Consider the following 540,414-nt stretch of genomic DNA (forward strand, 5'->3'; position numbering starts at 1 on the left):
CACCACACTCCCCTCCCCTTCCGGCTTCCTCCCTTACCGGTTTCTCCTGGGAGCACTTTCTAATTGAAACCCTTGCACACAAACAGACGCTCATCGCACTGTCTGCCTGCGGGGAACCTGACCCTAAGACGGAGGTTATTCCAATCCCAGCTTCCAGTCTCTTCTCCCAAGAAGGTTCGTTACTAGCACAAGCCACCCTCAAGTCTCTACCCCGACATGTGCAAAACCCCAGGGGATTGCAATTTAGGCTGCTTGTTATAAACACGTGGGAGTTTAAAAAAAAAAAATCAGGTCCTACCTACTTCAGAGATTCTGAATTAATTGCACTCGAATGAGACCTACGCATGGGTATTTTTGGTTTGGGTTTTTGTGTTTTCTTTTTTTTAAATTTCCGCCAATAATTCTAATGTGCAGCCAGGTTGGCAACCGCTGTTCTAAGTCGTTCAAGCTAGGCGTGTTCAAACTTAGTGTGTGGTGGGGAAAGGAGGATTCAAATGCCACAAGGGAACCAATAACCTTTGACCAAATGACCTCTTGCCCTGGGAACAAAATCTTATCACTGTCTTCGAATAATGTGGGTTGTAAATCTGGTTTCCAAATCTGGCTGTTTTAATTTCAAGTCTCAGAGTGGCCTTGTACATGTCTTGGCGGAATAAAAGTCATACATGTATCATATACACATATCCATACATATGCTCTCCTCGTTCAGAGAAACCAACTCCAGCTACCACGTACCCTTTGCCTTACGGCACAGAGCACGGCAAATACACTTCCCAAATCCCTCGTGTGCTCTATAGACATGGTAAGAGCGAGCTGTCTCTTCACGAGGGACAAAAAACAATCTTGGTTCCAGCAATGCGTGAGTTAGATAAAACCCATCTTCCCATGCTACTTCGTAAGCTTGCGGGGTGAGATCTGCCTATTCGAGGTCCATAGTCTAGAAGGATATTTCAGAACATAAAGACCCAGCAGACACTTTTCCTGGCTAATTCCACAATAAAGAGGACAGTCTTTCTCCTTTTTCCTCTTGCTGAGATGATTCACCTTTAAATGATACGGAGGAGACAGTGTTCCTTCTGTCATTATAGTTTCTTGTTAAACTGTATCTTTATTCCTAATTTTCAGTTCAGTTGGTATAATCATTGGCTCTTACTCTATAAAATTTTGTTTTTTAATTAGCAAGATAGAGATCAATGTCACATGAAATATGTGCTAACACAGAAGGAGATTCCGTTCTCCCATGCACGGGTGCCACGCGAGAAGATAACCTGCAAACACGGTTCGAGGGAAACTTGATCTCGTCCCAGAAATAACAGCCTCCTCTTTCACGGGAAGCAGCAATCTTGAAATATTGCATTTCCACATGGCAAGTCCCCTCCCCCCAGGAGCTTTAACACCCATGAAATGAGGACACGTCTTATAATTGTCATGGTTTCCCTGGCTTTTCTTCCCCTCTCGTCGTGATGTATAAAATCATGGTGCACCTTAAAACTGATAGTGCCTTTGTGTAGATGAAACGGGGGGAATCCACATCAGCTCAGCCGGGCAGAAAAGCGTATAGATTCGAAGTTAAATGCAAGTAGCTGAAAGCCAAGAGAAAGAACTGAATTTCCTCTCTGATGTATCCCCTTTTGGATGCTTGCTGGAGTAAACAGCTATACCCAAGCTCGGATTGCTATTCGCAGGCCATTATTTATATATGCACACTACCTCTCACCTCTTGCAATTTCAGGCATATTGAACGTACTTAGCATGAGTCCTGAAAGAGGCTATATTGAAAGCTGAGCGTCATGGTAATAAATACTGCAATTACCCAGTTGGCATTCGGTTGGGTTCCAATGACACACTTCTCTGTTTCACGAAAACCGCTCTTGGGTTTTCTAAGACAGAAGGGCAATGGTTCTTAAACTTAACTGAGAATAATCTTCAGCATTTGTTAAACATATTAGTCCCAGGGCTTCACCCCAAGCTTTTGACTCAGAAACTCTGAGGGTGGCAGGTGGGGGAGGACGCCTGTAGGATTCGCAAGCTCTGTGGGTGTTTCGGACAGACGCTCACGGTCACTGAACGACGGTGCCCTACGGCACACACACCGGAACACCAGCGCACTGACGGTGAGATTTCCCAAGCCCAGCGTTTGGGCAAGCCTGATCCCCAAATGCCCAGAGTCACCGGGCTGTGTGTTCACACTGACCGCTGGGCGTATCTCAAGCTCCGTTCTCATCTCACACCAGCTCTGCTGTTCCTGTGATCTGTTGGTTTTCTGCCCCTCCCACCCCCTCCCCGTGTGAACTTCTTGTGTGCCAAAACCTGGCCCGTCTATGGCAACAGTTCCGAAAGCGCTTTTCTAGGAAAGGAAAGGAGGCCTAAACTGGCTTACTTAAAATAGTGAAGGGTCAAGGAAACATGGGTTGATTAACGTTGGTTCATTTGCAAATAATTTTCTGTTTCGGGGCCGACCTGGGAGCTGCCTTTTTTGCTAAATGTGGAATCGTAACCCAGCTCAACACTCGCTCGGTGCTTGCTGTCCGCCTCCCTTCATTTAACATAAATTACCGACAGTGGGAGGGGGAGGCTGAGTAAGGGCCTCCAGAGATGTCCAGACCCTAATCCCTGGACCGGTGAGTATGCTGCCTTCGATGGTAAAAGGGGTTTTGCAGGTATGATTGCGTTAAGGTTCTTAAAATGGGGAGAGTAGCCTGGATTATCCAGGCGAGCCCAGTGTAATCACAGGGTCATTATAAGAGGGATGTAGGTGGCTCAGATCAGAGACAGGGAGAGAGAAGATAGAAGAGGTTAGAGAGGCAGGAAGGGAGAAGTGCTATGATATTGGCTTTGAACCTGAAAGAAAGGGGCTGGAGTCGAGGACTGCAAGGGGCTGTTAGAAGCTGGAAAAGGCAAAGAAACGGATGCTCCCCCAGAGCCTCTAGAAGGAATGCATGCCTGCTGACACCTTATTTTTAGACCCGTGCACCCATCCAGAGCTGTAACACAGTAGGTTGGTGTTGTTTTAAGCCACTGAGGTTGTGATAATCTGTGGTCACAGCAATAGAAAATTAATGCGGTGGGGTTTGTAATTATCCATCTTACTCCTGAACATAAAATTCTCTTAAAAGCGACCCATAGAAGACCCAAGGAAGCTTGCCTTGCATGGAGCCAGAGAGCCATGGCAATGATTTTTCCTGTTTCTCAAAAGCAGATGGGATTAACCGACTGTGACTCTGGTTTTTAAACAACAAATGCCAAGGTCTCTGGGCCCGTTCCAGGAGATGAGTTGCATTTTGCCACCAAACAGAACTCCCGAAGTCTGCAGGTCTCCTGTTAAAGCTCACTTGGGTTTGAAAGCCTGCGTGCTTGCTCCTGGCATGTGTGTAGGCTTTTGGTAGAGTTTAGAGGAAAGCTTATCCCCCAGTGTTCCGAAGAAGATAAAGTGTGTCCCCTTCACTTCAGCCCTCCATAAGACTGTGAAAGGGGCCAAATGGTCCCCTGTCGAGACATCTCCCAGGTGTTCTTAAAGGGATGCTTTCCTAGGCACCTGGGTGGCTCAGTCGGTTGGGCGTCTGCCTTTGGCTCAGGTCATGGTCCCGGGGTCCTGGGATCGAGTCCCACATCACATTGGACTCCCTGCTCAGCGGGGAGCCTGCTTCTCCTTCCGCCGCTGCTCCTCCTCTCCCCGCAAATGCATGCGCACATGCTCTCTCTCTCTCTCTCTCTCTCTCAAGTAAATTTAAAAAGGGGGGAGATACTTTCCAGACTGCAGGCAACGCCACTTGCTGTCTCATTCATTCTATCTCTTGCCCTTGGCCTGCTCCCTGACCCCTTCATCCGAGGAAGGTCATCCTACACCAATTCTGAAGTTTTGGGACTTTTCAGATGCTTTTGACCCTCAGGAAAAGGATAGAAACTTTGGGGCCAGGGGTCACATGCTGTCTGTTGTCCCTCGGCCCTGCACTCCTCTCCCATACCCTCTTTTTTGCTGCCAGGGGCAGAACACCGGCAAAGTACACGTCCCCGGCTTGCTTCCGCCCAGCTCCCTGTCGGATGTCACCAACGGGAGGCCCTGGCAGGGGTCTGCAAGGTGACGGGAAGCAAGAAGCCTTTTCTCTGTAGACCTGGTTGTGTTCCTGAGGAGGCCACGGACGAGTGCCAGCTTCTGGGCTTCTGCCAACTCTGACGACAACACATTGTGCACTCTGAGCAGTGTTTTGTTTGGTTGCCTGGGTGGTTGTTGTTTCTTGCTCTTCGCTCTTTCAGATCTTGAGGGGGTAGCCACTTCCTGCAGTCACGGATCTTTGGGAAATCTTGCCTTGCCACTTTTTCTTCTCTGGCTCTTTTAACACCTTTATAACCAACTCTCTGTTTGAAAACCTAGAGTAGTTTCTGTTTTCCTGCTTAGATGCAAACTGCTAACAGCTGAATTTTTCCCTTTTTTTAGCAAGGGCCAGAGAGTAAGTGGAACCCTTGATCTACCTTCAATAGCCGGGGTTTTAGGGACCCTATTTCATTGGGATCAAAGGAATCAAAGTAGGAGCCTGCCCAGAGACGGGGAGTAGCTTGAATTTGGCAACATATGTCAAACCAGATTGGAAGCAGTGTTCTTTCTTAGATTCTCATGGTCTTAGTTTCTCTGGACATAGTCCCTAACTGAGGCTTCATGCCTTAGTGACTTATGAGGGGAGTGCTACCAAGAGAGGCCTCGAAAAGAGTTAGTAAACAGGGAGCATGAAGCTAAGCAGGGGTGAGTTTACCCCTCAAAGGGTAAGGCCTTGGATCAAGCGACCCTCAGAGGGTCACTCAAGCCTAATCCCCAGGGGAGCTCTGGAGCGTAAGCTATGCCTCGGATTTTGTGATCAGTGTGCCCATCGGTCTTTTTCTAAGGGGTACCCTACGGGGCCATAAACTCCCAGAAGTTTTGACTGGCTCTAGAAGCCTGAGAACAGGCCTCTGAAGAAGAGTTGCAGGTGTGAGCCTTTGGAAACAAAAATGAATTGCAGCCAAAGGAAGGTACACAGAAAAGGTAAAAGGGACCCCAGGGGATCTGGCCAGTGCACTGACAGAGTTGCTCTGATTTTTTTTTTTTTTTTAAGATTTCATCTATTTATTTGAGAGAGAGAGAGAGCAAGAGATAGAGTACAAGCCAAGGGAAAAGGCAGAGGGAGAAGCAGACTCCCCACCAAGCAGGGAGCTCGATATGAGACTCGATCCCAGGACCTGGGATCATGACCTGAGTCAAAGGCAGACGCTTAACTGACTGAGCCACCCAGGCGCCCCAGAGTTCCTCTGATTCTGACTCTTACTATATCTGACTATGAAAAGACCGTCAGAAAGGGATGACCAATGCTTCACGTCTGCCTCCCACCTGTCATGCACGTTCCTTCTTTGGTCAGCTCTAAGAACCACAGAGGAAAGGGGATGCTGGGAAACACAGTTCCCAGCTTAACCAAGTCGAGAGTAAAACAATCCAGACATTAGGCCTTGCTGTTTCAATAAAGTGTCGCAAAAATCCTAGCATATTGGTGGGCCTCCTTTTGCTAGAAGACACGTGGGCAGCTGTTGGTGGAAGGTCCAGCAGTGCCAGAAAGAATTGTGGACACAGCTCCTCTGTGTGGCCCCTGTGATGTGTTCAGTCAATGGAAGGGGATATTCCCCAGGTGGAGGACAAAGTCCTATGCAGCGGCCTGGCCCTGGAAGGTGCTAGGCCAACTCTGCACCTCTCCCCGTGGTCACCCCGTTCTCACCCTCTCACCATTAGCACCTCCAACCTTGGCTCCCTTGAGCCTTTGATGTCAATTCTCAAGTGCCTATTTGGGAAATCAAAAATACTGCTCACTGGTGATTTTCATGTTCTCTGTACACAAATTTAACATCTATGTGGTATGGCCACTGAAAGCATGGTCTCTGCAGTCCGATTTTCTGGGTTTAAGTATTAGGTCATGGGTTACCAGCTGTGAGGTGACCTTGACCAAGTTACTTCTCTGCCTCCATTTCCTCATTGTAAAATAGGACTGTGTTACCGCCTATTTTGTATAGCCGTTGAGAGGCTTAAAGGAGTTTACTTGTGTCCATCACTTAGAAATCGTATGAATAACACATTCATTCAACTTCAGTGCTAGTAAGTCACCTTTACTGAATGATCATGTATTTATCTTATCTACTCTACTAACACATTACCCAAAAGGATTTGGCAATGCTTCGGGACAAATTAGCATTGTCACGAGTAACAAAACATTGTAAAAGCGCACGGTATCTTCAAAACATTCACTATTTCAAATCCTCACTATTTCAGAATGACCTTCCCCAAATTTGTGAGGCGTTATCATACATGGAATCTACTTACAAGATAATCTTCGGGGAAATTTTTCTAATAAGGAGTAGTGATTATAGAAAGGTTAATGACCAGGTATGAGACATTTGAAGTCTTTCTATTTCCATCAACAGCTGGCAAATTTCACCAACAACTATTTGCCTAAGTAGCGAGAACATAGAGCCATAAGAGACATTCAAAACTATTGGGTTTCATTTGAAGATCTCAGCAAGAATATACATGTATCTTCCCTAGAGTTTCTCATGCTCAGTCTCAGAGAAATAACTGGCATACTCTAGAGATCTGGTATGATACATCACCATGGTCAGAATTTTCCCTCCAAAAACACTTTATAGGGGCGTCTGGGTGGCTCAGTCAGTTAAGCGTCTGCCCTCGGCTCAGGTCATGATCCTGTAGTCCCGGGATTAAGCCCCACATTGGGCTCCCTGCTCAGTGGGGAGCCTGCTTCTCCTTCTCCCTTTGCACCTCCCCCTACCCCTTCTCACTCTCTCTCTCTGTCAAATAAATAAAGCTTTAAAAAAAAACACTTTTATGTATTTCCAATGGGACTGCATATTTGGTACAACCTCTTTGGAGGACAATTTGGAAATTCTGTCAATATGCTCAATGCTTATACCCAGTGCTGTACTCTCTTAAGTGTTTGATGAATTTGAATGGTCTTTGTCTCAGTTTCCTGGGAAGGAGACTCTAAACCCTCTGGGGCTTTGGGGCCCTGACACCAGCCCAACTTCCTGACCTCTGGTCAAGATACAGGGCTGGAGATTGAGTTCAATCTCATGGCCGATGATTCAATCAATTGTACCTACATAATGAAACCCCAATGACAACTCCGGATGCTTGAGGCTCCATGAGCTTCCTGGCTGGTGAACATGTTGGTGTGCTGGAAGGGTGATGTGTTCTGAAGCCACAGAGAGAAGACACAAAAACTCTACATTCAAGCCCCTGCCAGACCTCATCAATAGATTTCTTTATTTGCCTGGTCCTGATTTGAATCCTTCATAATAAAACTATAATAATCAGTGCAGTGCTTTCCTAAGTTTTAGGAAATTTTAGCAAATTATTAAACCTAAAAGGGTTGTGGGGACCCCCCAGTTTATAGCAGGTTGATCTGAAGAGTGGGTGGCCTGGGAGCCCCCAGATTTGTAGCTGGTTTTGGAAGTGAGGACAGTCTTGCTGGGGACTGTGCCCTTACACTGGCGTCTGCTCTAACTCCAGGTAGTGTCAGAACTGAATTACAGCATCACAGTGCTTAACAACCAGCTCTCCAGAAGGGAATGGAAAAGTCCTAATTTATCGTGTTTGCAGATTTCCGTGATGTAAGTACTCTCACTATGGTCAATTTCACGTTTACCAACATGACATCTTTCATCATGAAGCTGAAGGAGAGATGCCCAGTCTGCTCCTCATGAGCCTGTGCAAACAGACCCAAGGACACTAGTTTATTTATACCTTTTGGACCAAGTAATGCCACATCTTAAAATCAGACACATACGCTGGCACATTTTCCTCTTCCCAAATATGTACAAGGATGTTCACTGCAGCGTTGTTTGTATTCATAAAAGATTAAAAACAAGCTACAGGCACACCAAAAAGCTTAAACAAATCATAGTGCATGAATAAAATGAAATGCTATGCGGGCTTTAGAATGATGAAGCAAATCTATACTTATGTGGAATAATCTGCAAGATATATCATTAAGCAAAATGGAAAGCCACAGAATAGTCTGCAGTTTGCTACAATTTGGTATCAGATGAAGGAGGGATATTTATTAGCCTGTATGCGTGTATAGGCTTTCTTGGGAAGGAACATGCGCGCGCGAGCACACCCACACCCCACACACACACATACACACATACAGTAAAAGAGGTAGCTTCCGGGAAGGAGAGGTAGGAGATTTGAGTAAGAGAGGCAGGACCTTTTACATATACCTTTTTGTACTTTGCATTTTTCGTGGTGTCTGAAGAATTAAAGCAATAGACGGCGATAAAGAGCAAGTAGGGCAGCAGGAATGAACAACCAAATGAATAAACGAATGAAAGAATCCTCTGAACAAAATGACCTTCGCATTTTCATCATACTGAATGCACTTCTCACCCATCTCTGCATAGCCCTGTTCTAGAGTCTGCTTCAGTGAGAAGGCGACAGGGTTCAAAGAGAATCTACAGGGCACTTCTCCCTACAATGAGGTCAAGACCCGAACTGCCCAGAGGAGCCAGGGAAGGACCACAGGTGGATGAGGTTGTCCAGGTGGGCATGAGGCTGGACAGAAGGGCTCCTGCCACGAAGAGAGGGAAGCCATGACTCAGCCACAGCGGCCACTGGGCTGCAGAAATGCCATTTCAGTGTTGCCAGATCTTTCGATTTTTTTTTTTAGAAAATTCAGAAATACAAAATAGTGTGGAAATTTCTTTACCTGCTTAAGTAACTAATATAAATCTTCCAACAACATAATGTGGGCCAAAGAAAACAATTCTAACCTTACAATTTTCAAGAGGATGGCTATGTTTCACCTAACAAAATAGAGGACATTACTTTAGGCTGAGTTTGGTAGGTAACGAATATCTGGGTTTGGCATTTTAAGAAAAGGGATTTCATCATCCCCTTACCCCCGATTAATTGTGGGGGCAATTAAATGTAATGATGGCATTTATACAATCGGTGTCTTAGTCTGTACAGGCCGCTATAATAAAATACCCCAGACTGGGTAGCTTCTCGACAACAGAAATTTATTTCTTACAGTCTGGAGGCTGGGAACTGCCAGATCAAGGCACCAGCATGGTCGCATTCTGTGGTGAGGGCCCCTTCCTGGTTCATAGCCAGCACCTTCTCCCTGTGTCCTCACACAGCGGCAGTGGCTAGGGAGCTCTCTGGAGCCTCTCTCATAAAGGCACTAATCCCACTCACAAGGGCTCCACCTTCGTGCCCTAAGCACCTCCCCAAGGCCCCGCCTCCAATACTACCATCTTTGGGGATGAGGATTTCAGCATATGAATTTGAGGGAACACAAATGTTCAGACCATAGGCATCCCTTAAGCCTGAAACCTATTTCTCTTGGAAGTATACGTGGATTAATATATTTTAAGAGCTCTGAGGAGTCCATCAAGCCCATACAAAAGTGGGGGATGGGAATGCGTGGACAAAAACTCAACAGTGGGAGATGGAGATACAAAGATGGTAGCCAGACAGACACGGGAAGGGAGCCAGAGAGGAGAGCCCGGCAGGGGAAGTGAGGGGAGGAAGCTACAGTCTGCTTCTCCTCAGGAGGGAGGGAAAGAGGCCAAAGAGGGGAAGTCCAATCATTATAAGGTAGCTTTTTCCAGTGTGTTTTCTTGTTTATTGATCTTCCGTTCTGAATCCCCTGTGTTCCCACTCTGGTTTGATTAGAATTGTCTGAGTCCATCAATATCCATATTATGGCTAATCTATCCCTCCTGACTTAGATTCTCCCAACACCCTGTTGGCTGAAAGTGTGCTGATTGCCTGATGCTCTGGCTCTTTAAAAATCCCAGCTGTACATATGACCATGTTTCTACAGAACCTCAGGCCCACGAGTGCTAAGCAAGCCCAGATGGAAAGGAGATTAATGGTGGTGTCTGTGTTATTGCAGAGGGAGAGAACACAGAGGCATTAATAGTAATGATGATGATGGGAGTAGCTTTCATTATGGGCCAAGGGGCTTTATTGGAGAAACAACCAGAAGTCTCACCCTATTACCACATCTAGCTCCAAGTCTCCTGTCCCCGGGGAATGTGCCTGCCTCCAAATCAGGTCCATGTGTAACTTCTCAGAGTCCAGCGGTGGTAAGTTTGAATATTTCCAATACGCCATCACCAACAGAACAATAATAGAAAGAAAATAAGGTAGTCACAGTAGACTCCTTTTTGGATACAAGCAAATAGAGTAACCCAGTCCTTAGCATATTCTATGTGCAGACAGAGAAGACTGGCAGGAACTCATGTCCTTGGCAATGAAGTGATGTCCTTGGTCAGCCAATCTGGCTGCCCCCAGCTTTGCAAACAGAAAGGACTTTGCATAGCAAGGTTATATCCTGTTTCCTCTCGAAAGAGCCAGCTTGGACTAAACTTTGTCCCTTTATTCCAGGACCTTACTGCAGGCTGAAAGAATAAACCAACACACACCAACACTCTGACATATTTCTACCTAAGTCAAGGTTGAAGTTACATGTTATTGTCTCCTATCTACAGAGCAGGAAGCTAAGACTCAGAGAGATTAAGTAACTAACCCGATCGGTAAGAAGCACAACGCAGATATGAATGAGTTTATCCTGCAACATTATTCTTTTCATTGCATTTTTTATAACTTTTTCATTTCTAACTCCAGAAGTAAAGACATAAGCATGACGGAAAAAAATGGAAAACACAGAAGTGTGTTTTGTATACCTTTCCAGTCTTACTCTTTCCTTATTATGTGAAAACACACACACACTATTTTAGCAGGATTGCTCATTACATGTTCTTTCCACTTCTTTACAAAGCTACAGAATTCTCATGCTCGAGCAGGAAAAAACAGTCCCAAGAATTCCAGGCTTCCAATAGCTTATTGCTTAGGCAGGAACAACCTCAAAATTACCCCAGATGGGCTTATATTTCACTGTGTCAACTATCAAGTAACCTATTATGATGAATAAGACAAGCAGTAGATTAGGATTTTTTAAATATTTCTCTTGCATGCCTGATTTCACCATTGGCAATGAGGCATAATGAATACTGAATTTAACTAAAGTAAAAAACAATCCTGGTTATCCAGGAGAGGATGAAGAGAAATAAATTAAGGTCGAATATCGATATACTCATTCATCGCTCAATAAAAAATTTTGAGCATGTTTTAGTTGCCAGGCGTTATTTTCAGAACTGAGGATACAGTTCACCACCTAGACAAATTCCCTGCTCTCAGGAAGCTGATACTCTAGTAAGGGGAGGCAGACAGTACACAAATAAGTTAAGAAATTGTCCAGTTGTGATAAGTACTATGGAGAAAAAGCAGAATAAGGGGAGTGGGAAGTGTTGAGGAAGGACGCCGCTCTTTTTTACAGTATATTAGTCTGCTTGGGCTGTCAGAACAAAATACCACAGACGAGGTGGCTTTATCAACAGAAACTTGTTTTATCACAGTTATGGAGGTTAAAAGTCCAAGATTAAGGTTCCAGCCCATTCAGTTACTGGTACGAGCTCTCTTTCTGGCCTACAGCCAGCCATTTTCTCTCTATGTCCTCACATGACCTTCCTTGGTGTGAACTCTCTGGCGTCTCTTCTTATAAAGACACTAATGCTATCCAGTCAGGGCCCTGCTTTTATGACCTCACTTACACTTAATTACTTCCTTGCTCCACATACAGCCACGCTGGGGGGGTTAAGGGCTGCATGGAGTTCGGAGGGTGTGGGGAGAGGACACACACATCCAGTCCATAATGTACAGGATGGTGAGAGAAGGCATCTCAGCTAAGAGGCGGTAGCTAACATTCAAGTGGCCCTCAGTGAGTCTCATCTCCTGGTATTCACACCCCTGGATAGTCTCCTCCCACAGTAAGTCAGGGCCGGTCTATGGGCCATAAAGCACAATAGCAGTTAAGGTGTTTGATGGCTGTGGCTGGTCATAAAAGGCATGGAAGCTTCCACGTTGCTTTTCTGGATCACTCATCTGGGACAAGCCATCCACCATGTCATGCAAACATTGAAGCAGCCTCGAGAGAGGACCACATAGAGAGGAACCCAGACCTCCCACCAACAGCACTAATCTATCAGCAGTGAATGAACCCTCCCACCTCCACCCCGGCAGTGGAACCTCCAGCCCCAAGAAGGCCCGCAGATGGCCAGAGTCCCAGGTGAAGTCCAGATTCCAGCTTCATGTGAAACTGTCAGCCAGAACCACCCAGCTAAGTTTGTTTGAATTTCTGGCCTGAAGGAAAGGTGAGATAATAAAGGTCGGTTGTTGTTTTAAGCCACTAAGTTTTGGAGCAACTTGCTACGCAGCAAGAGATGAGTAATGCATAAAGGAACATCAAGAGATCTGAAGGAGGTAAGCAAGGTGAGGCCTTTTGGGCAGAAGGAAGAGCAAGTGCCAAAGCCATAAAATGACAGTGTATGTGGCACGTTCAAGGAAAATATAGGGTCAGATCATATAGGGTCTTAGGTGTCTGCTGCCCTGCCAGAGTAATAGGTACTCCATCCTTTTAGGAGGACCAACTTATTTGGTTAGATGAAATGTTCTGACAAGTTTTCAGTCTCATGTCATCAGATTCTATCCGCCACCTTGGTGAGCTCAACAGCTCTCACACTTCTAACTGTTATATACATGTTTATAATTCCCCAATTCATATTTCCAGTCTAGAGCTGTCCCTTGAACTTCAGCATCTTATAACCAAGGGCTTAGTCAACATCTCCCCTGGAATATCTAATAGGTATCTCGAACTTACTACATCCAAAAGAAGATTCCTGGTTTCCCCCACTGCACCCCGCAGAGTCTTCCCCATCTCTGAAAGTACAAACCCATTCTTGTCATGTGGTACTCGAACCAAAAACCTTAGACTCTTCCTGCCCGCCACCATAGACCCATCCAAATTATCAACAAAGTTTATAAACACTCTTTAAAACGTACCCAGAATTCGACACTTCTCACCACCTGCATTTCATTCACTGTTCTCCAAAACATCAGTACTGCTGGGGTTGTTTATAGTATAAACCTTCTAACCAGCTCCCCTCTACCTTCTATAATCTATTCCCAGCTCAGGGAGATTAATTAGATCATGACATTTCTTTGCCCTAAATCCCTCAGCGTCTCCCCATCTCGCTCGATGTAAAAACCAAAATCTTCATAGAATAAGGCCATTCAGGATCTTGCCCAATTATCTTCCCAACCTCATCTCCATTTACTCTTGCCCTTGCTCACTCAGCTGTAGCCACAATGGCTTCCCTGTGAGACAGTATTGGGAAATCAAGAGGGACTTAACTCCTGTAAATCCACGGGTCTGAGGCAAGGGTTAAAAGTTTCCATACCGTTACAGACACCTACCTCCTTCTGGGAAAGCCAACAAATGAGAGATAACGGCCATTAGGGAGTAATGGGTGTCTGGGAAAAACTAGAAGTAACACTTTAAAGCCTGTTTGCACAAGTATTTCTATTTTCTGGGAGTCCTGAAAGAATGTCAACCATGGAAAAAGGCCTCCTGTGATTGTTTTGTGTCCACTAAAAAGTAACGACCACCAGATAATGACCGTGGGGCTAAAATATGCTTCCCCACTCCTAGCCTCTCACCCTTCGGAAAAGTGCCTTTATAAGCCTTGCATGCTACCCCTGTGGGAAATGACATTCCTCTTTCTTGTCGACTCCCTGGTATACAAGTTATCCCTAATAAACTCCACCTGCTTTCTTTCTCTGGAGTTCAGTGTTCATTTCTATGACATTGAAACTCAAGAACCTGGTCCTGGGGGTTCAATAACACCTCTGTCACAGAAACAAACCAGGCACACTTCTGCCTCAGAGCTCATGATTTTGTTGTTCCTTTTAGCTGGACTGCTCTTTCCTCAAATATACCCAAGATGTGTTCCCTTACCTCCTTCAGAAATGTGCTCAAATGTTACCTTGTCAGCAAAATATTTCTTGAGCACCCTACTGAAAATTGCAATCCCTTCTCCAGAATCACTTTAGCTCTTCTTTGCCTGATGTTTATATAGTTCTGAACACTAACTGATATGTTATACTATTTATTGAAGCATAATTGACATACAATATTATGTTAGTTTCAGATGTATACCATAGTGACTCTACATTTGTGTATATTACAAAACAATCACCATAATAAATCTAGTTACCATCTGTCACCATCCACAGTCAATACAATATTATGTCCATATTCCTTGTGCTGTACACTACATCACCACGACTTACTTATTTTATCCCTAGAAGTCTGTACCTCTTGATCCCCTTCACCCATTTTGCCCACCCTGAAACTCCCATCTATGAGTCTGGTTTTGTCTGGTTTGGTTGTTGGTTGGTTTTCTAGATTCTACATAAAAGTGAAATCATATGGTCTTTGTCTTTCTCTGACTTATTTCACTTAGCATAATATCCTCAAGTTCCATTCATGTTGTCGCAAATGGCAAGATTTCATTCTTTCTTATGGCTGAGTATTATTTCATTTTGTATATATATATGTATATTATATATGTACATATACCACATCTTTTTTATCCATTCGTCCACTGATGGAAACTTAGGCTGTTTCTTCTATATCTTGGCTATTATAAATAATGTTGCAGTGAACATGGCAATGCATATATTTTTTTCAAGTTAGCGTTTTCCTTTTCTTCAGATAAATACCCAGAGGTGGAATTGCTGGATTGTATGGTGGTTCTATTTTTAATTTTTTGAGGACCCTCCATATTGGTTTCCCCTGTGGCTGCACCAATTTATACCCCCACCAATGGTCCACAAGGGTTCCCTTTTCTCCATATCCTCGCCAGCATTCGTTTTTGTGTGTTGTTGTTGTTGTTGTTAACAGTCATTCTGACAAGTGTGAGGTGATATCTCTTTGGTTTTGATTTACATTTCCCTGATGGTTAGATATTAAGCATCTTTTCATGGCTCTGTTGGCCATTTCTATGTCTTCTTTGTAAAAACGTCTATTCGGATCTTCTCTCCATTTTTAATCATATTGTTCACTTTTTGCTATTGAATTGTAGGAGTTCTTTACATATTTTGGATATTAGTCCCTTATCAGGTATATGATTTCCAAATATTTTCTCCCATTCCATTATTCACCTTTTCATTTCTTGATAGTTTTCTTCACTGTGCAGAACCTTTTTCGTTTGATGTAGTTCTACTTCTTTATTTTACTTTTGTTGCTCTTGCCTATGGAGTCAGGTCCCAAAAAATATCATGAAGACTGATGTCAAAGAGCTTACCACCTAAGTTTTCTCCTAGGAGTTTTATGGTTTCAGATCTTACATTCAAGTCTTTAGTCCATTTTTTTTGTGTGTGTGTATGTTGTAAGAAAGTGGTCCAGCTTAATTCTTCTGCATGTTGCTGTCCAGTTTTCCCAGCATAATTTATTGAGGGTGCTGTCTTTTCCCCATCGTATATTCTTGGCTCTTTTGTCATAGATCAATTGAGCATATATGTGTGGGTTTATTTCTGGGCTCTTTATTCTGTTCCATTGATCTACATGTCTGTTTTGTGTCAATACCATACTGTTTTGAGCACTATAGCTTTATAGTATAATTTGAAGTCAGGGAATGTGGTACCTCTAGCTTTGTTATTCTTTTTCAAGACTGCTTTGGCTATTCGGGGTCTTTTGTGGTTTCATACAAATTTTAGGATTATTTATTCTAGTTCTGTGGAAATGTCTTTGGTACTTTGATAGGGACTGCATTGAATCTATAGATTGCTTCAGGTAGTATGGACGTTTTAACAATATTAATTCTTCCAATTCCTAAGCATGGAATACCTTTCCATTTGTTTGTGTCATCTTCAGCTTCTTTCACCAATGTCTTACACTTTTGAGAGTCCAGGTTTTCTACCTCTTTAATGGAATAAACAATAAAATTATTCCTAAGTCTGTTCTTCCTTTTGATACAATTGTGAATGGGGTTGTTTTCTTAATTTCTCTTTCTGCTAGTTCCTTATTAGTGTATAGAAATGCAAGAGATTTCTGTATATTAGTTTTGTATCCTGCAACTTTACTGAATTCATTTATTAGTTCCAATAGTTTTTTGATGGAGTCTTTAGGGTTTTCTACATATAATATTATGTCATCTGCAAATAGTGAGTTTTACTTTTTCCTTTCTAATTTGGATGCCTTTTGTTTCTTTTCCTTGCCTAATTGCCATGGCTAGAAGTCCCAAAACTATGTCAAATAAAAGCAACAAGAGTGGGCATCTTCGTCTTATTCCTAATCTTAGAGGAAAAGTTTTTTTAGTGGTCACCATTGAGTAAGATGTTAATTGTGGGTGTGTCACATATGGTCATTATGTTGAGGTACATTCCCTCTATGCCTACTGTATTGAGAGTTTTTATCATACATGTGTGTTCAATTATGTCAAATACTTTTTCTCCATCTACTGAGATAATCATATGATTTTTATCCTTTATTTTATTAAAGTGGTGTATCGCATTGATTGATTTGCTGATGTTGAACCATCCTTGCATCCCTGGAATAAATCCCAGTTGATCATAGTGTCTGACCCTTTTAATGTATTGTTGAATTCTGTTTGCTATATCTCACTGAGAATTTTTGCATCTATGTTCAACAGGGATATTGGTCTATAATTTCTTGTTCTCTGATGTCTTTGGGTCATGCTGGCCTCATAAAATAATGTGGAAGTGTTCCCTCATCTTCAATTTTTTGGAATAGTTTGAGAATGATAGGCATTAAATTTTCTTTGAATGTTTAGTAGAATTCACCAGCGAAACCATCCTGTTAGGCTTTTATTTTTTCCTTTTTGGGAAATTTTTTGATTACTTATTCAATCTTATTACTAGTAATCAGTCTACTCAGATTTTCTTTTTCTTCATGGTTCAGCTTGGAAGAGTGTGTGTTTCTGGGAATTTATGTATTCCTTGTAGGTTGTCAAATTTGGGTGCGTATAATTTTTCATAATAGTCTCTTATAATCCATGTATTTCTACTATACTGGTTGTAACTTTTCCTTTTTCATTCCTGATTTTATTTATTTGGGCCCTCTTTTTTTGATGAGTCTGGCTAAAGGTTTACCAATTTTGTTTATCTTTTCAAAGAATCAGCTCTCCAGTTTCACTGATCTTTTCTATTGTATTTTTAAGTTTCTATTTCATTCCTTTCTGCTCTGCTTTATCTTTTCCTTCCTTCTACTATGTGCTTCATTCATTCTTCTTTTTCTAGTTCCTTTAAGTCTAAGGTTAGAGTGCTTATTTGAGATTTGTCTTGGTTCTTGAGGTAGGCCTGTACCACTATGAACTTTCCTCTTAGAACCGTCTTCACTGCATTTCATAGATTTTGGAATGTTGTTTCCATTTCCATTTGTATGAGGTATTTGTTTATTTCCCCTTTGATTTTTTTCATTGACCCATTTGTTGTTTAGTAGCATTTTGTTTAATCTCCACATGTTTGCATTTTTTTCAATTTTTGTCTTATAATTGGTTTCTAGTTTCATACCATTGTGGTCAGAAAAGATGCTTAATATGGTTTCAATCTTCTTAAATTTATTGAGACTTGTTTATGGCTTAACATGTGATCTATTTTGGAGAATGTTCTGTGTACACTTGCAAAGAATGTTTATTCGGCTGCTTTTGATAGAATGTTTTGTAAATATTTACTAAGTCCATCTGGTCTAATGTGTCATTTAAGGCTAATGTTTCCTTATTAATTTTCTGTTTGGATGATATATCTATTGATATAAGTGGGGCATTAAAGTCCCTTTCTGTCTGTTAATATTTGTTTCATATGTTTAGGTGTTCTTCTGTTGAGTGCATAAATATTTACAAATATTGTATCCTTTTGTTGTGTTGACCTCCTTATCATTACGTAATGCTCTTCTTTGTGTCTTGTTCTTCTTTGTTTTAAAGTTTATTTTGTCTGACATAAGTGTTACTACACCAGCTTTCTTTTCATTTCCTTTTGCATGGAATATCTTTTTCCATCCCTTCACTTTCTGTCTGTAGTGTCTTTAGATCTGAAATGAGTCTCTTGTACGATGGGTCTTGTCTTTTATTCATTCAGGCACCCTATGTCTTTTGATTAGAGAATTTAACCCTTTTACATTTTAAGTAATTATTGATAGGTTTTGCCATTTTGTTGATTGTTTTCTGGTTGTTTTGTAGTTCTTTTCTGCTCCTTTCTTCTTCTTTTGCTCTCTTCCCTTATGGTTTAATGACACTCCTTAGTGTCATGTTTAGATTCCTTTCTCATTATTTTTTGTGTATCTATTATAGGTTTTTGGTTTGTGGTTACCATGAGGCTCATATATAATAACCTATAAATTAACTTATATATATATTTTAGGTTGATAGTCACTTAAGTTTGACCACATTCTGAAAGCACTACATTTTTATTTCCCCTTCATGTTTTATTTTTTTGACATCACATTTTGCATCTTTTTATTTTGTTTATTTTATTCCCTTGCCTAGTTATTGTAGTTATAGTTGATTTTACTACTTCTATCTTTTAACCTTCATCCTACCTTTATAAGTGGTTGATCCACTACTTTCATTATATATGTGCTTTATCAGTGAGATTTTTTTTCTTTCATGTATTTTCTTACTTCTAGTTATGGCTTTTCTTTCTAGCTTAAATTCCCTTTAATGATTTTTTTGTAAGGCCAGTTTAGTGGTGATGGACTCTCTTAGCTTTGGCTTGTCTGCGAAACTCTTTTTCTTTCAATTCTGAATGATAATCTTGCCAGATAGAGTATTCTTGGTTGGGAGTTTTTTGGCTTGCTTTTTTTTTTTTTTTTTTTTTTTTTTTTTTTTTTCCCTTTCAGCACTTTGAACATATTGTGTGACTCCTTTCTGGCCTGCAAAATTTCTGCACAAAAATCAGCTGATAGTCTTATGGGGCTTCCCACTGTATATAACCATTTGTTTCTCTCTTGCTGTTTTTAAGATTCTCTCTTTAGCTTTAACTTTTGACATTTCGATTATGATGTGCCTTGGTGTGGACCACTTTGGGTTCATCTTGTTTGGGACTCTCTTTTTTTCTTGGACCTGGACTTCAGTTTTTTTTTTTTCCCTCAGGATAACGGAGGTTTTTAGCCATTATTTAGGCAAATAAGTTTTCTGCCCCTTTCTCTCCTCCTCCTCTTTCTTCTTCTTCTTCTTCTTCTTCTTCCCCCCCCCTCCTCCTCCTCCTCCTCCTCCTCCTCCCCCTCCTCCTCCTCCTCCTCCTCCTTCTTCTTCTTCTTCTTCTTCTTCTTCTTCTTCTTCTTCTTCTTCCCCATACTACAAATTTAGTACACTTGAAATTGCCCTACATATCCCTTAAACTATCCTCATTTTCAAAATTCTTTTTTCTTTTTGCTGTTCTGTTTGGGTGATTTCCAGTACCCTATCTTACAGGGGTAGTAAATGAATCTTACAGGATTCATTCTTCTGTATCATCTAGTCTGCTGTTGATTCCCTCTAGTGTATTTTTCAGCTCAGTTATTGTGTTCTTCAGCTCTGTGAGTTCTGTTTAGTACTTTCTTATATTTTCTCTCTTTGTTCAAGTTCTCTATGTATTCATCCACTCTCCCCTCATGTTTGGTGAGCATTTTTATGACCGTTACTTTGATTCTATCAGATAAATTGCTTATCTCCAATCTACTAAGGCTTTTTTTTCCCTCAAATTTTACCTTATTTCTTCATTTGGAATATACTTCTCTGCTTCTTCGTTTTGCTTGACTCCGTTTGTTTCTGTGTTTTATGTGAAATAGCTCTCTCTGCCTGTCTTGTGCAGGTGAACCTCATTGTTTAACCTTGCCCTAGTTCTTGGTTGTCTCTTGAGCTACCTCTCCAATTATTTCAGACCCATAGAGTCCAGAAATGCTGTCCCTCCTAGGAGTCTGAGCTTTGTGTTCAAGGGGCATCCCCTATGTAGGCTGCACACACCCATCGGTTCTGTTGGGGCTGTGTGAGTGGCTCAGGAGGGCAGGTCTGTGTCTAGCAGTGTCACATGAGCAGCACAGGAGGGCAGGGCTGCTTACTGGCCATTCTGGCAGTGCTATGCAAGTGGGCTGGGGCAGGGCTGTTTGGCCACTGCTAAGTGGTTAGAGTGAGGGTGCAAAAATGGTGTCTGCCAGCACTGGTGCAAGCAAAGGGAGACTATAAAAATCGTGTCTGCTAACATTCCATCCCTACAGAGTCTCAACAGACTTCTGTCCCTCTGGCAGAGGCTTTAAATTTGACAAATGAATCTTTCATCTATGGTCTAGGCTCTTTTCAAACTACTGCTTTTTGCACTGGGTGCCAGGGTGATTGAGCCTCTGCACAAGACTTTTAAGAGTGGAATCATCATTCTTGATAGCCTTACATTCCCCCTGGATGTAATTCCCATTGGTTTTCAACGCCAGACATTTTGGGGGCTTGTCTCTTCGGTGCAGAACTTGAGGGCTGGGGTGTCTTGTATGAAGTACAAATTCCTTGCTCCTTAGGGAGAAGCTCTTTTTGTATATATTTTTGTTTGTTCATTTTTTGAGATCCCTCCTAATTGTGGGTTCCTGTGCATGGGTAAGGTTTTTGGTGAGAGCTGTCTCTGTCTCTCCTACCCATCTCAGTGTGGTCCTTTTTATCCTTTGTTGTAGAGCAAGTGTTCAAGTAGTTCTCACATTCTTTTCAGAAGGCATTGTTCCTTCTTGAGCTGCATGTTTGTTATGTCCATGGAAGGAGGTGAGATCAGGATCTTCCTATACAATCACCTGGAATAACCTCCTCTCTGATTCTTCTGACATGTTATACATTCTAATTATTATTTGTCTTATTTATTTATTTCTATCCATCTCCTTCCACTGTAAGCTTTTCGATGGTAACAATTTTGGTCTGTTTTGGGCACCTGGGTGGCTCAGTTGGTTAAGTGTCTACCCTCAGCTCAGGTCATGATCTCAGGGTCCTGGGATCGAGCTCCACATTGGTCCCCCTGCTCACCAGGGAGTCTGCTTCTCCCTCTCCCTCTGTCCCTCCCCCCTGCTTGTGTGCTCTCTCTCATGCATTCTATCTCATAAATAAATAAAAAATATTAAAAAAAAAAAGAATTTTTGTCTGTTTTGCTCACTGTTGTATCTCCGGATCTTAGGACAGTGATTGGCACATGATAAGCAACGTTAAACACTTGTTAGAGGTATGAATAAGCCCATTAGAGTGCTGCAAGAACCTCCAGGATATGACCAAATGATGACACGTGGCTAACCTGCTATGCATAAGATCATGTGAACCCAAGATAGTGAGGAAAAAGAAAATAAAGGCAGGGTATAGAAAAAAGAATCTAGCATGGTTGGGGGTACCTGGGAGGAGCCAGAGAGAAAGTTCTTCCCTTGGGGTGGGCTCAAAAGATTGGGGAAATTAGAAATATTTAAGGGAACTTTTAAACTAGTTCACTGTGAGATATACAACATAAATTCCAATCCTCCGCCTTCTCCACAAAATGTTTGTACCAATTCTTTGCTTGGTGATGTCAAGCATCACCTTGCGGGGGGAGGGGGGTATTCTGACTGGCTGGAATGGAAGAGGATTGACTCACATCCCAGCTGGCTGCGAATCAACATGTTCAGATGCCGAAGTTAAAGGCCAAGAGCACAGCTGATATCTGAATTGCACATGCAGGCTTTAACCTTGCTGTATATTTCCTTGGCTGGCTTCTGTTGAATAGAATGGTGATTTTAACAAGAACCAGGGTTTTTAATTAATCAGACACCGTTCACTGTGGCTCTGGTCCAATTCATCTTAGGGCAGCTGCTTTCCTACACATTCTTCACTTCATACTTATAATTATTATCAATAACCACCACATACATACACAGTGTGCCAGACACTACAGCCTGAAGAGACGTGATCTCTGAGCTAAACAGCTTAGTTTCTATTTTAATCATGCAGTCCTAGGATCTTACTCCCCTATTTTTTCTAACAGGGTGAGCTTATTTCAAGCAGGTAGCCGTTTGAATTTGCCTCTCCATGAAATTTTGCTCAAGCCTGTTCTTTGGGAGTGCTGCAGGCAAAGAAATTTCTTTGAGGAACAACAAAGGTGGTCAACGCCACTGGAGAAGGGCCAGAAAATTAAAGCATAAAGATAAGAATCATGTTATTTTGTATTGTCAATATAAAATCACATTGAGGTAGTACATACAATGATAGTTAAACCTACTCATGGGGAGAAAAAAGATATTTGTAGGCTAAAAAGCCATATTGAAAAAATTATATATATATTTTTTCTCTACATCCTGTCTGGCTAACTGCTATCTGCCTTTATTTTAGTACCATTGTATTTCATTGAGTATTGCTAGTATGCCATAGGCTAAAAAGGCCATAGGATAATTTTCCTTCTGGAATTTTTTGGAAGGTCTGTTTACATAAAACCTCAGCTTATGAGCCGTCCCTTTCTTACCAGATTTACTGGTTAGCGAACCCTCCACTTTGAAACTGTGAATCTTTCAAGTCCTCTCTCCAAAAGTATTTCTCACTCTTCAAGTGTTCCATAGATAAAAAGACATACATAAACTTCCCCAAATCTCTCAGATTTTCGAACTCAATTTTATTTAATTGAATACCACAAGGGATTAAAAAACCACACAAAAATGCCATTGTTACACATGGGTGGACAAGAACAGAGATGAGCAATGATGTCTATGATGCAGGACTTCATAAAACTTCTTGAAACTAGATCAACAAAGCACTGTCGAGATATGAGATGAAACACGGAAAGAGCCTTCACTGGGTGCAGTGCTGACTCTCTATGCCACACTCTAGCCACGTCCCATCACAAGCAATGGGATTTTTTTTTAAGTCCTATGTTTTTGTTTTTAAGTACCCTTATTGATGCAGGGATGGACAAATAGGCCAAAGGGATAGGACAGGTAAACTAAAACAGACACATACCTACAAAGACACTTATGTATAATAGAGGTGACACTTCATAGCCATAGAGAAAGACAGTCATTGAATAAGTGGTGCTGGGAGGGGCGCCTGGGTCGCTCAGTCAGTTATGCATCTGCCTTCAGCTCAGGTCATGATCCTGGGGTCATGGGATTGAGCCCCACATTGGGCTCCCTGCTCAGCGGGGAGCCTGCTTCTCCCTCTCTGTCTGCCCCTCCCCCTGCTTGTGCTCTCTCTCTTTCTCTCTCCCAAATAAATAAATAAAATCTTTTAAAAAAGAAAAAGATAATAATGGTGCTGGGACAGTTGCTTGTCCATGTGGCAAATTTGAAATGGAACACTGACCTTACAACATACATAATAAATTCCCAATGGATTAAGAATTCATATATGAAAGGTAAGACACTAAAACTTTCAGAAGAGAATATCTTTATGATCTTACAGGTTAAGGAGCAGAAAGATTTCTTATTCATAGCACAAAAATGACAAACCTTGTAGGATGAGATTGATTGGTAAATTGAACTGTTAAGGTTACAAGTTTATATTCATCAAATGACACCATAAAAAAATGGAAAGGCAAGCCACAAACTGGGAATAAGTATCTGCAATAAGGTAACCAGCAAAGTATTAATATCTTAAAAATACAAAGGACCTTATGAATGGTCAAGAAAGGAAACAAACAGCAAATACTTAAAATGGGCAAAATATATGAATGAGTACACTGCCTGAATATAGCCAACAAATATGACATAGATAAAAGATATGAGAAAAGATGCTCTTTGTTAGTTAATAAGAAACTGCTAATTATAACAATGAGATACCACTTCATACCCTCTGGATTGGAAAGTAACCAAAAAATGTAATACTGGGCATTTAATGTAAAACAACAGGAACTCTTATTCACTGTAAATGGTAGAAAATGATTTGTCATTCGCTGGCATAGTTGTAGATGTACATGGCCTATGTATAAATCAACAATTTCTCTCCTAGGTATAGATCCTAGAGAAACTTCTAAAAATAATTACACAAAATTGTATAATACTGTATCATTTACGAAGCACAAGAATTGGTATATGTAGTCAACAAATGATTTTTAATCCATTTTTAGTAGGCATTATTAACTACTTTTCAGAGGCTTAACTATCCTCCTAAGGTCACACAGTTGGTGAGTGGCATTGACACCCCCAGTAGAAATCCCCTCTTCTCCTGGCAACAACCTCCACTTCTGTCTGGGCATCTACCCTTCTCTCTCTTATGGGGTCTAAATGATGCTCCATCTAGATATGGTTGATCCAAATACTGCGGTGATTGGTTTAGGAATAATATGGGATCTAGGTCTGTCCAATCAGAATGAAACAGGACTTCTGGAAAAGATTCTTGCCTTTCCATTCTGGTCTGCAGCCTGGGAGGAGAAGACACCAGAGCTGCCGTAAGCTGCCATTTGTAGTCTAAGAAGGAAGCAGACGAGCAAAAAGTTGAATTGAGAGATGGAAAGAAGTGAAGTCTTGATGACATAATTTATACCTTGGAGGTACCTAAAGTCAGATGTACCCTGAACATCTAGGTTACATAAGCAATAAACTCCCTTTACTTTTAAGTGATTTTTGAGTTGCCCTTTCTGCAACTTACAACCCAAAGAATTCTGGATGATACAATGACAAAGCCGGAACAGAGCCCAGATGTCCCAATGTCCACTGTTCTTTCCATAACACTACCTAACAAGATGTGACCGGTGGGCTCCAAGACCAACATACAATAATACGAACAGTATTTTGTTTTGACTAGGACAAAAATTAGGTTGGGTTTTCTCCCCCAGCCTATTATAGAGAAAAAGATTTCTGCTCTTACATTTTTATGATTTTTATAGTTAGTGTTTTATCCAATTCAAGGTCAACGACTTCACGATTGAAGTAGTTTCTGTGTGAAAAATTCCCCTTAACGTAGTCAAGGACAACATTCTGTAATTATAGAGAAATTCATCCAAACCACCAATTGTGTTTAAAAGTGATCAAAGTAAGGATATATGGTAAATTATTATCCTGAAAGGGATTCAGACTATTTAATTAAACAACACAAATGAAGTATGGTGACGCTGTCGGTAAAATTAACCAACAATACAGAGTCCTAAACAACATTGCCTCTCCACACAGGAGAGTGGGAGATTGTCAGAGCTGTCACCAGGATGTTCTTGTCTTCTGACAGAGGCTGACTGCACTGTGAGAGAGGATGCACCTCGCCAGCTGGAGTCAATGAACTGGAACCGAGAGGCTCTGAAAACAGTGCCCATAATTGCAAGACCACAATTCCCAAACTTGGTCTGACAAGTGTGAACGTGCTTATGAGGACAATGCAACAGGATATTTGAAAGCAAGACTTCCCAGGAATCCCAGTATAGTGATCATCAGACAATAACAGCCATCCTCAGTCAGAACAAATAGGTCAGGATATCAAAGAATGAGCGTGAGATGTCAACACTGCTGCCAAAATTGCCAAGCATTCAGAGCTGGTCTTCAAAATCTCCCACTGCTTGTTCGCCTCCCTTCCTGAACCTCCGGCTTCCCTTCTCCCTCTGCCCTCAGCCCCCAGCAACCCGATTCTTTGTGGAAAGCCCCACAATGAGGCACTCGGTTCAGACATACTCTCTGGGAAAGGGCTTAAAGCTACAAAATTAAGCCTCTCTTTCTCTTCTTTCTTTCTTTCTTTCTTTCTTTCTTTCTTTCTTTCTTTCCTTCGTTCCATTTCACTCATCAAAATGGGTGGAAAATTAAGGAATAGAATCCCCTCACAGAATCCTGAGCATTGGCGCTACGAAGTGCTAGGTTAAAAGCCAAGTCATGCCACTTACAAACTTATGAAACTGGGCAAGTTAGTAAACATTCCTAAGCATCAATTTCCTCATCTGAAAAATGGGAAAAATAATAGCTCCCAACTCATAGAGTTGTTGAGAGAATTTAATGAGATAAAGCATGTCACATAGTTTACCCAATGGATGGTTCGTAGGAAAAGCCCAATAAAATTCACTAATTACTAATGCTACTACTAATAATAGTAATAAAGATAAGGATGATCAATAGGTTTAACTAATCTTATGGGAATTTGTCTATTTTTGAAAAGGAGCTTAATTGTCAGTCGACATTTTTTGGAAGTCCCGATGTGCACTTTGCATCCACCATTCTGCCTACGGGGCTTTCTGGAGAACAGATCGTGTATCATTTACTGTCGTAAATTTCAATATGCCTTTTGCACAGGCTCCATCAGCTCTGAAATAAGAAAGTCTTCATACATAGCCTGTAACCAACACAAGCGATGCAAAACAAGGCACCAGCCCCGAGATCTGATACTAGCAAGATACAAGAAGACCTTTCCCCCTTTTTCTTTGGTGATTTACTTTATGAATAAATTGCTTTTCTTTAAAGGTCACTTTGTTGTTTTAGAACACTTTACACCTGACTCTATCCTTTTACTGTAGGGAGTCGCACAAAGAACAATTTAAGCAATATTCCTAAGATTTTATCTACTATATTATCACAGTTCTCCCAGAGACAAAACAACTCAGGATGCTGACTAAGGAAGGTGGTTTGCCTGAAAATATAAGTTTTATCAAAAATCAAAACAATAAAAAAGCTATTTTGTATATCTTCTACCTGGATGAGATAAAATAGTCAATTATGATTAATGTTTATCGAATACTTACAATATGTCCAGCAATAGACACTAAGGGTTTTATACATATTATCTCACTGAGTCCTGACAAATATTTTATGAGGTAAGTTATGATTATTCTCATTTTTAAAATAAGAAAAGTATGGCGTAAGGATATTAAGTAACTGAGCCAACGTCACAACTCACAAGGAATGAGTAGAGGATGAGTTTAATGATCCTCAGCTATAATCCAGACTGGTTCCTCAGATTAGCTAGACCTAAATTCTTTTTTTTTTAAAAGATTTTATTTATTTATTTGACAGAGAGAGACAGCCAGCGAGAGAGGGAACACAAGCAGGGCGAGTGGGAGAGGAAGAAGCAGGCTCATAGCGGAAGAGCCTGATGTGGGACTCGATCCCGTAACGCTGGGATCACGCCCTGAGCCGAAGGCAGACGCTTAACCTCTGTGCCACCCAGGCGCCCCTAGACCTAAATTCTTGACCACAACACCTCCAAAAGGAAATGTTGGGAAGTGTAAAGACCGCTTTGAAAACCTGAATCAGACACCCAATTCTAGTAAATCTTGTAGACTCTACCCTCTTAATCTTGTTTGGACTATCCATCCTGAACTTCCCAGCCACTAGGATGGGATCTGAGAATTACCTAATTTTAATGCAGATTCACTATGGGAAAAAAAATCAGATGCAATAATGATTATCTACCCTGGACATACACTATTTCTTCTTACTCTCCCTCTAATTCTTTGAGGTGGGTATTGCTCCCACTTTACAATTGAGGAAATAGGTTCTGAGAGATTAAAACAGAGACCAGAGCCCAATCTCAGCTCAAAAGGATGTTCTTTTTGACCCACAGAATGGTATTAAAATATTTAAGCCAACATTTAAAAATTAGATTACATGCTAAAAACCCATATTTCTGCATTGTATTGAGAATTTCAAATTCCTGGAAACCCTACCTAAATTCCCTCATGGCAATCAATGGTTAAAGCTGAGGAGTAGTTGCCCATGGTCCCTTCTCTCCAGCCATCACTGGCCCGATCAGCCAGCATCAATCATTTCATGATCCGATGCTCATCAATAATGAGTCTCTACTGGTTCCCACCTCTCATGAGAACAGGCAGAATATTATGACCAGTTGTTGACCCATCTACAAAAGGCCCTGGCCGTGGGAAATACCCACTCTGACATTGCCACCATCTTCAAAAGAGGCTAAAATGCCAGAAGAGCTAGAGGAACGACATAGACACAAGGACACTAAGTGTATTCTCTCAGTCTATTAAAAACACTATTTGCCACAGGACATTATTTTAAAAATTGTTGCAGAATACTGTTTTCATTAATTGTTTTGTGTAAGTGTCTATTATGTGGGCAGCCTTTGTTGTTTTGCCACATGACTTTCCTGGAGCAATTGTAATGAAAGACTTAGAAAGATCTCATCTTTTCCTTCCTTTTAGTAGTGGGATCCCTAAGCTTTAGCCAGGCATAGAATCACCCAAGAAGAAACTACATTTCCCAGTCTCCCTTGCAGTTAAGCCATGTGACTTACTTCAGACCAATGAGATGTGGGCACACATGATGCCAGCAACTTCTGGGTCTTCTAAAAGATTGACCTAGACACTTTTTTTCCCCTTGCCACCAACGTGGAAGTGAATCAGCCATGTGGACATTCAGGGAGATTACAGGGTAATGAGATGGAAGGTACCAGGCTCCCTGAATGTTCCTATACAGCAGAGCCAGCCTACCAGCCAAGATAGCTCATTCTAGACTGTTTCTTGGGAGATAAATAGACTTTTACTTACTTAAGCCGCTCCGGTTTTATACATCTTTGTTACAGCAGCCTCTCTTCCCTCGTCCACTCCCGCTTTTCCCATTTTCAGTCAGCCTTTGTTCTTCTTCAGACTTGAGAGGATAGTATAGCCTCCCTTCACTGCATGAAGGCGAGCCTGAGATCCTGACACACGTTCCTGGGAGCAGTGTGACTGTGGCAAGCTACTTACCTCTGAACCTCATCCGCAAAAGAATCGTTGGAAGGATTTGTTAAAAGGTGAGAGGACAGGTACCTCTACCTTGTACTTTGGGGCGTCTTCAGCCTATATTTTAGCCAAACCACTCTCAGACCCCTTTTTCTCTAATGCATACTTGAGCTCATCACTCCACATTAAAATCTGTTAATGGCAACCCCATTGCCCTCAGGAGAGAATCCCCAAATTTCCAAAACAAGAGTAAAAGGCCCCAGGCGATCAGGATCCTGTGTCCCCTCCTGGCACACTCTCCAAGAAGCCAGGGATGCTGTCACTGAGTTGGGAAAAGACCCTTTGCCAGCCAGGCCTGTAATTCTTGTTTTAAGGCCTTGTGCTCTGAGTTTCCTAAGGCTCAGTAAACCAGGAGGCTGTATTGTGTAGAGGTTAAGACCAGAAGCATCAGACAGACCCGGATTCAAACGTTGTCTCTACCACTTCCTGATGTGACCTCCGACAAAGGATTTAACTTCCCTGTAAAATGGGCATAATACTATTAGTCACCGCACGGTTGTTCTGGTTGTTAACTCAGATAATGTAGAGAAGGCACTCAGCTCAGTGTCTTGTATGTAGCAAACACTCAGTAAATAGTTATCTTCATTATTGCAGCTCTCCTTACTAGCTTTTTTAGTTTGTTACAGTATAGAGGAAGCATGGAACAACCCCCACTCTGCGCCCCCAGCCTCTGCCGGAGGATACGTTAGGGGCAAGATGTAGTGAGCGCTACATCCCAAATTATGTCTCCCTAAGGACAGTCTGCCAGTGATCCAGAATGAAACCCAGGCCATCTCCCACGCACCCGTCTAGCCAATGCATTCTAGGAGAGCTTTAGAGGTGACCATAACACCCTGATACATGAGCAGCCAAATCTCAGCTTCCTCGTGCCCCATCATCGGTTCCAAATCTCTTTGTACCCCTTTGCCCCTATTAACTCTGGCTTTTGGAGGTCTCTCTTGGAACCCTCCAGGAGAACAGTCCCTTGTGTAAAATACCCAAAGCCCAGCTGTATTGTCGTCTAGTCATGCATTAATTAAAACAACAAGCCAGCAATCAAAAAGTAATTTTTAATTAGCGTTTTACTGCAGTTTCTCTCAAAGAACACCAAAGAGGGAACACAGAAGAACTTGTTAGATATTCTCCCTTCCCTTTCATTCATTTTCAATTATTCCCAAACCCTGCAGCTGTCCCAAAGTCTCTCAGCCTTTTCTCTAAAACTAGGCACACACACACACACACACACACACACGTGCGCGCGCATGCACACACGCACGCACACAGCCCACCAGAAGTATGCCGGAGCCAGCTTGCACCAGCTTGAAAGAGCCGATTGTTAAATTTTCAGGAATTTTGCCAGCTGGTTGTTAAACACATCCATTATTAAAAATCAAATTATATAAACTCACAACAAAATAGATTATAAACAAAGGTGATAAGTATGCAATACTTGGAGGAAAAACGGACATGCCACAACGTGAGTGAATCTCAAAATAATTATGCTGAAGCCAGACAAAAGAGGAGCGCACAGTCCATGATTCCTTTTATAGAAAACTAATCTGTAGTGATAAAATGCAGATCCGAGGTTGTCTGAGGGTGGAGGTAAGAAGCAGTGGAGACAGAGAGATTGCAAAGGGGAATAAGGAAATTTGGGGGAGTGATGGATATGTTTATCATCTTGACGGTGATGCTGGTTTCATAGGTGTATACGGGTATCAAACTTACGAAATTGTCCACTGCAAGCACGTGCAATGCGTTGTATGTCAGTTACACTTCAATAAAGCTGTTAAACAAACATGCAAAACCCATCACTTTCTAATTATTTTACTACATTTCCCCTCTATCTATACTCTTGAGGTTTCTTGACACCTTTGTGTCTGCGTTGTGGAAATACTACGTAACAGTGCCTCTTGGCATCTCTTCCTAATTCTGTGCTTGGCGACATCATGTTGGTAGCTTTCAAATTTGCCATGGTAGGAGTGTTTACACCACGGAAATCAGCAAGCATTACAAATCAGGGCTTGATTTTTTTGTTTTGTTGGCTGTCTAGACATAAGAAAGTCATGGCAAATGCTAATAATACAGAGTAAATTCTAAAGCATTGTGCCTATAGCCATTGCATGATGGATAGCGCATGAAATTAAGAAAATATTCTTTCAGTATTCAAAAACTATTATCTGATTCAGAAGTCTCTCACTCACATCACTGATGAATGAGTCAAGTTAAACATATTCTTTTTTGTTTCCCCTTCTGATGTCTAACTTGTTAACATCAATGAAAATATTAACCAATATTTATGTCAGAAGTATATTCCTTTGTCAATTGCAGTGGATACCAGAGTTCAGCGAAAATCAATAGAAGCATTCTGTGAGAATCAATTGTTTATATAGAATTTATAATAAGGGGTATATATATTTTATTATTATTTGTAAGCTGTGTGCTACACAATAAAATCTATGATAAACTTACATATGGATGTGAGGCACACATACACACACACGGTGTTTTGGTTTTTTGCAGAAAGCCTGTATTAAACATTAACCAGCACTATGTCATTTTACTGTCATTATGATGTTTGCAAGATAACTATTCCATTTTCTGGTTTCCCCTGCTCGGTCTTCACCTTAGTTCTTTATTACGAAGCTTTATGATACAGCTTTCTTTATTATGTAGATTGAGAGGGGTTTATTGTTTCTGTTTGTTTTTCTTTTTTTCTTTTCTTTGTTCATTTTCTCAATTTTAGAAAATAAGAAAGGGAGACTCTGAACTGACCAAAAAAGCAAGAACCCTTCCTATTTAGCAGCAAAGGAGGAAGATTGCAACCACTTCAGTATAAGCTGCTTTCTTTTCCTTTATCTCTGCCCCGTGCGTATTTTTGGCCTCGTGCTGTAGAGCTGACTAGGTGCTTATACACAACTGTACTTGCTTTAACACAGCCGGCTACACTCACTTCCACATTTCCCCTTAAGCTGCCTCTCTGGGGTCCTGTTGTAAAAGCCTGCGTGCAATTGCTGAAGGCGTGGCAAAGAGAAGTACAGGTGTTCATTACATAACATCGACGGAGCTTGGAGGTGACAAACAAAGACTTGACCATAAAAATCCCATCAACACTCCGATTACAGAGATAGAAACATTTCAAAGGCTTTCCTGCCAGGCCCGAAAAGCCACAAAAATGAAAGTACTCATTTGTTGGGGTGGTAAAAATGTGGGTGAGGTTTTGCCCTGTGTTTTGAATTTGAATTCTATCAAGGCTGCTATGACAGTGTTTGCATAACTACATAAAAAATGAGGGGATTTATTTATGTACAGTATATAAAGACTTCGCTTTGTTCCTCTGCGCCCCAAGGCCAAAGTGAAGGACAGACGTCGTCGTACGCACCCCTGTTCTGGGACTCTCGTTCCTCCCCCTCCCATTCTCTCCTGTTCTCTCCATACTGGTCTCTCCTTTTGTTGACCCTCCTCCTGCCAGCCCACCTGGGCAGCTTCCTGACCCCGCACGCTCTTCACAAGCTCACCCTCCTCCTGGCCCTGATGGAGCCACAAAGCCTGCAGCTTCCCCCGTGTTGTGGCCACGTCCCCCGCTGTAACCTCCTAAATGCGCTCCATTTCCCTGCAGAGGCTGCACGGTCATCAGGAAACAAAGCTGATAAACCCGATCTGTAGTGGGCTACGATTACAGAGGTATGCACAGTATGCAGGCTCGCCTCTGGAGGGTCTACTCCGAGACCGTCCCCTTCAGGAAAACACGCTCAGATCTGCCCCCGTCTCCCAAGATGGGATTGGAAGCCCTTTCTATGTCCTCCCATGGAAGCCCACCTGTAGCCTTACCGTGCGTGCTGTATTTGCCTGTTTACTCGTCTGTCTCCACCCTATATTGGGATCGCTTTGGTATCCTCACTTCTAGCACTTCTCTTACATGTAGTAGATGCTCAATAAATGTTTGCTGAACGAACGGATGACTAAAAGTCCTGTGCATCTGGACCGTTGAGGAAGTACCTGTTAGCCGAAAGGATGAGAAGTGCTGTCTCCTAGGGTTGTTGCATACGGTTGGACAGGTTGTGCACTTCATAGCTTTAGGAAGGCATGATTTATGTCATGTGACTAAGTCAGTGAATGGCACCCCCAGGAACCACATGGGGAGACTCTACTCCACCTCGAAAGTATCATTCCTTGAGGCAGAGACCGCCTGATTCACTTCAATTCTGCATACAACACCTAGCACAGTGCTCCCTGTCTAGTCGACTCAACTGGCTTTTAGAAGGAATGCATATATTCAAATGAATTTTTTAAAGATTTTATTTATTTATCTATTTAGAAAGAGTGCATGTGAGCAAGGGGAGGGGGAGAGAGAAAGAATCTGAAGTAGCTTCTGTCTGTGCTGAGCACAGAGCCTGATGTGGGGCTCGATCCCCCAACCCTGAGATCATGACCTGAGCCAAAATCAAGAGCCACATGCTCAACGAACTGAGCCACCCAGGAGCTCCTCCAACGAATCTTCATTAAGCTGTGGTAGTCAAAGAAACACCCTTCTTTGTGTTAGGGCTATTTTCATCTTTAGAACTATGGCGAGCAGTCAAAAATAATGCCTTTTCCTCCCTACAAGAATTCATTCATTTAACAGAATTTCCTGAAACATCTGCTACCTACACAAGTACTGGCCTGGACACAGAGGATATAGCAGTGAGCAAAACAAAGGCCCTGCCCTCCTGGAGCTTATGCTTTAGTTAAGAGCAGACAAGAAACATATTAGCAAAATTAGTGTATAATATAAGGTCAGCTAGTAGGAACTGATACGAAGACCATGAATGACTAGTTAGGGGATGGAAGGAAACCGGGAACGATCTGAGATAAGATGGTAGGGGCAGAACACTGCGAGGGAGTGATATTTAAGCATCCCTAAATTAATCAAGTGAGGAAGTAAGGCATGCGGATTATCCAGGGGGAGAAATGCTTACCAGGCTGAGGGCAGAGCAGGCGGAAAGACCTCAGTGGGAATGAGTAAGCTCAGTGTGCTTGAGGAGTCGCAAAGAGACCAGCAGGAGAGAGCAGGGTGGGAGAAAAAAATTCCAGAAAATTCTCGCATGCTGTCCTCCTCTTACTAGGTTCCATGCAGACCGTGAAGGCTTTCAGTTAAAAATTAGTTGTTTTCTTTTAAGTCACTTCTTACCTCAGGCTACCAGTTTATATCAACCATGCAAGAGATCTTTAAAAAAAAAAAAAACACTTTATATTCCAGACCTATTTTTTTAATGTAAAACCCTAGATATTTAGAAGGGAGGGAGGGAGGGAGGGAGGGAGAAGAAAGAAAGAAAGAAAGAAAGAAAGAAAGAAAGAAAGAAAGAAAGAAAGAGAAAGAAAGAAAGAATGGAGGGAGGGAGGAAGGAAAGAAGGAAGGAAGGAAGGAAGGAAAGAAGGGAGGGACAGAGGAGAGAGGGAGGGTGAACGGGAGGGAGGGAGGGAGAGAAGACAGAAAAATATTCATTTCTCCAAGCAGTAAAAAATTCTTTTTTTCGTAAGGAATGTGAGTGTGGAGGGGACTGTTTCTCCATGTGCCCACTCCTATCCTCGGTTAGTCAGGTATTTGCTAATTATCATTTCAAAAATGGCCTTTTCCTGACCTTGCCCCAATTTGCGAGCATCTCCTGTATATAAGTTACTGGCAGTATGACCAAAAAGCAAGATGGCACAGGCAGGAAGCGAACAAGAGTTTCAATATGAAAGTAAAGTGGGATGCATTTTATGTCTTTGCTTCTCTAAGCATATAATATAAAAAGACAATTTGCCATGGCTTTTTACAAGGAAAGCTTCGTTAAATATTAACACTTTTCACCTTAACAGGGGGCTCCTTTTGTTCCTTATTAACGAGTGAAATTTGACCAAAGCATTTCTTCTTTAATTCTAGAAAGTAGGCAGAGTATTATATGGAAGTTTCTATTGTACTCTAGAAAAGAATTTCTACACCATTTTTTTCTACCATCAAATACTGAGCAGTCTGGTTACATGAAATATTTAATAATCGAGTTATGCTGAGAATATTCTTTTCTTAATGTGGACCAAGTCATAACATTGGAAAAACCCAAGTCAATTTCATTTGATCCCTGTGATATTACTTCTCTCTTTCTCACACCGCATTCCCAGAAAATGATGGCTTATTCGGTAGGTTGAAATAAGAACTACATTCAGTTTAGAGCTTTTGAAGGATCAAGGATAAAGTGTATTCAGTGACCTTGAAAATAATGGTTAAAACACTAATTAGTCTTTCATAAAACCTTGACAGGAGGTGATAAAGAACACACCTCTCCCTTTCCTAGCTTATACTCTGTGAAAAATTTGTAGCTCAGAATCTGGAAGACAGAAGAGAAGGTGGATGTATTTTGATAAAGTTCCCCTGATAGCGTGATGAATGTCTTACAACATTTTCTCCTCCTTCTTTTTATTGTTCCTCTGTTTTATAGCTATATCTACATTTATCAATTTATTATTTATTTATAGAAGTATTACTTCCTTTTTTTTTTGAGAGAGAGAGAGAGTGAGCATGACGGGGCAGGGGGTGGAGAGGCAGAGGAGAGGGGGAGAGAGGGAGAGAGAAACTCAGGCTCTGCACTCAGCACAGAGCCCCATGTGGGGCTCCATCTCATGACCCTGAGAGCATGACCTGAGCCAAAATCAAGAGTCTGATGCTTAACCGACTAAGCCTCCCAGGGGCCCCAAGAAGTATTACCTCTTTATCCCCTACTTCACCGTCTCAGAATTTGAAGAGGCATTGTTTCTTTCTTCTCTTATTCTTCTTCTGTTTTATTACTTTCTTCAATATCTCCGCTTTTTCCTTTTATTTCTTCTCTCACAACCGATCATAATACAGAATTCAAGTTTATTTTAAAATAATTACTGTATCTCTGAAATTAAGTTCAAGTTCTCCATTCTTCATTGTAAGACCGGAGTTTGGAGGAGGAGAAATGAACTAACATTTATGAAATACTTTAGTGCCAGACATTATGCAAGGTGCTTTGAAGGCATAAATTCACTTAATCATTTTAACAGCCTGTGGTAGATTAGATTATTGTTCGGAAATAGTCACTCCCTCCCCCTCACTCTCGCGGGAAGTATATATTTCCTGCTCCAGTGATGGTGGGTTTGCTTCTATGACTTGCTTTGGCTTCTGTTGGGCAGGTGTACTTCCTCTACTCATGGCTTTGGTCTCAGTCATGTGACAACCTTTGGCCAGTAGGGTGTTAGTAGTCGTAAGACAAGCAGAGACTTAACATACAAGGAAAAATATTCTCAGGGAGACCTCTGGTCCCAGAAGGATGAGGCTCTCAGAGAACAAAACCTCTCCAACTTATATTAGCTGACTCCCAGCTGGCCCCAGTACTCCACAGATGCAGGACCTCAGTAAAGGTTTCTTGTATTGTGCCCTCAGAGTTTGTGGCTTTCGTTACACAGCAATAGCTAACCAATACACCATTCTATGAAGTAAATAGTATTATCCCTTTTTATTTTTTTATTTTTATTTTTTTTAATTTATATATTTGACAGAGAGAGACAGCCAGCGAGAGAGGGAACACAAGCAGGGGGAGTGGGAGAGAAAGAAGCAGGCTCCCAGCGGAGAAGCCCGATGTGGGGCTCGATCCCAAATGCCGGGATCACGCCCTGAGCCAAAGGCAGATGCCTAACGACTGCGCTACCCAGGTGCCCCATATCCCTTTTTAACCAAAATGGAAACAGAGTAAGAAACAAGCCCAAAGCCACACAGCTAGCAGGCTGCAGAGCCAGGATTCACACCAAAGTCGGCCTGATCTAGAATCCAGTCTTCCTTTACCTACAGCTTGCTTCTCCTTTAAACTTTATATTCCTCTTTCCATAAATCAAAATAAATTTGATTTTTACTTGCCACTGTCTCTCGGATGATTTTTCCTGAGATCAATAGCCCTGCCCCCAGAAAGTGTCTTCATTCTCCTACCCAGAAATTCAACTTCCCAGAATCCTATTTCTCCTTTATTCTATGAGTTCTCAGTGCAGCCCTCTGATAACAGGAATAAAAACCTAATAACCGGGGATTCCAAAAATGTAATTTTTATATGCATGTAATTTGTTTTTAAGCTCAGAATTGATCAGATATGAAGAGCAAGTGCTGGGGTGCAAGTACATAAGTGATGGATGATCATTTCCTCCCCTCTTCCAGCCTGGAGCCGGAGTGTATGATAAAGGGGGAGTATTCAGAGTGGCGGGCTCTGATAACACAGTCCTCAGCGCTCACTCGGCAGGAATTGGTAGTTTACCGCTGAGTCACATGCCATTATTTTCCAGAACTGATAGTACCGAGAGAAATCACCTGAAAAATGAGGGAATAGGACAAATACAATGCCCATTATTTTTAAAAGGCCGGAAGACTCCCCTGGCTCTTTGAGACTGATCAGTTATCTTCAATATCTCAAAAGGCACTAGAAAAAACAGTCAATTTGCAACAATGCTGTAGAAAACTCAATTGCCAAACAAAAGGGTACTTTGCTAGCTTAACCCTCTATGGTCAATCTTTAACTATCACCCAGGGTGGTTGTAAAAGTCAACAGAAAATACTGGGGTTTTTTGTAAATCTGTCTTTGGGATACAATCTAGTGTTTCTCAACCTGGGCACTATTGACACTTTGGCCTGGATAATTCTTTGTTATCGGGGCTGCCCTACACATTATAGATGTTTAGCCGTGTACCTGGCCTCTCCCTGTTAAATGTCATGTCTCCACATGTTACCAAATGCCCCCTGGGAGTCTAAAATTGCCCCTGATTGAGAACCTCTCAGGCACTTCCTCTAATTACATATACGTGGTGTAACAAACTATAACTTTCTTCCAGACCGACTAGCCTCTGAGTAGGTACTCAGCAGGCCTTGCCCACACTGATGTCACACTAATAGTCTGCCCTCCTCAAAGCCCCAGCGTCTCAGCCGGTTTCCTCTGGGAATCGGCAGGGATTGTCCCACAGGCATTCTTGAAGAAGTCTTCAGCCACTGTGAACACAGGGTGCTCGCCATTCTTTCCTCCTCTGCCTCAGCCTCCCTACCCCCACCCCCGTGTGGCCCAGGCATCTGCGCCCTTGAGAAGCCATTTGAGGACACCTCCCTGTGTTAGTGCTATCAGCGCCCGTCCTGATATCTGTGCTGCCTCTGGGAACATCAAAGACACCAGCCCTGCAGATGGCCGACTGATCCCACTTTCGCTGGCGTGCTCATTGCGTCACTATCATTCTGGGCTCCCTGGAAGGAAGACTCTAGGGGCCATGCTGCAGCACCTGGGCACCAAAAGAATACTATCTGTGCCTTGCCTTCCTCCTCCCATGTCACAGAATCTGTCAGGAAAAGAGTCCTTTGGGCTCAATGGTTCTCAAACCATTAGGCTTGTGCTGTTCAAAGTTAGGGTGCATTAAGAATCAGCTGGGAGGGGCGCCTGGGGGGCTCGGTTGGTTAAGCTACTGGCTTTTGATTTTGGCTCAGGTCACAATCTCAGCCCCGAGAAAACCCTCTGCTCCTCCTCCCTCTTGCTCCCTGTCAAATAAATAAATAAAATCTAAAAAAAAAAAAAAAAAAAGAATTCACCTGAGGGATTCGTTAAAAGGAAGACCCTGATTCCAGGAGATCGGGGGTGGGGCCCAAGAGATGTTGCATTATTTACAAGCTCCCAAGTGAGAATGACACTGTATTGCCCTTGAAGTTTTAGTAGGTGTAAGAATCATCTGGGGTGCAGATTCCTATGCCCTGCCACCAGAGATTCTGATTCAGAGGGTCTAAGTGGAACCCAGGCATCCCTGTTGTCAACAACCTTCCTAGGTAGTTCAGAGTCCACACTTTGAGAAACGCCTCGTTGCTGTACCCCTTATCTTAGAAGACTGAGAAATACCTTCCTAGGGGCTGGGCCGATCCGTGGAGCTGTGAAACTAGTTCCACATGAAGGTCCTCTTCCTGGGTATGAACGCTCTCCCTGCAGGCAAATCACCTCATGCAAACAGCTGTCTGGTGGCACCCGCAGGTCATCAGGTATACCCAGGTAAGTCCAAGCCGCCAGCAGCGACCTGGATTAGTGCCTGCTGGGTCCCCAGCTGACTGGAAAGGAAGAAATTTGGGATCTCCTTTCACATTAGGATACAAGGAGAGCCTTTTAAATAAAAGGCACGATTACTGACCCATATAGAAAGTTTGTGCATTATCCAGCCATCTAGAAATGCAGAGTCGGGAAATCCTGGGCCTCGTGAATGTTGAGCCACAGCTCTGCCTGTCCCTGGGGCCTTTTAAACAAGCAGTTCCTTCTGATACAGAAGGTTCGAGATGTGTACGGCCTGAAACCTCTTCCGGTGTCTTCAACTCTCAAGGTCAAATATGCCTTTTGAGTATTTATGGCAAGGAAGAATGTTTGGAAGAACCTCCCTGAATTAAAATCCACAGAGGCCTCCTTCTCTGGTGTTCATCAACAGAATTCCCTCTTGGTACCCTTTACCCCCCCAAAAAATCACACTTTCCCCTCAAAACAGCCTGGTGACATCAAATGAAAAACAGAATAATTCCAGCAAAGGAGAGAGAAAGAGAGAGGCCCTAGGGTTTAAGAGAGAGCGTAGTACAGTTTTATGATACACTTATTTTTTTTTAAGATTTACTTATTTATTTATATATTTGAGAGAAAGGGACAGAGAGAGAAAGTGCAGGGGGAGGGGCAGAGGGCAAGAGAGACAAGTAGACTCCCTGCTGAGTGGGGAGCCCAACGTAGGACTCAAACCCAGGACCCTGAGATCATGACCTGAGCCAAATTCAAGAGCTGGATACTTAACCGACTGAGCCACCCAGGTGCCCCTATGATACACTTATTTACAAGGGACCCCCAGGATTGACAGTAGAACTCATCAGGACTGAGAGTGAACGTTAGGAACACATAGTGAGATCCTACTACGTACCAGGCATCCTGCATGAATTACCTCCTATCACCCTCACGAAGAAAATGAGGTGCCATCACTCCCATTTTACGGATGGAGACATAAAGTTCAAAATATCTGAATGTAAAAGAAAAGGAACCTACATTCCTGACCCATGGGAACTGCCCTATCAGCCCTGCACTGCATGAACAGAAACTTCTCTTATTCAAGCCACTGTCACTTGTGGGTCTTTCCACGACAGTAGTTGAAATGTATAAACTAACTAATATAACCAGATTCTATACCCTAAATTACTAGGATATGTATATACTAGTAATTTAGGATTACTATATATAATATATATATACTATATATAATATATATATAAAACATTTAAATACCATAATTTAGAAGATTTCATATCATTTTTCTGAGTGTTTTTCCTTGATGGCCTTTCTGCACATGAAATAAAAAGGTGAATGTTCACTGCTGTGACCTTTGGTCCTTCTCCAAGCTCACCCCACTCCCCCATTACCAGCTAACACCAATAATGGCATCTGTCAAGTTCTTCAATAAGTACAGTATACAAAGCAATGTCCTGACAGATTTGGCAGGATCAGGCTAAATCTACCCAGGAAGAAAATGTCATTTTCTATTTTCATAATAGACGTTTGAAGAAACCTATCATATTACTATCCTTCTTTACGAAAACCTATATTGCAAAGGATGAACTACTAAGCCAAAGCAGATCAATAAATATGCCAGTGCGGTTCATCTCAATTCCAGTTTTCTCCGGTTCTAACTTCTAAATAGATACCTATCTCATTGCACACTGTTTTTATAAGAAGAAATGATCAACATTTTACATTTTAGGCTATGATCCAGCCCCCTAATCTTGTAAGAAATATGAATACAGTGACCATATAGCCCAGAACTTCCAGCGTCAACCCGATTTCAAATGTTTTTCAATTGTCATCCTTGGGTCCTGGTCTATGGTTCACCTCTGTGCCTGAAAATGCATTCTTATTTTCCCATTTAAAATAATGAAATACAGATGCCGCCAATCTGAAAATACGTTATCTCACACTTTTTCTGGAATGAATTTGATTCAGATGACCTGAACCCTTCCTGAATCTCCCCAGACTTCCATTTCTATCTTTCCCTCTAATTCCCAAGGGCTCTCACCAACTTCTATCGTGTCACATTTCTATTATTTATGTAATCATTATTACGATAGTTGCTCGCTTTTGCTTTTGTCCACATGTACATTGGTATGTGTCTATCTCCTTGCTTAGACTATGAACTCGTTGAAAACAGGGGCCCATGGCATTTGCTTTTGTATCCATATGTCTAACACATAGGCTGGTGCATAATACTTGTTCAATAATCATGCATTTTAAGTTAACAAAGATAAATAAATATGGTTTGGCTCATAGGTAAGTACAGAAGTGGGGTTTCTGGACACTACAGAGAAAGTTGAGCCTGTTTAAGATGGATCCCAGGCAACCACCAGAGTGGTTTGGGGGAGGGGAGATGGGGGAGAAAAGGAAATATCGTGCTAATGGGGAAGATGAAAAAGACCCAACGACAAATGTTACCTTCATCCAGTTTTGTCTGGAGCTCATCTTGTCCACAGTAATCACAGAGGGCTAAATTTAACAGCTGGAAGTGAGGTCAAGGGCCATGGGCAGACTTAGTGGAATTAGAAATTAAATTCCGAACCTTAAGAATGAAGAATAAATGGTCTACAGTTACACTCTAAGAACATCCTCAAGAAAAATAAGCCCCATTAATTTAAAGAATGAGAAATATGGTTCAAAAGAAAGATTATCTCCCTACTCTATAAAAAACTAGTTGCTAGACACTCTTATTGACCAATAACGTGAGGTGAGATCATGGTAGAAGGTACTTTTCAGAGCAAGTATTTTCTTGGGGCTTCTACCAGGAAACTGGGGACTTTAAATGGGATTAAATCAGGCAAAATTTCAAGGGTACTCAAGAGACTCATTTTTAAATTTTTATCCTCTATCAGAGGGGACGCAGGGGAAGGGGAAATTCTCTTCAAGTGACGTAAGAGAGTTTGGATCTGGGCCCTCAGACCTCGCTTCCTAAAGCGCCCTCATCCGTCAATCTGAATTCATGTGCCGAGCAGACAAAGCTCACGGGAAAAGTTAGATTATTCCAGAGTTTAAAAGAGGTCTGCAGTTTGCATTTTCTTGACTTATTTGAGAAATCCGGATGCTTCCCCCAAGTTCCGATTTTTGATCTGTGATTTTTATTTTTGCCTCGGTTGACAAAAGATGGTACATCCTTTCTTGGCATTCTGCACCCCCCAACTTAGTCACCAGAAGCAGATGGCTATGAACATGTGATCAAACTTATATTTTTAATGATTTCTTTTTTTACAGAGTCAATATATCAATACATGAAAGCAGGCAGTCTGGTAGCCTAAAATAATCAGCACTACAAAGACCTCCGATGTTTGAAGTGGAAACTTTGCTCTTGTGCCTTCCTTCCACCTCTAAACGCTCAGCTGCTTCATGCAGCCTGTAAAAGTTCGCCTTCCTTTGTTCATGCTGTTCATTAACTGAGGGCATCACTGTTACCAATTCTGCTCTCATATAAAAAACCAGCACTTTACACTGGCAGCTTGATGCACACAGATTATAGATGGGGGCTTTGCAACTCAATGGGTAGCCTCCACTATGTTCCCTTTTCCTTTAAAGTAACGACCATCAGCTACTCGTGGTTATCCAAGTTTTTCTTGACGCTGTTACCCACTCAGCTTAATTAAGTCCTTTGTTGATATAAATAAGGTTTGGGTTTAACTGAGCTCAGCAAAAGGAAAAGTGTGTCTGGGAAAGTTCTTTAGCCGCAAACAAGAGAAATGCAATTAGACCAGCTCAAGCTCACCAAGGAGGGGGCTTTATTGTAAGCTTGGGCCATCTCCAAATCCCGGAGGACATCAAAGTAGCCAGATGTATGACCTCAGGAGAGCAGAATCTGGGAATTACAAAGCCAGGAGGACAGATGGAGCAAAGGTGACAGACATATTCTCTCTCCACAAACCAGCTTTGTCTGCAGGTTCAGCCAAGGGACAGACTCTCTCTTCAGTCTCAACCCCAAGTGCCCCGGGGGGACAGGCTGGTTGGGATCAGGTATCCAGCCCGGTCTAGGTGGCCATCGCCAGAGCTGGGTTCACACAAAAGAAGCATGGTGGCTGGAGGACCAGGTTTTAAGATGGGAGTCAGTCGTGGGAAAACGGTGAGTTGAAATCTCATTGGCAGCTCAGACATCCCCGAAAGAGTCCACCGAAGAATATCATCTTGTTTAAAAATGAAACAAACAAACAAAAGAACACCAAATTATCTCAACACTTTGTGATCCCACAGAAGGCGTGAAGTAGGAAGTTTGGCAACTGCAGTGAAAAATGAGGAATGCATTAGGCCAGTGTTTCCCATCGTAAGGAAAGGGACCCTTTCCAGCTCGTCCTAGGAAAATAATGAGGATTTTGGACAGCTGTCTAGTTCCTCCTGAAACTTATTTTCACAATGTAAATGGATTTGCTATTTAGTTTGAAATATTCTGATTTTCCACGGTGTCAAACAAAACATATTTTAATATCAAAATATTAAAAAGTATCAAAATCCATGTAAAGCCGAACAAATATGACTTATGAACGTGTGTTGTTGGATTTTTATTTCCTTCAAATTTCAAAGAACTGAAGCATGATCAGTGGGTCTCAGTCTGTAAATGTGATAAAGATAACATTTTTGAGATTTCCCCCCCCCAGTAGTTCACTTCTTTGCTATGTCCTTTTCTTTCCAAGAAGTTAGGTCAGTTTAAGCTCATTGTCTCAAGGAAGGGACGAGACTCTGATGGAAAACTGAAACAATGAAGCTTTTTTGGTTTGGGTTTCCAAAATCCTAGGCCAAATTTTGAGGGATGAAGATGGAGACCATTTTCAGCATAGACAGAGAAATGCCACGGTTGGCAAAAGGCAAGAGGTAGGGGGAGGTTGTTGAGTTGAACCTCAGACTTGGAAAATTCTTCTTGGTAAGTCCAAGGGAGAAATCTAGGGTCAAATTAAATATTTGGAAAACAGAAAGTCTTTAAGATTGTGACCTTGTACCCGTTTTCCTGGTCAGAGCCCCTGTAGGCAGCAAAACTTAAGATAGATTAGCAGGACCAGGGGATGGATACCTGCTCTCTGTTGCCTGTGTGAATGAAACTGCCTAGGGATGTGGCAAGGCCTATGCAATAATGTGTGGCAACCCTGTCTCAGACAGAGACCTAGGGACAGTTACACAGCATCGCGGCAGGAAGAACTTTGAGCATACCCGACCTCAGAGAGCCCACCCGAGCACAGAAGCAGCTGCACGATTCTCGTGCTCCAAAACATAGTACCGAAGGAGTAAAGCAGCCCTAGAAAGAAGTGGCATCTCAGTGGTCATTTGCATGGATGACTTCTGAGACAGAATGATGTACGTTTCAGTGGATGTCGGTGCAGATAGATGACTCAAAGACCAGATGCCCTCCAGATGTGTTTTGATAATACATAAGCCCCCAGGATTTAGACGCAATCTTGGGAAAGATGGAGAGAGATAATTCTGAATTAAATGAGGTTAAGTTTCAGCCACTCAGCTGACTGGGGGCTCAAAATAGAATTAAGTTGCATTATAGGAAACAAAGTTCTATATCATACACACTAGAATTTCTGAACTGGGATGCATATCCACTAAATGAATATGTCGGAAAACAAGAAAACATAGGAAGCAATTTCAGCAGACCTTTTAGAAGGTCCTTTAAGGACACCGAGGATCATAGTGCATTTTCTTATTTTCCGGCAGGTATTCACCTTCTCTTCCTCACCTCTGTGGAACTCCTCTGGCCTATCGATGGGGGATACAGATAATGGAATGTTAGTAGACACGATGCAAGTTGAGGCACAGACACTTAAAAACATCCTTTCACAGTTTGGCTTGATCCTTGTGCTTTCGACCTTTATCATGAAGAGCATGTCTCAGAGAACACTTGTCCCAGAATGAGGAGATGTGTGGAGCAGACCGGAATCCAACCCATATCCCAAAGAGTATCCCAGCTGACTCTCGCCCCAGGAATAAGAACTAAATATTTGTTGTTGTAAGCCCCTGAGATCTTTGGATTGTTTGTTATGCATTTCGTTACTGTAATAACTGACTCATACACGTGAAAAACTGTAGCACTAGGAGATCAGCAGCTGCTCTGATGATGTAACCAAATCTTAAGTGCGCATGTGTGCAGAAGTAGGTGCCCGCTGTCTCTCACACTCTGATGTTATGGTAAGTAGAGTAAATATCAATGGTTTACTCTACCCAGAGTTTCTCCCCCTTCTTTAGGGAAATTTATCCTTTTTCTCTTGGAGGTTTGCTCTTTCTCTCCTGTGCAAATTGTTAAGCTCTACTGAAAACTGACAACCAGACTCCCCAGCCCTCCTGGCCACACTGATTCATCCGGTGATGGTTACGTGGCCTAAGCAGGAACAATCAGAGCCTTTCCCCAGGGTTTTTTAGTGTCAGAGCTGTAGGTGGTCTTGGCCCTTCTCCCTGCATTGACAATAAGAGAGAATGAAGCAAACACTCCGAGGGAAACAAAAGTACAAGATAAAGATAGTAATCTCTTTAAAAAAAAAAAGATTGATTGATTGAGTTGAGAGAGAGAGAGAGAGTGAATGAGCACACATGAGCAAGTGGGGAGAGTGGCAGAGAGGGAGGGAGAAAGGGGAAGGAGAGGGGGAGGGAGAGGGACAAGCAGAGTCTGCACTGAGCATGGAGCCCAACATGGGGCTCGATCCCATGACCCTGAGATCACGACCTGTGCTGAAATCAAGAGTCGGATGCTCAACTGACTGAGCCACCCAGGCACCCCAACGATAGCAATTTTTGAATGGATTTAAATCTTGCTTCTCATCCTACCTCACTTCACACCCAATCATACTGGCAGTATTAGCCAATCGATTCCCCCTTTAGCCTAAGCAAGGTCAAGTTGGGTTTTTGTCCCTCGAGACCAAGAATCCTGACACATTTTTCTGCTTTTTCTCCACTGCTGTGGCCATGGTCAGTTGACTCTCCTCATCTTTCCATCACAGCCTCCACACTAGGACCATCTCTTTGTTGCCTCTCTGTTTCCATGCTGCCCACCTCTTGCTGTATGTCTGCATATGTCTCATACTCTGACATCCTCAGAGAAGCCAGCCATGAACCAGGATACAGCCAGTCAACCTCTAAGACTGCTGATCTCGGACCATCTTTGAACCTGGACTCCATCACTATCCCAGTCAGGTATGATCTGGATGGTTGGGGGATGGGCGGTGCATGGTACAAAGCATGGCATCTCATGTGTGAAGGCCTCTGTAGAGAGGGACTGTGGGTGTGGCAGGCACTCTGAGGCTTCTCAGAAAGGAATAATATAACCAGCTGGTACCTGTCCCCTTGCCTCTGCTCTGGTTGACCCACACTACTGCTCCCTGTCTATTATACAGACAAGGGAGGGTTAACTGGAAATGAAAACAGAAATACGTGTCTATTTAGAGGATAGTATGGTATGGGGAACTTTTCCGGAAAATTACTGATTGTGAGCTCCAACAATGCAACTGGGAAACTTCTTTTTAGCCTTCAACTCTCCTACTTCTTGGTACCATTTACCTCCCTCTGATTTAACTGAATTCTCAGTCTGATGGTTCTCATTTCTAATATCTTCTTCCAAACAAAAGGTTGGAGATGAGATCATTTGTTCATTCATTTATTCAGCAAACATTAATTGAGTATTGAAGCACGATTACTTCGGCTTTTAAACTATTTCCATTTTTTTTAATAGTTAACCAATCACCCCTTTCTTTTCGTCGAACTTTTCATATTGAAAAATGACAAGCTCACAGAGAGATTGCAAGAACGACCAAATGAGCACCTACATGCCCTTCACTTAGGCTCACCAATTAACTGTTGCGGATTGGACTATTACTCACACTGGATTAGACTGGGGTCATAAAAATAAAAAAGACAGAGCAAATGCCCAGAGAAACTGGGCAAGTTTTGGCCCAGTGATTCCAAGTGACAAAAGCAGGTCTGGTACCAGACTGTATCCAGGACCTTTGGTTCAGGGGGTCTGTGATAGGGCCCAGGAAAGGGAACTGATAATAAACTCCACAGGGGACTACAATAAAGCCAGGTTTCGAGGCCACCGGGCCAGGAGAAGAAAGAGAAAACAAAGAGGAACAATATGTCATGCCAAATTCAAGATATGAAAATGTTCTGTGAAGACCAAGGCTGGGAAAACTCAGGTGGGGCCAATTGAAATTTCTCAAGTGGAACTGGATAGGAGAGTAAAACAGCTGTCCTTAGATCTGGTTCTAGAAACCTCCATATCCACTCTGGTATCCTCCTCTGCAAAGTGTAATAATGGTGTGTATCATACACTCGAATTCCCGCAGCTCTTAGGAATTTCTAGATCACTGATCGAGAGACTTGCTCATTTGTAGAAAGGGGTTAATGCTTGTCCCTATTCGTTTTACAGGCTGGTGGTTTGAATCAAAGGAGAGAAAGCTTACAAACATCCTTTGTTGTCTGGCAAGTGATTTATACACACAGAATAATTATTATCACCCTCAGTCAGTGGATCCATTTTTGCAATCACATCAACCACATATGTCTGAGTGCTACTTCTCCCGGCAGCTTTGTCACGGAATGTGTGAAAAAGCACAGAGTACATGCAAAGTTTTTATCAACCTCACTTTGGACATAGCTGGCAACTCACAGTCATGCTATCCACTTGTATTGATTCATTAATTGATAGGCTTTTCCCAATCACATTCATTTCCCCTGGAGATGAGTTGTTTGGAGTTGTTTGACATATTTCTGGTCTTAAACCATTTCCCCTACTAAATATATGATCTCACAGTAACAAGGAGATATCGATTCCTTCTCAAAGAAGATATAAAACCGCCCTGGGGTGAATTGCTTGAAATTTCCTTATTTCATATGTAGAGGGCTGGAACTCCTTGTAAACCATTGATTTGTGGATCAGATTATCTCCATTGTTTTGTTTCCCGGTTCTTCAGATCCCTCGGTATGGATAGAGTAATCAGATTCAGTCCGATTATTTTCCTGAGCTGGGCGAGCTCTTCCTGGTGACAGTTGTTGCCACGGTATCTTGCTCCGGAGCGTTTCAGAGTAAACCCGCCATCAAGGAGGCTGCGTGGGATCTCTAACTGGTTTGCTTGACTTTCTTTGTTTCTTGTTAAGTATCCTCAGAAGGGGGGACACACACTGGAAGCCTGCTGTGTGTAATTAAGAGATAATTGTAGTTGTCTCGGCATTTCGTGCTGCTATACCATTAGCTTATTTGCAAATGATGCCTAAATGTGGTTAGGATGACGATTTAGAAAATGAATAAAGAATACATTTTGAAGGATGAAATATGTGATAATTTGAAAGAGCACTTCACCTTGTCTTGCTAAGATATGCTACATTTTAAATTAAGCTTGAAGTTTTTAAATTAAAGCTGACTTGCTTTGGTTTCCAGGAGGGATCATCACATATTTTGTCCTACTGTGTACAGCCTTGAAGATTCTTTTTATACCATACCTTTCCTTCCTCAGAGATGTGTAATGCCACCCTTGGACAACTGAATATGATTAAATGCATTCTAGGACAGTGAACAATGACTCCCAATGAATTTTGGAGCAAGCCTATTCAATTTCATTAACATTAGCTAGATGAAGAAATGGTCTGGTATTATCCCGGGTGTGACTTTTCACCATTCTACAATATGATAAATGCTAGTGAGTTATTTGGGGGGGGATCCCTAAAACAATATGCTGAAAACATTATTCTTCTCACTGAATAGTGGATGGATGATAAGTCTAAGAAAACAGACCAAAATTTGGAGAGTTGCTTAGGGTTAAATAGCACATGTAATTTTGTTATTGTTTCCATCACTGAATTCTCTGCCACTTATTTTTGGATTGGGCTCTTTTCAGTGAGGTTTATAAAGGTCCCCAGTCAGTTCTAAATGGTAAGACTGAGCTGTGCATACAAATACACACCCCCGATGTGCACTTGGTGGACTGCGTTGCAGTCTAATGGAACCATTGCAGACATGTTGCATTCTCTTTGCTTCGGCCCTTCACATGAGTCAGGAATGTGAAAAATTGACAAGATACCTGAGAAGAAATTCAGTTTGTATTGAACACAATTGCATATCTTTCCCTAATAGTGCTCATCTAAGTAAGACCTTCTATTCTTTTTGAGCCTTTACCTTTAAATGGCACTTACCTGGGGCGCCTGGGTAGCGCAGTCGTTAAAGCGTCTGTCTTCGGCTCAGGGCGTGATCCCGGCGTGCCGGGATCGAGTCCCACATCAGGCTCCTCCGCTATGAGCCTGCTTCTTCCTCTCCCACTCCCCCTGCTGTGTTCCCTCTCTCGCTGGCTGTCTCTCTGTCACATAAATAAATAAAATCTTTAAAAAATAAATAAATAAATAAATAAATAAATAAATAAATAAATGGCACTTACCTTTAAAAAAAAAAAGACAGAACTTTATTTGTATTCGCTGTTTTGCAATAATCATACCCCTTCACTACGGTTATGGTTACCATAAATAGTATGATCTTAGAATTGTCATTATCAAATATTTCTCGAGTCCTCCTTCATTGCATGCATAGATTACAGAGATTTATAGAATTGACTAGAAACAGCCAGTGTCCTCAATAGTTTACAGTCTAAAGACAGAGGTGATCCAGAAGAACATAAAAGACACTATTCTCTTGAAGCTTAGAATAGCATGATCTGTCATCGGTATTTCTCCTCTCCCATTGTCTTTCTAGAGTCTCCTATCCTGAATGGGTTTTCTCAAAAGCTCCTGAGACAGGAATTTGGGTGGAAGTAGTTTCTTTGGGAGGTGATCACAGGAAGCACACTGAGTGTGGAAGTGAGACAGGAAGGGAGGAAACCAAGAAAGGGTGTGTTCATGAGCATGTGACTTCTGTGGGCAACAGGGGTTCAATCCTGCTGGTGACCCGCCAAACACCTGCATTGCAAAGGTCTTAGAATTGTCCCTTCTCCCAAAGGGGTAAGGAAATGTGGATATTTGTCTCTACAAGGGTGAGGGTTGCTATTGAGGCATTAAATCCCGGGCACTGTGGGCACCTCCTCACATGCGTCCAGAACAATCTCATTGGCAGAGAGTTGCAGGAGGGAAGACGCTGTTTTGCAAGTATAGGAATTCTTCACTGAAATCGCAGGTGACCTCTGCAGGCGGCCAAGGGGAGGTAAGTGGGACACGTACAGCATCTGCTACATCTCCTTGTTCCATTTGGGTAGAAGTTAATCCTGGCCCAAAGCCAAGATCACAATACCTAGGATTCAAAACATTTTTACCCCTATTTTAAAGTACCATATACTTCAGTTGTACTAAATTATGTAGTGTCCAATTCAGTCTTGAAAAACCTATCCTGATAGTGAATGGCCTAGAAATTAACACCCATATCTGGATCACTTTTTTAAAGATTGTATTTATTTATTTATCTACTTATTTATTTATTTATTTTGAGAGAGAGAGCATGCACAAGTGTGGGGGCGGGGAAGGGTAGAGGGAGAGAAAGAGAGAGCACGTCAAGCAGACTCCGGGCTAAGAGCAGACCCCGATGGAGGGCTCCCTCTTGCAACCTTGAGATCATGACCTGAGCTGAAATCAAGAGTCGGTCACTTAACCGAGGCACCCCCTGGATCATTTTTTGTCACAAGTGTAGTACACTGGCATTTTGTTGTTGTCGTCATTTTTTTTCTAAAGGGCAATGGGTACCTAAGAGAAGAAATTATCTATTTTATGTAAGAAGACAATTATCTCCGGGTGCCTGGGTGGTTCAGTGAGTGAAGCATCTGACTCTTGGTTTCAGCTGGGGTCATGATCTCAGGGTTGTGGGATCGAGCGTTGTGTTGGGCTCTGAGCTCAGTACGTGGAGTCTGCTTGGATTTTTCCCCCGCTCTGTCTCCCTCCCCGTCTCCCTCCCCCTGCTTGCGTTCTCTCTCTCTCAAATAAATAAATAAATAAATAAATAAAATCTTCAAAGGAAGCATTAAAAAAAAGAAGACAATTATCTCAAAAAAATCAAAGTTTAATCTGTGCTAACCAAAACAGTAGATACCTCAATGTCACCAAGCAAATGCATATTACATTTCCGAGGTTATATCCATGCCAAATAGGTTCAATCACATTCAATTTTAAAAGACTAAATTCAATAAAATCTATTTTTAGAGACTGTCTTCATGACAGAGAATAGCCAGTTTGAAGGCTTTCCCCAATTTCTTGTGTGGGTGACTGAAAGATACAGTACATTTTCAATGGGCAGAAGCAAGTCCGGACTAGGGCAAAACCAGAAAGTACACAGCATCATCACACCCTTCTGGAAATGAGGCAGGCAGGCAGGGCAACAGTGTATAAAGTAAGTAAATACAAGCAAACAAATATGATGGTCTTTTATAGGCACTTAAAAGGAAAGACTATTAGAGTCTAGTCATGTGAAAGAGGCAGAAGGGAAAATGGGCAAATCAGGACAACGCTGTTTTATCACTTAGAGTTCCAACAAGAAATACAAGGTACACTGAAAATGAGTCATTTGAGGAGAGTTTAAAGAATGGGGTATTTATAAAAGTGTGGGCAGGACGAGGGAAACCATAATGGTTAGTGTAATATTTAGGGCTAATAACACCAGGGAGGAGGTTCAGAGCCTGAAGGGGCAGGGAGAGAGAAGTTACCAGAAATCAGAGAGAGAGAACCATGACGTGTGAGCCCCCTGGCAGGAGCTGTGTCAATCTGTCAGCACTGGTGACCCCACAGAGAGGGTGCCAGGGGAATAAATACCCCAACCTCACCCACCGGGATTCAGCATGGGACAACCCCAACCAGAAGCCAGGGGCCAGGGACCATGTAGATGTCACCCATCCAGGTCAGCCCCCAGGAACAGAGGGCATGGTGGGGAGTGGGTCTGGAGGACAAAAGGAGAGAGCCAGAACCATTATCGTAGGAGAAGAATTTGCTTAATTTATGTGCAAGCTAGATGAGAGAGATCATCACCCCTAAATACCGTGTTCTTTCTGAATTGTCCTGACACCAACTTAAGAGGCAGCAAACGGGACTTCACCATCTCATCAGGCAGTAAGGTGTCCCCTAATGTCATGTGAGAGAAAGGTACTCAGTCACGACAATGACAGAGAGTCTAAAATGTCAGGATCCCATTTATAATCCTAAAGAGGATGTGTGGCTCCCCGAGTTCCATTAATTTGTGCAGACTCCAAGAGAAGAGTCCCCATAATCATAAATTGGCAGCACCCCCCCTGCATACCTGGACATTTGTAGGTTTTGACCTTGTGCCATAGAAGCTTTAGGAGTCTCCATGGTGCTCCCGAGCATAACTGCATTAGGCTGGTAGCAACCGCATAGAATGCCCTGGGGGAAATGAACGATATTCTGTAACATGGCTCCGCGTCAGGTTAAATAAATTTTTTTTTAAATGCATGTAAGTGAAAGACACCCAGAGTTCTCTCATTTCCAGAGCTTTGTACTCATGGCTACCTCAGCATCCAGTTGTGGGAAGATGGGCAGGAGCTGACTCAGATGGGCTCTCCTCATCTCTGCCGGGTTGTAGCAACTTTTCTCGCAGTGGCTTAAGAAAATCCTGTGTGTATGTGCTTTGGGGGGCAGCAGGTAATGCTAAGCCTCAGAGAGCCTGTGAAGCGTGGACTGTGACGGCAATTTCCCTTGCTTGAGAGGCACTCTCTGTCAGATAAGAAATTGAGCACTCCTTTCTCCTCCACCATATGGTGCTGCCATATAATTTACATTCAAAAAGCCGAATTTCATAGCCTGGGAATTGCAGTTGGTAGACACTTCTAATCACTTTACTGATATAAGCAGGTATAGAGAAGCATGATAATTTAAGTGAAACCCATGCTTTCAGAATCTGATAGGAAAACCTCCAAAGCTAATGTGTTGTATCTTCTGCTTCAAAGAGAAGACCCAGAAAAAAAAGATGCCAAAGGAACAGACTAGATAAATTAATACTATTAGGAAAGTTACTTCAAAAATTTTTTTTTAATTTAAAAAACAAAAAGCTGTTTTGCTGACCAACTCTTTAGAACCCTTTAAAATGAGACCTGTTATGGCAGGATTCCCAGACAAATAGAAAAAAAAAAATCCACTAAGCTCTAATTCCCACAGATATTATTCATGTTAATAAAAGTCATAATTGAGAAAGAGGAGGTGGGTATGCAGACAAGCTATTTGGTACAGGAGTCTTTACTGAATAGCAAAAGAATTCCAAGAAGCATTTGCTAAAGATAAGTAAGTAACCTAGAATAGATTGTGCTGAGAATTCTAGTTTATAAATCTTAGTAGAGGTTTACAAGTCAACACACTTTAAAAATTGTAATCAAATCCAAGAAGGCAAGTTCTAAGAAACACGAGCAGTTCCCTTTCCTTTAGGCTGATAGGAAACAGGAGCATGGAGATGCATAATTTGGCCCCCTAGGAGATCTAAGGGAAAACTCAGTTGCCATTCTGAGCAACTGTGAGGGCAATGAAGAACTTGAGACGACAAAGGAATAAAGGTAACCTGATAGTTCTTTGGCAGAATCCTCCTTTCTATACCAATCAAGATTGTTTTCAGTTGCCAAAAAAAAAAAAAGGAAAGAAAGAAAGAAAGAAAGAAAGAAAGAAAGAAAGAAGAAAGGGAGGGGGGAAGGAGGAAGGAAAGTTATTAGCTTAAGTGGCAGGGGTAAAGGCTTCAGGTACAGCTTGATCAAGTAGAGTTGAAAAATATCATTAGGGCAAGACTGATTTATTTTCATCTTTCAACTCTGCTCCTTCAGGACAGGCTCTAGTCTCAGTCAGGCTCTCCTTTTGTAGAGATAGGGCAGAGAAAGCTCATTGTCCTCCCATAGCTGTTTTCCCCTTACTCTTTTATAATTAAACCTCTAATTTGTGACTGAGCACACAGCCTCCTGAGATAAAGACTACATTTCCATGCTTCGAATGCAGTTAAACATAGCAGTGTGACTAAGTTCTGACCAATGGGATATAAGTAGAAGTGTCATGAGCAATTTTTAGAAAGTGTCCTTGAAGGATCCCTCTTTACCCCTTCCTCCTCTTCACAGCCTGGAAGCTCAAGCAGCCATCTGGAACCATCAGGTAGAGCCGAGCTATCAAGGATTAGAGCAAGAGAAAAACAACTCTCTGATGACCTTGGAGCCACCATGTAGCCCTGAATTGCTTACCTGCAGACTTCATTTTATGAGAGAGAAAATACATTTCTATCTTGCTTAAATTATTATAAATTTGGGTTTTCTGTCTCACAGCAAAACCTAATATTAATTAGTACACATAGCAGAATGCTTACCACAGTTCCAGGGGTTTATATCCTATGATGTGAAGCCCTGCAGCATACTATGTCTGCCTCTCTCTCAATAGCCTTAGAAAGAGTTTCATTTGAACACTTCTGCAGCTCTGACTGGGTCATGGGCCAATCACTGAACCAATCACGCTGGGCCTAGGGCTCTGACAGGTGTAACAGATGTGCCCACTGCTGGAGCTGAGAGGAGTTCTCTCCATCTGAACTGCACAGACTGAGAGTCGGGGGGTTTCCCAGAGGGGAAACAACAAATGTTCACTCTGCTTCCCAAGCCAGATTTTTTCCCCTAATTTTCTGATTTCTATCAAAAATATAATCATTCTTCTAGACTCACAACATTTTATCCATAATCCATTACTTCTTGGTATAATTTATTCTGCAACATCTCCCAGGAAACAAAAACAGAGACACATTACTATTTGATGGTGTAATCTTGGGGGGGTGGGGTAAATGATACACACGTGCTCATGATTCTCTGAAAAAAACATCTTTTTATTTTTTAATTTTTTTTTAGTAAGCTCTACGCCCAATGTGGGGCTCAAACTCACAACCTTGAGATCAAGAGGTGCATGTTGTACTGACTGAGCCAGCCAGGCGTCCCCCTGAGAAAAATATTTTAATAACTATTATAAATCCAATGGTTAAAAGTACAAAACCAACAAAAAAACTAATCAGTATTCTTCAAAAATGTCAAGGTTATGAAGGACAAGAAGACTGAGTAACTTACAGATTAGAGAAGATTAAGGAGATGTGAGGATTGTGGAGGATAGAGTCTATGGTGACTAGTCATGATCCCCAATCCCTGGTGGTCATGCCCTTGTACAATCCCATCCCCCTGACCTGTTTCTAACCAGTAGAATATGGCAAAGGTGACAGGATGCCATTTCCGTGACTGTGTTATGTTATATACAAATCCACATTGCTCGCTCAAGAGATCTCTCTCCCTAGCTGCTCTTGAAGAAACAAATGACCCTTTCAGGAGGCCCACCTGCAAGAGCTGAGAGCAGTGTCCAACCAACATCCAGCAAGAACCCAGGATCTTCAGTCCTACAGTCTCATAGGAATGGATTCTGCCAACACTTGAGTGAGCCTGAATTCGGATTCATCCCAATTCGGATTCAGCCTGACTGAGACTAGAGCCTGTCCTGAAGGAGCAGAGTTGAAAGATGAAAATAAATCAGTCTTGCCCTAATGATATTTTTCAACTCTACTTGATCAAGCTGTACCTGAAGCCTTTACCCCTGCCACTTAAGCTAATAACTTTCCTTCCTCCTTCCCCCCCTCCCTTTCTTCTTTCTTTCTTTCTTTCTTTCTTTCTTTCTTTCTTTCTTTCCTTTTTTTTTTTTTGGCAACTGAAAACAATCTTGATTGGTATAGAAAGGAGGATTCTCCCAAAGAACTATCAGGTTACCTTTATTCCTTTGTCGTCTCAAGTTCTTCATTGCCCTCACAGTTGCCCAGCTGCAGTCTTGTGAGACCCTAAGCAGAGGATCTAATGAAGGTGTGCCTAAACTCCTAACCTACAGACACTAGAAAATAACTAATGTATTGTTTGAAGTCACTAAATTTGCAGGAATTTGTTATGCAGCAATAGACAAAAGTCTCAGCTCCAGCTGCTGTAACAAAATACCATAAACTGGGCAGCTTATCAACAACAGAAATGTATTTTTCACAGTTTAGGGAGCTGGAAGTCCCAGATCATGGTGCCACCAAGGTCGGGTTCTGATGAGAGCCCTTTTCCAGGTTGTAGATGGCTAACTTTTCACCATGTCCTTGTGGGGGCGGAGAGCAAGCTAGCTCTCTGGCCTCGTTTTATAATCCCATTCATGAGGGCTCCACCCTCATGATCTAATTACTTCTCCCAAGGCCCTACCTCCAAGTACTGTCACACTGAGGATTAGATTTCAGCATATGAATCTATCCGGGGACACAAAAGTATTCAGTCCATAACAATAATGGATACAACAGCTAAATGCAATGTGGGATCTTGGGACAGAAAAAGGATGTTCATTGAAAAACTAGTGAAATTCAAGCAAAGTTTGTAGTTTAGTTAATAGTCAAGTACCAACGTCAATTCCTTAGTTTTACTTCTTGTATTATGATTATATAAGATGCTAGCATCAGGGGAAGCTGAGTAATGAGTACATGGGAACTCTTGACTACACATTTAGAATCTCCAGATAAAAAGTTAAAAAGTAAATACAAATAAATGTCCAAGTACACAAATCAGCTATAAAACTTGTGAAAAGTAAGCCTGGATTCTGTTGGTTAGCAATCATGCAGAAATAACAAAATGTTCATCAAAGCGGAAAAGAAAATGACAATTTGACACTATGCATCCCTGTGCGATGCCCAGAGTTCACTCTTGCCCAAGCTGGTCTGCTAACATCAATGCCTGAGCGTCATTTCTCCCCTTGGCACACGAATCTCTTACTTTCAATCATTTGCTATCTCACAGCTATAGTTAGTTGTAGTTTTATTCTTTGTTGCTATGATTATTTGGAAACAATATTTATATAAAGTTCTTTCCCCCAACTCTTTCTACTCTCTAGAATTCTCTCGCTTTTGTCTTTCTGATAGCCTCTTCCATAAGTATATCACTTTCTTTCTCCCCTTCCATATCTCTTTCCCTTCACTTCACAATTTCATCCTCAAGTGGCTTGGAATTTCTAAGAAGGTTAATGGGAACCACGAGCATAGGAGAAACAAAGGGTCCTGGTATATTACTTTTTTTTAATACTTGGTACAGCAACACACAGAACCCACTCCCACACATTCAAAATTTTAATTGTGCAGGGTTTAGACTCCATCTAGAATTCAACACTTTTGTCTACTTAAAGCTTTGCAACGACATCGCAGCCCAGGGTGAAATGTACCAGAGCTATACCTTCTTGACCTCAAGTGGGTTTCATAACTTCAAAGGAAGTTTGTAATCCACTTTTTAAAATGTAGATCAGGTATACAACTTGGCAAAGGAAATGAATGTGGAGAGCCAGAAACAGTTATTAAAAAACAGAGTTCATTTTTATAGGCTATTGTTTGGAAAATAAATAGCTCAGACTGGATCCCAAACAAAACTAGAATAATAAATGTGCCATTGATTTGGTGAAAACGTCCTGTATCTGGTTGAGACGGGCATGAATATTAACTGAATGAAACCCTTACTTTTATCCTGGTCTGTAGAGTTAATTAAAAACCTCTTAAACTTATTGGGAGCTCTCAGAGCTATTTCTTCCTACTCACTCTGAGCATTATGAATTCCTGTATAGATCTTAATGTCAACAATGTTTGGTCAGTGTCTACTATATAATCTGTACTTAGATGCTATGCCTTCAAGATGCTTAACTATTCCTCCGAAATTATAGATCCTTCTTTTGAAATGGAGATGGAAGAAGGCTTCTCCTAATACTAAAGCCGAGGCACAAAACCATAATTATGTGTAGAGTATAAAATAAATCTCTTTTATTTAAAGGGCACAAAGATGAGTAGGGGAAAATAGAGGAGAACTAAATAAAGATTCTTATTATACTCATAGAAGTTACTATTAGCTATTCATTATTTTTGTTAAATAATGTACATAGAAAGAGATTTGAATTTCCGTTTTTGAAAGTACTTACTTTTTTCAAGCAAATTTTAAAGTGCACTCAGAGCCTTAAGGATTTTCGTATCTATGCGACCTAGTAAGCTTGGGGACACATGGACTTCATCGAGTGCTCTGGATTTAGAGAAACAAAAGCCGAATTCAAGCAGAAATAAATTTAATTTAAAGATTTAATGCTTCAGATTTGTTAGCATATTTGGAAAAAGATTTTATTCTCACAAATGTTTGGTTGTGTTCTCAGCGTTGAAATGAAAGGGAGTCCCGTGTGTCCAATGGATGCTGACAGGTGGGAGAAGCCTGCTGCGACGGGTTGGGCAAACCGTGGATGGTTGGTTTTTCAGTCCCACACTCCTCGGGGAGAGAGTGAAGAATTCATGGTGCTCATGAATCCTGTGCAGAGCCACTGAGAAATCATCTTCCCCAGAGAGATGGTCTAGGAAAGGAGGAATGAGTTCAAGAAGTATCAAGCTTCTCTGGACTGTTTTCAGGGCTCAGTAGCCAAGGAGAGATTGGATATATTTCTTGTGCATGTATGTGAAGTGAGAGTAGGTTAAATAAAATCTATATTTTTAATCTTGGCTTTATTTCTTTTTTTTTTTTTTAAAGATTTTATTTATTTATTCGACAGAGAGAGACAGCCAGCGAGAGAGGGAGCACAAGCAGGGGGGAGTGGGAGAGGAAGAAGCAGGCTCATAGCGGAAGAGCCTGATGTGGGACTCGATCCGGTAACGCTGGATCACGCCCTGAGCTGAAGGCAGACGCTTAACCGCTGTGCCACCCAGGCGCCCCTTGGCTTTATTTCTTGATGCACGAACGTACAAAACCACGTCCAAATACATTACATTACCTACAGGATACATGAGGAGGGATTATCAAGACAGAATTTCATACGTGGCTTGTCAAACTTGCTGCTTTACATTTTGTACCTTGCACACAAATGTGCACACATGCACTTGCTTTCGCCAATCAAGACCACACTGCTTACCCTCTTTCAACTGAACTTGACCTTTGAGTTGTCTTTTCAATAGCGGTTTGAGGTTTGCTCTGTTATTCCCTCTCATGTGGTTGCCTTTGTGACCCAGGGCCCACGTTTCCAAATTTTCTGGCTGAAGTTACATCTCCCAGCTGAGAAAGTTTTACTCCGTGAAGCGCAATTTATTGAGCACTCATGTTACTAAGTGTTGTCTTCATGCTGTATTCCGATGAACTCATTTAATCTTTATAACCCTGCTACGTAGACCCTGTTGTTAATATCATTATTATTCCCTTTAACAGATGGACAACACTGAGACACAGAGGGGTTGAATAACTCACTCAAAGGCATGCAACAAGTAAAGAGAGCCAGGGTACAATCTCAGGAAGTCTGGTTCTGAGGCCCATGCTCCTAATCATTACACCACTGTCACCATTGTGTTGTTTTCTACATTTTCTATAAGGAACATCTTTAACAATTGGTACGTTACAACAGGGAAATAAAAGGTAACTAGGTAAAAAGTCTATAGCTGGACCCAAAAGAAATTAGGGTCTAATGGACAGAATACCCATTTTATAGTCAGAAAGGTCTGGATTGCCTCTGTAGTAGTGATACTTGCTGCTCACTGAATACCCACGTGCTCCCCTACATTTTCTAGGCCCCTGGTAATCGAGAAGGCCACGTGACTAGTTCTGAGCATTGGTTGTGAGTGAGAGTGATGCAGGCCACTTCTGGACTGAAAAATTTAATTCTTCAGTCCAGTGTGTGACTGTCCAGGTCCCTCTCTGTTCACCTGCCATGGTGATGGAGAAAGTCAGCTGGTCCAGACGCTATAGCTGTGTGAGAGTAAAGCCTCAGTCAGCCTAGGTCTGCGAGTAATCACACGGAGCAGAGGCCCTTGTAAGCCCCCTCGGATATGAATCAGAAGTAAGAAATAAACCTTCATTATAGTAAGCCATTGAGAGTTCGAACTAATTTGTTTCTGATATTATCTAACTAATACAGTCTACAAGTTTTACCAGGTTGTCTATGCATTCATGGGAAAGGTGGCTGACTCTCTGAGCCTTGTTTCTTTATTTTTAAAATATAAACACTAATGCTTTTTTGGAAGAGTTGACATGGGATTAAATGAGGGCTCTTGGTGTGCTTGGTAAATGGACTTGCTCAATAAATGGTTGCTATTGTCATTATTCAGTATTATGTTACAAAAAAGTAACGGAAAAGCTCAAGTGACATAAAGAATATTTTCTTAGCAGAGCTTATCATTGGATTCCCATAAATTGCTTATAACTATAAAACAACTGAAGAATATTTCCAGCACAACACATAACAGGGTTGTAATGTGCACCCGTTCTGTAAATACCACTTGTTTCAACACCCAGCATCCACACTCCTGTTTATCAACTATAACCCAATTTCCCAGGGGAAACCTCTTCCATTTTCAACCAGGCATTCCTCATGTAACTTGAGGGTAAGGCAATTACACCCAGTCTCCTGGCCACAGTGATTGGTTCAAGGATAGGAACGCTCTCCGCTCAGAGCCACTGAGATATAGTGAGAATGCTCGGAATCCTGAAAAAAAGATTGTAACATTCTTTTCTCCTTTGAATGTGAGATGTGGAAATATTTGGAGAAGTGGCAGTTATTTTGAACTACAAGGGAAGAGCCTGTCTGGGAATGGAACCAACATGGAGGTGAATGGTACCAAGTGGATGGTAGTGATGGAGAAATGGTAGTCTAGCGACATTGTTCAATGCCCCTGATGAAGCTGCATCTGAAACCAAAACAAATTCTGGGATTTTCACTTTAGTGAGTTCATAAGTTATCTTTATTCTTAATACAGTTTAAAAATAGATGTTTTTCAGAAGTGATATTTGGGTAGCCCAAAAGGAAAGTATTTAATCCTGGCTAGATGGTATAAACAGGACTTTATATGGTGTTCCTTCCCACTCTTGGAGCTCTACAGAGCTTTTTCTCTGTCATTCTTTCTGGATTCTGTATTGACCTCTTTATTTTATTGCCTCTAAATTCCATACTCTTGGATTTGGAAATCTTTACCTAATGGTTGTGTCTATGATTAAATTAAGTTTAAGTTAAGATTAGATTAAGATTAAATAAAGTTTAGGTTTACATACCCTAAACATTAAAACTCCTTATATAATTAAAATTTTTCCAAAATGACAAGTTTACAACCAGCATAGTTTTCCTTTTTTCTCATTTAAACAAAGCCTTGCATGTAAGTAAAGCAGACACTCTTTAGAGGAGACATATTTTGTTCAAGAAATATAGAACTTTAATTAATACTACATTTCCTTATCTTAAAGGAGAGAATGTGTACAGCATATTGAAATTTATTTTCACTTTTGGCTTATAAATTTGCTGCATAGAATTATATAAAGTACATTTTATGAACTATATTCTAATACCAGAAACCACAAGCATTATTTTTCATAGATTAGATTATTATTTCCAATTCTTCTTTCTCCTATAATATAATTATACACCCATGCTCTTTGCTATTGAGGTTTTGCAACGATCTCAGGAGAGCTGGTCATATATACGAGCCCAGGTCATTGATGTTGGACTTGGCCGTAGGACTTATTTTGGTTAATAAAATATTAGCAGACATTACACAGTGGATTAAATGTGTTTGCATGATTTGGTTTAGTTCTTAAGCTTCTGACATCTGCCCTGAAAACAGATCTGAGGAGCAACTGAGTCCAAGGAAACTGAAGAGACCCATGGAGGAGACCTAATCCTTCCTCATACCTGATGCTAAGCTCAACTGACATCAGCTAAGTCCAACAGAATCACAGATTAGTCACAGGCCCGTGAGTGAAAATAAATACTTGTCATAAGCCACTAAGTGTTGGAGTTGTTTGTCATGCAGCATTATTGTATCAGTAGCAGACTAATTACTGTTACCCAAATTATTATTAAAAAGTAATGTTCAAAATAACACTGCTCTTTCAAATGTTAAGGTGCTAAGTATTCAGTCTCTGATAATCTGTGTTATCTTACAAATCTGAAACATATTTTATAGTCAAAACTTATTACCTTTGTCATATAGCACTTAGTGTAGTGAATTGGAAGGCATTCATGATATCCTGACAGTTACTAAGACTGGGTGGTAATCCTGGCTTGACCCTACTAAGTTCTGTGTCTGTCACAAGTCACTTGGCCTTTCTGGACCTCTCAGTTACCTGTAAAATGAGGGTTGAACTAGATCCTTTATAGCCAAAAATGTTATGGTTGTGGTCTTCAAATTCATATAAAGTATTTACATAAAAATTATATATAATGTTTCTTTTATATGCTAAATAGATTTTAGAATACAAGTAAAACGAGAATTCAAATCATAAGAATTCTGGGTACTTTCAATGTTCCTGTGTTTCCTAAAAAAATGAGATGCAATAGCCCTCCCTTATCTGCAGTTTTGCTTTTCTGTCATGTCAGTGGCTCACAGTCACCTGTGGTCCCAAAGCAGATGATACTCCTTCTGACATATGGTCAGAAAGTCAACAGTAGCCTAACGCCACATTACATGCCTACATCATTCACCTCACTGCATCTCATCACATAGGCAGTTTGTCATCTCACATCATCCCAAGGAGGGTGAGTTCCATACAATAAGGTATTTGAGATATACGAGAGAGAGTGAGACCACATTCACATAACTTTTATTACTGTAAGCTCTTATAATTGTTCTATTTTATTACTAGTTGTTGTTAATCTCTTACTGTGCCTAATTTATAAATTGAACTATATCATAGGTATGTATGCATAGGAAAATACATAGCATACTTAGGGTTTGGTACTACCCTCAGTTTCAGACACCCACTGGGGGTCTTGGAACATATCCCCTGCAGATAACAAGAAATTACTGTGTATGTGTTGGTAAGTTTCTTGGAGACATTCTGGATGAATCTTATCAGTTTAAGATTCTGTAATTTCCAAACATGTTTTGACTATTCTAGAGTAGAGAAAGTCACCCTAAAAAATATATATATTGATCACCTAGGTTGTGCTCAGTACACATCTTAGTCAGCTTGCAGAATACCAAAAACTGGGTTGCTAAAACAATAACAGTTCATTTTTAACACAGTCCTGGAGACTGGAAGTCTAAGATCATGGTGAGATCTCTCTCCTTGGATTGCAGACGGCTGATTTCTCGCTATGTCTTCTGCACGTGAGAGAGAGTCTAACACCTCCTCCTCTTGATATAAGGACACCAGACCTACCCTTATGACCTCATTTAACCTTAATCACCTCCTGAAAGGCACTATCTCCAAATACAATCCCATTGGGAGATGGGGCTTCAACATATGAATGTGGGGCTGACCCTTTCAGTCCATAACAACACAGACTGTGAAAGAAGAATTTAGTAGAAAGAGCACAGATTCTGGCTTCCAATATGCAAGGTGTAGGATCAGACCCTGCTACCTCTTAGGTTATCTCTAAATTGGTTTCCATAGAAGCATATCTTATGCGCAATAAAAAACAAGGCAGATCAGATTTTTACTATCTTCCATCTTTCTACAAGTGAGCCAGTCCTTGGATTTGAAGGTTCAGGGTTGCTATTACTACTCTGCCAAATGTTTCAAACCAGACTTCACGGAGAAGTGTGGCCATTTGTGTACAAAGCCAAGGCTTGACATGCAAGGTCTACAGCTATGTTTTAGACAGGAGAGAACTTCAGCCCCACCCAGTCCCTTCATTCTTACCTGGGTTAAAAGCAACATTTCAAAATTCCATGTGCATGCTCGGGTTATCCTACATAAAGGACAGTGCTCCTGGCTCAGGTATGAGGTTCAGCAACCTTCCCAGCATCTCACCAAACAGACACTATCACTGTGTCTGGAACAAAATTGCTGAACCCCACTTTGATCTCTTGATGATGTTCTTTTACCAACTCCTTCACTTCTAGCTTCACAGATTTGCTTGACTGATGCCTTTGCACTCAGGTGTTTGTTGGTTTGTTTTCCTGGCAGGAATATAGAAGTAGTCAAATTCCAATTTTTTAGTCGACACAGTTGGGAGGCTGCAGTTAGCTTAAATGAAATCATATACACAGAGATACTATGTCATCATAGACAACCTTGAAATTTGCTTTAATTTGATTTGATAGTAAACTTTTTTGCAAACAAGTAAACTTTCACATTGCAAACATAGCCATCAGTGAAAACTTCCTTTTATGGAAAAGAACTTTTGAGACACTTTCTTTGTTAGTTGTATATAACCTTAGGTGGATTTCATAGCCTTTTAAAACCTCAATTTCCTTAAAAGTAAAATGATGCTGATAATATCTACACTGTAAAGCAGTGGTTCTCAGACTTCAAAGTGGATCAAATCACCTGGGATGCTTATTGAAAATGCAGATTCATAGGTCATGCCCCAGACATACTGGGTATGGGGTGCAAGAATCTGCATTTATAATAAGCACCCCAGGTGGTTATAATACATGTATTGTGGGATACTGGTTTGAGAAATATTGTTAGAAGTAAATTAAATGAGAAAATACCAAGCACCTGTTCCCTTTCCTGTACGTGAGTAGTAATTATGATTTAGAACTCCTGCTAAGCCAAAAAATCAAATCTGGAATTAAGAGAGGGTGGCTTGCTTTCAAGATACACTGGATCAAAAAAACCAAAAACAAACAAACAAACAAACAAACACAAAACACAAAAATTAAAGTATCAAGTGTGCATCTAGTTGCAAATAAACTCAAACAAGATGAACTAGTCTGTATTGGAACGGACCATGCAAGGTACAAGACGCACGCCAGTTACTCTGCTCTCTTTTAAGAGCCTTGGCATAACTGTCAGGGTCATAGCCATCTATTGGAGGTGACCATGTACATCGGTGACCATGCAATGTAGCCACGTGACCCTACTACCTGAGCTGCAACTGACAAGCCCAGAGAAATGTGACTCGTCTAGGTGTAACCAACAGCCTATGGAGTAAGTGAGCCAGTACAACAGCCCAATAGGAGCACCCTACATGGGAGGATAACTTTTTTTTTTAATTAACATATAATGTATCATTTGTTTCAGGGGTACAGATCTGTGATTCATCTGTCTTATATAATACCCAGTGCTTATTATAACACATACCCTCCCCAAAGTTCACCACCCAGTTACCCCATCCCCCCACCTCCTCCCTTCCAGCAACCCTCAGTTTGTTTCCTATGATTAAGAGTCTCTTATGGTTTGTCTCCCTCTCTGGTTTCATCTTATTTCATTTTTTCCTCTCTTCCCCTATGATTCTCTGCCTCGTTTCTTAAATTCTACATATCAGTGAGATCATATGATAATTGTCTTTCTCTGGTTGACATATTTTACTTAGCATAATACCCTCTAGTTCCATCCATGTTGTTGCAAATGGCAAGATTTCATTTTTTGATGGCTGTGTAATATTCCATTATATACATCTCTCACATCTTTCCTTTCCATTCATCTGTCAATGGACATCTGGGCTCTTTCCATAGTTTGGCTATTGTGGACATTGCTGCTATAAACATTGGGGTGCAGGTGCTCCTTTGGAAGGATAATTCTTTTTTTTTTTAAGATTTTATTAATTTATTGGACAGAGAGAGAGAGACAGCAAGAAAGGGAGCACAAGCAGGGGGAGTGGAAGAGGGAGAGGCAGGCTTCCTGCTGAGCAGAGAGCCCCATGCAGGGCTTGATCCCAGGGCCCTGGGATCATGACCTGAGCTGAAGGCAGACACTTAATGACTGAGTCACCCAGGCAACCCTGGGAGGTTAATTCTTGACCCAGCAGATCGTCTCTCTCAGGAAACTCCAATCCGAGCCATATTTAAACGTGAGAGGGATGCTGAAGCAATGCTCCATCCACATCCGGGACCTTCAGGTACCTCTTTACTATGCACCTGTGCTTCTGCCCCAGGCTTTCCCCTCAAATAACCAGAGAGCCAGAAGTGCCTAGAAGCTCATGAATTTCCTTGACCCTAAGCCAGTGACCGACAGGTGTAAGACGAGCAATGCCTCAGGTCTTTGCCTCTTGTTTAGATGTCAGAGGCATAACTTACACTCCCAAGCTCCCCCACTGGGGTTATCCTGGGGAACCCTCCTTGGACTTTGCTGAGACTGCATCCTTGATGGACTTTTCCCCTTTCCTTGACCTTCTCACTCCCTTACCAATTTCTCTCTCCTGAGAGCACTACCATAATAAAATATACAAAAGTTCACGTCAAGGTCTGCTTCTGGGGAAGCCGATCCAAGGCAGATATGCAAAGATTTCACGAGAAGCACAGAATTGTTCAACAGAGGGTTGTAAGTAGAAGCCCCAAAGCTGTAGGAGTTGTAAGGAAGCCTGAGTAAAGAGCATTTGAGAGCAAGAATAGTGAGTGAGTGAGAGGTTAGTAAAGACAGGAGAGGTAGTCACAACGGGAAGCAACACAGAACAGTGGAGTCAGCATATGAACAGGGCATGATGTAGGAGCTGCTGAGTGCAAGGAAGATGACAGGTCATTCTATTGGCCTAGCAGGATTTTGTTGAGCCACCACAATTGCTGTGTGTCCCAGAATAATTCCTTGTTTTCTGTGAGATCTGGCTGTGTAACTACAGAGGTGTCTTCCTGTCTTTCTTGCCCCTCTGTGCATCCTTCCAATAAATTCCATTACCCGGGACCTCTAGTATATCTGTTTGTTGAAAACTGAAAGAGCCTAAGAAGCCCACACTTTCAGAAATAAAATTAACACTCCAATCATAAATGCATTTACAATGCTTTAGATGTTTAGAATATTTTTAATTAATATGTCCCTTCAGCTCCTTTTAATTTTGTTTTTATTATCAAAATTATAATGTAGTTTTCAATTTTATAATTTCCAGCTAATGTACCCTCCGTTCCCCATTGTCACTAATTTAATAACCAACAAAATCTCTTCTAATTCCTTAGTAAATGAGTTTGTTTTGTGTAATCATTAAGTGGAATACATTGCTTCAGCATAATATTTATTGTACCTAAGTTTATGTTAAACATTTGGGATATCGACAATTTACAATAGAACAAAGTGAGATTTTAAAAAAATGTATACACAAATTCTTGAGCTCAATATATATCAAATTCTCTTGTTAAGCAAGAGAGAGCCCCTAGTTCAAGTTTTCTGTTTTTCCGACACCTCTAGGGTGAAATAATAGTATCTTCATAAACTTCTTCTTTGAGCATTACTCTGACTTATTTCATAAGAACATAATTTAATAAATTCTCTTATAAGTATAATGCAGTTATTGTGACTACTTAGATTAACATAAAAAATATCCCAAATATATGGGGATAGGGGATAATACTGTATCAGAATCACTATAATTGTAATTGAAATATATTGAAAGAAAATATTATTTGCTAAAGTAACCTATTTCCTCATCTATTCCTATAAGGCTTCAGGGAGAGATGGACAGTTTAGCTACACATTAGAAAGGCACAGAATTTCATGTCATTAAAACGAAATGAAAAACCACCTTTCTATCAGGGGAGATGTTTGCTAACAGTGACTTTATCTTTAGAATATTTCTACCTGAATTTCTTAATGCAGCATTAAAAAATCCCTTTGTTACTTCAAAAGTATTTTCATGAAGTACATGATCTAGAATAGGTAATCTAGGGGATATGCTAAATTGAACAGAAGAGTTTTGTTTTGTTTTTAAACAGATTTGCATGAATTCAATATAGACGACCTTGTTTTCTGAGCAACTGGCAAATGAAACTATACATGCTAATGGTTTCCATAACATTGGAGCATACTACTCCAATAATTACACTTAAAGATATATGATCAGTGATGCCAATTCTGCCTCATTGAGGATGTGAAAAGATTGCCTTAAATACAAAATCAAATACCCCTGGCCTTACTCGTAAGGGAAATGCAGATTAAAACTACCAATTTACACCTCACTTGTTGGCAAAAAGCCAACAGTTTTTTAACACACTCTGCTGGTGAGTCCCTAGGAAATGGGCCTCTCACACATTGTGGGACTGCAATTGACACAAGCCTATATGGAGGACAATTTATCTACTGAAATTCCAAATACGCTTATATCAAATTTCACTTAACAGTAATTTCTCCAACAAACACTCTTACACTTGGGAACAATTACTTCTTTATAAGTCTATTCATTGTATCCATGTTTGTAGTTGCACAAGATTGGAAACAGCCCAAACATCCACCAATCGATTATTGCTTAAATGAGTATGGTACATCCATCCTTTGGAATATCATGAAGCCATAAGAAGGAATGAAAAATTTCAGGCAACAGTCAAGAGAATGAAAACCAACACACTAAGAGAATTGAATGTGTATTATTAGGTTCAATTGGTAAAACAGAGCTACTCTAGGTATTTCAGGAACAAACGGTTTAAGATAGGAATGATTACTTGTATGAATGTTGGAAAACCAAGGGGAACTAAGATCAGTGAAGTTGCTGCCAAAAAGTCAGGGTCAGAGAAGCCAACTTTGAAAACTTCAACCTGAAGGACTGAAGCCTATAGTTCTCAAAAACTTTCCAATCATTTCCAAGAAAAACTCCCTTACTCTGTCTTACTTGATGACAATGGTGTAAGTGGTTCTCACAGCCCTGAAAGGAGGTTGTGAATCTTACATTTGCTCATTCTTCTCCTTTTGTCCGAAGCCACTGCCCCCTCCTTTCTGTCTTCCAAATCTTGACTGGGTTCCTCTCAAACTCTAACATGGAACCATACGGGGAAGAGGATCTGGGAAACATAGTTCTCAGCTTCTCCCAAGCAATGCAGAGGAGGCCACGGAAGAGGGTGAAAATGAGTTGACAACAGCCAATCCAGGATAGAATGGAAAGACAAACCCTGAAGACACTTTTGAGCAATGGAATCAATACCAGCAACTACTTTTCTCTGGACTTCATGGCAGAGAAGTCCTTCAGTCACCAAATAGTTACGAGTGCCAATTATATGCCACACTCTGGCAGCTCCCTACTATGTCCAGTGCCCCGTGCAAGAGTGTGTGCCATGTTGTTTTTGTTCCTCCAGGAAGAATGAAACCTTCTCTTAGACCTGTACTGTTTCTGAGGCACATGATCTGCCCTTAAATCTTGTCTTGACCATATTGGAAAAAGCCAGGAGCTGAGGATCGTTTTGTCTTTTCTTTGTCTGCCTTGGTTCTCTGTGCGCTTTCAAAGCCAGACTTCTAAAAAGGGTGGTTTACACTCCCTGCCTCCACATCCTTTGCTTCCAACCCCTCCTCACTCACTGCCATCTGGTTTCTGCTCCCTACTTCACTAAAATTGACCTTGCTAAAGTAACTGGCGAACCCCTGATTGCCAATACAAGGCACACTTTTCAGTGGTGTCATACATCAGTTCTCTGCACTCTGTGTCACTGCTGGCCTTATTTTATGTCCCTTTCTGGATTCCACTCTTTTGTTACCTCCTCTACCTATTCTTTCCTGTATGGGCCCTACTGTCCCAGTTTCAGCATCCAAAACACCCAGCAGGAGGATCAAGAAGCTCACATGCAGAGAGGCAAAACAATATATTCAAGTCCATACACAAACTGAGTCACTTTTCTATGTTGATAGGCTGGAAATTGAGAATTCACCGTATTGCAGTTTATTTCTATGGATTCCTCCAGTGGTTCCTCTGTAATGCATTCCTCACAAAAGTAACCTCTGTAATCTCAGATGTTGGCACAAGTGGACTGAGCTCCTCTCTGCAACGTGCTTTTCACATGGCACTCTTGGTAATCTTTTCAAAACACATAGGTGATGACACTCCATCTCATACACACCAAATTCTGCTTAAATCCCTTTATGGTTCCCTATTAGTCTCCCGTTGAAACAAAACAAAAACACCTCTTAACGTGACCTCCACTCTCTGGCCATTTATTCAACTCCTATCTCACGTTGTTCCACTGTGTTGCAGCCATACTGGCCCTTTTCTAGGTTCCTTGTACCTGCCTCCCCAGACCCAAAGCAGGGCTTTTGTATGTGCTTCTCTGGATAATTGTTTCCATTCTTCTTCCCCTGGTCATTTTAACCTTTTCCCCAGTACTGCCTCCCTGGGTAACATTCTCCTCTCATGCAGATCAAATCCTCCATGTGTCTCTCTTTGATAGCATCTGGCACGTTGCCTTTTAGTACCTAGCAATGTGATGGTGTACTCAATGCCCATCTCCCTAGGACTGGCTGGTGAGCTCTGTGAGGGAAGAACCACGTTTCTCATGTTCCCTACTGTATCCCATGCTCACATAGTGCTTGACATAAAGTAGCTCAATGAATACTTGTTGAATGCATTACTGAGTAAGTGAATAAAGACCAAGAGTTACAGGGGTTTTTTTCTTACTGCTCTTACACTCACCAGTAAGCTGCTTTTGCTTATGATCCTCAACAATTTTTCCAAGTATTTTCAGGTAAGCTATCTCATGTGATACTAACAACTGACTTTATGAGAAGGGGTAACCCATGCAGGTGACTTGGCCAATGTTACAAGGCTAGTAAGCAACAATGGGCAACTATAACTGAGTCTTGTCACTTTTCAGACCAGGACTTTGGCGATTAAACCACCAAAAAGGAAGCAAGATAATGTATAACTTAATAGAGAGCAAAAGATAGTGAAGTAGAAAGATGCAAATAAATTAAAATAAAAATACAAAATAAATTTTATTTCAGGTTGATAGAACTTTGGTTCATGGAATATGGGCACCAATACCCTGAATGCCAGCATTTCAGCGTGTACAGTTTGGGCTCTGAGAAAGAGCATGTCACCTTTCTCCCACAACAGGGCTCAGTTAATATTCTACAATAATTCTCGCTAAAATGTAGATGTCCAATAAATGTCATCTATTAAATTGTTGCTGGGAAAATCTACTTCTGGAAACCTTTTCAACCTTTCCTTAACGAGACTATTTATTTATTTTTAAAGGAAACCAGAGAAAAGTTAATCACGTAGCAGGTTAAAAGAGTAGCTGGATCCATTAGTTTCAAAGATCAATCTCGAACTAAGCATAGCCGTTCATTTATCTAACATTCTGAAGAGACCTACTGTTTAAACACAATTTCTAAATGTTTAAATTTGCTAAATGTGTTAAATTTTTAAATGGCTAAATAATTGAGTTCTTCCATAATATTATGAGAACACAGTTTTAAGTTCATGTTATTCACCTAAATAAAATGGACAATTACTTTATGAAAAGTAAATCGAGTATTTATGGAATCAAAGCTCCATGCCCTTCGCGGGGCGTATATTAGAGTAAGTCTAGCGTCCTCACTACACCAATTATGTTTAAACTCATTCTGACTTGAATTTAGTCTCCCCGTGGCACTTTCTTTGGGGGGGAGGGGCAAGACGAAAGGGGAGGAAGATATAAAAATACAACCCAGACGTGCAAAACTTTGTAGATAGGGATCTTCAGTCCGTTTTTATTTACTAAAGAGAATTCAGTAACAGCTGACAGAAAGTTTCACTCGTTTGGTGGACTGTATGTAGCCCGTTAACAATGAAGCCCTGCATCTGCTCGTACTTCCAGCGAACAAACACGATCTTTCCAATTAGAAAGATACAAGAAGTGAAAAAAGCGAGAGAAAGTAGCACTTTGCCTGCCTCCTAGGTCTCTTCGGAGCTAAGAGCTTGTTTTCTGACTCCGAAGAGTTTTCACCGCCGGCAAAGTTGTCTTCGCTCACAACCTCGGAAGCAGGACACCGGCGCTGCCGGCAGGGTGGACCCAGGCGCCGCCGCCGACGCTTACAGGGTACGCAGGCTGCTCCGGGCGCCCCGGGCGGCAGAGCCCCGCCAGCCAGACCCACGCGCGCAAGACTAGCGTAACGCGCCTGCGCGCTCGGTCACGTGATGGGGCGCTCCGCGCAAAGCGGGTTAAAAGTCACGACCGCCGCGAGCCCGCGAGCACTCGGTCAGTCGGCGCGGCGCTGTTCGCCTCCCTTAAGCCGATTCTGACGGAGGCTGCTCTGCTGTTCTCGATCACCTCCCGACCCCTCGTCCCGGCTCAGCTTCATGCAACGAGCGGGGCCGCCTAACACCCTTCCTTGCCGACAACACAGGCGCGCGAAACCGCGTCTTTCAACTGACAATGAAGCCGTAGCCGCGCAGCACGGCCACCCCGGGCGAACGGGCGGGAGGCGGAAGGGGGAGGGAGTGGGGGAGAGCGGTTGGACTAAGCCCCGCCCCAACCCGCGCCCCCATTGGTGGGCACCGCGGTTCTGGGCCCGCCCCCTAACGGACCTGTCGCATTGTGACAGGTGGAAGGGCCAGTTCCTGTTGGGTCGGGGGCGGAGTCAGAGGTAGCCTGAGCTCCGCCCGGACTCCAGGGGGCTCCTCCTCCTGCTCTTCACCGCGGGGAGGGCGGCGGGTGTGAGGGGGAATGTCATTGCTGCTCGGAGCTGTGGTGCCGCCTCCGTCTGCTTCTTCTCTGGCGCCCTCGTCCCGTCGGCTTTCGCCGCTGCCACAGCTGCACTGGGGATACGGATGGCTAGTGGGGCGCAAGGGCCATCCGAGTTGAGAGCGCGGCGGTCGCGGCCGCTGCTGAGGCGGAGACTCCCCGCCGCCTCCTCCACCCCCTGTCCCCCGGCCTCGCGGCGCTGAGGGCGGGAGCGCGCGGCGCTCTTCCCTCCTCCTCCTTTTTCTTCCTCCTCCTCCTCCTCCTCCGGGTCCCCGCCCAGCACCCCTCGCACCAGGCGGCGGCGGCGGCGGCGAAGAGCGAGACCCGCCGCCGGGGCACAACATGGCGGAGCCCTCGGCCCCGGAGAGCAAGCACAAGTCGTCCCTCAACTCGTCCTCGTGGAGCGGCTTCATGGCCCTGGGGAACAGCCGGCACGGCCACCACGGGCCCGGGGCCCAGTGCGCGCACAAGGCGGCGGGTGGCGTGGCGCCGCCGAAGCCGGCCCCCGCGGGGCTGTCCGGGGGGCTGTCGCAGCCGGCCGGCTGGCAGTCGCTGCTCTCCTTCACCATCCTCTTCTTGGCCTGGCTTGCCGGCTTCAGCTCGCGCCTCTTCGCGGTCATTCGCTTCGAAAGCATCATTCACGAGTTCGACCCGTGGTAAGTGCCCCGCCGCCCCTCCCCCGCCCGCGGCCCGCGGAGACCCAGGACCGGCGCCTCTGCCCGCCGCGGCTCGTCCCGGACTTGGCCCCACGCCGCGGCAGAGCCCCGCTCGCACCCCGGCCGAGGCGAGCGCGGGTCCCGGAGCTCCGGGCGCGCCCCCTGCCCGTGGGCGAAGTTTCCCCCGCGCAGCCCGAGGCGGGGCGTCGGGGTCTCCGAGTGGGACCTTGGCCCCTGGCCGGATAAGTGTGGCGCCTCCCGGGAGGGCGAACGAAGCCCCTCGCAGCCCTCTTGGGTTGCCCAGTCTGGAGTGGCCACGCCGGGAGCCGGCAGGTCTCTCCTCGGCCGACTCGTGGCGGACTCCCCGCCTCCCCGCCTCTGCCTTTCGCGTTCTCTCATTTTTGCGGGCGCGTTTTTGCTGGTTGGGATGGGATCGCCCCGGGATTGCCCTGTTGCCGTTGGAGGTGAGTCCAGATGTGTAGGAGCCCTGTTTACTCAGCCTCGCAGTTTTACGCTTTTAGTGTTTCTCCTTTTTGCTCTCCTTATACGGGAAGGGAAAAAGAGGTGTTGTGTAGGAAAGGAAATAATATCCCTGAAAGTGATCTGAAAGCTAAGGACTCTTATTTATTTAACACTAGATATTTTCAGGAGTGGCTTTTTTCAAGGCCCCTAAATGCACTCAGCACCTCTGTTCCACAATTATCTCGGGTTGCTTTTTCGAGCAAGAACATTACTCTGTTAGCCCAACTGTCACCCTCTGTATGTTATGCACAATATCCGAAAGCATGACATTAGTTCCTTTATTGGTCTCTGCAGGAAGGTTTGTGGATAAAAGAACAAACTACCACAGTGATGGGGAGTCTTAGGTTATAATCCAGAAGTTGCACATGGTATCCGGGACTGACCTGAATGTTTTAGGAAATTACCCTTCTAAGAGCACTAGCTAATTTAAGCACTACACTGCTTTGTGAATTATATAGATAGGAAGATTGCTTTAATTTTTTTCCCAGCTTTCCCGGCCTATTTGGTATTTGTTTTTGCTTTATACCTGAGCCTCTGCCTTTTAAACTAACTTAATTCGTGTTGACCGACTTGTCAGCCTTGAGTTAATCTTATATCCTTATAATTAGATCTAACTAAACTTTAGGATATTTGTTTTGTCATTTGAATAGAGAGAGAGAAGCTTCTTGAGAGCTACTAATATATGGATTATAAATATTTGGGGAAGTGAATTACCCATATTTTAAAATACTGGATTGAAGTTCTGTTATGGATAGAAAAATTGGTAGTGCAGCATCTATTGAACACGACAGGGGCCCACTCATGGAGAACTGAGTTTAGGTAAACAGTTACTGGGACATTCTTCGTGAAGCGAAGAGGTTTTGATTTTTTTTCTAACATTTTTTTAAAAATAATTTTTATGTTACTTGGAATCACAGAAGAAAATGCTTTGAAGCCTTGGGAACTAGGTACAGTGTTCTAAGGTTTGGGAACTAGGTACAGTCTTGGGTTTGAAACACTTAAGCAAATTAGATAAAAATGAAATTGGAACCAGAAAATGAAAACTGCTAATATTATACTGAACAACGTAAAAAGAGAAAGTTGTCTTTTTAGATTACAACAGCAGAAGTGCATGGCGACCAAACATCACGGGTAACAAAAATTGTGAATAGTATTTCTACAGAGAGTATCATTTTTACAAAGCTGAATATTTTCAATAGTAACTTTGAGGCTGCAATTAAGGATTGCAAAAAAATGCACAACTGAATGATGAGACGATTTTGTTATTTTTCCTTATTTTGAAGGAAGATTAGAAATCTGCATCAAGTCAGCCCAAAATTACTGTTGAAATTGAGTATTGTGATCATGAAGTCTTATCAGGTTGCTTCACGGATAATATTCCTTTTTTCTTCTTTTAAGTATGGTAAAGAATTAGAAGTTGATCTTTTTTCAAGTTTCAAGAATATGCTTGGAGGGCATAACCCTTTTTTATCCACGTGAAAATTTGTTTCACTTCTATTTTTTTACGTATAAAAACACATTTCAGAAACACTGTCCTTTAGCTAATTGTATGAAATTTGAACTTTAATTCATATACCTAATCTAAAGGTATGTACATCTCTTCATTCTTAAAGATCTACTTTAGGTGTTCCGCTTACTAATAGTTTTGATATTTACATTTTATTGTATTCCTAATTAAATGTTTGTGTTCATATTGTTAGATAATTGTCATTAGTATTAAACAGTCTTTTTACAATAAAAGAATTGTTCCATCCCTTACTGTAAGCAGAGATTTGCCAATATAAATTTAATGTCTAAGTATAATTTGATTTGACTTAATGAGAAAATTAGGTTTTAGACAAAAAAAAAAAATCCCTTGTTTGCTCAATTTTGTTTTTCTTTTCATATCTTCTGAAGATCTCAAGTAGTTAGGTATCTCATTCTTACAATCCATTCTTGTAGAAAAATTTTTGAAAAGGGTTATTAGTTTGCCTATCATTGTTAGTCTGGATTTTTAAAGCAATTTTCCTTCCAAGCTACAAGGACCAATATTTTGATCTTTAATCTAATACTCTAGTGTTATACTGGCTTGGGAGTCTCCCAGATTACTGTTTTATAATACAGCAATGACATGAACCTTTAATAGTATTTAAACATTTCTTTCAGATTTTGTATTAACAAACCAATTTATTCTGGCCTTCTCTGTTCCCTTTTTTCATATCTCTGTTACCAGCTTCATTTCTGAAGTCTTTTCAGTGAAAAGTTCACTTTTTCTGTTTGATTGTGAGTTTTTTCTGTAATTTACAGTAGTTCTTAAATTGCATAAGACTCTAGTTAGCTGCCAGAGGTGACTCATTGTCACAAAGTTATACTTGTTTTTAAATTTGTCACTCAATTTATTTTATAAATCTTGCAGTTGTTATAAGAGGTGGTATGTAGTGTTGGATATTACATACTTACTGATTTTAAGGTACACTACACTTTTTTAGAATTTAGCAACATTTGTGGTACGATCTCCTCACCACTTTACTTTAGTAATTTCCTCCCTTATCAGTTGAGTTGATCAGATATGAGGAAGCAGTTTGAGAATATGTTGTCTGTACTTGCCAAACATTTGGTTGAGCAACTAGTTTAACAGCACCTAATTTTATCTTTTTATCTGGAGCAAAATGTAGTTTCTACTTATTTTTGTTGTACCTATTTATACTTTTATATTAACCAAGTACCTTTTCCACAGCCGTTATCTTGTTAAATTGTAGTAGCTTTTCCCACAGTGATGTAAAAGCTCCCTATGTAAGGAGAGCTGCCCTTTTCCCTGCCTGCACAGGTTGCTGTGGGTTCTCCCTAGAGCCCTAGAGAGAATTCTCTGAGCCTCTCTGAGTTTTGGCTGCAGTTAGCCGTAAAAGCGCAGCAGATGTCTTTTTGCAGGGCAGAAAGCTGCAGTTTAGAATTGAAACTTGGAATACAATTTTTCGAAGAAACTTTGGTATAAATAATTAGTGCTAACATGTTTTCGAAGGATTGATAAACCTTTGGAACATAAACTCTTTGTAAGCTGGAAACTAGTTCCTGTACTTTGAGGTCTCCACGTTTTTCTTTACTTTGCAGATGACAAAAAGAGCTATTGACCTTAGTTGTGAAGAAGACAAATGGGTAACAAAATCAGTTTTAGAGAAAACATCCCAAATCTTAAAAAGTTACTTTGACTGCGGAATCATTAGCAATAGCAGTCCAGCTGCACTTTCGGTATACTGTCATGGGATTCATTGTAATTTACAATTTTTCTAGCCTTGAGCTTAAAATCATTGTAAGTTACAAGAACGCTTAGGGAGGAGGTGCAGGGAGTGTCTTGACCTCCTGCATTGGGTAATGGAATCAGACCTGCTCCCATTTGGTTTAAGTGTGGTGGTTCTATAGGTAGTAATCGTAAGTTTCATGAGGCATATGGAAAAGGTCCTGTGGTAGGATCTGTCAGCAAAGACTTTGGAACTTTTTCTTTTTGTTCTGGATTTTTGTATTTTGAGGGCTAACTTGAGTAAGACTGCAGATCTCTTACTGCCATGAGTAGTTTGCATAAATTCAGCATTGGTTGTAGACAAGCATTAGAAGCTCATTATGGGCTCTGACCCAGTTGTTAACAAATATGGGGAAACTTACTAGCCTGGCTGTACTTAATCTGCTTCTGATTTTTATGCTCCCTGAAGTTATGAGTACTTTGGGACATGAGAAAATGTTAAAAGTTCTCTTCATTGTAATTTCTTAGTATTCATTAGTGCATACATGCTCTCAGAAAAAATGGAAAGATTAATATTCTGGAGTGATCGAATCGTATTTTTTACTTGTTTACTTTGAAAACTTAATGCTCCTAGAGTCCATACTGCTGTTAACCCAAATTGTAAAGTATCCCACAATTCAACTGATTTGTATATTGATAAATTGTTACATTATAAAAATTTTCAAACATACAGAAAAGTCGAAAGAGTTCTATAGCGAACACTCCTATTCAACACGTAGATTCTACAGTTAGTGTTTTACTTTATTTGCTTTATCATATCTTTCTAATAGTGCTTTTAAATCGTGCTTGTAGACACTGATAGTACATCGTTTACTGTAATATGAAGAGTGTTATCTTTGTTCTCCAACTCCATAATTGTGATCTCTTATTTCTGGACGACATTTGTTTTTTATAATACTTGAACATAATGAGTATAAATACTGTTTCTGTATCACCCTCAATTGGACCTCAGGTAGAATCAAGATTTAATCTTTCTAGGTTTTGGTTAATAAATTACCTGAACACATCATAAGTCAGTGCATGTCTGTTAAATGACTTGACTTTGCGGAATCTGATGTCTCAGAAGAAACTGTGAAGTTGTTAGAAGGGTATTGATGTTGGTTTTACTAGACTTAATTTGTGTGGAACACCTAAATTTTGGGGGGGTTATTGGAAGCCTCTTATGGGTCAGCTTGTTGCTTACTCTGAGTCATATTTATGCTCTTTTATTGCCATGTTTTGTCCAGATAATAATGCTTAATTTATGTCTAATTGCAAAAGTGATTTCTTTCAGTCCCTACAATAAGGAAAAAAATGAAAACATTTTCAAATACAGGACTCATGAATACAATGTATGGGCCAAATGAATACTGTTGAAAGGGGAAAATGTGAATGGTTAACCTGCTACCCCATCTTAACTCCTTTACTTCCTGTACGTCATTCTGGTGGATATTTTTTGTCTTTAAATCATTTACTCTTTTCTGAGAAAGTTTCTGTGTCCTCACTTGACCTAATTGTGACACACATAATTTCCAGGGATTTAGAAATTGGTAGAAAGTGTCAATACCATAGGATTTTAGAAAAAAAAAAAAGAGGTGGAGGTAAGGGTGGGAAGAGATAGGAGCAACTGCCAGAGGCTCTCATATTTTAGGTAAATGTAGGTAAACAGGCATTTGTAGACTTGGAATTTTATTTCCTTGTAAAAACACCTTCAGAGTTTCAAATGAGAGGCATCTAAACATACTTTGGAATATAACCTATACATAGGTTGGTGAATGCCTTTATGTTGGTCAAGTTTATACTGTTTTTAGAAATACACGTTTCTGAAGAATTGTGACTGCTACACTAATTAAATTGACCATATCATTAGTGACCATTTTTTCTTTCTGTGGAACTTAGTGTTGCAGGATAACTTTAATATACGTTCTAAATGGTAGTAGATGCTTACTTTTTACAGTGTCTTACAAGTTGATTTTAGATCTTAGAATTAAGGAGATAAAAGATACTTCAATTCAGTATTCCCCCAACAATTGAGTAATACAGGTCTACTTGTCTTCAAAATCTATGTCCTTTTTACTGCATCCTCTGCCTTCAAGGCAGGCTTAAATGAAAGTGTCCTCCATTTAATTTATGTTTTTTAATCAGCTACTCTGATTTAATTCTTAACATATTGTCCTATCAGAATGCCTGGGCACAATCCATGCCTAGCTAACTAAGCTCACTAGTTGGATGATGGCTAATTACTTATTGATGATGACTTCAAGTTTTTACTTATTTTTTTATTTATATATATATATTTTTAAAGATTGTATTTATTTGAGATAGAGTGAGAGAGCAGGACCTGGGGCGGGGGGGCAAAGGGAGAAGCAGGCTTTCCATTGAGCAGGGAGTCCGATGTGGGGCTTGATTTCAGGACCCTGGGATCATGACCTGAGCCACGCAGGTGCCCCTGACTTCAAATTTTTAAACCTGAATGACGAGGGAGTTTTCGGAGATGGGGCTTTTAAGGGGAATAGTTGGGTGAGAAGAAAAGATGGATGAATCCCAAGTGAATATTGTTTTATTTAGATTTATTTTGTAAAAAGTTCATTGTAATGTTGGAAATATTAAGCTGTTCCAGTTAAAGAGAATTATGGGGTGGGAGTTCAGAGTAGACCCAGAATTCTGTAGTCTACAGGGCTTCCAGAGTATATGCTGGCTTGGCTTGTTTTTGGGGCAAAGAAGCCGAACACTAAAAGGGTGAAGTACTTTTTCTACGGTTATAGTTTGGCTAGATTCTTTTCTGTTTTCTTTGCACCTTTGTTTACATTAGAGGGCGTTTTGTGAGAAGGTGTTTGAAAATTGTTACTTGAGAAGATGAAGGGAAGTTAGTTTCTACCACCCACTTTAAATTGACAGTATTAGAAATGTTGGCAATTGAAGTATAGCTATGAAATGGTTTTTATGTGAAGTTTGACTTCTTTAGAATTGGTGATATAAAATTTGTGTGCTTCACTTACATGTAATTTCATTGAGTTAATAGTTTTCATGCTTTAGGTTTTCAATTTTTTTTTTTTACTTTTTTATTCATTCCTATCTGAAGAGAAGGACTATTCATAAAATCATAAAGAAAACTTATGTTTATATTAATAAAGCATAAATGATTAGTTGATAACTAAATTGACAATGTTTCTTTTGAGGTTTTCTTTTCATTTCCTTTTTATGCCTTACAGGTTTATCAGCTATTCTCCGGTAAAGATTTTTCTGCACAGTGCAGTGTTCTTTTATTATCCAGCAATCTTTCCAACCTACACATGACTTCAGATGAATTTGGTTTTTAAACTTAAATTATTGGGTCTTTCTCTCCATAGATAGATGGATAGATAATATTGTAGCATATGCTGTTTTCTATACTATTTTAAAATTAAAATGTAGTAATTCATAATTAATTTCTGAAGTTCCTATATGTGCACAGCTTGAATTATTGTGTGTTGCTGGCCAAATGGGTGGAGTAGAGTTGGTGAAAAGAATCCCCACTGGGAAACTCACTTGTGACCACTATTTTTATTTCATGCCTATTCTTTTTTTTTTTAAATTGAAGTATAATTGTCATTATATTAATTCCAAGTGTACAGCATAATGATTCGGTATTTGTATAGATTTTGAAATGATAATAAGATGTTAACATTTGTCACCTTATAAAGTTACAAAAATTTTTTTTCTTGTGATGAGAACTTTTATTATCTGCTCTCTTAGTAGTTCATGCCTATTCTTAAAATACCAGTAGAATAAAGTCTATTTAAGTAGGTTTTATTATTAAGGTAAATTATTAAACCATCTTACTTGTATAATCCACAGGAACAATAATGGAGCACGGAATTATTGGAAGGCAGTACTCTTGAAGTTTTTGAGATATTCTTTGAAAATGTCTTAAATGTTTATATAAGCATGAGAAAAATGTTCTGCAAAAGCTTTTGGTGAGAAAATGTTTGGTTTTAGTCTTTAAAAAAGTTTTTCTTTTATGGTGAAATATAACACATTCTGAAAAGTATGTAAACCTAATGTACAATGTACTGACTAATTATAAGATAAACATCCGTGTGATCATCACCCAGATCAAGAAATAGAACATTGCCACCACCTCAGAAGCCTTGATGTGTACTTGCCTCCCCTGCTCCCCACTTTTGTATAGTAATTACATACTTGCTCTTCCTCATAGGTGGTACAATTCTGTGTGCATTCCTAAATAATATTATTTAGTTTTGCCTATTTTAAAACTTGAGATAAATGCACTTAGAACTTTTGTGTCTTGTTTTTTTGTTTTGTTTTTTCTCAGCATTGTGTTTAAGATCCATCTTCATTGATCAAAGGGTTGTGGAGAATATGTGGCAATAAAGTTTAGCAATAATTTGATTAACCAGGCTTCTTACCCCCCTGAGGAGGTTGCCTGCTCTTTTGCAGCAGGAGGTACTTGTAGGAAAAGGAAAGCATCCTTCTCTTCACTTGAGATCAAAAATTACCTCTTTGAGCTGGAGTCAGCCTTGTCTCCAGATAACCTTGACAACTTTTCAAAAAGTACTAACTGGCCAGGGAGTTTCAGTCTTTCAGCAAGACACTGAGGCTACAAGGAAGAGAGGGTAAGGGAAGAGACATCACTGTCATTCAGGAGACAAATGATAAATAATCAGATAAATGCAAAAGTACTGGTTTTTAAACTATAGCTTTTGCCAACTATTGTTCACTTTAAAACTTATATATTAAAATTTGTATAAGGTAGGGAGTGGTTGTTCTTGAAAGAAAGAAGGAAAGAGAATGTTGGAAAGAGATCTGAACTGAAGGAATTTAGAAGTACCCTAAGAATGGGCTGTTTAATAATGTATTGGTATCTTTGTAAAGGATTGCTCTCTATTCTTCTTACAGTCTTCCAAGGCCACTACTGTTTTGCTTTCCCATATCTTTATTTCCTTTAATGATTTAGTACCTCTTGGTTTTAGGAAGAATAGGAGAGGTTTGATAGTAGTAGTTTCCTTTCAGAAACTCTCTTCAGGGGATAAAAAGTTTTATTCAAAGAATAGTAAAGGTCAGGTATCGAGTAATGTATGCAATTGTTTAATCACTGTGTTGTACACCTGAAACAAATACAACATTGTATGTCAACTATACTTCAATTAAAAAAGAATAATAAAGGAAAGGTCTTGATTCTTCATGTAGGAACTTGCAATCTGTTGGGGTGTGGAAATTTGGCATTATGTGTTAGCAAATGATTAAGATATTGGAAATGAAATTCTAGCCCATCACTGGCTAGCTGGATATCCTAGGAGAACTTTAAGGGAGGGAGTTTTTAGTTCAGTTGAGTATTTCTTCCAAGTAAGCTTTTCTTTTAAGTAGAAAGCAATTCTTAAGGGAAATAGTAAACAAGAATGCTCTCTAATGCATGTTTATTTATTGGTCAGAATGAATGATTTTGATCAAATTTGGTGGTATTTTTCTGCTGTCCGTTAGTATGTAATCCATGCTACATGAATGGATAACAGTTGATTTCTTTTGTAAACAAATGAAGGCTTGTTGTTATAGTTAATGCACTGCTGAAGAATTTAAATCTAGGACCGCCTTTCTTTAAACTCCCAATTTAGTCAGCTAGTATTTCTACAGAATTCAAACTTAAAATTTAAACTAAGTATTATAAGGAAAGTGTATACATACTTATTATCCTTTCTTCCCTATATCCCTTGTAATATATGCCAGAGAGAAATATAAATGACTTTGAATTAGGCTGTATTTGGATAATGGTCCAACCTAATGATTTAAGCTTCTTTAATACCTCTAGTATTTCCTCTTGTTTGAATTCCCCAGGGATGTAGGATAATTTTTTTGAAATGTATTAACTGTTAGGAAACATGCCAGGCATACTTCTTGCAGAAATAACAATCTAGTATAGTTTATCTGCCTTGTGTGAGAGATATAGATACAGGTTTTATTGATCCCAGTATAGAACAAACTTACTTTGCTTAAATTTTGTTCAGGACTTTTCATTCAACTAAATAGGCTAGAGCTGTTTTGAAGATTTTAACACGTGTAACGTAAAAACACTCGAGATTTAAGTTATTTGTTCTTTGCCTAAAGTGGTAAAATACTGTTACGGTGATATGGTTCTTATTTCCATCTCTAATGAATAATAATATTAATAACTTACTATAGAGAGATGAGATCCTTTAGGGTAAGAACATAATTTCTAATCATGCTAAAATATCCTACCACTGTATTAAGAACATAGTGGGTGGGGCGCCTGGGTGGCACAGCAGTTAAGCGTCTGCCTTTGGCTCAGGGCGTGATCCCGGCGTTATGGGATCGAGCCCCACATCAGGCTCCTCTGCTGTGAGCCTGCTTCTTCCTCTCCCACTCCCCCTGCTTGTGTTCCCTCTCTCGCTGGCTATCTCTATCTCTGTCAAATAAATAAATAAAATCTTAAAAAAAAAAAAAACATAGTGGGTGTTCAATTTATATTAACATGGATCCTTATCCTTAATGGTAACCACATTTTATGTTTCGGTGATGATAGTAATAGCGCAGGAAGTCTCTATTGTGTAATACCTTGATAAACCTTGGATTTGACTGTGATATCAGTAGAATCATATGTATTAATTCTGTGATTCGTAATAAGAAATGTATGATTGGTCTTCATCCTCATTTCTGGCACAGAGCTCCTAAAACCTTTGTAATTTTCTAAGTGATGAGAGTGGAAAAATGGCATCTTTTGTTATGTTAATGCAGTGACTTTGGAAAGCCCTTAGGTCACCTGAGGATGGGGGCTGGTTGCCAGTGGAACCTACCCTGTGATTAGAGGGTTGGAACTGTAAGTCCTACCTCCTGACCTCTGGGAAGGGGAGAAGGGTTGGAGGTTGAATCACCAGTGGTCCCAATAATTTAATCAGTCATGCCAATGTAATGGAGTCTTCATAAAAGCCCCAAAGGACAGGGTTTGGAGAACTTCCATATTTGTGAATATGAGGAGATTTGCGGAGGTTGGTGTACTCGGAGAGGGCATGGAAGCCGCGTGCCCCTTCCCACATAATCTTACCCTATGAATCTTTTCTATCTGGCTATTCCTGAGTTCTATTTTTTTTTATAATAAATCTATGATCTAGTAAGTTAAATATTTTATCTCAGTTCTGTGAGCAGCTGTACTAAATTAATTGAACCCAAGGAGGGGGTCACTGGAACTTCTGGTCTATAGCTAGTTGGCTAGAAGCACTGGTGACAGCTTGAACTTGTGATTGGTATGTGAAGTGGGAGATTGGGGGGCTGAGGAGGTTAGTCTTGTAGGTCTGAGCCTTTGTGGGATCTATAACACTATCTTACTGTCAGAAATAAGGTGATTTGTAGGACAAAGATGTCAGAGAAATGATCGTTGGTGTGGAAACTCACCACCTCATTGGAATTGGTGGTGGACCTCTTAGTAGTGAACATCATAATCTCACCCTCAATAAAGGTGTCATTTTAATCTTATAGAAGAAGGAAAGAGTTGGTGATGCAGAAAGAAGGTGATAATGCTTATGGAAATATAATTTATGTGAGTGCGTGATTGCCACGAGCCATTGGGAAATGACTGGCTAGCTGGATATCCTAGGAGAACTTTAAGGGAGGGAGATTTTAGTTCAGTGAGTATTTCTTCTGAGTACAGATAACTGTCTCAAGTTTTAACTCACTGTTAAGGAATATTGGATAAGAAAAGACAGACTAGTTAATGCTGTTAACTTTTGAGCTGATAAATGAAAAAAGGTATGTTAGCAATATAAGTAAAGTGTACGAGGTGGCATTTTGTTTGAACTTGAGAAATATATCTTGATGTGGAGGAATAGTAAGAATAGAAATGATCCTTGGTATGTAGGCATTAAGTTCATGCAAATGATGAGTTTGGGTGGGGTTGGATTAATGGTCCGTTTGGTTTCTTGGCTCTTGATTTAACTTTGTGATCACAGCATCCCCCAACCAAAAGTAGAGCATTCCAATGAAAAGTTTTGTAAGCCAAAAATGCATAAAGCAAAGAACCATTAATTTATGTGGAAAAAATTGTTTATGGTGTTCCGAGACCCCAAAAATAACCCTACACTTTTCTGATGCACAGGAGTTTAGGCCTAAGGGACGCATGAAATAGAGAGAGAGATAAGGAATAGACAGACGCTCACAGATGCAGTTCAAAGCTATGGTGGCTTGATGCTGAGTGTTGTTCCCAAGGGACGGAGCTTGATGGTGCCAATTCTCACTGCTTAGGGAGCAGGCTGCCTCCTTAACGGCATACCACAAAACAAACACTGAACGCCGTTTTTCCGTTTTCCCATTTTCCGTAAAAGTGAAAATCCTCTTTGATTCTTTCAGTTATCGAGAATTGGTACTGATGTAGGTTGGTGGTGAAGTTGAAGGTGAAGTGGCAAAAGGGGAACTTTCAAAAGGAGGGGATACATGTATTGGTAATTAATTTGGAAATTAAACAACACTTTAGGAAGCCATCACAGCTCTGACTGATTTCATTTAAACATTCCCACAAGAGGTTAAAGGATACGAAATAAAAATACTCATTGGGGTTAAATAAATCGCCTGTCTCTAATAAAGTGTCTCTGCGATAGAAATAGCTTTGTCTATGTCTACTTACTGGGAGGATCATTGAATGTTGTAGATCCTGAGAGTTACATAAGCCAAAATATAAAGTCATTAACTTTTTTTTAATATATATTTTTAAGTAATCTTTGTACCCCATGTGGGGCTCAAACTCAGCGATCCTGAGATCAAGAGTCCTGTGCTCCTTGGACTGAGCCAGCCAGGCACCCCAAGCCTTTACTTTTTTTTTTTTTTTAAACTACGGATTGAACTCTTAACAAAATGACTGGTCAGCTCTTTATACTATTCCATGTAATAATAGCAACATTCTTGTGAGTCCTAGAACTGGTATGTTGTAGTGGTCTCACCAGATGTTTTTGTGTTTTTTTTTTCTTTTATCCATCAGTGTGCCTTTAAATCTGTTATAGTGAACAGGGTTTGTTGAATATATTGACAATTAAAATATCGCATATGTTCTTAATTTTTAAAAATTTAATAAGCATCATGGAAGTTTAATTTTAATTCTAAAATCATTTTTACTCTACACCATAGCTAAAGAAAACTGTATTTTAATAGGCCAAGCAGCTTTCTGGCATTAGAAGGAACAGGATAATGAAACAATGTGTGGGAGATGAGATAAATCTAATCTTAAATCTATAAAGGCCAGTTATTCACTGAAAGTAGAAAAATGAGCTTGAGAAGCAAATAAAATCTTTTTTTTTTTTAAGATATATTTATTCATTTGAGAGGGAGAGCACATGCAGGGGGAGGGGCAGAGAGAGAGGATCCCCCAGGCAGACTTCCCATGGACTCCCCACCCAACGTGGAGCCGAAACAGGGCTGCAAACCACACAGGGCTCCAACCCACAATCCATGAGATTGCCACCCCACCCGAAACCATGTCTCTAAGTGTCCCACAGCTAAAATCTTTTTTTAAATATTTTGTTGAAGGTTGTTAAAATGAGTGGGTCACTTCTTTAGAAAGGGAGATCTTTTGTTTAGTATACTTTATTTTGGTTGTTTAAATAATTGACTGCATTTAAATAAAGTGTAATATAAACAGCATTTAAAACAAAAGGTTTTCCTTTTGAAGTAAAAATAATTCTAGACTTTTGAAAAGTTTGTAATGTTATAATTGTTGGATATGAATTGCAACATAATATAAAGCTATAAATTTTTATAAATCAAACTATATTGAAAATGCAAATTACATATAAAATAATATATATGCCATATATGTAATTATGAACATAATGGTAAACACCCGTGTGAAACCGCTACCCAACTATAGAACTAGGATGTTAACCAGTTTCACATCCATCCATATTTCTTCTCTAGCCTGATCTGGTTTTCCTCTTAGCCCTAAGAAACCATTATCTGAGTGTTGTTTAACACCTCCTTTGTCATTATTAAAAGTATACATATGTTTGTGTGTCTAGACAATATATTGCTAAGTTTTGCTTTGTTTGGAGCTTTGAAAATAGTAGTATTCTGTATATAATTTTCCTTAATTTGTATTTATACATTTCCTAGTTGATGAATATTTGGGTTTCCAACTTTTTGCTTTTATGAATAATGTTAATAAAAACCATTTTCTGATGCATGTGTATGGATGGTTGCTGGAGTATATACCTGGGAATTTTGTGATAATTTTTGTTTCAATTCATAAAAATATAATACACCAGCCCAAAACTTGGTGACAAAAAGCATTTCATTGTTTCACAATTCTGTGGGTGGAGTGGGAGTTTTTTCTGCTTCGTGATGTCAGCCTTGGTGCTGGGATGATTACAGTCATCTGGGGAGGCTCAACAGGCTGCAGTCAGCTGGGGCTGGAAGTGCTGGGATGCTATACTGCTTTAAGAGTCATCCGGAGTCTTGATTGGAAGCTCAGCTGCAGCTTTTAGCTCCTTCATGTGGCTGCTTAGGCTACCTCACAGAATGGCAGCTGAATTCTAAGAAAGAGCATTCCAAGAGCAAGAAAGCAGCTTGTCCAATTAAGGGCTAGGCGTGGAATGATCAGTGTCACTTCCACCATATTTTATTGTTCAAAATAGACATGGGCCTATCAGAGAGTCACACATACTGGTAGGGACAGAATTATTTCGGACCATCTTTGGAGACTGGTTACCATAGTGTATTTATCATTTTTATTTCTTCTCCTGTCATTCACAGAAGACTTTGTGCTTTTATGTTTTATGTTTGTGTCTTTGGTCAGTTTTTTTGTTGTTGTTGTTTTTCTTAATAACTCGGTTATTTTGTATTTTTGGGGGAGGGATACTAAATCTGGGTTAAATTTGTTGCAAATTTTAATGCATTTGTGGCTTACTGGACCATAAGCACTATGAAATAGATATTTTATTACCCCCATTTTACGGATGAGAAAAGGAAGTACTGTGTAGTGTGTTGGGAGAATACTTTTGAAATCAGAAGCCTCGGGTGATATTTTTGGTTTTCAAAATAGCATGTGCAAATGTGTATAATTATGAAATGGCATGATGCTTCCATCCATCTACTTATTATATCCCTCCACTTCCAAAAGACTGAGGCTTGGAAAAATTTGCTACCAGTATTTTTTATTCACTTATGGTCTTTTATAATATTCTAGGTAAAGTGCTAAGTGACTTGGCCAGAGTGACAGAGGTAGAACCAGTACATTCATCTCCAAGTTTTTCTAGTCTTACCTGTCTTGCCTATACCCATACTTCAGTTTTTTTCCCCACCGAATTATTCAGTTGGGTCAGTCACTCACTATTTGCCAACACATTTCAAAACTTGCATTTTTGATAGCCAGACTAGTTCTGCTATTAGTTCTCCCACTTTGAGGGTATGCTGGAGATCTCAGAAGACAGTGGTAAGGAATTTGCAGATATTTGAGATTTTCTTCACTGATCCCACCTCCAAACTTTATCATGGAAATTAAGTTTCTTAAGTGTTGTGCTTAGAATATTTTTTCCAAATAATAGAAGCCAGAGATTGACAACCAATTTTCAAATATTTGCTTTATGTTCTTTGAAAAGCACACTTTTAGGCATTGAGTGCAGTGAGCTGCTTTAAAACTGACAATACTACAGAACAATTCTGAATTCTATAATACAAGGCTTTAAATAAAATGAGACAACTTTCTATCATGCCTGAACAAATACAGAATACACAGAAATAAACTTGTAGACACTTCCCAGCTCTCGAATTAGGAAGATTGTTCTGTGTAAAAGTTTCCCATCATTACAATTCTGTATGTTGAAGACAGACACTTAAGTACTCTCCAGTGTAAAAGCAGTGCCTCAGGGAGCATGACTTATTTTCATGTCCCTTCAGATTTATTGGATCTAAGATTCAAAGGCAGACATGAAAGTCATAGTAATACTTCTGCTTATTGGAGGAATTCTTTGACAGGTAATGGAATACAGAGCATCTTTAGACTTTGACTCAGAAGCATTTTCCATCAGAGATACCAGCCATTGTATGACCAAGCTTTTTACACATTTTTATTCTTCCCTGCCCCAGATTCTTCCACTTTCAGTGTCATGCATTAGAATTAGTTATCTTCCTCAAGAAGTAAACTAAAGTATAATGTATTTCCTATAATATTGATACAATGTTACCATGACGAAGTATAGGAGTCAAGTACAGTAATTTGTTAAAAAGCTAATGAACATAATGTAACACCATTTGTAAAAAAGAAAAGGGGGGAGGGGAATAAGTCCATTTAAAATTCAGTAAATGCATTTGCAACGTTTGTAATTCTCAGAATAAACACATTTTAAAGTAGAGTATATCCCAAACATGCTAATCTTTGAGGAGTTTAATACATGTTATTTTATAGAAATTGCTGAAATTACTTTAGATATGTGAAGGATACCAAAGTTTTCATATAGTTCAGTATTTTCTGTCTCTCTCCTGCAGCTGCTTTCAAGTGAGAAAATGGACTCTATTGTTTATTCTTTCTTATTAGCCCCTTCTTATGTTTGCTGATACTTTCTGTTTGAAAAGTTTCTGATTAAAAGCTAGGTAAATGGGATCACTTTTGGTTTCTTTGGACTATAGAATGAACTTCATACCTTGAAGAGAACATAGAAATCATGGAAATTATTTGTTAGAGTGGTTGCCAATATCCCAGAAATTGTAGTTGGAGGCAAAATAACCTTTGATAATTTAAATTTGGAAAAACTGCATATCCCGTCCACTTATTTATAATACATATTAACGTGTTAAAGGCTTAGATGTTCTTGAATACAGTGTTAATTTTCTTTAATCTAGTGTTTACCATGTTTAATTTCAGAATTACTGTAGGATTTTTTAAAAAAATTGTTCCATACAATTGGAGATCTTTTTTCTATAATGTATGAATGTGTGTCTGACCTAAATATGTATTACATACACATGTATGTGTGCTCTGTGGAGAGAAAGAGAATACATGCCAAGTGTGTGCAGCTCCTGCCTTTTGCCCAGGTGTTTTAGACTTCAGTATATATTGGATTTAAGCAAAAAATATCATTGGGTAGTTTCGATTTATCAAATCCACTATTTTATTTTATTTCTTGTAAAGATTTATTTGTTTGAGAGTGAGCGAGTGTACCAGTTGAGGGGGAGGAGTGGGGAGGGGAGAGAGAGAGAGAGAAAATCCCAAGCATACTCCTCGCTGAGGAGAACCCAGTGTGGGGCTTGATTCTGAGAACCCTGAGATCATGACCTGAGCCAAAATGAAGATTCAGATGCTTAACTGATGCATCACCCAGGTGCCCCCAAATCCACTATTTTATATGTGATCCTAGAATTTTTTCAGGTTTTTTTGAATGGCATTAAAATACTTTTGTCAGTCTGTTATTTTGATGTAATTTTTTTGTGCCAACTTTTCATTGTCCTTTCCTTTTTTCCAATTAGTTTATTAAGTGTCCTGTATAAAGCAGAACAGACTCTTCCTTTTTCAAATGAATGCTAGGGAAAATTGATAGGTGTCATGGTCAGTTACGGCAGAAATTAAGAGATAGGACTGTAACATGGATGTTGTTTTCAATTAATGTGTTTGGGAGAAGTCTTGCCCTGTTTGTTCTTATGAGTTCTAATATCTTTTTGATCTGTAATGCGTCTCATCTTAAGAGAAGGTATAGAGAGAAGCTCAAAAAAGTCTGCAGGACAGTATCAGCTTTGAACAACCCTTGTTTTTGTTTTTTGTTTTCCATGTGTTGCTCAAATAGAAAAACAGGTAATTTGTTCATCTGATAAATACAGCATGAACTCTGCTTCAGGAAGATCTTGAATCATTATGACTCATCCATCAGTTGTAAGAGCAGAGAGGTTAGTGAGAGTAGTCTTAAGGCCCAGTTGGAACTGCTTGTATATAAATGAGTAGTGGTGATTTGGTGGTGTGGTAGTGGTCAATCTGTGTATTCGTGGGTCTTTACAAACTTCAGAATGGACCTAGTAAAAGTAAAACAGTAAAAAAAAAATGACTACTTTATTCCATATCATTAGTAATTTTTTGAAATTTTCTTGTTTGTTTTGCTGTTGTTAAACACTGATGAATTTGTTACCCTACTAGGCTTGAATATATCCTTGCATGAGTTTCCGTTGTTTAATAAAATTGGCTATGTGTTTAATATGTTATCTAGATGGTGTTTATATGTAGATGTGGGAGGACTGGGTTTAGATTGTTACTTTTAGTAGTTCTAGTAAACTGGTGGGTTTTTTTCTCCCAGGTGTGCCTGTTTAGCCTGTCAATCTGGTATGCTTTTGTTTTTGATCCTGCCACTAGATGGCAGAATAATAAATGGTAGATTGAGATGCCAGTTATAGCTGGTGGCCTTAGCTGCTTTGTACTTTTCCTTTACCTTCGTTGTTCTCTATTCCCATTAGTGCTGAATTTGGGGTATATATGAAGTCTCTCAACTAGTGGGATTTAGGTAGATCTGGTACCTTGTAGCCTGAGAGTGTGCCAAATGACAAGGTAAAGGAGAAGGAACAGAAAACCTTTAATCCTAGATATAATCATTGGTGTTCTAATACTTTGCTTTTTACTTCTGTTTTTATTTTTTCTTTGTGGAACTCTGGCCTTTCCTTTATTTCTTGATTCTCTTACACTTATATTGGCATCCGTAATTAGTCATTTCTGTTGGTGGAACTAGTTGCCTTCTCATTTATTAGGCGAATACATGTTAACTTGGCCAATTTTGTAAAATCTTAACACTACACTTTGCAAACAAACTCAGTTATAATTGACTGTATGAATCTTTTTACAGAATGTATCATTTTCAAAATAGCCTGTTGATAGACTTTGAAAAGTAGAGTGATGGACAAAGTGTAGGGTGGTGGGAATGTAGCTTCCATGATTATGTTATGTAAGACTGTGTTACTAGTGGACTTCTACCAGAGAATTCTTGCTGGCTCATGAAGTAAGCAGCCTTGTTGGAGAAGTCCATGCACGGGGAACTGCAGGAGGTCTCTTAACGGGGCTCCAACCAACAGCCAGCAAGAAACCAGGGCCCTTGGTTCTGCAGCCTCAAGAAAATGAATTATGCCAGCAACCTAAGTGAGCTTGGAAGTCAGTTCATTCCCTGAATGAGTTTCCAGATGAGAACTCAACCCTGTTAACTCCTTGATTTCACTTTGAGATCCTAAGCAGGGGATCCAGTTAAGCTGTGCCTAGACTAGAGACCCATGAAACCATGAGATAATGTGTGTTGTCCTAAGCCAGTGATTTTGTTGTAATTTGTTTACAGCAATAGAAAATACCAAAAAGAAGAAAATTTTAAAAGAAAATTAATACAAATACCCTTGATAAACCTTCCACATCTCTGAATGTTACCTATTTGCCAGGGTGTTGTGGATACAATGGTGTGAGCCCAGATAGACATGATCCTAGTCTGGGGGAGAGGGAGACTTGAAACCATTAAGAATGACAAATATTCTGTAGATCTATGATGCCATGAGAGCATCTGATAAACATAAATACCTCTTTAGGACTTAATCAATCTTTTTAAAACTTACTCTTCCTAGGTTGTTTTCTCATTTTTTAGCATAATCTTGACATCATAATACTTGATCTAGTTTTATTTCCAGTTAGCATTATGAAAATAACTTATGTGGGTTTTTTTAGCCTTGCACATGCTCTTTCTACTTTCTAAAACACTTCTATTCTTTCCTGCCTTTTTGCTTAATAACCCATCCAGGTTTAAATTAGATGTCAGTTAAGTTCCATGAGGGAGCTTTGTGAGGACAGGTCTGTTCTGTTTCTCCAGTACTTAGCACAGTGCAGGTAGGCCCATTAAAAAAAAAAAGGAAAAAAAACAACAAAAAACCTTGATATGAAAAAAAAAAAAAACAAAAAACCTTGATATGGAGTATACATTACCGGTGGAAGTATTAATGGTACTCCTACTTTGGAGAACTGTTTAATGTTTTTAAATATATGTGTACTCTAAGAGTGGTTATTGAGTGGAATTGCTAAATATTTATCCAAAAATATAAAAATGCATGTCCTTAAATAAGACAGAATTAATTGTAGTATTCATAATCTGGAATACTACTCAGCAATAAAAAGAGAACAAACTGCTGCTACATGATAAACCTCAAAAACATGTTGAATAAAAAAAACCAGATACTTATAGAAAGTAGAATCTATGATCTATATTTATTTACTTAATTTATTTTAAGATATATTTATTTATTTGAGAGAGCACGTGAGTGTGGGGTGTGGGAGAGAATCTCAAGCAGTCTCCCCACTGAGCACAGAGCTCAATATGGGGCTGGATCTCATGACCCTGACACAATGACCTGAGCAGAAACCAAGAGCCACTCAACTGACTGAGACACTCAGGTGCCCCTATGCTGTATTTATATGAAATCTAAGAACAAAATGAATCTATGATAAAAGAACTCAAAGTGTTTGGGAGGGAGAAGTGGCAGGAAAGGTTCACATGGGAACTTTCTGGGTGATAGTTATGGGTTGATGGTATATATAAAATTGTCAAAACTCATTGAATCAAACATGTAAGATCAGTATTATTTTAATGCTTAATATAAATTATTCTTCAGAGAAATGTTAGATGTCCTTTTGTATCCCTTCTGTTCACTTCTCTGTTTGATTGTATTTGTTTGTTGTCTGTCCCTCCTGCCAGATTGTCGAAGATTGTCAGCTTCATGAGATCAGAGACCAAATTTGCCTTTGGTTCTCAGAAGTGTGAACTTGTATGCATAATGCCCAAGCTTATTGGCTCTGAGGAAAAAGTTATTTGTGAACTCTAATTTCTTCATAAGTTTGTATCTATACTTTATGGTTGCATTTTCAAGAAAAATATTTGCTTTATTACAGAATCTTGTATTGAGTGTTTTTCTTTATGTAGCTTCTAGCTTTTTCTGCTCTAGGATGCACAAAAGACATCTGTTTAAGTGTTGTAATCTTGCTCCAGTTACAGCTTTGCCAACCACAGTTTGAGATAGCACAGTGCTATATTTATATACCAAAATTTAAAAATCCAATCTTTTTTATAAATGTGAAGTTTATTTTATTCCTCTGAAACAAATGAAAACTGAATATTAATCCTATTTTTTCCTGAATCTCTTTTTGTCATCTCTCCTTAATTTTTAGAGATTGGGCAAAAAAAGGATAACCTATTTTACTTTTTAATACAGAAAGCCTTAAGTACCACAGTAATTTGAAAGAGCACCAGGCAGTTACAGAGAGCTTTGTCTAACTAGTGCTATCCTTTATGGTGGTGGTATTAATTTTTCCCATATTAAAATATTATTATTTTAAATGATTTAATGACTGAAAAATAAGTATAGTCTTGATTTCCCAAAACCGCTTCAGTGGATCACAGGTGTAATTTTTTCCGAACTATTGAAAAAGGTAATTCACAGCAGATTTTTCAGTGCTGGAAAGAAATGCCTTTCTAATATGACTTATGTGTTGGGGGTCTTCCAAAATTAAGTTTAAAATTCTGCAGAATTTTTATGCACATTCTTCTGGTGAAAGAACCCGTATTTTCGTCAGATTCTCAGAGGCCCTCACCCAGAAAAATTAAAAAACCTATCTCAACCTCTGAGGGTTTTTTGTTTGTTTGTTTCTGGGTGTTTTTTGTTGTTTTGTTTTGTTTTTTGGGTTTTTTTGAGATCTTTTTCATTGCTTGTCCATGGTTTTGCCAACTTTTCAGAGACAACCAACTCTAAGGTCGGCAGCTAATCACTTCATATTGAGTGTTTACCTGTACTGAACACTGTGAAATTTGAACAATGTGTATTTGATGTCTGTTCTCTTCATGTCTTCGTTGTTGTTTTGACTGTTTTTATGACCTTTTTGGTTACAGAACTAAATCATAATAACTGCCCTCTTTGCACCTGTGTTCCAAACCATCCCAGATATGAGTATAAGAACAATGAAGAAATACTTCCTTTAGTAAACCTGATTTTTTTTTTTAAATATGGAATCTCTGGTCAGAAATGCTTGTTCTCACTTATTACACTGGTTTTGTGGGGGAAATGTATACTTGGCAAGATTTTTAGGAATATCAAAATCTGCAACTGTGTTGCTGCATACATATTTTATCTGTCACCTGATAACTTATTCTATCCTGACTTTCCTATTTCTAATCTTGTTGCTTTTATCCTTGAGGTGGTACCTAGCTATAAAAACCTATAAAAAGGTAAAATTAGCATGATTGCAAAAATCAAGAAAATTCATGTTAGAGTCACTGCGTTTTGATATTTGTATTCTATTTTAGTTTAACAAATAGAATTTAGTATTGTAGCTAAAGACCATGGGTTTTGTTTTGCTTTGTTTTTTTAAGTAAGCTCTACACCCAGAGTGGAGCTTGAACTCATGACCCTGAGATCAAGAGTCACATGATCTACCGACCGAGCCAACCAGGTGCCCCTTCCTGTTTGGCTTTGATTCTTGGGAAATGAAGTCAGATTTAGTTTTTAAACTCATAGGCCCTTATGACCTACATTTCTGTGTGTTTTTATGTAGTCTTGAATTTTTATATCTACACTTCTCTCGTCCTTTATCTTTCTGCGTTACCTTTATTTTATTATTTATTTTTGTGGACTAAGAAGATGATAAATTAAGACATCTTACAGATCTTAGGATTTTGAAAATTATTTTTATAGGCTTTGATTGCAAAAGGTTTTTATTACTAATGGTACATTCAACATTCAAGTCATTTTAACAAATATTTATTGTGTGATAACTGTATGAGGCACGGTACCAAGGATTAGGAATATATATAGGGGTCTCTGTTGTAACAGAACTTATTTTCTGGCAGGTAAACATGTATTAACAAAGATCTAGATAATTTCAGTTGTGATAAAGGCTATGAAAAATAATATGGTAGCTAGTGTATGGGATGTGGCTTTGGGATTACCACCGTAGATATGGAAGTGAAGAGGCCTTTTTGAGGTGATATTTAAGCTAAGATCAAAATGACAAGGAGTTAGCTATCCCTGTGAGGATCTGAATTAAGAGCATTCCTCCAAGCAGGAACACCTTGGCATGTCGAAGGGACAAAATAAGGCTCCCATGGCTAGGATACAGTGAGAAACATGGTATGGATAGTGTTAGGATAGGGCCAGATCAAGTGCTGATATTGGTAATTATGGAAGTTAAAACTCTTAATCAAAAAAAAAATTTTTTTTTTTAAAAAGAGTAAGTGGAACAAATTCTTTTGGTTGCAGCAAATGTTTTTCATTTCTGCATACAATACCGAATAGTTTTATGAGTGATGAAAGGCTTTAGAGGCCAGAACATAAAAAGGGACCCAAATGCACTGACTCAGGTATATGGAGTGTTCACACATGAAAATTTAATTAAATCAGTTACACTATTTTTATTACCTTCTACCTGAATAGTATATTTTTATAGAAAGAATAGTTTGCCTTAGAATGGGAGTTAAAACATTTTATACATCTCATAACCTCATACTAGCACTAACTCACTTAACTCAGGACATTTGTGGAAAATGTTTCAAAATTGGATCATATATAAAATATTCAGAGGCACTTTAACAAACATTTATTGAACTTACTACGTGCCAGTCACTGTGCTTGGTGCTAGGGGTAGGAAGATCAATTCATTTATCTTTGCCTGGAGATCAAATCAAGTGAAATAGACTCTGGGCTTTGCTGTTCTTTAGTTGAATGATCTGGAGCAAGTTACTTAACCTCTTCATTTATCTTCTCATCTGTGAATTGGGAATGGCAATAATACCTATATCAGTAAGTTGTCATGAAGGTTAATACAAATGAAGGTACTTAGAACAGTGTACAATTCATAATCACTCATTAAATGTTCACTGTTTATTATTATTTACTTAGGTTGGAACCTACTAATAGTAAATTAACGCTGTTTATTAGTATGTTGCATTGAAAAAGGTAAAATGAAAAGTGCAAGATTGAGTATAAAGGGGGAAGTGCCAGCTCTTATCTGAAAAGGATAGTTAAGGCTTAGAAAGAGGTGTCTTGAGTTAGGTCTTGAAAGATAGGTGTGGGAGGATACTAAAGGAAGATTTGCTCTTCAGGTAGCATGAACAGCTTGTGCATAGGTATGCAGGTATGAAAATAATGAATATTTGTTCCGCAAAAAACCTGAAGTTGAGGTATATCTGAGAAAGAAGTAGGAAGGAGCCATTTCAGGGTAAGGCTAGGGAACGGAGTCTTAAAAACATTAGGACTTTAGATTTGGGAAATAGTTGGAGGATCTGTATAATCGTTTTAGAAATTTTTCTGTTGTGTGGGGGGTGGAATGTGAGGTCGGAAGGAGATACCAGAAGCTAGGAAGTCTGTAAGAAGGCAAGTGAAGTAGTCTAGATAAAATATGAAGAGAGCTTTAATTAGGGGAATTTAAGAGCTGGGTATAGGGAGTGAGGATTTTATGATTCCCAGATAGATAGGAGTGATAATGGTGACATTTTAACTAAGATAGCAACATTTTAAAAATTATTTTAGAGTGGGGGAGGAGGGGGAGAGAGAGAGAGAGAGAGAGAGAGAAGAGAGAGAATCTTAAACAGGCTCCACACCCAGCTCAGAGCCCTATAGGACTCAATCTCACTACCTTGAGATCATGACCTGAGCCAGAATCAAAAGTTGGATATTTAACTGACTGAGCCACCCAGGCACCCCAGGAGCTCCTTTAATAGCAGAGGGCAGAATAAATGATAAGTTTAATTTTAGCTATGTTGAGTATCATATCTGTGGAGACATCTAAGTAGATACTCAAGTAGGCTATTCAATATATAGACTTAGAATTTAAAAAAAGGAATTGTGTACTTAACATACATTGTAGTCAAAGTTCAGGAAATGGAAGAGGGAACAAGGAGAGGTAATGGTGAAAAGAGAACAATGAAGACCAAGCTTTGATGTCAAGCATTTGGAGCAATTTGGAGCATCCTGACTAAGAAAATCTCTGTCTCTAGCACTCAGTTTTTTTCATCCAAGGGATTTAAGGGCATGTGACACTTGTAAGAGAATTAGTTTTCAGATTCTCAGCTTCTTTATGTACTTAAAACTGAAGTTTAGGCATCATTTTCCCCCCATATCTTATAGCACAATCATCCATCACCCATTTATGAGGAAAGCACTTCACTCACCTGTCCTGCACGTTGCCCTGAGGTGTGAAAATCTAGGGTTCCAAATGAAGGCACAATTCACAGTGTTGGTGTGGAAATACTGTGCTTTCTCTAAAGAGAACAAGTAAAATACATGTTACTGAGACAACTCTTAATGATTCTGACAATTTCAGTTCTTAGAAGTTTATTTGCTGGATCATAATCTATAGAGATCAAACATAGCAAATTTATTTTTAAGGTACTACAAATATATATCCTAAGATATTTATGAGAGCAAATAAAAAATATTATAAAGACTATCTTACTAATTCTAAAGCATGAAGTAGAGCAGAAAAGTAAATATTAAATGAGAAGAGAAAAATGAACAGAGGTCAGCTTCAGGAATAGAAATTACAGTACACATCTTGCGATGCTTTGGTGAATTGTATCTCATTTGAAATTTTGGTATTGGTCTTTAGGACAGAGCCAACCTTTTATATAGTTAGCACAGATTTTCTTATTTTAATAAAGTTGATCATCATTAAATAGCATTCTTTAGGAAGCAGTATAGAATTTTAAAATTAGAAAAATAGGTCTTTTCCATAAAAATAGTACCTTGTTTAAAAGACAGTGCTTTTTCTTCTTGTGTTTTCATACTGCAGTTTTTGCTACAATAGTTGAAGAAAAAAAGTCTTTTTCTCTTATGGAAGACCTAAACTAATGCTAGGAAGAAAAGAGCCGAATTGAAATAGTTAAGTATTGGACATATGGACTGGAGAGGTTAACTTCCATTGCTTCACGTACAGTGGAGACTTACTTTTAGATAGATTATTCAAGTAATATATTGCACTAAGAAGGAAAGCCAAAGGGGGCTTGCAAATTAGCCACTTCTACAAATTTTTTCCTTCAGAAAGAGGGAGAATGACTTACAGACAGAATAAGCTGTTTATAGACTTCATTTCTGAAATGGGTATATGAATAATTTTCTGACTTGTTAGTAGCAAGATTGTTTAAAGATTTAATGAAAAATGGTATAAAGAGTAAAGTGGGATTTTTAAATTCAATAAAGGATGAGAAACAACCATCCTTGAAATTCCTATGGAATTAGAAAATACTCGATAACGGGAAAGAGGAAAAAATTCAAAACAAATTGTTAAACTTTAAATCTCCTAAGTGGTTTGTTCAGGTCAAAATATTGATAGATGATTATGGTGATAATAATGAAAGTTGTAAAATCTCTTGGGAGATGGTGCAGTAATGGGCAATAGAAACAATAGAATTAATTTAGCATATGTCTCTCTGTCTTGGCATTCTTTCTTCTCATGAGAACTGAGACTTTGCTTTCTACCCAATAAGTTTTTGATCCATGTATATTATAAAAGTGAAATAACCTGTTTAGGTCAAATAGGAATTCCTAATTCTCTGTTTTATACCGTGTAAAGAGTTTTAAAACCATGAAGAAGAAAACTGTGAGAAAAAGTACTTTCCCACCCTTTTTTATTTCTTTTTGATACATTGAATATGCAAATGATAGCAGACATTGTTTTCCTGTTATCGTTAGACTTTGTCCCAGAGTAGTTGTTTAACATTTATGTGCAAGCTTGTCTATAAGGGAGGAGGAATTGGGAAAAACAAGCCTGTGGTGTTAGTGGAAGACGAAGGAGGGATTGCAAGTCTTTTGGAAAATTATGTGTACCCGTGCTTACGTATAACTTTTTAAGATGAGAAATAGACTTTGAGGGAGTAAAGATTAGAAATTATTGTGTACTGGGGAGCATGGGTGGCTCAGTGGGTTAAACATCCGAGTCTTGGTTCTGGCTCAGGTCATGATCTTGGGTCTTGGGATCGAGCCCCAAGTTGGGCTCCATGCTGAGCCTGGACTCTGCTTGAGATTCTTTATCCCTCCTTCCCCCGCCCCACTCTTCCCCTTTCTTGTTTGCATTCCTTTTCTCTCTCAAATAAATAATAAAATCTTTTAAAAAATTATAGCATACTGAGAAGAGTATGGTTATCTGGAGACACACAGTGGTTGAATTGATTTAATATGTGAAGCATAAGCAAGGTGCCAAGAAGGGGAGAAATTTGAGGCAGAGATGGGGACCACTTGCTTTGTATTTCCTTTGTGAGTAATATTTGTTGAAGGATTTGATAAAAGCATTTTATAGATTGTGTGTGATGGTAATAAGATGGTGATGATCGTTATTATTGGCCAAGCAGTACTTAATAATGTTTCCTGGCTGTGATTTTCTTTTCTTTATCTAGGCTTTTGTCGTTTTTTTTTTCCTTTTTAATTTTTTTTAACAATTGCTCATTGTTTCAAAGAAAGTCAAAGAATGAGGCATGATCTGTTGACAACTCACTATGTAGCCTCCTAGGATTTTTTTGAAGGATACCCAATATTTGAAATGTTTATGTACATACATATGCACACATAACTTTTAAGTTATCAGCATAAATAGGATCATATCATATATATTAATGAATTTTGCTTCATCTACAAAACAGCATGACATATATGCTAGCCATTAGTGCTGTTTACTAATATCTACTTTCCCTCTCTTCTGAGCACAAGGGTGGGGGCCATGTGACTAGAAGTGGTCAATGAATTGAGAGTATAAATGTCTTCCCAGCTGAGAATTTGTTGTGTCATGTCTTCCAAAGTTCTTTCTCTGGCAGAATGATTGTAACATTCAAGGTAATGGGTATTCTGGCTGTGGTTGTTTAAAAGGTAATATGTACCAAAGAGTTGAAATCTGAAAGGATATAATCAGTGATATTGATATATTGGTCTTCTCTGTCCTTTTGCTTCCAAAGTGTGTTAAGAAAGGGCTTTAAAAAAAAAAGGCATAAACTTCAGGATTCAAAGTTTCATCTGAACACATCTTAAGAACTGTGCTAATGATTTTTTTGCTTATATAGTTTTAAACATACCACTGTTTTTCAGACTCTTGTTTTAGCTTTTGTGAACCCTTTCTTCAGATGAGAAAATTTACACAAGAATGTAATATATAAACAGGTAAAAGTATATTAAATAGGATGGTACCCTTTTTTAAAGCGTGTATCCCATTCCTTTCAAAGTTTATACCTCACTCATGTTAGAAATGTAGTTCTAGAGGGGCACTTTGGAATCCCTGTGGCATAGGGAACTTTGAAATCCATTTATAGGGTTCCTCACTCCCTAGTTCAGATCACAGTTTGACCACTTAATTGCTGTATGACTTTGGATTTGACATCTTTATGCCTTAGTCTCATCATCTATAGACTGGGCATAGAATCGTATCCTACCTCAGAGGTTTTGTATTTGTGAGGATTAAATGAAAGCTATTCTTATATAGTACCTGATAATTGTTACAATTTTTAAAAATAATTGTAAATAAATAGGGCTCAGAACTTGTTTCTTTACCATTCCCCTTCTTAAACCTCTTTCTCTTCCTTTTTAAGCATGCTAAACACACCCACGTTAAGGTCTTTGCCCTTGGTAGTTTATCTAGGGACAGCTGTTTTCCCCTTTTGGAATGGCTGGTTACTCCCATCCTTCAAGGTCTCATGAATATTATAGGACTCCACTTAACACCTTGCTTAAAGAAGTCTTCACCCCTTCCTCCCTCTTTCCCTTTTTCCTATTTCACTCTTTTATTTCATCCCTTTAATTTCTTCCAAAGCTCTTGTTTCAATCTGTAATTACCTGGTTTGTGTTTATTGCACTTAAGCTCCAGGAGAACTGTGACTTTGCCTGTCCTTTTCAAAAAGTGCTCTGTTCCTAGTGCTTAGCAGAAACCTGGTGCATATTTGTTGCTCAAGAATTAAAAAAAAAATTACCTTTCAAAAATGAAAACCATACAAATGCCCAGTATAGAGTAGCCACCCTTAGAGGCATATACTATTCTAATGTTTTGACAGGCAAGAGTTTTGGAGAGGTTTTGAAGGACATGGTGTCAAATTGAGATATGTTATCTATCCATAGAGGACAACCCTGAGCCCTCACTTGGAGTCCGTGTATCCTTATTTTTGATAGAAACTTTAGTTAATCTGGTTTCTTATCTCAAGGCAAATTAAAACACTAGGGTGATTCAAGGCTTCTGTCTTAAGGGGACTGTGTTGAGATGTGGTAATACTTGGTACAGTACTCCACCACCTCACTCTTCTTTTGCCCTGTCTCCTTCCGTTCCTTCTCTCATTTGCTACTTACATTTGTTGCTCTTTAGCACCATCATTGATCAAAGCTGCTTCCCTCTCCTTTGTTTCTTTCCTCCTTTCTGTTTCTGATTGATTCTTCTGTGTTTTAGATTTTATTTGCAAAGGCTGAGTTAAACTAGACTTGTGTTGTCTTAAGAAAATTAGATTTGTGGACTGAACACTTTTGGGAAGTGGAACATGTTTGTCTCTCATTGCCTCTGTATTTAGAGTGGTTATTTCTAGTTTGAATCTGTTCTATAAATCCTGGTTTCTAAATTTTTGACATTTTGACTGTGTTTATCTAAAACTGTATCAATCTTGTAACTGTATAGGAAAAAGGTAGGAATTATTCTGGCAGGCACTTATTTGAGACAGTCTGTTTAATGTCGGTGTTATGAATCAGCAATATCGCCTGTCCTCACCTCCCTTCCCCAGAAATGTCCAATAGCAAACTTTAGTTAAAGATTTAATTGTTTGTATGCATTTGGTAGATAGTTTTATTAGAGAAGTAACATGGTTTAGGGAAAAGAATGACAGAACTGACCCTTGGAAAACTTGTATTTTACTTTTAGTGCTGCTTTTAGCTCCTTTCTTTTGGTTAGAACTTTGTCTCTTACTTCCTCCTATAAGTTAAGTGAAGCTTTTATTTCTTAGCTTTTCCAGTTCAAATTCTACACATACCATATATTATTTTTTCAAAAGCTAATCACAGGGTAAGCACTAGGTGCCTTGAAGGTGGTCATAGCATTAAGGATAACAATATACTGTTATTCTTCTTAATTATTCTTAGGCATTTTCCAATTATGTTAATATTTTTTCTGACACACTGCCATATTTTTGTAGAGAATTGGAAATGTTAATTAAACATACAAAACCCATTCCCACCTCAGAGGTTTCTGTTGTTTCTTTTTCTTCTTCATCATCATCGTCGTCTTCTCCTCCTTCTCCTTCTTCTTCTTTCCCCCCCACCCCCAAAGGTTTCTTCTCAAGGCAGAAAAGCTATAGGTTAATTTTAGGGCTGAGGCATAATTTTTTTTTTAACCTTTTGGATTAAGGGTATATTGTGGTATTTTTCATAATCATGAGATTTTGTTTTTGTTATTGTTTTGAGTGTACACTGGCTATTTCATTTAGATGAAATAAATCCAAAATGAAATGTACAAGTGGTCACATCTCCAACAAGATGGAAAATGCAGAGGCAGCTGTTAGTGACTTTTTCTTCTTGTTTTTAAAGGTAGTTAGTTAGTACTAGTTTACAAATGGGGTGGAAGTTAGTGTCTGTTTTCATAAGGAAACAATACAGTATATGCTGGATAAACCTTAAACCAGCTTGTAAAATTCTGTTTAAGCTGTAGTGTTTTGATCACAGCATTGTACTAAATTTCTACTAGAACCCAAGAAATAAAACCTTTTTTTCATGAATAAGATTTCATCATTTAATCTCCTGTTGTTAGTTTAGGAGGTGGTCAGTCTCTTCTCCCTAAGTCAAGTACATAAACTTTTCTTAACTTCTGAAGGGTTTGTTGTGATGAAGAAATAATAAACTATGGTATTTGCAAGGACTCAAAAAACAAAACAGGTGCCTGGCTTCCAGAAGTAAGTTCTTTATTCCCATTTTCTTTTCATTGTTTCCTATAGATACAGGGAGGGGCAGTTATAAAATGCAATGTCTTTTGAATAGTCAATGGACGCTTAGGTCTTACCTAAATAAATATACATTGCAGAAGAAAACAAAATTAACATACCTTAGGTTCTGGGTAAAAGTGGATCTCTTAAGACTTCTTAATTGTAACATGGCTATTGCTCTTTCTTTATCAGATTTAAAAAATCACATTGCAGTCTTTCATCCCCACTTTCTTCTTACATCTTTGTCAGTTTGCGTGTTACTGGGAAGTAGGGGAATTATTGACACACTCATTTCAGAAAGTAAAAATGTCCATATGAAAATTATTTTGTCTGTCTTATAGTCATGTTTCTACACATTATTGGAATTGCAGAATGGCTCTAGAGATTGGGTTGAGAGAATTTGGGAGAGGCATTCATTATTTTTAAAAAACTTATGAAAATGTTACATAAACCAAAAGTAGATAGAACCATAATGAACCTCATGTAGCTACCATCTGTACTTAATAGTTAACCATCTTTTGTCATACTTGTTTCAGAACAAATTATTTTATTGAAGTTAAAATACTGAAAGTTACTTGACTGTTAATAAAAGAAGGGATATATGTAAAATCTGATAGTGTTCTCAGACTATTTTAAGATAGATGTTATTTTACCACTTGTGTTTCTTTTATTTCCATTTTATTTTGGTGATTTCTGACCTTTAATACATCATTTTTCAGTCTGTTTACCTAGTTTTACTTGGGGAAAACTATAATTTAGAGTGTGTGTGTGTGGTATTTTCTATAATAAAGTTTCACATATATATGTATTGTGTGACTATTCAGAGACATTATATTTTATAATTGTCTTTCCTTGTATCTATAGGAAACAATGAAAAGTAAGAAAATAGAAATAAAGAACTTGCTTCTGGAAACCATATACCTGTTCGTTTTTTTAATACATATATATGTACTATGTTCCTTGTATGTATAATTATGTAAATATATTTGTATATAAATTTATTACAATTACCTGTATACATATGTGTGTATATGTAAAGTATATGTACACACACACACACAGTATCATGGACAATTTCAAACATACACAAAAGTAGATCTAGTACTATAATGAACCTCCAGGTATATATAACTAGCTTCAAGAGTTACCACTTTATGGTCCTCTTGTTTTGTCTATAACACTCTACTCCAGCTACTTAAAAATTTTTTAATATGTAAATTGAACATGCTAAAATTGAAGACTGCTTTTGTGCACACAATTGCTTGAGTTTAATGAAGAAGGGAATAAAGACAAAAATTTAAGTCAGTGTTCTAATTACTGGTGTGCCAAAAAAGAAGAATTAACTAAACATTGGTTGAGCCTCATGAGTGATGTGCCAGAACTATGAGATACCTCCAAGGATACAAAAATCACTAAGAAAAGGTATTTCATTATGAGATGAACTGAGTAGAGGTTCCAGCATGATGATTTCAAGGCACAAGTGAAAGTGGACTGGGGAGGAGAGGATGGAATGTTAAAGAAGATTCTTCAAGAGTGAATTTCAGGTTTGAGAGGATTGCATGAAGAAGAATAAAATGTGTGGCTGCGGTGGGTTTCTATGTAGATGGAACAAAGACCTGAGAGTGAACATGCTAAAATTGCACAATAAGAAGGTGAAACTAAAAGTTGATAGATATATTTATTTTTCAGTTATTAACTATAATAGAATCAAGTGTAGTTGTGTTGTCAATCCAAATGCTTTTTATATTTGTTTGGATTGGGATGTTTGTTTTTTCTCCTAAGTTATTAACTTTTTCACCCTGGGTTCTTTTTTTAAAAGAATTGAGATTATTTAACATATAACAGTCTATTAGTTTTAGGTGTACAACATAATTATTTGACATATGTATATGCTGCAAAATGATTACCACAGTAAATTTAGTTAATATCCATCACCACACTTACAGATTTGTGTGTGTGTGTGTGTGATGAGAACTTTTAAGATCTACTCTCCTAGCAACTTCCAAATATACAGTACAGTATTGTTAACTATAATTTATTAGGCTGTACATTACATCCCAGGACTTACTTATCATATAAATGGAAGTTTGTACCTTTGACCATCTTCACCCAAAGACAGTATTTGTCTTTCTCTGTCTTACTTTACTTAGCATAATACCTTCAGGGAGGATCCTTGTTGTCACAAATGGCAGTATTTCCTTCCTTTTAATGGCTGAATAATACTTGTGTGCATGTGTGTACACACTGTATTTTCTTTATTCATTAGTTGATAGACAAACTGTCTCCATGTCTTAGCTGAACACGGGGGTGCAGGTATCTTTTTGAGGTGGTGATTTTGTTTCCTGCAGATAAATACCCAAAAGTGGAATTGCTGGATCATACGGTAGTTCTATTTTTAGTTTTTTGAGTAACCTCCATGCTGTTTTCCATAGTGGCTGCACCATCCCCGTAACAGTGTACACAAGGGTGCCCTTTTCTCCACATCCTCATCAATACTTGTTATTTCTTGTCTTTTTAAGAAGAGTCATTCCAACAGGTGTGAGGTGATACTTCATTGTGGTTTTGATTTGCATTTCCCTGATAATGAGTGATGTTGAACATCTTTTCATATACCCGCTGTCATTTGTATGTCTTCTTTGGAAAAATGTTCAGGTTGGATTGGGTTTTTAATACTCCAAAGAGGTATCCGGAGAATTCACGTAAAAGAAAATAATCAAACTATACTAACAACTGAATCGGCGATACAGTGTCATGATACTTTATAAATTTAGATTTGCATATTTCTGGTTCAGTTCTGTAATTTATATGTATGTGTATATACACACACATACATAATGAGAAATACAAACAATTATGTAGTTATTCAGTCTTGAATCAGAATTTTCTGTTGGGCTCCAAACAAACTTCTGCGTCATTTAATTGGACAATATCTTTAACATCAAGGAAAACTTTTTAAAAAATGATTCCTGCGTGTAAAAATATTGACTGATATACAGGTATCAGTTTTGTGAACCAAAATACTGAAATAAATTAGATGACATGGTTAACATCATTGCAACTATGATATGTAGCCTCAAGTTTAAGATTCTGTGTTCACTGAAAACATCTAATTGTTCTTACTGATTGAATTTATAAGTAAATATAAATTTTAACTTAAATTTCTATTGAAAAGTATACTTTTATTTGTCTTTTATTTTTCATGAAGATTTTATTTGAATAAAGTTTCCATGCCCTTAAAGTTTGAAATACAGTATCTTACTCCATTTTGGAATTTCATACTGTATATTTTAACTGTATCAAATAACTTCGTTTACTTTGAATGAAATTAATATCTATTTTTCTGCTAATTGAAAAGATTGTCAGTTGTAAGGGCTGATAAATTGGATAGAACAAAATGGAAACAAACCTCTTATAACAGGGCTTTCAAAACTTGAAGTTTGCGGGGCGCCTGGGTGGCACAGCGGTTAAGCGTCTGCCTTCGGCTCAGAGCGTGATCCTGGCGTTATGGGATCGAGCCCCACATCAGGCTCCTCCGCTATGAGCCTGCTTCTTCCTCTCCCACTCGCCCTGCTGTGTTCCCTCTTTCGCTGGCTGTCTCTATCTCTGTCGAATAAATAAATATTGATGCAGCTATTTGTTTTTAACAGTCACAGGGAAGCTTATTGATTTTCAAATTTAAAGTCTGAAGGAATTTAGTGATAAGCTATTAGAATTAATAAGGATTTGCAAGGTTTGTAGTTACAGAATCAGTGTAAAAATATCAAGAGATTTCCTGTCAATGTCAAACAATTTTTAAAAATTAAATGAAGATATCATTAAAGATAGGAATAAATCTAAGCAAAGATGTGCAAGACCTCTAAAGTTAAGTTATATATTTTCTGGAGAGACATTAAAGAAGATTTAAATGAAGGAGATAAACTATATTTATTGATTTGACGAGTCAGTATTGTAAAGATGTTAATTTTCCCCAAACTGATGTGTGGAGTTAATGGACTTTCAATCAAAACCTCACCTTTTTTTTTTTTTTTGGTGGAATTGACAGGCTTATTTTAAAATTTATATAGAAATGCAAAGGACAAAATAAAAAGCACAGTTAAAAAAAAGTTTTATCAGATATCAAGATATAATGTAAAACTCCAGTAATGAAGATTACATATTATTGATGCAAGGATAGACATAAAGACCACTTGAACAAAATAGAATCCAGAAACAGATCTGCACATTAACAAACCCTTAATATATGATGGAGGTGGAACTGTAGAGCAATGGAGAAAAGATCGTTGTTTTAATAAATATTTATAAGGAGAAAATAAAAATAAAATTGAATCCCTGTTTCACACCATGTAAAATAACCCATTCCAGGTGTATTAAAGACCTAAATAAGTAAGTTGAAACTGTAAGTTGTCATGAAAAAGAAAAAACAATATCCTTATGACTTGAGGGTAGGGAAGGACCTTATTTTTAACCAGAAGAAAAGCACTAACCCTATCGCAGAAAGTTGGTAAATTAGGTTTATGTCAGGAATTTCTTTTTTTTTTTTTTTTAAAGATTTTATTTATTTGACAGAGATAGAGACAGCCAGCGAGAGAGGGAACACAAGCAGGGGGAGTGTGAGAGGAAGAAGCAGGCCCATAGCAGAAGAGCCTGATGTGGGGCTCGATCCCAGATCGCCGGGATCACGCCCTGAGCCGAAGGCAGACGCCCAACTGCTGTGCCACCCAGGCGCCCCCTATGTCAGGAATTTCTATTCTTTTAAAAACCATTGCAAGTGAAAAGAGAAGCCATGGAATGAAAGAAGATTACAGCTTATAAAAAGCTCATTCATATCACCTAGAAAAAATAAATGTGCAAAGTATTTCAACACACACTTTACCCAAGAGGAAATTTTAATGGCCAGTAAATATATGAAAAGTATTCAACTCCAGGAGTTATCATGGAAATGTCAAACATAGTTACCATTGTTGGCAAGAATTAAGTTTGGTAATCCTGTGTTGGTAATATTACTAAGCAACAAGAACTCTTGGATAGAGTGTCCACTTTTTATTTATTTATTTATCCCCATAGTCATAGTTAATTTAGCTATTACACAGGGCTTAGATTAGTTGAGTGGTGTGTTGTGTGAGGGGAAGGATGAGAATGGGGTACTATATTAGGGGTCTGAAAAAATCAGTAACACTGAAAGTGCCCTGTGAAATGAGTGTACTGCCTTTTATAGTCCTTTTGTTTCACTTTTAGGAGGTAAGAGATGAAAGCCGTAAGGGCATTCAGAAGAACATTCATAGTGATGGGTTGGAAACTGAACCAGAAAATGGATAGAAAAACATGACAATTCAAGAAGGAGGAAGTTAACTGAAAAAGAGAATGTGTATGTAAGAATCCATAAGGGAGTTCTGGGACTCTTGCATACCAGGAGTAACTTGATCCTGGGGATAAAAATGGGACCAAACACATTCTACTTACATTTATGTTTAGCTTTTAGGTACATTGACTAGGTTTTCAGCAGAATCTTAATGAGTTTTCTTGTTTGTTCAACTTTTTAATTATACCTTCAGGCTTGGATCTCAGGAAGTATAGTTAAATCTGTCTTTGTCTTTAATTTGGGTGTACCATTTAACATTGGCTTTAGGTACCTATCAGGATAGCTTGATTGTATCTTACCCCCACTGAAAAACATATTTATGAAATCAGTTATTCATTTAACATATTTGAGGGCTGCTATGTGTTAGGTGCTATACCAGATGTTGGAGACACAGTGATATCCTAATGGGAGTATTTATCTAGTGAGGTAAATATTAAGTGAACTAATGTGAAATTAGATATGTGGCAAGTGCTAGGAAGAAAAGTACACTGAACGATTTTAGAACAGCATCCCTAGAAACGTGCTGAAGTTTGAAGGATAGGTTTTTAGGCTAAGAAGGGGGAGATATTAATGATCCAGGGAGAGGGAATTAGCAGCCTGAAGATCCTAGGAAGGAACAGAGTGAGTCTGGAGAACTGAAAAATGGGTATGGTGATCCCTCCCCCCCTTCATCTGTGATTTTGCTTTCTGTGGTTTCAGTTAACTATGGTCAACTGCAGATGATCCTCCTGTCAGAAGGTCAACAGTAGGCTAATGCTGCTTCACAGTGCCTACATCACCTCAGTTCATCTCCTTGCATAGGCACGTTGTTATCTCACATCATCATCAGAAGGACGAGTACCATACAATAAGATATTTTGAGAGGCCACTTCACATTACTTTTATTATAGTATATTGTTATAATTTTATTATTGTTGTTCATCTCTAACTTCCTGATTTATAAGTTAAACTTTATCATCATAGGTATGTATATAAAAAAATGTAGTATATGTAGGGTTCCGTACTCTGTGCAGTTTCAGATATTCACTGGGGGATCTTGGAGTGTACCCCTCACAGTAAGGGCGGTACTGTGTATGGAAAGTAGGGAGATAGTAAGGTATGAAATGATACTGTAGTGTTATATGAGAGCTAGAGTGTGTGTGACTTTATGTTAAGAAGTGGAGGTTCTGGGGTGCCTGGGTGGCGCAGTCGTTAAGCGTCTGCCTTCAGCTCAGGGTGTGATCCCGGCGTTCTGGTATCAAGCCCCGCATCAGGCTCCTCTGCTAGGAGCCTGCTTCTTCCTCTCCCACTCCCCCTGCTTGTGTTCCCTCTCTCGCTGGCTATCTTTCTCTGTCACATAAATAAATAAAATCTTTAAAAAAAAAAAAAAAAAAAGAAGTGGAGGTTCCTTCTCTTTAAAAAACTTTTTTTTTTTTTAACTTTTGAGAGGGGAAGCCTTTGAATAGTTTAGCAGAAGGTTGCAATATGATCACATTTGCATTTTGAAAAGATGTTCTTTGTTGAGATATATACAGATTGGGAATTTAGGAGCTAGGCAAATGGATCTAGGGAGATGAATTGGAGACTACCACTATAGTTAAGATGATAGCCTGGGTTAGAGTGCTCGTATCAGAGTAGGAAAAGAGTGGACAAATTGTCCAGTTTGCTGGTGTATAATTATTCATAGTAGTCTCTTACGATCTTTTGTATTTTTGTGATATCAGTTATAGTGGATAATTTTCAGAGATATTTAAGAAGTAAAATGACAACTTGATTATGATTTGTGTATATGATGTGAGAGGGAAGGAACTAGCAAGGATGACATCTAAATTTTTGTCTTTAAGTTAGGTGGTAGAACACCCTAAAAGACAGAGTGTGTATATATATGTTGGGGGGGGGCTAAGTAGGAGGAGTCTGATCATGAGTTTAGTTGGATATTGAGTTCAAGATGCCTTTGTGACATTCAAGGACAAAACCAAACCCAAACAAAAAAACTGATGTAGACAAAAGATTGGTAACTTGTTGGGCATGCTGGTAATAATTACTGAAGAGACCCAGGTGTGTAACTGACATCTCTTGGAGAGAGTTAGAGTGAGGTAATGAGAAGATCTTGGGTAAAGGAGGCTGCCTGTACAGAAAGCCGGGAGAGGACTGGATATGTGGAGTAAAAATCCAGAGACTTACAGCATTACATTATTTCTATTTATTGACATTTATGCGGTTTCATTTTCCCAGTTAAGAGAAATGCCAAAAATTCTGGATTTATCTTTAGATTTCTTAATTTTTTTCGTAATACTTTTTACAGCTTTTTGAAATATAATTGACAAAGTTGTATATATTTAAAATGTACTGCCTGATGATTTGATAGACCTACATTGTGAAATAATTATCACAGTCAATTTAATAAACACATGCATTGCCTTACATGTTAGTTTTGTTTGGATGAGGGCCCTGAAGATCTACTCAACAAATTTCAAGTACACACTATAGTATTATTAACTATAGTCACGGGCTGTACATTAAATCCTTAGAATTTATTCCTGTTATAACTGAAAGTTTGTACCTTTTGACCATCCTCTCCCCATTTGTCCCATTCCCACATCCCCTGGCAACCACCATTCTACTGATTTAAACTTTTTAAATTTTTTTAGTAGTCCACTTATAAGTGATACCATATAGTATTTTTCTTTCTCTGTCTGGCTTATTTTTTCGTAGCATAGTACCCTCCAGTTTCATTCATGTTGTTACAAACCAAATGGCAAGATTTCCTTCTGCTTTGTGACTGAATAAGATTCCATTATATGTATTTACATTTTCTTTTTCCATTCATCCATTCACAGACATTTAGGTTGTTTTCATGTCTTCGCTATTATGAACAGTGCTGCAGTGAACATGGGAGTGCAGATTTCTCTTCCAGATACTGATTTCTTCTTGAGGCTGTATACCCAGAAATAGGGTTGCTGGTGGTTCCATTTTAATTTTTTGAGGAGCTTCCATACTGTTTTCCATGATGGATATACCAATTTATATTCCCACCATCCCTGTAGAAGATTTCCTTTTCTCAAACCCTTGACATTTGTTACCTCTTATCTTTTTGGTGATAGCCATCCTAATAGGTGTGAGGTGTATCTCATTGTGTTTTTGGTTTGCATTTCCCTGATGGGTAGTGATGTTGAGCACCTTTCATACACCTCTTGACCACATGTATATCTTTAGAAAAATGTCTGTTCAGCTGCATTTTTAAATCAGATTTGTTTTTGATTTGGGGAGGTTTTTGTTGTTATTGTGTGGCATGGGTTCCTTATATATTTTAGATACTAACTTCTTATTAGGTATATGGTTTGCAAATATTTTCTCTCATTCTATAGAGAGAATAGTTCTCTCTGTTGCCTTTTCATATTGTTTATTTTTCTTCTTTTTTTTGCACAAACTTTTTGGTTTGATACAGTCTCACTTAATTTTGTTGCTTGTTTTGGTGCCCTTGCCGCCCCCAGTCATTGCCAACGGCGATGTCAAGGAACTTTTTCTCTGTGTTTGTTTCTTTGTTTTAGAGTTCTATGGTTTCAGGTGTTACATGTAAGTCTGTAATGCATTTTGAGTTAATTTTTGTGTATGGTGTAAGATAAGAGCCCACTTTTATTCTTTCACATATAATACCCAGTTTTCCCAACACCATTATTGAAAAGACTGTTCTTTCCCCGTTATTTGTTCTTGGCACCCTTGTCAAAGATTAGATAACTCCATGTGTGTGGGTTTATTTCTTGGCCTTGAATTCTGTTCCAGTGGTCTATTTCTTTGCTTTGCTTTTTTCTTTCTTTTTTTTTTTTTTTTAATGCCAGTACCATACTCTCTTGATTACTCTAGCTTTGTAATAGAGTTTGAAGTCAGGAAGTATGATTCCTCTACCATTGTGATACCACCTTCTTTGTCAAGATTGCTTTGGATATTCAAAGTCTTTCGTGGTTCCATATACATTTTTGGATTTTTTTTTTATTTCTGTGAAAAATGCTGTTGTAATTTTTATAGGATTGCATCAGCTTTATAGATTGCTTTGGGTACTGTGAACATTTTAACAATATTAATGATTCAATCCATGAACATGGAATATCTTTCCATTTACTTGTGTCTTTCATCATCTTAAAGTTTTCAGTGAACAGGTCTTTCACTTCCATTTAATTTATTCCTAAGTATTTTATTGACTTTAATACTATTTTAAATGGGATTGTCTTCTTAATTTCTCTTCTAGATATTCCACGGTGTATAGAAATGCAACTGCGTTTTGAATGATGATTTTGTAACCTGCACCTTTACTGAATCCTTTTTATTAGTTCTAACAGTTATTTGGTGGAGTCTTTAGGTTTTTCTATATATAAGATTGTGTCCTCTGCAAACAGTTTTGCTTCTTCGTTCCCGACTTAGATGCCTTTTATTTCTTTTTCTTGCCTAATTGCTCTGGCTAGGATTTTAGTTTTGTGTTGAATGGAAGTGGAAGAGTGGGCACCCTTCTCTTGTTCCTGATCTTAGAGGAAAATCTTTTAAACTTTCACCAGCAAGTGTGGTGTTAGCTGTGGGCTTGTCAAATATGACCTTTATTAGCTTGAGTTACCTTCCTTCTAGACCCAGTTTGTTGAGAATTTTTGTTGTGAAAGGATGTTGAATTTTGCCAAATGCCCCTTTTCGCATCTGTGGAAATGATCATATTTTTTTCTTAATTTTTACTAATATGGTCTATCACATTGATTGATTTCCATATGTTGAACCATCGTTGACTCCCGGGGGTAAATACCTGTTGATGATGCTATATGATCTTGGTGTATTGAAGAGTGCTGTTGAATTTGGTTTGCTAGTATTTTCTTGATTTTTACATGTATGTTCATCAGGGACATTGGCCTTTAATCTTTTATCTTGTAGTGCCTTCATCTGGCTTTGATAGGAGGGCAAATCTGGTCTCAGAAACTGAGTTTGGAAGTGTTGTCTCTTTGAGTTTTTGGAAGAGTTTGAGAAGGATTAGCATTAATTATTCTTCAGATGTTTGCTAGAATTTGCCATTAAAACTATCTTGTTGGGGTTTTCTTTTTGGAAGGGTTCTGATTACTGATTCAGTCTCCTTGTTATTGGTCTTTTTAGATTTTCTGTTTCTTCCTGGTTCAGTTTTGATGTAGGTTATATGTTTTTAAATTATTCATTTCTTTTAGGTTGTCCGATTTGTTGGTATATAATTGTTCATAGTAGTCTCTTATGATATTTTGTATTTTTGTGGTATCAGTTATAATGTCTCCCCTTTCATTTCTGATTTTATTTGAGTCTTCTCTCTATTTTTTAGCCTAACTAAAGGTTCATCAATTTTGTTTTCCAAAAACACCAGTTCTTAGTTTTGTTGATCTTTCTTTTGTGTTTCTAGTCTCTATTTCATTTATCTTAGCTCTGATCTGTGTTATTTCCTTTTTTCTGCTAACTTTGGTCATAGTTTATTCTTTTTCTAGTTCCTTAAGGTGTAAAGTTAGGTAGTTTGAGATCTGTTTTTTTATTAATGTAGGTGTTTATTGCTCTAAACTTCCCCCCTTAAATCTGCTTTTGATGCTTTCTGTAAGTTTTATTATGTTGCATTTCCATTTGTGTTTGTCTCAAGATATTTTTTATTGTCCTTTTAATTTCTCCTTGGCCTATCGATTGCTCAGGACTATATTTTCAATTTCCAAATGTAGGTGAATTTTCCACTTTTTTTGATTTGTAGAGTCTTAGCATGGTGGTTGGAAAAGATACTTGATATAATTTCAACCTTCTTAAATTTGTTAAGACTTGTTTTGTGACCTAACATATGATATATTCTGGAGAAAATTCTATGTGCCTGAGAATAATATGTGTTCTGCCACTGTCAGATGTAATGTTCTGTATTAATCTGTTAGATCCATTTGGTCTGAAGTGTAGTTCAAGTCCACTATCTCCTTATTGATATTCTCTTTGTATGATCTGTCCAGTATTTAAAATAGGTATCGAAGTCCCCTAATATAGCATTGCTGTTTTTGCTTTTGGATCTGCTACATTTGCTTAATTTAGGTGCTCTGATGTTGAGTGTTGTTACATCATTTTAGGCTGCTGTGGCTTGTCTTAGTCTCTGCAGATAGTCTTATTTCTGCTTCCTATGGCATTCTTCCATTTGTTTTTGATGCATAGATTTTGTATGGCTTTCTTTTCTCAAATGTTTGATTTTGGGGTGTGCTTAGTTTTGTATTTGATGAAATTTATCTAAAAATGCTGCAGTGCATTTCTTCTCATTTGTCTTTTATCTTCGTTGATTGAATTTCTCATTCTTGAAGGTCATATTCTTGTTTTGCAGTGCTCTTATAGTTCATTTATAGTTTATTCTTTCATGGTTTTAGTGCTATTATAATTTATTATTTATTCCTGTTATTTTTAGGGTTGTAGGATTGGAGGCGATCATGTCAAGCGTGCTCCTTTAGTTTTTATGCTGTCTTCTGTTAGTCGTTCTTAATCTTTTGAGAGTCATTTCTTGGCCCTTGTGGTGTATCCTCACCTTTTTTTGTTCGGATGCATAGCTGTGTACTTCCGCCTGTACCCTAAGCAATGGCCAAATGTTAACTTGAGCATTAGTAATTTTGTAGGCATGTTTTTTGGGGGGAGGGGGGTCCTTTGTTTTTGATTTTATATAAGTGGTATAAGCCTGTTCCTTGGAGAATAATGTCAGTTTCTATAAAAGAAATATGTATGTAGCCATAGAGTTATATATAAAGATATTTACATTTATAATAGAAAGATAGGGCTATTTCTTTCTAGTAAGCAAACTTTTATAACATTTCCTTTTTTCCTCTTTTCTCTAGGTTTAACTATAGATCAACACATCATCTTGCTTCTCATGGGTTCTATGAATTTTTAAATTGGTTTGATGAAAGAGCATGGTATCCACTAGGAAGAATAGTAGGTGGTACTGTAAGTATATCTGCAGTTATTTATGTTAATCATAGCAGTTACGTTAATCATAAAGTTTTATAGTTATTTGAGTAAATCATTAGTTGCTAAGGTGATGGAGATTCTTGAAACCTTTGTATAGTTAACTAGTATAATTTTCTATGGCTGATTGGTATTTAATATACTAAATCTCTTCTTGACATTCCCTTCCCCTCTTCCCCCCCTTTCCCTGCACGTGTTTGGGTTATCTCACACTGGCCATTATTTCTGACAAGTGGAGGCTGGGAGGGGACATTTCTTGTCATAGTACATCTTAAGTTCAGGTTATTTGTGGTTTTGTTTTGTTCTATAAAAACTTCCTTAAAAAAATATTTTTTGCAAGGAAATAGAAATTTAGAAGAATTAGATAATTTTATTTATTTTGGGGGGAGGGCAGAAGGAGAAGGGGAGAGAGAGAGAATCTTAAGCAGGCTCCATGCCCAGTGCAGAGCCCAACGCCAGGCTCAGTGTCAAAACCCTGAGACCATGACCTGAGCTGAAATCAAGAGTCACTTAACGGGCTTAGCCACACAGGTGCTCCCAATTTTAATTTTGTAGGTACTAAAGCTGCCCTAAATTACTTCGGGTAATTGAGTACTGATCATAGCTCATGGGGAGCTATTATATTCAGAGTGTGACATAAGGGAAATATTTTTACGATCTGGAATGTAAAGAGAGTGTTAAGAGAAAGTGCAAGATAGGTATCTTTGGGGAAATAGTGTTTAGTCTTATTTTTTTCTTGATATTTTGTCAAAGTTTTATCAATTTTATTAGATCTCTTAACCCAAAGAAACTGACCTTGTTGGTTATCTTTATTATGTGTTTGTCTTTTATTGTATTAATTTCAATTTATTTCCTTCCTTCCATTTTTCTTGAGTTTCTTTTGATGTTTTTCTGACTTGATATAATTTGCTCTATAATGGTTCTTTGTTATTAATGTATTTATTTTTAAGCTATAAATTTCCCACTAATCACTGTTTTAGCTACATTTATAATGCCTAAGTTTTGATGTGTAGTACTTTTATTTTCATTCAGTTTGAAATTTATTTCAATTTCCATTATCATTCCTGCTGCTTCATGGGTTATTTAGAATTGTATTTAGCTTTTAAACATAAGAGGCCTTCCTGGTTATCCTTTTGCTTTATACTAACGTTATGGCTAGAGAACAAATTCTGTAATTTCAGTCCTTTGAAATTTATTGAGACTTGATTTGTGGCCTAGCATATAGCCACATTTTATAAATGTTCCCTCTCTGTTTGGAAAGAATATGTTCTCCATGATAGTAAGATGTTGTTTCTAATCTGGGGCATTTTCTTATCCTTGATGTACACAGAGATACAAAAACAAGGAGAGAGGAGTCATGGTCTCCAGGGCAGATTAGGAAGGTATTGAGTGGTAAGAGTTGTGGTAGAAGGCGATTATCTGCACTTCATCGTGCTAATCCTGTTACGTACCTTATTGTAATATTTGATGACTATAGTTTGTTTCTGGGTGTGTTTATAACTTTTTATTTTGAATTCATCCTTGCTGCAGGTGTGTTTTCTGAGACTCCTGGTGTCCTAGTATTTAGAACCATTTCTATAATAATCTTTCTCATTTGCTTTCACTAGAGCCCATAGGGGTTTCACTGGTTCTAGGACAGTTTTCAGAAGTTATTTCTTGAAGTTTGAAGTTTCTCACACCTGAAGTTGTTATAAATGTGGAACCCATATTCACAAATGTATTGAATGAGTATTTTTTATTTTGTTTCTATTCAAAGCTTTGGAAGTAAGGCATAAAGTTCCTTACTGCTTCCCTTGATGGATGGGTATAATTTGTCTAATTCCTTGAACAGGCCCTGGATTTGTGCTGGGAATTAGGCCTTTTCTCTGATTCCTGTATTGAGTAATAACCCTACCATCCTCCAGTCCCTAAGCTGTGTATCCGGCCTGGAATGGTTTTTTTCTCTTTTGGGCTCCCTTGGCATCAGTATCTACTTTGAATTCCTCTTTATTTCTGGAAAGTCCTCTTTCTTTTGCGCTTAAATATGTTTTGTTGTTGTTGGGCAGATTTTTTTGTTTGTTTCGTTTTTAAGGTCCTTTGATCCTATGCTTGTATGTGTTTTGGCTATATTTTGTGTGTCAGCTTAGTCTGCCATATTATCATGGGGTGTATTGACGATTGTTAGAGGTCTTTTTGGATTTGTTTTCATTTTTTTTTTTTTAATATGACTGTCAAAATCATACACTGGAACCTGGTTATTTATGTGAAAAGGAACAAAATTTTAATTTTTAAGAATTGTGATGATTGCCACACTTTACACCCTTCTTTAATTCCATTCTCCTTCCATGCAACTCAGCAGGTATTGTGTGTCCATTTTGTGCCCGTCATTGTTCTGGGTGCTGAGGAAAATTTTCCTGCTTTTCCAGAGCTTATGTTCTTGTGAGGGTGTTAAGTTAATAGACAATAAATAAAGTAAGTAACATAAAAAGTATGTGAAATGGTGATAAGTATGAAGAAGAAGCAAGGGAAAGGGGTAAAGACCGTAGGGAGTTTGCAGTTTTAAATAATATAGCTAGGAAAGAAAATTTATAACTTTTTTTGGTAGTTTCTCTGTTGGAGAAAGGAAAGAACCTTTTAGGATTTAGATAAGGATGGAAATGTAATTACACATTTTAATCACCTGTGAATAGCTCAAAAATAATGTCCTACTTATTTTTCTCTGAATCCTCCTAATGTTTCATCTTCCTTTTAGGATGAGGGTAAGGAGTATAACTATTAACTGGCCTCTTCTAGTTTATTATTATTTTCTTCCATCCTTAAATACCTTAAGTGGTGTAAAAATGTTCAACCTTCCAAGAGCCCCAAATATTTCTTTGAATGTCCCTAGCTAGAGTTGTTTACATTCCAAATCTTGGCTTTGAAAGGAGGGACGATACTTACATAATATTGCACATAACTTTTCTTATCTTCTTTTTTTTCATTCTCTTATACACATAAAAGTGTGGGCAAAGTTGGAACATGTTAAAACCCTACACTTTAGAGTAAATTAGACTAGAACCCTGTTTTATAGTGGAAAAAATAGTAGAATTAATAAAGTTGACTACAGTTTTCCATTTCTGAACGTTTTCATTTATAATGGTTCATTCTGTCTGATCTTCTTTTATTTAAGTATCTGTTGCTCCATATATGAGCTTTTCCTTTGTATCCAATATAAAAGAATGTTTAATTTTGTAGTGTAGGAGTGTAGTGAAGAAGGCAAACTGTTTTGAGACCTTATTCTCAAACTTACTATAAACAGTGTGTAATAATAAAGAAAAGAACTTATGTTAGTGTTTTGAGCTACTTTATTTTATATGTAATTAAAATTTCCATTTTTATCTTCCTAGGTTTACCCAGGGTTGATGATAACAGCTGGCCTTATCCATTGGATTTTAAATACGTTGAACATAACAGTTCATATAAGAGATGTATGTGTGTTCCTTGCACCGACTTTTAGCGGCCTTACATCTATATCTACTTTCCTGCTTACAAGAGAACTTTGGAACCAAGGAGCAGGACTTTTAGCTGCTTGTTTTATTGCTATTGTACCAGGTTACATTTCTCGGTCAGTAGCTGGCTCCTTTGATAATGAAGGCATTGCTATTTTTGCACTTCAGTTCACATACTACTTGTGGGTAAGTAACAATGTTTTGCTTCCATTTAATCCTCATGAATTTTGTGTGGAAATGCTGTAGGTTGTACACATCGGTCCTTTATCAGTTATAGTTCTACACAAGGATCTAGTACTGTTCATAGTAAACTTAATAATGAATAACATTTTAAAATGTCATGTACTGCTCCTGTGCACGCTCTCCCTCCCCCAGCCCCTATATGTATATGATCATTTACAACAATCCTGTTAGCCTGTTTTACAGATGATGATAATATATCCTTACTTTATATGTCATAGCTCCAAAAAAGAGCTATCAAAAAGCTATCTAGTGGTTTTGTTTGTTTCTTTTTGAGTGGGGAAAGCGGTCAGAAATAACTTAGGAAAGTTGAAATGTGATTTAATGGCTTGGGATTTTGAATTCTTTTGCAAAACTAGCATTATTTTGCTGTTGCCAAGTTATTTCTTCCCAATCTATTTGTCTTTTTGCAGTAGTTAGTACTTCTACTACGATGTTCAAAAGGAATGGTGAGAGGGGACATCCTTGCCTTGTTCTTGATCTTAGTGGGAAAGCTTTGAGCTTCTCAACATTAAGTAGGATGTTAGCTATAGATTTTTGGTAGGTATTTATCAACTTGAAAAAGTTCCACTCTATTATTAGCTTGCTGATAGCTTTTATCTTGAATGGCTGGATTGTGTCAAATGTTTTTTCTGTATCTCTTGGTAATTTTCCCCTTTTTTTGATGTGATACATTAATTTTCAAATGTTGAACTAGCTTTTCATATCAGAGATAAATCTCACTTGGTCATGGCATATAATTCTTATAATACATTGCTAGGTTTGATTTGCTATTATTTTATTGAGGATTTTTACGTCTATGTTCATAATACATATTGGTCTGTAGTTTTCTTGTAATGTCTTTGCTTGGTTTTGATATTAGGATAATACTGGTCTCATAGACTGAATTAGGAAAGTATTCCCTTCACTTCTATTTTCTGAAAGATTGTAAAGAATTGGTATAATTTCTTCCTTAAATGTTTGGGAGAATTCACCAGTGAACCCACCTTGCCTGGTGCTTTCTATTTTGGAAGGTTATTATTAATTACAGGACGAATTTCTGTAATAGATACAGGTTTATTTAGATTGTCTCCTTTGGGTGAGTTTTGGCAGATTTTGTCTTTCAGGGAATTAGTCCATTTCATTTAGGTTTTCAAATTTGTGGGCATATGGTTGTTCCTGGTATTCCTTTATTATCCTTTTAATAAACTGTCCGTGGGATTTGTAGTGACACCACTTCTTTCATTTCTAATAGTAATTTATGGCTTCTTTTTTTTCTTTGAATAGAGGCTTATCAATTTTGGTGATCTTTCAAAGAACAGTTTTTGGTTTCATTGATCTTTATTGTTTTCAGGTTTATTGATTTCTGTTGTAATTTTTTTTCCTTCTACTTCCTTTGGATTTAAATTCTCCTCTTTTTTTTCTAGTTTTGTAAGGTAGAAACTTAGGTTACTGATTTAGGTCTTTCTTTTTTAATATATGCATTTAGTGCTATAAATTTCCCTATAAGCACTGCTGTTTCTGTATCCCACAAATTTTAATAAGTTGTGTTTTTATTTTTATTTAGTTAATATTTTTTATTTTTTCTTGGAAGTTAAGCTTTGACCCGTGTGTTACTTAGACATATATTGTTTAATCCCAGTTTTTTAGTTATCTTTCTGTTACTGATTTTTGGGTTTGATTCCTTTGTGGGCTAAGAATGTACATTATGTGACTTCTATTCTTTAAATTTGTGAAGATGTATTTGTGAAGATGGCCCAGAATGTGGTTTATCTTAGTGCATCTTCCATGTGGCCTTGAGAAGAATATGTATTTCCCTGGTTGTGGATGAAGTAGTTTGTAGATCCAGGATACTAGTTTATTGGTGATTTTGAGTTCACCTACATCCTTACTGATTATCTAGCTGCTGCTTCTGTCCGTTTCTGAGAGAGAGAGGTTTTGAAGTCTCCAGTTATGATAGTGGATTCATCCATTTCTCTTTGTATTTCTATCAGTTTTTTCCTCTGTTCGATTCTCTGTTGTTAGGTGCATTGACTTTAAGGGTTGTTATGTCTTCTTGGAGAATTAATCCCTTTATCATTAAGTAATGCCTTTTCTTATCCCTGATAAGTTTACCCGCTTTGAAGTCTGATCTGAAATTAATATAGCTACTCTTGCTTTCTTTCGATTAGTGTTAGCATGGTACATTTTTTTGCCATCTCTTTGTTTTTAATCTATATGTATCTTTATATTTAAACTAGGTTTCTTGCAGGTGATATATTTTGGTGTTGTTTTTTGATCCACCCTGTCAGTTTGTTTTTTTAATGGATGCATTTAGACTATTGACATTCACAGTGATTATTGATATAGTTGGATTAATATTTATACTATATGTCTTACTGTTTTCTATTTGTTACCCTGCTCTTTGTTTCTTTTTTTGCCCTTCACTCTTTTTCTGCCTTTTATGGCTTTAAGTGAACATTTTATAAGATACCATTTTCTTAGCGTATCAGTTTTTGTTTTGTTTTTGACTGTTTTAGTGGTTGTCATAGAGTTTGCAGCATACGTTTACAACTATTCCAAGTTGCCTTTCAAAGAACACTGTACCACTTCACAAGTAGTGTGAGTACTTTATAATAACAAAATAATCCTAATTCTTCCCTCGTTCCCTGTATCATTACTGTCATTAATTTCATGCATATATAGTCATATATGTAAGGTATACTCACTAGCATACATAATAGAATACATAGTTAGTATTATTTTCAAAAAACTTGTGTGTTAGAAATTAAGAATAAGAAATAGTTATTTTTTTTTTTAAGATTTTATTTGAGAGAGAGAAAGAGCATGAGCGGGGGGGGGGGGGCAGAGGGAGAAGGAAAAGCAGACTCTCCCCACTGAGGAGGGAGCCAGGTGAGGGGCTCAGTCCCAGGGTCCTGAGATCACTAAGGCAGACTCATAACCAACTGAGCCACCCAGGCACCCTGAAGTAGTTTTTATTTTAACTTATCCCATCTTCAGTGCTTTTCCTTTCTTTATGTAGATCTCAGTTTCTGATCTATGTTATTTTTCTTCTAACTAAAGAACTTTTAATGTGTATTGCAGGGTAGGTCTACTGTCAACAAATTCTCTCAATTTTTGTTTGTCTGGAAAAGTCCTTATTTCTCCTTAAATTTTGCAGGATAATTTCACAGGGTACAGAATTCTGGGTTGGTGTTTTTCCCTCTCAGTACTTTAAATATCTGATTCTGTTCTATTCTTGCTTGCTTGCTTGGTTTCTGAGTAGATGTCGTATAATTCTTTGTTCTTCTCTAGGAGGTGTCTTCTGGCTTTTTTCAGGATTTTTGTTTTTAATTTTCTGTAGTTTGACAGAGATATGCCTAGTACAGGGTAGTTGGATTTTTTGGCATTTATTCCTTAGTGCTTGAGTTTCCTGGATCTGTAGTTTGGTGTCTGACATTAGTTTGGGGAAATTCTCTGTCATTATTGTTTCAAATACTCTATTCTTTCTCTCTTTCTTCTCCTGATGTACTAGATAGAAGGAATTGTGGTAAATAAGCCTTTAGTAATGTGGAGTTAAGGTGTGTGGAGAGGGAAAGCATTCTGCAGTTGTATGACTAGGTCTGAGTCTTTTCGTAAGCAGGATTGTAAATTTTTTAAGTGTGTTGCCCTCCTCCCCCCTGCCTTGCTTAAGTAGACAGGGTTGACTGGAGTTAGATATTTCCCCTCCCCCACATAAGTTTCTCCAAGGACAGGCCTTGTTAAGAACAGAATGCTCAAGCATATTTCAAAATGGTTCCTTTTCCCTTCCTTGTGCTGGAAACAAGGGGATTTGTTTCTTACATTTACTGTAAGAACCTGGTGCAGATCTTGGAGGTAAATCTCACAGAATTGTGAGGGCCTTTGTATGACTGTGTTCACCCCGGACATTTTAAGTTTCCACACTGAATTATTCAAGTGAGCTTCCAGCCGTTCCTCAAACAATTTAGGTTTTCCTGTGTTCTGTGTCTCCCACTGTTTCCCCTATCAGTTCCCACTGGTGTGACTCCGTTTGCATGTGTGTCTCTAATCTTGAGGGCAGCAATTTGTCCTCTGTCATTTCCTCACAAATCCAGGAAGAGCTGTTGACTTCTACAGTCTGTTCGGCTTTTTACTTTTTGTTAGGAGAAAATGGTTCCTTACATTTGGAACCGGAAACCAGAAGTATGTTGCCAAGTTATCTGAACTTAATGTTCTTTTTAACATGGAAAAGGATGTTACTTAGTACTGGCTTCAACATAAAGCTTGCATTTGTTTGTTATTTTACCTGTAGCCTATGCTTATACTTTCTCAGTGTTGAAAATTGCCCAAATTTTTACATGTGAATACTTATTTTATATGTTAAGTATATTTTTAGGTATCTAGGTGATTGGAAGCATTATTTTTCTCTTTAAGAATTACATCTTTTAAAATTACTTAGCTCTTGGAAATTTTTACTTTGGCAAGAAATTTCGGAGGAGAACGTTTTAGTCAACAGTGTAGATGGTTGCTTGATTTTGAGTTTCAGAAGAAAACACCCATGGAGATGAGTATGACAGGCAGTAGGATGCTGCTAATGCTGCTGTATTCATCCACAAACGTTTAAAAACATAGTCTTTATTTTGCGCATATGAGGAAAAAACAAAATTTGGAACATCTGTTTGAGGCCTTTTACCATATAATTTTAAAAATTTTAAAAGTATGTCCGAATGTTGATAGATCTTTATAATGCCAAGTGGAAAAATAAGTTGAGATGCAGTATGTACAGTATGATATCTTTATTTAAATTTTAAACGGTACAAATCATACCATATGTTGTGTATAAAAATATAGCATATATATCCATCATGTACACCAATTTCATGGTAGTGGTTATTCTCAGTATAGTATGAGTGAGTGATTTTGAGGAAGGAGTTTTAAGGGAAGTTCAACTATGTTGTTAAAATTTTTAATAAAATCATCTGAAGCAAATAAGTTTCTCATTTAGAAGTCTGTATGGCTATTCTTTACTCGTCTATATATTTGAAACATTTCGTAATTAAAAAAATAATATATCCTGGGGTGCCTGGGTAGCACAGTGGGTTACGCATCTGACTCTTGTTTTCAGCCTAGGTTGTGATGTTGGTGATGTGGGATCAAGCCCTGCATTGGGCTCCATACTCACTGTGGAGTCTGCTCAAGAATCCTCTCCGCCCCTCCCCTCCCCGTGTACCCTCTCTATTTCTCTCTCTCTCTCAAATAAATTAATTAATCTTTAAAATAAATAAAATAATATATCCTATTTGTTAGAAATTTGGAAACAGAAAAATAATGGACAAAAACCATCACCCAGATATTATGACCATTTGCATTTCATCACTTATCTAATTTTTTTATGCCTTTAAGAAACACAAAAGTGCTTTGTCTATATAGTTTTTTGGTTTTTTTTTAAATTTTTATTTTAGAGAGAGAGAGAGCATATACAAGCAGAAGCAGGGAGGGGCAGGGAGAGGGAGAGAGAATCTTTTTTTTTTTTTTAAGATTTTATTTATTTATGTGACAGAGAGACAGCCAGCGAGAGAGGGAACACAGCAGGGGAGTGGGAGAGGAAGAAGCAGGCTCCTAGCGGAGGAGCCCGATGTGGGACTCGATCCCTGGAATGCCGGGATCACGCCCTGAGCCGAAGGCAGATGCTTAAGGATTGCTCTACCCAGGCGCCCCGGGGCGAGAGAATCTTAAGCAGACTCCACACCCAGTGCAGAGCCTGACATGGGGCTCGACCTCACGACTGACCCTGAGATCATGACTTGAGCCCAAATCAAGAGTTGGTTGCTCAGGTGATTGTGCCACCCATGTGCCCCTTGTATTTCTTAGGGTTTTGTTTTTTGTTTTTTTTTATTTTGAACATACCATGAGTCTGAACCATTGCAGGAATGCCTTAACTGGTATCTTAATTACCTTTCAATATTTTAAAAATTTTTTGAAAATTGAGACAAAATCCATATAACAAAAAATTCATTATTTCAACCATTTTAAAGTGTGTAAGTTAGTGTTTTATGTATCTTCTACTTGTTTACAGAACATTTCATCACCCCCTGAAGAAACCCTGTATTTTCCCAATTCCCCATGCCTCCATTAATTTAATTTCTGCCTCTATAGACTTAACCTATTCTGGATTTTTCATATAAGTAAAACCCACATAAAATATGTGACCTTTTACCTATGGCTTCCATTCACTTAGCATTATCATTCATGTTGTTGACATGTATCAATAATAATTATAATAATGCTGAATGATCCATTTTATAGGTATACTACATTTTGTTGAGCCCATCAGTTGATGGGATATTTGAGTTGTTTTCACATATTGATTATTAAGAATAATGCTGCTAACAACATTGTGTACAAGTTTTTGTGTGGATGTATGTTTTCATTTCTCTTTAGTATATATCTAAGAGTGGAATTGTTGGTTCATATGGTAACTGCGTGTAAACTTTTTGAGAAACCTCAAGACTGTTTCCCACAGTGGTTGCACCATTCTACATTCCTACCAACAACTTAGGAAGGTTTTAATTTCTTTAAATCCTTGCCAATACTTATTTTTTTCTGTGTGTGTTTTTAATATATCACCTATTGCTATGAGGTCATATCTCATGGTTTGTTTTTATTATGGTAAAATACACATAAAATTTAACTATTTGTAAGTACATTAAATACATTACCATCACTACTGTCCATCTCAATAACTTTTCACCGTATGAAACTCAAAGCTATATCCATTAAACAGTAACTCCCATTCTTCTCTCCCCTGTCCCTGGATAACCACTGTTCTACTTTTGGTCTCTGTGATTTTGATTACCCTGAGTATCTCATGTAAGTGGAATCATACAGTTATTGTCTTTTTGTCACTGGCTTATTTCACATAGCATAATATAATGTCCTCAGAGTTCATACATGTTATAAGCATATTTCCTTCCTTTTTAAGGCTGAATAACATTCCATTCTGTTTATATAGCACATTTTGTTTATCTGTTCATCTGTTGATGGACACATGGGTTGTTTTTGTATTTTAACTTTTGTGAATAATGTTGCTATGAATATAGGTGTACAGATCTCTGTGAGATATTGTTCGCAGTTCTTTGTGGTATATACCCACAAGTGAAATGCCAGATCATATGATAGTTCTGTTTTCCATTTTTTGAAGAACTACCACTCTGTTTTCCATAGCCACTGTACCGATTTACATTCCTATCAGCAGTACACAAGGGTTCAGTTTTTCCACATCCTTGCCAACACATTTTCTTTTCTTTTCTTTTCTTTTCTTTTCTTTTCTTTTCTTTTCTTTTCTTTTCCTTTTCTTTTTCTTTTTCTTTTTCTTTTCTTTTCTTCTTTTTTTTTTTTTTTTGATAGTAGCTATCTTAATGGCTGTGAGATGGTATGACATCATAGTTTTGGTTTCCACTTTCCTGGTACCTAATGATGTTGAGCATCTTTGCTTGTGGCTAAAAGTCCATTTGTATATCTGGAGAAATGTTTATTCAAGTCCTTTGCCCATTTTTGTATCAGGTTTTTGTTGTTGTTGATCGGTTTTAGGAGTTCTGTATATATCCTCAATATGAATCCATTATAAGATACATGACTTCTGAATATTTTGTTCCATTTCCTGAGTTGCCTTTTTTATTATTGTCTTTTGACAATTTTTAATTTTTCATGAAGTCCAATTTGTCTTTTCTTTTGCTGCTTTTTCTTTGGTATCTTATCTGAGAAATCATTGCTAAATTTAATGTGAGGCTTTATGCCCTGTGTTTTCTTCTAAGAGTTTTAGGTCTTACATTTAGATCGTTTTGAGTTAATCTTGTATATGGTGTTAGGTAGGGGTTCAACTTCATTATTTTGCACAGATGTCCAGCTTTCCCAGCACCATTTATTGAAGATTGTCCTTTCCCCATGAATGGTCTTGGCACCCTGGTTGAAAATCAGGAAGTGTGTTTTCTCTAGCTTAAACTTTTTCAAGATACTTTTGGTTATTAGGGGTCTTTTGAGATGCTGTCTGAATTTTAGAATAGGTTTTTTCTTCTGCAAAAAACATCATTGGGATTTTGAATCAGATTACATTGACTTTGTAGATCACTTTAAGTAGTAGTATCCTCTTAATACTGTCTTTCAGTTCATGAATGAGCATGGGATGTTTCCATTTATATCTTTAATTTTTTACAGCAGTGTTTTAGAGTTTTCATTGTTAAAAGTCTTTTACCTCATTAGTTAATTCATAAGTATTTTATTCTTTTTGATACTATTGAAATTGAATTTTTTCAGATATTTCTTTTTCAGATTGTTCATTGTTGGTATAGAAATATAACTGGTATTTGTATATTGACTTTGTATCCTGCTGCTTAGCTGAATTCACTTATCAGGTCTGACAGTTTTTGTGTGTGTGTGGAATCTAGGGTTTTCTACATATAAAATCATATTATCTGCAAATAGGAATCATTGTACTTCTTTCTAATTTGGATGCCTTTTCTTTTTCTTGCCTAATTGCTCTTTTCTTTTTCTTGCCTGATTGTTCTGACTAGAACTTTAAGTACAGTTGAACCTTGAACAACACAAGCTTGAACTGTGCGGATCCACTTAAGTGGATTTTTTTCAAGAAATACAGTACAGTATATGAATGTATTTTCCTTATGATTTTTAAAATATTTTCCTTGGCTTACTTTATTGTAAGAATACATTGTAAAATACATGTAACATACAAAATATGTGTCAGTCAGCTGATTATGTTAGGGGTAAGGTTCCAGTCTACAGTAGACTATTAGTAGTTAAGTTTTTGAGGGTCAAAAGTTATATGCAGATTTGTAGCTGTGCGGGGATCAGTGCCTCTAACCCCCCTGCAATGTTCAAGGGCCAACTGTGTTATGTTGAGTAGAAGTTGCAAAAGTGGGCCTTGTCTTATTCCTGATTTTACAGGAAAAACTTCAATCTTTCACCGTTGAATATGTTTGCTGTGGGTTTTTCATATATGGCTTTTATATTATATGTTGTATATTGACATAATGTTATTAAGTATATAATATATATTAATACATATTTTGTATATTAATATTTTAAAATACATTTTTAAAGATTTATTTATTTTAGAGCATGCATGCACATGAGCATGTGGGGGGAGGGGCAGAGGGAGAGACTCGTCAAGCAGATTGCCCATTGACCGCAGAGCCTGACGTGGCCCAGTCCCACCATCCATGAGATCATGACCTGAACCAAAACCAGGCGTCAGTTGCTCAACAGACTGAGCCACCCAGGTGCCCCTTAAAATATTTTTTATATATATTTCTCAGTTAGACCAAGGTATTCCTCTAGTAGACTCCTTAGAAAGGTCTCAAAGTACAATATTCCTCAAGTCCTTGCATGTTTAAACCTGTTTTTCTATAGCCTCATACTTGGCAGTTGGACTGGATATAAAGTTCTAGGCCATATAGTCTTTGCTTGAATTTCTTGAAATTGTACCACCCTCACTTTATTTTGCTTCCTACTGTCCAGAACCTAATTTTATTGTTTAATAAAAAAAATGGGGGTGCCTGGGTGGCTCAGTCAGTTAAGCTGTCTGCCTTTGGCTCAGGTCATGATCTCCGGATCTTGGGATTGAGCCCCTCATTGGGCTCCCTGCTCAGTAGGGAGTCTGCTTCTCCCTCTCCCTCTATCCCCTGCCCAACTTGTGCATGCTCTCTCTCCCCCTCAAATAATTAAATAAATAAACTTTAAAATAACAAATCTTCTTGGGGGAAAAAAGAAGAAATGTGGTTTTCTATTCCTGAAGTAATAGATTTTTTTTTCTATTATCAGTCAAGTAATAAATTTTCTAGATGTGTCCAAAAGCTGACCTTTCTGGTAATGTAGATTTCAGTATGTAGATTGATATTATTTCTGAGAAGTTGTTTTGTTGCTGTTGTTTTTGTTTCAAGATTTTATTTATTTGAGAGAGATCAAGCAGGAGCAGGGAGAGGGAGAAGCAGGCTCCCTGCATTGTAGGGGCTCCTTCCCAGGACCCTGGGATCATGACCACAGCTGAACGCAGACGCTTAACTAACTGAGCCAACCAGGTGCCCCTCTGAGAAGTTATTTTTTATTATAGTTTTAAATATCAGTTTGTTTTCACTGTTTCTCTTGGATTTTCTAAGTGTCTTCTGTATCACTTTGTTTATGACCCTTTTTCTTTCTCTTGGCTGTTTTCATTTCTCTCCTTATAACATGCTGCTGATTTGGTTTTTAGTATTCCATTGAGGGTTTTTACATCAGTGTTCATAGGTGCTAACTGGTCAGTAGGTTTTCTTTTAGTGTTTTCATCTGGCTTTGTTACCAGGGCTTGATAGAATGAATTAGGAATGCTTTCATCCTCTTCAGTTGTTTTTAGAAAACTTTGAGGATTTTTTTTTTTTTCATCCCAGCAATTGCACTGCTAGGTATTTACCCCAAAGATCAAATATAGTGATCCAAAGGGGCACCCCAATGTTTATAGCAGCAGTGTCCACAACAGCCAAACTATGGAAAGAGCCCAGAGGACCATTGACAGATGAATGGATAAAGAAGATGTGACTCATATATAAACCATGGAATATTATGCAGCCATCAAAAAATGAAATATTACCATTTGCAATGACATGGATGGAACTAGAGAGTATTATGCTAAGTGAAATAAGTCAAGTTCTTTTAATGATTTATAGAATTTACCAGTGAAGCCATCAGGTCCCACGCTTTTCCGTGTTGAAAGATTTTTGATTACCAATCCAATCTCTTTATTAGTTACTGGTCTATTCAGATTGTCTATTTCTGCGTGATTTAGTATTGGTAAGTTTTATATTTATAGGAATTTGTCCCATTTCATCTAGGTTATCCACTTTGTTGGAGTACAGCTACTCATAACACTCTCTTATAATCCTTTTAATTTCTACAGAATTAGTAATGTTTCCATTTTCATTTCTGATTTAGTGATTTGACTTTCTCTTTTTTTTTCTTAGTCCACCTAGCTAAAGATTTATCAATTTTGTTGATACTTTCAAAGAACTACTTTTTGGTTTCATTAATTTTATTTTTTTTAAATGTTTATTTATTTGTCAGAGAGAGAGAGAGAGCACACAAGGAGGGGGAGCAGTAAGTAGAGGGAGAGGTAGGCTCCCCACTGAGCAATGAGCCCAAAGTGGGACTCTGTCCCAGGACCCTGGGATCATGATCTGACATGAAGGCAGAAGTTTAACTGAGCCACCCATGTGTCCTGATTTAATTATTTTTTTTATTCTCTAGTTTGCTTATTATATCATTTCCTCAAGTATTTTTGGTTTTGATTTTAGTTTGTTCTCTTCCTTAAATTTTACAGTTAGGTTGTTAATTTGAGATATGTTTTTTAATGTTCATGCTTATAGGTATAAATTTTTCCCTTAGCAGTGCTTTGTAGCATCCCGTAAGTTTTGGTGTCTTGTGTTTTTGTTTTCATTCCTCTTTAAGTATTTTTAAATTTCTCTATTATTCCTTCTTTCATCCATTGGTTAATTTCCAGAAATAGGTGTTTTCTAATTTCACTTATGTTACTGATTTCAAATTTCATCCCATTGTGGTCAGAGAATATACTTTCTATGATATCTGTCTCTTTACAATTAATTCGTAGCCTAACATATGTGCACTTGAGAAGAATGTGTATCCTGATATTATTGGGTCTAGTTGGTCTATTGTGTGAAGTCCTCTGTTTCTTTATTTATTATGTCTAGTTCTACCAATTATTGAGAGTAGGTATATTGAAGTCTCCAGCTATTATAGAACTGTTTCTCTCTTAATTTCTGTCAGTTTTTGCTTCATATATTTTGATGGTCTGTCATTAAGTGTCTAAATGTTGTAATTGTTATACTTGGAGTATTGAATGTTTTATTAATATTTTTGTCTTGCAACCTTTTTTGATTTAAAGTTGTGTCTGGTCATTAGTATAGTTACCATGTTATCTTTTAGTTACTGTTTGTGTGGAATATCTTTTTCTATCCTTTAACTTTGAATATATTTATGTCTTTAGATCTAAAATGAGTGCCTGGTAGAGAGCATATAATTGGACCATGTGTTTTTATCCATTCTGCCAGTCTTTATCTTTTGATTGGAGAGTTTGACTTAAACCAGTTATATTTAAAGTGATTCCTGATAAGAAAGATCTTATTTCTGTCCTTTTGCTATTTATTTTCTATATGCCTAGTAGCTTTTTCAGTCCATTTCCTTTATTACTGTCTTTTGTGTTGAGTTGATTTGTGTGTGTGTGTGTGTGTGTGTGTGTGTGTGTGTGTTAAATTTGTTTAAATGCCTTTCTCATTTCCTTTTGGTATATATTGCTGCTTTCTTTGTGGTTACCATGGAGGTTACATTTAGCATTCTAATATTATAATACTCTTATTTCAGTTTATACTAGCTCATCTTCAGTAGTATATAAAAAAATCTTACAACTCTGTTCCTACCGCTTTTGGTTGTTGATGTCACAAACTGTGTGTGCAAAAACAAACTAATAATTCTTTTAATTGTATTAGTCTCTTAAAGTATGTAGAAAACTAAATTTGGAGTTACAAATCAAAGTTAAAATAATGCTAGCTTTTATACACCAATAATTTTTGTTTGGACATTTAGGGTTCTTTATATTTCCATATGAATTTTGCATCAAGTTCTCCATTACAGCATTCTTTTTTAAGTGACATAATTTTTTTTATTATTAATTCAGCAGATATTTTGTAGAACTGGTGCTATTTGATATGTTGATTATACAGAGTTAAATGAAGTTGAGCTAGTAGGGGAAATTTTGAGTATCCTATTGCTTTTAAGAATGATAGCGTGACAGAATGATAAAGCATACTCAGTAAGGACTAAAAGATTATTTTGTGAGTTTTTCCTTTGTTCTGTTTTTTAAAGCAAAATATTTAAAATAAATTAGGTTTAAAGTAGAAACAGCTCCAATATTTGAAATGAGTTGGTTTGGAGTTCTGGCATAAAAATTCATTTTCTGACTTGTGGCAAGGTGTTTGACACTTTAATCTCATTCAGGTTTCTTATAAATGAAATAGAAAAAATGTTTTAGCTACAGAGTTACATTAGATAATTACATTTACTTCAAATTTGATCTTTACCAATTGAAAGTAAAAATAATAACAGCTCTGACTACTCTGAAAAGTTTTTTGTAGCCAAATGACATTATGAAGTTGAAAACATTTTATATGTAATCTCTAAAATGTAAATATAGGCTGTGTACTAATTCCTCATCTGGTGTGTTTATTTTTAAACTGTTTAACATCTTTTACAAGTTATGTTTTTAAAATTTTTTAAATAAAGTACTGTTTTCAAAGCACCATTTCCAGACATTTTTGAATATGCTTTTAGATTCACGTTCTATAGTTTCTAACTTTTTTTTTTGTCAGGATCAAGTGCTTAAGAGTAGAGTCTTTGGAGCCAAACTGCCATGGTCTGGTTTCCTCTTTCCTGAATTTCAGTTCTTATCACTAGGAGTTGTTAAAACTATCCCCATGTCTATTACACCAACTATAAAATAGAAGTAATAATAGTACCTACCTTATATGGTTTAAATTAGTTAGTGTGTAGAACATTATAGGAACACAGAAATTGATGAGTACATGTTTGTTTTTACCTTTGTGTTAACCACTCAGCAACAATAGCTGATGCACATAAAATAAAATAGTACTGGGAACAGTACATGTAGTTGCCTCCTATAGAACTTTTTTTTTTTTAAGGTTTTCTCCTCTGCCTTTGTAATCAATCCTCTCCTTAACCCATATTTCTTGGAACCGCAGATCTGATTTCTGTCTACATATTTTTGGGAGTTTGTTTTCCATAATGCCATGTTGTAGAAACATATAGTAAGGGGTGACCCTTTATGTATGGCTTACTTGACTTAGCATAAGACTTTTGAGAGTCATCCATGTCGTTGCATGTTTTCATAGTTTGTTGCTTTTTATTGCTGAGTAGTATGGGTATACTTTATGGATATACTGTTGAGTATTTTGTTTCCCAATTTTTGACATTCATGAATAAAGTAATTATAAATATTTGCATACAGTTCTGCATATGGGCATATATTAATATTCCTTTTAGACAGATGCCTAGGTGTGTGGGGGTGCCGGTTTGTAATATAAAACAGCTGCCAAACAGTTTTCCAGAGTGGCTGTGTTATTTTTCATTCCCTCCACTGAAGTATGAGGTATTGCATTTACTCTGCTTTTACCAGCATGTTATATGTTCAGGTTTTTAAATTTCAGCCATTCTAGTAGATATGTAGTGGTATCTCATGGTTTTAATTTGTTTTTCTCCAGTGAGTGACAGTCGAGCATCTTTTCAGGTGCTTATTTCGCATTCTGATTCTTTGGTGAAATGTCTCTTCAGACCTTTTGCTTATATTTTGGTTGGGTTGTTTTCTTACTATTGAGTTGTAAAAGTTCTTTATATATTTTGGAAACAAGTTCTCTATCAGATGTATGTTTTGTAAACATTTGCTCCCAGTCTGTAGCTTGTCCTTTTATTTTTTTAACAATATCTTTCTAAGAGCAGAAATTAAAATTTTTTTTCTTGCCTCATTATACTTGTTGGAACATCTAACACAGTGTTCAGTAGAAGCATTGAGAATTTTTTTTATCCTTTCCTTCCTCATTTTAAAGGGAAAGCGTTCAAGCTTTCACCATTAAGTATGATGTTAGTTGTTTTTTATAGATGTCCTTTCATAGCTTAAGGCTGTTTTCTTATATTTTCAGTTTTAGAATTTTTATCATGAATGGGTGTTAGATTTTGTTAGTAGCTTTTTTGTGTCTATTGGGATGATCATATGGTTTTGTTCTTAATTACATTAATTCAAGGTTTCTCTCCTTCAGTACTATTGACATTTGGGGACAGGCAGTTATTTCTTTTGTTGTAGAGTGTTTAGCGCATCCTTTACCTCCACACACTAGACTCCAGGAGTACTTTCTCCCTGTTCCTCAGTTGGGAACCACTGAGTTAATTTTTTTTTTCCACATGTTAAAACAACCTTGAATTCATGGAATCAATTGCACTTGTTCATGACACATAATCCTTTTTTTTATATTTTTGGTTTTGTGTTGTTTATATTTTGTTAAGAATTTTTTCTTCTATCTCCATGAGGGATATTAGTATGTAGTTTTCTTGTAATGTCTTTATCTGGCTTTGGTTTTTTGGGGGTTTTTTTTTTTGGTGAAGATTTTATTTACTTAGCGCGCATGCATGCACACACAAGAGTATAAGCAGGGGGAGGGGCAGAAGAGACTCCCTGCTGAGCAGGGAGCCTGATGTGGGGGTTCAATCCCAGGGGCTTGATCCCATGACTCCGGGATCATGACCTGAGCCCAAAGCAGATGCTTAACTGACTGAGCTACTCAGGCACCCCTGTCTGGTTTTGATATCAGTGTTATACTGGGCTCTTAAAATAAGTTAGGGAAGTGTTTCCTTCTCTGTTTTCTGAAAGAATCTTTATAGGATTGGTATTGTGTCTTCCTTAACTGTTGATACTTTTCACCAGTGAAGCCATCTGAACCTGGGAAGATTTTTAATTACTAATTCAATTTTTATTGACATAGTTCTGTTCTGATTTTGTTTCTTTATGAGTAATTTGTTAAAGTATTTGTTTTTTGAAATTTTTCATTTCATGTATACGATCTGATTTGTTGGCACAAATTATTCATCATACTCCTTTATAATTCTTTGAATTTCTATACAGTCTATAATGATGTTACCTCTCTTATTCCTAGTATTGGTCATTTGTATCTTTTTTATTGATTAGTCTAGTTAAAGTTTATTCAACTACTGGTTTCATTTATTTCTCTCTGTATTTGCTTTCTATTTCATTGAATTCTTGACTTTTATTATTCTACTTTGTATTTAGTTTGCTCCTTTATAGCTTCTTGAGGTTGAAGCCTAAGTTATTTTAGCTATTTCTGTTTTTCTAATATGAAATTTAAATTATACTTTCATCGTTGCCTTAGCTATACTCTGTATATTTCAGTATGTTGTGTTCTCGTCATGTAGTTAAAATATTTTTCTAATTCTTAATTTCTTCTTTGACCCATGGGTTCTTTAGAAGTGTATTGTTTAGTGTCCTAATATTTGGGAATTTCCCAGGCTTTTTTTTCTCTTGATTTCTAGTTCCATTGTTGAAGAATTCTAATTCAGGAGTTTTAATATTAACATGTCAAAGACTGAGTTTAAAAAACCTCTATCCAAACCTACCATCTGTTGGCCTTCCTCCTCCCCACTGATGGGTAGTACTTCAAGGTAGGAAGCTAGGCGTTCTCAACTTCTTTTTCTCCACTACTCTCTCTAATTCTAGTAGTTAACCAAAAAATGTTGATTTGGCCCCTGAACATAGCCTCTCCTTTGTGTCTGCATTCCTACCACTGTAAATTTGGACTTAAATACTCATTTAGTTATATACCATCCTCCTGACTTATATTTCTGTTATCAACAGGATCTATGAGGATCTTGTGCCACTCAGTGTCTATACTCATCATGTGGTCTCTGTCATATTGTGCTTTGACTGTAGTTCTTGCTTTCGTGTCTTATCTTTCCAGTTGGGGCATGACTGAGTTATAATTTGTTTGTCCAACATAGCCTTGCAGAATTTTGCGTGTATTAGTAAATATGTTTGATTCCCTTTCTCATTCTGTCTCAGCCTATTCAGTTGGTTTTAGGGTTTGAGGAAATTTCAGGGTATGGAGTGTATTTAGTGGTTATAAGTATATTCTGGTTTTTTGATAATAGATTGTAGCAGAACTGAGCCCAATCAGTCTCAGTAGATTACATAAGGGGAGTTTTAGAAAAAGAAGTATTAACTATGATAGAAGAGTAATACAGAAGGAAACCCTGTATGATATATGCTAGGGCTGAGGGAATGTACCCAAGGAAGGACAAACTTAGGATTCAGATTTCATTAGAGAAGGTGTGGTTCAGCCCACCAACCTCAGAGAAGTTTGATGGTTAGGCCAGCATAGAGCTGCTCTGGAGCCATCTGACAGGAAATTGACCACCCTCTGGAGTATAGGCATTCAGGAGTGGGGAGTTGGTAACCTGTAGCATTGTGTGCAGTGGGAGTCTGGGTACTAGCAGGGGACAGGAAGTATTTAGACTGTGTATGGGGCTTTCAGTTACCATGTCAAGAGGATTGCAGAAAAGTTATTACTAGATCAAGGCTGCAAAGTCACAGAAGGACCATGTTTGGCCCCATGGCTGGGGTCAGCACCACCAGATGTTTTCATACCACCAGCACCAGCCTACACCTGAAATGACTGGAGAGCCTTTACTTTAGTATTCCTTCAGCACCCTCTACCGAGAAAACTTAACATCATACTCACTTCAAAGGAGAAATACTTAGAAAGTATTCTGTTATCATAGAACGTATATTGAAGGGTGCATTTGGAGCTAAGAGGTAATAAAATGGTAACTGACACACAAATATAAAGCAGTGAAGGGTCATTTGCAAGCTTTCCCTGCCAACATTTGTCTTCTCTACCTCCAGTTCACTGGATAGCCTTTTTTCCCTCAATCACTAGGTAGAATCATTTTTTTTCTTCCTTATTCTATTGATCTACCTGCCATAGCTTTCTGCGCCCCGGTTCTTGGGATTCTGTTTTGTTTCTGGAACATCTTGTCTTCTGAGAACACTATTTCTTCTAGTCTCCCCAGTTAGAATTAGGCCTTTCTGGGGCACCTGGGTGGCTCAGGTCATGATCCCAGGATCCTGGGGTCAAGCCCTGCATCCTCACGCTCCTTGCTCAGCAGAGAACCTGCTTCTCTCTCTCCTTCTGCCCCCCTCCACTCATGTTCTCTCTTTCTCTCTCAAATAAATAAAATCTTAAAAAAAAAAAAAAAGAATTAGACCTTTCTGAACATTCTTTTCTTTCCCATTTCCCTGGTAGCTGCTTTTCTTTCTAAAAATCATCTTTGGTCTCTCTAATTTGTCTTTTGGTCTCTGTGTGATTTTGACATTAACACTTGGTTCCAACTCACTTCTCCACTCTCTAGAGATTGGATATTATAGGAATAATTTCTAATCAGCCCTGGAAATTTTTTTCACTTTTAAAATGTCAGTATTTTAATATACTGCCTTCCCTGTTCACATTTTAGCATAGATCAAGCTGGTTTCAATGGGGGAAGGGTGGTGTGTTTTGCCACACACATATATTATGATGTTGAATTCAAAGCAGTCTTTCATTAGTCTTAAAGAAGTCAGCCTGATAATATCTTTAAGTGCTATAAACTGGAAATGTTTTCTCTTTCCTTCCTCTCCCCCTCTTTTTATTGCTTTGGGGTGTGTGTGTTTGTTTTACAGTTCCCCCAAAGATTACATGTCACCTGTAGTTTGTTTTAATGCACTAATAGAGACTTATTTTAAAAGTAAATTCCTTGAAATCAGGTATTTATATATATTTTTAAATAAAAATGACATTTTTCTCTTAGCATAAATAAGTATTTAGAACTTGTGTTTTTGAAATTTAAAATCATTTTTCTGAACCAAACCATTATTTTCAGAGGAATGTATAAACTTATCTGGGAATTATTTCTTTGGTTAGTTTTTTTAAGGCAGTAGAGATTTGTCATTTTTTTGAAACTTTCATTGATTGCAGGTTCTCTTTCTGGTTCAGAGTAATTGAGAATTTTACTGACATATCCTAGAAATTATTGTAGGACTATCAATTTCTTGAGGATATAGATTATTATTTATTGATTGGTTATGATATATGAAAATTCCTAAGTGATAGGTTTTCAAAAATGGATGCTCATAATTAGAATTATATGTGAGATGTATATATTCAAATGAAGAAAAATTATAGAGTAAGGTGTTATGCCTAAGAAAACCAGCCATATGTAAAAATGTAGATTGAACAAATTTATTTAGTTAAAAGCTCAATTTGTTATTAATCATTTTAAAATAGAAAATAAAGCAAATAGAAAAATACTTTTGATTCTTTTTACTGAAAACTGCATATCAACAGAAAAATCAGAGCTATTTATAAGATGTCTGACTGTTGCCCAGTGTTCTAAATGCATATATTAAGTGGATCTGAATATCTGAATAACCACTGTACTTTTTTAAAATATATAACTTTGACTTTTTGTAGTACAAGAGTACTAAATATTTAACTTTTTTTATTCAGCAGGAACATTTATAAACATTTGCTTGTTTGTGTTTTAGGTAAAATCTGTAAAAACTGGGTCAGTTTTTTGGACAATGTGCTGCTGCTTATCGTATTTCTATATGGTAAGAATTCATATTTGAAACTATATGAAGTCTAGCAAGTATTTGGCAATTAGATCAGTTTCTCTTCTTCATCATTTTCTTCTTATCTGGACTAGTTCTCCACTTCCTTTCTCTTGAAACCTTAGGATCCTAATTTTGTTCAGTGCATTCCCATTCATTACTGCCATCCTCTTTCCTACCCCATCCTTGGGGTGGGTATGGACTTTGTTTTAGTGGGAGGGCTAATACTCAGCCCCTCAAATATAATATTTGCAGCAAGTGAAACAAAAATTTTCCTTTTCAAATGTATAACTTTATCTAAATAATAGTCCTATCCTCTAGGAAAACAACCTACATACTTTTTTCAATAGAGTACTTAAGATTGGGGTTCAGAATTACCTCTTCATTCTCTTGCCTTTTTTCCCCATAGCACAGCCTATAAAGTAGTCTTGTGCTGAAAATTTGTGGTAATTTTAGGTAAGCTTTTTTTCTGTTTTTAGACAGATATCATGGAATTTATGCATCCAGATTATCCATTCCCCTTTTAAAATGGTTAAAGCCTGAGACACATTCTGTGCGGTTGTACCCAAGTACTAGCAAACTCATTCTCTTTGAAACTTACATTTAAATTTTGAAGATAATTTGAAGTTCTTCAATTAGGACTTGTGCTCAGAGTAACATTGTTTTTGGTGCAAAATAGCATGTGACTGAAACACTAAACTGATATTTTTATATTCATTGTACACTGAAAGTAGATAGTTCAAGTGGTCCTGAAATATTTTAGACAAGAGTAGCATTGTTAACAATATATATGTTAACATCTAGTCTCCTGATATGACTGTTAGTAAAATGGTTCTTCTAAGCTTTTAATTTTATTAGAGCACACCTAAAACTTTGATCTTGACAAGAGCTTACTACCTATTGAATGTACTCAAAAAAGTAATACTGTTGGTTGAGAATAAACCTTATCTTTAGAATCTTTATTAATTTACACCAGAACAGGGATGGCTGGCTGACTTAGTTGGTAGAGCATGTGACTCTTGATCTCAGGGCTGTGAGTTCAAGCCCTACTTTGGGCATACTTTAAAAAAAAAAAAAAAAATCACATAAAAAAATTAGACCAGAACATACTTAGTAATTCTGATTAAATAGAATAGTCTAATTTTATGATACATGCTAAACATTAAAATGGAATCTTGATTTGTAATCCATTAGTAGGAAATACTTTATACTCAGGGGTAGCACTTACATTTTGAGTATCTGAAAGCATATCCAGATTATCTGAGTGTTCCTTATAGTTCAGTTGTTGGCTGGTGCTAACACTGATTGTTCTTATTCTCAGTCAGGCTTCTTGCAATGTACTTATCAAAAATGGGGAAGTAAAAGCCTGTTTTTTCTTTTAAAAATTTATGATCTATAGCCCAAGAATCCATACCTTCACGAAAGACTTTTTACTGCCGATTCACAAATTATAATGTTCTTAGTGTTCTTATTTAATTTGACCATTTCTCCATTGAACATAGAAAAACATGTTGGATTTATGGGATTGAGTTATTTTAATAATCAATAAAAATAAGTAAAAACAGGTTTTTTGTTGATTATATAAATCAATTTTAAGCATATCTCACAACTGCTAAGAATCCTAGTGTTTATGTCTGTTCATTATATGTTTAGATTGTCATGACAAATAAAACTTACCTATTTTTTAAAGCAAACATCTTAAATTATTTAACTTGGCATTTCTTAACTTCTAGGTCTCTGCTTGGGGTGGCTATGTGTTTATTATCAACCTTATTCCGCTGCATGTATTTGTGTTGTTATTGATGCAGCGATACAGCAAGAGAGTCTACATAGGTAAGTGATTTGACTTGTGAAATTTCAGCTTCTAAGAGATGTTTCATATACATTCTTTTCATTGAACAGCCATTTCTGTTTGGCCATATTACCCGTAAGGAGGTAAAAATAATTTCGCATATTTTTTTGCTTTTTTTGTATTAAATAAGGTAGGTCAGGCATTTTTACCCAAGTGTATTGTTACCAACTTTTCCTTGATGAGTTTTTCTTTTGTTTTTGTAGAAATTAGTCTATACATACTAGATTTAATATTTTTCAGCCCAGCCTTTTTTTGGGAGGGGGGGTGGGCATTCTATCCTGAAAATCATTCACATATACGTGTTATTCAAATTCAGCTTAGTCACTATGAGATTGAACATCCTCAAGGTAAACAGTTTTATAAACTTTTGAAAGCCCTCTCTGTATAATAAATGGCAATCTTAGTCCATTTGGCTGCTAAAACAAAATACTACAGGCTAGGTAGCATATAAACAATAGAAATTTCTCACAGTCCTTCCTGGAGGCTGGAAAGTCCCAAGATTAAGGTACCAGAATGATCACATTCTAGTGAGGGCTCCTTTCTTGGTTCGTAGCTGGTACCTTTTTGCTTTGTCCTTAACATGGTGGAAGGGATAAGCTAGTTCTCTGGATGTCTTTTAAAAGGGTACTATTCCCTGGAGCCTGCAGTACCTTACCACCTCCCAAAGACTACCTCCTAATACCGTCACTTTGGCATTAGGTTTTAAACTTAAGAATTTGTGTAGGGAGGACATACTCATTCAACCTTTTTTCTATGAAATCTTTATTTTCTCTCTAGGATTTAAAACATGTCTTCTGAATAAGATGCTTAATGATAGATGTTATCTCAAATCTTATTTTCTATGTCTCAAATCTGATTTTCTATGACAGAACTTTTATGTATTGAATTAATCAGAGAGAAGTTGTGGTCTGAACCCAATGTCTTCGTAAAATAATACAGTTCCATTATGGTAATGTTGTTGGTAAGCAGTAACACAAAGATATAAAGCTTATTTACTTAATTAAAGAAAAAAAAACCATAGTAGCTTGGCAGTTCCTCAAAAACTTAATCATAGAGTTATCATATGACCCAGCAGTTCTCTTCCTAGGTATATACCCTAGAGAATTGAAAGTAATTATTCACACAAAAACTTGTACACTAATGTTCATAGCAGTATTCATTATTCCTAATAGCCAAAAAGTGATGACAACCCAATGTCCATCAGCTGATGAATGGATAAATGAAGTATGGTATATTCATACAGTGGAATATTTAGCCACAAAAAGGAATGAAGTACTGATATATCATGAGCCTTGAAAACATGCCAAGTAAAATAAGCCATACACATAAGGCCATGTATTGTAGGATTCTTTCAGTATGAAATGTTCAGAATAGACTAACTTACAGACAGAAAGTAGGGGATGCCTGGGTGGCTCAGTCGGTTAAGCATCTGTCTTTGGCTCAGGTCATGATCCCATGGTCCTGGGATTGCGTCCCACATCGGGCTTTCTCAGTGGGGAGCCTGCTTCTCCCTCTGCATGATGCTCCTACCTGCTTGTGCGTGCACACGTGCTCTCTCTCTCTCTCTCTCTCTCTCTCTGACAAATAAATAAATAAAAATATTTTTAAAAAGAGAGATAGACAGAAAATGGGGTTAGTGGTTACCAGGAGCTTGGGGAGCAGAAGAGGGACTGCTATTGGGTATGGGGTTTCTTTTGGATTGAGGAAGTGTTCTGGAATTAAATAGTGGTGATAGATATACAACTGTGACTATAATTTAAAAAAAAAGAATACTCAATGGTACATTTAAAAGGGAGAATTTTATAGTATAGAAATCATATCAATTAAAAAATTCATATATAGTCATTTTTATCATACTTTATTATAATCACTACTGAAGTAATTAATATATGTTGAATGCTTACTTTACAACACAAACCGTCCTGAGTTTTTCACATGTATTTAACTCTAATTTCCATAACCGCACTGTGAATGTGTAGTGGGTACTGTTACTATCCTCGGAAACAAGAAAGGACATAATTTGCTCAAGATCATGTGGGTGAAGCCTTAACTTATGCCTATACGACCCATGATGCTAAAAATTACTATAACTGTGTGCCTACCATATAAATACATGCCTTACTGTTGAAATACATCAACCCGTGATATATTTCTGCTCTGAACACACTGTAAATAGTCTTTGGGGTCCAGAAAGGAGAATAATAGATTCAGCTTTAAGTTTCAACTATGTGTTTGAAATATATAAGGAAAGGATTTTTTTCAAGTTAAATGGTAATAGGGGAGGAACTATGAGTTGTTTAAAAACTTTTGGGTCTTGAAAAAAATTTTTTTCCAAAGATTTATGTATTTATTTTAGGGGGTGGCAGAGGGAGAGAGAGAATCTCAAGCAGACTCCTGGTCGAGTATAGAGCCCATCTTGGGGCTCCATCCAGTGACCCCATGATCACAACCTGAGCCAGAATCAAGAGTAATGTGCCCAACCAACTGAGTCACCCAGGTGCCCCAGGTCTTGAAAATTTAGTGGTCAGGGGAATAGAGTGGGGAGCAGATTAAGGGATAGACTTGTTAAATGTCCTTGAATCAGGGAGAGGAAGAAGAGCCAAAGTAGTCAGAAGTAGCCAAATAAATACATTGTTAAAGAGGTCAAATGAAAGGATTTTCTACATTAAAGTATATGAGCAGTGTCCAACTTCCCTTGAGTGTTAGCATTAAGATCTAGTAGGGTGAGAATTAAGAAAAGACCTTGTATTTGATGAATAGGATTTCTCTGGTAACTTTACAAAAGTACGCATTTAGTACTGCTTTAGCTGGCTCTTGAAAATATTTCTTCTTTTCAGGGGGAGGAAAAATAAAATAGTTTGGGGATATTATATATGTGTCTGTGAAGTTATATTAGTGAACACCTCAGATAATATCATAGTATTCAAACTCTCTATGCCACCTTGTTCCTTAATCGCTTATTCCATTCATCTAACTAAAAGTATTTTAAGTGATTTTTATGTTCTTTCATAGTTTACCTCTAAATGGATGGAAAGTGATGATATAGAACAATCAGTTCTCTTTCTTTATCCTAAATATATCAAGATTTAAGTTCAATTTAATCTTAATGGTCCTGAAAAATATGAAAGCATTATAAAGTATTCATACAGGTTGTCCTCTGATTTCACCACATAAGATCCTTTGTTTGTAGTACATTCTCCTCGTGATCAGAAACATTTAGATAAAGAAATAATGATTGATAAATGGCAAACTCATAACCATACATTTGATTGGGTTCTCAGTATCAAATTAAATGAAGTAAAAATGAATCATTTCAAATAATTATGAAAAATGGTTTTCCTTTTCAGTAAATTTTTTGCATGTGTCTTTAGAATCCGTTGGTAAGCCAGGGGAAACTCAGTTTGTTCGCATGTGGAAAGGGGGGTACATGGAAGGTATTGTGGCTGTATAGGGTAGGTGTGGCACAGGAGGGGGAGGAATTGAGGGGTTAAGGGATAAGAAAAACCCCTACTACTTGAAATTTGGGTGCAGAGGAATTGTTGTATAAAGTTAAATTATTTTGTGAAGATATATTTTGGACTTGGTATATGTCACTATATTGGAATGTGAATTATAAAAAATTATGTTACAAATAGGATTCCGATGTTTTAACAAGAAAAAACACCCACATCTTATTTTGCATTTAGAGAAAGACTGGTTTGCAGATATCACATAACACTAATGGGATGTAAAATTATTTAACCTTTGTAAAAGTTTATCATACTTTTTATCATAAAGAAACTGTTAAACATATGAAGACATATTTAGGGGTGTTCACTGTGATGTAAGTTATAATTGTGAAAATAGTTTAAATGTCCAATAGAGAAATGCTAATTTCTCTATTGGACATTTAAGTTACACTTAAATTGTAGTGTTGCCATATTGTATGAATTATTATGGCATCATTAAAGTTGGTATTTGATGATATAGGAAAATGTTAATAAAAAGGAGGCATACAACAAGGATTATTACTGATATTTTTTCTTCATACTTTGCTTTCCAGATTTTCTACAATGAGCATGTACTAAATTCATAATAAATGAGACTTGCTTTTTCATTTACAGAAATGTGAATTTTATCTCTGATGGTTTATAAGCGTCTCATTAAATTGGAATAATAATTTAAGGAGAAGGAAGAAATTAGTTTCTAGTATTGATAAATGAGTTTTAAATGTCACTGAGGAATTTGTTTATTGTCTGTTTTAGTGAGGTCATTTGAGTAAGGAGAGTAACAGAATCACCTTTTTTTTTTTTAGCAGAATCTCTTTTTATATCTAAAATGTATTTTGATGGTAATATTTACTGGTGGAACCATCATATAAAGAGTTAAGTATTATAGACATACGACATACTTTAGTTCTGTATAAATTATTCTAGAATTGTAGAGTTTGTGAGTGAAGAAACGTAATCCTGCTATTGAGTGAATTAAAACTAAAACCAGAAGGGCGCCTGGCTGGCTCATTCCATGGAGCATGTAGCTCTTGATCTCAGAGTCGTGAGTTCAAGCCCCACATTAGGCGTAGAGCTTACTTAAAAAAATTTTTTTTAATTAAAAAGTAAAACCAAAAAATTAAAAGCATAAATTTTAGGCATCATATTTATATTTGGCGTATATAAACAAAACATATCTAATGCTAAACAGAAAAACTTAAAAGAAAAATTGCATGTAAAGATTCTAGGATACAAAAGCTGGAAGCACTAGAATTTAGTTTGTCTAATTTTACCTTCTTTTGGAGGAAATTTAAGCAAATCGGTTCACTAGAGAATTAAATGTTTAATAGATACTACGTTTTGTGCTAGCCATTAAGATGCACAGATGATCAAAAGATAGTCTTTTTCTAGGGAGCTTGTATTATACAACATAATTTCATTATTACAATGTAGATTATAGCATATGAACAAAATGGAAAGGGGAAGGAGCTTGTGAAAATCAGTTTTGACTTTTAAGTTTCAGGAAAGTCTTGTTAGGCTTTCCAGCTGACTATGTCCTTCTGAAAGTTTGAGAGATGAATCTTCATCTTGAGAAGAGAAAATAGTATGGAAACAGACTTACAGAGGGTTTGTGATGATGTAACCATAAATGAGAGGTGCCATAACGGGGTAAGAGTATGAACTGCAGAGCCAAATTAACAGGATTCAGTTCCTGGTCTAGTCACTTACTAGTGGTGCAACTTTGGGCAGATTACTTAATTTCTTTATGCCTTAATGTTCTCATGAGTCAAATGGAGATAATAATTCCTACCTTGCAGAATTTTAAGTTAAATGAAAAGTGCTATTTCAGTGTTTGCCTCTGCTGTTGTTTATTAAAATTATGAAGGAATAACTAGACAAAAAGAAAGAGTTCCAGAGGCTGAGAGGTGATTATAAAGACTGAGGATATCTAAAGATTGTTCCTTTTTTTTTTTTTAATGAAAATAAACTTTCACTACAACTATTTTTGATTATGAGACAAATAGCGGAGAAATAGCACTGGTGTATTACATAAAGTGTCAAATAGCATCTAAAACACAACTAATAATAGAGTGGTGTGCTTGTTTTTATTTATAATTTTAAAATTTAAGATAATGTATATAATTGAGAAAGTCAAGAATTACTACAAAGCTTATAAGCAAAAGCAGCAGGTCTTTTTTCCACCTTTTCCTTAATTGGCTCACTCCCTAAATTCTTATGTCAAGACAACCACGTTCAGTTCTTTCAGTTGTTTCTTTTGGTTTTTACCAATAATAAACTTCTAAAGGGTTCTGGTCATCAATTCCAGTATGTGGGGATGGTTTTCCCACACCATCAAACAGTTCTCTGACACCAGCTGAGTGTCCAACCATTCAACTCAATTTTTTTTTTAAGATTATTTATTTATTTATTTGAGAGAGACAGAGAAAGAGGGAGAACAAGTAGGGGGAGGAGCTGAGGAAGAAGGAGAAGCAGACTTCCCGCTGAGCCGGGAGTCTGATGCGGGGCTCGATCCCAGGACCCCGAGATCATGACCTGAGCTGAATACAGATGTTTAACCGACTGAGCCACCCAGGTGCCCCGCACTCAATTCTGATACCATCTATCCTTAGGTAGCATCAGATGCCACAGGTTAAGGGTTCGGTCCCATAAGACTGGCCTCTGCTTTATATGCCAGTCACAAGTCTGGGCTGTTACCTGTGCTTCTGACCACATGGCTGTAAATCAGAGGTTCCCATGATCCCCCTCCTTGGTTTGATTAATTTGCTAGAGTAATTGTAAGATTACAGGTTTATTACAAAAGGATGTAATTCAGGAACACCCAGATGGAAGAGATGCATTGGGCTAGGTATGGGGAAAGAGCATGGAGCGTCCATGCTCTTGATTCCATGCTCTGGTCAGGCACTCACTTTCCCCAAATCTCCACTTATTTAACCTGAAGCTTTTGGAACCCTGTCCTTGTGAGGTTTTGTGGAGGCTTCACTGCATAGTCATGATTGATTAAACCATTGGCCATTGATGATTGAATTCAGTCTTGAGTTTCTCACCCATCCCTGGAGGTCAGGGGGGTTGGATTGAAATTCCAGCCCACTAATCATGTGGTTGGTTCCTTGTGGCAACCAGCCTTTATCCTTAGGTGAGACACAGAAGTCACCTCAGTAACAATAAAAGATACCTTAGTTATTCTCATCACTTAGGAAATTCCAAGGGTTTTAGGAGCTCTGTACCAGGAACAGTGGATGAAGACCAAATATATATTTCTTCTTCTTATAAAATATAGTAGCACAACTTGAAACTCATATTTCTTGATTTTTGTTTTCCAGTTTTAGATGCTATCTGTTGATCATCTATTATTTCTACCCTTTTAAGATTTAGCTGCCATCCATTAATTTCTACTTAGACACAAGTATACTTTCCTATCTCTGCTCCTAAATGCATTCTTGTTAAAAATAAAATCTGATATCTGCTTAAATAGAGAAGACTACCAATTTCATTTTTTGACATATATAGAATTCTTTGTTTTGGTAATGTCCCTTGGAAAACATTATAATGGGCTTTAATTTTGTTGGCTTAAGATCAGAAACGGCTCTCATTTGTTCACATGAAGTTTAACAGGTAAAGTATTTATGACATTGACTATTATCTGTACTAATACTTTATTAACACATCCCATTCTCAGGCCTTGGGTTGTCAGCTGGAAAGAGGAATTAGGAGTACTGTGAATTAACAGACTATAGGGCAATGGCATACTGAGGTAGATGCATGGGGTAATTGATGAAATAGAAGAGAAGTGACATTCCTGGTCTTGCACATAACTTCTATTGTCTTACACAGTAATTTTCCCAAGAAATTAGAGTTTCCTGCATTTTACAGTTAAATAAATGAAAACTCAGAAAAGAAAAATATTACACCTAAACATAGAATTGTTTTTTCTAAAATGACATCTCTAAATCAACTGAGAATTCAAAAAACAAAAGAATTCGTTTCTTATACAGTATAGAAATTTATTTTTTTTTTAATTACCAGTAACATTTAATGGGCTTGAAATGCTAAATATCAAAGTGGTGCCTTTGCCTTTTTTGCTGATACACAGTTATAGGTAATAGAACATCTTTAAACCCTACTCTAAATAGTAACTTTTATTATAAAATAACACCTAAAAGGGATTCAGTATGTAAATAAACTAAAATCATTTTGATAGTTTAGATCTGAGATATTGAAAGTAATAAAGGGTTATACAGTTTTATATTTGTGGCAGATAAATTTTTACCACAATGAAAGATTACTTTATAGCCTATAAGTAGATTTTTATAAGGATTGAATATGTCCATATAACACTGAAGCATGATTTTCCCATGCTACCTAGAATGTTTATCAGTGATGGTTTTTTTTTGTTTTTTGTTTTTTTAAAGATTTTTATTTATTTATTCGACAGAGGTAGAGACAGCCAGCGAGAGAGGGAACACAAGCAGGGGGAGTGGGAGAGGAAGAAGCAGGCTCATAGTGGAGGAGCCTGATGTGGGGCTCGATCCCGTAACGCCGGGATCACGCCCTGAGCCGAAGGCAGACGCTTAACCGCTGTGCCACCCAGGCGCCCCTATCAGTGATGTTTTATCTTGAGTTAATTGGTTTGCCTTTCTTCTTTATTATACCTTCAAGGGACATGAGCCAAGAGCAGACAAACAGGGACTGCCATAATTGCCCCCTCCCCCTAAATTTTTGTACGAAGTTTTCATTTTAAAGTTAAAAATTGCATGGGGCGCCTGGGTAGCTCAGTCGTTGAGCATCTGCCTTCGGCTCAGGGTGTGATATTGCTGTTCTGGGATCGAGCCCCACATCGGGCTCCCAGCTCTGCTAGGAGCCTGCTTCTTCCTCTCCTACTCCCCCTGCTTGTGTTTCCTCTCTGCTGGCTGTCTCTCTCTCTGTCAAATAAATGAATAAAATCTTAAAAAAAAAAAAAGTTAGAAATTGCAATATTCCATAAAGTGAGTTTTTCAGATGACTATCCTGTAGTAGGCATTGAAATTAATTGTTGGAGGAAAGGCATGGGGAAATTTTCCTTAGATTAGTTTATAATACTTAAGGATTCCTTTTACAGCTTTCTCAGTGGGTACTTTAAAGGTTATCTTGGGGGAAAATTTGATAGCTAGGTGTGCACTTGAAGATGCTGTTGCTTCTGCCATCTGTATTGTTAATATGACTCATTATTTAGTTTGCAAAGGATTAGTCTTCTGTCTTATTTTAAGACCCAGGGTATATAGAATAGAGTCTTACCTATGATTTAGCAGTAATCATTAGCTTAATCAAAAAGGTTTCTTCAGTGAACAGAAACAATGAATATTCATGTTCTACAAACAATGCAGAAGCAGTAAATCATTGATACTCTTACCTAGAAGAATAGATCTGAGATTTCCTTTAAGGATCTGAGTCATCCTTCCCTAAGATCACTGCACAGTACAATATAATGGAATGATCCATCATAGCAGTCACTCAAAGGGCAGAAATAAATTATCTTTGAGGAGGCCACAAAGTGAAAGTGTTTTAGTTCTTATTGCTGAGTGACAATCCCAGAATATAGCAGCTTAAAATAGCAATAGTTATTTATCTTGCCCATATGTCTACAATTTGTAGAGGACTCAGTGAGGAAGGCTCAACTCTCTTTCATGTGGCTTCAGTCTGAGCAGTTAGACTGTGGCCTGAAGGAATCCTCTCAAGATAGCCCACTTCTGTGATTGGCAAGTTGGAGCGGGGATGGAGCTCTCCCGGGGATGTGGGCCCAGGGCCTCAGCCTCTCTCCACGTGAGCTTCTCCGTGGGATGTTGGGCTTCCTCACAGCATGGTGGCTGGGTTCCAACTGTGTCCCAAACGACCCAAGAAAATGTATAGTCTTATGTAATCTAACCTCGAAATTCACACACAATCACTTTTGCTACCTTCTATTGATGTAAGCAACTACCGGCCTACCCAGATTCAAAGGGAAGTGAATTAGATTTCATTTTCAATGGGGGAATGGCAAGATTCTTGAAGAGCATAAAGAATGGGTGAGATTGGGGCTCCTGGGTGGCTCAGTCAGTTAAGCGTCTGCCTTCTGCTCAGGTCATGATCCCAGGGTTCTGGGATCGAGCCCCGTATCAGGCTCCCTGCTCCATGGGGAGCCTGCTTCTCCCTTTCCCTCTGTCTCCCAGCTTGTGCTCTCTCTCGCTCTCACTCTCCATCTCAAATAAATAAATAAAATCTTTAAAAAACACACATACACACAAAGGTTCATTCTCTAACAGTTAATGATGAGCAGCATTTTTGGAAAAGAAAAACTATTTTCCTTATTATATATGTCTGTTGATTGTTAAGAAGAATTCATATTTTTAATGTTCTTTTTTTCAGTTTAAGCTTTAATTCATACCATATAAGTTTCTTACCATTCTTCATCCTACTTATGTACCCAGGATTCACAGTAATCAAGTAGTAAAGTGTCTTTATTAAAAAGCTTCAACAGTCTTACAGTCCTTTAATCATATTTGTTAATAATAAAGCAAAATCGGTTGGATTTTCAAATATTTCCCCATGGTGTTTCTTTTGGTTAATACTGTTTTGTTTGAGCGAGAAGAATGGCAAAGGAATATTTTGTTAGCCCTTTCCATTAAATATCAACCAGGAGATGAAGGAACTCAGAAATGCTAAGGTGATTTAATGGTTAATCATAGTTAATGGAAATGTAATATTCACAAAACCTTTCCCAACTTTAAGTAAAAGGAAGTACAACAGTATTTTATAAGTATGAAGAGTACCATCAACATAAGTCTTTGCTTTTGTCAGGGAGAAGGTACTTAAAGGTTAGTTTGGGGAACAACAGGAGCTTCTTGAAAACTTAAAATTTTAATGGAGCTTGAATCAGAAGTTTCAGAACCTTTTATTTTATAGAACAACTCATTTGGTGTGTCTTAAGTCAAGGACGGTAGTTTTCTGTATCATTTTGGCCCTACCCCGTACATATCCTTGGATTAAAAAATAAAGTATTTTAGCAGTGAAAGATGTTTAGGCTCTCTTTAGAAGATTAGTATTTGACCTAAGTCAAAGAGATTTTCTTTGGCTGGAAATAATCAAACAGAATAGTAGACCTTGTAAACATCTAATGGCAGTTTTTTCTGGAATTATTTTTTGGAATCATATGCAGTAGTGAATGCCAGTAACTGTGCTTCCACAGGATGGCAGTGTGGTAACATTTTGATGATGTAATAAATGATTTACAGCATTGGCATTGTGCATTTTCTTAGAGTTCACTGCTTGGATGGAAAGCTTTGTTCTTCTGGTTTAAAGGGTAAGAGAAGTAGGTTAACATGGATGGATAGAAAGTTGTGATAGAAATGGATAGTAAGTAATTTGGTCAAGTTTCCTTAGAGAGTTCATAGGAAGAATTAGTGGGGAATGATTGCTGTCTCTGGGTTTGTGTCGTTGAGGTCTTCCGAGAACATTAGAGCATGGTGGAGATGGTGTCCACTGCCTCTTCAGTGCTGATGTCAAGAAGAGATCTCTCCCTCCTTGAAGTTTTTGTAGAGCCAGGGTTTTTTCACTGATGTGGCATGTATTTGCTTCATTGTATTGTAGTTATGTACATCTCTAATTTTCCCAATTAGATATCTAACCCTTAGAGGATAGAATTGGTCTTAATAGCTTTTTTATATTCTTAGAATGCCTTGACCATAATGACATAAAGTTTATATTTGAGTGAATTAATTAGGTAATTTTTAAACACACTATTAGATGCTATTGTACAAAGCCTGGAAGAAAATATGTTTTCACTTTGTAGTGAAGATTTTGTTTATTTTTAAGAATTGAGAATCACTTCACTATTTCTTTCTACCCAGGTATATCTAATTCTTATTTTCTGTGTTTTAAAACATGGCTTTGTAAATGGAATTTAAATTGAGGTACAGAAATGTGTGTTTAATTTTATAGAGTCAAGGAGAAGGACAATATTAAGCATGATGAGTTTGTGATATTTTATATTAACCTGGCAAGCAATCCTGACTTTTACTTAATGGAAATAGTTGTCTGTGTAGTACAAAGTGCTGTGAGGAGGAACATATATCCCCCTATGTAAACATCATGGGATCAGTGATCCAAAAAATATAAAAATAGGGAAAACATGAATGCAGTTCTCTTAGAAGAAAATGGTGATCTTTGGATTGTTACATATATCATTTACCAGCTTTGTATCATTGGTACATATCTAATATGAATAAGGGCATTCAAAGATAAAATATTGTTGAACTTACCTCTTTCTATTAATTCAGTTTTATTTGACATTAATCTATGTTTACAAAGTAATACAAATTAAAGTCCCACCTGGTCTTTTATGTTTTCTGAGATTGAGGTTCTTTTTCTTGAACGACTCTGCATCACTCTTATTAAATAACTTGAATTCTGGTGCATCTGTTTCTGTATGAAGAGTTTTTTCTTTACCAATGACAGTGTCTGTGAAGTTGCATAAAACCACTGAATTGAGAATATTAGGAGGCTTGTTCTTCTTCTTGAATAAGTCTGGAAATGAACTCGAGCAAATCCCTGAGAGGAAACTTTGATAGTTCCCAAGCAAGTGGTTACTTAAGTTTTTGTTTTGTTTGTTTGTTTGTTTGTTTATTTATTTTAAGATTTTATTTATTTATTTGACAGAGAGAGAGAGAGACAGCCATCGAGAGAGGGAACACAAGCAGAGGGAGTGGGAGAGGAAGAAGCAGGCTCCCAGCAGGTCAGGGAGCCCGATGCGGGCTCAATCCCAGGACTCTGGGATCACGCCCTGAGCTGAAGGCAGACGCTTAATGACTGAGCCACCCAGGCATCCCTGCTTAAGTTTTTAAATTGCCAAACATAGTAATAGTCCAATTTGAATAGAGAGAATATGAATATGTTCATGTGTGCTCACCATACCTTGTTAGTGATTATTTCTGGAAAATGACTTAGAGAAGTAAATGGGCTAGAGACTTTCTGCTTCTTATTTTTTTCTAAAACAAAAAATATACTCCCTTTGCAATTAGAACAAACTAGTAACCCATAGAGACAAATGAAGATTTGTGTTTACCTTGCACTGGGATGGAGGGAATGGGGAGCAGCTGCTTAATGCGTGTGGGGTTTTCTTTTGGATTGATGAAAACATTTTGGTGCTAGAGAGTGGTGGTAGTTGCATAACATTGTGAATATACTAAATACCTCTAAAATGTTCACTTTTAAATGATTATACATAAATATCACCTCAAGTTTTTTTTAAAAGGCTTTATTTTTTTATTCATCATGTGCCATCTATCATTTGATCCAAATTTTGTGACAATATTATAACATTCAGTGTTCATTAGTGTTTCTAAGAAAGAGAAATCGAGTCTAAGAGGTGATGATGCTGTTTCGACATAAGTAGACTTAACTATAATTAAAATACATAAATGACATAAGGTTTTCCCAGGCCTGGCCTTTCTAGTTGTGCCTTTGTGTGTTCAGTATTTGTCTAGGGTTTAATTTCTCAGCAGTAGGTGTCTAATAAAAGGCCTGTTGGTCATAGAATCTTAGGTTATTATTGTTAGGGTGGGGGGCGATATATAAATCTTTTTGTCCAAACCCCTCATTCTGTAGTGACGAAACTGAAATTTTTTAAGTAGTTTTTCAAGATCGAGATCACTTGTTCCTATTTTTTTCTGATTCTGCCTCAGTGACTTTGCCAGGGCATCTACAACAACACTGATGGAAACATGCTGATACTAGAAATCTCATTAACCAAATTGACAGTTTAAGTCACATAATACAGAAATTCTGATTTATTTAACTTTAATGCATTTGTGTTCAAGTACCTCACTGAGGGTAATTCCATTCCATTCCATTAATATCCCTGGAATGTACATTATTAGGTGGACTACTTTGGTAGTCTCCTCTAGACAACCAGTTCTCCATTATCTTGAGCATATTGGAAACTTGATTCACATATACTGGTCATTCCTATTAAATTTACTTGAGCTTCTTATCCTTTTCCTAACACTGCAGTCATCTCTTAACATACAGCTTAACATTTGAACCATTAGCCCCTGGTTTGCCTTCCACAGATGGGTTTCTTTTGAAAGCAAATAAACATTCTTTCTCAGCTGAGTTGGGGGAAAGAGCAGTAAGTGTATGCTGAATGCTGTGCTGCATACAGTGTAGAATATGGATAGATATACTATAACCGTCCTCTTCCTAAATTCACCCGCAGTCTTTTTTCCTAATAGGATAGTTTATTTGCAAACAACTATGGACTGTGTTTCATAAAATGGTGTGAATAAGCTCCCCTTATAAATGGAATAATTTTTATATTAACTTATTTCAGATGGGTTTTATCTTCATTTCTAAGTAACTTTGAATTGTCGTGATTCCCAATTCTAACTTTCTCTGTAATGAATTTAACCAAAATAGTGATCTGTGAATACCTAAATGTAAAACAAGTTATTACACAAATTCTAATCCCTCTTGCATTTCCCTACATTTATGTTGATAGAAGCCAAGAATATTATAGTATACTCAATGCCAAGAGCCAATAGTTTTCCTTTATTAGACCCTAGTAAATTCAGAAACTAGTCTGTTTTATGGCTTGACTTTTATATACTTAGTCCTTTTCTTCTTTTATGACAGTAAACTTAGTGGACAAACATGGGTTTTTTTGTTTCTTACTGGGAGGTTCTGTACAAAGTGTTAGACTATAAAAAGGATGTGGAGTACTTGAGAGCTTTTGAGACAATAGCAGCTATTTGTATATGATGAGGATCAGTATTCTGTAGGTCATGCTTCAGAGTAATGCCAGTAGGAATAGTTTTTAATTATTTATATATTACATAGTAGTTTCTGGGGCATGTCAGGTATTATTGATAGATTGAAAATTTGATTCCATTTTAGGAAAGGAAAGCAGCACCAGTCTCCTAAACTGTTCTAAATGATACTTTGCAAAAGAAAGTACTTTAAAGATTGGTAGAAAGAATTTTCATGATTTATAATATGCAATTAACCAGCAAATATATATCAAATAGAGCAGTCATTTCAAGATTCTATTCTTAAAATACGGTTAGTTAAAACCTTGCTAAAAATGTGAGCTGTTGTATACATTTATGTTTGAAGTACTTAATGGTAGTAGTAAATTATCCTTGTTTCCTATTTTGTCTTTATAGCATATAGCACTTTCTACATTGTGGGTTTAATATTATCCATGCAGATACCCTTTGTGGGATTCCAGCCAATCAGGACAAGTGAACACATGGCAGCTGCTGGTATGAAAAAATATGTATTTTCCTTTTTCTAAAGAATATATGAATGCATAACTAGCCAGTCTTCAAGGGAATTAAGTTTTTTCCGTTTTCTTTTCGTTTTTGATTTTCATCATACTGGTTCTAAAATATTGCCACTATAAAGGATGAAGTCACAGAGTTTTATTGAGACTTTCTGATACTGTGTTCCCAAATGTGCCTATTTCCCCGGCTACTGTTGTTTTGAAGAGAAAATATTCCTTTCTGCACAATCTATGTTATTTGCAAACACTAAATAACATATGCTTGGTTTAAACAAATATTAAACAGTGTATCTGTACACTGAGTTTATTGCATTTCGGCAAATTTAGGTGGAACATTTTATTTTTATGTCCCTTAAATCTCCCTAAAATATTTTTTTCTACTAACTGAAATTAATGGCTTTTATGTTGATTACGAAGTAATATAATTACTTTCCGTATGAGCAGATTACTTTGCCATTATTAATCTAGGTCACGATTAACAAGATAATGGGGGACCTTTGAATAAAACTTTAACAGAGATTCTTAACACAAGGTCCAGGACACCCACAGGAAGTCTGTGGGTAGTTATTTTATTTGCAACATTTTATAAATAGCAGTACATTTAACTCTGACATGGTATTCCATAGCTTTTATCAGATTCTAAGTTAGAATCTTGAACTCCCCCCAAAAAAGTTAAGAACCCACACCTTACTGTTACATAGCACTTTATGAACACTTCTACTTACATTTCTAATTTGATATTATAAAATTACCGGATAATTTTATATGTAAGAAATGTATATCCAGCTCTGATACTTCATAGCAATGTATGTGAAGATACACAGTCACCTGACTTTTTATGTTATATGGATTATTATATTTCCTAAAATCTAAATCTTTGGTTATACTTACTTAATCATTCTAAAATGGTTAAAATTCTAAAATTCTTGAAAAATAAATTTTTTAAAAGAAAAATCAATATGCCATATGGGTTTAGGATTCTCTCATGTCTTTTAGTTTTACAACCAGTGCTTTTGTATCATGTTTTGTATATTTCAACAATTAAATACTTTTTGCTGTAACTGCTCTAATTTTATCTTAGCACTCACCCTTATATTTAGTAATTTAAAATCTTATGTAAGTGTGTAACTAAGGTCACATCCTGGCACTCAATCGTAAAGAGTAGCTATCAGGATTCTCCTGATCCAAGTCATTTGTATCCCTCAGTAAATCTTGGGACTCTTTTCACCCCTAGAAAACATATCACTAAAATATGGGACAAGGGAGGAATTTAATGTGATAAATAGGCTCTAGTTATTGAAATGAGATTTTTTGTGTCTGGTCCCTATACAGGGATTCCAATCATTTTTAAAAATGTATAACAATTTTTTAAGTTTTTGACAAAGGAAATGTTGGTTAGATGAAATGACTAGTCTTTGATATGTATGATACAGGGTATTCTAAGAAGCTCTTTAAATTAACCTTTTTTAGTATCTTTGGAAACGTGCTTTGTTGATTATTTATATCACCCTTTTCTTTAATTAGGTGTCTTTGCATTGCTGCAAGCTTATGCTTTCTTGCAGTATCTGAGAGACCGATTAACAAAACAAGAGTTCCAGACGCTTTTCTTTTTGGGTGTATCACTAGCTGCAGGTGCTGTGTTCCTTAGTGTCATCTATTTGACTTATACAGGTAGGTATCATCACCTATAGATTGTGAATCTTGTCTTTAGATTATTCAAAAAGGCAATTATTTTACCGAATTTTGTACATTTTCTATTTATCCTAGTAGGTTAAATACTGTGGTTGTAATCTTTACAAACAATATGAAAATAATAGTCAAAGGTTCTAAAATCTGAATAGCCCTACAAATTGTGATTTTTTAAAAAAACTGTATCTTAATTTTAGTTAGTGCTTCAGTCCCAGATAAATATACTTTCAAGCATCCTCCTCTTTTGATAGATGAATAGCCCCAAAGTATATAAAATTCATTTTCCGGTGTTACCTACCATAAGCTTGCCCTTACTCTGTGTGCATACACTCTCTTTCCAACTCTTAAACACTCAACCAAATCGGTTTCCATCTGCGTCTAGATTCCAAGTGACTTTCTAATCCTGACTTCAATAGTCCCTAGAAACAAATCAGATTCTCTCTAAAGGTGTTCCATCTGTCAAATTAATATACTAGCCTAGCTCAACATCAAGAAGGATTAATTGACAAGAGTGAAGGCAAGAAAGTTTAAAATCATCTTTGCACTTTATCTAAATTTGGCATACTGGATTAGATAATTTAGAAATCTTGCTCAAATGCTATCTTAATGTCTTGGCTTTATCTTACTAGTTAACTAGAAGTTTAAAGGAGAATGGGAAAACTTTCTATGATTTTAATTATCAACTTGTATTTCTCTCAAAATGTGATCTCCACGGGTATTTGTTTTTATATGATTACTAACCTTATTTTATCTGACTGCCAGCTGTATGAAGTATGTTGTCACCTATAAAAGAAAACTGAAATTCTTTTAATATTAAATTTACATTAGCCCTTAACAATCAGTTAACATAATCAAAAGGCAGATTGATTTCCTCTACGTTTTTCCTTCCAAGGTTACATTGCACCATGGAGTGGCAGGTTTTACTCATTGTGGGACACTGGGTAAGTGCAGATAAGTTATTTGCCCTAATATTATTTTAAAATACCTTTTTCCTCTGTTGCTATATTTCAGTATCTCTGTCAGTACTTGGGCAACATTTCTGAAATACCTAGCATATGCTAGCTTAATAAATGTTGAATCATTCCTTGAAATTTATCTTTGTTTAAAATTCCTGCTTAGAATGCACCTTTAGTATGATATATGTAAGTCATATATTTCTGTTTTTACATGGTCAACTTCTTTTAGTTCTGTTTGTTAAAACATTGCAGGGAACATTTGTGCCCTTTTAATAATTGATTTTTGTTTTTAACCTTTCAGTTTCCATCTTTTAGTAATACTTAATTTTTAATTCTTAAGGTGCTCTGTTATAAACCCATATGCTGTAGTTATGAGGAAAAAATTTAACTTTTTTCCTAATACCACATTATCTAAGTTCCTTGATATTTTTAATCTATCAAATACACTAGAGGATATTTTTAAAGAGTGCTATTATAAAATGAATTAATAAAAAATTTTGCTTTTAAATTAGACAACTAGTTCAATAAAACTTTTTGTCTCTAAAATGTTTTCTTAAGGATAAGAGTATAATCTGTGATGATAGTTTCTCTCTCTTCCCTCTTGCCACTATTTGTCTTCTTTGTTACTCCCTATGTGGCCCAGTAAACCTACCAATAAACAATTTATTGATTGGGCCTGCTTGATACGAAACCAAAAGGGCTCGTGCCCAGGTCTAATTAAAGGTATAAGCAAATTATATATAAATGACTGAAGCTCTGACATTTAGACACGTACTTCAAGAGATCAGCCTGTGGATCACCAAAAAGTTTGAGGGAGAAGCCTGGTTGTATAGACAGTTATTCTGATTAAGTTAAGTTACTAGGTCCAATTTTTATAAGTCATTCTTATTTAATTGACTATTTGGAATCTCAGGGCATTTCATTAGCAGTTTTTCCTGTCCTTTTGGTTTCCCTCACCTGCCTTTGTGCCATCTTGTTAAGAAAGGTATTGTGGCAATATGGTACCTTACAGGATAAGGTATTTCTGCTAGTAATAAGTCTAAAAGATGTGAAACTTGTTGATAATAAACATAGGAGATGCTAAGCAAAACTGCCTAAAATTCCTATTTGAACAAAGATTTTTGTATTAAAAGTCAGAGCCAACACTTTTATAACTGGCTTTAGATAAGTCTTCCAATTTTAGGAGTGGCATATTGGTTTTTAGATTTACCAGTGTGGACGAGATTTATTTCCATTGTAGGTTACATCGGAATATACTTTTAAGCAAGAAGGGATGGGGGATAGGAACCATATTTACAGTCAAAGGAAATTTCTTCATCTAAAAGAAACTCCTGTTTTATTTAATTTTAAACAATATTAACTTTTTAAATGCCAGGTATGCAAAAATACACATTCCAATTATTGCATCAGTGTCTGAACATCAACCTACGACTTGGGTATCTTTCTTCTTTGATCTACATATTCTTGTGTGTACCTTCCCAGCAGGCCTATGGTTCTGCATTAAAAATATCAACGATGAAAGAGTATTTGGTAAGAGATTTTTAATAAATACTTTGATTTGGAACAATTATTTTCTTTATTGAGATTATCACTTTAAAGTTTGCTTTGCTTGAGTCTATGCATATTCAAGTTTCCTCTCATTTTGCTTAAGTGTTCAGCGAAGAAAAATTCAATTTGCATTATATATACTCATATAAAATGTTTCAAATTAATTTAGATATATTTAAATTAATTTTAAATATAAAATTTTCACTCAATTGAGTATGTTTTCTGAGAGATTAATGTTACTGTAGTCTGTGGCTTAGAATTGGAAATTATAACTTTGTTGACGATACAGTCTTTATTTTCTGAATTAGATCTGGTTAAGTAGGAAGTTCACAGCAGCATCCATTGTCCAGATTTCAGTGTAAAGTCATTTAGTAATGGAGTAAGAATCACCTTTAAGTCAACATCCTCTTCACTGATTAGATTTGTGTTTATTTCCAACTAACAAGGTAGTTTCAAACTATTTTAAAGCCAAGTGTTTAAGATTTGACATTCAAGATATAAGTGGACAAAATAAGCAGATACTAAAGACCTTTACATGATTAAGTCATCACAGCAAGTATGTGTTAAAACCTGAAACTTTAAAAAGGTTTGTAACATGCACACTTGAACTTGTACAAGTATGACGTATGAACAATGAGTGACACTCAAGTTAGTATTCCAGAGTAAAGTCAGGAGAGAAAAATAGCACCTGCGTGAGTTATAACCAAGGATAACATTCATCTTTGTCCTGTTTATATAGATCAGTGACTTTGGGTAAGGTCTTGTTAATATTCTATCATTCAGAAGAACTTAGCTTAAACATTTTGCCCACCTCATTAGTCAGCAGTCCCAATCCCAGGTATATACCCAAGAGAAGTAAGTGTGTATGACCAACAAAGAACGTTTAAGAATGTACATAGCAACTTTATTTATAATAGCCCCTAATTAGAAACATTCCAAAGGTTATCATCAGTAGAATAGATAAATAAATTCTGATGTATTTGTATGATGTAATATAACACAACATTTGATAAAAGAATAGCATGGGTAAATAAAAGAAGCCAGTACAAAAGAGAACATTTTTATGTAATTTCATTTTAAGTTTAAGAATAAAGAAAACCGAATTAATGCTTTAGAAATTCAAATGGTGATTACCTTTTTTTATAAGGAGGAGGGAGGGCAGCTATTAACTGGGAAGGGGCATGAAGGTTCCTTCTGAGGGAGATATACAGATGTTCTCTATTTTGATATGGGTAGTAATTACATAGGTGTGCACATATGTAAAAATTCATTGAGCTGTACACTTAAGAATATGGTATAATAAATCTATGATCAGAAAAATATTTAGTTTCAAATGAAATAAGAGCTCCGATGACCATTGACTTTGTAAAGTCATACAGCCTTTAGCCAGAATTGGTGGAGCCTTTCCCTGTGGTTAGCACATTATCTAGAAGCCTTTGACTATTAAAAATTACTTTCAAAAAAAATTTTTTTAAGTCTCTTGGCAGTAACTTTACAAGTTCCTCCTTTGGTTAATAAATTATATTCTTTTCATCCCATTCCTACTTTAAAGCAGGCTTTATGCCAGATATTTGCATTGGCTTTTCATAAACTATTTGAGTCTGTAAACTTACTGTGCCTAATAATATAATTCACCAAATATGTTTTCGTCTGTTAACTATGGATTTTCTAATATGTGATGCTGTTGACAAATACTAAATTGTCATCTTCCCCATAATAATTAAATTTGAATCGTTATACATTAACGTAAAACTGTTGATACGTAGTGTTTAGTCAACTTGACTTACAATTTCTATATAAGACTATTAAATCAGTTGTTCTGTATTATCAATTTAAAAAGCTCTTTTATGAGTTGTCTCTTTTTAGCTTTGGTTTACAATGTAGTATTAAATACTGAGTTCAATTTTCTGTGGACATTTTCTGAAGTGTTATAAGCAAACTTGTCTTTGCAGTTGCTCTGTATGCAATCAGTGCTGTCTATTTTGCTGGAGTGATGGTGCGACTGATGTTGACTTTGACTCCAGTCGTCTGTATGCTGTCTGCAATTGCTTTCTCGAATGTTTTTGAGCACTATTTGGGCGATGACATGAAAAGGGAAAACCCACCTGTGGAAGACAGCAGTGATGAAGATGATAAAAGAAACCCAGGAAATTTGTATGATAAGGTGGGAACCTAAGTAAGGCCTTTAAAATTTTTATGTGCTTTATTTTTCTACCATGGTAAGACTTATACATACTAAGAAAAATGATTAAACAAGAATTTAGACAACCTGTGACATTTCTAGTTGGTCTCTAGTATTTGCCTCAACATTTGGGTCCTGTTTGGTCCTTTGGTCTTTTAGCTTAGAATAAGAAAATACAGTGTAATCAGAGAAAAGGAATTCTCATTTCTTGTTGGTCAGGTTTTATCTGAAACCCCTCCACTTTTGAGAGTAAAAACCTTGTGCTCTACATAGTTACACAAAATTTAGCACTATAAACCCTTCTGAAACGATGTGTATAAGTACTAATCCTTTAGGTCCATATTCAGTGTTAACTTTTTAAATAGTTGGTTGACTGAAAAGTAAAATAAAAGGGAATAAAATGCCTTTAAAAAAAAAAAGTCACCTGGGTGACTCAGTTGGTTAAGTGTCTGACTCTTGATTTTATCTTGGGTTGTGAGATTGAGCCCTTTGTCAGGCTCCACGCTAGGCACAAAGCCTGCTTCAGATTCTCTCTTCTCTCTCCTAACCCCCACCCCCAGCTTGCACAGGTGTATACACATACTCTCTCTGTCTTGCTCTCTTAAAAAAAAAAAAATCCTCTAGTTAGTAACAGGTGGCTGGCCAATATAATGTAATTTACTTTGAACCTCTCAACATAACATAGCAGGATTATATTTGGTGCAGATGTAGAAAAGATTTGTAAGAGCACTTGTCTTGGATGACATTTTTTTTTTATCCCATGTTATTTATTTTTATGAGGGGGGGTCAAAAAAGAATCTTTTATGAAAAAATGTGGAACATTTCATGAATTTGTGTGTCATCCTTGTGCATGGGCCATGTTAAACTTTGCTATTTGAATATTCACTAGGTTTTTAAATACCAATAAGCAATGAAACTTCCCATTGTAAGTATTAACTTTGAAGTTCTGCCTTTCTCTATTATAGGTCCAGTAGAATTCATGCAGATTTGTTTAATAAAGCACATTCTTGCTCTTGTGGTTGCTGTGTTTTGTGGTTTTTTTAAACTAGCCTTACAATTTAGAACCTCTGACTCCTTCAGTTTTTAGTGGGATTTTGTTGTTGTTTTCAAAAATGTAATCTTAAAAAGATTGTAATCTTAACAAAATAACAAGCCTGTTATTTTGAGACTTTGGTAATTGGAAGATTATGGTAATGCAGGTTTTTCCTATACTAAAGTCCTACAGGTCTGAATTATAGGTAGACACTGCCATTTTCAGGATGACAAATTCAGATTTTATAAGAAAAGATTGCTAGAATGAGGCCAAAATAACCAAAGCTATCTCCTTTGTCTTTGTTTCCTTTTGTATTTAAATAAAACATAAGGGCACCTGGGTCCAGAAGCTTCATACTAGAGGTATTTTGCTTTGTGATCAGCTCCTGAATTGGGTATAGTCCCAGAAATCCTTCTCATTCACATTTGAATTTAAAATCTACTTTGATAATTTTTAGAAAACATTATATCACTCACACAAGAATACCTGATGGTTATATATTTTCCTTCTCAAAGAATTAAATTGATTTAATATTCTCTCAACATTTTCCCTGAATGTCTTAATGACAGAAGTCAAATAATTTGTGTAACCAGTTTTTCTGTTTTCAGGCAGGTAAAGTGAGGAAACATGTAACTGAACAGGAAAAAACTGAAGAAGGATTAGGTCCTAATATAAAAAGCATTGTCACCATGTTGATGCTGATGCTATTGATGATGTTTGCAGTCCACTGTACCTGGGTCACAAGCAATGCCTACTCCAGTCCAAGTGTGGTCCTGGCCTCTTACAATCATGATGGGTAAGAAAGTAACTTGGCGGGGCACCTGGGTGGCTCAGTCGGTTAAGTGTCTGCCTTCGGCTCAGGTCATGATCCTGGCGTCCTGGGATTGAGCCAATCCCCAGCATCACGTTGGGCTCCCTGCTCCATGGGGAGTCTGTTCCCTCTCCTTCTGCCCCTCCCCCTGCTTGTGCTCTCTCTCAAATAAATAAAAAAAGTAAAATAAAAAGAAAGTAACTTGGCTATAAAAGGATTTTTTACCTACCCCTTTTTTTTCCTGTCTCAAAAGATAGAATTCAAAGATAGAATGATGTTTGCGAGGCTCTGCATTTGAATCCACCATATTTTTCTTTTACCTCCTTATGGACCTTCCACCCCAGAACTACTAAACCAGAATCTGCTTTTTTTCAAGATAGCCAGGTGATTTGTGTGCATATTATGGTTTAAAAAGCTCTGGTCTAGCTCTTCATGGATTCTCCCCCCCCTGTTGTTGAGGCTTTTAAAATGTGAAATTATTTAATGGCTTAGCCCCTTAGGATTTTAAGTGACCCTCTTCACATTTAAGATCTTATTTAAAAGAATAATATGATTCTTTTCAGCACCAGGAATATCTTAGATGATTTTAGAGAAGCTTACTTTTGGCTAAGGCAAAATACAGATGAACATGCCCGAGTGATGTCTTGGTGGGATTATGGCTATCAGATAGCTGGAATGGCTAATAGAACTACTTTGGTGGATAATAACACCTGGAATAACAGCCACATAGCACTGGTAAGAACTTGATACAACCAAAGATTAGAAATTACAAATCTTTACTACTTGGCAATCAGGCTTCACTTTATGTTTAAGTAGGGAAAATGTGGGTAAAAGTACTCTTTGCTTGTTGAATTCTCCAAGTAATATTTCACACATTTATTCAGTAAAGTGAATTCAAGGTATGCTTATATACTTTGTTTTTAAGAATGATATTATTTAAATATCATTCAGATTTAGTTCACTGGAGAATTAGGCAAAATCTGAAACTTCTAAAGTATTGTTTAACTTGTATTTTCCATCTTTAAATTAAAATTACTTTCAAGTATGTAAAGCCAAATGTATTGAATTTATATGGGCATGTAAATTATGTTCACTCTATTAAGTAAGTAATTTGCATAAATTAAGGTAATCACCTCTCTGTTCTTTAAAGATTTTAAATAGATAATGGATGTTAAGCAAATGAGTTCTATTTGTATTAGCACTGTAGCTAATCATCTGCTAGACTGAGAAGAAGAATATATTTGTATCAACTAGATTGCTGGTCATCTCTGGCCTTGAGGTTATGAGATACTGTATTTCTTTTAAGCTTGCCTGCTTTTATATTAAAATATTAATTTCATGAAGCTTAATTATTAGTACAATATTAGAACATGTATTCAGATGTTGACATTCCTGCTGTAATTGGTAATAAGTGAGATGCTAATAGATCTTGGTAAATTTGCTTAATTCATAGCAAATCGTCTCTTTAGAAAGAATTCCGTGTAAATCAAACTCTTGAGGTGCATTCTGTCCAGCGTACATTCGTTCTTATTTTTAGTGTCCTGTGGGACTAAGTACACACATTCTCATTTTTTATTCTATAGGTGGGAAAAGCAATGTCTTCAAATGAATCAGCAGCCTATAAAATCATGAGGAGTCTGGATGTAGATTATGTTTTGGTTATTTTTGGAGGAGTTATTGGCTATTCTGGTGATGACATCAACAAGTTTCTCTGGATGGTTAGGATAGCTGAAGGGGAACATCCAAAAGACATTCGGGTAAGGAACTAGATCATTCCACATGTGTGAGAGACAGCTGCCAGTGTCCAAGTAATTTTCTTATCTTGCTAATTGTCTCATCTTTGTTTTCATCATCTTATCCCCTAAATTAGTTCCTTACTCTGACTTTACTATTTATTGAAATAGTAAAGCATTGGACCTTTTTCCTGGTTTAAAACTTTTAAAATTCATTGATACTTCTGTTCTCCCCTGTGAAACTGTCCCCTCTCAAGACTCTTGCTTTTTACTCCTCTGTAGCCTCTCAGTTCTGCCCTTTCCTTGCTTCCACTGTGATGATACTAACCCTTATGATTATAAACATGAAATAGGACAGTAACCTTGAGATTGCTCTCTTTGCCTTCATCTTGTTTCCTGTCCTTATCTAACATGACATTCAGCATATCATTGTCCAGCCTAAAAGCCTTCAGTAGATTAAGGATCTTGAAATCAGAGAGACAGGAGTTAGAACTAAAACCCTGCCACTGTCAGCTTGGTGCTATGGGCAGCTTATTTTTGGCCAGTCAGCATTACATGCTTGAAGCACTAGGTCTCATTCTTGGTTCTGGTGTTACAGTGGTGACTAAGGTAGCATAAGATTGTCACTAGGGGAGGCCAGGAGTAATTAATTTGTGGCACTATTATGAAAATTTGTGGGGGTGTAGATGAGGCTCAGCCTAGGGGTTGGTATGAAATAATCTCTGTAATGGAGCTGTGGTACAATATCCAAACTCCTTAGCTTGGAATGTAAACCCCTTAATACTCTCCTTTCCTTTGCTGGCCTCTTGTCCCCCTGTCAGCTTCTTTCCATCCATCAATCTAGCCTGTGAAATTTGCCTTGTGGTTTCTTTCTTTGACTTATGTGATGCCAGTGTTTATATACTCTTCTCTTTCGTGAAATACTTTCCCTACCACAGATTGATCCACTCTCCAGAAGCCCTTCTCTGGTGCATCTGTGTGTGTAGTTATCATCAAATCACATGCAGCCTGTTTTGTTAATAGGTTCTAAGATATCTCTCCCTCTCAGTTGTGAGCTCATAGAGGATGGGCACCCAGCATTGTGGTTACATGATGAAGGGACAAAAGATAAGAGTAAAATTCACCACTGATCCAGAATAAAAGAAACTGCTGGGGAAATGTATGTACGTGTGTCATGTGACAGGGATGAAGTAAAGCTCCCAACTTTCTGTTCAAATGTAAATGCTGTGATGTTTTCCCTTAACTATGATTTTAAAACATGACTTCATTGTATTAAAGTAATCTTAGTTTAATTTTTCCAGTATGTGATTTTCATTTGTGGATTTGTTCTAGCAGTGTTAAAATTGTGACTTATGGTAGATTCAGTTCCCATGCTTTTAAATTGACTATTCTTGAACTTTGAAAATAGATAATACATTCACGTGGTTCAAAAAATAAAATATAGGGGCGCCTGGGTGGCTCAGTCAGTTAAGTGTCTGCGTTTGGCTTGGGTCATGATCTCAGAGTCCTGGGATCAAGCCCCTCATCCGCTGCTCCCTGCTCAGTGGGGAGTCTCCTTCTCCTTTCTCTTTATCCCTCTTCCGGCCTCATGCTCTCTCTCTCTGACTCAAATAAATAAATAAAATCTGTTATTTTTTTTAAAAGATTTTATTTATTTATTTATTTATTTATTTATTTATTTGAGAGAGAGAACATGAGCAGGGGGAAGGTGGAGAGGGAGAGGGAGAAGCAGGCTCCCTGCTGAGCAGGGTGCCATCCCAGGATCCCGGGACCACGACCTGAGCCACCCAGGCACCCCATAAAATCTTTAAAAATAGATCAGTAAAATATAAAGAGATATACAATAAAAATTTATCCCCTCCCCCAAGAAAAGAAAATGTCCCATGTTTTATGGTTTTCTTATGATTCTTATTCAAGCAGGTAACTAGTAGCAAAGTATACACTCTGTTTTTGCTTTCTTCACTTTGCAATATATCTTAGAGATCTTCCCATATTAGAATATGTGGAGAGCCTTCTTCATTCCTTTATTGCACATCTGTACGGTGGTTGCTCGGTTGTGTGTGTGCACCATGATTTATTTAACCTTTCCCTCTTGATGGATACTTATTTCCAGGTTTTTAGTCTTACAAACAGTGGTGTAATAAATAACTTTCTATACTCATTATTTTGCCCATATATAGATATCTCTGTAGGATAAATTCTGGACAAGAAATTTCTATCTATATTGCCAAATTGGCCCTCTGAGAGATTAATTTATAAATTTTATGTAATCCCAATAAAAACTACCACAGTTTTTTTAGACCTTTCTCCTCCCCAACCAAAGAACTGATTATTTAGAGTTCATAGGGACAAATAAATAACTTTTAGGAAAACTCAAAAGGTGTAATGGGGTTGAGGATGGAGCAGTTGAAGAGGACTAGTCTGCCTGGTATTAAACCATGGTGTTGACACCATTCTTTTTAAATAATTGAGATTTTATAACATGGTTTAAAATCTGCCCTCCCTCATCCAACAAAGACTTGTTATTTTCTCGTGTTTTCTTAGACATTCTTGTTTGTTTTTTATAAATGATTTCTAGACTCAGTAAAAAACAAAAACAAAAACAAAAAAAAACCCATGATAATTTTTGCAGGTTTCTTTTAGGGGTCATGTTAAATTTATAAATTAATCTTTTAATACCATATTTTTTTGAGATAACTAATGGCTTTTTGAAGATACCTCAAGAGCTACTTCTTATGGGGAAATGAGAGGGGGAAACTAGTAGCTTTGAGTGTGTTAAATTGAACTGACACAGAAATTTGATTTCCTTTCTTGTAGGAAAGTGACTATTTCACCCCACAAGGAGAATTTCGTGTAGACAAAGCAGGATCCCCCACGTTGCTGAATTGCCTTATGTATAAAATGTCGTACTACAGATTTGGAGAAATGCAGGTTGGTTACATCAGTTTTCCTATGATCTTTATTCAAAGGAATATTTTTACAGTAGTCTTGTTTACCTCCGAAAACAGGATAATGAATGTTTTAGTTGTGCTGTAAAGAAAAATATGCTATCTAAAGATTCCATACACCCCCTTAAATTTACATTTCTAAAACTACTATGTAAAAAGTTAGGGGGGAAATTTTTTTAGCAAAAAGATTTCTTTCCAAAATACTAATTAACACTAGGCTCAAATTCAGCCTTCACTTGCCATCTTACCTTTTGATCTCATGCTTTCGGAAGACATTTTTCTGCACAGGAGAGGTCTTCTAGGTAGGAAACCACATGATCTGAAGTAGGCTACTTTGCTGTTTGGTGGGGAAAAGCCTGAAATTAAAAAGTTGAGTTACATAGTCACTTCAGATATTCTCTCTATCCCTGTTCTGTTATCACAGCTAGCTGAGACTATCTGGGGTAAGAGTTTCCTAGAATATTAGAATGATGTGCGTACAAAAGCTTAAGGGTCCCCAAAATGAGTGAATGTGCAAAGAGACATTGTGGCAAAAAGAAAACAGTGGACTTCCTGCCATAATACCTGGGTTTTAGACCTGGCTCTGTCAGGTTATGTAACCCTTGGACAAGTCACATCTTTCCTGGACTCATTTTTTTCCTTGGCTGTATATAAGGGGTGTTGGACTGATGACTTCGTTTCTGGGGTTCTTTATAGCTCTTAGATTATATGACTATAATACCAAGTTAGACCTTCATACTAAGATTTCAGTGAAAACTGCCTGATTTCGTATTGTTTTCTGGTCGATATTAGAAGATAGAGGAAAAATCGCTTTTTGAACTTTATACGGGGGTCAAGGTAATGTTTCATTATTATTCATTTGGAATTACTTTATAGGTGGCTTTTTTCTTTTTTTTTTTTTAAGTACAGTTGGCAACATGATATTATATTAGTTTCAGGTATACAATGTAGTAATTGGACAAGTTCAGACATTGTATTTCTAAGTGTAGCTACCATCTGTCACCATACAATGCTATTACAGTACCATTGACTATATTTATTTTCTGCAGGTGGCTTTAAAAAAATAGACAGTAATTTTGCTACTACAAGATTTAGGGTTTTGTTTGTGTTTTGATTTTCTTTGAAGGTAACTGCATGGTCTCTAAACTCAATTAAGAAAGAAGCCCTTAAACCATGATAAATAGGTATCTCAGAAAATGGGTCAAAGATTAGTTTTTCTGGTTATAATGATAGCATCAAAAGATTTTTTCGTGGTGCGACCTTTAAATTTATCAGCAGTTTCGAGTCATGCTTCTAGCATGCGTTTGTTTTGATGTCTTCCCTATTCAAGAATAATAAAAGTTTAAGACATGAGTACAACTTTTCTATCGTATAGATATGCAAGAACGGGTACTCCCTCATCAGCGTTTGTTTTTGTTTTAAAGTTGAATTTGCTTATGCTGTGTGTGAACATAAACTTAGTTTGAGAATTTCTTAAAATCTTCTCCCCTCCCCCCATTTTTTCCTTTTTTCATTCCTCATAAATCCTCCTGTGGTTTGGCTTTTCTAACTTCCTTTATAGTTTCCACTTTCTGGATGTAGTATCACTGCTTACTTGTGCATTTATTTAACAAATAACACTGGGGAGATAAAACCACACTCTGAATAAAAGAAAGTCATCATGCAGCTTACATCCTGGTGGAGGATACAGGTAATTTTAAAGATAAATAAAAAAACTTTAGCAGTGAATGCTGTAGAGTAAAAGGTGAGGAAACAATGGAAGAGACTTCTCACCCACCAATTTCAAGAAAATATTTCCCTGAATAGGTGGTGTTTGGGCTGAGACCAAAGGATAGAAAGGAGCCAGCCTAGCGGAAGAACTGAATGAAGAACTTTCAGGCTGAGAGAGTAGCTAGTGCAAGGCCCTGAGACAGAAAAGAAGTCCCTTCTGTGTGTTTCTCTGTATACCTATAAAAAGGGCTTTGATGGATTTCCTTTGGTTGGCTGTTCTGGGTTTTTATGCCTGTAGGCTGCTCATCTACTAAGGGTTCAGTGAAATTCTAATTCTGCTGTATTTAGTTTCTCTCTTCCTGATTTCTTCCTATCTAGTTAGCAACATATGAGAAATGTTACGATATATTGCTCTGATTCTGTTTTCCTAGTTTAAAGGGAGAGAGTTTCACTCTGATTATAACATTTACTATCTTCTAATACTGAATGTTTTCCAATACGGTTAACATCTCATACTAATGCCACTTTTGCAGCTGGATTTTCGTACACCCCCAGGTTTTGATCGAACACGTAATGCTGAGATTGGAAACAAGGACATTAAATTCAAACATTTGGAGGAAGCCTTTACATCAGAACACTGGCTTGTAAGGATATATAAAGTGAAAGCACCTGATAACAGGGAGACACTAGACCATAAACCTCGAGTCACCAACATTTTCCCAAAACAGAAGTATTTGTCAAAGAAGGTGGGTGCCAAGGGAAGTCATGTCCATAAAAGGGTAACTCGGTTGGTCTGAAAAACAGTTGCTGAAAATTACTAATAAATTTTCATTTGCCAGATCTGTGTAGACTATGGCTTATATACAAAGTAAGTATCAAACTAGCGTATTAGGGCCATTCCTTTCAAACTGAGTACTTGAGATATCCCATGCAGCAGCCTTTTCTGGATAGCATCGTGATTATCAGTGAACCAAGCTGAGATTTTCCAGAGGCATTCTGGATTTAGTTTGGGTCATTCCCATTAGTAAGACTTACTTGAGAGTAAGATATATCTGTGGCCATCACTTTCCGAACTTTTGTGAATGTAAAAATGTGATTGGTTTCTCATCTTTTGGTCAAAGCAAATTTATATTGCATTTTCATGTTCCATTCTTAGTACTTTGCTACTATGTTATTCACTGAGTGAAAACTAAGTCTGAATTGATTGACAGAGTCTTGAATTTTAAAGAAATCATTTATCTTAAGATAATTATTTTTAAATGTAATTATCATGACAAAGGTTGTAGACAGGAATTACGATGATGAGACTATTCTAGTCCTTTTGTAATAAATATTTAATAAGATATGAAGTATTTTATTGAAGGTCATTATTGCTCACTTAAGCCAAATAGATTTAATCTTTGCTATAATAGGCTACTAAAAATGAGTATTTATATAGGTTGCTCTCTGTAGGAGATGGGCAATAATGAGCAGTCAGGTAAAATATTAAGGTTGTATTTTAAGATACTACTCTTATAATACTAATTATTAGACCGATTTCAGTGTTATGATGCTTAGGTTTACATTGCTTGGATGAGTTTTTTTTAAATCATTAAAGCAATTGTCTTTCCTTTTGCATTACTTAAAATATACTTAAAATATATTCAAAGTACAGATTATTTCAATGTATATTATAAAAGTGCTAAATATGAGCTGTAGGATATATAAATAGAAACTTTTTAAACTAATACTTTCTGTCAGGTATACATCACCATATCTAGACTGATATATTTAAATATGTCACATGGAGCTGACATGCATGTGTTAGTCATATCAAATTCACTTAACAGTATTTACATCAAATGACAGGTCAAATGATCTGGTTTTTCATAGCCATATGGGCGGAGAAACTGGTGAGTCACATCAGCGCGGAAGTCAAAACAAATGCTGCTAGTCTCAAAGCACTTACTCCTGAGCCATCTAAGCCCAGTTAAAGTCTACCCTTTCTGAGAAGGCAAGGCCATCAAATTTGCTGTCTGATGATAGTGAATTTTCTTAATCTGACCTCTTTTGTCTTCCCGTCATTTCCCCAAAGTCAGGAAATGAATGGATAAATAAAAATTAGTCTGCCTTGTATGCCCAAAACATACAATTTAGTAGCCAACAACATGGATTTTGAATTTCGGGTTTCCCATGTATTTATATTGTGTTTTATATTAGCACTAGAGGAATATTTGCTTTCCTCTCCCCACCCCCGTTTTTACTTTTGGGGCTGTGTAGTCATTTGAGGACTTATTCCCGCTACTACAAAGCTGACAAGGCTGAGGCACTAGAATTGTGTGTAGTCCAGGGCTGGAGAAAAGACTTTTTAGCATGGGTCACTGAGGGTCTAGTTACATACTTACATAGACCTGGGGCATTTTACAAGATCTTATATAAAAGATTTCATTTTAGAAATCTTTAGGTAATGATGATAAGGAAACTTAACTCCTTAACCTGGTTTGAATCTTTTTAAATTGTGCCCTTTGAAATTTTTTACTTTTTTGCCTTTATAATAATAATAGAGTAACATAAATTATGGACAATTTAGCAGTAGCTAATTTTTATAACCTTAAGAAAAATTGCATTTTGCCTTGTATTCTTTTTTTTTTTTAAAGATTTTATTTATTTATTTGACAGAGAGACAGCCAGTGAGAGAGGGAACACAAGCAGGGGGAGTGGGAGAGGGAGAAGCAGCCTCCCAGCGGAGGAGCCTGATGTGGGGCTCGATCCCAGAACGCAGGGATCACGCCCTGAGCCAAAGGCAGACGCTTAATGACTGCGCCACCCAGGCGCCCCTTGCCTTGTATTCTTATGCCTATTAGAAAAAATTAAAAATTGTTTTAAACTGACATCATAAGTCACATCATCTAGCATTTATCCTAACTTTCTGAAGCCCCCTGCAGGAGTTATATTTTAGTCTTCAGCCTCTTCTAACTTCTAAGTGCTTTAAATTATTCGTTTGCACAATGTATTTGCTCGTTTCAGTATCTGTGGCTGTGTCAGAGTGGCAGACACATGTGTCTATATGATTTATCTTCTAAGATTCTAACATAGCCAATATTTTGCAATAAGGTCTAACACAACATTTGTATTGATTTGTTTCTTACACCAGAAAACATCTGTTGAAAGTATATTAGAGGGATCCTGAAGTGTTTAGAAAAATGATATTTTTTAAAGATCTATGAAACTCAAAGAATGTTACAGCTTTCTTTTTCTTGGTGTTTGGTTTTTGTTTTGTTTTTCATTTTTTAAGTTCGTATTTTTCTACCTAAATTGGGAGAATATGCCAAGTAATTTTATTTCTTTCATTTTGTAGATAGGTACAATTATCCTCATTTTACACATAATAAAAGTTCCTGAGTTAATTTGTATTTCTGATACACAGCTAATTCTTGGAGGCTAAACCAGGAGCCGCATTAACATTTCCTGATTCCTTAGTCCAGTGTTATATTCTGTCATGCCTGGAAATGTGAGTAATAATTATAGCTAGCTAAGCATTTAGTGGTTGAGAGGGGAGGAAGGAGTTCATTTACCTGATGGTAAGGAATAGATGATACAACATTTGAGGAATGCTCTGGTAGTGCTTTCATCTTAAAGCAAGGGACATAGTTCAATTTACCTTGGATCTCTCAGCCTACTTAGCATAGAACTATTATTGGTGCTCATTGATTGTTCAAGCAGTCCAGCCGTAAGACAAACTGTAAGGGCTTTGTTAAGACAGTCTTCATCACAGTGCTGTAAACCATTTGTGTATTTTTTTAATCCGTGGGAAACCTACACTAATATCATGTGTTCTGTTTTCTTTTTTAGACTACAAAAAGGAAGCGTGGCTACATTAAAAATAAGCTAGTTTTTAAGAAGGGCAAGAAAATATCTAAGAAGACTGTTTAAATACACTGTTCTGGTTCCTAACTTGAAGCAGTTGTCCTTGTGAGAACCGGTCTTTGCCTTTAGCTCATGTCATGTTTCACAACAGAGGGTACAGAACCATCACTGGTCCAGATTAATGTACAAAATTTTCTGGCAATGCCTGATTTAAAAAATAAAATTGGCTTATTGAGAACAGCTATTTTCTATTTGTAACGTGAAGCAAGACAGAGCACTGCTGTAAATGTCTAACAGCAGAATTTTTTTATTGGTACATATTATCCTTCAAATCTGAGAATTTGGACTAATTGCACCAAAGAACCCTCTAATTTGGTCCCTGGCACATGCATACTTGTCAATGTTTTTATTTTTTACAAGACCTACATTTTATTTGAATTACCCAGATAGCAATATGTAAAATACAAATGACAAAATGTGATGTGAGTTTCTTGAACCAGTAAACTAGTACAGGTCTGAGAAAGAGGTATTAGAAAAATAATTATACTTCCTTGAACTATATTTATTTTCATGTTTCTCCAATGCAAAGATTGTTTCATCAAATGTACATTTTCTGTTGCTTACTGTTTGCTCTGTCAAAGAAGCTGCTGTTTCAAAGATGGACCTCTGAGTAACTAATTGATGCAAATAGTTTTTTATGTTGACACATTGCTGCTGTTAGCAGTTGTTTTCACCAGGTACTTAACAGAGCAGATCTCGTGCATTGTTCATTCAAGGGCTAAATTTATATCCTTTGGAAGGCATGGCAACTGCACAGAATGTTTGTTGCTTACCAGGTTGGGTTTTGGTATCACTGAGATTAGCACTATGTTTACATGCAAAAGATTAAGGAAAAAAACCCTTAAGGTGGACAGGTATCCAAAGTTCCTTTTCTGTGACTCTTCAAAATGACAAAGGATTTGTAAACTTTGCCTGGATTTCTCTCATTTTATAATAGTTTCATCCATCACAATGATTTTTATCCTCTGCTCCATTTTTTTAAATCCCTGAAGCATTTGATGAAACACTCTTTAATGCTATATGCATTTTCTTACTTTTATTAAAAATGTGACAATTGTCAAAAAATGCACTAAAATATTAATGGAGATTGAACATGTTCATTTTCCAGCTTATAGGCAACTTTATATAGACTTGAAAATTTTCTCCAGTTGTTTAGTAAAAGTGAAAGAGAAAGGGTTTTTCCTGCCACAGGATATAACTTTTTTTTATATAAACAAGCATAACTTACCACTGCTTTTGGTGGAAAAGTGCAGAATAGTATGTACCTTTTATGAAGAAAAGTGTAATTTACAATATTCAGTGAGAATGTTACTGCTGATTTTCTTTTCCAAAGTGTAGAATATTCTTTGATTTATAGAATTCATTTTTGACCCAGATGATGGTTCTTTTACAGACCAATAAAATGGCTGAACATTTTCACAAATAAAGTGTAACTAAATCTGGATTTCTGATACCTTGTCATTTGGGGGATTTTATTTTACTTTGTTGCTTTAAAAGTCAATGCAGAGAAGTTGTTGACTGTAGGGGAAATAAAGTTAATTCAAATTTTGTTTTAAGTGTTGTCTTTTATAAAAATTTTATTTTTGAAGGGAGTTACAGAGTACTGAACACATAATTTCTTCCTTGTTCACGTTTACAAAGATTTTAGAGAATATGTGTACAGTAGTCCTCCGCACTTGTTTGTGGTTTGGCTTTCCTCAGTTTGTTTCCCGCAGTCAACCGTGATCCAGAAGCAAATGATCCTCCTTATGATGCATCTTCAGAATGTCAATAGTAGCCTAACACACATCACAATGCCCACGTCATTCACCTCACATGATCTCATCACGTAGGTATTTTATTATCTCATATCATCACGAGAAGCAGGGTGAGTACACTACAATAAGATCTTTTGAGAGAGAGAGACCACATTCACGTTAACTTTTATTACAGTAGATTTTTGTCAGTATTATATTTTATTGTTAATCACTGTGCCTAATTTATAAATTAAACTTTATTATAGGTATTATGTGTAGGAAAATACGGAACATATAGAGTTGGATACTGTCTGCATGTTTAGGCATCCACTGGGGGTCTTAAAACATGTCCCTCACAGATAAGGGGAGGACTGTTATAGAAAAGAAGTGCTAGATTACTTCAACATCAACCTACTATTTTGTTTTTCCTTCTTTCTACTTGAGAATTATAATCCCATTTTGACTTTTTATGAATGAGTGAAGGGGGAGAAGATACCTTGCCATGTAGGAACTTTATCTCCTTTAAATGAGGATAGGTCTCTAACAAAAGGTCCTGCTCCGTAAAGTATATAACCAGTCAAGTCTTCATTGTAGAATTTTCTCATTAAAAGCAGAAATGATCTTCCACCTTTCTCAGTTTTAGGGAACACCATTTTGGTTCAGTGGTTCAGTAAAACACCATACTGTAACCCCATTTGTGGTTTTATTGTAGCACAAAAGTGAAATTATGGTAGTTTAAATACATTGGAATATACAATAATTGGCTCAGAATATTCTTTAAATCTCTAAATTCATGTGTGATCACTAACCATACACCATACTAATACCAAACTATTAAACTTTTAGGCTATAAAATAGCTTTTGTTTTTGTTCCACATTTTAGAATTGAAAAAAGCTGAGTGCTTTGGAGTATAAATAAGGCAGTGAGACAGCAAATCCAAAGATAAAATTCAGTTTTCAAACTTACATTATTACCTACCTGAGTTGGCATTTGTAGAGATTTACTTCTTTTGAGTCCCTAGGCCATGACCAAGAGGCCAGAGGGCTAGATAGTATAAAAGCATCTTCTAGAGTATTACTGTTTTCATAGCTGAAGTGCCGTAAGATGAGATTTGGAGCTCCTGCACCTTCCTTTTTTTAAGTTTTATTTGTGGCAAAAAATACATAACAGAATTTACCATCTCACATCCGTACATTTTTAAATGTACAGTTCAGTACTTTTGAGTACACTGTCATGCAACCAATCTCCAGAATTATCTTCATCTTGCTGGAACTGCTGCTTGATGTGGGTTTTGTCAGACATCTACCTTGCTGCGTAATCCTCAGTTAAGGTAGGTGGAATTGTGGATAAATGGCTAGCTCAACAGCAATTGCAATTGAGATGGTAGGAAATTGCAACAGACCATCCCTAAACAAATGTCATGATGTTTAATTTTCTTTTGAAGTAAACTTCTGTTACCATGAAATATAACACAGAAGAACACAAAACTGTATACTGTAGTGAATTACCACAAAATAAGCAACTTTGTAACCACAACCCAGGTCAAGAGAACAGAACTGTGCCAGTACTCCAGAAGTTTCCTCATGCCCTTAGCCAGTCACTGGCCTGTCCCAGTTCCCCTCTCCAAAAGGTAACTACTCTCCTAGCTTTTGTAGTAATTACCGATTTCTGGTTCTAATACTGAAGTATTTCTCTCTCAACATAATTACTTAATTACACCTACATTTTAAACAATGTAAATAGAATCAAAGTATTTTTTGTATTTTCCTCAGTTTTTATGAAATTGATCCAGAATGCTGCATGCAGCGGCTTTATTTTCACTGATAAATAGGATTCCTTTTGTGTGTCCATTTCTTTCTCTTTACTCCACTTCACACATTATTCTATTGTTGGTGGATATTTGCATTGTTTCTAGTTTGAGGATATTACAAATACTATAGGAATATCCTTTTACATCTCTCTCAGAGCGTATATGCATACGTTTTTTGGTGGGTATTTACCTAATAAAGTAGAATTGCTAAGTAGGATATTGAACGTTCTTTTAATTCTCACATCCTAATCAGCCCATATTAATCTTTATAATTTTCCCTTTCTGGTGGGTGAATAATGAGTTCTCATTTTGTTTAATTTGCCTTTTCCAGGTTACTGGTGTGGATGGATGGCCATTTGGAAATCCTTTTATATAAGTTTTGATTCTAGTCCATTTTTCTGTTAGTTTTTCTTTTATTATTTGTCATAGTTCTTTATATGTCTTGTATATAGGCCCATCATTAGTGTTGCAAATTGCCTAGGAATGTATTATTTTAATGTAGCCTTATTTTTCAATCTTTTGTGTGCCTATAGCTTTCTAGACCCCGTATAAAAAACCTTCTGAGATGTGAAGGTAGTCTCTTGTATTCTTTTCAAGAAAGTTTATCTTTTGTATTTAGCTTTGTAGTCCACCTGGAATTCATTTGTTGAGTACAGTGTGAACTGTTTTGGGATGCTTTTTGTTTCATTTCATGGAGAAAATATCCTTTTCCTACCCTTCTGCAGTACTCCTGTGCGGTATAAATCAAGTGTCCATGAGTCTATTTCTGGAGTCTGTTACATTACAGAGAGAGTTCTTACCTTTGGGTCTTGACTTACTGTAGCCTTAAGATAATTAAGATACAGTAAAGCAAGTACCTCTCCCATCCCAACCTGTTCTTTAATCTTCCCTTGGCTGTTAATGGCCCTTTGCTTTTTTATATAAATTTCAGAAACACGTTGTTAAGGAACACCAAAAAAAAGAAGAAGAAACCTTGTCAGGCTTTTGATTGGAAATTAAAACTGTAGAATAATCTGAACACCTTTAACATATTGTGTCTTCTATGAACATGGGATATCCTTCAAGTTCTTTAGGACTTGGTCATCTTTAATTTGTTTTCCAGTTTTTAAATTGGCCTTGTACATTTTCATAAATTTTATTGCAATGTAATTTTTTGATGTCTTACAAAATTTTATTTTTCAATTGTTAGCATATAGGAAGTTTGGTTTCGTATGTTGAGATTATATTCCACAACCTGTTAAATTCTAACAATTCAGATTATTATAAACATTGTGCCATCATAATTGAGAAATGATGGCAGTTTTCTCTCTCCCTTTCTAGTGGTTACATTTTTTTTTTATTACGCTGTACTGATAGAACATCTAGCGTAGTACTGCATAGAAAAGGTAACATTTGTGTTTTGTCCTGTTTCCTATGGGAAGTTCTGTTTTTTTATTTTTTTAAAGATTTTATTAGAGAAAGCAACAGAGCATGAAAGAGCATGAGTGGGAAGGGGAGAGAGCAGCAGGCTCCCAGCTGAACAGGGAACCTGATGACCTGAGCTGAAGGCAGAGGCTTAACTGACTGACCCACCCTGGTGCCTCATAGGGGAAGTTTTTGGTATTTTTCATAAGCTGAGTTTTTATCATGAATGACTCTTAAAACATGGGCTTTTTTTCCCCTTCATTTACTGAGATGATTCGGACTCTTTTATTCTGTTAATATAGTGTTAAACTAAATTTGCATTCTTGAAATAAAAGTATTTGATAAAAATACTAGTAAAACATTCGGCTAGTAAAACATTTGGGCCTAGATTTTTCTTTGTGCAAAGGTTTTTAATTACAGATTTAATTATTTTATAGACATAGGATTAGTTTTTCACTTGTCAGTTTTGTTGAAATTGTGTTTCTCAAGGAATTTGTCCATTTCATCTAAATTTTCAAATAGATTAAAATTGTTGCTCATATCACTTAATTTTAATGTTTGCAGATTCTGTAATCCTGTCCTTGTCATTCCTAACATTGGTTTTCTTTTTTTGTCTCACATTCCTATGTGTTTCTGGCTCTGTCCTCTCCCTCATTACCATGCTCATTTTCTTTGGCAGTTTTTAATCAATTTTGTTAAATTTTTTTCCCCTTTCAAAGACCAGTTTATAGCTTTGGTGACACTTTCTACAGTATGTTTTTTATTTAATTTATGTCAGTTTTCTTCTATTTCCTTGGACAGGAGGTGTTCTTTTCAATGTGTTGATTTCTTTTCCCAATATATGAATTTAAGGTTATAAATTTACTCCAAGTATAGCTTAAGTTCCATTCTCACAAGTTTTGATGCGAACTATTCAGTTTAATATGTATTTTAATTTCCATTGTACTTTCCTTGAACCGAGGGTTAGATGTACATTTCTTGCTATTTAAATGTGGTGATTTTCTAGTTATGCTTTTATTATCCATTTCTACCTTAATTGCATTGTGGTCAGATACTCTGATTTTAACCCTTTGAAAATGGTTGAAATTTGCTCTGTGGCCCAATATATAGTCTATACAGGTGTGTGTATATATATGCCCCTGAAACTTATTACTTGCTGAGGATGATGTATTAAAATTGTAGGCTATTAACAGATTTGTCTAATTGCCCTCAGCTGTCAATTTTTTTGTGTTTTGAACCTGTATTTTTAGGTGTTAACATACATTTGGAACATTCTTGGTAAATTGAACCTTCAATTTTTGGGGAATACCATAGATTTTCAGTAACCCGTTTTGTTACAGCCTATTCTGTCTGATAAATAATAGTGTTATATCAGCTTTATTAAGATGATTGCATGCTGTATCTTTTTCAGACTTCTAATGTGTCCTACTTTGGATTTGTTGAGCTTGTTGGTTTTTAACAGTGAGGTTTAAAATTCTTAATCATCTCTTTAAATATTGCTTCTCCCCCGTTTTCTTCTGAAAATCTGAGAATCTGATTAAAACACAAACCCTCTTTATTTGGCGGCTTCTTTCCTTTTGTTCCTCCTCCATTCTGTGTATTTTCTCCTTAAATTCTTTCATTACTTTTGACTAATCTGATGTTAAACTCATTGATTTCATTTTATTCTGTTTTTCAGTTCTAGAATTTATCCCATCTGCTGTGCTGCTTTTTATGGTTTACAGCTGACCCACTGACATTTTCGAGCTTTTATTTAACATAGTGGGCATAGTTGTTTTAAGCTTATATCGAATAAATCCACAGTCTAGAGCTCTGTGGGTCTTGTTTCTATTGTGTGGGGGTTTATTCCTGTCTGTCGTTCGTGTGATCTTATCTCCCAACACGCAGGCATTTTTATGTGTTCTAAACATATTTAAGAAATTGTATGAGGAAGTTCAGGCCTAGGTTGTTTTCCTTTCTAGAGAGGATTTGGTTTCTGCTAGGTATATAGGAAACCAGCAAGCCCCAATCACCTTAATCCAATTTAAGGGAGGATATACAAAGCTAGCCTGACACCCCTAGGTAAGGGCTGGCTCATTATTCTAGACTGAAACTTTTCAAGGATTATACCCATGCAGATGTAAATATTAGCATTTATCCTAGTTCTGAAAGTTACTGAAATAACTGTTTGGTGTCTCCCAATTTCCAGGGGGAAATGGCCCCAAATGCCAAGCTGCTTTCTCAGGATTTCCATCTTCTAGATTCTGGGCTGGTGATACTGTCTTGGTTCTATGTAGTCTTAAAGCAGATGTTATGTCTTGTCTAGCTTTTCTCCTTGTCCTTAGCCAGGGAAATGGCCCAGATTCCCTAGTCCTCCACTGTCAGAAATATTTTACTTAGAAAATATGGAATTGTCTTGGAGAGTTATTCTTAAATCTTAAAAAGAACCTGGAGGTCTTTTGATTAGTATATCAAATGTCTGCTTCTGTGAAATTGGCTTCAGTGAAAGTTGGAGATCAAATGGGAACCGGAGTGACTAAGTGTGACACAGTGCATTCTCTTGTAACCTTAGCACACTATCTTAATTATTCAAACTTGATAAAACATCTTCTGTTCTTTGACAAAACGAGATGAACATGGATTGGAGCTCAGGCCCATATCCTGCTGAAGGACATACTTTTTTAAATGTTTTTATGGCCCCATCTATTGACAAAATGACTACACTGACAGAAGGCAAGCCCACTTTCCATTTTGCATCTTTCAGTTATATATAATTAACTTTTAGGTTTGTAATCTGTTTTTTTTTTTTTTAAGATTTTATTTATTTATTTGACAGAGATAAAGACAGCCAGCGAGAGAGGGAACACAGCAGGGGGAGTGGGAGAGGAAGAAGCAGGCTCATAGCAGAGGAGCCTGATGTAGGGCTCGATCACACAACGCCGGGATCACGCCCTGAGCCGAAGGCAGACGCTTAACCGCTGTGCCACCCAGGTGCCCCGTAATCTGTTACTTTTTGTATATGGCTTGAGGTAGGAACCATATACAAACTATATACTAACTTTTCAGTAAGTCTTTGAACTCAAGTAATGTGAGTCCTATACCTTTGTTCAATGGCCTTTTAATACTTACCCTAGGACCACAAGCACACACTGGGTATTTTGGGCAACTCAGTAAATAGTATCATCACCTAACCCGCAACTGACATATCTAGAATTTGTTTAGTTCTTAAGAAGAAATCCAAATGGCAGTATATGCACAGGGACATACTATCAGGTTAGCTAAAATGTATAAAGTGGTGTTAGGATGTACAAAAAGTGCCCTGTATTGCTGGTGGGAACTTAAAACTTTTCAAACCACTCTGAAAATACACATCCCCCATTTCCCAGTAATTCCACTCCTAAATCTGGCAAAAACAGCTGATAGCAAGCAGTATGTTCAAAAAGGGAATAGTATAAAATGAAAAAGAATGAACTACATTGATATGGAATAACTGATCTTAAAAATGAGTTTAAAAGACTAAAGGATTATATAACATGATTTCATTTACACACAGTTAAAAAAAAAACCTAATATATAGTGTTTAACACAATTTTACATCCCTAAATACATTCCTAAAGCTATAAGGCAATGCAGGATGTGACTATTTTTTGTGGAGGTGGAAGGGGTAATAGGGGGCTCTGATTACAAATGGGTAAGTAGAGTGGTTCTGGAGTGATGACCGTGTTAGGTTTCTTGAGTTGGAGGGTGGTTACATGTGTCTGCTTTATTACACTGTACATTTGATTTTTGTATTGTGCTTCTATTATACTGCACACAAAATGAGAGCAAGGTTGCAGACTAGGAAGCTCCAGGCCCTCATTTCTTTCATGAAAGCGTTAAAAACAAGGCAAAGCAAAACCCACCAATGTTCCCAGAAAAACAGCAGTGGTCAAAGCACTGAATAAAGGTCCAGTCAAGACAAAGTCATATTAAAAATGTCATGTTTTTATTCAGCCTTTCTCCACCCCCCTCCACAGTGTGGCATGGTTAGGAGAAAGCAGCCTCCCAGCTCCCAGTGATCTTTCTCAAATAGCAGGGAGCAAGACAGACTTTATTTGCAACATTCTAATGTGTCTCGGGCTGTCTGGTCTCGTTTTCACCTAACTTGGCTCAGGGAAAAGTGCTATAGGCTGAGAAAAGCTACAGAAAGAGGGAGGCATGGCTTATAAAAGCTGCAGGGATACTACAGACCTGGAGATGGGCAGGCACGAAATTATGGGTCCAGGAACAAGAACGGATAAGGCCATGTATAAAGGGAATAAAAAAAAAAAAAAAAAGCACAGGGCCCCAGGGAAGACATGGCTAGAAAAGACCTGAGGTGACCTTAAGTAAGTCTCCACCCTGGGCTGATTCCAAGGCTCCAACACTGCAAGTTAATGAAGGTCTTTCTGGCACAGAGCCAGTTTGAAAAGACCGGAAGAGACTTTTCAGATGCCTAATTTTCAGCAAAAGATGACAAGGCATATAAAGAAACAAAAACATGACCTATTCAAAGGAAGAATGTAATGTGACAGGAATCATCCATTAACAAACAGGCATCAGACACACTAAAGATTTTAAACCGTCTTAAATATGCTAAAAGTAAAAACAGTCAAAAAACTGAAAACATGAACAAAGAATATCAACTACGATAGGAATTATCTTTTTAGAAAATCAAATTCTGTGGCTGAAAAATGAAAAGTTCACTGAGGGTTTAACAACACTGGAACAGAAAAATCAGGAAAACCGATCAACTGAAGTTATTTGGTCTCAGGAGAACAAAAAATTTTAGGAATCTGAAAACCACCTACAGGCCACCATTAAACGGATGAAAACACATTATGGGAGTCCCAGAAGAAAAAGAGAAAACTGCAACAAGATTTGAAGAAATAGTGGCAGAAAATTCCCCAAATTTGAGGAAAGGTAGGAATCTACAAATTCAGGAAGTTCAGTGAACTCCCAAGTATGTTAAACCCAAAGGAACCCACAACCACACTGAGACACATTATAATCAAACTGTCAAGAGCAAGAGCATCTTGAAAGCAGCAAGAGAAAAGTGATTTATAATATAAAAGCAAATTGGATTACCAGAGGATTTCTCAGTAGAAACTTATGTCAGGAAGCCGAAGTGCTGAACAAAAATAACTGTAAACCAAGAAATTTATACCTGTCAACACTGCTCTTCAAAAATGGAGAAATTAGGAAATTTCCACATAACAAAAGCTGATGGAGTCCATTACCACTACACTTGCCTACAAAATATTTATCTTTTAAGTAGAAATAGAAGGCTTTAGACATAACTCAAAGGTATACAAAACTATACAGGTAAATACATGGGCAAATATGAAAACCAGTATTATAGTTTTGGTTCATAATTTCAGTCCTGTAATTCTACCGTACTTAAAGTGCATAAAAATAATTATAAATCCTGGATACACATATAAATATGTAATTTGTGACATCAGTAACAAGGGTAGAACTGTAAAGGAGTAGAGTTTATGTGACTGAAGTTAAGTTGATATTAATTTAAAATAGATGGCTATTACTTTAGGACATTCTATGTAATCTCTCTGGTAACCACAAAGAAGACTAGAGAACACAGATAAAAGAAAATGAGAATAAAAATGTAGCAGTACAAAAAATTAAATACAAAGGAATACACATGCATTCAAAGTGAAAGGATGGGAAAACTATTTCATGCAACCAGTAATCAGGATTGGCTATACTAATATCAGACAAACAGAGTCATACATTTATAAGACACAAGGTCATTACATATTGATAAAAATTAATTTGCTACTATAACACAAACATTACAAGCACCAAATATCAGAGCTCCAAAATATATGAAGCAAACATTTGCAAAATTGAAGGAGAAATTGCCCTACAATAATAGGGCCTTCAATACCCCACAATCCATAATAAAGCAACTATGCAGGATCAATAAGGAAATAGAAGACTTGAACAACCCTGTAAGGCCAGCTGGACCTAACATGCTTACACAGATGGTTCCACCCAACAAGAGCAGAATATTCCTTTTTCTCAAGTGTGCATTCTTCAGGACAGACCATGTGCTAGCTCACAAAGCAAGTCAACAAAGTTTAAGACAAACCATTGTGATCTTTTCCAATCACAATTCAAGGAAACTAGAAATCAACAGCAGAAGGAAAACTGGGTAATCCACATACATGTGGAAATTAACACTCTTAATCAGTGGGTCAAAGAAGAAATCACATGAGAAATTAGAACAGAAGACATAAAAATAAAAGCACCAAAATGGGATGCTGTGAAAGCAGTGCTAAAAGGAAATATATAGCTGTAAACACATGTGTAAAGATCTAATATCAACAATCTAATTTTGAACCTTAAGGAACTAAAAGAAAATAAACCCAAGATTAGAGCAGAAATAACTAAAATACAGAAAATACAAAAAAATTAAAAATTGTTTCTTTGAAAAGATCAACAAAATTGACAAAGCATTAACTAGACAGAAAAAAAAATGAAAGTGGGACCATTACAACCAATTTTGTGTAAGCGAAAGGCTTAAAGAGAATAAATACTATGGACAACCGTACATCAATAAATTGGATGGCCTAGATGAATTATACATCAACAAATGGAACAAATTCCTAGAAATATTACCTATGCAAGACTGAATCATGAAGAATCAAAATATGAAGATGACCTATATCCAGAAAGACACTGGATTGCAATTTAAAACCCCCCAAGAAAAATCCAGGACCATAGGACTTCACTGGTGAATTCTACCAAACATTTAAAGAAGAATTACCACCAATCCTCAAACTCTTCCAAAAAACTGAAAAGGGAACATTTCCTAACTCATTCTATGAAGGCAATATCCTGACACCTAAGCCAGAAAAGGACATTACAATAAGGTTATAGATCAGTATCCCTTATGAATATTGATGCAAAAAATCCTCAGTAATAACATTGAATAACATACTAAAAGTATTACATATCATGACAAAGTGGGATTCTCTGAATGCAAGGATGATTCAACATATGAAATCAACGTTATACACCACACTTTACCAGAACAAAGGGAAAAACACATCTCGATAAGATGCATGAAAACAAAATTCAGTGAATCTTTCATGATAACACTGAACAACTAGGAAAAGAAGGATGCTATCTCAACATCATAAAGGCCACATAAGAAAAAATCAGCAAACGAAAGATTGGAAGTTTTTCCTCTTAAAAATCAAGATACCAGCTTTGCCACTTCCATTCATGTATTGGAAGTTCTACCAGAGCTATTAGGCAAGAAAAATAAAAGTCATCCAGATTGGAAAAGAAGTAGTAAAATTGTTCGCAAAAGATTTTAGATCTAGAAAACTCTATAAAGATTCCACAAAAAATTGTTGGAATAAATACAGCAAAGTTGCAGGATACAAAGTCAATACATTAAAATCAGTTGTTTCTGTATTCTAACAATGAAAAGTCCATAAAAGAAATTAAGAAAACAATTCCATTTGCAATAGCATAAGAGTAAAATACTTAGCAATAAACTAAGGAGGCAAAAGTCTTGTTTAGGCATACCTCAGAGATGCTGCAGTGTCAGCTCCAGACCTCCACAACAAAGCAAATATCTCACTAAAGCAAATCAGAGGAACTTCCTGCTTTCTCAGTGCATATAAAAGTTACACCGTACTGTAGTTTATTGTGTGCAACAGCATAATGTCTAAAAAGCAAGGTATGTACCTAAACTAAAAAAATACTTTTTGCTAAGGAAATGCTAACCATCTGAGCTTCCCAGCAAGTCCTAATTTTTTTGCTGGTGAAGATCTTGCTTTGGTGCTGATGTTGATGGCTGCTGACTGATCAGGTTGGTCGTTGCTGAAGATTGGAGTGGTTGTGGCCAATTTCTTAAAATAAGACAACAACCAAGTTTGCTGCATCGATTCTCTCATGAACAATTTCTTTGTAGCGTCTAATGCTATTTGATACCACTTTACCCACACTTCCAAAATTGCAGTCAATTCTCTCAAACCATGCCACCGCTTTATCATCTAAGTTTATGATATTCTAAATCCTTTATTGTCATTTCAACAATTTTCACAGCATCTGCACCAGATATAGGTTCCCCCTCATGAAACCATCCATAAGATTGCTCAACTGTAAACAGCAACTCTCACCCATTAAAATTTCTTCATGAAATTGTAGCAATCCAATCACATATTCATGCTCCACTTCTACTTCTAGTTCTCTTGCTATTTCCACCACATTTGCGGTTACTTCTACTGAAGTCTTGAACCCCTCGAAGTTATCCCAGGAGGATTGGAATCAACTTTCAAACTCCTGTGAGTGTTGATATTTTGACCTCTTCCTATGAATCATGAATGGTCTTAATGGTGTCTAGAATGGTGATCCTTTCAAGGTTTTCAATGTACTATGCCCAGATCCATCAAAGGAATCACACTATCTATAGCAGTTATAGCCTTACAAAATGTATTTTTAAATAATAAGACTTCAAAATCAAAATTACTCCTTGATCCATGGGCTGCAGAAATGGAGGCTGTATTAGTAGGCATAAAAATAACGTCTTGTATATTTTCATCAGAGTTCTTGGGTAACCAGCTGTATTATCAATGAGCAGTAATATTTTGAAAGGAATCTTTTTTTCTGAGCAGTTCTCAATATTGGTCTTAAAATATTTGGTAAACCATGTTGTATTGATGTGCTGTCATCTAGGCTTTGTTGTTCCATTTCTAGAGGATAGGCAGAGTAGATTTAGCATAAATCTTAAGGGCCCTAAGATTTTTTGAACAGTGAATGAGCATTGGCTTCAACTTAAGTCACCAGGTACATTAACTCCCTTTGAAGCCAGGCATCGACTTCTCCCCTCTAGCTATGAAAGTCCCAGGTGGCATCTTCTCCAATAGATGTCTGTTTCCTCTACACTGCAGATCTGTTGTGTAGTGGAGCCACCTTCATTATCTGAGCTGGATCTTCTGGATAATTTGCTGCAGCTTCTACAACAGCATTTCCTGCTTCCCCTTGCACTTTTACATTATGGCTTCAATTTCTTTCCTTAAACCTCATCAACTACCCTCTGCTAGCTTCAAACTTTTCTTCTGCAGCTTCCTCCCCTCTCTCGGCCTTCCTAGGAGGAGGAGAGTTAGGGTCTTGCTCTGGATTAGGCTTTGGCTTAAGGGACAGTGTTGTGGCTGATCTGACCTTCTGATTTAACTAAAACTTTCTCCATATCAGCAATAAAGCTGTTTTGCTTTCTTATCATTTGTGTTCATTGGAGTAGCACTTTTAATTTCCTTCAAGAACCTTTCCTTTGCATCCACAACTTGGCTAACTGGTGCAAGAGGCCTAGGTTTTGGCCTCTCTCAGTTTTCAACATGCCTTCCTCGCTAAGCGTAATCATTTCTAGCTTCTGATTTAAAGTAAGAGATGGGTGACTCTTTCTTCCACTTGAACACTTAGAGACCATTCAGAGGTTATTATTGTCAATATTGTCTGTCTCAGAATAAGGAGGCCCAAGCAGAGGAAGAGAGGTGGGGGGTCAGATGGTTGGTGTAGCAGCCAGAACATACACAACTTTTAACATTTATCCAATAAGCTTGCCACCTTATTGGGTGTGGTTCATGACACCCCCAAACAGTTACAATAGTAAGATCAAAGATCAGTGATAACAGATCACCATAACAAGTAAAATGAAAAAGATTAAAATATTGCAAAAATTACCAAAATGTGACACAGAGACAATAGCAAATGCTATTGGAAAAATGGTGCTGATAGCCCTACCTTAAGCAAGTCTGCCACAAACCTTCAACTATAAAAAAAGCAGTATCTGCAAAGCACAATGAAACAAAATGCAATAAAACGAAAACTAAAAACCACAAAATATTTCTGAAGAAATGGAAGATGAAATAAGTAAATGGAAAGACCACCTGTGTTTATGGATTAGAAGACAATATTGTTGTCAATACCATGCAAGGTAATCTACAGAGTCAGTGCAATGCCTGACCTATTAAAATTCCAGCGATGTTTTAAACAAATCTAGAAAATTCCATCCTAAAATTCATATGGAATCTCAAGGGACCCTTCGTAGCCAAAACAACCTTGAAAAAGAAAAAAAGTTGAAAGTCTCCCACTTCCTATTTTCAAAATTTTCAAAAAGCTATAGTAATCAAAACAGTCTGGTACTGGCATGAAAATAGATACAGACCAATGTAATAGAACGATGGGCCCAGGAATAAGCCCTTGCATCTTGGTCAAATGATTTTTGGTAGGGGTACCAATACCATTCAATGGAGAAAGGAGAGTCTTTTCTTCAAATGGTCCTAGGAAAACAAGATATCCATATGCTAAATAATGAAACTGGACCTTTACTTAACACCATATACAAAAATTAACTTAAAATGGATCAAAACCCTAAACATAAGAGCTTAAAGTATAAAACCGTTAGAAGAAAACTTAGAGGAAAAACTACATGGGGGTGCCTGGGTGGCTCAGTTAAGCGTCTCCCTTCAGCTTGAGTCATGATTCGAGGGTCCTGGGATCAAGCCCTGTGTTGGATTCCTGCTCAGTGGGGGAGACTCTGCATCTTCCTCTCCCTCTGCCCCTCCCCCAACTCTTGCTCTCTCTCGCTCTCTCAAATAAATAAAATCTTAGGGAAGAAAAAGAAAAGCTCCATGAAGTTAGATTTGTCAATGATTTCTTGGATAGGACGATAAAAGTACAAGCTACAAAAGAAAAAGAGATAAACTGGACTCCACCAAAATTAAATACTTTTGTACATCATGGACCCTATCAACAGGGTAAAAAGGCAACCTACAGAATGGAAGAAGCATTATATATCTGATAAAATTATAAATCAGAAATTATATATCTGATAAAGAATATTCAGAATTTATAAAGAACTCCTAAAACTCCACACATAAAACCCAATTAGAAAATGGGCAAAGGACTTAAGACATTTCTCCAAAGAAGATATAGAAATGGCCAATAAGCACATGAGAAGATGCTCAACATCACTAATCATTAAAGAAATGCAAATCAAAACCCCAATGAGATGGCACTTCACACCCTTTATGATGATTATTATTAAAAAAAAACAAGTGTTGGGGAGAATGTGGAAAAACTCAAACCCTTACGCATTTCTGGTAGGACTGCAAAATGATGTAAGCACTGTGGAAAGCAGTATCGCAGGTACTCAAAAGTTAAACATGGAATTTTCATATGGTATAGTACTTCTACTTCTGGATACGTATATCCCCAAAAGAACTAAAAGCAGATATTACTCAGATATTTGCACTCCCAGGTTCACAACAGCATTATTCACAATAGTCAAAAGATATAAACAACTCCAATGTTCATGGACAGGTAAAGAGAGAACAAAATATGGTATATAAACATACAATGGAATATTATTCAGCCCTAAAAAGAAAGGAAATTCTAATAAAATTTGAACACACTATGCCAAGTAAAATAAGCCAGGCACAAAAGGACAGGTGTAGAATGATTCCACTTATATGAGGTACTTAACAGTAATCAATAAAAACCAAGTAAAATGGCGGTTGTTAAGGGTTGCAGAGATGGGGGGTAGGAGTGCAGAGTCATCATTTAATGTGCAGGGAGTTGCAATTTGGGAAGTTGTAAAGTATGGACACAGATGGTTGTGCTGGTTACACAATACTGGGAATGTATTTAATGCCAATGAACCGTATACTTAAAAATTGCTAAAATGGTAAATTCTATGTTTAATACGTATTTTGCCACAATGAAAGACTAAAACAAAATGTGAATTCAGCAAAAAAGAATAGGAAAGTGAACAAATAGAGTAACTCATAATATAGATTGACCCGTAAACAAAATGTTAGCTTAAAGAGGCAAAACCAAGCATGTTCTTTATAAGTACACATAGCGTGTGTGATGGTTTAAAAAAAAAAATTACTCCAAGAATCAGGACAGTGGTAGTGTTCTCTCTATGGTCAAGGAGGGGGATACAATTCTGTAGGGACACAAATATGGCATTTAAGGTACTAGCAAACTTGGGTGTCTTCACTTAAGCACTGGGTACATGGGTGTTTATTCTTGGAACTGTAATATATTTTATATAAATCTTCTGTATATATTTCACAATTTTTTATAAGGGCAAATTGAACCCTCTCCCACCTAAAACAGAAAAGAAAGTGAACCCTGTCCATGTTTAATTTCCCAGATGGTTCAAACCTCTTCGGCGTAACATAAGACTGGAAAAATCTAAAACACACCACAGTGATTATTTTGCAGTCTTGTCTTTGAAGATTTTCTCCCTCAAAATAGAATATATTCTGTTTTTCCTTCTCAGAGATAAAATGGTTCCACACAGTTTATTCTCCCAGATGTTTTAAGACTACGAACCTGGACAGGCCTACTGCGTTAGGACTTTGGCTGGTAGGCACTTCTCACAAACCGGAACATTCACCAGATAGGAGTTAAATGTTCCTATGAATTTGTCAGAACATTTCCATAAATACTGTGTATCTGGTAGATTTTTTTTTTACTGTGTTTAAAACACTGTTTTGATCTAAATATGATTGCTGTTCACATCAAATTAGCAATATCTAACCAATAAAATCTGAGCTCATTCAGAGCCATCAGTTCCAACTGAAATTTTGGATCCCTAAAAATAAAATACAGACACACAGACAGGTATAGTACTTAATTGAAATATATTGTCTAATATCTACAAAGTGAACAATTGGTCTTAAGAAAGCAGACAAAAGGCACAAAATCAGTATTACTACAGAGAAGCATTCATGCTACTGGATTTTTATAAATATTCTGAGTGGCACAGTAAAAAATAAATTAAGCATTGAGCAAAAAATCAAATACTTCATTTTTTCCTTGCTTTATATTCTAGTCATGTCTTGACCTCATTTGTAAAGGCTGAGGACTGACATTCAGCTGAAACCATGGAACACTTTTGCAGTCTTTATGTGTGTGTCATTTAATCACAGTGGTTTTCTTGCCGAGTTTGGGTCAAACAAGAGAGGCGCACTTAAAAAAAACCCACAGGAAATTATTTTCTCTTTCCCCAAACTAAATACAAAATCGAGGCTGGGGTGGTGCGGTTTTGTATACGCACACGTGTATTTAACTCCGAAAGCCCTTTTTCATCACAAAAGTAGTGAAGTCTTCATCTGACTTGTTTTCTACTGTAAAAGGAGCGGCTTCTGAAAAATGTCTAACTAATGCTTTGCACATGAGAAATTGTCAGAAAGATTCTGGGGCAAGGAGATGGGAGGAAAATCCCAAGGCGGGCCTGCTTCTCCCAAGGGCGCTCCATCTTGGAAGGCTCTGGCATAAACCTCTAACAGCTTCTTGCCCCCTTCGCCATTCAGCAGGAACAGTTTCCCGTTCTTGAGTAAGGACAAACGAAATGCTCAAGTGGGGAGGGAGGTGGGAATCACAACAAAAATTGTGAAGGGACAGCCACCTACCCTTCTAAAGCCACGTTCTACCATATGGACACCACCCGGACCATGCCAGTTCACCTCTGCTTTGACAGGAGTTGACGACACGAGAATACTTTCGTGAGTGCAAAACGTTTTTGGCAAAGTGAAAAATAGAAAACCTCAAACCTCATTGATAAAAAGGAGCTCATAATTACCCACTTAAATCTTGGTAAGTGCAGTATTTACATGTGTGATAATACCCAGCAGACATGTGTCTATAGTGCACGTGTGTGGACATACAGTGTACTGAGAGCTCACACACAGACCTGCGTACACACACGTGCCCCCAATGGCTCTTGAATCAATTCAATCCTAGAGTAGTTTGGTGGTGCGTTTTTCACAGTATAGCCTTTCTCTCTCAGGTACCATTTCTTGAATGATATCAAGAGGTCTCGGTGAATACCAGCAGAACCTTGACACTGTACCACTTTAATTCCTACAAAAACAGGGCTATTCTGAAAGCTCTGCACCTCCACCCCATCAGTGTGCCTTCCAAAGAGGATTGAAGTACACCCAGCCGTCACCCTGCAAGACAAGGAAGGAGACATTTATGAGGACCTCTCAGCTGGGCAAGGGGAGAAGCAAAGACAGTTCCCCAGCCTCTGCTGGGCTAGAAGCGGGGTACCAAGCAAAGCAGTGCTCTGTTAGCATCTGTTCAGGGGTGCCGTGTGTGTGTGTGTGTGTGTGTGTGTGTGCACGCGCGCGCGTGCGTGCGTGTTCTGGTAGCTCACAGCCACGCCATGCCGGTGGTCTCACTCCCCCTCCTTGGCCCGGCTGCTTTGGAGAGACCATACATCCTCACATCTTGGCATTTCAGGAGGAAACCCCACAAAATAACCAAAATAACATAAGAAGGGGAGCTTACATCATGTAAGATTAGCTGCCAGAAAGCTCTTTGAAACAGTGGGGCAAGACAAAAAAGGAGGGTGGTCGGATGACCGGACAGGAGAGAGGAGGCCAGGCCTGCCTCCGAGGAGCTGGCCCAAGCAGTGATTCATGGCCCGGCGGCCTGGAGGGGACTGCCCAGCCACGGCTCCCTGCAGCAGGCAGCGGTCACAAGTCAGCACACGCAAGACACGACACCGAGTGTCAGAGACAGGGCCAGAATCAGAGCGGGACACGCAACCTGGGGCTTACCTAGGAGGGACTGTACTGAATGGTAACGATTCTGGTATTGGGATGATTTGTATTCTTTACATATCCTCAAGCTTTCTGTTACGAACATTCTGGCTTTTATCAAACCCAGGAAGAGCTGTGTGGGGTTTTCTGTTGTTGTCATCTTTTGGGTTTTTCTACATCCAACTTTTCCCAGAAGCCAGGCAAACTAGTTGTCTCCGAGAGACCAGATGCACCTCACAAAAGGATCCTTGGCGGATTTTGTCACGGTTAATTTTGTGTATTAACTTGCCTGGCCACGGCGCCCAGATCACACACTCCCTCGGGATGCGTCCGTGAGGGTGTTTCCAGATGGGATACTGAGCACTGGGCCGGCTGCTCTCCCTCGCTAGAGCGGTGGGCATGGCCCACTCAGGGCCTGAACACAAAAACGGCCGAGGAAGGAAGGAAGGAGGAATTCACCCTCCTTTCTTTTTCTGCCTCACTTCTTGGGGTGGGGACAAGCTCATCTCCCGCCCTTGGACCGGCCTTTCCACCACTGGCTCCCCTGGTTCTCAGGCCTTCGGACTCGAACTGAATCACACCACCGGCTTTCCCGGGGTCTTCAGCTTACCCACAGCAGATTCTGAGGCTTTTCAGCCTCCAAAAGCTCATGAGCCGGTTCCTCAGAACAAATCGCTCTGGATTTACATCTCCTGCTCCCGCTTCTGCTGTTTCTCTGGAGAACCCTGGCTGACACAGATCCGCCCCACCTAGGCCAGGCTCCCAGCCCCGGTTCTCGCTCACAGCCTCCTGAGGCAGCTCGAGCGGGCTTCCCGTCTGAACCAGCCTCCGGCCTGGAAGTCTCTGTGCTCCTGCCTGTGGGGACAACCGCGGCTGCTTCTGTTCCCGACCGGACATCCACCTCCCAGTTCCTATCTCCCCCTGCCGCCTTCCTGCGACACAGTCACCCTTCCTTGTAGCTCAGGTCAGACACCAGCAGCACCTGGGCCCAAGAGAGCCTAGACATACGTCCATCGGCTGGCAGTGTTTCAACTTGTTAAAATTCCTTGCTACCATGTCACTATCGATTCCTCACTTCTTGTGAAGAATGGGACAGTCTGTGGTCGCCTGGGGGTTAAGTGGCCTCCACTCCCTTTATGGACACCTGTGTCTGCCCCAGTCCTCACGGGTCCTTCTCTCATCGATGCTGCCAGGCTCCTGAGGGCCTCCATTAAAAATTGTGGCTCCCACACGTCTGTTATTTCCAATTCTGTTCTCAGAAAGCTTCCCGACTGCTCCACAAACAACTTCATAAGAACCTCAACGGGGCACACGGTACCTCGCCTGCTTGCCAGGGGGGTGGGCAACCCGGTGGCTACTACTCTTCCAGTGTCGCTTTCCTGGGTGACAGCAGCGGCACTGAGGACACAGGACTCACTGGCATGTCCATCCCCTTTGGCCCATTCGAGGTGCTTCACGGCTAAGGTGTTACTAATGATAAAGTAGTGGGGGGTGTGTTTTTGGTTTTGTTTGTTTTTGAAATAGGACAGCATCCGCCCCCTTCCTTCCTTGCGCTCCCCGTCAGGCCGATGGGCTGTTCGGACAGAAGATATCAGCGGGGAAGCATCGGGCGCTCAGTTCTGCCCCTAGGACGGCCCGGCCCAAAGCTGCAGCCAGATCAAGGCCGCCCCAAACCTTCCCAGGAGCTCCCCTGCATCCTCATCCATCCAAACGGCTGCATTGGCAAGACAAACCCATCTGCCCCTCTCCCGGGACCAGTCCCCAAAGACAGGCGGCAGTTACCTCCTGGATGAAATACTTGGGCTGCCACGGCGTGTGGAGGGTCTCCCGTTTCCGTTCCTCCACCCGCTGCTTCTCCTCCAGGCGCCGCTTCTGCTCGGTGGCGGCATCAATGTCCCCCAGCCGCAGGTATCTGGTCACCTCCTGCCAGAGGTTCCTGGGGAAGCATGGAGGAGAGGAAGCAGTCAGGCAGGGACAGCCGGCTTGACAGGGGTGGCTCTCAGCAAGAGCTGAGGTGGGGAGGGCACCCGGGCAGGGGGAGCGCATTCCGGGTGCCTCCAAGACCCCTAGAGCCAGGATGAGAACCCAGGGCTGACGGGTGCCCAAGTCTCCAGTCCCCCCTTGTCCTGAGCGGCATGCCTCCCGCAGGGCTCTGAGTGTCTAGCAACTGAATCTAGCAGCAACAGCAGTAGCGGGCGGTATTACTACTGCTACCATCACAACCGCAATCATAGCATCTCGTATTTCTCATCTTACATATATACGAGCTCATTTCACCATCACCACACCCCAGGGGTACGGATGCTATATCACCATCTACATTTTAAAGAGAAAAATAAGATCCACGCAAAGTGCCGGGCCCAAGGTCAGCAAGCTGATAAATACGAACAACGGCTGCCGATCCACAGGGGAACCCGGTATTAGGAGTTGTAGACTGGGGTGAGTGGGCGTGTGTGTAGCTGGCAGGATCCAGCATGCCCCCATGTCTACATGGAAAATTACTCCTCTGCCTCCTTCATTCATTCCTTGCAGAAGGCAGCCTAGACTGGCTCCTGTCTGAGGTATAGCTTTCGGCCTCCGGAATGTCCCAGGACCATTCCTGATTCATCCTCTGCTCTAGAAGGGGAGGAGAGGGACTGAGATAAAGCAGGATACCAGCCCCTGGGCACTTCCTCATGCAAACGCATGGGCAATTTGGGATTTTGCATAAAAGGAGCTATCAGTATTCTCCGCTGGGAGGACCCCCTCCCTGACTTTGGGGAAAACACCCCTCTGCAGCCAGGAGTAAGCAAACATTCCATAATTAGATCCATGGCCGGGAGCACTCCCATGGTGGAGTACCCTTGGCCTTGTCCTGGAGAGGGCCTGGAACAGCAGGAAGCCAGAGTGTTACCATGATGAAGCCAAAAAACGGCGGACAAGGCTGCCAGCAATGGGGGGACAAGGAGCAGCCCCTTCTGAGAGGGATCAGAATCAGGCAGCCAACAAGGGGTGAGCTCCTGCTGTAAGTGCAGCCTGCCCACCAAACTTGTCCTGAGTCCGACCATACACAGCCCCGGGCAGAAATGGCTCCCATTTACAGCAGGAGAAACTTCTGGAACTGGACTATAAAGCCAGGTCCAACTGGCCAAAACAATGAGGTGATGGGAAGAAAGAGTGAGGGGAAGGTGATGGGTCAAATCACGACCTTTTCATCACCCACTCCCTCCACACACATCTAGAGCTGAGGGAGAAGCTGGGTACAAGGACATCCAAGGTGGGGTGCTCTCAAGGGCAGGACCTCCCATGACTGAGTCTCAACATAAGCTAGTGGTCCCAAATTTAGAGGGCAGAGACCTCTCAAAGAGGTCAGCAAATATCTTCTTTAAAGGGCCAGAGAGCAAACACTGTAGGCTTTGCCGGCCACATGGTCTTGATCACAACCGCTTCAATGCCATACAAAGGCAGCCGTAAGCAATACGTAAATCGATGATCACGGCTGTGGTCCCTCAAAATTCTATAAAAATCCAACATGGGCTGGACGTGGCCCATGAGCCATAGTCAGCTAACCTCCTAGACTAAAAACTTAAAAAAGGCATATTCTAAGAAGATTCTGCTTCTGTACCTGCATAAACCCCCCTTTAAGCGGCCGCGGTATATTCACACCACGGAGTGGACATACTAATTGGGTGGATACTCCCCAGTGCACTTAACCACTCTCCTATTGTTGAACAGGTAAATGGTTTCTCCTTCTTCATTATTTAGTTTTCTTTTTAGAAAAAAATACCCAATTTTATCTTTAAAACCTTTTCTGAATTTAAAAATTCTCCTTCAGAATAGATCCCCAAAGATGGAATACAAAATTCAAGCGAATTCAGGAATTTGGAGTTACGGACCCCTGCAGCTGCCCTACACGTATTCTCACTGTGAGCGTAGGGTACAGAGTGTTGATTTGATCCCCTTCTTGCCACTGCTGGATTTTTTTTAAAATCGTGTCTCTAATCTCGTGAGAAAAAAACAGTATCTCATGGCTTCTAGGCACAGTTCTTTGATGACCAGCAACCCTGTATTTAACGGCAGTCAAGCAACAGAGGAGCTGAGTTGACAAACTCTTAGGACGGGCATTAAAAGTCTACTGCAGGCTCTCCTCACAACCCACCCCTACCTACAGAACAGAGCTGAAAGCTTCAAAGGATCTGCTCTTAAGCCACACGCAGGGAGAAATTCAAGAACAGTATTCCTGGCCCATTTCCATCAGCTGAGCGCTCAGTGGCTTCTTCTCCCTCCCTTTTATTTCGGTCAGGTGCTGAGAAGAGCCAAGCCCAGAAGAAACACCCCGCCCGGTTCCCACCTGGACTCCATGGGCCCCTGCTTCTCCAGGGGTCTGATCTTCTTGGGGTACACTGGCAGTGTGGTGGTGTCGATGACCCTGGTCTCCCCGCTGTTGTACGTGAACTCTAAGGTGCCGTTCCATTCCCCGTGGGCTTTACAAACGACGGTGTTGGTTGGGTTGTGCTTCACTTCTGCTGTGACCCTGAATGAATGAAGGAGTCAAATGAACACCCTTCATGAGATTATCAAAACAGAGACTCACACTTCAGAAGGTGGATTCACACACAGAGATTCCTTTTCATGGGGTCGCAAGGCGGAGGGATTGTTTTTTGCCATTTTTCTTAAAGACTAGCTCTTAAAGGGGCGCCTAGGTGGCTCAGTCGGTTAAGCGTCTGCCTTCGGCTCAGGTCATGCTCCCAGGGTCCTGCGATCGAGCCCCATATGGGGCTCCCTGCTCAGTAGGGAGTCTGCTACTCCTTCCCCTTCTGCCCCTCCCCCTGCTCATGCTCTCCCTCTCACTCTCAAATAAATAAAATATTCAAAAAGAAAAAAAAAGACTAGCTCTCTTAAAATGTGACCTAATATTCTTGATCGGAGAAAGCAAGCATCGGTAGAGAGACTGGTGAGATGCGAATGAAGTCTGTACCTTGGTTGATCGCAATGCAGCAATGTTAATTGCTTAATTGTGGTAAATGCACAAAGGTGATATGTTTTTATTGGGGTGGAAATCAAGCAATTCAGTAGAAACAAACATATACTTCTCCTCCCTTAAATAGCATCGAACAGTGCTACAATTTAACCCCCAACAGGGCATGAGAGTACACCCAGAACCGCGGGCCAAACGGGACTGCCCATCCTCTGCCTGAGATCGCACGGAAAAAGGAGGGAACCGTTCACCCCGCCATCTGCACGTTCCTCTGAACGAAGGCTAAGCAAAACCTCCACTCTCGGCACTGAACGCCGTCCTCCTCCCAGCAGCAGCTCCCAGACCACCTTTACCAGGGTCTTTGTGGAGGTCTGTGCCCTCCCCTGTTTCTCCCGCCTGGCCTCAGGGGCTCCAGGTCTCCAGCTCTGGGAGAAAGCGGACCCCACCTCCCTCTCCACCTTGAAGCTTGCTGCACGGTCAGCGTCCCGCGGTGCAAACAGGATAGCTGGTCCGAAGCAGCCAAGGGTAGGAAGGAGCTAAGCTCGCCTCTTTCGAACGGCCCAGCTCAGGCTGAGCCCGGAGTTTTCAAACACAGGCTTGGAAGCTCTCTCCCTGACTCTGAGCACAGCCATGGCTCCTGGGTGCTGAGGCCAAGGCTCGTGGGAGGCATCAGGAATCTTCTGGCTGCATGTAGGGGAAGGGTGCTAGCGGGGTGCTGGCGAAGCTTTAACAACTCGTTCTCCAGAGGGAAAAACACCTGATTTGTACTCTTTTGCCATCTTCGGGGGTGCCCTCCACCGCAGATCTCAAGCTACTGCCAGGGTCCGAGGGACCGTGGAGCTGTGGAGAAACGCACACCGTCAGCCCGCGCGAGCCAGTGCGCGTGGCTCCCACACAGCCACGGGGGGCACCCCTCTCCCGGGTGTCAGCTGACACCTCGCACGAACGCCATACAGAACAAGGCTCTCCAAGAACAAGGGCCGAGGTGGGAGCTGGCTTATACAGTGAGCTCTAACGGCAGCGCTGACAACAACTCAAGGCCTCCCTCAAACAGCAGGCGTTTCCTTCGATTTCTTAGGATCAGGCTTCCCAGCTTCCAAAGTGGTCCTGATTTCATAGGTGCTTCGGGGTTCGGGGTATTTCACGGAACCAACTTAACATGAAATGAGCTCTCAGGGGGCCCCTGGGTGGCTCAGTCGATTAAGCATCTGCCTTCAGCTCAGGTCATGATCCCAGCGTCCTGGCATCGAGCCCCGTATCAGGCTCCCTGCTCAGTGGGGAGTCTGCTTCTCCCTCTCCCTCTGCCCCTCCCCCTGCTTGTGCGCTCTCTCTCTCTCTCTCTCTCTCTCAAATACATAAAAATGCTCTCAGGCAGCATCTGAGCTCACAGATGGAATTGCTTCAGAGCAGAGAAACGGGCTGTGGCCTCAGAAGGGAGAGGTTCTCTTAAGAAATGGAAGCAGCTTTTATTCTCAGGTGTGGGTCCTGTGAATCTCTCACCAAAAGATTTCACTGGAAGGGTGGATCGGGGAGGGCTTAGAAAAAACTGCCCGGGGGGGGGGGCGCTTCTTTTAAAAAAAACCGTTAACTTTATCTTGATTTTCAACTCCTCCCGCGGCTGGAACCCAAGCTCCGTCTGGAGGAAAGAAAGTCCGGGCGCCCTGTGAAGGCAGACACACAGCATCCACGGACGCCTCCTACCTGTGGACTTTCCCTCCGTAAAAAGGCTTCGTGTGGAAGATCACTGTGGCCGAGTACCCCGTCTTGGCACAGCTGATGCTGACTTTGCCTCCGAGCTCCACCCAGGGGATGGTGAGAATGGAGCGCGCGTAGGCACTGGGCAAGGTGAACACGTACTCCTCCCCGTGCTCCAGGAGCCTCAGCACACCTCCAGGGAGAGAGCGGGAGAGAGTCAGGCACACAAGAACAGGGCAGCTGGGGATCAAAAGACATCAAGATAACAAACCAAGTAGCCTCCCGCGACAGAGGTCGCGTCTCCCACCTCTGCAAAGGTCAGCCCCTCGGCGGCCACGTGTTTATTTATCCCCTGCCCTACTGTGTGCCAGACGCTGCTGCGAATACAACAGTGAACAGACTACTTTCTTCCTTCAAGGAGAACACGAAGGTGGACATTAATCACCAACTGTGACAAAGGCAGGAGGGAGAAGTGTCCAGTGCCATGGAGGCCTCCAACAGGAGTTGATCTGGAAACAGAATTCTCCCGAAGGAAGGGAAGTTTGGACTACGTAAGAGTTGAGAAGGTAAATGTCGGGGGGGGGGGGAGAACATGTGCAAAGGCCCTGTGGTGGGAAGGAGCCTGGTGAGCAGGGAAGGGCCCACATGCACAAAGGGAGGAGGGAAGAGGTGTGGATGTGCAGGCTGGCTAATTTGGCAGGGGCCAGACCTTCTTTTAAGCTTTGAAATAGCATGTGAAGGAGTTCTCCCTTTTCCTGAGAGCAGGAGAGACCTTCACGGTTCTCACGAAGCCAGAGAACTCAACCTGGACACTGCTATCAGCAACCTGGGGCAGGCAGTAGCCACATGGACAACCTGTCTCTGGATCAGGGGTTCTCCAACCCAGGATCCAAGCCTTAGGTGTGGAGAGGTTTCAGTCCTCCAGAACAATGCAAAATTGTGTGGTTTGTTTATTTTCTAGGGAAAGGGGCCACGATTTCCATCAAGATCTCGAAAGCTAACATGAAAGCCTTTAAACGCACATACTCCCAGGGCTGGGAGTCTAGTTGTATGCTGTCGTATAGTTTATATGCTACACAAGGTGCCCTCTGAGAGCTGAAATCCAACCCTTGCTCTGGCCTGCCTTGCTGGGCACCCACAGTCGAGGGCAGCATTTTACTGCACCCAAAGGCCCATACAGGCTGGCAGAGGCCCCGAGAACCAGGATACAGGCTGAGATGTGTTCCATGCAAGGAACCTTCTCAGCCTCCCACTCCAGCCCTGGGGCTCGGGGACCTGCACACGGCCTCACCCTCTATCCCAACTCGTTCCCAGCCTGGCCATCAACGGGTGCACTGTGCGTCGCAGGAAGGAACGTGCCGTCCTTCGGCCCCTCCCTGGTGGTGCCCCCTCCCCAGGCCCCTGGGGGTCAGTGGTGCCCATGTGTTGGCACTTTCTGGCTGCCAGGCATTCCTGGGGGCTTCCCACGCATTATGTCGGTTAAGTTTCACAACGACTCCATTTGGCAATAATTGGCATGTTTAAGTAAGGCTGAGGAAATTGAAATTCAGGTTAAGTAATGAGGCGGGTCAGCACTCCCCTCTCAGGCCAGACACGCCTGTATCAAGGAGAGCCAGAGCGCGCCCAGTAGAGACAGTGTGTTTCTCTCAGTCCCGACGAGCTTGCCGGGGGGCTGAGGACAGATGGGACTACACCGTACAGAGAAGTCCTGAATGCCGAGTCGCTAAGGTCAGTGGAGGGCGCGGACAACTAGAACTCAGTTTACCCTCGAACATCCCCTGACTCCCCGAAGTGCTACCGTCTGCAGATAACCGACGACGCTCGTCTGGAACCAGCAGGCTCCCTCTCTGTTACCTCCAGTAAAGTCAGTTCTGCCGACGCACAGAAAGAGAGAAGTGGCCTGCAAGTCCGGGCGAACACGCTCACGTGTGTGCAGGGGGCTCGAGCACCCCCAGAGCGGAGGGATGCTCACACACGTGGGGCACGTGCAGGAGCTGAGACCGTCAGGGAAAAACAGATTTGTGGGTCACTCACGATCACGCGGGCAGGACCGGAGGACAGATATCGTGGCAGCATTTAAATCTCCATCTCTCTCTCTCTCTCCCCCCTCCCCTCCCGCCCCGTCCTGCACAAATGGACGGAACATAGACACACAATAGCATGCTCTACTACGCCAAATATACCGAACATCAGAGCGGACCTCCCCGTTCTCCACCTTGCCTTAGCTCTCTAACTGAAGCCACGCATCTCCCTGAGAGTAAAGCCCCCAGGCCATCGAATGCTCTCACAGAGACCCTCATCCCTCCTCCTACAGGGCAGTGAGTAGACCCCCCCCCCCCCCCCCGCCCCGGATGGCCCTCGAGGCCCTGCCCTGTGGGCACACACGGAGGGATGACGTGTCTGGCAGGAGAATTACCCTTTGCTAGCTCAGTTCTTACAGTTTCTGAGCAGGACCCTTGGAGGAGAACAGCCGGGGCTGACACATTTGTTGTTTCAAAGCCCACTCTGTGTCTGACTTCCTCACATTCGGTGGCTTGAGCAGGTGGGAAATCGCAGCTAATACCAGACACAGGCAGGACACCCACACGCAAGAAGAACTGGAAGGAGAACCTGAGAAGAGGGGGCCACCTCGGACTTTCCTCCCTGGCCCAGTTCTACCCACAAGCTTCCAGGTCCTCCGGGGCCAGCCCCATCCGCACGGTGTCTGGGGCTGTGGCAGCTGGGAGAGGACCCCGGGTCCCTGCAGAGGAGACTTTCTCCGAGGTCCCGGAGAAGAGGCTGTCCCCCGTCCCTGGCCTCCGTGCTAATGGACTACTTGGTAGCAGAACCCTTCCACGGCGGCCACCGTGTCCTCAAGAGCGCCCCCCACTCCGACAGCTCCAGCGTCGCTGACGGGTCAGCCCTTCCAGGCCGCAGCTGGGAGCGCACGGCCGGCCGGCAGCCTCTCTTCAGGCCAGGGCCACACAACCGAGCGCCTTCGTGACGCAGCGTTGTACAGCTGATATTCTCTTTGCCACATATTCACGTGGACCCTGTGCCCCAGGGTTTCGTAAAGAGCTGGATGAGACGGAGACCTCCGAGGGGGGTCCTCTGAAGCCCTCAGTCACTCACCAGCCTGGGGCCTTACCTTCTCTGTGCCTCAGTTTCCTTATCCGTGACCCAGGGATGACAGTAGCCCCACCTCCACAGGCTGCGGTGAGGAGGAGAAGGCGATTCTAGAACTCAGCTAAAAGCACCCGCCTGGCACATAGCCAGACCCCAGAGGTTCTATATCCTAACTACTCCGCGCTCTCTGGAGCGGCTTTCTTGGAGGGTGAAGTCTGAGCAGCAGTATTTCCATTTCGGAATAAAGAGCGAATCACAAAGAGGCAGCGGGGTATGCACACGGGGGATGGAGAGAGGACGGAGACATCCTCTTCCCACTCATCTCTAGAAAAGTGTCTTGCAGGGGCACCTGGGTGGCTCGGTCGCTAAGCGTCTGACTCTTGATCTCAGAGTCGTGAGTTCGGCCCCGTGCCGGGCTCCACAGTGGGTGTGGGGCCTACCTAAAAAAAGAAGAAGAAAATGGAAGAAAGCAAAAGAAAAAAGGAAAAATCTCCTTCAAAGCTGAAGTCCACAGACATCAGTGAGCCCCAAAGCTGAGCTGGTAGGAAAGCACTGGGGAGACCACACTCCCGTGGCTCTTCTCTAAAAGTCCATAAATGTGCGCTTTCTCATTAAACACCTGCAATTATCCCTTCCCAGTCCGAACTCTTCTTTCAGGGCTGCATAAAACAAAACAAAACAAAAAAATCTGTCCCTGATATGAAGAAAAGACTATATTAAAACTAGACTTACAGATGGGCTCACAAATGAAGGTTCCTTTTTAATTAGCCTAAGAGCTGAGAGAAGCCAAAAAAAATGTCAAATAATCAATATTTCCACAGCGTGGTTAGTCTTCGAGCTGCAAGATTTCCATTTTCAATCCCACAGATTGATTTACCAGTAAACACAAGGCAAAGCATTAAGATTTTCAAACTGAGACATTTAAAATACTTTCGCAGGCGCTCTCAATCTGAGGACCCACACTGTTCCAGCAGGCGGCTGGCTCTGGGAAGCACCAAACGGCAGGGCGAACGCGGACACAGGTCGGCAGGCCCGACAGCGTCCGCGCTCCCAAGCACCCAGCCGACCCGCACTTCTCTCGCTGGAACTAACAGCCTGTCCCCCCAGACTCAATTAAGAAGCGGTGCCACTTCCTGAGCTCTGGCTCCGGAGTTTTGGGGGGAGCAGGTTGCAAGAGCGGCTGAATACGCCTCGGTTCCCCCACAGAGCGGGTGATGAGCAGAGGGACCTCGTTTCCCCGGGGACGGGCTGCGGGACCTGGGGGGGGGGGAGCCAGTCTCTGAGCTGCGACCTAAGTGACACTCTGTATAATGGCATTTTATTGTAGCCAAATGTGGCACGGCCTAAAGGCAGTACTTTAAAAGATAAGCCCATGTATTTACATACAAAAATTTCCCGTGCACCCATGAAGATCTAATTTTTAAAATGAGGGGGTGGGAAAAAAAGAAGTTACTTCAGACGCAGTCAACAAATTCATGGAATCTGCTAGATCAGTACAAGGAAGTAGTGAGAAAAGAAAAACATCCTGGCTTCCCATCCCCTCAATCCCCCAAAGGAGCTCTGAATACAGGAACCAGAAACAACTTCTTTTTTTTTTTTTTTAAGATTTTATTTACTTATTTGACAGAGAGAGAGACAGCCAGCAAGAGAGGGAACACAAGCAGGGGGAGTGGGAGAGGAAGAAGCAGGCTCATAGCAGAGGAGCCTGATGTGGGGCTCGATCCCATAACGCCGGGATCGCGCCCTGAGCCGAAGGCAGACGCTTAACCGCTGTGCCACCCAGGCGCCCCAGGAACCAGAAACTTCTGCTCCAAAATTTGGGGACTCTTAAAAGTATTTTCTTGGGGGGCACCTGGGTGGCTCAGTCGATTGAGCGTCTGCCTTTGGCTCAGGTCATGATCCTGGGGTCCGGGGATTGAGCCCTGCATCTGGCTCCCTGCTTAGTGGGGAGTCTGCTTCTCCCTCTGTCTCTGTGCTTTCCCTCTCTCTCTCAAATAAATAAGATTTTTTTTTAAGTATTTTCTGGGGAAAAAAAGGATCCTGGGTGTTACAGACCGCACATTCCATTAATATGAAAGGGGGATGTAGCTTCTGGAAGGACTTAGGGAAACGTAAGGCCTCACAAGAATGAGCCAAGGGTGGGGATCCCCTGACCCTTCCCAGGTCCATTCACAGCAGGAATGCACTGGCTATGTCCAGGGAGGGCCCTTCCAGAGTCTCTTTCCAGAATTTTCTTTCTGATTTCAGCACTCTACTGAGAAGTTTTACGTAGAATTTTCGAGCAGGGAGAACTGGGAGCAGCAGATTCTAATTCAGGGATGGCTTCAGTGAGGGTCTCAGGAGAGCGTGTTCCATGATCTCCCACCCACTGCATGAAGCGCTTTGTCCAGCGTGCCCAGGGCCGTGCCAAGTGAATCAAAGGCCCCAGGCCCTATCCTCCGCCTGTCGGGAACACCCTGAGACATCAGAGGCCCTCGCTCTGAGAGGCTCTCATTCGACAACCACCACCAATAACAGAAAGTGAAGGTGCTGAATCACCTCAGGGGGCGGGGAGTGGGGGACACGGTGGGGTAAAAGGACCCACCATTCTCAAGTGAAGTTCCAGAGGAGATAAACGGAGGTCACGTACGCCTCTGGGTGAAGGAAGGAGCCCCAGCCCAGGACAGAGCAGGATAACAAGAACCCAGGGTAGAGGCCAGAGAGGCGCAGAATGTGCCGGAAGGGCTGGGCCAGCATGACAACACAGTCAGACAGGCAACGTGGCTGTACACGGCCTCCTCACCAGAGCCCCCCCCCTGCCCCCCGAGGTGGACGGCTGGGGAGAGACTGAGTTTCGCTGACTGAAGAATTCCCTAACGCACTAGATTTGCAAATCTTCACCTTTATGGAAAATGTCCAGATCTCTGTCCAATGTCAGGAATCCTGGCTCACGGGCCCAGACACTGGGAGGTCCCTGCCCTGGGCTCTCACTTGACCATCTGTGGTTTTGCCTTGCCTTGACCCGTGGCAGCAGGCCTTTGGCTGAGGGCACGGGAATCCCCAGAACCGCACGAGAATACATTTTCTCAAGCAGTTAGCTTTATCAGAAGACATTATATTCAGTGAGCGCTTTACCCTGGCTTATCACAGACCGAAAGTGTGTGCGCGCGGGAGGAAGAGAAAAGAAACAACTTGTCTGCCTCCCTCCAGCTGCGCCCCTGGGCCCTCCCCGCTCCCACCTCGGCTGTTCCACCCAGCAGCCCTGCGGTGCGGCTCCAGCCACGGCCACCCTCCCTGGACTCACACCACACTCGGGAAAAGCCGAGTCCCTGCAGGCCTCTGAGCCAGCCACCATGGCCGGGCCCCTCCTCTCTGACCTGGCCCCTCTGCTCAAACACAGCAGCCTCCACGAAGTTCCTAGAACTGCTCTGCCTCACACACTTGCCCTGGGCATCCGCGCCTCCTGCTCTCCTGGCCTGGAGCAGTCTTCCTCCAGCTATCCGCAGGGCTGCTCCCTCACCCCCAGCAAGCCTTGACTCAAAGCCTACATTCTGGGGACGCCTGGCTGGCTCAGTCATTAAGTGGCTGCCTTCAGCTCAGGTCATGATCTCAGGATCCTGGGATCGAGCCCCGTGTCGGGCTCCCCGCTCAGCGGGGAGCCTGCTTCTCCCTCCCCCACCCCCCGTCTCTCCCCCTTGCTTGTGTGCACTCTCTCCCTCTCTGTCAAATAAATAAATACAATCTTTTTTGAAAAAAAAAAAAAAAAAACCTTAAAAAAAAGCTGCATTCTTGTGGAGGTCTGCCCTGTGAACCGTGACAGCACCCCTCGGCCAGGCACCCCACTATCACCCCGTCCTGCTTTGTCTCGCAGAGCCAGTCACACGGCCCATTTCCTGCACGGGCCTTGTTTTCGGTGACTCACGCCTCAGGTGTCAGCTCTCTGAGGGCAGGGCCTTCTGTCTTGACCCCATCAGGGTGCCTGCCTGCCACCAAAAACGCCTCCATGCGTTTCCCAAGTGAACGAATAAACCCGTGGACTGTCTGAACCACCGTTAGAGATAAGCGAGTAAACACAATTGAACCAGGCCTCTCGGGAAGGTGCCGGCCGTCCACGCCCGCGGGCGGTGAGCGTAAGGGAAGGTGTGAACGGCCTCCACACTCCACCCCTCCAGCAAACAAACATTCCACCTTCCAATAATTCTTGATGTGGGCAACTTAGGATAAGGAGTGAAATGAAACAGGAGGAGATCTGAATCTCCCGCACTGGATTTTTGTTTCTAAATCAAAGGGAAGGCTTTGCCAGGACAAACCTTGGGGCGCAAGGGGGACCTTCCCAGATGCCATCCCATCCTCACGCCCCCCCCCCCCCGGCTCCCTCCCCACTACTCCTCGCTCCCTCCCCTGCTTTACTTTTCTCCATAGCACCTCACACCTTCCAACACAACCAACATAATTTTATTTACCAGGAAAATAGAAGTAGAATGGAAGCTGAATGAGGACAGAGATTCTTTTTTTCTGGTCTATTTTGTTCGTACAAGTATCCACAGCTCCTAACATAATGTCTGGCATCTAGTAGGTACTCAATAAAAATGTCCTAAGGGAATGAGAGGTGTTCTTATCTCATGGATTTTGGAAGGGCTTCTAAGGAGTCATGCACTCCCTGAAACTGAAAACTAAATTTTGTGTTGGATTTTTTTCTTTCCTCGAGAAGAGAATCCATAGTCTCAGAGTCTCAAAGGAATCTGTGACTCAGAGAAGTTGAAGAACCACGAACGCAGATGCTTCCATTTAACAAGGATTATTATAGGTTTCTTCAAACAATGAATAAACTTCATTCACAGCTATTTGCTAAAATAGGAACGTGCGATCCACGAGTGCTGTGATTACATTGTTCTTGCTGCGGAAAGCTCTAGCAGAATCCAGAGATTTGCCTTGGGAATGTTTATGAGCAGATTCGGAAGAGGCAACACTATTTTCCTTATTGTCTGTGAGCCAGAACACGGGTGCGAATGAACAAAAATGTGTGTTCACAGATTTGGAGCCAACTCTTAATACTCACGCAAAGCTGAAAATAAAAATGGTACGTAAGGTGGGCCCCATATACGCATAATGTGTGAAGATCCAGGTGCATCCCATCTAATCTGCAACCTTGGCCCCACTGGGAAATTACGAGGGCCTGGTCCCAAAATAACAAAACCCGTCCCTCTTAACCACCCAGCCACCTCCAATTCCAAAACAAAATAAAAACAAAGAACTCCACACACGCCCAGTCATCGATCATCTCTCAGGTGTACGAACACCACCGTGCGAGAGCCAATCCCCGCCAAACGTACGACATGGCTTACCTTCCCCTATCATGGAGACCCCCACGGACATGCCCATGAACTTGCTTTTGGTCCATACGTGAGTGTTGACGCACAGTCTCTTCTCCTTGCACTCACAGTAGAAGCAGGAGATGGGTGGGTGATGGGACACCTGCTCGGCCACAAACCTCAGTTTGTAGCTTTTGGAAGGGTCCTCGGCCATCGGGTGCTCGTGGCCAGCAGGAGAATGGGCAGCAGTCCTCTTTGGCTTGACCCTGTCTTTGGGGACCTCCCAGGAGCAGTGAAACGTCTCACCGATGATGGGGTTGTAGGGCTTCTTGGCCAAGGCCCCCTTGCGGCCCTCGTGGAAGGCCGTGAGATAATACTCCACGAAGCAAATGACTCTCTCCTCCGGCGTGGCCCCGGCGGTGATGGCCAGCAGCAGGTCTGGGTGCGCCATGAAGTCTGCGTACATCTCCAGCAGGGATCGCTTCTCCAGGATGAACGTGGGAAGCACCACCTACGTTCGGACGGAGACAAAGTCAGACAGAAGACCCCGTGATGACACAAGGAAGGCTGCACCCCCACCGAGCAAACCCTGATCCTGGCGTCAGCCAGGAAGCTTTCTTTTATTTGTATACCAATGACAGATCGGGGGAACGATGTCCAAGAAAACAAGGTGGGAGACGTGGCTGCAGGGGCAGCAAAATACTAACCCGCCTTCGTGGACGAGATGGCTCGAGCGGCTCTCTTCTGCTCATCTGGACCCGAACGGCGGTCTCTGCCTCCCTCTCCACCGCTGTCACTGTCCTCACACAAAACCCTCTTTTAGGGGCGCCTGGGCGGCTCAGTCGTTAAACATCTGCCTTCGGCTCAGGGTCCCAGGATCGAGTCCCACAGTGGGCTCCCTACTCAGCGGGAAGCCTGCTCTCCCTCTCTCTCCCACTCCCCCTGCTTGTGTTCCCTCTCTCACTGTCTCTGTCAAATAAATGAATAAAATCTTAAAAAAAAAAAAAAACCCTCTTTTATTCCTTGTTACTTAGAGATGTGAAGAAAAGAGCTCGGAGGGACTTTTTCCTTTTCTTCCTGACATCAGACACAACCAAGGGCGGGGGCTCAGTGTGTCCCCCCAAACACGGAGCCTGGGAGTTTGCTGGTGCCGCCTCACGGGGGTCCAGGTCGACCTGCACACACCACCACTGAGCATGTCTATTTGGAGATCTCTGTTAGAAGAGTAGCATACAAAACCCGACATGATCAAGACAGAGCAGGAGTGAGGAAAGGGCCCCTTGGCGCAGGTCTCTGGGACGGAAGGCCAATTAGCGAGCCAGCGAATGTCCAGAGAGCTGCCACGGAGAAGAGGGGCCATGTGTGGGGGCTGCTCGGCAAGGCTGGGCCAGAGGAAATGAGCAGAAGTCACAAAGAAGTGGGCTGGCACTTAATACAGAATCTTCTGGTAAACGGACCGGCACTCGGGCTACTCCTGGGTTTGTTACGGGCATCACTACTAAAGAGGAGTAGAGATCTGAACGCCTCTGTCAGGGACAAGACAGGGACTCCTCGCGGATCCAGAGTGGACCCAGGCGCTCATCAACCCCAGTGAGGAGCTCAGGTAAAGCCAGCGAAGGCCACTGTGAAACTGGGCTGGAAAGCAGGTCACTCAGTACTACCGCTGACACGCGGAGGAGAGCGAGTCTGCTTCTCACTGCTCGAGCGTGATCTTAAAGCAACTTCGTTATTGGGGATCCATATCCGCCCACTTGGCTACAAGTCACAGCTCCCTATGTCCTGGAGCGTCGCACGTTCTGCTCCTCGTGTGGAATCACAGGATTCTGAAGCTGGAAGGCCGACCATGGCCGTGGCCTGCTGGCTCCTAACACCCTCCGAGAGAGAGGGGGTGGGGGCACACGAGGGCAAGGCGACGCAGCTGGCTTACACTCCCTCCTCAGGACGGAGTCTGTCCTTCCTCCATATAGGCCCCAACTCCCGAGCAAATATTCTCTGACCACGAATGTCAGAAGGCTTACAGATCTGCTACCCCGCCTCCACCTGGGTTTGCTCAGACCCTCCTTGCAAAAGATGTAGATACCGTGCAAGAGAGATGTCCTGAGAGAAGGAGCCCGCCAGGCTGACCGATCAGTAAAGCACAGAGATTTCAGAGGAAACGGGAGAAAGCCCAGCCCACCAGAGAGATGACTCTGGTATCTTTTTTTTTTTTTTTTAAGATTTTTTAAATTTATTTGACAGAGAGAGACACAGCAAGAGAGGGAACACAAGCGCGGGGGTGGGGGTGGGAGAGGGAGAAGCAGACTCCCCGCTGAGCAAGGAGCCCAATGTGGGGCTCGATCCCAGGACACTGGGATCATGACCTGAGCCAAAGGCAGACGCTTAACCGCCTGAGTCACCCAGGCGCCCTAAATCTGGTATCTTTATTAACACTTTTCTTTAGGTTAAATACTATGTCAGAGGAAAGAGTATGTGCACGTGTTATGTAAAAAAGCAGCCAGATGTAAAGTTAAACAGGCAACACCATCCTAGTATCATAAAAAGACCCCAAATGTTAACATGTATTTCTTGCTGTTAGAATTAAGTGATTTTTACATTTGTTTTTCTGAGTATCTTTCCACTTTCTATTTACAATATGCTGGAAGAAAAAAAACATTACTTAAAACACAACTATGCAAATCAATGGAGATTTCCACATTTTCTTTCAGCCAGAACTTGACAACACTGAGAATCTGGCTGCCCAAGGACCTGAGCTGGCCAGGTAAAGCACATTCTGGCTCAGAATGGCCTTTCAGAGGCCACTGTGATTACTTCCTACATCTTTTATGGTCATCACTCAATGGCCATCGTTGTGTGGCTCTCTTCCAAAGGGGCTCTTGGGGGCTAGGTGGCTGCGTTCTCCCCGTGGCCTCCCTCCACGCACGCGGCCAACAGCAGAGTAAAGGGGAGGCAGAAGCAGCCCCACACACTCACCATCGCTCCCTCTCCTGCCCCCAGAGCTGCCCAAGGTCTCCCCTGGGAGCTCTGCTCAACAGGCTGCTCGGGGACTATGGATTTAACGAGCCTTGGGAACACCCCCAGTGAGGCCAAACCAACTAAAAAGAAAAAGGAGCCCTAAATGTCTGCATCTCCGGGCCTTCCCCAAACCACCCCATTTCTTATCCCCCCCCCCCCCTTCCCCGGCAGGGCCCCGTGATCACAAAGGAACCCGGGAGGGTAAGGTCAGCCTTACCCAGACAGACAGGATTCCCATGAAGGGGGCTCCGGGCCTTGACTTGCACCCTTCTCTGCCCCTGCGGACTGGGGCTTCCCCGGCAACAATTCCAGCTCTGGACAAGGAGAACTGTCAAGTGTGTACCCGAGATTGAAATTACAAGGCGACAACTGGCTACCGTGGTTACTCTCTTGGTATATATTTTTGAAAAGGGCAAGACCATAAGGCAGTTCCCCTAACTTAGCATTTCTGAACTCCGAAGCCGAAGGATTAAAACAAAATAACTAGGATAAAGAGCTCCACTCAGCACCCCAAATCACTGAACAGCAGAACGGAAAGGGACCCTCCGGGTGATGGAGTCGAACGTCCTGGTCTCACAGCTGAGGGGACAGAGACAGGGAAAGGGGAGGGAAGGCACCACACAGGAACCCTGGGGCTCCCAACTGCCACCCAAAGTTCTTCCCGTTACCCCGACACGTCACAAGTATCTGCTTCTGGCTAACAGCAGCATTTTCTTTCCCTCGGCGGACTAGGGAGGTAAGAGTTCACTGAACAGAACAACTGGGACAGCTGGGCCACCTCACCTACTGCCACTGGTTAATTAGTGGGGGGCAGGGGGCGCCTGGGTGGCTCAGTCGGTTAAGCCTCCGACTTCTGATTTCAGCTCAGGTCATGATCTCGGGGTCCTGGGATCGAGCCCCCCATCAGGCTCTGCACTCAGTGGGGGTCTGCTTCTCCCTCTCCCTCTGTTCCTCCCCACACCCACCCCCGCTTGCTTGTGCGCATGCTTTCTCTCTCAAATAAATAAACAAATCTTTAAAAAAAAATAAATAACTGGGGGCATGAAGTGGCACACAGGAAAGGGGGACACATGAGCCCCACCTTCTGGCCCACTCTACTCCTCCTGGAATGACTAGGCAACCCACCTGTCCAAAAATTATTAATTACTATGGGGAGGGAGACCATCGGCTACGAAGAAAGGCAAGCACAGCGCCCCCATCTGGAAAAGTGTGGCTCTGGCTTCCTAAACTGGCCTCCCTGCTTTCCGTCAGGCCCATCTTGATTTCTTCTCCACACCACAGCCAGGCCCATCTCTCTAGAATCTCTACAAGAGATAAATGAAGTCCAGTCTGGCCCCCACCTCCCTCTAGTGGGACATTATCCCTCCCTTTCTGCCCCCAGCCCTCCCCTTACAAGTACCCACCCCTCCCCCCACACATTCAAATCCTCTATTTTCCCTTTTTTGCTCTCCTCCTGCCTCATCTGAACGATGAACAGCTATTCCGCTCAAGGGTACCCTCCTCTGTGAAGCTTTTTCTGATCAGCCTCTCACAACTCCCTCCTGGAGATCCTCACCACACTCCACGCGTCTGCACCATGCCATCAACAATGCTTGGTGTGATAAACAGCATTATGGGGGGGGCCTGGGGGGCTCAGTCAGCTAAGCACCTGCCTTCAGCTCAGGTCAGGATCCCAGGGTCCTGGGATCAAGTCCTGTGTTGGGCTCCCCACTCAGCAGGGAGTCTGCTTCTTCCTCTGACCCTCCCCCAGCCCATGCTTGCACGAGCTCTCTCTCTCTAATAAAAAAAAATATTTAAAAAAATTAAAAATAAGAGCATTACTGGGACAGTTTGGGAAAGTTTTCCTGTGAGCCACATATGAGACAGTATTGTATCAACGTGATATCTCCCGAGTATGTCAAGGGTATCGTGTGGGAGGATGTCCTTGTCCTCAGGAGAGGCACACTGGCAGACGCAGGGGAGAACGGTCCTGTTAGCAACGTACTTGGAAACGGTTCATCCAAAACCAGACAGACACGCTTACATACAGGCGCATCTGTGGGGCTGCGGAGCGAGAGGAGGGGGAGAGAGAAGGAGAGAGAGCGGGAGGGAGCAGAGAAGGGAGAAGAAAAGCAAAGCAGCAAAATGTGAACAACCGGCAAATAATGGCGAAGGTTACAGGGCAGTTCTCTGTACTGTTCACAGCTCCACCACAGATGGGAAAATGCACAAAATAAAAAGGTGGAGGGAAAAGAAAGAAGGCTCTACTAGGGACGCGATACCTGAGAACTTATCGATTTCAAAGCCAGGCCCTCCCCAAATTGCAGACCCAGGGAACGTGGGCTCACGGCCACCAGCAAGTCCAACCCACTTGGACATATACTCTATACTCGAACCTGATGCCGCGGCTCTGTCAGAGTTGGGAAAAACAGAATACCCGGAGAGACGGAGGGGACGGACTGAGAGGGGAAGGACGAATTCTTCTTTCCTCCCTTGTTGGTCTGTCTTGTTGGTGTGTGTGCCGAATACCAGACCAATGCCTTTCAAAAACAGCACCCTGAACAGTTCAGACAAGACAACATATTTTCACTGAAGCAGATTTCTATCGCGCAGACCTTCTCCCTGCCTGGAGTGTGTGTGCGTGCACGCCTTTGCAAATAAGTCACTTCATCATCTGTTCCTTGGGCAGTGGACACTGGAGATACAGAGCCCAGAAGTGGCGAGTGCTAACTGGGCTGTCTGCCCCCAACGGAGACGTGAGTGATGGCCCAGCTGTGCAGACCGACAGCATCCAAATGGCTGGGATCCCCGCTGCAGACTTATCGAGCCATCAATAAGGGCTGCCTTTTCTCCCATTAACATAATTAAGACAATGAAGTGCTTTGGGGAAAGGAGGAAAAAAAAAAAAAGATCTGCATTCGGGACTCTGAGAACAATTAATTACATTTAAAGTTGCATCAGTCTAGAAGTAACTAATCTCCAGGTTGGGCTCTCAGAGCTTTGAAATAATCAATTGGCCACCAAGACAGTCAGAGGGTCCAAAGAGAGAGAGTGTCTTCCCCCGAACAGGGAACACAGCAGACTTCGGCAAAGAAAGGCCAAAAGCAGGTGCAGTTTTCTCTAAAGAAACATCCGTTAACTTAATAACCTTGAGAATCATCTATATAACTCTGTCCTGAGACAGTCGGACCCACCCAGTGCCAAGGAGCAGGCACGGAGAGGCTGAAACCACCACCGAGACGGATCTATGTAATCCTCTATGGAAACCAGGAGAAGTGCACAAAACTCCAGCCTTACCGAATAAAGCATGGATAATTCACACTGCCAAAGGGTTCTTTCCTTAGCCAACAGGGTGCTCTCCTGGCTTTCCTTAAAATGCCACCCCCCGGGCACCTGGGTGGCTCAGTCTGTGCCTGTGGCTCGGTCCGTGCCTGCGGCTCAGGTTGTGATCCCAGAGTCCCAGGATCGAGCCCCTCTCTCTCTCAAATAAATAAATAAAATCTTGAAAACAAACAAACAAACAAAAAAAAAACCAAACCAAGATTTGGAGAGAAGAGCCAAAGGCATCAGGAAGGGAAGCAGACACAATACTGGGGGGAATGGGACACTGCATCCCCACAGTTGCCTCTGTGGGGGTTCATTTCCAGGGTAAACCCGGGCTCTTCTGACCCTTCTCAGAAACACTTCCCCCTTGGAAGGAGCTGAAGCATAGTGACACTGATCTTTGGCATACGGTGACTAAACCTGGAAACTTAGCCTACTGAGGCCCTCCAAGGAGAAAACCCGTACGCCCAACACGTCTGCTACTCCCTCATGCTAGGATCAAGAAGCCGCAGAGACACACGGCCCGTCGCACTAGTTGTTGGTGACGGCCAAGACCAACTTGGTGGAAGGTTATGCGGCCAGTCAAGTATACACGGGCAAGGACAGCGTTCTCCTCCTCGAGCCCACCGGTGAGGACACGGCTGTTTGCCGTAGTGGGATCTGTGGGGTCAACAAACCGCAACTGTGCACCGGATCTCCACCTGGTTTTGCAAACGGTGCTACTGCAGCAATTCAAAGGATTCTTAAGCATCGTAGAAATGTACCAGTTATCTCGGTAAGCCTCTCTCACAAAGTGAGACTTGTCTGCCGTAATTGCTGGTGGAAGCAGAAAGAGTTATGGGTCCCTGGGAAAAGAAAGAGGAAGACCTAGCTTTCTTGACATAAGAAAAGTCATTTGAGGCACCCCCCCCCCCCGCCCCACCCTGCCACCTTATGAAAGAAGGTAAGAACAGCCACTCTCGGGCCAGGAGCTGCATTATGGGAGACAATAAATCAGTGGGAAAACTCCCAGGGCAGATTCAGAGGTAAAGATGGACTAGATGCACATAGAATTATCTTTGCGGGATCTGAAGTCCCCTGAGCACTCAGACACTGGCCCAAGAGGAGCCAGAGATTCGGTGATGTGGACCCTTGCCGCCCTCCTGACATTGACCTAAACTCTGTCACCTTAAGATGACTTCTCCCCCAACTTCATGCTGTCTGCACCACTGGGCAAGCCCCTTCGTGAATACATATGCACCCTTAGCTTGAAACTGCCCCAGTTTGGTTGTTCGGGGAGACACTGCTTTGGGAAAGATCCCTGGTGTTCATTCTCCTTTACTTGTGGCAAATAAAATCCTTCCTTTTCCTAGTCTTTTGCTCGGTTGTGCCTTTGGGCTTAACACTCACCGAGAGGGGAGCCCAGCTTCAGGAAACAATGGGATACGCACTGTGTACCTTCAGGGTCAGGGACCTCCTCACCTGAGGAGAGCCCGATCCTCCCTCCCTTTGCCTTGCCCCAGTTTTAACCACAATCTCTATCCCCAAATTCCCACCTACTCTGTGGAATCACTTGTGCCCCCTAGAACAACACGAAATCCACTGTTCTAGATCTCCCTCTCACCTGATCCCGTAAAATTGGACTTTAGGCTAACCACCCACTGCCTCCCCGCCCAGACGGAATCCATGTGGGCCACCTTGCTATCCATAACTACCACCCTCCTCCATCATCTCAGTTCCAAGCAGCCCACTCTCCACCCATTACCCGTGATGTCCCATCTCCCTCCACCTCATCCCAGCCCCACCAAGAACGACAGCCTCTTGACCCCGTTCTGCCCACCACCTCCTCGCAGCCTCGTTTCTCAACACACGGGCGTGGAGTCCATGGCCCTGCCTTACACTTACCCCCTCTGATCTCTGATCCCCCACCCCCCCAGCTCTGCCACTTTCTCCCGCTCGGGTACTAACCGAGTGAACCTCAAGTCTGTCACTATCCAGCTCCTCTCACTCTCCATGCCTCAGCTTACAGTTCAACCTCCCTGGAGGGAAAGAAGACGACACGCGGATGGGTCTTACTACAGCCGTGACCTACAGCAAACTTACGTGCCCCTGTGGGGGCGTGTGGCCATCCTCCTACCTTCTAGGTCGCCCTGAGATGAATAACTCCTTTCCCGCTGCTGTCTGATCCCTCCCCAAATCTCTCACGACCCCCCCTCTGTATTGCAGGATACAATACCGCTCCTGCGGTCCCTGGGACAAGCGAAGCGGCACAGACAGCACACACACGATCATCGATCATCGAAAAGCCAGCCCTCCTGCGGCACTTCCCTCCTGCGCTCTGAACCCCTCGCACGCCAGGTGCATGCACTCGCACAACAGCCCCCGCAGAAGGTACAGCTGTCCCGGGTTCACAGGAAGGAAACTGAGGCACTCAGGTTGGGGAACTCCATTAGGGTGCCACCCCGACGGTCTGGCTCAGGGCCACCTGCTTCACCCCAGGCTCTCCAGCCAATGTCCCAGCCTCTGCACCCCGGGCTCTGCCTGTTCCCTGGAGGCAATGGCTGCGCCGTCCCATCAAAGGGTGACCCTCCGCCCATGCTCTCGGCCCCATGCCCTCCTACTACTCGGCTTCCTGCAGCCACCACCCCTCCCCTCTCTATTCCCACCAGCACCCAGACACCTTCAGAAACCAAGCCTCCCAAGTCCAGGTCCACCTCCAGCTTCCACCCAACTTTCTGCTCCCCTTTTACTATATTCAAAGCTCTTGAAACAGCCATCTTTCCCCTCCGCCACCACTGTTCTTCCTATTCTCCCTTAAACCCGCCCCATCAGACCTTGATAAAAACAAGCGTGATGGTCTATTTCCAAGTCTGATCTTTCTGGAAACCTCCGACAACTGCACAGAGCCGATGCTCCTCTCTCCTGGAAGCATTCTCTCCCCGTGGCTCCATGACCTCGCACTCCTCTGCTCTCTGTCCTACCTCCCTGGCTGGCCCTTCTCAACCTCCTTTCCTGGATCCTTCTCATGCCCCCAACCTCTACATAGTGGGGTATCACAGGACTCAGTTCTTGGACATCCCCTATATCTCCCCTCACCCCCCAGAGGAACTCATTCCCATCTCCTGGCTTCAAACACCCTCTGTTCCTTGTTGGTTCTCAACCTTGTACTTGAACCTCACTCGTAACCCTCAGACTTCTACACCAACTGCCTACACTCCCTCCCTCCCCGAACGCCTAACGACGGCTACGGCAGACCTCAGAGACCCACGACGAATTCGAGACAGCCCCAGCCTGCTCTTCCCCGTCTCCGTAAGGGGACGGTCGTCTGGGGCGCTGGTGGCCTTCAGCTCCTACAGAGCACACTCGTTTTAACCCATTCAGAGGAAGTGACACTGGGCCACTTTGGAGCCTAAGTTTTTAAAAAGCAGTTCTCAGCTTCACTCTGGTCCTCACGGGAATTTTGAGCCACCCTGTGAGATGTCTGGCTTCCCAGCTGGACAGACCCCGTGGGAAGGATACACGGACAGAGATCCTAAGACTTCGTGGGGGGGGGGGGGGCAGCTGTCGCAGCCACGTCCAGCGCACCACCAACCCGCCAGCTGACCAGAGGCACACGGGCGACCGCGGACAAGACTGGCAGCAGAAGGGCCCGGCCGAGCCCGGCGCAGATTGCGTAGCTGTGAACAAACGAGATGCTGTCTGAAGCTACGACATTTGAGGTGCTTAATGCCTCAGCAATGGGGATCGGAAACGAATGGCAGCTCTCGTTTTCATTCTTCCGGCGACTCGGGTCAGAATCCGAGTCGTCCCTTCCTCCTCTTTCCCTCACGCGCCGTGTCCAGTCCATACGCGATCAGGACATCCACATCCTGTGGGGGCACCCAAAATCTGCCACTGCCACTCTGCCATCATCCCTCACCTCCTCCCTGTGTCTGCCCTTCCCCCGCTGCCTACACCCCACTCACCAGCACCCCCGTTCTCCTTCCAGGGGAGTCAGAATAATCCTTTACAAGTACAAGAAGGGCCACTGTGTTTCTTTGTTCGAAACCCTCCAGTGGCCGCCACGTCACTCAGAGCACTGTCCCAAGTCCTTCCAGAGTCCTAGGAGCGCCCCCGCATCCAGCCCTGCCGTCCTGCCAACTTCTTTCCCGCCAACCCACCCACTCCATTCTGCGTCAGCCACACGGGCATCCCTGCTCACCCTCAAAACGCCAAACAAGGGCCCTCAGACGCCGCCACCGCACAGTCACCTGGCTGACCTCCTCATCTGAACCTCGTCTCTGCTCCAGTGGCACCCGGGAGCGTCCACTCTGAGCAGGGCATCGAAGGAGTCTGTCCCCCTCCCCTGCACTGTCTCCTTTCACCCTCCCACCAGGCTCTGCTTCTCTGCGCTGTTCTCGTCTCTCTCGTTCACTGTCTGCCTCCTTCCGTCACCCCACCAGCTCCAGGGCGGGGATGCTGAAGGTTTTGTTCACCGTTGCGCTCCCAGGGTCTAGAACACTACCTGGCAGGTGTGCGGCTCCAAGAATACGTGAACGAATGCATTACTAACTGTTGTCTTACACACCCCTGAAGAGTAGGTTAAGGTCACAGATGTCCAAGCTCCACAGAGGGGCATTCTGTGGCCCCTCTCCCTGGAGTCCAGGTGGAGCACAGCCCCTCCTCATGTTTCTCACCTACATCAAACCCTCCAAAGCTTTCTTGTTGCCCTCAGGATCAAGTTCGCCCTCCTTCACGTGACCCACAAGGGTCCACAGGATCTGACACCACTACCCACTCCAGGTTCAACCGTGCCGCTCGCCAGCACACGCTGGACTCCAGTCACTCTGCCTTGTGCTCTCCAGCTTTGCCCATGCTGTTCCTTCTGCCGGGAATACCCCCTCAGTCCTTCCACTAATGCCTATCATCCTTTGGCCTCAACCTAAATGTCCCTTCCTCAAAGAGCCCTTCTGTGGCCCACCACCTTTCTGTGGTTCCTTCTTTCTCTCTCCCTTTCCTTTCTAGGCTACCCACAATTTGTGAAAATGAAGCAGGTCATCCAGCAGAGATATTCACCAGCAACTTGGGGTTACAGAAGCATAGCTGAGGGAGGAGGGCAGCCAGGGGTGCTTTTAGAGGCAAGACCAGCTACCTATTTTGTGAGGGCAAAGGGAAAAATGAAAATGCAAATCCCCTTATTCAAAATTATTAAGAATTTCAAGAGAGGGGCACCTGGGTGGCTCAGTTGGTTAAGCAGTTAAGCGACTGCCTTCGGCTCAGGTCGTGATCCTGGGGTCCTGGGATGGAGCCCTATGTGGGGTTCCTTGCTCAGCGGGGAGTTTGCTCCTCTGCCCCTTCCCCAGCTCATGCTCTCTCTCTTCCTTGCTCTCTCTTGATCTCTCAGGTAAATAAATAAAATCTTTAAAACAAAAAATTCAAGAGAGCAACAGCAGAACATTCTATCAAGCACAGGACGCCTCTGAGCACAGGGGCTGTGTGACTCCACTGGTCACACGCCCATGAAACTGGCCCCGTCCGGTGACCACGGTTAATTAACTCAGGCAAAATGTCGCACTGGATGCCCAGCCATGCTGGTGACTTGTGGCTGTGTCAATACTGGCCACCTCCTCAAAGATGGGGCGGTATACTTGTTTCACGGAGAGTGAGCAGAGCTCCATTCTTGAGTCAAAGAAGATCCCAGCTGTCTGCTCATCAGATGTTCCAATCGGGCTAAGTTCTTCCACTTGGCCAATCCAACACAAGCTAAATTAACTTCATGACATAGGCCAATGCCAAGAAGAGAAAAGGAGACAGTAAGGAAACAGAGATTTTCATCAACCTTTCTACGACACAATAGAAGATTTACCTCTTCCTCTCACAAGCATTTCAGCTCATCGACTGTTCCCTTGGTTCTCGAATGATAGCTTCTTCCCAGTAAATAAGTTAATGAACTACAGACCAGAAAAGCTTTCCTTTCAAATAGCCAACTGAGTATTGAATAAACACAACATTTGCTCTTTTAGGAATAGACCACAGCTCCAGAACTGCAAAACAATTATATCCGAACAAAATAATAACAGGAGGTGCACGCTTCCTAGGACTTATTTTAAAACAAGAGAGCCACGATGCCAGGCCTCTGGGACACTCAACCTGCTACAATAGAGCCCTCTCCGTATTTGATTGTGCCTCTCCACATCCGACCTGCACGACTGCGGTGCCTCTGACTTCTCTCTCCTATATCGTTCAGGATTCTACAACAGTGTTTCACCAAATATTTTTTAATACGATCCACAACGAGAATATGTTTTACGTTGTGACCCCGTACACATGGCTCAACAGAACGAAATAAAAATTTCGTGGGCAGTACACTCTGAGATTTTCCATTGTGTTTTACTTCATTTTCTAGAAATGATCATGTGACCCACTACACTGGTTTTACGACCTCCTAAATGGGTCCTGCCCCACAGTTTGGAAATGGGGTTTTAGATCATACTAGCATATATTACTACCCACGCTCCTTCCACCAGATCTTAACGCAAGCTCTATTGGAAGTGCCACAAATCCACGAAAACAAAAAAGAAGCGGCTTTTAAAAAGGCAAGCATTTAAGGGCACCTGGGTGGCCCAGTCAGTTAAACATCTGACTCTTGATTTTGGCTCAGGTCATGATCTCAGGATCGTGGGATCGAGCCCTCAGTGGGGTTATCTCCCTCTCCCTCTGTCCCTCCTCTCCCACACACTCACGCTCTCTCTCTAAAATAAATAAATAAAACTTTAAAATAAATGTATAAATAAAAAGGCAAGCATTTAAATGATTCCTCTAGCCAAAAGGACAGGAGCATTCTAGAGCTAGAAGGCTCCAGTGAAGGGAATTAGGCAGGATAACGCAGAGCAGGTCATCAGGGCTTGATGGGCAGATCCAAGCAGAGGGTGGAGAGCGGCGAAGGCAGGGAACCTTCTGAGGTCAGGCCTCCCCAGCGTGGGGCCACCATTTTCCTTAAAGTGCCACAGTCTCCCAGAATATCAGACATGCTCACATTCAAACATAGAAAACATTCTGCGGAAAAGGCTTTTCTGTCCTCTTTGAGGCTCCCCACTCCTCGGTCTCCCGTAAGCCGTCAGTCACCATCTTGTCATCTTCCTCTTCAAAGAATCTCTCATACCTGCCCCTCCCCTCCTGGTTCTCTGGCCTCCAGCACAGTCTGAGGTGAACCTGTGGTATCTAGACCTGTCACGGCAGGCAGGCAAACAATTCAACCACACTCAAGGCAGCTCCCACCGGGGAGGGGGGTTCAGTGGCGTGGACCATCTCGAGCATGTCCACATTTTTCTGGCTGGCCTTCAGGCTCTAGAATCTCCATTCCCCAGCGCACCCTCTCCCCCGGGTCTCTCCCCCGTAGCTGTCCCTCTACCACACCACTCAGTCTCATCTCCCAGGGAGTGCTTGGTCAGGTTAAGAGTGATGTCATGCCTACTGGGAGTCCAGCACTGGGCTGGGGCCCTGCTCGCTCCCTCCCATCTCACCCCCACCTTCCAAGGAGGCATCAGAATTCAGTATCTGGCTAGAAAGGCAACCAGGTGGTCACCCCACCCTCCCCATGCCACAACACAACCCTTCAGCTACATACAAAATTGCTTTCCCTGCTTGCCTCCAGCATGAAGCCACTGCTCGGGGTGAGGCAGGATCTCTATGGGCCCAACAACTTGCCATCAGTAGACTGGACACCGGGTTCTCTTGATGCTGCCCCCCTAGGATGAATCCTGGCTGAGCACAGCACCAGGAAGAGTCAGGTGCACTTCTACCAAACAGCACGTCTGCTTCCTTGCAGGTGGGTAATGGGATCTGAGTTCCCAACAAGGTTGCCCTTTGGGGACTAGCTGTTGAAGCTAATGCCAGCGGGCAGCAGGCTGTGGCCGGGCATGCAGTGGCCTTAATCCCGGGGCCGCCATTTTCCTTCCTCCCGTCGTTCTCTCTGGGGCCAATCTGCCACATCTGTCTCTACATCTTCAATCTTCTCTAGAACACAGCAGGAAACAAAGAAATCTTATTCTGAATTTTCCCTATCATTTCATGTGCTTCTTCTGACGCAAGAACAGCAGTTCCTCCAGACAGTCAAACGCAGCGCTCGTGCTCTGAGAGAGGCATTTATGTAAAAACGTCCTTTCAAAGTATCCCTTGGAATACCCATGCTCGAGTGCCATTCTGGCCTTTTCCCCACTCTCCTTCCCCAGTCTCACCACGGTGAAGAGCATGTGAGTAGAGGAGGCTTGGGAGGTGAGGGGAGACAGAACTCAAGCCATTGGCTGCAAACCCAGTGGGCCATGCCAACCTACCTTGGTCAAATCCATTCCCAGTTTGAGCTGTGAAATGAGATGAAGAATTATACTCCGTTGATCCTCCATGACGCCCAATTCTGTCTCTTCCTTATCTTCAGTGTCACTTTTTTCATCTTCGGACAAAACCAGTTCAGGGCCTGAATTTGGCTAAAACAAGATCATCGATAAAAGTCACCAGCTGGTCCAGCAGAAGTCAGAAGCACAGCATAGAGACCCATATGCTTAGCAATGACAGAAGGGGCCCAGTCCTGCTGCACAAAGAGTTTCTCTGTGAGCCAGTCCTATTAGCCGCAGGGTGGAAGAGGACACTTTCGGGGTGTAGACCCTTTTTGGGATGCTTTAGCTATTGTGCGTGTCCATTCATTTTCCCCATCATCTGCTATTAGTGAACTTTCTGGCCTAAGGACTTCTCCCCCCCACCCCCCAAAGAAGTTTCCCTCTTTTCAAAAACCTATATGGGTATGGGTTCCCTTACCTGGACTATTCCCATGTAATATTTTCCTTTTAATTTACACCACCCAGAACACTTTATATCTAATGTAAACTTTTCTGTTAATAAGCAAAAGTCAGATACCCCAGGGACGGACTGAAATTACCTTGGTTATGAGAAAATTTACTCTGAGACTATTTCTACTCACATCAATTAATATCAATACAGCAAGCATTAAAAAAAAAGTCTCAGAGCTGGCATTAATTTAGGAAGGGAGACAAAAATAAAAATTTAAGGAAAAACACAGAAATTGTATAATGCCGAAACACATGCTAGCCAACAGACCCTGCTTTCGTTGATGCAAGTTTATTAACTCAATTGCTTGATTCTGATTTTTCCAATTACATAGTTAACAGGCAAGTTAATGAGCAGAATGTACAAGAGGGATTTCAGAGCACAGCATATTCCAAGACCCCAGCATCAAGAACTCTGGCTATCACGTAACATTGTCCTTGGGATTCTACTGAAAGAAGTAACCCTATTCCCCACTCCACATTTACCTGTGTTCTTCTGGTACTTGTTTACAGGTAAGCCCAAGCCCTCTGCAAAAACATTACACAAAGGTTTCTAATTACCAATTAGAACAGGTCAGACCAATGAACTCGATATACAGAAATGCAGGAGCTCCAGGTATTAATACGAAAAGGATTCAGACTTGCCCATATGTCTATGCAGAAACTAATGACTTATAAACCCCATTAGACAGAATCATCTCATTTTATCTAAAGGCACTTCCAACACCCCAAGGTTATTTTAGTGATTAAGGTGGTTGTAACTGACCAGCCTAACATACACATGCTGGCCATTCCTTACCAACACTCCATGGAGAAAATACGATGCTCTTCTCCCCTGGGGTAGGCATTTAAAAAATTTTCATTGAGATAGACATTTTCCATAGACATACTTCTCAAATTATTCTCAATCACCTCTAAATAACCCCAATTGGGGAGGGACAGCTGGGAAGACCTCGGTGAAACTCACGGGGGTAGGCTCTCCCCCAGCCAAGAGTTGCTTTCTCCCCCATTGTGTGCCTTGTCTCCAGCTTCATCGTAATGTGTGTTGGTTGACATCATTGGAAAACTGTGTTGCCAGAACATACTGAAATAACTGAGGACCCCTGACCCCCATCCTGCTCCACAGGAGACTCACCAGATGAATCTAGATGGGGGGAGTGGGTTGCCCTGATTGTACGCCAGGAAGTTGGATAAGGAGGGGTGCTGAAGGCCACCCCGCCTCTCCTCCAGCTTCACCTCCTTGACACCCATCTGCCATGTCTCAATACCACTGCCAAGGCCCCTGAGCCAGATGGCTGAAAGGCTAGAAATAGCAGGGTCATCTTCCCACCAAGCTGCCCCTCCTGACTCTTCCTTCTCCCTCCTCTGGATTTCAGTTTTGAAGTGTATGGCGGTCTCATTTCACTGGGAGTTTACAGTTCCAGTCAGACGCCACTAAAGACAGAAAAAGCTCAGACCCAATCCCTTCCAATGGCAAAGGTGCCGCTCTTGCCTCTTCCTTTGTAGTGACGCAGTGGGTAGTACTACAGTAACACAGTACCCTGTGTTAGCAGACTTCCCCTCAATGCAGGGGCGGGGCAGCTGGGAGAGGAGAGGACAATGCCCTGGGCATCTTGCTTTGGAAGGAAAAAGGAGAATCAAAAACAAATCAAGCTGCCAGCACACACCCACACTGGGGGAAGAGGGGACTGTGGCATGCAAAGTCCTTAACCATCTCAACAGGAAAGGGAGCCGCCATCTTGAGCGCAATTATTCCTGCCTGAAATTAGTTGTTCTCACGGAGTACTGAATGCAGACTAAACAAATCAATTGCTCAAGTGAGGCTGCCATAAGCTTTATGAAGCAGAACGATCCTTTCTTCTGAAAACGTGATTTCCCATTTGTCCACACAGCAGCACACAGGGAAATCTCCATCCTCCCCACTCACTGTCACACCTGCTGCAACATGTTTACCGGACCACCCGGGACCACACTTCCTCCTCCTGTCTGCCTTGCTTGGAAATTAAACCCAGCTTGTCCCGGACGTCAGGTAGCCAGCAAGTCTCCCTGTAAGATCCTGCCACGTGATCCTAAGTACACACATCAATGTGTACACAAACGTCCCAGGTCTTTCCCTGTGATCCAACATTACATGTCCTCTGTGTCTGATGAGGCCTCTCAGAGACGCTGGCTCAAGCAGAGAGAGTTAAAGCTGGTGCATGGGCCCCAGAAGCTGACTCACTCCCGGGTGACTAGAGGCCAGAGCTCTTGGGGGCCAAGAAGTCCAGCCGGCAGAAGAAAGGCCAGGAGGAGCCCAACACACGTTGCTGGCTTGGATCCTCAGCAAACAGCCTAAGCTTAATCAAGGAGCTGCAATATTTCTCTCTCCCAGAGCTTCTGAGAATGTGCCCTTCTTCTTACAGTATGATTTGCAAAAACCCCTCCTGCCCAAACTCAAGTGAATAATCAGGGTTAAAAAAGGGAGAGGGGCACCTGGGTGGCTCAGTCGGTTGAGCGTCTGACTTTGGCTCAGCTCATGATCTCGGGGTCTTGGGATCGAGCCCCGTGTTGTCAGGCTCCCTGCTCAATGAGGAGTCTGCCTCTCCCTCTCCTGCTGCCCCTCCCCCTGGGCATGCTCTAGTTCTCTCTCAAATATATAAATCCTTAAAAAAAAAAAAAAAAGAGGTGGTTTCATGCACCACATTGTTAGTGAATGTCTTAGAGGACGCCTCCAATTCCACCCACACTGGAACTCAGTGTTTTGCAGAAAGGCGAGACCACCTTCTATTGTGGGTCGAAAATGAGGGCAAGAGGAGAGAAGACAGGAGTATTGAACTGGTCAACCCCGTTAGAAAGAGGTCAACTGGCGATGCAAATACCGCTCCATCGACTACCGCATCCACAAAGCACCCACTGTGAACTGGCGCTGCAAGAAATTTAGAATTTGAACAACAAGGCTTTGTCGGCATTTTAAAGGCAGAATAATTTCTTCCCTTTTAGGGTCAACAGTTTGTCGACGCTGCTGGTCTGTTGTGAAATCCAAAACATTGATAAGGTCATGGGATCTATATTCCATAATCAGGCCCATGTGCCCCTTCCAAATCCTCACGCTCCCACTCGCAGCGCTCTGCTTCTCTCCTGGGGGCCCCTGCATGCCCGCACCCTCCAATCCCTCTCGATTTCTGCTTGTAAAGCTGTGACCACTGCCTCAAGGCGCTCCAAGGTGGCAGAACAGTGTTTCTCGATCTCAGAAGAAAACTGAAAATGAGAAATGGTTTTATAAATGCTGGGCAAGTTCACACGACTTACTAAAGCAAGAAGAATCATCACATATCCCCGTTCCCCCAGAGATCTCTGCAAATGAGCCAGCCCAGCCAAAAGTACGTATGCCAATTTGAAGATAAAATGGAATCAGAATCTGCTTCAAAGAGAAGCGGGCTTTGGAAAAAACAAGTTTTTTAATAAAAACAAAAATTATGAGTCAATATTTCTACCACATGAGCGCCTCAGGGCACATGACGCTACTAAAACGCAAGGGACTCATGCCTCTGAGCAAATAGGGGGAAGGACAAGTACATTTGATGGGCAGGAAAAAGCTTCATGGCGGGCTGGGGCTTAGGGACACTCCTCCGTGCATCCACAACAGTGAATTGTGCCCCAGACCAAGGGTTCTGAATCTGGGCACTATGGACACCCTTAAAGGTACCTACCACTACCCTTCATATTTGATAGAAAAATTGTGTGTCTGGGCATTTTCTGGAGAGGAGGCCCATGCTCTCCTTGGATTCTTGGAAGAAGATCTGCCCCTGGGCTGACCTCGGGCCTCTCAAGGACCAAAGGGTCTGAGATGGTGTAAGAGAGACAGGCTCTTAGCATGGGATGTGTTCTAGTGTCCTAGGGAGACAGTCCCAGCATCTACTCCTGCCTTTAAGCACAGACCTCTACTTATCCGTGAGGCACTGGGCAGGGGCCAAAGCCAGAAGCAAAATCATGACTCAGGTTAGACAGCGCAGGGGAAACACTGAACTTTGCCTCCACTTCTTCTTTTTAACACAAATCTTAATTCTGCCATACAAATACAAATTGCAAGCGAGATGGAAATTCCAATCCATTTTATTCAATACACACATGTAGCCAAACTACAGTTTGGGTCAGTTCCAGAAAACACCATGAAACAGACATTCATCTTTGAGGCCCGTTCATGCCCCTGTCACAGGCCCCGCTCCACCCCCGCCCCTACTCCCCCCTTCCTCAGACAAGTGCATGCAACCCAGCCTTCTTTCTTCACGACCATCTCTCGCCTTCTTTCACTGGCCCTCAGAGAGAGCTGAGGCCACCATAAGCGATTTAATCTACTAATGTCCTCTTTATTTGTAAATGCCTAAGAACTTAGGGTCTTAACTCAAAGGGCTGAATCCTTAGATTTGAGGCATTGTGAGAGAAGCGGAGGCGGATACATGACCCAGCCTTGAAAGACGACTTTTTCCTGTTGCACAGGGAGCAAAGCCATGCTAGCGCCTTTAAATCACAGACATGCAGGTAGGAGGGTCTACTCTAGAGAAGATTAAGATGGGCACCTACTGCCGTCTTTTGCCCAAGAACATGTCCTAGGACAGGCATTCGTAAATTGATAATCTCTTCAACAGAAAATAAAAGCCACTGAGCTCAAGTGACCTGCAGCTATCCTCAAAGTCTACCTAGAGACTGAACATCAAATTCGACCCCGTCAGCACGTTGCACGATGCAGCCCGATGTTTTGAGAGCCTGGCATCTCTCCCCACATGCTGATACCTTGACACAGAGGCACGGGGTGAACTGAGCCACACCAAAGACCCGAGCATCGTCCAGATATCGTCTTTACAGGAGAAAAGGGAAAACCCAGCCATGTCAGAAGAGTATCTGATATTCTGAGGGTCACGGAAAGCTGGGAGGCAGGGGCAAAGACCCAAAGCACCACGCTCAGATATCTACCCTCAAATGAGAGAAACGTCATGAGGGACAGCAGCAGAGCAAAAGAGCAACAAGGCAATGAGGTGTCCTCCTTTGCACCTTACCTCTCACTTCTGCAACTCTGCACAAATTGCGGTAACACGCAATGGTGGCCACCAGGACAAGTATGCTTTTTTTTTACTGGAGGGGATAAGAGTCAACAGACGGTGGTTTGCTAGAAAAGGAGAGGTTCTAGAAAAAATAGGAATGTCAAGTTGAAACAGGGATTAGAGGCTAGAGGGGCAGAGAGATTGGAAGAGTAGGTAAATGGAAGACAAAGGAGACAAATAGAGTGAATACTGGAAGCCAAGCCAAGCCCGGGGGTCTGCCTGTCTAAGAGGTACAAGTGCCCAGGGACCAACTTTTTGTTCTAATGATAACGGTGTTACTGGTGTGGATGACCTTTATGCAATCCACAAAACCAAGTATTTAGTCCCTTTTATCTCTAGTCATTTTTCTCATCTCAGTATTTCTAGCATATTCAACCAAATTATCACAATCATTCCTTGATATTCCTTGTGTGTGTTCACATTAGTACTATTTTACATCCGAAGAAGTCCGATCTCACAGCCCAAGGTGAGGAAAAGTGGCATAGCCATATTCGAGGACCCAAGCCAACCTCAGACACAAGTCAATAGCATCAGCATAGCACAGGGCATACAAAGATGGCCAGCAGGCCAGCAAATTCACTTGGCATTTTTGTCCCTCATTCCCCAGGAAGACAATTATATCACGTGACCATCAAGTGCAAGGCACTATCACATGCTTAGAAACATTACTACCCCCGAGGACACACACGGACATACAGTTTTGTCATATGAATGCCAAGGGGCTGCTCCTAATGACCTACTGTCCTTCCCACACTTAGCACAGGTGGGATTTCTTCCCCGGAAGAGTCTTTTGTGCCTGTCAACAATTCCCCAAAAAGAGGCCATCTTTGCTGAGCGGAGGGTCTCTCAGTTGAATGGACGGACGCTCTCCTCTGGTCAGAAGTCATGCCAAAGAGCTTGAGGTCAGACACATGTCTTCGGATGATGTCTTGTACACCCGACGCCCCTTGGCCCTGAAGCAAGGCGGCCGCTGAAGGCGAGGCTCCTCACATGTACGGTCTTCTATGTGGAGCCACATTCAAAGCCAGGTGACCAACGGTGCCTTGAAGGCCACCACTGTACTTGGGGGACCTTATCTTGCCATTTGGAGGTAGGTACGATGAGGCCACTGTGCGAGGGGGGAACCCGATGGACGAGTTGGCTCTAATCCTTGACAGCTTCAAGTACAAGCATGTCCACACAGCAGGCTGGTCCCAGCTGCCGTTTTGGAGATGCTGAGTTGGTTGCCACTGACATCACAATCCTTCTGCTGCCTCCCAGTGGACGCGCTGGCTTTCTGGCTCTAACCACACATACACACACATTTACCACACTTGGCTCTCATAGACTGGAAGGAGAGATGCTCTTCCCGAGCAAAGGGGCCGACCTGCAGAAAGGTTCATTTTCAATAAAACACACCCTGGAAGGTAGAAGTAAGTCACTTCTGGGGAGAGGGAGGGATGGGGGGGAGTAGGGGGGCATTCATCATCAGCCAGGACGCTCAGGCACGATTATGCCAAGAGGGTTCAACAGGTGTTCCTTTGAAAAATATTTGAGAGAAGCATTCACAGCAAACAACATCAGCCCTTTCCTCGTTTCCATGTAGCTGCTCGGAAACCACTTTTAAATGAAAGCAAAAAAGAAAGGAACTGAGAAGGCGCAGAGCAAACCTTAAAACATACCAAAAAAAACCCCGAAAGGAAGCAGCAGCAGCAGTGAAGGGGGAGGCGATTATCTCGGCCGGGGCACCGGAAGCAAGCGTGCCCGTGACCGTACTGGCAACCGCGTGCACACGTCCGGAGGCCACAAGCCACGCTTCGGCTCCTCCAGCACCAGCGGCCACCAGGAACAGCGGGAAGGGCACACGTGTGAAGAAAATGCCCAAGAGCCAAGCGCTGTGTCGCGTGCTTTATGACCCTATCTCAATCAGCAAAAGTCGGGTGCTTTGCAACCCAATCCAGCACTGAGTTACGGGCCCGGCCAAGAGCTCCCCAAGACTGGGTGAGAGCGAAGCCACGCCGGGTTGCGGGGCGCCGGTCCCCACGGCCCAAGCCACGCAAGCAGCACAGGCCACATCTCCAAGCCCACGGGAAGCTTGTGAACACTGGGGTCAATGTGTCGAGAAGGAAAAGGAAGAGGGCGCAAAAAGAGAGAACAGAATCGCCGTGGCTTTGGGAGGCAGCGAAGCCGGAGAGATGGCCTGGATATAAATTCTGAATCCGCTACCTTGCACCTGTCAGGCTCCGTCTCCTCATCTCTGAAATGGAGGTGGGCCCACCCCACACCTCAGGCGGCTGCTGAGAGGCCTACAGGAGAAAAGCACGGAGAGCGCTGAGCCTGCAGCCGGGCCCAAAGGCAGAGCTCAGTAAGCACCCGCTGCGCTCCAGAGCCCGTGGCTTTCCCACGGGGGCCTGGCGGCACCAGCGGGCACGGTGATCTAAAAGCCACTGCTACAGCACCCGAATCCTCCGAGCCGTCCCTCCGGACACTGTGTGTTGCTGGACAAGCTCCTCTGCTAGGTCCGCGACAAGGACCCAGAGGACTCTGGGGCTGTGAAGCTCCGGGCCCCCCACACAGTCCATGGCCCTGCCCAGGAGGGAGCATTACTTCTGGAATCTAGGGCTGCACCAGGAAGGGATTCTTAAGAAATTCCAAATCAAATCTCAGCCAAGGGTCACATGCAGATCGGAGAACCACAGGAGACAAATCCAGAGGAGCAAGGGCGACCAAGCAGAGTGCCCGGGAGCGGTGGGCTGCCGTCCGCGGCTACCTGAGTTCTCTAGAAGGCCCAGGGAAAGGAGGCATGAAACTCGTGCCATACCCATTCTCGCCTCCCTAGGTTATGGTATGAGGAAAAGCAATGGTTCAAGACATAAAAGGCCTCCTTCAGAGTTACCATCACCCCCACTGCCTCGAACACCCACATTGGATATTGAAGATATAAGGATGCTTAACGCATGGTGTCTGCATTTGACAAGCTGGTCGTCTGCTTGAGTCCACAGATCTTTTGTTTCCCCCGGTCCTGGGTGGAACCCGTAAGTTCCACCTCCTCCTTGGAGACTTCGTTCAACCAGGCTTCCCAGCAGCACGAGGCGGTGCGTCCCTCCTAACAAGGAATTCCTGGCTCCCTGTAGGCGCCCGCCCCGGCACTACGAACTGGACTCATGCACCGGCACACCTGTTTTCCCGTTGGAACTGGAAGGTCAGAGCTCTCTCAGTAGAGGAGCGCCGATTATCCGGGCTGGCTACTGAGGGCTCCGGTTTGCCACGGACCTAGAAGCCACCTCTGGGATCCAGGACAGAGAATGCTGTGATCAATTAGTACCAGCAGCCAGGAACCGAGGAGTAGACAGTAGTGACCTTGCAGTGGTCAGCTTACCCTAACTGAAACTCCTTTGTGACAGCCTGCCGTTAGAACTCCTGTCTAATTGAGGTTTTCAGTTGCAGGATCTCAAAACAAAGGCTGGTTTTTATAAAACATGCTCAAAAAAAAAAATGTGTTAAGGAATGAGTGAGTAAAACGAAAGAAAAAATGGGGACAACTGGAGTGTGCAAGGACAAAATCCAGGTTTAAAATGAAAGGGACAGGGGCGCCTGGGTGGCTCAGTTGGTGAAGCGTCTGCCTTCAGCTCAGGTCGTGATCCCAGGGTCCTGGGATCGAGCCTGGCATTGGGCTCCCTGCTCAGCAGGGAGTCTGCTTCTCCCTCTCCCTCTGCCCCTCCCCCACTCATGCTCTCCCTCTCTCTCGCTCTCTCAAAAAAAAAAAGAAAATGAAAAGGAGAGCCAGTCATAAAAGATCACATATTACATGGTTCCACTTATAGGAGACGTCCAGAACAGGCGGATGGATGCAGACAGAAAGCAGGTTAGTGGTTGGCAGGGGCTGGGAGGATGGGCAGAATAAGGGGTGACAGCTAAAGACTACAGGGTTTCTTTTGGGGGTGATGAAAATGTTCAAAAACTGACCGTGGTGATAGTGGGACTTATCTGTGAAAGCACTAAAACCCATGGAATGGTACATTTTAAATGAGTGAATGGCATGGCATGTGAATTCTATCTCATAAAGCTGTTATTAAAAAAACGAGCATAAATATATAAATAAAAGGACACATTATGCAACGTCAAACAACAAGAGCAGGAAGATGGCCGTGGCCTGGGCGACCAGAGAGGCAGACACTGAGCTGAGTGTCACCAAAGGGCATCCAGAGGAAGGAGGCGGCATTCCAATAGAAGGAGCGGCATGATGTCAGGACACTTTGGCTGACGCAGGACAGAGCATGGCTTTAACCTTATGGCTCAGACTCATTCCCTTAGGGAGCCCACCTGATGCCATTTTCCACCATTTATTCACCAATGACCTCTAAATGTCTAGCTCAAGCTCAGCCTTCTCCGGAAACTCCAGCTTCTTGCATCAACTGCCTGCTCGCCATGGCCCCCTTGAGCCGTCTGCAGTAGGCAGAGTAACGGTCTCCCCAGGAGATCTGTGTCCTGATCCCAGGACCTGAGTGTTAGCTTCTAGAGGTGATTAAGGGCCTCGAAACAGGGAGAGAGTCCTGGATTATCCAGTATGGTCACAGGCATCCCGAAAATTGGAGACCCTTCCATGTGTGGTCAGAAGGAGGTGCACACGGTCAGTGACGTGCAACAATGGCTGGCTTTGAAGACAGAGGAAGGGGCCGCGAGCCAGAGAAGGCAGGCGGCCTCTAGAAGCCAGAAAAGGCAAGGAAACGGCTTCTCCCTACAGCCTCCAGGAAGGGTCCCTCCTCTTCCTTCCTTCAGTAAGAAGGCACGGCAGGCTCTCTGTTAGGCACAAGGGAGGAATACGGAAATGGTCTTAGTCCTCTTGGAACCTGAGGCCTTGGGGGACAGACCATGGCTTGGTTTTGGGGTCCCTCTCATGGGATCACACAGTGAACTATGAAGGCAGCAGGTGGAGACAGAAGCAAAGTGGACTGGCCAGAAATGCCTGCAGATGGAGTTACTTCAGTAGGCCACGCGCAACGTAAAAGCGCAGAAGATTCATTCAGGCGGAAGTGATCGTAGGGGAGAAGGCCACTAAGCATCTCACCATCCCTCCTCTCAGATGCAACACAGACCTGAGAAGGGCCCCACCAGCATCCTGATGTCTCCATCCTGCTGGCCACATTCCTGCCTAGTCATCCAGACTTGCGGCCTGCAGGTGCACACCACCTCCCAGCGCCCCGCCCGTCTACCTGGTCTGCACATCCCTTCCCGCCCTCATCTCTGCCACCACGCCCTAGACCCTGGACACCTAACTGTATGATCCTAACCATGTGCAGACTCTCCTTCTGCTCCCATCATTCTCCTCTTACACATTGTCTTGTGTCGCACCACTAGAATGTTCTTTCCCAAATACCCTCTTCTCCATTCGAAAGTCTTCAATGCCATTCCATTGCCCAGAGAGAACTACTATCCAGTGAGCCCAACATGTAAGGCTCTCTCCCACCTACCCCCTTCTCCCTTTCCCTCCTGCTCCACACCCGAACTCCCTCCTACCTAGACAGTCCACGGCACCCTTACGGCACCCCCAGCCTCATACTGCCCAGTGCAATAGCCGCTGGCCACACGGAGCTATGCAAATCAATTAAAAATAAATAAAATTTAAAATCCAGTGCCCCAGAGGCATTAGCCACATTTTAAGTACTCACCAGCCACACGTGGCGAGTGGCTACCATATTGGTCAGTGTCCAAACACTCCCATCATCGCAGCGTGCTGTGTTGGATAGCACTGCTCTATGTTTTTCACGCCCACTCGGTTCATTTCTCTGCCTTCTACCATTTGTTCTTTCTCTGCAAACACAGCCCCCATGCCACGATCCAGACTCCAGTGACCCCGGGTCAGGAACAATCCCTCCCTCCTCTACAACCCTATGGGTAAGCTTTGCCACGGCCACTCACAGGCCACTGCCAGGCCTACCTTTCCCTAACTTCTTGGTAAAATCCAAAGCTCACCGAGAAGAGGTCCTTTTGGAAATCCGACATTCCTAATAAAGCACAAAAGGGCAATTTTACAAGTAACTGTCACCTCAGAAACAAAAGGATGAAGCATTGGTGTACGGGGGGAACCAACAGTAATAAAAGGATTCCGGACCTAAACATTTAAAGGAATTCTACTCTCTAAGATTTGCTTCTATTGTAACCACCAATGTGCACTCAGCACACAACTCTTTCTAGCTCCACCGTTTACACTATGATTGATTTATGCTGGGTGCTGGGTGACGGATTTCTTCTGATTCTGTAGATGGTAATACCTCTATTCAGAGTAAACACCACAGAACTCGGGTCGATGGCTCCACGTCAGCGAAGCCGTCAGACTCCACCCTTGACGCCACCCATCGCTAGACGGCCTAGTTCTCCCCACGAGTTATGCACAGTTAGGGCCGGAACTCTTGACAGAGACCGGGGGAAAGCTGCACAGCAACGAGGGTGCGCACAGCAGCTGCAGGAGAAGCTCTGAATCGGACCTACCTAGTGTGGGGTCCCCAGACCTGCCGCCTCGGCACCCCTGGGAACATGACAAGAAAGACTGTCAGGAAAACCATCAGAGATAACCCAGTCTCGGGGCCCATCCCAGACTTACGGACTCAACCTCTGGGGCCAAGGAGTCCAGAACTGGGGATGTTTGGGGGGTCTTGGCTTCTATTTTTTAGCTGAAGTACAATTTACATATGGTGTAATGAGAGACCTTAGTGTAAAGTTCCATGAGTTATAACAAATGGATCACTTTATACCCAATTGAGTTTTTGGTTTTTTTTTTTTACCATCTTAACCATTTTTAAGTACAACGGTGTTACCTATACTGACACTGCTGTGCGACAGCTTTCTAGAATTTTTTCATCCTCCAAACTGAAACCCTAGGTCCACTGGATCAGTTCCCATTTCCTCCCCCACGGTCCCCGCTGAACCTACGGTCTGCCAAGCCCTGCAGGCGCTTCTGATGCGTCTAGCGTTTAAGCAGCACTGCTCGAACCCCTGAAGGCGGCAGGGGCAGCAAGGGGCAGCAGAGAAAAGCACGCAGGTGTGGGAGAAGCCTGGTACCCAGGGAAGACTAGCAGGAGATGGACTACTGGCCCCCTCTGGTTCTCCAAACCCAATCCCGAGTGCCTTGTGAGGACACAGCACCGCCCTAGAGCAAGGGGACCCAGACATGGACAAAGGGACAACTGTTCTCAAAAACCTGCGTAGACACAAGTTGAAGAAACAAACCATCTTTCTCAACATTAGACCGGGTTCTGGAAATTCCACTTGACAGCTCCAAAACGGAAATGGAAAGCTATAAACTTTGATTGGGAGAGGGCAATTGTATTTTCATCAGTGGTCCCACCAGGCGGTCCTTTCATTCCGACTCTGAATTTCATCCATCCATTTTAATCATTTATGCCTCTCATTTAGAAATTCCCAACTGATTCTTTCCGATGGAAATCTTGGGAGGGTATGATAACACAAAGGAAATAACCAGGGGCACTGCAAACCACAGAATAGTTTTGATTTACAAGTCATTAAAAGCACCAGGCATTTACTGTTCTTTGCAGGCAGAAAGGGACTGCCTCATGAATGATGGAAAAAGCAAAGTGCATTAAGGACTCGTCTGCAGATACTGTTCTTTCCAGGCCACACACAGGACACGTGTTCGCCAAGGGTTTCCTGTGTTGCCGAGGCACATATCCCGTATGCACCTAGGCGGATCTAAATCACGCAAATGCACACCACTGCACTCCACAAGGTCGAGTTTCTGGATTAGTATTTCCTGACTCTCAAAAGGGCCACTGATTTAGTGTTATAAGCACATCAGAAGCCAGGAATTTTAGAAACAACGCAAAGCTCGGGCAGTTTTAGACTTTTCACTTTTCTTTAAAAGAGTTCTGGTATATTTTCACTGTATCCAGATTTTTGTAAGTATTAATGACGGAAACGCATCCGGGAGAAACAGGCGGCAGTGTTTTGTAGGGAAAAAAAGGAAGGAGGAGAAAGAAACCAGAACAAACCGCCACAGCTCTTAATTCTACGATGAAAAAGCACCAACAAGGTGCTATGAAAGCGACAATCTCTACATCCCACTCAATACCTTCCGGCTCAGATAGCAGGCATTTTCTCTGCTTTTTAATTTGCATTCTGTATGTCCATTTTTCTAGCCACTGTGACTGAGGGTATTCAAAGGAGGTTTCTTTCCACTTTTAGTCAAATGTGAATTGATACTTAGGATCTAAGAGGGTAATTGTAACAACTCATATTTTTCCCCTATTATTCCACGGCCAAAAAATCCAAATGAGGCTATGTCTTCTACTTGAAAAACTGTCACATTATCACACTCTGCATTGCCCCATTCTCAAACGCTTCATTCAGTGAAAACTTCAAAGGCAAAGAATTTGTGAGACAGCTGTAGTCACCCTAGGGGGCCAAGAACACGTGTGGTGAGTGCTGTTAATGATCAGGGTTATTGTATTTAGCACAAAAAGAAGACAGGGAGTTTTAAGGTGTAAATGTATTCAGGTAGGACCTACACTCTTCTAAATACTAAGTTCCTGTTTTCAGCTTTGTTTTTGTGTGTTTTTTCTTTTCTTTTTTTTTTTTTTTTTGGATTACCCTGATGTAGTTTCCATTTCTCCAGCATAACCTAGCTCGCTACGAGGGCTCTCGAAGCTAGGTTTTCTGTTCCTCGGGTAGCCGTTCTGACAAATGTTCTACTCTTGTATATTACGTCTTCAGTCCATTCATAAAGCACGATCACACAGCAAACAGCACTCAGGCAAGTTTAAAAATAACCCATGATAGGTGATGTTTTGCTTGAAATTAATATTTAGCTGGTTACGTTACCATGCCATCCATAATCTAAAGTCTTTAGAACTTAAAAAAAAAGTTGAAATTCTGATATTAAGTGCTTCATTTTTGAGAAATAAACCACTGTTGTGTTCTTCCAAGTTACTCAGTATCCTGCATAAAACTGTCTTTAAAACCAGCAACAGTTAGACCCTGGATGGAGAGAGAGGATCCAAACCAGAACCCATGTCAAATGAGTCTATCTATACACATTTCCACATTTCCTTCAGAGCAAGGAGTAGGACCAGGGAGAAGGTGAGGGTGGGGACAATGAGGGCTCCATGTAGCCAATGCTCTTAATGAGAGGACCACGGGGTTCTTGCCAGATGTTGTTTCCGAGACAGACAAGCGTCTACCTCGGCTCATGGATATTCCCATAGCTACCGTACCTCCCTCTAAAACAGCCAACACAAACACGGAGCAGCACGCTGGCTCATCCCGGTGGTGTTCCTAGACAGCAATGTGTACAATTCTGGGGCCTCACTGGAAACTAACGTTAGATTACGAAAGGATGTAAAGAGAGTCTGACTCTCAAACCGATTCAGGCTAAAGGGTCTCTCCCGGGAGAAGATTCTACAGGGGTGACCGAAACCATAATTGCGGCCATTACTTCTTATCTCTGAAGTGCACCCAAGACATGGACAAAATACTTGCCCCACATTATGAAGAACTAATTGGCTTAATATAAAAAGAACGCTTATAAAATATTAATTAGAAAGTCCAAATGAATTGAAAAACGTGCAGAGACTGTGAACAAGACACTTAAAACAAGAGAAACACAAATGGCTAACACGTGAAACATATTCTTCACCTCCTTCGTAAGTATAAAAATAGAAATTAAAACAAGACACTGTTTTTCTTCTAAAATTAAAAACTGGAGGGGAGCCAGGCTGGCTCAGTCAGTGGAACATGTGACTCTTGATCTCGGGGTCGTGAGTTCAAGCCCCACGTTGGGCTTAGAGCTTAAAGATAAATATTAAAACTAAAATTTAAATAAAAACTGGCAAGAAAATAGGCACTCGATATTTATTTCTAATGGAAAAAGCTTAGAAAAATAACAGCCCTCACACACGGCTGTGGAAGTATAAATTTGTTTCGGTCTTCAAGAGCAATTTGGTAATACTCAGTAGAATTTTTAATTCCCACACTTGTTGACTAAATTCCACTTAAATTCCACGGCTAGACAGTTCCCCTATATAAGACATAGTTGCATAAGTGTGCAAAATACGAGCAGAACCTTATTTGTAAAAGAACTGAACAACCTAAATGTCTCTCATAAGGTCTGGTTAAATAAGGCACAGCGTTCCCCGAGTCATGATACGATCCTCGAGTTGACTGCTCTGTAGCTACTGAAAGGGATACAAACAATCTCTGTATCCTGACATGGGAGCGTATCGAAGATGTATTATTCAATTAAAAAGCCGCTTTACCTATACACGTTATCTGCAGTGTAATTTCATAGTTGTAAGAATTCCTACAAGCATGTATATGCATGCATGTATGTTTGCTGTGCAAACTCCCCAGAAGAGACAGTAGCCCCCCTGCGGGAGGCAGCATCTAACGGAAGATTTGAAATAGACTTTTATTTCTGACCTCCTACAAAAGCCTCTGCCTTATTTTTATGGCAACAATAATGTTGTTTCACAATAATTTTTAAAGTCCTCCTTCCACTGCCAACTGAAGAACTGTAGAAACTGTTAGAAATGACTTCAGGCTTCCACGTCCGGGTTAATTCGGAGGCTCTGGGGAAGTAGTGGGAGTCGGTGAAGGGGTAAGGGCCAGTGGCAGACTGGCAAAAAGCAAGTTTGAAAAAGTTTCACTGTGTACAAAAAGCAAAGCCAGTGACTCTTCTCCTAGTAGCATAGCCAGCTGAGTGGACTGCTCTCCTCAAAGGGAACAATTGAACAATGGGCCCTACTTGGAGCCAGAGATCTCAGGTGGATTCCCATGGTATTTCTAAAGTATTTGGTGAATGCTAACCAAGTCACTAGGCTGATGAATGGCCCAAAGACATGCAAGTGCTAATCCCCAGGATGGTAACGACTTTAGGTTACAGGGCAGTGGGGTATTAAGGTCACTAGTCAGCTGAACCTAAAATCCGGAGATTATTTCAGATTATCAGATTATCTGGGTGGGCCCAACATAACCACAAGGGTCTTTAAAAGTGGAAGAGGGAGACAGAAGAGGGAAGTCAGAGGTAGACAGGACTCTGGAAAGAGCCAAAAAGAAGCAATATTCTTGGCCCGGAAGAGGAAGGGACCACGAGCCAAGACAGGCAGACAGCCTCTAGAAGCTGGAAGAGCCGAGGAAATGGGTTCTTGCCTAGAAAGGAATACAGTCCTGCCAGCAAGTTGATTTTAGCCCACTGGGAGAGACTCGTGTCAGACTTCTAATCTACAGAACCGGAAGATGATGCATTTGTGTTGCTTAAGCTGTTAAATGTGTGAAATGTGTTACAGCAGCAACAGGAAACTAAAACAACCTACCTAGACTTCCTTCATTTCTCTACACCCCAGACTCCCCCTGGTGGGCAAGCCCGGGCTGCGCTGTGGCAATCAGCCCACCTGGGCATCTCACCGAACAGATGCTCCGAGCCCTGGACCCACTCTGGGCTAGCTGACGTTAGGACTTCCTCAGAGAGAATCCAGACAAGACAGAAGCAACAAAACTGCCTTGATGATTATTAAAATAGCTATGCCGGGAGAAGCCATATTTGAATGGGTTATTAAGGAAAGCCCATTGTCAATCACGCATCACCATACAAATCTACTTGTCGTCATTTACACGCAGACTACTCTTTTGAAAGACCAACAAAAGAGAAACGAAATCTCCCTTGAGGAGCCCAGGATAACACAGGAACACATGCTCTTAGGGGTTTCTCAAGACAGTCACATCCACGGACAGGGATTTTCAAAGAACGATATGCATAAGGGCTTACCACTGAGTACCTACTGTGTACCAGGCATCGGGCTGAACGCTGACAATACGTGATCTCATCTGATTCCAACATTTCCATCAGTAAATGACTCCGATCGTTACCGCTGATCCTGCCCATCCCCCCATGGCAGTCAGTGAAGGGGACGGGTTTCAGACCGCCCTATCACCTCCACAGCCGGTGTCTTAGAGAGGCATCCTGCTCCCCTCCCCCTCCCAATCAGGGACAGCTCGAACTGACATCTGCTCAATGCCAAAATGTTCAAGAGAAGGAGAATATTAGCTTTCTTCCTATGATCCTAGAAATGCAACCATTAACATACCTCCCCTCAAAATCCCCCTGGGACTTTCAAAAACTTTTTGTCTCAGCCAAATTATCTAAAACAAAATCTCTCATTGTCTTCACTTTTTAAAATTTTTTAAAAAGTAATCTCTAGGGGCACCTGGGTGGCTCAGTTGTTAAGCGTCTGCCTTTGGCTCGGGCCATGATCCCAGGATCCTGGGATCGAGTCCCGCATCGGGCTCCCTGCTCAGTGGGAGGCCTGCTTCTCTCTCTTTCCCACGCCTCCAGCTTGTGTTCCCTCTCTAGCTGTCTCTCTCTGTGTCAAATGAATAAATTAAAAATCTTTTTAAAAAATTAAATTAAATTAAGTCATCTCTATGCCCAATGTGGGGCTCGAACCCAAGACCCTGAGATCGAGTCACATGCTTCACCAACCAAGCCAGCCAGGTGACCCCATTTTATTTTTTAAGATTTTATGTATCTGAGAGAGAGCATGCGCATGTGCACGTGTGTGCGCAAGGGGGGGGGGCAGAGGGAGAGGGACAAGCAGACTCCTGGCTGAGTGGGGGAAGGTGGGGGGTGACTGGGGGGGGGCCTCAATCTCAGGACCCTGGGACCATGACCTGAGACAAAGTCAGACGTTTAACCGACTGAGCCACCCAGGCGCCCCTCATTGTCTTTATTATTATTTTGTACTTTATGTTCTACTGACTGCTTCTTCAAGGAATCTGTGTTTGAAAAGGATATAAATCAAAAGTTTGCTTTTGTGGGGCGCCTGGGTGGCTCAGTCGTTAAGCGGCTGCCTTCGGCTCAGGGCGTGATCCCGGCGTTCTGGGATCCAGCCCCGCATCAGGCTCCTTTGCTGGGAGCCTGCTTCTTCCTCTCCCACTCCCCCTGCTTGTGTTCCCTCTCTCACTGGCTGGCTCTCTCTGTCAAATAAATTTTAAAAATCTTAAAAAAAAAAAGTTTGCTTTTGTGAGGCAGGCACTCTGATGTTTATAAAGGCTTTCTGGAAGCAACCATTGTGACGCCTGTCCCTCACTCTGCAGGGCACAGGGGTCTCCACTCACCTAAGTACAAACCATGATGTCACAGAGCAGTATCCAAAATGGGTGGCTATTTTCCCGTTATGTGAATTTCTATGTAAGAGTTCATTCTCAATAAAGTTTTTAGCTCTAAAAATGCATTCTAGCAGAATACAAAAGGGCAGGTAAACATAAAAGTGGTCCCTTTCCCGTTTCCATGTCTTTCCTCAACTCGGAACATGAAATTGGTATCATTCTACCATGAGAAAACTTCACAATTTCCAATGGAGTCCTTTTCTCCCTGAATTACATAATTCATATTATATGAATTATATGAATATATATATTTCTTAAGTCAGAACTACAAGCTGGCCCTGCATTTCAGTACAAAGGCCATTGAAAAGAAAGATTGGGAGTCCGAAACACATTTTCCAAAACATAATGTCATTCATGGAGGAGGGCCATTTCCAGAGTGACCCAGAAAGCCCTCTGAAGCTCATAATGTGGCTTACATACTCTACGTTCACCAGAAGGAGTTGAGATTTAATACTTCCACAATATAAATTTTAAAATAACTCTAAAGAAACAAAGTTACATACATTTCTTATTCTTTTGAAAGGAAAGAAACTCAGGTGAGATTGAGGAAAATGTGACGAGAGATGTGGGACACTCTGAAGAACGCTCCCATGGCTTCAGGGCTATCCAGTTCTCCAGTGTGTTAAATTTCATTTCCAGGGTGCCTGGGTGGCACAGCGGTTAAGCATCTGCCTTTGGCTCAGGGCGTGATCCCGGCGTTATGGGATCGAGCCCCACATCAGGCTCCTCCGCTATGAGCCTGCTTCTTCCTCTCCCACTCACCCCGCTTGTGTTCCCTCTCTCGCTGGCTGTCTCTATCTCTGTCAAATAAATAAATAAATAAAATCTTTAAAAAAAAAAATTTCATTTCCAAAAAGGTTATGGTTTCCTTTTCCTCCATGTGTCTGTCTTTCTGCCCTACTCTTCTAATACTTATTCACAATGAGGTCATTTGCTGGGATTAGCATAGCCAATAGAGCCAAATGGGACATTGGGACAGTCCAATGTCCACTTAGCTGGCTGCAGGGCCAGAGTGGAGGTGGAGGGGTGGAAATGACGGAGAAAAGGGGCTGGGGTTTTGGGGAAGGGATGGGAGTGCACTCTGTGAGAGGAGAAACAAGATGGTGGTGACAGGGTGTCACAGGACACCTGACCACACTTGTCACCCCACAGAGCCCACCACGTGGCCCTTGTTGCTCTAGTGTCTTCAAGGGCCAAGGAGAGCTCTGGTCCTGAGGTGAACTGGAGACAGGATGGTCAGCCAACTAGTTACTGGTGAAGTATGTTCAAGTGTTAGAGAAGTGGTTGTTTGAGTGCTGTATCCACGGAGTCTGAAAATCACCACCAGGACTTCGTGCTACAGCTTTCTCATTCCTGCGCACACACAGTCTACGTTCTGCTTGCTTAGTAGCTCACACCTATCTTCATTACTAAAAACTTAAAAATTTACAATCTTGATTTAGCACCCCGTAAGCCCCCGCACTGTGCAGTGCCAGAAGCCATCCACAAAATTCAATTCGAATTGCAAAAGGGATACAGAACTCATCGATTAATTCAGGCAAAGCCCAGAGTATATGTGAGAAAAGATTGTACTCTTTTCTTCCATAACATTCTTTCCCCAAGATCATAAATCTCTGAGCGTTGACTTTCCATCTTAGGAAAGTGAACGTCATCTCAGGCAGCATATAAATCACCTCGAGAATAGTTATTCATTGTGGGCAAATAAAAACGTAAGCCAGGCAGATGGTGAAAAGCTCATTTCTCCTGGCATAATTTCATGGGAGTAGGCCAGCAAGGGGAAAAGCAGAGTGGGTTGTGAAATCCGGGGCCACATTTATAGGAGGAGAGAAAATACCCCAAAAACCAGAAGACTAAATATTATCATACCACATCGCTACAATCTCTTCAAGTCTTCACCTCTCGTTCAGGTCTGACTTCCTCCCTTCGTGGCAACAGCAGTGACAGCAAGGCAGAGACAGGAGAGAAAACCCCTACTAGACACGGCGGGGTTTTAAGCCCATTCATTCACGGGGTTCAAAGGGCTTAATCCTTTGACTACTGCTGCAGAGTAGAAGAGATTATACCACTCAGTGCTGAGTTTTTTCATATGGCTCCGGCTCGCACCTGTCAAATCCAAGGTGGCTGCCTCCCAACACTCTGAGCGCGGGTGTTTATGTCACAAAGCCACACTGGCTCGGGGGAGGGGAGAGAAGGGAGGCCACACAGTGACCACTCCAAAGACCTGCTTCTTCCGGTGCTGAAACCCGATAAAAGTCCTGAGACACACCCTACCGCCCCCCCAGAAGGTAGATTTGGGACCTTCCGCTATATTCCACCTCCCTCTTATAAAAGTAACACCGTGGGGCGCCTGGGTGGCTCAGTCGGTTAAGCGTCTGACTCTTGATTTCGGCTCAAGTCGTGAGATCCAGTCCCGCAACAGGCTTTACACTCAGTGGGGAGTTTGCTTGAGATTCTCTCTCTTCCTCTCTCTCTGCCCCTCCTCCCCTTCAGGATCTCTCTCTTTTAAAAACAACAACACCCAATCAAGAAAACAAAACCTTAATTATCACCCACAAAAAGGGAGAGAGGAAGAGAAAGAGAAGTAGGAAGGAAGGAGGACCAGGTCCTCGAAAAGGGAGCATAGACTGAAATGAATCCCCCAAAGCTGGAGAGGAAATCACACCGTCACGCCTTGTAGTAGGAGAGCTCATTAATGCCTCCAGAAACCACGTTCAAGCAGCCCTTGAAAAATGCACACAGGGCTTACGTCTGTGTGTGATGGTGATATTTGTTGTTGGTTTGTTAAGAAAAAAAGGCAGAAAAGTGCGGAGGGTTCTTTTTGCAAGACCAAAAGGAGCTCTTAGCCATGGGAGGCAGAACAACTACAGCCTTCTAGAATACCTTAAAAACACATTTTCAACTTCCATGACGTCTCACAGATGTTCATCTTAATTGTTACAGGCCACAAGTAGATTTGCAGCCACAGACCCCCAGGACCTCTATCATCTTGGCATACGAACCTGGAAATGTTCGTTGGCTAAAAACCATTTCTCCTGCTTCTCATCTCAAGATATTAAAAAAAAAAAAAATTCTAACTTTTGTGAAATAGGAAGAGAGTTAAGAAGCTGGGTATCTTAGTCCGCTCGGGCTGCCCTCGCAAATTACCATGAACAAGGTGGTGTAAACAAGAGCGTTTATTTTCTCACAGTTCTAGAGGCTGGAAGACGGACAGCAGGCTACCAGCACAGCTGGGTTCTGGGAGAGTGCTCTTCCTGGCTTGCAGAAGGCCCCCTTCTTTTTTTTTTTTTTTTTTTTTAAGATTTTATTTATTTATTTGACAGAGACAGACAGCCAGCTAAAGAGAGAACACAAGCAGGGGGAGTGGGAGAGGGAGAAGCAGGCTCCCAGCAGAGGAGCCTGATGTGGGGCTCCATCCCAGAACGCTGGGATCACGCCCTGAGCCGAAGGCAGATGCTTAATGACTGCGCCACCTAGGCGCCCCAGAAGGCCCCCTTCTCACCAGGTCCTCACAGGGTAGAGAGAGAGATTTCTCCTCTTACAAGACTACAGTCCTATTGGATTAGGGTCCTGGATGAGGACCCCACCCTTATGACCTCACTTAACCTTAGCTGAGTCCTAAAGACACCACCTCCCTGATACTGTCACATCTGGGGTAAGGCCTTCAACACATGAATTTGCAAGGGGAGGTGAGCACGATTCAACTTCTACTACCAGGTTATGAACATCTGCTAAACCAAGGAGTCCTCCATTCAACGTCCAGCACACAGTAACTCGATGTTTGATGAATGAACAGATATCAGAGTAGATGAATAATTACTGTCTTACTATGCTGAGACACAGACCAACCTCAGAGAGAGTAGCGTATCTGCAAGCACAAGTAACAACCTGGATTTTTAGTTAGTCCTGAGAGTCGGATAGCTAAGAGGCGTATCTTCTACATTTGCCTGATGGCTGGGCTACTTTCCTTCCAGACCAATAGCCAGAAGAGAAGGAAAAATCCAGATGACCAAGCCGCTGCTCATTCCCTAGTGTCAGGACCTACACAGGAGGCCCTCAGTGGCTACAGTAAGAGTTCCACATACAGTCACCACCATCTGGTACCTTTTGGATAGGTGGTCAAGCCCAATGGCTAGAAATGGTCTGATGAGGTCCTGGAAAGGTCCAGGATGTTGGCCATTAATGAATCTTCTGTCACAGCAGTGTATGTAACTCATAACACCACTCAACAGGTTAAGCCTGCTTCTACTGGGTCTTCCAGAATCCCTAAGGAAGAGTAAGGAATAGAGATGAGAACAAGGAAGAAGCATATCCTTTAGTTATGAACAGCATAAATGGACCTTATCACTCACATTCGTTCATCAAATATTTACAGAATGTCTACTATGTGCACAGTACTTTCCTAATACTTTGGAATCTTCAAAGGAGAATCAGAGACAGGGTCTACCCTCAAAGAATATGGCCTCTAAGATGAAAACGGTCCGGTTAGAAAAGTCTTAGGGAAGCTGAAGATGATTTCTGCATGAAGAAAGGCTGTCTGGGGCAGATTTAGGGGTCCAGCAGACTCCATCTGTTACTGCGCCAAGGCAGATGCCCCCTTCTTCTCCCTTGCTGAACAGAAACCCAATTTTGAGATTCCCTAGGACTCGAGATCCCTTTGATTCAGGTAAGGCACACTCTTCCACGGCCACAGAAAGGGACTCATGATTACTCTGAAGCCATCATGGAAATCCAGTTGCCATGTTGGAAATACCATGTTGCCGGATTGGAAATACCAACAGCGAGTTATAGGTCTTGGCGTGGGTGCACAATCCAGTGCTAGCTACGAGATAACAGGAGAAGAGTATGGGGAGCGGGGGTGGGGGGGCCGCCCTTCCCACATAAAGAGTCTTGAAAACAATAAGAGTCTTTAGAAGAGCCTCCATCTCTTCCTACATTCTAGAGGATACTGCTGTGAGGATGTAATGCTTGGGACTGTAGCTGTCACACTGCAATCCTGAAGTGACACATGTAAGGATAAAAAGCCAATGGCAAGAGGAATAGAAGAAACACACACACACACATTTAAGAGAGAAGTAAGCAACTCTTACATGACAAAAACACATGAAATATACCCTGTTGGCAAACATTTAGGCGTACGGTATTATGAACTACATACACGCTATTGCACAGATCTCTAGAAAGTTTCCATTTTGCATGCTTGAAATTCTAAACTCTTTGACTAGCATCTCCTCAATTCTCCCTCCCCCCCACCTCCCTGCCCCTGGCAACCAACAGCCTGCTTCCTGTTTGAGTCTGACTCCTTAGATACCTCATATAAACTGAATTGTGCAGTACTCGTCCTGTGACCAGCTGACTTCACTCAGCATCATGTTCTCAAGGTTCATCCATGTTGCAGCAAACAACAGGATTTTATTCTTTTAGGCTGAATACTAATCTATCGGATGTGAAAACTACATTTTCTTCGTTCATTCACTGATGGTCACTTAGGTTGTTCCACCTCTCGGCTATTTTGAATAATCATCATCTGAAAACCTGGTTTCAATTCTTTTGGCTAAAAACACAAAAGTGAGGTTGCTGGGTCATACAGTAGTTCTATTTTTAATTTTTTGAGGAACCTCCATCCAGTTTCCAGAAGCCTGTATCTTGGAGGCTTTCATGAGTTGCTATACCAAGGCTGGAAGTACTTATTGGCAGAATTCTTATTGAGTGAGAAGACTTTATTTATTGCTCGAGCCACTAATTGTTGGATTCTCAATTACCATAACTGAAAGAATCCTACCAGATACAGGAGACGGTCTGGCGTCCAGGAAAGGCACTGGCTTGGGAGACAGGAAGTCCAGATATCCATCTTGTCTCCCACAGGCCAGTTGTGTGGACTTGCGTCAAGTTAGTCAGCCACTCCAGTTTGGAGAGCAGCCACTGGACCTCTAACGACGTCTCTAAGATTTAGTGATTCAAAGGCCAGGATTCAGAGGAAAAAGTCTGTTCTACAGGACCTGGGAAGGAGATACAATCAAACTTGTGACAGGGTGGGGAGTGGGGTAGGGAGGGGAAATTGTATTACCCAAGAACTTCCTTGTAACAAATTCTAACAAATGTGATCAATGACATTTCCTGTGTAGCGACCATTTAAAACTCAATTTTGTGGGGTTATCACAGAATTCAGGGAAGTGATTTTCAATCACTGTAAGTCAGTGATAGCCGTTGCACTCCTTCACTGAACGGTTGGAATCAAATAAATACGTATCACATATTTGAACAACCACGTAAGACTGAACATCTGTGTTAATTATCCAAAGGATCTCAACAACATATTACCATATCGTCCAAAATCTATCACCATCCCATGCCTGACAAATACCCTCAGTCACATCTACTTACACATTTACGTATCGTGGAGATCAAGAACAAATGATAAAAATGGGTTGAGGGGATTATACTGGCCAAGCTTCAACTTGAATGTCAGAAGATTTCAAATTGACAGCATCCTATGTCATTACGTGGTTCAAAAGTTCAGTGCTAAAAAGACGAATTCACCAAGGGCATGGAAATTCTTCTTGAGGCAAAATTCAGCTGAATCTTTTCTATCTGTCTCCTTCCTTTATTTGTAAAACAATCTCATCCCTTGAGGAAGAGGGGGAGAGATGATGACATGCCTACTTAAAAATTCAATTTTGCAATTTTCTAACCGAAGCTCACTTGGCTAAATGCTAGTGGTCAGTACTTGGGGGCATTATGAGAAGTCTTTCTGAACCTGCTAGATTTTGGGGGGTGTAGGGTGTGTGGTCTCTTGATAGCTTTGTTGCCACTGTAGTTCAGATAATTAACCAGGTAACATTTATAAAGGAACAATCAACGCAAGAGTTGCCAGGAACTGACAGTGTGTTGTTGGTGGTGTTGGTGTTGTTGCTGTTTTTGTTGTTGTTGTTGTTAAGATTTATTTCTTTTAGAGTGAGAGAGAATGAGTGGTGGGGGGCAGAGGGAGAGAATCTTCAAGCAGACTCCTAACTGAGCGTGGAGCCGGACACAGGGCTCAGATATCATGACCCATGAGATCAGGACCTGAGCTGAAACCAAGAGTCAGATGTTTAACTGACTGAGCCAACCAGGTGCGCCCCAGTGGCAACATGTTCCTGAGGCACAAGCTGTAAAACCTTCTGTCCAGGGTCTCTGATAGAGAGAGAAATAGAATTGACCCTCCATCTTCTCTCTCCAGACCAAGGATAGGTATCTGGGTACCAAATATTTGCCTTATATGATTAATACAACATTATTTTAAATGCTTCCCTTTTTCTATCTTATCCACGGGGGATCTGAGTAAGTGAAGTTTACCAAATGTTCTTCAGCTGGTGAATGAATAACCAAACTCTGAATCCAACGGATACTGTTCAGCAATAAGAAGGCACGAACCACGGACTAATATAACAACATGGATGAATCGCGAACGCATTCCACTACACAAAAGAAGCCCTACTAACAAGGCTACATACTATAGGATTTCATTTAAACAGCATTCTAGAAAAGGCAAAGCTATATGGACAGAAAACAGAGGAGGACTGCCAAGGGTTTAACTGTAAAGGAACACAGGGAATTTTGGAAAGTGATAGAATTATTCCATACTCTAATGTGCTTAAAAGTGATAAAATTGCATTTTAGAAGCATGGCTTTTATTATTCCTGAATTATGCCTCAGTAAAACTGACTTTTAGAAATATTAAGGTTCTGTCCCTCCAGAAAGGTAGGTATACACGGTCACATTCATGACTGTCTCCATGTTGCCCTTGCCTTTCCGATTCCAGTGGCACAACCAGTCTTGATCCACAGCAGGAAACAGAAACCACACCAGGTATTTCCATCAGAAAGGGCCTGGGTATGGGAATTAGGTGCTTACGGAATCTCTGAAAGGTGTGGAGGAGCCAAGTCCCCCTTCAACTCTTTATTTCAAGGACACAGCGCGGTAGGTAGTCACGATCCCAGTGTCGGGAAGTGGCGGCTGCTGCCTACCCAACAGCTTGTCACGTCCGCGCAGGTGGGCCTGAGGCCCCAGGACAGTGCACTGGCCCCTGCACGTGCCTCAGAACACCCACATCCCCCCGGCCTTGCCCACCGGCAGCACCAGCAGAAGAAACTTGGTCTCCATCTCAGCCTCCTAAATCTCACACATTTATGGGACCAGTCCTGCATTCAGAAACCTAGCCATCAGAAATTCTGGGACATGCAGTTGTGAGGTTTCCCAACAGGAGTGTGGAATGAAGGTCAAGAGAGCCAATCCCAGTATCTCCCCATCACAGTTCTCCCTGTCCTAGTACAAGGCATTCTTCCCCGAAGACAGCACAACAAAAACCCTTTTCTGTCTAAATTTAAATTTCAAATGGTGCTAAGAGACTTGAAAAATTGTTCTGCTAATGGGTAAAACCAAGATCCTAACTCATTTAATTATGGAAGAATATTTCATTTTCACATACAGTTAGTTCTAGCCCCAGCTGAATAAAAATTTTAAGATCACTGCATTTGATAATAGAGCCAACCACAGTTCTGCTCGAACTCATGTATTAAATACACATTGGTCTTTGAGTTTTATTCTGCTGGGAATTAAACAGATGAAGCTTGAAAATGCATTAATTTCCCAGGTAGCTGTAAGCTGTTTTACAGTAAAGCCAGCAGTAGGGTAGGGATGTGACACTATGATTTATAACTAGACATATATGTATTTGATTTTGTCCCCACTCCTGGCATATTTAGTGCTCCGAAAACTCTTGGCATTCCTGAAGGAAGGAGAGAGACGGGTGTCTTTTGTTATGTTAATGAGTGACCTTTAGAAGCCCCTCGGGTGCTTGGGGGACTGTCTCCCAAGGAACAGGGCAATTAGAGGAGGGGGGACAACTTTCAGTCCCACCCCCTGACTTCCGGGGCGGGGGCTGGCGGTAGAATTCAGTCACCAAGGATTTAATCAATCTTGCCTCTGGAATGAAGGTCCCATAAAACCCCAAAACAACAGGGATCAGAGAGCTTCCTGGTTGGTGAACTTGGGGAGGTGCTGGTTGGGGGGTGCTGGGGAGGGCACGGCAGCCCAGGCGCCTTCCCCAGGCATCTCTTCTATCTGTTCCTGAATTATAACCTTTTATAATAAAGTGGGAAATGTTTCTCTGAGTTCTGTGAACTGCTCCTACAAATTATTCAAATCCAAGGAGGGGGTCATGAGAGCCTCTGATCTATAGCCGGTTGCTCAGAAGCACAGGTGGCCTGAGCTTGTGATTGGCTGAAGGTGTGTGGGGGGGGGGGGTGGGCAGGACAGTCTTGTGGGGCTGAGCCCTTTACCTGTGGGATCCGAAGCTCTCCCCAGGTAAACAATGGCAGAGTTGAAGTGAATTGTAGGATGCCCAGTCTGTGTTCAGTGGAAACTGGATTCAGTTTAATTGATTGGTGGTATTAAAAAAGCACACACCCTGGGGTGCCTTGGGTGGTTCAGTGGGTTAAGCATCTGCCTTCGGTTCAGGTCATGATCGCAGCGTCCTGGGGTCAAGCCCCGCATTGGGCTCCCTGCTCAGGCGGAGCCTGCTTCTCCCTCTCCTCCCGTGTTTGCGTTCTCTCTCTCAAATAAATAAATAAAATCTTCAAAAAAAAAAAAAAGCACACACCCATCGGAGGGAGGTATACATTTTACACCCTAATTATTGCTTCTAAAGACTGAACACAAGCAACAAACCAGAAGAAAATAGTTTACTCAATTAAAGTGCCACGGTAACTACGATCCTGAGTTTCCCTGGCGATCACTCAGATAGTAACTCGACTCTCTCTATTGAAGGGTTAAGGAACATATTCATAAGGAATTTTTAGCCTCTAGGAATTTCACTTCATTCCTTCTTGGGTTATTTCTCCAAATTGTGCAAGAAGGAGACAATGGAAACATTTTCCGTTTTCTGACAGGAAAATGATTGGGTCAATATTGCTAGCTTCTTCAGTTCTTAAAAACAAAAGTGACAAAGCACAATGGCCCAAAGTAAAAATAGTATCCGACCAACACTAGCTGCTGGGCTTGTGAGAAGCACCTACCCGAGCTGTCACAGGAAAAAATGAAGGAGGTCTCGAACTCTCCTTTCTCCGAAAACCACCAAAACACCATCACGCCGCCGTAAGTCCTCACTGCTATGAGGACTTACCCGCCAGTACCTTACACCATTCTGAATGGAGAAAAGGTAATATGACAACCAGAAATTAATGCTGTTCCTAACGTAAGGGGGGGAAAGTTCTCCCCAGTTCTTCTCCTTCAAAGTCGTTTTAAAAATTTGAACTTGGAAGCTAGTTCTTTCTTGTGGACAATTATATACTCTTCTGCCAATGCTAGTGACCGGTAAGGCAAAGGCGGCGACAATTTTAAGTAAAAAGGACAGGCCTGGCCACTCAAGCTTCAGCGTTAAGAGGAAGCACTCTCAGGGAAAAGGAGAAGAAACACGAAGAAGGATTCGCAGAATAGGGAAGGTCACCAGGCCCTAATAAGTAAGTGTCTTAGGTTATGGCTTCTGTCGGGCTTTGCCCAAGAATGCTGCTGGGAATGAGATCCTATAAAATTGGTACTAAAGATCTAATAACTTACTTCCCTGCTCTTAATTTTTCCCTAGAGCAAGATTTTAAATTTATTTATTATGCTGTGCACCAGCAAAGGTTCTCTGCCAAGGAAAGGAAGGATATTATTGTAGTTTTCAACTCTTGAGCGGCTAAGCAGCCCACCCTCAAATGCCACCCCACCCAAGGGTCTCAGAAGAACAATAGGACCGCAGGGCTCCTACCATTTATTCCGTCGCCAACTTACCTGCCAGTTCACCTACACACCAGCTGCAAGCGATTTCAACCTGAAACTCCTGGTACAGGTAGAGGCAAGTGCCTTCGAGAACGTCATGTCCCCTATTCGTTTCACACCCTGCAAAGGCACCTTATAGATACTAATGGAATATTTGTAGGCAGACGGATCCTGCCTCTGTAAGAGCCAATCTACCAAAGTCCCTGTCCCAGAATCATGTGAAGCTTGGAAAAATTGTCAATTGATAACCAAGACCATTGGACCCAAGCAGCTGCCTTGGGTCTCTCGACCTGCCCCCGCAGATTTTATGAGTATCGTACATTTTTCAGGCTAAGGGGACTTCAGTTAGAATTAAGAACAATCTGTAACACATGGGTCAGGTGCGGCTCAGCCCAGTTCACAAGGTCACGTCGACAGAATGCATGCATCAAACGAAAAAGAGAACACAGAAGTTCCCTCGTGACACAAAGAAAAATCGACAAAAGGACACGCTGCGCTTGGCTTCCTTCCAGCGGCCGCTCAGAGGCACGGTTAGTCGGGAGAGGCGTGTGGGCAGAGGGCAGGCCACCAAGCCTGCCCAAGCCCGGCTAGTCGGGGAGCTCTGCAGGGGCTGCCCCCCCCGCCCCCCTACCCGGCAGGACAGCTGTCCCCCGCAGCCCAAGGGGAGGCCCAGGAGTCTCAGCCACGGCCCCGGGGGACGGACAGCAGCCTGCTTCTGGAGCATGCAGGGGTCGAGCATGTGAGGCAGGAGCTGATGCGAGCACGGGCCACACGAAGAAGCCATTATTCAGGGCAGCGACGCGATATATTGTAACTGCTCCCCGCATGTCAACAGGCATCATTTTAATGGGTGCATTTGAATTTCTCCCACTTGAAGTTAAAATGACTCCCATTTCAATGAAAATAGGAGACTGCTCATTGGCAGGATCGCATTCAAGCCACGGCAGCTGCCAGACACGAGAACAGAAGTGCCAGGCGTGCCCAGAGCCGATCTGGTCTCTCCAGGCAATGCTTCCATTTTATAATTTGCCTCCTCTTGAAACAAAGAGATGAGCAAGTTACGAATATAATCACTACAGTTCCGAACAAGCGAGAACACAGGCCGCACGAGCGCTACGAGACCGCGAGCGGCTCGCTTACCTCGGGCTCCGGCTGCAAGCTTGGCTCATCTTCGGCGGACTGCGGTAAAATCGCCCAGGTTATGTTGGCGCTGGCTGACGGCAAAGAGCCAAGTGTCCCATTCTTCAGCTGCTCTGTGGAATGTGACTTGGGCCCGTGCCATCCCAGGATGTTCTCTGCAAGAAAGACCTAGAATGACGCCAAGTATTTTCCAATTGAAACACTTACAGCTCAAGAAATATTTGTACCCCACTGTATAAGAAGACGGACTTGAAACGGGCCCGATTCGAAGTGGACTGTGGTAAATTTAAGTGGGCTTGAGCTGAACGAGGTACCGAGTGCGGATTTGGATCTGTCCGTAAACTAGTTTCCGTATAATGGCAGTACCGGAAGCACCACAGGCTGGTTCTTTCCCCATCCTGGGGGGAGGGATCGCATTCCCCAATTTTCTTAAAAGCCAGATTTTCTTAAAAGTGTTTTTCTTAATTTTTAAAGAAAAAACATTTATATAAAGATATTTATCGGGGCAGCTGGGTGGCTTAGTCATTAAGCATCTGCCTTCAGCTCAGGTCATGATCCCGGGGTCCTGGGATCGAGCCCCGTGTCAGGCTCCCTGCTCAGCTGGAAGCCTGCTTCTCCCCCTCCCACTCCCCCTGCTTGTGTTCCCTCTCTCACTGTCTCTCTCTCTGTCAAATAAATAAATAAAATCTTTTTTAAAAAAGATATTTATCATTAAAACATTAGAATAAACAACAAGTCAAATTTAATCAGAAAGGAGCTGCTCAAATTGTGACCTAATTGCCAATCAGCATAATGACCACAAACTGAGAAGTTGCTGGCATCGCATGGCACCCCCCCCACACACCGCCCCCAGCCAGATGTGGCTGCTGTGGCAGAAATCAGGAAGCCCCATCACGAAGGACACGTGTTCATTCCATTCTAGCAAGAAACACCAACCAAAAGCATTTTTCTAATTCTCCTTCAACCCTAGAGGGAAACAAAAAAAGGCTTCCTTAACTCTAATACTGTTTATTTAGGAGTCAGGTGTTATTACAGAATATCTATGTCTGCTTATTAGTGGGGACAGGAGTAAACACAGAGGATTCCTTTACCAATTCCACCACTGGAATAAGAAGAGGTCTCAAACTCAGCTGACCCTCCCCCTGGAGACCGTGTTCTCCTGTTCTCCGTCTAAGAGCAAGGACAAGGGATGAAGAAAAGGTAGGGTGAAGTGGATAGTACCTTACATGAACTGGAACTTGACCACGCAGGGTCTCCGAAGCTCCATCAGTAAAGTAATCCCATCCATTAGCCTTTGCATTAGAGTTACTCAAAGAAAAATCTACAAGTATCCCAGACTTTTAACACCTTGGGAGACTCTGGTTGATGGAAACAAAATACCAGAGCCAGCTGAGATGGCTGTCTGCGTGCTGAGTGTGTGTGCTACTATCCAACACAAGCATATTTTTTATGCAGAAATTAAAAAAAAAAAGTCAAGTGTTAGATCACATAAACTGTGGCTTAAAAGCCTCAAGTGGCTTCTCGTGGCAACGGGAACGCAATCTAGCTGCCTGGCTTGCCAGACTGCCCAGTGTCATTTCATTCTCTCCTCGTTGCTCACTGTGCTCGGTCATGCTGGTAGATTTCCCATTGCTCGAGTCAGCCAAGGTCATTCAGGTCAAGAGCCTTTGCGCGCGCCCTTCCATCTGCTCCGAATGCCACCCCTCCAGTTCTTCTGCATGGGGGAGAGGTCTCCCGCATAAATCCAGGGGTTGACTCAAATATCACTTGCTCAGGGAAGCCCCCTGGGACCTCCCCAGCTGAAACATCGCCCCAAAGGCACCCCAGTCCCATCAGTCAGTTTACTGTCTTCACAGCACTTAGCAGGATCTGAACTCACCATGCTCATCTGTTGGTCTACTGGGTTTCTCTCCTCCCTAAAATGTCAGCTCCTGAAAGCGGAGACAATATCGCCCTTGCTCAGGGCCGGGTCTCCAGAACCTAGAATATGGTCTGGCAAAGAGTATACACTCAGTGGATATGTGCCAAAATGAATGAACGACTATTAAGATTTTCATAGACAGGGACACCTGGGTGGCTCAGTCGGTTAAGCGTCTGCCTTCAGCTCAGGTCATGATCCCAGGGTCCTGGGATCGAGCCCCCAGAGCAGAGAGCCTGTTTCTCCCTCTGCCTGCTGCCCCCCCTCCAACTTGTACGCTCTCTTTCTGACAAATAAATTTTTAAAAAATCATTTTCATAGATAGTAAATTTCAAAAGGAATGTGCATTTCACAACCTCCTAAAAGTTAAGAAATAAGAGACAGCAAAAAGAGAAAGTAGATGGATGGCGATTGCTAGGGGCTGGGGGTAGACGGATGGGGAGTTAGTGTTTAATGGGTATGGAGTTTGTTTCACAAGATAGAATTCTAGAAGTTGTTTACACAACAATGTGAATGTAACTCAACACTCTACTGGGCTATATACTTAAAAATGGTTAAGGTGGTAAGTTTTTGAATATGTGTGTTTTACCACATTTTTTTAATGGCAAAATGGCATCTATATTATCAGTTCTTGATGTCATTTTAAAAAAGGTGAAAACTCAACAATACTAAAAACCAAAGGCTGAAGGATCAGCTAAGACCAGACTTGGGAGGAATCCCCATAAATAATAAGGCAGATGGGGCTGGACTAAGAAACCAACCCAAGGTTCAAGACACCAGAATCTGCCATGAGAAAGGTAGAAAGAGACTTCTTACACCTGTCTTGCTAACCAAGTCCTTCTCAGTGACTGCAGGTTGGATTCAGACCTTATGAATGAGCAGCTGTCTCATTCATACAGGAGTACTAGTTTTCTTAGAAAAAAAAAAAAAGCAAGTAGTAAATTTCCTCTAGAGTAATTAGGAAAGCTTAAAAAGCACTAAGGAAAAAAATGCGATCTGCTTGCCTAGGCAATCGGGACAATATTTCCTCCATTACTTCCACACCTCAACTCTGTCCCTCCTTCCCCACTATACCACCATCATTCAGAGATGACAATCCAGGAGAAAATGCGGCAGGAAGTAGAGTCCCACAGGCAGTGACATGCTGCATTCAGGAATAGACACAGGCCAGGACAGGAAGAGAGAAGGTAACAATGCATGCTGGGGAATGTAGTCTTCTGTATTCTCTATGGACTCAGCAAATCAAAGAACCAGTGAGTGAGGACCAGAAAGAAGCCCATCCTAGACCAATCCAGGTGTTCTAATAAATGATCACTTAGTTTGGGAGTCTGGATAGGCATTTGAGGATGAAGGAGGAGAATTCCAGAGTAAATGAGACAGAGGCACCTGGGTGGCTCTGCCTTTGGCTCATGTCATGATTCCAGGGTCCTGGGATCAAGACCCATGTCTTACTCCCTGCTCAGTGGGGAGCCTGCTTTTCCCTCTCTCCCTGCTCATGCTCTCTCTCTTGCTATCTCTCTCTCTCAAATAAAATAAAATAAAATAAAATAAAATAAAATAAAATAAAATAAAATAAAAAATACAGAGTAAATGAGATGGATTGTATAGAGCTTGTGAAAAGAAATGAAATCCTCAGAAGGCTTAGAGGAAGACTCCACCTCTGAAATTTCTAATGTAAGACATCAGAGAAAACATCAGGAAAGGTGTATCGTCAGCATGGCACAGAATAAAGCAGCCTCTATGAAACAAGAACAGAAAGCCAGAGAAGAAAACAGGCAGAGGTGAACAAGGAGATAGATATACCAAGGAATTGTTATGAGGAAAGTGAATCAGCATTAGTAGAGTTAATATTAACACTGAAACCAGGAAAAATAATCAACACTGTCCAAAGTCAAGCAAGTAGTATGTCAAGATATGGAAGTTTCACCAAGGTACAGGTGCAAAGAGCACAAAGACAGCAGTGAGAAAGAAGAGAATGCAGACAGGGCACCTGGGTGGCTCAGCCGGTTAAGTATCCAACTCTTGATTTGGGCTTAGGTCATGATCTCAGGGCCATGAGGTTGAGCCTCTCGTCAGCCACCACATGAGCATGGAGCCTGATTAAGATTCTCTCTCCCTCTCCCCCTGCCCCTCCCCGGGTCATGTGCACTCTCTCTCTCTCTCTGTATCTTTAAAAAAAAGAGAGAGAGAGAATGCAGAAGACACACAACAGAGATCCAAGAGACACTGATGGACAGATTAAGTCAATGGAACAGAAACAACAAATAATGGCAAAAGAAACAGCCTGAGCAGAAGAGAGAGCTTGGGTGCCACCGACACAGTCTACCACTTTTCAGCAAAGACAGTGGGGAAAGACACATCTAGAAACAGCTTGGCCACCTTTTCTTTTTTTTTTTTTTTGCTTTTCATTGCTGCAATTTCAAATTCATATGAAAGTAGAGTATAATGAATGCCTAGCTCATGAAGTTTGGCAATGTTTTTGAAGAACAAAAATCAAGAGAGTATTTTTCCAATCACTTAAGGCAGAAAAGTTAGACTTGCCTTAAAGGAAAACAAACTAGTTCTGAATTTTGATACAACACTAGATGTCAGAAGGTGAACAGGTGAAGAGAGGAATGCAAATAAGTCTACAGATTGGGGGGGGGGGGCGTGGAGTGAGGGTCCCGGGGATAATGGTGTCTGCAGCCAAATGATCTTTCCTCTGCTAAGAAGCTCTTGCAAGGTGCCAAGGACTACTGTATGCAACTTACATGTGTTAACTCATCTAACCCTAAAAACAACCCATGAGATAAGTCTTACTATTATGCCCATTTGTCAGATAAAGAAATAGAGGCACAAATAGCTGGAAGGTGGTAGAATCGAGATTAAAACTGAGACAGCCTGGTTCTAGAGCCCAGACTCTTAAACTCTACACACGGTATACTTTCCCAGAGCACCCCAGAGACTCAGAAAAGTTTCTGCCTTCTGGGGGGAAAAAACTACTTGAGGACATGTACCGACATATGAAGAAAAGAAGCAGAATCAGGAACCCAAGCCTGGAAAAGTTGTGTATTAAAAGGACTGAATCCCATTAAACACAGAGCCAAGCAGAGCTGGGGTTAGCAGAAGTAAAAAGGACACTCCCCTCGGGTATAAATTTTAAACTGGCACCAAAAAGACACTCAGTAATCAAGATAAATGACATTTTCACACAATATTTTTAAAAACAAAATTAATGGAAAAAGTCTTGCAAGACTTGGTCTCCCTTGCCTCACTATGTTGATTCCTGTCTTAATTTAAAATTTTGATATTTAGTTCATCCTGGATTATTTCTGCATTAATTCTGGTTTAAAAACATGTCATTAAAGCATCATTCATCTTAATTATTTGGCACCCCTTAAATCCATGCTCAAGGTGAGTGTCTCACACACCTCACCCCAGTCCCAGGCCTGGGAGTGAACTGAAATCATTTTTCTAAACATGGTTACATGACTGAATATTAAATCAAAATTATTTTAAAGAGATTTAATATTATCACATTAAGTATTAAATTAATATTAAAATAGTAACAATAGCCCCCACATTATATTACCAAAACTTGGGAAGCATATCAGAGAAACAGGAAATTAAGGTATGCTGAGTTTTCATCACTAAAGAAGAGTCAAAAAGAAGTGTCATTCTAGACCTGATGATTAGAAAAATATAGGTTAAGCTAATGTTTATTACGGCATTATTTACAATAGGCAAATTATGGAAGCAGCCCAAGTACCCATCCATAGGTGAATGGATAAAGACCACACACACACACACACACACACACACACACACACACTGGAATATGACCTAGCTGTAAAAAGGAATGAAATCTTACCATTTGCAACAACATGGATGGAGCTAAGTGAAGTAAGTCAGTCAGAGAAAGACAAATACCATATGATTTCACGCACATGGAATTCAAGAAACAAACGAGCAAAGGGAAAAAAAAGAGAAAAAATACAGGTTAAAAAATGCTTATGAAAAACATAATGTTGGGGCACTCAGGTAGCTCAGTCAGGTAAGCATCTGACCCTTGGTTTCATCTCGGGTCATGGTCTCAGGGTCATGGGATGGAGCCCTGCGTTGGGCTCTGTGCTCGGCACGGAGTCTACTTGTCCTCTCCCCCTGCTCACGCTCTCTCTCTAAAATAAATAAGTAAAATCTTAAACACACACACACACACACACACACACACACACACACACACACAAACGGGCACCTGGGTGGCTCAGTCAGTTAAGTGTCTGCCTTCGGCTCAAGTCATGATCTCAGGGTCCTGGGATCGAGCCCCGCATCAGGCTCCCTGTTGGATGGGGAGCCTGCTTCTTCCTCTCCTCTCCGCTCACGCTCTCTCTTGCTATCTCTGTCACTATCTCTGTCTCTCTCTCTCTCTCAAATAAATAAATAAAATTTAAAAAAAATTTAGAAAATCACATAACCACTACGAGAATTTATACACATATTGTTCCCGAAACACTAAAGATGATGAGTCAAGGAAGTACAACCTAGGTAGCAAAACAAAGAGAAAACGAGAAAAGCCACATGGAAGTAGAAAAGCAAAAGGCGTAAAGGACCCTACCAGGAAACAAGCACCAATTTAAAGAAATAAATAAATGGACTGAATTAGTCTACTGAAAGGCAGACCCTCAAGACTGTCCTAAAACAAACGCAAGTCTAGACCATAGTTCCTTAATTCTAAGTCGCAGCCACTTTGCAGACATCTGGGAACCGAGCTGGTGCCACCGTCAGTGGCCTGTCCAGTTTCAGCAGCAGCTTCTTCCTTCTCAACCGCACAGAGGGTAACGGTGTGTTTCAGTACTGGTGGCGTCGGACAGCTGTGAGCCACACCCACAGAAGGTGACTCAAGAAAGGTCTCAAGTAGGAAAGACGGTCACAGACCAGGACGTACAAACGAAAGGACAACTGCGATCAGACGTTACCAGGCGGCTGCTGACAAACTGTCAACTCGAGCAGCCAGAGATCCACTCACTTTCTTTCCCTCTGGGAACAGCTACACTGACGCTCATGAGCGGGGAGCCCATGGAAGATGATAGAACAGAAGAAGAGAACGGGACTGCGGGGGGCGGGGGGGTCCACCAAATGGCAAATCCAGTCCTTAAAAGAGGCTTTTTATACACACCTGCAACTCCTCACGTGACATGATAGGACAACACAGGGAGGAAGGAAAGCAACTATAACTGGTTTAGTTTCCTGAACCAACTAGAAGCAGAAGAAAGCAACAGAAGATTTAACTGTGGGCGTTGAGGCTGGACTGTGGAACTGTTGTCACCTGTCCTTGGCCTGAGCTTCAGCCTTGCTTGGAGTGCTGACAGCTGCAGTCCCCATGCGGCGGCTAAGAGGCCTCCGCCCAGAGGCCAGTGACAAGTGACAACACCTGTCCCTCTTCCTGCAACACAGTGACTTCATGCCTCCTTTACTCAGTAAACCTGAGTTTTCCAAACCAGAGGAAGATGGATATTTACAAACTTGAAGACAACAGAAGGCACATTTACGATGGAAAGCTACGACGCTCGGATCTAGCTGCTTTCTTAAGGGAGCACGTGTCACTCAAAATCTCCATCTGGATAGTTCTAACAACAACAACAAAATCCACCCACCTGAAATAGTCTACAATGCTACTTTTTTTTTTTTTCCTCCAATATGCTATTTACTGGAGGAATCATCATGTTTCCATCTTGGCTTTTAACCACAGAATGAGGGAAGGTGACTTAGGCAGGGCACATTCTCACCAGAAGCAGAAGGTGTGTCCAGAAAGAAGGTGTAAGAGACAGACAACGAAATGGAAAGAGAGGAACACTGACAGTCTGAAGATGTCTCTGGGAAAAAAACAGAAGCACAGCAGAAGGAAGAAGGCCCTCAGCCAGAGAGGCCACGAAGGCCTTATGAGAGGCTCCCCTTTTTATCCTTTTTGCCAAACCCCTGAATGGAAAGGCCAATGCAACTGGCTTCTAACTGACAAGCCCCACAAACCTTATAAGAGAATGAAGAAGTTACTGGAAGGACAAGTTAAGAAAAGCACATTAAACTCTGCTCTGGTCCTCCTCTCTTCAATGACACATCTCTTGATCTCTTGTCCTGATTTATGTCCAAGGGCACATGGGTCACCTGCTGCAGTTCCCCAAGGCTCTGCGGCCACTTGCTCTGGCAGCTCTGACCCCAGCGTTTCTTTCCCAACATGCCTTGCATGGACCATGCTGTCAGCATCGCTCTTACCTGGCACTAGAATGTATTTGTCTGGTTACAGGGGTCTGCTCTGACTCCTGAACCATGCTCCCTGGTTCAAGACCTACAAGCAAGGAATTAGCCAGAAGCACTGCCCAGAGAGTACTCTGCCCCCCCAAACCACCCCAAAGGTCCAGTTTCTCTCCCCCACTGGCAACCCATCCAAAGCCCAGACCCCCAAGTAGTTCAGCTTTTTCCAGCTGCGAGTAAAGTCCTACCCACCTTTCCAAGAAGAGTCAGAGGCAGGCATCTAGACTGGGGAGAACAGATGCTCACTTGCCCGCCCCCATCCATCATTTGCCTCCATCAAGCTATTCAAGTAGATTTAGTTGCCCCCGGGAACAGAACTATGGGAGCCTTGGCCAAAAGGGCAAGTTCCTTGATTAATTTGAATTACAAACTTCTTCATAAACGGAAATTAAATGAAACATTTCAGGCCACTCTGTCTTAGAAGATCAGAGACAGGTTGAGGAGCCCAAAATGTGTAAATGGTAGGCAGACGAATACCCAGGTATTTCTAGATTTCATTTCAGTTGCTCGCGAGCTTGAGATGAAATGAGCGTTAAGGAGCAACATCTACAGACAAAGGCTCCAAAGCCAACGTGTTTCCCAGAAGATACAATGAAATGTTACAGAAGATGAAATGCTACAAGCCCACAAATTAATTTTTGATTCAGAAAAGGGGCGGAAGTAATACAACAGTGCGAGGGTCAGAAAGCAAAGAGGCCGGAATCAAAACAGTGCAGTGGACACTTAGTACGCCGTGGGCAATCTGTGCCTCCCTGCCCATCGGACATTTAAAGGAAACCCTGATGGAGTTTTGCTTTAATGAGGTTTTGATCTCCATCAACCCAGGCTGGCACCTTAGATATAAGCATGATGTTTTTATCCGTGGGAGTCAGGCTGCTGTAACTACTATCAAGTGCAAAGGCCTGAGATTCTAAATAAAGGTATTTTGTGCTGACGCTCCCCCCGCTGCCACATTTTCTTCTTCCACTAGCTTGGGATTCTGGAATTCCATTTTAACTACAGGCAAGTGTGACGTTTTGGATGCAGGAAGTAATTCAGTGCCTCCCCCAATGTGTGCCATAGATTGAAACAATGTTTTAAACCTTAAGGGGCTATTATATGAAATTTTAAAGAGGGTTAAAAGTTAAAAGAAGACAAGTAAACAAAATAACCTTTGTGACACTTCATGTTCTCTCCTCCAAATTTCAGCCAAGTTCCTTGATAAAAAGGGTTAAAAGGAGGGGAGAGGATGGGGAGTGGGTGAAGTAGGTGAAGGGGATTTAGAGGTACGAACTTCCAGTTATGAAATAGACAAGCCACAGGGATGAAAAGTATAGCACAGGGAATACAGTCAACAGTATCATAATAACACTTAGGGGCACGTGGGTGGCACAGTCGGTTGAGCTTCCTACTCTTGGTTTTGGTTCAGGTCATGATCTCAGGGTCATGAGATCAAGCCCTGCACCAGGCTCCCCACTCAGTACAGAGTCTGCTTGAGATTCTGTCTCCCTCTGCCCGTCCCTCCTGCTCGTGCTCTCCCCCTCTCTCTCTAATAAATAAATAAATCTTTAAAAAAAATAATATTATAATATACTTATTGTGGTGAGCATTTTGTAATGTATATATGATTGCTGAATCACTATGTTGGACACCTGAAACTAATCTATTACAGGTTAACTATACTTCGATTTAAAAAAAATGACAAAAGAAGTGGAGAACAATCGTGATTCGTAAGTTTGCTGTCACTGGATGAATATGTTTTTAATATAGTAAATATAGTATAACAGCAGCAACAAAAGTGGCTAAAAGCAAGGGAGGAGGGGTAGTCAAATGGGGCAGGGGTGTGGGAAGGGGCAGGGAGACATAGGAGGAAATGCTGTATAAGACACAATTTCAGGGCTATTGCTCGGTCCTCGCAGATAATTTCCATTTCAATCTGTCGTCACATCAGAAATTCCACCTTGAGCTTTGTCCCTCTAAGCCCTTAAAAACACCAGAGACCCAATGAAAATCAGGAAAAAAATTAGAAAGCTGCTAGAAACCAGCCCTGAAGAAAGATGTAAGGGATACATTTTAGGACTAACAAAATGGTTCAAATGTATATTTACCAGTGAAAGATTCCTGAATGTGTCCATTAGGTTGCAGAGGCTGGAAGCTGTGATATTCCATGGAAGAGACCACGGATGCCTTGAAGAGCCCCCTGTGTAACTCACAATATGAGCCCGAGCCCCAAAGGGGTCATTGAGACTCAGTCCAGATCTGAAAATATCAAGGAGTCTCATGGGGGCTTCAGCATTAGAGTTTCATTTTCCAAGTTGAGAAGGAAGAGAAAAGATAGAAAAGCAGCTTTGGGCACCTTCACTCTGTGTCTGAATACACACACATCTCCTAACCTGGATCCTGCACCAGAAACTTTTTCTTTTGTTATGAAGGACGTTAAGAGAGTAATTGGCAAAATTTAGTGCTGTCTACACTAAATTTAGGGACTAGGATTGCATTCGTGTTCATTTACTGATTTTGACCACTGTGCTGTCATTACATAGGAGATATTATGTAAAGGACATTATATATATAGTGTCCTTATTTTTAAGGAAATATATACTGAAGCATATAAGATATAGCATGTCTGTAGTTTACTCTGAAGTGGTTAGAAAATTATAATATGCTTAGAGAAAGAGAGAGAGAAGGGAGATGATGAAGCAAATGTCATAAAATGTTACCATTTGGGGAATTTGGAGATGGAGATATGAGAATTTTTCATACTATACTTGTAACTCTTCTGGAAGTCTGAAATTCTTAAAATAAGGAGAAAAGTAAAGAAAACAAAATAAATACCTGCCAGTGAGACAGCTGTGATGTAAGACAATTGCCCTGGCCCCCGTGACGGGTCCCCAGAGCCCACTGGTGGCCTGTTCTGGATTGAACAAAGAACCCCAGGCAGAGGAAGGCGTCCGCCACACTGGGAAGCGCCCATCTCGCACCTCAGCCCCGCTACTTGGCCGGGTGGCCTTGGGTGAGTCATTTACCCTCCATGAGCCTCAGCCTCTGAATGATGGGCCTACGATCATCCAGCCCGTGAAGATTTCAGAAGAGGTGAAGCAGAGGCCAAACTCTGGCAGGATCGGGGCTCAGAAATTAGGGTGAGTAGGACAGAAAGAAACTTCTCTGGAAAGCCAACAACCCTCTAACATCAGTGCAACAGGGGCCAAAGAGGACTTGAGAGAAGCATGAAATACAGACCGTCACTCATAAGCCAGCTTTGCTTTCATCATCTAAGTTGTCTCATTTCCTCATTAAGTGGACCTCAGGCAACAAAGCTCGAGGAGGCCTCTGTTGGTCTCTTCATTCTAATACCTTGTAATTGTATACGACACGACCAACCTCAAGCTATGTTCACCTTTATCACTGAATTTAATCTTCGCTAATATCTTCATAACTGCTTATTGATTAAGTCCTCCTCCAAAAGGATTGAGGCATCTGCAGGGAGTGTATTATTATCTCTAGCTTCTTGATCAAGAGCTAGAAATGCTTCTGGTATGTACTGGAGAGAAAGGCTCGCAGGTCCAGGAGGAGGCATGCGGGCAGGGCCGAGCATGGGAAGCAATGTGGGTGTCCTTCACCAGAGTGCAGGGACACCATGGCAGGCGCTCATCAACACGCAGTTAGAAAAACGGACGGTACAGCAATGTATCCAGCCACCCAGCACGGAGTGACGAGTCACAGATGGCATGAGATACAGAACATGATGCCAGCAAGCCTGAAAGGAGTTCCACAGTATTCACGTAAACATGCTAAATCTTCCATGGGATGTTCTGGTTCTAATCGGTCAAAGAAAAAGATAGCCCAAACTGGGTAGAGGAGGAGGGAGGGACAAATGGAGAAACGGATGGAATAAATGGATAGACAGGTGGAAGGTAGATATAGTGGACTCATAGGAGGAAGGCCATGGGGGAGATACACACAGACACGCCCCCCAGATACTCATGGGCAAACCCACCCGCCGGGGGGTCTTACCTGAGGCCCCTGCCTTGTGGCTGGGCTGGCCCACCTGCTGCACACTCTGCTGTAGCAGGTGGAGGCACTCCCCGAGGCAGCTGAGGGTGGCAGCCGAGGTAGCTTTCAGGAGCAGCAGATCTTGGTCCAAGGCAGTGAGGGGGCCAGAACCCGGCAGAGACTCGATGGCGTGCACGAGGTTCTTCTGCTGTCCTTCCACCTGGTTCATCATCTACGAGATGGGAAGACAGCAAGGAGGTGAGAGAGAACAGGCCTCCTTTCAATAGGCTGGGGAGTAGCTCTGACACCTGGAGGGGCTGGACAACAGAGGAAAGTGGGGAGAGGAAGCATTATACCCCCAGACTACGGGTGACGTGAGAGTCAGCTCAGATGGTGTTCGGCACACGTTGGCGCTTTGACGATGCAGGCCTGGGTGGGATCTAAGTAAATCTATCCAAAGGCACACAGCTGCTGCTCTGATCGCAAGAGCATTCTAGAACCCTGGAGTTAAAAGGGCCCGTGAGCGCCATCTGCATGTATCATTTTACTGATCTTCCGAAGGCAAGTCAATGATTACTACATTAAAGGTAGAAGTCTTTGGGACCGTCATTAAGGTTCTTCACAAGGCTCCGAAAGATTATCGGAGACAGTGGTCGAACCATGGCTTGGCCTCAGAGCGAGGCTAATTCCCTGCTTTCTCTCCAGCTCCAATGCTTCGCTCCTCAGCAGTCTTTTCGAAGCTCAAGAAACAGAAGTGAGATTTTGGGCTGGCATTTGCATGAGTGAGATCACAGTGAAGCCAGCCATGAACCATTCCACCCCAAAAATGCTAAATTGGATGTGACTTTAACACCGTGTAAGATGCCAGGAGGAGGAGAAAACCCAGGAACATTACAGCCAGCCCTACGCCATAGCTGAAGCTCTGACAGTTCCCAAAGAACCATATTTTGTGGCCTGGACTCAATCCATAAGCTGCAGGTAAGCCACGGTCCACTGGCATCTTTGAATCGACAAGGAGAGAGGAAGTCACGAACTAGAAGAGAACTTGACTGGTTAGCTTGTGAGTTTCAGCTCCCTCATGTTGCACAACTTTCTAAATAAGATGGTAAACACGAAGGGCGTGCCTAGCAAATAAACAGTCACTCCGGGAAAGGGGAGGAGGCAAAGAAACCCACGGAGGTCCCAGGGCTGCTCAGCACCCGAGGCTGCAACCAACTCCTGGTTTCTAGACTCTGGTCCACCATTCTTGCAGCTGCCCACACAAAAGCCATCCTTAATTGGAGGCCATAACTCTGGCTTTGTCACTGTTTTCCCCAGAAAATCCTTGTTCTCCTGATGTCACCAGGTGGGGAGAAACAATAAATCTCTAAGGACCCCTGGACTTGGGCCACAAAACTCATTCCATGCTCGCCTGATTTTTCTATTACTTTTTGAAAACAGAGACCTGCTATCTTCTATCATTCTCTGTAGTCATTGGCTTTTATTTGAAAAAAAAAAAAAAAAAAAAAAAAAGCTCTCCCTTGCAATCCTACTTATCAAAATAGGTGCCATTACGTCAAAAAGATTTATGTTTTTAAATCACCGTTCAGCTTATTGCACAGACACGGATCGGAGTTGTCACCTCACCATGCACACCAATCCTTTGGCCATGCAAATTATTTTGTGCAGATTACAAAGGTTGTACCTCGCTCCTCTGGCTCCTAAAAAACGTACCTGGAGGTACCACAGGGGCTTAATAAGTATTCATTTCTGCCTTCAGATCTTTGCTTAAAAGTCACCTTCTCAGCAAAGCTTCCTGAGCCCTATTATTTAAAACTGTATTCCAGGGGCGCCTGGCTGGCTCAGTTGGTAGAGTGTGCGACTCTGGATCTCGGGGTGGTGAGTTCGAGCCCCACACTGGGTGTAGAGATTGCTTAAAAATAAAGCTTAAAAAAAACCCAAAAACTGTATCTCCAGCCCAACCCTTGGGATCCCCTATCTTCTTAATTTTTCTCCATAGCACTTTCCACCTTCCAACCTAACTTGTCATTTACTTCTTGTGTTCATTTGCACTAGTGTGAAAGGAGGGAACTTCATTATGTGTGCTGTTCACGGATATATCCCAAGTACAGTAAAATATTTGTGGCATGAATAAATGAATCCCCAGTCTCACTCTTCTCTGAGGTGCAAAGGAACTGATTTTTGACACAAAGTCTACAGAAATCATTATACTCGGTCAGCATCGTATGGCTGAAGATTTAGTAAAGGATAATACCTCCATTATCAGTTTAGGTTTACCAAGAAATACTGCCAACTGGTTAAAGTTAACTTTGCACAAGATAGAATGTTTATGTATTCTTTCACAGTTCTGTATATAGAACTAACAGAGAGAAGTAGATTTTGGGCTACTTGTCAGAGTCAACATTTCTGTAAATTCCCACCATAAAATCTTGTCTTAGAAACATGTGTTGAAACGGAAGAAGAAAATGTAACGAAGAAACGTGAAATACATTGTTCTTGACCATTACAGATGATGCCATAATGCTTAAGAGAAAAGGTGAGTAAAATCAAGCCATTAGCCATAGGGGATACACTTGTTTCTAATCAATAAAAAGAACTATATTCCAATTATGTAGTATAGCATAAATACTTGTTATTTCACAAGCATAAAATATTACATAAATCTCAGGTAATAAAAACACAGAACTGACTTACAGAATGTTCTACTCCATTACAACAGAGACACATGCCCACAAATGGAATCCACATAGCTGCTCTCTGAGAGGTATTCAATGTAATTGAGTCTCTCACCAGTGCCAGAGGCAGGACAGCCTGCTTGGGGGTTGGGGGCACTTGAACCGGCAATAGGGGAGATTTGACAGTTACAATGATCTGGCACTGAGTGGTTGGGGGGGTGGGGATGTTAAATGCCTCACACGCCAGGGCACAATTCTCCTAAAACATGTCCAGCCCTGCTCGAAATGCCAGTACTGCCCCATTAAGTAACTCTGCTAGAGCTTTATCGATAACCAGGAACCTGATGGAATCCAACATCTTTCTGGGTAAACTCAGCCTAGCACAGTGCTTGACACACAGTAGACATTCCCTAAAGATTCCTTTTCTCCCCCTTTCCCATGTGATACAAAACTGAACTACTGCCTTTAATGACACAACTGATGTCATCTTTACTTCATGTTAGTTTCATCAGGTTCAAAAGAAATTAAAGGAACCCTTTTGAGTTCCAGAATCTTCCTAGCCTTGGAGCTGTACATCACAGTTACTACTGCTCTAACATTTCTAAGACTGGGAAGCACTGATGAAGAGTCTTTGTCAGACTTTGGAAGAACACGTTTTAGCTTCTTCCACAACTAATTTTAATTAAGAGCACCTATGAGAAGATGAATATGGCGCTGAAAAGCTGTATGCAACAATAACAACAGCAAATCCTTAAAGCATTCCTGCTCCCTTTCAAGGTTCTTTTTTTTTTTTTTTTAAGTAGGCTCCATGCCCAGTGTGGAGCCCATCATGGAGCCCAAGGCAGGGCTTTAACTCATGACCCTGAGATTAAGACGCGAGCTGAGATCAAGAGTTGGAAGCTTAACCCACTGAGCCACCAAGGTAGATGCCCCTCCTCGAGGTTCCTATGGGCTTATTAACAGAAGAGCCAAGCACAAGCGTCGCCGAGTAGGCTCACCTACTGCTACCAGGCTTTGAAAAAGTTGAACCACTTACTTTAATTATGTAAACTTCACATCTGAGCCCTTAACACTTTTTCTGAAGCACATCGACATCATTCACTTGTGGTCTTTAAGAACAAAATGTCCAAGCTTCATTTTTTCCTGGCATTCCAGAATCAGGGCCATCACCATCTTATAACACAAAATGGGACCCCAAATGAAATTTCAGAGATCCACTCCTGAAAATATCAACTCTGAGGTTATAAAATCAACCATATGTAGGTCACATTGAACTTCACAGATAAGCAAATGTCACAGGGAGGGAAAAAAAATCCTATGGCCCATTTTTCATAGTACGAATAATGAATGGTGTATGCAGTACAAAATCAAATCACAGGAGTGAATGCTAACAAAATCAGTGGCTGCAGATTTTATTGCTTTATTTCAATAAGGCTGTGTAAAAGGAGATTTCAAAAAGGAGTAAGTAAACCAAGCTAAGAAAGTCTCTTCTAAAATAGGCTCATGAGGCCACCCGGGAGGAAGAACTAATGCACATCCTAGGAGCCATGAACTTTTTGCCAGTTGCAAGCCCTCCGCCTGGACTTAACTCCCTCCTCCCAATGAGACCTGAATCACTGGCATTCTTTACTTGCCAATGGGATCTGACGAGTTTCAACACTTCATTTGCATAGGACCCCAACCAATCCCACTTAACCTAGCTTCAATCCCTGTTTTGCATAGAGGATCTGAAAGAGAACAGCACTCATTCCTCTGCCTTTATAACTCCACCCCTTTTGTTTCCCTCCAAACAAGAGTCAGGTTTCTGCCTGAATTGTCTCCCCCCAAATTGCAATTCTCTTTGCCCAAATATATGCTCGTTGGCTTACATTTTTAATGAATTCTTTCTTGGTCACCAACTGAAACCATGATAAAGAGACTAAAACCTAACATCATCCAGCTCAGTGAGCTCAGATCTGGCTAAGGAGAGACCTGAATGGGGAAGCAGGGGCCCGGGGGCTTCCTGGGCCTGATTCCTGGACCTCCCAGAGCTGCAAACCTTGGAGCAGGTTCTGAGAGACACCTGAAAGGTCCAGTCCCAACAGGCCAAATATCAATGAATACCTGTGTTCATCCACTGGTAATCAAAGGATCAGGGTCAGGCACCTCCCAACACGGACTCCTTATCCTCAAGTTACCAGGGCTGCTTGCTTGGTTGGCGGAGCCTCCTGGGCTCACAAATTCCTGGCACCTTCGGTCACTCAATCTGTCAGGCTTGGAAGTAGACCAGACAGTGTCATGCCCGCATCAAGGTGGCCTTGGTTTAGCATTTATCCTCTGCCTGGTAGATTTCAGAAGCCACCTGTAAGTCTCCCCTCTGGGTCAGGGGTCAGTCCTTGGCTGACTTAGGCACTTCACTTGGCCAAAGTCCTCAGCTAAGCTTGAAAGTCATGCTTCAAGGATCTTTAGAAGCAACACACACACACACACACACACACACACACACACACACACAGAGCTTACTGCCTCCCTTAACACATATTTACTCTTCGACTGTCCTCATTAGCATTACTTTAATATTCCAAGAGACTGCCACCCCCAAAATGGTTTGACAGCTCGTTAGAGAAACTTCCTGAAATATCCATCAACTCTGTAATGGAAACCATCAACAGTTTGTACCCTACAATCCTTTGAATGCCTTGCTTCAAAACCCTTGCCTAGGTGCTTACACCAATCCTGAACTGTTGGATCTTGATCTGTACCTAACCCGGGTCAACCAAGCCCCTGTGCTATAAACCAAATTTCAAATTCCCAACTTCGGACCTTGCTCTCCCCACTCAGAGACATGGACAGTGCCCTGTGGTTGTGGTGGTCTCCCTTCCAGTGGTAAATAATAAAGCCATTTTGCCTTACCAACAGACTGTGTTGTTGATATTTGGAGAGCTGGTATTCCAATCTCCAAAGGCTTCCTCCAAACTCCTGAGTGTTGGGCACAGTAAGTCTTGGCCTCACACCTGAAAGATCTCTTCTACCTGTGGACCTTCCTACCTGACATCCAGCCTTCCTCCTGTACTCCCTGAGCTGTGTCTCTTATTCCCTCTTGGTAAAACACCTACCTGGAATGATAACCTACCAAGAGTCTCCTTTAGGTAGGGTCCCCCTTGGGACACCTCTCTCTATACGTCTGAACACAGTATTAACACCTTACGGACTCCTCCAACTCTCTCAAGTCTTATTATGTGAGCAGAGAGAGAAAACCCTATCTAGTGGACAGATCTTACCAAATCTACATCTCCCAACAGGGTTAAGAGAGTGGACAGTGGCAGTAAGGGACAAAGATGAGCGGGGTCCATCACCCAAGTCGGGAGGCTGCTGGTTACACGATGAGGTTACAAAGAAGAAAGTTTAAAAACACAGGATGAGAATGGAGCCAACGGTACAAGGAAACCAATGCTCTGTAATATAAACCAAAGGAAAGAAAAGAAAGGCGGGGGGGTGGGGAGAGAAGAAAATATCTCCAAAAAATTGACCACTATGTCTTTGATGGCCTTACTGCAGGGGTCAGCAAACTTCTGTAAAAGGCCAGATGGCCAATATTTAAGGGGTATTGAGTCATTGGGTCTCTGTGGCAACCACTCAACTCTGTCACCAGAGCTTGAAAGCAGTCATACCACGTGTACACAGATGCGTCTGACTAGTTGTTCCCATCAAACTGATACCCGACCCCTCTCGGTTTTGGCATCAGATAATTATTTTTCTCATCAAGTTATGACTTTACTGGCTCTTGGTATGACGGGATTTTCTACCGTATCCTGGACATTCTGGTTATCACATTTGGAGACTTTAGGTCTGATCTGAATTTTTTTTGCTTAGCAGGTTCCCAAGTTTATTATGTTTAGCACACAGGCCCCTAGCCTACTTCTAGGGCCTGTGGTTTCAGTAACAATCTAATTTCAGAGCCTTTGTGGTGCTATCATGATCTGCTTGGTTTATCTCCTGCCTCAAGGACCTCCACTGGCCCCTGCTGGTGCTGAGAGGACAGAAGGAGGTTTCCCCAGCCCTGGTGCCTCCAGGGGAGAGAGAGAGAGCATCTTCGGCTTTCTTGGCAGGATCCCCCCTTGCCGTCAGCACTGGGTGGTGGAGGGGAGAATCCGGCCTGAAGTCATTGTTATGCCCCAGGACAGAAAGTCTGCCTTCTTTTCAAAGGTATGTAAGTGCAGACGTCCTATTTCTCCGTCCAAGTTGAAGACTGCTCCATAAGCAGATGTAACCGGCCAAATGGAAGGTGGCTGAGTGCTCTCCATTCATCTTTTTGGTAATAGAAGCAATTCTTCCTTTTAAGAAACTGGCAGGAGAGCAGCATTCTTCATTTCTAGATTTTCGCCTACTTTCTAGATGCATATCCACTTTACTTTGGGCTTCATGGTGTCATCCCTGAGGCTGACCATTACTAAGTCACTTACGCGATAGCCCCAGATTTCTCCATCCACCGCATCCCTAAGAGGCAGGACAGGCTAGCGGCATTTTTAAATTCGACACTTTGACTCTTGGTCTTTATCACGAGATGAGGGAGATAGAAACCAAAGACAAGAGTGGTTGAAAGACCAATCCAGAGATGAAGGGAACCCAAAGTCTCTTCTGGTCCCTCCATAGCTTCAGTAAGTAGGTGACTGCTATGAAGAAGTTTCGGTGCTATTCATAAATGAGCCCATGCTGGCAAGAGCAGAAGGCGAAGGCAAAATTCTGAAATGTGCACACACACACTCAAAAAAAACCCTTCCTGAAGATGTGGGAGGAGTCCGTTTTACGAGGGAGGAGGAGCAGAGGGAGGAGGCGGAGAGAGAGTCGTAAGCAGGCTCCATGCCCAGTGCAGAGCCTGACATGGGGCTCAATCCCACAACCCTGAGATCATGACCTGAGCTGAAATCAAGAGTTGGACGCTTAACCAACCGAGCCAGCCAGGTGCCCCGAGTCTGCTCTATTTCTTAAAAACAGATCCCTTTCTGTCCTATCTTCACCTTTAGCTTTTCTGTAACTATTTCCTCACCAGCGCAATAATAAATCCACACCGCCCACATGTGACATCAAATTTTATCTTGATCAATTCCTAAAAAGTAAACCAATACTGCCATGTTCCAGAAACAGGAGATAACAGAATTCACAGCCAAATAAACTGTAGGGTTCTGTTGGTCCCTCGTTTTCATTTGCCCAGTGGGGGATCTGCAGTCAGAGAGGCCAGGTGTCCTGGCTGAGGTCACCTGTCATGACGGTCCCCACACTCCAGTGCCCTCTACACCAGAAGACACGAGCCCATGTACTTCCTCCTCTTCCTTTCTCAGATTCTGGAAGTAAAATACTACCTCCCGCCTCAGAAAACAACTATGACAAATTTTCTTCCATGGTTTCTTCCTTACCCCACCCTTTCTCACCACCTGGAAACAACTTGGGGTTTTTTTTGTTTTGTTTTGTTTTCTGATTGCAAAAGGCTGGCTCAATCCATCAACTACCATCCCAACGAAATCAGTTAGTGAAAACAGTTGCAGAGAAGGAAGTAAAAATTACCTGCAATCCCAGTTCCTAGAAATAAATAAGCCATGTTAACATTCTGGTATTATTCCGTCTCTTCTAACTTATGCACGCCCACCTAAGTTATATTATTTTATTTTAGAAGGATCATCCTTTATAGGTAATTGTGTAACTTTTTATCACTTAGAATGCATCACCGGTAATGCCAGGGGTTGACTTCAAAATAATCCAGTTTGGGGGGTGGGGGTGGGGGGAGTGAGGATGAAACAATATTGGCTTTGGGGTGCTGAAGCTATTGAGGACATGGAGGTTCAATATTACCTTCTCTCATGTTTTATGTTTGAGGTTTCTCCTATTGTTATGTGTTGTTGTTTTTTTAAATAGGGGGAAAATATGTTGTTATAGGTTGAATTGTGTCTCCTGCTACCCCAAATCCCTATGCTGATGTCCTAACCCTCAGTACCTCAAATGTGACCTTATTTAGAGACTGGCTCTTTACAGAGGAAATTCAAGTTAAAATGAGGTCATCAGAGCGAACTGTACTCCAGTATGACTGGTGTCCTTATATAAAAAAGGGGAAATTTATACCCAGACATACATAGAGGGCAGATGAGGAAAGCCCCAGAGAAAATGACCGTCTCTAAGCCAAGGAGAGAAATCTGTACGGATCCTTCCCTCCATGACCTCCGCAGAAACCAATCTTGCCAAGTGCCTTGATTTTGGATTTCTAGCTTCCAGAATCACAAGACAATAAATTTCTGTTGTTTAAGCCACTGCGTGTGTGGTACTTCATTACCGGAGCTCCGGAAAGCTAATACACACATCACAGATATCTCTCCACATCAATAATGACAGACCTCATTTTAATGGCTGCATCGTATAAAACTTTGAGCTCCCAGCAACGTCGATCCCGGCTTTAGAGCCAAAGCTCCTTGGATGCAAACCCACCATCACTTGTTCACAATGTAATTTCTGCGACAGGAAAAATTGAGGTGGAGAAAGCATTTTCAGAATTATGTAACAGAAGATGCCGACGCAAAGGTTAAAAGCTATTATTTTTTAATTTCGTGTGTCAGTACTGAATGTTAACATGTTGTTAACGAGGGGTACACAATACAAAAGGAACCGTCTTGTATCTTTTTCTCAAAGAGCATTCTACAGGCCAACAGAAGGATTTGGGGTAGAAGGTGAGGGACCAGTAAATAATCTGTCTTATTCATTACTCATTTATCGGCCCCCTCTGCCTCCCTCACGCAAAGCCACAGAGCAGAACGGGGTGCTGAGCCCGGATGAAGGAGCCCTCCCTCTCCCTGGAGACAAGGTTGACCTCCCTGGCTCAACACCCATAAAAAGGGCTTCTGAGTAGCTCCACCCACAGCAGGCGACTCCCTACTCTGTCTGCTTTGTTTTGCCTGAAAACATCTTTCCTCCCCCTTTTCCTTCCCTTGTACAGAAGTAAGACTTCTCACAGAAAAAATAATCAAAAGAAACAATACCATAACACATCCAAAACCAGAGAAAACATATGTTAAAATCTTGGCATGTATACTTACATCATTTTTATGCATGCATACGCGGTTTTACTTTCTATGAAAATGGTTGCACATCGTAATACTGCCTGTAACCCTTTTTATTCCATATACCATGTCAATAAATTTTTTTAAAGATTTTATTTATTTGACAGACAGAAAGAGAGCACAAGCAGGGGGAGCGGCAGGCAGAGGGAGAGGGAGAAGCAGGCTCCCCACCAAGCAAGGAGCCTGATGTGGGGCTCGATCCCAGGACTCCGGAATCACAACCCGAGCCAAAGGCAGACGCTCAACCAACTGAACCTCCCAGGTGCCCCCATGTCAATAAATTTTGACAATACTATTTAAAAGACTGCAGACTAGGGGCGCCTGGGCGGCTCTGTCGTTAAGTGTCTGCCTTCGGCTCAGGGAGTGATCCCAGCGTTCTGGGATCGAGCCCCGCATCAGGCTTCTCCGCTAGGAGACTGCTTCTTCCTCTCCCACTCCCCCTGCCTGTGTTCCCTCTCTCACTGGCTGTCCCTACCAAATGAATAAATAAAATCTTTAAAAAAAAAAAAAAAGACTGCAGACTAATCCATCGCACAACCGTGCCACAATTACTCCCCAATTCCCTACTGCTGGACATTATGAAGAGACCGTTTCTTCTCTGTGACAAATTACAATTCAACAAACTTCTCTGTAGCTAAATCTCAGCATAAATTTATAATGATTTTCTTAAAATAGACTCCTAGAAGAGGACTTGCTGGATTTAACAGTGCTCAACATTAATTTTAAATTTTTGATAAATACTGCCAGCTCACCCTTGGAAAAACTGTATCAGTTTGTACTCCCTCAGTTGTGTATGAGCTGTCCTCTTTCTCCCTCCCTACAATCTTTTTCTCTTCACCAATTTCATCGGCAACCTGCTCCCTCCTCACTCCCCCCCAAAACCAGTTAACTCGTTGTTTTAATTCATTGCACATGTCCCTCTATAATGTGAGGTAAAGAAAGATGAAGGAGTTTCCATATCCAGCAACAAGTAGTAACTAAACCCACGAGAGCTACTATACGGTACGGTGAATAGAGACAAGAATATGGTACTATAATCATCAAACTTGCAGTTAGACTAGAACTTAATTATGCCGACCACTAAAAAGGAAGGATAATTATGTAAAGTGATAGAGGTGTTAAACATCGTTACAATGGCAATCATATTACAATACAGAAATGTATGAAATTAACGTGTTATACACCTTACATTTACACAACGTTATAGGTCAAACACATTCGATAACGAAGTTTCCCTATCCAGCAGAGAACATTCAAGCAAGTAAGGCTAACGGGAGTCCAGAGAGTGTCCCCTTCCCCAGGGTGGCAGCGGCCATGTGGATGGCAGGGTGGTCCCCTCCAATGGAAGGGAAAGCTCAAGTCCTGACGAAAGAGAGTGGAAGGACTACTGGGAGAACCCCGTGGATCCAGAAAGTTCTGGAAGACACCAAAGTTCTCTCCTAAAAAGTCCAGGGATAATGGAACAATGGGAAACCATTACAGAGGGTCCCACACCCTCCCAGTGCCAGAGGGAGCATTTGCACCTGAACCTTGTCCAACTGCCTAGTTATCCCGTCCCCAGAACCCACCGGACAGGCCTCTGTCCCGCTTCTCCAAGCCCCAACACTGAAGCTGAACAGCAAAGCAGAAAGCTGCCCCTTGCTTTCCCACATCTCCCCTTCTCTTCTCACGCTCCTCCTTTTCCACCAGTACAAAAGCCACAGTAACAGCTGGATCGTGAATAAAAGAAGTAGGGCCATTTCACATGTAGGGGAAGGGGAGCTCTACAGTGTATAAAAATGCTTTCACACTCATAAGTTCCTGTCCTCCCCACTCCCCACTGGCTGTGACCTTCCTTTTACACGATGCTGGGGCCCAAATCATAATCCATAGAAGTGGAGAGGTAGTGACTGAAGACCAGCATCCTGGATCCAAACTTCTCCGCCCTCTGCCTCCTTCCCAGGGGACACCAGGGCACACCACCACACGTATGCGTGCATGCACGTGCACGGTTTGATGCCCACCTCGCACAGACTTCTTCCTGAAAGGGAGCAGATGTTTCGGGAACAAGCTGGCTGACTCACCATGAACTGAACGAGAACAGGTTAGACCACAAGCTCGGGGTAAAATCCCCAAGGGGGAGAAAAAGTGAACCATAAACAGCAACTGTACGATCATGGTAAGGATTTGTTCTGCAAAAGGCGTGGAAGCTTCACTCAAGTGTTTAACGTCCTCTTAGACATTCTCCAATCAGAAACCACTTTACGTAAGTCACGTAAAAAGCGGAAACCAAAAAGCGGTTTATTGAGGTCTTCAGAGTTCTTCTGGCTGATATGCCAGTTCTCAGCACATGCTAGCTGGTATATCCGTTTTTTATCTCATGGAGTATGTAACTTCACAAACCAAAGACCAGCAAGTATGAAATTGAACCATTTTCTTGAAATTAAACCATTTTCTTGAGCCTGCTTTATCTTTGTTCATTCATATTCCACACGCACGGCTCAGCCTTTCTCAAAGAACTTCTAAGTGTCCGGATATTTAATCTCCATTTTGGGAAATTCTTTTCTTTTGCAGAGAGGGAAGGCTGTTTTTAAGAATTCCTAAAGCAAACATGCCAACAGACGTCTATATTCTAACTTCAACTTGGTAGCACGTGTTGATCTCAAACCAAGCCTTATTAACTCTACCTACTAAATGCCTGCTACTTTCTTTCACAACTTAATTATTGTTTTTAGTTCAAATATCTACCCAGAGTAGCAGACAAGGATATAACAACTCAGTTCTCTTTTCCAGCTAAAATTAATTTCACTAGTGCCAATTATTTTCAAGAAAGAAATGCATCTCCAAAGGGCACTTGAAAAGGGGGGGAAAATTGGACAAGAACTTTATGCCTCCAGGCAAATCCTTTATAGCATTTGAGCGTTGGCAAATGAAACTCTGGAGAGACAAACGCATTTATCAGGAATCTGCTTCATTAATCTGACAAGGAAAATTATGTTAAGGGATAAGCCACCAGTAATTAATATTTATTGTATCTCCACTGAGTAAATGATACCGCAGTCACCATTTTACAGAAGAGAGAACACAATTCCTGCACACAAACTGCTTACAATGTAATCCTCAAGGTGCTCAAATACGAGATAGAATAATGATATAGAATACATCGTGCTTTACAAAAGAGCTAACCACCCCTTGCAGATGCGTGCGTTGGAAACTGCTTTCCAGCACTGGCATGGATCCAGCCCTACTCCTCCGCACTGCCTCAAGACTCTGATGTACACTTTTTCAGAAAGTTAAGTGTAACAGTGTGTAAAGCATGGCCACTATTCATATAAATAAACGCACAAAAAGAATTATTGAATTATAATTAGTTCCATACACGTCTAACTCCAGGATCCAGCCTAGTGACTGAATCCATCCATTCACTCACCGCCATATTGTGGGATGGGACCATAGGACCTTATTCATCAAAAGACTCTACTCACAGGAGATGCCTGACAAATGTTGGTTGGGTAGATGAATAGAGAAAAGAAGGTAGGAGGGAGAAAAGGCAAGAGAAAGGAAGGGAGAATGAAGAAAGGAAGATGGGGGGAGGAAGATGGCAGAAGAAGGGAGAAGGGAAGATGGAAGAGAGAGGGAGGGAGGGATGGAGGGAGAACAGAGCTCCAAGGTTCCAAGAAGTTTTAACAAGCTTTTACACAGCTTCCTGACAGGGGGTTCTAGAAGTATCCTAACTTCTCAAAAATGCTTATGATAAACATCCAGCTCCAAATAAGCCCAGACTACCCCACCTCTTTTAGTGATAGGACTGATAGAGGAAATATTGGGGTTCAGAGCTGACGGCCAAGAAAGAATTTTTGAGATGTCTTTGGCACAAAAAGGTGGTTTTATTAAAGCACAGGGACAGGACTTGTGGGCAGAAAGAGCTGCACTGGGGTTGTGATGGATGACTGATTATATACTTCCACGTTGAGAGGAGGACAGGGACAGCATAAGCCTCCCAAGTGTTTTGGAAACAAGGTTTCCAGGATTCTGAGGGGGTCTAGTTATTGTTAGGAAAAGGTCATTTATTACTGTTTAGTAAAAACGCAGTCATGAGACCCTTCAGATGTGTATCAGTGGGCCATATGCTTGGGGGGATGACTGCTAACATGTATCTTTTGGGGTAGAGATACAGGAAGTTTCCAAAGGAATTTTTATACATTAAAGACTTACAGGATCCTGGGGTGTAGATAATGTTAAGCTAAGATTGCCTTTTGCCCTTAGCGGAGTGTTAACATGGAGGCAGCTGAGCTCCCAGAGGAAGGTCACTCTGCCTGTTTCAAGAACTTGTCAATGAGCTCTTAAGTAGTAAGGAAATTTAATTTTTCTTCTGCCTTTGTTTCCCACATCATTACCATGTAATAATGCAAAACCCACCAGTCTAAAAGGAGTTTAAGAAGAGACAAGGGCTCAATCCATAGTCCTTTCTCAGTTTATACCTTTTCTGATGATTTCCAAAGTCTGGAAAACAACCCAATTAGCTGTGTTTTCCTCTTTTCTCATATCAGCTTCACGGGTCTAACACATCTATTAACTTTGTGGAAATGGATTTTGCTACATTAGCCAACTCTCCCTCAAGAGCCCTCTGGAGTTTTCCCTAGGCAGCTATGATTAAAACAGTTCTCTTTTCACAGTTCTTCTCTTTCCATGACCATCACCAAACCGGAGACATAAAAAGAAAACGTCTGGTCCTGACAATGCCCTGGAAAGTACAGGATCCCAAAACAGAATTACGTGTGATTCTTACAAAAGGTGGCTCGTATACTTCGTCCCTACCTTCTCATGAGCACGCTACCCACTGGGGCAACTTGGCACGTCTTGACTTTCTCTCAGGTGACATCTTGCCTAGAAATCCTTTCCTCCTCGTCCTTCACAGTCGAAATCCAACTAGGTTTCCAGTGCCTGGATCGAGGCAGTGCCTCTCCAGGAAGCTCACATTTCCCCACCTAGAAGTTACCAGTCACCATGCCCCCCAGTCCCTCCAAGGCCCTCCCGTGAGTACATGCCTTTCTTCAAGTTCTTGAGGTGTGGGGCACGGCCCCATGTTCCCTGCACCTAGCTAGTACAGAGAGATGTTGATGAAGCTTTCAATGACCCACTAAATGCATCCTTAAGGCTCTGGGTCATTGCTTCCAGTCTTCAGGTTTATTCTCTTCCGGTGAAAATGTTCTATATTTCGGTTGCTACATTTGTGGCAGAGCTGGGGCTGCCTAATTTTGGCTAATCTGAACATTTACAGGCTGAAAATGCATTTTTTCCTTCGGTTCAGAGAATACTTAGAAATGACTATCTCCCTTTAGACTTAGCTGGGTACTGTTAATTCACCATCTTTAAACTAACCTTTTAGAAAATGGGTAACATTAGCTCCTCTTCCAGATAACTTCTCAGGATTCCCCACTGTAAAATAAACACATGCTGTAATTCCTTCCATAACTAAAATGTAAATACATATTTCACTCTTGGGATAAATTGGCTTTATTTTCATGTAATTTTAGTAGCAAGGAAAGGTAACGCTCAGCACAAGGAAAGGCTGCTCGCTGGCTCCCTCCGAAGATTCTGACTATACATGTCACCTTCCACCCACCCCAACGCGTCAAAAACCAAAAAATAATGTCTTCTTCAAAATGCAATTCCTTTAGTAGGAAACAAAAGAAAAAGTTTCAAACTGAAAAATACGCTAGATTTTAATAGACCTGCATTTATTTTAGGAACAATTTCCTCAGCTTTCTCACTGGGTAGACATTCTCTTAAGGGCTCTACAGCTCTGAAAAGCCTGTTGGGCTGAAAAACAATGACCATTTTTACCCACTCAATTGCTGCCCCCTGCTGACAAAAGGTTGGACACCTTTCCCAGACACTGCCCTCTCCTGGGACAAGGGCAACTGTAGACACATACGCCTACTGGTCTAATGGGTACCAAACCCCATGGAGAATAAGAAAGGGCTAATAGACATGGTTCCCTAAAGGTTTTAAGAATGAATAGAGGAGACAAAGTATTTACATATGAAATCATCCAAAAGCTATAAAATTATACTGTTAAATGTATAGAGTAAGGGCTTTCCAAATTGACGGGATTCTGGGAAGGGTGAGACCAATGAAGACAGAGGCCCCATATAGGTTAGTGGTTCCCAACCTTTCTACCACTAAGGAGCCCTACCTCAGTCAGCACGGACTTCTTGCTTTCAATAATTTGTCCACATAATAAAACCAAAGTACCCAGCAAACATTCATCCAGACAAAAGCAAAGAAACATAGATAACTGCTTGACTTCAATCAGGTATTTTTCAATGGTGAAAACAGCTCATTGACCCCCTAAGAGAGAAGGTTCTAGACTCTGATGAGAACAAAGGCAAGAGAAATGTAGATAAAATTAAATTTCCCTACACCTTACAGCCCACTGGTAAATACCTGAGACACACAGAGTGTGACATTCCACAAGGAGCTCAATGGCCACCTTAAAGCTGATGTTTTGTTAGAGACAAAAAGCAACCTTAGCTTGACAAGAGCCAGACCTCCAGCATCTTGTAAGTCTTCTTTAACATATGGAAATCCCTTTTGAGACTTCCTTTATCTCCACCACCCCTCCAACTTAAAAGTATGTAATCAATGGCTCCTCACAATCCCAGTGCAGCTCTTTCTGCCCAGGGGTTCTGTCCGGTGGTATAATAAAATCACCTTTTTGCACCAAAAACATCTCAAGAATTCTTTCTTGACCGTTCCCTCAGCAGCCTCACATCAGAATCCATGAACCCTAAGATACTTTCTTAATGGGCTTCTCAGGAGATCTGAGAATACCCACAAAACGTATTCACTGACAGGGTATGTGCCTGGGAGGAATTTCCTTGGGAGGAAAGAGTCCTTGGCTTTCCTTAGATTCTCAAAGGGGCTTGTCGCCAATAATAAATTAATCAATAAACAAAATGAAGATTGCAGGCCTAAGGATGCCAGGCCAGGAACTCCTGGTACCGATGAGGAGACAGGATGGCAGACAGCACCTCTGGGGGAGACGCCATGTTGGCCCATTCCTGTCCTGAGAGGCCCCCGCGCAAGTTTCACCCGGAGAACAAATATCTCCTCTTCCCCTCCGTACGAACTCCACCATACTTCACTACTACATGTCACGTCCCACTAACGATTTTAAAGATAAAGAAAAGGCAACTCCAACAGGCCGTAATCTTTAACCATGTATCGTGCCTGGGCAGTTCTCCCTGACAAACAGGTCGGTCTCTATTTGCAAAGCTGGTTTGCTAAACCGATGTTTTTTGTCCTGCACTTGCTGTGTTACAATCCCTAACAACTGATCAGCTACAGCACCTGCAAGCACCAACCTGAGCTCGGCTTCATGGAAAAGTACTACATAAAGAAAAAGTGGAGAGCACGTACAATTTCCTAGCGAATCGGCTTATTAGTGGAGGGAGCGCCTTCTCCATCCCCCCCCCCAACTCTGAGGAGCTGGGTGTGCAGGCTCAGGACCACAAAGCATAACCCTGGGCATGCTGTTCATTATTTCTGGACCTCGATGTCCTTCTCTGTGAAATGGGACTCCTAAGAGTGCTTATTGCACAGGCATGTGAGGAATGAATAAGTCAATCATTGTGAACCACCTGGAAATGGTCCTGACATGCAGCAAGTGTCATGGAAGTGTCTGTGGCTGCTGGGGTTCCCGCTACGGCCACTACCACCATAATTATGATGCAGAAGATCAAATGAGACTATGTGTAAAGACGTTAAAATAGCAACAGTCATGTTGGAAACGCTCAATAAATGTGAACCGTGGTGAGATGAACACCAGTGGGAAAGTGAACAGAGAGGGAGTTTCTATCCTGTTATTCTAGTGAGACATCATAAAACCAGTGTATTTAAGAAGCAGTATATTCAATGGAAACCATATTACACTTCTCTTGCAGAATCATTTGCCTTCTCTGTTGTGAAAAGTAAATCGCTGATTTATCGATTATATATATATATATATTTTTTTTAATTTAAGTAGTCTCCATGCCCAAAATGGGGCTTGAACTCACGATCCCAAGATCAAGAGTTGCGTGCTCCACTGACTGAGCCAGCCAGGCACCCCAACTGATTTATCTATTTTTAAAAAAACTACCGAATCAATTGTGGTTGATTCTCGTTATTCACAGTAGTCAGGTTCCACAATCACCATGAGAACGCTCAACTCACGAATGCTGGACTACCACTCTTAAGGGAAATACAAGGGGATGTTCCTGTGAGCCTCTAGGACTTTCTCATCAACAAAATACCATTTGCGTTATAGAGATTTGTTTGCCAACATCCGGGTAAAAGAAGCTAGTGTCATTAGCACTGAAAACTGGCTTCTCCAGTTAGAATGACAAAAATTAACAAGGCAGAAAACAGCAATTGCTGGAGAGGATGTGGAGAAAGGGGATCCCTCCTACATTGTTGGTGGGAATGCAGGTTGGTGCAGCCACTCTGGAAAACAGTGTGGAGGTCCCATAAAAAGTTAAAAATTGAGCTACCCTATGACCCAGCCATTGCAATACTGGGTATTTACCCCAGGATACAGACGTAGTGAAGAGAAGGGCCATATGCACCCCAACGTTCATAGCAGCATTGTCCACAATAGCTAAATCGTGGAAGGAACCGAGATGCCCTTCAACAGATGACTGGATTAAGAAGTTGTGGTCCATATATACAATGGAATATTACTCAGCTATCAGAAAGAACGAGTTCTCAACATTTGCTGCAACATGGACGGCACTGGAGGAGATAATGCTAAGTGAAATAAGCAGAGAAAGACAACTATCATATGATTTCTCTCATCTATGGAACATAAGAACTAGGATGATCAGTAGGGGAAGAAAGGGATAAAGAAAGGGGGGGTAATCAGAAGGGGGAATGAAACATGAGAGACTATGGACTATGAGAAACAAACTGAGGGCCTCAGAGGGGAGGGGATGGGGGAATGGGATAGGCCGGTGATGGGTAGTAAGGAGGACACGTATTGCATGGTGCACTGGGTGTTATACGCAACTAATGAATCATCGAACTTTACATCGGAAACCGGGGATGTCCTGTATGGTGACTAACATAATATAATAAAAAACATTAAAAAAAAGAAAACTGACTTCTGCCTGTCATCCTTTTCCTGTATAACACTTAGGAGGTACAGTAACTTCTCATTACTCGCAGTAAGTTCTACAAAGTCACCATGAGCAGTGAATCAGCAACACTAGTCAGTAGTGGGGTGTGTGTGTGTATAACAGCACTCTAGCTGGTCTTAAGGGTTAAGTCTCCTTACTTGCTGATCTAAGGCCCTCAGTCTGTAACACAACTAATTTACTTTGAGATTTGCAGACCACTGACCTTGAGGAGTGAAGACCCAGAACCTTCCCAGGCTTCAGAGGCCAGTAAGTCTGTCTGAAGCCACCTTGGCTTTCTGATCAGTCCAGCAATCTTTTTTTTTTTAGCAAAATGTTTTCTTTTTTAGGTTACACAAATGATTTTACTAACCTCCCTCCGTGTATCTGTAGACCTTGCCCTGCTTTCCAGAAAGAAGAGAGTGCTCGGGCACATGACGACACGAACCAGACCCCCACATACAACCCGAGCACTGAACATGTTTCTAGCTGGCCTCAAATCCGCATGTGATCAGGAAATGTTACCGGCCACTGTGTGCTCTTGGCTGATTTAACTACCCTAAACCCCTTTAAAGCGCCCTGGGCCAGGCAGAAATCTCAGAGGGGGCTTTCGGACAAGAGTCTGCCTTCTCCTTGGTTCCCGGCCTCCTGAATAAAGCTCAAATAAATTCCCTTCCGATCCAAACTTGACTCTTGAGCGATGATCCTTCAGGCGACAGGCAGCAAACTTGGGTTTGGTAACAAACTGTAGGCACGCATGCCCATGCATACACACCATAGATTATAACCTTAAATGCTAAAAATTCATCCTGGTAGATTCTATTTATTTTACGAAAGAGAAAATGGGGTTCAGAACTCTTAAGTCACTTACCTGGGGCCGCCCTACCCTCAGGCACCAGAGTCGGCATTCAAACCCCATCCAGCCGGCCCCAGGGCGCAGAACTTCCCACACTACACTGAACTGCTCCCTCCCGAGTCCGTCCTCTGCTCCCCTCTGTATGAAAGCAGAAACAGAAGGCAGAACATCGCCTCGTCTGACTTCCAGCCAGGAAGGTGTGCACTGGGCGACGCGTTTGGGGACGTTTTACAAGTCTGCAAATGACCACAAACATGCCTCGAGTATCCATTTGGGGCTAACAAATAAATTTTAGCAAGGAGGAGAATCTGCAAATACAGAATCCGTGAATAACGAGGAGAGACTGGATTTTCCTAATTCTTCATTCTTCTCTTGATCTTCAGAACCTGTCTCACCTGCAAATTCAACAGGTCTCATGCTGAACCGCGTTTTGAACTGTGCCAACAGCCAGCACTTAGCGGAGAAGGGTTTAACATTTCCCTGACCGTGGGTAATGTGCCCAAGTCTTCGACCTTCAGCCCTACAGCAATGCTGTCTACTTATGCTTTTTGTTCTTTTACTCGGTTGTGATCTTGTGAATCCACAAAGTTAGCTGCCTTTCCATCTTTTCTACAGTTTTTTTCTTTTTTTTTTTTTTAAAGATTTATTTATTTATTTATTAGACAGAGAGAGAGAGACAGCCAGCGAGAGAGAGAACACAAGCAGGGGGAGTGGGAGAGGAAGAAGCAGGGGAAGTGGGAGAGGAAGAAGCAGGCTCCCAGCGGAGAAGCCTGATGCGGGGCTCGATCCCATAATGCCAGGATCACGCCCTGAGCCGAAGGCAGACGCTTAACGACTGAGCCACCCAGGCGCCCCCCATCTTTTCCAGTTTCATCACACACTACAGATGTTACTTTAGAATTTTCCAGAGTGGGGTGAAAAAGAAAATGAATCTCTCCCGAGTAGCCTCACATACATCAGGGAATTTCCTCCTCCTTTTTCCCCGGATGCGCCGTACCTTGCTTCATTAACGCTGAACTCACAGCCAGTGGCGCTGGAACTCACACCTGAACAAAGCTCATCTAACACGTGTGTTCTCCATCAGACACATCCCGGCCTTCACGTGCTTAGACACATGGTATGGCACTTGGGGCCCACTTAAAACAGCAGTCACCAACAAGAAGTACAGACATGCAAAAAAACCACACACAAAACCCCAAAAACGTGGCACTAAACAGACTGTGGAAAGGAAACTCGTCTAATAGGAGAGCTGAAGCGAGAAAGCAATGTTGTCTTGTTCGCCCTCGGATGAGAAGGACTCAAAATTTTTCTGCAGCTCCACCTGCCTCTCTGAATGGCCAGGAAAGTATCTTGAGTAGTGATTCTAGGAGCAGCAAGGAAGCAAATGGGCAGATACAGAATCCTTGAAAAATGAGGATCAACTAGATATTTTTAAAGTAAAATATGGTTAAAGCCTAGGGCTATGAAAGTAACACAAACAAACCAGAAACACAGGCTAGGGCATGTGTGCGCCCACGTGCGTGGTGACGGGGGACCATTCCGCGCTATTCTCTTCTCATGCAATTTCAGGCTCTGATCACGGAGAGAGGAGAGACACTCCATATTCACCGCTCTCTCTGCTTCAAAACAGGCAGCTTAACTTCACTCAATTATATTAAAGTTCTGGGATGAATAGTAAATTGGGACAATCTTCAGCAGTGCAGTTATTCGAGCTCAGAAAAATATACTCAAAGACGTGCGCCTAAAGCTTTAAAGGTATCGATTTTGATGTAGAATAAAGCTTCTCCAATATACTTTTTTGGGGGGCGGGGGGTAAAATCATTCTCTGGGTAGCCTTTATACAACAAATTTTATTGGGCTTCCCAGTTCAAACCGTCATACTCGTTGCTAAATGACGGTCACCTATGGATTCTGTTCTGCTACCTTTAAGTGGTGTCATTTTCTCTACAAGTTTACAGAGGCAATTTTTGTTAAGGCTACAGTTTCTGGGAAGAGAACCGGGATACATCTTGAGCCTTGGCAGGCTTAAACTGGGCACTCTCCTAGCAAGGGGTACAGCGGTGAACGAGCCCACGAAAACCCCTGCATGCAGGGGCCGATGTTCTAACAGAGGAAGACAGACTACGCAGACAAGCACGTGCCCAATGTCAGATGCGATGAGTATTCTGGAGAGAAAGCAGGCCGGGAAAGAGCAAAAAAATGGGGGGTCGAGGGCAAAGGGTTTGCCATTTTAAATAGATGGGTAATCTAGGAACTCCTCGCTGAGACCTTAGAGTAAATACCTCAAGGAAGTAAGAAGCCATACACAGAGCCAAAGGAAGGATGTTCTCGGAAGGAAAGGGTGACAGGAGTGCAAAGACACTGATGTGGGAGCAAGCCTGGTGTGGCCGACAAACACCAAGGCCAGTGAGACTGGAGCTGGAGCTGGAGAGGCAAGCAGGGGGGCTGCACCTGAGAGCCTTTCGAACTGTTTGGAAAGCCCAGGCTTCACAGTGTGTGAGGAGGGGCACATTAGAAGGTTTGTTTGGGGGGGGGGGTGGTTAGGTATTGTTTTTTAAAGTTTCAATATTTAGGGGCGTCTGGGCGGCTCAGTCAGTTAAGCATCTGCCTTGGGCTCAGGTCATGATCCCAGAATCCTGGGATCGAGTCCCACATTGGGCTCCCTGCTCAGTGGGGAGCCTGCTTCTCCCTCTCCCTCTGCCCCTCCCCCCACTCGTGCGTGTGCGCGCGCTCTCTCTCTCTCAAATAAATAAAATCTTAAGAAGTTTAAAGTTTCAATATTCAGAAAACTCTTGAGAATAGAAACCCACCTACTGCCAGCTAGATTCAACAACTGTTATCATTTTGCCATATTTGCTTTTTGTTTTTCCTGAAACATTTGATGTTACAGGTATCTTGATACCTCACTGCAGAATATCTCAGCATGTGTCCCCCAAAAGCCAGGACATTCTTCCACTTGTCCCCAATTCCACCAACTCACTTCATAAAATTCAAAATAAATCCATTAAAAGATCTAATACGAGTCCATATTCAGATGTCCCCCAAGGTCCAAGACTCCAAGGTCCATATACAGAACTGGGTTGCTAGTCACTGGAGTCTCTGTCCATTTTTCCTATTTGAAGAGAAAAGGCCTGTGGTTTTATGGAGGGCTCACAGTCTAGACTTGTCTGATTGTACCTCACAGTGGTGTTTAACCTTCTCTATTCCCTGTATTTTCTGTAAACCATAAGGCAGGTCTACAGGTTGGATTCGATTCTAAGTGTTGCCAAGAATGTCATGTTGCACCATGTCAGCAGGCACCCCCTGTCAAGTCATGCCACCATAAGGGAGGCTAAATGAACGCTCAAAGTAGGAACTGTCAGCTATCTTCCTTAAAGTTATTTTAAAACATCTCTAGATCCAATGTGGGACTTGAACTTACAACCCCAAGATCAAGTGAGTCATGTGTTTTACTGACTGACCCCACAAGATGCCCCTTGAAAGTTACATCTTCACCTTCATAATTCCCAACAACCTGCTCCTAACAATTTTGCTCTTTGCCTAAATCAGTGATTTCTTCGGGAATTACAAAAAGCATTAGTTGACATTCTCCCTTCCCACCACCTGCCACTTTTGTTTTTGCTCTCACCACAGCTTCGTGGATTATCTTCTTTATTCCAAATGTTATAAACTATTACCACTATTATCTTTTTGACACACGCCCATGAGCCTTTGAGCACTTCTTTTTCAGGTGCTATATAATGTCCCAGGCTTGTTATACGTTCCCTAGTACAGCCTGAATCAACTATTTCACCGTTGGCAGGTTTTGAATAAAGGAGAGACATTACCTGACTTTTAAAAAGAATCACTCCAGCTGCTGGATTGAGAATGTGGCTATAAGTGGGGTCAGAAGCAAGGAGACCAGTCACAAGGCTCTTTTACAGGCATCCGGGTGAGAGGCTCGGAACAGTGGCCATCATCATAGGCGTCTGACGGTGGTTATATTTTGATGGAAGAGGTAACGGTATATTCTTACAATTCTAACATGGGATATTAGAAAAATGGAATAAATAACAAAGAATGACCTCGAGATGTGAAGTCTGAGCAGTTGGAAGGATGGAGTTCCCATTTATTAACACGGGAAGATAGAGGAGCAAGTTTTTGGTGTTGTTTGCGGGGCAAGAGAAAGGGATGTGGAGAAGTTCAACATTCCATTTTGGCTACATGAATGGAATTACTCTGAGACACCCAAGTGGAGGTATAAAAAGGCAGCTGGACACATGAGCCCGGGCATGGTCAGCACCCAGCCTGTATTTACAGCCGCAACTCTGGAAAAGATCACCAAGGGGACTTCTAACGCTAGAGGAGAGAGGCATTCCGGAGGCACGAGGAGCAACCACCAACAGAAGCTAAGAGGAGTGCTGGCCTGTGAGGTGGGGGAAGATCAGGAAAGCACGGTGTCCTGCGTCCAGGACAGTGTTTTAAGGAGGAAGTGGCTGTGGGATCCAGTGCCACGGACAGGCCAGTGGCATGAGGACTAGGACAGGGGACCACCCCCTCCATTTACCACCTGGAGATCACCCAGGTGATCTTGATGAGAACAAGTTTCAGTGGAAATCGTGGAGGAAAGGGCTATGATAGGATAGGTTTAAGAAAGACCGGAAACACCACAGACAGTCCTTGAGGGGACTGCCATCAAGGGGAGCAGAAAAATGGCGCTTGAGAGAGAGCGTGCAGTCAAGAGAGGGATTTTTAAGGGATGGTCTCTTTGTACATGGATGGGAAGGAAGCACAGCAGAATATGCCACCACAAAATCGGTCACTTTGACAGGATTATTTTAAGCCAAGGGCAGGTGAGAAGAAGCAGACAAGAAAAACTTTCTTCCTTCTTCCTACCAGGAAGGGCAAGACGGTTCTTCATCACCTCACATTCTAGACTCTTACCAGCCAGAGACGGCACCAGAGGAATAACCATCAACCAAACCTAACAAACCTTACTAACTATCCCTTGTCATCTCTTAACTTCCCCCATATGTTATCTTTCCACAAGCTGCAGCCCTTTGAAGCTCAAAGTCCTTTTCCTCTGTCACTACACTACAAAATTTTTCTTTTGTTAGGATGCTATACAAACCCCAGTTCTAGCCACTCCTTCCATGGGGACTCCAGCATGTATGCAAGGTGCAGGCCTTAATCTAATTTTTTTTGACAAAAGATGGATTAACAAGACAAAAACCATCTAATTTATGGGGCTCCTGCCAGAGAATTTAGGAGGATAAAGACAACAAACTTTTTCTCTCTTATAGGAATAGCCCAATAGATTGACAGGAGAATTTCCAGAACAATGCCCTCAAGCAGGCGAGAGGTGGAATGAGTGCAGGGATTGGCCCAGAGCAGACGAAGGTAGAGTGTTGGGGAGCAGAGGCAGGGGGTAGGAAGGGGTGCCAAGGAGACTGCTGGAGGTTCTCTTTTGGTTGTTTTTATCTTCTCAGTGATACAAACCTGGGATCACCACTTAAAAGTGAAGATGGGGAAGGAAGTGCTGGAGATTCGAGATTGAACTAGGCTTTGGGTTTGGCCAAGGTGACTACAGTGAGGTGAGAAAGGTAAAGCAATGGAAGGGAGTTTGCGGGGATCACTTAACACTGACAGGCAGCTTAAGGAGGAAAACGCTGGAGAGAATGATGGCAATTCACAACCTCAAAGCATGAAGGGATGAGGGAGTGACTAGAGGGATATGGTGTGACAATGACATGAGATTCAAAGGTGGGTGCTTTTAGGGAAGAGAGAGAAAGAATGCTCTGGAAGTGGCAAAAAGAAACAAGGAGGTCACTTACCCCACCTCCATGTCCTGGGAAGAGCAGAAGAGAAGCACTAACACGTGGGAGGGCTGCAGGGGAGAAACATATTCCAGACAAAGAAGGTGAAGAATCGTCATTTCGAGAACAGGCTGAGGATGTAGAGGATTATGTTTGATGATGGAACGTGAATCCCAAGCAGCACATGAAGGGATTTCAGGAGTTGAAGAACAGAGTCAGAAGAGGAGATGCGGGGCCCCATCAGGATGCAAGTCAGGAGGCCGGCTTGATGTGGAGTCCTGGGTCTTCTGTGACGGCCGCCACCTTGTGGGTTCACAGGCATGACAGGATTAGCCTCCATGGTCTCAAGCAGAGAGTCGTCGGAAAATAGAGTATTAGGACTTCAAGTGGAAATTAATGATATGTAGAAGTTAAGCAATTATCCAAGACGCATGTCAAAAAGTCTTCAACATCATTAGTCTTAAAGAATGCAAAGCAAAACCAGAGCGAGATACCACTTCCCACCCACTGGGATGGCTATAATCAAAATGGTGGAAATGAGAAGTGTTGGTAAGGGTGTGGAGAAAAGTAGACACTACTTGTGAGAAAGGAAAATGGTACAGTCATGGTAACTGGCAATTCCTCAAAACGTTTAACACAGAATTACCACAGGACCCAGAAATTCCACTCCTGGGTAGCACTCCAAATAACTGACAACCAATACTCAAAAAAGCACATGCTCGCGCCTGATCAGAGCAGCACTCTTCACAACAGCCAAAAGGTGGGGACAATTCGAATGTCCATTAACAGATGAATGGACAGATTATGGTAGAACCACACAAGGGGCCATTCAAAGAGGGAAGTACTAACACGTGCTACAGCATGGACGAACTTCTAAGACTATGCTGCGTGAAAGAAGCCAGACACAGAAGCTCACATACCATAGGATTCCATTTATATGAGACATGAAGGAGAGTAAATCCAGAGAACCAAGACGGGTGGCTGCCAGGGGCTTGGCAGAGGGATAATGGAAACTGACTGCTTAATGGGTATGGGATTTCTTCTTGGGGTAACGGAAACATTTTGGAACTGGGTAGAGGTGGTGGTTGCACAACTTTGTGAATATACTAAACGTCACTGCATGGCTCATGTTAAAATGGCTAATGTCACGATACTATCACTTAAACTAAAAATAATTTTTTTAAGATTGTTTATTTCAGAGAGAGAGCGTGAGCGAGCAAGAGCACAAATGGCGGGGAGGGGATAAGGGAGAGGGAGAAGACGCAGGGCTCGATCCCAGGACCCTGAGATCAGGACCTGAGCTGAAGTCAGAAGCTTAACCAACTGAGCCACCCCGATGCCCCGAAAAAATAAACTGTGAAGAGAAAAAAATTTAAGTAATAATTTACTCATCTCAAGATCAGATTAGCCTCAATACTGAACTAAAAATAAACATTAAAGAAAGTTAGTGTTTAAATCAATGAATAACAAAGAACACCAAGACTTAGGAGTGGAGACCACTAGGCTAGGTTTTCTCAACACCCAAAGCCTTCTGAAAACTCTAAACTAAAGACGAACTGTGAAGGGTCTCTTCCAGTTCTGAACAGCATCTCAGGTCCACACTTGTGGCTCATCTTTTCTGGATCACAGGAAACTTCCAGCAATGGTGGCAAAGCTCAGCATTTACTGTCTAATTAGTTATTAGAACACAGCAATTTAAATTATTTTAAAGCCCAGTAATTTTTTTTTTCATCTACAGAGAAATGTTCCAATCTTTTTGAAATAAGTGAGTGACCTGTTACTCTCCCACTAGCCTGGTGGTCACTTAAGAGTATTTGATTCAAGGGGCACCTGGGTGGCTCAGTTGGTTAAAAGTCCAACTTTTGATTTCAGCTCAGATCATGATCTCAGGGTCGTGAGATCGAACCCTGCATGGGGCTCTGAGCTGAGTGTGAAACCTGCTTAACATTCTCTACCTCTCCTTCTGCCCCCCTCGGCCCCTCCCCTCCCCTCTCTCCCTCTCTCCAAAAAATTTAATTAAAAAAAAAAAGAGTATTTGATTCAAATTAGTAGACTATAAGAAGGTGCTAACGTCCTTTTCTCTGTAACAGTACAGGCACATGGTAGGCATCTGTTTGGAATATGTAGGAGAGAGAATGAAAGACAGGAAAGGACTCCAGATAAAACTCAGGTCTGGCCAGGCAATTGTTAAAGAAATCATTTCAGTAAAGAAATTTCCAGACCTGAATCCACCAATCTTACAGCTGTTTCGTTAGGCCCAATCCCCACTTGTAAGCACAAAGCCAAGGAGGGAGTTTGGGAAAGGCAATTAAGAGTTCACCTCAGCCATTACCATTGTGTGGGACTCAACAAATCACCGACCTCTCTGAATCGTGCTTTTTTCATCTATAAAATGAAGAGGTTAAACTAAATTAACCCCAATACGTCTCTCAGTCTTAAAAACCATCCATTCTGGGATTTCTTGGTAAGGCTTGTCCCTTAAGCACTGGGAGAAGCTGGATAATTCTTGTTCATTGACAAACAACCATCCCCATATAAAGTCCTGTCCCCCCTCAAAATTTGCTTTCTGAACTTGGGAGAACTACACTCTTGGTGTGGCTATGGGATGGTGGCTAAAGCTTCTGGACATAATAGAGCCATGAGTTAAGATTCCTAGACTGTGATTCAGAGGGGCTCCACCCAAATTTTTCATCATCACGGGTAGAGGAACCTTGCTAACAAGTGGGAGGGCCCAAACTTAGCTTCGGAATCAGAAGCCTGGTCTGACCGGGTAAGAATGGAAGCAAGAGGGAGGACGCCTGGGTGGCTCAGTCTGTTAAGTGTCTGCCTTCAGCTCAGGTCATGAACCCAGGATCCTGGGATAGAGCCCTGCCTCAGGCTCCCTGCTTGGTGGGGAGTCTGCTTCTCCCTCCCCCGACTCACACTCTCTCACAGGTGGGCTTTCTCTTCCACTCCCTCTCTCTCTCTCTCAAATAAATAAAATCTTAAAAAAAAGGGGGGGGGGTGGGAGCAAGAACTCTGGGATGCTGTTCTTCTTTCCTCTTGCATGAACCATATTCTCATATTCTTTCCTCACTTTTCCACTGGGTGGTTGGGTTTTTCTTCACCAATTTCTAGAAGCTCTTTATATAATAGGGGAAGTGGCCCTTGATCTATATTTGAGCTGTTAAGTATTTCCCCAAGTTAACTTTTTTGGATCTATTTTTGGCCATGAGAAAGTTGGGGTTTTTTGGGTTTGTTTGTTTTGTTTTGTTTTTATGAACTCAAGTTTATGAATCTTTTTTTGGCTTTGGCTTAAGATTTTTTAAAGTCATGTTTTAAAAGGCCTTCCCCAAAGTCAAAAGGAATTCCTGAGTGGTTTCCTTAAGTGCTTTTAAGTTTTGGTTTTTTTACACCTAAGTCTTCGCTTCATTTAAAATGCATCATGGGGAGCTTTCAGGCCAGTGAACAAGTGAAGATTCAGGAGGAAAGACAGACCTAGAAAGGGTAGGGAAGCTCCATGCCCCTTTCCCATTTCCTGGCCTGTGCAACTCTTCTCTCTGGCTATTCCTGAGTTATATCCTTCTGTAAGTCTAGTAACCTTGGGGCGGCTGGGTGCACAATGGGTTAAGCTTCTGCCTTCGGCTCAGGTTATGATGTCAGGGTCCTGGGATCAAGCCCTAGGTGGGGCTCCCTGCTCAGTGGGGAGTCTGCTTCTCCTCCTGCTCATGCTCTCTCTCAAATAAATACAATCTTGGAAGGAAGGAAGGAAGGAAGGAAGGAAGGAAGGAAGGAAGGAAGGAAGGAAGGAAGGAAGGAAGGAAGGAAGGAAGGAAGGAAGGGGTAACCTGGTAAAAAAAAAAAAAATAATAATAATAATAATAATAAGATAAAATGCATCATGGCGCACCTCTCAGGTAACTCCCAGTTATTACAAACTAGAATATTCCAGATGTGAGCGGCAGGGCCCAGACCAATGGCAGAAGTTTCTGAGATTAAACACACAGAGATATTAACCAGCTCACCTCCTAATTCGCTGAGACTTGAGGCAAAGGATTTAAACCCATCCAGGGCTCAACTGCCTCCTCCATAAGGTAGAGATGACGCTAGCTGTTTACCAAGTTTGTCCTGGATTAAATGAGGCAACTAGGAAAAAGCACGTGTACAACACCCACCGCAGAAGAGCTGGTCAAGATAGGGTTAGTTGCCTCCTTCTTAGTTCACTTCCTTTAGTCTATTTGCCTTTTTGAGTAATTTACTGCTCATCAAAGGATGTACAAATATCGCAGGGAACTCAACTTGTCGATTTTCTTTCTTTTAAAGCCATAAAAAAAGGGATTTGATGGAGGCTAAAATTAGGCTTTAGGGCTATTCGTGGATTGATTTAGCTATAGTAAGTCTAGTTCCTTTAAGCATATGTAATAGATTTGAGAGATGATATATTAACAGTGTATGTCCTTTGGGAAGCCAGCCAGGTCAGCCACATCAATCCTGTTGATCAACAAGATGGCAGGTCAAAACAGACCACTCTCCCCCAAACTCATTCACAGGCTGCCTACCTCACCTGGGGCACAGCTAAGAAACTTCCGAGGTATAAATGCTATCCATGCGCAGTATTAAAGTAGTTTCCCCAATGAAGATTTCAAATGCCAAACAGCCTAATTACCCAACAAGAGAGTAAATACTGTTTAAATTATAGGAAATGATGATATTTTTAAGTAAATACATAAACAGAATCTTTAAAATACAGGGCCGCCTGGGCGGCTCAGTTGGTTAAGCATCTGACTCTTGATTTCGGCTCAGGTCATGATCTCAGGGTCGTGAGATCGAGCCCCACATCAGGCTCTGTGCTCAATGGGGAGTCAGCTTCAGATTCTATCCCTCTCCCTCTGCCCCTCTTCCTACTTGTGCTCTCTCTCTAAAATGAATAAATCTTTTATATATATATAGACTATAAATAGAAAAGTATATTAAGTGAAACAGACTGTTTTCTGGCCACAAGTGTAATATGTATACGAACAATATTTATGCAAACTGACAGGGGTGCCCGGGTGGCTCAGTTGGTTAAGCATCTGCCTTCAGCTCAGGTCATGATCCCAGGATCCTGGGATCGAGTCCCGCATCAGGCTCCCCGCTCAGCGGTGAGTCTGCTTCTCCCTCTCCCTCTGCCTCTCCCTCCCAACCCCCGCTTCTGTGCTCTCTCTCTCTCAAATAAATAATAATCTAAAAAAAAATACTGACGCAAACGGACAGAGATGAGAAAACGTTACAAAAACCTTAAAACAGGGCTTTTATTTCCTGTCACATTACTACATTTTTTTCTTCCCCAACAAAGATGATTCTAGAATAAATTTTAAAGTTGTCTAGGCATCAGCCTACATCTAGATTTCAGAGAAGCCAGCAATTTAACCCTCGCAGGTCAACATATATTATTTTTCTAGACCATCAACATGCATAAAAATAACAAAAGAAGTTACTGTGTCAAGTTTTATCTTACGAAAGGATTACTTGCCACGATGTTATTTAATAGAAGGAAACTTTGATCAATGCAGAATGTCAAAAGGAGCATCAAAGAAATTATAGAAGAATGATTTTCCCCAGTTTCTTTTTTTTTTTTTTAAGTAGGCTCCATGCCCAGCACAGAGCTCAATGACAGACTTGAATTCATGACCCTGAGATCAAGACCTGAGCAGAGATCAAGAGTCAGACGTTTAACCAACTGAGCCACCCAGGTGCCCCCTCAGTTCTTAATCTAACCTAGCCCTTTGCAGAGGTCCATCTGCTAGCGACAGACAGGCACAGAACGCTTGATCTTGTTCTGCAAACCTGGGGTGAGGTGGAGAAGGAAGTTGGAAGAACTAAAAATTACAGACGATCCCAAAATGTACTACATCTCAACACTCATTTTCCCCATTTTCTCAACATTTAAGTAAATAAAAGGAAAAAACTCCATTAAAAAGAGGCTTTGTAGAATTATAAAAGCACTATATAAACCTAGTAGGAAATCTAGAAAATACAGAAGAGCATGAAGAAATAAAAGTCACCTATATCCCTATTAATTCCAGAGAAAAATCAACATGTTGGTGTATTTCCTTCTAGTTTTTTTTTATATGTGTTTTTAATGAAATATTGTCAAGTGTAATTTCATAACCTGTAAACTGTAATTGTGGGGTCTGAAAGCTGCCATCCACAGATTCAATGGAAAGCACACAAGGGGCAAGAAGAGGTCATGGACATCACCAGGGGTCATTCTTCCGTTCTAATTTGAGCCCACCATGGGGCAAATAGCGTCCTCAGTATTTTGGGGAAGAGAAATGAATTCTGAATTTCCTTACCACCTGAACTCAGCTGGAAGTGACTGCAGACTCTTCCCATAGGGTACAAGGCAGAGAGGACTGAGGGTGTGATAAGCCCTGCGTGGCCAGGAAAGGCGGGGAACTTAGCGCCTGCCGGTGGGAGGAGTGGGGGAGGAGCCACACTGACAGCCAGGAGCACTGCCACGGTAGGGACACTGCTTCAGGAAGGACAGTTCAAGGGGAAGTGGCCAGTCAGAGGGGATGGATCGGGATGCAGCCGAGGGTCTGGGGACATGTAACGCCATAGGAAACTGAGGCCGGACCACATTGTAGGAGGGCCATCAGGCCCTGGCAGAAGCAAGAGAATAGGCTAGAACGGACTAAGACACTCTGGAAAGTCCTTTCCTCCTACACAGAGTGGAGGATCACCAAGATGATGGGGTCACTCACCAAAAATAAAGACAATCCTTTCTCCTTGTAATCAGAGCTGCACGGTGTACAAATGTGTGCCTCTGAACTACAGATGCCGTGTTTATGGAATTCAGATGTTTTAGTAAGTTGGACGTATGATACACATTTCTCTTACTAATATTCTTTCACTTATTATGAATACTTCACAATAATATTAAATATATATCTTTTAAAGATTTGTGTATTTATTTATTTGAGGTGGGAGGGGCAGAGGGGGAGAGAGAATCATGAGTAGACTCCCGCTGAGCGCAGAGCCTGATGTGGGGCTCAATCTCAGGACTGAGATCATGACCTGAGCTCAAATCAACAGCTGGACGCTTAACCAACTCAGCCACGCAGGTACCTCTAATATTAAACACATTTTTAAAACATGATCTTACGGGCTACCTGGTATCCCACCCCATGAATGTTCCTTACTTCAGCAAGTGGAAATTAGTGAGATAAAACTATAGGCAGGAACCCTCACGCACTGTTAGAGGGAATGTAAATTGATGGAACGACTGTGGAAAACAGTATAGAGGCTCCTCAAAAAATTAAAATAGAAATGTCATATGACCTAGTAATTACACTACTGGGTACTCACCCAAAGAAAATGAAAACACTAACTGGAAAAGATATACACATCCCTATGTTTATTGCAGCATTACGTACAATAGCCAAGATATGGCTAAAGATGTGACATATATGTCACACGGTATAGCTATCAAATGGAATATTACTCGTCCATTAAAAAATGAGACCTTACCATTTGAGGCAACACAAATGGACCCAGAGGGTGTTATGCTAAGTAAAATAAGTCAGAGAAAGACAAATATTCTATGATTTCACTTATATGTGGACAAAAAACAAAAACAGACTCTTAGATACAGTTTTGGTGGTTGCCAGCAGGGAGGTAGGGATGGCCAAAATAGATGAGGGGGATTATTATTATTTTATAAGTTCCAGTTATAAGGTAAGTAAGTCACGGAGATGAAAAACACAGCATAGGGAACATAGTCAATAATACCATAATAACGTACGGTGACAGATGGTGACTACACTTATCACGGTGAGCACGGAGTAACATACAGAATGATCGAATCCCTATGTTGTACACCTGAAATTAATATAGCACTGTGTCAATTACACTTCAGTAAAAAAATCTCTAATGTTGGCTTTAACAACGACAAAACTATAAGCATGTGTTACCTTTATTACAAAACTGAAACTAATTTTTTTTTAAGATTTTATTTATTTATTTGACAGAGAGAGAGACAGCCAGCGAGAGAGGGAACACAAGCAGGGGGAGTGGGAGAGGAAGTAGCAGGCTCCTAGCGGAGGAGCCCGATGTGGGGCTCGATCCCAGAACGCCGGGATCACGCCCTGAGCCGAAGGCAGACGCTTAATGACTGCGCCACCCAGGCGCCCCTGAAACTAATTTTTTAAAAACCTGTAAGCAAGACACTTGCCAAAATAAAAATGACAGATGATCAATCAACATGTGACATTTTTCAATCTCACAAGTAGTTAAAGAAACACAAATGAGAAGAACAACGAGGTGCTTTTTTTTTTTGTCTGCTGAGCAAGTTGGCAAAAAATCTTAAATATGATAATCCTCGGAGCTGGCAAGCGTTCAAGCAAGTGAGCAGTCAAACTGACTGCCGGCCAAGGGTGTAAATGAGGATGACTTTTCTCCGGGCCATTTGGCAATATGTTCCCAAAGCCTTTAAAAGACCATTTGTGTGTGACGGTACTGGCAAACCCCTGAGTATGTGCTCGACAAGAAAGGTGTCCTGAATTACCCCACGAAGAGTTAAAAGCTGCTTTATATATCACATATATCAAATTCTTATGTCTCTGAATCACAGATGTTAGGATCCACCATCTGCACATTACTAAATACCGACGGAGGATAAAGATGAACGGGGTCACGTGATGGATCTTGCGGCACTCCCCTCGGCACCTGCCAGCAGAGGGGCCACTGACTCTTGCAGAGCTGGGATGGTCCTCAGAACTGGGACCAGTCCACAGGGTAAGACCCCAAAGCTTGCATTTGAAATTCGAAAGCCCTAAGCACCCACTGCCACCTGGCGATCCTTGCAGCGAACACCGCACACTTAGCCACTAGACGTGTGACCTACACAACGGTCTGTCCCGGGGAATAAGCTTACATCATTCAAATCAGATCAGCAAGCCCAGACAGGAAAGATCGACCACATATGTGTCGGAAGGCCAGATGGCTCAGGAAACACAGACATGCTTGTTGGAACTCATGTTAATGTTATTCCCCAAACCTAAGCCATATGGCAGAGGGTTCCCTGGCTGGCTGGCATAAGGAACTGGACACTGGAGACCCATAAACAATTACCAAAGGCAGAAGGAGAGAGGGATGGAAACGGCCTGATTCTGGTCCACTCGGATCATTAAAATAAATGTCATGGAAAAAAAAAATACCTGGGTGACCTTTTTGCAAAACAAAAAAACATTTTTGTTTCAAAACAGAAGTGTCATTTTTAATGCAGGAACCATTTGTTCTTCTAAAGATTCGGCTTTTAAAGCTAGGTGAAAAATCTTGTCGTTTAAAAACCATAATGCAGCTTTTCAAACCTCAGAGACTCGGAGTATGTGAGCGGTGGCTTTTAGAGGAACAATTAACATGGAGGGCACTTTCTCGGACTTAAAACTCGCATTTGGTAAAAGCCAGTTGGCCAGTGCATGTATTTCGGAAGTCTCTGAGACAGAATTATAAAGGAAGAATTAACAACAAAAGAAAATACAGATGCACTTACCCTGAGGTTCTGGCATTTTCTGACAGCCTCACATTGTGTTTTTTTTTTTTTAAGGTTTTATTTATTTATTCGACAGAGATAGAGACAGCCAGCGAGAGAGGGAACACAAGCAGGGGGAGTGGGAGAGGAAGAAGCAGGCTCACAGCGGAGGAGCCTGATGTGGGGCTCGATCCCATAACGCCAGGATCACGCCCTGAGCCGAAGGCAGCCGCTTAACCGCTGTGCCACCCAGGCGCCCCCCTCACATTGTTTTTAAAAGCATTTGTGCAGGGCAAATTCCACCTTTCACTCTGGGAGGAGTTCACTATACTAGTATCTAATGTGAGTTTACCTTAAAGCCAGTGAAAACTGGAGTTCTTATTGGCTCATGGGAAAGGGCACACTAGTTACTTTTACTTGACAAAGCTTTACTGAGTTGAGCTGTATAAGGCCAACGTAACGTAAAAATCCATTAAAACCTTATCTTTATGCCCTAAAGAGCTAGTTACCACCGACTGGGAAAAACAGATCATTATGTGATTCATTAAGATCTTAAAAGCACACCACGCTTAACATGAAAAATTAGATTTCAAAGGAGTTACATTAATGAGAAGGAAAAAAAGAACACAGAGTCCTCCAACTCAGTCCAACATCTACTGAGTCACACAATGTGTAAAGAAATGGACAGAGGTGCTGTGAGGGATTAAAAATGAGCAAGATAGAAGTTTCATCTGGAAACTCAAAGAACATTCCATGAGCTTGTAAGCAATCAGATGTTATGTGTCACTTTCAATAAACACCCAGGAAGGGAAAAATCATAATCAAGTTGTAAGACTGATCATGTCAACAAAGCTTTCCCAAGTTTTCAAGAAAAGCCAAGGGCAGCTTTTAAACATCCCATTTTGTTGGGGCACCTGGGTAGCGCAGTCGTTCAGCATCTGCCTTTGGCTCAGGGCGTGATCCCGGAGTCCTGGGATCGGGCCCACATCAGGCTCCTCCGCTGGGAGCCTGCTTCTTCCTCTCCCACTCCCCCTGCCTGTGTTCCCTCTCTCGCTGGCTGTCTCTCTCTCTCTCTGGCAAATATATAAATAAAATCATAAAAAATATAAAAAAAATAAAAAATAAACATCCCATTTTGCTCATGTTGCAAAATAGTTCCCCTCCCCCACCACCAGCCTATGAGACTCCTAAAAGGCTCATCATTACCTAAAAATGAGAGCCAGACCCCAATAGCGTTTTTGTTTTGGTTTTGGGGGGTCTGTATGCGTATAGGAGTTTCAAATTCTCACCTATCGAGATCTCCTGACTGTCGCAGAAAGTCACAGGCACTGGCTTTGTCCTGGACAACTCACACAAGTCAGATTTCCTGGAAGCTGAGCATGAAAAAAGTTTTATTACACTCCCTCTGTTGTTTCTGCTGAGGGAAGAGAGAAAACTATCAATTTAGCCAATTTCACCAGATCCATTATTTTTCCCAGCCCTCCCAATTGGCAAATCAAACAGAGAGGGCGGAAACACCTTCCTAATGAATCCCTTTCCTGTCCTGCCTCCTCCTCCCTATGGCAGGTGCACAGCCAGCCTGGGGAAATGCCCATCACCGTCTCTCTGCCTAAAATAGATCCGGCAGAAGCAGCTTCCCTTCCTGTGCTTGAGTTTTCAGGACTATAGTCAAGCACCCATTTGTACGACCCCTGTGCCATAATTTATGCAGAAAATTCAAACCCTGGAGAGCTTTTTAAAAAACCTATTTCTAAGCTTAGATGTAATCTAATTAGCAATAAATGTCGGATAACATAGCCTCTAACTGCTTATTTGCCAGCTGTTCAGCTTTAACACTACGTGAGCTGAAGGAGGGAAGGTCATATATGGGAATTATGCTAACAACCCCAAACTAAGCACCAAATACAAGCTTACCTTCTTCAAACAAGAGGCTCTCATAAATACAACTGGTTCTCCTACAGTCTTCTTAGAAACACCTCTGGTTTATAAAACAACAAGGAATCATGAAGATTCTCTAAGCTTCCCAAGCAAAAGGTAACTGCTATTAAAATTACGCTAGTGAACGCTCTGTTAAGAAGACTTATGAGCATAAAGAAAATCAGCTTGTTCGAATACGGAGAGTTCCGATGTATATGTATTGTGCCCCTTTCTCCTGTAATCAGGGGTTCTCCTTGACACTGGTGACACATTAGGCCAGGTAATTGTAGGGGAGTGTCCTGTGTGTTGAGGGGAATTTAGCAGCACCCCTGGCCTCTACCCATCAATTGCCAGCTAGCAAATGTCTCCAGACGTTGCCAAATGCCCTGGGGCGGCTAACCACAGCCCTAAATGATTTCTTACAGCCGACTGCTCTCTTGGCACAGGAACACTGCTCAGTGAGGGAGCCTGCCTTAGTGCCCCATCGCCGGAAGTGTCAACTTCATTCATGATCTTTTCAAGCAGTAACTGACCCCTTTCTGCCTGCCGTGGCAACTTCCCCCATTCTCATACACATTCCTTCCAGAGAGCCTGACAAACCTCACACGTGATTTCAGGGCTAGATGTCAATTCAAGGTGAGTGTTCGAAAACAAAGTTAAGATAATAACCTAGCTCTTAGCACTTAGATGGACTGTCCTCTTGGCTCTGTATTATAAAGCCCCTGATTCCCATAACTGTCTTCTTTAGATGGCAAAACCATGACTACAGGTCAAGAGACCCAACTCCGACCTCGTGCAAACCATTTAATCTCCCTGATCCTCAAGGCCCAGGGGAGAAAATGAAGTTGAACCAGCTGATCGCAGAGAAGGTTTCCATTTCTCCAATCTACAATTCTGTGCACGCTACAAAAGGTTGCCGCTCTTTTTCTACAGAAAAGGGTGTATGTTAAAACACACACAGACACACACAGACACAGTTCTTTACGAAAGTTGAGATGACTCAGAGCTGAGTTTTGCCATCTCTGCAATTCAATGTACTAAAGAGCTCAATGGTGTGTGAGTCACTCTATGTGACCTGACATCTTCCCGAGCACCCATGCCTTTGAAGGCTAGTGGATTATGCTCCAAGATATGCCACTTTGGCCTAAGGATTATTTTGACCTGGAGGCAACTGGGAAGCAGACACAAGAAAAGCTCCCTGCCCTCCCTGTTTGCCAAAAAGCAGGACACAAATTTACAAAGGTGTATCTCTTCTCTCTATCAAGGATAAACGTTAGTCCCAGGACAACTTTAGACCCTATCAACCTGGACAGGCCCCAGAGACATCTACCTAACAAACTGTACTAGCCAGCCTTTATCTCTGCCCATGGAGCTCTAAAACCACCCTCTTTTGTCCTTTCATTGCAAATTTATTGATTTGTGTTGAAGATGCCATAAAAAGTGGAATTCTAAGCCACATCTTGGAGGTAATGATTTTTCCCTGGGTACCACACTTGTATACATGAGGTAGACATGTTAATAAACTTCTGTTTTTCTCCTTTTAATCTTTCATTACAAAGGTTCTCAGCCAAGAACTCAGAAGGGTAAAGGGAAAATTCTTTTTCCTCCCTTACACCTTCAAAATGGAGTCGGGGGGAGGGTGTCTGTTAAAAATAACTATGTTCGGGATGCCTGGGTGGCTCAGTCAGTTAAACGTCCGACTCTCAATTTCAGCTCAGGTCCCAATCTCAGGGTTGTGGGATTGAGCCCTGTGTCGGGCTCCACACTCAGCTCAGAGTCTGATTGTCCCTTCTCCCTCTGCTCCTCCCCCTGCTTGTGCCCCCCTCCTTCCCTCCTTCTCTCTCTTAAATAAATGAATAAATAAAATCTTAAAAATACACTATGATTCCTTCCAGTACTCTAAACCTGCCATCTACATACATTCATAGTCTGGGGTATAAACTGCAACAGTAAAGACTGCTTTTATTCAAACTGTTCCAAACTCTGGGTCCAGGCCCAAGAAGCTGCCTGCAAGGCTATCAATATATTTATCCACCAATAAAGGCTATTCCGTACGGTAGCTTCTAATCACCTGTAGCTACTGAGCACGTGACATGTGGCTGGTCCCGAGAGAGATATGTGTAGTATGTGCAAAATGTGCATTGAATTTCCAAGACTTACCATAAAAAAGAATGTAATGTGTCTCTATTTTTATCATTGATCATATGTTGAAAGTACAATATTTTGGATATAAGGAGTTAAAGTGTATTATTAAAATTTATTTTACTGGCTTCTTACCACTTTTTAATGTGGCTAGAACATTTTTTATCACGTGTGGCTTGCATTATATTTCTACTAAGCCATGCTAATCTAACCTCCCCCGGTGAATCAGTTCCTACTAAGTAAATCGTTATTTAATGGTAGAAAACAGGTTTCTCCAAGTCCTCTCCACAGTTTGAGTCTGCATTGCAGAGAGCTGCTGCTCTGAGCCCAAAGTCAGTCGGTCTTTTACACAACAGGCCCTCCCAGAGTGGGATCTGATTCTTCTCGTGGGGTAGGACTGCCACTGAGAGGGTGGGCCTAGAGGTCAACCAGCAGTTTTGAGTTCCAGCTCCACACTCACTGTCCGCCTGCCCTTGGGTGAGGACTTGCCCTCTCTGTGCCTCCAGCAGCTCATTTGTAAAGAGATGATCATGATGGGGCCTGGCTCATTGAGCTGTTGGCATAGCTGAAAAGTACTCAGCACAGTCCTTGGTACACGGTGAGCACTCCAGAAATGAGAACCACAAAACATCTACCAACCTCTTTGAATAGATAAGGAAACGAAGCCTCAAGGAACTTAAGCTGCTTGCCCCAAAGCACACAAATCCTAAGGGGCGGAACCAGAAACTTACAAGCAAAGATGCATTTAAAAAACAAAAAAAAAAAACCCAAAAAAACCAAAACACCTCTCTGCCTGGATTCAATTTGATCAATCAAAAGAGAAAAGGGCAAGATGTGTTGAGCAGGAAATGATCTTAGGAATTGTCCAACTTGTCACATTAACTTGAATCACGTTCACGACACAGCTCCCGGTGCTATGCACGCTTGCGTAGAAACCACAGATGTTTTTAAAATGGAACGTCCTCCCACATTCTCTGCTGTCCTGGACATCTCCAGTACTATTTCAGATCAATACATGGGCATGCAGGTCCACCAAAGGGAAGCAGTAACATTTCACTTCAAGATTTCTTGCACGGTGTGGTCTCTGATCATACACAAGAACAAGTGAAACTCTCTAGAACAGAGTGCTGGGCCCGGTGCAAACACCGCCTGCCGCGGGGCTCCTGGGGCCGTCACGCCCGGCATGTGCCCCAACCCCTCCTGAGCAGGCTACGAAAAAGACTGCCAACTAGTGCTAAACTCCCAAGTAAAGAAGCATTTCCTTTTCTATCCTTTCTAGCACCTTCTCTCACTGAAAGCAAATGAGTAGGCAAAACACTACTGCTTATAGGCAAACACCACTAGCATAAAACCATGCAGGGATAGCGCAAAGAAAGGCATTTATTTAATGAGACACATTTTGGGGGCAACTTAAAATTCACAACCACACCATGAAATTCAATATGCTATAAAAACTTATGGTACACATTTAAATTTTATTTTAAAAAGAAAACTGTACTGATAACACTTAAGGAGACATCAAAATTACAGGAATCTACAATAAGAAAAACGTTACCAGAATTACTCAGTTTGTAATGTCCTTTGGAAGACTATACTTTCGGGGATCATTTCTATAGTTTGTAATGTCCTTTGGTTTTCACTATGAGGTTTTTCTGAAGTAAGCCTAAAACAGGGACTGTATCTTAGGCTTTACTAACGTTCTTTGATTTCAATTCAGTTACCAAATAATCCTTTCAGTCCCCATTACCCTTTCCCTGACACCCCCACCCCAGCCAAAAAAAGTTAGCCTCTTAAATGTTCTTTTCTTTACAGATAAAGTTAAGGCTACTGACATTTCTATTCCTCCAGGGATGAGCACTTGCCTTTTTTTTTTTTTTTTTTTTTTTTTTTTGCAGATTGTATTTTTAAGTAATCTCTACATCCAACGTGGGGCTCAAACCCACAACTCCAAGATCAAGAGTCGCACACTCTACCAACTGGGCCAGCCAGGTGCCCGGGACTCACTCTCTTTGGTCCACGTAGGTCTGTATGGATATCCCCACAATGCAATGATGGGACTGTTGCAGCCCCCAAGTCCCCAAAGTTTCTGACAGACACACAGCTGCTGACACCGTGCGCCCAGAGGAAGGAGTGAACGGATGTGAAAAGTGGACATTGGGGGGCGCCTGGGCACCTCAGTCCGTTATGCATCTACCTTCAGCTCAGGTCACGATGGGATCGAGCCTGGCATCAGGCTCCCTGCTCAGTAGGGAGTCTGCTTATCTCTCTCTCTCCTTCTCTCTCCCTCTGTCTCTCCCCCTGCTCGTGCTCTTTCTCTTTCTCTTTCTCAAATTAAAAAAAAAAAAAAAAATCTAAAAAATCGTGGATGTTGGGCCAGCGAGGAAGTGGACTCTAACCTCCTGCTCCCCCTGCTCTAGAGGTTATGGCTTCTCACCTCCCCGCTCACCAGGCACTAAACTGCCTCCAAAGTCCATCCAGTAGCTTCTGAGTCTTCACGTGAGGGGAGGGGACTCGGGGGTCAGTTTCTGAGCAGAGCCTCCCACAGCAGCAGGCCCAGGAGGTCTGTCCCTGCAGGGATCAAATCTACAGCCTCATTCACACTCAGGCAAAAGACACGGGGTCTAGACCCTGAAAGGTCTTCCTCCAGAGCAAACACAACTCCCTGGCAAGGAAAGAAGAAACCAGCTGAGATACTCGAAGATCCACGAATGCCTTCAACAGAGCGATGCTAGGAGACCCACAGCAACTTCTTCTGCTCCCGGGCAGGCTATCAACAGATCAGCTCCTAAGAGCATACGCCTTCTCTGCTCAGAGGTAATAAGAGGTAGGGCTGAAGCCACAGGCAACATTTTCCATGCTGCTCTATCAAACTTCCCTGAGGGGCGCCTGGGGGCTCAGTCGGTTAAGCGTCTGCCTTTAGCTCAGGTCATGATCCCGGGGTCCTGGGATGGAGCCCTGCATGGGGCTCCCTGCTCGTCAGGAGTCTGCTTCTCTGTCTTATTCTGTGTGCACACTCACCTCTCTCTCCCTAAAATAAATAAATCTTAAAAAAAAATAAAAAAATACAACTTCTCCGAACTATCCAAAAATAGCAGAAGGTACTTAGGGGCAGGGTCTACCACTGCTCCCCTACTCTCCATTCCCCTTTCTTCGTTTTGACACCATGCCTCCCCAGGTCTTAGCAGGGCACCTGGCCACCCAGTTAGAGACCGGATTACCCAGACTCACTTGCATACACAGGTGTGGCCGTGTGGTCAAGTTCTTGCGCATGGTTTCTGAGCAGAAGCAAAATGTTCAAACTCGCCATCTCACCATTAAAAACAATGAGGAGCATATTCCTCTTTCTTCCCACTGGCTGGGGAAAGGCGACAACTGCTTAGTCAGGTTTGACCCCAGAAAGGAGACAGCGTGATGATCAGAGAGCCACCCAGCCAGACCCGGTTGGAAACCTCTGGACCATCTCGGAGAGAAGCAAACCTAAGCCTTACATGGACTCTGGTATTTTGTGTCTCTCTCTGTGACAACCTCTAAGTCTGAGCTAAACCCGTACGCTCTTCCAATCTACAAAGTGGCATTCCTACAATCACACATAACTCAGAGATCCTCCATTAATTTTTTCTCAATCTAGGAAAGTATTCTGTGAACATCAGCTGCCACCTGGATATGACATTTTCCTAGGAAGAAGGCAAGAGGAAGCGGGTTCTGATGGTCCCGCTCCCAGCTTCCAAGCAGAGTTCACTGGGTCAATGACCAGTTCTAGCCCCTCTACTCCCAGAGGGGTGTTGGCCTGCGGTCAGCCTGAGGGCCTCAACTTTTGCAGGGAGACACAGAGATACCCAGCTATCAAAAGCCAGACCTCCAAGTCTGTAACCCTATGACAAAACAGAAGAGCACCTTTTATTTTATAAGATTTTATTTACTTATATGACAGAGAGAGAGACAGCCAGCAAGATAGGGAAGACAAGCAGGGGGAGTGGGAGAGGAAGAAGCAGGCTCCCAGAGGAGGAGCCCGATGCGGGGCTCGATCCCAGGACTCTGGGATCACGCCCTGAGCTGAAGTCAGACGCTTAACAAGTAAGCCACCCGGGCGCCCCAGAAGAGCACCTTGCACGTGCTGCAGGGTCTGCTACATCCCTGGCAGAACCAGCAACAGCTATAACCACAGCAGCCTCCAAACCAAAAGAAAGAGCACAGCAGCAACCCCCAGTGATGTTTACTGAGCACACACTGTGACGGGCACACTCAGTCAGGGGCCTCACATGCATAATGGGCTTTCAAAATCATTTTACTTAGAAATAATTCCAGACTTACATAAAAGTTGCAAAAAAAATCATACGGAGAGTTTCTGTACACCCTTTACCCAGCTTCCCGTAAGGTGAATGCCTTCCATAAACGTTGTGCAACTGTCAAAACCAAGACATTCACAGTGACACAATACTATTATACCTGAATCGACAGACTCTGTGTCATATTTCACCCATTTTCCCCATTAATTTCTTTTTTTTCCTGGTCCGGGATCCAATCCATGATCCCACACTACATTTAGCTATCATGTCTTCTTCATCTGTTCTAATCCAGGATACTTTTGACAAGTCCAAGCCAGTTAAGTTTCAAAATGTCCCCCTTGTTTTTGAATGATTAAATTGAGGTTATATGCATTTGGGGCAAGAAGACCACAGCGTGATGTTGTGCTTTCTCGATGTATCCTAATTGCTGGGGGGGGGGGGCACATGATGTCATTATGTCTTATTATCACTGGTGATATTAACCTTGATCACTTGGTTGTGGGGGCAACTGCTGAATTTCTCTACCATAAAGGACTATTTTCTCTGTCATTAATAAGTGTCTTGTGGGGAGATACCATGAGATTATGCAAATATCCTGTTTCTCATCATACTTCACTCACTAATTTAGTATCCATGGATGGTTCTTGCCTACAACAGTTATTACTATGGCTTTATCCAGTGGGCAATCTTTTATTTCTCTCATTCCTTCTACATTTATTCATTGGAATTCCACTCTAAGGAAGAATAGTTTCTTCTCCCATTTATTTGTTTATTCAATTTATTTATATCAGCCTGAATCATGGTTATTTATTTTATTCTAAGGGCTATAATCCAATACTATCCCATAATGGGTTTTTAATCCTGTTCATAATTCTGATATTATCTCCATTTTACAGAATAAGAAAATGAGACAGGAAGAAGCTAAAAACCCTGCCTAAGACTACCCAGCAACCCTGGAGATGGGAAGCCAGTCTGACTGACTGCCCAGTTCAAGTTCTTAATTAGCAAATGATCCAGCCTTTAGGGTAAACAAAGTGATGTCATCTCTATTAGCAAAAAAGCAGAAGGCGATCTACCAACGAGTAAGCACATATGAGAACAGAAGAAGGAAAAAAATATCTGAAACTCTTCATCTCAACGAGCAGAATTACTTACTCCCAAATTCCACGTACCATCTTCCCAGCCAAGCGCCCCATCCCCAGTGTGGACACACAGAGGCTTCGTGGGGATTCAGGGCGCTTCTACCAACACTGCCAACAGCAATAAACAGCAACATTAGGGATCTCAATGAAGCTTCAAAAATTAAGCTGTTTCAGAGGTTATTTAACTTTAATAAGACTTCACTTCCCCAGCTACTAAACCTGCTTTGGTCTGCAATTTATCTGGGGTTGTTACAGTGACCAAGGTTCTTACTCTGTGTCCGCTCCCATGGGAATGACACCGATTTCAATTCAAACAAGCAACATGGCTCCCCAGGAAGCGAATTAGCACCTGATGGCTCTTACGTTCTCACTAGGACACCTAACTTTCCTCTGGTTTTCCACATCGCTGACAAAATTCATGATGACGATGGTGATGATTTCATCTCAATGGTGTTCAGGCTCTGCTGTATCATTCTCGGCTTTAAGACGGTATCTTCTGCTCACACTTTAGGTGAATCAGCATGGATTCCGATTTTCTTTAAAAATGAACTATGTGGGGCACCTGGGTAGCTCAGACAGTTAAGCATCTGACTCTTGGTTTCGGCTCAGGGCAAGAGATCAGGCCCTGTGTCAGGCTCTGTGCTCAGCGGGAGTCTGCTGGAAGGTTCTCTCTCCCTATGCCCCTCCCCCTGCTTACTCGTGCTCTCTCTCTCTCTCTCTCAAATGAATAAATAAAATCTTTTTTTAAAAATGAACTTTGCAAATGATTTCCTGCAAGAGATTTCAGGCTCCTCCATTAGGACGGACCCTTAAAACAAATGCATACTCTGCCGAGACATGAATGTATGTTGACCCCTGTCTGGGACTTTGCGGCACCCTCCCCTCACACGAGGGCCTGCGCTAGCAGAGAAGGGCGATGCAAGCAAACCCAGGCTTGTCTCCCGACTCTGCTCTCTGGTCCACTCATCTGCAGAGCGTCCTTCCAGGAGCTCTTGGTGCTGAAGAGACGGCTGGTTACGAGCTGAAGGAAAACCGGTCATCAGGACGAGACGCTGCCTTCTATTTCTCATGCTCCCACGGCCCCCGGGATTTCAGTCCCACTGGCAATCTGAAACACTGTGTGAATGGGTTCTCCCCACCATGCACACCCAGCTATCACAGTGGGCCTTCCTGCTCTTACGGGCCAGACAGAAAGAGCACCAGTCCACGTTAGATAGCAAGGTGGGCTGAAACAGCAAATACAAAGCAAAGCCTGGCCGTAGACCCTGAACGCTCTGCCACGACCCACACTGCCATTGTACCACCCCCGATCCCCTCCAGCAGCAATGTCATACTGCCTCGGACATGCAGATGAAGGACAGGAGAGCCCGCTGCCCGTGATCCCTCACCCTCTCTGGGGCGCCTGGCAGAAGTCCTCACTTCCACACCTCCACCAGGCTCTGCCAGGTTAACTGGTTAACTGGTTAACGGTTCCAATTCACCATTTTCCTCCCTGACCAAAAAGTGTCCACAGAAAGCCACCCCCCGCCAAAAAACAAAATCTCTTCCTGAAAACTGAACTCAAGTGCACGAATGGAAGAAATTCTGGGTGACTAGTCTTCATTCATGTTTCTCGACTTGATTGACTAAGCGGAGAGTCAAACCAAAAATTGCAGGGGTCATTCATTCTTTCAGTAAATCTTCACTGGGCATCTGCTATGTGCCAGAGTGACACGACCACAGAAAGTCCACAAAGCTTTCCATTCCCGTGTAGGACAAGCAATGAGCAAATATATATGTAATGTCATGTCAGATAATAATAAAGTAATAAGCACTATTTAAAAAATAAAGACAAGGGGATAGAGAGTGATGGGTGGGGGCGGGGGTCTACCTTATAAAGAGTGGTCTGGAAAGGCCTCTCTGAGAAGGAAGCATTTGGGCAGAGGCCTGGGGAAAGTGAGGGGGTTGGGGATAGCAGTATGGGGGAAAAGGGAGGCCAAAGGCCCTAAACTGGGAGTCTCATGGCCTGTGCAGGGGACAGCAGGTGGCCAGAGGGCTGGAACTCAGGAAATGAGGGGAGCGTAGAAGAGGTCTGAGAAGAGCCGGTGACCTGGTCATACAGAGCCTACGGGCCATGGATAAGACTTAGGGTTTATTGGATAAGACTTGGATAAGACTTGGGTTTACTGTAGGTACAATGGAAATTCATCAGAGCTTTTTAACAGTTACGTGATCTGACATGGCTATGAAAAGATTCCCTCTGGCTGCGATGTGGGAAATACAGCGTGGGAGCCAATGGCAGAAGCAGGGGGAGTTCAAAAGCAAGTGACAGTGTTTGGGAAGAGAGCACTAGTGGTGGAGGTGGGGAGACAGGCGTTGGCTGAATTTAGAACCAAACGCCTTGAGGAAAGAAAGTGGCACCCAGGACTGAGGAAGAAATAAGAAATTATTCAAGAATTGGAAAGTATCTAAGAACTAGAATACAGATGCTGGGCCACGATATGATACTGCATTAATAACCTCATCTTTTTGTATAGAGACCACCACACAGGCATATGCGAAGTGAAACAAATCAGACAGAAAAAGACAAATACCATGTGATCTCACTTACGTGTGGGTTCTTAAGCAAAAAAATACAAGCTCATAGATACAGAGAACAGACTGGCGGTTGCAAGGGTGGGGAGGGTGAAGGAGATCAAAAGTCACACACTTTCAGGGATGCCTGAGTGGCTCAGTCGGTTAAGCGCCTGCCTTCGGCTCAGGTCATGATCCCAGGGTCCTGGGATCGAACCCCACATTGGGCTCCTTGCTTGGCAGAGAGCCTCCTTTTCTCCCTCTCCTCTGCCTGCTGCTCCCCCTGCTTGTGCTCTCTCTCTCTCTCTCTGTCAAATAAATAAATAAAATCTTTAAACTAAAAAAAAAAAAAAAAAAGCCACACACTTTCAGTGATAAAATAATTAAGTCCTGGGCATGTAACGTACAGCATGGTGATTCCAGTTAATGATAATAATACTACACGGCATATTTGAAAGTTGCTAAGAGAGTAGATCTTCCAAGTTTTCATCACGAGAAAAAAAAATTTCTAACTACGTATTCTGACAGATGTTAACTAGACCTATCATGGTGATCATTTCACAATATGTACAAATATCAAATCATTACATTGTACACCCAAAACTAGTATGTCAATTATACCTCAGTTTAAAAAAAAAAAAAGACCACCACAGAGGACAGAGGAAGTTACGTGGCACAAAGAAGGTGCCACCGTCCACTTTTCCACCTTGATTTTGTTAACTGAGCAACAAGCTACAACGGCCCTGAGTCTCATCCAGGATGCGTCACCTGGAACCAGATGGGGGGCTAGAGGGGAAAAGAGCCAGGATTCTGCACTCATCCTGCAAGACTAAAATCATTCCCATTTTATTCCTGCCAGCCCAGCAGCTTTGACAGGAGACTGGAGCAGGGAGGGGCAGGGAGAAGAGGCAAAGGCAGACATTTCAGCAGCTGGCCCAGACAGAAGAGAGACACAGAAGCTGCCCGGGCCTGGAGTAACACACGGAGAGCCGGTGGCCAGGGACGCTCACAGCGACGCCAAGATCTTGTCAGGTGTCACGTGTGCGGAGTGCGGTCCTGGAATGTAGCCAGTTGCCTTAGCAACAGTATCTCCATCCACGGTGATAAATTACCCTGCTCTTTAACAAATTCAGTTCATTTCTTCAACAATCAGTGTCCTGGAAATAATAGGAGAACAAGCAAAACCAACCAGCAGACCGAGAGGGCAAATCACTCACTGGGGTTGCACTGAAGTCCCTTTGGCGGGAGAAAATGCTAGAGACTGAGGCTGGGGAAAGGGGCTGTGGTTCAGAAGAGCTAGAGTATCCAAAATTTCAAATCAAATTTGGGGAAAAAAAAAAAAAGGAAAGCTAATAAAAAGACACTTAAAAATGCTAAATCCCTTCGTGACCATCCTAAATAAATTCACATTATTCTCTATCCCTCTCCTTGCTTTACTTCATAGAACTCAACACTTATCAATTATTTGATTTTTTGTTCTTGTCTGTTCCACTATACTTTGAGCTTCCTGACAGCAAGGGCTTTGTCTCTGTTTCACATTCCATTTTATCCCCAGAACTAGAAACCTGCCTGGAACATTGCAGCCCTGCAGTAATATTTATCAAATGAACAAATCAGTATCTCTTCCAGATTTCTAAAAACTCTTAATAAAGTAATATATATCTTATCTATACATTATATAATACATATTATATATACATACATTTTATATAGATATATTTCCTAAGGGGGAAACTAGAGGTATTTTCAGAAAATTAAGCCTAAGGCAAGAATCATCACAGTACTTCTATTTAAAATTATTTTGGACACCTCAGTCAACACAATTATTAAAAGAAACTTGGTAAAAATAAAAAGGAGGTAAAAGATTGCTATTTGCAACAGGTAAGTCTGTATACCTGTCCAACCCAAGAAAATCAACGAAGAAACTACCACAAATAATAACAGAATGTATTTATATTTCTGGGAATAAATTCAACGCACCAAAAAGAATAGCCTCCCTTTTTATAAGTCACCCAATCAAGGCACCCAATCAGGTAGAAAATATTACAGAAAAAAATCCCATTTGCAATAATAGTAAAAGCGATAAAATACTTAGCAATTAAAAGAAACATGCAAGATCCATATGCTTTAAAATGCTCCAGATGGACAAAAAAGAACACGGATGTGAGCTGAAAAATGGACAAACCACTTCTCTCGTCTTGAAAACAATAGCATTCAAATGTCAATTCTTTCCTTTTTTTAATATTTATTTTTAAGTAAGCTCTACACCCCATGTGGGGCTTGAACTCACAACCCCGAGATCAAGAGTCACATGCTCTACCAACTGAACCAGCCAGGCACCCCCTCAAATGTCAATTCTTAAATAACGTATAAATTTGACACAATCCTAATAAGAAAGGTGATAGGGTGGTGGGAGCCAAGAGGTTTTTAAGACCCAGACATCTGCCTCTAAAGTTCTTATGGAAAACAACCATCCAGGATTAGCTGAAATGAAGTGGGACTAAGGTCAATCAGGCTATACGGGCCTTACCAGATACTAACACATGCTAAAGCAACAATACATAAAATATCATAGTTCTCACACATGAGTAGGCTGACAAATCAATGAAAAAAGAAAAGAGAGAGAGAGAAAGACCAGAGATCCACACAAGTAGTTAATTTAGTATGCAATTTACATGGCATTGCCACATCAGTAGGGGAAAGACGGGCTATTCGATAAACGGTGTTGAAAAAATGAATAGGCACAAATCAGAAAATGCAGATGGATGCTGCTCTCACTCCTTACACCAAATAAATTCCAGCACAAAAATTCAAATATAAAAATAAAGCATAAATATAACTTTTAAGATTTATTTTAGAGCAAGCACAAGTGGGAGGGAGAAAAAGTATCCCAGGCAGACCCCGTCCAAAGCACAGAACCTTACACAAGCGCTCGATCCCACGACCCTGACACCATGACCCGAGCTGAAACCAAGAGTCAGACACTTAACTGACTGTACCACCCAGGTGCCCCAGCATAAACATAATTTTTTTAAATATTAAAATGTAAAGGTAAAACAGTAATAGAAATGTTCTAAAACTGGACTATGGCCATACTGCAGAACTATATAAATTTACTCGACTTCACTGAACTGTAAACTTAAAAAGAATGAATTTTATGGTATGAAATAGATCTCAATAAACCTATTTAAAAATGAAACCATAGTATTTTGAAAGCATAGCTATTTTTTTAATAATCCTAGAGTAGAAAAGAACATTTCTAATTACGACACAGAGCTCAAAATCTCTAAAGATTGGTAATCTCACTACATAAAACTCAAAAATTTCAACAAAGAATAAACACACTAAATAATTCAAATGCCAGCTGACAAATAAGAAAAGGCAAATCTCCTTAATATATAAACAGTTCCTAGAAATCAATAAGGAACACATACTAAACAAAAATGGGCAAAAAACATGAACAGTTTTCAGAAAAGGAAATACAACTGCTCTTACAGACATTAAATGATGTTCCACCTCGCTTAAAATAAGAGAAATTAAAATTATGAGATACCATTTTCCCCCTGGCGAACTAGCAAATGCAAAAAAGCTTGATAACATAGCAAGTCCACAAGGGTGTAAAAGAAACTGTCATTCCCAAACATCACTGGGGGTGGTATAAATGGTCCCATCAAGCAATTCTCCATCCATGATCCACTCTTAAGGATCTACTTTTACTTTTATTAAACAGTGCACAGACATAGATTTTTCCCTTCAGCATTATCTGTAAGAGCAAAAAAATTAGAAACACCCTACACTGTTCATCAAGAGTGCCGAGAGCTGAGATGCCAGGTGACAAGGAGATCAATCAGGACAACAAGCCAAACTGAAAGTAACAATTCAGCTTTTATCTACTTACTTTGATAGTATAAGCATGAGGCAAAACAGGAAAAGGGAGCGTTTTCCCCTACAGAACAGCATAAGGTGAGGGTCTGACGCATCAATGTAGATGGTGGAGGAAGTGACCCTCTCACAGCTGGGGGAGGGGGAGGAGAAGGCAAAGAGTGGAAAAGGACTGAGGATTGAGTCTGAGTACAGAAGAGTGTCCTTTAGTCCCCCTCCCTCAAAAGCAGATCTCCACAGAAGTGCCTGGGAAGGAGGGCCTTGACCAGGGCCCTTCCAGAAGGCAGTCTCCTAAGAAGGTACCAAGGCCAGCAATGTGGACACAGGTCAGCGCATGGCTGGTCCCTGGTCCTTAACAGCAACTCCCTCTAGACTGTGTTTCCAGGCTGGTGTGGGAGGGCAGCTTTACCCCATGGGGCCTGCCAGGGAAAGCCTATCTAATGACCTGTGGTCAGGTCTGAAAGATCACACACAGGATTTTGGACTAGAGCAGATTCCTCCAAGAGAGGAATCTTGAAGTATGTCGTGGTTTATCCATACAAAAGAGTACTCTGTAGACATTGAAAAGAACAAGTTCTTGTATATGTGGACACAAAGCCATTTCCAAGTAGAAGAAAGCAAGGTTCTTAACAGGATATAATAAGTACTTACCAATGTGTATAATACACTACAGTTAGTGTTTTTTTAAAACAAGACTTTTTTCAAAAGATAATATATGTAAGTACATACAAATATGTGCCAACACATGTTTAGAAAACACAAAAAGCTAGTAACAGTAGTCACGTCTGGTCACAGTACGAACCTAGGAGAGAGGAGTCAGAAAGACCTTTACCAACATATGGCCAACAGCCATCTCTATAGGCAGACATGTACCTTCTAAATCTCATCTTGTGTGTACTTACTAACAATTCAAAACTCTGATTTGTTTAAAGAAATAGAGTTAACAGGGAAGTTACTGCTGAATAACAGTAAAGAAACAGCAAATCTCAAGTGGCAATGTTCTTACCACACACACAACTCAATACCCAGCTAACCTCCCCCACAGAAGGGGCTGGAAGGCACCTTTCCCCCATTCCAAATTCTGGTTCTTGAATTACCTCCATCAACAGACTCCGAGCACAGAGTTTAATACAACTGTCACATCTCCCAAGTCGGTCTATAAATCCTTCTAGAATCTCAAATGAGAGGCACCGTGTAATTATGAAGTATTACTGCTGTGATTTATGTGCCCAAATGTTAGTAAATTCTAAATAACATGGCTTACTGTGCTAATTTCTCTGCCAGTGAGAAATCCTTGCCTCACCTTCTCATTTCCTGAGTGTTAACCTGATAGATGTTTATTCTGGAGGTATGCTGGATCAGTCACACAACAGGAAAGAAAGAAAAGAAAAAAGAAAGAAAAAAGAAGAGAAGAGAAGAGAAAAGAAAAGAAAAGAAAAGAAAAGAAAAGAAAAGAAAAGAAAAACAAAGATTTCCCCAATAGTAGCATGTCAGGACAATTATTTTTATGTTAGAGACAAAAATTTATGCTAAAATGATGGAAGTTGTATTTTTGTTCTGCCAAAATATAGGGCAGAAGATTTTTATTTACTTTTATGATTCTTATTTCATCCCTACCGGACAACTAGTGTAAATCACATGCTTTACATTGGAATCGCTCCTATATAAGGAATAAGGAATATATTACATAAAGAATTTCTCTGAAAATAAAAATACAGAAATGTTTCTTCACAGACTTATTTTAGAACTATATTCTTGCATTGGGAGAGTAATCAGCAAAGAATGCAAGTAAATGGAGGGAAGAATAATCAGAAAGAAATCCTATCCTGTCCTTTTCACTGTGACATCAAGTTCAGCCAGTGACCCAGCCCGGTGCCCTCTTTTATAAGTGGGGCAAAGGTCATCGCAGATGCAGGAAGTCCAGTATGATGAGGTCATACTGGACTCGGTGGGCCCTAAGTCCAGTAATGGTGGCCTCATAAAAGGAGGGACAGAGGCACAGACACATTGGGAGAAGGTCATATGATGAAGGAGTCAGATACAGGTGAGATGCATCTCTAAGCCCAGGACTGCCAGCTGTCACCAAAGGTGGGGACAAGCACGGAACACATCCTCCCTCAAAGCTCCAGAAGGAGCCAGTCTTGCCAATACCCTGCTTTCAAATTCCTAGCCTCCAGACTGTGAGACAATAAATTCAAGTTGTTTAAGTCACACAGCATGTGGCACTTTTTGTGGTAGCCCTCGGAAATCGGTAAGAATCCAGATCCTGGAAGCAAAGGACCAAGTGACAGATCTGGGGCTATTGTATCTCTCCTAATATACATGAGACACACAAATGGCTGACTTGGTAGATTAAAGATGGCCACAATTTTTTGCCACTACTCCTGTTAATGGGTGGGATCTCTGTCCCCACCCCCTATATCTGAGCAGGTTCTGTGACCAAAAATATGGCAGGAGTGACAAAGCGCCCATTTCCAGGCCCAGGTTTAAAAAAAAAAAAAAAAAAAAAAAAAAAAAAAACAGAAAAAAACCCAGCAACTTCTACTTCCTGTCTTCAGAACACTTGATCTGGGGGTCCTGAGCTACCACGGAAGAAGTCTGAAGCCACCATGCTAGAGAGCCCATGTGGAGAGACCCCAAGACTCTTGAAGACAGTAAGGTGCCATGGCTACCCCGGATGTTTCTGCCCCCCAAGAATGGCACCCGAGGCCTCAGAGACAAGTCATTCACACCCTGACCAAGTTGCCCATCCCTCAGCAAAATAAGGATTGCAGTTTTGAGCTATCAAGTTTGGGGATGTTTTGTTACACAACAATAAATATTCAGGGCTATTTATGATGCTTAGTCTCTAATATTAAAGTAGAAGCAAAAGATGTTACACCTTAAAAATGAACTAGAGAGGGGCACCTGGGTGACTCAGCCAGTCAAGTGTCCGACTCTTTAGATTTTGACTCTGGCCATGATCTCAGGGTCATCAGATGGAGCCCCACGTCCTACTCCATGCTCAGTGGGGAGTTGGCCTCTCTCCCTCTCCCTCCCTCTCTGTCCCTCCCCACCCTGTTCTCTCTCTCTCTTTCTCTCTCTCAAATAAACAAATTCTTTTAAAACTTGAATTAGAGAAAATTTAGGGGTTCAAAGTCCCAGTTATAAAATGAGTAAGTCATAGGGATGTAATGTCCAGCATGGCGATGACAGTTAATAAAGTGTATTGCATATCTGAATGCAAGTAAGAGAGTGCATCTTGAAAGTTCTCGTCATAAGAAAAAAAAATGTTACTATGTATGGTGACAGATGTTAACTGAACTTCTAGGGTGATCATTTTGCAATATATACAAATACCAAATCATTCTATTGCACACCTGAAACTAGTGTGATGTCAATTGTACTTCAATAAATGAAAGTTTTTCCATGGGGCACCCAGGTGGTTCAGTGGGTTAAGCGTCTGCCTTCAGCTCAGGTGATGATCCCAGGGTCCTGGGATGGAGCCCTACGCTCTCCCTCTCCCCCTCTGCCCACTTGTGTTCTCTCTGTCAAATAAATAAATAAAATATTTAATAAATAAATAAATGTTTTTCCAATAAAAATTTTCAAAAAATAAAAACAAAAGGCTTGGGAAGACACAAACAATGGTATGTTTTTGTTTTTGTTTTGTTCTTTAAAGTAAGCTCTATGCCCAAAGTGGGGCTTAAACTCACAACCCTCGAGATGGACAGTCACATGCTCTACTGACTAAGCCCCATGACGTGTAGTTTTTGATAAGCCTGGAATCACACATCCTGAAAGTTGAAAGGAATTTAGGGCCCTCCAGGGCTATTCAGTCTTCAAGCCTCTCCTGGGTCCAGGGCAAAGCTCTCTCTCAGCCTTCCTGAAGAAGCTTCATCCAAATTATTACGCAAGATAGCATCTACTTGCTATCTCCGAGCAAGTCCATGCCTCCCTACCTCTTACAGGTTGGGTAATAATGCTTTATATTTGTTGGTATTACACTTACAAAGCGCTTCCACATATATTAACATTTAACCCCGCCCATTATTCACAGAGGAAGAAACTGGCGCTCTCAGATTCCAGCCTCTGCCAAGCAGCAGAGCTCCTTATCTATCACAGGGCTACATGCTGTTAATGGGACTTTGTATTGGGAGAGCAAACCCTGAAAAGTAGGGGGAAAGATACTAAGAGGTAATCATCTGAGGGATTCTGAAGGCACTCCTTTTCCTCTACTAAGACCCAAATTCTACCAGTTCTGGCCATTCAGTACCCGGAATATGCTATGACCTTCTAGAAGAATGCAAGAGTTATCAACTCAAATTAAAGTATGTCATATGGAAATTATTGAAGAAGTGGTAAGTATAGCAGATTGGTTAATAGTTTGCTATACTAATTCATGGGACAGTTTTTAAGGTATTGTGACGTTCGGAGCACTGCTATAGGTCCTATGAGGGATAAAATACAGAATAATAAATAATCCCTTCTCCAAAGATCTTACAATGTAGTAGGAGATCCTGCAGGGGGGAGAGAGGAAGATTCTGGAAACAGAGTAGCTATGGGAAGCAAAGAACAGTGATATAAATCAATAACCCTTCACAGAAGCTGGATTTGATATCCACTTGGAGATGTTTATTTGGTTGCATTAGGTGCGGGGATGGGTAAGTTGAATATGAAGCAGCTTCTCAGAGGATAGATGAGCTGTTTAGTGGCATGTCCTATAGCTAAGATGTTCAGTGGATAATATATAACTGCTTCATGCAGATGACATATGAATTTTTCAAAATAGATAAGATGTCCCTAAGGCTGTGTTTAAAAGGAAAAAGAACATAAGGCGCTGATAAAAGAAACTAAAAAAGACACAAATAAATGGAAAGATATCCTATGCACATGATTGGAGAAAAAAGTATTGTTGAGATGTCCCTACTACCCAGACAATCTACAAATTCAATGCAATCTCTTTCAAGACTTCGAGGGCATTTTTCACAGAAATAGACCAAACAGTTCCAAAATTTCTATGGGATCACAAAAGACCTCATTTAGCCAAAGTGACCTTGAGAAACAAGAACAAAGCTGGAAGCACTGTGCTCCCCGATGTCAAAGTACATTACAAAGCTACAGTAATCAAACTCTTCTGCTATTGGCATAAAAACAGACACATAGGTCAGTGGAAGAGAATACGGAGCCCAGAAATAAATCCACAGCTACATGATCAATTAGTTTACAACAAAGACGCCAAGAATACACATTGGGGAAAGGACAGGCCCTTTAATAAATGGTGCTGGGAAAACTGGACAGCACAGGCAAAAAAAAAATAAAGAAAGAAAGAAAACTTGACCACTATCTTAAACTATACAGAAAAATTAACTCAAAATGTATTAGACTTGAACATAAGATCTGACACCATAAAATTCCTAGAAGAAAAACAAAGGTGCTAATAAGCTCTCTGACATCAGTCTTGACAATGATTTTTTAATCTGACAGCAAAAGCAAAAATAAACTACTGGGACTACATCAAGCTAAAAACCTTCTACACAGCAAAGTTTACCATCAACAACAACAAAAAGGCAACCTATTGAATGGGAGAAAGTAACTGCAAATCATATATCTGATTCGGGGTTAATAGCCAAAATATATAAAGAACTCATACAACTCAATCGTAAAAAAAAAAAAAAATCCAATTAAAAAATAGGCAGAGGATCTGAACAGACATTTTCCCAAAGAAGACATACATATGGACAACAGGTACATGAAAAGATGTTCAACATCACTCATCATCAGGAAAATGCAAATCAAAATCAGTGAGTCATCATCTCACACGTGTTAGAATAATTATTACCAAATAGACAAGTGTATGAGAGAGGATGTGGAGAAAAGGGACCCCTTCTGCACTGTTAGTGAGAAGTGCAGCCACTGTGGAAAACACTATTGAAGTTTCTCGAAAAAATTAGAAATAGAACTACCATATAATCCAGCAATTCCACTTCTGTTTATCCAAAGAAAACAAAAACACTAACTCAAAAAGATATATGCGCCCCCAGGTTCATCGTTATTTACAACAGCCAAGATACAACAACAACTTAAGTGTCCACTGACAAGCGAGTGGATAAAATATATGATGGAATATTATTCGGCCATAAAAGAGAATGAAATCCTGGCATTTGTGACAACACGGCTGGACCCTGAGGGCATTATGTTCAGTGAAATAAGTCAGACAGAGAAAGACAAAGACTATATGATCTCACCCACATGTGGAATCTTTAAAAAACAAAACAAAACAACAAGCTCATAGATAAACAGATTGGTGGTTGCCAGAGGCAGGGGGTGGGGAGTAGGGGAAATGAGTGAAGGGGGTCCAAGGTACAAACTTCTAGTCATAAAACAAATGAAGTCATGGGATGCATTGTACAGGCTGCTTAACTACGGTTCTATGTTGCATTTCAGGGGCACCTGGCTGGCTCAGTCAGAAGAGCATGTGACTCTTAACCTTGGGGCCATGGGTTCAAGTCCCAGACGGGGTGTAGAGATCAGTTAAACAATGAACTTGAAAAAAATAATAATACTGTATTGCATATTTAAAAGTTGTTGGAAGAGTAGACCTTAAAAGTCTTCATCACAAGAAAAAGAAACATCCCATAAGTATGTATGGTCTCAGCTGCTAACTAGACTTATTGTGGTGATCATTTCAATATATACAAATATATAGATACAAATATCAAATTACGTTGTACACCTGAAACTAATATAATGTTTATGTCAATTATACTTCAATTAAAAAAAGAAGAGCGGTTCAAATAACAGCACATAGAGACCTAGTCCCCTCAACAGCTAGTAGAACTGGATTAACGAGTTTTAAAGGAGCTAATATACAAAAAGTTAAATTGCGAGGTCGTGAAATAGGAAAATTCTGTATTCTGCACAAATACAGAGAACCTAGGCCTCACAGGAGTAGACAGTGAACCATGACGTCAGAGATCGAAGTAAATCTGATTTCAGGAGTATGTTTCAGTTTTGTTAACATGAAACTAACTTTTAAATCAACATTATTGAGAGAGAGTCTATCTACAATAAAACAAACCCAATTTAAGCACATTTCGGTAATTCTGATAAATTTATCTAGCTGTGTAACCACCACCACAATCAAGATACAGTACATTTCGTCACTCGAAAAATTCCATCCCCCCCACCCCAAACCCTCAAATAAATGAACTAGAGAAAATTCAGATCAAAGCAACAAAAAATGATTATGGTCTTGGCAGGGGGGAAAAGAGGTGGCTAAGGAAGTGGGTAGCTGGGATGCCCAGCTGGCTCAGTCGGAAGAGCATGTGACTCTTGATCTCGGGGTCATGAGTTCAAGCCCCACAGGGCGTGTGGATGTTACTTAAAAATAGAATCTTTAAAAAAAAGTGCGGGGGGGGGGGGGCACCTGGGTGGCTCAGTCAGTCAAGCATCTGCTTTGGCTCAGGTCCTTATCTCAGGGTCCTGGGATTGAACTCCAATCGCTGGCTCCCTGCTCAGCAGGGAGTCTGCTTCTCCCTCTCCTGTGCCCCTTCCCCCCACTCATGCGCGCTCTCTCTCTCAAATAAATAAAATTTTTAAAAAAAAGGAATAATTGTTTTAAAAAAGGGGGAGAGGTGGGTAGTTAAGGACACCCCAGTAATTAACCTACAACTCCGAAATGTGCAAGTACCTAATGGGGGTTGGAGAAGGGAATCACCACAGCCCCATACTTCTACTTCCCCTACTACGAGCCTCTAGGAAAAAAGGTCCTCCACAGAAATCACCAAGAATGAGATCACAAAACACACAAGTTCTGAGGGGGGCTTGAGTACCAAAGGAGAACCTGGCCAACTTCCCTCTTTGTCTACTCACTCAATATGCAAAATGTGTTATTATCTCAAGGCTATAGAGCACTTATAGAAAGGCTTCTTGTATTAAATTGCCACATAAAGTAAAAACAGGCAGAAATCTTTCATGTCACAGAACTACTGTGACATAAAATAACCTGCCACTTAGCTTCCTTTTTGAGTGCAAAGCTTCACAAGTGCCTGAACCATGAATTTTCTGTGAGCCTGAGACACACAGAGAGGCAGAGGTTCCCTCACTATATATATAATCGTGCTCAGCAATATTCTAAATCAGAGGTGGAAAAGTTTGTGAGGTATAAATTCAGTCTCCCCAGAGGCTGAATCCAGGCGTGACTTTCCCAGGGATCCTGGTGGCTTTGGAGCCCAGAGGGTGCAGGTGTATATGAGGAAAAAGCCAGCCCCCACTGGCCTTACCTCTGGCAAATTCCTATTGCCATTAACTACTGTAGTACTGAATAGTTTCATGGTAGCTTAACCAACCACCTAGACTCTCAAAACCCTAGACAACAGCCAAGACTCCATTCCATTCCCCACATCCGAGACCCAGCACTGGGCCCACAGTGAGCACAATAACCAAGCCTGGAATGATTGGTGATGGTCAAGCTCCGTTAGCTTTCCAGAAACAAGCTCAGGGGTCTCAGGGGACAGACACATACAGTAAGACGACAAGGGGGTGACAGTCTAGGCTGCTTGCGATGATTAATTCTGTGTGTCCACTTGGCTGGGCCATGGTGCACAGATATTTGGACAAACATAGGTCTGGACGTTTTTATAAGAGAGTCTGTGGTAGACTTTGAGCAAAGCAGACTGTCCTCCATAATATGAGTAGGCCTCATCAAACCAGCTGATGACCTAAACAGAACAAAAAGACGAACGTCCCCTGAGCAAGAGGACGTTCTGCTAGGAGACAGCCTACAGACTTGAACTGCCAACACCGCCTCTTCCCTTGGTCTCCAGTCTGCCAGCCATTCTTCTAGATCTTGGATTGGGCAGCCTCCACAATCACATGAACCAGTTCCTCAAACTGATCTCTCTCTCTCACTCTGTGTACATAGAGCTGACCTTTGAACAACACAGGGGTCAGGGGTGCTGCCCCCTCCCCGCACATCAGAAAATCCATGTATAACTTTTGACTTCCCCAAACTTAACTACTAATAAACTACTGTTGACCAGAAGCCTTACCAATAACAGTCAATTAGCACATATTTTCTATGTTTTATGTATTATATACCGTATTCTTACAACAAAGTAAACTAGAGAAAAAATGTTATGAAAAACATAAAAATACGTTTACAATATTGCACCATATTTATTGAAAAAAATCCGGATATAAGTGGGCCTGAGCAGTTCAAACCCACGTTGTTCGCTGTATATATACATACATACATCTACACCCCGCCCCCACCCCCCCAGTGGTTCCGCTTCTCTGGAGAATCCTGACGAGTACGCCGTAGCAGCTCTCACAGCAACCTCTGGGAGGAGGCCAGTCTGTGACTTAGCTGGCAGCAGTTAGGTTCTCCACCTCTTGGCATCTGTGTGCTTCCCGTCCATGCCCTACAAGGATGGTTAATCTCACTCCGGAGTTCCCACTTGAGTCCACCTCACATCCAGTGGCCAGATGGCAGGATAAGGCCGACAGCTGGTCTGATCAGCTCTGGTCAGGATGGCGGAGTCACATGGCACAAAACTCAAGAAGCTGGTCAACATGAACCACTCAAACCATCGCCCCTCTTTTTTGAAACTGGCAAGACGACAGCACTCAGGGATTCCATCAAGCACTCGTCTGACCATTTCTATGAGGCGTCCTGTAGATGTGATTAAAACCCATGAGCAGTTGACTTTCAGTCAGAAAGATGACCTACATAAATCTGGGTGTGCCTCATTCAACTGAAAGGTCTGAAGAGCAGAGCTGAGGCTTGATCCTCACTTCAGACAGTGGCTGAGGGTTCCTATCTGCCCTGCCATCTTGAACCTGCCTGGATAGGCCCCATAGTTGCCCGTGAGCCAATTCCTTGCAATCAGTCTCTTAATACGGATCTCCTACTGGTGCTATTTCTCTAGCTGAACACTGGCTGCTACACCTCTCTGTCTTAACCTCCTTATGCCTCCGTTTCCCATCTGTAAAACAGAGACAACAATGGCATCTACTTCACAGGGTTGACTTGGGATAACACAGTACTGGGCACAGAGTAAGGGCCCCATAAGTACGAAATATTATTGTCCACGTAACTGTCACTATTGCTAATGAATCCATGCCTTTTGGGAAGGAGTTTATACATTAGTGGGGAGATTAAGAAAAATAATTCTAATAAAGATATTTGTTAAAAACACAGGTAGACAAAAAGTCCACCAAGGATTAAGGAAAGAACTACCCAAGCATGTCTTGGGCATAGTGGAAGGCAGCCTCCACAAGTACGTAATACAGTTGGGCCAAGTTCTATATCGCTTCTGCTCTGGGACTGTGAGTCCCCTAAAAATGTGCTATAGGGCAAGAAACTCCCTCTTCAGCAAAAGCCTTTAAGCAAATCAGTGGAGGGGTGTTTCCCAATGGCCAGGATTCCCTTCATGGAAAATCATTCACTTACTCAAGTTTTTATTGAGCACCCACTATGTGCTAGGTGCTGTCCTAAGGGCTAAGGAATAAAGAGGTTAAAAAAAAAACCCACCTCTATATGGCGGGACAGAAGCATTAGATAATAAGTTAATGCCTAATTTCCAAATGTAACAAGGTAATAAAAAAGCCTGACAAGAGAATCATGTGAGAACCCCACATTGGGTGGACCCTATTTTACAGATGGGAAACCGAGGCAGTAAGGAGGTTAGGACAAAGAGAGGTGTAGCAGCCAGGGTTCAACCAGAGAAACAGAAACAGTAGAAGATACGTATTAAGAGATTTATTGCAAGGAACTGGCTCGTGTGCAAAAAAAAAAAAAAGAAAAAGAAAAAAAGAAAAAGAAAGAGAGAGAATCAACTGAAAGAAAAGACGGATTTGCATTACAACCAACTAGGCCAGAACCTAGCTTTCAACAAAGCGAATGTTCATGGTGAGGAAGCAAAAATTATGAACGCTCCTAGCTTTCTGGAAGACCAGGCAATTAGGTCTTTTGTGGTTAATTCTGCCTTCAGCCTTCCCCATCTTTGACATTCCAGCGAGTCGTGCCCTGAGCCGGCGGGGACACCAGAACATCCTTCTCCCAGAGCAGCAGGTTGGGAGACAAGCTGAAGGTTGACTGGGGACCCTATCTCATCATTTTGCTTGTGTTGTTTTTCACCTGAAATGCTATTACTGCCGAAATCCAATGACTTAAAACAGAGGATCTCCAAGGCATTCCACGGCCCCCCAAATGTTCGTTTCAAATGCCATGGACACAGGGGCTGATGGGAGACTGCCACGGTGGTCGTAGATCCTCCCTACTCCAAGTCAACTTGCTTCATCATCATCATCATCAGTAAATGCCCATCTTACCTTCTAAAGTAAATCTGCACTCATAAAACATCGTGTTTATATAGTAGGGACCTACAGTATTTCTCTTCCATCAATACTCTACTGCTTTTAAAACATCTGGAAACAACTGCTATCCGCTAACGCCACATTACGATTTTTGAAAGCTCAGTCTGCAGTGGGCCTATTTGGAAAGATGGCAAATTGCTACTAAAAATGCATGTATGGGTTACTTGTCATCATTTATCCAAACAAGTGCACAGAAGAATTAATTCAGGACTTTCCTTTTCTCCAAATAATCGTTCTGCTCACACAAAGGATAAATGCACTTTATCCCCTAAATGCGGTTTCCCTGGTGATGGGATTGCTCACATTGCCGCCAGGACTGACCCCTACCTTAAAATTGATCAGCTAATAACATTCGTTAGGGAGATATTTGACAGTCGCTGCTTCCATAGCAAAGGCTGTACATGAATCAAGCTTTCTAACCAGGTATTCATGACATCCATGTGCGCCAGGATCAAAGCAAACCGTCCTGAAGGGAGAGAACACCGAGCCAACATCATTTATAAAGATGGCACCTTCATTAAAGGGCCTTCCCTTGTATGTGTATTAAATAAATATGCAATTACATGAAGAAACATATATTCACACAGCAGGAACCACATAAACACACATCTGCATAGATCACACTCCGAAAGGTTTATTTAAAACTATATCAAATGACACAGCCTCGATACAGTTTACCTACCCGACGTAAACCAGTGCAACCCACACAGCTCTCTCTTCAAAAGGATATGTGCCTGGAAGCAAGCTAAGAACAGTGTAAGGGAAGGATAATTCCTACACGTCAATAAATTACCACTGAAAGCTTAATTAAAACTAAATTTATGCCTCACACATGCCCATTACAATTCAACAGCATGAATGACCTTTTCCCTCATCAAGCTACAGAATCCAGACACGGTCTCCCAGTTGAATTAACGGGTTGGGGTTTTTTTTTAGGTCACAAATGAAAACATTACTTGGTCAAAGACACAAGAACCGGGGCTTTACCAAGTTTATTCGGTTTCTCAAATATTTGCTACGTCCAAGCCTATGACCATAGTTGCATTCAGAGAAATTTTTTAGTAGGTACTCTTTTTAAAGAGTTGTCCACTCTAATCCAAGGAAGAAAACAGTTAAAATAAGAGTCGTGTACTCCACACACAGTCTCACACATACACACACAAATCCGTGCACGTACACAAGCATATACGGGCTTTCATGCTTGCAGACACACTGATCATTTCTTTGGAGGTCACTTTTGGGAAACAGTAATGAATTAGGAAAGAAGAAACATCTTGACTTCCTTACTTTGTGTTCTTCTACTCAATGCATGGCTGTGTGCAGGTGTATACATGCACGACTTCCTTACTTTGTGTTCTTCTACTCAATGCATGGCTGTGTGCAGGTGCGTACACGCACGCACACACTACTACGAACATGTATTTTTCAGAAAGCACCTAGCAAACGAGAATTTTAAAAATCACACTGTACTCGTACCAATTGAACTCGCGCCCATTTACATAAACATAAGCCATGTTAAAACCCATTATAATGTCCCTAAAAGAATAAAAGTTAACGCAAATAATTTTAGTCATCGTATGCTTAAACAGCGGAGGGCTCAAATTGATTTTTAACAATATTTTAGAACCTATGTATAAAACAATTCCAGGGGCACATTCAGAGGCTCGCACCATCATCGCTTTCCCCTTAGCCACCCGGACAGGAATACCCCCACCCAGTGCTCTCATTGTCAGAGGAAACCGTGGGACCACCTGACTCAGCCCTTGACCGGTCACCATCCACTGTGTATGGGTACCTAAGAATGCCTCCACATTCTGTTTCTAAACCATTCTAACTGCTAGAAAATAGGTCCTCAAATCAGTTTGTCCAACCAACATGCCCAGCAGTTGTGCTAGGGCTAGAAGCAGCAAAGATGAATAGGACATGACTTTTAGCATAAAAATCCAGTCTGTGGGTGCGTGGGTGGCTCAGTGTGTTAAGTGTCCGACCTCAGCTCAGATCGTGGTCTCAGGGTCCTGGGATCGAGCCCCACTGTTGGGCTCCGCACTCAGTGGGGAGTCCGCTTGTCCCTCTTGTCCCTCCCCCCTCCCTGCTTGTGTTTGCACACATGATCTCGCTCTTTCTCTCTCAAATAAATAACTAAAAAATCTTAAAAAAAAAAAAATCCAGCCTGACACATAGCCGGTGCTCAGTACCTGGAGAATAGTGGAGGAGGGACGGAGTGAGCAAGCCCACAGCGAGGGCAGTGCTATCTAAGAAACACACCACAAGCCACAAATGGGAGGCACGTAATTTTAAATTTTCTAGTAGGCACACTTCAAAGGATAAAAAAAGGATCAGGTAAAATGAGTTCTAATATATTTAATTTCACCTAACCTAGAAAATATTTTCACGTCCACATACAAGGAGTATTAAAACATTATTAATGAAACATTTTACCTTTTTCGCACTCCTTTGAAATCTAGCGTGCACTTTACATTCATGGTATGTCTCAGTTCAGAACTAGCACGTTTCAAGAGCTCGTTAGCCCCGTGTTAGTGGTGGCTCCCCTAGAGAAGAACGCAAACGACAGAGTATTTCCATCACGGCAGAAAGTTCTACTTGGGCGACATACCTCCCAACAGAGGGAGGCAGTAAGTATGCAGTGGGGAGGAGCAGACACGCTGAGGGCAGGACACAGAGATGGACAGACTATGGAAGGCTTCCTTTGCCATGCTGAAGAGTACAACCTTTAGTCTATGGACAGACAGCAAGCAGTAAGAGGGTGATAGGATATTTAAAAAAAAAAAAAAAAAAGTCAGTGGTGATCAATGGTTTAAAAAACACAGATTCATAGGCTAGAATCAATCCATGATGAATACTCTTCCAATTCAAGATAAAATATTAGTAACAGGAAAAATTCAGTCTGTTTTTCATAAAACTAAATTTATTTAGTGCAATGAGTCGCTCTTTATTCAGAGATGATATCCCTTGGAGCTGGAGGGGGAGGGGAGCATTAAATGTGCTTTTCGAGATGGTAGTAACCACGGACTGTCAACTATGCTTTAAAAATGCCCTTACTGGTCAAATTTTAATAGTCGCAACATCACGCTGCTCCCAATATTCTACTTCTAAATTGTAGTTTGCAAGTACAGCCCAAAAGCCTGGAACCACCAGCTTTAAACAATTTCTGGACTTTATAAAGAGGGACATAGGGTCCAATGCGCACATATTCTGTATCCTGATTTTCTTATTTCCTACACAAGTCCATGTAGTCATAATGCTTACAGCTGACTTTTTGTTTTTCTTTTTTTTTTTTTTTTTTTGAGTAGGCTCCACATCCAACGTGGGGCTTGAACTCACGACCGAGATCAAGAGTCACATGCTCTACGGACTGAGCCAGCCAGGTGCCCCTCTTACACATGACTTTTATCTTAAGCTGCTACACAGAAATTCAATATCTGGTGTGAACTATCGTTTGTCTCGTCATTTCCATGATGTTTTGTGTTGAATCTATCACTTTATTAGTATGAATAGCTTTACCTAAATTAACTTTTTTCCTCCAACCCCAATTCCACAGACTAGTTCCTCAGAATATGGTTCTCAACAGGGAATTGATGGGTCAATGGCCATGAACAACTTTGTTTTGTGTTTAATTCTTATTACAGATCACCAGGCTGTGGCAAAGAGACAATATGCAGCACCACCAGGATTTCTCGACACCCTAACCTATAACGGGCCAGAATTATTTCTGATAATTTGATAGACAAAGTAGTCCCAATTTTCATTTCTTGAATTGCTAACAAGGATATGCCTGTTGTTTCAAATTCCCTATATTCGTCTCTCCTAACCACTTCTAAGGGAGGACTCTGGGTACTACCTTTGAGATCTCAATCCTTCATATTTTGGATGATAACCATTTAATCTTTAAAACTGTCCCATTATCTTCACCCATGCTATGGAATTTCATTTAATATTTATTCTATTGCCTCTGGCCGGGCTATTTTTCTTTCTTTTTTTTTCCCCCTTCAGATATTCAGACACATCTGTCTTGGGTATGACGATTTTCTTCATTGCTTCAGTGGTCCTAAGTTTATCTTCCTTATACAGCTGGGTTAAAAACACTCTTCCATTTTCCTCCAGTTATTTTATAGATAAATACAGTGGAATCCAAAGCCAAGGCCTTTATACTCTGAAATTAATATACTTTTAAAACTGCAGGACTTTCTGGTATGAGTGAAATTTTCTCAGATTGTTCCCAAGGTGGACCTGTCCACATCATAAAATGACAGGGGTCATCAAACAGCTACCCTTCTCCTATCAGGAGAGAAGCTGGATGGGATATCTGAGAATCAGAACTTTTAACTGTTCCCTCAAAGGTGTTTAGCACCCCCAATGTTGATACTTGCATCTCAACAAGCTTGCTTAAAATTAGATTTCAGCAAGAAAGATTATCAGTAGACGAAAGCAACAGCCTGAAGAAATAAACGATTGCCCAGGAGTACAAAAATCAAATCACTATATAGCCATGGAGGCATCTCACCTATTTTTCATATAATGAAATTTCATGGGGAATTTCAATAATTGCCCCTCCTGGGTGGAAAATGCAGAGAATACAATAAGGTAAATAAAAAGGAGCATATATGTCATTGTTGACAATGGTTAGATCATACTATGTTAAGTTTTACTTATCTACACATGTAACATATAGAAAAAAAACAAAGTAAATTCGCTGAAAGTTTAAGAAATGGTTATCTGAAAGGAGGCAGGATCATGGGTAATTCTGATTTTCTTCTTTAGACTTCTCGTGCAATATGTACTTGCATTATATACCTTACATAATTATTTTTATACGCATATGCTTCAAGAACATACTTTTATTCTTTGAAAAACCTCTTCTTAAAAATGGAGGAAGAAAAGATTTGGGCATTAAATTGTATCATGTGCTCCTGAAAATTAAGCTAAGTCACCTCAACTTTTATTGAGGCCACAGACCATTCAATGCAAGCACCCCCACTTTTTTTTTCATATACTCCAGGCTTCCTAGCATCACTTGTAAGTCTATCAGAAATTCGTGATAGTAGAAGAGAATTCTTAAAATACCATGAACTTTCAACCTGGCTTTTTTTTTCCTTTTTTTTTAAGGTTGTCATCTCTAACATACTTGCAAAAATATCTGCAGTGAGGTTTACGTAAAAGTGGTTATGATGGTGTTGTGGTCAAGTTTTCTTTCTTTTTTTTTTAAGTTCTTATTTGTTAGATAAATATTAAAGCATTTACTGGCAATGATAAAATGATAGACTATTTATGATTTCCTTGAAATACTGCAGGAAAAAAAAGTGGTAGAGGGAAAACAGATGAAGAACAACAGAAAGTTGGAATTGCTGACGCTGGGCGATGGGTAACATCATTCTGTTCTACTTTGAGTACAAAGTGTTTCTCTAATACAGTTTTTTTAAGATGCCATGAAGACTAAAAAATATATACAAGTGGATGACCATTCCTCATATCACCCAGTGTATCAAAAGTTAAGCTCAGAGCCAAACACCATTAAAAAAAAAAAAAAAAAAAATCAGGGGCGCCTGGGTGGCTCAGTCGTTAAGCGTCTGCCTTTGGCTCAGGGCGTGATCCCGGCGTTCTGGGATCGAGTCCCACATCAGGCTCCTCCACTGGAAGCCTGCTTCTTCCTCTCCCACTCCCCCTGCTTGTGTTCCCTCTCTCACTGGCTGTCTCCCTCTCTCTGTCAAATAAATAAATAAAATCTTAAGAAAAAAAAATCAGGGTGACTATATCAAAGGCAGCATTTGACTCTGTATCTTCTCTTTATTAGGCAAGACAGAGTACAGGCATGTGTAAATCTATCAGGAAAAATAGGTCTTTCACATGCATCTACAGATTTGATTCAGAAGATGTTAGATTTTCGGTCCTGGACCAGAATCAGACCAAGACAGCAGGCGGACACAGCACTACTTGGCTCGTGACATTTAGAAAATAAAACAAGATACGTGCTGACTTGAGCAACAAGACCCTATGCTAGGTGGTCCATTGAGCTGCTCACCACAAATCAGGGCCCCGCTGCTCCCCTCAGAGGATGGGCTGGTCCCCCTGCAAGCCAGATGCAGGGCCAAAAGCAGCCTCAACACAAGTTAGGCACCCCAGACCACCACCATTTATTCCATATAGTCCATTTCCAGGAACAGTTGCTAAGGATGATATGAACACTAAGGAAGTGGGATCCCCAAACTGATGACTTCCCAGTGGGTCAAAAGTAAAAACAAAGCATAGTCCTGCATAGGTTCATAAGGCACTCACAGCTGAAAGGCTTTCAAGGGCACAATCACAAGTGAGCCTCAGATCTCCCTTGAGAAGAGGAGAAGGCCTGGGTTATTTCCATTCTACAGATGCAGAAACTCAGGTTCAAAGCTTTGAAAGACTTGCTTCCAAATAACAGAGTCTTCTGACTCGAAGGACAGTGCTCCTTCGCTACCCAGCACTCTGCTGAGAGTGGCCTGTGATGGGAAGACCAAGGGAGCCACCTTGTGAGTGAGGCAAGGCAGAGAAAAGGTCTTACACGTCCTGAGGTTCAAAACCACCTCAATCATTTCCTGGCTACCCATGACCGGGTACTGTCTATTCTTTGCCATGAACATGGAGACTTTGCTGACTCTATTTCTACTTGTACCATGTGTCTGTGGGCTGGCTTTCCCTGCTTGCTAAGCTCTCACGGGTCTCCTAAACACCTCACTTCACCCTAGACACAAAAACAAATTATATTTTCTATAACCAGGAGGCAACACCATCATGGCTCTGTGGCTGCGAGGCTGGCTGCTGGTCGTATCTCTTCGCAATCAAGGTGGCACAAGGGAAGGGAAGTCGGCGGCGCAGTGGCAGTGGCCCTCAGTGCCCAGGGACCACTCAACCTAGTAGGAGAGCAAAGCCTACCTCTCTGACTTCGTGAAGCTGGCCGGGATACTGACTCTTGGCTCTTCGGGCAGCTGCAGGCGACTTGTGATGCGTGATTGTGACAACACCGGGGGCCCCCGCGCCGAGGTGTCTCTGGCTACAGGGAGACGCAGGATTGGGCGTTCCATGGGGGAGCAAAGTGAGACTGCGGCTTCGGGAACTTGGAGTCGTCTAGAATAAGCAACAGGTGTCAAAACTCAGCAACTGACCTGCAGAACACAGCTAAGGGTTGGCTTCCATTTACGCGGGACCTCTTCACTTAATCCTTCCCCTTCGTCTACTTCGAGGGATGAAGGAAGGGGGAGGCACAGCAACACTACACGCCCAAATCCCACACTCACTTAAGAGACACAATGTCCATTAACTATGCTTCTGGTCTCATCTACGACCATGCCTCCTGCCCTATTCTACTGGCCAGGAGAGGCCACTGAGTCCCCCCAAATGCCACAGACTCTTACAGATCTGTGCCTTTGCATACATTAGCTCTTCTGCCTGGAATGTTCTTCCCCTCACGACTGGCAAACTTCAGCTGAACCTTAAGCCTCAGTGCAGTTTCCTGCTGTGTGATCATCTCCACCTGCCTCAGCCTCCCTGCAGCTCCCATTCTACTGCAGTGAGATTATCTTCGTCGTCCAGCTACCTTCTGAAGAGATTTTTCCAAAATCATCTGTATATCCCCAAGCCCTGGCGCATCATGATTGCCTAATTTATCAGGTCCTTCTTTATAAATGCTGGCTGCATGACTGAAAGTCCTAAGTTATCCACCAACTAACCCCCATTTGTTACTGTAGTGCTCTTATTTCATCCTAGAAGAATACAGATGCCCAGGAACAATTGGGTATAGGATAAAGATGGCATTTCAACCTAGTGGAGATTAATTTTTTTCAATAACTGGTATTGGGATGACTGGACAGCCATCTGGAAAACAAAGCTGGATTCATCTCCCAGATCACAGACCTCAAATGGATGGAAAACATTAAGGGGGGAAAAAAAGCACAAGCAAACATGTAACCTTGGGGTAGGGAAGGCCTAATACCTCAAAACCCAAAAGCCATAAAAGAAAAGCTCAACAAATTTGATTATCTAAAAATTAAAAACTCCTGCACAGGAAGCAACTTTTTAAAACCCACTCCCACAGGGGCGTGCAGCTGGCTCAGCTGGAGGAGTGTGTGACTGTTGATCTCAGGGACATGGGTTCAAGCCCCATGTTGGCTGTAGAGATTATTTAAAAAAAACAAAAACAGAAACAAAACAAACAAACAAACAAAAACCCCAAAACAAACCGCTTCTACCACCAGTAAAGCCAAAGAATAAACTAGGAAAAATATTTTCAACTTGTTTCAAAGCCTCATCATGCCTGAGATGTCGGCATTCATATTGATTACGGATATAATTCTGTATACCTTACCATGACTCTGAAAACTGTAGTACTGGTGTCATGGAAATGTACATTATTTATAATTAGGAATGGAAATCCTAGGGATTGATAGGAACAGCAAACTATTAAAATGGGGCAAGACAGGAACATGCCGTTCACAAAAACACATGAAGTTCTTAAAACATATGAAAACACATTCAACTGTATTCATTAAATGTAAATTCAAGCCACATTTATTTATTTTTTTTTAAAGATTTTATTTATTTATTCATTCGACAGAGATAGAGACAGCCAGCAAGAGAGGGAACACAAGCAGGGGGAGTGGGAGAGGAAGAAGCAGGCTCATAGCGGAAGAGCCTGATGTGGGGCTCGATCCCAGAATGCCGGGATCACACCCTGAGCCAAAGGCAGATGCTCAACCGCTGTGCCACCCAGGCGCCCCTCAAGCCACATTTAGATACCATCTTTGGCCTATCAGATTGGCAAAATGCCAAAAGTTTGCATACACAATCTGTTGACAGGATCACAGAGGATCAGGTTTGTGGCAGTGTAAGGTGACAACCCCCCTCCCCCAAGAAGGGCAGTCTGGCAGTGCATGTCGCAGTTACAAAGGCACTTTCCTATGACCCACGATGTCCTGCTTGGGAACGTATCCTCCAATACACCTGCTCGCAGGGAAAATGGCACAGGTACCACCACGAGCCACGCAGAAGGATGTTTAATGGCAGAGGACAGGAAACAACCCAAAGGTCCATCAGTATGGGACAGGCTCAGTAAATAAAGTACACCCACATAATCTAACACTACTAAGCTGTGAAAGGATAATGAGAAAGGGCTCCATGAATTGGTCTGAAAAAAAAAATTCTACTAGAGAAGTGAAAAAAAGCAAGGTGCAGGACTCTCACATAATATACAAAGTTCTGCATTAAAACATGAAAAATGAGTATTTTTATTGTTATTCACTTAATATTATTTATTTTTTTAAGATTTAGTTATTTATTTGAGAGAAAGAGAGCATGAGCAGGAGGAGAGGGAGAAGCAGACTCCCCACTGAGCAGGGAGCCCGACACGGGACTGATCCCAAGACCCTGAGATCATGACCTGAGCCAAAGACAGACGGCTAACCGACTGAGCCACCCAGGTTGTGGAGAAGCAGAGAATAAGAGAAGAGGAGCAGAGAGGAAGGGAGATTTTTTTTTTTTGCCCGATGGTTTTTTATGTTATTTCCTTTTGAACCATGTGAACATGTAACTTATCCAAAATTTGTTCAATTATACATAAAATTTACATTCTAAATGTTCCTATCCTTCACTTCGGCTTGAGAGAAGGCAGTTACAGGGTATGTTGACTGAGGCCAGCTTCCGAATGTCAGTGATCAAATATTTGCTGAACACCTACCGCGGGCCGAGGAGAATATCTACCGCGTGGATATTCAAGGAGAAACAGGAGATGTACAAGACACGCTTTCATCATAGATGCTTGTAGTATTGCTGGGAATAGAAGATACACACAGACAGAAGCACACACACTCACACACACACACACACACACACACACACTAAGAAAGTGCAGAGCAACGTGTTACTTTGGCAATACAGCCAGAAAACGCCAAAGAAGTGAGGAACAGCAAGATCCACTAGAGCTGACCTCATCCCTGGAGGCTGCTCTGAGAGTGAGGGACTTGAAGCCTGAGCAGGACTGGCTGAGACACAGAGACAGGCAGCCAGCCTGTCAAATCAACCCAGACAGTCAGCACCTCCAAAGCGGTCTTAGCCTCAGGCCTCGGGTTAACAGTCAACAGCTCTAAAAGCTGTTAAATGTTAATGATCTGTAATTTTCAAGCCACAGAAGGGTTGGGAGTGGGGTGTGAGGTAGGATCGAAGTCAGAACTTTCTATTGCCCTGACACATCGGAGGAGCTTGGGAAAGTTCTTTGGATTGAACTTGGATTTAATTTAGAGGAAGACAAAGCTGGAAAGCAGTGTGTTGCTTTTAAATAACCTTATATACAGGCAGTTGGGAGAATTTTTCGTCTAAGAATTGCATATACTTTGATCACAATGAAATATAACAGGCATCTACTTTCTGCTTTAATGTTTTCACTTGGAGTGTGAAAGATGAAAGAAGCTATTTCTTTAATCCTTTAATGACAGTAAATTTGCCTAAGCATTAAGGGTCGACTGAAAAACATTCTGATTGTTTGGGAGGCTTATTCCAACCCAAGAAAAAGCAGCTTTTTCACTGGACTTTTAAGACACACAGCCAAGGCTCCCTCCCCCAGCTGTACCAGAGTCTAGCTGTGTTGACTTCAGCTGAGTTATTTAAGCTTTTTTTATTAAGCATCAATTACCGAATCTTTAAAAAAAGGAATAATAATTGACCCCTTAAAAGCTACCATGAAGATTACATTAGATCGTGCACATGAAACGCTTAGCACAGTAGGAAACTGTACGGCCAAGGTTTGGTTCTTTTCTTCTATCACTTAAAACTTGATCGATGAGGGCTTATTGATTTTTAAAATGTTAAGTCACTTAGTTTAAAATCATAAGCAGTGACTGACCACCTCCGTTGTTTTTTTTTTTTTATAGGATCAAAGCGGTGATAAAATCCAAAATATAATTAAATACTTACTGGAGAATTTATATGGTCAGCCATTACACTGCAAGACTGTAGGGGGAGAAAGCAGTTCTAGATGCTGAGTAGAAGGAGAACCCATCTGAAATCCACGAGGAAGACAACTCTGGCGAAGAGGCTCCTTTGCCTGGAGCTCTGTCACCGTAAATGGTCATCAACCAAGAAAACCCCCCCAGGAGCCAAATGATTCCACTGTGAATGTCTAACCTCATGATCATTACTTAATGGTTGTCACTTGAATTCACAAGCAGTAAATTTGAGTTGAAAGACCTTTAATTTCCCATTAACTGTGGGACACTCACGGTTTAAGTCACACCAGTGCCTCCTCTCAGGGTAAATAGGAACCAAAAAGCCTCACTCTTGGTGAGCTCCATAGGTCACCAGGCTCCAGGAGGAAAAAGGGGAGACCAGGCAGCAAACTACAACCTGTAGGAATGAGAAGGCTCTCCTTCCGCAGGCAGCCTAGCATGTCTAAAACTCCCAGGTGGGGTTTGAATGGTGTTTAGCTATCATACATACTCATCCCCACTACTATTTTACAACAAAACATTGTCAGACTTTGAGGAACAACAGGGTGGGTTTTTACTCCAAACATTTCCTTCAGGGAGGCCGACTAGAAAGGCCAAGTGTGCGATCTGTGAAAAATTCAGAGTCAAGGGAGTAAGATTCCCTTGTTTCTCTCCAGCAATAAGATTCGCCCTTTCCGTAAGAGAATCCGCCCTTGTGTCCCCTCTCCCAAATAGTGCCTGCCTGACACATGGGGTGACGCCAAAGAGGAGAACGTGGTCCCAGGTGAGACAACATGCTGACATCAGCTCAGACCCTGTGCGGACATCTGACATGTAGTCAGATTTCGTAGTATTTACCAACCTCTTGGGTTTTCCTACTTACTTCCTCAGATCCCTGAAATGTCGGAAGTTCGCAAGGAAGACACGTACACATACTCTCTGCATTTACTGGCTAGAATGGGCAGGAAGGAAAGGCATGACTGAAAAGAGGGAGAAAGCACCTGAAAGAATACATCCAGCCAGGGAAAATCAAGCAAGGAGCCGAGAAATATGGTCCAGCTTGGGAAGCTTACAGAAGAATGACTGGACTACCCAGAGGCTGTGGGCGGGGAGTGGGTAAGAGCACAGTTTCTAGAGTCAACGGCCTGGGTTCAAATCCGAGCTCTAGCATTCATAAGCTGGGTGGCCTAGTAAAGTAGGCATGGGGTATTCACTTCTAGAATTCTTTCTTTTTTTTTCACTTCTAAAATTTTTACTATTACCTACCCGACTGGGTTGTTGGACAATGAAATGAGAAGAGGTAAGCAGGGCCGGGGACATGGAGTTAGCATGAAGTGTCATCATTATCATTTGTAAATTAAAATTAGGCCTTCGGGCACCAACATAGAGGAAGGATTGTTAAGTGGTCCCAGAGTCAAATATATGGACTTAAACACTGTTTTCACCAACACTGCCTTAAGCAGACAACAGTTTTACCACTTCCTTAACTTATAAATAAATAAATAAACAAACAAATAAAATAAAGAGTAATCAACATACTAAAAAAAAAGTTTGCTTCAGAGAAAAAGTACATTTAAAATAGGATTTCACATTTTAAAGAATACATCTATTATAGAACTTAAAGTGCCTGCAGATAAAGCCAATGCTACATGGGTACTAAAAGTAAAGAATCAGCTTAAATAAGTAATAGGCAATTTCCCATTAATATTTTGGAATAAAAAAAGAACTTCAAATTGTAAAGATCACCTGCTGGTCCTAAAACCCTCTAAAAACATATATCAGAAGTTTATAATTGGCTTGCTGAAGGTGAAATTTAAAAGCTAAAAAGGAATAAGGGGGGAATATCTTATATATACATTTGTGGCAACAACCTCTATAGGAAATTTTTCTGATGGAACAAAAATCACCGAGAGTCAATTAATTATAACAGCATTCAAATGACATTTAATTTGGAGCATATTTTCCTCACTTCCTTGAATTCTTTCATAGTGAAGGGGAAAGAAGACACCATAATTCAGAATAAATAGCCCAAGGGAGACAAAAAACCAAACTAGTCTGGTTGCTTTTTAAGATTTTACTTACTGATTTATTTGAGAGAGAGACAGAGAGAGCACAAGCAGGGGGGAGGGGCAGAGGGAGAGGGAGAGACAATCTCAAGTGGACTCTGGGCTGAGGGCTCAATCCCATGACCCTGAGATCATGACCGAGCCTAAACCAAGAGTTGGACACTCAACTACCCAGGCACCCCTGGTTGTGTGTCATTGAAAAACAAATTCAACCAACTAAAGCCTTGCATTACATTCCTCTTTCTTCCTCCAAAAAGAAAAAATTAATGTACCATTTTCTAAATATGTGAAAGCTAAACATAAGAACTGTGATTTATTCCTTTTCTTCCAAAAGTAAGGATACTTCCATCAACAAAAAAGGAAAAGCATAACAGCTTTCAAAATAGTACAATTCAGGATCTTTTAAAAACTATTCAGAATTTCGTTTTCCTATTAGTCAATGTCTCAATGAAAATGAATGGTGTTATTTATTTATGTTGTTTTTAAGTAGGCTCCACACCCAACACAGGTCTTGAACTCATGACCCTAAGATCAAGAGTCACATGTTCTACTGACTGAGCCAGCCAGCCATCCCAAAAATTTATGGTGTTTTTAAATCTATTTCACTATTTTGCTTAATAATGAGTAAGGGACAGGCGAGGCTAGGTAGGGAGAGACAGGTAGGGGACTACAGGATCAGGCTCACAAAAATCCCAAAAATGTGGAGGTGTAAAAACCAAAGTTAAGGGAACAAACCAGACCATCCTGTCCTAGATGTCAGAGCTGGGGTCTTGTTGTAACAGCTACTTGTGACCAACAAAGAATTACAGGACCCTAAAAAGGAAGTAAACCATTAAAGGTGTTATCACTAGTCCTTACTCAATGGTGCCTATCAATAAAAATGTTAAAAGGATTTAAGTTTCCTGGTTAGCTTTCTATAAAAGACCAACCCTAAAAGCCCCCAGCAGCAACCCTGTTGGGACCCCTCTCACTCCTGAGAGGTTTTTCTGTATCCGCCCTTAGTAAAACTCTATGGCTTTACTCGCTTTCCTTTGTCCACGAGATTCCTTCTTCGATTCCTTAAGACAAGTATCTTGCTCTCCTGCTTCAACAGCTGTATATGGACCTTTGTGTTTCCTTTGCTTTTGATTTTGTTTTTTAATATTCTGTTATCCTAAGTTTACAACAGATCCAAAGTAGAAATAAAAGGTTTTAAAACTGGGTTATTTTCCAAATTAATTCCCATGATTAACTTTTCAAAAATTATACTTCACTTGCTCTACTTTTCCAAATTCCTGTCTTCTTGCAGAAATAAAAGTTTAAACTTTCAGTTACCAAGTCTAGGGAAGACTAGGGAATTTTTTTTTTTTCCCTTAAGATTTTATTTATTCTTTTGAGAGAGAGAGAGAGGTCACAAGCAGGGGAGAAGGGTAGAGGGAGAAGCAGACTCCCCGCTGAGCAGGGAGCCCTACACGGGACTCGATCCTAAGACCCTGGGATCATCCCAAGCAGGAGACAGATGCCTAACAGACTGAGCCACCCAGGCACCCAATTTCTTCCATTTTCATCTGCAAATCCATATGTAGCATAAACATTTCCCACCAACTGTATACCAATACCCTCTCTTAAAGCACATACACAAATATGTGCCAAAGTATGCAAAGGAAAAAGAATGATTTTCCCCAGAGAGGCAGTCTCTAGCCTGCTTCTAATAATACCAGCGTGAACTCGTGATTATACCTGCAAATGCCAGATCTTTGAAAAACAGTACAAGCAAACACATGTATTTCCATTCCCTGCAAATAGAGGAAAAGAAAACTTGACATTTTTAAGTTTGCCTTGTCTCTCAACATTTTCAGCCCCCAAATAAATTCTCTAACAGCTGATCCAGCCACTCCAGAATCCCTAACCATGCTCTGGCCCAGCCTCCATCTAGATCAAGCTTCCAGGTCTCATGCACTTGGCCCCTTACCAACACACCACGCTTCTCCCCACCCCCTCACATCTGCCAGCTCTCACCATCTTCCAGATCCACCCAAAAGCAGTTATGTGCGACTTCAAAACCTTCCATACATCTGCCCCCCTTTCAGCTACCCTCCATATCCTTTGTTTGAGAGCTTGCAATTCAAGGACCAAGACTCCTTTTGGGTGCTTTCTTCTGAAAGCATGAAGATTCTCTCTACTGACCAAGCCCAATTCCCACCTTTTCTCATGCTGTGAAACTACAGAATTTTAGAAAAGAAAAAAAAAAAAACCCTCAGTCTAGTCTTCTTTTTTTATAGATCTAGAAACAGGTAACATTACAAGTGTCATTCAAAATTCAACTAAAAAAGCCTGATTCAAGGCTCAGCCACTCCAGGTGGCCTTTCTCAATTACATGAGGATCTAGTTATTTCAATAGTGTTTCACACAAAGCTTGATGTTAAAACAGTTGATAGCAGGAAAGCAGATATCCATTATACATTTCTACTTATCTAACACTTCAACCCACTCACCTATCATCATAAAAATATACGCATTACACTCCTTTGAAAGCAGGATAATTGTGTACTATATTCTCTTGGAATTGCAGACCCTCAAAGAAATAATTTTATTTTATATATGTTGTTTGCAAATAACAAGAAACCGTGACTTTTTAATACCAAATTGCCATTTTAATTAAAAAAATTTTCTCAACAAGGACTACAAAGAAGTTTCCTTAACTTAATTAGTTACATACCAAAAACGTAGAACACCCACAATACCTAATGTAAAGATGTTTAGCTTCATTGCCTTTAGTTTTGGAAATAAGGATTCCAATATCATCACAGTTTAACATACTACTGGAGGTACTAGCCAACAAAACAGGACAAGAAAAAAGAAAGAAGCGGTAGGAGGATAGGAAAGGAAGGAAGAAAATGTAACTAGCTACAGATGTGCTTTTCCAAAAGAGAAAAAGAAAATAACTCCAGCAAAGTTGTTAGATGAACTTAGAGAAGTCCATAACATTCTTCTGTATCAATAACTAGGAAATATAATAGAAAATAAGATATTCACAACAGCAATAAAAACTATAATGTACAGATATTAATCCAATAAGGAATACATAAGACATTTATGGAAAAGATTTTTTAAATCTATGAAAAGAAATCAGTGAAGAATTGGGAAAACAGAGATAACGCATATGAGGTTAATGAATAAGACATCTTAATATTGTAAAGATGTCTGTTCTCCCGAATTATTATATAATTATTCTAATAAAAATCCCAGTAGGATTTTTTGAGCTAATCAACAAATTTATTCTAATATATAAATGGAAGAATAATGGTTTGTGAGGGGCCAAGTTAATTCTGAAAAAAGAGAATCATCTTACCAGATACAAATATTGAACCACAAAGCCACAATGATTAATGATTATAGGGTATTCAGGCAGGAAGAAGCAAGTAGACTAAAAGCTGGAAAAGAGGCCATATATAAAGAAAATATGAAAGTTGGTATATTGCCGAAGCAGCACAATAAACCCGTAAAGGGAATAAATGATAAGGGAAAAGCAAACAAAGCTGACTCTGTAACTTCATGGCATATACAACGATAAAGATCTTAATGTAAAAAGCAGAACTACAAAACTGACAAAAGAAAACGTAGGAGCGTATCTACGTAGCTCTGAATGTACAAAAGCTTTACTTACAAGACCAAAAGTACATATCACAAGTTGAACATCTGATGGATTTGACTACATTATAAGGGTTTCTCTTTGACAAGGACATGTTAGACAAAATTAACATGTGCGGAGACTGGGAGAAGAAAGATTACTATCTAGAATATAAAAGGAGTTCCTACAAATAAAAACCAGAAAACACTCGCAAAAACGGACAAAGGATAAGAATAGGCAATATACAGAAAAAGAAAGATGAATGACTACCAAGTACCTCGAGGTAATCAGAGAAATACAAATTAAAATAACTAGACTTTACACCCACCAGATTTACCAAAATTCAAGAGTAAAACACCACCAAGGAATGGCAAGGATATAAAGATGCTGGAACCTCTTGCATTCTACTGGGAAAGCAGACTGGGGGAGCCATTTTGGTAGCAATACAGCAGAATTTAATGAAAATATATGCACATTCCTACGATCCTGAAGTTTTCTACGGGGCAGGTCCACAACAAACATGCTCACAGCCACGTGTATACACGAGGATATATTCGAGGATGTTCACTGTTTAGGAGGGTGGGGAGTTTGAGGCAATGTAGGTACACATTAGTAAGAGTTGTATAAATTAAATGTAGACTGTACATACAATAAATATACAGGCATCGGTTAGAAGAAATGACAGAGATATGTACAGCAACATCAATAAAACCTACTGCTAAGTTAGAAAAGTTTAAAAAGGATAAGATCCGCAGGACGACACAACTGATACAGATTTAAAACACATATATGGGGCGCCTGGGTGGCTCAGTCGTTCGTCTGCCTTCGGCTCAGGTCATGATCCCAGGGTCCTGGAATCAAGCCCCATGTCGGGCTCCCTGCTCAGTGGGAAGCCTGCTTCTGCCTCTCCCACTCCCCCTGCTGGTGTTCCCTCTCTCGCTGCCATTCGCTCTGTCAAACTAAAAAAAAACAAAACAAAAACAAAAAAACACATATATAGACAAACAGAGACCCATGCAGATCCAAGGAACTGATGCTAATGAAGATGAGGGGGATGGGAACAGGGGGGAAAGGAAGGAAAACAATTTTAAGAGCTCTTAAAAGTTTTTTTTAAATAAAAGGCCTTGTTTGGACTGTTAAGTTTGCCATAAATCCAATAATGATGGCAATAACTTTAACTGTAAGTATATTTATAGTTAAGTATCATGGGAATGTGAACTACGTGCCATAAACTGTCTTAATATATACACGCCTTAAATCGTTTCACCTTGTTTATAATCTCGTGAGGTAGGTACTATAAATTTTCATTTCACAGATGAAAATGAGCCACAGAGAGGATTATATCTTTCCCCAGGTCACACAGCTAATAAATCTAATAAATCATGGGGCAGGGATTCAAATCCAGGCCAGCTTGTCCCCTAGGCCATGCTCTTGGCCACGACACTGCACTGAGTCCCTAGCGGTGATTCATCTGTTCTCTTCAACTGAGGTCCAAAACAGCACGACTCTTTACAGAACACCATGACTGATAGCTCAGTTAGTATTTGGGGGGGGGGGGGGATGACTTTTTAATTTCAAAGTCCCGTACTGCATACCAATTCTCAAATACTTAAACAATAAGCTCATTAAGCCTAAACTACATGAAGCTAACACTTCAAATTTTTTAAATGTTTAATTACCCATAATAAGACCAAAGTCTGATGGACGGTACAACTACATGTGTCGAAGGTAAGAGGCAGTCCCCAACTCTGATGGCACTTATTGTGTTTAATCCACACGTCTCCCTCCATGCTCTACTGTCTCCCCTAGCCGGTGACAGCTCCCAGGCCAGTGCCTGTGACTAACCAGCCACTATGTACCCCATGAAAGCTGATGCAGGGCCTCACCTTGCAAATGCTATGAACGCAATAAAGACACGGAGCAGTGAATCCCCCCAACCTCATCCTCAACAACTGGTTAAACCGCTGCTCCTTCCCTGAAAACCTAATTTCAAAAATACCAACAATGATTCATTGATATCCCCTCTCCTTTTCCAAGAGGAAGAGTCTGGAAAAGAGACACCACACACAATTATACATAGACACAAAATGTCCAAAAAGGCAACCTGGTACAATGTCAAGCAACACCCATTATTCAGAGAAGTCTGTAAGTATCTCTTCGCATCTACTATGTGACAGGCACCGTTCTAGGCAGCAGAGATATAACACTGAACAAAAAGACAAATATCCCTGCCTTCAGGGAAGTGGCATTCTGGTGAGGCAAAGAGACTAAAATAAATTGGGAAAATAGAAACTATTTTAGATAATACATATAATAATATAAAGCAGGAATAACATATATTAATATAAAGCAGACACAGAGAAAGATGGGAAGGCTCTCCAGTTTTACAGAAGTGGGGAAAGAAACCCTCATGAGAGGGTGACATTTGATTTAAAGAGCTGCATGAAGTCAAGGAGTGAGCTATGCTCACATCTGGGGAACAGCATTCTAGGTAGTAACTCAACAGGTGCAAGGGCCCTGGGGTAGAAGTCTATCTGGCATGTTTGAGGAAGGAGGAAAGCCTGGCGAGGGTGGAAATGAGCAAGGCATAAAGCAGTAGGAATTGAGGTCGGAGAGGTAACGGACTGGAAAGATGAGCTCCTGAATTAGAAATTACAGACAACTGCCGGGCAGGCCAGAGTACCTGGTATCACCTGGGGCTCATTCAGACACAGAATGATGAGCCAATTTGAACAATGAGTTCCAATAAGCTTCCTTCCTCCAGGCCACGTTCAGGTATTAAATTGTTATTTGCATACAATTTACATATGTCTACACAACATGTATCATCTCTATTGGATAATTTTCATGGTAAAATTGTATTACTACTGCCCTGAAGATGGGCATTTCATGATTTATTCTCTTCTCTTTTTCTTCTCACGTCTCCGTATAATCGACCCAGAAGATATTTTATGCCAGAAATGAATCACAGAACAAAAGGAGACCACATGCCAAGGAATTCTATAAATGATCACTCCATAACACGGCGGAAAAAAAGGGCTCTCATTTTATGTTTAAACTTCTGTCACCTACCAGTGGGTCAAACCAGCCGTGCGGATGAAAAGTCCAATGCAATTCTAAGACAGAACATTTCAAGAAGCAAATTTGATTTTCTTACAATCAATAACTAATCTCTGACAGCAGCGCTCCTTTCTATTTAGAAGAGATCATTATCTCCTTCCCAAATGCTCGGGCACAGAAACTTGAAGCTCAAAAGGGCTCCTACTTGTGTCTCAAAATGCTTCACGCTAAAAAAAATTAACCCTCCTCAGCATGCTTCAGCTGCATGCAGAATCCTACAGAATCTGTGCCATAAATCCCGCTAATTACTTCTTCCAAGCTCGGTATTACTGGGGATGTTAAGACGGAAATGCAAGATGAGCTAATAACTCAGGGAATCAGTAAATAGCCCCCTACTAACCCACGTGGGGGGCAGGGGGTGAGCCACAGGAAGCTGCAGAAACCTTATAAAGCCTATGCATCCATTAGGAAGTTTCTCGAAAATCCTTTATTTGACCAGAACCTTAGAAGCGATTAGTATTTGGGTTCCTCTTTCCTGCTGCACTTTTTATAGGGACGTAACACACACAGGTGTATCACACACCTGCGTAAGCCCTCCTTCATTCTCTCTAATGCACTTCCTGCCAAAACAGAAATAAACCACAGGTTCACAAGCTTATGCTAACACTACGCTAGGCTTATTTTTAAACACGAAGGAATTTAGATTTTGTGTTTTGGATTATAAAGAATCCAGACAAAAGACTTAACAAGTATAAGGAGCCAACAAAAAAAAAAAATTTTTTTTTTTTGCTTACAATTAATTTCTAGATCATAAAGCAAAGAACCTGATTCACTCTGTTAAAAAAAGATAAAGCAAGCCCAAGTTGTCATCATTTGCCCCCCAAGATAGCAAACCAAGACTTAATTACAGTTTGAACCTACCCCGGGAATGTGACCTTTTCAAAATCAATCTGAAATTTCCTGATCGGCTTTGAGTGAGGTAATCTGTATAATAAAAACCCTGCCTGGCCTAAAACGGTCCTTTTCTTTCTTTTGCCAAAACTCTTTGCCCCACCGTTCTTCCTGTAAAAACCTTCCAGTTTGTCCAATTCCTTGGAGCTCCGCTCTACTTGCTCAATGGGAGGCTGCCTAGTTCATGAATCTCCTAATAAAGCCAATTAGATCTTCCAGGTAACTGGCTGATTTTTTTTTTTTAACTCTCAGATGTCTCAATTTTTACCAAAAAATTTACAACAGGGAATCATTAGAAATATAAGTGGTTTAAGGATTAGGCCCCTTGGTATTCGAATCACTGAATTTTACATAAGCTGGCCCATCAAATGAATATCTGGCAGAGCTGGAAAGCCCACTGGACTTCCACTGGTGTCAACTTCCATGCAGAAAGTGTCTGGATGGAGTCATTAGGGGCAACCCAAAGAGGTTTAGATCATACTATAGGTGAGGATATTTGCACCGTCCAATCTCAGGGTATCAGGTAGCAAAGTTAGAAAAGCTATAGTGCTCTCAATGTCCCAATTTAACCAACTAAATAGATTTCCCACTGGTTTGCATCCCATCCGTGAATACTACTGACATGCACACACGGTACTGATGACTGCTCATGGCTTCTAGTCTCTCTCGGGTTATGCCTGCACATTTGCACCCCCACCAGCCGAGCTGGGTATCTACAAAGGGCCAACTGTATTCAGTCCCGACTCTGCTTATGCTGGTGTACTTATTACTTTAACTGCATCATTTAAAGAATAAACCGTTATAAACATGAAAAATGACCGTATTTATGAAACTAAGCTGCATGACCTGAAAAATGGCAAAAAAAAAGCATGGCTAAAAACTGCTGTTGAATTAGCTGTGGGCAGGACAATTATAAAAGACTAGAAACCGTTTATAAAAACCTGGGATTCCATAATGAGCTTGCCCTGTTCTTTAAAGAAACCCAAACAGATACAACTCAGCACTCAAAAAATAATCCAATTTAAAATGGGCAGAAGATGTGAACAGACATGTCGCCAAAGAAGACATCCAGATGGCCAACAGACACGTGAAAAGATGCTCAACATCACTCATCATCAGGGAAATGCAAATCAAAACGATAATGAGACATCACTTCACACCTGTCAGAATGGCTACAATCAATGGCACAAGAAACAACAGGTGTTGGGGAGGCTGCAGAGAAGGGGAAGCCTTGTGCACTGTGGGTGGGAATGCACACCGCTGCAACCACTCTGGAGAACAGCATGGAGGTTCCTCAAAAAGCTAAAGAGAGACTTTGGTCCATAGGATCCAGTAATTCCACCACTGGGTATTTACCCAAAGAATACAAACACGCTAACTTGAAAAGCTACATGCGCCCCTATGTTTATCATGGCGTGATGTACAATAGCCAAGATACGGAAGTAGCCCAAGTGTCTACTGACAGATGAATGGATAAAGATGTGGTATACAGAGACAACGGAATATTAAGCAGCCATTGAAAAAGGAATTAAGTCTTGCCATTGACAACAAGATGGATGGAACTAGAGAGGAGAATGCTGTAGGGGCTCAGGATAGGCACTCCCAGAATTGGCCACTTGGGCACGTGGATTCTTTTGAGCTGAAGGCATTTGACACCCTGTGGGCTCGAGAGAAACTTTCGTCCTCCCTTAATCACACAGAAGAATCTAAATGAGGGGTCTTTCCCACAATAAGGTTTATTAACAGACATAAATTTTAACTGGCTGACCCATCTGTATGGCAGGGCAAATACCTAATTACCAAACATCTGTTCTGCTTACCGCCCTGTGAAGTGCATTCCTTTCCTCTGAAGTTCCAGACGCCTCCCCCTTTCTCCTTAATTCAGAATGACATATATACCTCATTTCGCCTGTCTTCGGAATTTCCATGTCTGTGTGGATTCCCCCATATGGATGCCTATTAAATCTGATTTTCTCCTGTTCATCTGTCTCGAGTCGATTGATTCTTAGTCCAGCTAGAAGGACCTTGAAGGGGACAGGAGTTCTTCCTCCCTGACGATGCTACATGAAAAAGTCAGTTAGAGAAAGACAAATACCGTATGATTTCACTCATATGTGGAATTTAAGAAACAAACAAGGGGGGAAAAAAAGAGACAAACCCAAACAGAAATTTATAGATAATATATTGAAATACGCTTTCTACAAGAGAGATGATGTACAATTTCCACCACTAAACCCATGCTTGATGAGAGGGACCTGGAACTGCATCTGAAGATTGGTGAGTGAGGACTTTAAGTTAAACTGGCTGAAGATTTGCACATATCACATGTATGATTCTTTCCTTTAGCCCACTGGTTTTGATGAAAGGAGAGTGTCTCCAAATCATCAGCTAAGAAGACGTTTCCTGGAGTCTCAGCCCCAGGGGGACAGAACGCTGGAACAGCCTGTCTTCCGATGCGTGAACTGCAAGAAAACAGTCCGCAGAAATTCACTGGCGCAAGTACCGGCGGAGCCAGGAACTCCTGGGTTCATTACAGGAGAAGAGGTATCGGCTACCCGGTGTCGGGGCAGGTCAGCTCTATGCCACTACTCTGGGGACAGCAAGGAAGATGGCTATAGAGCCTCAGCAGTCTTTGGAAGCCTCAGCAACACAACGGCTCCTGCTAGGACTCCAAATGCTTCTGAGCCAGACTGTGACTGTCATAATCAAACTCTAGAAGATGTGAAGGAGAACATTAAACTCATCCCTCCCTGCATGAGGGTACATGAGAGGTTTCCCCTCATTTCTCCCTGCCTCCAGAGATTCTACTACCTGCTGAAGAGTCCAAGTTATTCTCTTTTTTGTTAAAAAAGAGGGTTTGGTCTTGTATGAAAATCTAATTGGATGTCCACAGCGTTAACAGACTTAGTAGTGGCCTTAACTCCAACAGATAAGCTGGCCCAGTTCCATCAAAATGACTAATGGAAGAAAAACAAGAGGGTAAGGGGACCGGGAGAAATACATGACCTTATGAGGAGCCAAGCTGAAAAACTTCCCCATGACTGGGTTAGGCTATTCCTAAAGCTTTGAGAGAGAAAGAAGTGGGGGCCACCAGAAGATGGAAATTACACGTGCCAGACACACGTGTGCCCTGTCTTATACCCCCGCCACCCACCTTCCATGCCCAGCAGCTGCTGAGGCAACCACGTGGCGCCCAGATGTGAGCCCCAGGCCGTGGCCATACAATCTACCCCCTGCCTTCTGACCCGGGCCTGCTCTCTGCAAGCCAATGTGGAAAGTCAGCCGGGATGGACTTTCAAGACCAAGTACAAGAGCAAACCTGGAAGGAAAAGCGAGAGGTAACAACCCCACAGAGCAGCCCTGGAGCGATGGAGGTGAGAAACCAGTGGATAATAATGCCATCTTCCATACGCGGGGTGGAGAGTTCAGAAACACATTCTATATGGTTCCTATAAGGGCGGCCAGTGGGATTCCGCTTTAATAGCTTCCAGCACAACAAGCACAATAGGTTTGGGTTTCCTTTGTCTCTTTCCCTTTTTCATGCTTCCTGGGCTCCCTACCCTCCATTTGCCTGGGATCACATTCCTACGCTCAAGCCTTCACCTCCAGGCTCCACTTTCTGGGGGAACCTACCTAAACCAAGGGTACACGTTGTCGCACTGGGTGTAGTACAGTAACCAAAATGGTATGTTTGCTTTGATCTGTCATCCCATATCTGTTGGTCCTCTTTTTTTCCTTCCTACCCAGATTTCCTCTCTACAGGCTAAAGTTCCAGTTGGCATGATGTCAAGTTTCATTGTCTCCTCCAATCTTTCAAGAACTATACCGGAATACAGAGATAAGTTTCCAGTCAAGGGCTGAACACTGTAAACACAGCAGAACTGATAAAAAAAAGTGGGTGATTAGGAGTTTCCAGAACATGCACCCGGTGCTCACGGGAGTCACATGGTTAACAGCTCCATGGTCACTGGTAGCCCTGGACTGTCAGATCTGAAACAAAGAAGGCAGCCACTAGTGCTCATGCTCTGTCTCTGCAGACAGAGGGCAGACAAAGCAATGACAGGGACTCTGGGATCTGGGGCTTTGGAACCAGAATCACCCGTCAGGCAGAGCAGTAAAAGACTGTTTTCACCATAAGCAACTGTGACAACACCGATGAGATCCTGTCTTAGGTTTTAAACGGTGTATATAAGATGCTGAACTAGGATTCCCGTCAACACCAATCAGCCTCCACCAGGCAAAAGAGGCTCCATGTGTTATCTCTGGGATCAGAACCAAAATCAATGTAAAGCAGAGAAGCGCTTTGCAAGAAGCAAAACGTGTGAGTTCCAATCGTGAGTCGCCATGATCTAAGTGGACTGGCTCAACCCATGTACTTCACAGCCTGTGTACTTTACAACCTAGGGAGTGAGGAGGGAGATTAACACCTCATCCAAAAGAACTGAAAACAGGCACTCAAACAAACACACAAACATGAAAAACAGCAGCACTATTCACAATAGCCAAAAGGAAGAAAAATCTCAAAGGTCCATGACTGATGAATGGAGAAACATTCATGTGGTTTTCCCATACAATGGACTATTATTTGGCCATAAAAAGGAATGAAGTACTCACACTTGCTCCAATGTGGTTGGAAGAGCCAAAACAGATAAAAACCATAGAAACAGGAAGCAGACTGGTGGTTGCCAGGGCTTTATTTTTATTTTGGGGTGATGAAAATGTCTTGGAACTAGATAGAAGTGGCGGTTGCATAACATTGTGAATATACTCCATGTCACTAAATGGAGCACTTTTCAATGGTTATTTTATGTTATCTGAATTTCAGCTCAGATAGAGATTAATGCCTTAAGGATCGGGCAGCCCCCCATGGACAATTCTAACGTGGTCTGTCTGCTTCTCTCCATGTCATCCTACCCAACCTGAAAGGGCTTCCTTTCTTCATTCCATGCTGATGAAACATAGTATTTTTTTTATAAAGCTGGTCTTATTGCCCCTAATGCAGGCAGAACTATATACCTAGGAAATATCTGGATAAATACTGGGAGGCATTCTAACGATGGCTTCAATTTTCTTATTAAAATAGGAAGTGGGTCCCCCCCCACAGAAGGATAAAAAATACTTGTGCAAACTATCCCAAATTGTTAACAGTGGAGGTTTTAGAGTGGCAAGACCATGCTGTTCTTTCCTCTGTTTTCCAAATTTTCTTATATACAATTACAGTACTTTCAGAGTAAGAAAAATTTAATCTAATGAATTATATTATTCTGGAATTTCCCTATCACACGGACTGTGTTACACACACAGAGCACATTTCAGTAGGAAGCAGTTCTTTCTCAGACTTCACCCAAAGGAGCTGCAAAGCATGAATTCCAGTCAGCACATATTAAAATTGAAATAAATTTTTTTTAAAAAACAAAAGCAGGGCGCCTGGGTGGCACAGCGGTTGAGCGTCTGCCTTTGGCTCAGGGCGTGATCCTGGCGTTATCCCGGCGTTATGGGATCGAGCCCCACATCAGGCTCCTCCGCTGTGAGCCTGCTTCTTCCTCTCCCACTCCCCCTGCTTGTGTTCCCTCTCTCGCTGGCTGTCTCTATCTCTGTCAAATAAATAAATAAAATCTTTAAAAAAAAAAAAAAAAAAAAAAAAAAAAAGCAAAAGCAATGACTCCATCAAGTCCAGATTTTAAATTCTCTGTTGTACATACCCCAGAAAAATGGAGGTATGAGCAAACTAATTCTTTTCAGAGATCCCCAAACCTCTGTCACAGGCAGCCGGCAGGCTCTTTCTGGTCCCTGGATTGCCATCATGTGGTTCCCCATGGCTCATCTGTATATGACTTCCTTGCTTCCAAGAGGAATCCTACACCACTGAGCTCAAGGCATTGAGAAGAGGAGATGTGTGCCTTGCAGAGAGCAAATCTGAAGCAATTGAACAGTGACATATAATGAAGAGATGGCTATTTTTAAAATCCTACTTGGAACGATTAATCTAATCCTGGTGACTAAATATCAATACACAGCTTTCTTGACCTTCCTCGGGGCAAATCCAAAGGCTTTTCCCCAATCGCTCTTCTTTATTTCTCTGCAGATTCTGATGCTGGTGAGCATTCCCAACTTTCGAAGCTCCTGGGATGATAGACCATGCCAATTCTCCTGCATCTGAGCAACAACCTTCACCTCAATGATCTCTTCCATTTATCCTCCACCATCCAACCGTGGGTGAGCCCTGAGGTCCCGTCTACGGTTCTATGTACGCACTTCTCTCCACAGAGCTTTTACTCACTTGCGTCTTCAACTGTCACCTTTTCTCAGAGGAATCACAAATGCCTACAGTCTGCCCTCAAAACAACTCAGATTTCCAATGATCTATAAAATGTTTTCAGGTACAGGGTCCCCCAACCCAATGCCCCATTCTCTCTTCCTATGACATCATCTGTCCAAGCACAGGTGGTTTCTCATACCCCAGCCTTGACGCTCAAGCCATCCTAAGTTGTCCTCATTCTTTTATTCCTCACACTATGGTAACCATTCCTACCTCGTTTTCCCTCCTAGGGGCTGTCCATTCCTGGTTCTACTCACCATCACCACCCCAATTTGTCTCTGTGCAAACTACCAAACAAGTCATCTGACTGGCCAAAATATGGACACCCCCCCCAACACTGAACTATAGGGACAAGAGTATATTTGGAGACAAAATTGTTCCAGTCAAAAAATCAGAAATCTCTCTCAAAATTTAACATGGAAAATTGGTTACAGAGCAGACAGAAGAGCAAAAAGAACTACCAAGAAAAGGTGAGGCAATCTATCCATCTGTGACATCAGTAAACAATTACAACACCTAGGGCAATAGAAATCATGGGAAGAGCCATGGAAGAAGAATCGAGAAGCTGCAGCCCACCTGCAGGGCAAAACATGCATCGGGGACGGATGCAGATTCCAGGCCATGAAGGGTGGAGCTGGCCAGGGGCGCAGACGCGGCACCCAGAAGCCACGGCCGCCACTCACCCAAAACACCGCAACACACCGGCTGCTCCCCCGTCCTGCTCACGTGGCCTCCACTCGCACCTCCCATTGGGTGAACCTACGCGGAAACGGAGACCACGGGATCCCACACAGGCTGCTTCTCGCCGTGCAGCCCGACAGGTGTTGAAAGTGTGCTCTAGACAAGATCCAGGATCAGAATTTCTATCCCAGGACACCTGCCATAAAGGTTTGGTGCGTGCTTGTTGGGTCTGGAGCACAGTGTGGTGTGTTCTGTCTACTCCGGCGTGATCCTCTGTGTTACTTTTTTCCGCAGGTCTGTGACGCTTGGTCTTAACTCCTGCTGAATCCCTCCCCACCCCCACTCCAGGACACATTTCACTTTCTCTTCTGCTACAGTCATTTGCTCTTCCTGCAAGAATTTCACAACCCCCCCCCCCATACCTTGTTCCAGTACAGACATACCGCAGGTACAAAAAGTCATGCTTAAAAACACTGTACAATTCTCATTTCAAACATGACGAAGTGGAGTTTTACTCCTTTAGTTCCAATTCCATCCAGTGACCTTTTTCTTCTGTCCTTTTTAAAACTCATGCCCTGGGCTCCTGGGTGGCTCAGTAGGTTAAGCGTCTGCCTCCGGCTCAGGTCATGATCCTGGGGTCCTGGGATCGAGTCCTGCACCAGGCTCCCTGCTCGGTGGGGAGCCTGCTTCTCCCTCTACCCTTCCCCCCTGTTCGTGATCTCTCTCTAATAAATAAATAAAAATTTTAAAAATCAATCAAACTTGTGTTCTACCATTCCCAAATCTCCTACTGTTTTTTCAAACAAAAGGCGGCGGGAGGGCACCTGGGTGGCTCAGTCAGTTGAACATCCAACTCTTGATTTCAACTCAGGTCATCACCTATGTTAGTTATTAGACTGAGCCTATGTCAGGCTCCATGCCAGGGTTGAAACTGCTTAGAATATTCTCTCTCTCCCTCTGCCCCCTCTCGCTCTCAAAATAATAATAATAAAACAAAAGGGACGCCTGTGTGGCTCAGTCGGTTAAGGGTCTGCCTTTGGCTCAAGTTATGATCCCGGGGTCCTGGGATTGAGCCCCACATCGGGCTCCCTGCTCAGAGGAGTCTGCTTCTTCCTCTGCTTGCTCTGCCTGCTGCTCCCCCTGCTTGCGCACTCTCTCTTCCTCTCTCTGGCAAATAAATAAATAAAATGCTTAGGGGCACCTGGGTGGCGCAGTCGTTAAGTATCTGCCTTCGGCTCAGGGAGTGATCCCAGCGTTCTGGGATCGAGCCCCACATCAGGCTCCTCCGCTGGGAGCCTGCTTCTTCCTCTCCCACTCCCCCTGCTTGTGTTCCCTCTCTCACTGTCTGTCTCTATCTCTGTCAAATAAATAAATAAAATCTTAAAATAAATAAATAAAATGCTAAAAATAACAAAAAGCAGCATACATTTTAAAGAACAACTGGTTCCCATACCAAAGCCCATCCTCTTAATTGTGCTTTTGCTCCAAAATAAATGGAAACAATGCCTGTCTCCCACATGGCCACACCTTGCTGTCACCTCTCTGCCCAGGTTTTAGGATTCACACAAAAACTGCTGAAGAGCATTTCTAGCCGAGAGTCAAGAATGTCAGGCCATCTAAAAGCATGGCAAGACGGTCTATGTTATTGCCCCACACATAAAAATGGAATGAGATGAAAGGCATATCTTGTTTCTCTTCTTTACTTAACCATATCCCTGGCTGGGATACAAATAGTATATCACTTAGGAACTTCCTAGGTTGCAAGTAACAGAAAAGTGACTGACCTAAACTTCAGGACACTTTTTATCACTTAGCAAGAAGTCCAGAGTTGGGTGGTCCCACAGTCAATATAATGGCTCTTTCCACTCTTCTGCTCTGTATCCTCTGTGTAATGGCTTTGACCCAAAGGCACAATCCCTCATGGTGACAAGATGGCTGCCACAGCTCCCGGTGCCTTGTCATCACAGATCAGTATTCAGAGTAGGAAGAAAGGGAAATGAGGCCAAGGGACTTTCTTCTTTTACAGCACTCTCCTTTTACCAGAATGAAAATATGTCCCCCCTACCCCTGGCGGCCTTCTCTTTGTGACCCACTAGTCAGAACTGGGTATTGTGATCATCCCTACCTACAAGAGGGGCTGCTGAGCGGGACCCAGCGAAGAGGGAACTGCTTAGTCATGAGGAGCTCAAACCGAGCACAATGCATCCCGGGTCTTGGGCCCATCAGATCTGAAATAAATCAGAGGTCTACGGGCACGAACAGAGAAGGAGTGGCTGTCAGGCTGTCAATAGTTTCTGTCAGGCAGTCTCTCTGGAACAGTTTCTAGGCCACTTGACAGAGCACATTTTGAGTATATAAAAGTATGACAGAATTCCTCTTCCTTAGGCTTTCATGACTATTCTCAGGTACTTCAAACTCATCTTGGAAACAGCCAAGGCTGAATAAGAAGTAAATATTCCCTCACTAGAACATGTTTGGTATAAGATATACACGTATCAGACTCAAAAATGCCTCGGAAATGAAAGAACGGAAAAACAAATATGCTGCCTTGTCTTCCCGAACGTTCAAGGGCAAATTCAGTGGAAAGATTGAACTGGTTCATTTTCACCAACACAGAAAACATTAAAGGAACTCCTAAGTCTGTCTGGCTCCATCGTTCTCAATGACAACAGAAGCACTTTTTGGCATGGCCCAGTCACAATTTCCGGTCACATTTATGATGCCTATCATATCTGCCCCCTAAACTCAGGCTGACCCCGTGACTCCCCTGGGCATGAGTCATTTGGTCTTTCCAAGGCACACAACCTTCATTTGTGCTGGTTGAGTTGCTAATCTCTTCTCATGTCCATTCTGGTACTTCTTTGCTCAATAAATGCCAACTCACTTATCTTATCACAATTAGCTCACCAAACTCTTCCCCAACCCTCCAGATAAAATTGGTGGGTCCCTCCTTTGAGACTGAGGAGCACTGGGTTTCTACTTCAATTAGAAACACTTGTCTTTTATTATAGTTTATTGGTTTCACTATCAAATCTCACACCAAACAGCCTCAGAGCTTGGCCACGTGGAACTTGTCTTCACAGCCCTGGTGTCGGGCAACGTAGCGTATACATAATAGTGGTCCAAGGAAGGGATTTTTGTTTTCTTCGTTGTTTTTTGCACCAAGGGCACTTATCACTGACTGGAAAAACCTTGAAATCTCTGAGTTCAGTTTCTGGCTGTTCCTTTCTCCTTTTCCTTCAGTCTTTCATTGTTATTCAAAGGCTCAGTCCGTACAATATGATATGCTAGTCTCTCAGAGTAACCACAATACTTTGCAGCTCCTCCTATCAAGAGGTGGGGTGTATCTCCCTACCTCCTGAATCTGCGTGGCCTTGTGATTTGCTCTGACCTGCAGAATGCACGGGAGGGGACACTGTGTCTGTTCCAAACCTGAGCTTCAAGAGGTCTTTCATCTTCTGTTCTTGCTACGTTTGGAAGCCCGTCCAGCCACATGTGAACAGACCCAGGGTTGTCTGCTACAGGATGAGAGACGCGTAGTTCATTGTCCCTGCCCCACCCTTCAGTTGCCCAGCCAACCAACCACCCAACATGAGCGAGGCCACCTAGGAATACCAAGCCCGACCCCTTTGTGAACTGACTGCAGATACTTTAACCAGACCTAAATGAGATCATCTGAGCTCAGTTCAGACACGAAGAAATGCCCAGCATAAAAGTAAGCTAAATGGTCGTGGTTTGAAGACACTAAGCTGTGGGATATTTGCTGTAGAACAGATGAGCAGTACACAGATCTCCAGATGAATTTATAACACTGAAAGCTGGGTATATCTAAGAATACTTCCTAGCCCAAATCCCTCTTTTTAGTAAGAAACTGAAGGCCGGGGTGCCTGGGTGGCTCAGTTGGTTAAGTGTCTGCCTTTGGCTCAGGTCATGATCTCAGGGTCCTGGGATCGAGCCCCATATCTGGCTCCCAGCTCAGCGGGGAGTCTGCTTCTCCCTCTCCCTCTGCAGCTCCCCCTGTTTGTGCACATGCTCTCTCTCTCTCTCTAATAAATAATAAATAAAAATCTTTAAAAGAAAGAAAGAAAAGAAAAGAAACTGAAGCCCAGAGAGGCTGAGCAATTAACAGAGCCAGGGCTCAGAAGACGCTCTTACTCCAGATCTCGCTGGTCTTACTGCTTCACACCATAATGAGGACTTTAACAAGGGTCTATAATGTTCCCCCCAAAACCCATCAAGAGACTGTTCAGAGGATTATGACACATGCATCCCATTAAATACCACGCTGCTGATTTAATTTTAATTTTTTAAGATTTATTTGAGAGAGAGAGCACGAATGAGACAGAAAGCACAAAGAGAGAGCACGAGAGAGAGAGAGAACACAAAAGGGAGAGCACAAAAGAGAGAGAGCACGAGAGAGAGAGCAAGCGCGCACCAGTGAGAGAGACAGAGAGCGCCAGCGAAAGAGAGCACAAATGAGAGAGAAAAAGCACGAGTGAGAGAGAGAGAGAGAGAGCACGAGTGGGGCTTTGGGGGATGGTGGGGCAGAGGGAGAAGCAGACTCCCCACTAAGCAGGGAGCCCAACATGGGGCTTGATCCCAGGACCCCAGGATCATGACCTGAGCTGAAGGCAGACACCCAACCGACTGAGCCACCCAGGCGCCCCCCAGCTGAGTTTTTGGGGTTTTTTTAATGACAGACTTGCTCACATACACCCATACAGTGGTACGGAAAGATATCTGAGAGTATTGTGTGAAAAATACAAACAAAACAATACAAAAGACAACAAATCACAAGGCAATTTATAACATATAGCCCCATTTCCCTCTCTTGTCGAAAACAGGACATACGTGCGTGTGCCTGGAATGGTTGCTCTGGGGAACGATGGGCAGAGAGCAAGGGGGCAGCAAAGAGCATCCAACATGTTTTTAAAAAAAAAAAAAAAGGCAAAGCAAAATTCTACCAAATTAAAATGAGCATGAAAGAGAACGTTTCTTCGTTCTCTTCCCACAGAAGCACACACAGGTCAGGAGTAGAGCACCCCCAGATAGGGCTCACTGCGCCTTCAGCACCAAAAGCTGGCAATTATACTACTCATCATCATATATAATTATGATATTAATAGCTACTTTGATTAAGCCTCTCTAAAAGTATTAATTTACTTATCTCACAAGGTCTCCGTGAAACACAGGAGAAGAAATGTGCCACCTATCTTACAAAGTAAGAAAAGCAGTAAGGTCAAGGCCAACTGGGAGAACCATCAGAGTACTCCAGTTTCCTGACTTTCGGTCCTGACTTTTCAGCACCGTACCCACGAATGTGGCGTGTCTGCGTAGTATTTGCGATAACGAGGAAAAGCACTGACAACATGATGACTGGAGACAGGTTCAAAAGCCAGCAAATCAAAGCCATCAGATGAGGTCTAAGTGGCAGAAAAAAACACATAAGAGAAACGACAGGGACTTTTTTTTTTTTTTCTTATTTCAAAAGTCAACCAACTCTAGCAGGTTCTTTTGTATTTCAAAGATCAGATTCTAAAGAGACACCCGCTCAAACTCCGCCAGTCTGCACCACGCGTCCCGCTGGGGGAAAGAATACGTATGGCCTCACCGCACGCAGCAATCCTGGATGCCCTGGGAGCCTATGTCTACACTGTCCAAAGGGAGAAGGACTTCTTTCCTCCTCAAGGAGACATGAAGAAGAGCGGAGAATAAATGCACCCCTTCGCTCCCGCTCCCCCGTCCCCAGGACCCCATTTACCTAAGCCACCCAGGGGTGAGGGGGCTGGCCAGACCCTCTGTCCGCGTCCCACAGCGGCAGGAGGCAGGAGGCAGGAGGAGGCACTGCCCGGAATCCTCCCCATGCCCGAGTGGCTGCAGCCCATAAGGAGGGCCAGAGTGCCCCCGGCCGGAGCCCTGCCGTCCTGCCCCACCCTGGCACAGCTCACACAGCCTGTCAGGCTTCAGCCTCGAGCGAACATTCTCCCGGGAGTCTTCTCCACTCTGTCAGCCAGCACCAAGCAGGAGGGCAAATCAAACTTCAGAAATACAGGGGCGCCTGGGTGGCATAGCAGTTAAGTGTCTGCCTTCGGCTCAGGGCGTGATCCCGGCGTTATGGGATCAAGCCCCACATCAGGCTCTTCCGCTATGAGCCTGCTTCCTCCTCTCCCACTCCCCCTGCTTGTGTTCCCTCTCTCGCTGGCTGTCTCTATCTCTGTCGAATAAATAAATAAAATCTTTAAAAAAAAAAAAAAAAAACTTCAGAAATACAGGACTTGCCTCGTCAGCAGTAACACACGCCAGAGGGGCCACCCTGCTCTGCTCCGATTTGTGCGGAATCCTGGCAAAGGGAATCCCAGGCTGCAGAGCTGGGGGTCCCCTTCATTCCCTGGCCGGGTCTGGGGACCTCCCGAGCGGGGCCGGTGCAGCTGGGCCGCCAGAGCATTCTCGGCTTCGCTGCTAAAATCTCTGTTGGTTCTGCTCTGCCTCGCTCGCTGGGGGAGCTGCCCAGGAGCCTCAGAGACGGATGGATGGGCTGTCTCTCACCTGGCAAGACAGCAGGGCCTTTCCCAAGAGCAAAAGCTCAGCGGCAAAACAACCCCACTGCGCCTGCTTCTCCCTACACACTGAATCACTTCCGCAGCTGCGGTGCACAAGAGCATCATGTGAAGGGCCAAACACACGGCGATGGCTTCAAGGCTGACTTCTGTCACGTTCTAGCCACGGAGCCAGGCTCCTCATCTGCAAAATGGAGAGAAGACCTACCTAACAGGATTGCTGTAAGGATTACAGGAGGCAGCTGTTCTCAAGGAGAGGTGATTCTGCCCCCCACCAGGAAGCATCTGGCAAATTCTGGAGACTTCTTGGGTTGTCGCAACGGATGGTGGGGTGGTGCTACTACCCTCTAGCGGGTATAAGGCTGCTGATCATCCTACCCGGCTCAGAACAGCTCCTCACGACGAAGAACTACCTCGCCTACAATGCCAAGGTTGAGAAACCCTGGTGTCAGGTGACGGATGCGGAAGGAGCGTATTAACTACAGTGCACCATTCACTCAGGAGACAAGAACGTGTTTTTGTAGCATCTGAGCTATTTCCATGGGCCAAAAGTAGTTTCCTGTTTTTTTTTACATCAATACTTGAGTATCCCTGGAAACTTCAAGCTTCTATGCCAGCAGCTGGAAGAGAGGGCACCAAGTAGAGTGCACTGTCTAGGCTATAAATGCATACTGTCTAGCACACAAGAGCTTTTGGATAAAAGAGGTAGACAGATCCGGCAAGTAGCGGGGCTTAAGGAGGACCAAAAGAAGAGGTCAAGGAGATAAGCCACCGAGCGGATGAATGAAAGCAGCTATCCTAAAGACAGGTGTCAGGCATCAGCAACCTTTCCAGCTGCTGACCCGGCCAAGGAGGATACAGGGGGAACAAAGATCCTAAAGGCAGTGCCAACCTACGAATGCAACTCAGGGTTCCGACGACAATGTCCCTGGATCCTAACCCCAGCAGGGCTTCTTGATAATCTCTCTAGGTTGTCAAGAGAAGGTTATGAAGGAGTCTGTGGAGGGCTATCAAATCAGCTAAGAGCAGAAGATGATGGGGGTAAAGTTTGTAAGAGAGAAACAGAATCACTCCATTTGTAGCAAGAGAGGGTAGGATGCTGGTGCCTGGCAGACCCCAAAAATTGCCAAGTCAGGGTTAGACAGCCAGCTTCAGAACACAGCTCAGGTGGCGGGGGGGTGGGGGTGGGGGGCAGGTAGGGTGGATAGATGGGATAGTTTATCCAGCCCAGCACTGTCCCTAGGGACATTAACCCTAAAACACTCAACTTCCCAAACATTTTCATTTCCTTTGTAACCTATTAAAGATCTATTACTTACAAAATCTTTCTTCCCCTCTTGAGCTGAAAAGTATCATTTGACTTCTTATGTATTTCAGAAAGTGCCCCATATGCTGTTCTAAGGTACTGGAGACAAAGAGGCTGCTCACTCAGCCTGCAAGGCCCCTATGCTCTTCTAAGGTACTGGAGACAAAGAGGCTGCTCACTCAGCCTGCAAGGCCCCTACGTCGGGGGTCACAGACATGGAAGGTAGCCCAGTCCCTTGGCTGCAGAGTATCAGTGACCTGGGTTCAAAATTCAGCCCTTACCAGGTATGTGGTGTATAACCTCTTAGGCTTTTATGATCTTCACTTTCTACTAGGAAACTAGGATGTAACTTGTAAGAATCTTGTAAAGATTAAATGAAGTGATGTTTATTAAAGTACTTGCCACTGTGCCTAGTATTTTGATTAATTTTGATAGCTACTGGCATCATGTTATATACTGTATTTATATAAAATATTATCACTGGTCATCCACAACTTTCTTTCATGATATGTGAATTCTATCTCAATAAAGTTTTTTTTTGGTTTTTTTTTTTTAAGGTAAATACCAAAGACAGCATATCAAATGGGCTATAGAGGTTGCCCAACCATAAAGGCCAACCTTCAACCCAGTGCTAGTTTATCACTGGCTTGCCCTAACCTTATTTTCCAAATCTAATCTATCTTCCGTGACACATCATCCTCCCTACTCCCCAAGGTCTAATAGTCCAGCCTGACTGCAGTGACCCTACAATGCTTCCTTTATGTAAATTCTCTTTAATGATCAGAAAACCACAGAGTTCTTGGTGATTAATCTCAAGTAGATGCTGCAAGTGAACAATCACTTTCCTTAAAATTCATACTAATACGTAAATGACTTCTAGAAAGTTTCTCCCAGGGAATATATGCACTTTTCAAAAAATAGAATTTTGGGTTTTTTTTGTTTTTTGGGTTCTTTTTTTTTTTTTTTTTTTTTTTAGGATCTTGTTTTAAAAAGCATTAGGCTATACATAATTTCTAAAAACTTTTTATCTGGAAATATTTTCAGATTTATAGAAAGTTGCCAAAAATAAACAAAAAACACACACCTGTATACCCTTTACTCCATTTTACCATTAACATTTTACACCATTTGTCATTTCTCCCCTCTCTTCTCTCCCTTCCCCCTCTATACACACACGCACACATTAAGTATAATTATATATAACTTTTTCCTAAACCACATGAGGGCAAGTTACATACGCCATGGCCTTTTACCCTTAAGTATTAACTACTTCAGGGCGCTTGGGTGGCTCAGTCATTAAGTATCTGCCTTCAGCTCAGGTCATGATCTCAGGGTCCTGGGATCAAGACCCACATCGGGCTCCCTGCTCAGCGGGGTGTCTGCTTCTCCCTCTCCCACTCCCCGTGCTTGTGTTCCCTCTTCACTGTCAAAGAGACTGTTCTCTCTGTCAAATAAACAAATAAAATCTGTAAAAAAAAAAAAAAAAAAAAAGTATTAGCTACTTCAGTGTGTCTTTCCTAAAAACAAGGATATTTTCTTACATAATCATAATATAGTTATCAACTACCTTCATCTAATCCACTGATGTTCTAGTCTTGTCAATTCAAAAATCAGATCCAGTTTAGCGTCACACTGCATCTGGTTGTCAGGTCTCCAGCCTCACTTAATCTGGAAAATTTCCACAGCCCTCTTGGTCTTTTAAGATCTTGCCATTTTTAAAGAATGCAGTATACGTGGGGTAGATTTTTGAGTAGAAATAGCTTAAAACCCTCACTATGTTCTAGTCTCTGACCTTGCTGTATTTCTCTTCATGGAACCTAGCACTACCGGACATACATAGTACGAATCTGTTTGTTGACGCTCTTCCCCATGAAAGTGTAAGTTTCATGTGGCCACTCTCCATGGCCCATGACCATACCCTCATGGTACTTAAGAATTCAGTATTCGCTGAACACTCCTTCCAAACTGACCTTCTAAGCCTCTCTCCCAGTGTCAGCAAAACAAGGATCAAACAACCCCACTCTCAACAGCTGATCCCAACCATATGCCTGGACCCCCTCTTCCCTGATGTGCCCTCTTCATGCTTGTCCACAGTGAAGTTTGATGCAGAAATGTCCTCAGACTAAGAGTTGTCTATCTTGCCTTGAATTAAAACTTCCCACAGAAGCCTATCTATATAAAATCATCCACCAATATTCTAGGCAGAAAACAGCAACTAAATTATTTATTCTGGAACAAAGCCCTATTTAAGTACAGATAAACAGTGGAATTAGTTCAACTGAATCAAAACAGCATTTTTTCTTTAACCTGAAGGTCCCCTTGACCTAAGATCATCATCCTGGGCAGCACTAATACTTTCCTTTTGGGCAAGGCAGGCAGCCTAATTCTAAAATTATGCTGGAGAAGTATGCAACATTGTTACACTTTATTAAGACAATAAAAAAATCCCCAAACTTTATCGTTTTAATAAAAGCTGTTCTTAAATTGTGTTTTATTTACTTAATTTGATGGTGTGTTTAGGAGGGTGATGTTTTACACTTACTTTTAAGTACCCAAAAGGTAATTATCTGTGAAAAACTCTAGAAGAAAAATGGCTCTGAGCTTAATGTAACACAAAAGTAAAATTGCCCAACAGCAGAAAATGGGAAGATAGAGTCAAGGGAAGAGTAAATCCTCAGATGAGCTTGTCTAACTTTACTTACTGAGAGTTTATCAAGCTTAAACCCAACGTATTCTATTCCTCCAAAGACTTGCTACTTAGAAAAACAGAGAGTAGCCCCCAGACACTTTGCTTTTCAAGTTGGGGCACTTTATACCTCAGGGTCTCAATGGGAGATGCAATTCATCTTGTTTTTTACCCAACAATTTGGGGGAAGGTAATAAAATATTTCTAAAATATTAAATCAGGCTAGTATATAATAAAGTAAGCTGTGGGAGTTTTTTGAGACCCCTATGATTTTTTTTTTCTTTTTAAGATTTTATTTGAGAGAGGGAGGGAGGGAGAGAGAGAACACATGCACCAGAGCAAAGGGAGGGGCAGAGACAGAGGGAGAGGCAGACTTCCTGCTGAGCAAGAAGCCTGACCTGGGGCTAGATCCCAGGATCCCAGGATCATGACCTGAGCTGAAGGCAGACGCTTAACTGACTGAGCCACCAGGTGCCCCAAGACCCCTGTGATTTCTAAAAATGTTTTCGGGTACGAAGCGGTAAGGGGTTCCATGTCCAGTAGCATTTACCCCACTGCCATCTGCAAAGGGAGAAACTCTGCTCCCAGAACCCAGGACAGGAGCTAAATCTCCTACTCAGCCAACTGCCCCAACACCAAAGGCTTCGGCTGAGTTAGAGGCAACTCCATGTTCATCGTTAAATTCTGTTTAATTCAAATAAAAGGGGAGAAAGGAACACTTGCCCCAAAGAGCATTAAAGTTTAAACACTTCAACCCATATCAAGTAAAATCAATTCTGAGTAACAAGAATAGAATGCTAATCTAAATTGGCAGGAATGTGGAATTATTGAATCTTCAAGGACTTTGGTTTTAAGACTTTCAAGTGAGGAATATAACGAGAAGCAGGTTTATCAGTGACTGCCCCATGAAGAGCTTCTCCCTGAAGATAAAAGGACCAACTTGACAGGGCCCTAAGACGGCAGAGCACTTAGCAAAATAGCCTTGGCTCCACTTAAAGAAACAATTTTTTTTTTTTGCAAATTTAAATTTTAACCATTTGAACAGCTCCATCAATTATATATGTAACTAAATTAATACACAATGTGAAAATTTCCAATAGTATCAAAAGGGTACATCTGCATCTCTACTTTCTTTCAACCCTAAATACCCCGTCCCACCTCACCTGGGGCAACCACTGTTACTAGCTTGCTTATCCTTCCAAATACGGAGAGTGTGAGTGTGTGTGTATGAGAGAGAGCTCGAGGGTGTATGTAGGTGTCTCCTGTTTTTTTGGTTTGAGTCGTTGATTGGTTCTACAGTGCTATACTCCCCCCCCCTTTTTTTTGAACTTTTCATCAATTTTAACATTTTGTTGTTGAAATTGTTTTAAAGTTTTCTCTTCTGATTATTTTAGTAACTCGTTTATCAGACGTACCCCATTTTGCAATATGTGCAGTTTCCAGTCTTGGTTAGTCTGGTACTAGCCATTCCCCAGGGTGATCACTTTATGAGGCCCACCCTGGCAGGGTTCTCCCCCGCACCCCATCAACCCAACGCCTCTTATGGAAACTAACTCAGCATCTGGCACTATAGCACATGTGCCACGGTTGTGATCTCATTGAATCCTACCCACAACCCACAATTCCATTTTCCTACCAACGATTATTGCCTCCATTCGTACACGGGGCACGGGGAAAGCCTAGACTCTGGTGGCACTACAGGGCTAGTTCTGAACCCAATACAGTCCACCCCACAGCCTCATAAAAAGCGAGATCAGAGCCACTCACCACAAGGCCACACAATATCAACAAAGCCAAACTGGCTAAGTCTGGATTCTACCAGAGCTTTCTGATACATAAGGAATATGGACATTTGAGCAGTCTATCAAACCTTGCAGGGAGAGTCATTATAATTAGGTTTTAGGGGAGGGCCTTAGCTACTCCCCCATGATGCATCTTCAGGTGGAAACTAGCTCAACAAAAGTTACTGGTCAGAGATATAGCAGAGCTGGTTGAGTTCACGTTCTAGAAAGAACTGGTATTTGTGACGTGATTGATATCATTTAATTCTAAAGACTACCCTGTGTGGTTGATGCCATTATTTTACCCAATTTATAGACATGGAAACTGAAGCTAAGAGAGATTAAGTTACTTGAGACTTCAAGACTAGTTAAATGCTTGTAAGTATGCTAGATAGCCAGAAACCAAGTCCTTTGAATCCAACTCCTTACTTCATCCACAAAAGCAGATGCTCCACCTGTTCTAAAAAATTGTACTTATGTCAGAAAAGATGAGAAGAGTGAAGACAAGCCATAGACTGGGAGAAAATATTTGAAAATCCTGTATCTGAGAAGGGGTCTAGTGTGTAGAGCATGTAAAGAACTGTTGGGGTGCCTGGGTGGCTTGGTCCCCTTAACTGATTTCAGCTCATCTTCAGATCAGCTGATCTTAAGGCTACGGGATGGAGCCCCACATTGGGGGGGGGTCTGTGCTCAGCAAGGAGTCTGCTTGAGATGCTCTCTGCCCCTCTCCCTGTGCCTGCATGCGCTCTCTCTAATAAATCTTTAAAAAAACTGTTAATGCCTCAACAATTAAAAAGTAAAAATAAAAAATGACAAAGGATTTAAATAGACATTTCTCCAAAGACGATACATAAAAGGCCAAGAAGTACATGAAGAGATGCTCAACATCATTAGTCACTCAGGAAATGCAAATCCAAACCACAGTGAGATACCACTTCATACCCACTAGGATGGTCATAATAGAAAAGACAGACAACATGAAGTATTGACAAGGACGCAGTAAAATCAGAATCTTCATACGCTGCCAGTAGAAATGTAAAATGGTGCAGCTTCTTTGGAAAATACTTTGGCTGTCTCTCAAAAAGTTAAATGGAGTTACCATACGACCCAGCAGTTCTACTTTTAGGCATACACCCAAAAGAACGGAGAACAGATATTCACACAAAAACTTGTACACAAGGGTTATAGCAGCATTATTCATCACCACCAAAAAAGTGAAAGCAAACCAGATATCAATGAATGAATGGATTGAAAAATCTGGCATGCCCACATAGTGGAATATTATTCAGCCATAAAAAGGAATGAAGTATTGATCAGGGCTACAACATGAAGGCACCTTGAAAACACTATGCTAAGTGAAATAAGCCAGACACAAAAGGTTTCCATTTACACGGAATGTCCAAAATAGGCAAATCCTTGGAGACAGTGGTTAGTGGTTGCCAGGGGCTGGGGAGAGAAAATGGGTGGGCAATGAGGAGTGACTGCTAATGGAAACAGAGGCTTTCTTTTGGGGGGTGATCAAACAGTCTGGAATGAATCAGTAGTGATGGTTACACAACTTTGTAAATACACTAAAAACCACTGAATTGTACACTTTAAAAAGGTAATTTAATGGTATGTGAAATGGATCTCAAATTTTTTGGAAAAAAAAAAAAAGATGGCAGTCACCTGCTAGCTGTGTGACCTTGGGCAAGTATATTGCTTACCTTTCTATGCCTTAGTTTCCCTGCCTGTAAAATGCTGCCTCATAGGGCTGTTGTAAGAAATACATAAGATAATCCAAGAGGGGTACCTGGATGGCTCAGTTGAGCATCTGACTCTTGATTTTGGCTCAGGTCACGATATCGGGCTCTGCACCCAACAGGGAGTCTGCTTGAGATTCTCTCTCCCTCTCCCCACCCCCCCTCAAATAAATAAATCTTAAAAAAAGAAAAAGATAATCCAAGAAAACTTCTTCTCATAGTACTTCCCACATAAAAGTGTGTTGATAGATGCCATTTATTATTCTCTTTTCTCAAAAACATGTTCCTTATGATTGTTATTTTCTTCTGTCTTAAAAAAAAGAATTAAGAGACACTTAGCTTGAATGTTACTCTGGATTGGTTTTCAACTGGTAGACATTAATAGCTCTCTTACATTAAAAAATCCTCAAACATTTGATCTAATACAAAATACCATATTTTAGGAAAATATGACAACTTGGATACAGTTTTTTAAAGAACCCAAATCCAACCCTACACCATCACCGCCGCTACTACTACTGTCCCTATTGGAGCGAGGGAGGAGGAAGTACGGTTGACATTTAAAATGTACGAAGTACTTTATCTCCACCATCATGTCAGGACGGTGGCAGGTATAAAGATACAGCTGTGAATTCCCTGCAGTCCTGGATCCTAAGGCCACACCGTCGATCATGAGGGTACATGCACACACACACACACACACACACACACACACACACACACGCCCTCATGGGAAGGGATGTGCTTACAGCTGAGTACTGATATAAATGGGAACACAGAAGAGAGAAGATCCACTCTGACCAGGCAGGTCAGGAAGCCATCCCAGAAGCATATCAGCCTTGAAGACCACATGAGTATTTGCCACATAAAGAATGGAGAGGCGAACCCATCCCAGCAGAGGAAACAACATGAACAAAGGCAAAGAAGCGTGAGGATACACAGCGTGCTGGGGACCCACTTGTCTAGAACCCTGAGCACATAAGGTGGAGGGAAAGAAACTGCACCTGACACGTGTTGGGCATCCAGTGGCAAGGGAAAGTTCGGGACCTTGTCTCAGGAAGTAAGCTGCTATTGAAGGTTGTTGGAGCCAGGGGGTAGCATCATTAGCAACCTTCCGTCCCTCCTCTGCTCCTCACAAAAGCTCATACTAGAGGTTCTTAAACAGAGGCAGTGGCAGGGGGGGCATGTATAGAATCTGCCCTGAAGAGAACATGAGTTCCTGCCTTCAAACAAGGATGGCGAATGTTCTGGATGCACAGATAATGTAACTGAAGAAGTGAGTGATCAAGAAGTTCAATGCCAAGGTCGTGGAGCAGACCAGAACTCCTGAAAGGAAGCACAGTAGGAAGGGACACAGGTTTGGGGGAAAGGGGCAGGACACCATTTATATCTTTTTTAAAAAAAACCCATAGCAAGAAGAGATTAAACTAGACATTGGTAAGTTCCCTCCTTAGAACCCGTAAAGTAGTCACTGAAGCTTTATCAGCACTGTCCAACAGAACTTTCTGTGATGATGGAAATGTTCTGTGTCTGTGCTGTCCAATATGGCAGTCATCAGCCAGATGGGACCACTGAGCTAAGTGCAACTGAGGAACTTAATTTAAAATTTAATTTCAGTTACAGATGACCCTTGAACAACATGGGTTTGAACTGTGGAGGGTCCACTTATACATAGATTTTTCTCAGTACAGCACAGTGCTGTATTTTCTCATTCTTAAAATTTTAATGTTTTCTTTTCTCTAGTTTACCTTACGGTAAGAATACAGTACGTAACACATAAAACATGAAATATGTGTTAGTCAACAGTCTACGTTATAAGTAAGGCTTCTTGGTCAACAGTAGGCTATCAGTAGTTAAGTTTTGGGAGAATCAAAAGTTCTAAGTTCATGTTTTGACTTGCGGGAAGTGGGGTCGTCAGCACCCCAACTCCTGCATTGTTCAAGGGTCAACTGTAATTTAAATTTAAAAACCCTCATGTGGCCGGAGGCCTCCATATTAGACAGCACAGTTTTAGAACCTACCTTTTGTCCTTATTTCTTACCTCTGTTGTTCTTTAGACAAGTGGAACAAAGGGAGTTTGGAATCTCTTCCCACTTTCTAATCATTCTATTACTTCTGAGTTATTCTCAATCGTTCTCAGAGGCCCCAAACTAATGTCATTTGTCAGATTACCCCCAGGATTCTTAGCGTTTCATCAGTGAGTTACCAGCGGTGCCTTCTCTGGGTGACTAAAATTGGCTACTGTTTTGAGGAGAATCAACCCACATGACCTCATTATTTGAATATTTTGGTAGCATTTTTGCTCAAATAGTGAGAGGAGGTGGGGCCGAGACGCTGGACTCGATGGCATCTGACGTCCCTTGTGGCCGTGCGGTGTCAGATTCTACAGATGTCACTGGGTTGGTCTCAGAAAGCAGGTGCTTCCTGTTGTGATACGTCTCTAACCAAGATATGAAAGCACCTCGCCAAAGCCCTTTGGCTCACACACCAGGGTGGCAGAGAGTCGGGGAAGTTATAGTCTCCCGCCTTCAGAAACCTAGATTGCCGGGAGAAACCATTCCATTCGTGGTTCCAAATCTTCTCACTCTTCACACTGGGGCCGTGGATTTAACATTCAGTCAGAATTCCCCTCCCAAACCTCTCCTCAACAGACAATCCTTCTAATTCCCCAGAAGTAGTCCGCACATGCCCCCATGTCTCCCCAGAGAAGGTCTCCGAACGTCCCCAAGGCCAGGTTCTCTGTACATGGCTACCAGGGGCAGAGTCACCAGTATGGCCTCTTGACCCAAGCCACACTGCCGTTAGGACAGAAGGCATCCACAGAGCATGCTCTTACCACCACCAGCCTCTTTGCCAGGCCAGCCCATCACTCTCTCGTCTCCTTTCTCATTGTCCAATGTCCCATCAAACCCAAACTGAACCTCTAGATCACTGGGGAGTACCGGCTGTCATGGCAACAGCAGGGGATGGGAGTTAGGAACTATATCACAGGTGACAGGTGTCCATGGTCAGGGGAAAGCTGTAGGTCGTGCAAAAACATAGGCAGGCCCTTACCTGGCATTATCTTCAGAAGAGCTGGCCCACTTACTCTTGGGCCAGTCCACCTCTCAGACACCACAGAGGGGATTGATCTCCAATACCACAAAGACTCACATGAGTTAGTATGCCAACTATCATTTTAGGGGATGGGAAAAAAAAATACTTGTGATTTGGGCAGTTTCCAGCATGAATATTTATATATGCCCTCCTTGAAACTCAGCCGCTTTCGCTGCTCATCCAAGACCTCCTAAGACTTCTAATGAATTTAAAATCCTGTATTAGACAATCATATTCCTCCATGACCAAATCTGCATAAAAGACTGTACCCTGAAATTTGCATTTTAATTTAGAATTACCTGGCAAGGACCAGGAGCCCTAACCACACACCAATCTGATCTGACCACAGTGTCTTCAAACACTCTACACAGACAGATTCCCTGGGACCTACTAACTTCCTAAGTGAAGGTGGTAGTCAGTCTTTACTCTCAGGGGACACATGATTAAGGAGAGGATTCAGATGGGGTGGGATCTCTGGAGCCCAGAGTCGTAAATACAAGGATGGAGTCAGGCCTGGGGCCCTGAGAACCCAGAGAAAGAATTTCAAATACAGTGAGTAGTGTTAACTACTTCAAAAGCCTCAAGTTTCTACATTTTCTTACCTCATTTCCCCATAGATTAAAAAAAAGTTCTACATTTTCCATGTTGTTGGATGGATAAATACACCAAGGTCCTTTATTTCCTCAACTTCCCCCTCTGGAATTAAACAAGAGCAGAACAAGAAACAAGGGGATGAGAAGTGACCAAGACGGAAGGGCAGGGAGCTGACCGGAAGTAAAACACAGTGTAGACCCCGGAAATGCTCTAAGAAACAGCAAAATACTCACACAGTCCTTTTAAAAATAAAACAACCCCAACACAGAGAAGAGGCCTGGGGCCAAAGCCTGGTCTTACAATCCATCCTCATGGGACAGGTAAGCTGCTCACGAAAACAAATTTGTGTGATTTCTGTGCATGTGAAGAGGTAGGAAGGAGGGACCTACAAATGCAGTCATGTGACTCTATTTATCCACACAAAAAAGTGTGTAGAAGGATGTACACCCAAATGGTATCATCAGAGATTGGGTGTGGGACTGGGATTGGAGGCAATTTTTTTTCTTCAGATTTTCCTATCTCCTTGAATGCTTTCTACTAAGTGTGGGTAATATTCATAATTTTAAAAAATACTACTACTTACATTGTTGGGGGGGGACCTCACGACTGTCAGCAGTGAATTCATAACGAGAGTGTGTTTGTGGTAGGGATGGGGTGCAGTCAGAAAGAGGCCAGCTGAGCCAAAAAGGGAAGCTGTGAGCTCCATTAAGCTTCTGATCGACCGCGCTGTATCTCACCATAGTCACTGGCTGAAAAAGTGATAATTGCTACCGCATGTCACACATTATCCTTTAGGGTTGAAAGTCAGGGGAGAAGGTACTAATGCTCAATTAGCAGAGCAGACTAGTGAACGCCTCACTTAGGACTCAAGTCACCCCCGCCCCCGCCCCTCTCAAGTGAATCCACCCTTCCATGTCTGGATGAGGGGGAAAAAAAATGTTTTTAAGATTTTATTTATTTGTTTGAGAGAGAGCACACAAGCAGGAAGAGGGGCAGAGGCAAAGGGAGAAGCAGGCTCCCTGCTGAGCAGGGAGCCCAACGTGGGGCTCAATCCCTGGGATCATGACCTGAGCCAAAGGCAGACACTTCACCAACTGAGCCACCCAGGTGCCCCAGGAAAAATTTTTAAAAAACAAAAAAATACTGAAAACAACAGTAAGTTTCCATCAAGCTTAGTCTTTAAAAATTGTCTCCCTCGGTCACAATAAAAAGCCAATGAAACTAAAATCTTCAAAATCGGAATGTCCTTAAGTGCTTTCTAGTCACTTGGCTGCTGTCCTCAGTATCCCACTTTCCCACAGGTCAAAGGCATTTGGAAACAGCATTATTCATGTCTCCAACTCCCCACCCCCAAATATGGACTTCCACAGATTTTGAAGGACCCCGAGTTCTCTGATATGGCTCTTGGCAAATCACAGGGCCCATCTGAAAACAGACACATAACCACAAAGGATGAAAAAGCGTACTTGTTTTCCTTGAGGGTTCTGTTGAAGCACAAAGGGCAGCTGAGATGCCGGACTTCAGGCAGCAGGCCAAAGCTACTGAGCCCCTTACTCCGTGGTGTGCTTCCTGTGGGCAACTGGCTTTCGCCTGCATGCCCTTTCTCGCGCCATAGGACTACCTCAGGAGACAGATGTTACCATTTCAAAGATGAGGACAGAGGATCAGAAAGAATAAAAGTGACCTGAGCAGGTCTGCTCAACACATCGTCAGCAGAGTGGGGATTTAAATGGAGGGCCTCTCACTCTTCCCTCCACAGTATTTCTTCTAAACCAGAAAGTCCTGAGCTGAAACATGCATGCACTTCATCAGAAGACACTTGTCATTCAAGGTTCGTGGGGACTTGCCGAAAGTGCTCACCATTATGAGCTGACATCACAAAATTTAGGGCAAAAGGCCAATATTACTTTCAAGCCAACTCACTGAAGAATTCTGGGATCAGAACCTATTTAAAAGACTAGAGAGGGGTTCCCTTGAGTACATAAGAATTCTAGGTGTCCTATTCAGAGTTGTCCCCTCCCGAGTTATAAAATATAGAGTTCAAGCCAGGACAATACCATACTGAACCTTCCCATAGCTCCTGCCAGGAAACCAGGAGGAGGGAGGGGGGGAGGGCGTGTTTAGCAACTCTGGCTCTTGTCCCCATCTACTCACTTAATGGCCACGTGACATTGAGCCTACCATTGAGGTTCCATTGGCCTCAGCTTTCTAATTTGTCAACAGAGAGACAATACTACCTACCTCACAGGACCTTCGTGAAGGGTAGCGTGATCCTGAGTGATGGTCACTGACATAGAAGGTATTAAACGTCATTATTTCTGTCAGCAGACAGTTCCTTTCCCATGCTCAGTCCTTATCATAGTCCCCAGAACGCCACGAGGCCCCCGTCCTAGAGCTTTCTAACCACCACCTACTTGATAAAAACTAGACACCCACTCCTACATTCGATACTTCAAAGTCACACACTAGGAAATTCTCACGAAGACAGTTCCCTACAGCTCCCTCTTAACCCTTTTCCAATCAGGGCATTATGCTGTCTGAATTTTTATACTGCATTAAAAATAAGATGTTTTGTTTTGTTGTTTGTGTTTTCAGAGAAAGTCAGTGTTCTAGTCTTCCTAGCAGACCCACCTCACATCCTTGCAGCTGCACCTTGAACAACAACTAGAGGTCACAGGATGAACCGTAGGTGATGTCAAGAGAGGGGGATTCTGGGGCACCTGGGTGGCGCAGTTGTTAAGCGTCTGCCTTCGGCTCAGGGCGTGATCCCGGCGTTCTGGGATCGAGCCCCACATCAGGCTCCTCTGCTAGGAGCCTGCTTCTTCCTCTCCTACTTCCCCTGCTTGTGTTCCCTCCCTCACTGGCTGTCTCTGTCAAATAAATAAAAATAAAAATAAAAAAATTTTAAAAAGAGAGGAGGATTCTCAGTCTTTGGCAGTTTCTGTCCATCTAGAAGAAGAAACTGTCCGAAAAAGGGCCCCATCACCCACAGAGGGAAAGATGGCAGCCCTGGCTGACATGTGTGAGGTAAGAGCAGGAAACCAGAGACCTGAGCTCGAGCCTTGGCTCCACCACTCTCCCAGCTGGAGCTTCCCCACGTGGAAACCACAAGGGCTCAACTAGACAGCCAGACCCTTAGGTTTCAAAAACCTGTACTTTTTTTTTTTTTTTTTAATCTGGTAATGCACCTAGAAATCTTTTCAACCTGATATTTCAGGAATTAATTTGGGGATTGGTAATCACTTTTCATTTTTGAAAAAAAGATATTAAGAATAAAAAGTACCACATAGTCACTAAAATAGCTAAAATTAAAAAGAATCAATTACTGACGCACCAGCATAGGTGAAATTCAGAAGTATTACACTAAGTGAAAGAAGTCTGATGTGAAAGGCTGTATAATTCAGTTTATAGAACATTCTAGAAAAAACAAAACTACACACAGAAAATGGATGGGTGGTTGCCTGGAGCTGAGGGGGAGGGGATCAACCACAACAGGGTAGAGAGGGAACTTTTGGGGGCGGCAGAATGATAATTGTGGTGATGGTTACATGACTGCATGCATCCATCAAAAAATAAACTTCACACTTAAAAGAGGTGAATTTTACTTTATGTAAATTATACCTCAATAAACCTAAATTTTTTAAAAAGGCAACCAATGAGTCCATAAATATTCTATATCTTCTACAATAAAAAGAGTATTTTAACCCTCAAAAAGCAAAGCAATGTAATTTCTGAATTAAGAGCCAACCTTTATATTGACTAAAGCTGACTTTAGGCACATTTAGGAAATGTTTTTCTCACTTCACTTCGGGACTGGGGAAAACCTCCTCGGGCACTGACTGGGACAGGTCTGGATTTCAGAACTGCTGGGCGGGTCCTCCATGAAGCCCTCTGCAGACTCGATGAATATGGTTATCCCGCAGTTCTAAGGGGAGTTAGAATGACAGCACCATTCCATCTGCCTCATACTCGCTCCAGGGAACACCTGGTTTTAAATAAAAAGTTTTTAAAAGACAAACTTCCAAGCAATCACAGGGAGAATACTCTTTATAATCCGCTGGAGAGGGATCTGACCTGCTGAGAGTGAAGGAGAAGAACAGAGTAAAGAGAAGGCTTAGCATGTATTCCTAACAACCATGATGCAAAGTAAATAGCCTTCCTACAGTTACCTGGACATTAAGTTTATAGTCATGTTAAGCCCAACTGCATTGTCACTACAGCTTTTGCCTAAGCAGCCTTGGACTTCATAATGCCTCTGCTGAACAACCAGGTCTGTTCACAAGGTAAAAATTATTATTCCCTAGGGGATCACAGTAGCTATGCTATAAAGGAGGGATGGTCAGCAATCCCACTTCCAGTCTCAAATAGGAAATCCTGCAGGCCCTGCCATCTAAATTATTATTTATTTGGGGTCTACATTAACAGGTTAATCTGTATTCTTGAAACCACCCAGAGAACACATCAATAAATCAAATTCTCCTTCAGAGAATCTTTAAATTCCCTTCCCGTTTCTTACTATCATGAAGAGGTCTTTACCTTTCCTGGTCTCCAGTGATTCATTAAAAGATCCGTGCGCTTCAAGTTGGTTTCCCGACCTCAATTCTTACACCCAAAATAAATTCCAGATGAACCAATGATTGAAACATGATCATTAAACTATAAATTCACTGGAGGAAAACACTGAAGAAGGTTTTCATCATTTTAGAACAAAGAAGCCTTTGCTAAGCATGATGTAATACCAAAAGCCAAAAACGAAAATATTCATAAATTTGACCGCAAAAATTAAATCTCCTACATAGCAAAAAATGTACCCCAAGTCAAAATACAGGTGACCTACCAGGAGAAAGTATCTATAATACGAATGACAGGCAAAGGACAAACACACCCAATACACATACAGCTAAGTGCAAACCAAGGAGGGAAAAAAAGAATTCAATAGAAAAAGGGATGAAGGATAAAAATTGGCAGATCACATCAAAGAAATACATGTGGCAACCAACATTTGAAAACACACTCAGCCCCAGTCACTGTAGACGTGAAAGTGAAAATCATGGGAGATTAATTTTTTATCCATGAGACTGTCAAAAACTGAACGTTAGAAGAGCCACCGTTAGAGGGAGAAATGCATCTTTACACACAAAATTGGTGGCAGTCCAACTTAGGAGAACTTCTTTAGAAGACAATTTAGCAATGTCTAGGAAAACATAGCAGACACAGTCTACGACCCAACAATTCCACCGAATGTAAGTTCCTACGTATACCGGGAGGCACAACAAGATATACGCACAAAGATGTTTCCTCTAGCGTTATGTCGAACCTAAATGCCCACCAGTAGAGGACTTCAATAAAGCAGACATCCATTCCTTAGAACACCATCCAACCATCCATCCTAAGGACAGTGTAACAGATCCCATATGTCTAATCAGATCTCCAAAATGCCTTTAAAAAGGGGGGAGGGACTGTATACATGAGACGATCCCATCTGTGTAAAAACCACAAATACAGATATACATACGTCCCAACACGTCTCAATCTACGAGAATGATGTACAAGAATCCAGAATCAGTACCAATGAGGCGTCTGCAGACCGATTCATTCTATGTACAAGCTAATTCTACTACTTTCCTCTTGGCTTTAGACTTAAATGCAGCAGGACAATATGAATTCCACTACAGGGGGTAACTTCAAAAACAGCGTGAAAAATGAGCATACATGGCAAGAGAGGGGGATCTGTCCTTTTTATTTTATACTCTTCTGTTCTGTTTTTTGCGGGTTTTTTTTTTTTTTAAGATTTTATTTATTTATTTGAGAGACAGAGCACAAGCCACGGGAGAGGCTGAGAGAGAGAAGCAGGTTCCCCACTGAGCAGGGAGCCCAACACAAGGCTCGATCCCAGGACCCTGAAAGCATGACCTGAGCCGAAGGCAGACCCTTAACCGACTGAGCCACCCAGGTGCCCATGTTCTGTTTTATAAAAAAGTAAAAAGATACATATAAAAAGAAAAAAAAAATTAACTGCCCTACGTAGGAGTTTCTAAAATACTGATGAAATGTCCAGAACGCCTACCATAATCCCTAAAAAATAAAGCAAGCCAGAGAGAAAAAAAAGTTTTAGAAGTAGGGCCCTACCTATGGTAAACCCAGGTTCTGCGTGGGGAAGTCAAGAGGGGTGACAGCGAAACAGTAGTAAGCAAGTCAAGGAAAAGAGGTCTCAGAAAAGAAAAAAATAAACAGTGAACAAAATCCTTATGAAGAAATCCATTCAGTTTGTACTTGGAGGCAGAACAGGGAGGTGTACCTAAGCAAGACATTTCCCATTCCTTGGGCAAGACAGCAGACTGGCTATAGGATTAAAATAACCAGAAGTTTCTTGCAGATGGGTCTTTCTACTGGATGCAGTCAGGCACCGTACCTACACTGGAATTCATGATATAAAAGGGGTAGTCCTTTGAGCATGGATTTCAACAAATATTTATTGCCCTGAATAAATTTATTGCCCTGAATAAATTGATTTTGCAATTATTTCCTGTATCCTAATGCTAGAAAATCCTCCAAATAATCCGTGAAAATGCCTACCTCCCATCTCCCTAGGTCATATCTGATCTAAGACCTCCTACCGAATCCTGACGAGAAAAGAATTCATACTTGGATGCCAAATGACCCGAGAACATGTCTATAGTTGGAATGCTGAATCTCCTTGCAGGATTCTTCATCAATTTGGGGTCTAGGTTTTATTTAAGGATCACTGTCCACAATCAGTCTTCGCGAACAGTAAATCGGACTCCTCCGCCTCCTCAGTGAGATTATCCACTCAGCTGCTCAACAGACATTAACAGCTGCCTAAATGGACATCGCGCAAAGCCATAGAAGGTTCCTCCCAGAATCAGTTCCAAGGAGGCATCTGTAGGCCTCTTCATTTTACCTGCAAGCTAATCCTACTACTTTCCTCTTGGCTTTAGATCTAAATGCAGCAGGACAATATGAATTCCACTACAGGGGTAACTTCAGAAATGGCATGAAAAACAGCTTCCCCAACGAAACAGGTAATTGGGCTGAGGGTAGCTAGCCAAATTACTCCAATGCCTCCTTGCCGCCCCGTGGTTACTTACCTTAGCACTCGTTTCCATGTGGTATTTGGCACAAGCTCGAAGCTGAGTCACCCAAAACTGTTTCTCCTTTGCATCGGCAGCTAAAACAGAGAAAGAAAGGCTTGCAGATGGTTCTAAAAGGCATCCAACCTATTTCTACACCCACCTAAGGCGGTGGGGGCGCCCAGGGAGTGAGGTGGGGAGAGAACAAAGGGGAAAACAAAGGCTGATCGCAATATTCTCAAACAGCCTATGCTTACATTTAAAAAAAAAAAAAAAAAGCAAAGTTCACTAAATCTCAACAGAAAATTCCCTCTTAAACCACATTTAAAACGTCCTCTGAAATGTCTGTCTTTATAAGAACAATTTTGCCATTTTTATTAGCCTCCTCTGAAAAAAAAGTCATTTCTACTCCTTTAAAAAGGCAGGGGGGGGGGCACTGAGTAGCACCGTCGGTTGAGTGTCTGACTCTTGGTTTCAGCTCAGGTCATGATCTCAGGGTCCAGGGATCGAGCCCTGTATGGTGCCTCGAGCTCAGCAGGGAGTCTGCTGGAGATTCTCTCCCCCTTTCCATCCCCCTCTACTCCCTCCCCACTACTTTCTCATAAATAAACCTATAAAAAAATAAAATAAAACGCAGGGAAGGAAACACAATTATTTTTAAGCACCTCTACACATGTGGCGAATAAGAGGCTCAAAGTATAGTTTTTCAGGGCCTTTGGGTATTTCCAGAGTTATACTGTAGACTCACCAACGTCTACAAAATAAGCATTCGACTGAATTATTTTAATATGTGTCCTCATGTTATGATTGGACAGAACGACATACCAAATGCTGCTATAGAGGTCCTCAAATTTCCCCCAGAGACGTTAAAATACAAGCCAAGTATATGGTCATTACCTTCCATCTAGACTCCCGTTTCTCAAATATATCACGTTATTTTCTTAAACTATCATGGATACATAACAGGTTCTAATAAAATCTAAGTCACCAATTTCACTGCATAATTAACTGCGTAAATAGTTCAATATAACATTAACTGCATGAATGTTGACTATGCAAGATACAGAAAGATTCCCTTGGAAGTTTACAGAAATGGGCCTCAGTGTTGTTCAATCAACTCAACTCAACTTCAGCTTGAACTTTCAGGTGAGAAAATCTGGAGTGGTAGACCAGTAAGACCAGGTGAACTTGACTTCCAAAGGATTCTGCTGGAACTAGAGCCGTTTTCTTTTGGAAAAGGGAAGAACTGCCAGTTTACAGCAGTTCTGTTCAGTCCTCAGCACCAAAAACACTCTCAGAAGCCGTGCATCCACCGACATCAAGACTCATTCAACTCTCTGTGTAGGTGACAGGTGCAAGGAGAAAACTAACACCCAGATCCTCTTGGGATGAGCCAAGCACCAGCCATGTATCTGCAGAAATTTATCCCGCCTCTTCTGCAGTTGCTAACTTTACGCTAAATTTAGCCCTTGCGATAATGTCACGCAGATAATAAAACTTTTGTATTTGCTATTAAAGCTACCTTTAAAAAAAAAAAACAAACCAACCAACCAACCCCTGGGGTTTAATAATCCTGAGAATAGTATCAACTCTTAAAAGGCAAAAGGAGATGGCTCAATTGTCATATTAGTTGGGCTTTTTCATTTGTATGGGGTTTGTGTCATTTTATAAACCACAGGCGGGGGGGGGGGAGTGCCATTAAGTTTTTTACCTGCTTTTGTTTCTGCTCTAACGATTTATTAAGCAATAAACAACAAAACGAAAGCAAGGACCATATAAATCTAGCCAGCTGGAAGACACACTGCATGAATCTCCAAAGAGAACATGAATCTTCCCACGTTTCCAAAAACTGAAAAACTTTTTCAACTATAGGCATTTTTATTTCATAGGTTTTCGGATTATTTTATAGATTCTGAAATATGGCTTGTATATGGATAATAAAGAAACATTAGCTTAGTCCATCTTTTGGCAGTAAAGCTTAGAGGTGGAATGATGAAAATTGGCCTCAGAGATAAGGAGGCTGGGCCCTCGGTCTCGCTTTGCAGGGGCTAACCTATCATTGTCCATTCCTTGGGGGCAAGGAAGAGACAGAAGAAGCCTTTTCTTTGTACTGAGCCCTTAGTTGGGCAAAGAAAAACATAAGAAGGAGGAATTCTCAACCAACCCCCAACGCTTAATACATACAAGTCCTACTCTTCTTCCTCAGACCTTAATAACACTGACTCAGTGTCTGTGTGTGCGTGTGTGTGTGTGTGTGTGTGCACGCGTGCACGTGTGCACACGCACACACACCAACGTGGACATTGGGATTTTTATTTTTGTTATTTCGTTAGAAGAAAACTGACCGTTTTTCTGGCAATGCAACTGTAATGGAATGATGGAAGAATGATCTAGCAATCCAATTACACTGCTACAGTCGGGTCTGGCATTGCTAAAAACCTGCACAATGAACGTGCCTTGGGGGTGGCAGGACCTACAGTTACGGCTCAATGCGGGGCTTCCTGGGGAATTATCCTCCATGAGGATGCTGAGCAAGCTTCAGTTCTCAAGAAGCAAAGAGAAGGGGAAAAAGCAAGAAAAAAAATTAACTCCACCCCAAGCAGATGGCTTCCTCACCAGACTCTGATATTACACCAGAATCAATACAATATAAGTGAAGGGGCCCTTTACTAAGAGATGGTTCTAGAGAAACTCTGGGGGGGGGGGAGGGGCGCCCTGACCCCTGAAAGGCTTGTTTTGTCCTCATAGCATAGCCCCACAGGGGACTGTAGTGAGGATTCCTACTGTAAAGTCCAAGAAAATATACACTGAGCTAATACAAAAATCTGAAATCCGAAACCTGAGCTGGCTTTACTGTCGCTCACCTTTCGCCTGTCCTTAATTCCTCAGTTAGTCAGGACAAGCAATCCCTAATGTCAGCTCCTTCTCCCCACCCCAGGCATAAGAGAGGCAGTGTCTGGGACCACAGAGTCCTCAAACAGCAAATTGCTAAAGGTGATTAAAAAAAAATTTTTTTTTTAAAGAGAGAGAGAGAGAGAGAGAGAGACAGAGCCATCACCATGGCAACTAGGACTAGAGCCCCTGAGACCCGTCTGAAGAGTTAGCAGGAGAACATACCTCTCAGTTTATACATCTCTCCATTAGCGGAGTATACCACCAGCATGTGGGGTGCTTCGTCGCTCAGGGACACTATGGCTCCAGACAGAGACAGGGCTCCCCGAGGCTTCTGGTGTTTGCTTTGCTCATTCACAAAATACTGCAGGATGCCAGCCTCGAAATCCAGCACAAAGTACCTGTGCAGAGAAACCACAGTGCATCATTTTTTTTTTCTTCTCCAGCCCACCCCTCACAGCAAAGGAGGAAAGTAATCCTTAAATCAACACCAAGGCTCTCAATTCAGGAAGGTGGAAGCCAAAAGTCCCTCCTGGGAGCCCCACAGAAGTCAGCCCAGGAGTAGGGAGAGAGTCCTGGGTTTCTAAGTCAGAATGGTGCTTATAAGGGGCCACTTGGGCAAGGCAATGGCTAAGTCCATTCTGGATTTGGTGCAATGCCCATGACCTCGCCTGCTGCCCGTGGATACCACAGCAAACCTCCGAAAGACCCTCCTCCTCCACCCAAAAAAGGCAAGCAGATGCACTGGGACACAGCCTCAGTTAACACACTCTGTAGGACTTCACAGGAACAGCTGGGATTCTCTAAGCCTCTAAGAGAGGCCGTTTTACACCCAGGGAACAGCAAGCTGGGCCCTGAGCTTCCTGCCAGTAGCATGGGTAACCCTAAGGAGCCTGAGCTCCAGGGGACACCTGTCAGGGAACTGGGCATGCTCAGCCACCTGGCACACTCCAGCAGGCCCTCCGATCCATCATTTTCAACACCAAGAGGCAAGAGCTCACTCTGCTCTGGGAGGCCACAATGCCATCACAAAGTAAAAGCAGAGGGACTGCCAGTTGCCTAAATCACTCAAACAGACCTTTGTAGCCACATATCTGGTCTGTTTGTACGCTCAACCTATCACCTAGGAGGTCACCACCACAACCTCCCCTTCTCCGCCAGGAAGAAAAGGTCTTCATCTGAGACTCAAGTTCTTCCTGGGGCCTAGAGGCTCACTACAGCCCCTGCTGACTTTTCCACCTTCTTACTTTCTGTTCCATTCACACCAGCCTTTCCTCTCCACCCTCAGAGTCCCCAAGTCATCTCGCTCACCACAGGACCTTGGCTCATGCTATTGCTCCCTGTCTTGCACAGTTACTCCAAGTGTGGCCCACAGCTTGTTCCAGGTCTAGAACAGCTTTGCAATTTGGCTTTGCTTCAACATCCTACAGCGTGATCAGTGGATCAGTCTCATTAAACAGTCTGGATGTTGCCCAACACACATGACACATACAAGCTACACACTAGTCATGAATCAACCACAATGTAACTGAGGGGAGGGGAAGTGGGAGGGGAGTCCTTCATCACAGTTTGAAAAACACTTGCCCAGAATGCCATTCCTCCTGCTTAGACAACAGTTTCTTTGCCTTCTTGCCCTGTTAACTTCTTAGACTTCGGGAACAACTCAAGGACCACCAACTTGAGAACCCTCCTGATACTCGACTATTCCTCCTGCAAGCTCTCATGGCACCTTGAAATTGTCCTTCCCGGCCCAGCCCCAGTGGGAGTCTATACTGGCAGAAGCCTCTAATTCCACATCTAGCTTCCCCACTACACTCAACACCCCTTGGGAGGCAGAAGTGTGTTCTCCCCCCCACCCCGGGGCCCAGTACAGTGCCAGACACGTCACACTCAAGTTCACTCAGTGAACTTTTGTTCAATGAATTAATGAAGGGGAGGGGTGGGAAACCCCCCCAAATTCCAGTCTCCAAGCCAGGCACCAAAGCACCTGGGTCGCTACTATGAACTCACAGAGGCACTGAAAAAACAGTTTACATTTTTGAGGGCTACACGGCCATACTCAACTGGTCAGCTACCATGCACGCATGCAAAGTAGGGTTTTCAGCAGGTGCTGGGATAAGAAGCAAACATCAACGTGGAACAGCAAAAGAGGGCAGCGATGCCCAAGACGATTCCAAGGCTTGAGAAGCCACGCGGGGCCCACAGGTGCATACAACCCATTCATAAATAATTAGCGTTATTTAAACAAACATTTTTTTCCATTTATGTTTATTATTTTTTCAAATACCAAGGAGCTAAAACATAAATATGTATGAAGTTGTTTGGAGCTAACCACTTCATAAATGAAACTTAGGGGTTTCTTCACATAGAAGCACCACGAACCAAGAAAATTGACAACCCTCTGCTCTAATTCATTCTCACAGCAACCCAACAATTACACATTGTCATTCCCAATTTACAGATATCCCGAGACCCAAAAACTCACAATTCAAGGGCCAGGCTTGGTTCGCCCCAGCAATCAAACTCCCCTTTGATTGTCATGCCAGTCCTCCCTTGTCCCTTTCTCCGAGTCACTTCTCGAGTCACCTCTCCTGGACTTGCTTAGGAACTTTCTTCTCCCCCTTTCCTCTGCCAACAGAGCTAACCCAGCCAGCTGGAACCTGCCTTCCCAGGAGCAGAGATGCCCACTCCCCTCCCCTCCCATGAAGCAGGGTGCCTGACACCCCAGGTCCCAGTCCTCCAGAACTCCAATGCCTCTAAGAAATCTTCCACTCATAATTATTTCTAATATTCTGAATGGCCTGGCCAAGACTACCTATCTTACCCATCTCCTTCCCTCCCATAACTTAGGCCAGGAAAATAAAGATAGACTTCTGGTTTTCATGATTAGCATGGATAAATCAAGACAGACATGTGTCACAGACAGGACTGTTCCAAATTCAGGTCCCTACTTCAACATCACCTGGGAGCTTGTTTGAAATGCAAATTCTTGGGCCCCACTCAAGACCTGAACCTGAAACTCTGGGAGAGGAGCCCAGGAAGCTGATTTTTTTTTTTTAATTTTATTTGTCTGATGGAGAGAGAGAGAGAGAGAGAGCACAAGCAGACAGAGTGGCAGACAGAAGCTTCCAGCTGAGCAGAGAGCCTGACGTGGAACTCAATCCCAGGATCCTGGGATCATAACCCGAGCCAAAGGCAGACACTCAATAGACTGAGCCACCCAGGCGCCCCAGAGTGATGATTCTAATGGAGCTCAAGTTTGAGAAGCACTGGCCTAAAAAGCTTTCTTCCTCTTCCAGGAGACACTGCCAGAATATATTCCCCAGACTCCCTGGCAGTTACGGTGTGGCCGTTCGAGTTTTAGCCAATAGGATGTAAGCAAGAGCAATGCAGGCTTGACCCATAAAACACACATTCTCTCTCTCCCTCCCACATACACACACACCCACTCTTACACACTCACTCTCTCTCTCATACACACACAGGTTGGAAATGGAGACAACCAGCAGGTGAACTTGGGAACCCCACAACAACTATGGTGAAGAGGTAAGGGGCCTGGGTCCCCTAATCACCACCTGGAAGAGTCACCTGCCAAGGAGCGCCCCCATCAGGCTGGTACAGGAATAAGAAAGTTCTGTTGAATTAAGCCATTAAAATCAAGATGTGATGGGATAGGCTGGTGATGGCTAGTAAGGAGGGCACGTATTGCATGGTGCACTGGGTGTTATACGCAACTAATGAATCATCGAACTTTACATCAGAAACCAGGGATGTACTGTATGGTGACTAACATAATAAAAAAATATTATTATAATAAAAAAATTTTAAAAAATAAAGACCAAAAAAAAGATCAAGATGTGATATAGCAGTTAGCCCTACAAATTCACACCAAAAAAGTATTTTCATGTCCTACTTAAAAAAATTCTTTAAGATTTTATTTTTGAGTAATCTCCACACCCAATGTGGGGCTCGAACCCACAGCCCTGAGATCAAGATCTGCATGTTCCACTGACCGAGCCAGCCATATGTCCCTGTCCTACTTAAAATTTGCTCTGACTCAGGAATGCCTGGGTGGCTCAGTCACTTAAGCGTCTGCCTTCCGCTCAGGTCCTGATCCCAGGGTCCTGGGATCAAGTCTCACATCAGGCTCCTTGCTCGGTGGGGAGTCTGCTTTTCCCTCTGCCTGCCACTCCCCTTGCTTACGCTTCATGTGCTCTCTGACAAATAAAATCTTAAAAAAAAAAAATTTGCTCTGACTCCTTTCTGCGTGGCAAAAACCAAACTCTTTCAATGAGAGAGCAGGGTCATTTCTGAGCTGCCAATGATCAAATTATTTAAGTGCTGACCCTGCCTTCTCCTTAGGAGAAAATGTTTTCGACCTGACCTATATTGAATGTCATTGTGACTGTAGCCATGCAGACACCGCTCCCGGCAAGGCAGAGCATTAACGGTAATACTCCTTACAAGTGTAGGGAGGGACACTTGGCTGCAACCACAGCACTCTGTGTGCTCCCCCACCCCACCCCAGGCCAAAGCTGCAGGATCCCCCATCAATAAACATGCCCACTTTACTGGGGGAAGTAGAAAAGGAAGGCTTCAAGGAAAAGGCATCTGCCATTGGTCAAAACGGAGAAAGGGTTTGACATTTTTCTCCTTATTGCTTCTACCAACTCCTCATCGATTAGGAAGCTGTCGGCTTTCCTCGCTCCTAGAGGCAGATTCCCAAATGCGTCCAGTTTAAACAACGCACCGTATATTTGCAAAGACATTATTCAGAAGCTGGTGCAAAGAAATGAATTGAAGGCTGTTCTTTTGCCCAATAGGGGTGATAGAAAAACCAAATGATGTCCCATTATGCAGGATATGGGAACGCATTAATGATGTTCCACAATACGTATTTCAAACTGAATTCTTAATTTTAACCTGTCGCAGATGGAAAAAAAAAATTTCCACTGCATCCTAAAATAGTTTAAATGCAAAGGCGCCGGTTTGAATCACGTGCGCTAAGGACAGTCATCCACAATTTACTCCCCTTCTAAAGACAATTAGAAGCTACCCTGTTTGGAGAGAGGGGATGGAGTACCAGCAGATTAAAAACTGCAGCCGACCCCACAAAGTGCTCCTTCAGGATGGCCTCTGGAAGGTAAGGGAGCTTGTGTCCCAAAAGGGCAGCGCTGTCCATACCGCGTGAAGGAGGGCAATCCTGCTGGGTCACATCCCCTGGGAAGAAAGAAATTAAATTTGGTTTCCCACAGGGTCACGGCTGCATCGGGTACTGCTGTTCGGAGCTCGGAGCGATATCTGAAAGTCCCAGCTTTCGTGCTAAATAGGAAAAGTTAACCGTATTTCTAAACGAGACTTCATAAGCCCAAGTGAAATTGCCAGATAAAATCCTAAAACACTCTTACAGGTCTTTCCTTCTACAGAAATGGTTAAGACAAACCTAATTCCTACTCTTATTTGTTAGTGTCTTCGAGCTTTAGTGTGCGACCTGCTGTGCCGGCAAACGGACTTGTATACAGAGCGAGCCTATTTTATTTGCCGTGTTAACAAAGCAAAGAATGTGCCGGGAAGAGAGAACCGGGGGAGATTTCAAACCCACGAAGACAGCCATCTTCATTGCCTGTAGGCCAGCTTCCCAGGGGCACCCCTGGCCAGTCCCAAAGCTGGGAGCATGGCAGGTGGCGGGCCCCCTCCCCGGAGAGGCTGAGGACCGGCCACTGCCTACTGCTGATCCTTCACACAAACCCCACTGCTTTAGAAACCCCGCACAAGCGCACGCACACACTCCACCCTACCCGTACACGCTGACACTCACACGCTCCCACACACGCGCCTGCACACATGCACGCATACTCGCGTTCGTGCTCACACTTCTGCACTCACATCGACATTCTTGAACTCACGCTCACACCCCACTTTTACACACTCAGACGTGCACACACATTCACACTCCCCTGCACATGTTCTGACTCCCTCCCTTACACACACACACACACACACACACACAGCAGCAGCAGTGGGCCTTTCCTAGCACTGCTTTCCAATTCTCACCTCGCTCAGGTCATCAGTCTACACCTGGAGCCTCTTGATCTCACCCAGCTGCCTGGCAGTTTCATTAAGGTTCAATGTTAGGGTCTGAAAGGTGGACCCCATACATTTTTACATTGGGAGCAGGGAGGAACGGGGCCCGGAAGCACACCAACGGCCATGGGCCGAACTCCAGCCGGCAGCAGAAATGTCACGGGAAGGGATGGGAGGCGGGCATCGAGAAGAAGCTCGCTGATGCAGACAGGCAGAAGTTGCAACCAAACCAGCAGATTTATAAAGAGAAAAAAATGCAGTGAAAAAAATCTTCTTTTGAAGACGAGCTTTGCTAGACCGGCTGGTCCTGTCAAAAAGCTAAATCATTTCATCTGAATTGGAAGGTGAAAATTAAAATGACAAGAGTAAAGGTCCTAGGAAGAAGAGGTTCTCACCTCTCCGTGGCGTCTAAGCAGACACCTTTCATAGCTGCGTTATTTCCAACAGGCTGTCAGGACTCTTCCCGTCTCCCCGGAGGCTCAGCCTCTCATCTCTACACCTGATGCTAGGGCCAGAGCCTCAGGGATCCCCTGCCTGCCAGACCCACCACCCCTAGCCCCACGTGAAAGAGGAAGGAGGACCCAGCTCCCACTGACCACAGGTGGCCAGGCCAGTTCTTCCCACTGAGATGGCTCTCACCTTCCTCAGGCACCCAATCTTCTAAGAAGTTCCTGCCCCCACTGCTGGAACTCACTGGACACGACAGGCTGGGGAAGTCTGAGCAATGGCCTCATCCCCACCAAGGACATCGACCTTGGTCTACCACTGAAGACACTCTTCTGGGTTGGATTATTTACCACCTGACTCTTCCGGAACCCGAGTCCACACCCCACCAGCACACCAAACTGGCAGAGACAGAGACCCTCTCGCAGAGGCTGGATTTCTCCACCTTGGGCACCCTCCCCTCCTCCACGGGCCTATGCCAGGAGAGAACTTGACCGGTGCAGGCAGAGCTCAAGGAGCGGTTCTTTCCAGCACTATGCACACTGATTCCTCAGGTTTCAGCTGCCCCACCCCCAATTCCCTTCTATCAATTGAAATATCACCACTTCTGACATCCAGAATCATATTTCTAAAACTTCCAATCTATTGCTTACAGAGAAGTAAAATGAGGAAAAATCAGCAAAGCAAACTCAGTGTGTGAAGGAGGAAGGGAAATACCAAATTGTGGGTGTATTTTCCTAAATTCACTTTCAGTCTTCAAACCTACCACTATCTGATGACCACCTTCATTGCGCCCTTCTCATGTCCAGAGAGCAACACATTCGAGTTCTCCACAAATTACCTCCTCGAAGCCACCAGTCACCTGCAAGAGGGTATTTATGCATCCCAGGTGGGCCCATAACACCTGATCATGGTGGTCTTCTCACGGGGAAGGAGTCATACTCATAACCCTTAGAGCATCTGGCTTGGGAGAGAAGGTAAATCTTCTAGAACTTCTTTCATGATTACCTGGAGAGGAAGCGCCGAAACCTTACAAGTTCCAAGGCACAGCATCTGCGGGCCACCTCAATCCTAGCCAAGCTTTAACATCTGAAATCTGCTTAACTCTTGCCACTTGTGATGATGGGACGGCCGTGTTACATCTCTGTGGACTCCCAACCCAGTCGGAGTTTCCTGGCGGTAATCGGACACCAAAGCTTAAGGAGGTCAGGGAGGGACCTAGGAGAGGCCAGCCCCTCCAGGTGGGCAGGTGCCAATTTAATATGCAAAGAGAACTTACACAGGAGGCTTGTCTTGGGCGGCAGCAAGACGAACCCACGTGCCCACCCTCCAAACCTTAAAGGTCACGTACACTGCACAGGTGCTCTCAACACCACATCACCATCTTGAGGCTGTGACCTTGGAGCAGGCTCAGGGAGCAGGAAAGGCCAGTGGAACCCACACTCCAAGGACAGAGGAGGGGGTGAGAGACCTCCGAGTGCCCAGGGCCAGCTCACAGGTCAACCGGTGGTCACGTTACCTTGATGACTTTCTCCAACAGTCTCTGCTACCTACTACTCTACTATGGCCAGAGATTGCCACTGTCACTTCCATCCCCCAAAGCACAATGAAGCAGAGATTCCAACAGCTCCCAGAAAGTACTAAGATGTCAAAGGGTCTTAAGGCTCATCACCAACCAGGGGACAAGTATACTCTATTACATGAGAATTACAGAAGAACTGAGTCATTCTCAAACATTCGGCCATGCAATACAAGTCCAATCTCAATCGATCAGAAAAATGTAACAGGATATAGCCTGTCTATAGCAAAACCACGATGCTAGCTTTCAGACATCTTAAAGATATAGAAGCTGAACCCTTTGTAAAAATAACTGCTAATCTTCACAGAGCACTTCCTACATGTATTATCACTCATATTAACTCATTTATACCTCCCAGCAGTCCGAGGAACTAGATGTGATCATAACCTCTCTCTACAGAGGAAAAATTCAAGTGAAAAAAGATTAACTTGTTAGGATCTTACAGACAGGAAATGATGGGGCTAGGTTTTAACTCAGGCAATCTAGCTATACAGCTCATAGCTCTAAACTGCTGAGATACTCCTATGGATTAAAATACACTTCTCACTGCAAAGAAGCAAAAACAGAGGATCAAAAATACATAAAGCAAGCGGATAGAAATGCAAAAATAAAATAAAATACAGTCAGACTGGGAGGTTGTAGAATTCTCCTATCACCCAGAATTGAACAGAATTGAACAGCAGAAAACAATACATACATCCAAGACAACATAATAAGTCTTATTTTAAATTTTACAAATAATTATATACACCAGTGAAAAGAATAGGATTTTTTTTTTTTTAAGATTTATTTGAGAGAGAGAGCTGAGTAGGGAACCCGATTTCGGGCTCAATCCCGGGACTCTGGGATCAGGACCTGAGCCAAAGGCACACACTTAACCGACTGAGCCACCCAGGCTCCCCAATAGGACTTCTTTTTAAACGTGCATGGAACATTTTCCAAAACATCACCCAAAAAACCATCAAGAAGTAGAAATGTTATAGGTCACACTCTTTATAGTTCATGGTAAAATGACTGGTATATTAAAGACTTCAGTTTAAAAAAAAAAAAAGTTTTAGTAACATTTAAATGTAATTGTCATGTTATAATTTAATACCCATTTAGGAGAAAAATAGGGGTGAATAGGTTAGAGTGGGGAGGACATGACAGGCAAAACCATAAATGTCTAAATTTAAAAAATCTCTAAAAACAATCCATAAATAAAATTAACAGACAACCAATAATGTAGGTTAAAAAAACACTGCAGTATCTTGCCTTCTAAAAAGAACGTGTCTTAGTCTGGGTCGGCCACTTCCTGCTTCCTGAATCAGCGAAGCAGCTTGTTAAAAAAGTGGACTTCTGACTCCAACTCACACCTAGCGAATCAGAATCCTTGCGGATGAGGTCAGGCCATCAGGAATGTGAATTTCTAAGTTTCCCTAAAACACCCTGCAGGAGAAGAGCCAGTGCAAAGTCTGAGACGGAGGAAAACCTCACGCCGTTCACTACCCTGGTTTTCTGCTGGTCGGTCAAGCTTTCCCCCGGCATCATTCATAGGGCAAACGTCCGAGCACCCACAAGCCCACACAACCACGCGGTATTTATTATTTAAGTGTGCGACCTCATTTCGTCTTAGTCTGAACGAGCCCGAGCCCAGCTCCTAAATCACAGCCACCCAGGCAGTGGGTTTCCTTGGCCCTGTCACTGTGGAAGTATTTTTGAGAAAGATTTAAGGAAAAGTTACAAAACTGCCCGGCACGAAGCTCCCGCATAATTGGACCATCAGGCAGCATTACGCAGGTGCTCGCCTGCGCAGAGGGGCCCCGGGGCCAGGCTGAATGAACCACCTAGAGATTAAAGGCGGGCTCAGCCCGAGCGGCTGCCGCCTCGGGAAGCACCTGATGAAGCACCGGCATAAGTCAACGTGAACTTTGAACACCAGATTTGATGCACTGCGCTGGGATGTGATCTACGATGAGATTCAATCTGCTTTTAAGGACTGGGTGATTTAATTCCAAAAGCAAGAACTGGGACCTGTCTGACAAGGATGAATACAGGCTTTCAGAATATTGCTTCTCACCTCCTGAACTATTAACTCTCGCGTTTCCAGCGCCTTTAGGGAAGAATCTAACACTATTTTAAGTACACTGTAAAATATCAAGAGGCGTCGTAATGCGCACTGCTCACATTTCGCTCTTGCTGTCGACGACACAGGTAACTTACCTGGGGATCCTTCCGATGGGCTGAGTCTTGATTCGAGTCCCTGCTTTGGACTGTAAGGTTGAACACACACACCAAGTCACACTGGAAGAAATTCTGATAGTCACGAAAGCCCTGGAGTAAAGAAGGGTGGGCATCTCCAGCCTGGCTCCCACCGAGATGAAGAGGGCTGAGAAGCCGGCCTATGGAGACCCACCAGGGGAAGCGATTCATCTCCTAAGATTCCCAGGCTCAGCTTCACCCCCAAATATACAACTCAGTCAGGCCCTAAACCCCACTGTCCCTGGATCGAAGGATCTGTTGTTTTTCCCTAGGGCGATGCAGCACAGAAGAAAGAGGTGTGACTTGGTAGTAAGAGGCCTGACTGTGGCCTAGACCAGGGGTTTTCAGGCTTTTCCTGCATCAGAATCACCTGGAACCTTGTTAAAACACAGCTCCCTAGGCCCTCCCCAGAGTTTCATGATTGGGGAGGTCGGGTGGAACACGAGAATTTGAATTTCTTTTCCTTTTTTTTTTTTTTTTAAGATTTTATTTATTTGAGAGAGTGACAAAGAGAGCAAGCATAAGCAGGGGGGAGAGGTGGAGGGAGAGGGAGAAGCAGACACCCCACTGAGCAGGGGGCCCAACGCAGGGCTCGATCCCAAGACGCCGAGATCATAACCTGAGCCGAAGACAGACACTTAACAGACTGAGCCACCCAGGCGCTCCGAGAATTTGACTTTCTCACGCCTTTCAGGGGTGAAGGTGCTGCTGCTGATTCGACCACACTTTGAGAACCACTGGTTCTCGTTTTGGCGACAAGGTACCTGATCCACTCTGAGCTTTGATGTCCAGGTCTACAAAAGCAGAAAGCTCACTGATTCTCTTTTGCAGACTGTTCCACCACCACTGGGCCTAAAGATCTGTCTGCTTATAAAAACAAGAGCTTCCAAAAGCACACATCGCGTTTCCAAATGCAGAGTCAATCAGATCTGATGCTGACGTTCATATCGCATTGTGTCAGCGGTTTGGTTAATTGATGACAATGCCGACAAGACAGAACTTAAAACAAGAGCCTGGACTTGTTCTTTTGTCGAGGGGCCATGGAAATATTACCCGGCAAGGACTAGCACCTAATTCTCAACACGGTCAGCTCTATAAAGGTTCTTTGATGGGGATATCTTTTTTTTTTTAAGATTTTATTTATTTGAGATAGCGAGAGAGCAAGCAGTGGGGGGTGCAGAGCAGGCAGAGGGAGAAGCAGACCCCTCACTGAGCAGGGGGCCCAACGCAGGGCTCGATCCCAAGACCCCGAGATCATAACCTGAGCCTAAAACAGATGCTTAACCGACAGAGCCACCCAGGGACCCCAGATGTGGATACCTTTACTTGTGGTTAAAGAAAAGAGAGTCTATGTAAGTCCAACTTTCTGAATAAATTTGAAGTTTAGGAACTAGGTTTTATTTGCAAGAATCGACTCATTTCTTTAAAAAACAATGCTAGGCGTGCTATGCCAAGTGCTAAGGATACACTGGTGGGGTGGGGTGGGGTGTAGACCAGGCCCCTGCTCTAATGCACGGCACGGTGGATGAGTGACTCCAACACACAAAATAATCACTAGAACAAATGCAAAACTATAGCTGTGCTAAGTGTCTCGTGGAGAAGAGAAGAGAATGTGCCGTGGTTAGGGAGTTCCTGGGACAAAATACTCATACACTGGTGAAGGGGTGAGCAAAATGTGATACATGCATACAGTGGAACACTACTCAGCAATAAAAAAAACTACAGATACGTGCTACCCCCCGGACGAACCTCAAAAGGTAAGTTAAGGAAGCCAGATGCAAAAGCTGACGCATTATATGATTCCCCTGGTATGCAATGTTCAGAAAAGGGAAATTTAGAGCGAGAAAAAGCAGATGAACAGCTGAGAACAGGAGCAGACTAAACCACACACCAGCTACAGGGGATTTTTTTTTTTCAGCGACAGAAATGTTCTCAAACTGGATGGTGAATTTAATGGTGTGTAAATTATACCTTAATACAAGTACTTAAAATAACACACTTCAGGAACGCCTAGGTGGCTCAGTGGGTTAGGCATCTGCCTTTGGCTCAGGTCATGATCTCAGGGTCCTGGGATCGAGTTCTGCTTCAGGCTCTTTGTTCAGTGGGGAGCCTGCTTCTCTCTCCGCGTGCTGCTCCCCTTGCTTGTGCTCTCGACATTAAAAGGAAAACACTTCAGTGTTCCTGGCACTAAGCTCGGCCAGGGGGGAGTGGCCAGATTACCGCAGGGGCACAATCGACAAGACTTGATGATGAACGGGGAATTCCGTTTGGGGAATTCCGTACCTGAGAGACCTCTACAACTTCCAAGAGATGTCCATTAGCAGTGGGATGCATGGGGCTGGAGCCCAGAGGAGGTCTGAGCTACCTCAGTTGAGGTATCAAGTTGAAATTACCTGTAAATAAGGAGCCACTGAGGCCAAAGGCATGTATAAGATTACACAGAAAGAGAAGAGAGGAGAAGGGGAAGCAGGGAGGAGTAGTCTTAAAACCAAGATGTGGGGAAATCTACTCGTAAACAGCAAAAGAGACAGAGAACACGAGGCAGAGAGCTAGGAGGAAACCAGAATCCCAGAAAGAGAATGTTTGGGAAAGGAGGTTGTGACCCCCTGTGTCGAATGCTGACAAAATGTCAGTGAGATAAGAACTGAAATGTGCTGTTTGTGACCATACACTGATCTGTTTATTTCAAGATTCATGGAGTGCCATGACCCTACCTTACTGTCAAGCAGCTCAGTCCTTGTTGACGCAGCAAGCACAAGACAGAGAGGAAAAGAATTTCTCTTATCTCCAAATACTTATTGCCCAAGTTTGCCAGATGTTTCCCGATGTCCCTGTTCCACTCTTACTGGGAGCAATGGAAAGATTACTGGGTTGAGAGCAGGGTCTGCGACCTCTGCTCTGGCACGGATGAACCATGGTCTGACGCCAGAGACAGCAGAGACCACTGACCACCCAACCCAATATTCATTTTCACTTCTCTCACAAATCAAGCGAACTCCAGTTTTTAGTTGGGCACAGTAGGCTAAGCCAGAATACACTTCCCAGCCTTCCTCGCAGCTAGATGTGGTCATGTGACGGAGTTCTAGCTAATGAGGAACAATGATGTATTAGATTCCTTCCCCTGCATTTTTGGAAGATGGATATCATAGCTGGAATGTCAACATTCCAACTTTGAAGGTATGGCCACAGCCTGCAGATGGTGAGGCAGAAAGTTAGAAGGAGCCTGGGTCTTTGAAATCTGTGGAAGCCCCCGCCCCCGCAACACCAACCCTAAAAAGCTTACTTCCAAACTTCTTTTACATGACATAAAAATAAAGGCTGCAAATCAGAATCACCTGGTGTTATGGACCGAATTTTGTCCTCCCCAAATTCATATGTTGAAGCCCTAACCTCCAACGTGGTTGTATTTAGAGATAGGGCCTATAAGGAAGAAATTAAGGTTGAATTAGGTTAAGAGGGGCCCTGGTCTGACAGAATTAGTGTCCTTACAAGAAGGGACTCGGGAGAACAAACTCTCTCTCTCTCTCTCCCTGTGCACACAGCAAGATGGCAGTCATCTACCACCCAAGAGAAGAGGCCTCACAACGAAACCCACCTGTGGGCACCTTGCTCTCAGACTTCTAGCCTCCATAACTGGGAAATAAATTTCTGCTGTTTAAGCCACCCAGTGTGTGGTATCTTGTTACAGCAGTCCAAGCAGACCAAAACACCGAGTTACAAGTCCCACTCCCCTGCATGCACGTAGACCAATTAAACCAGAATCACTGGGAGTGAAACCCAGGCATTGGTGATTGTCCAAGCTCCCAGGTGATTGCAACTGCAGTCAAATTTGAGAGCCAGTGGCTGATGCCACCTGTTAATCACAGCTGAACACTATTCCTAACCGACACACCAACCCATTTGACCCATCTTCCTGGGCCAGCCAGTATGCACGTTGTTAAAACGGGATTATAATGCTCACTGCTTCCACCGATATTTAGCAACCCTACTATGTGCCAAATGCTGAGGATACACTGGGAAACAGGTCACAGTTTCTGTTCTCAAGAAGCTTGTAATTTTGTTTTCTGAAAAAATACCTGAATTTGTTCTATGAGCAAAAGTAACAAATGATGTAACTATTGTAATTATTTGGGTTAAACACAATGCAGAATCCAGAAAAAGTAACTTGGATGAAGAGCAATTACATCACCACATTAAATGAAAGGTAACAACCTATTATAAACTGAAATAGTGTTTCAGAAATAACTCAATAATAATTGCTGAGAATAACTTCACATTAGTGATATATCCCCAATATACACACATATACACACATTCAGCATTAGAAATTGCGCTTAATGTACCTACATTTCTTACTTATGATCATAAGAACAAGGCCATATTAATTTCAAGACACTCAAACTCCGGGGCGCCTGGGTGGCTCAGTCAGTTGATCATCTGCCTTTTGTGGTCCCAGGGTCCTGGGATCAAGCCCCGAGTTGGGCTCCCTGCTCATTGGGGAGCCCGCTTTTCCCTCTCCAGCTCCCCCTGCTTGTGTTCCCTCTCTTGTTGTCTCTGTCAAATAAATAAGTAAAATCTTAAATTAAAAAAAAAAAAAAAGATACTCGAATGCCAAGAACTATATGACAGATACATGAATGAAGTGTTCACCATTGATCATACAGTTTTCAAAACACAGACTTCCTTTAGAGTCCCATACAATAGCTCACCATCACATCTGTAGAGGAGAAAGAGTTACTGTATCATTTTCAGACTTCATATAAAAACAATAATTACTCCCCAGAAGACTGCTTAAGACTATACCCATTTGGGGATCAAATGTTCCAGGTTCTAAGCACAAAGACCCCACATTCCAAATGGAAACCTCTTGTATTTTCTGCAAAGGATGGTATTATTTCCTTACAAATCTGTTTTCTTCCCCAGGTCTGGACACGGTGGAGAACCAACACATCATCCAGCTCCCTCCTTGGAATCCAATCCTACAGATGCCACAGAAGAGAAAGGATGCTGAGAGACTGGAGAGCAGAGAAGAGGTGCCTGGGTTCCCAAATGCAGGGACAGGCTGGGTCCAGGGAGCATGTGGGCCACAAGGGAGGCGCAGTTTCAAGGAAGAGTCTTCCAACACCACGTGTGTCGCTATTACTGCCCAGATCAGCAGAAGCACCCACTCGAAGGGCTGCTGTGATATCTAGACAGTGCCTGGCTTGGGTGGGTCAGTAACAAGAGCAAGTGCAATGGAGCCAGCCCGCTCCTGACCCTCTGCCTTCCCACCTCAATACCTCTCCTAGGCCACAGCCAGGCAGTATTAGGAAAGACTCAGGTCAAGTCCTTGGGATGAAGAAGAAAAAAGACAGAGAGTGAAGGGATCCAGACTGCCCTTCAGTCCTGAGTGCATCCTCCCCCACCGAGTCAGCTCATCTGGATAGGACCAGCAAGTGCCCAAGCTTCTGTCACTCCTCTCCCAGACAGAGAACAGGCAGGGCAGCTAAACATCACCAAGTGTTTAGTGGCAAAAAGAACCAGAAATTAGAGAAGCATGTGTGCTATAAAGGGGGGTGGGGGTGGGGGGAAGAATGGAACAATTCACACTGGAAGAAGTAGACCTAATAGGAAAAATACTTAAATACTTTAAACAGCCTCAGTGAGCTATGGGAGACAACTGGAAATGTGGAGTAGAAAGAAGCAGACAGAACCACCAACTGAAAATCCTGAGTTTAAAAAATAAGTTTTGGGGGTACTTGGATGGCTCAGTCAGTTAAGCGTCTGCCTTTGGCTCAGGTCATGATCCTGGGGTCCTGGAATCAAGCCCTGCATCAGGCTCCCTGCTCATCGGAGAGATGGCGTCTCCCTCTGCCCACTCCTCCCATTGTTGTGCTCTCACTCTCTGTCAAATAAATAAGTAAAACCTGAAAGAAAGAAAGAAAGAAAGAAAGAAAGAAAGAAAGAAAGAAAGAAAGAAAGAAAGAAAGAAAGAAAAAGAAGTTTTGTAAAAGGGCACTTAAAGGATTGGTAGAAGAGCAGAAAGAGGTGGAAGAATGAATTGGTGAGCAGGAAGATTAATCAATGCACTCTCGCTGAAGGCAACAGGACCGGATTTTAAAGGTGGAAAAAAATGTGATAAAATAGAAGCGTCAACATCCATCTCACAGCAGTTCCACAGGGCAGAAAAAAAAAAGAAGGAAAGAAAAGAAAAAGAAAAAAAGGTAAAGGGGAAATATTTAAAGAAATAAGAACCAGAAATTTGCCATAATTAAAGAGTTAACACTTCAGATTGAAAGAACTCACAGAATGCCAAAAAGGCTGAGTGAGAAAAAGCCACACCTGTATCTATTATAGAAAAATTACTAATCAAAGAAAAAGAATAAATTTAAAAGTTTCCAGAAGGAAAAGGCAGAAAACCTATAAAGAAAGAAAATACTGGATTGACATCCGAGTTTCAACAGCAACATTAGATACAAGAAGACAAAGGAATACTTTCAAAATGCAAAGGAAAAGTTCTTGGGACCCTTCGTTTGGTGTTCAGCTGATTATCATTAAATATGAAGGTGAAAAAGTCCCTTCAGTTCTGGTATCACGGGCAACGGGGGTATTGAGGACTCTTCCTTCTACGGTAACTGAGTTCTAGATACTACGCAAAAAATCTCACAAGAAACCATGGTTTCTAAGGAATGCCCACACGTATGTACCCATGTGGTACGTGGGCAGCTGGGGGCAGCAGGGCTGGCTGTCTTGAGGGCAGCTGTTGAGAGCAGCATGCTACTGGGATAGTGAGCCTTGGGTTCAATTTTCCTAGGTTTGGGAGAAGCCACACTTGAGATCTCCTTTAAACCAAGACCTTCAAGGGGGTCTGAAATGATCTCAGATCAGCACCCGCCTGGCTACTACAAGAAAAAAAAGTGAATCCTCTCTGGAGGGCAAAAACAAAATTTCCTTTAAATTTTTAAAGAAATTAAGAAGAATATGTATGATCTTCTTAATGAATACAGAAAAATAATATGGGAAAGTTTAATATGCAGTTATGGGAGAAAGAAAAAATCCAGGTACCTGGGTGGTTCAGTCAGTTAAGCGTCTGCCTTCTGCTCAGGTCATGATCCCAGGGTCCTGGGGTCGAGTCCCACATGGGGCTCCTTGATCAGCAGGGAGCCTGCTTCTCCCTCTGCCTGCTGCTCCCCCTGCTTGTGCACTCTCTCTCTCTCACTCTCTCTCTCAAATAAATAAAATCTTTAAAAAAAAAAAAAGAAAAAATCCTTACCAAATCGGAAATAATAGAAAACTACCTTAACAGACCCATGGTGTCTAAAATGCGTACATACACGAGAACACGTGCACGTGATACACACACACCACCTCTAAAAGTAAAAGCTGAAATGTTAAGACGATTTCCTAGGAAAATGATCAATAAGAATGCTCACCATCATTACTTCTATTCAATATCCATACTGACATCCTAGTATAGTGCAGGACTAGTATGGTAATAAAAGAAAAATAAATTAAACTCTAAAAATTAGGAGAAATACGAGTGTCTCTATAGAGCTCAGAAAAAGATTCAACAGAGAATAACTGTAATTAAAAAGGCCTTAGTGCGGCACCTGGGTGGCTCAGTCGGTTAAGTGTCAGGACTCTTGGTTTCGACCCAGGTCATGATCTCAGGGTCCTGGGGTCAAGCCCCGTGTCAGACTCTATGCTCAGGGCAGAGTCTGCTTGTCCCTCTCTCTCCCCCTCCGCTCCTCCCCCCACCTCACCTGCACACACAGGTATGCACGCTCTCTCTCTCAAGTAAATAAAGTCTTTAAAAAAAAAATGCCTTAGCAATATACTAAGAACAATTTTTTAAATGGTATTCTATAATCCAACAAAGTTAAAAAATGAAACTTTAAAAAAAAAAAAAAACAAATCATTTACTATAATACTGTCTTCAGCCCTGCCCCCACTGAAATCTCCATCTCTGATCTCTTGACCAGCATGAGTAATTTCACTGGTCAGTTCTACTCATCCCCTAGTCTCCCCTTGTACCAAACCAATTGTTCCACAAGATCTCTCCTCACATATCCCCACTTCTCAGGTTGGTCCTCCAAAAATAAATTATACAATACAGGAGGCAAAGCTACTGCAATCAGTCGGCATTTAAGGCAATTATTTTATCTCTATTACACTGGTATGGATTCTTTTTTTTTTTTTTTTAAGTAATCTCTATGCCCAATGTGGGACTCAAACTCATGACCCTGACATCAAGAGTCACATGCTCTACCAACTGAGCCAGCCAGGCGCCCCTACACTGGTATAGATTTTTAGATATTTATTTTACAATTTTACCATTTCACTGATTTCATCAATTTTAGGAGTTTTTAATTTAACTCCTTTGGGTACTGAGAAGGATGGTTCTCTCTTTTCTAATTGCTTCCTATTTCCTTTTCTTGCCTTATTGCATGGCACAAAATGTTCTGATATAAGTGAATAGGCAACTTCATATCATTCTTGTCTTAAGGGGAAACACGTCTCAGTATTTACCATTGTACGAATTTGGTTGTTCCAGCGAGGTATACTTCATTAGATGTTGGTTAGAAAAGCCGGGGGTAATAGTATATGAGAATGTTCTTACATCTTTGCAACTCTACTATAAATTGAAAATTATTTCAAAATCAAAAGCTTAATAAAAAATAGATATTGACTTAGGTGAAATGTCTTTCAACATTTATTGAAGTGATCATATGGATTTTTAAGTACTCTTTTAAACCCTGAAGTCAAAACATAAAGTTTTCCTGTGGATCTCCCCACATCCATTCTCACTCATTTCTAATCCATTTTCCCTCTATTTAACATAAAGATTTTTCTTAAACTGCAAATGAGGTCAGCATGTACTCCTGATTAAAATCCTTAGTGGCTTCCTATGGCATTCAATATAAGATCCAAAATCCTTAATGGGCCTAAAGATCTTGCATGATGCAACTTCACCCACCTCTGAGGTCTCCTTTGCCAAACCCCTCCCCGTCCCCTCTGCTCCTGCCACGCTGGCTATCTTCTGCTTCCACATCTCTCCTGCCTCAGGGCCTTTGCTCATGCTGTTCCCACTGCCTAGAAACCTGTTCCCTACTCTAGACCTAGCTAGTTCTTGTCCTTTCAGATCTCAGCTCTCAAGTGTCTGCCATTCAATGAAGCCATCCTTCCCCACCAATCTACACCAGGTCCCCTGTCACTCTGCCCCACAACATGTTATCTCCCCAGTATTCTTACAAGCTCCTTGCCAGTACTAATGCAGCCCCCCAAGTCAGTCACCAGTGCCATGGGCGGCCTTCTAGAAAGTCTCAGATTCTACAGGGGGCAGTGAGCGAGAAGGGCCAGCTCAACAATGCAGAAAGTGGACAGTGTGTAGAAAGATGAGGATTTATGAGTTCTTGCACTTCCCCGACATTTCCTCGATCCTCTCTCTATTCTAAAGACACATGGAATACAAGAGGCCCTAGCAAAGAGCATTCGCACAGTCTTTCCCATATTTATTCATTCATCAGTTATGTTGAGCACCTACTAAGTGCCAGGCACTATTCCAGGTGCCAGGAATGGGGGGGGGGGATGTGGGATAAAAATTCCTGCCTTTGTCTGATGGTCCCTCTATAGAGGAGAGCTGGGAAGGCAGAGAAGAAAATAATTGCTAAGATTTGCCTAACCCTCTGAGGTAGATAGTATATTACGCCTTTCTTTAAAGACAAGGATACCAAGGCACAGAGAGGGTCTCTCACTTACCAGAGTCACACAGCCAATCAGCAGCAAGGATGTGAGCCTAAGCAATCTGGCCCCTAACCACTACCCTATTCCGCCTCCCTCAGAAAGACAGGAGCATACTAAATCTTCCCCCTCAGAACAAGGGGCCTCAACTTTAAAGAATCTAAAGGCAGGGTCATGGAGTAGAAAGGAACACTGGTCAGGAAACGTCAAATATTCAGCCTGGAAGTCAAAGGTGTGATGTTTGCTAAAACCAGTGAGCTAAGCCTGCCCTGGACTAATTTCTCCTCAAAGGGTTCTGTAGGCAGCTGACCGCTGGCGGAAGGGAAGCCAGGAGATGAAAGGGGCAAGGCCGAACCTCACTGTCCATGGGCCACCGGGCTTCACCGAGGAGAGAGCCCATATCCGGCCTCTTCCGGCAGCCAGGGCACGGGTTCGCGCTTTGTGGTCCCTCCACACCCAGTCCCCCCACACCCACTCTGATCCGCTGTCTCCCGCCCAGCTTTAGCTGTATGGCTTGCCTACCTTCCCTCAGCGTGGGATCCCAAGCCTCTCAGACTGGCAGGAAACCCAAAACTCAGCAGAAACGTAACAGCCACTCCGTCAGCAGGTCTCAGGGCTGGGGAGAAAAAAGGGCGCAGGCCTGGCAATCAGTCACCGGCCCTAATGGAAGAATAAGCCAAAATGATGGACGGCCAGCCCATCAAGCCACCAGGAAGGGCCCTGGAAAAACACACGCGTTGCCAGAATGAAATCCCCTCGTTGGCTAGCTCTCCCTGGCACCTAATGAAACCAACCTGGGAGGGTCAGACGTATCAAAAACGCCACCGCAAGAAAGATTAAAATCTCAACTGTTCCTCCGACACCTGCTTCCAAGCCAACGTGCACGAGCACCACACCCAGTCCCGAAACAAAACCGCCGCGGGGCCATCCGGGTCCTCCGGGCGGCTGTGGGCGCGCATCTGCTCTCCGGGGAACACATAATCCCAAGCGGAGGGCACCGTGGGCCAGAATCTCCGCGCACCCTCACTCTCCACAGACTCCCAGGGAACCGGAGTCACAATCATTTCCAACCTGGTCTGACCTCGAGGAGACAGCTGGTGTTTTGTCACTGAGCTCAAACAAAGGGGAAGCTTCTCCGATTTGGGGGGAAGGAGGAGGGAGCAGCGAATGGACAGAATTCTCTGTTCTGAGGTTTTCTCCGAGGAATTTCTCTGAAGCCAGAAGCAGCGACAAATGAGTCTACAAACAAATATATAAGTAACAAAAGAATCAGGTAATAAAGCTATCTACCTTCCAGGACTTCTGTGAGGAGCAAGTACAATATTATTTATAAAATGCTGGAAACAGTGTCCAGCCCATACCAAGCTCTCTCTCTCGCTCTCTCTCTCGCTCTCTCTCTATATATATATATGTCAAATAACATAAATTAAGGAAATACTGACCAATGACTCCCTTTTTAAAAACCCGACCCATGCCTCCTACATAGCTTCTTTTCTCAAGGGCACGTGCTTGTGATCACTGGACACACATGAGTTGTGACTTCCTACTGCTGGAATTACATGATGACAGCAAACGTATCAATGTGCCAAAGAGCATGTGACAGTCCATTAAAGGGCACCACGTCAAAGAACCTGGTGACTGCTCTTCTCAATAAGAAGATAAGGCCTCGGGCGCCTGGCTGGCTCAGCCAGTAGAGCTTGTGACTCGGTCTCGAGGTCATGAGTTCAAGCCCCACGTTGGGTGTGCAGCTTACTTAACGAAAACTTAATAATAAGGGGCGCCTGGGTGGTTCAGTCGGTTAAGCGACTGCCTTCAGCTCAGGTCATGATCTTGGGGTTCTGGGATAGGGCCCCCGCTGCAGGATCCTCGCTCAGCGGGGAGTCTGCTTCTCCCTCTGACCCTCCCCAGGCTTGTGCTCTCTCTCTCAAATAAATGAATTAAAAAACCTTAAAAAAATGAATTAAATAATTTTAAAAACTTCAAAGTAATCCTAATAAGGCCTAATGAGAGAGGAGAATGGGAAATTAATGAATATCAACCAAATTTCAAGCAACAACTGTCTTTTCCAAATTGGGTTTGAAATCTTGATCCAGAAAAAGCATCTAAGTTTCCTTAGCAAGACAATCAAATGTTCCCCACCAAGAAACGATCGCTTGATTAATTGTTCTGGCTCCTCCCTTCACCTCAAATGAGGGAAAACCAGGAGAAAAAGAAGAATGAGGGACTGTGTTTGCCACTGATGGGAAAGGTTTAGCCTGAATTTTGAATGCCGGCTGCCACGGTTCCACCTTACCAATCTACGCTGCTGGGAAGTGACTTGAGTTTGGGGGCATCCCCCGAGGCTGTTCTAGATGCCACACACGGCACTGAAGACAGCATAGTCCAGGATGTGACCATGTACCAAGGGCGCACCATCCCATCAGTCCACCCCACAGATGGTCTGCCACTTCTCTCGGCCAGACTCGAACAAACAATCCCTTCACCAGGAGGGAACCAAACCGCTAATGCCTTTTCACTTGGTTCTTTGAATTTCTCAGCCTCCCCCGCAATACCCCCTACACTGTTTCTCAGAAAACATATCTGACCTCCCACTCCTACCAATGCCACCCAGAAGTCATCCCTCTCTCATCAGCTCTGTCACCAGCGGATCAATGGAGCTGAAAACAGTGGCAAGTCATTTGGGGCAGTGGCTGCTTCTGCTCCTTTATTATTAATTCTTATGATTAATCATTACCAGTTACATGGCTATCTCTGCCACCTAACCTGGAAACTCCTCGGGGGCCATGTCACTTGATAAAGCACCCCTCTGGGCTTGACACAGCACCGCACTGCCTAATACCCACGCTGAAAGATCAGCAAATAAAAACCTGTCCCTTCATTGTCACCATCCTCATTTATCTATGATCACCACTGTCACAACCAGAATATAAAGCTCTTCAAAGCCAAAACGATTCTCCATAAACAAGGACATTTTAGATACTCAGTGAATATTTACAAGGCTCTGCGCCAGGATGGGGAAAAGTTTACAATCACTGATTCTGCATCTTACCCAGTGTACTTATCACTGATCAGAGACCAGCCAGTTAACAAAAGAACCAATTCCCAATCATGCAGGATCTAATTTTTTGATCTGGGGACCATCCTGAGCCTCCAGTCCTCTTCCCTCACTGGCCACTCCTCCCCCCCTGAGCAGGAAGAAAAGGCCTACCTTTTCTGGTCCCTAGACCAGATCTGCCACGGATGGCTGACCACTCGCAGATTTGACATGCGTTTCAGAAATGAAAGGGGCTGTACCTGATGGTGACAACGATGTTTCTAGATCATCCATGGCTAACAAAGAACTCACTGAAGTAAAACTTGATTTTGAAAAAGCATCGCTGAAGTCACGGAAGACAGCTTGCCTGCCAAACCCACTTCTGTAGATGTTATGCCGAGAGAACTTTTATGGCTCTAAGAAGCAGAACATTTCTCCAACCTCCAGAGAAGGAAACAGTGAAATTAAACAGCCTGACTCTGAATTATTGATGTCATCATTTATTGGGAGGTCTCCATTACGTCATAGGTCACACCCCAGATGCAAGGCCTTGCACCCACCCAAGGGTCTGTGACTGGGGATGAAAGCAATGTTGAGCCTATTGTTCATGAACATCTGTTGTGGGCAAGGATTCCAGCCAGCTAAGGGGGGAGGCTCCGGGAGGGCTCTGACACTTGAGAATCACTCCAGAACGATGCTCAAGTGAGGGGGTCAGAGAAGCAGGGAAGTCTGCGAAGAGCTGACTGCAATAGTCCAGGCAGAGATTTCTGTGCACAGATAATATGTAACATACACGGATAGGTCACATAGAGGGCTATCCCTCCTTATTTTCCAGCACACTAAACAAGCCACCACCCCGTTCTCATCCACCTGCAGCCTGATAACTTGTTCCTCTATGAGCCGATTTAGAGGCAAGACGGCCAGTCTGGGACAATGCCACCGGTGTTCTTCCTGTGCAAAGGGTCTGCTGGCGTCTGCTCGGCTCACTGGTGAGGAGGAGGTTAAGGAAAGGGCTGGACAGGAAAACGGGCACTGACTTGGTTTCCTATTACTTTAGGCTGTTTGCTTACCTCTAAACATTCTGTGACCCGCTGGGTTGTGGCAATCAATGCCCTGATATAATACTCCATTTCCATAAGCCAGGGTATTTTTTAAGTACCTGGTGGATATTGATCTGCTACAGATGATGGCGGCACTTTAGGGCAAAGAGCTGGAAAGAGAAGACAAGCAGTTTCCCCGGAGCCCAGCAAGGCACACTGTGTGATTTGGCTTTCACTTAACTGGTGATTAGTAACCAAGAGGAAACCCCGAAATCACCTCTACGACAGCATCCGTCAGAGAGCGGAGCCTGGTCAAGGGCCCTCCGAAGACACCAGGTCGCTGGAGGGACATATCACCCAGCCTAGAAAGAGGGATCTTAAAAGAATAGAATGTTGAAACATGGCTGGCATTCATCAGGATCCTTAATGACGGGGTTCATTCCTTTGCCCTCCTCTAGACTGAGCTACGGGAAACCTAGCCCCAGGTTAGCGAATCAAGTGACTGGAGAGCTGACATCACCTTTCCCAACTGCAGGCTCGGCCCTCTGGCGGCACGTTTCCATAACCACTCTTCTTTATACCGGAACTAGGGACGTGACAGAGCCATCATTTTATCACCAAGACCTGCAGTTTCTAAAGAGCGTTCTCTACCGAAAAATATATTGGCTTTCGGCCAGAATAGCAACTTGATTTGTTGCTGGTCTTCGGCCTTACATGTTGTGGGGCCACGTTTGAAGGCACCTGGAGCTTCGTCCTGGGAAAGAGAACTAGCATACTAGAAAATAAAAGACCCCATTAACTCTACGACTCTTGTGGCTAATGAAAGCTATCGCTGGTACAGCTCAAGGTTAAAAAAAAAAAAAAGGAAGAAGAAAAAAAAAGGAGAGGGAACGTCTCACTAAATCTCCTCCTCTCAGCAAATTATTTCATTAGCCAAAAAATGCAAATTAACATTTCCACACTGACTCATTGACTCAGCAGACCCACTTTGGCACCCCAGCAATTTCGGATCAAATGAGCGTGCTGTAACGTCCACAGACCCTCAGCGTCCACATTAGCTTTTCTTTCCAGGGCTATTCCCCACATCCCAGGCGAAACAAACGCTACTTTGCTGTCTGTGAACTTCCCATCAATCTACTTGAATTGCTCCCACTCTGAACAGCAGCTTTGAAATCAACCACCTAACACCCTAGAAATAAAGAAGAAGAAGCAGCTGAGAAGTTGAAGACACTCAAAAGGCAAGTTCTGGAGCGCTCAAGAGGCTGGCTGCCCTGGAGGTGTGGAAGACAACATTTGGCATCCTTGCCGTCTGGGCCTCAACGTGGGGACAGAGACTTCCGTAATGGACAAGGCATTTGCAGAATCAGAGGCCAGAAATCCAGATACTCTCTCCCCCCGCCGAACTTCCTGGCAAACAGAATGTATGACAAACCAAAGGTGGGACTGAAATACTGCTCGGTCTTACACTGCAAAATGTAATGAGCAGCCGTCACTTCCTTCAAATGAATCCATAAGCCTCCCCAGCCTGACAAATATTTATAGCATGCTTAAATTACCCTCCTAATAAACCACTTTATGAATTAAAGGGCCCCTATTTCCTTTGTTCAAATCATTATGTAATCCAGCAGGCTCTCTTCTCAGGCATGGTCCAGAATAAAACGTTCTCCTTAATCAGAGAACATTGTTTCAAGGTCGGCCACACCTGGGCTGTTCCTCTGATTCTTTTCAGCGCCATGGCACAGCCTCTCAGGACACCAAAGCAGAGTCCCTATTAGGGACACACACCCACAGGGAACTCAGACGTGGCCCATCCTGCTTCAGCCCTCTGGCCAAGGTAGAACTATAGGGGCACACACAGCTGATAACGTTCAGGGCCTATGGCAGAGCTCCTAGAACAGGAGTCGGCGAACTTTCTGGAAAGGGCCAGAAAGTTAAGACTTTAGGCTCCGTGTGCCATAGTGTCTGCTGTAACTACTCCATTCTGTTGATGTGGTACCAAAATACCATAGACCTCAGTAAACAAACACCCGTGCCTGTGTCCCAGTAAAACTTTATATATATAAAAGGCAATGGGCTGGGTTTGGCAGATAGTCTCGAAGCTACTGTTATGGCTGGCAAGGAAAGTATTCTGAGCCTCTTACCACCTTTCCCAGGCCAGTGATTACAGGTCTTATGGTGAGATCTCCATTCACCCTCATGGGAGTAGCAAACACCATTCAGCTTGGGGATAATACTTCCACCTCTATGGGGCGCCTGGGTGGCACAGCGGTTAAGCGTCTGCCTTTGGCTCAGGGCGTGATCCCCGCGTTATGGGATCGAGCCCCACATCAGGCTCCTCCGCTAGGAGCCTGCTTCTTCCTCTCCCACTCCCCCTGCTTGTATTCCCTCTCTCGCTGGCTGTCTCTCTCTCTGTCGAATAAATAAATAAAATCTTTAAAAAAAAAATACTTCCACCTCTACACTTTTCTTTTGCCTTGTTTGGGACATAAAGTGCTTCAAGCAGGGAATATGCAAATGTCACTCATGCTTCCTTTGTAAATATGGCTATTTTATGGAAATAGTTGACTTTGGCTGGCAGGCCTTGCTTATGAACAACTGTCTTAATTTAATAACAGAGAAGAAATTCCAAGTGATAGAAGGTCAGGCCCCACTGGGAATTTCCTACACACTCCATGCAAACAAGTACTGATTCAAAGTGGTTAAGTGTGATGGTTGCAAGACAACGTGAAGGTACCTAGTACCACAGCTAGTTAAAATGCTTAGAAATAGTTAAAACAATCAATTTTATGTACTTGACCACAATAAATAAAACAATATTTCCTAAAAGCCTATAAAAGGAAAAATATTGATATCCACAGGAAAAAAATCAATGGTAAACTGGAGGAAGAACTGGTAGCCGAGGAGTTCCAAATGGTGGAAACAAGCAATGTTTTCTAACCTGTTCAAATGAAATGCCAAGTTAAGGAACCCAAGAAGCTCTGGCCCTCCTCCAAGGCCAAAAATCAAGTCATCATACACATCTTCTTTATTGAAGCCTTTACATATTTTGAGCGTATCTCACCTACGATGCTAAAATTCATTAGCCCACAACACACTCTTTTACTACAGTGAAAACTCTCAATAAAGCTGTCATCCAGTGAAAGAAATTCAGCACCAAAAGGGACCTTGGAAGATATACCACTCGGCAGTTCTAACCTTTTCTCGCCGCATCGGGCACGATGGATGGTGTTTGTGAGCATGACGGATAACAGGAGATCCGCTCCCATGGTTTACTCATGCCATTTCCCTCTCTGCTGCTCAGGAAAGTGTTTCAGAGGACGAGTAAGAGCGGCATTATTTTATCAATAACCTCGAGTCCAGTCTAGTTTTCCTTTTATGTAAGGCATTAGCAAACTTAGATACCCTATTTGTGTGTGTGTGTGTATTAGCAAACTTAGATACCCTATTTGTGTGTGTGTGTGTGTGTATATAGACACACACCTAAACACCCACATACGTAAGAGCATCAGTGAGAACTGGTATATAATTCAATCTAACCAGAATTCTTGAAATACTTTATGGGGTTGATATGTCCTAGACTCTGTGCTTTTAATTTATACCAAGTAGCTGAGGGAACTTAAGTAACTGCTACAGAGTCCACATAGGTCTTTCCACATCGGTCAGAAGGTGGAAATGGCCGCATGAGTACTAGTTGTATAAAATAGAAAAGCAAAATCGAACAGTTTGACTTCTCTGTGCATGTATTAATTCAGGCTAACTCAGACCACAAGCTAGCTTAGAACAACTTGGAAAACTGGCAAGACAAAGTGAAAAAAACACTAGGTAGGTAGGTAGATAGATCAAACCCTCTGAAGATTTTAGTTGTTACCAAAAGAAGCAAATGTATAATATGTGGTCCTATGCCCCTGATCTTGTCACATTTCTACCCACCCAAATCTAGGAGAACGCAGGGATCCTCACACTCTTGAAAAGTCAAGAACCAAGCAGAGACTCGTCTTAGTCTATTCGGGCTGCTGTAACAAGAGTACCACAGACTGGGTGGCTTATAAACAGAAATCTATTTCTCACAGTTCTGGAGGCCGGAAAGTCCACAGTCAATGCACCTGCAGAGTCAGGGTCTGGAGAGAAACCGTGTCCTGGTTCATACATGGCTGTCTTTGTGCTGGGTCCTCACATGGTGGAAGGGGAAAGGGACATCCCTGAGGTCTCTTTTATAAGGGCACTGATCACATTCGGGACGGTTCCACCCTCATGACCGCATCACCTCTCCAAGGCTCCACCTCCCAACACCATCCCATTGGGGATCAGGTTTCCACGTATAAATTCGGGAGGGGAGATGGGGCACACCATCATTCAGTCCATGGCAAAACTATAATCATTTTTTCCTTTCGTGTTTAAGCCAGTTCTAAAGCTAGCTCAGTTGTCTCCCTGGAGGAGCACTGCCCAAAGTGTTTGTATGTTGATAGGTGTCAGTGAATAAAAGGGTTCTATCAACAGCTAGGTTTGAGAAACCGAGCCAAACTGAAACTGAACAAAGCATCAGTTTCGTTACTGTGTGACTTTATCAGAGAAGAAATATGCTGGTGCTCGCTGTGCAGCTCCCCACAAGGATACTGGCAGCAGGGAGTGTTACCAACCATAAGATCTTTAGGCAGGGGCGCCTGGGTGGCTCAGTGGGCTAACCGGCCAACTCTTGGTTTTGGCTCAGGTCATGATCTCAGAGTTGTGAGATCGAGCCCTGGGTCAGGCCCCACTCAGCGCAGAGTCTGCTTGCGATTCTCTTCCTTCCCCTCTGCCCCTCCCCTGTTCACTTTCTCTCTCTAAAAGAAACAAATAAATAAAAAACATTTTTTTAAAAAAACAGTAAAGAAAAAAAGTTTTCTGGCACAGTGTATCTCATGGAACTAGTGTTCCATGGAACTCACTTTGGGAAACGTCATATCAAACGTGATCCAAGATAGGACTCTCATTTCCCAATATGTGGAATTATTTGAGGCTGGCACTCTCGCCTTCAGATCAACTTTTTCTAGTTTCCTGGTGTCTAAATAGGAAGACTCTTAGGATCCATGCGAATCACTACAACTATGCTATATAATTAGTCACTAGCCATGTGCAGCTGCTTAACTCGCGCTGATTAAAGTTAAATAAAATTTAAAATCAGTTCTCCAGTCATGCTAACCACATTTCAAGTGCTCAATAGCCACACACGGCTACTGGCTACTGTATTGAGCAGCGTGTCTACAGATCATTTCCATCACTCCAGAATGTTCTAACAGACAACGCTGCACTGTTAGAATGTAAGCTCCTTGTGTTCAGGGAGGTGTCAGTTGCATCCAACACGGTGCTTTGAACGCAGCATTTTTGCATACATAGATGTTGAACGTAACAGGAAAAAAAATGGTCATGAATAAGACTTGCCCTGCTCTGCACTTATTCTAACCACTCCCTCCCCTCCCAATTCCTGTCCTCAAATTCTCTGGTTACCAACCAGGCAACATCACCTCCACATGGATGGACCTTAAGGGTACTATGCTATAATGAAATAAGTCAGAGAAAGACCAAAACTGTATGATCTCACTTATATGTGAACTCAAAAAAAAAAACAAACTTGGGGCATCTGGGTGGCTCAGTCAGTTAGCTGATTTCAGCTCAGGTCATGATCCCAGGGTCCTGGGATCAAGACCCACATGGGGCTCCCTGCTGAGCAGGGAGCCTGTTTCTCCCTCTCCCTCTGCCTGTTGCTCCCCTTGCTTGTGCTCTCTCTCTCTCTCTCAGTCAAGTAAATAAAAAAAAAATCTTTTTAAAAATCATTAAAAAAACCAAACTCACAGAAAGAGTAGATTAGTGGTTGCCAGGGCTAGGGGGTAGGAGAAATGCAGCGATGCTGGTCAAAGAGTACAAACTCTGAGATATAAGATGAATAAGTTCTGGAGATCTAATATACAGCATGGTGCCTCCAGTTTACGGTACAGCACCACATACTCGAAAGTTTCTGAGTAGATCGTAACTGTTCTCGCCACAAAACAAACAATAACCAATTATATGAGTGATGGACGCATTAGGTAACCTTATTATAGTCACCATTTTGCAATATATACAAATTGTCACATAGTACAAATCATCACATAGTACATTTTCAATCGATACAATGTTATATGTCAATTATATCTCAATAAAGCTGGAAAAAATATTTCCTCGCATGGATCCAGTGATGTCTCCAGTAAGTCAGTAATTAACGCACAATAAGTTTTTATTTCCTCTCATCGACATCGTTCAAATTCTACCAAAAAGGCTAAAACAGACAGTTCAACTCAGAGGGCCTACAATTCTAGAATATTTTAAAAGTAGTCAACACGCAAAAGCCAAGGTGCATTATGTTATACATCTTCCTGCTCGTATATTTTCTCAATTCTAAAGTAAGAATAAAATGTTCCTTATCGCTTTGTCTCCCTGGTTGGGTGGATTTGGCAGGTGTAGGGAGAGCGCCAGCCCCCTGCCTCTAAATACGGGGAGATCAGTGTAACAAGAGATCTGTTCCAAGCATTAGGATGCCTTTGTTCTCATGAGCAGAGCACAAGCGAGATATCTTACACCTTCTTTGCACACCAAACCTCCCCCTAAATTGACTCAGCCTTTTACCACCACCCCCAAAAATGAACATTTTCCACAGTCCACAGCGCTGCAGTATGCTAATCAGGGCAATAAAAATGTAAATGTTTGCTCCACTCAATACTCTTACAGATTGAAGTGGACATTTTCACAATCACCTTTCTCCCCTAACATAAAAGCTCTATAAATCCGTGATTAATTACTGCTCAGGCACCTGTTAATCTCCCTCTTTCCAAAGAACAAAACCAAAATCAGTGGGGTTTTGTCTTCTTGCCAAAGAACTCAATAGCGTTGATTCGTTCACCTCGCCCTTTCCTGGAAATGGCGGCTTATCTCTCTTTTTGCATTTTACTTTAACTCTTTTGTTTAAAAAATGTTTTTATTGTAAGCCACAACTCCTATTAAGAAATACACAGACTAAATATATGTTGTTAAATACATCTCTTTTGCTCTAGTATTCAGATTTTGAGGAATCTATTTCAAGCCTCTCCAAAAGCATTAATTCTAAATAACGTGAGGCTCTGTCTCCTCGCATCACGTTACTTCGCTTGTGCACATCGATAATGTGACTCCCGGAAGGAGGGCGACAGGACACTGGAGAGTAAGAGAAGGCAAAGTTAGTCGCTGCAGCTGGGGCTCAGTATCCCCCAGGGTCATGAAGTCACAGGAGAGGTCTTCGGCAGGCACGTCAGGTAGGGAGGGGACAAGTGCCCGGGAAAGGCATGAAAATCCAGAGCCCAGGGGCGCCTCGGTGGCGCAGTCGTTAAGCGTCTGCCTTCGGCTCAGGGCGTGATCTCGGCGTTCCGGGATCGAGTCCCACATCGGGCTCCTCCGCTGGGAGCCTGCTTCTTCCTCTCCCACTCCCCCCTGCTGTGTTCCCTCCCTCTCTCGCTGGCTGTCTCTCTGTCAAATAAATAAATAAATAAAATCTTAAAAAAAAAAGAAAAAAAAAAGAAAATCCAGAGCCCAGCTCCTAACCTCGCAGCATCTGGTTAACTCCCAGCTGAAGGATAAAGACCCGAACCTCCCACCCACTAGGAAGCTTTGTAACCAGCCAGCCAGCTCCCAGCTCCGGAGATCTGAAGCACCATCGCAGGACAAAGAGACCCAACAGGCTGACAGCAATCAATCCATATGTCAAAACATATAACCTTGACCGAGCTAAGGCAAGCTCTTTTCTTCTTGGTATTGAGTAGGATTATGGCGTTCTGTAGAAGATATAAAAATAAGCCTAAAGATCATAAGGAAATAAATTTAAAGCCCACGTCCTCAATGTTTGTGCTAGTTTTGGGAAGATGTAAGTTCTGAGTTACTTCATGAATGCTTTTCAGATGTTTGAAACATTTAAGAAAATTTGTTCTGCTAAATGGATATATGTGATTTATTAATTCTCAAGAGTTACTGAAATACTGAGGATGACTTTGCTCCTTGGTTTTCTTATCAGCCTTAGTGAAGGTGTTTGAAAGAAACAGATGTGATTCTAGTTTCAAATGTAAAAGGAGTCTGATTAAATTTGTAAGGTGCTAAAAGCCTTGAGAATGTTAATTTGTTAAATTTAGAAGGTAAGTGTTAGTTGATAAATAAGCAAAACTACTTCTACCATAAAAGTTGCCAATTTATAAATAAAATAATATCTACAAGTTGAGGTTAAGGTTTAAGAAATACTACGTGTTAAAATTTATAATTTTAATAAACTGAGTAATCACTGAACAAGAACAACTAACCGTAAATGTTCCCTTCCAAGCATAAAAGTCATCCTTGGTGAGTAAAATCACACTGACAATTCATTTAACTGTTAGGTTACTATTTTAAACATCCTTTTGGGGTTTTTTGAAAATACTAATAAACTAACTACTGGTTGCCAGAGAGGAGGTGGGTGGGGAGATGGGTGAAACAGGTGAAGGGGACTAAAAGTACACTTATCATGATAAGTGATATATAGAATTGTTGAATCACTCTATTGTACACCTGAAACTAATATAACACACGGTGTGTTAATTACACAAGAATTTAAAATAAATAAATAAATAAATAAATAAATAAAGTCATTGTCAAAAAAAAAAAAAACCCACAGTCATAATAACAAAGTATAAGACAGCAAGACAAGTGCCCTGGAAAATTAAATAAGCCCTCTTAAAAGACAGATGCTAGAGCTGTTTTTCATCTAAGCATTTTGGAATGGAAAATCCCCTCAGAAAGGAAAAACATTAACAAGATGGTCAGGTGGTATCATTGTTGGAACCCTGCGGAACGGGAAGGAACCAGAAGTAACCAGGTCCCTGTCCCACTGCCTCCTACTGGGTGGCCAAGCCTGTAGGGATGAGGGAGACAAAGTCAGTGGCTCCAGCAGACCAGGCAAGACCAGGGTCACAGGGGCACACACACCCTAGTTCATAGTGCCATGTGGAAGACAGACCCACTGATGCTAGATGATCTAATTCTTCCAGAAAATTCTGAACCGTGATGTTTACGTGTATGTATATCTCCAGATTTTCAAGCGGAAGTGTTTGATTTTTAAATCATGGCAACTAATGACTGGAAACATTTACACAAGCAAAACAAAACACACAGGTGGGACACAAATGGCCTATCCAAGGCTTATCTGTGGCTTCTGATCTCTGGGATGAAGTGAAACTCCACAGGGAGCCTCTTAATAACCTGATCCTGCCTGCCTACCAACCCCAGCCCATCCCTCCCTAGGTCAAACATCCTGCAACTCCTAAAGACGATTCCCTTCCCTAACCCTGGGCCCTTGCTCATCCGGCACCTTCTATGCAGAATGTCCTGACCTGCCCACCTGACAAGAAAACCTCTTTCATGGACTCTGTTCTACTGCCCCCAGGTAGGTTAAAGGGATAACATATTCCCTTCTCTTGGAAATTTTGGAGACACAGATAATCAAAGTAGGCATCTGACTGGAAGGGAATATTATTATCAAGGGCCCGAAGGAGGCAGTTCACAACTGAGGAAGAATGGCTTCCAGACTGCACCTCCAAAAGGGCTTGCTGAGTATACGGGGATCACTATCGTGGGCTTAGGAGTCAAGGTTGTACAACACACGCAAGGCAGGTCTAGCCACCAAACCACCAGGCAGCACAGGAAGCCTGGACAAATGCACTTTTTACGGGAGGCTAATGGCACCAACAGCACAGACGGCAATATACGGAGGGCTTGTCAAGGTAATACATCTTAGCTATCATAATTATCCCTCTACTTGATCCCAAAGAGAAGTCCAGCTTCCTGTACCTCCCAGAGCAGCAGAATCACCACCATATGCTCTGAATAGCTGGTCATCCTCAGGAGGGACCCACGTAAGAGACTCAAATGAAGAGAATTTTAAAAATGAGAAGTGGAAAGCATCAAACTAGAGAGAACGTACACAGAGTAGTGGTTGCCAATGGTTTAGGAGGAAAAGGTGGCACACAGGGCGTTTTAGGGTGCTAAAACTCTTCTGTGTGATACTATAATTGGCTGTATGACATGCACTTGTCAAAACCCACAGAGCCATACCACCCGAACAGTGAACCTTGACGGTCTGCAAATTAAGAAAGGACATCACGTAGAAGGTCATGGGATCCCAGGAAAGAATCCTGCCTGGCAAGACAATTCTAACTATTACAAATGCCTGAAACAACCTCACTAAAGGGGGGTGGGGGAAAGGTACTGACCTAAGTAACTCTGGAAATGAGCGTCTGTCAGACCAAAGGCGCAAGAAACGACACCTAAGCACTGGGCTCTCACTCACAAAGTTGTTTCCCATGGGGGTACAGGTTAACATTCTGATACTGTCATGTATGTATACTGGAATTGAGCAACTAAGTAAGTGGACATCAGAGGGTATAAACCAAGTTTCTCACTGTTGAAGAGGGGGTTTACAAATAAACAAGAGGAGTCTAGAATGATCCATGTGGTAATGGGGACACCGGTATGTTGGGGACATCAGTCTGTTGAAGACACTCATGCATAGATACGGATGGTTACACAAGGAAAGATATATACACACTTATGCATATATGCAGATTTGCATACATACGTTTTTTTCCTCTGTCAGCTGAGAGGACCTAAAAGAAATGACACCCCTACAGCAACCAGCACACCCAGCACCCAGATCTTGGTCTTTAGTACCATTCTCCAACAAAAGGCACCAGCGCTCCTTGGAGAAATGGCTGATTCTAGGACTGGGGCAGGAAATATACAAGATGAGCCTAGAGGGTCTGACAGCGCCAGAAAGTAAGGAAATGCTCAAAAACAAACCAGAAAAGGCCATGAATGGCGGGAGCATGTGAACGTGACACAGAAGCCCGCTGAAAGAGTTTCCAATGGCCAAACCTGGCACACACTTAGCAACAAGAGAAAGTAGTATTGGACCGTAACCCACAGTAAAAAGTGAATACCCGCGATGCCATACTGACATGAATAAATGAATGAATGGAGGAAAAGAGACAAATCTCCCATGCAGAAGAAATCCCAATAAATAATGTAAATACTCTTCTATCCATGAAGTGGAGCAACACTCCCCACTCCTTAAGAATGAGCGGCACATGACTTCCTTTCAAAGAGCACAGGACGGGAAGGGCAGGGGAAGCCCAGCTCTTCAGTGGAGAACCCTGACCAACATGACTCCAGCCAGGTCATTAGTTAACAGCAACAGGCTTAAGTCATATAGATACACATACCCCGACATGATGGGATGAAAATGGCACTTGACCTCTGCGGTCTTCCTCTCAAACCCGGAACCCCATCTCATCATGAGAAAAACATTAAGCAGATTCCAGTAAGGGGCATCCCACAGTATACTGCCCGGCAGTCCTCAGAGATGACCAAGTCAGCAAGATCAAGGAAGGTCAGAGAGAGACACGGTCACAGTCAAAGGAGCTTAAGGAGGCATGATTACCAAATGTACTGTGGCATGCAGGATGCGATTCTGGAACGGAAAAAGGACCTTAGGTAAAAAACTAAAGCGATGGGAATGAACTGTATACTTTAGTTAATAATAAGGTGTCAGTATTGGCTCATTAACTGTAACAAATGTACCAAATTAACATAAGATGTTAATAATAGAGGAACTCTGGGGGTGGAGGGGGGTGTAGGAACTGTCTGTACTATCTGCTTCATTTTTCTGTAAATCTGAAACTGTTCTAAAAATAAATAAATAAAATCTATTAGTTTTTTTTTTAAAAAGTGGGAGGAAAGGGGAGAAAGGCACACCCAGGATTTCGGGGGGGGGGGGTTCGTTTTCGGAGAGGGCGACAGTGATCTGGTCGCCCTGCTGGCTTCACGTGTGGCTCTGTCTCGCTGGGTGGAATCTTCCTCTCAGCCCTGCACACATTCCGGACAAAACCTCATTAACTCTAAGAGGCAGCTGCTGGCAATCAGCGACAAGAATTTTCTAGAGCACAAAAGAGAAGCTATTTTGAGGGATCCCAGGGATTTCCAGACTCAAATCCCAAGCAGTTAATGTGAGGGTTTCACGGGATGTAAAAATCACTTGGGGCTTTTAAGGAGCAAATAAAAAACGGAAGGAAACCCTCACACGAGCACTTCACAAAGCAAGAGCAAGGGGCAACGTCCAGGACCATAAATGACTAAACAGCATTCTTCACTTATCGGAGCTGGTTTCTAGGGTAGCCACACTCCTTTTATTGAAGAATCCCTGACAGCAAGTGGCCAGATCCCGCAAAACAGCTGAGCTCTCCAGACCGGTGGAGGCAAGGGGGCAAGGTCACCATTTCAGGTTCATGCACATGGTCCCTGGCGAACATCTTGCTGTCGCTGAGTGTTTCTCCGAGGGTCCAGTTTCCACTCAACACCAGTACACAGCTTGACACTAATCAGAGGGCAAGTGTCACTCCGAATGGCAGGAGACAAACAAACATGGCCGCTAAAACAAGCACAGACCATAGAATTAGGAGGAGGAAAGGCTCTAAGGCCAACCAACCAACCGCCTCTTTTTCTTCCTGTATTTTTAAAAGCTAAAAATATTCTCAAACACACACATTCATGTAAAAAACAACACCTCAAAAAGAAAAAACCTTGAAATTGTGAAATGTCTTTGTCCTTTCTGGCTTTGACTCTGGAGTTGAGAAAGGAAAGCCGCCAGACACGCCGCAGGCCCTGGGAGGGAGCGAACACGCCATGCGGCCTTGGCAGCATGTCTGTGAGAGTTTGCTAACAGATCCAGGGAGTCGATTCTAAACTTCCTGGAAGACAGAAAAGCCAAGTTCTGGAGCTTTATGCCTCTCTCAGGTAAAATCCTGAATAACATAATTACTCCTGGAAGACTGAAAACACAAGCCCCCCCCCCTTGGAAAAAATACATGTACTAAAAACAGTATAATTTAGTCCATTCACAGAACTATCTTCACCACAGTGAAGATGGGGAAAATATCTGAGAGATTTACTGATTTTATGAAAAAAGTTATCGAATTCAGTTGGATCAAACTTTGTCTCTGAAAGGCCAGGTAGCCATTTTGGCCGTTGCAGGTCATGCTGCCTCTGTGGCAACTATCCAGTTCCGCCTTTGTAGCATGAAAGCAGCCCTCAAGGACAGCATACAAATGATCACAGCTGTATTCCAATAAAACTTTATTTACAAAAGCAAGCAGCTTTTTGGAAGCTAGATTTCACCCATAGGCTGTACTTGGCCGACTACTCAGATAACTCCATCTCTGTCTCCTCTATCCTCAACTACAACAGTCACCATCCATTCAAATTTCGGTAACAGGGCTAAACTTTCATTCATAAATCAAGAAGGAAATCAACATGAATCCCCTAAAAATCTCCTTTATGCATTTCTTAAAGAAACTCCATGGAAAGTCACACAGTTGGGAACAGTAACTGGATGTAGTCAAACAAAACTTGGCCAAGGATAGCTGCTCAGGAAACTATTTTCTCTAAGTGGAAGTGTTTGGGAGAAGTACACACCATATGGATCAAATGGAAACTTCTCAAGGATCCAGAAAGTTTATCTTCCCTGTGGCGGTCCTCTCAACACACTCCCTTACCTGGAAGCTTTGAAATGGTTTCTAGAATGTCCAGAATAAGTTCAGCCTTCGTAATAGAGCATACAAGACCCTCCAAGACTTCCCACAACTGGTTCCAACCTCATCTCTGCCACGTCTCTTTCTACCCACAAACTACACTCTGACAACTACGAGGACCCACTAGACCTCAAATATATCATTTGCCTTCATGCTTTCAAGTCTCTAAGCCCTTACCAGACTGACCACGTAATTTATTGTTCAAACTGGGGCATTTTTTTAAAAAAAGATTGTATTTATTCATTTGACAGAGAGAGAGAGACATCAGCAGGGGGAGCAGCAGGCAGAAGGAGAGGGAGAAGCAGGCTCCCCATGGAGCAGGGAGCCTGATGCGGGGCTCCATTGCAGGACCCTGGGCTCATGACCTGAGCCAAAGGCAGACACTCAACCGACTGAGCCACCCAGGTCCCCCAAATAGGGCATTTTTGAGAGTAAAAAGAATGCTATTAATAACTATACTGGGACAAAAAGCATAGCCCAATGCAGACCATAATGTAGAGTCCTTTAGCCTTCATTCATGATTATTTCTCTGTTGTAAAATCCATTGCAAACTCAATCTGGTGAACTCCTATTCATCCTTCAAGGCCCAGGTCAAATATCACCCCTCCCTCTTTCTTGTGCCTTTCTGACCTCTTTCTAACAGAGGTAACCACTCCCTCATCTTTCTATCTATTATAGCCTGTATCACATAATGTTGTATTTACTCGTTCATGTGTATGTTTTCTTTGAGGACAGGAATGCTTCTTCTGTACAACTGGCTTTGTGCTGGAATTATCTTATAGTTAGTGCTCAATCAATGTTTATTCATTCTCTTACAAAAATGTAAACTACGTATTTAATTTCAAAACCATTCCTTGCGTAGCATAAACCACTGGTTCTCAACAGGGATAATTTTACCTCCCAGGGGTATCTGCAATGCCTAGGAACAATTTTTTTTTAAGATTTTATTTATTTATTTGAGAGAGAGAGCGACCAAGTACAAGCAGGGGGAGTGGCAGAAGGAGTAGCAGACTCCCCACTGAGCAGGGAGCCCGAGGCAGGATCATGACCTGAGCCGAAGGCAGACGCTCAACTGACTGAGTCACCCAGGCGCCCTGCCTAAGAATATTTTTGGTTGTCACAACCAGGGGAGATACAACTGGCGTCTAGTGAGTAGAGGTCAAGGATGCCGCTAAGCATTCTACAACTTGCAGGACAATCCTCGGCAACAAAGAATTATGCAGCCTAAAATACCAATAATGCTAAGGTTGACGAATCTTGGAATAAAACTTAAAACTTCAGCTCCCTTCCTCCTGAAGTTACTACACACTCTGGATTACAGAAATAGAATGTCATGAAAATTTCCTGCACATATGCCATAGACATATTCAGAAAGCCAACACATTCGGGGATTTCATATAATATAAGACAAGTAAAAATGGCACCGACTTACTGTAGAGATTCATGAATTGGTCTGAAAAGCAGTGCGGATACACAATGTTACACAGAGTGCTTTAAATGTTATTCTCATGCAGAAGTTATTAATCCCACACATGGGTGATACAGAGCACATGGGGTAGGGGAGGCAATAATACCAGTAGAACGTCTTCAGCTACCAAATCCAAGGTGAAATAAGAGCTACAAACTCTGGACCATGTCGAGTTGCTGACATTTGCGATCTAAAGTACAGATTAAAATTGTATTTGTTACAGAAGCTGAATCCGAAACTTTTTCAACTACCACCAGAACCAAATGCCACTATTACATGCAATAGAAACTTTAGAATACATAGAAGATATTTTCAAACACATAATCTTATAAAATTAATTTCTAAAGAAAGGTGTGGCCACCAATTTTTTAGCTGCTTCCATTAGAACACATTTTTTTAAGCTTCCCTATTTACAGATATTGGCACTCCTCAATCTTTGCTTGGTAAATTGCCCTGATACCTGAGTGTAAAACATGCCACATACCTCTCGGCCTTCATACACAGAATAAGCTATGTCAAATCTGCTTTTCCTGGATGCCCAGGGTATCTTAACTACTTCTCACATTGTACTCTGCTAATATCACCCTCACAGACTACTGAAAAGGGATGGAAGGCTTGCCCCTTCACGAAATGGCCACGAATAGCCTATTTTCTTCTGTTATAACGTCTGGGTCACCCACTAAGCTACAACTATCATTCCTGTTGCAATTGGGGTACATGCGTCTGGCCTTCACCTCTAGCCTCTTCTCATGTACCTCTTCCGGAAATCTGGTATGAAGTAAGTAATCAGAAATGCTTTCGGGTGCCTGTGTGGCATAGTCGACTCTTGGTTTCAGCTCAGGTCATGATCTCAGCCCCACGTCGGGCTCTGCGCTCGGCACTGAGTCTGCTTGAGATTCTCTCTCCCTCTCTGCCTGCTCCTCTTACTTGTGTTCTCTCTCTCTCAAATAAATAAATCTTTTTTTAAAAAAATGGTAACTTAAAAAAAAAGAAGAAGAAGAAACGGGTAAACCCTGGGTAAAAGGCCTGAGTGAATGCACAGTTAAAGAGCTGTTCTGCTAATACCAGGCAAAGAGCTTTGTAGCCTGTGAATTCCCACATCTCTGTACATTCTTGCCCTGGATGTCCTCTTGCCCTTAACCCTTGTAGTCAAGAACAGAAAAAAAGCCACAGGGGTACGGAATAAGACGTCAAAAAAAAAAAAAAAAAAAAAAAAGCCCAAAAAGGAGAGTTTGCATGGGCAAAATAAGGAACAAAAGGGAGAAAAAAAATTAAACATGAGCCACAATCAGTAAAATAAGGTCATTAAACTCCCACGGCTTGAGATCAGGTTAGTTACATTTTACAACAATCACCTTCTAATCCTCAAGCACAAATACCTTTAAGAAAGTAAATGAGACTTGCAGATGTTATTTAAAACTCTACAGAAAATGAGTACTTAGGTACTTACAAAACTTTAATTCAAAGGTATTGATTTTTTAAAACAGGCAACACATAACCAAAGCATCCTGTCCATTTGGCATCTATCTTAACCTGCCTGGAAAAAAACCCACTAATTGAGAGTTTCAAGAATGACTCATGTATCAAGGTGACTTTTAAAAAGCCTGTCTGCATGCTCCCAGACAATAATTATTATTGTGTGAGCCCTCTCTCCCCACCTCCCAATATTCAGATGACACCCTACTGTCTACCTCAGCCCGCACAACATAGAATGCACCCACTTAACTCCCTTTGGACCAGAAATGTAACTTGAACGTACCAAAAGGTACTGACCGATGACAGAAATATAAAAATCACTATCTGATGTTAATCTATTATCAAGTCTGTGTTTATTAAATATCGGTAGCATTTGATAAAAGAGATGAATTGCTCCAACAGCATCACAGAAACACCCACCCCTGAACCACCTCCTTTACCTCTTTACATCCAGCTAGGACTCAAAAGAAATCTTTTAGATGACAGGTCATACTTCATTGCCACAGGCACTGAAAAGGCATCTAATAATCCATTCTTGGGGGAAAAAAAGATAAAGATGGAGACAGACACTTTTCTAACATCATAAAAGTAAGCATCGCACTTAGCAGAGAAATTCGAGTCAGGTACAAAATAAGGATGTAATCTATCATCAGTATTTTTTTACATAGATCTGGAGATTCCTGTCAATGTGGTAAGATAAGGGGAAAAAAAGTTTACTAACACAAAATTTACATAGAAAACAAGTAGCTTGAATACAGACCAAAAAAAAAAAAAAAAAAAACTATAAAATATATCCAGAAGAAAATATAGAAGAAAAGACTTCATTCATGATGGCTACAAAATAAAAAGTAAAAATCCAGCAATAAACTTAACAAGAAATATGCAAGACTTATATGAAGACAACTTTAAAACACTTGAAGGCATCACTAAAAAAGACTTCAATAAAAGCAAGACGTACTATGTCTTAGGGATAAATTTCACTTCTGCAAGATGTTAATTCTCCCTACGTTAATCTATAAACCCAAGAGAATTTCAATAAAAGTACTACAAAATCTTTTGGGGGGTTTTGGCCCTGAATGAGCACATTCTAAAATTCATATGAGAGAACCAACAGAAATGAATAGCCCCCCCCCAAAAAATCAGAAAATAAAGATAACGAAGAGATAATAAGTCCATCAAATACTCAAACAAATGTATTATAAAGCTACCACAACTGAAACAGTGTATGACTGGTGCATGGCCAGTGGATCAGATCAGTGAAGAACAGAAAGTCCATAAATAAATCCAAATCCATGTAAGAATTTAGGATAGCTTAGAAGTGGCATCAAATTAATGAGGAAAACATGGTTTGTTCAATAAATGATCATGACTGGAGGGACAACCAGGGAACCATTTGAAAAATAAAATAAGGCTGGGGCACCTGGGTGGCTCAGTCGGTTAAGCATCTGACTCAGCTCAGGTCATGATCTCCGGGTCCTGGGATCCAGTCCTGCATCGGGGCTCCTTGCTCAGCGGGGAACCTGCTTCTACCTCTGCCCCTGCCCCTCCCCCAGGCTCCTGCTCACATGCTCATTCTCTCAATTTCTCTCTCTCTCTCTCTCTCTCTCAAATAAATAAATAAAATCTTTAAAAAAAGAAAAGAAAAGAAAAGAAAGCTGGATCCCTATCTCTTACCTCATATAAATCAGGTTAGACATCAGAATAACACCAGGATAAATTCTAAGCCAATGAAAAATTTAAACATGAAAAAATAAAAGTAATATATCTCATAGATTCTTCTAATAAACCTGAAGTGGAGCGGGTCTTCCTAACTGTGGCATAAAGAGTCTGACAAATGCGATTATACAAGAAATTAAAATTTCTGCGTGAAAAAACAACAACACAAAACATGAAAAATATATACAACTCCTATCATAGACAGAGAACTAATTTCCCTAATGTTTAAAGCCCCAACTGAGAAAAGACCAATACTCTAACAGAAAAATGGCCAAGCATTATGAAGATAGCTCACAGGTAAGGGAATATAAATGGTTCTTCTATATATGAAAAAAGGTTCACCTTCACACAATAAGAAGAATGCAGGTTACAACTGAACTGAGAAATAATTTTCTAATCTCAGAATGTCAAGAATCTGAAAGTGTGACAACATACCCGTGTGACACACACTCTCGTATTTGCTGATGGACGTATGCAATCGTTATGAGGTGCAACTGGGTACTGTAGGTCGGAATAAAAAATGCACACAACCTCTGACTCAGTATTTCCAGTCTCAACATTTACTCCACAGAAACAGTCACACATATGAGAAATGAAGTATGTCCAGGTATCGCAGTGTATACTCTTTGTCATACCGAAGGACTGGGCCAAATCTACACAAGCATCAATAGGGAATGAACAAATTAGAAAATACCCAGACAAGGTATGCAGCTACGACAAAGACGAGGGGGCCTTTTATCTACCACTTCGGAATGATCCTAAAAAACCACTGTTAAATGAAAAAAAATGCTATTGGGTAGAATAAAAGATGGGGAAAGGGTACCCTCACTCACATATCTGCTTATACAAGCATTAACTATCACCGGAAGCATGCACAGGAAATTGACAACATTGGTGACAATCTCTGGGGAGGGAGACTACAGGACAGACGGAAGAGGGAAACAGTTCCGTACCCTCTGGATGTGAATGCAATGACCCATGTGAATGTAATACCTATAAAAACGACTTCAAATTAAAAAATTTTTAAACCTTAGTAAACACCTGAAGCACTCCCCTTCGCTCTCAACTAGTTATTAAGTTCTGACAATTCTTTTTCCAAAACATGTCTCACTTATCATCTGCTCTCCAACTCCGTGACCATAATCCAGTTCAGTCCTTAGGGTAACTGTCAGGAGCCTCCTAGCTGGTCTCTGCCTTCCCTCTCTCCCCATTACAGAATGCCCCTGACCCCACGGCCACATTCCTCTCTTTAAGGAAATCAGTGCCACCTACACCTGATGAAATCCCTTCCCTATGAATCAGTATAATGCAGTCCATGCGTCAGCAGATGCTGACTGCTACAGAAATCTGCACTCCTAACTAGGCATTTAGACCCAAACTATTTCTCCAGCTCTATTTCCTGAGGGTGTTTTGTGCTCATTTTTTAACTTTCCAATTACACTAGAAATTTCTTAAAGGTTGATTACTGTCTAACCCATCTTTTTATTTTCAAAAACTCTTAGCATGGCATCTTGCACACAGAAGGTACTAAGGAATGTTCTCTGAAGGGCGCCTGGGTGGCTCAGTCGATTAAGCGGCCAACTCCTGATTTCTGCTCAGGTCATGGTCTCAGGGTCCTGGGATCGAGCCCCACGTCGAGCTCTCTGCTCAATGGAGAGCCTGCTTCTCTCTCCCCCTCTGCCTGCCGTTCTGCCTGCTTGTGCTCTCTCTCTGTCAAATAAATAAATAAAAATTTTTTTAAAAATCTTTAAAAGAAATCTTTCAAAGATCTCTTTAAAAGAAAATCTTTAAAAGGAAAAAAAAGAAATGTTCTCTGAATCCATGAACACACAACAACAAATATTAAATTAACTGAACTTAAATATCTGATTATCTGATACAAAAAAAGAATGAAAATGAAAAGCGTGGTCTCTCATTCAAGCAGCCTGAGGAAAAAGAAGTTAGGAAAAACAAATACCGCTCCTGATGACAGAAGTTTATTCTGAAATAGTCGGCTTCACCAGAGTTTCTTTTTTTTTTTTTTTTAAAGATTTTATTTATTTATTTGACAGAGACAGACAGCCAGCGAGAGAGGGAACACAGCAGGGGGAGTGGGAGAGGAAGAAGCAGGCTCATAGCGGAAGAGCCTGATGTGGGGCTCGATCCCAGAACGCCAGGATCACGCCCTGAGCCGAACGCAGACGCTTTAACCGCTGTGCCACCCAGGCACCCCTTCACCAGAGTTTCAGCTCTAAACATGTTCTCGTTCCCACTTCCATCCTCATTTCCTAGTCTCCCCACTTAGCTGAGGTACTTTCCTCACCCTCAAGATGACACTGCCTGGAATTCATTATCCCAAGTGACCTGATTTCAAATGGGATACAAATTGGCTTAAGCATCTTGATGCCGCTTATTCTGATAATGGCCTTAACAATAACAATGTAAAAAAAAAATAATGTCAAGAAGTCATACAATTTGTTTCACTGAGCTGGGCTGCAGCTTCCCCATGACTGAAACTTAATAAACACTTCATCTTTGCAAACCCACAGGAAAACTGGTAATGTTTTAAATCGCATATAATCAAAATAAGTTCAGTCTTTAGAACTCTTGTCTACCACTTCTTCTTCCACCTGAATACTACTAAGGGCCATTCCATGCTCTCGAGATCATAAAGAGGCTATTTAACATCATATTAACGATGTTTAAATCATTTCTTTAAATTTTTTTTGGTGTCCGCAAAAGGTAGAGAACATGTTTAACAGCTTTCGTGAAAACCATATATGAATCTTTCAAACAGTCACAAAATATTAAGATTTTTTTTTATTCTGAATAAGCAAAAAATATTCTTACAGGAAATGAGAATATTATTATTTCTTTTTTCCTCCAGATTCATCTCAGAATTACTGCAGGAGCTATACCATAACTGATAACACCAGACCTTTAATTTCTGGATAGGGCTTTTAAGGGCCATGCAGACAAATTAAAACATGATTCCTAAGGCTTTTTTTTTCCTTAAGTTTTTTAAAATTCTTTGCTGTGAAGTTTCATGTCATGAAATCACATTTGGTAGCAAGAAAAGAAAAGGCCCGAACTGACCACTCTACCTCATTCCATCACCTAAGTAAGCTAATCGATTTAAGAAGTGACTGGAATGGGTTTTTTGGATGGTTAAACTCTCTAATCATCAGTATACTTACTTGCAGTTTTGATTCTTTTATTTTTTTTTTTTTAAGTAGGCTCCACTCCCAGTGTGGAGCCCAGTGCGGGCTCTGAACTCACAAACCTTAGATCAAGACCTTGATCAAGATAAAGAGTTGGAGCCACCCAGGCACCCCTCTTACTTGCAATTTTGAGATCCATAACAATTAATTGGTAGCATTTAGGGGAAGACTAAATTATATATTGTATGTAAATCACTCAGCATGTCTGGCACACAGTGAGTGCTACATCATGTTCTTATTTGTAAAGAAGTTAAACACTAGATTCAGAAAGAGCATTTGACAAAATTCAAAATCTACTTATGGTAAAAACTCTCAACAAAGTGGGTACAGAAAGAACGTGACTCAGCATAACAAAGACAGTCCCACAGCTCACATCACAGCCAATCATGGACAGGTAAAATCTTCTTCTCTAAGATCGGATTCAAGACAAGTATGCCCACTCTTGCCATTTTTTGTTCAACATGGTATTGGAAGTCCTATTCATGGCAATTAGTCAAGAAAGAGAAATTAAAAGCATCAAAATGTAAAAAGGAAAAAGGAAAACCGTCACTATTTGTAGATGACGTGATATTATATATAGAAAACCCTCAAGACTTCACCAAAAAACTGTCAGAAGTAATAAAAGAATTCAGTAAAGTTGCAGGATACAAAATCAATTTACAAAAATCTGTTGAGGGGACTTGGGTGGCTCAGTCATTAAGCATCTGCCTTTGGCTCAGGTCATGATCCGAGGGTCCTGGGACAGAGCCCCCCACATTGGGCTCCCTGAGCAGGGAGCCTGCTTCTCCCTTTCCCTCTGCTTGCTGCTCCCCCTACTTGTGCTAGCTCTCTCTGTGTCAAATAAATAAATAACATCTTAAAAACAAAACAAAATGAAAACAAAAAACACACACAAAGATCTGTTGCAATTCTATAGACTAACAATGAACTATGAGGAAGAGAAATTAAGAAAAAAATCATTTATAATTACATCAAAAAGAATAAAATACCTAGGAATAAATTTAAACAAGGAAGTGAAAGACCTGTACGTTGAAAGCTATAAGACATTGATGAAAGAATATGAAGACGACACGAAGTGAAAAGATACTGTCCTCATGGACTGGAAGATTTACTATTGTTAAAATGTCCATACTACCCTACCCAAAGCAATCTACAGATTCAATGCAATCCCTATTAAAATTCCAATGCCATTTTTCACAGAAATAGAACAAACAATTCTAAAACCTGTATGGAGCCCCAAGAGACTCTGAATTAGCAAAGCAATCATGAGAAAGAAGAACAAAGCTGGAAACATCATGCTCCCTGATTTCAAAGTATATCACAAAGTTATAGTTATCAAAACAGTATGGTATCCGCATAAAAACAGACATAGATCAATGAAACAGAATAGAGAGTCCAGAAATAAATCCAAGCACATATAGTCAATTAATTTATGACGATGGAGCCAAGAACATACAATAGGGAAAGGACAATCTCTTCAATAAATGGTACTGGCAAAACTGGAAAGCCACATGCAAATGAATGAAACTAGACTATTATCTTACACCCTACGTAAAAATTAACTCAAAATGGATTAAAGACCTGAATGTAAGACCTAAAACCATAAAACCCCTAGAAGAAAATACAGGCAATAAGCTCCTTGACATCGGTCTTGGTAATGAGCTTTTGGATGTGACACCAAAAGCAAAAGCAACAAAAGCAAAAATAAACAAGTAGAACTACTTCAACGGAAAAAGCTTCTGCACAGCAAAGGAAACCATCAACAAAACAAAAAGGCAACCTACTGAATGGGAGAAAGAATTTCAAATCATATCTCTGATAAGTGAGAATTCATATAACTGAAGAGCAAAAAACAATCCAATCAAAAAATGGGCAGGCATCTGAACAGACATTTTTCCAAAGAAGACACACAGATGGCCAACAGGTACATGAAAAAATGGTCAACATCATTAGTCATGAGGGAAATGCAAATAATCAAAACCACAATGAGATATTACCTCGCACCTGTCAGAATGGCTATTACCAAAATGAAAGGAGAGAGAAGGAAGGAAGGAAGGAAGGAAGGAAGGAAGGAAGGAAGGAAGGAAGAAAAGAGGAGAGGAGAGGAGAGGAGAGGAGAGGAGAGGAGAGGAGAGGAGAGGAAGGAGAGGAGAGGAGAGGAGAGGAGAGGAGAGGAGAGGAGAGGAGAGGGAAAGAAAGAAAGAAAGAAAGAAAGAAAGAAAGAAAGAAAGAAAGAAAGAAAGAAAGAGAAAGAAAAAGAAAGAAAGAAAGAAAGAAAGAAAGAAAGAAAGAAAGAAAGAAAGAAAGAAAGAAAGAAAGAAAGAAAGAAAGAAAGAAAAGGAGGGGGGAGAGAGGGAAGGAGGGAGGGAGGGAGGGAGGGGGGAAGGAAGGAAGGAAGGAAGGAAGGAAGGAAGGAAGGAAGGAAGGAAGGAAGGAAGGACAAGTGTTGGCAAGGATGTGGAAAAAAAGGAATCCTTGTTGGTGGCAATGTAAATTGGTGAAGCCATTACAGAAAACATTTTCAAAAAACTAAAAATGGTACTATCATATGATCCAGCAATTCCACTTCTGGGTAGTTATTCATAGAAAATGAAAACACTAACTCAAAAAGATATATGTACCCACATGTTTACTGCAGCATATTTACAATGCCAGGATACAGAACCATTCTAAGTGTCCATCGATGAATGAATGAATGAATAAATAAAGCAGATGTGAGATGTGCATGTGCATGTGTGTGTATATACACACACACACATACAAACATACACACACACTGGAATATTATTACTCAGCCATAAAAGAGGATGAAATCTTGCTATCTGCAACAACATGGATTGACCTTGAGATCATTATGCTAAGTGAAATAAGCCAAAGACAAAACCGTATGATCTCACTTATATGTGGAATCTAAAAGCAAAAACAACCAGCTCCTATAGAGAACAGACCGATGGTTGTCAGAGGTGGGGGGGATGGGTGAAGGGAGTCAAAAGTCACAAACGTACAGTTATAAAATAAATAAGTCATGATGATGTATGTACGGCATGGTAATTATAATTAATAATACTGTATTGTATATTAGAAAGTTGCTAAAAGAGCAGATCTTAAAATTCCTCATCACAAGAAAGAAGATTTCTTGTGACTGTGTAGTGACAGATGTGAACTAGATTTATTGTGTTGATTATTTCTCAATATATACAAATATTGAATCGTTAATGTTGTTTACCTGAAACTAATACATGTTAATTGTACCTCAATAAGAAAAAACAATGAATTGGCCTTCCCTAAAGAAACACAGACTGGCAATGAAAGGAGGAACTAGGAGAAGAAAAACTAGGTCCTTAAAACTTGTACTTAAAATACACTGCTATGGGCAATCTATACACGAGTAATTGGAATTGTACCACATAAAGTATTATTACCTCGTATTAATCAAAAACTATAAACTTCTCTAACTTTTTAGGATGGTGGAAATGCTCTCTCTTATTTGTGGTAGTGCTTTCACAAACCACATATATTTGTCAAAACTCAATCTAACTCTACACATGAAAAGACTGAATTCTACGTACTGCAGTAAACCTGAATTTTAAAAACATAAACTTTTCTGAAGCCAAATATCCTTCTTTTCCAACAAATATGGTACACTAGGAAAAGGATTCAATTCCAAGCAACTCAAAACAGTGTAAAATTTTTACTATGAATTGGGCAAACAAGAACGTACTCCAATTTTATTAATGGGGAAACTGAGGTCAGCTCAGTGAAATGATTTGTGTGACTTCCTACGCTGTGATTGTCAGGTCAACTCCCTGGATTCATGGCGTGGAGCCCCACTTTGCCACTGTTTGCTCAACGCCAAGGCATTAGGCAAGTTCTCAGTCCCTTCAGCTGTAGAATGAGGAACAGTCACACTTACGTGCTGGAGGTCCACTTAAACTTTAACATTCTGATTTTATATTCTACTAGAGATTTGAAATTTAAACGTCCTTTAAGAAACCAAGATTTGAAACTTCTTTTATCAGAGAATTGAGCCTAACACTATTAAAAAAAAAAAAAAAAAAAACCCTAGGAAAATCCAATTTACAGAAGACGAGATAGATTATCATAGGGTGCTCAAAGATTTCCAAATTTACAAAAATCATTTGCACGAAGAGATTCCCTAAGACATTTAGGTGTTGGTTTACATAACATTAATTTTGAGAAGGAAGACAGAAAAGGTGGTAAGTGCCACAGTCAAAAATAAAATTATTCAAAAGAAACTAAACATCTCTGATATTGTGAAAGAAATAAATGTACATCTGGGGTGCCTGGGTAGCTCATTCATTAAGCACCTAAGCGCCTGTCTTTGGCTCAGGTCATGATCCCAGGGTCCCGGGCTCCCTGCTGGGCAAGAAGCCTGCTTTACCCGCTCCCTCTGCCCCTCGCCCTGCTTGTGTTCCCTCTCTCATTGTGTCTCTCTCTGTCAAATAAATAAAAAAAATCTTAAAAAAAAAAAAAAGAAATGCACATCTGAGTCAACTTACCTACAAATTTTGAGAACTATTCCACTGTATAAAGAAGGCCTGAGAATAGGCTAATAAAACCATCTCGGTTTTTTAAAAATCTGACATATAAAGTGCTTTGGTAAGGGGCACACAAATTATAAGGTGTTTTTTTTTTAAGAATCAAAAACTTCTCAGATGAGAGGAAGAGGTAAGAACAGAAGAAAAAAAGACCAAAATTCAAAACTCTAATTCCACAAAGAACATCAGAAAATGTAGGCTTGCAGAAAAGGGACTAAATACATATGACTATCTTTCTATTCATATTTTTTACAGCCATCATTTCCAGAGGGTCTCCTACAGTGTCCCCAAAACAAAACAAGTTTCCATGGTGAAAATCGGTTCCATTACTGCTGACCACATTCCCCTTGGATGAATTAGGATTACACTCAGCTGCAAGGAACAGAAACTCAACTATCAGGGTTTCACCAAATTGGGCTTTATGCATCTACGAGAACAAAGTCCAAAGCCGAAGCGCTCAGGGCTGGTAGAGTAGCTTCCTGAGGCCATCGAGAACTCCTTCAATCTCGCTGATCTGCAAATCTGAGCATGTGGCTTTTGTGTTCACGGTACAAGTAGGCTACAGCCCCCGTGGGCAGGAGAACGGTGGGCACTGGCAAAAGGTGTGTGCCGGCCTCCTTAGATCCTGTTTATTGAGAAACCAGTGCCCTTCCCGGAAGCCCCCACTCTGCGGGGACTTGGACTTCTTACCTTACTGGCCAGCACTGGGTCACGTCTACTGGCAAAACAGCCTGGGCAGGTGAGAATTTTTAATTAAGGACATTGCCACCGAGAGGAATGTCAGAATTCCAGAAAGAAACAAGGGACTGAATGTTTGTTTAGCAATTTAAAAGGTCCATCCTACTTATCACAGAAATCCAAAAATGCCTATTTGATTTTAAGGGTTCTGAGATACTGTAAAGAAACCTGTTTCCAGGGGCGCCTGGGTGGCACAGCGGTTAAGCGTCTGCCTTCGGCTCAGGGCGTGATCCCGGCGTTATGGGATCGAGCCCCACATCAGGCTCCTCCGCTATGAGCCTGCTTCTTCCTCTCCCACTCCCCCTGCTTGTGTTCCCTCTCTCGCTGGCTGTCTCTCTCTGTCGAATAAATAAATAAAATCTTTAAAAAAAAAAAAAGAAACCTGTTTCCCTTTTTTAAAACACAGTACTTCTCAAACGTGTTTGAACACCAAATGCCTTATTTCCTTTGAATGGCCTGTTGAGACACCATCTGGTGCAACACATCTTAGGAAATACTGCTTTGGGAACTAAAAGAAAGGGAAAAAAAAATCTACTCTTATGAAAAAGTCTGTTCTCATACTTAGAAAGGTAAAAGGAATAGGTTGTCTTTTTTTTTTTTTAGATTTTATTTATTTATTCATTTGACAGAGAGAGAGACAGCCAGCAAGAGAGGGAACACAAGCGGGGGGGTGAGAGAGGAAAAAGCAGGCTCCCAGTGGAGGAGCCCGATGCGGGGCTCGATCCCAGGACTCTGGGATCACGCCCTGAGCCGAAGGCAGACACTTAACGACTGAGCCACGCAGGCGCCCCAGGAATAGGTTGTCTTTTAACCGAGGGTTCTAGAAACACAACTGAAGTGATAACAGAATTCTACAATCAGGATCTGATGTGTTTTCACTTTCTCTTGTAAAGTCACAATTCCAGTGAAAAGAAGCTTTTCTCATTCCCCTGCCCTCAGAGGGTGGGCCATGCCTCATTTCCTACTCTTCCATCTCAACTCCCCAAACTGTCATTTCCTTATGTAACTTCCCTGCATTCTCACATCTCAGGCTGGCCTTTCAATGTCCATTCCAGAGCGGCTCCAAAATACCACTCAGCTTTCTTCTTCCATTTTCTTGTCATGCCACCAAAACACTTGGGGTTGAGCACTCATTTGAACCAACCCTTGCTGTATATTTCCTACTCAATCTTTTCCACCACCATTCTTCGATACCTCAGTGGAGACTGCTGTTAATTAAACGTGATAAATGCCAGAATTATTTCCAAGGAAAAATCTCCATATTCTTAGAAATAAAGCAGAAAAAAAACAATCAAAATGTCATTTTTCATTCTGATCCTAAAGCGCTTGAAAGAAAAGCCATTCACCATATCCAGTTCCATAAAAATATTCATTTCTTTTCAGCAATTTGATAGTTTAAAAAAAAAACGGAGGGGGTAGACTACATTTTTCACATTTCCCAACACCATCCATTTCCACAGTGCACATAGAGATTACTTTGCCAAAAAATCCAGTGCATCTCTTTTTTTTGGAAGGGAAGTGAGAAAATGCCATCTTTTATTTCCTGAAGGAAAAAAAAATTAAATAGGTCAAATATATAAAATTTTCATGAAAAAAGCAACACTTCATTTAAGGCATTAAAGGGAAATGTGTTTAAACTCCCTAGTGCGATTCCACGCTCCGTAACAGAAAAGGATTATTCACTGCTGACTTTAAAGAACCAGACACAGCTTATCATGCCACTTTACGAACCCCACAGGGTCTTCTTATCGTTCTGTTTTCTAGAAACCAGGAAAGAAAGCAGTCAAGAACATTCATTCCTCCAGTAGACAGACCTCTAGAAAGTCAAAGGACCACATAACAGTGCGATGCCATAAAAAGCCTTTCCGTGCCACCGCCTGGCTAAAGGGATTGTCCATCCTCTTTAGAGGCTGTCATCACTCACAAAAGAGAAGGCACGGCCAGCTCACTCCGAGGCAGAAACTTGGACACCATCACTTTGGGTCCAGCAGGACACTTTCCAAATTGCTTCCAGAAAGAAGACTGGAACCTCCCAACCACCAGGGGAGCCACTGCCTCCGATCATGCCTCACCTGAGCCTCACCTGAGCCTCACCCCACGCTTCGTCCCCCATGACCCCAGCCATCCTTTCCTGTGATTTGACACCCACAGCCCCATCCTCCCACACCACCTTTTTACTGTACCCCTTAAAACCACCTCTCACCCCAACCTGTCTTCCTCTCTTGGCTGACACTGGAACGTTCGGTGGAAACCCACTGCAGCCTCTTCTTATTCTTCAAGCCAAAGTAACTGTCCTCCACCCCGGGGCACAACTATGAATCATTAGAGAATTCTTTGAAGACCTTATCAAATGGCTCAGTCTTCCTTGAGATAACCAAGTGAGCTGTCATGCTGAATGGCCTTAGAATTCACCGAGCACAACTGCTTGGTCAGTTCCTTGTCCTCATTCTGTCACCTCCTTCTCTGCGTTACTGCCTTCCTCTCAAAGAGTATCCTGGACTTTCCCATCACCACTCAGAACTGTTCCACATCTGACAGTTCCCCCACACGTCTCACCCCACTGTCCTTTCATCCTCTATCAACTCCTTTGCTCTCAGATCTCTCTCACAGCTTCTCCCCTACACCCACTCTCCCAGCTCCCTTATGGCTCCATTTTGCCAATCCTTTTATTTCCTACTTCTCTGACCGGCCTCTGTCTTCACCTCCTTTCTCCTCCCTCTTACATCAGTCGCCCCCCTGGCCAATAAGCGCAACTCCCCTGCACTCTCATATACACCCACCCAGCCAAATCTCAGCCCCAGATCCCTCTACCCATCTCCTCCCCTGTTTCTCTCTCCAGGACGCTCAGCACCAAGGAGAAAACCACACATCCACTAAAGCTTATGTCTTAACAGATTCATGGTCTCCATCCTCAAGAGGCCCTCAGTGACCCCCAGCAATCCTGCTCAGCTCTTCCCCCAGTCTCCTCAAAGTCTATTTCAAACCTCCTTCTCCTCCATTTTACCTGAGCTTCAGTCAGAGACCATCACCTCCATCTCCCCCCGCAGTACACCCTCAGAAAACAGCCTCACCTCCTACTTCACAGAGAATGAAGCAAGAATACTTTCAACTTCCTGCTTACCCCCCAAACTCACCTGTATCTGTATCCTTCCTCCTTCCTCCTACCTCAACCCAACACGCACCCCTGCTCAGGACTCTCCTGACCCCCAGGCACCAGCTCCACTCATTGATTCTCCCCTACACCCTCCCACTTTCCTCTCTACCAGCTCCTCCCATCATCATGTTAACATGCCAATGCTCTACCATCTTGAAAAAAAAATCCTGCTTCAAACCTCCTGCTCTGTTGTTCTTTTCTTCACAGACAAGCAAGATCTCTCCCATCTTCACTCTCCACTCTACTAACTTTGGGCTCCTTCCTCACACCCCCAGAGAAATCCCCCTAGCCATAGCCACCAGCAAAGTCTTAGCTGCCAACCTCCACAAACATATTCCAGACCATGCTTCCCTTACTCCTCTGGAATATCATCCCTCAGCTTCCTATGACCACAGACACTCCTGGTTTTCCCGGAATCTGCCTACCCAATCTTTTCCCCACCATACATCCCTGCTTTCAAACTATCCATCTTCAACTGACATCGGGAAATCAACTTAGAGCAGGGTTTCTCAACCTTGGCATTACTGACATTTGGGGCTGCATAATTCTTCGTTGTGGGGGATCGTCCTGTGCTGTCTAGACTGTCTAGCAGCATCCCTGGCGTCTACTCACCAGATGCCAGTCGCGACAATCAAAAATGTCTCTAGACATCATCCAACTGGCGTCACTCCCGGTTGAGAACCACTGACTTATAAGGTCACCACCAATGTATATTTTTAAATGAAATGAAATAAAATAGAAACTACCAGGGTGTATCTTCTAAGAAAAGATAAAGATCTTTCATGAAACTTTCGTTTCTGTGTCTTGTTTGTACTTGTATATATGCGTACATGTGGAATATAAAATATTTCTTTCTGTAGGTCAGAATCAAAAGACTTAAAATTCACTGCCTTACATGTTAGCGTTCCCAAGGCTCTGTTCCGGCGCTTCTAAAATCATTCAGCAATGCAAAAAGGCATAAAGAGACACACAGTAGACACTTAGGAACTCAGGACCCGCTCAAGAACGCAAAGCATTATCAACCAGGTGCAAGACCCCCTGTAGTCACCCCTCCCCCCTACTCCCAGAAACCACACTGCTTTGGCATTTCCCCCCATTTCTACTATGTTTGGATATGGGTCCTCAGACAATATATACAGTACAATTTTGCTCAGTTTAAAATGTTTTAAAAGAATACCTTGCTCTTCTGCAACTTACTTTTTACATGAGATCCAAGAAAGACCTAACTGGAGATAGAAGTCAGAATGTGGCCTTCAGGAGGTGGGGAAGGATGGTTGAATGGAAAGGGATATGAGAGAACTTTCTGGGGTAATGGAGATGTTCTTTTTTTTTTTTTTAAGATTGTTTATTTTATTTATTTATTTTAAAGAAAGACAGAGGGGTGCCTGGGTGGCTCAGTCATTAAGCATCTGCCTTCGGCTCAGGGCGTGATCCCAGAGTCCTGGGATCAAGCCCCACATCAGGCTCTTCTTCTGGGAGTCTGCTTCTTCCTCTCTCACTCCCCCTGCCTGTGTTCCCTCTCTCGCCAGCTGTCTCTCTCTCTGTCAAATAAATTAAGAAAATCTTTAAAAATAAAAAAAATAAAGACAGAGCATGCAAGCAGGGGGAGGGGCAGAGGGAGAGGAAAAGGATCTCTGTGCTGAGCATGAAGCCGATGCAGAGATTCGATCCCACAACCCCAACATCATGACCCAGGCCAAAACCAAGAGACGGACACCCAACCGACTGAGCCACCCAGGAGCCCTGGTAACGGAGATGTTCTATCTCTGGTTTGGGGGTGGTGGTGACGTGAGCGTACACAATGATCAAAACTCTTCAACCAAACTGGCCATTGACTGAGATCTGGCCATTGTACTGTATGTGATTATATTGCAAATAGATATATTGATCTACTTATTTATATTTAAAGCCAACTAGAATAAACTTGCTAAAATTAAAATCTGACCCAATTACTTCCCTGCTTAAATTTTTTCCTGAGAGCTCCATGACTTTGTGACAAAGGCCTTTGAAATGTCATATCTACTTACCCTCCAACACCCACTCTTCTTCTTCCCACATCTTTCCTCAGGGGCTACACTGTTCTCACACTGAAGTTCTCATATTTTCCCGGGCAGATGATGCCCTCGTTCACCTCTGGCCCCCTGTGATTAACCCTGATGTGGCCAACTCCGACTGTCTTTCAAGACTCAGTGTGGATGTCACTTCCTCCAGGAAGTCTTCCTAACCCCCCCAACACTGGATTAGGGATCTCCCCTGGGTTCCTGCAACATGCTGTGCTTATTGATACCACAACCCCCTTTTCTGGAAATTTACTTGTCCACCTGCTCTAGCAGGACATAAACTCCATGAGGGCGGGGCCTACGAGCCACTCACTGCTGGATGTGCCCGGAGTTGAGGACGACATGCATTCAATTAATGTTTGTTCAACGGGTGAGTGAAATACTAAAAACTATTTTCTCCTCAAGCTAAACGCAGAGGATAGAAACTTGCAATATCAATATTTAAGGAAAAATAACTTCAAAAGAGAAAAGGGTAACTATTTTACAGTTAATACTTCAGTAACCACATGAACACAGGAAACTGTATTGCGTCAAGATCAGCTGTCACAGAAAGGGAAAAACAAGGAAGACAAACAGATTCGCCTCTTACTCCAAAAGTGAAGATAAAAGGAAACCGGAAGTCATCGTGGGTAAATAAATCAATCTCAGGAAAGCCATATCGAGCAAAGAGAAGACTCTTTGATGAATATGCAAGTGGTCACTTCTTCAGCTGATTTTAGGGCAGCTGAGAGTTAGTCCAACAAACCTCTCAGAACTGTGTACATTCCCACAGAAGCAGCAAGGAGCCAGCCATGATCTGGAACCGTCCCAAGAGTTCAAACGCACCAAGTCTAGCCACCTCAGGTTCCCCTGCAAGGGATCTGGCAGCTTGCCTGTGGCCAAGATCCCTGCTGACCCCGATTTCTTACTTTCCATCATCATTTTTTGGGTGGATCACTGAGAAGTTAACTTTAAGAAGTTTGAGCCACCGTCTTTCACATCTCAGAGGGGCACCGCCCGGCCTTTGTAAGGGAAAGAAACGGACTAGCGCTGACTCTCAAGTGAAATGAATTCCTTAAATATCAGGAAGCAGAGACTGTAAGTAAAGCTCTTCCTCTAGCACTTCTTGCTGCCAAATGAATTCCCAGAGCAAAAGAGTGCTGGCTGTATTTATTCAAGTGCTATCTGATTTGCCAGAATACTTCTGAATATTCCAGAACTATTATCAGCTGCTGCTTATCAGTAAGGCTTCTCTTTCTTCCTCCTTCTCCCAGTCAAGAGCTCCATGTATGGCCCAATATTAAAAGTGACACATTTCCCTTTATAATTTCTTTTAAACCCTCCGAGAGGTCTCTGCCTCCTTAAGCCCCCTGGCTCCACTATCAGTATCTGAGTGTGAGGTCCAACATCTTCAAAACCACACACTTACAGGGGAGACCTCTGTGTGCGGTAAAACGGAAAAGCACACACGGAGACAAGTGAACCAAAAAGCGGCCACCACCACCATGCCAGACGTGCACCGTGTCACACAGTATCGAAGAGCAAATACACATCACAGCTGGCTAACCCAATTTTGTTTGGCTTTAATTTTTTTTATTGTGATTACATACATGTAACGGAACTTACCATTGAACTGTTTTTAGGTGTCCAATTAGGGGAAATTAGTTACATGCACAATGTTGTGCAACCGTCATTACTATCTACTTCCAAAACTTTTTTTATCATCTCAAATAGAAACTCTGTAACCATTCACACTAACCCTCATTCCCTCTGCTCCCAGGCCCCAGAAGCCTCTAGTCTCCTTTCTGTCTCTATGAATTTCATCTAACTGCAATTATGATATTTGTCTTTTGGGCCTGGCTTCTTTGACTTAGCAGAGTGTTTCCAAGATTCACCCATGATGTGGCCGGTGTCAGAACTTCATTACTTTTTGTGGTAAACCATACCGCATCGTACGGATACACCATATTCTGTTCATCCATTCATCTGTGGATGGACACCTGGGTTTCTTTCCACTTTGGGGTTCTTGTGACTAATGGTGCAATGAACACCAGCATCCAAGGGTCTGAATCCCTGTTTTCTTTTTTTTCTTTTTTCTTTTTTATTTGACTGAGAGAGAGACAGCCAGCAAGAGAGGGAACACAAGCAGGGGGAGTGGGAGAGGAAGAATCAGGCTCCCAGCGGAGAACCCTGATGTGGGGCTCGATCCCGGAACGCTGGGATCACGCCCTGAGCCAAAGGCAGACGCTTAACGACTGAGCCACCCAGGCGCCCCTGAATCCCTGTTTTCAAATCTCTGGAGTTTACACCTAGGAATGGAACTGCTGGAGCACGTAACACCCAGTTTTTTATAAAGTCTATTTAATAGTTTAAAAGGAAAAAAAAACTTAATATTTTTCCTGATTACAAAAGTATTGCATGTTCATTGCGGAAAATCTGAAAAATAATTATACCACCCAAAGAAAAACAGTTACTGTTTTGGAATAGTCCCTTAAAATCTTACTGTCTAGTTACATGCACACCGAGTCAGACACACATGGATATTTTACCCAAAACCAGCTTTTTTTTCACTTAACATTATATCAGGAGCATTAATTCCACTGTCATTAAATATTCTTCAGAAACAACACCTGGGTGACTCAGCCGGTTAAGCATCTGCTTTCAGCCCAGGCCATGATCTCAGGGTCCTGGGGAGTCTGCTTCTCCCTCTACCTCTGCCTCTCCCCCCTGCTTGTTCTCGCTCTCTGTCTGTCTCAAATAAATAAACAAAATCTGTTTTAAAAAGAAGAAACATCATTTAATATCAGAATACTATTTCATCGGGTGGGCATAGCATACCTTTCCTAACCTTCCCCCATCTAGGCTATTCTCTCGGTTCCATGATCATAAATAACATGGCATGAATATCTTCCTGCCTTGTTTCTCGTGCACTTCTCTGATTGCTGTCTTAAGTATATTAAGAGCAGAATCAGGGCGCCTGGGTGGCACAGCGGTTAAAGCGTCTGCCTTCGGCTCAGGGCGTGATCCCGGTGTTCTGGGATCGAGCCCCACATCAGTCTCCTCCGCTGGGAGCCTGCTTCTTCCTCTCCCACTCCCCCTGCTTGTGTTCCCTCTCTCGCTGGCTGTCTCTATCTCTGTCGAATAAATAAATAAAATCTTTAAAAAAAAAAAAAAAGAGCAGAATCAAATAGAATCACCAGGTCGAATAACACGAACCTTCTTAAGGTTGTAGATAAAGATTAACCATCTGTCTTCCATGAAAGTCACGTGACTCTGCATTCCTATCAGCAACGCTGAACAGCTTGTATTTAATATAAAAATAAATAATTAAAATCAAAATATTTTAAAACATTATTAATAAAAATGTTATCTAAAATAAAAATAAAACAATATTTTAAAAACTGCTTCCTAAACTGGTAAGACTGTATGGTAACAATTTTCTTTCCTATTTTCCTAAGACTGAATGATCTGAGGTGTTAGGTATCTATGAAAATAACTCTACAAATGGTAATCCTTATTTTAAATTAACGAACCTATTAAAGCATTCTTATTTTTACATATAGATATGTGGAAAGATTTACAAAAACTATCAGCTTCCCGACAGCTGCCCTCACTCCCAGATTTGCCCCCTGCCCTTTTCACTCAAGCCGGATTAGACTAAGAGACAACACCAACATCTAGAACATATTTGCTGTATTTACTGAGGAAAGATCCAGTACTTGGGTTTTAGTAGAAAGGGCAGGTCCACCTCTACCACTTTACCAACAAACACATAAAGGAACAAAATGGTGATTTAAAAAAAAAAAAATCTGACTTGCAGCACTGACTTGTCGCTTGGAGACATCACCCCACCCCCTCCTGCTGGCCAATTTGGTTGCTTTACGTGAAAACAGGGAACAAGCCCCACGGACAGAGGAGACTCAGGAGTCACTTCAGGAGGAGGACAATCCCCACATTTCCCTCCCTCACCAGCCAAGGCGGTGTCATCTCAAATTCCCACCCCAGGACTTCTGGTCCAACACTACTGTCCCCACTACTGTCCCCAACCACAGGCACCAGCAACCATGGGCCTCAGAGCCACCACAGACACGCTCAGGGGACACCATCTGGACCACAGCCTCCAAATGACGTCAGCAGAAGACACAGGATCCCGCCTTCAAGGCCATTAGTCCATGGGCTTGGCCAGAACAGGATTTTGCTTTTTGCTTTTATTTGGGGGTGCGTATTTTTGGGGGGAGGGCTTTCCTTTTTGTTTGTTTTGCCATTCTAGTTGCCATTCTTTAAAAAAAAAACAAAAAACAAGAGAGCTTATAAACATCCGTATCTCTGGTTCCTCTTGAACTATCTGAGGATGTCAGCACTGGGCCCTCGTTCACCAACCCCACGGCGGCAGCAGGCCAGAGCTGAGAAGCAGCTGCCTGTCACGTGCCAGGCGTTCGGTGTCCACAGTCCCACCTGCTCACACGCTCAGCCCGCAGAGCCGGGGTCAGCAGCCCTCGGCCACCGAGCCCGCGGTGTGTCGAACACCCTCGCTTCTGCGAGGGCCTGGGTCCTGCAAAGCATTTGAGCTTGTGCCCCTTGGACCGATATGAATAATGTGTTATGAACATAAATACGGTTATTTTTCAAATGTCTGCAGGTCCTGCTGTGACAAATAAAACCCGAATTACTTAGAAGTATCACTCAATTCACACTTGCCATCAGGGATTTCCCGAAACAACAGACGCTATTAAGTACAATTAAACGGAGCGTGAGGAACTCAAAATTTTTATTTTACTCCCAACAAAAAAAGATGAGAAACCTTTCAATTAGGAATTTTTTCAAGTTTTTAGTTTGTTTTTGTTTTTACTTCCTGCCTAGCCTGTACAAAACATCAGGCTCCCTGGGGCGCCTGGGTGGCACAGCGGTTAAGCATCTGCCTTCGGCTCAGGGTGTGATCCCGGGGTTGTGGGATCGAGCCCCACATCAGGCTCCTCCACTATGAGCCTGCTTCTTCCTCTCCCACTCCCCCTGCTTGTGTTCCCTCTCTCGCTGGCTGTCTCTCTCTCTGTCGAATAAATAAATAAAATCTTTTAAAAAAAGAAAGAAAAAAAAAAGAATCTTTCTATCTTTTCACCTCCCTGGAAACTGTCCAGATGATTACAAACTCACTTCCAGCAGGTAGCTGAGCCCTCGGAAAAGCCTCCGGCCTGGAGGGTAGTGTTATAACCCAGCTGAAGGCTCACGTCGCAGGCACTGGGTTTACCGCTCCCTGTTAGGAAGAGGGGCGCAGGTCCACCTCCCTTCTGCGCAGGAGCCGACCAGCCCCAGAGCGAACCTCGGCGACCGCACTTGAGCAATAAATGGGCAGTCGTCCTCAGCCACAGAACTGACAGCTGCCCTCTGATTTTTATGGGGCTTTTTATGCTCACTTTATAAAGTTTCATGTTTTACTTTCCAGATTTCATTGTGTGTTCCTAACGTGCCCCAGGAGTGTAGCTAAACACTTTTAATTTTGCAAGAAGTATTTCTCTGCCTCTCCTTTCCACTAAAGCGTGGCTAAAAAATTGGAAAAGGCCCCCCAAAGCAAGGTTTCCATGCAGCCTATACAATCTGGCCTAAGACATTCAAGCAGAAATTAACTTAAGGAAGTTCTTCCGGCATAAGAGCTGAAGCCCCCCACCACCTAGCTTCATGTATGTGGAAATACATCTAAGGGCAATAACAGAGCTAAATAAGCAAATTTCACATTTTTATCGTAATAAAAAGCTATCTGATTGTTCAGGGCAGAGGGAGAACGTCTCTGGTAAGATGCCAGAGAAATTCTGAATCACCAACCAGGTCCAAAAGGAAATAAATGCTCATATCAATTAACTCATTAATTATGATTTACTCTTTGATTAAACTTACAGATGAAGCTTCTGACAATACTGGGGGGGGGGGACAGTGGTCCAGATTGGTTTCTTAATCAATGCAAACCTGCCTCAACTATCATTCCTAAAATGGACACACTAATGATTTTGTGAAGAAAAGCACCAATCAGGGCAGCTGGCTGGCTCAGTCAGTAGAGTGTGTGACTCTTGGGCCCACAGTTGTGGGTTCGAGCCCCACACTGGGTATAGAGATTACTTAAAAATAAAAACCTTAAAAAAAAAAAAAAGAAAGAAAGAAAAGAAACTCACCAATCAACTGGGGAAAAAAAAAAAAACACAAAAAAAACCCAGGAAACTAAAGGTTAAAATAGCCACGAGTAACCTTTAGAGGGTACCTTGCTGGTCCCCAGAACTACGTGAGGACCTGGATGCTTACATTCTTCTCCATTCTCATGAAAACACTGTGCTGTACAGGAAATATTAAAGAATATTGGTACGATACTTCATATTCAGACACCAGAGTCCAGATTAAAGATTAGACTTAACTGAGTAAAATAAAATCCTAAAACTTTCAGCAGAAAATACAGACTACCTTTTTCTCTAATCATAAAAGAAAATACTGAAATCTTGCCACATTAAAATGAAGAACTTCTTCACCCGAGGTCCTATCTGTGGACTGACTCAGTTTGAATCAGAGCTGGGAGATGCTCTAAGTGAAAAATTCGAGTTGTCAGTTGTGCTGTGTGTTGAAATAGCGATCTGAGAGTTAGCAAATTTTTTGAAAGTGGGTCTCAGTTGGGAAATCCTACTTAGGTTTGCTTGTGTTGGTTTCCCAGCATCTGAGATGGGCCTGCCAGGAGTGACAGCTATTTCTGTCAGTGAATGGAGCAGCTGTCAGGAGTGGGAAGCATAATAAAGATAATATAAAAAATAAATGAGTTTGTTTTTCAAAAACATCACAAATAAAATAAAATGACAAACTATGAACTAAGAAAAAATATCGGTAACACATATATTCAACAAAGGATAAGTATTCAGAATATATAAAGAACTCCTATAAAGTAACGTGGAAAAGAGAAATGCCCTAATAAATAACTGAGCAAAAACACACAAGCTGGAACAAAAGGGGAAGAGAAAATGACCCTTAAAAATATGAAGAGCCCCTCTTTTCCATAGTCAGGGATACACAAATTAAAACACCAATGACATACTATTTATACCCACTAGCTTGGCAAAATAAAGAGGTCTAACAATACCCAAACACCAAAAGATGCAGAACAGTGGGAACACTTATACTCTGCTGGTACACATTAAACTGGTACACCCACTTTCAAAAACAAGTTAGCATTAAAGTTCAGCATCCAGTTACCCTAAAATCCCAAAATTCCACTTCTCCATATGCATCACCAAGAATTCTTGCACACATGCATTGAGAGTCATGCCCAAGCAGGTGCAGAGTAGTAGCACTGCTCACAGCCGAAAAAGTTAAACAGTCTAAATGCTCAGAACCAGGATAAATAATCGGTGGCACAGTCACACAATGGAGTGCTATATACGTTTGAAATTAATGCACCATAGTTCAGCACAACAACAGGGATCAACTTTGGAACGTTCATGAGGAAAAAACAAAAAACAAACAAACAAACAAAAAAACCCACCACAACTGCAAAAGACTTGGGGGCGAGGGGACCTGGGTGGCTCAGTTGGTTAAGTGTCTGCCTTCAGCTCAGGTCATGATCTCAGGGTCCTGGGATGGAGCCTTGCATTGGGCTCCCTGCTCAGCGGGGAGTCTGCTTCTCCCTTACCCTCTGTCCCTCCCCTTGCTTGTGTGCTCTCTCTCTCTCTGATAAATAAATAAATAAAAACTTTTAAAAAATCATTTTTAATTTTTAAAAAGACTATATAGAACATACTTTTTAAAATATATAAAAATGAAAACAAATGAAACTAAATCATATTCTATTTAGAGATATCATGTATATTTTTTAAACATTCATTATAATTTATATTATTATCTCTAAAAAGGCAAAGGAATGATGAACTCAAAATTCAGAAATTAAGGATTACCTGAAAGGGGAGGGCTACTGATTTGGAGAACACACAGGCAGACTAGCTACCGGTGGTTATGTTACCCCTCCTGGGGGGAGTGATGAGCTCATGCCTGTTCACTTTCTTATCATGTTTACAACACGATGTACATAATTGCATATATTCTTTTGTATAAACCAAATATTTTTAAAAGATAAAAAAAATTCATCTATTCATTCTATGACAACATAAAATTACAAAAATGAAAATAATAAACGATTTTTAGATTGTATAAGTATTATTATTCACATTTTACTGGTGAGGAAACTTAATTTTAGGAAGGTAGGGTAAGTGACTGTGACAAAGCTGGGCTTTTAATTAATTTGAAAACCCATACTTTTATAATGAGATCTTGCCATTTGCGACAATATGAATGGACCTAGAGGGTTTTATGCTAAGTGAAATAAGTTAAACAGAGAAAGACAAATACCATATGATTTCACTTACATGTGGAATCTAAAAACAAAACAAATAAAACAGAGCCTCTTTTTTTAAACACTTTTTAATTTAAATGCAATTAATTAACATAGATTGTTGGTTTCAGAGGTACAGGTCTGTGCTTCATCAGTCTTGTACTCAGTGCTCATCACATCACGTGCCCTCCTTAACGTCCATCACCTAGTTTCCCCATCCCCCCACCTTCCTCCCCTCCAACCACCAAAACAGATGGACTCTTAAACACAGAGAACAAACTAGTGGTTGCTAGAGAGGAAGTGGGGGTGGGGGTGGGGGAAATTTGTGAAATAGGTGAAGGGGATTAAGAAACTTCCAGTTATAAAATAACTAATGTCATGGAAATGACAAATGCAGTATAGGGAATACAGTCAATAACACTGTAATAACATTTTACGGTGACTACACAAATCGTGGTGAGCCCTGAATGATATATAGATAGAATTGTCAAATCAATATATGTACACCTGAAACTAATATAACATTGTATGTCAATTACACTTCACTAATTTTTAAAAATTGAATATTGTGAGAGAAAAAAAAAAAACATGCTTTTAACACTACGCTATCCTGTTAACGTTGACACCGGGGGGGAAAAAAATAGAAATAATTCACAAGATTCTGGAATCTCTGCCCAAGACCTCTTTGATGTGCTGCTCTTCTTACAGAACTCCTTGTAGCACCTGTGCCTTCCATGAGTGGTGGGACATAAACACTGTTTATTCAGGATTTCTTAGCTCTAAAGCCATAAATGTATTTACATCTTCTTCTAGTCATAGTACACAAAAAAAATTAACAAAATCCTTGAAAATTCAATGAGACTTGCAACGTATGAAAACCTATGACAAAGCATTTTATTTCATTTTGCAAATGCAAATAAGGATCCTGGTACAATATGAAAAATCATGTTTTAATGTACAATGGGTGGGTTGAGAAATAGCTTTCTTCAGTGAAGCACACCTATTCAGGTGACTCAGTACTTGGCTCCAGATTCTTCTTTTCCTTCTTGCTTTCAGCTCTGGGGTTTCTTTCACTTGCCCCAGGGAGCCCATGCTTGCTCTCTCACACCTCCAGGTCTTAACCAGACAGTGTATCCTCCAGAAAGAGTCCCCTGCACACGTGCCCTGGGAGACAAGTCTGGACTCGCCCAGAGCCCTGCGCCGTGAGAGCCTCACCAGGCCACTAGGGCTCCTCCCCAGCCCATCAGCTCGGAGGCAGGGCTCACCAACAACACGCCCCAGGGGACTTCCGCCCCAGTATGGCACATGGCAAGTGACCAATGAGTGAAGAACTGGGAGAAGGAATGATCCATCCCACTGTGTGAAATCCATTCACATAAAAGGGTCAGAGGGAACACAGAATAATGGGAAGAATGTGGCATCTGCCATCAGATGGGCCCACATGAGCGCGTCCACTTCAACGTCACTCGGCTTCACAAAAAGAAGATAGTACTAAAATCTGCCTGCCTTGGATGGTTATTAGCATTTACCGTGATGCTGTGTGTGAAGATGGGTCCCGAAGGCACTCAGGCAGTGATTTTAAACTGTGGCTGGACTTGAGAACTGCCTGGGGGCAGGGGCCCACATTCTGGTTCAACTGGTCCAGCGTGGGACCTGACGGTGGGGTTTTTGCAATATTGACCCAATCCGTCTAATGTTCAGGCATGTTCCAGATCGTCTGCACGGGGCAGAAACAAGGAAGAAACTAGTGCCTACGAGCCTTGCTGTGTCCAACTCTTGGCTGCCGCACAATCTATTATTTAAGAGCTGACCCCCGTGGAGTGGTCACTGCCTCCCTATGAGCAAGCGGTGGTCACTTCCTCAACCCTCTACCTTCTCCCCCTCAAGCATGTCATTCACCTTCACCAAAGATCTACCTTAAACTTTCAGACAAGTCCCTATACGTAAATATGTTCAATGGAGTGTATGAGAGAGAGACAGAGAGAGACAGAGACAGACAGACGGAAGAGGAGGAAGGAGCAAGGGAGGGAGGGATGGAAGAACTGTGAACAAAAGGCAAAAGAAAGAGTCCTTTTTCAAACATCAGAGAATTTAGCAGCTTCAGAGTCCTGGCTAATTCATTAACAAAAAAGGAAAAGAGAAGCTGTTTCCAACCCCAGCTGTTCCAGCCAACAGGTCCTGTATTTCCAGCGTGAACTCAGCACAATAAAAAGCCAACAACAAAAATCACTAGGACAGGGCTGAATTTATCCTTCTTTTAGCCCTAAAATAATTAAATGCCTCGGGTGCCTGTGCACTGGCCCTCTCACTTCTCATGCACGTAAATTCCCACTAACGTGAGTCCCGAGAGGGAGCAGACGGGTCAGAAGGGATGGCCGCCCTGGCCAAGATGCCAAAGACTGGGACAAGAACTGAATTAAATGGTCTCCAAGCCCCTTTAACTCTAAGTGTCTACAAGAGCCTTTGTGCATTGATAACATTAGGCAGGAAAGGATAAAGAAGAAACAATGTCCGAGCTCCATGAGGAAGGCGAATGGGTCTGCCTTCTTCACGGTGACCAGGCACAAATTTAAAGCTAACCGTTTCAGCAGTGAAAAGAAATCAATGACTGATAAGATACACGATCATATGGATGAATCTCAAAACGCTATGCTGACTAAAAGAAGCCAGACGCTATGAGCACGTGCTGTGTGATTTCTCTTACACAGCATGCTAGAACATACTAGAACGTGCTAGAACAGGCAAAACCCATCCTTAGTGGGGGAAAAAATCAGGATGGTGGTTGCCTGTGATGGGCAGGGCAGGGGCACTAGGGAACTTTCTGGGGAGGTGCAATGCTCTATACCTTGATAGGAGTTTGGATGACAGATATATGCAGTTGTCAAAACTCAGCAAGTGCACATTTATGATTTATGCATTTCATTGTGAAATTTTACATCAAGAGGAAAAAAACTGCAAATAACTTAATGGTGTTTGTTACCAATAGGCATGCTGAGATGTTTATGAGGAAGGGTACCGATGTCGACAGTGTGCCACAAAATGTATAAAGAAATAAAATGGGTTGATGGATATGCATAGATGGAAAAATATGTGGTAAAGAAGGTAGAATAGAATGTTAATTGTAGAGTCCAGGTGACAGACATGTGGTGGTCACAGTCCAATTCTCTCCACTTTCCTGTATGTTTGAAATTTTTCATGATAAAACATTCAGGGGACAGCAGGGAAAGTGAGGCATACGGGGGATGAGAAAGGTAAGCTAACTGCTAAGAAAAAGCCCAGAAGCCACCATATCCACTGGGGTGTAAGGCACATGAGAGTTGCTTGGACAAAGAGGGAAAGAGGAAGATGGCAAAGTTGAATGTAACAATAGTAATTTGGGGAATAACTACCCTATATCAGAGGTGCATGGTAGACAGTCACATGCTACCTGATATTACCACCTCAATCTCCCTACAACGTAGGCACATCCCCATTTTACAGATCAACAGACTGAAACTCAGAATAGTATAACTTACTGAGGTTACACAGGCCAGGATTTGAAAGGGATTGTCCTAGCCTCAAAACTCCAATGCCACAAAGCATCATGAGTCCAGCACTTCTTCTGTCTTACTGAGGACCATGCCAAGGGTATGGGCATGGCACAGCGGCCACTCTGCCCCAGCATGCCACCTGTCACACAGTGGGCAGCCACCCTCCAGGAACAGCACTGACCACTGCACTGAATTCCGGTCACTTCTCCCGAGAGCCTTCATGAGTCTCTTACACTCAGTCCTCTCCCCTCTGCTCTTATCACTGCAAGAATCCCCCCAGCAGGGGTTTCGCCGTCACCTGTGTGTGCACACCTTGGTCACAAATACACCAAAGTGGCTCATTCAGCACCATCCAACAGCGTTCCAGTCCACCGCCTCCCAGGTCTACAGGGCTAGAAAGCTAACGCGGACTCCCTTGCAGCTAGAGTCTTCAAGCGGATGCGCGCGTGCAAGACAGGAAAGGCAACACCAGGAGGCAGCAGCCACAGGCTGGGTGCGGCATTCCGTGCAGCAGCCGTGGCCTGTGGTTTGGTGTTCTGCCTTGGTGTCACAGGTCCTCGGGCAGAAGTGAGTTAGAACCATGTTCTGGTGGGGAATTGGTTGGAGAGAGGCTGTGCTGTTGCTGAACGTGCAGTGTTGAAGCTTTGTTTTCCCAGAAATACAGTCAAACTCCAGCAAATCCCCTGCTGCGTAGGCTGCTTCGAAGGAATCTTCTGCCTGCAACTAAGATCCTAACCGGCACGAGGCCTTCTGAGCAGCTCTGATCCCACTTGCTAAGTTATGAGCCTACACTCAGGGCGCCTGGGTGGCTCAGTCAGTTAAGCATCTGTCTTTGGTTCGGGTCATGATCTCAGGGTCCGGGATGGAGTCCCACATTGGGCTCCTTGCTCAACGGGGAGCCTTCTTCTCCCTCTGCCTGCTGCTCCCCCTGCTTATGCATGCTCTCTCTGTCAAATAAATAAATAAAATCTTAAATTAAAAAAAAACAGTTACGAGCCTACACAACAGCCTGCCAGACAATAACACTCCCCAGCTCAGACATGAGCCTCCCCCTTTCCACATGAAAGGGAGAATACTGGAAGACAACAAGAGTAGGGAGAACATATTACAGCCCATCAGCTTCTATCAATAAATGCCCAATCTCAGGAAAGCAAACCTAGAACAGTCTTTCTAACGTCCAGGTAACAGAGACAAGAGAGCACATATAAATGAGGGCCTTTCCAAGACCTTTGCATTAGACCCTGGATTTGGAAAAAACCAGGTCAATTTTGGAGGCCATTCCTGTCAGGATGATCTCATTCAAAAGCCATGTTGACATGGCGGTCTGGGACAGCCCAAGGATGTATGAAGGCACACTTTGTTTTTGTTTTTAACTATTACCACTTACACAGAGAAATAATTATTTTTGCTCCCTTCAAAGAAATAGCCTCAGAGGCTTCTCGCTGATGGTCATGACCCCCAATCTTTAGTTCAGCTGAGACAAATCCATTTCCCCTGACCATGCTTATAAGATCTGGAAACAGCCAAAAGCAACTCAGAGCCACGGGCAGAGGCCAAGGCAAGGGAGTCATGCTGGCTAATACCATTTTTAGTCAAAAATGAGGTAAGACTATGAAGCAGGCGACTTCTCTTCCACCTCGGCTTGTAACTTCTTCAGAAGACAATTCCAGAAAAAAAGCTTCAAAATATTTTGAGCAATGATAACACTGTTGTGAAAAAGAATCTTTGCCATTCTCGGATACACATATTTGGAAATTCCTGTTCAGAAAAATACATCTTGAGAGCCACATTGTATAGAATGAGACTGAAGATTGGTTTCGTGGTTTGCTGTGTGTGCCCCAAACAGGAGGAAGGAAAAAATTAAAACTCTGCTCTGGTCTAGCCTCTGTGGCCCTGGGCAAGGGTGCAGTGACTCTCCCACTGGCCTGAAACCCTGGGGACCACATCGTTGACTTAGAGCTAACGCATGGTTTGCCTCTGAACAGCCAATTACCTGATTGACTTTAGCCCTGGCCTAATTGCTTCCCAAAGTCTTCTGGGTATCGCTATTTCGCAGGGTTTAAGAGTGAATTATAACTCTCATTGTTCTTTTAAGCAAATCACTTGTTTCCCTCACTAACAATGGCATTCTTCTATTTGTTTATTTTTGAGTAAAGTTACACACAATGTTACATTAGTTTCAAGTGTACGATATAGTAATTCAACTTCTCTATATGTTACATAGAGAAGTGTAGCCACTGTCTGTCGCCGTACAACACTACGTCAATATTATTCAGTAGATTCCCTACCCTGTGCCTTTTATTCCCATGACTTACTCATTCCCTAACTGGAAGTCCGGATCTCCCACTCCCCTTCACCCGTGTTACCCATCCCCCAAACCCCCTTTGCCTGGCAACCATCAGTTTCTTTCTCTGTATTTATAAAACTCACCCTATTTTTTGTTTCTGTTTATTCATTTTGTTTTCTGGATTGCACATATGGGTAAAATCATACAGTATTTATCTTTTTCATCTGACTTATTTCACTCAGTGTAATAGCCTAAGTTCGTCCATGTCGCCACAAATGAATTATAACTCTAATATTGAAAAAGTCAAAAACACAGAAAAGTGTTCCTCACAAATCAGTCCTTAAAAATGTCTTTCCTGCTGAATCTAGTTTAAATCTTTTTAGTTTTCACTAGATCCCAAAGTACTAACAACTGTTAGATACGTGGGTACATTACCATCTTTAATAACACCAACTGGTTTATACGCACAGGGCTTTGCGAAAGTACATATACGGGGTCAGGACTCAAATGTACAAAAAGGAAAACACACTTGTGTTCAGAGTGGTGGGATCGGAGGCCATTTTTTCGCCAAAGAATCCTTTATTGTTGTTATATCAACTGAAAAATTATTGGAAAATAATACAGAAGCATCTTCCCCACCACGGACGCTAAATCTCAACCGAGATAATTTGTGTTCCAACTACTAGATTCTTTTCTCCACCACCCACAGAAGCCAGGGGTGTTTCTGTCTTGTTTTCTAAAAAACCACTAAACCAGGGGTCAGCAAACAATGGTCCTTGAGCCAAATCCAGCCCACCACTTATTTTTGCAAAGAAGTTTTACTGGAACACAGCCACGTCGATTTGTTTACATACTATCTGTGGCAGCTTTCCTGCTACAATAGCAGAGTTGAAATTATTTACTATCTGGCCCTTTACAGAAAAGGTTTGCTGATCCCTCTACTATACCAAAGTTAATATCCACTACAGCACATGGAAAGTTCATCAAAGCGCCATGGGAAGTGTCGTCCAAAGGTTAAACGCCATCTCTAAAGGGCCAGGGGTCCTAGAAAAACACTTTCTGTACCTATGGTCCAAAAGAGCAGTTCCTCAGGAGGAGTGGAGTGTGCAAGGGACACCAACAAATTACATTTGCCAACAAGTCAAGGTCCAGGCGAGAACTGCTTCCAAGCCACTGAAGAGCTCAGGAAGGCAAGACCACCCTATGCCCAGCGCGCCTGTCTCTTGAAATCCACGAGTCCACAATTACCTAGCTGCACTGGCCTCCCCCAAGCACACTTCAGAGTATACATTCTTGAATATGATGTCCTACAACATCTTTGTAATGTTTAAGTTAAAGCAACAGCATCTACAGAGGTCTTTGTGAGAGATACACAGCAAATCGATGTCAATGTTCTAAAACCGGCCTCTGAGTTAGTCCAGACCATCAGATGACTATGCACCTGGACTACACTGTATTCCCAGGCCGTCCCTTTGCTCCCCTGCTCCCACATTTTCTTTTCTATGTTGGCCTTCAACATACTACTACGTTACAGAGGCTGTACATTTTGTAACGGGCAGTACTTTTCTCAAAGCACGCGTTAGAATGTTTGCATAACTCTGCAACCTAATTTTCTACCCTTATTTTTCCCTATCGATCTTCTCTACCTATTTTGAGCTTATTTCGTGTGGCTCTATTTTTATATTTTGGTGGTTACCTCAAGTCACTTTTGCTAATAAGGCAGATTTTAAAGTGGGAATTAAAATTAAATGAAAATGGGGCGCCTGGGTGGCTCAGCAGGTTGGGCATCTGCCTTCAGCTCAGGTCATGATCTCAGGGTCCTGGGTTCCAGCCCTGGGGCAGACTCCCTGTTCAGGGGGAACCTGCTTCTCCCCCTCCTTCTGCCCATCCCCCCTGCTCATGCTCTCTCGCTCGTGCTATCTCAAATCTTCTTTAAAAATTAAATTAAATTAATACGCACAAAACATTTGGAGGGGAAAAAGGCTCTTATATAGAGCAGTTTAGGCTCCCAGCAAAATCAAGCAGAATTACAGAGCTCCCATATATTCCCTGCACTTCCCCCCACCGTTACAGCCTCCTTATTATATTTTAAATTGGAAAAATAGCATCTGCCCACCAAAGTAAAGTTCAGAAATACCAGTCTTCTGGCCTCTCAGAGGTCACTTTTCTCCCGGAGCCTTCCCAGACTTCCTGGCTAGTACCGATCCCTGGAATTCGGGTTTTCCCACGCCTTCTAGTTGGTGGCTCACGGCACAGTCTTGCCAGGGAAGGCAGTCATGGGGTTCGTGTTTACTTCACAGGTGTTCAGTATCAGATGGCTAAGCCAACGAGTGGATTTGCACAGCCTCAGAATTTGGTTTATTACGGACCTGCTTACAAGTCTTCCTCTTGGGGTGAGTTCCCCAAGAAGAACAGAAAACAGCTCTGGCTTCTTGATTAAACACGAACAGAGGGAGGTGCCCCAGGGCATTTATGAACTAAGAGATGGTTTACACCGATTTTCAGGCAGCTTTCTCATACAAGGAGGTTGCGTTCTGACTCCACGTGGGTGCGTTTGTTGGACCTTGAAATGTATTTTCCTTTCGAAAGGAAGAATCAGGATTAAAGAGGGTGGTGCATGCGAGAAAGACAGAGAACGGCTCATTCTCCCCAAGCGGTGAGCAACACAGAGGGTGGGAACGAGAGCTGACCTGCGGCTGATGGCCCTTGAGGGAGAAGCGGGGCACAGGAAGCTGGGAATGTTCAGAGATGCTCATTTGGCTGCTGAGCCGGTGAAAGGGGAGACAGACGGAAGAGCAAGAGTGACTCCCGTTCTTACGGGGAAATGGGTAGTCTTCCGCTGGGGAGGGCCCGCAGTACGCCAACCAGCTTGTAGTTTTATGGTGGCCAAGCTAGCCTTGCTTTCTCATTCAGGTCAGTTGGACCTGAATCAGGAATTCGGCCAGACGACAAAATATTTAAACGGGTTTCCCCTATCACGTGTCTCATTCCTATAGTCTTGTTTGTAATCCTAATGGATGCAAATGCTCTTGTTATCTTGAATGTGAACTGAATGCAGCGTTCTGATTTGATTGTCCATCATGCTGCGGAGCGGGGGAGTGTAGCTGAGGATCTGAACGGCAGGCCGAGGATGGCTGATACTTGCCTTATTTTATGTGGGATCTCTGGCATCCCGGGCTATAGGGAGAAACTACCTTTTAGCAGAAGGTTAATAAAACCCAAAACAAGTTCAGGAAGGGACCGCTGAGGCTCCCTGTTCACAGGATCCCTGGATCTGGAGCTGTTTATCGCTCACGGAAGCTTTTTTTGCCTATAATTTCTTAAACATTCAGCACCGTGCTAAGACAGTCCTTTCTGTCTCGGGAAGTTTGGAAGAACAGTTTTACAGCAGACCACATCAGACCACAGGGAGAGTTTTATTTTTGTAACTGATGGGTAGCTTTCGTTCTCTGCATTTTGAGAGGACCTGAATTTGAACAGCCTTGTGGCCACAGGTCACAACTCCGGAATAATCCTGATTTTTTTACCTATGTCCTTTTTCCGAAAGCGTTTTCCAAAATAAATAAAAACTGCTTAACAGTAAAAGGGAGTGGGAGGCTAACACTTTCCTTCGTGGGGAGTTATTCTGGGGCCCCGAGATGAACTTGCCCCACCCTCATTTTACAGGCGAGGAAACAGCCCCAAAGGGTTAATTCAGTTATACTCTGAGTTTATGGTGGTCCGAACTAGAAACAGGATCTCTGCTCCTTAGACAGTTTTGGGAAAACTCCAGAAAAAGTAATGGCTAAATTCAGTCTTGATACCCTGCAGTTCTGTTATATAGCAAAGAAAACCCACACTGGCTTCTCATTATCTGGCCAACGTCCTGAGATTCACTTGATGTTCTGGTTTATTTATTAGCTGTTTTGAGGGAGGGAGAAACCCTTCAAAATGTGCAGAGAGTTTTTCTTGAACCTGTGTTCCCAGGGTATTAAAAGATTGTGTTTACGTTATCTTATCTCTGAGTCTGATGCTAATTTCCTCTAACACATGGCAAAGAAACTCGGTTTCATAGTAGCTTCCAGTAGCCAAAGTTGGTTTTATTTTATTTTCCAGGTTGTGAATAAAGAACCAGCCCTCAGGCCGGCTTCTAATCTATCAGCAGACAGCACACGGTCTATGATGCCGTGCGAACAGAATATGCACTTGTAAATTCGGGAAGGTAGCTAGCTCAATTTGATTAGACTGCATTAAAAATCTGAGACTTCCCTCTGTGGGCTGATGTTTCCTAGCAGTTCTTTAGGACAGAATATGCTTCGATGGCTTGGAAGCAGCTCTAGCCTGAACCTTGTCTTGTTGACAAACGCAGCCCATTTGTCTCCTTCTACGCTCCTCGGCTCCTGAGGCTCTGCGATTCGGGGCTGTAACTGCTGAGACTGTCTTTGAGGACCCTGGCCCTCAAAAGATCGTATTTGACCTTTGGGAGACACTTCCTACGGTGCGCCCACGAGCCTTCCATGTGGTGGAGTGGATACGACTCCGTGGTGTAGCGGAGACCATCCCGTTCTTGTCAAGAGAGCACCTGTGACAAGCCAAAAACTATGTTGAACACTTGAAATCTAAGCCAGTGAGACTTCCTGACTTTTTAAAGTAACAGTGTTTGTTAGGAAAATGTAATCTAAGATGAAGATATTTTGAAATTATTACCTTGGAAACAGTTCTTGACTCATTTATCCATAATAGTCTATTTTTAAAGAAAGAGAATACAGTACTAATAATGTTTGTGGGGGGCTGGGCAATTATGACTGTCTCTTGTTTTCTCTTTAGTCTTTCCTGAATTTTCCAAGTTTTCTCTGAGGAGCATGAAATAACACCTTTATAACTAGGAAAAAATAAGTTATTGAAATAGAGAATAACGTTTAAAAAGGTAATGGTTTCTATATTTAGAAAAAGATAGAGAAGTCATCAAAGTATACCCTGAAAATAGGTACGTTTGCTGTTAATTATGCCTCCATAAGGTTAATTTTAAGGGTTTTTTTAAGGGGCACCCGGCTGGCTCAGTCGATAGAGCACATGACTCTTAATCTCAGGCTTGTGAGTTCAAACCCCACGTTGGGCACGGAACCTACTTAAAAAAAAAAAAAATTAAATCCTTAGAATTCTTCAATTTTATTTTAAACAGTATACATTATAGTGTATAAGTTATAATCTTTAGGCAAAGTTAATTTGTGTAAACTGGCAGAGGATGTACATGTTAAATTCCTATGTGTTTCCCTTCAAGACGATTAATTAAATTTAAGTTCCATAATTTGGGTGCCACCAATTTTAGATGTGGGTCTTGCAGCCTACGATTAACAAAGGTAGCAGGTATAATTCTATAGAATAGATGGTTTGCTAAACAAATAAAAATTACAAAATTATTGGGTTTTTTTAAAGATTTTACTTACGTATTTGACAGAGAGAGCAGGAGCAGGGGGCGTGGCAGGCAGAGGCAGAGGGATCATGACCTGACTGAGCCACCCAGGCGCCCCTACAAAATTGCTGTCTAATGATACAGAGTTTCAGTGTGGGAGGATGAGAAGTTCTGGAGACAGACAGTGATGCTGGTTTCACAATCACATGGATGTACTTAATGCCACTGAACTGTGGTTAAAATGATCAATTTCATGTGATATATATTTTACCATATTTTACCAGCTAAAAATTTAGCTTCTACCTAAACACTTCTGGGGGGGGATTTCGTACTTTTTAAATGGGAACCAATACAGGAGAAATGTCATAAATGTTCTGCCTCATCCCTCAGGGTGCCTTTACCAGCAAGAAGTCTAAAATTAGGGCTTCAATTTCTTCCATTACACTAATTGTGATGCAAGGTCCCTGCAACAAAACTTTTCCATTTGGTGATTTTCATGAAGTCCGGGGGCGCAGAAAGGCCCGTCCGGGGAAGCGCATCCAAAGCCGTGAAGTGCAAGGCCCCTGTGCTATGGGAAAAGCCCACTCCAAAGTCACGGCTGCTCTGATTTCCTTCATTCAAACAAGTATTTATCAAGTGCCTACTATGTGCCAGGCGCCGTGCCAGAACTCAGGTCTAACATCCGCTCCCCTGGGTCCTACGATACAACCACCTGCTCTCAGTCAAGCTACTCCACGATTGGGCAAGTTCTAGTAACATTACGGGACATGGTGTGACTTGCATTTCTCAAAGGAGCATGTGTTTTCTTGTTTCCTTTTTATGTTTTCCTTTGTACTTTGAAACGATTCAAACTTGAAGAAGAGTTGCAAGAATATTACAAAGAACTTCTGAACGTCCCTCCACCAGATTCAACCATTACTGGTGTTCTGGCACATCTGATTTATCATGCGCTCTAGCTCCCACTCTCTCTCTCTCTCTCTCCCTCTTCCCCTTCCCTTCTCCCCCCTCCTCCCCTCCCCTCCATCCACACCCCTGTCCAGCTCCCTCCTCTTCCTCTCTCCTTATGTAGTTTTTCTGGAACCATTTGTGAGTGAGTTGTAGACATCTCCTTTTATCCCTAAATACTTCATTATGTATTATCCAAGAATGAGAACATTCTCTTATATAATCACAGTACAATTATCAGTCCCTGGGAGTTTCACGCTGATTCAATAGTATGACCTATGATAAAGTCGTACTCAAATGTTGCCGACTGTCCAAATGGTGCCTGGGTTTGTTTTTGTTTTGTTTTTAAGACTTATTTATTTATTTTAGAGAGAGAGCACGAGCAGGAGGGGCAGAGGGAGACAGAATCTCAAACAGACCCCGCGCTCCGCATGGAGCCTGACACGGGGCTCGATGTCATGACCCTGAGATCATGACCTGAGCCAAAACCAAGGGTCGAAAGCTTAACCAACTGCACCACCCAGGCGCCCCATGGGTTTGAAAATACCAATTGGAAGGCTCCCTCCTCAACCACTCAATGGACTGACAGCACCTGCGGAGACCTGGCTAACTCCCCGGCTTTTCACAGGACCTTTCCCACAGGACTCCAGGCAGAAGGAAATCCTCATTATTTTAAACTCCTTCCTCTATGATTTAATGAAGCTCTCTGACAGCTATAGCTGCCTCACATTTAACCTGACTTCTCCATGATATGATTCGGTCCTATTTCCTTTTGTTCCAGTCACTGAAAATCTCTGGATAAAAATATTTTCTTGTAAAATTCTGTGGCACCACCTTCCATTCCCCCTCAATTAGAACCTGTTCGAATCTGTGGGACCCTCCCGCTCAGCACCTCTCTCGGCATCTTCAGCATAAGGCAGTATTTCTCAACCATTTTATCATTATCAGTCCCTGAAGGAGCATTTTTTGACCATTTTTCCCTAGCAGCACCCACATAAAATTAATATAAGATATATGTTTATATCTTACAGAGAGCACCCCCAATGAAATTAATAGATACATTTATATACTGTATCTATCTCTGTCCTTTATACATAAAAAGAGTAAGATATTTTTACTATTACCACCCTGGGAACCAATTTTTACTGCCCCATTGAGAATGCATGGTGTAAAATTGCTCACAGCCTGGGCTGGGCGTAAGAAGAACAAAGAGCAAGGTGTTACCTGCGTGAAAAGAGATCAGACCCCAGTTCAGCTCAGGCTCCTCAGGGGGGTCAGGTCTAAACAAAGACCCAAAACCTCTAGCTGGCCCTTCTACAGACTTAGTCTAGCTAGGGTCCACCCTGGCCACACAATAAGCTCAGAATATTATGGAAGATTCTGCATATTCAAATCTAGAGTGGAAGTCTTAAGGGATACAGGTAAATCGCTCTCAGAAAAAGGGAGATGAGCTTGGATTGTCTAACAGTTCCTTCCACAGGAACATTAAATATAAAAATAGGGCAGTGTGGGAAAGGGGAAAACCTGAATACATACAACTTACTGTGAGCAGGGGCTGTGCTTTCTTTCTCGACCACAGCTCCAAAATCATAAAATAAATTTTTTTAAAAAATCAGTCAGGACATAGAAGAACGGAACGTCAACAAACTGGATCTAACTGACATTTTGAAAACAATTCCCCCAATGACAACAGAATACATATTTCTCTCCATGTATACATGGAATGTAAGTCATAAAACAACCTGTAACAAAATTAAAAGAAATGAAATAATAGAAAATATGTTCTCTGACCACAAGAGAAAGGAGTAACTGAAAGATAACAGAAAAATCTTCAAACACTTGGAAATTAACATACTTCTAAATAATTCATGACTCAAAAAGAAAGAGCCATTGGAAATAAAGAAAATATTTTGAACCAAAATGAAAAATGAATATATCAAACTTTGTGAGGGCAACGAAAGCAGTGGTTAGAGGGAAATCTATAGCATTCTATATGTTTACATTATAATGTAATATTTACATTATAAAAAAAAAATAACAATAATTTAAGCTTCGGCCTTAAAAAAAAAGTAGGAAAAGGAGAAACAAAACATAAAAAACAGAAGAATAAAAAATATTAGAGCAGAAATCAATTACATTGAGGGGCACCTGGGTGGCTTAGTCAGTGAAGCACTGGACTCTTGATTTCAGCTCAGGTCATGATGTCAGGGTCATGGGATCGAGCCCCACATCAGGCTCCAACTCAGCACGGAGTCCGCTTGTCCCTCTCCCTCTGTTCCTCCCCCAGCCAGCATGCTTGCGCATGCTCTCTCTCTTAAATAAATAAATAAAATCTTAAAAAAAAACATCAATTACATTGAAAAAAAATAGGGACACCTGGCTGGCTCAGTCAGTGGAGAATATGATTCTTTATCTTGTGGTTTTGGGTTCAAGCCCCACACTGGGCGTAGAGATTACTTAAAAATAAAATCTTTAGAGGCACCTGGGTGGTTCAGTCAGTTAAGTGACCAGCTCTTGATTTCGGCTCAGGTCATGATCTCGGGGGCATGAGATCTAACCTGCACTCGGCTCTGTGCTCAGCGGGGAGTCTGCCTGACATTCTCTCTTCTACCTTTCCCTCTGCGCCTCCCCCACCTCACACTTTCTCTCTCTCAAATAAGTAAATTAATAAATCTTTTTAAAAATAAATAAATAATAAAATAAAATATTTAAAAATAAAAAATAATAAATACCATCAATGAAACAAAAAAGCTCGTTCTTAGTAAGATCAATAAATCGATAAACCTCTTGGTAAGACAAACAAAGACGAAAAGAAAGAAGATACATACTACCAATATCAGAAGAAGAAAGAGGGAATATCATTAGAGGCCTCAAATATATTAAAAGGGTAATAAGGGAATACGTCGAGCAGCTCAACTATAAATTTGACAATTTATAAGAAATGGACCAATTCCTCAAAAGAGCATGAATTACCGAAACACGCCCAAGATGCAACAGATCAGCTGGGTATAAAGAAGTTGACTTTGTAGTTACAAACCTTTCCAAAAAGAAAGCTCCAGACCAGATGGTTTCCCTGGTGATTTCTACCAAATATTTATAGAAGAAATAACACCAACTCTACACAATTCCTTCCATAAAATATAACAGGAGGGACACTGTCTACCTCATTCTAAGGCCAGCACTACCCTGATACCAAAACCAGACAAAGACAGTATAAGAAAACTACAAACAGATAACTCTCATAAACATAGATGCAAAAATCCTTAACAAAATATTAGAAGATTGAACCCAGCCACATTAAAAAAAGAAGAAGAATATGCCATAACCAAGTAAGGTTTATCCCAGGATAGCAAGGCTGTTTCAAAATTCAAAAATCAGTCAGTGTAAGCTACCGCAGTCCTAGTTGAAAGCAGGGCTCAGTAAAGGGCCACATAGTAAACACTTTAGTCTCTGCTGGCCACAAAGTCCCTGTCTCCACACTCAACTTTGTCATTGTCCAGTGAGAGCAGACATAGACAATATGTAAGCAAACAGGCACGAGGATGTTTCAGTAACACCTTATTTATAAAAACAAACAGCAGAGCCTTGTATAATAAAACACTTGACAAACTAGAACTAGAAGGAAGCTCCGTAGCATCATAAAGGTCATTTATGTCAAGTCCACAGCTACCATCCTATCCCATGGTGAAAGGCTGAAACCTTGCCTTTTCGGGTCAGGAGGAAGGCAAGCGTGCCCACTCTCGCTTTTTATTCAGCAGAGTATTAGAAGTCCCAGCCAGAGCAATCACACTAGAAAAAGAAATAAAACAGATCCACATTGAAAGGGAGAAGTACAAGTACCTGTTTGCAAATGGCATGTTCGTATGTATAGAAACCCCTAAATATCCCACGCGAAAACATTTGTTAGAACGAGTAAATGAATTTAGCAAAGTTGCAGGATACAAAATCAACACACAAAAATCGGTTTTTATTTCTATACACACTAGAAATGAACAATTGCAAAAGGAAATTAAGAAAACAATTCCACGGGGCACCTGGGTGGCTCAGCCAGTTAAGCATCTGCCTTCGGCTCAGGTCATGATCCCAGGGTCCTGGGATTGAGTTGCTCAGGGGGAAGCTTGCTTCTCCCTCTCCCTCTGCCTCTCTCCCAGCTTATGCACGCTCTCTCTCTCTTTCTCTCACTGTCTCTCTCAAATAAATAAATAAAATATTTAAAAAATTTTTCAAAATATAGGCAGTAATCTCTTGGACATTAGCCTTAGCAACATATTTATGGATATGTCTCCTCAGGCAAGAGAAACAAAAGCAAAAATAAACTACTGGGACTACACCAAAATAAAAAGCTTTTGCACAGCAAAGGGCACCATCAACAAGGTAAAAAAAGCAACCAGTGAATGGAAGATATTTACAAATGACGTATCTGATAAAGGGTTAATATACAAAAATACCTAAAGAACTTACATAACCTGACACCAAAAAAAAAAAAAAAAGACCCAAATAATTTGATTCAAAAATGGGCAGAAAACCTGAACAGACATTTCTCCAAAGAAGACATCCAGATGGCCAACAGACACATGAAAAGATGCTCAACATCACTCATCATCAGGAATATGCAAATCAAAACCAAAAGGAAATGTCACCTCACACGAGTCGAAATGGCTAGTATCAAAAAGACAAAAAATAACAAGTGTTGGAGATGATGTAGAGAAAAGGGAACCCTTGTGCACTGTTGGTGGGAATTTTTATACTGGTGCAATCACTGTGGAAAACAGTATGGAAGTTTCCTAAAAAACTAAAACTAGAGACACTATACGATTCAGTAGTTTCACTGGGTATTTACCAAAAAAACAAAAACACTAATTTGGAAAGATATATGCACGCCTATGTTCATTGCAGCATTATTTGATATGGAAGCAAAGTTACCGTCCATCAATAAATGGATAGATAAAGAAGATGTGGTACATGTGCGCACGTGTGCGCGCGCACACACACACACACACACACACACACACACACACACAGGAATATTACTCAACCATAAAAAAGGAGATCTTCCCATTTGCAACAACACAGATGGTTCCAGAGGGTACTATGCTAAGTGAAGTAAATCTGACAGAGAAAGACAAATATCATATGACTTCATTTATATGTGGAATCCAAAAAAAAAACAAATGAATAAACAAAAAATAAGTAGAGGGGCGCCTGGGTGGCACAGCGGTTAAGCATCTGCCTTCGGCTCAGGGCATGATCCCGGCGTTGTGGGATGGAGTCCCACATCAGGCTCTTCCTCTACGAGCCTGCTTCTTCCTCTCCCACTCCCCCTGCTTGTGTTCCCTCTCTCGCTGGCTGTCTCTCTCTCTGTCAAATAAGTAAATAAAATCTGTAAAAAAATAAATAAATAAGTAGAAACTCATATATAGAGAGAACAAACTGTGGTTGCCAGAGGGGAGGTGGGCAGGGGGGTGGGTGAAACAGATGATGGGGATCAGGAGGTACAAACTCCCAGTAAGTCAGTCATGGAGACGAAAAGTACAGCATAAGGAATATACCCAATAATACTGTAATAACGTTGTATGGTGACAGATGGTGACTACACTTACTGTGGTGAGCTTTGTATAATGTTTAGAAGTGTTGAATCACCATGTTGTGCACCTGAAACTAATACAACATTGTATATCACACATACTTAAATAATAATTTTCTTAAAAAAGAAACTATTCTTTATAATAGCATCAAAAAGAATAAAATACTTAGAAATAAACTTAACCAAAGAACCAAAGACTTGTACACTAAAAACTATAATTTCTGAAAGAAATTGAAGACACAAAGAAATGGGAAGCCATTCCAAGTGTCTTTGGATCAGAAGACTTAATATTGTTAAGATGTCCTTCCCAGAGCGATCTACAGAGTCAATCCCTATCAAATTCCCAGTGGCATTTTTTTGCAGAAATAGAAAAATTCATCCCAAATTCATAGGGAATCCCAAAGGACCCTGAAGAGCCAAAACAATTTTGAAATAGAAGAGCAAATTTGAAGGACTCACACTTCCTGAATTCAAAACATACTCAAGGGGCGCCTGGGTGGCTCAGTTGATTGTGCACCTGCCTTCAGCTCAGGTCATGATCGCAGGGTCCTGGGATTAAGTCCTGCATCACGCTCCCTGCTAGGCAGGGAGTCTGCTTCCCCTCTCCTCTGCCCTTCCTTCCTGCTCATGCTCACTCTCTCTCGCTCTCTCTCTCAAATAAATAAAATCTTAAAAAAAAAAAAAAAACATTCAAAACAAAGCTACAGTAATCAAAACAATATGGCGCTAGCATAGAGACAGACAAGTAGACCAATGAAACAGAATAGAGCGCCCATGTGTTGTACAGTTTGCATGGATGGTCGAATGATCTTTGACAAGAACGCCAAAAATACCAACAGGAAAAGGAAAATGGTGTTGGGAAAACTGGGTGTCCACATGCACAAGAATGAAGTTGGGCCCTTAACTTACACCATGGACAAAATGGACTAAGACATAAAACGGTAACACGCCTAGAAGAAAACACAGGAGAAAACTTCCTGACCTTGGACTTGGCAGTGATTTCTTGGATATCACACCAGAAGCACAGGCAACAAAAGCAAAAATAGATGAATGGGACTACTGCAAATTTTAAAAATTTTGTGCGTCAAAGGACACAATCAACACAGCGGAAAGGCAACCTATGAAATGGGAGGAAATATCTATTTTTTTAATAAGCAAGAAAACCACATTTCACGACACACATCGTGAAGAGGCGAGCTGTGCTCCTGTGGCATACATAACGTGCTCTGTGAGATGAGAGAAGACAAGTCAAATTAACCGTGCACATCCAAAGCCAGGGCACGGAAACTCCTTCCGGCTCTGGGTAGGAATGCAGAGAGCTCATGCTGCTCCATTTTTATTTCATTTCTTAAAATTTGCATAGTGCTTACTATGTGCCACACACTGGCCCTTGCACTTGACAAATATTAACTCATTTAACTTAACCCCCACAGCGACCCTACAAAGTAGGTATTCTCCGTAGCCTAATCTTACGAATGAAGAAATTAGGCTTCGAGAGGTTTACTGGTGTGTCCAAGGAACTGGTGGCTCCTTCTCCTTCCATCTCCGCTCACTGATGAGGGCAAGACCCTTTGCCGTCCTCAGCACACCGTCTTACCAGGCAGTGATCGTGGGTGGCAGAGTTAGCCCAACCAGGAATGGAAGTGGGAATAAAACCCCATCAACTTGGCCAATTGCATGGCCTTCCCAACCCTCGGAAAGCCTGAGTTTTCCTTGTTTTGCTCTTTGCTTTCTCTTATTGCAATTCAGAGAGGCTAGAATGAAAAGGTTATCGGGGTCAGGTTTAGAAGTTCTTGCCACTGCTGTGGCTATATAACAAGAAAAGAACATCTGGTCCTTTCCGAGCAGCCCATCTGCAGTGCCTCCCAGGAAGCACATTGCCACCACCCCGCCTGGTCAGTGGGAAAGCTCACGCTGCTGGGGCTCCCTGGAGAGCACCCATCTGATCTACCAGAGCACAGAGAAGTGACAGAGGGGGCCCCGATATTTTAAAAAGAGAGAGCAAAACACTGACAAGGCAGACCTCCTCCATCAGAAGACCACTCCATGAACCTTGGACTCCAAGAGGCAACTGAATAACCATTTAACTACAAACGTCTCCCAGATTGACCCTGAGGAAAGACTTGAACTGACTTCCAGTCCCAAAGTCTTCAGCCGTGGGGCCACTAACGGCACACAGAGGCTGCTCGCAGAAACTGGCCCGTCACCGCACAAAAATCCCCAAGACACCGCGTCCTCTGTGTTCAACAAAGGCTTTACAGGCCATTTTAAAACAAGTGTCACCACAATTCTACATAAAAAAATTACAGAAAAAGTTGCAGGTTTAAAAATGCATACAAATGGTAATTCATTCTCATTTTCCGATATTGGAATAAAGACGAACAAGCAATATGCTTCCCACTTCATCAGGTTGACAGATGACAAAACTGGTTGACATTCAGATGAGATAAGACCACGAAACAGGGAAGGGATCAAAACACAAATCTCCCATGCTTCTGCTTTCATCGTCTTTTGGTAAGCTTGCAAATATGCCAGCTTTACCTAGTTTAATGGACACCTGCTCACAGACACCAACAAATTCAGTCAGCCTCATTGCACTGAGTAGCCTAAGAATCATTTTTACCGTACCTGGAGCATCTTCTAGACTGGTCTCAAACAACCCTTACAGAGTAGGTGCCCCAGCGGCCGCTTTAGAAGACTAGCATTAGGGCAGGCTGGATTCATTAGCCCTATTAACCATTAGAGATACGCTACATGCAGCCAGGAAGTATATACTTCAGGCCCCAGAGCCTTTTTTTTAAATAGACTAAAGGAATTTTTGTTAACTTCTTCATGTAATTTCCAATATATAGAAAAGTTACAAGAGTAGTACAGAGAATTATTTATCACTAAAGAACTATTAACCTTTTACTACGGCTGTTTCATCATTTTCTCTATATATACGTGTACACGTTTCTTGAGAGTAAGCTGCCAACATAATGCCCCTTTGCCCCTAAGAACTTCCGTGTACCAATACTGAAATCAAATAATTTACAAGGATACAGTACTATTACCTACAGACGTCATACACATTTTCCAATTGCCTAATATTATCATTTGTAGGAAAAGAAAATATCAGATCACGAGTTCTATTTAATTGGTACAAAATGTACGCTTTGTATGTCATGAAGGGACTTTATAGTTTCGAACTCAAAAACAAAGCAAAAATGAAGACGGAAACAAACAAAACAAAAACACTAAAAATACCAATAAGTGCTCCAATGCTAGAAAGGAAAAGGAAACAAGTGTTTAGATAAACAGAAATTCGGACAATTCCATGATATGAATAACTACAACTTGGCCTCCTCCAAGCAAGGTCACGCTTTGCTCTTGTTCAAAAACACTATCCAGACTTCAACTTGATCTCCTCTTTCTTCAATACGAAGATTTTCTGAAGTATCTTTATGTCTACCCCATAAAAATGGCCTATCTTCTTATTCAAGCGTGAGGAAACACTCTGGAGTTTGGGCCATTATTTCACACTATTTTCCTGAGTTTCAGCGGACTCCGAAGGAATCGTGAAAATGGATGTTTGACAGAAAAACTTCAGTTACAGGAAACCCTGAATTTACGAAGTGACTCCAGGAGGGTTAAAACACACTTTGGGCCAACATAGCAACGGCAGACTTCTCATAAAGAAGCGAACGCCAGCCAGGCTAATAGAAATTACCACGAAGAATTTTGCTAGTCCAAAGAGCGACATAAATGTGAACTGCTATATAATAAATGTGCAACAGGGCTCTCTCCACAGTGCTTACGAGCACAAACTGGCTTTTGCCCTGTTCAACTTTTGGGGGACCGAGCCACGGAATGAGTCAGCTGGAACATGCACTCAGAAAAGTTCTGCGCTCTATGGTTAGCCAAGGGGGTCGGGAGGCCCATTTTTAAGGTATTAGTAATAGGGTGGGACCCAGATACCCAGGAATCTGAAAAGCAAAGTGTGTTCAAAACATGTGACCCCTTTCGGCCAAAGTCCGCATTCCGACCTTAATGAACTGGGAGGCTTCTGTGTAAATCAAGATTCATGTGCCGGGTGTTACACAAAGTCAAAGGGCCGAGGAGCCCCCTCCACCAGCCCTAAAAGCCCAGGTGAAGAAAGGACAAGACGAGCCAACGAAGTCATTACTAAGGAGAAATGTGAAGGCAGTGATGCTTTCTGACCAGGAAAAAGACCACCAGACATCAACCAGTCCCAGAAAGGCATTCTGCCCGCGGGAGGGAAATGAAACCACTAATTAAAACACGAGGCCCCTTCTTCGGGAAGGCCACAGCAGGAGAGCAAGGGTGAGGGATAAGACAGAATAATGATTATCTCGCAGTGAAATGAGCCGGTATAGGTCTACCCTGAGGCAAAGCCCTCCATGATCTCATCGATGAAATGAGGGGGCTGAAGATCTCCAAGTTCCTTTCAGAGATGTGGAAAGAAAATATACTTTGGAGTCAGACACACTGTGGCTCCACGACTTAGTGGCTGTACAACTTACGTCATTATGTGCCTCAGTCTTCATCTGGAGAATAGAGATTCTACCTGCATCAGTTAGGCTTAGATCTGGCTGTGAATCGTTTTTTTTAAAAAATGGTTATTCTCCCTATTGTGGAAAATTCCAGAGGTTGGCGGCCCAAGGTTTGTGAGGTGGCTCTGATCAACAGAATCGTCAGAGGCCAAGTCTCTTCTGTCTTGATGGCTTTCATCTCAGTCACCTCATGCCTCAAGATGGTTGCCAGAATTCCAACCACCATGTCTATATTCCAGTTGCAGCCATAGGTCTACCTTCCAAGAGCAAAGGAAAAAGAAAGAAGGGTACAAAGATGGTTCCAAAAGACTACTTTGTGAGAACTCTGCTTATGTCTAGAATATAATCACATGGCCATCCCTAGCTGTGAGGGAAATGAAGGGTGCAAATATGTATCTAGCTAGAACCTGGGGTTCCGTGACTATAGAAGGAGAGCATGGACGGATCTGCAATACCCCATCTCATTTGAAGGATTCAACTGCATAACAGATGTAAAATCTGATGCTTCCTGCACCCACAAATGTATTCCTTCCCTTTCTAGTAACACTGACAGCTTCTGACCTGTGGTCTTGGCCACGAAAGAGGTCCTTCACACAGAGGCTTCTACAGCCTCGCCTCTGGCCCCATCCCACCTACAACTCGCACTGCAGCCACACAATCCTATCTCCTCCTTCCTGCTTCCAAACCTTTGTTCTCACAAAGCCATCCCCCACGGAAGCCTTCCCCTGGCTCCTGTCTGCGTGATGAACCCCTCTCCTCGACATCCTAGGTCTTGCTCACCTGCCGCCCCCCCCACCACGCTCCCGTCCATCCCAGGTGGAGCTGATGTTCTCACTGCCAGGTGTTTCCCTTATGGGAGACTGACCACCCATATGGTAACAGCAGCTGGCATCTAATGAGTGCCAGTCGCTGTCCTAATCCTTTCACACGTAGCTTCTCAGTCGATCGCAACGATGCTAGGGCACAGACACTATATCCCCCCCATTTCACAGATAAAGAAACAGAGGCACGGAGAGGTCGTTACAGCCTGTGCAAATCCAAGCAGGTAGTAAAGAGCTGAGGCAGGATTCAAAGCCCCAGGCTTTCAGACCACAGAATCCGTATTTACCACTCTAGGCTGCCTCCACTACTTGCTTAAGGGATCTGGGTGTCATTTTAGAGCAGGGATGGTCAAACTCCAGCCCACAGGCTAACCCCAGCCCACCACCTGTTTTTGTAAATAAAGTTTTGTTGGAACACAGACGCACCCACGTGTTTACCATGGCAGCGTTGCACAGTTGCCATGGAGACCGGACAGCCCAGAAGCCTGAAATATTAACTACCTGGCCCTCTAAGGAAGAGTTCGCCCACCCCCTTTTTAGGCTGTCAGCTCCTCAAGATACGGCCTGTGCTTCTTATTCCTGCGTCCTCAGCGTCTCGCCTGGCATTTGGCATACACACAAAAGGTGCCCCACAAATAGGTAGGGTAGGAACATTCCAGCAGACCTAATTACAAGCAAAGAGGAGTGTATCTGGGGGCTGCCTGCCTACTCAGGACTTGGAAAGTTTCCCAATTCTGTCCAGATTCTACTTCACAACCAAAAGGCCAGGGAAAACTGCGGCAGTGGTTTTCGTTGTGCGGTTAGCAGCCCACCATGCCTCGGACGGGCTGACCACGGCAGACCGACTGACGGTCACTCGTCTCCATCACCAAACCCATTCAACTCCCCTGAACAAGTGGCTCAGGCGGAACCCCAGGTCTACCCGCACGTGGGGGAACGTGAATCCTACCGCTTCCTCGGGGGTCCGTCCCACACCCCTCCTCTGCTCAGAGGTCACTGATCACATACCTGGCTTTGCAGATAAACACTTAACACGTGCTGGAAAAGCGTCGTTAAAAACTGATGTTGGTTGCCTTTCAACTTGTTATATTTTCGTCAAAATATTTATAGAAAGAGACAACCACATAAAAACATAAATAGCCCTCCAAAAACTACAGCAAAAACATGAAAAAGTTATTCATGGCTCAAATGCCTTCTGTGACCTTCAAAGAATAGGCCTGCCACAGCACTGTGTTATAATGTTTCCTAATTTTATCATAATTATTGATGTCATTGCGCGAGGCACAAATAAAGCACTCTCTTTCTGGGCTGTGACCAGATTCGATCCAGTCTGGGTTATCAAAAAGCACATTCTGGATGGTTTTCTTTTTAATTCTGTCTTGGCTGGGCCCCAAATCCCATCAGGCAGGAGCCAGGCAGAGCAGCAGAAAGCCTCCCACATTTCCGGCACAATCATTTCAAACCTCCTTTCGGGACACAAAGGCTACATCTCTTCTTTTTCCCAGGGTTTTCAAACAACTGTCCACTAGAGCAGACTCTGAGGAACCCCAGGCTCAGCAGCAAAGGGAAACAGTTATCCACGAGGCAAATCAAATAATTGGTCACCTAGGTTCCCGCGCAGAGAAGAAAAGGCTTAGAAATACCTGCCTATTTGCTAAGGTGGGGTCTAAAACGACCACCAACTTGTCCCCTCGGTTCCACAAAGTTACCCATTGGTCTTAAAGGTAAGACTCCCAGGAGACAGACTTCTGCTGAGCACAGACTGCGTTACACCTGCCGCCCATAGCAGCCCCACAAAGACACGACAAGGTTACTCTCATTGTAGAGATGAGCAAACCAGGGCCCGAAGAGTTAAGTGACTTGCCCAAGGTCACCTGGCAAAGAAGAGGCTAAGCTGGCATGGCAAGGAGGTCTAACCACTTCATCACCCTGTGCTCCTACAGACTGCCCCTCTCGGAAGTCGGCCGGGATGGGGAGCAACCCGCTCACTCATACTGTGCTGGTGGAGTGGGAAATGGTTCAGCCACTCTGGAAAACACTTTGGGAGTCTCTCCATGTTCCTATCCTGTGACCCTGCAATTCCCATCCCTAGGAAATTGACCCAAGAGAAATAAAAGCACGTGCCCACACGAAGACTTTATACACAAACAGCAGTTTTATTGATAATAGCGAAAAACTGAAAACAACCCAAATGTCCACCTACGAGCGAATGGATAAACTGCGGCATAAACACTTAACACATGCTGGAATGTGCTACACATTCCACAGAACGTAATTACTCAACAATGACAACAACCAAACTATAATCTACTGATGGATGCAGCAACATGGATAAATCTCAGAACATCAGGCTGACCGAAATAAACCAGACTCTGAAAAGGATATCCTATATGGGTCCATCCATATGAAACCCAAGAACAGAACCCAAAATTCATGGTGATAAAAATCAGAAACAGATCGCAGGGCAAGGAGAACTGACTGGCAAGGAGCACAAGGAAATGGGGGGGGGGGGTGTTGGATCAGAGAATGTTCTGTCCTTTCTGAAGCAGCGGTTACATGGTGCAGACAATTGTCAAAATTCATCAGACAGAACACCTGAGACCTGTGCATTTTATTGTATTTAATTATACCTTTAAAAAAAAAGTCCTCAGGCTAATGAGTCATTCAGATGACAAAATGGAAAACACGGATTATTACATGTATCCTTACTTCCAAAGTGATTGCTCAATGGTATTTACAGAAAGCCCGAAGAAAGTCTGATTTGCCCGTGAAAGCAAACTAGGTTTGCTCCCTGGCATTAGAAAGAATTTCCCTCACAACAATGCCTACCTTGCATTTGCCCAAGGGGTCTGTCTCGTAGACAGAGATGGATGAATCCAGCAACCCTTCCTGACCAGCCCACTTAGAGCCTTGACAGCAACCCTTTCAGGACAGAGAAGGCTGTCACCATGGCAACCGGTGCAGGGTGGGGAAGGGAGACAGAGCTTTAGAACCGAGACTCTGTGGAGGCTGTGAGTGCCATACCCTACCCCACGGTGTCCGCGTCCTCATCCCCGGAACCTGCGAACGTTACCCGACAGCGCTTAGGGCACCTATGATTCAACCAAGGATTTTAAGATGGGGAGAGGATCCTGGATGGTCAGGGTGAGCCCTGAAGGCAATCACAGGAGTCCTTCTAAGGGCAAGGAAGAGGGAGACTTGACACACACAGAGGAGAGGGCAACACGAAGAAAGAGGCAGAAGCTGGAGTGAGGCCTTACGAGCCAAGGAAAGCCGGCAGCCACCAGAAGCTGGAGGAAGCAAGAAAGTCATTTTCCCTTAGCGTACCCAGTGAAGGCGTGGGCCTGCCAAGACCTTGATTTTGGCCCAGTGGAACTAACTTCAGACCTCTGGCCTCCGGAACAGTGAGAAAGTAAACGTCTATTGGTGGGAGCCTCCATGTTTGTTGTCATGTTACAACAGCCGTGCGAAACTAATTGAGACTGGGAGCCATAAACCCAGTATTGTTTTTGCCAGCTGTCCACATCCCTCCAATAGCAATTCGAACTTCCAAGAAATATTCAAATTAATAAAAGGTTTTTTTTTCTTGAAAGAAAACGTCAGAGAACAGCCTCATGAATGTGGGGTAGGCAAAGATTTCCTAAACAGGACTCAAAAAGAATTAATCATAAAAGGAAAAAAATTTTATTTTTTTTAAGATTTTATTTATTTATTTGAGAGAGAGAGAGAGAGACTGTGTGCACAAGTGAGGGGGAAGGGGCAAAGAGAGAGGGAGAGGCAGACTCCCTGCTGAGCAGGGAGCCTGATGCGGGGCTCGATCCCAGGACCCTGACATCAGGCAGGACTCAAGCCGGAGGCAGACGCTTCACCGACTGAGCCACCCAGGCGCCCCAGGAAAAAAAATTTTAAATGTGACCATATTAAAATTTAAAATGTGTATTTATCAAGACACTGGTTAAAGAGATGACTTGGCAAACCACAAGCGAAGATATCTGCTCTCTCTATGTATGCAGTGCCCGTGTGCATGTGCACATATTCCCATCAACAAACTCGTATCCACAATATATAAAGAACTTGCCCAAGTCAATATGAAAAAGGCAAATACCCCAGTATACAAATGATCAAGGGCTTAAACAGCACCTAACATAATGTGAAACCCAAATGGCCAGCCGGCAGACAAAAAGACGCTAAACTTCATTAGTCATCAAGGAATTAAAACCATAATCAGATGTCACCGTACACCCATCAGACCGGCTGCAACAAGAACAGACACCATCCAGTGTAGATGAGGCTGTGGAGCCCCTAGAACCGTCACGCACGTCTGGGGGGAATATTAACAGACACTACCACTTGGTAAAACTCTCTGGCGGCCTCTAATTAGCTGGCCATTTGCCAACACCGTCACCCAAGATCTCACTCCTAGGTATACACCCAGAGACATGCATACCTATGTTCTCCAAAACACGTGGCAGCGTTTTCCTGAGGACCAAAACCTGGGAAGAGCTCCAATGCCAATCTGTGATGAATGTCAGTGAGTTTCCTATATCCACACAGGGGAATTCCAAACAGCAGGCGACACAGACTAGTTATACACAGCGACATGGATGGGGCTCGCAAACATAATGGCAAGAGCTAGACGCCCGGCACAGAAGATCACACACTTTACGATATGAAATTCAAAAAGAGACCTAGCTCGTGCAAGGGGCTGAAAGTCAACAGCGGAAGACCTACGAGGGGAAATGACTGTAAAGGGTGGGGGAGGGGGCTGGCTGCTGGTTCTGGATCTGAGTGTGTTCCATTGATGAAAGTCCATGGAACTATGTACACTTACGAGTTGTGTACTTTTCTGAACGTATGTTCGACTTCAAATTTACTCTCAAAAACTAGTTATTCAGAGATATGTGAAAAGCTTTTTTTTTTTTCTCTCTCTATAACTTTCGGACAGCAGAAAAGGATGCAAGTTCACCTCAGGAAAAAAAAATAATGGAAAAAAGAAAAGAGGAGAAATAATATCACCCACCATCCCACCAACAAAGGAAAACCATGGTAACCAATGGTATGCTCAAATACGCATATGTTTTGCAAAGGGAGGGGAAGAGCACATCCCGCAGGGACTGGTTAAGTCAGGCAGGTGCTCAATAAATATTGTGAACCATAAGTGAATAAATCATACTATATGCTGTTTTGTAACCTAGGCAACCACCCCTTTATTATCACTGTCCGTGAAGTAATCCAGTGTCCCTAAAGGATTTGAGTATGCAGACTCACAACAGTCTGGCAAGCCAGACAGCAAGATGTGTGAATACTTTCGAAGTACACGTGGGCAAGAACATAAAACCCAGAGCCGTGATTGTCAACCCTGGTATCCCCAACTGCCTCTAAAATTTGCAGAGTACTCAAAAAGCATTCATTTTAATTCAGTGTGGTTTTTAAAAGTTAACATATGCCCTCTTCCCGACTTTTCTAAAGGAGCCAAGTAGCCCCAAAACCCTGGAAAATCATGACCAGAGGCTAAACACTGCATTCTCAAAGCACGTCAGTGATGCAGAGGAGGCCCTGGGTATCCGGCCACTAAAGGCCCACATTAGGTGGGCAGTGCTGGGCCCTTAGTGAGGGTGGGCATGTCACAAGATAAGTCAGACTTGCTGACCCGGAAGACAAAGACTGAGGTTGGCAGAGAGCAGGGCAAATGACAGACCTAGGAACTCAGTGACAAGGCTACAAAAGGAGGCCGAGAACCAAGAATTACAGTCATAGTAGCTGACACTGGCCAAAACACAAGTAAACCCTGGTGTAACTTCTTCTCCGTCATTCATTCAGTCTCTTAGTTATTCGATAGTATCTTCTGAACCCTTATTATTTGCCAGACTCCGTCCTAGACACTGGGGATATAGCAGTGAATAAGACAGACAAATTACTCTCTGACCTCAGGGAGCTTACATCTCGTGCAGAGACCAGAGTAAATACGGAGCGTGTCAGATGGTGGTGGTTATGGGGGAAAATAGAGCAGGGAAGGGAGACAGGGATCTGAGGCTGGAGGAGGGGAGTAAGTCACTGGCCGTGTAGATGCAAATGTTTGCTGGGTTCCAAGTTTTAAAATGATCCCTTCAAAACCAAATCCTCCTATCCTCGCCAAAGAACTCTGGGATAATTATGTTAATGGAGTCCCAGGTAACCACAGCATTCAGAAAATAAACCAAGCACTTTATGGACCAGAAAGGATCCATTTAAGAGGGACAAACTGAAGATCCAATAATAGCCTTCAGTTCTCCAGATCTTGCTATGCTCTGTTCTCAGCCACTTATAGCCCGGTGTCCTCCTGTAATCTTCACACTGAACTAATGAGAAGGGTCACATCTTTTCTCCATTTAACAGATGAGAAAACGGAAGCCCAGAGCAATTAAGGAACTGGCCCAAGGTGACGCGTGTACTAAATATTGATGTCGGGGTTTGGCCCCGAGTCCACACTCCTCTTATGTTAAATAAATGTCCACTCCTGGCCTGAGGTGTACTTTTGCTGATGCTTATCTTACTTATTCTCTTCAAGATGTGTCTTTTCATTTTTTTTTTAAGATTTGTTTATGTATTTTAGAGAGAGAGTATGCATATAAGCGGGGGAGGGGGAGAGAGCACCTCAGACTCCCTGGTGAGCGTGCAGACGATGTGGGGCTCGATCTCATGACCCTGAGATGATGACCTGAGCCGAAATCAAGAGTCAGATGCTTAACCAACTGAGTCACCCAGGGCACTCCTTGCCTTTTAATACTTTACAAAGTTCTTACAACGCCACCAATCACACACACGCACACACACACACACACACACACACACACACGCACATAATTGGAGGTGGGTTACATATTTGCAATGTCTTCTTTTCTCTAGATAATAAAAACTGAACGGCAGTGAAGACCCTCAAATATTTAAATACCACTTCCTAGATCCAATTAGAAATTATTTTCTCAAACACTTGATGTTATGAGCAATCCCACAATAGTTCCATTTGGGTTGGAGATTAAAATTAGCCTTAGGGGAACGCCTGGGTGGCTCAGTCAGTTAAGCGTCTGCCTTCAGCTCCCGTCATGATCCCGGGGTCCTGGGATCCAGCCGCACATCGGGCTCCTTGGTCAGCAGGGAGCCTGCTTCTTCCTCTGCCTGTGCTCTGTCTCTCTCTCTCTCTCTCTCTGACAAATTTAAAAAATCTTTTAAAAAAAATTAGCCTTAGAGCAAATGAGAGTTCATATAGCCAGTTTTTCACTAGGTATAGATATCTCAAACTGAACATAGCCCGAAGGGAACTCCTGGTTGTCCCTCATTCCTCCCCACAAACATGCCCCCCATGACCCTCATCTCTATAAAGGACACCTCAACGTCCCAAGTCTCTCAGGGCTGCAAACTCAAAAGTTCTCCTTGGCCCCTCTCTTTCTCTCACCTTCTCATCTAACCCACCAGCAACTTCTATCCTCCCCACCCCAGACCTGCACTTCTTCTCCACCTCCCCTGTCCCCCAGGTGCAAGCCCCCAGCATCTCTTGCCTGGACCCCCACAAGGAGCTCCTCATTGGTCTCTCTGCTTCCCAATCTGACTGACCCTTTGAACATCTCATCTCCACATAGTACCCAGAGTGAACGTTTTAAGATTTTATTCATTTCTTAGAGAGAGAGAGAGTGCACAAGCAGGGGCAGCGGCAGACAGAGGGAGAGAGAGAAGCAGGGCCCCTGCCAAGTAGGGAGCCTGATGCAGGGCTCGATCCCAAGACCCTGGAATCACGATCTGAGCCGAAGGCAGACGGTTAACAGACTGAGCCACGCAGGTGCCCCCAGAATGAACTTTCTAAAGCACACATCAGACAGTGTCACCTCTCTGCCTAAAGCCCTTCTGGACCACCAGAACCCAGCCTTAAATTCTCCCCCTGGCCTCCAAGGCACCATGTGATCTGGCAATGGCCTGCCTCTCCTAGCTCTTGGGGTTCACTCGCCCCCTGGTTCACACCATATGAAAACCAAAAGATGAGTGAACAGCTAGTCCTCTAGACGAAAATGTGAATAGCAGTAAAGACACGAGATCCACACAAAATTATTTCCACAAATACTTATTTCTCATCAGTTTTTTAATAGAGTTGACCCTTGAACAACAGGGGTTGCAATTGTGCCGGTCCACGTATACACAGATTTTTTTTAGATAAATACAGCAGTACCATAAGTGTATTTTCTCTTCCTTATGATTTTCTGAATAACATTTTCTTTTCTCCAGCTTACTTTATTGTAATATAACAGACAAAACGTGTCCATCAACTATTTATGTCAGGGGTAAGGCTTTTGGTTGACAGTAGGCTATGAGTAGTAAAGTTCTGGAGAAGTCGAAAATTATATGAAGATGTATGACTGTGTAGGGGTCGGTACCCCGAACCCCTTAGTTGTTCAACGGGTCGGCTGTATTTTTTTCATCTTCACAGCACCTGCCACTTCCGAGGTTGTCTTGTTCATCTGTTGGGATGCATTTATTCCTCCACACCCTACAGAACTACACCTACTATCACCCCCGAAATAGTCTTCCTTAGCTGGAATGATGAATTATACAGTCTCCTTCATACACATGTTGCCATGCTCTGATGGTTTCACACTCCCTCGGCCAATGAGTGTGAGCCAAGTGTTCTGGATGTACTCTCCTGGCTTGAGGGTGTCCCACAATAGGCAGTCTCCCCTCTCGCGGCCACTGTTTATGTCACCTAGTTAATCTTCTGGCCCGAACTGCCTTCCTCGGGGCGTGGTGGCCGGCCGCGTGTGCTACCAGTGAACCGCAGCCGGATACGATGCTGTTAGGATATATGCTATATAGCAACTCGAGGTCATGCAAGAGGACGTCAGAGTAAAAACTGCTCTCGGGGGAGAGGTACCGCACCCTGGAGCTGGTGAAGGGCGCGCTCAACGGCATGGCGCCTGGAAACGCACGCTAAGGACTTGGTGGCTGGAGATTTGTCACTGACTGCGGGCAACTTAAAAAGTACTGCCGAAAGAATATGCCAGGAGGTCCAAAAGTGAAGGTACTTTGAATCAGGTCATCCCGCTATTTGTACCAAGGCATTCCCCCAGACTAGCGAGCTCTGGACTCCTTCTACTTTTTAATTCTGCATCTCCCCCGCTATTTCATGCCGAGGATGCCTGTGTGTTTTGCACACTGGAACAGCTCCAGCTCTGAGAACAGTGCCTGGCACATAGTAGGTCCTCAATAAATAGTCTCTGAATAAACAAACTCATGAATAAGTGAATATATTGTCTTTCTCCTCTTCTCCTTTCCTTTTCACTGTTCCAGACCTCCCCTTGAGAAGGGAAAGTGTGCCATCACTGAGTCATCATAAATTCTCTCCACACCACTAATGGACCCCCGGCCACAGCTCAGAGAACGGGGATGCGGAGAACAGCGACCTGGACACTGAGACATTAACCATTAGAAAGAGACAATGCTTTTGGAGTCGGTGGTTGACTGAGAAAATAGTGAGTCTACCGTGGTTAGGAATAAACACTGGCAGCTATGGGTCACAGTAAACAAACTGAACAAAGATGAGACCTCACCGGCATACGCAGTGCATTTCACCTATGTAGCCTGCAATCACGTAGACAGTATTATTACTATTACTATTATTACTATGATCAATTTTGTCTCTTCTTAATGTGGCATAACCTAAATACCCCAGTGGATTTAAAATTATACAAAAGCATGAGTGACTCCAATTCCTCCTAAATCCACTGCAAAGAACAAATCCTTTAATATGCATTGCAGGTAAAATACCGTCCCCAAGGGAAACAACTGTAATCCAGGGTAAAATCTCTGTTGGCCTCATAAGCTACTTGTAAAAAAAGAGAGAGAGAGAGAGAGAGACAGCATTAAAAATGGACAACACACAAACCAGATGCTGTCACCAACAAGGCACAATTACCAAGAACTGAAATCAGATTTCGTCATCTCATCTCTCCCTCATCCTACACCCTCTACCTGTTCTTTTTCAGCTTTCAAAAACTGACGGGGGAAAGGAAGAGGCAACAGCAGATACCAGGCCTATTTTGAGAAATAAAAGGATTCAAAAGTTATAGTGTAACTTCCACTGACATAGTAGCAGATCTCCGAGGAAACCCAGGTGACTCAGAAAGTTCTCTGCCTGTAATATCTACACAGAAAGAACTCAGCTTCCATACTTGGGAAGTCGTCTTCCTCCTAGTTGAGTTTCATGTAAATAACTGTCTGATCAAAGTTTCAGCTGGAAGCAATCTGTACATTTCCAATCCATCTGCAGGGAGAAAGCACCAAGTCATCTAGTGTAACCAGCAGAGAGAAGCAAGAGCTCCCTGGGTGTGATTCAAACTTCACAAGCGTCCTTAAAGACCCCAAGTCCTAAGATCCAAGGGCTATTAGGGGCAAGACAAAAGATCTCATCAACAGCCTCTCCAAAAAGCCCCATTCTTCTTGTGTGGGCATTTGTATCTCCCTCTGGCTTACTTTTGAAAAACAAAGTTAAAAAAAAAAAAAAAACCTGTAAATAGCAGTACCACCTCTATTCCATCCAAGTCTTCCTCACTATCCTCTCTATTATGCCCCACATATTACCACCAACGCAAGTGTGCTGGGAGCCCCTTCCCTGGACAGCCCCATCCTTCCACGTGGCCATAACTAGGTTTCCCAACTGTGAGGGTAAAGTGAGTAAGCAAAGAACTTCAGAAAGCACCTAAAGGGGGGGGGGGGGGAATAACAACAATTTAAATAGCAAACTGTCCCATTTCCAAAGGGGAGAGGTTATTTACAACAACAACTAAACTTCTGTTGCAGAGATTGGAGGTCTCAAGCCACCAACGGGGCAGGAGGTAGCACGCGCTCCAGAAGGCGCTGAGAAGTGGTAGGTTTTGGTGGTGGTGGTGGTGGTGGTAGAAGTGTTTTTAAAACACTGAAGTTGTGAAGGAACTATATTACCGAGAGAATTGTTCTGACGGGACCAGCTGTATTAAAGCTTTTCCATCCAGGCACAAAGCACGCCCCCTCTGCCTCCCTTTCTCAGCCATTCTTCAGGAGTGCGGGAGACCGCTAGCAGGCAGAGGGCCCTGGGACCAGCGCGCTCCTCCTGCCACTCCAGTCCCCGCAGGTGCCGGTACAGAAGAAAACCGGGGCTCTCGCCCCCCTCCCCGCCACTGCGGTGCGGTGCTGGGGTGGGGTCACGGCGCGCCCCATCCCGGACACCGCACCTGGAGAGGAGCCGGGTCGCAGGCAGGGCCCCCGCGGAGGCAGCACCCGCTCGGCCGGTGGCACCGTCGCGCACGCACACACACAGACACCGAGAGCGGCGCGCGGGGAGGGGCGCGCGGTGGCGCGGGCGGCGGGCGCGTTACCTGTTCTGCCAGCCCTGGAGGAGGTTGGTGTATTTGCTGAGCACGCCCTCGAGCGCCGGCTCCCTCCTGCGGCCGCCTCCTCCGGACGGACTAGCGGCCACCGAGCCCGGGCTGCTGCGGCTGCCCCCGCCGCCGAGCCCGGCTACCGCCGACCGGCTGGAGACCCCCCGACCGGCCAGGGAGCAGGAGGGCGAGGAGCCCGCCGAGGTGGCGCGGCTGCTGCTGCGGCTGCTGCTGTTGCTGCCCCCGCCGCCGTCTGCGCCTTGGGCCGCCCTCTCCATGGTCCGTGCGCGCCGGGAACGCGGGTGCCCGCCGCGGTAGCGGCCCCGGCGCTGGAGCTCCCGGCGCGGCGGCGGCGGCGGCCGCGGCGGCTGCTGCTACAGCTCCCGGCGCCCGGGCCGCGCGTGGCTGCTCCAAATCCCCGGGAAATGCCTGACTCATACAGGAGGAAGAGGAGGAGGCGAAGGAGAGCTGGGAAGGAAGCCAACGGGGCTGGATGCAGCTGCGGCCGCCCCTCCTCCTGCCGCGGCCCCGGCCCCGGCCCCGGCCCCTCCCTCCGCACTAGTTTCCTCGGCAAGTTCGGAGCGGGTGGCCGGTTCGGCGAGCCCTCCTCGGGTTCCTCTTCCTCTTCTCTCGAGTCCCAGCGGCCGCCCAGGCCCGGGGGCGGGGGGCGCTGCGGGGCGGCCCGCCGCAGGGTGGGCACGCCCTGTCACCCTCGCGTTCCTTCTGCCGCCCCCTCTCGGCTCCGGAGGGGCGAGAGGGAATCTCCGCGCGCTGCTCCCCTCCCCCAGCCCACCTCGGGACCTGGGGGGAGGGGCGGCCCCACCCACCGGGGCCGCCCGGATATGGAGCCGCCCGGCCTGCCACAGGCACACGCGCACAGTCCCTCTCCCTGCCTTCCGCACCGAGTCTGGGCCAGACACACGTACACGGCAACCTGGAAATGAGCCTCACAGGCCGAGCAAAGTAACAGGGCGGCGACGTCCTCCAGGTCCTCCTGCAGGTCGGGGAGGGGAGGGGAGGGAGGGCAGGCGCTGCTCACAGGTAAGCTCGCCCGGGCATGTTCACGCTGCCGAGTTACGGTACATGCATCACGGACACCAGAGCCCCGACTGAAGTGGGGCAAGAGAACTCAGGTTCCTGCAAGCGCCTGCTTACATTGACTGCTGTGGGCGCCTCGCTTGCCTCACCCTAATCCTCACACTGGTGGACGCGTAAATCTGGCGAGTCAGGTCTGGCGAGCGGTGTTACCATACAGCACCAAGCCCCTGGGAGCCGGGGACCCTAAGACGGGTAAGAGTGCGCTAAAGGCGAAGGAAATCAACAGAGATTTACGATCACAGTGAAGTATGTAGTCTCTGCTGGTTGGAGCTTCTTCCTTGCACCCCCACCCCAAGATACACTGAGCTGCTGCAGCTAGGTCTCTAAATCTAAAATTGGTGCTCTTTGGTAAAAGTAGATGAGTTGCACTCTCTCCACCCCACTAATAATTTTTGTGAGTATAAATATCCAGTGCAATCTGGAAGTTTCTAAAATTACCTAGAAAAATAGCTTTGAGGAGCTCAGAAACCACAAACACACACACACACACACACACACACACACACACACACGCACACACAAAGGGTGCTAGATTGATAGGTAATCCCTGCCCAAAGGATCTACAAACCCATAAAGCAGATAAATAATTCAACAGTTAAAAAAAATTGCTAAATGGAATAGAGTCCGCTCTCATGGGGGCAATTCCCCAAGCTTGACCCCTTTCTATAGAAGCTTCATTTCCTTCCAGAGAGTTTTCAAAGGTGGTTTACCTCTAGAAATTTTCATGAAGAAACTTCTGGGGCTGATTAGAAGTGGTTGTGTCCTGAATAAATTACAATTCCAGGTGCCTATACAGTGTAAAAAGAGAAAAGATCCCCCAAGGAGATTCGATGATAGAAAAAGACTGACATTGAAGCCAGACCAAGCTGAGTTGGAATCTATGACCTCCATGGAGTTACCTCTTTTAGCCTTAGTTTTCTCATCTGCAAAATGGGACCAAATGGTACTACCGGCTGTGATCAACTATGTGAGACTGTTTATTTGTTCAAAATATTTACCGCCTCTCCCTATGGGAGTATCCTCCCTCCTCATTGACCTCAGGCTTGGCTGTGGGGCTGCTTTGGCCAGTGGAATACAAACAGATGTAGTATATACCACTTCCAAGCATAAGCTTTAAGATCCATCATGTGGTTCAACCATCTTTCTGTTTTTCTTCTGCCAGGCAATCAGCATGTCCCAGATAAAGGATCCCCCTCAGTCTGGGTCCTGGAGTGAGAAGACGTGTGGAACTCAGCAAAGCCAAAGCCAGTTAGCGTTGACCATGTTACATGCACAAAATGTTTGTTATAAACCACCTATATATTTTTTTAAGATTTTATTTATTTAGGGGTGCCTGGGTGGCTCAGTCGGTTAAGGGTCTGCCTTCAGCTCAGGTCATGATCCCAGGGTCCTAGGATGGAGTCCCGCATTGGGCTCCTTGCACAGTGGAAAGGCTGCTTCTCTCTCTCTCCCTCTGCCTGCCGCTCTGCCTGCTTCTGTTCTCTCTAAGATTTTATTTATTTATTTGAGAAAGAGCGCAAGAGAGAGAGCAGAGAGCACAAGCGGGGGCGGGGGGAGCAGAGGGAGAGGAAGAAGCAGACTCCCCGCTAAGCAGGGAGCCGGTCTTCAGGCTTGATCCCAGGACCCCAAGACGACGACCTGAGCTGAAGGCAGACACTTAACAGACTAAGCCACTCAGGTGCCCCAAGACTTTTTCTTTTAAGATTTTTTAAAATTTATTGTAGAGAGAGAGAGCGAGGACGTGCACTAGAGTAAGGGGAGGGGCAGAGGGAGAGAGAATCTCAGGAAGACTCCAAGTTGAGCGTGGAGCCCAAGGGGCTCAGTCTCACGACCCTGAGATCATGACCTGAGCTTTCAATCAAGAGTCGGATGTTCAACCCAGGCACCCATCACTGAGATTTTAGATTTTCCCCACAGCACACTTTGCCTAAGCCACCTGATACACGGACCAGTATGCGAGTGTCCGTGAAGTCCTTCACTGATACGAACACTGAGAAGGTGGGCACATACTGAACTATAAATATCAGCCATGATGTGCCAGAATGGCACCACTTTTTACGGGAGACTGCTACCCTAAGTCCCTGTTCAAAGGGGAGAAGTGCCGTCATTTTATTTCCTATCCTCTAACCTCTACCACCACTACTCCCCCCTACCCAGCCGACCTGTGACTAGATGAGCTTGGGCCCCAAATTCTCACCTTAGACTAAAAACGGAGACTCAAGATAGTCCAGCGGAAGGGCGGAAGGGCTACTCTGAAAGGAACAGTCAAGGCTAGTGTGTTAGTCCCTTCGGGCGGCTGTAACAAAGTATCACGGCCACGTGGTTTATCAACAACAAGTTTATTTCTCACAGTTCTGGGGGCTGGAAGTCCGAGATCAGGGTGCAGGCAAGGGCAGGTCCTGGTGAGAAGACCGCAGGGCCCCAGATTTATTGTATCTTCACATGAAGAGGCTAGGGAACACTGTGGGGTCTCTTTTATAAGAGCACAAGCCCATTCATGAGGGCTCTGCCTTCTGGACTTGAGCTCCTCCCAACGGCCCCACCTCCTAATACCATCACACAGAAGTAAGGCTTTCAATATATAAATTTGGGAGAAACAAACATTCAGACCATAGCAGGCAGGATGGGCCAAGAGCAAGTCCACTGTGTGGGAACAGAAATGGCCAAGGAGGGAAGTCAGTAGCAAGAAGTGGAGCAGACATGCTGGAAGAAGAAGGTGGTACCATGAGAGAGAGGAGGCAGATGTTCTCCCCTCACAGCAGCCCTCTTCCTTGCCCTCCTCACGTGGTTTGGGCTTCTCACCCATGGAGTTTTGAATTAAAAGTCACTTCTTACAGAAAGCTTTCCTGACCCACCCTAATGTAGCAAGATACTTGCAAAAGACACTTGCAAAATTCTCTTTGGAGAGGAAAGTCTTTATGTTAGAAAACAATTTTGAGAATAAAAGACGGTTAAGCATCCGACTCTTGGTTTTGGCTCAGGTCATGATCTCATGGGTGGTGAGATCAAGCCCCATGATATTGGACTCTGAGCTCAGCAGAGAGTCTGCTTGAAGATTCTCTCCCTCTGCCCCTCCCCCAACTTGTGTACATGTTATCCCTCTGTAAAATAAATAAATAAATAAATCTTAGGAAAGAAGGAAAGAAAGAAAGAAAGAAAGAAAGAAAGAAAGAAAGAAAGAAAGAGAGAGAAAGAAAGAAAAAGAAAGAAAGAAAGAAAGAAAGAAAGAAAGAAAGAAAGAAAGAAACAGGTGGTCTGATGTGTTCTCCATCCCAGATGATAAAAGCAATAGCTAATATTCATTGAGCACTTACTATGTGCCAGGTAGGCCTGTTCCAAGTGTTTTTAAAACAGCAACTGGGGCAGCTGAGCAGGGAGTCTGCTTGAGGATTCTCTCTCTCTCTCTGCCTCTGCCCCTCCCCCTGCTCACACATGCATGTGCTCTCTCTCTCTCAAATAAATAATCTTCAAAAACATAAATAAATAAAAGAGCAATTTATTTAATCTTTACAACAACCACATGAGGTATGTACAATTCTTGTCCCTATTTTACAGATGGAGAAAAACTGGCTCAAAGAGATGTTAAGCAGCATCCCCCAAATCCTGACGGAGCTAGGATCTGAATGCCGGCAATTTGGTTACTGATCCAGAGCTCTCAGCCACTACATTATACCACTTAATTCATGATAGATCCAGTCTCATTTCTTCTACTTAACAAACCACTAGAGGTACAGCTTGGCATGTGGAATTCCATTCCTGTTTTGTGTTCATTTAGGGATTGATTCTCTCATCACCACTCTGAGGGAAGCAGGGCCGGTGCTGGGGCCCCTAGCACTCAGCCATAGGGCTTCCACACAATAATACGCCATAAATATTTATTGTTTGGTGAATGAAGCCCAATTTTGCTGAGGAAGAAACAAACTCAAAAAGGAAGAGCCAATCCTGAACTTGAACCAAGGTCTCGCGACTCCACATCCAATGTTCTTGCAAAGATAGCCTGCTGCCTAAACTGTTGCTGTGATATGTACATGCAACTTTACCATCCGGTGGGAGGACGGAAACACTACAAGTAGGGTGTGGACAGTCCATCATCCTATGAACAAGCAGCTCCATTAGGAACACCCTGAGGGTTACATCCAGGGAAATTAAACAGGGTCTTATGCAACTTTGTGTGGTATAGTTATATATATATTATACTGTGCTAATCTTTATATTATATGGATTAATATATAACATATATTAACATTTTAAATATTAAGTTTTATATATTACATATGATTAATATTTTGTATATTATATTTACCTTTTATATATTATATACATTATATTAAAACATTTTTCCAAAATGGAAATTATGTTATTGTTTTGATGGTTAATTTTATTAAAATAAATGTTCACTGGGCACCTGGGTGGCTCAGTCAGTAAAACATCCGACTCTTCATTTCAGCTCAAGTCATGATTTCAGGGTCGTGAGATAGAGCCCTGTGTTGGGCTCATGCTGGGCATAGACCTGCTTAAGATTCTCTCTCTCAAAAATTCTCACCAAGATATTAGCCAATAGGATCCAACAGCACATTAAAAGGATTATTCACCACGACCAAGTGGAATTTATTCCTGGCCTTCAAGGGGGGTTCGACATCCACAAATCAATCAATGCTTTATATCACATAAATAAAAGAAAGGACAAGAACCATATGCTCTTTTCAATAGATGCAGAAAAAGCATCTGACAAAGTACAGCATCCTTTCTTGATTAAAACTCTTCACAGTGTAGAAATAGAACATTCCTCAATATCATAAAAGCCATCTACGAAAAGCCCACGGCAAACAGCATTCTCAATGGGGAAAAACTGAGAGCTTTTCCCCTAAGGTCAGGAACATGGCAAGGATGCGTAGTACTAGAAGTCCTAGCCTCAGCAATCAGACAACAAAAAGAAATAAAAGGCATCTGAATTAGCAAAGAAGAAGTCAAGCTCTCACTCTTTGAAGATGATGTGATACTTTATGTGAAAAACCCAAAAGACCCCACCCCAAAATTGCTAGAGCCCATACAGGAGTTTAGCAAAGTGGCAGGACATAAAATCAGTGCACAGAAATGAGATGCATTTCTATACACAAACAATGAGACAGAAAAAAAGAGAAGTTAAGGAGTCAATCCCATTTACAATTACACCAAAAACCATAAGATACCTGGGAATAAACCTAACCAAAGAGGCAAAGGATCTGTACTCAGAACTATAGAACGCTTATGAAAGAAATTGAGGAAGCCACAAAGAAACGGAAAAACATTCCATGCTCATGGATTGGAACGACAAATGCTGTTTAAATGTCTATGTTACCTAGTGCAATCTACACATTCAATGCGATCCACCAAAATACCATCAACTTTTTTCACAGAGCGGGAACAAACAATCCTAAAATGTGTATGGAACCAGAAAAGACCCCAAATAGCCAAAGGAATGTTGAAAAAGAAAACCAAAACTGGTGGTATCACAATCATGGACTTTGAGCTCTATTACAAAGCTGTGATCATCAAGACAGCATGGTTTTGGCACAAAAACAGACACATAGATCACTAGAACAGACTAGATAGCCCAGAAATGAACCCTCAACTCTATGGCCAACTGATCTTTGACAAAGGAAAGAATATCAAATGGAAAAAAGGCAGTCTCTTCAACAAATGGTGGTGGGAAAATTGGACAGCCACATGCAGAAAAATGAAACTGGACCGTTTCCTTACACTATACACAGAAATAGACTCAAAATGGATGAAAGACCTAAATGTGAGACAGGAATCCACCAAAATCCTAGAGGAGAACATAGACAGTAACCTCTTCGACCTTGGGCACAGCAACTTCTTGCTAGACATGTCTCCAAAGGCGAGGGAAACAATGGCAAAAATGAACTACTGGGACTTCATCAAGATAAAAAGCTTTTGCACAGCAAAGGAAACAGTCGAAAAAAACAAAAGATGACCAACAGAATGGGAGAAGATATCTGCAAAGGTCTTATCAGATAAAGTGCTAGTATCCATAATCTATAAAGAACTTACCAAACTCAACACCCAAAGAACAAATAATCCAATCAAGAAATGGGCAGAAGACATGAACAGACATTTCTCCAAAGAAGACATCCAAATGGCCAACAGACATATGAAAAAATGCTCAACATCATTCAGCATGTGGGAAATACAAATCAAAACCACAATGGGATACCACCTCACACCAGTCAGAATGGCTAAAATTAACAAGTCAGGAAACGACAAATGTTGGCGAGGATACAGAGAAAAGGGATCCCTCCTACACTGTCAGTGGGAATGCAAGCTGGTGAAGCCGCTCTGGAAAACAGTAGGGAGTTTCCTCAAAAAGTTGAAAATAGAGCTACCCTACGACCCAGCAATTGCACTACTAGGTATTTACCCCAAAGATACAAATGTAGTGATCCGAAGGGGCACGTGCACTCCAATGTTTATAGCAACAATGTCCACAATAGCCAAGTTATGGAAAGAGCCCAGATGTTCATCGACAAGTGAATGGATAGAGAAGTAGAGAAGATGGGACATATATATATATATGCAGTGGAATACTACAATGAAATACTACTTTCATTTCAATAAAAAATGAAATCTTGCCATGTGCAACAACATGGATGGAACTAGAGGGTATTATGCTAAGCGAAATAAGTCAATCAGAGAAAGACAATTATCATATGATCTCACACATATGTGGAATTTAAGAAACAAAACAAGATCATAGGGGAAGAGAGGAAAAAATAAAATAAGACGAAATCAGAGATGGAGACAAATCATAAGAGACTCTTAATCATAGGAAACAAACTGAGGATTGCTGGAAGGGAGGGGGATTGTGGGTAAGTGGGTGATGGACATTAAGGAGGACATATGATGTAATGAGCACTGGGTATTATGTAAGACTGACGAATTACTGACCTCTACCTATGAAAGCAATAATACATTATATGTTAATTAATTGAATCTAAATATTAAAAATTTAAAAAAAGATTCTCTCTCTCCCTGTCCTTCTGCCCCCTCCCCCCGCTCTCACATGTGCACTATCTCTCTCAGTAAATAAATAAATAAATAAATAAATAAATAAATAAATAAAATGTTCATTTTTAAAGATTCACATGCCCAAAGGTACACCTTCCCAGAGAAAATCCCTGTTAATAATTTATATATATCCTTCCAGACACTTTTGCATTGAAAAACATACTTGTATATTATCTTATTCCAAAACAAGTTCATACTATAAAATGTATAATGATTTCTAACTTGTTTTGTTGACTGAAGTGTATAGTATATCATCATTTGTTTCTTTCTTTTTTAAGATTTATTTATTTATTTATTTATTTATTTATTTATTTATTAGAGGGAGAGAGAAAGAGCAGGATCGGTGGGGGGGCGGTGGGAGGCAGAGGGAGAGGGAGAGAAACAGACTCCCTGCTGAGCACAGAGCCCACGGGTAGGCTTGATCTCATGACCCTGAGATCAGGACCTGAGCTGAAATCAAGAGAGGGACGCTTAACCAACTGAGCCCCATATCATCATTTGTAGCATTGTACTAGGCGGCCCTGTACCATCATTTGTAACAGAGTCTTACATTGTTTATGTACCCCCCCCCATTCATTTCACTATTGATGAACGCTAGGGTGTTTCAAACTTTGGCTATTATAAAAAATGTCACTTATGTACCTTTTTCCATTAAACGATTTCCTTAGAATACAAGACTAGCATTATAATGACTGGGTCAAACTGCATATATATGTTATAAATATGGCTCGTATGTTACAAAATTACTCCCCAAAAGTCTGAGTCCATTTTTACTCTGCCCGTCCTGAGTGGGTCTTCCCACCTGTTTGAGTATTGGTTGGATGGTCCAGGTTGGCCTTGGTTGGGACAACTGGGCTCTCTTCTCCACAGTGTCCCTCGCGCTCCGACAGCCGAGCGTGGGCTTGTTCTCATGGCATGAGGCTTCCAGAGACAGGAAGCACACAAAGCTTCTTGGAGCCTAGTCTGGGAACTGGCATCAGGGTTATTTCTGCCACATTTCGACAAATAGTGCTGTCTCTGCACCACGCAGAGAGGGGTCCATATGGCAGTGTTTTGAGTGCCTGTGGTAACTTAAAGGGAAACTTTCCCAATGTGAGGAGCCCTTGATGTCCTAAATTTCCTTGGAGCAGGAACTTATTTAAGCTTTTAAACAGAAAATAGATGTAATGTGAACGAAAAATAAATAATTTCTAAAAACAAGCAAACAAACAGATAGTGCTGGAACAACTGGACATTTGTATGCCCAAAACTAAAAAACCTAGACCTCACACTTCGTATAAAAATTGCCTCACAATGGATCAAAAACTGAAACGGGAGGGCGTGCCTGGCTGGCTCAGTTGCTGGAACGTGCCACTCTTGATCTTGGGTTGTGAGTTTGAGTCCCACATTTGGTGTATTGGTTACTTAAAATAAAATCTTAAAAAAAGAAACTAAAATTAAAGATATAAAACTATTAGATTTTTGGAGGAAATGTGGCAGAAATTTTTATGAACTTGGGTAAAGAAAATGGAGCAAACTATGTTAGCTGTGTGAAAAGAGAAGTTTGCAGGGAGGGCAGAGCCAAGGGTTCAGAGAGGGGAGCCAGGAACCACAGAGAATTATTCCCAAGCCTTGAGACCTAGTCAATTGCAACTGGACTGCAATTGCCCGAGGTTTTAGAATTGTCCACGCATTCCTTCATGCCTTCTGTTGGCTCCCTCTTGGAACAGGAATATTTAGAGCAGTTACCCTCTGCCTGTGTCCCACTGCATGTTGGGGGAGGGGGAGCAGATGACCTGTTTCTTCCACTTCAGGAGTCCCAAGAACTACACTCACGGAGCCGACCTTGAGGAGCCTTCTTCCTGAGCCACATTTGGATGACAAGATTCTGGACTTCTGACTGGTGCAGGGATGGGATGAGACCCTCGAGGACTGGGTGAGTGTGTTTTGCATATGAGAGGAATAGAAATAGTTTGTGGCCTGAGAGTGGGCTGTAGTGCTTTCAAAGATATGTCTACAACCTTCTGTGATATGCCTCCCCTCAGGAGCTGGAGCTAAATTCCTCTCCCCATGAGTATAGAATGGACTCGGTGGCCCACTTCTAATGAGCAGAATATGGCCGAAGTGACGCGATGTCACGCCCAAGGTCAGGTTAGAAAAAGACACTGGTTTCTGTCTTAGGTGAGCCCCCCCTCCCCTTTCTTCACACATTCCAAGGATAGGCAGCTGCCATGATAGAGGGACACTGAGGCAGCTTAAGGAGAAGCCCACGTAGGAGGAATTAAGACATGCCAGCCACCATGTGAGTCACCTTGGAAGGAGATTTTCTGAGGTCAGCTGACAGCCATGCAAGGGACCTTGAAAGTAGAGCATCATTGGGTCAAGCCGGGGAATGACCACAACCCTGACAGACAGCTCCACTCCAATTCCGTGACAGACCCTGCCCTGGAAGCACCCAGCCAAGCTGCTTCTAGATCCCTGCCCCTCAGAAACCGTGAGGTAATAAATGTGTGTTGTTTACTTTTTTTTTTTAAGATTTTTTATTTATTTATTTGAGAGCAAGAGAGAGAGAGTGAGAGAGCACAAGCAGGGGGAGCTGCAGGCAGAGGGAGAAGCAGGCTCTCTACTGAACAAGGAGCCCGATGCGGGACTCGATCCCAGAACCCTGGGATCATGACTTGAGCTGAAGGCAGATGCTTAACCGACTGAGCCGCCCAGGTGTTGGAATAAACATTTGTTGTTTTCGGCCACTAGGTTTGGGATGATTTGTTACTCAGCACTAGAGAACCAATACGGATGGCTACTGTGAAATGGGTCATTCTGTGATTTTTATCTCCTGGTTTCTTTCCCACAACCACTGACCAGCTTTTCACATCCTGAAGATATGGGATATGAAGCAGGGAAAATAAGAGAATTCAGAACAGCTTAAAAAATTATATATCAGTGTGGTATTGGCAAAAGCATAGACACATAGAAAAATGTAACAGAATAGAGTCTAGAAATAGTTCCATGTAAATATAGCCAATTGATTTTGACAGAAGTGCAAGGGCAATTCAGTGGAGCTTTCTCTATTTTCTTTTTCTTTTGCTGCTGTGAAAGATTACCACAAACTTAGTGGCTTAAAACAGCACAGATTTGTTATCTTGTGGTTCTGGCAGTCAGGAGTCCGAACAGGGTTCCAAAGGGCTAAAATCAAGTTACCAGCAGGGCCATGTTGTTCTTGACAGCTCTCAGGGAGAATCCGTTCCTTACCTCTTCCAGCTTCTAGGGCCACCTGTATTCCTTGGCTCATGGTCCCTTCCAGCAATGACATCACTCCAGCCTCCTTCTGTCATTTCATCTCCTTCTCTGACTCCGACCTTCCTATGTCCCTCTTATAAGGACCCTTGCAACTACATTGGGCCTACCTGGATGATGTTTTCAACAGGTGATACTGGAACAACTGGGCCCTCATATGTCACACACACACACACACACACACACACACACCAACCTTGACCTAGACTCACACCTTACACAAAAATTAACTCAAAATGGATCATAAATGGAAATGTGGAAGATGAATCCCCTAAAGCGTCGGAAGAAAACCTCAGAGAAATTTCTGTGAAGCCGCCTTAGGGAAGTAGTTCGTAGAGACCGCATCAGACACACGGTCCATCGTTAAAAATAGAAGAATTAGACTTTGTCAAAATGTTGCTCTGCAGAGGTAATGATAAGAGAGTACCTGAAAAGATCAGCCATAGAGTGGGGAGAATATTTGCAAATCATATATCTGACAAAGGACTTGTGTCCTGAGTATGTAAAGAACTCTTGAAGGGGCGCCTGGGTGGCACAGCGGTTAAGCGTCTGCCTTCAGCTCAGGGCGTGATCCCGGCGTTATGGGATCGAGTCCCACATCGGGCTCCTCCGCTATGAGCCTGCTGCTTCCTCTCCCACTCCCCCTGCTTGTGTTCCCTCTCTCGCTGGCTGTCTCTCTATCTCTGTTGAATAAATAAATAAAATCTTTTAAAAAAAAGAACTCTTGAAATGCAGAAATAAGAAAAGAAGCAGCCTTATTTTTTCCATGTAAACGATTTAAACAATCACTTCACCAAATTAGAAGTACAGATGGCAAATAAGCACCATGAGAGATGCTCATGTCATTAGTCACTACGGAAATGCAAATCGAGACTATAATCAATCTACATACCTATTAGCATGTCTACACACACGTGCACACACACACACACACCACTAAAAATCAGCAATACCAAGTGCTGGTGGAAACTCAAAAGGAACTGGAATTCTTACACGTTGCTCGTGAGACTGCAGAATAGGACGGCCAACTTGGAAAGCTCTTCGGCAATGTCTTTCCAAGGTAAACGCACACTTACCATATTTATGTAAAGGTAATGAAAACCTATGTTCACACAATAAACCTGTATGTGAATGGTTAAAACAGCTTTATTCATAATGGCCAAAGCCTGGAAACAACCCAAATATCCCTCAACTAGGGAATGAACTAAAAACAAAATATTACAGGGACACATCCATACAATGAACAACTACCCAGCTATAGAAGAGAGCAAACTGCTGATCCATGCAACAGCACGGGTGAATCTCAAATGCGCTCTGCTAAGTGAAAAAAGCCAGACTCAAACACACACTATATGATTCCATTTATATGACTTCTGGAAAAGGCAAGAAATTGTAGGGACAGAGAACATATCAGTGGTTGCCAAGAGTTAAGGGTTTGACTATGAAGAAATAGATGGAGAGAATTTTGGGGAGGAGGAGGGGTAATAGGGCTGCTCTGTCTCTTGATCATGGTGGTGGTTATAAGGACTCCATGTACTTGCCAAAACTCATAGACTGTCCACCAAAAAGATACATTTTATTAAATGTCAAATTTTAAACAAAACTAAATTTTAAAAGAAGAGGATAATGTGAGGTCAAATGCCCTGTGTTGCCTCATATTAGGGAGTAGGCTTCCTATGTTGGGAACAAGATAGATGAATGGATGGTTGGATGGATGGATTGATGGATGGATGGATGGATGGATGGATGGATAGATGGTTGGATGGATGGTTGGATGGATGCTTGGATGGTTGGATGGATGCTTGGATGGTTGGATGGATGGATGGATGGATGGATGGATGGATGCTTGGATGGATGCTTGGATGGATGGATGGATGGATGGATGGATGGATGGATGGATGCTTGGATGGATGCTTGGATGGATGCTTGGATGGTTAGATGGATGGTTGGATGGATGGATGGTTGGATGGATGCTTGGATGGTTGGATGGATGGATGGATGGATGGATGGATGGATGGATGGATGGTTGGATGGATGGATGATGTCTGCCTACCTGCATACTTATGATCACCTGCTCAAATTTTTAGGTTCTTCAGGTGATATTACTCAGACCTTTTGGGTAGAAGTACAGGTGTCTTTTCTATACATCCCCTCATCTTATGGTACCGTGAGCATCTGAGGCTAAATGAGACACCGAATGTGAAAGCTTTTTATAGAGTGAAAGCGTACTACAACTGCCCGCTGTGTCACTGCTGAAGGAATCATCTACTTATTCACTTGTTCTGCAGCAAAACTGAGTCTCCTGAAAGGCCACAAACAAATACCACAGGTTAAAAAAAATCCATAGAGGGGCGCCTGGGTGGTTCAGTCGCTTGAGCTTCTGACTCTTGATCTCAGCTCAGGTCTTGATCTCAGGGTCGTGAGTTCAAGCCCCACGTTGGGCTCCATGCTGGACATAGAGCCCACTTTTAAAAAGTCCATAGAGAATCCCTGTCCAAGGAAGAAGTGACGTGCAGGTAGGCAATGGAGACACATACAACACAAGGTCACTACTAATGACCACCTGTCACCTGTCTCCTTCCTGACTCACCAGCTGGCAAAATGCTCTCTGGAGGACTGGAAACAGAGGATGAATCCAATCTCAGCATTTTCCTGACGAGGAAAAGGAAACCTGGAAAGAAGACGAGATTTCCCCAGGATCACACCGTGAGTTGGTGGGGGATTTGGGATCACCAGTCTCATGGTAGAATGTTCTTGACTGTATTCCATTTCAATTGCTGTTTTAAGTGGTGTGCACACATTTCTCTCCATTCCCCAGTAGCCCAGCCCAAATAACCACATGACAGATTACTGAACCAGGCAAAATATTCTGGAGACATAAAAAAAGAAAAAACAGTTTAATGTTCCTATAAAGGAAAACATCTGTCCAAAGAAAACCATTTAAATTTAACAGAGAATTGTAACTTTCTCTTTGCAACAATCTGCTGGGGAGCATTTGATTTCTCTCCGCTCTCCAATATGAGACAACAATGACATGATTGGGGGTTATTTTACTTGCAGTGTTTCTCAAACTCTAAATGTGAGCCAACTTATGCTCTGATCAGAAGAATTTTTTTAATTTAAATTTCCAAGGAAAGAAGGGGGTTAGTGGACCTGAAGGTTTTTACCCATAGGTCTGAGAATTGGTTTTTCCCAGAGTTTAAAAGGAGACAACATCGCTCTACAGAAAATTCGTAACACGCCTTTGCACTTTTCAGACTAAGGAGAGGGAGGGAATTCCAGAAAGAAGCTGCCACATGTTGGTGTTTCTTTCCAGATTAAACCTAACATTCAAGTCGATTTCTATAGGCTGGGAACTGCTGAAGAAAACAAAAATGCCTAAAGCAGAAGACCAAAAAGCAGTAAACAAAGCGATCCCACTTTCTCTGCTCCAGAGGGCGCGGAATTAAAAAACAAAACAAAACAAATTAAAAAAAATAAATAAAACCTTTACCCATATCTCTGGAAAGGCAGAAAGCTCATTTTTGGGAGAACTGTATTCCAACCAGCAAAGGGATTGTGAATCTTGGGTGAACTAACGCAAAATAAAAGGGTTTCCACCTTCTCTTCACAGGGCTTCCCACTCCCAGTGGGATAGAACACAAAAGAAAGGAAATCTCTCATGGAGATGCATCTCGATGCAAAGGTGGGCACCTTTAGTTATACATACCGCGCTCTTCTTACAGATGAATGGTTTACTTCCTGACAAGACACATTGAGGATCATCATAGGCTTGAATTTACTAGCAGATATTATACGGTAAATTATTTCTGGCTATAAAAGCATGCCCAATTTATGTGCATAGCAGAGCCCTAGAAGTATGACTTTGACAATGTCGAGAGACAGTGTTTAAGTTCTAATAGTCTCCTTATGAGCATTTATGAACGTCATTCGTTTTTAAGGAGACGGAGAAGAGTTAGTGAATTGGCAGATGTCAGACAGAAGAAGAATTTCAAATTTTACTCTCTATATCGAAGAGTCTGCTTACAACAAATTTCATCAAACAAGCGTTATGGGATGGGAGGTGGGAGAGCTGTGACACAGTGGGCATTTGGGGTCCAGTGGGCTTGAGTGGGAGTTCGGCTTTGCCTTTTCCTTATCATGAGGGCAGCTCTCTTGGAGCCTCAGTGTTCTCATCTGAAAGATGTGGATGACGGTGCTTACCACGTGGTGCTATTGTAAAGCTCGTGGAAATTTATATTTTTAAAAAATCCTTCAGATCTTCATAACATAAGTTGGCTTATATTTAGAGGCAGAGAATGGCTCATACTTAGAGGCTTAGAAACGCTCCAAGTAAAAGAACCCACAATCATGTCATTGTTACCTGGCATGGGAGAGCAGAGAGAAACCAAGTGCTCCCCAGCAGATTGTAGCAAAAAGAAAGTTACAATTCTCAGGTAATGAAAAGGAAGAAAGGAGGCATGTCCTCACCATCAAGTTATACTCCCCATCAGCGTGTCTCACCACTGGTGCTGCACCCCGTCAAATGAAAACTATTCACAAGATGTTGCAGAACGCTGAATCTGTTGATTTCTTGCTGGCAGGAGAGAACTGTTACCAGTTAATCTGAGTGGACAGTTGCCCACAAGCATGGGATTTATTTACTCTTCGGAGGGGAACTTTACAACTATATTAATTTGGAACCGTGATGATTGAGCTAATCATTCTGTCACCTGCAAAACCCATAAGCAAATTCCAATCCCCTTATTTGCCCCTTTCATTGGGTATGTTCCAAGAATCTTGATTGGTAAATGCCAAATACAGTCCTTTAATAATTTGAATTTCCTGTTTTATAGCTCTTCTTTCCAATTGGTTCCCAATCATTTCAGTTCATATTGGGAATTCCACTCCCTCCCTATCTGGCCCTAGTCTCCTATTCCTGATTATTCTTTATTGAATGGTGTCTGTTGGTTTTTCTATCTTTATTGAGGTTTTTTTTTTTTTCCCTTTTGGTTATGGTAGATCTGCACCATTAATGGGGAGTTTCTAACTATCTCAGTTCTTTTTCCAACAATACTGGATAAATATATTTAATTTTCCAAATGAGTATACCCAGTGGCTTTTAGTAGTCATTCCCACTTTAGTATAAATGGATCATTACCATTGATTTAGTTAATTTGCATTCATGAGAAAATACAAGATTGAAGAAGATGCATAAAAGAGGAAAAATGGGGGATATAATTTTCAAATTGAAATCAGCCAGATGTGGATGATAATCTCCTAGAAGGGGGCTAATTTTTAGTTTTCACTCGGTCCCCTTCTGCTGTTACCACTGCTCTAGGATTTACAGGCTTGATCAATTGTCTCCCCTCTGCTCTCTGGATGGCATTACTTTAACTTCAGGGACAGGCTACCCTGGGGCTGTAGCAGCCACCTGGGTTGTGACAGCTGGTAGAAGTGTCAGTCTTCCCTGTCTTGCCAGCCCCTCTCCCCGCTTCGGTTCCCCTGTGTCGATGCTGATGACATAGCCCAGACTTCTTTCTTTCTTTTCAATAGATGTGATTATCTGTTCCTGCCCTAGACTTGTTCAAAAAGAGATATCAACGAATCATTAAAAAAAAAAACATTTGTCATTCATATGCCTTGCTTTGGGGTTCAGAAAATATGGCTTTTTCCACTATGCCCAGATCTCAGGAACAGAATCACCACCCTGGTAACTTCGCTATTTCCAGGGCATGCCTACCACCTGGCGAAATGAGAGCTCGGGCATTCTGTTTTATAAGGGAACTTTCAAAGCTGATTCAAAGGAATCTGACTGCTGTCACAGAACCAGCCCTGAACATAGAGTATTAAAAGGGTCATTCGAGTCCCTCACCATAGGTCGTGCTGAAAAGTTCATGAGGGGCCTCTTTTAAGACAACTTCCGTTCATTCAAATATCTAGGTCTGTGACCTCAGCTCTTGCTCAAGGTCTGAGTCTCGTGGTCCAAGGACTATCTCTATAGGAGAGCTATCTCCCTATCAGACATTTCAGCCTTCGTTTCCCCCTTCCTTAATCACACCTGTTTGCCTATTCGAGGCTTTCTTCCTGTACCCAGTAAGTGAGCTCACTTGCCTGGGTCTTATACAAAGGTTAGCCCCACTGTCTTTCCATAGACTTTCACTGTGGCATGGTTTTTCCACTCAGAACAGTGAGTACTCCAGAGAAAGGAAGGAAATTAAGAACAGAGCCATGTCCAAGTTATATCATAATATATGCTTTATAAAACCCAATGTCCATTCCATTGCCTCCAATTTGGTTCTGCTACTTCAGAGCTGTATGAGCTCTCTGGGCCTCAGTTTCCTTATCTGAAACTGAGCGGGAGGTGAAGGCCACCCTCCCTCACCAGTGGCCTTCTGCGAAGGCTAATGGAGATTTGGAAGGAGGCCAGGACGCTGGCTAGCATACACAGGATCATGAATCCATCCGTATGAGCCCATCGCTTCTCTGACTCACTCCTCAGATCTTCATACAACATAGTCTGTGCGAAATCACGGCGCTGCTCTCTGCTCTGTGTGTTAGGCCCTACCCTGATGTTCTTGCTTCCCCAGCCCCCGCAGCTTACCCCCTGCAATGCAGTCTAACCAGTTCTGTGTAGGTTACACTTCAGTTACCAAGTCAATCCTGAGAGGAGGAGGAAGGAACATTCTGACTTCTCAGATGAGCAGTGTCCCTCTTCTTCCCAGATCTGCTCCTCTCCAACTCCAGACGTGTGGTTCAAATGACAAATATCTGTTTCTCACTTGGCCACAACAGAATGCTCTGAGATGGGCAGCTTGCTCACCCAGGCCACTTAGAGTCGTTCCTGGAACACTTCGGAACTACAATTGAGAAAAGACTGTCCTTATCTCCTGGTACGAGCCTTGGGGAGGGAGGCTTGGGAGCTCTGGCAGCCAGGTCCCTGGCTCTGTGGACAAGGTCAACGTGCAGGAATAGAGGATGGAACCAACAAACAGACAGTGTTGAGAGTTGGAGGGAGGGCATCTTTGCCTAAAGATGTCCTCAGATCCCTGTACATGCCTGCTCTTCTTGTAGCCTGGCTGTTGAACCCAAGCTTTGTGGTATAAGCTCCCCGCCTTACCCTTCATTCCAGGTGGGGTTCTGTGCTTGAAACCAAGAGACACCTAAGATGAAGGGGAAAGTTATATCCATTCATCCACAAGTGTCCCAAGAGAATAACTCCTTCCTCAGTTCTTCCCTGGCTTCGACTATAAGCCTTGGCTCTGTATTGACCCGTAGGTCCTTGCCAGTCTGCGGGCACATTCTGTCTCCTACGTCAGTCTACCAAGGAAGTAATCACCGTAGCTATTTCTCAAGGGTCTCCAACAGAGTAGGTAAGCATTTTGCATCTATTACTGCACTTCATTATGCTAAATTATAATTTCTTTTTTTTTTAAGATTTATATATTTGAAAGAGAGAGAGCACATGGAGGGAGGGGCAGAGGGAGAGGGAGAAGCAGGCTCCCCACTGAATGCAGAACCCTATGCTGGTTCGATCCCAGGACGCTGAGATCAAGACCTGAGCCAAAATCAAGAGTCGGCCGCTTAACCAACTGAGCCACCCAGGCGCCCCCTGAATTATAATTTTTAGGTGAATTTATGACTCAGGTACAAATGTGAAATAAACATGTCAAACGTTTTATTCAACTCATCAATTAATAGGAAACCAGTAAGATGTTAAAACTGGTTCAAATAAGGGCGCCTGGGTGGCTCAGTGAGTTAAGTGTCTGCCTTCGGCTCAGGTCATGATCTCAGGGTCCTGGGATCAAATCTCACATCAGGCTCCCTGCTCAGCTGGGAGTCTGCTTCTCCCTCTGCCTGCCAATGCTTATGCTCTCTCTCTCTCAAACAAATAAATAAAATCTTTTTAAAAAACTTAAAAACTGGTTCAAATAAGAATTGGAATTACAGAGATTTATATTCTCCACCAGGCAAAATTCACTGGTATTCCTATGAACAGGAATCGTTTGCATTACTATGAATAGGAAGTGTTACCATTGGTTTTCTCAACTTAATTTCTACCCTTAGAGAGTTGTTTAAAAAAAAGGAAAAGCCCAGGCAAGTGCAAGTCAAATGCACACACCCCTATGGAATCAGCTGTCTCAGAGGCTCCCCTATACCATGGCCAGGACTCCCCTGAAAGGACACCCGTCATGTCTTTTGTCCATTTCCAATTCTTGGACCATCTTTTTTGACAATTACAACCTTGTAGGAGAGAGATGATTATACTCACTAAAACATCATTGTCGCTTTGGAGATGAGGAAACTGAAGGTCATAGAAGTGAGAAAACTTATTTTCATCACATGCTTTTGTAAAATGGCAGGCTGGGATTCAGACACAGCTCTGATTCCAAGATCTTGACCGAAACCATCCAAGGTGGCTTGGGCCATGGGCACACTTCCTGCCTCACCCTAGTCTCGCTAGGGGAATGCATCCCTCACTCGCTCATTCACCCATTTCACAGATACTGCTTTAATTAGGTGCCACAATGAACTGCTGTCTTAACTGAATCAGCCCGAGACCACCAGGAACAAACCTCAGTGTGATGAAGTCAGGTTCACTGACACACTGCAGAGGAAGTGCACCCCAGAGGACCCAGATGGTGTCCCACCAAACGAAAGAAAAGCGAGAACTACAGAATTGGGAGGAAGGGAAGCGTTTAGGAGAATGTCAATAAAGCGGGATTTTGAAAACTCAAAGCAAAGCAGGGCTGTGCATCAAGGTATCAAAATAAGTCCTGGACTGTGAAATGGACCAAGGGATCTGTTTCCTTGGAAACAATTAAGTTACAATAGCTGTGCAAGGTTGTGTCCTGATCCAACGCTCTGCACCTGGGTTGTAAGCTCTGCACCTGGGTTGTAAACGGAGGCTGCTTCTCTGTGTCAATGACTTTGACCCCTCTGGGCAAGAAGGGGATGTTTCCTTTTTCAAACATTTTTTATTATAATTGATATATTCCATTGTGTGACTTTAAGGCATACGACGTGTCTGCTGATTTGTACATTTCTATATTGCAATGTGAATATCACTGTAGCTGTAGTTAACGCCTCTCTGGCCTCACTTTTGTTTCCTTTTTGCAGTGTATGTGGCGTTCTTACTAACACAATTCCAAACAGGTAAGTTTCTGATAGTCCGTGATGTTAGAGAGAAGTTTCTCCGGGAGTAAGAGAGCAGTACTCTTCAGGCACTTGATAGCCACAGTGTCCTTGAGAAGAATATTTACTGTTAACTTTGGGACTGATTTCCTGTGTGAATGGCCAGGCAGATTTTGAAAGCCCAAGCTAATTTTTACGTCCTCACATCTCAGTGGAAACAGCAAACAGGTCATTAGGACACAGGAAGGTGCTATAATAGGGGATTTAACTTAGACTTAACTTAGGTTGAGGAAGACTGCCTGTAGGAGGCAGACCTCCCGGCTGGGAAAAGCAGAAGTTGGCCAAAGGAAAGTGGGGAAGAGGGTTACAGCCTAGCAGGGACGTAGGCAAAGAGAACGAGGGAGAGGGTGTCAAACTGGAGAAATGGCAAGTACTGGTGAAGGTCAATCAACAGGATGTCTGGAATGCTGGGGAGAATGGCAATTGATACCCAGACTCCCCTACATCTAGACAGAGAGCACCAGTCACCTTGGAGTGTGTGTTCTTTGTTCCGGCAGCCGTTCTTTGAGTGGTCTTCCTATGTATGTACCAATGAAAGGCAGGCAGCCCCGCGCTGGGGAGAGCGCCAAGGGGAATCCCATTTCCTAGGGTCCCTGCTTATTTAGCGAAGCTGATCCCAGCAGAGGAAACAGGGCCATTTTGTAGACTTTGCATGGAGCTTTCCTCTCCTATTTCCTGAGAGCATTTAGGGGAACCAGGCTGGCCTTTAACCAAACCTGCATTGCAGGAAACGACAGTGAGACTCGAGAGAGGAAATTGCCACAAAGAAATGGGATGGCCTCCCAGGAGAGAACTGGATTTAGCCAAGGGTTGTATCATTCCGGGTCCTGGGAGAGAACAGATCTCACATTTCAACAAGCTAATCCTCCTGCTTGTCTCTTCCCTGGCCGAACCCAACCAGAAGAGGAGCGCGAGGACGCCAGGTGATGCTTTCCCAAGAGGTCAGCCTGCCAGGGCGTGAAGCAGGGTGGAGATGGGAAAACAGTGGATCTGGGGGAACAGAGAGGAAACTCCCAGCACAGGGGTTAACGCCAAGAGCGCTTTCTGACCTGTTCACACTGGCATGGTGGTTGTCCTCTGCCAAACAGTTTGGGAAAGTGAGATGAGAGGAGTTGTTCCTTAACCCGAGCAGGGAGGAGGAGACCCAAGGCCTGTGGACCTCGTGTCTGCAGCAAACTGCCACCTCAGGAGACAGGCAGGCACAAGAAAGCATTTTAAGTGACTTCCTTACTTCGTTTTAATTTTAACTCTTTTGTTTAAAATAATTCGTTATTGAAATTTACAAACTGAAAGGAGTGACCATGGTCATACCCTTCAGGAAAGAAGATCCTATTCCTTCAAGTGGCAAGAGCAAGGGGCTGGATGGCTGAGCAGGTCTGGAAGGACTTGGATGTCAGGTAGAGATGTTACCCTGAGCCAGAGGAGAGCCTGAAGCAGGGAGTGGCATATTTTACTGGCCTGCTGTTGCTGGATTATTGCTGCGATAGCAAGCTCCTGCCCTCTCATTTATCCAACCAGGAAGGATTACACATTAATTCCATTGCCAATGGACTTTCCCGCTCAGAGAAAGAGGACAACCAGAGAACCCTGGGAACCAAGAGAAGGCAAGGAGCCAGTGAGGGGAGACAGAAAACAAGGACAAAAACAAGCAGGGGCACTGGGGTGGCTCAGTTGGTTGAGGGTCTGCCTTTGGCTCAGGTCATGATCCTGGGGTCCTGGGATCGAGTCCTGCATTGGGCTCCTTGCTCAGTGGGGAGTCTGCTTCTCCCTCTGCCCCTCTCCCCCACTCATGTTCTCTCTCTCTCTCTCTCACAAATAAATAAATAAAATATTTTTAAAAAACAAAACAAGGGGTGCCTGGGTAGCGCAGTCGTTAAAGCGTCTGCCTTCGGCTCAGGGCGTGATCCCGGCGTACCGGGATCGAGTCCCACATCGGGCTCCTCCACTATGAGCCTGCTTCTTCCTCTCCCACTCCCCTTGCTGTGTTCCCTCTCTCGCTGGCTGTCTCTGTCACATAAATAAATAAAATCTTTAAAAAAAAAAAAAAACAACAAGTATTTGCTTTTCAATCTTGAGTCTTAAAAACAATGCAATAGGGGGGCACCTGGGTGGCTCAGTCGTTAAGCGTCTGCCTTCGGCTCAGGGCGTGATCCCGGCGTTCTGGGATCGAGCCCCACATCAGGCTCCTCCACTGGAAGCCTGCTTCTTCCTCTCCCACTCCCCCTGCTTGTGTTCCCTCTCTCACTGGCTGTCTCTCTCTGTCAAATTAATAAAATAAAATCTTTAAAACAAAACAAAACAATGCAGTAGAATTAAAAAATCTTGTTTGTAGGTATCACATCTTTGGTTCTATGTTCCTAGGCTTTTGAGGAACGTATAAGCTGGTTTCTAGAATGTTCTGGGCTTTTATTCAAGAAAATGATTTATTCCCTGTTTTGTGACAGATACCAAGAGAATAATGGAGAAGAAAGCATGGGTGCTGCTCTTGAGACCCTGACAGACTTGCAGAGCAATAGATACATGAACAATTAATTAAAGTGTGTTGAGTCCCTAGAACGATGCAGGGCATACCGTAGACACACACACACACACACACACACACACACACACACACACACACGACAGCCAGAATTCTAAAAATTTGTTTTTAGAAAGCAGGTGCAGAAGGTTGAGTTAATTATATTCCTCAATACTACCTACAGCATCTCCCATCATCAGTCTTCCGGTTTTTTAATATAATTTAATTTTTTATTTTGAGAGAGAGAGGGAGAATGAGTGGGGGAGGAGAGGGAGAGAGAAAGAGAGCATCTTTTTTTTTAATTAAGATTATTTATTTATTTATTTATTTGAGACAGAGAGAGTGAGTGAGAGCGCAAGCCAGGGGGAAAGGCAGGGGGAGAAGCAGGCTCCCTGCTGAGCAAGGAGCCTGATGCGGGACTCGATCCCAGGACCCCGAGATCATGACCTGAGCTGAAGGCAGACACTTAACCACCTGAGCCACCCAGGCGCCCAGGAAGAGAGAATCTTAAGCAGGCTCCACGCCCAGCGGACGCGGGGCTCAGTCTCATGACCCTGAGATCATGACCTGAGCCAAAATCAAGAGTCAGTCGCTCAACCAACTGAGCCACCCAGGTGCCCTGGTCTGTTTTCTTCTCTCCCATTCAGTTCCCTATGCTTCTCCCTCCTTGTAGGTACCCACTTTAACAGTCGTGGTAAGTACTCTTACCCTGACCCTATTGGTATACTTGTCAAAATACGCTGAAGCCATACCATGCCGAAGATCTTCATCTGCTTCTTTCAGTCAGTTCTCTGATTTAAGATCCACCCATGATGCACATGCGTGTCTTGCTCACAGCACCGAACGCTGAAAAGGATTCCGGAGGTGGCATCGATTCCACAGTACGTGTTCCATTCCTCCATCTGTAAGAGCCTGGCTGCCTCCAGGGCCCCCCCTACCACACGGAGGCCAAGATGAACACCCATGGATCTGCCCATTCATGGGCTGTGAGCAAGTTTCTCTGGCATATTTATTTGCCCAGGAGCAGGCTGGCTGGGTCGTGGAATATATGCCAGGTCTAAGTACTGGCATACTGCTCTCCAGAGACCCACACTTGGTACTGTCTCACTCTCTACCCTAATGTTTGGCAGCCCTGTGGCTGTAGAGTGTATTTCTTTTTTATTTTGCATTTCTTGGTTACCTAATGAAGTTGAGCGATGTTAGCCATTTAGGAGTTCCCTACAAATACCCTTTGTGAATTTTTCTACTGGATTTACTTTATAATCTAGATATTATTTGTGTCACTTTTTAATGATGTAAAACTTCCCTATCTGTGTCCCAGGTGTCAACCTTGCCTATTGTATTTTATTTAAAATAAATTCTTTTTTTTTTAGTTTTCATTTAAATTCCAGTTAGTTAACATACAGTGTCGTATTAATTTCAGGTGTACAATGTAGTGTGCTCATCACAAGTGCACACCTGAATCCCCATCACCTATTTAAAATAAATTCTTAATCTAAATGTAATGTAAACCATTAACTATTTTACCTTGTGGTCGGTGTGGTCTTCCTTAAGAAATCTTTCAACCCCACCCTCATCGTAAAGATACTCGCTTGCATTTTCTTCTTTTAACTTGATGGTTTTATCTTTCCATTGGAACGTAGTCCATCTATAGTTCACTTATAGTTGGTGTGGTGCCAACTTTATCATCTGTCAAGTTCTTCTATGTACAAAGGTTTGTTTCTGAGTTCTCTGTTCTGTCCCATTGGGCTAGTCTATTCACCCACAATTACCATACTGCTTTTATTACTATGGTTTTATAATATGTATTGATATCTGGGAAGGTGAGTCTTCCTTCTTGGCTCTTCTGTATTTCAAAATGAATCTATATATTCATAGACATGTGTCCTTTCTTAGACATTTTAGAGGAAGATGGTAGGGATCCCAAAAAATCCGAGTGGAATATTTCTTGGATTGCATTGGATACATAGACTAATTGGAAGGAAACTAGCATCATTATAGTATTAAATCATCCAGTTCAATACTGTGCACTGCCTCTCCATTTATTCAGATCGTTTTCTATTTCCTTTTTTAAAGTTTTCAAATTATCTCCAAAGAGGTCTTAAGTACCCTTTAGGTACTTACCTTCTTAGGTACTTTATAATTTTTGTACTTGTGATAGGCATCACGTTTTCTATTATATCTCATGGCTGTTATTGTTGGTATAAGGAATAAATGCTATTGAATCTTGTAAGGTGATCTTTTTCCTAGAGACCTTGCTAAACTCATGTATTGTAATGGTTTATTTTTTATTCTGTTGGGTTTTCTATATAGTTGAGCATATCATTTGCAAATACTGACAACTTTGTCTCTTCTATTATTATCCTTTTACCTTTTAGGGTTTTTTAATGCCTCTTTGCACTGACTAGAGCCAGCAGTATTGTGTTGAATAGTAGTGGTGTTATCAGACATCTTCGCCTTATTTCTGATCTTATAGGGAATGCACCTAAAGTTCTTCTTTGAAATACAAAACATTGATGAAAGAAATGGAAGATTGTGCAAACAAATGGAAAGATATACAAGCTCATGAATTGAAAGAATTAAATTCCAAAATTTTAGAATTAATTCTAAAATTATCCATACAAAGCAATCTACAGATTCAATGCAATCCTTATCAAAATACCAACGGCATTTTTCACAGAACTATAATAAACTATCCTAAAATTTGTATGGAACCACAAAAGACCTCAAATAGCCAAAGCAATCTTGAGAAAGAAGAACAAAGCACAACTCTGGATTTCAAGATATACTACAAAGCTGTAGTAATCAAAACAGTATGGTACAGGCATAAAAAATAGACACACGGATCAATGGGACAGAATAGAAAGCCAGAAATAAACCCACAATTACATGATCAACTAGTTTACAACAAAGGAGGCAAGAACATACTATGGGGAAAAGACAGTATCTTAAGTAAATGGTACTGAGAAAACTGGACCACTTTCTTACACCATACACACACACACACACACACACACACACACACACACACACAAACCCTCAAAATGGATTAGAGACCTAAACATGAGACCTGAAACCATAAAACTCCTAGAAAAAAGATAGGTAGTAGCCTCTTGGACATCTAGAGCCAGAACACTTTGGAACGAGACTTAGACCTGTCTGCCTAGGAGCCATCGCCCACCAGCCAGAAGAATCAGTCAGCCTCTGGGGAACAGGGCACTGCAGAACACGGGCTCGTAGCCAGATCCATCCAGCTCTGACACACCCCTGGAGACTGAGATCTATGAGGGTGGGGACTTCAGAATGACTCTGTCCTCCTCACCCCAGATACATGCTACTTTTGAACTCTGCGCCATGATCATATGGCCTTAGGAAAGCTGAGGGATCAGCCTGGGAACTTGTAGTTTGCTCATCCTCTTTTTTTTTTTCTTTTAAGATTTTATTTATTTATTTGAGAGAGAGAGAAAGGGAGAGCGCATGAGAGAGCACAAGTACGGAAGGGGCAGAGGGAGAAGTAGACTCCTTGCTGAATAGGGAGTCTGATGTGGGGCTCAATTCTAGGACCCCAAGATCACGACCTGAGCCAAAGGCAGATGCCCAACCAACTGAGCCCCTGATCAACTTCTTCTAGAGAGACTTTTCACTTATAAAAGTCTCTTCAGTTAGTCACTAATAAGACAATAAATGTTGTTTTAATAGGCCCTAAAAAAACAGAATCCCATTAGCAACATTTTTCTAGATATGTTTCCTGATGCAAGAGAAACAAAAGTAAAAATAAACTATCGGGACTTCATCAAAATAAGAAGCTTTTGCACGGTGAAGCAAACGGTGAACAAAATAAAAAGGCAACCTACTGAATGGGAGAAGATATTTGTAAATGATATATCTGATAAGGGGTCAATGTCCAAAATATATAAAGAACTTACACAGCTCAAAACAAAAAACCCAAATAATCCAATTTAAAAAAATGGACAAGGACCTGAACGGTCATTTCTCCAAGGAAAACGTCCTGATGGCCAACAGGCACGTGAGAAGATGCTCAACATCGCTCATCATCAGAGACATGCAAGTCACAACCACAATGAGATAGCACCTCACACCAGTTGGAATGGCTAGAATGAAAAACACGAGAAACAAGTGTTGTCAAGGATGTGGAGAAAAACGAACCCTCGTGCGCTGTTGGTGGGAATGTAAATTGGTTCAGCCACTGCAGAAAACAGTATGGAGGTTCCTCAAAAAATGAAAAATTGGAATACCATATGATCCAGTAATTTCACTATTGAGTATTTACCCAAAGAGAACAAAAACACTAATTCAAAAAAATAAAGCACCCCTTTGTTTACTGTAGCATTATTTACAATCGCCAAGATAAAGAAGCAACCCAAATGTCCACCGATACATGAATGGATAAAGAAGATGTGGAATATATATGCAACGGAATATTACTCAGCCATAAAAAAAGAATAAGATCTTGTCATTTGCAGCAACATGGATAAACCTAGAAGGTATTATGCTAAGTGAGATAAGTCAGACAGAGAAAGACAGATACCACCTGATTTTATTTATACGTGGAATCTACAAAACAAAACAAAAAGCAGAAACAGACCCATAAATACAGAGAACAAACTGGTGGTTGCCAGAGGGGAGGGTAAGGGATTGGCAAAATGAATGAAGAGGACAGGGAGGTATAGACTTCCGGTTATGGAATGAGCAAGTCATGGCGGTGAAAGGTATGGCACAGGGAATATATATAGTGAATGGTCCTATGATGGTAGCAACACTTGGGGTGAGCACAGCATAATGTAGGGAGCTGTGGAATCACTGTGTTACACACCTGAAACTAATGTAACGTGTATTAACCATACTTCAATTAAAAAAAAAAAAGAAGAAGAAAGTTCTTCCTTTCCATGGGCCTTGGATAAAGAGACTCCTAGCTATTCACCATAATCCAGCCTTCCCTTCTTCCATGGCGTCTCAGCGTGGTTTTCCTGGAAAACGACACCGAAGGTAAAGCTTACACGCTAACACTCTAGTGGGGAAATGAGCAACCCAGGGAAGCAAAAGTCAAGGAAGTAAGGCAGGAAAGGCGGGGAGCGATGGAGGAATGTGTTCTCAGGCTGCCACAGCTTCTCCACAGCAGCTGCTCGGATTTTATAGGACGCCTCCAGAGAGGCTGTACGAAATGACCGAGTCACAGAACAGTCTGGTAGGGTGGAAAAGGGAGCTCTGTTTCTGCTGGTATCCTGCCATGTCCTATCTCCCAGCGGCGGAGGTCAGCCGGGAGGCCTTACCCGCCTCATGTTTGGATTCATCACTCAGTCCCCTCAGTGGCTTCTGGGAAACTGGCCAATGTGGCCAGTAGACATGTGGGGACTTCTTGGATCATGGGCGCAGCACTGCGAAGCATGCTTTCAAAAAGTGCCAGGTCAGGACTCCCAATGACTCACTCGGGTCTTCTCTTCCCATCTGTAGGTCTCTAAGGCCCCAGGAATGACGTGAGCTGTCACCAGGGGCTGCCCTTGCAAGTGACAAAGGTAGGCATAGCCAAGCAGCTCCGGAGTGGTGCATAATGGTTGTGTACACATGGCAACTGATTTAGAGCTTGGCCTATTTCCTAGATTGCTTGCAGCTTGATGAGGCCGTGTGTCTGAATTATCATCGTTGCAATGTGAAATAGCAATCATTCTGGGTCTGGTACTTAAGACAATGGCATGTTTCCTTCATGATGTCTTTCCTCCTAGCAGCTGGAACCTGGTCATGGCAGCCACCTAGCTTCTGCCAAAGACAATGACATCCCTATGGGATGGTAGAACTATAACTTGGTAGAAACTTGGAACCCCTGATGATGACATGGGACAGAGCCATCCATCCTCCTGACCCGGACTGCTCACAGTGAGATGAGTAACTGAGAAAGAAAGAAACGTTTTTTTAAGCCATTGTTTTAGATCTTTTTCTTATAGCAGTTTAATATGATTGCTTTAGTTAAAAAAAAAAACAAGAAAATTACCATCTATTCTAGTTTTTTGAGAGTTTTTATCATAAGAGCTGTTTAATTCGATTAAATGCTTTTTTGTATTATGATATTTTGTGATTTTTCTCCTTTAGTCCATTGATAGAGTCAGTTGCATATAGAGATTTTCTAATGTTGAAACATCCTTGCATTATGTATACACACACATACACACACACATACACATACTGTTAGATTTGGTTGACTAATATCTAATTCAGAATTGTTGCATCTTTATTTATAAAGTGAGGTAGGCCTTAAATTAGATGAGGTTTAATTGCATGTAAGAAATCATGTAAGCAAAAAGGGCTACATATAGGAAATCGGATAAATAAATAAAACAGTCAGTCAGATCTTGTCTGCGGCACTTGAGTGGCTCCGTTGGTAGAGAATCCACTCTTGATCTCAGGGTTGTGAGTTCAAGCCCCACCCTTGGGTGTGGAGCCTACTTAAAAAAAGAAAGAAAGAAAAAATGAAAACAAATAAATAAATATAGGGACTTGCGTGCTCATAAAATCATTAGAAGGGATGGAGAAGCAAGCTCTAGGTGGGGTCTCCAGAACAGACCAGAGAGCTGTTACCACTGCCATAGATGGGGAGGGGGAGTGGAGAGCTGGCTGCCGGACCTCACCAGGGGCTGTGATCCACAGAGCGGGACGCTGCTGCCTCCGTCACGACAGCCTCTTATCACCACACAGCTAGTGACTGGACACTAGAATGTAAACGCCAGACCCTGATGCTTCCCAAGCTGCCTCTGAATACTCAAAGCTAGTGACTAGTGTCCTCAGTACTGCGCCAGTAATGTCTCCATGACCATGCGAAGCAAAGCAAGGGCAGGAGCTTTAGGAAGATGGCCTGCCCCACGCTTTGCACTTCTAGATTTCATCCAAGTGCATCTAATTGGTGTAACTTAATCACATCAAGAACTCTAGTCGCAGAGGAGACTGAAAAGGGTTGTATTTAGTTGTCCGGGTTTTGCTGTACAGGTGGGCACGATGGAAGGCCATTGGAAGGGACTGTGAGCGGTAAGTGACAAGTGTCCTGGCCAGGGTGCACTAGATTCCACCGCAGTAGCAATCCCCCAAATCACGGTGGCTTAAAATAGCAAAATACGTATGCCACCTGACTATCACAAGTCTGCAAGGGTGTGATTCTGCTTATCGTCGCCATTGAGAGACCCAGGCTGAGGCGGGTAGTGTCATCTCACACATTGACGGTTGCCATGACAAAAGCAGAGAGACCCTAGGGGGGTCTCAGACCACCTATCGAGTGCACTGGCCTAGAAATAACACACCATTTGAGCTCATAAATCATTGGTCAGAATCTAAGAGGCCCCACCTAACCTCATGCGGGTTAATAACATACCCCTAAAGCTGGGGGGAAGAACTGGAAGTATTGTAACTACCACAATTCTATCTACCCACACCTAGAAATGCTTCCTCTTCTGCTCTCCTGATACAGATTTGGAATCGAGTTTATGCTAGACTCAGAAGATGAGTCAAGCAGGCTTTCTTATTTTTCCAGTCTCCGGAACAATTTGTATAAAATGAGAATTATATACTCCTGGAGAGATTGAAGGAATACATTCATAAAACCATCTGGGCCTGTGATTTTTAACGTGCATAGGAGGAAATCTTCGAGATACTTTCTCCCAAGAGATTCATAAGTGTGTACGAGGTTCCTACTTCTTCTCAATTTTTGCTTTTTATATTTTTATGTATAAAGTATTTTTATATTCTTTCAATGTGTTTAAATCTCTCCTATCTGATTTCCTGCTTTTCACTTTGGAATTTATTTGCAGGCTTTCTCCCTTTCTCAGTCTTTCCAGAGGTCTGTTTACTGAATTAATTGTATTGGTGAAAAACTGGCTATGTTAAGATACTCTTTTTTTTCCCCTATTATTCACTATTTCACTGATTTTTACTTTTTTATGTATTACTTCATTTTGTTTCATTTTTTCATGTTTATTTTGTTCTTTAGGTTGATTCTTGAATTGCGTGGGAAGGTCATTTGGTTTTAGTCTTTATTGTTTTGGATACACACATTTGAAGCTATAAAGCCAAAGGCACACATTTTGTCATGTAGCACACGAATCACTTGGAAGTATAAATATTCTCCTTTAGGCCTGATGGAGTCTTATATGTCTGTATCCTCTGCCTCCAATATTCCATTTCTTGGAATCTGTCCTACAAATATAATTGAACAGTGGGTAATAAGTTTCATATATGGGGGGCGCCTGGGTGGCGCAGCCGTTAAGCATCTGCCTCCAGCTCAGGGCGTGATGCCAGCGTTCTGGGATCGAGCCCCACATCAGGCTCCTCTGCTGGGAGCCTGCTTCTTTCTCTCCCACTCCCCCTGCTTGTGTTCCCTCTCTCGCTAGCTGTCTCTCTCTGTCAGATAAATAAATAAAATCTTAAAAAAAAAAAGTTTCATGTATGGGCTATTTATTATAACTCCTGCTCATAATAGTGGAAACACTCCAAATGTCCACCCGTCAGAGACCTGTATCCGTTTCCTGTGGCTGCCGTAACAAACGGCCACAGACCCAGGGGCTTACAATAACACATATTTCTTCTCTCACAGGCCTCTTAGCCGGAAGTCTGAAATCAAGAGCCCTGGTCTGAAATCAGGTGTCGGCCGGCCTGCACTTCCTCTGGAGGCTCTGGAAGAGAACCTGGGCCTTGTGTCTTCTAGCTTCTGAATGACTGCTGGACTATGCTGTCCTGTGGCTGTCACACTCCAATCTCTGCCTCTGTCCACACATCACCTCCTCCTTCACCGGTGTCAGATTTCTGTCTGCCTTTCTCGCACGAGGACGCTGGGCCCACCCGGGTCATCCAGGGTAATACCCCATCTCAAGATCCTCAGCTCAGTCACATCTGCAAAGAATTTTTTTTTTTCAAATAATGTAACACTTATAGGTTCCAGGGATTAAGATATAGACATTTGGGGGGAGGGGACCATGATTCAGTCTACTATAGGAATAGTTAAATAAATTGCAGGGATAGACCTATCCCTATAATGAAATATTTTGCCATCATTATGAAGAATGAGATGGAACTGAATGTATTAATATGAAAACATGTCAAAGACATACTGCTAAGAGATTAAAAAGTACATTGCAGAACAATAAGTATAGTGTTATCCTACACTATAATTTACATATATTATACATGTGCTGCTTAAAATATATTTCTGAATACATACTCAAAAGTAGCAATAATTGCGTCTGAAGAATGCAATTGGGTCAGGAAGATGAGAGAATTTGCTCTTCTTTTGTACTTTTCTATATTATTTAGATTTTTATTTTATTATTATTATTATTATTAAGTAAGCTCCATGCCTAGTGTGGAGCCCAACACAGGGCTTGAATTCCCAACCCCAAGATCAAGACCTAAGCTGAGATCAGGAGTCAGACACTTAACCTACTGAGCCACCCAGGGGCACCCCCAGATTTATTTTTAAAAAATCATGGACAGAGGCGCCTGGGTGGTTCAGTCGTTAAGTGTTTACCTTTGGCTCAGGTCATGATCCCAGGGTCCTGGGATCAAGACCCACATCGGGCTCCCTCCTCTGTGAGAAGCCTTCTTCTCCCTCTCCCACTCCCCCTGCTTGTGTTCTCTCTCTCGCTGGCTCGCTCTCTCTCTCTGTCAAATAAATAAATAAAATCTTTTTTAAAAATCATGGACAGGTTATTTTTATAATCTTTACAACTGTAAAGTATTTTGTTATAAAATATTCTCTAGCCCATCTGCCTCCAGTACCCTGGCCCCGCCATGCAGGACTCTGCTCTCCCCAGCAATCCTGTTTTACAGAAGAAGCAGAACAAAGTAATCATTTTCCCATGCCCTATGAAGGTCTGTACTTGTCCTCTTTTGCCACCTGTTGTTGAACCTCCAGTGACAGTGGAGAAAGAAGGTGACGAATCAGCTTTCAGAGTGAGCAAACCCACGAGCTGTTTAGTTAATCAGCACCCAAACCCTCAAATCCCCGTCCGCTTCAGCTCATGTCGCTTACTAGCTGGAGAAACTGAAGCCAGTGACTTAACCTCTCAGACATCCTTATCTATAAAATGAGGAAACGTTACGGTCTCCCTCATAGGGCTACAGTGAGGACTAAACGAGACAATGCATTTCTAAGTAAAGTGTTTGTAGAAGCTGGGTTGCGGTCTGCCCAGGTATTAAATGAAGGCGTTGGTAAAATCCAGGGTGGCGAATAACAGGGATGATATTGGATATAAAACCAGATTTGAAATAGCCAAGAGCATTGCAAGCAAATAAGCCCTGCACCACCCAAGGAGCTCTGGGTTCCAGTATGGGTGCCAGTAAGTCCCAGCTGTGTGACCATCACCCAAGTCCCTTTCCCATTCTGGCTTTAAGTTTCATCAGCTGAAAAATAAAGGCACTGACCTGTGATCTCTAAGGTCCCTTCTAGCTCTCATATTTTATCATTCTGGGGACTTGGACACAAGATTCATGATTGTGCTTGTCAATCAACGTGTTCCTGCAAATATTTATAGAAAATACTTTATTACTTTGAGGATAAAAAATTGAATGGATTTTTTTTATGGACTAAATTGTGCCTATCTCCCCAAAATTCATCTGTTAAAATTCTAATCCTCAATGTGGTTATATTTGGAGAAAGGGCATTTAAAGTGGTAATTAAAATCAAATAAGACCATAAGGGTGGCGTCCTAATCCAGTAGGACTGGTGTCCTTGTAAGAGAAGGAAGAGAGGTGACATTAGTAAAATGGTGGAATAGGAAGCCTCAGCCCTCGTTCTCCCACAAAAATACGTTTCATGAGGAAAAGCTCCCAATAAACTAGTTATAGACATAACCACCTCAACATAACAAAAGCCGCATATAAAAAGCACACAGCTAATATTATACTCAACGGTCAAAAACTGAAAGCTTTTTCTCTAAGATCAGGAAAGGCAAACAAGCCTGCTCTCATCGCTTTTTTTTTTTTAAGATTTTATTTATTTATTTGACAGAGAGAGACAGCCAGCGAGAGAGGGAACACAGGCAGAGGGAGTGGGAGAGGAAGAAGCAGGCTCCTAGCAGAGGAGCCTGATGTGGGGCTCGATCCCAGAACGCTGGGATCACGCCCTGAGCCGAAGGCAGTCGCTTAACGACTGCGCCACCCAGGCGCCCCTCTCATCACTTTTGTCCATTGTAATACTGGAAGTTCTAGTCAGAGCTATTAGGCAAGAAAAAGAAATAAAAGTCACCAAATCAGAGAGGAAAAAGTAAACTTATCTCTGTTCACAAATGACATGATCTTATACGTAGAAAACCCTGAAGATGATACGTGTGCACACAAAAACTGTTAGAACTAATAAACAAATTCAGTAAAGTGGCAGGATAGAAAATCAACATACAAAAATCACTGGCATTTTTTTCACATTAACAATGAACTATCCAAAAGAGAAGTTAAGAAAACAATCTCATTTAAAATACTGGGTGATATAAACTTAACGAAAAAGACGAAAATCTGATATGCTGAAAACTTCAAAATCTTGATAAAAGTAATTAAAGAAGATACAAATAAATAGAAACATAGCTTATGCTCCTGGCTCGGAAGACTTAGTATTACTAAAATGTCTATGCTATCCAGGGGCACCTGGGTGGTTAAGTCCGTTAGGCATCCAACTCTTGATCTCAGCTCGGATCATGATCTCAGGGTCCTGCGACTGAGCCCCACGTTGGGCTCCGTGCTCAGCGGGAAGTCTGCATGAGGATTCTCTCTCTCCTTCTTCCTCTCCCTTTGCCCTTCCCCCCCAAATAAATAAACAAATCTTTTTAAAAAATGCCTATACTCTCCAAAGTGATCTATAGAATTCAGTGCTATTACCAACAACATCCCAATGACATTTTTCACAGAAATAGAAAAATAATCCTACAGTTCACATGGAACCACAAAAGATCCCAAACAGCCAAAGCAATCCTGACAAAGAACAAAGCTGGAGGACCACACTTTCTCATTTCCTTCTTTCTTTCTTTCTTTTTTTTTTTTTAAGATTTTATTTATTTATTTGAGAGAGAGAGCACACAGGAGCAGGGGGGAGGTGTAGGGGGAGAGGCAGGCTGCCTGCTGAGCAGGGAGCCCGATATGGGACTCAATCCCAAGACCCTGGGATCATGACCTGAGCCGAAGGCAGATGCTTAACTGACTGAACCACCCAGGCGCCCTACACTTTCTGATTTCAAAATATATTAGAAAGCTACAGAAATTAAGACAATATGGTAATGGCATAAAAACAGACAGACACACAAAAGATACACAATGGGAAAAAGTTGCTTCGGCAGATGGTGCTGGGAAAACTGGACAGCTATATACAAAAGAATGAAACCGGACCACTTTCTAACACCATACACAAAAATAAACTCAAAATGGATTAAAAACTTAAATGTGAGACCTGAAACCATAAAATTCCTAGAAGAAAACATAGGCAATAATTTCTTTGACATCAGCCATAGAAACATTTTTCTAGATATGTCTCTTCGGGCAAGGGAAACAAAAGCAAAATTAGACTGTTGGGACTACAAGCAAAATAAGAGTTGCTGCACAGCAAAGGAAACCATCAACAGAACAAAAAGGCTACCTACTGAATGGGAAAAGACATTTGCAAATGACATATCTGATAAGGGGTTAATATCCAAAATATATAAAGAACTTACACAACTCGACACCAAAAAAAATTGATTAAAAAATGGGCAAAGGACCTGAATAGACATTTTTCTAAAGAAGAAATCCAGATGGCCAACATGAGAAGGTACTCAGCATCACTAATCATCAGGGAAATGCAAATTAAAACCACAATGAGATATCACTTCACACCTGTCACAATTGCTAATATCAAAAGCACAAGAAATTAGCAGTTTTGGCAAGAATATGGAGAAAAAGGAACCCTCATGCACTGTTGGTGGGGATGCAAATTGGTACAGCCACTGTGGAAAAACCAGTGTGGGCATTCTTCAAAAAATTAAAAATATAATTACCATATAATCCAGTAATTCCACTACTGAGTATTTACCCAAAGAAAACAAAAATACTTACTTGGAAAGATAATGAGCCCTTGTGTTTATCGTAGCATTATTTATAATTGCCAAGATATAGAAACAAAGTAAGTATTTATCAATTGATGAGTGGATAAAGAAGATGTGGGATACATACACTATGGCATATTACTCAGCCATAAAAAAGAATGAGATCTTGCCATTTGCAACATGGATGGATCTAGTGTAAGTGAAGTAAGTCAAAGAAAGACAAATACCATATGATTTCACTCATATGTGAAATTTAAGGAAAAAAACAAAGAAAAAAGGAAAAAAACAAACAAAAAACAGATTTCTAAATACAGAGAAAAAAACTGGCGGTTGCCAGGGGCAGGCGGCGGAAGCAGGGATGGAATAAATAAATAAAGGGGATTAAGAGTATATGTATCTTAATAATAAAAAAAAAGATATAGAGAGCCCAGAAATAAACCCACACATCCACAGTGAACCGATCGTCAACAAGGGTGCCAAAAATACATCATGGGGAAAGAATGGCCTCTTCAACAAATGGTATTGGGAAAACTGGATATCCATAGGCAAAAGAATGAAATTGGACCCTTATATTACACCATACACAAAAATCAACTCAAAATGGATTAAAGACTAAAACATTAAAGACTTAAGCATCTGACTTTGGCTCAGGTCATGATCTCAGGGTTCTGGGATCAGCCTCATATCAGGCTCTGCAGTCGGTGGGGTATCTGCTTCTCCCTCTCCCTCAATTCTGTCCCTCTCCCTCTGTTCCTCCCCTCACTCATGCTCTCTCCCTCTCTCTCTCAAATAAAATCTTAAAAAAAGACCCAAAACTGTAAAACTTCTCAAAGAAAACAGGGGGAGAGCTTCTTGACTTTGGTCTTGACAATGATTTCTTAGATATGACACCAAAAACACAGGCAGCAAAAGCAAAAAAAGACAAGCGGAGCTATAACAAACTAAAAAGTTTCTGTATGACCAAGGAAACAACAGAATGAAAGGCAACCTACGGAACATCAGAAAGTATTTGCAAACCATATATCTATATGAGGTTAATACTGAAAATATACAAGGAGCTCTTAAAACCTAGTATCAAAAATACAAATAACCCAATTACGAAATGGGCAAATTGCTCCAAAGAATACGTGCAAATGGGCAGCAGGCATTTGAAAAGGTGCTAAGTATGACTAAGCACTAGGGAAATGCCAGTCAAAACCACAGTGATATTATCTCCCACCTGTTAGAATAGCTATTATCAAAAAGGCAAAAGAGGGCAAGTGTTGGCCAGGATGTAGAGAAAAGGGAACCCTTGTGCATTGTTGGTGGGAATGTCAATTCACACAGCCATTAGGGAAAATAACACAGAAATGCCTCAAAAAATTAAAAACAGAACTACCATATGATCCAGGTATCCTACTTTTGGGTAGATATTCAAAATATTGAAACCAGGATCTCAAAGAGATATCCGCATTCCCCTGTTCAATACATCATTATTCATAATAGCTGAGATGTGGAAATAACCTCAATGTCTATTGACACGTGAATGGAAAAAGAAAATGTGCTTTATACATAGAATGAAAGGTTATTCAGCCTTAAAAAAGAAGGAAATCCTGCCATATGCAACATGGAGGAGCCTGATGGACATCGTGTTAAGTGAAATAAGCCAGTCACAAAGAACAAATACTGCATGATTCCACTTGTATGAAGTGCATTGTAAGCAGCCTCATAGAAGCGCAAAGGAGAGTGATGGTTTCCAGGGGCTACAGGGAGAAGGAAATGGGAGTTGTTGTTCAATGGGTATCAATTTCAGTTACATTTCAAGATGAATAAGTTCTAAAGAGCTACGTACAACATTATGCCTACGGTCGATGATGTTTTGCACTTTGTTAAGAGGGTAGATCTCATGTTTAGTGTTTTTACCACAAAAGCAAACAGTGTTTTTAACCACAAAACATAAAGAGGGAGAGCTGCCAGGGATGTGTGCACAGAGGAAAGGCCATGTGAAGACACAGGGAGAAGGTGGCCATCTACAAGCCAAGGAGAGAGGCCTCACGAGAAACCAAACCTGCCAACACCTTGATCTTGAACTTCCAGCCTCCAGAACTGTCAGGAATAAATTTCTGTTATTTAGGCCACCCAATCTGTGGTATTTTGTTACGGCAGTCTAGACAGACTCATACGACATTTAAAAGCCAATTATGGTAGGAACTTCATTTGAAAATATTCAAGAGATTTCATAGACTAACTAAACACTAAAAGGGCTCTTCTTGGAACCACGACTGCCAGAGATAGATGTTCTCTCTTACTGGTTTTGGAAATTAGGCTAGGTTGTCTAAATCTCGTGCAATTTTTGACAGTCTCAGGTTTTAGTTCTCCCAATTTAGAGGATTTCAGTTTGGGAGGCAGAATTAAAATAGCACAGTAAAATAGTATGGTCCGGAGCACTGTGGACCTGGCTGAAGCCGCTTACCAGTAGCATGACCCTTACTCAGTTCCTTAATCTGTCTGCATCTGACTACTCTGATCCTACCTCACTGGATTAGGAAGGGAGTGAAATTAAATGACAGCCTGCAGAGGGGGGCATCTGGCTGGCTCAGTCCAAAGAGCATGTGGCTCTTGATCTTAAGTTCATGAGTTCAAGCACCACATTGGGTCTAGAGATTGCTAAAATAAATAAAGGTAAAAGAAAATGGCAGACTGTAGAGACCTGGCAATCTCATGGTACAGGACTGGTAGCCGTTACACTCATTTGACAATGGAAAGTCATCACTGCTGCTTTCCTTGAAAACCTCATTATGTTGGAAAGAAAATAGTATTTTCTTTAAAAAAAAAGATTTTGTTATTTATTTATTTGTTTGAGAGAGAGAGCGCGCGTGCAAATGAGGGGGAAGGGGCAGAGAGAGAAGGAGAAGCAGACTCCCCGCAGAGCAGGGAGCCCCACTGGGACTCGATCCCAGGACTCTGAGATCATGACCTGACGGGAAGGCAGACGCTTAACCAACTGAGCCACCCAGGCGCCCCAGAAAATAATATTTTCTTATAAAATATTTCCTAAACTGTTTAGTGTTTTGCCCATGAAGAGGTCTGAACTTCCATTGGAAGCTGGAGAGGATGCTGATAATAGTGTTCATTTATTGAGCTCTGACTTGTGTACCCAACACACATGAATTTGTCATGCATTGTTTCATTCAAACTTCTAGATATCCTAAGAGGCAAATATTGCTATTATTCTCATTTTACAGATCAGAAAACTAATACTCAGAGCAGTTAAATAGCTTTCCAAAGGTCTTACAACTAGAAATATCAGCTATTCGACTCCAAAGATCACTTTCTTAGCTCCTATGCTGTACGGTCTCAAATATACAATTACCATTTGTATTATTACACATTTTTCCAATGCTAAGTACTTTATGTGTTTAATGTTCATACCAACCCTATAAGGTCTGTACAAGATTTTATCTCTGTTTTACAGATCAGGAAACTAATGCTTACATAACTTACTCAATGTGATTTAGCAAGTGGCAGAGCTGGGACCCAAACCTGGTCTGTTTGAGTCCAAGTTTCTGACTCTTACTGCCCTGTCTTATTGCCTCCACGCTGTGCTCAGACTGCACAGAGCAGAGGAAAGTACATGAAACTGGAGTTCAAGAGAGCTCAGTTTTGAACTTGGCTGGGTGACATCAGTAAGTCATTTCGCTTCTGAGCCTCCATTTATCATTTGTTGAACAAAGAACTTAGATTAGAACACCTATAATTCTCTCTACTTTAACATTCTTTCATGGCAGGTGAATTTTGAACAATTCCATTTATTATATCACTAAACTTAAAGAAAAAAGTGATTATAAATTCCTAAAAGAAAGCTATAGTGATTAAACAATTATGGTAAAGAAGTTCCATCCCAACACTTCAGAAATCAGCTGTTTACCTGGATTGGGGCACCAGTTAACGGACAATGGCAATAAAGATCCGATTGAGTATCTGTGATCCTAGACAAGTATGCATTCTCACTCTGCTTTGGTTTACTTTTTGGTTGAGTGAAGTGATCATGCAAATACCTACCTGCATGTTCATCTTAGGAGCACTCCTTCAAGTATTAAAAAAAGAGAGAGAGGGGAGCCTGGGTGGCTCAGTCGTTAAGCGTCTGCCTTCAGCTCAGGGCGTGATCCCAGGGTCCTGGGATCGAGCCCCACATCAGGCTCCTCTGCTGAGAGCCTGCTTCTTCTTCTCCCACTCCCCCTGCTTGTGTTCCCTCTCTTGCTGGCAGTCTCTCTCTGTCAAATAAATAAATAAAATCTTAAAAAAGAGAGAGAGAGAGAGAGAGAGGGGAACACATGGTTGGCTCAACTGGAAGAGCATGCAACTCTTGATCTCAGGGTCATGAGTCCAAGCCCCATGGTGGGTGTAGAGATTACTGAAAACATAAATAAATAAATAAATACTATGAAAAAGAGGGAGAATAGACAGGAACTAACATGGGGAAAAAGTTAATAAAAATGCAAGATCTGAGGTGTCCGGGTGGTTCAGTCATATGAGCGGCTGACTCTTGATTTCAGCTCAGGTCATGATCTTGGGGTCTTGGGATTGAGCCCCATGACAAACTCATGCTCGGTGGGGAGTCTGCAGGAGATTTTCTCTCTCCCGCTGCCCCTCCCCCATGTGTGTGCTCTCTCTTTCTCTCTCCCTCTCTCTAAAATAAATAAATAAATCTTTTTCTGCCCTGTCTTATTGCCTAGGCACTATCTTTGAAGAGGTCTTTTTCATCCCTGGAACCGGATATGAGTGGTTAAATGTGCTGTCTGGTCCACTCTGTCCACTAAACAAAAGAGAATTTTAAAAATGATGCTTTCTGTATGATCGCATTGTAAGTAACCAAATATAAAGCAAAAATCAAAAGGAAACCACAATTTCAAAAACCTGAGTAGTGAAAAGTTGAGAACAAGATGAAGAAAGAAAAGGATAAAATTGGTGGATAGGAAGAAAAAAAATAAAGACCCACAGGGAGAAAAGAAGAAAGGGGGAGGAAGAAGAGGCCTGGGGAGAAATGGAAAAAATGAGGGAAAATGGTAATTTCCACCAAGAACAGGCCCGAGCCAGTCTTGATTTTTGGACATGTGCGAACATCACCACATTCCAATTTGAGAACATTACCCTCAAAATTCTCTTGAACTGAATTCCACAAACTGAGCCTTCCAAAACCCACCATAGTTTGAGAAACTAGGAAACACCCTTTAGCAAAGTCTACAGTTGTTTTCCTATTCTACCACTAGGGGGTAGTACATTCCATCCAATTCAACAAGCATTTAAAGAAGGTTATCCGTTGCAGAGTGCCCTAGAAACTACCCTATGGCGTAAGGCACCATTCTTTATACTCAAGCATACTTGATAATATACTTACACAAGTAATTACCACTCAATAAGAAATGAGTTGTGGAGTTGCATTTCAGCTAAAACTTTAAGGCTGGGTAGGAATTCGTAATAAGCAGAGATGTGTGGTAGGAGGAAGGTTCTAAAGAAAGGAGTACATTTGGAAGGAAAGATGGGTGACAAAGGTCAACTAAACTTCTATTATAGTTGGAACAGAAAGCATTTTCTTAACTTTTTTTCTTGTATGTTCAACATCCACAGACCACTTGATGGGGATTGTTACCATAGGTAAATAACTGAACAGAAGTAAGTTATAAAAAAAAAAAAGATCAACAGAATTTGTTTTATTCTTTTTATTAATTTTCTTAAGTAGGCTCTATGTGGAGCCCTGACCCAGGACTCAATTTCACGACCCTAAGATCAAGACCTGAGCTGAGATCAAGAGCCGGACACTCAGCCAACTGAGCCACCCAAGGGCCCCCAGAAGTTTTTGAAATGCAACTATAAAAGTTTCTATTTGAGTAGAAAATGTCAATCACAATTATATATCTTTGGCTATGGTAGCAAGGGCCTCTGGTTCTGACCGTTGGTTCTAGATGTTTGGATCTAACATAGACGCCAATGTGACGGAAGGATTTCTCTCCAAAGTCCACTTACTCGGCTGTGTAGAAGCAGGGTTAATGAGACCATCACACCACACACCGGAAATCTGGATGCCAACTTCGCTTTTATGATACAACTGGCTCTGAGAGTGAATTTTCATAGTTTTCACAGAATTTGAATTTTATCTTATGTTCTTTTTATTTTTTACAGCTTTATTGAGATATAATTTATAGACCATGAATGCGCCCATTATATACAGTTCCATGGTTTTTAGTGAACTTAAAGTTGTACAATTATCACAATGGAATTTTAGAACAGCCCTTTCCCCAGTTTCTGTGAGTCCATTTGCAGGCAATCCCCCTCCTCCTCTCCAGCCACAGGCAACCACTGATTTATTTTTCTGTCTCTCTGAATTTGCCTCTTCTGGACACTTTATAGAAACAGAATCATACTATATGTAGTGTCTGGCATTTGGCTTTTTCCCACTTAGCATAATGTTCCCAAGATCCGTCCATGTAGCACACGTATCATTCTTTTTTACTGCTGAGCAGAATTCGTTGTGTGGATAGATTACATTTTGTTTACCGATTCACGAGTTGATGGACATTTGGGTTGTTCCCCAAAGCTGTTTAATAATGCAGCCAAAAGTAATTGTACAAGTTTTTGTTACGTGAAAGATGGGATGCGCTGGACAATTAGGGAGATGATTTTAGTCAGGGTATTGCCATTGGGAGAACATTCTTTAGTGAGAAACATCTCCAAGAAAAGGAAGACGGTCTGGGATTTTACAGAGGCAGATACACAAGGGAGTCATCACTGGGTCTCCTGAGAGGTTTGAGGAAGGATGGAAGGAACTACGCAAGGTTGGGGCGCAAAGGCAATTAGCCTTTCTCAGAATACAAAAATGTGGAGGGATTTCTCGATGCTGCTGCTTTCCAGAGCACTGCTCTCACATAAAAATTCAAAGGATGAGTGATGACTTGTGTATTCATTTTTTCTGGGTTAGATCCCTAGGAGCAGGACTGCTAAGTGATGTTTAACAGTTTAAGCAACTGTTTTCTAAAATAGTTGCACCATTTTACATTCCCAAGAATAATGTAAGATGGTTCCGGTTTCTCCACATCCTCGCCAGTACGCAGTAATTTCTTTCTTTTCCATGATGGCTAGTGGATGCGAAGCAGTCTCCCGCTGTGGTTTTAATTTGTATTTCCCTAATGATGAATGGTATTGAGCACCTTCTCACGTACTTAGTAGCCATTTGTACATATCGGTGGAATGTCCCTTCAAATCTCTTCAAATTGCCCAATTTTAAGTTGGGTTTTAATTGGGTCTTTGCATTATTAAGTTGTAGGAATATTTATTATTTTTATTTTTTTATTTATTTTTAAAAAGATCGTATTCATTTATTCTGGGGGTGGAGGGACAAGCAGACTCCCCACCAAGCGAGGAGCCCAAGGGGGGACCTGACCACCGAGCATTTCTCTGGAAGAACACACAAGGAATTAAAAATAAGATTGCCTTTGTGAAAGAGAAGTGAGCCACAGGGACGGTGGGAAGGAGACTTCTTTTTCTTGTTTACCCTTTCATACCTTCTGAATTTTGTGCTATGTACGGGCTTTACCTGCACAGAGAGCAGCAGCCCAACGCCTAAGCGACTGAACCACCCAGGCACACCAAGTTGTAGGAATTTTTAATATATTCTGTATATAACCCCTTTATCAGATATATGATTTGCAAATATTTTCACTCAGTCTGTATAACTTGTCTTTTTAATTTGTGAATAGTATATTTTGAAATTTTTAATTTTAATGAAGTTCAGTTTATCCATTTTTTTCTTTTATTGCTGTGCTTTTAATGTCCTTTCTAAGAACTTTGTCTAACTCAAGGTTACCAAGATTTTCTATTTTCTTCAGGAAATTCTATTGTTTTAGCTCTTAAATGTAAGTCCACGACTAATTTTGAGTTAATTTGTGTGTGTGGTCTGAGTTAAGTTTGTTGGTTGGTTTGTTTTTGCATATTGATATCCAGTTGTCCCCACACAATTTTCTAGAAAGACTATCCTTTCCCCATTCAATTGTGTTAGAACCTTTGTTTAAAATCAGTTTAACATGAATGTAAGCGTTTATTTCTGTGCTCTCAATCCTACATCTTTCCTGTATATGCCCATCCTTACACCAGTACCCTAAGAGGCATAGTACCTTATGTCATATTGTCTTGATGACAAGTAGCTTTTTTTTTTAAGATTATATTTATTAATTTGAGAGAGAGAGCATGCATGAACAAGGGGGAGGGGCAGAGGGAAAGGGAGAAGCAGATTTCCCGCTGGGCAAGGATCCTGTTGCAAGGCTCCATCCCAGGACCCTGAGATCATGATCTGAGCCAAAGGCAGATGATTAACCCCACTGAGCCACCCAGGAGCCCCAACAAATAGCTTTAAGAGTAAGTTTTGAAATTGAGCAATATAAGTCCTCCAATTTTGCTATTCTTCAAAACTGTTTTGGCTCTGCAAAGTTATTTGCATTTCCATCTAAATTTTGTGAGCAGCTCATTAATTTTTTACAAAAAAGTAGTCTGCTGGGATTTTGATAAGAATTGTGTTGAATTAGGGGCGCCTGGGTGGCACAGCGGTTAGGCGTCTGCCTTCGGCTCAGGGCGTGATCCCGGCAATCTGGGACCGAGCCCCACATCGGGCTCTTCTGCTGTGAGCCTGCTTCTTCCTCTCCCACTCCCCCTGGTTGTATTCCCTCTCTCGCTGGCTGTCTCTATCTCTGTCAAATTAATAAATAAAATCTTAAAAAAAAAAAAAGAATTGTGTTGAATTAAATCAATTTTGGGGAAATTGCCATCTTAACAATATTGAGTCTTCCAATCCATGAACATATAATGTCTATTTATATTGTCTTTAATTTCTTACAGCAATATTCTGTTGTTTTCATTGTATATATCTGACACTCCCTTTAATAAATTTGTTTCTAAATATTTTGCTCTTTCTGATTTTATTATAAATTGAATTATTTTCTTAATTTCATCTTTAGATAGTTTGTGGCCTGAATATGGCAATATAATTAACTTTGTATAATATTACTCTTGTTTCCTGTGACATTACTGAACAAATTTATTAGTTCTAGACTTTTCTTTGTGGGTTACTTGGGGTTTTCTATATAAAGGATTATGTCATTTGTAGCTAAAAAGTTTACTTCTCCCTTTCCAATAGGAATGGTTTTCTCTCTCTCTCTCTCTCTCTCTCTCTCTCTCTCTCTTTCTCTCCCTCTCCCCACACCTCTGTCTCTCTCTCTTTCTCTTTCTTTATTCCTTATTGTACTGGCAAGGACCTCCAGTACAGTACTGAATAGAAGTGATAAGGAGTATATAGTCATGCCTTGTTCATGATTTTAGGGAGAAAGCATTTAGTCCTACACCATTAAGGCTGATGTTAGCTGTAGACTGTTCCTAGATGACCTTTTCCAGTTTGAGAAGTGCCCTTCTATCTGTTTTGTTGAGGGTTTTCGTCATGAATTGGTGCTGGATTTTTCTGCCTCTATGGAGATCATCATGTGGTTTTTTTACTTTATTTGACTTAATTAATGTATTCCTTAACTTAATTGATATTGTATTAATTCAAGCTTTCATTCCTGGAACACAAGATATACTGGGAATATACTTGGTTAGGATGCATGGGTTTTTTTCTATGTTGATGGTTTTGATTTGATAGTGTTTTATCAAAGATTTTTGTGTCTGTGTTCAGGAGGAATATTGATCTGTAATTTTATTTTCCTGTGATATCTTTATCTGGTTTTGGTATCAGGGCAATGGTACCCTCGAATGTGAGAGCTCTTTGTTACTGTAGCCTAATCTACCCTAGCCTGACTGATACAGAAAAGAATGATGCATCCCTTTTTGTTTTTAAAGCATTTTTTTAAAAGATTTATTTATTTAAGAGAGAGAGAGAGCTTGCACAAGTGGGGGGAGAGGTAGAGGGACAGAGAAAGAGAGAGAGAGAGAATCCCCAAGCAGACTCCCTGCTGAGTGGGGAGCCCAACATGGGGCTTGATCCCAGGACCCCGAGATCATGACCTGAGCCAAAATCAAGAGTTGGACACTCAACAGACTGAGCCACCCAGTTGCCCCAGCATGAAGCAGCTTTTTATTTACAATCTCCAAGATACAGTGTTAGGTGTTAAAAGCATGTCATAGGCTATCTGGTATATGGTGTCTTATCCTTTGTATAAAGAAAAAAATCATTTATACATATGCATAGCATTTCTCTGGAAGAATACACAAGGAATTGAAAATAAGATTGCCTTTGTGAAAGAGAAGTGAGCCACAGGGACGGTGGGAAGGAGACTTCTTTTTCTCGTTTACTCTTTCATACCTTCTGACTTTTGTACCATGTGCATGCGCGCACACACACACACACACCCCATGTACATACTTTTATTTTATTTAAAAAAAAATATATATATATATATTTCTATTATATGTAAGCATAGGCACCAAAGCAAGACGAAAGTCACAGGAACAAGCTTTTTCTAGGAAGAAGCTAACCTGAGGCACCACCTCTGATGATTGCTTGATAAATGCCTCTGATTACAAATTTGATTTGTCTGTGGAGAGAATGTGTTATCAGATTCCTTTGTTATATATTGTTTACTTCTGAATGATTGAGTGGACGGCCTGGGTTTTGTACAGTATGGCAATTTTCATTAATGGAAGTCTGCTCCTGAGAGGCACTGCCAACCCCTCAGGTAACTAGGTGTTCAAGACTGAGGACCAGAGCCCAGGCCATGGTGACCTCACCCAGGTTATCCGGTCCCCTTTGACCTGCCAGGTGGTCAGCTTCCCCCTTCGTTCAAGTGATATTCTGACTTGCTACATATTCTTTCCTTCTAACAAAGCAGTTGCCATCGGCAACATCCATCCTATTCGTAGCTGCCCAAGCACCTGTATTATATGATATCGTGTGTTGTATTATATTATGTTATGATGCATCCTATTGCACTGCTTTTTAATTCAAGTATGATATACTTACAGAAAAGTACCTAAAATGGGAGCTGAATACACCCAAGTAACCATGTCTAGATCAAGAAACAGAATGCAACCCGCACTTCAGATCCCACATTCTTGCCCCTTCAACCACCACTGCCCCAAGGGTAAATGCTACTCTTCTTTTGAATAGCGTAGACTCATTTCTTTGGTTTTTGAACTTTATACAAATGTAATTGTACAGAATGCACTGTTTCTAAGCTTCTTTCACTCAACATTGTTTGTCAGTTTCATCCATTCTATTTCATATTGTAGTAGATTCATCCTGATGGTTATATAGTTTTCATTGTGTGAATTCTCAACACTGATTATATCCATTCTACCATGCGTGTGAGTGGTTTCCAATTTGGGAAATACAGCGCTGCCATGAATATTCTAGCGTATGTCGTGATGAGCAAATGTACGCATTTCTGTTAGGTAGTTCGGTATACATCTTAAGACTGAAATCACTGTATCATATCATGTATGTACTTTCAGATGCTGTAAACACTGCTAATCAATTTTCCAAAGTGGTCGTACCAACCTATGCTCTCATCATCAATAGATGAGAGTTCCATGGCTTGATGTTGTCAGTCTTTTCCATTCCATTCATTCTGGTAGATGTGTTGTAGTAATTATTATTTTGTGGCTCTAATTTTACTCTGCACTTTTTGGACAGTCTTCCAATGTTAGGTTGATTTCCTGTTTGTGCTGCCTTCCCAGAGTAGAGAGGTCAGACCATCACTTTCCTGGTCTCCCCAGTGACCCAGGTTGCACTCTAAGACTTCAGCAAAAGAGGCAAGTGACAGCATGGAATCCATTGTGACAGCACTGGCAGAAACATGTCATCTAGAAGGACAATGTGAAGCTTCAGGAATCCACATCCCAGCATCATTGGTGGGAGCCATGGGGTCTGTGGTCAGCAAGATGGTTGTGATGTTAATGCTGGAACAGGGCATCCTTTGGGTACTGTTCCTAGCTTCCTGGCCCACTAGCCCAACTCCTTGGGCCCTACAGAGATTCTGTAAGAACCATAATTTTCTTTTTTTTCTTTTTAAAGATTTTATTTATTTAAGAGATAGAGAGAGCACGTGTGCATGAGTGGGGGGAGGGGCAGAGGCAGAAGGACAAGCAGACTCCCCACTGAGTAGGGACCCTGATGCAGGGCTCCATCCCAGGATGCTGAGATCATGACTGGAGCCACCCAGGCACTCTGAACCTTAATATTCTTAAGAACATTTTTTTAAGTTTTATTTTTTAAGCAACCTCTAAGCCCAACATGGGGCTTGAATTCATGACCCCAAGGCCAAGAGTCACATGCTCTTCCAACTGAGCCAGCCAGGTGCCCCAAGAAACTTAATATTCTTTAAGAAGTTCCTTCTCTGCTTAATATAGCTTCGGGTCTGTTAATTTCAACTAGAACCCAGATGGATGTGATTTCACGGATGTCTAGCATAAGGCACAGCCAAAGGAACTACTGTGTATGGTTCTAAAAGAACCCTGAGTACATATTCCTCACACCAAGGTGCCTCCTACTGCACACACCACTGGTCATGGGAGAAAGACACGGAAAGTCCTACCAGTGAACATCTGCATTACACTTTGCTTAGTGAACAATGACAGTTCTTGGGAAATGACCAGCCATCCTCATGCTCCCTTCGTTGCAGAATCGGGGGGCCACAGCTGCGCTGTGCAGATGGTGAACAGCTTCCACTATTTTTAGCAGAGATCGCGCTAAGCTGGGAAAACAGACACGGAACCAAAATTCCCCACAGAGCCCACTTCACTTCCTCAGTAACACCCTTCAGTTCTGGGCCAGAGATGCCTGTGCTAGTAGCCACACAGATTTGTGTCAGCGCCTCAGAAAGGCTGTTGTTGTCATGCTCCGAGAGAACCTAACTGTGGAGTATTAGGGCTTCGGCTTGACAGACGATAGCCAGAGCCGGCTGAGGGGTCATTGATGGATAAAAAGATATGCGAAATAAGGATGTCTGAAAGTTATAGAGTGTGGGTTGGAAAATACAGATCAAACAGTGCTGACAGAAGTGAGGGCACGGAGAGGGAGAGAATGGGACTGGGTGGGGTGGTGGATAAAGACACGCAGGCTTCATCTGTAAGGTTTCACAGTTGCTAATGAAAAGATGAAGGAGTAGCCCAAGCTTAGGGAACAGTATTACAAAAGGCCCTGAGACAAATCACTGGAATGTGACTGATGCATTGAGTCCCAGAAGGGAAAGAGTCTGTGCGGGGCAGGCTGGAGCCTGGGAAGCTGGAAGAGACAAGGAGGGTCTCTAGACCCCAGAGCCTCTAGAGGGAGTGCCGCTGGCCTCCAGCTTGACCTCAGCCTTCTGGCCTCCAAGACTGTGATAGAATACGTCCCTGTTGTTATAAGGCACCCAGTTTGTGGTCATTTGTTATGGCGGCCTTGGGAAAGGAATACAGGTACATATCCATTATTCTTTTTTTTTAATCGCTCACATAATTATCAAGTGGAGGCCTTGTATTTCATAATGATGAGAGTCATTGATGAATTACATGTTTATTTATTTTTCACCTGTAAAACAAGTGGTGTTGACTGTGCACAAGTGAGGTAAATATGTTCTTTCTACCTTGTTTGTTTATATCTTTGCTGGGTGAACTTATTTATCAAAGTCAAAGCAAAAATAAACATTAGCCTTCCCAACAAAACACACACACACACACACACACACACACACACATACACACCCTAGTAGCAAATAAGACAAATGCTAACAGTTTTATTATTAATTCTTGATGTTGGAAATGGAGTATTTGCTAAATTTTTCTATATATTTTTCAATATGTTTAGTTCAAAAGAATAAAAATAATCAAAAATTGAATGTGTTCAGATTTCTTTTTTTAAGGATTTATATTTATTTACGTATTTAAAGAGAGAGAGAAAGACAGAGTGTGGGGGGGAGGAGCAGAGGGAGAAGGAGAGAGATTATCTCAAGCAGACCCCACAACGAGCGGGAGCCCAACACAGGGCTCAATCCCAGGATCCTGGGATCATGACCTGAGCTGAAATCAAGAGTGGGACACTTAACCAACTGAGCCACCCAGGTGTCCCAAAATGCTCCTATTTTAAGCAAGAGGCAGTACTGTAAGAAACGGAGATACCCCTTCAGACTTCACAATTTAGATTTTCTCACGGCACATGAGACCTTGAGCTTCTTCCTTCTTGTTCTTTTTCTGATGGAACATTGGAGAGAATGGAATAGCTTTCCTGATCCATTAGCTATCTCGGTCTTTTGGAAATAGCTAGCCGCTGGGTCCTAGAAGTGGGTTCAGCCTGTTCATGATGGATTTGTCACTTCATCGGGTCCACTCTTTAGGTGATATATCTTTCAACCCATCTCTCAGCCCAGACCTTATGTGGCTCGCGCTCAGGGAGGAGGACATACGTACACACTCTCTTTTACACACACATGTGTAAGTGGGGGGGGGAGGGTCTCAATGTCAAATGTATTTCTAACTGTGGGTTATAATCAAAGAGAGTTGTACTGAAAGTAACTATACTAAGTGATTTAACCGCAACATGGCCAAATCAGAAATCTTTATTTCATTGACTTTCTTTCCTCGAAACTTCTAAAAATTTTCTTCCCCCGTTTTCTCCATCTCAGTCGATAGTACACCATCCAACCCAGTTGCTTAAACCAGAGGCCGGAAGTCACCTTGGCTGTCTCCCCTCGCCCTCTACATTCCAGCCACCAGTTACGGAATAGATAATAGATAACACCTGCTCACAAGTATTGGTTTGGAGAACTTGTGTTTTGGACACATACACACACCCACACATGTGATATGGACACTGAATGGCAACATGTTTTTATCCCCCTTTCCCTGAAGGGGGAGAATGTTACAAAGAGGGTTTTTATATTTTATCCTCTTTAAGGAACTTGGAAACATCTGGAGCTCGTAGATTCTTACTCCCTTTATTTGTATTTTTAAATGTTTGGTATCCTTCTCATTCTGTGGCCTTTCCTTTTTTACTGCTAAGAATCTGCTCCTGTTGTGATAAATAGTTGATGGAAGGTGGGAGAAAAGAGAGAACACGGAAGATACAGTATATTTTGAGTGTGTTATTTCCCTATCAATAGGTGTGAGGACCAACTAGACGGTCCGTTCTCGCCTCTGGATTTCCACAGCATTCCATCTATGGCACTTACCACTTTTGACCTTGTGTTTCAGTTACTGGAACACAACTTTTACTCTAATTTTCTGTATCCTGGTTGGGGAAGGTTCCTTCTATATTTTACCTCTGTGTTCCCACCCCACCTATCCAACCCCCAAAAACCCTAGCACAGCCCCTTAGAAAAAGTCTTTTGAATGACTGCCTAATTGTAACTGACTTCCTTCCTCCCTTCCTTCCTTCCTTCCTTCCTTCCTTCCTTCCTTCCTTCCTTCTTCTTCCTTCCTTTCTCCCCTGTCTTCTTCCTCCCTTTATTTCTTAGAGAGCAGGAAAATTGTGCTTTAGAAATTCTGCTTTCAGCTGTAATTGGGTACAAAAGGGGCAAGACCTTTGGCAAGTACCTGCCATTGGATGGTCCGGTAAACTGGCCCACAGAGAATAAAAGTATACAGTGGGCATGAGCAAGCTGAAGAAAGGCCATGCTTACCCGCTTGGGTGCAAACAGAGTTTGTCAAGTGTCCTTGCCAATGTTACAAAAGAAATCCCTTTATCTCATTCCTGGGGGGAAATGTCTCTTCCAGTGAGTTTTGAATGGCTCTAACCTCCAAGGTTATTTCCAACACTTACAAATATGAGCAATGCCAACGTAATGCAGGTCTTGGAATCATGAATCAACATTACGTGTCTGCAAAGGTCATTTGTATCCCTTACTCCTCATAGGGAGTAGTTTCCTCTTAGCAAGTTCAACTAACCTGCTAAGGAACCTAATACTTGTGGGAAGAGAGCCAATAAAGGAAGGTGAAAATGCATCATCTCACTCTAAACTGTGTCCATTCCCTAAAGGAGAAAACACTGAGGGCAGAGCCAGAGAAACCGTATAGAGACATATTGTTTTTATTTGCCAGATATAGGGCATAGGGCAGTGATTATGGCGTCTTTATGTCTCACAGCACTCCAAGTGCAACCACTGCCAATCAACAAATAATTTTTAATAATACTAATAATGTCATATCCGAGGGCAATAAATACTCTAACACTACCCATTAAAAGTAGCCTGTAAACCATTTCTTGAAATTGCTTTCCAGCCAGTTTCAAACACGACTCTATTAAACCATTACATAAAACAGAAGAGACTATGTCATAAAATGAGAATAAGTATTATGTCGAAGAAGGTTAGAGGCTAAATTTATAGTATCTAAATTTTCTTAAGGAAGCAAGTGATAAAATGTTACTAAGCACCACCTTAAGTTATATAAAATAGTCTCAGGTTGGAATCACATTTTGTCCAATAACAATTCTTTATCTCAAGGGAGTGATAAGATAATATGCAATATTTTAAGAGGGAAATAGAAAGATTGAAAATAAACTAGAACTGAAGTGAACTTCACCTACAAAAAAAGTACGGTAAAAAGAAGTAAAATTTTATAATTTCAGGGAAAGTAAATGGGTTTGTCCTATCTGAATGTATCTTCAGCTCACAGATGAAAACAAGATTGCTGGTATTTAGAACTTTTTAATTTTCATATAGTGGACGTAATTTTTTAAAGATGTAATTTGGGCCAGAAACCTAATTGTTGTTAAAAAACTTGGGGTTGTCTTCAATTATTTAATCTGAAAGGCTCTGAATATACTGAAAGAATCTCCCCAATTCTGATGTTAGTAACTTTTTTTAAGGAGGCTCCACACCGAATGTGGGGCTTGAACTCACAGCCCCAAGGTCAAGAGTCAAGATGTGAATGCTCTTCTGACTGAGTCAACCAGGCAACCTTTAAAGGAAAATTGAGAGACAGACTCAAGGGGAACAAACTAATACAGGAACGGCATAGGAATTGCATTTTCCCACAAATAAGAGCAAACAGTGAGAAGTAAGAAATACAAAGGCAACAGAAATGTGAGTCTGAAATCTTAGACTATCTCAGAACCTCTTGCAGATACAAGGCAAGAGAAATCATTTTAGGAACTACTCCTGTAGGGGTGCCTGGTTAGCTCAGTCGGTTAGGCATCTGCCTTAGGCTCTGGTCATGATCTTGGGGTCCTGGGATCAAGACCCGCATTAAGTGTCGGACTCTTGCTTTCAGCTCAGGTCATGATCTCAGGGTCATGATTTCAGGAGCATGAGATCGAGTCCCACGTCAGGCTCTCACTCAGAGAGGAAGCTGGAGATTCTCCCTCTCACTTTCCTTCTCCTTCTGTCCATCCTCTCTGTCTCTCTCTCTCTCCCCCAAAATAAATAAATAAATCTAAAAAAAAAAAAAGAATTACTCTTTTAAAATCTTAAGGCAATCCATATATTTTGTTTTGTGAAAGAAGTTCCTTCTTGCATGACATTCCTTTCTTCCCACACACAGAAATGGAAAAGCAGGAAAAAGAGGATGAAATTTTAGTTTCTTTAAATTGAAATGTCATCGAAACAGGACAATTTCTTTGGTGAATATGAAAAGAAACAAGAACACAAGATTTATTCTATCTCCAATTTTTAATTCTATTGAACGGCTGGCTCGAGTTGAGTTAACACTAATAATTCCCATTTCTTTAATGTCTCTGAAGCAGAGAATTACACGTTAGCCTTCAACTCAATAGATATATGTTTCAGATTCTTATTAACAGAAGAGGAAAACCAATAGGAAAACCTGCCTCTGGCTCCCTCCCAAAAAGAGTCTCCCTTAACACAGAATTTTATAAAATAAGATTTGTTGTTGTTGGAGGTCCATTGAAAGAAAATTCATGTCTTCATTCTATAAAAGAATATCCCACGTAACTTCTAGTAATAACATAAAAAACAGTCATCTGAATTATTAATGCCTGTGGTCAGCAGTCTCATTTAGGGGCTTATCAAACCACAATTTATGGATTTCCTAAAATATGTACTTACATTTTACACATTGTGTGTTACTGCACATTTCCCTTATTATTTCCAATACCCTAAAACAATTTGAAATGTATATTAAAGCTTAATGTTTTGTTTGTTTGTTTGTAGAGTCATTTTGGCCCAACTTGTCAAAATTTGAAGATCTTAAAAGCCGTTTCAATTACAAGAAGGCTTTCAACTATCTGTATTAATCTTGTAAGATTAACTTTCATCTTAGCAGGAAGTTTCATTTTTTAGTACCTAGAATTAATTAACTTGAACTTACATGATCCAGTAGAATTTAAAATCTGGCAAACCATTGACGCCAAGTCCTAAGGTTAAGAATTTAATTATAAAGTATCTGGCACCTAAAAGGGCACTCGATGAATACTTGTTGGAGGCGTGAATGGGGTGGAGGGGTACCTCTCTACTAATAAAAGGGTGATATAATTCTGAATTGCAGCCAATGAACGCTCTATTAGAAAATACCTAATAATGTTCAGATTCTCATTTCATCGTCAGCTATAAATGACATCAACTTCCACAGATAGTGTAAAAAAGAGACAAGATTCCATTAAAGCTATTCATACCATTTATGGTCAGTTTGACAGGACATTTAGCCCCAAGTGAGAAGATGAGCCGCCCTCAAGGCAGGAAGGCAATAAGCCATTGTTATTATTGGATTTTCTTACTCTGTCTGTACTGCAAAAAAGAAACTTAAGAATTTCTATCAAACATAAATGTCTTCCCCTCCAAAAGTTTGAAGGTTTCCTTAAAGAGAGTATTCAATAATTAAAGAGTCTAGTCAATTACAGGCTCTGGGGCTGAAGAAAGAGCAACACCAAGATTTCTCACGTTTCAAAGAATCACGCTCTTTACAGTGCTTTTGGAGAAAACAAGTAACTTTCCTGCTCTGGGTCCCGACTGTGGGAGAGTCTTATTGGTCTCCAACACAGTACCCAACACACGGCAGTCGTTCAGTTAACCCCGGTCGAGATACTGTATTTGCCAATAGAGACAGTGTCGGTGTGTGAATTCTGTATCCTTGAACTTACAGTTACCCCCACTGTGTCCGAGCGTTGCTATGACAATGAGCCTTCATCGAGGTATGCTAAGTCTGTTTAGAGGTACAAAAATTTATGAAATACATCAAAATAAATATAGGCTCTACAGCTATTCCAGAGTCTAAGAAAAAGAAGTGTATATTCACAGAGTGATAATGCTGGTAACGGGGAAGAATTTTAGTACCTGACCACTGGGTTTTCTTGTAACTGCTAGTGAACTTGTTTTATGGAAGCCGCAGTGCCTGCACTCAGACACTCTCCTCAGATATACAGCTAGTCACACCGGAGAGCATTTGGGGATGGAGATACACCATAAAGGCATTTTCTAGAAAAAAATATGTTAAAACAAAATCTCACGACTCTGAAGGAATCAGACTGTCGTCTGTAAAATAGGATCAGATAATATGGAGAAAAATAATGTTTGGAAGAGATCTTAAGAGAATATCCATTCATTTTATCCCCCAGCCTTCGGGCAGGAAAGGAACTTAAGCTGTCCCCACAGATTTAAAAAGCGAAAAATAAGAGGTAAAATCATAGGAACAGAAAGTAGAATAGAGGTTAAAATTTTATGTTATAAAATTTACCATTTTTAAGTGCACAGTCTTGTGGCACGAGGTACTTCTACACGGCTGTGCGATCATCACCATCATCCATCTCCAGAACTTTCTTCATTTTCCAAAACTGAAACTATGCCCATTAAACACAAACTCCCCAGCCCCTTCCCCGGTTCCTGGCAACCACCGTTCTACTTTCTGTCTCTATGGGTTTGACTACTCTGGGTACCTCATTATGGTATCTTTATTTTACCACACAAATCTTTTCTTTCCTAAGGAAAAAATAAGAAAGTATTCATTCTTTTTCATTCCAGCTGCACTGCCCTGGCCAGGCCATCACTTTGTCTTCTGCAGATGATGGTGGCAGCCTCCTAACTGGTCTGCCTCCCTATGTCCCAATTCTGACTCAACTCCCTCCTCCACGCCGCGGTCAGTAAAGGGCTTCTAATTCCTACAGAACTAAATACAGAGTCCTTAGATTGCCTCCAGGCTAACATGGGGTAAACCTCCCAACTCACTCACTAAGATGCTACCTTGAAGGATAGAGGCCACCCATCCAAGTCCAAAAGACAGTCCCGCCACGTGCGGTGTGTTTGGACACTAATTGTGAGACATGTTCCTAATGATATCCACTCAGCCTCCAAACGATGAAGAGCCACAGAGAAGGCTACCCATCCTCATTCTGACCAGACAGCTGGGCAGAAGTCCTGCTCCTACGGGCAAGCTAGCTTCATCTAAATCGATCTAAACCAGGGGCGCCTGGGTGGCACAGCGGTTAAGCGTCTGCCTTCAGCTCAGGGAGTGATCTTGGAGTCCTGGGATCAAGCCCCACATCAGGCTCCTCTGCTAGGAGCCTGCTTCTTCCTCTCCCACTCCCCCTGTTTGTGTTCCCTCTCTCACTGGCTGTCTCTCTGTCAAATAAATAAATAAAATCTTTTAATAAATAAATAAATAAATAAATAAATAAATAAATAATAAACCGATCTAAACCAAAGGCATGCTTCACCACCCCGCACCCCCACGAGCGGCTTCTAACCATGCAATGACAACAACTACCATCACTCGGTACACCCACTGCATAGCCCACTGCGTCTTGGGAGGGCAGTCCTCCCTGGACCAGAGAATGTCTTCCGAGCGCCCCATCCAACAGAGCGAACGTGAGCTCTGGGCTCGTTAGGAGAGCCAGGCTGAGCCAGCAGGAGAGAGTCATGGCCTGTGGCTCCACGCCCACTGCCGAGGCTCTCACCCCACTGGGCAGCTTCTTGGACTGGTTCTGCCGTCGGCAAATCCTAGAATGTGAGCCCAAAGGAAAGTTCTGCTTCTGTCAGAAGAAAGTCTGATAGGCACCAGAAATGGTTTCTGTCAGCCTGAGAGGAGAACTCTGACTGCTTCACTTCAGTGAAGGAGGGTTAGAACAGCTTGGTCACCTGCCCGGTGACCATCCCCAGGCTTTAACAGATCTCTCCTCATTCACAGAGGAGAGGATTTTTACCTCCTAGGGAAAGATTCTGCAGCTTTTAAGGGAAAGGAAGTGTTGTCTTGAGGGCTCAGATTAAAAACACTGCTGGGACAATGTTTTTATAGAAGAACAGAAAATTGTCTATAAAATATCTAAAATGTATGGAGTGATATACCAGAGATAAGGGAGTGTACTGAGGGAGAGGTCCAGAGATTTGCAAAGGGTCCTCACTAGTCGGGCAAGCTGCTGGCTTCTGTGTGCTAAGAGGGAGCTACCTGAATCTAGGCGATACCACCAGAAAGGAGTAGGTGAACGTGTGAACACATCGGGGGACGCCTGGGGGGCTCAGTTGGCTTAAACATTCAACTCTTGATTTCAGCTCAGATCATGATCTCGGGGTTGTGAGATCGATCCCTGAACAGAGTCTGCTTAAGATTCTCTCTCTCGGGGCGCCTGGGTGGCACAGTCATTAAGCATCTCCCTTCAGCTCAGGGCGTGATCCCAGCGTTCTGGGATCGAGCCCCACATCAGGCTCCTCCGCTAGGAGCCTGCTTCTTCCTCTCCCATTCCCCTTTTGTGTTCCCTCTCTCACTGGCTGTCTCTCTCTGTCAAATAAATAAATAAAATCTTTAAAAAAAAAAAAAAGATTCTCTCTCTCCCTTTGTCTCCCCACTAAAAAAATAAATACATAAAAAATAAAACATTGGTGGTACTGACATGTTGATGGCCCTCCAAACTATTATGCTCTGTGAAAGAAGTCAGGCACAAAAGATCATATATTATATGATTCTATTACTGGAAATGTTCAAAAAAAGCAAATCTATTGGCACAGAAAG

At 42.2% G+C, this 540,414-nt stretch overlaps 2 protein-coding genes and 1 pseudogene across 4 annotated transcripts; 1 reads left to right on the forward strand and 2 right to left on the reverse strand.

Moving 5' to 3' along the window:
- Positions 1-72,028: 72,028 nt before the first annotated feature.
- On the forward strand, positions 72,029-175,144 carry STT3B (STT3 oligosaccharyltransferase complex catalytic subunit B). 2 transcript variants are annotated; one of them, XM_026496849.4, is made up of 16 exons: positions 72,029-72,495; positions 115,360-115,468; positions 118,855-119,142; positions 138,374-138,439; positions 140,173-140,272; positions 154,954-155,052; positions 156,597-156,743; positions 157,654-157,702; positions 159,093-159,247; positions 161,218-161,429; positions 163,089-163,276; positions 163,855-164,026; positions 164,875-165,048; positions 167,842-167,955; positions 170,216-170,428; positions 173,514-175,144. In XM_026496849.4, the coding sequence occupies exons 1-16, from the start codon at positions 72,182-72,184 to the stop codon at positions 173,592-173,594; spliced, it is 2,481 nt and encodes an 826-aa protein (XP_026352634.2). In that variant the 5' UTR covers positions 72,029-72,181; the 3' UTR covers positions 173,595-175,144. The 2 variants fall into 2 exon arrangements, with proteins under 2 accessions (XP_026352634.2, XP_057172034.1); XM_057316051.1 differs by lacking the exon at positions 115,360-115,468 and having other exon boundaries at positions 72,478-72,495.
- On the reverse strand, positions 162,255-162,354 carry LOC113254187 (U6 spliceosomal RNA; annotated as a pseudogene).
- Positions 175,145-191,206: 16,062 nt separating the features above from the next.
- On the reverse strand, positions 191,207-483,247 carry OSBPL10 (oxysterol binding protein like 10). Of its 2 annotated transcripts, XM_026496850.4 has the most exons (12): positions 482,335-483,238; positions 383,579-383,754; positions 380,480-380,559; positions 334,882-335,073; positions 265,661-265,871; positions 253,462-253,616; positions 222,785-222,934; positions 208,212-208,689; positions 199,789-199,975; positions 197,461-197,643; positions 194,913-195,066; positions 191,207-192,536 (listed from the first exon to the last, which is right to left on the reverse strand). In XM_026496850.4, exons 1-12 carry the CDS (start codon positions 482,613-482,615, stop codon positions 192,492-192,494), a joined length of 2,292 nt encoding a protein of 763 aa, XP_026352635.2. In that variant the 5' UTR covers positions 482,616-483,238; the 3' UTR covers positions 191,207-192,491. The 2 variants fall into 2 exon arrangements, with proteins under 2 accessions (XP_026352635.2, XP_026352638.2); XM_026496853.4 differs by lacking the exon at positions 334,882-335,073 and having other exon boundaries at positions 482,335-483,247.
- Positions 483,248-540,414: the final 57,167 nt, after the last annotated feature.

The sequence above is a fragment of the Ursus arctos genome, unplaced genomic scaffold (genome assembly GCF_023065955.2).
Source record: "Ursus arctos isolate Adak ecotype North America unplaced genomic scaffold, UrsArc2.0 scaffold_20, whole genome shotgun sequence".
Lineage (NCBI taxonomy): Eukaryota > Metazoa > Chordata > Mammalia > Carnivora > Ursidae > Ursus > Ursus arctos.

Bases quoted from the DNA above. Each gene is read 5' to 3' on its own strand.
- STT3B (XM_026496849.4), top strand. From the start codon at position 72,182: ATGGCGGAGCCCTCGGCCCCGGAGAGCAAGCACAAGTCGTCCCTCAAC. The intron at 167,956-170,215 runs GTTGGTTACATC...CCACTTTTGCAG, and splicing joins ACAGATTTGGAGAAATGCAG to CTGGATTTTCGTACACCCCC. The intron at 170,429-173,513 runs GTGGGTGCCAAG...TTTCTTTTTTAG, and splicing joins AGAAGTATTTGTCAAAGAAG to ACTACAAAAAGGAAGCGTGG.
- OSBPL10 (XM_026496850.4), bottom strand. From the start codon at position 482,615: ATGGAGAGGGCGGCCCAAGGCGCAGACGGCGGCGGGGGCAGCAACAGC. The intron at 383,755-482,334 runs GTAACGCGCCCG...TTCTCTGCACAG, and splicing joins CTCCAGGGCTGGCAGAACAG to GTACTTTGTGCTGGATTTCG. The intron at 222,935-253,461 runs GTAAGCGAGCCG...ATCTTGTTTTAG, and splicing joins GCTTGCAGCCGGAGCCCGAG to CCAAATTCAGGCCCTGAACT.